Source organism: Rattus norvegicus, chromosome 11, assembly GCF_021556685.1.
Source record: "Rattus norvegicus strain SHRSP/BbbUtx chromosome 11, alternate assembly SHRSP_T2T, whole genome shotgun sequence".
NCBI classification, from domain to species: Eukaryota; Metazoa; Chordata; class Mammalia; order Rodentia; family Muridae; genus Rattus; species Rattus norvegicus.
This window is the reverse complement of record NC_141544.1, coordinates 44480184-45056899: the sequence shown is the minus strand read 5'-3', so window position 1 is coordinate 45056899 and position 576716 is coordinate 44480184. Positions and strand designations below refer to the sequence as shown.

Sequence of the window (576716 nt, the reverse complement as noted above, 5' to 3'; positions counted from 1 at the left end):
TAGCAAAACTGGACCAGCAAAAAGCGGTAGCTATTCTCAAATTTAAAAAAAAAAAAAGTTTTTCAATCTACCACCTGTTTCCATAATTACATAAAAGAAAGGACATCTTAATGCTAAAATTGGAGATGACATATTCTCAAAATAGAGAAAAGTCTTTGAAGTGAATTTTAGATTTAAGGAGGAAGTACTATGCCGTCTTTGTGCTATCTGAGCAGCTGTCTCCTGACCTGAATGGAAGCGAAGACGGATGGATGCTGAGTATGGCACCCACACCATTTTATCTTTCAAAGCCATTGACTTAGGGGCAGCGGCTTCCCATGTCGTTAGACTCTGGGATCTTGTGAGAATTGCTGGTCCCGTGGGGAACCACCTTAGATCCCACGGGGTGCTGGTTGAGAGCTCTCTCCTCTCTTCCTGTTTCTACATGCTCTGTGCAGGGAGGCTGTAGCCGCCTCTCCTATTCCTTCACAGACCCTTGAACCGTGTCAGGGTTCTGCGCAAGTCATCCTCGAAGGTGGCTGTCGTCTCCGTTGGTGCTCCATGCAGAGAGGGGGCGCTACGTCTTTGAGAATCTTGGAAGGGTTCTTGAAAGGCATTAACCAACAGGGTCCCCTCCTTCTGTTTCCTGTATCCTCTGTAGAGGAAGAAGCCCTTGACAGACCAGCACCCGGGACCCTTGAAGCAGGCTACGCATGCGCTGTTCCACAGCGACCATGAGGACCATACTTTGTCCGATTTGCTGTAAAATGAGTCCCTACCATATGCGGTCTTTACTTCTCCCCTTGCTCAATCAGATTTCATCCCACCCTGCTCCTTCCCCACTTCTCTAGACTGGAGATCTTACGGAACAGCAACCACTGACCTTCAGTGTTCCACAGATGCAAGGACTGAAGTGCTGGTGAGTCTCCTGCCGTCTCTTCTACTTACAGACAGTGGAGGAGGAGCATTCTGCACCACCTGCGCTCTCTCTCTCTCTCTCTCTCTCTCTCTCTCTCTCTCTCTCTCTTCCTCCCTCCCTCCCTCCTTCCCTCCCTCCCTCCCTCCTTCCCTCCCTCCCTCTCTTTCTCTCTGTGTATGTGGTGTGTGCTCGCACATGCACATACCAGTGCATGCACGTGTGCAAGCTCTCAGGAGTATGCACGAATGTGCATGCCACCAGAGGTAAGTCCTGGCCATCATGCCTTAGGATCCATACAACTGTTTGTTTGTATTTTAAGAATTATACATTTTGGTCAGAAGGCCCGGGCAGGCAGACCCCTTATGAGATGGCCCCGGCCCATCCCAACATCTACCCCATCTAGGGACTGCTGGAGTGCATCAAGGGCCCAGTCCTACAGCATCCCACCCTGCAGCGTCTCCACAGGGAAACTCTGGGGCATCCGAGAGGAGTGTCCGTGAGGATCCAGTATTGATGGTACAGCTGTCGTCAGAGGCCTCAAACCAATGACTCACTGCAATGAACATTGGCAAGCAAAGACGTGTGGACAAAAGGGTGTGCTGTGTGATACACTGTCACACTACAGCTTCCGTGACGAGATTTTTTTTTCTTTTGTGGGAGAACCTTTCTTTTTTCTTTTCAAGAGTGGAAGGTAGGTGCACAGGGCCAGGGAGATGGGTGGGATTGGGACATGATGTGAATTTCACAAAGGATCCAAAAAGTTAAATACAAAAAGGAATTATCTATTTTAATTTTGTGTGTGTGTGTGTGTGTGTGTGTGTGTATGTGCACTGAATGTGTGCCCGGTGCCCCCGGAGGCCAAAGAGAGCATTGGATCCAGTGGACTCAGTTCCAGATGGTTGTGAGGTGGGTACTGGGGACTGAGCTTGGTCCCCTTCAGGAGCAGCCACCCTCCAGCCCCTGTGGTGTCTTCTCTTTAATAGTTACTTATTTTTATTTTATGTATACATGTGCATGTCTACACATATGTATATGTGCTGTGACTGGTGTCCAAGGAGTCCAGAAGAGGGCATCAGATCCCCTGGAACTGGAGTTGAAGCAGTTGTGAGCCACCCAGCATGGGTTCTGGGAACTGAGCCTGTTCTAAAGGAGCAGCCAGTGCCATCTAGGAGACCCAACCACTGAGTCAGCTCTCCAGTCTCACAACTGGCTTCTTTAGGTAGTGTCTCTCACAATCCTAGAACTCTCCGAGTAGGCTGGCTGACTAGCCCGGGAGAGCCCCAGCACTGGGATTGCCAGAGTGAACCACCGCACCTGAATATTTGTTTTTAGCATGGCCTCTAGGAATCTCAGGTCCTTGTGTTTGCATGGCAAAGCCCTGTACTGCTAGGGCCATCTCCCAAGTACACACAGTCCTTCCTCTATTCCTGGGGCAGAGTATGTGTTGAGCATGCAGGAGCATTCTCGGGCTTATATCTAGATAAGAAGCCAGCCGGGGAGGGGTTGCCTTCTGAACCGCTTTTCCTGTGTACTGCCTTTGAAACGAAAATACCTCACTCAAAGATCCCTTGTGGCCTATTCCTGAATCCCAAAGCTATAGATATTTCTTTCTAAGAACCCCTTTTTCTTCTCAATCAGACATTATTAGAGAATTCAACTTCTCCAACTGGGTGTTGAGAAAAGGCTTTAAGAGCATCAAATCCAAGGGAAAGCACATGATAACTAGAGAAACTGAGGTCCAAAGAAGTCAGGTGGCCACGGCACAAGGTCACACAGCAGCCATCCCCAGAATCCACATCACGTGACCAGATATATCCAGCTAGATACCCTGCATGGGCTAGCATGAAATATTGGAGCCTTGTTTTGAAGGATGAATTAGCGGAGGCTGATCCTGACCCTTGGGGTAACTGTGCCAAATAGAGTTAACAAACAGAGAACTTGCACGGGAAATTCCTCATGGAAGGAGTCTTCAAATCCGCTAAGGAAATGTTCCCTTGCTTACAGAAGAATGGTCCCAGAGATGATGCCAGCCCTGGTTTATTTTAACCAAGAAGAAAAATTAGTGGCAAAAGAATATTTTGATAATGAGTGGAAATCTTGTTATGACATTCTTGAGCAGGGAAAGGTAAACAAACTTCTGGGGTTTTTTGTTTTGTTTTGTTTTTAATGAGAGCGGTCTCAAAGGAGCATGGAGGGGATTTACAAGTCTCAGCCAGTTTGAAGAGATACTTGGGGTACAGACTCTGCTGTGGGTTTCCCATGCACACACAGTTTGCATGTGTGCCTGTGTGTGCATGTATATGTGCAAGGGTGTGTGTGTGTGTGTGTGTGTATTATCTCCTAAAGCAACTCTAGTTAATGGAAAAATTTTTAAAAATATTTGGAAACAATCTTAGGACTTTACAGTATCTATTTCAAAAACAACCTGGGAGTATTTGGTTCTCCACTTTGGCCTGGTGAATTTCCACTGTGGGCAGTTCTACATAATTTCTTCATTCCATCCCAATTCACTCGGAGTGGCATGATCTGATTAAGAATTTCTTCACTTTTAATTGCATGCCAAGCCTCCAGGGCATCACTTTCGATGGTCCCAAACGGCTGGAACAGGGACGAGAAACACATAGGACTCTCTAAAGGTTTGCATCTGACCTGGTCCTCTCGTGAAATCCTGCCTGGTCTCTGGCAAGCTCACACCTATTAGAAACAGACCCAGCTCAGCTAGCAGTGAGATTTCCACGGCCCATTACAAGGACCATCCAGAGGAAAGACTGAGTCTGCAGAGATCTCGGTCTCTCTGGAAGGTGGATCCTCGCCGTGCTTGGCAGAAGCCCATCTCCTGGGAAACTGCACCCTTGGCTACCCTGCTGCACACTGTGCTACCACAGTGTGGTGGGGAAAGTGTCGGCATTGAAAACCAACAGCTAAGTGCAGTCTACTCCGGTGTAAGTAAGGCAGTAACAGCTTCACTGTTAGTCAGGGCAAAGGTACTGTGGATGTTTTAGACCAATGCCTACCACATAGTTAAACCCCACAAACTGTATTTATAGATGGGACTCTTGATTTTGGGGGTCATCTGTAACAGCTTAGTTGGTGGCCTGACACCATAGGATCACTGAGGGAGGGGTCCTGGGGTGGTGTTTTCTAGATTAGGTTGCTCCACCCGCCTGTCCATAGAGGGGGTTACCATGAGTCCATTAATGCTGGTGGGAAAACCCACTCACTGGAGATGGGAAGCCTCCTCAGCAGGGGCACCGTGGGTTGTGTGAGGGAGAAAGTGAGCGGATTACTAGCTAGCAGGCATCCATGCTCTGCTTCCTTGAGGGGCTGAAGAGACCCAAGACCAGTGCAGAAGTTCTAAGGATGACTATTGGCTCTGGTGACTATGCATGTAATGTAAACGGTTGCCTCCTGTCTACAACTCCCTGACTTCCCCACAGTGATAGACTGGAACCTGGGACTATGACCAGAATAAACCCTATCTCTCTTAAGTTGCTTTGGCCAGGAATTTTACCACAGCATCAGAGAAGGACTTGACGCCCCTATTTCATTACCCTCTGTGATGAATTGAATATGCTTAGCCCAGGGAGTGGCACTATTTGGAGGTGTGGCCTTGTTGGAGAAGATGTGTCACAGTGGGCTTGGGCTAGCCTTGTCCTAGCCTCCTAGAAGTCAGTCTTCCACTAGCAGTCTTCAGATGAAGATGTAGAACTCTCAGCTCCTCCTGCACCATGCCTGCCTGGATGCTGCCATGTTACCACCTTGATAATATTGGACTGAACCTCTGAACCTGTAAGCCAGTCCCAATTAAACGTTGTCCTTTATAAAACTTGCCTTGGTCGTGGTCTCTGTTCACAGCAGCAAAACCCTAAGACACCCTCCCTCAAAGATTCCCCATTTTGGTCACATATCCATCCTACCCCGTGCACTGAGGTATGGCAGGGCCTGGGGGCGGGACTAGAGAGAACTGATTGTCCTTCATTCCCACAGGGTAAAACCAAGACCCGGGTCGTCCCATAAGACACAACTAAATGCTACATGCAGGGGTGCCTGGAGCCATGGGACTGGCTTCTCTCCTCAGAGACTGTAGCAACATTGCCCCCATTCCCAGCATGCTGTTTCTCAAGTTGATCTTCCGCATGAAACCAGCCAGAGGATGAGGCCAACACCAAGAATTATGGAGCAGAAGCAAGGAAAGGAAAAACCCCAAGGGGCTAACTAAGCATCCCCAAGCCCGTCATCTCCGAGTTTCTCATCAGACCCCGGAACAGAATTCCTGGTAGCCTCAAGTCCCCAGACAGGAGGTGTTGTCAATGAGTGTCCTCAAAGTGGCTAGCCTCGAGTCTTTACCTGCAAGTCTCCTTTTTCGCCCCAGTCATGCGCTCTTCCCAGTGAGCATAGAGCTTTCTGCTGGCAAACCGTCCCCCAACTAGGACTCTTTATTTGTGCATCCTCACAGAAATGAATCCTCCCCATAGGGCTCTGACCCACATCAGTGAGCTCCCTTTTTCTCTCTCGCTCGCACGCATGCACGCACGCACGCACGCACGCACGCACGCACGCACGCACGCTGGCGCATGCGCAGTAGGAAGTTGCTCTCAAACAGGGAGCTGAACCGGAACCCATTCAAGACCATTGTTGCGTCTTTCAGAAGGAAGAGGAAGAGCCGAGAGGACCAGGTAGGGTGTGTAGAGGGGAAATAAACAGAAATGTTCTGCTCTGTTTAAGTTACTTTTCCCTTTGTTACCACAGAAGAGTTGGCAAACACGGACCAGGTACAGCCCGTCATGGTAGAGAGAGGTCATGGTGGCCATGACATGGGGTGGCTGGCCACATGGCATCTATAGTCACAAAGCAGGAAGTGCTCAGCGCTTTCTCCTTCTTACTGATGCATCCTGGTCCTTCAGACCCTGAAACAGTACAACCCACAGTCAAGGTGTCTCTGTCCACCTCAAATAATCCTTTCTAGAAACCTCCTCGTGGGTGTGCTCAGAGGATTGGCTTTCAAGTGATTGGCGATCTTGTCAAGGTGACAATCGATACTAATCATCACAAATTTGGGAATGATTTACAAAAGAGCCCCAGCTCTGGGCAATTTAAAGCATCCATGGTTTGAACTGTGGTGGAGCTGGGGACCTGGGTATTTTTTCCTCCAGTATAACTACTCTTTGCACTGGGGTGCTTGAACCACAGAGGCAGCAGCACCCGTAGGTAAAGTATTCCTCTATGTAATACAGCCCCTGGTGGGAGCTTTGGGACGGCTGAATAAGTGGGTCTCAGATGTCAACAAGGACTTGCTTCTTTCCATTTCTGGTTCTGGTGTGGGTTTTGCATCCAGTCCGGTGTCAAGACCGCTGCAGGAATTCTAAGCATTCGGATAATGATCCCCACCAAGTAAACAACTCCCTTTGCAGTCTATGCCACTCAAACTCTGCTGCCTCAAGATGGATGGGCTCCAAACTGAAAACAGAACCCAAGGCCCCAGCACCATGGATGGCATTTAGGTGCCCAGAGGCATGGGCCAGACCTTGACAAGGCAGACAGCCTGTTCTGAAGTCACCAACTAGGAAACAGGAGACCTGGTATACAGAGTACAGTTCCTGGCATTAAGAAAGCACATGCTCGGGGCTGGGGATTTAGCTCAGTGGTAGAGCGCTTACCTAGGAAGTGCAAGGCCCTGGGTTCGGTCCCCAGCTCCGAAATAATGAACAAAAAAAAAAAAAGAAAGCACATGCCCAGCCCCCGGGAGTTTCAATGCACCCTCTATCCCACATCAGGAGGCAGAGAGCCAAACTTGGGGAGGCTGGTGTGGAGGAAGCCCTAAAAGCATTTCTGTAGTAATGCAAGCCTTGCCCAGAGCACCAGTCCTTTTACATGCCAGAGCTTAAACATAGCAAAGGGAGACTTCAGCCAAGACAACTCATCACTGAGCACCTCCTAGAACCTGATCCTGAGAGTGGTGAGCACAGCAGCAGGCTCGTGAAGAGAAGACAAAAGATAGGCTTGCCTGTGTGTCTAATCTTTCTTTCAAAGATTATGAAGGACTGAGAGCATGTCGTTCAATCAGTAGAGAGCTTCCCAGCATGGATGAAGAAGCCCTGGGTTGATCCCTAGTATCCCATAAAGCAGGAATAGTAGCTTATGTTTCTAATCTCAGCACTTGCGGGCAGTGGGTAGGGGCAGGAAGACCCAGAGCTCAGGTCAGCCTTAACTAGGTAGTGAGTCCTAATGGCGAATGCAGTACATGAGGGATCTTACTCTGGATGACATCTTCACGATGGACATGGAATGCCCGTGAGGACATGAGAGACTGGCCAGACGCCGGCGCATGAAGAATAAGAGCCAAGATGACATGGGGGGCTGAGGTTCACAAAGTGCAGCCCCAAACTGGAAACACACTAACACCAGACTCAAAGGACCCCATCCACCAGTCTGATAAGTGACAGGATGCTCACCATCTGTTTTGACTTTGGGGAATAAAAATAGGAAAGCAGGGGGCTGGGGATTTAGCTCAGTGGTAGAGCGCTTACCTAGGAAGCACAAGGCCCTGGGTTTGGTCCCCAGCTCCGAAAAAAAGAACCAAAAAAAAAAAAAAAAATAGGAAAGCAGCTATCAAAATTCAGGCCAATCTGGATGGAGAATCATTAAATGATGGTGGCATCATTAAAATGGCTGTTACAGTAGCCCCAGGCCGCAGGACGGCTGTGAAAGGTATCTCAGTGGTCCAGTGGGGATTGCTCTAGTAGAGGACCAGAGTTCGATTCCCAGCACTCAAATATGGCGGTTTACAAATACTTGTTACTTGAGTTTTGTGGCATTGTCCCTTCTCTTTGTCCCCAAGTACACCGTCCCCAGTTTAGGCATTTGTGAGTTTCCCCCCCAGTGATTCATTTCCTCATGTTCCTCTCCAGTGTGACATCATGGCAAATCCCCGATCCCTAGGTCTGGAGGCCACTTCTGTAAAATTGATTTGTATTTTCTTCCACCATGACCTTTGGGGATTTCTTGAATACTGAACTGCTTCTTTAAAAAAATGATTCATTTTCTTTTTAGTTGTATGCATTTTGATGAGGCTAAAGAGACATCTAACACAGGGGACTACACACTTAGAGGCAAAGAACGCAGGATGTTGTTAAGGACATTTAAATGTGGAAGGAGAGATCGCAAGAACAGACAAAAAAAAAAACCAAAAAAAACAAAAAACAGCTGAGGCCCTTCACTGTTTAAGAACCAGGTAGAATTCTGCACGTTTTGGAAATGTATGCTTTCTACGAGGAAACTGAGTCAGTGCATGGAGGGCACCATAGGCAAGAGAGATGTGAACACTGAAAGGAGGGAACCAAGTTATGTGAGAGAGTTGTAATAAATGTCTATTTAAAAAAAAAAAACAAAAATAAGTGTTCAAGCTTGGTGTCTGTTGCTCTGATAAAACATTGTGACCCAAAGCAGCTTGGTGTGATGGTGCACCCCTTTAACTCTAGCTCTTTGGATGCAGAGGCAGGAGGATCTCTGTGAGTTCAAGGTCAGCCTGCTCTACATAGCAAGTTCCAAGTCAGCCAAGGCTACACAGTGAGACACTGTCTTAAAAACAAACCAAATAAGCAAGTTGGGGAAAGAATTTATTTGACTTACACTTCTGTGTCCATCCCTGAGGGAGTCAGTGCAGAAACCTGGAAACAGAGAGGAATGCAGAAGCCATATCGGGTACTGTTGGTGAGTTTGTTCTCTGGGCTTAAATCCAGCTTCCTTTCCTATAGGTCCAAGGACCACCCCACCCAGGGTTGGCACCGCCTACAGGGTCTATGCCCGCCCCCAAACAATCAATAATAATAATAATAATAATAATAATAATTTACAATATCTGGCAGGCTTAAGGACCACCCCACCCAGGGTTGGCACCGCCTACACGGGCTATGCCCGCCCCCAAATAATCAATAATAATAATAATAATAATAATTTTAAATTATCTGGAAGGCTTAAGGACCACCCCACCCAGGGTTGGCATCACCCACAGAGGGTAGGTCCGCCCCTAATCATTATTAATAATAATTAAAAATGCCCCCGCAGGCTTCACCACATGCCAATCTATGGAAACGGTTTCCTGTGATGCTCCCTCTTCCCAGACGACCCTAGTTTGTGTAGAGCTGACAAGACAACCAATCAACCCAATGATGAGACTACAAAACGACAGAAACAAAAGGAAAATTAATCCTCAAGGCTTTCCAGCGGGCTGGGGATGTGGCTCAGGTGGCAAGGTGACCGGGAATTCATAAGACCTGGGTTCCACCCCTGACGCGGCATAAGGGCGTGTGGAGCAACACGCCCAAAATTTCAGTACTTGGGAGGCACGGCGGGAGAACCAGAAGTTGCTCGGCTACAAGTTCAGTACATGCGACTCTGTCCAGGACCGTTCGAGAAAGGCTTAGGGCTGGGGAGATGACTCAGCAGTTAAGAGCAGTTGCTGCTCTTCCTTCCAGAGGACCCGATTTAGTTCCCAGCAACCACAGGGTGGCTTGCAACCGTCTGTAGGTCCACTTCCAGGGGAATTAGCGCCCTCTTCTGGCATTTGATGGTGCGTCACGCACATGGTACACACAGGAAAAACATTCAGGTAAAATAAAATTTTTAAATCTTTTTTTTTTTAAGGTTTTATAGAGCAAATGGCAGGAGGGGGGAGGTCTGACAAACTTAACGGAGAGTTGAGTTCTTCTTTTCTGGTGACCACAGAACCACCCTCAACATTGCCGACGAACAGAAGTAGAACAGGAAAGATGCTCTCATGAGAGCATAGAAAGTACATCAAAACTCAGGTCAGGAAACCCAGCATGGGAACGTTCTTATCAGCCACACTTTAGAGAGGAAGCTAATGTCCAGAATTTACAATGTACAGTCTCAATAGAAGAAACACGGGTGGCTAGGCGGCCAGGAAGTCTCCTTTTAGGTTTATTTATTTGTGTGTTTTATGTCTCTCTGCATATACATCTGCACACTGTAAGACAGCATCAGAGAGCTGCGGCCATGTGGGTGCTGGGAATTGAACTGAGCACCATTGGCGGGGAAGCCAGTGCTCTGAAATACTGGGTCATCTCGTCAGTGCCAGACCAGTATGTACATTTAAAGTGTCTCACAGACCTGGACGTGAGGGAAATGCAAATCAAAGCTACTCTGAATGGCCTCCTCACCTCAGCAGAGTTGGGACTCAGTGCTAGGCTTAGGCTAGGCTCAGTGTCGCTCCTTGTTGCTCCAGCTCTTTGGAGGCTCAGGCAGGACGGTCATGATTTTCACTTCAGCCTTGACTACAAAGTGTAGCCCTGACCCCTACAGCAAGGACAGCTGGGGTTGAAGCTCGGCAGCAGGTCATTTGTCTAGTAGGCACCAGGCCCGTGGTGGCATCCTCAATACCAGCCCCTCATGTGCAAACATTTCAAATATAATAATTATAGAAAAAAGACCCTCATAGAACCAGGAATTCAAAGTCAGTTTCTTTGAGACACAAAATACATGACTGCTGCCTAAGGAAAACCAAGAATGAAAAGAGAACAAACAGATAAAATGAGATTTAATGAGTCCCCAGAACTGGTGTAACCACGGAAACCAAACCAATCACGTCAAGGCACTTTGTCCAGTGTTATAGAAATAGGATCTCAAATCTGTAGATGGGAGGGTTTCTGTGCCCTGGAGTTGGGAAGGTCAGCATGGTGCACCGACCCCACGTAGAGAAACAAGGACTGAAAAACATGGCAGCTTTAAACCCGCACACACTGTCTGTGTAAAATGCCTACTTACAATGCAAAAGAGTTTCACTACATTTTATTTCTGTGTGCGTGAGATTGCTATGCTGTGTGTGTGTGTGTGTGTGTGTGTGTGTGTGTGTGTGTGTTCCAGATGTGTGTGAATGAGGGGGCCGGAGGAAGATGTGGAGTAGCTTGGTCTACCTGTCTCCATCTTATTCTTTTGAGACAGGGTCTCTTGGAACCTGGAGTTAGGCTGGTGGCCAGCAAGGTGCCATGATGCTTCTGTGTCCACTCCCACAGTGCTGGGGACATGGGTGCATACAGCCTCCCAAATTGTCTCGTGGGTGCAGTAAGATTAAGATAATTTATCCAGCAAAAGAAAGCCACTTCCCTGTGGAAGCACAGAGTGTGGGGAAGGAACAGGAAGGGGTGGAAAGAGCAGTGCATGATGGGAAATAAAGACCTGCTTCTGTCTGAGGCAGAGTTGTCAGCTACAGAGCAAAACCAAACTTATACCACAATGACAACATCCCAAAGTGTGGGAGAGAAAACACGAACAGAAACTGTCACATTATTAATTAAAAGGTAAGAGAAACTATTGGAAATAGGTTAACAAACCAGGGATACATAACAAAATCCAGGGGAATTGCACATTGAGGTATAATTTGAAAGTTAATAAATGAGAAAATGAAATATAAAGTCATGTGATGTTGCCTTAGCCAAAGTGGAGAGTTTCATCTGTCCTCCCTCAACTCCGTTGATTTGTAGTTTGAAATTAAGTTATTGTGCGCAAACAAGTTTCAGATTCTTCAGTCTTTTATTGAATTGATCATTTATATGATAGAAAATTTCATTTTCTCCTTAATAACATGTCTTGGGAAACACACAGGGTCTTATTGTTTAAGAATTTTGTTTATGTAAAAAGTATCCACCCTTTCAGTCCCTCCAGACTTCTTCCTACCGGCTTCATGTGTTTGACTGTTTTCTACTCAGAGCTGCCAGTGTGTGTGTGGGCGTAGGGTCATGTACTGGAGCACCGGTGGCCTCTGAGGAGCAACGTCCCTGGACAAATGTGCCTCTCCCTTTCCCACTAACAATCACTTGACAATAGCTCTTCAGGCAGGGCGTGGGAGTTCGTGATCATCTCCCCGCTCCTCGCTGGGATTCAGACCGGGTTACGTTCATGCGGCTCTTGTGCATGCTGTCACGAGCGCTGGGCATTTATCTGTACCTACCTGCTCTATAGTCTCCTGTTCTCTGCAAGTTGACTACTTGCGGGTTTCTGGGCTAATTGTCATCTACTGCTAAAGGAAGATTCTCTGATGAAGGCTGAGGGATGCAGTAACCTATGGGTACAACAGTAGCTTAGTTTAATGTTATGTCCACTGAGCAAAGTGATAGTGGTGGGTTCCCTGCTAGGGCCTGTGATCTATCTAGTCACATGTTGTTGGCAAGTTATGCACTTAATGTTGCAGAGTGGGCCTTAAATCCAAAGGGAAGAGTGGTTGGTAGCTGCAGTCCCACTCATGTCACCGTTGCAGTGGGCGTGTCCTGACAAGCTGCTCCATATTGTAGTTCTCGGGCTTCACAGCCCGGTAGAACCAAGGGTCACTTTTCCCCTTCAATACTGTGAATGACATGAAAACTAGACAGTAGGGACGGAACTTCTCGGTCAGCACCAGCTTGTGTGCTCCAGCAATTGGATCATACCATCACATTCTGGAGAGGAAACAAGGACAGACCCAACAACCCAAAGTGTTGTGGTGATTTATGCACTGGCTGTTTCTGTCAACTAGGATTTTGATTTGATAACCTGTGACGTCTAGAAGGACCTTGTCTTTACACACACACACACACACGCGCGCGCGCGCGCGCGCGCGCGCACGCACATGACATGCATGCACACACATACACACATGCACATGCACATGCATATACTCATGCACACATACATGCATGTGCACATGACATGCACACATACACATACACATGCACATGCATGCACATGCACTCACATGCACACATGCACATGCATATACTCATGCACACATGCATGCACGCGCACGCACACACACAGAGGCATGCACATGCGCGCACATGCGCACACACTCATCCTGCAGTGATAGGCTCCCACATGGCTTTCTTTAAGGTGTTTGGTTATTCCCTCCCCACAACCCTTCCTCTACCCTAAACTCCCATCTGCACTCCCCTCCTACTTCGACATTTCCCCACACCACCTGCACCCCATCTCTTCTCATTTGAAAGCCACTCCCTCTGGTCCCTGACCAGTTTTCCCATCTCCAACCTAATCAGATATAATGGAAGATTCACAGCTGGCAACAACATATGAGAGACGGCACATGACATCTGTCTTTCTGTGTCTTAGTTACCTCACTCAGAATGAAGATTTCCGGCTCCATCCACTAACCGGCAAACTTCCGATTTCAGTTTTTCTTAGTAGCTGAGTAACATTCCATTTTGCAAATGTAAGCACTTTCACTACCCAATCTTAGGTTGGTGGGTGTCTATCCTGTTTCCATTTCCTGGCATTTGTGGCTAGACCAGCTGTGAACAGATGAGCAGGTGTCTCCATAGTAGACTATGAAGTCCTTTAGGTATAGTCTTAAGGTGGTATAGTTAGCTATTGTTAAGGTGGTATAGCTAAATCGTGTGTCCGCTTCATTGGTTGTACTGTAGCCCGGCTCGCAGTCCCACCGACAGTGAAAAGGTGTCCCCTTCCCCCATTCCTGTGCCGGCATCTGTTACCGTGTTTTAAATCTGAGTCATTCTGACTGGGGCAAAATAAAATCTTAAAATAATTGTAATTTGCATCTCCCTGATGTCCAAGGACACTTCATACTTTAAACATTAATTATCAGCCCTTCGTATTTCTCTCGTCTGCTTCCGTTTAGTTGCAGCCCAGTTTCTGGGTTGCATGTTTTCTTATGTTCTGGGCTTGTTGCTTTCCGTCCTTTGTGTATTGTAGACATCAACCTTCTGTCAGGTGTATAGTTGATAAAGATTTTTTTTCCCATTCTGAAAGCTGCTTCTGCGTGTGAATGACAGTGTCCTTTGCTGCACAAATTTTTGAGTTTCATGAGATCCGGTTTATCAGTTGTTGACCTTAATGCTGACACCACCAGAGCCATGTTCAGAAAGTACTTCCCTGTGCCAATAACCTGAGAGCAGCACCCACCCTGCCTTCTCTTCTGTCAGACTGGGGATATCAGGTCCTGCATTGAGGTTCTTGATACCTTTGGAGCGGAGCTTGTGAGATGATAGATAAGGATCTACTTCCACTCTGCATGTAGCTGTCCAGATTGGCCAGCACAATTTGTTAACAATACTATATTTTTCTTTTTTTTTTTTTTAAGATTTATTTATTATGTATACAGTGCTGCACCTGCATGTACACGTGCAGGCCAGAAGAGGGCATCAGATCTCATCACAGATGGTTGTGAGCCACCATGTGGTTGCTGGGAATTGAACTCATGACCTCTGGATGAGCAGACAGTGCTCTTAACCTCTGAGCCATCTCTCCAGCCCCCAATACTATATTTTTCTAATGTATAGTTTTGCCTCTTTGTAAAAACTCAAGTGGCTGCCGGAAGTCATACTTATATCTAAGTTCTCAACTGTGTTTCCTGGATCAATTTATCTGATTTTATGCCAGTAACCACGTTGATTTTGTTACTACAGATCTGTAGCATAACTTGAATTCCGACAGTGAAGCCTCTGGCAGTTTTTTGTTTTGGTTTGGGTTTTGTTTGTTTGCTTGTTTGTTTTTTTTAATTGTTCAGGATGTGTGGGCTATCCTTGTTAGCATTCTATCTAAGCTCCACCCCACAGTTACCTAGCAACAGCCAGGTAAGCTCACCCCACCTTTACCTAGCAACAGCCAGGTGTGGCTGACTCACTATAAAAAGGGGCTGCTTGCCCCCTCCTCTCACTCTTGCTCTCTTGCTTCTCACTTTCCTTTACCTTCCGGCCTTCACTCTCTCCATGTGCTCATGGCTAGCCTCTCTCTCTCTCTCTCTCTCTCTCTCTCTCTCTCTCTCTCTCTCTCTCTCTCTCTCTTCTGCCTTTCTCTGCCTCTACTACCTTCTCATCTCCCCTGTGGTTGGTCCCTCAGGAGGAAGGGATGTCTCAGCATGGGCCTGCAGAGGCACCCCCTTTCCCCACCCACATCTCACCACACCTCCATAGAACATATCCCCCCTCTCTTTATCTTTTTATAAGCACATCCATCCTGGGTCTTTTGTGCTTCCAAAGAAAATTTGATATCATTTTTTAAATTTCTATGAAAGAATATTTTCAAATTCTTTTTATTAAAGCAGTATTATCCTGATGCCAAAAACCAAAGACCCAACAAGAAAATGAAATTGTAGAAGTCATTCTGATAAACATAGATGCAAAAGTTCTCAATAAAATACTTGCACACTGAGCTCTTAAACATAGTCCTTCTGAGAAGGACCCACCCACATTAAATCAATATGAAGTAATAATTTATATAGACAGACCCACAGTGTCCACTGAGAGGTAACAATTCAAACATCTCCCAAGTACCAAATTCCCAGTTCCTGATGGTTCAGTACAGACTCTACCAGTCCTTCAAAGAGCTCACATCGACACTTTCCAGACTGTTCTCCATGGTAGCAAAAGAAGAAACATTTCAAATCCACATATTCTTCAGGCAAAATCAGTAAATGCCGTGGTTAATCTACATTGTCGACTTGCCTAAATTTAGAATCCCTTAGAGACACCTCTAGGGGCTTCTGAGAGGGAGTTTCTGGCTTAACATAAAAGGAAAGACCCACCCAGCATCTCAGGAGCTTGAACACCAAGCTGGAGAGAGAGAGAGAGAGAGAGAGAGAGAGAGAGAGAGAGAGAGAGAGAGAGAGAGAGAGAGAAGCACTCATCTCTACCAGCTTCCAGTCTGTAAATACAGTGTAATTAGCCCCCCATGTTCCTTCCACCACGTCTTCTACACAGGATGGACCACATCTGTTCAAACTGTGAACCAAAATGAATCCTTCCTCCCTTACCTTGCTTGTGGTCAGAAACCTTAACCCAATGAGCAAAGGACAAAACGAGAGCTGTAAATGAGTCAGTGGAGGATTAATTTCCCCAGAAATTAAATTTCCCTAGAATTTCCTATACAGCCCCTACAAATTATAAAAAATACAACAAAGGATGAATGAGCCAATAGAAAAGTAGGCTCAAACATGGGCAGGCTGCAGCCCTAACATGGCTCTTAAACATAGGAAAATATGCTCAGTGCCAATCATCAGAAGTATATATACATATACACATACACATACATACATACACATACATACATACACATACACACACAAACACATACACATACATATACATATGCAACATATACATACACATATACACACATACACATACACATACATATACATGCGTGATTTTTTTTTTAAACGAAACTCCAGAACTTTGGAAAGCACCCTTTCTGTCCCGTGTGGAACTGAGGTACTCTCGTACAATGCCACTGAGGATCTGGTTGGGCATCTCCTGCAGAGGGTAGAGCGTGACAACTGTCCCACAGAGATGCATCTGCCCTTTGACTCACCAGTTACCCTGCGCAAAAACAAAATCCTGGACCTTGTGAAGAAGGGCAGAGCGATCCACAGAAGCAGAGGTTAAACACAACAGGGACCATGCATACTTGTAGGGAACTGCCTGGGCACGTGCATGCTGGAGAGTAAAGAAAATACAATAAAAGAATGTAAAAATGCTTCCCCTGCTGTATGAAAAGGTGTCCCACGTTACAGCTAACTGGGCTGTAACCTACAGTTAAGCGGGATCGCTGTATTGTGTAATACCCATCAAGCAAAAAAAGCCGGGAGAGTGAGAATAATGTCTATGTTACTTGTATGTTAAATTTTTTTAAAAAAAGAACTCTCAGTATATCAACCTCTCTGAGGTACAGGCAAAACAGGGCAGGTGTGGTTCCCTAGGCAGAGCAAAGCCTCTCACCCAGGAGTAGTATGGTTTCCGCTGTGTACAAAAGGAGGGCAGTGTTGTCTTGGATTCACAGGGCCTCCGGTGGGCTTAGCTGAGTCCCTGCAGGACACAGGACTTGCTCAGGCCTGTCTGCTGAAGTCAAAGATTATTCCAGAACCTGAAGTCCAAGGCTGGGAGGGAGTCCCAATTCCCAAAATGAAAACACAATTACTCAGAGGCAGTGGGGAGGGGTGGGGGCCTTTCATGCACCCTAGAGGGGATGAGTGGAACCCGGGCCCACCAGCCTGGGTGGCCAAGCTTTATGGGAATTTCCAGTTGGCTTCTAACGTATCTATCCGTGAGCACCCTCCCTGCCTGGCAGAGCTGAGAGGGTTTAGGATGACCTGACCAAGGAAGACCAGAGACCTGAAGGAAGCTGGCTCGTGACTAGAAGATGGCTGTGGTCAGGCCCTAGCCCTACATTCTTGACTGATCCTATGACAGAAGTGAGCCTGCAGCCTGGATGCCAGAGTCTGGTTTTGTTTTAACTCCCCAGGGGAAGGCATTCCCTACTGCAACCGATACATCTTCAATGGGCCTTTTTATGACCCTGTGGCTAGAGGGCCATATACAGCAGCCCCTGCTATGAGCAGGCAACTCAGGACACAACACTGGCCACAGGCAGTTCTGGGTCTCAGCAAAGAAGCCCTTATTTAGCCACAGTGTGCTGCCCACTCCCTCCACCTGAGCCGCCTGTCTGCACACAAGCCTTGGGCGGCGCCTGTGATCCCATCACACCCTGAAGCATCCCAGAGACTCACAAGCTCTAGAATTCCTTCTACTTTCAAGGCGGCTCCACAAAGAGAGGACAGTGATAAACCAGTGTATCCTGGTCCCTCCTTGTTTTTTGCCTCCTTGAAGCAACTGCTCTGTCAGAGACCCTCACATTTCCAGAGCCTCCAGCACAGGGATTTTTAACCCTCCTGGTACCAGGATTCCAGTTTCCCCTTCTCCCACCCTGAGATTCCAAAGAGAAACCCAAGCATCTTGGGTGTGTTGTCTCAATAGTCTGACAGCCAAAGCAAAGGTTTAAGGTGTCTCTCTTGTATACGTTCATTCTCGCCAGGACTAGGACCAGTACACTTACACCTTTCTAGCAACAGCACAGATCTTGTTTCACCAACTGGAAGGACCACGGCCACACCTCAGACCCATTGGTCAGCATACATTCCACTCCTGAAATGTTCCTCCCCTTGAGATCTGTGGGACACACCACCATACCTACTTATTGGATGTAGTGGTTAATTTTAGTTATCAGCTCATAGTTCCTATGAGAAATGTTCTAAATCTGGTTGGCCTGTGGGCATGGGTCTGGGGAGTGTTCTGATTATTGATTGATGAAGGAAGACACAGCCCACAGTGGGTGGCACCATTCTCTAGGCAGGGGTCCTGACTACATAAGACAGGGGAAAGTTAAAGGAAGCAAGGATCCACCCATTTACCCTCTCTCTCTCCTCTGAACTGTGGATGTAGGATTTTAAGTTTCTACCCTGATTTTTATTTCCCTCCAGTGAAGGACTATAACCTGTAAGTCAGTTAACCCCTTTCTCCACTAAGTTGATTTTGGTCAGGATGTTTTATCATAGCAAGAAAAGGAAACTAAAACACTGGGTCTCTACTCAAAGACCACCTTCCTCACAAAGCTTTCCTCGCCACACTAATGAAAAACAGTTTCTCATTCTCCCATGTTCTCCTTCCTTTTTTCTTTTTTTTTTTTTTTTTTTTTTTTGGAGCTGAGGACCGAACTCAGGGCCTTGCGCTTGCTAGGCGAGTGCTCTACCGCTGAGCCAAATCCCCAACCCCTCTCCCTCCATTTTCATTCTTTGTTTTTCCCCACCTTTCTGACCCTGCCTTAAAACAATATACATTTCCATCTCCTCCAATGAGAATGTGAGTTTCCTAGATGGTAAGGGCTTTTGTATTGAGGAACATTGCCTGACTCCTGGGAGCTTAACACATATGTATCCGACACAAAAAAAACCAAATGCCAATTGAGTAATTTTATTGTAGCTCTTGCTTTAATTGACCAAAATGGTGCCCCTTTCCCGTTGTTTGTGTGAGTAAAATTCCCCTCCACCTATTTCTTTACACTGCCAAAGAGGGAGGATTATTTGTTTTTAGTTTTACACATGAATCTGGTTTGTAAATGAAGCAGGAATAAAAGCAATCTGACGCCATAGATGTGGAAACCAAGATTCAGAGAAGTGAGGTCCCCCAGCCTTTCACTGGATCACCATGGGAACCAAAGAGGTGAGGTCCCCCAGCCCTTCCCTAGGTCACCAGGGGAACCAAAGAGGTGAGGTCTCCAGCCTTTCACTGCCTCACTGTGGGAACCAGAGGGCCTAAGTCTCTCCCTGGGCTTGATTTTGTTACTGAAGTAGGGCTAACAAAGGGAAGATTGACAAGGGAAAATGAAAGAGAGTTATCTCATCAGAGTTTTACAGGACACAAGAAAAGCAACTTAAGGGAAAAAGGGTTTGCTTTGGCTTAGAGTTGCAGAGTCAGGGTTAAGTCCATCAGAGCATGGAAGACACTGCAACTAGGCAAGAAGCCGGCTAGCCACACTGCCTCCTGCTCAGGAAGCAGAGAGAGAGCAGGAAGTGGGGCGGGGCTAGAAAAGCTAAAACTCGAAGACACCGCTGCTCACTTGGTCCCTCCAGCAAGGCTCCACCTGCAGGAGGGTCCACAACCTTGCCAAACCACTGCATGAGTAGGGTCAGGTGTTCAAACAGGAACCCAAGAAAATCTGTATTTTTGAGCTCAGTCTTGTCAACCTAGGATAAAGGCTAAGAGCAAAGCGTATTACACCTGCTGGGGGTCGAGCCTGGTCATATCCAGGAAGAAGACCCAAGCGGTTGTGACGATGCCTGACACTCTGCAAAGTGGCCTCTGGATTTATGACTTAGAGCCTGAGTTGACTGTCACACAACTTGTTGGAATTGTGAATGGAGCCGGAGGAAGTTAAGGCTTTTAAGAAGGCTGGGCGCAGGTAACCTAGTGCACGGAAGGCCAGATGGGGTTCGCAGTGTTCCAAAGCTCAAATGGAATCCAGACCAGGCACCCTTGCAGCCCAATTCAAAAGTTCTGCTGTGGGCCCCTCTGAGACGATGGCTGCGGACTTCATTTTATTTTTCTTTGATCCTCTCACTGAAAAGCCATCATGCATGTAGAAATAGGATTCCCCACGGGATAAAACCTAATGAGGATTATTGAGGCCGGCCCCCTAGCATAGCTGTAGCCATTTTGTTCCAGGCCTGCCAGTTATTTCATATTGTTGCTGTGATATGCCTGCCAGTCACTGATGGAGAAAAATAACGACTCAGAGCAAGGTCATGCTGACCACATGCCCTGTTATGTTCTGTATGTTCTGAGGTTTGTTAATCTTAAGAAACTCCACAACTAGAAGCTGTGTCACCAAGGACCCATAGAGGTAAAGGTCAATATGAATTATTAAGTCTAAATGGTTTGAGTCAAGGCCGACGGCCAAGCAGCTCTTGCAGCACCTGTGTGAGAGCTCACTGTGGCGTTTGTGATGTTAGCCTTTATAAGCTGCCCCTGAGAAATGTCCCGCACACAGCTTTGAGCTGTTGTCCTGATCGATCGGTCTTGGGGTGTGCGTTCAACAAACCATCCCTGTCTGACTGAGATCGATGTTCCTGTGGTTTGTAGGGCGACCTCTAGACCCCCAACAAGATGGACCCAGGGCACAGCAAGATCGATCCCGACTCTTCCTGCCCATCTAGGAACCGTGTGAACCCTCCGGAATGAGATGGTAGGATCCATTCTCAGACACGGAGAATTATGGCTAGCTTTTACCAGAACAGATGGGAGTACGGTTGGATTTGTATTTCTAGATTTTATCGCTGCCTTTGGTGGTGGGGAGGGAACTGGGGTTCTAGTTTCTATGTTGCCACGGAGAGGAAAGGGAAGCAGAGAAAGACGCACAGGGGGATCCAAGGACTGAGGCCTCTCATGCCACGCAGCATGACATCAACAGCGCCCCAGCCTGCTGAAGCACCTGCCGTTGCCCTAGTTCCCAGTAGCTTTTCTGAGCTGTGGTCCCTACCTCGGAGCTTTAGGGTTCTTTGTGGGTTTCTATCTCTCCCTCCTCTGTCGATCCGTTCTCCCTGAGATGCTTTACTCCTAGAAGCAACACCCCTGTGTATTTATTTACCTCCTTGCTTCTCTCTCCCACCTCTTATATGGATGGCTGTCACTGTCCTCTGTCCCTGTACCATATTCCAGGAAGAAATCACTGTTCTTCCAGGAAGAAACCACTGCTTTTCCCTTTTGGTGGTAGCTTCTGCAACAAAGGTTTCTGCTTTCCCGGTTATCTCCCGGTTCCAAGGGCAGAAACAGGTCCGGGAGCTCTGGTTGACACAATTCATGCAGAGTTAACTTGGTCACAGAGCCCTAGGGTTCTGGCACCTCCCCCTTCCTCCCATGGCAAGTTTCCAGTCTCCTCTGCCCACAGGCAGCACCCCCTCCTCTCTCTGGACAAATCAGCACGACCCTTCTTAGTGGAATTTTCTGTGCCTATCTGAATCACGAGACTATCGCACTAGGTCAGTCACTTGTAAGGGACTCTTCACTGTTGTCCCACATCATTGATAATTCGACCCTTCTCTCTCTAGACTCCACTGTTGTCCCCGGGTGGGCGGATCAAAGAAAACAACCTGTTCTTTATCCCTACTACATACAGTGTCCCACCCAGGAGTTTGGGGCTAGTGCAGGAGGAGACAGCCGCGGACAGGATTTATAGTGTAAGTGTGCAAAGTGAGAACCGGCGTTTGTAATATACACAAGGAGAAAGCCACCACCGTCCCCACCCACCCACTCCGCAGCGACACACACCACCGCTGTCTCGAGAATATTTGTTCACAAAGCTGCTGTCCTAGAGGTGGAAGACAGCACAGTTCGGGTCCTAAATCAATAATCAGGCCAGGCTGGGCGGGAGCCAGGCGATCTGAGCCCAATGCTCCTCAGGGGTTGCAGCGGAGAGCATGGAATTTTCCACCGGTGGGCAGACCCGCACAGCCGCATCCCATTGGCGGAGCGAGGTGGCGTCGCTGTGAGGATGCGGAGGTGAGCTCAGCCACGCACAGTGGGCTCCGCAGAGGGCGGAGCCGGGAGGGAGGCAGGAGTGGGATAGCTGGTCCCCAGCCCTCGGGCTCTGCAGCCAGACTTGGGTGTGGGGATGGGGATAGACGACCCTCCCCATTGTTCAAGGCCCAACCCTCCTCCCTCTGTCCGGACCCCAGACCCCTGCTCCCTCTTCCTGGCCCTTATTTAACCCGTTAAGCTCTGTGCCACCAATAGATAGATTCTGGATCAGACCACAGACTGAAGTGGGAACCCACCCCAGGTCCACCATGCAGAAAAGAGGCGGAGGATGCTGGAGACAGTAAGTGGTCTTTTTGCTTCTGTTGAACGAGAGAAATCCCCACAAAGACTGTAAAATATGTGCAAGATAGGAGACACAGTGTCCAATCAACTCGCTCGAGCACATGGGTCATACTTAAAGGAATCTGTGGGGGAGCCAGGCCTGCTACAGTTGTTAAAGCACCCCCCCCCCCAGCCCGGTTTTGATTCTTAAGGCTTCCTGTGAGTAGTGAAATCCACCTTAGTGGCTTCCTTCGGCTAGCTGGAAATGTTTGCTGAGTGAATGAATGGATTCTGTGACAGCCTGGGAAGCCCTGGCTCATCAGGTTTACTCATTTGTCATGTGACCTTGCCTTTTGCTTAAAAAAAAACAAAAACAAACAAACAAACAAACAAAAAACAAGGCTAATAGGTTGCTTGGAAAAGTTTAGAGAACTATTCTCTGAACCAACAATACCATTCTTAGGTACTAGAACGCTGAGGCAGAACAATCTACAGTAAACCCCACCCCCGTGTCCATGACCGGAGGGTGGGTAAACAGAGTGGATTCCCATACACTGGGGAAGTTCTCAGCGGTGGACAGGAAGGGCATGCTGACTGACGTGTGTCAAGCTGACCCGGAAAACCATGCCAGGTGGAATAGGCAGAGCTAGATGGCACGCACTGATGTATGCAGGCGGAGTCTGTAAAGACAGCACAGCCTGGGTTACTGAAGGGGGGCGGGGTGCTGGGCAACCCCCTGATTCGTGGAAGCATGAAGTACTGTCACTGGACTCTGTAAAACGCTTCATTTTATGTTGTGAGGATTTCTTCTTAATAAAACAAATTTGTGGGGTTGGGGATTTAGCTCAGTGGTAGAGCGCTTGCCTAGCAAGCGGAAGGCCCTGGGTTCGGTCCTCAGCTCCGGAAAACAAAACAACAACAACAACAACAACAAAACCAAATTCGTGGGGCTGGGGATTTAGCTCAGTGGTAGAGCGCTTACCTAGGAAGCGCAAGGCCCTGGGTTCGGTCCCCAGCTCCGAAAAAAAGAACCAAAAAAAAAAAAAAAAAAAAAAATTCGTTCGCATCTCGGCCTTTTGGCTAAGATCAAGTTCTTATCAGTTTAATATCTGATACGTCCCATATCTGAGGACAATATATTAAATGGATTTTTGGAATTAGGAGTTGGAATAGGAGCTTGCTCCGTACACTCCATGCATCGACCTGGTATTGCAGTACCTCCAGGAACGGTGCACCCCCTCTGGGGAATAAAAAAAAAATTGTCCCTTTAAATTCCCCCCCCCACCCCTGGGAGGGCGCATGTGATCGAGCATGTGTGGGTGCATGTGTGTAGTGGCTGGAGGTTGACATTGGGAATCCTCATTTGCTTTATGACTCTATCCCTTTCCGCATCGAGGCAGGGTCTCCACCTAACCAGAGCTCCCCACATGCCAGTCCTGCTTGCCAGCTTCCGCTAGGGATCTTCCGCCTCCACCTGCCTGGGCTGCAATTCCAAGTAGATCACCATGCCACCTGGGATCAGCAAGGGCTTCTAGGGATCTGAACTATGGTCCTGGAGCTTTCAATGTCTATCACAGCCAAGCTTACCTCCCCAGCAGTGAAAACAATTGTTAATAAAACTAGTAACAAAATTGCCTGCCTGAAGATGAAATAGAACCGCCTATTATAAAAACGTTCAGCAAGTTAAAAGCCTGCATTCTAACTTCCTCCACATTATTTTCTAGTGGGATAGGGTTGCTCTAACCCCAGTCCCTGCACTACTTCCCAGTGTTCTGCGGGGCTTTGAGGCACCATGGAAACCATAGGAAGCTGTGGATCACAGGATGGAGTCTTTAAAATTAAAATGCCGGATCCTTAGATCTAGGGCAGGCGCTTGGTCTAGGAGTGAACCCACCAGGATGCAGGGGCCAGAGGGATCTCAAGCCAAGGTTTTGCAGAAGTCCATTTTTCTCACATAACCAGTGGGGGATGATGGAGGGAAAAAAAACAACAACAAACAAAAAACGAAAAACTATTGAGTAAGCCAATGCGCCTGTGAGCCTGGGGAGGAACCCGTGCTCAGCAAAGCATCAACTGCACAGAAGAGGAGGAGATGGGTGACTGTGTTGTGGCTGGAGGGACAGGGACAGGGGAATGCTGTCCCAGAGGGCAGGGGTGGTAAAGACAAATGGTTTGAAGGAATAGCCTGGTAATAGAGCAAGCAGGAGCTGCCCCCCAGGTCACTATCCCAAGAGACGAGTGGTTCAAAACTGGGGGTGACGCTGACATTTGTGACACACACACACACACACACACACACACACACACACACCATTCTTTTATCCTGACGGTGGAAGGAGTTTTGTCCCTTGTGATGGGAAAGTTAGCAAGCGAAGCTCTGGAGGCCTCATCCGCCGTGCCAAGGCAGTGGCGTCCTTAAAGAAAACCAAGAATGAGCTCAGCTCTTGATGTAGAAACCCTCCTCACAGGTGTCCTCTGCCCCCTCTGCAGACTCCTCCCTGCCTGAGGTGAGAATCATCTGGGAGAGTGAGCCTCCTGCTAATCAGCTCCAGGCTGCAGATCAGCCCTTAGCAGCAATCAGGAGTGAGAAGTTAACAGGATGGGCACTTCATGTTTCCCATCCAGACCATCCTCATCCTTCGTAGTATCCGCCACCATCTAACCGCCCCATGGACTTTGCTGGACCTGCCCCAATTTGCCTTCTCATGGTGTGCTAGCATGAGAACTGAGGGGTGCACCAGTCGGACGGTCTGTGGTACAACCCCCTCCTCCCGCATGATCAGCTTGTGTCCCCAAAGTTAGCTGCCACCAGCCACAGAGTGGAGAGCCCAGTGAGCAGGCACTCCTGGGCAAAGTGCTCACTAAAACCCCCCGGGGGGGAGGGAAAAGTGGTTTGGCAGGTAGGTATCCTCAGACTTCAGACTCTTGAGTTTTCCAAACATTCTCCGTGCCACTAGACAGAAGAACTGGTAAAATTAAGCCAGCCTAAACTCCAGGACAACAAACAAAAACAAAACAAATATCTGTCCAGTATAAATGCAGTCCCACACCACCTGCCATGAGCTGGTTAAATCTGAGGACCGGAACCTGCAGATATGAAGGCCTGACTGTGCAGATGCTGGGATTCCATAGATCGGGCACAGAGAAGAAATGCCCTTTATTGAACCAGTCTGGTACCACAGATCTACGTGAGTCACCTGTCCCTTGGAGGAAGTCACAGCCGCTCTGCCCTCCAAGGACAGCACGCCATAACACCAGAAACGGGGGTGGGGGACATTTTAATATAAAAAATGGAACCACTGTGCTAGATTCCATTAGTGAGCACTTTGCTTTAACAAAATCATGAGTGTGTCTTTTCTCATGCAAAGGGACAATTTCAAGGATCATTTTCAAATCATTTCTATAGCTGCACCAAATTCTGGAACCATGTGAAGGTGTCAGGGCATCCCTACAAAGAAGATTGCATTGCAGGGTAGAGAGGTGACTGAGTCTTCATCCTCCAGCTACCCCAGGATAGCCTTGCAGAGTGGAGAGAGCACACAGGGGATACTCCAGGATAGCCCAGTGAGTGAGCCCAGGAGAGCCTGGGAGACTGATACGAAGCAGGGGGTGGGGAGGGTGTCCTCTCTGAGACATAATTTGAAACCCCATGAATTTTAAATGCTGTATAGTATTTCATCCTGTCTATAAGTGATAATTTATTAATAATCAAGTTGGGTTGTGTATGGGTCAGGAGCAGTGCTCGGCTACAAATATCAAGTTCCTAAAAGACAGAGACTTAAAACAATGGTGATTTCACTCTCTAATAGGAGGAGATGCCGGGGAGGAAGCAGCGCTGACAATGGGGTCAGAAAGATGCTGTTGAGTCTCCCCTAAAGCATCTTCCTGTGTCCTCTCTGATGCTTTGCTGGTATCCCTTTGCCCGCTCCCAGCCTGCCAAGAATCCAGAAAACAGGTTTAGCCAAGGGCTTCCTCCCTCCGACTGCAAACTCGAGGATTTGTGAATAAAGGAAAGAGAGTAGAAAGTGCTAACTGGTCACCATGAAGTCCTCTCACCAAATCTTAAAGCTTTCAGCATCCTACGGTCCTTCCAACATCAAGTCTTCTGAAGACAAGTGCACCTTTAGAGTGCTGCAGTGTCCCAAGGCTTCTCAAATGAGTGTCCCTTTAGTAATGCAGGTGTGGAGAGTGGGGGGCAAGAGTGCTGAGAGACAAAAGGGAAACTAGTGGGGAAGGGGGTCTCTGGGGTGAGCTGGAGACCTGGGACAAGGGAGACTCCCAGGAGACTATGGAGATGACCCTAGCTGAGACTCCTAGCCCCGGGGGACCTAGAGACTTAGATGGGCACCTCAAGTAGCCAGGCAGGTCTTCCAGTGGAGGGACGGGAACACCAACCATCACAGGGTTTTCCTGCCTACAAAATGTTCAGGGATAAAGACAGAACAGAGACTGAGGGAATGGCCAGCCAGTGACTGGCCCCACTTGAGACCTATCCCATGGGAGAGAGCCAACCCCTGATGCTGTTAATGATGCTGTGCTATGCTTGTAGATGGGAGTCTAGCATAACTGTCATCTGAGAGACTTCATCCAGCAGCTGATGGAAACTGATGCCGAGACCCGCAGCCAGACATTAGGCAGAGTTCCGGGCGTCCCGTGGAAAAGTGGGAGGATTGAGAGAGCCAGAGGGGTCAGGACAGCACAAGAAAACCTACAGAGACAACTAATCCGAGCCAATGGGGGCTCACAGAGACTGAGCCGCCATGAAACTGACCTAGTCCTCTACACATATGTAACAAATATGCGGCTTGGTCTTCATGTGCGTCCCCTAACAAGTGGAGCAGGGGCTGACTCTGTTGCCTGCCTTCCGATCCCTTTGCCCTAGTTGGGCTGCCTTGTCTAGACTCAGTGGGAGAGGATGCGCCACAGCCAGTTGATACCCATGAGGAGGCCTCCCTTCTCAGAGGAGAAGAGGAATGGGGAGTTGGGGGAGGGGGCTGTGCTCAGGATGCAAAGTGAATAAGAAATAAAACAGAAAGCAACACACTCCATCCAGCCTCGCCTGCAGTAACCAGTGAACAGGATCCTGGGGGCAAGCACACTGCCGTGGAAACTTCTTATCTCAGGCTGGGCTACTAAATAAGCAAAGTTTTCATGACTTCCTTTAACGGTTTAACATTATGTTTAAATATTTGGCTTGCAGCAGTATGATGTGCGTGTCCTGGAGCCATGCTAAGAGACTGCTACGGTGCAGACTCTGATGCGGCAGTTCTGGGAAAGAAGCTCTTGGACGATGCGGGAGCTGAAGGCCTGCCTGCTGCAGGTCCACAACTGCAGGTCCACACACTGTAGGTCTGCATGCTGCAGGTCCACACACTGCAGGTCTGCATACTGCAGGTCCACAACTGCAGGTCCACACACTGCAGGTCTGCATGCTTCTGGTCCACACACTGTAGGTCCACACACTGCAGGTCCACACACTGTAGGTCCACACACTGCAGGTCCACACACTGCAGGTCTGCATGCTGCAGGTCCACAACTGCAGGTCTGCATGCTGCAGGTCCACACACTGCAGGTCCACACACTGCAGGTCTGCATGCTGCAGGTCCACAACTGCAGGTCTGCATGCTGCAGGTCCACACACTGCAGGTCTGCATGCTGCAGGTCCACACACTGCAGGTCTGCATGCTGCAGGTCCACACACTGCAGGTCCACACACTGCAGGTCTGCATGCTGCAGGTCCACAACTGCAGGTCCACACACTGCAGGTCTGCATGCTGCAGGTCCACAACTGCAGGTCCACACACTGCAGGTCTGCATGCTGCAGGTCCACAACTGCAGGACCACACACTGCAGGTCTGCATGCTGCAGGTCCACACACTGCAGGTCCACACACTGCAGGTCTGCATGCTTCCGGTCCACACACTGTAGGTCCACACACTGTAGGTCTGCATGCTGCAGGTCCACAACTGCAGGTCCACACACTGTAGGTCTGCATGCTGCAGGTTCACACACTGCAGGTCTGCATGCTACAGATCTACACACTGCAGGTCTGCATGCTGCAGGTCCACAACTGCAGGACCACATGCTGGGTAGAGTAGTTTCTGGGCACTGCTGGTCCAGGTATAGACCTCTTGGCTTCCATTCTAGCACCATCTCTGTAGCATGCTGCCAAGCTGCTTACCATGACAATAATGGACTGAACCTCTGAACTGTAAGCCAGCACCAGTTAAACGCTTTCCTTTATAAGAGTTGCTGTTGTCATGGTGTCTCTTCACAGCTTTAGAAACCCTAAGACACCGACTAAGATATAAAGCAAGGCCTTTATCTCCTGAGCTATTGCCCCAAGTGTATATATATATATATCTTCTGTCAAATGAGATACGGTGGTACAGGCTTGCAATCCCAGGACCTGGAACTACAGAGGCAGGAGAACCACAAGTTCAAGGTCGCTTTCAGCCACAACATGAGTTTAAAACCAGCCTGCCTCAAAAATTCTAAGACACTGTCTCAAAAGATAGACAAAACAAATAATTAGACAAATGAGTGGCTAATCGATAACTGCCCATGGCACATGTCCTCAGTTCTCTTCTCCAGGGAAGAGCTTTTAGTGCTTTGTAACTGCATAACAACACAGTTTGTCCCTCTAAGCTCCAGTTTTCTGAGCTGTTTTAATACTGACCTGGAACTACAGCAGCCTGTGTTCCCTGGACTGCGATCTCTAAGTTCCCAAACAACGTCTTCTTCTCACCATGGGAGATTCTGAGTTTGGGTTGATAGAGGGAGGTCTCCGAATGAACAAAGGACAGCAGGCAGTTCCTAGGGTGCCTGTGCACAGGGTGCATCTTCTGGCTGGTGAGAAGGCCAGAAGTAAACACTGGCCTGTAAGGCTGGGCATGAGAGAGCCCGGTGCAGTGGTGAGAATCTGTAATCCCAGCACTGCCATGAGATGGGAAGCAGCTAGTCATGGGCTGAGACATGTGTGCCTCCACACACGATCACACGTAGATACACATAGACACACACAGACATACACACACACATAGACACACACAAGCTGCATGTGAAGTAATCATTATAATGTGATAAAATAAGAAAATTATCTCTCCTGTCCTTTTGTAATGGACCACCAAAGAAAGGACATTTTTGTTTGGTTCAAGAAAGATGTTGTTTATAGGGTTTAGAAAGGCCCCAAAAGTAAATTAAGAACTTAAAAAGGGGCAGGGGACTGGAGAGATGGCTCAGTGGTTAAGAGCACTAACTGCTCTTCCAGAGGTCCTGAGTTCAAATCCCAGCACCCACATGGTGGCTCACAACCATCTGTAATGAGATCTGTTGCCCTCTTCTGGTATGTCTGAAGACAGCTTTTTAAAAAAGCAAGCCTTATTAAGTTGCCAGGTTGGCCTCAAACTTGCAATCCTCCAGCCTCAGCCTCCAGAGTTACTGGAATGACAAGGCCAGACTGTGGGTGGTGAAAGATTGAGGAGCAGATTAGGTGCTGAGGTCATCAGGCCAACCACAGCTACATACCTGACATGGCCTGTCAGGCACCCAGGGTGAGGGGTCAACACAGAAGATAGGAGTTCGTGTGTGTGCACAGGCACACGTGCCTGCCTATGGGCTTAGCTTATGACATCTGTTGCCCTAACAATAGAGCCAGCAACAGTGAATTCCCATCTCCCAGGGAATAATAATCTGTCCGATGTAGCTCCTTTCTCATACCTATAAATGCCACAGAGTCAGCCACAGTGACAGACAGATAGCCCAAAGCCTCTACAAACCTAGCCAGAGAATAGTTTTCATTTCTACAGTTCAGTGGCTCCCAATCCTGGCTGCATCTTCAAAGCGCCTCCCTGGGAAGATCTCTAGGATGCTCTGTAATCCCCATCCCCCCTGGGGAGGCCGTGCGGCCAGAAACTCCAGCTGCTACTGAACGGCATCTGACACCACTGATACCCAGCAACCAAGGCTTCTGCGGGGGAGGCGACCTCAGCGAGAAGCAGGCAAAAAGAGCCCGGTTTGCCCCTTAGCAAGTAATTAAGCCTAAGCTGCCACAATATTGATACCCATCTCAAAGGCCAGAGGGAATGAAAAGAGCTCTGGGCTCATTGTCTCTCCCCAGAGCAGATGCCTCACTAAGTTCCATTTCCCTCCTCAAGCAGCAAGCTGGACAGCATGTGGAGCTGGTCTGGCCTGTAAGTGGGTGGGCTGGGGATAAAGCCATCTCTTGTCCAACCCTGCTTACAAAACCTCAGTCAACCAGCAGGGACTGAAGAGCGAGGTTTCAACGTGAGGCTGTTAGAGAGGGCGCGGCTCCTGGCTTCAGGCAGATGGCGTTGAGACTTGCTTTTAAAGTGGAAAATGGTATTTTCTTCATTCTTGCTCACAAGTGACCGGCTCACGGTGTGGAGCCACAAAAAATGTAACCCTTTGAAAAGGACGTTGTTCTGAGATTAAGGGGTTGGAAAAGGTAGAAGTCTGCCTTCTGAGTACAAGGATTATTCTAGGCACTTTGATATGATCATTAGACACTGTGAACATGTGTGAGAGCATCACCGTACCCAACAAGTGTGTGCAATTGCTAGGCATCAATTAAAAAAATTTAAAGGTGTGGTGGTTTGAATATGCTTGGAACAGGGAGTGCCACCGTTAGTGTGGCCTTGTTGGAGTGGGTGTGGCCTTGTTGGAGTGGGTGTCGCCTTGGAGTGGGTGTGGTCTTGGAGTGGGTGTGGTCTTGGAGTGGGTGTGGCCTTGTTGGAGTGGGTGTGGCCTTGTTGGAGTGGGTGTGGCCTTGGAGTGGGTGTCGCCTTGGAGTGGGTGTGGTCTTGGAGGGGGTGTGGCCTTGTTGGGTGTAGGTAAGACCCTCATCCTGGCTGCCTGGAAGCCAGTCTTCCGGCAGCCTTCAGATGAAGATGTAGAACTCTCAGCTCCTCCTATATCATGCCTGCCTGGACTCTGCCATGCTCCCACCTTAATAACAGACAGAACCTCTGAACCTGTAAACCAGCCCCAATTAAATGTTGTCCTTATAGAGTTGCCTTGGTCATGGTGTCTGTTCATAGCAATGGAAACCTAGCTGAAACAAAAAGACAAGAACATTTTCAGTTCCCTGGCCAAACTGAATCAAATCCGCTGAGGAGCCTGATCCTCAATTCTGTCTCCTGTTCCAGATCATTCACTCAAACCAAGGACTCCCTGCTGGGGACCTCCCGTCACACCTACCACTCCATCCAGTCCCAACCTTCCTCATCCACTATCAATCTGTTGGCTCCTGAAAACACAGAGGGAAGGTTGCCTGGCTCAACAGGAACTGTCTCCAAAGACAGCCATTCCTGTCTCTATGGCTACAGGTGTTCCTACGCAAACGTCCAAAGTGGGAGGGCAGAAGACGGAGGAAGGCTGGAGAATTTGCACATCAGTCTTGTGGCTGTTGAAGCCCACCAAGAATTTCTCCTTTGTACCTCCTAGAAAGCGGCCAAAGACTCCGGGAGCCTCCTTCCTGATCTCTGAACATGATATGTGCGGGAGGAGATATGCAAACACGGTTTCACCAATCTTCCGCTCCCTTCCATGGAACAAAGCTGAGCACAGACAGGATGTGCTGTGGGTGCTAAGCAGATCGATTTTGTCTCCAGCATGCCAGAGTGTCCACTCGGAAGATGGTGGGGTGTGTATGTGCACTTGTGCGTGCGTGCGTGCGTGCATGTGCGTTTATTGTTTCTGAGCCCTAAGCCATGGCTGGGTCTTGCAAATTAGACTTAAAAGTAAATGGCTTGAGAAGCTTAGCAAAAGTCTTAACTTGTGGTATGGCCTTGGACTTTACATCAGCCAACACACACCGAGAGGTTTTCTGTGTATGTATAAAGAGGCATATGATAAGGGTGGAGAGCCTCATAAAATCACAGGGGCTAACGAGTCTTGAGAACTGCAGGCTGACGTCAGCAGTGAACATGGGGTCCAGCAAGCACATGATGATGTTTTCAGGCTCAAAACAAACAAACAAAATCAGGCAGAGAAATATAGATAGTAGAATAAGAACTTCTGAGACAGTGACCAGAGCAAGGAGGAGGTTAGGCACTCCACAGTGGCATGCTCGAAGGGTTAGAACTTTTAGAAGCCACTTGCACAGGGCCAGCATTCCTTGTGTTTGCACATCATGGGCTATTCCTCCTTGTCCCACTTGCTACCTGTAGCCTTTTCTGGTTTTCCTCTCTGCCAACTGTTTTCTTTCATGTTAATTTCACAGTTTTCTTGCAAGATTTTTCTGGACCCCACACTCTACCCTGATCTCCTACCCAGTGAGGTGACAAGCAAAATGATGTCCTGTTGATCCAGGCAGGACAAAGCCATCCTGACCTCTCATGGCTGCATAGGTGTCTCTTCCAAGTCCCGTTACGGCACACGGGTGGTGAGAACAGTTCTTCTGGTAGCTAAAATGGCCCTGAAGAGCAGCACACAGTTGGGGAAAATTCTAGATGGCGTGGTAAGGAACGCAGTGGCTGGGCTAGACAGATAACACTGCAGAGACAACATAGCATTGTTCCGGGGAGTACAAGAGACTTGGGATTTGGCAAATCCTAAAATGTGGGCTGCCAGGTACTGCTGCCCCGTCTCCCCCTGCCCTCCCCCAACACAGTGCATTTTGGAGAAATTAAACCCGTATGTTTCTGATTTGCTGACATGTAAGGATCTTCCAAAAGTGGATTTTCAGGATTGGTTTGGACAGAAAGAAGCTACAGGAACCTGAATTATTGCTAATTTTTTCATTTTGAAACACAGACCCATGTGTTTATATAATCTGTGCTGTGGCTATGAAATCAAAGCCCAGTTTCATCCTACCCAAATACTTTGCCCTGGGTCTGCCAGACCCCAATACCTAAAGTCAATAGGGGCCAGCAACAGAAGAGAAACTGATTCAGTATCCGACCGAGAAACCCACCTTAAAAGCCTCACTCTCTTTTGTGCCCCCTTCTGCTGTCCTATGCCTAGGAAATGCCATGGCCCTATGGATTGGGGTGTAACTGATGGCCCGTCCATGCCTGACTCCATGGAAACTCTTGGCTGGGTAGATCGCTGATCAAGATAGCTCCCTTCAGAACCAGGGTTTCAGATTTTTGGATGCCCCCATCCCTCTCTTCCCTTCAGGGAACCATATGTAGCTTTTTCCCTTTGGGGTTCCCCAAGGTATCTCTGCTTCCCTAAACTCCTCCTGCTCAGAGGTGGCAGTTTTGGTCTAGGTGTGGACCCTCATGTCCCTGCCCTGGACCACAACTCTTACTTGGAGGTTCTTCAGTCCATCTCCATCCCCGAGTCAGGCCTGATGTATGGTCTGCAGACAGTAATTAGTCTTTTGATGACTGAGGCCATGAAGCACAAGAGAGAATGGGAAACCCTACGGAATATGCAGGTGCATTCTCTGCTGAGGCAGCTGGGTGACTCTGAGTGAAGCAGACTCTGCCTCCGCTTACCCCAGTACTACAACATGTCTTTCTTTTTTCCTGTCTTTCTGTCCAGGTAGCCCTTGCTGAGCTTTCCCTCCTCAGGAAGCAGAATCCTCCCAGAGGAGCTCAGGGGGCTTCTCTGCACTGTACCACCCCACACCTCACATCCCCATCTGGAGGGTGGCAGGAGGCAGGCACTGACATATGCATTATGACGACCTGAGCACAAGGTCACCTGTACAACCCTCCCTTCCTTCAGCCTGCTGTCACCTTGAGGTACCTACATTATGCTATTCCCAGAGCCCAGCAGCATGGAGGTGACACATCCGATATTTCGATCTAACACTGACCAGCTTCCTCAGCCCAAATGTCAGGCACCAGTCATTGTCACCGGGTGGCCCAGGACTATCGAGATACAAACTAGGAGTAATTAGCACGATATCAGACACTCTGAAACCAGATCCTACCTGGATGGGTTTGCCAAGGCTATTTGGACAAAGTACTTGGACAGGGCCACTTAAACAATAGGTATTTTAGTTTCAGTTCTGTAGGTCAGAAGTTGAGACCAAGATGATAGCAGGGTTGGACCAGAGGGACAATCTGTTCCAGGCTCCTTCCCTGGACCTCGGTGGTTTACTGGTGTTCTTTGGCCCCTAAAGGCATCACTGTTGTCAGCCTTCATGTTCCTATGGTTTTTCTCTGAGTCCTTATTCCCTCTGGTCATACTTGATAGGGACCACCCTAAGACCTCATCTTGCTTCGTCTATAGAGACCCCATTTCCAAATAAGATCTGTGATCATCAGTTTTAATTGTCAACTTGACACAATCTAGAATCTCTGGGAAAGAGAGCCTGACTTGGTGAGTGAATGTCTGGATTAGGTTTGTCTGTGAGAGATTGTCTTGATTATATTAACTGATGTGAGAAGATTCTGCCCACTGTGGGTGACACCATTCCCTTGATTTGGATCTTGGACTGTTTACAAAATGGAGAAAATAGTAGTTAGGCATGTATGCGTTCTGTCTGTACTCTTGACTGGAGTTTCCCCTGTTTTGAAGTTCCTACTTTGGCCTCCCAACAGCCGTGGATGATGACAGGAGTTGTGAGGTAGAATAAACTCCTTATCTGCTAAGTTGCTTTGGTAAGGGGTTTTCACCCCAGGAACAGAAATGAGAGGACATAAGTCCTGTTCACAGGTGCCAGGGATTAATCCTATAACAACACTCTTCTGGTAAAGAAAGAGAAAAGGCTAACACCAGCATCCAGTAGCCATTTAGTAGATGTCCAAACTGGGGTGCCTTTTGAGAATGAGGGACCCCTAGTAACAATTCTGTGACTGCCACAGGCCTAAGCTAGGCAGTACCAGGCCCTGGGCTAGTGTCTGCGACTGCAGTGGCTCCCAGTCTTTCCCAGGCAAGGATGTGTTTTTAACCATGGCTGCAAATCCCTCTGTTTGTGTTCTCCAGGAGTTTGGTGTGTTTTCAAGGAAGCTACAGAGCAGCTAGGGATTAGCTGTATCCAGCTGGAGTAAACTTGCTGGTTCCAGTTACCAAACACAAGGCCAATTCCAGCAATTAATTTGGCCAGATCAAGCCAGGCCCTATTCGCACCTGTTCCCTTGTTAATTAGCCCCTGATCTCCTGGGGACAATTGGAGCACTGAAGGCCATTCCCTTCAAACTAACCAAGACTCGGATTAGGCGGGACCTCTGCAAATGGCCTCCGTCCTGTCCTTCCAGCTGGAGGAAAGACACCCTCTTCCCTTGTGGACTCTCGCCCCTTCATCTCTTCCCAAGACGGGGGCATGTTCAGTAGGGTTTCTCTCTGAGACTGGACAGGAATGGGGTGCTTTAAGTGCCCTTCTAATTAGCAGAGTCTTCTGGTCTGAGTCCCCGGGACAACGAGAGAGAAAACAAAGGCAGCGCACACACCTACTTCCTGGTATTTTTGCCCTGCTTTCTTCCTTCTGGAAGATGACCCAGCGTTAATGAGGAATTAGTCATTTATTGCTGAGGTATGAATAGGAAGATAAGCGACATCAGTAATTAAGTCACGGGCCCTCTTGGGTATAACGGAGCCATTTGTTGGACAGTCGTATTCGATTAATTAATTCCATTAGGGCTACCTTGCCTCTCTCTGAGCAGAGCCGTTCAGCTGTCGGCTCTTATGACTTGTATTATGCAGAAACAGAAAAGGCCGAATTAGCGTGTCAAAAAAGTGAAAGAAATGTGTGTACCACACAGCTAGCCGGAGGAGGCTTATTTGTGAATGTGAGAAGCACTAGGGGGGCAGCCCTGAGCCCCTTTTGCTGTGCTTCGGAAGTGCCCTCCCAAGTCCTGAGTGTCACAAGCTGCAGGCACTGGGAGGTTATGAGACCTTTAAGAGATAAAGCCTAATGTAAGGAAGTTAGTTTCCTGAACACGTCCCCTCGAAGGGGATGCTGGGAGCCCATCCTTCGATCTGTTGCCTTTTCCCAGCCTCTGACACCATACTCTATTAGGCTGTCAAGTGCCCAAAAATGGGAGGGCCAAGTGACCACGAATGGAAACCTCTGAGACTCTGGCAGAGTCAACCTTTTCCTTTACTGAATTTATCTCAGGCATTTTGTTACAGTAACAGAAAGCCAACAGCGTCCTTTCCTTCTTGGCTTGAAAACCGCTTTGAGTTCTCCTCAAATCATCTCTAGGGAGGAAGACAGAGTGGGTTCAGCTCATCTCAGTATACCATTGATCGCTGGGCCATCCCGGGCCACAGAGATGACAGGAAGACAGGCGACATGGGGTGGGGCTAAGGGGCGTGGGTGAGTAGATACAGGGGTCCAGGCCAGCAGCCCCTGCCTGGCCCAGACACTGGTCAGTAATTATCTGCCTTCCTTCCTTGCTTCTGCTGATGTCAGGGAGAATTGTGAACCTGTCCATGTTCAGTTACATCTCATCTCTCAAAGCCCACGTTCCCTCACCTTCTGCCCATGCTCTCGATGACAGACAGACATACCCATACCCTCTTGGGTCCCCTTACTCCTCCCCCTTTCCTTTGCGACTCTTGCCAACTTAGAATTCTTTGCCCATGCTGGTGGGAGATGTGTTCCCAGAAAAGAAGGTAACAGTCCAGGCCCACACTTAACACGGTGCTTACAGAATAGGGAACCCTGGCATTCTGAAGACAATGGCTATAGACCCCAGAATCGCAGTAACTTCTCTTGTGCTGACTCGACCTCTCTTTGCTCACTTCCTTAATGATGTTCTCGGTACAGCTCTATCCTGTTTGGAGTGGTTGTTAATTCTCCCAGAGCAGTGAGGCCTGCTCCTTTCCATTGTGACGCAACAGTATTTCAGCTAAATTCATGATTTAATTAATACGCCACATGAGTTGGCGCGGGAGCCAATCCACCAGTCTTAGGAAAACGGCCACGTTCCAGACTGCTAACTTCCAAGGTTCGGGGCGCGCCAAAGCACGTGGTTGCTACGCCAGGCCAACCGCTCTCATCCTTACCTCCTAGATATTCAAGTGATCTTGTGCTTCTGGGGCTCTGTCTGTGGATGAGAATGAGAATCAGCAGCAAAGGCCCCAAAGTGTGAGCCTGGATACAAAAGAAAGGGCTAAAGACCTAGTTCCCAATAGACCTGGAGACCTGGGGCGGGGCCCTTCAGACCTGGAGACCTGGGGCGGGGCCTGTAGCGGTAAATATTAAGAAAGGAAACTACCATCCCACGCTACTGCTGGCTCCGTTGGGCCACATGGCATCTGCGGGGTAGTTTCATCTTAAAGAGCAAAGCTCTCAACCGGATTCGCTAAGTTTCCAAACTCCATCCCACTGCCTCTGGCTACTCTCTGAACCAGGCAGCAGCCTCTTTCAACTCTAGCTGTGGACTCTGCTCACATGCCCAGCATCCGCCCGCTGTGGTTATAGTCACAGCTCCCGTTAAAATTAAAACCCAATAAGCTTGTAATTTAGCAATCAGATTTATATCTTAAATTCTCATTCCACAAAACGTCCGCACAATAAACTCACAACCAATTGATAATGAAATAAACTGCCCACCTAGATGAGACGAATTGTCCTATAAAACTCCACCCCTTATGAAATATTCATAACTATCTGTGGCTCCTTAAAGCCAGACAGATCTGGGCCATCCTTCTCTTCCTCCATCTTGGTTCTTCTCCTCTTTCCTCTCTTCTTCCTTAAAAAACTCTGCCTCACCTTATTTTTTCACTGCCCAATCACAGGCCTTGCTTTATCTTGTGCCTGCTCTCACCTCACATAGACATCAACTACAGGGACCCAACAACGGCCATCACCAAATACCCTTCCTACTGGAAGAGTTACCTAGAGGAGATCCCCCACCCAGGTGAGACCCACTGACCTGGGTCAGACAATTACAGAATGTTCTGGATCCTTAATAGCCCGACACTTACCCTGGCCAATCCATACCACCTTTCCGGGGAGAGGTCACGAGGGGGAGGCAGCCTGCCCTGGCTCAGTTCTGTGTTCACCTCCAGGCAGATACCAGGCCTGGAGAATAGGGCTCACACTTTCCCTGGGATGCCCCATCCCCACCCCCACCCCTACCAAATCCCGTCACTCACAGTTCAGTTATACTTAGGTCTAGAAGTGCTGTGGAAGGCCTGAAGGATTTGCCATTTGGGGAATCATCGGGAAGGCATTTTCTTTGGTTTTGTTCTTAGTGTCGTCCCCAAATCCCACCTGCTCAGAGATGTCCTTGAGTTTGACAAAGCTTAGGGATCTTCTATGGTCTCCATGAGAGATTCAGACATTTGTGGGACAGTTAGGGCTGGCTGGAGACCTTAGAGTTCTAGAACACGTGCACTGATGTCTATGGCCACCCGTTTCAGCATTTTTAAAATTTAGTTTGGAATCTGATTCACAGAGAAGGCAACCAATACAAGGGCCACTGCTACATATGCGATATATTTAAAATTTTAACCAAACACGAAGGTTAAGATCAAGTGCCAGGACTGTGCTTCTGAAATCCTTCAGTCTTATAGTATGCCTATATACCTCATTTCTAGAAAGTTCTACTTTTTTAGCACCTAGGAAACCATGCATAAACAAACTTCATGACCACCATGTCAGGGCCACCAGATAGGAGGAGGAAGAAATCAGTAAAACTCACCCTTATCACAGTGCTTTGACACTCAGATTAACGATTAGGCTGAAATTAAGTACAGGCTGGGGCGTCAAAGACCGCCCTCATGACTTCATGTCTAAAATCCTGATATGTGGGCTTAAAATACCAACTGCTATTTGTATCCATTTGTTCATCTCTATAAATGAAAAACCAAAATTTAGCATAATTGTTGCTATCCTTTCTCAAACACTAGGTTTCTGATGTCCAAAGTCATTTTCCCCCGAGGGACAGACTTTGATGAGAGGAAGGGCATCATCAGAGAAAGTGCAGATGGCCATGAGACCATTTACCAAATGGTGAGGATGCACTCCCCCATGGTACTCAGGTTCCCAGTGCTTTACAGAGGATCCACTCTGGACAGGGACAGAAGATCACAGAGCTAAGAATAAAGGCTGCTGGAAACACAGTGAAGGTTAAAGTCCTCGGCTCAGCTCACAGATGAGCTGCCACCAAGTCTGGGCATGCTCAGTCGAGCAGCCTTCCTTCCCAGTCTTACACCAGCCCAGAGCTCCTGGAACTGCTGAAGGAGAATGCTATTCAAACACTCTCTAAAAACTCTCAGTTGCTGAAAAATTCAGAAATACACAAAAGTCCAGAAAGCACAATGAGTCTTCAAAGGCTTTGTCTGCCCAACTCAAGCAATACAGAGCGGGTCTGAGATACTTCATTTTGAAGAGGTGAATTTGTTGCTCCCAGCACAGGAAGCCCAGGAAGGTTTAACTGCCTCCATGAGGGCTTGTGACCTGCTGGCTCTGCGGTTCACTGGCTTCATTCAATCCTCTCTTTATGTGAGGGAACGCTATCTTCTATCCCTCTCTCGGGCTATTTCTCAGGCTTGCAGCAAATGAAGTGCGCTCTGATTCATATAATCCCAGCATTAAAGGATGGAATTTTCCAATGCAAGGAGCCGTACAAGTGCACGGGTGAGCAGAGGCTTCTCGCCACAGAGCCTCCAACTGTGTAACAAAGCCTCCCAGCCTCTGCACGAAAGTAGAAGAAAGGTCTGACAATGGGGCGATTGTTCCTCCTCCACCAGCAACTGAGGTTTACCCCCTTGGTGGGCTGTGCTGGCAGGCAGATAGCAGAAGTTGCCTCTGCCCTGCTACACTGGCCAGTAAGCCCAGAGGGCTAGTTGCTTTTCAGAAGACCATGGTTAGACACCATGTCTGTGGTCACCACATTATCTCCTAAAACAGAGGGAAGTATGCAAGCCAGCCACCCACCGTGGCTCGGTCGCTCACAAAGAATCCAGAGCTGGCGGTGTGAATGGGCTTTCTGCCTGTTGGTCCTACCATTTGCCTACTACACTAGAAAAACACCAGAAATGGGCCAAGAATCCAAAGTTCTCCAAACCCTAAAATATCGACCAGTCCATCCAGCATGTCCATCCAAGAAATCGTTGGTTCCTACACAAGAAAACCCTTAGGGGTGAGAATGGAGAGTCCAAGAAATGCATGTGGTTATTTTTTGCCACTTACTGGCCCTTGTCCACACTCTGGAAAGAAAGGAAAAATCTATTTTAAACACCAGCTATTCAGCGTTCAAACCACATTGGTCTATAGAGCATGGCTAATCGAAATGCTGACTCCAGATTTTACATAACTTTAAGATTCTAGGGTCTCCTTCCCCACTGCTCCAGACTCTGGTGTTGTCCACCATCTATTTCCTCAGTACAAAACAGCTCTCACTCCGAAGGGAGTGCGAGATGGTTTGTTACACGAGTCACCATGGCTCTGGAACGGAGACTCAGAGTTGTCAGGAGTGGCGTGTTTCCCCTGTGGCATGACTATGTTAACAATCACGTTAATAGTCACAGAATAAAAGATGGTCGGAACCAGAGCATTCTCGAACACTCCTGTGGCAGCGTTGGGTTGGCGGCCTACAGGAAAGTGGAGGACTCTCTTGTGGGTCTCATGCTGAGCTTAGCTTCGAGGCTGGTAGAAGGTAGTGATGATCCCCTTGATGTTTCACATTCCAAAGTCAAGGTGCTAGTTAAAATGCCCCACTCACACTACAGGCCCACGGAGAGAAAACCTTTTTTCTTCTGGTCAAGGGAATGGGTGGTAGCCTCACGTTTCATCTGGGCACTCGAGTGACCTGAGGGAGGGAAGATGATTCCCATCCCAGAAAGGCAGATCCACCAGGAGGTAACACGGTTTTCCTTCCCGGAATCCAGGCTCCACGAGTGTGTGCTCTCAGGGTCACAGCCACATAGCTTCATGCATCCGCACTTTCTGAGCTACTCGGAGAAGTGTGACTTTTCCTTCTATCTCTCTCTCTGGTCTTGCTTTTTCTTTAATGGCTGGCTCCCACGCTGCCACATAGCTGCTTGCTTGTGACCTCCCTGTCGGCTTTCACTCAAGCACATGGTGTTTTCTATTTCCCTCCCCCGTTTTCCTCCTCCAGGCAGCCACCGAGCTTTACAGCTTGCTGTCCTGGGAGTTTTCTTTTAAACACTAATAAAATGGTTCCCATGCTTCCTTCTGGGTTCGTCATTAAATATTTTTAAGAACAAGACAACCCTTAGAGGGAATCGCAACTTCCCTGGTGACACTGGTGGGATTCCCCTCGACTCCTGATGACAGGAAGGATGTAGAGATGAGTGACAAGTATGGAGCAAGGGCGCTGAAGCCCAAGAGAATTCTGACTCTGGAGCTGCAACATTCCAACTCTCTTCTGTCACAAAAGCTCTAACCAGCCCATCACTCTGCATAATCTTCACTATAGTCTTCACAGAACTTCGGTTCACATTAGGAATGATCAGGAGAAAGCTCTGAGGCAGGAGGATATGGTAGAGGTCCAGAGGGAGGTCAGCTGTCTGCAAGTTAGAAAAGAAACCAGCTGGCAAAGAGGAAGTCTGGAAACATCCCCAGTCCACTAAATCCAGCAGGCATGGGTCAGGGTCATTCCAGAGTGTCTGAGGGTGGCCAGTGGCTCATTACATATTGTCTTAGCTTAGGGTTTACTGCTGTGAGCAGACACCATGACCAAGGCAACTCTTATAAGGACAGCATTTAATTGTTGATGGCTTACAGGTTCAGAGGTTCAGTCCATTTTCATCAAGGTGGGAACATGGCAGCATCCAGGCAGGCATGGTGCAGGAGGAGCTGAGAGGTCTACATCTTGTTCCGAAAGCAAACAGAAGGCCAGCTTCCAGAGAGCTAGGAGGTGGGTCTTAAAGCCCATGCCCACACCTACAGTGACATACTTTCTCCAACAAGGCCACACCTCCTAATAGTGCCACTCCCTGGGCCAAGCACATTCCAACCATCAGACCTATCAAACATACACCACTGGATGGAGAGCTAATAAGATATGCAATGCATGAAGCTATATGCAGAGCCACATTCAACAAAGGGATCATGGAGGAGAAAGCCACGCAATAGCCACAAAGGGTATGAGTGTGTGGAGGCCGGAGACTAACCTTTGTGGTACCCTTTATCATTCCTCATCTTATTAAAGATTTAGTTTCCGATTGTGTGTGTGTGTGTGTGTGTGTGTGTGTGTGTGTGTGTGTGTGTGTGTATGTGCGCACATGGATGTGTATGCACGTGTATTTGTGCACATGGGGGCAGGTGCTCACAGAGGCCAGAAGGGGGCCCTGCATTCCTTGGAGTTGGAATCACAGACCCGTGTGAGCCATCCCACTGAGGTAATGGGAACCACACTGAGAGCTTCTGCAAAAATAGCATGTACTCTTAGCCGCTGAGCCTTCTCTCCAGCCCCTGCCACCTTCATCCCTGAGATGAGGATCTCTCAGTGGAGCCGGAGCTCACTGATTAGCAAGTGTGGCTAGCCAGCAAGACTCAGGGGTCCTCCTCCCTGTCTCTTTGTTGCCAGCATGGAGATTGCAGGTGCACACAGTCGTGTGTGTGTGTGTGTGTGTGTGTGTGTGTGTGTGTGTGTGTGTGTGCAAGAGAGAGAGGGGGAGAGAGAGAGTTTCAAACCAAGTCTTTATGCTCCATAGCAAGCATTTTGGCAATGGAGTTACTTCTGCAGCCCCTGGCCCCATTCTTAGCACAGCAGCACGGCCTGAACTACTACATCTTGCTCCATACACATCACAGTGCACATCACAGGATCCTGACCGCAGGGATCAAATGTAAAGCTCACGGCATCACGGAGGCCTCGTGGAAACAACCAGAGTTGAACTAAATCATGTGACAGAAAGGCTGCTATATGCAAAATCGTTGGGTAGCCTCCGCCGTCTGCTTACCACTGTATTGGAAGATACAGAGGTTATGTAGGCACTCAGCATTAGTGCGCTCCGCAGGCAGCATGCGGGACCTGACCGGGCTGAAAGCATTGGGCTACTGAACATTAACTGTTGGATACAGAGGCTACTGTGGCAGGGTCGCCCGGGACTGACAGGGAGCGACCGCTTGCTGCTTTTGCTCAGCACTCCGAGAGTCCATTAGCCTCGGAGAAGACATTCAAAATTTGAAGTGTGGTTTATCCTGAGTGGATATCACTTTTATATCCAAAGGTGGCCGGGGCTGTAGGTCAGTAATGGAGCTCTTGCCTAGAACATGAGAAGTCATGGGCTGCACCTCTAACACCTTCCCTGCATCTCTCTACCCTCCACCTACCTCACCCCTCCACATTCCTCACCTCACCCCTCCACTGACACACCCCATCTTTCTACTCACCCCACCTCACCCCTCCACTGATACACTCCATCTCTCTACTGACCCCCACCTCACCTCTCCATTGCCCCACGCCTCACGTTTCTACTTCCCACACTCCACCCCTCCACTGCCCCCTGCTACACTTTGAATAAAAATATTCAAGGGGCTGGGGTGATGGCTCATGACCTGAGCTGAGATCTCCAGAACCCATGTAAAAGCCAAGCACAGCCGTGTGCATCTGTAGCCCAGGGCTGGGAGGGATGTGTCCCAGTCAGATGCTGTGGGTTTAGGCTTTGCTGGCCTGCAATGTCTAGCAAATACAGTGAGCTAAGGGTTCAGTGAGAGAGCCTATCTCAAAAGATAAGGTAGACCATGACAGAGGGGACACCCAGCATTGGCCTCTAGCTTCTGCATTTGCATTAACAGGTAAGTGTGCCTAGGTGCACACGTGCACATTTTTAAAAATGTATTCTAATAAAAACAGAGGCCTCTGTACCCCAGAGCTTCACTCATCTTTGTTAAAAGACAAAAAAGGAATACCATCTCGCTGAAGCGATCATGCATGTGACAGGGGAGTCGGCTTTGCCTTTAATTTATTTCAAAGGCAGAGAAAATTACTCTCCTTCAGAGCCTTTTGCTGGTACTGCTCATCCAAAGAACAATAAAAATGCAGAAAGCAGCCTCGCCCGCCTTCCCCACCTCTGTTTCACCCACCTCCCACTCAGTCCCTCAGACCGAGCCTCAGCAGACAACAGTCGCCCTGCACCTTCACAAACCACTCCATCTGACAGCTGTGCCCTGGTCTCCTCACCCCTCCTGACTTTGTAGATCCCAAAGGACCTGAAGTAGGAGCTTAGCTGTCCAGTGACTGAACACATTTGGTGTCATACGACGTTAGCTCTGTCTTTTGAATTAACCTGTTTGTGAAGACAGGAGAGACTGGAGAGGAAGAAAGTAATGAGCACAGTTATGGTTTCCATGTCAGCTCTCATCACACAGAGTCATAAAGCAGAGAGGCTAAGCTCTCCCACAGGTGACCAGTGTGCTGGGAAGTGAGGGACTGCCTCCTCTGTTACAGAAATGTCTCAGTCCCAGGCGACCTTGGGACAGTGGACAACCCTGCAAGTGCTCTAGGACCTGGACACTGTGGCCTTGATTGTCAACATGGTGGGATTTAGAATCTCCATGAAAACAAACCTCTGGACACGCACATGGGGCAGCTCCTGTGTGGCTGGCGCCTTTCCATGGGCTGGGGTCCTGAATAAAGAGAAGAAAGCAGGCTGAATACCAACATGGTCCCCCATTTCTTCTTCCTGCGGATGCAGATGTGACAGTGCCACAAGCACCCATGGCCAGAACCTCCTCATCAGGGCAGACCCACATGCCTCTCTCCTCAAGAAATGGGTACAGAGATCCAAATCTGAAGGTTGACTTAGTTGGAAATCAGCAAGATCTCTGAGGTGCTTATCCACTGCACCTCAGCTTCCTGTGCACTCCCTTCACTGCGCTCAGAGGAGTAGAATTGGTAGGGTTGTGTGTGTTCTTGGTGTCCTCTTGTTTTCCCGTGGCTTTTCTCCCTGCCCACTGTGAGTTCTGTGTAGGCAGGTATGCTGGTTTGAGTATGCTCGGTCCAGGGAGTGGCACTATTTGGAAGTATGGCCTTGATGGAGTAGGTGTGGCCTTGTTGAAGGAAATGTGTTGTGTCATTATGGACATGGGCTTTAAGACCCTCATCCTAGTGTCCCTCAGATGAAGATGTGGAACTCTCAGCTCTGCCTGCACCATGCCTCTCTGCACGTTCCCATGTTCCCACCTTGATGATAATGGACTGAAGCTCTGAACCTGTAAACTGGCCCCAATTAAATGTTGTCCTTATGAGATTTGCCTAGGTCATGGTGTCTGTTCGCAGCAGTGAAACACTAACTAAGCAGCAGGGAAGCCATCCTGCTCATTTTCCACGGGAACCCTAGAACATTTCCCAGCAAGCAGGATGTTCAAGAACACATCCTTAGCACAGGGATTTCCCTGGCTACTGACTCCAGAAGAAGCACCATGTCCTGCTTGTGTAAATGTGTGCCTTCCTGCAAGTCACGAGTCTCTGACATCTCAGTGCACCATAATACAGAAGATGTCAGGTACCTGCCAGTGAGGACATTGCAGCCTTTCACTCTCAAGGGTGTCCCTTGGCCAGACTATCCCCACAGTCTTCCTTTCAACTGTATGCCCTTTGAGCTGAAGGTAAGAGTTGGACTGCCATTGAGAAATGCCTTGGAAAGACTCCCCTGTAATGGCCCAACGGCTGTATACTAAGAGAGGTGCCAAGGTCAGCAAAATGGAGCAGGAGAATGTCTACCACAGAAGGAATGGTCATGCGTCTGCATTAACTTGCAAAAGGACAACCAAATGTGACAGAAACACCAGAGACATTTCCTCAAGCTTGCCATCAAAGCCCTCAGAAGAAAGGAAAATGTTTGAATGGCATCTGGTGTGACAGGTTTATAAAGCCTTCAAGGCCATCATGGCAGCACTCAACACAGTCTACTAGCAATGGTTTTCTTTCTTTACCAGAGGAAAATTGTCTGCCTCTCAAGGCCAACTTGGACTTGACTTGAGCTAGGGCACTGACCTCCCCCAATCTTTTGTTTATATGTGTGTAACAGCCTCCTCAGAGGCCAGCAAAAAGATTGTCAAGACGTGGTAGAGCCAGTAAAGAATAGCAACCCAGTCTCTACAGTTTTCCAGAACCCTCTGCTGACCTAGTTCTCCATGCGTCCTTACTCCTGGCTGGGCTGAGAAGTCTTCTGCTTCTAAGAACAACTTTAGTTTCCAGGTCACTGTAGCACCATCCCCACACCTGACTTTCCTCCCATGGAATACATTGTAGCACTTGGCCAGTTTGTTCCTTCCCGGCAGACTCCATGCTAAGCCTAAATGATGCTTATTACGTCTTGTCACAAATCGCAAACCCTAACTCCACTATGTACTTTAATACCGGTTACCTACCTCCTATGCTTTGGGAGAAAAGACTTGTGTGCAATTATGTTTCCACTATAGGACAGAAGCTGGAGAGAGGTTCAGAGGTGGTACAGGCAGGTGTGACTGGAATTCTAAGGACTAAAGCCTAGACACGAGTAGTTCCAGCAGGCCAGGCTCAACCACTGTTCACAGTACGCTACCATAAGAGGCCTGTCCGGTGAAGAGTCGAGCGGAGGAAGGGGAGTTTTCAGACGTGATCTACACCGGGCAGAGGCACAAGTTATAAGCATGTCCCTGAGTTCATTGCCAGCGGGGTACTGAGGTGAACCTTAGGTTTAAGGAAAGAACTGTGGCTAGACACAAGAAGTGTGCATAATTAAGCAATCTCATTCAGAGTGTAGTGTGGTTCGTCACTGTTTCAATTCTGGTTCTGCCTGGGTGGGTGTGAGGAAGTCTTTATCTCTGCCTTTGTTGGTCAAGGGGATGAATCTGGTTTCTACAAGATGATCACTTCTGATCCAGAGGAAGACCTTGCCCTGTGGATAACTATCTTGGTTGCAGGGGGGGGGGGGCAAGGGGGTTTTTGTTGCAGAGGGATGTCTGCCCTTTGAAGAACTGTCCATCCTGGAATCCAAAGCCAAGTCCCCATTTGGCCTTGAAGATGAGACGGGTGCATCTTGAATGATTAGCTTGCCAACCTCAGAGCTAAGCATGTGACCACAATGAAGGAGACAGACACGAGGAGGAGGAGAGAGCCAGGCTTTCATCTGGCTCTTAATTATCAGTAGGCCCGAGAGAGGAGTCAGTGACTTCTTAGCAAATCAGTCTCTGAACTCATGAGCCACAGGTGCCACAGAACACAGTAGTGCGTCAAACACTAGGCGAATCCTGGGAGAGCACTGTGTTCTAATTACCAGCGCACAGGTTGGTTAGGTAAAAGGTATCCACCCTTCCATTTTGGGGTCTCTCGGGTCACTGTAGTGGCTTAGCGGTTGCCTGTTATGGTTTTATTCACTGAGTTAACCAAATGCCTACCAGATGCCATCCAGTGCCCTGGGTTCGGGGCCTAAGGGAAGAAGAAACCGCCTCCACATAGAGCAGAGGGCAAAGCTTTAAATCCAGGGTCAATACACCCTTTCCAAGTGGTTAGTAATTAGAACTCAGGGACCCAGGACAGGAGTGAGGAAAAAGGGTCAACAGTCTTCACGGACCTCCTGCTCCCGAGATGGTTCGTTCTCCCTGTCATTACAGAGAGATTGAATGACACGCAGCATTGTCTCAGAGGCTTATCCAGGTAGTACCCATGAGCCTGTAGCTTATCACTCATTGCAGAACGCACCACGGCTAATTTACCATTAACTCACTGAAGGGTGTGTAGGTCATTTCTCACTATTGAGAATTATAAGCAGTGGGGTTGGGGATTTAGCTCAGTGGTAGAGCGCTTGCCTAGCGAGCGCAAGGCCTTGGGTTCGGTCCCCAGCTCCGAAAAATAAAAATAAAAATAAAAAGAGAATTATAAGCAGAGCCACCATATGCATCCGTGCACTGATTCTTACGCGAGCGCGAGCGCTGTAAGCTCCCTGGGAATTTCTAAGTCGATGTTCGGTGTGTGTTAAACTTTGTGGGAAACTACATCTGGATTGGCAGACAGCAGGAAGACAGGGAGACACTAGGACTACCCTGAGCACCTGAGACCTCAGAGCCTACCCCCTGTGACACATTTCCTCCAACAGGGTCACACCTCCTAATAGTGCCACTCCCTATGGGTCTGTGAGCGACTTTCATTCACACCACCACACAGAGACACAAGTATTTTCAACAGGAGAGCAATTGATAACCCCTTTCTCACAGACTAGAGTCTGTGAAGACCATAACAACAAGGTGCCCTTTTATACCTAGACCTCTCTATGTAGACCAGGCTGGCCTCGAATTCAGGAGATCCACCTGCCTCTGCCTCCCTAGTGCTGGGATTAAAGGTGTACACCACCGTGCAGTGGATGCCATATCTTAAATTCATAATCTAGTCAGTACAGTGCAACCTGAGATCGATGCTTGTATGGTTTTAACTTGTCCTTTCTAGAGAAGCGTGTAGCCCTTAGGGTTGCGTTGCCGTGGAAGTGATGTGCTAGCCTCTGGTTGCTTTGGGTATTTTCTTCTGTATTCATTGGCATTCCTGATATGCCTGACTGTGGCTCTGGGGTCCTTAAAATATGCAGGTTTGTGTTTTTCTCTGAATTTGGGCAACTTCCAGGCACCATTTCTTCTAATTTCCTTACATACATATTGCATTCTTTCTCCTCCCTACCCTTTTATACCATGAGCACTTGTGGTGTGATGTGTGTCCAGAGGCCAGAGGCTGACGTCAGGGGTCTTCTCTGGCCTTGTTCACCTGAGCTCACCAGTTCAAGCAGTCTAGCTGGCCAGTGGTCTGGGATCCTCCTTCCCTGCCACTTATGCTTACCTGGATGCTGGGATTCGAACTCTAGTGCTTGTGTTCTCTTGAGAACCATGTCCACCCACAGAGCCGCCTTCCCAGCACCTATCACTTCTAAGACTTGTAAGAATGTCGGACACACTGGCCTTTCCTTACAGATTCATGAAGCTGTCTTTATTTTCTAATCTTTCTCCTCTGCGTCATTCAGATTTAAAAATCACTGTCTTTCTTTTTCTGTCCCTGTTTTTAAGACTCCGAGACAGGAGCTTGGCTGAGTGGCTCAGACCAGCCTGAACTGTGGCCCTCTGGGCCCCCCTCCCCCAACAGTGCTGGAGAAGTCTTCATCTCCGTGACGGACACTCATTCCTCGTCTCCATCCCACCCCTGAGCATTCTCACTCCATTCTCACTACAGTGAGATTTTTACTTCTGTTATATTAGATTTCATGTCTAAAACCTGCTTCTGGGTCTTCTCTATGACTGTAGTGGTTCGAATAGATTTGGCCAGCATAGGCTCGTGTGTCTGAATATACTTGGTCCACAGGGCATGACACCATTAGGAGGTGTGGCCTTGTTGAAGTGCGTCACTGTGGGGGTGGGCTTTGGAGGTCTCCCCCTCTGCTCAGGCTCCACCCACTGCAGAAAAGAGTTTCCTCCTGATGACACCAGTCTCTCCTGGTTGCCTTCACATAAAGACCCAGAACTCTCACCTCCTTCTCCAGTACCATGTCTGCCTGGACACTGCCATGCTTCCTGCTTTGATAATGGACTGAACCTCTGAAACCATAAACCAGCCAATTAAATGTCTTCCTTTTTAAGAGCTGACTTGGTCATGGTGTCTCTTCTTAGCAGTAAAACCCTAAGACAGCTACCATTTTCTTTTCTAAGACTTTTCATTCTTTCTTTCATTTCGAGAATGCCTCCTCTGTATCTCCTAGCATGGTTACACCAGCTGCTTTACAATCCGTGTCATCTCAGTAGTGATACCTGTCAATCACCGCTTCCTGCACACAGTGAGATTCCCAGTCTTTTCCTCCTGTACGCCGAGCATCTTTTATGACTTCTTAGACCTTCTCTGGATTGTAAGGCTCCAGACCTTACAAACCCTGTGAGAACGTTGCTTTCTTACTCCTTGAGTTCAGGCCTAAACTTCTGAGCACCTCTACCATCCAAGGCAGAGATCTGTCCCTGTCCTTGGCCAGGGACCAGTCTGGAACCTGGGCAACGGCTTTTTCTTTAGTTCAGCTGTCAAGAGAGATGTACTGTTTACTCTTTTGTATATTTTACTCGGCCTTAGGAGTGAACCCACACAGTAGAAACACATTTCCAGGGTGATTTCCCTAAACCCTCCCTCTGTTGGGTACTTTCGAGTTCCCAGAATCCAGCTTTTCGCTCCTCCGGTTGGAAAGTGGGAGCTTCAGTAAGCCTGTTCTACCACAGGCTCCCAGGCCTGAACCTCTATCTCCGGAAAACAAAGGAGCTTGGCAGGAAACTAACTAGTCTTAGTCTGAGTAAGAGTTACTACTGCGGAGATGAAGACAGTCACTGGGAAAATGTCCTACAGGCCTGCCTACAGCCTGATCTTGTAGAGGAATTTTCTTCATTGAGGTTTCCTCCTCACAGATGACTCCAGCTTAAGTCAAGCTGACGTAAAACTATCTGAAACAATTGACCCCTTTCAGTTTCATTCACAAAGACATCACTCAGCGTAAAGCTACAACCTTTTCTTTCTCATTAGTCCTCAAAACTTCACTTTAAAGGCATAACTTTAAAAGCCCCACAGCCTTACGGATTCAAACACATTAACAATTCAGTCTCTTTGAAATATTCAGTCTCTTTAATAAACCCAAAATCTCTTTTAAAAAGTTCTAAGTCTTTTAGCTGCGGGCTCCTGTAAAACTCAAAATTAAGTAAAATACCTTCTCACCTGAAGAGGGGAGAACCAGGGCACAGCCTCATAGAAACAAAGCAAAAACTTGGAAAATGTAAACAACTCAATGTCCAATGTCTGGGAGCCACCCGTGGTCTTCTGGACTCCCCCAAGAGGCTTGGGTCACTTCTCAGCCTCACCCTTTGCAGCACACACAGCCTGTATCTTCCAGGCTCTGGTCGGCTCCACTCCACCCCTGCTGCTGTTCTAGTCATCATGTGGCACTGACGGCTCCAAAATTCTGGGCTCTCTGCTGCCACTGGGCCACACTTTCCCCAGTAGCCTCTCCTGGGCTCTCCTGAGGGACTTCAGTCGGGCCACCTCAGCTGCTCACCATGACCCCTTCATGCCTTCAAAACCAGTACCACTGGGTGACTCTTACCCTACCCAAGTTCAGCTGCCAACTTGAGGTACAACCTTGGCCACCTGTGGAACACAGCTTCTGTGTGCTGACCCTGCCTGCCCAGAAGATTTTACCTCAGTGATGCTGGTCTCTTCTTAATCAGCACTAATGTCTCAGCTCCAGGCATCAACTGTTCCTAGTAAAGGTTTTATTCAGCAGTTCTGGTCTCCTGCTAATCACAGCTGACTCTTCAGACCCAGCTAACAAGAACCACAGATTCTCAACTCGACAACAAAGGGCCATGATGATTCTTAGGACTCTCAAACTTCCCTATGAAGTTTCCTTCCTTCTCTGCACCGCTTTCAACATGCGTATCCTCCAAGCTCCCCCACAGCATCTGTAGCTCTCAATACTCAATGGCTTTTCTAAAGTTCCAAAGTCCTTCCATAATCCTCCCCAAAACACAGTCACAGCTGTCAATACCCTACTGTGCTGGCACCAACTTGTCTTAGATGAAACACCATGACCAAAGCAAGTTGGGGAGGAAAGAGTTTATTCAGCTCACACTTCCACATTGCTGTTCATCACCGGAGGAAGTCAGGACTGGAACTCACAAAGGGCAGGGGACTTGGAGACTTGGAGGCAGGAGCCGATGCAGAGGCCATGGAGGATGTTACTTACTGGCTTGCTTCCCCTGGCTTGCTCAGCCTGCTTCATTAGAGATCCGGGACCACCAGCCCAGCCCAGGGATGACTCCACCCACAATGGGCTGTCCTCCCGCCCCTTCCCCCCATCATTAAGAAAATGCTCTACAGGCTTGCCTACAGCCTGACCTTATGGAGGCATTTTCTCCATCGAGGGTCCCTCCTCTCAATTAACTCTAGCTTGTGTGAAGTTGACATAGAAGCAGCCAGCATACCTGACCCCTTGGTCAGCCTGACACACAAACACACACTTTTCAGTGAGAACTTTGCCTTTCTTATTTCTCCCCAAGCTGGCATGTTAATATTAAAATCATAATTTGAAATATAAATAATTTTAAAAGTACCATAGTTTCCTTAAAAATCCAAAATCTCTTTTAAAAGTTCGAAGTCTCTGGGTTCGGTCCCCAGCTCCGAAAAAAAAAAAAAAAAAAAAAGTTCGAAGTCTCTTAACTGAGGGCTCCTGTAAAATCAAAATTAAGTACTTTCTTAATTTAAGAGGTAAGAATCAGGGCACAGTCCCAATGAGATCAAATCAACCCAAATCCAACTGTAAATAACTCAGCGGCCAACGTCTGGGATCTGCTCACACCCACGGCTCCTCTGAAGGCTTGGGTCACTTTCTGACGCTGTCCTCTGTGCGCACACAGCTTGCCTTCTAAGGCCAGGCCCGCTCCACTCCACCACTGCTGCGGCTCTTGGTGGTCATTCCAAGAAAAGTATTGTGACATTAGCATCTCCAAACTCTGCTGCCACTGCGCTGCACTTTGGTTAACAACCTCCTCTGGGCTCTCCTCATGGTGCCAAGCCTCAAATCTTTTCCATGACCCCTTCAATCCTGGTCCTTCAACTGCCACTGAGGCTGCACCTTCACCAATGGCCTCTCCTGGCCTCTCACAGTGCCAAGCCTCAGCTGCTCTCTATGACCTCTTCATGCCTTCAAAACCAGTACCGCCTGGTGACTCATACGCTACCAAGCTGAGCTGCCAACATAAGGTACAACCTTGGCCGCCTCTGGAACACAGCTTCTGTGTGCTGACCCTGCCTTCCCAGAAGATTTTACCTCAGTGATGCTGGTCTCTTCCTGTTCAGCACTAATGTCTCAGCTCCAGCTGACCAGCATCAACTGTTCCAGAACCTCCAGGTCTCTTCATGGTACGGTCTCTTGCTAATCACCGACCCTTCAGCCCCAGCGGGCCAGACAGAGTCTTCACACAAAAGGCCCAGTAGAGTCTTTGCTTCCTCCTGAAACTGACAACCCAGGCCTTCTGCACTTCTCAACATTCTCATCTCCCAAGCTTCTGTAGAACATCCCTCCCTGGCCTCTGCATCAGCTCCTGCTTCCTGACCTGCCTGAGTTCCAGTCCTGACTTCCTTGGATGATGAACAGCGATGTGGAAGTGTAAGCTGGATAAACCCTTTCCTCCCCAGCTTGCTTCTTGGCCATGGTGTTTGTGCGGGAATAGGAACCCTGACTGAGATGCCTGAGAACCCCACCTCCAGTTCTGTCATGAGCTACACATGTGGTCATTCTCTCAGGCTGGCTCCATTTTGTGTCTGCAGCTCTCCTCAGTGTTTCATGGCCCCTGTAACTCCAGTCTCTACTACCACTCAAGCTTCATCTTCACACTCGGGAACCCCACAAATGCATATGACCCTGATACATGCTGCCTGGGCTTTCTGGAACCTTGGCACAAAGCTTCCTGGTCTCCTCACATCCTACCTTGTACACCTGCAAAGCCAGGACCCTGTGGAGGACCATGGTTTGCTGCCGCTCTACATATCTGGCTCCCTCAGAACAACTGCAGCTGCAGTGGCCTCTGCTTGCTTTCCTGGCTGATTTGAACAGGGTGCCCTAGATGCTGTCTTTGGGATTCTCTTTTCAAGTCAGTTTGCATGGCTAACTCTTGGGTCTTCCATTCAAAGCGTTATTCCTATAGTCTCAGTGCAAAGTGTCTCTTTAACGGCACATTTAATGTTAAAAGTCTTTAATAATTATGGCTTCCTTGTTGCCAACAACTTTAATAGTGTCCATGCCCTTTCCTGGCTCTATTTTGTGCCTTGAATTTTCACTAAAAGTCTTATTAAAAAATCAGCCAGTGACAGCCATGCCATGCCCTGAATGTTATACTGACTTGAAATTCCCTCCACTGAACAATTTAGTCTATTGTTTCTCAAATCAGTCTCACTCTGAATTTTAAAACATGGGCAGAACACAGCTGGGTTCTTTGCCAAACTGTTACACGAATGGCTTCCAGCACAGTTCCTGGTACAGTCCTTGTTCACCTCTAAGACTTCATGAGCCTGACTTTCACTGTCTACATTTCTATTGGCATCTGGGATCCTGAACTCCCATGGGACTCTCCCATCAAGCCCAGAATTCTAGGACTTCTGTAACCCACAGCTTCAGAAACTTCCACATGATTTCCACAAACTTGTTCTAAAGACCTAAGAACCACAAGGATGGTTTATCAAAGTAGTAGCCCCACTCCTGGTACCAATTTTCTGAATTAGCTAATTTATTGCCATGACCAAATACAAGAAGCAATTCATGGGAGAAAGTTTCCTTTGCCTCTTGATTTTTTGGGTCAGTCCATCAGGTTGGGGAAAGCAGGAAGGCAGAAGCAGCTCTTAGCCATTGCCTTGGTCACTGTTCTATTGCTGCAAAGAGACACTATGACCACAGCAACTATGGTAGAGAAAGCATTTACTTCCTTACAGTTTCAGAGGCTTACTTCATTACATCATGGCTGGGAGCATGGCAGTGTCCAGGAAGGTACTGGAGCAGTAGATGAGAGCTACATCCTGATCCATACACAGATAGATAGACAAACAGGCAGACAGGCATAGACAGGAGAGTGGGAGAGAGAGAGAGGCCTGGTATGGGCTTTTGAAACCCCCAAGTCCACCCGCTAGTGACACACTTTCTCCAATAAGTCCACACCTCCTCCTAATCTTTCTAATCCTTCCAAATAGTACCATTTGGTGGTTCAGTGGTGACGAAGCACTCAAAAATATGAGCCTATCGGGGACATTCTTATTCAACCATCACAGCTATGGCGGCAGGAGCATGAGGCTACTTACTCACGTTTGGACCAATCATAAAGCAGAGAGCTGACATCATTGGCACTCAGTATGTTCTTTACCTTTTACTCTGTTATTCAGCCTAGGACCCTGATTTGTGGGGTACTGTGGGTCTCCCCTCCTCAGCTCATCCTCTCTAAAGACACCCTCAAGACATACCCAACAGTGCGCCTCACCATCAGAATCCAATTGGTTGCCTCCAAAATTAGCGAGCATAGCAGGCACAAAGGTGAATGTCGACTGCAGGTTTGCAGAAATGTTAACCCAGGGGTGACCTGTCAGCAGAGCAGAGATGTGGGATGATGTCATACGGGTGAGGCAGGTACAAGATAGAACGAGGCCTGTCATTGGATGAGAAGGAAGGATGGGCGGAAGAAAAGTTTGAGGGAAGAGGAGGAGACAGGAATGGAAGGAGGCGGGAGAGAGAAGCGGCGGAGAGAACATGGAGGCTGACGTTAAGATTCCACTCTGTGCATTTACAGGTTGTTATGAATATTCTTAAGGGATGGATGTGTACAGGGCTTTGCATGTTTAGGTGGGCAATTGTATCTTGTCAATTGGATCAGAGGTATTGTGTTGTGTGTTCTTTCATGTGGCAATTTGAGTTTGGGAGAGTGTGTGGCAGCAGAGACACTGGGCCGCCATGGAATTGGGATGTGTGTTTCTGGCAAGATATCTACCAGGTATCTTGGGGCACTGTGGTGCTGGACCTGATGGGGGTAAGAGACAGCCATTTATTTTTTATAATTTTATGACAACACAGAGAGGGAAGAACATGACTCTAGGAGATCATCAAGAAGGACAGAAGATAAATTCCACTTCACGGCCTTAGAAACTGGACTCACCATGGGATTGCTTAGACTGACAGTGATGCTGGGGCTAGCCTGCCTGCCTGGGGCTAGCCTGCCGTCTGAAGCAAGCCCTTACTGAGCTGCTCCTCGTCAGGTCTGGATGGTTTGAAGGTACACCATCCACAGCCAGCACAAGTCCCAAGTGCCACCGATTTATACCCATTCCCTCAGCCTAAAACTTTCTCCTAAGGTGCCAGGAAACAAGTCGATCTGAAGGATCAAAACCAGACCGTGGTGTAAGCTTTCTTCTCCAAACTGAAGCCACCCTGGGGGCAGGAGGTATCATTAGTTACCCCATGTTTAACCATAAATAGGGTCCTTGACGAAAATGGGAAGGAAAAAAGACTACCCCACTGGCAAATTTTTCTTTTTAGGTTTAAAAAAATCTTCCTAAAATTCCTAGTGAATCAGTACCTTGGAATGAAAGTATCATAACCCAGTGCCATGGGGCTAGGTCAGGGAGTACTGCTGGTCTAGATCAGAGGGTGTTGCTGGTGCAGCTTCATGTGTGTGGGATTTCAGGAGGTGAAGACATATGGGTCCACCCTACCCTATCCAGTCTGTGAATCTGTAGACAGTCAGGGGCAGCCAGCCTGAGGTACATTCTAGGCAGCACCACAGGCCCATCTCTTCTCCTTGAGATCCCAAGCTAGAGGTTCTGACTTACTTCAGTGTCAACAACCCAAGCTCCCCAGGAAATCTAAGTCAAGTCCCCCAAACAAGCTGGGGTTATTTCCACATCTTCTGTCACTTCCACATCAACATCGGGGTTCTAGGACCTTTCTCTTAACAACAACAACAACAACAACAACAACAACAACAACAACAACAAAAACAAAAACAACAACAACAACAACAACAGTTCTGCTGAGCTATAATCCAGAGGCCAGACCGTCTACAAACTTCTATTGTATAGTTCTATTGCTTTTATGGCCACCATGGGGCAACTGTCACCACAACCGAATTTAAAACAGTTCCATTACCATAGAACGAATCTCCCCTCGGCCTCTGGATTCACCTCTGGCATGTTTCATCTAAATATGCTCTTTTGGGAACTAGATTCTTTCTATTGCTCTATTCTTGAGGTTTATATACGTGACAACATGTAGCATGTTACATGTTTACATGTTACAACATGTATTGGTACTGCATCCCTCTTTAATTCATTAATCAGGGGTTCTATTTTAGTTCTTGTTATTAGTACTCATAGCGTACGTTTGCGCATGTGTGTACAGGAGCACGTGTGCTACACTGTGCACGTGGGGCCTGCCCTCACCTTCTGCTCTGTCGAAGAAAGACCTCTCTTGCTGCTGGTGTTGTATTGCAGGCTCCAGGCTCTGTGGCCCTTGAGCTTCTGCTGGTTCCTTTGACTCCATCTCCCGTCTCCCCGTCTCCCCATCTCCCCATCTCGCCGTAGGAACGGTGGCATTACAGATGCATGCTAACACATCAGCTTTTTTGAGGATCCAACCCTGGCCTTCAGGATTGCATAGCTAGAACTTTCAGCTACTGAGCTATTTCTCCGGTCCTTTGTCTTTTTAAGATAGGGTCTTGCTATGTAGCTGAGGCTGGCTTTGAACTCCTGCCTTTTCTGCCTGCACCTGTGGAGGGCTGGAATTCTAGACAATGACTGCTGTACCAAATTTACATTGGTCCTCACTGCAGATAACCTACCATTTGTGTGACTAGGTCATCAAGTAACTGTGTCTGTCCCACGGCTGAGGGGCAGTCAGGATGGCTCCAGTTCTGGCTATTAGGAACACACAGTACAGACTCTCGAGTACAGGCTTCTGGGCGGGTGCGTTTCAGTTCTTCCAGGCTCGAAGCTGCTGGATGATGCAGTGGCTCTATGTGTAACACTTCAGGACCTGCCAGCCTGCTCTGATCAGCCGCCATCGCTCCTCGTTCACACCAGCAGTGTGCTTGGCTTCCCGTTTCTCTACATGGGTAGTATGCTTTCTAGAGCGACTAGAGAGAGAAAAGATGATAGGGAAAAGGGTGTGTTCCCCACGCCCTTCCTGGAGAGCGTTAGGATTAAGAAAAGACCTGCTTCCCTTTCATCTGCCTCACTGAAGCAGACGCAAGATGGTTTGATCAAAGCCTGTGCCCTAAATTGAGCGCAATTTGGGTAGGGGCTGGGCCTTCTTATGTGATTCTATTTTCTCTCCCAGAAACATAGATAGAAGTGCAAGCCTGTATTTAAGTCCAGCTACACGTACCATTTGGGCAGGGGCAGACGGCACAGATGAGAGTGGTCCGGTAAGATGACTTCCTGTGTAGCCATCTTGGATTGTGCAAGTCATGACATTCATAGAACACTGAAAAACGTCCAGCCCGACGCTATGCAAATAAGCAGCAAGAAAACAGTTTAAAAGGCGGGTTCAAACCTGAGGACTCGGAACATGACAGGAAGCTTCTAGGAGGCAGCACACAGCATCCATCAGCCTGGCTGAGTGGTGAAGGGACCCGCTTGATTCCAAAGGGATAGGTTTGCCCTGTGCTCTTTCTAGACCCAAGAAAGTAAGGTCAGAGCAGGGGTGAAGCACCCTGGGTGGCCATGACCAAAGCCTCCGCCAAACCTGGAAGCCAGGGTAACATCTTCAGCTGCTCTGCAGAGAAGAGCAAAAATGCAGAAGGCATCTTAAGCACACACGTCTCTCCAGAAGCCTGAACAGAAGCCTTGGAGAATGTCATCATTGTGACACAAGACCAGTATCTACAGACAAGCCGATGCTGGCTACACTTTAATTATGTAGGACAGAGCCCCACTGTATTGCCCAGGCTGGTTTCCAACTCCTGGGATCAAGTGGTCATAGCCCTCACGCGGCTAGGATGAGCTCTGTGCTCAGATGCTGAGTCTCACGTTCAGGAAGCTGACAAGGTTCACATGGCGAGTTCTTTCTAAAGTCAAGCCTAAGTCTGTTTTGCCATTGTACAGAGAGGCTCACAAGCTATTTCCTCCATACCCAACTAACTACAGGGAAGTAACATGTGTGGGGTGTGTGTGTGTGTGTGTGTGTGTGTGTGTGTTACAGTCCACACACTCTTCAGAGCAGCCCTGAAGTCAGGGCCCTACAGTGTAGAGTAATGCAACAGCCAGGTCCACCCAGCACCAGTTTAGCCATCGGGTTGGGAAGAAGTAGCATTTAACCATCTGTGGTGCAGTGGGCCCTGCATGCTTCCAGCACACTGTAATACTTGAGGTGAGACCATTCTCCTGTTTCTTCTCCCTGTGACCTCTGTATGAGAAGGGCTCAGGGAGGGGCTCTGTTACCTAAGAGTTCTAGAGTTGTGTGCCAGATGACCATACCACACAAGCCAGTGCCTGTACCTCTTCCTTGCAGCTCCCCCCATCCCCCCCCCCCGTTCCTCTCCTGGCTGTCTCTGCCCTGCAGCCCCCTGGCTCCTCTCCTGGCTGTCTCTGCACTGCAGCCCCCTGGCTCCTCTCCTGGCTGTCTATGCCCTGCAGCCCCCTGGCTCCTCTCCTGGCTGTCTCTGCCCTGCAGCCCCCTGGCTCCTCTCCTGGCTGTCTCTGCCCACTCAAGCTTCTCACCACACAAGTCACTGTGTAGGACCGAACTGTTGTTAGCTCTTGTGCTCAGCCATTCCCCTCACTCCCCTTTGCCAAACCCTCCCTCATTCCGGCCATCCTTTGACTTCCAGTTCAGGCCTTAGCTGAGGCCTGGCTCCCCTGAAAGCCTCCCTCCTCCTCATGGAGGCCACCCCGCCAGAGCATGTCACCACCAGGGAACAGTTCAGTGTCCCTACAGATGGCTTCTGTGGCTCCCAACCACTCTCTGCCTCACCTGTTCTCTGTCTACTTCCTACTCACCCGGGCAGTTTCTCCTACAGTTTCCAGAACTTTCTCTTCCCATGTATTTCTCTGCCTCTGAAATATCTTTCTCCAGTTTGACAAGCAAATCCACCAGGGATCTTGGTTCAGAATCACAGTTTTAGCAGCACTTAGGAATCTCCTCCTCCGTCCTGGTGGCCCTGGCTACACCTACCCTCTCCTGCAGACCTGGCTGTCAACTAATTGTTACAACTGGAGCGCTCAGCACTTTGTATCTCACTCACCAAGCAGCTGCCTAGCTTTCTTGAGACCTGATTCATCTTCCTCAGAGGTCCCCATGGTCCCGTCTCATCCTATACCGTGCACCCATCCACTCTCTCAAAGCTCTCTTTCCTCTCTTCCTCCAATAGGGAAGGCAACATTACACGCATTAAACAGCAGGACAGCTTAAACAGTTCAAAGAGCATCCATGGAATTTCACCAACATTCACAAACAAAGCGACTGTAAAACGGCTGCCAGATCAGAGAGAAAACTGGTCAACACCCTGCCAAGGAACGAGACACGACCTTCTTGGTTATCTTTCGTTAAAAACAGAAGCCAACAAGTTAGCATGCATATTTACTGCATCTAGGCTTGCCAACCTTTAGGACACAGATTCAAACCTGTAAGAAAAGAGCAGGTTTGTTCCCTGGAATGAAGTTATTCTTGCCCAAGCCTGCCGATGTCCCAGCAGGTCACCGAGAAGACACGGCCTTTTGCCTTATTTCTAAGTTTCAGCTAAGTCTTCTGTGCTGTTTTAAGTTTTTCAGACCCAAAACACGAAGCCTCCTGAAGGTCTCATGTAGCCCAAGTCTCACAGTTGCTATGTAGCTCAAGGATAACCTCCTGCCTCTACCTCCCCAGGGCTGGACATGCAGGCCTGTACCACTATGCAGTACTAAGGGGCTGAACCAAGGACCAAACACATGCTAAGCAGACACTGAGCCACATCCCAAGCCGTGGGTAAGTTCTCTAAATAATCCCTCATCATAGAAAATTCCATACTACTTCTAAAACACCCCCGATCCTATTTGATTCATAGGATAGATAGATAGATAGATAGATAGATAGATAGATAGATAGATAGATAGATAGATGATAAAAAAGATAGATACATGCACACATACATACATGGATGGATACATAGATACATACATGGATACATACATACAAAGATAGAGTCAAAAAGGGGATATACATATACAACATATAATATATATAATATATACATATGCATTTATATATGTGTGTATCTATCTATATATACGTGAATCCAATGTCTCTGAGTAAGTAGAGTTTTAGATAAAGACACTGTTTAACTGGGGTGGGAAGACTCATTGGGTTCTAGATGACCCCCAAAATGACTGTCACTTGGCCGAATGTCCAACAGCATGACACAGCAACAGGAGTGTGGTTCTGGCTGTGCTCCCACACAGATGGCCACCAGGCCAGACCGGTCCTGGCTAAGAACACAGACCAAGTTCCAGCACAGGCGGTTCAGGAACGGATGAGGTGAATTTACACTTTCATCAAGATAGCACAGAATCAGAACTCCAAGGAACTGTCTGGCCAGCTGGCTCGGAACAGATGGCATCTCCCGTGTGCACTCTCTATGTACAGTCAGCCATATCTACCCATGCAGGGTCCTCAGGCTGCTGGTTCTCCATCACCATACAGCCATTCCTTCCCAGTCGGTTCTTTGTGGAGATGACTAACAACCGATCGGCATCTTCATGTATAAGGCTGTTTCCTCACATGTCTCTTAGGCCATAATTTGTTAGACTACGTAATCCAAACGGCAATCACCTTAATTTTATTATCTGCTCTGCGGGCTGAGAACCCCTTGGGACTCCATTGAGCCCAGAAAGAACACAGTAAGGACCCAGGGGTGATGACCTCACAAACCAGGCCTACTGTCTGTCTAATCACAGAACAGAACAGAAGCTCTGTTCACTTGCATCTGTAAGGCAGGGTGATTCTGGTGGCCCCTCATACTGCTTCTTCATTGTTACCAAACATTTTTCTTTCTTCCTTTCTTTCTTTCTTTCCTTCTTTCTTTCTTTCTTTCTTTCTTTCTTTCTTTCTTTCTTCCTTTTTTAGCATGTAGTCACTGTTTTTCAAAGTCAGAAACTATTAACAAAAGAAGAAAAATTTAAAAGCCCATTACCATCTTCCTCAGAAAGAGTCAGTGTCTGTGGAACACCACTCAACATTTTGGACTTAGGATTATATACCTTAAAGATTTTTAATTATTGAGGATCTAGTTTTGTAAGCCCCCACCCTTGCCATCCCCTGAAAACACAGGAAAGCCTAGGGAACCCAGCATCTCAAACTGCTGTTCAGAGAAAGCTCTCTTTCCATACACAGCATGTCAGCTGTTAGGAACAAATTCACCATAAAAATGGCCCTCAGAACCAGCCCTCTAAGAGTTCTTACAGGTTAGAGAGGCAGAATTCAATGGCCCCTCCTATGCTGATTTGGAAATCTGTGCCGAGAAAGGCACCTCAGCCAGTGACTCCACAGCAGGAAGTCCTCTGACACGTGCTAGGACCCAGAATGTCAACTGCTGTGAGGTTCTGCTATGGTCCTTGGAAAGGAAGATGCAGTTAGGCCCTGCTGGTGACAGTGGGGTATCCTGTGGTGGCCGGTGGTTAGATTCTGGCTGTTGTGAAGGCGAGATGACAGACAACAGGCTTCAGTTGGAGTAGTCATGGATAAGAAGCAGAGTAAGGAATCCAGGATGTCTCCTGAAGAGTGGGCAGGACCTGAAACTGTAGACAGTGGAATTCAGGGTGCCTGCTAGGATTTAAGGGGACTATGGCTGCAGGGGGTTGGAGAGGTCGTGGGGATCCCAGAGAGAGTCCCAAGTAAAGACAAAACCAGAACAGACCTTAATAGTCTAAACCAGGCATTAAAACCAGGGGCTGGCGAGATGCTGACTGAGGAGAGACAGACGGAGTCAGAACATTCCAACACAAAGAGGAAGTTGGGGAGAGTCAGCCAGGAAGCCCACAGAGGAGCCAGGGTGGGCAAGCAACTGTTGTCAGAAAGCAAAGAAGAGGGTATACCATAGACCTAAGAGATCCTGTCAGCACACCCCACTTCCTCATCCCGCCTGCCATAGGAGCTTCCTGTCAGCCGAAGCTTACCCTCAGAAAAGTAGGCAGGGTCAGGCTCCAACGGGTTCCTGTTTCTGGACTCCAGTTTCGACACGTGAGAACATGAAGCTGAGAGACAATGACAAAATGTCATGCTCAAGCAATGGCGGAGGAGGGGACAAAGCCAGAGCCTTGGAGCGGGTCTCCAACCGAAAATTCTATGCTCATTTATTTCTGAACACTTTCTTTCAAAACCAAGAATTCTACAAAATCACCATGGAAACACATCTTGTCATAATCCCCCAGTGCAGAGGATGGGCAGCGGGAGGCAGTTACGAGGTCTCCGCAGATGGACTAATTCTCTCTGCTAGTGTCTTAGCCCAAATGGCAGCAGTCCTGATCAGACACACAAATGATCAGACACACAAATGATCAATACCCTGCACTTCTCAAATGCTCCCACACACGCTTCAAGGGAAGCTGTGTTCGGCTGCGGCCACTGAATCGAGCACTCCTACTTCCTGATAAACCCCACTACCTGTTGTGGATACTGGACGACCTTGCCTCGGCCCCGTGTTCCCCTGCTGGATCTAGGATAGCGTTTAATTCACACAAGCAACGGCCAGGAGAGTTGCTCTCTCAGAAGGCACATCTTATACAAGCCAGTAAGCACAGCCTTCCCTCTTGGCTATCCCAAATGATCCTTTAGGAAGCACAAAGCTAAAGCGCATCCACCCCAGAGGGAGCCTGGACCTCCCAGTCTTGCCTCCAGTGACAGACGACAGCCTTTGGTTCCAGTGCTATCAACTCCATCTATCATACCACACTTAGCTATGCTGGGAGCTCCCGAAACAGTGACGTTACCAGCTCTCCATCTCCCTGATCAGCTCCACTCTGTGCTGGTTGTCCCTGTGACAAGTGAGATGCCATCTCTGCTAGCAAACTTCCCAGGACTCCCGCTTCGATAGTGCTTGGCTCAGATCCCAACTACTGTTTCTATCATGGCCCGTGATCCACAGTACTGAAGTAGTTCTACTTCTTCTCCTACCTGTGAGTGCCTGGGGTTGGCTGGTAGAACTGCTCAGCGCACCCCTGTATCCTGCACAGTGCTGCATGCTATATAAATACACCCCTGGAGCAACGTGCAGAGAAGGAAGAAAGCTTTGTGGGAACTTACAGAGAGCCAAGAAGCAAGCAAGAAAGAGGCCTCCAGAAACCCCTTTGACAACTTGCAATGAAAAACTCTGTGGAGCCCAGCTCCACTCTCACAGTGAAGGAGCCCAGAGCCTGAGTCTGGGTGTGGGACAAGAAAGGCCCAGGAGAGGTCACCCACAGCAGGAGACTGGGCTGCAGGCCAGCAGGGTCTGTCTCCAGAAGGGTGTTCAAGCCAAAAATGGCCTTGGGAATTGGGCAGTCAGACTCTCAATCCTAGCTCCTCCCCTGTGGCTTCAGATGAGGGTCTTTTCTCTGAACTTCATGCCTTGTGCGCAGCACTGGAAGACGGGGTTAACCACCATGAAGAGGGAAGAGGAACAATGTTTGCACTGAGCTCTGGCTGACCACACAGACCTCAGATGGACAGTAAATAGCTCTCACACACTCAGCCTAAGGCAAACGTGGCTTAGGCCTTAGGCTCCCCCATCGATCACCCAGGACCTTGGTCGGTGTTTCACGGAGGGCTGGCTGAAACAACTGTTGACTTGGAGGTGTGTTGAGGACATCTCCCTGAAGGCTTGCCTCAGAGAAGCTTCTTGGGCCCTCAGCTTCCATGTGCTACCTACCTCTGTGGGAGCACGTCATACCCTGGCTCTCCATGGACCACCGAGAAAAGCACTGCTATTCCAGGGCCTGGGTTGCCTCTCAGGACCTCCACAGGTTAAGCCGCAGGAGATGCGGGAGAAAGCAGAACTTCCTCCGACACTGGGAAATTGGGGCCATGAGGAAAAGTATTACGTATATTAGCTGGTCTAGCCTCTTGACCCTAACTGTCTCGGAATCTGCTGAGTGAGAACTGTGAGTTATGAAGGGTAGTTGGGTTAAGCAAAGATTATCAGTTAAGATGACCCTGTCCAGAGTAGCCCAGATAGTCAAGATTACACATCTAAGGCCCTCTGTGAGGCCATGAATCCATGGGGCGCTCTGGCCTTAAGGCCCAGCTCTTAGGCTTCTGCAGCTCAGGTTCCCAACATAACCACCTACCTCTTCAAGTCTACTTCTCAGACTCCTCCAGACTTCCACAACTGGCTCCCTTGATGTCTTATTGCGCCTCTCCCCCCAGTTCTGTTCTGGCCCCCAGGTCCTTGGGTCTCACTCAACCTTTCAGGTCTCACTTTCTTACACCCTGTGCCAGCCATTGGTAGGTCCTGTGTACCTTGTTGCTGCCTGCCAGCTCCACGGAGGGCCCCCCACCGCTCTTGCTGTGCTCAAGCCTTTTGTGTGCTGTCACTCACTAAAGAGGCAAAGAACTCCAACAGGTGCCACCAGTTAAGAGTGGACATTTACCTCTGACGGAAAACACACGACCTGGAAACCACTGGTATGTGCTCAAACCCAGGCATGCACAGGCCCACTGTATAGCATTACTCGGGACAGGACAGTGACGTCATCTTAAAGCATCCAAACAGGAAGTAGCACAAAGAGCCGCTCTACTTAGCCAGCCTCCTTCCTAACACTCCACTGTGCCACTGGGCTCTGAATACCTGCCTGCCCACGAATGCCCAATGGTGTCTTCTGAGGGTTGAGCGGGAGCAGAAATCAGCAGTGCCACCCTTGAGCCACGCACTCGAGAACGGATGCTAACCCCCAGCAACAGTAACGTGAGAGGTAACATCAGTACTGCAAAATAGACCAGAGCCAGAGTCCTCAGTACCAGACCCCAGCTATGTGACAACTGGGTTCCAGGTCAAATCCATGTCAAGTGTCTTCATCCAAAAGCATGAGTGACAACACTCCCTTTAAAGGCCTGAAAGGATTAGGTGAGGAGGTTAGCACACATGGCCTGCACCATGGGCTTCGTAAAGGAGCATGGGATGCAAGCTGCCTGGCAGGTGAGTGAGGGCTCGTGAGCCCTGACTGCATCGGCAGTTTTAGGTAATTCAAACTGAACAGGAAGTGGAACACTTCTCCAGATGATCTCTTCTCCGTTGCTTTTAAAAATTATCTATTGCTTTTTAAAATTTGTCTTGTTTTTATTTTGTGTGTCTGGGTGTTTTGCCTGCATGTGCCTGTGCACCACATGTATGCAGTGCCCACTGAGGCCAGAAGAGGGCACCAAACCAGAAGAGGGACCAGCGTTTCAGAGGGCTGTGAGCTGCCATGTGGGTGCTGGGAACTGGATCTGGGTCCTCTGGAAAAGCCGCCAGTGCTCTCAACCTCTGAGCCATCTCTCTAGCCCTGATCTACTGCTCTTCAGAAAAAGTCGTTATAATTTTTGCTCGGAAGAAGGTGAAGCAGGTGCTCTCTGGGCTTCCATGAACATGGGCAGTACAAGCTAACAGGCCTGTGTCCCTTGTCCTTCCTCTGCCTGTGGTGAGACAACTGGATTGTGTAAGACAACATAGCCAGTCCCAAGCTCTGAGCCACAGCAGCTGTCACCTGTGGTGACACCCCCCACCCAACAGGGACCATCTGAGAAGTCTGAGGGGAAGGACACTCCTGTCACCCGCTCTGGGGAGGCCAAGGACGAGAGATTACTACTACTCTCTACTAATATTCCCTGGACTATTGTTTCAGGGAACCCCTAGTGGATACCATCCCACTGCCTTCTTCAAAGGTTTCCCAGCTGAGGGACAGTGGAGTGGGAGGTAGAAGCCAGTGATGAGACAATGTATCGGTCCAACAGCCCCAAGCTCTCATGGCCCTCCTCAAAGTTCACTGCCACTTGGACAGAAGAAAGCATGAATTCTGCAGACTGTCCAGTAGTCCAGCAACTGACTCACCCGGATCCCAAACTTCGGGGTGCTCAGAACAGTTTGGGGGGTCACAGCACAAAGGAGCTGCCAGCCTTGGGGATGCACTGTGCTGGGAAGGGGGAGAGGCAGTGCGCCAGTCAGTGTTGATAAAACCATGTTTATTACTCTGCTCTGTGTTCCACACAGGTTTACAAGACAACCGAGTGTGAATGACAAACATTTTGTTCTTCGAAACTCTGCAGTGGGACTGTGAACACCAGCCCTACCGCACCCTGACAATCACACAGTGAGGGTGAAATATCAGCAGGGGTGACAGAGCAGGTCTCGGCCAGCAGTCCCCATCTGCAGCAAAATGGTCACGGGCTAAAGCATCCTAGACAAACCTATCAGCACCCATGGTGCACTTAGAATTGAACATAGCCACATCTGATGAATCTTCTCACTTCTTCCTTCTCTTTGTTGAATACAGTTTTTCTTCAAGAGGGACCGGGACTATGCCGTCACACTCTTTTACTTCCTGGGTCAGAGGGTGTTTCACAATATTTGGTCTAACCACATCAGTGTCTCGTGCCAAGTGTTCCAGCATGCTTTCCACAGCATTTGTTGGGGCATAAAAATCCACCAAGAAATACCTGCAACAAGACAGAAATGGGTGAATTCCTGTATCCGAAGGGTAACACACCCACTTTGTCAGTGGTGTAACCTGCACGCTCCCAGACAGAGGTCACTACTCACACATTCAGCGCTCAGCTGCAAGTGCGGTGGGCACACCCAGTCTCTTTCCACACTGCAACTCTCACTATGTCCCTGTAAAACCTAGTTGGAACCACCTTCACAGCAGCAAGAAGGCTGTGACACCAGGCACAGCAGGAAATAACAGAGTAGTCGTGAGATTGCGTACATAGAATTTTCTACCCTATAAACAAGAATGGATTTTATATCATCTACTGATTCTTCCTGTGGAAACATTTAGTAGATGGTCTTCTAGTTTCCCAAGGACTTCACTAGTGACTCGATACACCTAAGACAGACAGACAGGCCGTCCAGCCGGTCATCAGCCACTTGCCACATTAAGGAAAAGGACAAAGGGCAGAGACTCACCTGGAGCTCACCTGTAGGAACAAGAACTGACCATCGGTGTGACATTAATTATTAGTGTCAGGCTGATGCCAAATGGTATGACAGACAGCTGTGCGGCAAAACCTTATCAACACCCTGCTGGGCAATGTCACAAGTACTGTCCACTGCCTACCCCTGCTTTCCACACTCAAAAGCAGCCAAGTGTGGCAGTGCATACCAGCATTCAAGACACAAAGGTAGGGGCATCACTTGAGGTCAAAGCCAGTTGGCCTCTACAGTGAATTACATGGCCAGCTTTGGCTATGTGGAGAGATCATAACTCAGAAACCAGGAGGGCAGAGGCAGAGTTTAGGCCTCCATTGCACTGCTTGATCTGGACAGTGTGGCTAGAGACTGTGAGATTCATAGGCCTGGCCATGTTCTAGCTGGCTGAGATCTGTCTTTCTAGCCTGCTCTCCTAACTCTCAAAGCGCAGCCCCACCAATGTTCCTGTCAGTGCTCATGCCTACTTCTCAGGTCTGTGGTATTCTCAGTGGCCCTCTGAGTACCTCCTGCAGAGCAGCCTTACCTCACAGCCATGCCTCCACGGCTCCCTCACTGCCCTGCTCTGACCAAGCACTGCTTCACCACTCACATGGTGGACATCTGTTTACCATCCACCTCACTCCTTTCAAACAGTACCTGGGCAGTAAGTCTCCTCCTTGTGGGCTAGCCTCTGCTGCCCAGTGCAGGAAGGTGCTTTCTATATGGCCGTTATGTGTATACAGCTTTATACACCTGTAAACCACAAGATGGAACTCACTGGGCCACCAACTAGACAAACAGAAAAGACACGAACCCTGAGAGGCTGGCAGTGAAGAACAGAGACAGCAGGAGAGGGAGGCAGACAAGAGGCAGTAAGGGAGGGGGCTGGGGATTTAGCTCAGTGGTAGAGCGCTTACCTAGGAAGCACAAGGCCCTGGGTTCGGTCCCCAGCTCCGAAAAAAAGAACCAAAAAAAAAAAAAAAAAAAAAAAGAGGCAGTAAGGGAGGGGACTGCGATCAACACATTATTTGCACATACACATTATGTGCGTACGTAAAAAACATCCCAATGAAGCCCACACTCAGGTGTAATTAATACATGGGATAAAGCACTTTAAACACACTTAAACAGTGGGTCAGTGAGTCGAAGGAATCAAAGGAGAAATGACGAAGTACTCTAAATTGAATAAAGCTGAAAACAACAAATTATTGGAAAATGCACTAAACACAGTGGGAACGCACGGTACTGACCACCCACCCATGCAAGGAAGAACAGGCAAGTTTCTAACTGCTGTCAGCTTCTATCTTAGAAAGTGGGAGAGGGGCAAATGAAACCCAGTCTGAGGGAAGTGGATGAGAAGAGGTTTCTAAACAAAAGGTAAAATAGAACATGAACGAGATCAAATGCTAGTTTATTATATCACTAAACTAGTGTGCCCCTCGCCAGGCAGCTAAACAGGAACAGCCCAACACTGAGAACGGAGGTGAGATGACTGTAGTGTTGTGAACATAAGGACACTGGGGAAGACTGTGGATGACGTTTGTTAATGAATTTGACATTTCAGGTCAGAGTCAAATTCCTTGAAAAAGTTCGTGCTAGAAGAAGTAGATCACCATGTCCATAAAAAGCCAAACGTTCGGCTGCAAACGTCCCCACAAAGAGACTAGGGGGATCCACTGGTGAATTACACTAAATGTTGAAGGAAAAGTACCAACTCTGACACAAACTCAGGAAAAGTTGGAAAACACATCTCAACTTGTTTATGGGGCTAACGTCACCTTATAACAAAACCAAACACAAATACCATAGGAGACAAAGCAAAGGAAGGTGAAAACATCCCAACAGCAATCACACATGGTCTACAGTGACACCACAACGTTACCACATCCTACCACAGTGTATCCCAAGAATGCAAGGCTGGATTAATACTAGAAAACAACCAGCCAACAATTCACTGCACTGATAAGAAGTAAGGAGAAAACTATGGTAACTTCAGTAACCACATTAAGTAAAGGAGTTAACAAAATCTCATGGTAATTCCTGAGAAAAAATTCCAAAAACTATACATAGAGAGGACGTTCTAAAAATCCTACAACTCAAGTCTGGATATCCCCATCCCCAAACAAAGAACAAAGATGCCCGCTCTTTAGCACTGCACTGGAGACGCTTGACAGAGCAGTAAGGCGACAGGTAGCACAGCATTGATACTCCTGCCTCAACTCCGTAGGAAACACTGTATCCAAGGGCCTTAAATGTCTCTTTTTTTGCCTTTAAAAAGGGACCCTTTTTAATCTTGAACATTGCCCATGTTATATACATTTACTGGAGTCTATATTCTTACTCTAAATAAAGATTACAAAAGAGAACCTTTCTGTTTAGACTGATATGGGTAAGACTTTTTCAATTATTTAGATGCCCATTCTCCCCAATCTCACTCACGGTTTCAACAACTCAAATTAAAAACCAAAAAACTGAATTTTCAAGTTCAAATAGAATCGCCAAGAATGCACCACACCAGCTAAGCACCTCTGAGAGAGAATGAGGCTGAACAACAAACGGCATCTCCTTCAAGACTCAAGAAGCAACAGTGATGCACACAGTGTGACCACACAGGCCCATGCACACAGTGTGACCACAGACCCATGCGGACAGTGTGACCACAGACCCATGCGGACAGTGTGACCACAGACCCATGTGGACAGTGTGACCACAGACCCATGCACACAGTGTGACCACAGACCCATGCGGACAGTGTGACCACAGACCCTTGTGGACAGGTACGATTGATTCTTTTTTTTGATTAAGGTGCAAAGACAGGACAAAGGAGGAAAGTCTTCTCAACAAGCAGTGAGTGGTTCGCCAATCCTGTGTCTTTAATGCTTGAAAAAGTACACTTTGTTCCATACTTGTGTACCATACAGGAAAATTAACTCAAAAAATGGAACAGACTGAAATCAAACATTAAATGTCTAAAAAAAGAAAGAAAGCCTTCCTGACCTTGGGATTAAGCCAAGATCCAGCAGATAGCACAAAAGTACAATTAATACTAGGAAAGCACAACAAAGGAGACCGTCAACATTAAAGACAATTTTTTAAGTAAAAAGACAAGCTGTAGTCAGGATTTGCTAATTATATCTCTAATAAAATACCTGAATCTAGCATACAAAGAACTCTCAAAACATAATTAAAAATATAAACAAAGTAATTTCAAACAAAAACAAAATAGGCCCCAACTGAAAAAGTTGTGAATGGAACAGACCAAAGGTAGACTTTGATAAAGTACAAGAAAAGACACTGAAAAGTCAACCAATATGATACAACTTAAACCAGAGAGCAGCCCTTGAAGTCCACAGTCAGGTACTTCCTAAACATTCCTACAGGACCAACTAGAAGCTCAGTCTTTAAATACAGGAGCCTGTGTGGGACATTTCTCATTCAGCACCACACCACTGGAATGGCTTCTTGGGTGCCCTGAGGAGGCAACCACTTGTGATGACTGTGGGAGCTGTGCACCAACCCCCACACTCTCCAAGGGCTAATTCCATCTGTTTTGATCCAGCGCATACAAACGAGAGGGTTGTAACCTTCCAATCTCTGCATTGCTCATTTGTTCAACCCTAAATGATGACTACTTACCTTAGGCATGGCTAGGGAGCAGAGTCTAGCATGTCCACTGGGAACTGTCTCAAACCTCCTCATGCTGACGGCAGGACCTCTTATTCATCCACTTCATCTCAGCTACTTGGTGGCAGGAGGGATGCTTTAATCCAACCCATTTCTTTCTCCCTCTTGTCTATTCGCTCTTTCACTTGTTATTCATAAAATATTCTTCCTAACTAGATCCCTGCTACACCAGGTTGGCAGCAGCGTCCTCTGAGCACACTCAGTCTAAGAGGCCTTTTTTCCCCCTTTGCTCTGTGTCTCCTGCTTTTGTCCATGCACAGCCCTGCGCTGGCAGGGGACAAGGAGGGACTGATTCTGTGGCATCCCAGCCCAGTAATACATCAGCCCCATGGTGCCCCAAGCCTCTCCTCTGTGAGGTCTAAGTTCTCCCCACAGTCCAGAGTCAATGTATTTAAATAGCAGATCTGAGCTGCTCTTGGTTTCAACTAAAGAGTAGGCGGTGCACTCTACACTCCACTCAACTGCCTCACAGACTTCTCCAGCACACCTGTAGCAGGAGAATCTTGACGGTGTAAGAGAGTGTATTTACAGATGCCAACAGCCAGCTCAGCCATCTTCCTGTCTATGGCCAGTCTTCCTGGTCACTGCTTACCAAACCATCCAAACAAACCATCCAAACGCATACACAAAGCTTTAAGCAGCACTCTGCACTAAGAGCACAGAGAACGCCTAGGACGCAAGCACAGAGGCAGCTGTTCCAGAAACCTCCCAGTGCAGACCTTGAGGTCTACTGCATCTTCATTTCCAAAAATGCCTCACATCTCTTCAATGTCTTCTGAGGAAAAGGGTGGAGGCAGTGACCCCGCATGTGTCAGCTGAGGAAATGGAAGAAGAGGACAGAAGCTGAGTGCCAGTCTGGGCCCAGCATCCTTTTCTCCAGTATGGTTTCCTACGCAATCTCTCAACGTTACAGTCCATTGGTAAGAACCAGAGACTCCGGAGGCTTCTATGGCATCCTCAGCTCACCCTGCTGCCACGTGTGTGGCTGCAGTGAGGATCAAACAGGTCAGGTCTTTCCAATCCCAGATACACATGAAGCTGCTGACAACTTTGGGACCAAAAAAGTTACAGAATTATAGGCTGTAACTGACAGATAGGAAAACACAGCCCAATCCCTTCATCTGAGGAGATGACAACCAGAAAGGGAACTGGTCGAGCTCTTCCACAGTGTACCACGGAAGCCAGGGCCCTAGGCTGCAGCTCCCAGATACACCTCATCCTCGATACACAAAGGTCTCTAGAATTGGCTACTTTGTGGCTTCTGGGAGTCTCCATTGCTATCAAACTCTGTGACCTTTACCCTTTAACTCCCTTGCACCAGTCTTCCAGTCCATTGGCAACCAAACCCAAACAAGAGCTTGGGCCAAACTGCAAGTGGGTCTGTGCCCACAACCACAGCATGTGACTGTCATCTCAAGCTTATCACTTTGCTGATCTGTGCCTGAGGCTGACGTGGGCAAAAACTGTTTCTACTCCCCTGCCTCCTCATTACACCATGGAAATTTCCATGAAAAGGAAACACCCAATAGAGAAGGGTAAAGTAGCTCAGAGATGGGCAGATATACTGTATTCACCTCGCCTTGAAAGCCAAACGACCTCTACCTCCTCTTCCTCATCTTCCTCTTCCTCCTCCTTGAGGGCCAGGCATATCCCACTTGGATGCTTGAGTGGCTCAGTCTGTCCCCATGGCTTCTCACACACAAAAAAGAGCTGCAAGGTCCCTGGTTGCTTCCATGTCCTTTTGTTTCTTAACTATTTATCTAAACTCAGGCAAACGCACAGTGCAGACAAACCTCAGAAGGCTGAAGCAACAGATGCACAGGTTTTAGAACAGTCCTTTGGCCAAGGTTTGGTGCTAGAAGTCCAGGTTTCTACAACTTCCACAAAACCCGAGATCCATGCTCAGTTGAGGGCCGCAGACCCCAGAGCGCTGAGAGAGACCACCCCAGGCCCGCAGACACAGCTGCGCCACTGGCTGCCTGTGAAGACACAGAACCCAGATCTGTGCTGAGAGGGCAGCTCTGAATCAGCTCCCTAAACCTCCTGCAGGTTCCAGAGCCAGAGCCAGAGGAGACCCAGGGTAAAAGACAGACCCAGGATCTCCAAGGGACTCGAACTACACCTCATGCACTCTCAGGACTGCAGCCCCTCAAAGGGGCAGCTGTTGAGCTCGGCAACTTAGGCAGAAACAGCTTAGGTCTTGGTGTGTGGCCCCTCTCTCTCACTGCCATCCATCCATGTCACTCATGGTAAAACGATTTACAACTCTGACTCCCCTGCTACCGCCTGACAGGCCTCAAAGAGGACATTCCAATAAACAGTACCAGTAAAACACTAATTACTTTCCATTCCCCATTTTTACTTTAACCATTAACTGAAGCAGTAAGTGGACAGATCATTTTGGGGGAAAAAAATCAGTGTGATAATCTAAAAGTCTAATGACAAACACAAACCAGCCTCTTTAAGCACATGCTGTCCACAGACAGCACAGTACATGGCAGGCAGCTGGATGGGTAAGAAGTGCTATGGCGGCCTTGAACCCAGAGCCTAGCCGTGCTTACATTTAAAGTCCTGTTTCCCATGTTGTTCCAACTATACAGAGCTGTCACCTGCTGCCCCCAACCTTCTCTGTTGAGTTGCACATCAGCACTACAGAGGTGGAAGTGAGGTACTCACTGCCTCCAAGCAGGGAGAGGTGGGGCCAAAGCAGGCTCACAATTCTAAAGCACATCTCATGCAGATGCAGTGTTCCAAGGCCAGAGAGCAGTGAACTGCTTCTGACAAAATGATCTGCAGTAGCAGCTTCCTGCCTCTGAATTTAACACTTTAACACCACCAAACTCTCCATTACAAGGACCAGGGCTCCAGAGATCTGAAAAGGCCTAGAGAAATGGCTTCATAGGGCAGGCTGTGAAGGCTCCCAAGCTGGCTCCCTGCACACCAGTGCTCTCCCAGGGAACCAGCTTCCAGATCTGCCATGCCTCTGAAAGCTAGCCCCCACCCTTCAGCACCACAAGGGCAGACTCTGACACAAGACTATGTCACTGCCCAGAGCTGAGCCCCCAGCCCCACTGCTAGAGATGCCGGGGAAAGAAACGTATCCTGGTGGTGCTCTTAGATATAAAGGTCACATTCTTTCAATCGCCACTTGTCTGAACCCCACAAAAAGAGCTTGCTTAAACTGGAGTCGTATTCTTTGTCACTGTCCCTCTCAGACACCCTCCCCTTCCCAGTGGCACACAGTGGAATTTTCCACTCAAGTGCTCAGTAGCTCCCAGTGGGTGGGGGAGTTTGGGAGGGTTGGGAGGGCTCTGCAGCAGCAGAGCATCTTGGAAGCTGTTTGCGCGAAGACAAGAGTCGATCTGTGTGGATGCCTGTCCTAGACTGTCTTGGTCAAACCTTTCTGATCTGGGACTCCACAGAGGCAGCGGGTTGTCCACCTTAATCCAAAGGCTGTCACAGAGCCTCCGTCTGCTTTTCTTCCTATCTGTTGGCTCTCGTGCATTTTAAAAATGAGCAATTCTACAAATCTTGGGGGAAATGACACTTAAACCTTCAAGGACGAGCATCCCCACCCCCAAACAAGCTGCAGAGCATCTACACACAAAACTGGAGCCATGGCACAGGCCTTGACTCGATGCTGGCAGGAAAACACAAGAACACAGAAATGTTAGCTAATGGGAAAACTGCAGAGGAGACTCAAGCTCCTCTAGAGAGGGCGCCAGCGCTCTCGGAGTAAGGAGGCTGCAGATACACTTGGGAGCAGTCAGTAAAATTCCACTCATTCACCCAAGAGCTGGTTACTCTGATCCCTCTGCTCCGCTGTGCACAGAAGGGCACCTCGCACACAGCTGTGCACAGAAGGACATCTCATACACATGTAGCAGAGCTGTGCACAGAAGGACATCTCATACACATCCAGCTGTACCATTAGCATCTACCCGAATGTAAGACCAGGACTCCTTCCACAACTGAAGAGTTCTTTTTTTTTTTTTTAAAGATTTTTTTTAAACATTTATTTATTTATTATGTATACATCATACAGCTTTCTGCCTGCATGTATGTCTGCAGGCCAGAAGAGGGCACCAGACCTGACTATAGATGGTTGTGAGCCACCATGTGGTGGCTGGGAATTGAACTCAGGACCTCTGGAAGAGCAGACAGTGCTCTTAACCTCTGAGCCATCTCTCCAGCCCCCAACTGAAGAGTTCTTACAAGCATGGAAGTGAGCCCAGTCTCCTGGCCAGTCACAGGCCACCGGACACACAAGTTCAGCACTGAGAGATCACCAGTTCTTTTGCTGTCCTCCCTCCAGCACCTAGTGCAAAGAGCTTCAAACGGTGTGCAGTCCTGGAGTGAGGCTGGCTGCTGTGCAGTGGAGTATCACTAGGCCTCAGGGAGATGCTCGCCCTTTTTAGAAAGAGTCGACAAAACACCTCCTCCCGTTGCTCCCTCTGCAATGTGTGACTCCATTAAACCCTCTCCAACAAACAGTGAGGTTCGGGCTGAGTCTCTGAGGCACAAAGAGAGAGAAAGTGTTCAAATGTCTGAGTGGGACCAGAGCAAACCCAGAGGGAAGAAAACTGCCAGGTGGTCTAACACCAGTGGCTTCCCGGCACTGCCTGTGACAATAGGGAGTAACTGAAGCCAGGCCTCCATCTGGAAAGCTGATCTAGGAGACCAAAGGCTCCCAGCCACTACCACTGGGCCCAAGCAGTGGAAGGGTCTATTCAAGCCTGCAGTTACAAGACCATGATCTGGCAGCCAGCTGACTTGCAACATGGCTGCCTTTAGGAACATAGAAAAGTCATATACACACAAGCAATCTGTCAAACAGAGAAAATGCCTACTACAAGGAAGGCGAGGCTTGAGGACTCTGAAGAATCCAACTGGCCCCAGGCTCCCCAAGGCAGGCGATAAGAACCCTTTCTCAGGCAATTCTAAGTATGTTAGCCCTCACAGGCTCATTTAACCAAAACCCCTGTGGAAAACATTCTCTACTATACAGAAAGAAAGTGCCATGCTGGGGCCAGCAACATGGCTCAGGAGGCAGAAAAGCTCGCACACAATCTTGACCACTTGAGTTCACTTCCTAGATCCTACAAGGTAGCAAGAGAGATCCAACTGTCAAGAGTTGAGTCAAGAGTCATGTCTGACATCCACACATGCTCCATGGCCTGCACAGGCCTGCACTTTCACACACATGCACGCATGCACGCACACACTCACAGAACGCCTCACCATTGCTATGCCAATGTGTCTATAGAGGAAAGGTCATATAAGGCCCCCACATGGAACTGATGTCCACACCCAATGTTTGTTTGTTCCTCATCTCTGTAAGTTAGTATTCAGATAGAGCACTTTGAAAACAGGACTTCAACAGATAAGTGCAGGCAATGACTGTTCTCAGCAACACAAGCCTAAAACCTGAGGTCCTCCTCGTGGTACTTGTACACACTGCACACACGTAGTGAACTGAGGTACCCACTTCTGTGCTTGCTCACAGGGCACACATGTAGTGAACTACAAAGCCCCTCCTTTGCTAGGGGCTCTTCCTCTACTTTCTCTCCCTCTCCCCCTCCCTCTTTCCTTCTCCTTCCCTCCCTCCCTCCCTCTCATACATATACACTCCATCCTTGTTATTATGATTGTGGGAGAAGCTCAGCCACTGGCACTTCCTGTTTCCTAGCAACGCCAAGGCAATCTGGCAAGGCCCTCACAAGAAGCTGAACACAAAACAAGGCGAGGCAATGACGATGTCTGCAATGTGTGAATTCCTGGACCACCTGAGTCCGCTGCACACACCGTGAAACCACAGGAATAAAGCGGTGCCCTGACAGTGCACTGACGACGTCCCCAAGACAACTCAAACATGAGACTTAGGTCAATACTCGAGGATGTGCATGCACAAGGCAAAGAGTACTGAGTGAGGGGCCTGGACAGAGCACACCACACCTTCAGAAATCCAAGCGCTGTGTGCAGTGGACAGATCATCTCTCTCTGTGCTCTCTCTCAGCCGGTCCGGCGCTAGGTCAAAGAAACCTACTGTGTCTCTGTGTGTGCAGCCTGAGGTGTTCTGAAGGCAACGTTCTGAAGCTGAAAACAGAGCTTCCCCGCAGGAGCCTGTAAGCCGTCGCTCTGTTCATGGATTTCTGTTGTGACCCGCATGGCATGATCAGTGTAACGTCCCAATCTGAGACACAACACTGCTTTTGTAAGTGATACCTGAAGGCCACCCAGCACACCTGGGACCTAATGGCAGCAGCACTGTGACATTTTCTATGATGCACAGTGTTCTTTCCCAAGCCCACACTGAATCCACTTCATGGAGACACTTACCCTCCTCGGCTGTGCTGCTGGCTGTGACTGGAGATCCTGTATGGGAGTGCACGCTCACCCAGGTTTTCCAAGTTCCTCACTATGGCTCCTCGGTCCATCAGGGATTCTATTGTACGTTTTAAAGCAGCAGCGGTCTCTGGCTGTTTTATATTTCCATTTTTAAGGAGAAAAAGAAAAGGACCACAATCAATATGACAATTGGAAAGACTAAGTCTATGCTGCTAGAGGTCTCTGGATAAAAGCAAGTGAACTGGCTTCAGCTGACTTAAACAAGAAGCAATAGAGCAAAGGCAGTGACGACCTAAGACAGCTCACAGACACAAAGGAAGGGGAGTTCGGAGGCCAGTGTGGCTCCAGGATCTGGGGGCAGAACTAACATGGCTTCTCTCAAGAGCCTCAGCAGGCTCAACCAGTGCCAATCACCATCCCTTCTATACTACAACTCAGATAGAAATTCCAAGAGGTCAGCCTATTGGCAGGGCACCTGATAGTGTGTATCAGCCGCAGCTAAGTGGGAAAGAGGTTGAATCCCAAAGGAAAATTGGCAAAGGGTCCAACCTACCCCCTCACGGAGCTAATAATTTGATAAAGAGTTTAACAAAACACATGGAAGGGGACCCAGACAGAGGAAAGCACAGTGGTCTTGATATAGACATGTGCATGTGTGTGCGTGTGTGCGTGCATGCATGCATGTGTGCGTGCCTGTGTGCCTGTGTGCCTGCGTGCCTGCGTGCAGATCCCAGGGCTCACTGGACAGCCAGTCTAGCCAAACTCTGGGCACAGGTCCGGTGAGAGACCAAGTTTCAAAAATGAAAGTGGCAGGTAAAACTTAGAAGACACTGAAGTAAACCTGTGCTCTCGCCCCCGCTGCCCTCTACAGGCACAAGTATACACACACATTCATAGGGGAGTACGCTCTCCCACATATACAAGTGTATACACATGCACAGACCATATAAGCACAAAGAAACATTCTTCTTAAAAAGGGATTTTATCATATCTGTCAAAAAAGAAACCAGTTCCTAACACAAAAACAGAGCCCACTCTTTCCCTTTGTTTCAAAATCACGGCGTGAGGTACGTGAGGTGCGTGGGCTGCCCGTGGGCTGCGATGGCGGACTTACTTGTTTTGCTGTAATTTCAAGTTAGTTAGTAGTTTAAAGATCACCTGAGGGCTGCTGAGATTCTCAGTGGCTAACAGTACTCAGGGCCCAACCTGAGCTTAATCTCTGGGTACTTAATTTCATGGTAGATAGAAAGGCCTGGCTCACACAAGTTACCCTCTAAATGCATACAGTGGGAGGTGAGCCTACACTCATGCATATTAAATAGATATAACTTTTAAAAAGAAACTGCAAGAGAAACAAAAGATTTTTGGTTATTAAGGTTACACAATTTTTTTTATATACCTTACCTCAAAACAAAGTAGACTCTTAAAGACAGGGCCTCAAACTTTGTTTTGGCAAATTAAGTTTTATGGGAACACAGCCAGCTCACGCATTTGAAGTGTTTATGGCTGTTTGTGCTTAAAGCAGATTTGTAGTTGCAACAAAGACCAGATGGCCCCAAACTTGATAATTACTATGTAGCCAACCTCTGTTCTACACTGTGAAGGGATGAGGAAGCCACCAGGGCCTCAGTCCATTCACCCTAAAAGGCACCGCAGATCACAGCCTAGCCAGTGACTGACTTTAGAAAGTGAATCCCAGCCGACAGGTCAGCAGGCTGATGAACACTGTCAGCCTCAATTTGCCATAGGCTCAAAACCAACTCCGGAACTCAGTGCTCCATTGGCCATTTCTAACCTGAGTCACATCTTGCAACACAGCGTCTTATGTGGTGCTGAAGAATCCAGGAGTGGTAAAAACCTTGGTGCCTATCTGGATTTATATTAATGTAGTGTTCTCCCCTATAGTAGAGCCTCGAGCAGCAGCAGAGTTTGTCTTTGCCAACCTGAAGCCCCAAATCCCAAACTAAACTTGATATTCAAACACCTAACTCCTGGCCAGCTAACCAGTTGTCTCGGTGACTAATGCCGAACAGTCGGCTAGCATATATCAGATGTGCTGTGCACTGCATGTGCTGAAAACCTGACAACCAACAATCACCTTGCTGTGGCAGAGTACAGAAAGGAACTGTTCATGGTGGACAGCTTCATTCTGGGCATTACGTAGACTCCTGGTAAGACCTGAGCCCACTGTACGAGCAACAGGACCCTGCTGGAGTGACCACAGCAGTCCTGTCGCACAGCACTCGCTCGCTTGCACAGAACTCAGATTTTGTCCTTAATTCTCCTGGCATCTCCAAGTAAAAGTGTGTTTTCTGTGTAATTTCCAACTTGTTTTGGTTTTGAGACAGGACCGTACTTTGTAGCTTAGGCCGGAACTTAGTAGGCAGCCCCAGCTGCCTCGGCCTCCCAAATGTCGGGAATACAGAAAGAAGCCACCGTGCCTGACAAGTGTGCTCACTCCTAATCTTGTGTAGTTATCTGTGTGTGTTTTATAATAGTAAACGATACAGCAAACTGTTATGTATTTTCTGCTTTCACCACATTTTCTCTGATTTCTTTCCCACAGTTCTAAGCTGTACCTGATGACTAAAGATGCTAAACACATCCTGAGACGCTCACTGGCCACCCGCATCTGCGCCTTTAACACTGGTCACTTCACTGCTCACTCGCTGGTTACAAAACTGGGGACCTGGCGTTTAATTCCTGCACTCCTTATACATTCTAAGCATTAGACCCATCTGACACAGAGCTGTTAGCGATCTCCCATCTGCAGCCTGCTTCTGTACCGTGCTGAGAGTGCCTGTCCCTTTTAGTTTCATGGAATCCCATCTGTGAATCTTGGGTTTACTTCCTGTGCTGTTAAAAGTCTTTTCTCCACAAAGTTCTTGCCGGTGCCTGTATTCTGAAGCGCTTCCCCTAACGTCCTCCTCAGCATCTCACGGCTTATACTGCCTTCCATCCACTTTGAATTGATTGTTGTGAAGATTAAAGACAAGGGTCTGATTTCACTCTTTGCCTGCTGGATAACCAGCTCTCCCAGGTAACATTTTTTTGAAGAAGTGACCACTTTTCCGCTATGTTTTTCACACCGTGTCAAAAATTAATTAGGCTGCTGTGGCCACATGGGCTCATTTCTAGACTCTCCATTCAATCCCTCAGGGTCTACAAGTCTTCTTCTGTGCCTGTAGCATGCTGTGTTTGTCCCTGTGGTTCTGTACTGTAATTTCAAATCAGATATTATGGTACTCCAGAAGTGGGCTTTCTGCTTAGGACTGAGTTGGCTAGATAGGGTATTTTATTTTCCATGTGGATTTTAGAATTCTTTTCTCCTAGTTGTATATATTTAATTTTGTTAGGGGCTGCATTGAACCTATAGACTGCTCTCAGTAACATACCCTGTTTTTACCATATTAATCCTGTTAATCCATGGATAGAAAAATCTGCCACCTTCTACCAATGCTTTCAATTTTTTTCTTGGTATCTTTCAAGTTTAATCTATGTAGCGGGGTTATCCCTACAGTTTTTGTTGTTATTGTTATGTATGAAGAACAGGTACCTCCCTAGCAAGTTCACTATTGGTACAGAGAAAAAGCACTGATTTTTGTGTTGACTCTGTATCCTGATACTTTCCTAACGCACACATCAGCTCTCAGTTTTCTGGAGTGCAGAGAGTGCCTCACACTTTACATACAGGACCACATCATGAACAAACAGGTCGGCATGACTTATGTCCTACTCTAGTCTCTTAATTTTCTGTTCTTTCCTGTTGCTCTGGGTAAGAGCTCAAGTACTGTCAGAGAAAGTCTGCCTCATTTCAGAGTGTGTAAGAAACGCCGTTTTCTCCTGTAGTGCAATGCTGACGATACACCTCCAGCACAGTCTACACCAGGCTAAGGATGTTCCTTCTGGTTCTCATCTGCCCAGAACTGTCAAAACTTTGGTAAAGGCCTTTTTTGCATCATCAAGATGACCATGTGATGTCTGTTCTTAAGTTTATACTGTGAATTAAACACATAGATTCACATCCTACAACCTTGGAATGAAACTAACTTGGTAGTGATGCTTTTTTTTTTTTTCTCTTGACTTTTCTTGAATTCAGTTTGCAAATGTTGAGAATTTTTATATTTATGTTCATCAGAGAAAACGGTCTGCCATTTTCTCCTTGTTCTGTCCCTCTGTGGTGCTGATATCAGGGTAAAACTACCTTTACAGAACAAGTACTTTTGCTTTCTCTTTGGCAGAACAGGTTGAGAAGTGTTGGTGTACCTTAAAAGTTTGATGGGCAGCTCCGGGGGCACTGAGAAGAACATGCTTTCTTATCTGTTGGACAGACCGTCCTGTCCTATAAATGTCTGTTAATTCCAATTGCCCTACGATATGATTTAACTCTGCTGACTGAGTTTTGAAGACCTGTCTGAAAGTAAGAGTGGAGTATTAAAGTCTCCTGGGGCATTAAAGTAATGACTGCAAGAGAGCCTTTAGTGTTTGTTTCAAGAAGTTGGAAGGCCAAGATTCAGCACATCAATATTTACAACTGTTCTATCAGAAGTAGTTTTACTCTTCTGACTAGTTCTGGTATGAGATTGGTCATGCCGGCTCTTCCCATCCTCCATTTTCTGGGTAGGCTGACTTTTATCCTTTGACCTAGCTTCCTGACCTCTTTGCCAGGGAAGTGTGTTTAAGGTGGCAGATAGTTGGCTCTTACTTTCTAACCCAGTTAGTCTGCATCCTTTAACGGGTGAGTTGATGCTAGTACCATTTAAAGTTATTATTGAGGGAACTGGTGTTTTCTACGGTTCTGTGGGCTGTCGATCTACTGACGTATTCGTGGCTGTTCTTTTCCTCCGTTAGTATCACACTGTCCATCTCTGTGCTGGGTGGGATGCGTCCTCCCATCATGCTCCTCTTTATGTCCCCTGCTGCTACTCAGTAGGGCGCGGACTGTGGGAACAAATCTAACACTTTCACAGTTGTTGTCCCAGTAAATGCAACAGACAAAAAATTCCGCAAGATTCATAGTGCAGGCGAGCCAAATGATCACTCTGCAAAACTTAAAATCATTTACAGTATGCAGTAACAGTCATGGGCAAAGCACCTATCAACCTTCCCCTCACCACCCGGACATGATTTACAAGGCGTGAGTGAGCTGTAGAGGAGCAGAAATGTGTGCACACCTCTGTGTGAGTGTAGAAGAGATGTGTGCACACCTTTGCAGGAGTGAGCTGTAGAAGAGATGTGTGCACACCTCTGTGTGAGTGTAGAAGAGATGTGTGCACACCTTTGCAGGAGTGAGCTGTAGAAGAGGTGTGTGCACACCTTTGAGTGAGTGAGATGTAGAAAAGAAGATATGTGTGCACACCCTTGCTACTAGCCATGGAGCAGTACAGATTCTCAGGGGTGTGCCAAATTCCCTAGTATCAGAGATGGGAGTCAAACCTTTTGAAGCTGTCATTTTGAGGGAGTCAGGAAGAACCCAAATCCTATTTCTTATGGCTCAAAATACTTATCTGGAAACACTGTTTTCAAAGTTTCTTTCCACAGATAAGTACACCCAAGTTGCTCCCTGTGAAATCTACCCCCAAGGGACAGACAGGGGTGCTACGCAGTCTCCTTCCGTCACAGCACGCTACAGGTAGGAGACAGTTACTGACAAGCGGCTGATTAAAGCACAACAAAACTCACATGAGAAGAAGCATCACTGGCAGAGCTCAGAGGAAGAGACAGCCACTGTTAAGGGGTAGTGAGAGAAAGCAAAGTCCAGCCAGCTCCTTAGCTCCTGAAACAGAGTATCAGCCAACGTGCTGAGAGCAGGCTGCACACCAGAGGAGCAGGAGAGCCTGGAGACAGGGAGCTGCAATATGGGGCAGTCGGTGTGGAGACTACCGAGTTGTTTCCTGCTCGCTGCACTCTTCTATGATTTCAGGTGCTTCAGAGCTCACCTACAACGCTGGGAAAATTCAAGCTTTCTGGAGAGCACAGCAGTGTTCATTAGCTTAGTCTGTCTTACCCACTCCTAGATATTACCACTTTGTGCTAGGAACACAGAAACCATCTTCCCCACTCTGCGCAGTGGCTAAGTTTCTCAGTTACCCACTTAGCTGCTTCAGTTAGTAACCCTCTTGGCCTCCTGCTGCTTGAATCCATTACTAACTTCGGTTGATCTGGTCTCTGGTAATCTGTCTGCTCTCTACCTGTGGGGCTGAGGTATTTAGCTTCTTCAGAAGTAAGCTCCTGCAGTTTTGTCCTCTGGTGCCTGCTTATGACATGCAATATCCCAGTCAGACTCATCCTTTTTGGTGCGGGCAGCGTGAGTCTTTTGTCTGAGTATGTCACTATGTATTTCTGCATGTTCTCTGACGGTCTCACAGACGCTCTCTGTGCCTTGCCTGTAGTGGACACTGCTGTAACACACGGGAGTCTCTCTGAAGTACACTGATTTCTCCCATCCGATTCAGCCGGAGTAGGCTTATTTGTCGCATGGAGGTTCTGCTCAGTGCTTCTTCACTTACTATTATCTGTGTGTTTGGGAGTGAGGTGGCCCGTGTGGACAGCCTCACAGTCTCAGCTCTCTCCTTCCTTTATGCAGGTCCTAAGGATCCCACTCAGGCCCCCTGGCTTGCCCAGACAATGTTTACCTTCTGAGACATCCTGGAAACCCCAAAGACTTTTTCACCTTATTGTAATGAACTCACAAAGATAAATGTCACACTGCTAAGTGAAGGTAGCCTTAAACAAACCCTTGCCCAGTCCATACTCTATGTATCTCAATGAACTTCTACAGTCAGGGTGACCTTCTGAAGGATGGAGCTTCACTCAGGACCTTTACACTTTCACTTTCAGTTATATTATATTTACTTACCCGCCATGAAATGATACGACCATTAAGAATAAGAAGTGTAACTAGAAAAACAATTAGCTTTAGATTCTCTTCCATGACCACCTCTTTGCCTGTGTTCTGTCCTTCCTTAACACCTGTTACCTTCCCTTGGTCCTTTCTACATTACACTGTTTATGTATATGTATGTATACACAAGGACACATCATCTGGGACACAAGACTGGGATCTGTATGAACACGGGTCTTTCTTTTGGGGTGCGGGTGGCCTCATTTAGACACAGAGACCTTTTCTGCGTCTAATTTAAGGAGTAAATCTCTTTTCCTTGTGCTAATACTACAGCCCTCCCTGAGAGCGACATGAACAGCAGTCCTAGCAGGTGGCTTCTACTTCTTCATCAGCAAACAAGACCAAAATTCAGGTACCCATGTTTACTGTTCTAAGAACATATCACAAATCTAGCATCTTCTATCTTCCCCATCCCTTCCAGATAAATAAAGGATGGGAGACAACAGGCAGAAGTCCTGGTTACTATGGCAGCAAGTAAGTGAAATGCCACAGCTCCCAAAATAGGCGGTGAGAACAGGGGTCAGGTGGAGCCTGCCAAGGACCAGGCTTGCTGATTGCTGTGTCTGTGCACTACTTAGTCCCCACCTACACTGCCTACGTCACTCTCTCCACGTGAAGGACAGCACTGAGTGCCCGAGATACTATGGAAGGATGGAAGCAACGAAGAATTTGACAGCAAAGACAAAGGTTCCTAAGGAAATTCTAGTTAGGTTCTGTGCCAGGGCAATGTTTAGAAAAATATCAATTAGGTGGCTGTCTGTATTAAGAAGTGTTCTTTACTTTAAAACCAACCAACCAACCAACAAACAAACAAACAAACAAAAAAACCCCTGAGACTACCAAATCAGAACCCGGCCGTGCACATTCTGCTGAGCAGCAGAACACAGGAGCCCACCGACTGGACCACGGCACAGGTGCTGAAGCTCAGGTGACGGAACAAAGGTACTGAACTAATTCTTCTACCATAAAAAGCAGGGCAGACACACAAAGGTCAAAAAAGCACCTTTTTTGTAAAATGAAAATTTTAGGAAAAAAGTTGTCCATGAGATTCAGGCGTTTATGACAAGTGAGCCTTTCCTCAGTTATCCTGTGAGCATTCTACTAGCACAATCATTTGGATGTGCCTTCTCCTAAACCAAACCCTTCAAGTTCACACCTTACCCTCACATCCCTGGAGGTGAGAGGCTCAACACGCATCTGATGACTACACAAGTCAAAGGGCCAAGAAGTGAAAATTGCTTACTAACTGATCCAACTGGAAAGGAGGAAGGAATTAAATAGCCAGAAAACAAAGGAAATAACGAAGAAAATCTGTGCTGCACACAAGAAACCAGTCCTATAATTTCTGAAAGGCAGAAATCCACAAGAAAGCAAATGCACATCCTTACTCAAAACCAGAGAGAGAGCAAGAGTGAGGAGCAGCCGAGGTGGGGTAGGAGGCAGAGGGTGGTCGGTCAGTCACTGAGCCTTTGGATTTCTAGAGCATCTTGGGATGGGTAAAACAACAAGCCTTATTAGATGCTCAAATCCTAAAGCATTCAGGGAACTTAGAGCTACAACAATTCAAAGACTCTGAAAATCTATGAAAATGGAGTTAGCAAACCCGAAGCTTTGCACACCTTTTGGCGCGGCTATAGGGAACCTGCCACAGTGTAACAGTGAGACTTCCACTGGAACTGGAGGGGAACGAGTCAAAAAGCAGCAGTCTCTGTGTTGCACATACTTTTCTCTGTGGTGTGTATGTATACATTCATGTGTCCATGTGTGCAGGGACATGTGCACACGTGTCCATGCATGCACAGACACGTGTTGCTCCTTTCTCGTCACTACTAGCTAAACATTAACAGTATCAGATCTGGAGTACAAAAGCCAAGGCAGAGATTAGGGAAAAATGAGCTACATCTGTCTAGATGTCTAGAACATACAAGGATGGAGGTGCATCTTCACAGGGTTCTTAGCCCAGGGTCTTTAATCCCAGAACTCAGGCTGAAAGATTATAAGTTCAAGGTTACTCTACACTACTTCCCAGGCCCTGTCTTAAAAAAAAAAAAAAAACCCTAAGATGGCAACTGAAATTCGTGTCCTGAGTGTACACCTCTAAGGACAAACATATCTCCCAAGCTGCATGTGTGAGAAACCCTGCCTGTCCTTGCATCTTATGCTAACGCTATCTGGAGAGGGCCACTGGGAGATGACTGATATACTGACGCTTAGGGGTTTACCGTAGGAGCAGCTCTGCCATACTCTGAGCTCCTTACTGCCTGATGCCCTGTTGATGCTATAACTCAACAAGGTCCTCAACACACTGGACTGGGAGGTGGCAGCGAGGGATGTCAGCACCGCATTCTTCAACTTCCCAGTTACAACCAGGACTCAAAGAAACTTCTATTCTTCACAAATTATCGTCTGCTACTTTGTCATAATGGCAGAAAACAAATGAAGACATTGTTCCAGAGAATGGAGTACATTACACCACAGTTTGAAACTTATGAGTATACTTATTTCAGTAGAGGATGGAAAAAATAACATTTCAGATAGACCTCTGAGTAAAACCTGAGTAATGGGACCTTTAGATAAAGCTCCCTAAAACAAGGACCTTCTGGCAGTGGAATGAACATTAGGGAAGGGAGACTGATAGTGTTCTATTGCTGATGGATGGATGGATGGATGGATGGATGGATGGATGGATGGATGGATGGTTGGATGGATGGATGGATGGACCTTCTTCCTAATGAAAATGCATTTTCAAAACTGCATTTGAAATCCCCAAACCCATATTCTCTAAGTTTTAAAAGCCGTTGCAGACATCCATTAATACAAGGTGGTTGAACTAAAGGTCACTCGGCTGCTGCACACACTCCCAACAGAAGCAGACCAAGGCAATGGCCAGCCTGCGTGGGCTCCCATTCCATAAACAAGTGGCCATCTTGCATTCTATTTAGTACCACATTGATGTGGGGTCCTTTGTTGTTGCTTGCATTTTGTACGTGTATGGTTTCATAGATATTACTGTTTAAAAAGCAAAAGAAAGATAATGATGTAGTGATAGTAATATAGTGTGCAGATAACAATGGGCCTCCAGGAACATGTTAGTTGCACAGCACAAGGGTTTGAGTTGTAGTGCTGTTGGCCTCAAGCTGAGTCCTAACACACCTGCTACATACTAAATGTGGTGTCTTAAGCAAAACAGGTAATAAAGATTACCAGTTGACAAAATGGGTTCACAGGAACCTGGCCAAGGGGAATCAGTATTCAAAAACAATTTGTAGGATGTAGTGAAAAATGGTACCCACTCACAATACATCTGTGCTGTTTTGTGCACCGAGCAAGTTAAGTGTCGTAATAAAATGGTTTGATAGGTAGGGTTTACTACCTTTGAAACATCATGTCTTCACAGTTCTACATAAGCAGAATTACAAATGCCCGCAATGCTACCGGTGGCTAGCATTCTTTCAGGAAGAATTCTTTCAGGGCAACAGCTCTAAAATGTCAACCTTCAAAGGCTAAACACAAGACACACTGGGAAGTTGGAAGAGTCAGTGCTGGTTCTGGTCTCTAGAAAATCCACTAAGGCTTCTAAGAAGAGGACTTTTCAGATTTATTGGAGCATGTATGACAAAACACATACACAAAGTACACAACACAGTACACTGACACACGTTCTAGGGAAAAGCCCTGAAAAAAAACAGGAAAGAGACAGCCACGGGGAGGAGCTGGGAAACCGATAGTAAGGAGGATCAGCCTCTGAAACCAGGGCTCAAGTCAGAGAGAAAACACACAGAATTGGTGGAAGCCACGATGTATGTGCTGGAGTCTTTGGAGTGGACTCATCAGAGGTAGGAGGCACAAGAACTGCTCCAAGTAGGTGCCATGACAAAAGGCGAAAAACTGGAACCCTGTGTTCTCTTCCTCTTCCCTGGCAGCTGCTGAGAACAGAGCTCAGAGCCTCATACTATAGTAGTGCTCAGAGCTACATTCCCAGCCATACCCTTCAGTTCAAAACTTTCTGCCGGTCAATCTGCCTTTTCTAAAGACACTGTAGGATTTCCCCTAAGGAGGCCATGGAGGCCAACTACTGAAGCTAACAAAAACTTACCCTCAGAGCCTTATTGCTGCGTTCACCTTATAAGCTATAAGCAGATAGCCAACGACCAGCACACAGCTGAGGAAAGCCTTCCATGAAAGACCAACATGAACAGAGAAAAGCTGTCTTGGGGTAACACAGCAGGGAAAGCGCCAGGGCCCCAGCAGAGAGCCACATCCAGGAAGCAAGAAGAGGGGCTGTCACAAGGCCAACGAGCTCTTAAAATGAAACCAGGTAGAAGTTACTTAAGCTTGTCCACAGAGTTAGCTGGAAGATACAGTTTAGAAACTCCTCTGAGCAGAGGAAACGACTGAGAAAATGAAGTGTAGCAACCCAAGCAGGCATTGGAAGGGCCAAAGAGAGCAGAGCCCCCTGCCCATTTCCCCCGGGACTATGCTGCCACACTCAAAGAGCCCACCTGGAACCAGAGACGTTCAGCAAAGCTTTTTTTAATTATGAAGTTTTGGAACATGAGACATACAAGCCAGGAAAAAATTTCTATTACGCTTCCAAATTTCCACTGTTTTCTAGCTTCTAGTTTTCCAACTTAGAATTCTATATTCAGGTAAACACTAAATATGCCACTAAAAGCCTTTTAATTCTACAGACTTTAGAGCTAATTGTAACAAAGGGTTAATATTATCATTCATTGGAGTTCAAATTCCCAGAACCTATGTAAAAGTTGGGCAGGCACTGTGGCCATCTGTAACTGCAACACTGGACTGGAAGCAGAGATAGGAGATCCCAAGGACAAGATGGCTAACTACAGTTAGCAAGCTCAAACAATTAAGGAAGATACTGAATGTCAACCTCACACACACACACACACACACACACACACACACACACACACACAGCAGCAGCAGCAGCAGCAGCAGCAGCAGCAGCAGCAGATACATTAAGAAGAACTGACACCATAGATAGTAGGTGATGCCCTGTATATATATCATAGGGTAAGATGTGCCATTCTCTACAGCAAGGAGCAAGCACACCAGACCATTTTCTACCAAATGCTTGACCCAACTGGGACAGAAAAAGTACACTCTGGTATACTAGAATCAGGCACATCAAACACTGGAAGAACCATGTCAAAAGAACACAAAAGCTCTCCTGAAGGTCCCATTAGCTAAATCTGGAAACATATGAACAGCAGCAGAACAGTAGTGGTCTACGACTTACTGAATAAATTACTCCAGAGTCCACACTGATGAGGAAAATAGCCATTCCGTACTGTCAGTTCCAACTTAAGCAAAAATGGTAAGTGTTCAAAACAATGGGCTCCAGTATGATGGAGAATAGCAAGTGCTTTCGTAGCCTTAAATCACAAACTATTAGAAGAAAAACAGCTTGACAGTGGCGATATAAAGATACTACCCTGACCAAGTATCGAGATTAATCTCAACCATAATGGGATAACACAACAGCCCACTAGCGTTATTTAAGTTCTGAGAACGTACTACCATTATGTTGTACGCCCTCCCCAAATGTACAATCTAGATCTAATCATTAGGAGATAAAATGATCCCAAGTTGTGAGGCACCCACATTCACTGACCTCAAACATGAGGTGGGAGCAGGAATTTGTCCCAGACTAAGAGAGACAAAAGGCACACAACCAATGCAGCAGCAGACTGCTGTAAGACTTGTAAGCCTGCTACCCAGACACATCTGAGGTCTTTGGACCAAAGCCACTCAACGGCACTCTGGCTTTTTACACTAATTATGACTACTTGTCCTGGCTGTAAAAGGGAACCAAGAACTAAAGGAAGCACAGGGCAAACAGCCGTGCACCTGCTAGCTAAGGTGGCGGCGGCAGCTTCTGGGAGACTCGGGGGAAGACATTCCTATACCCCCTTGTCTTTCCAAACTTCCCTGAAACGTGAAGTGATTTTGAACTTATAAGGGAAAACCCAAGAATATGCTTATCCCATGTTTTACACATAAGTAACCTTAGCCACTATCTGTGTCATTGTTCACAATGGTTAATGGATAGCAGCAGGGGGATTTCTAAAAACACTCAAGAGCAAAGTCAGCAAGAACTTGACTGAGACAGATATTCACACTGAGTCACAGAAGTGTAAATTTTTCATTTTATTCAAAGTTGGTACAGAAGTTCTAACATTTCCATAAAATAATTACTACACTTCAGTTACAGGACAAAATACCACAGAAAGGAACGGACTTTGCAAGAAATATATTCATCTTAAATTTTCAAATACTTCTGAAGGCTAGTGCAGCAGCTGGCAAAATAACACGTGTACACAAGGAACAGAGAGGTTTGTAGTCAGCAATAAAAACGGACAGCTCTTTAAGCAGATTTGCTTCAGTTTTCTCCCCATTTAATAAACAGCAACACTTAACACAGTAAACCAAGATTATACATGTCTACAGTTTTAGAAATCAGTTGTATACAGTATAGGCAAGGTAAAATTGTCGCGGATAATTAACAATTTTAAATCTACAGTTTTAACTGTTTTTCTTTCAAGATGGAAGTCAGCTGGCTTACACCAAATCCTAATTTCTTTGAAACTAAAGCCTGATACAATGAAATGCACCTGATTAGTGGAACTTGAAGACGAGAGTCTGAGGACAACAGAGAGTAAACTGGAAATAATTAAAAATTAACTGACAACAAATTAATGTTGAACTACTCTATCATAACCAGACTTGGTGTACAACAATACCAGACTAAAGTCATACGTGTACATAATGCACAGCCCCAGGTACTGACTGGGGTCTTAGCCAGAAATGGGAACAAAGCTTTCACAGACAGTGCACTGGGGAAAATATTTCTCAATGGAGACATCTTTTCAAATGCATTAATACTTACATATGAAAATCATTTAGATAAAAACAGCAGTATTCTGCTGACATTTGGCTTTAAAATAAAGGAATGAATGAAGCAATTTCACAGGATATTATTAGAAAAGGAATTGTTTTCTTCTTGAAGAAGACTACTAACTTTTGCACAGCAACTATTTTTGATATCCATCTTGTCAAAAAAGGAAAAGAACAGCAACGACAGAGCAGAAAGCCTAACAGTTCATGTGGTGATTAGCAACAGTTCTAGACAAAGAAAGGCAGCCAAGCAAGGGACCGACGAGCCCTGCTGGGTCTGAAGATCGCAGGCCCTCACAGACTGAAGCAAAACCAACAAGGGCAGTGGAGGAACGGCCCCACACCACCACCAAGCATTACCACAACGTGTTGCTATTAAAAAAATAAAGCTTTTACATCTTACTAACCCCACAGACAAGTCCATCAGCAAACGACTTGGTGAACTGTTTGCCACTCAAAAGTCTGAGATCTCACAGTGAAATTAGGAAATTATACATATTTACACTGCTATAACTACATTTCACTTAGTCTAAAGCAGTTTTCCATGAAATTATAAATGAAAATCATTTCTGCCAAAGAAATTTTTACAAATATTTCATAAAGTTGTAATAAACTCTTGAAGGTACGGAATACACAGTCTTTAGGCCTAAAAGGTTAACTGCTCTACACTATCACATATTGCTAAGCCAAGGACACTCCTCCCCTCAGCTCCCACCCACACTGCAGCCTCAAGGTCACCTGTTGTAAAATTCTGTTGTGGGCATACAAGCCTAGCTTTGCCGGAGGGAAAAATCTCTTATCAGCGTGCTTGTGAACCCTTTTAAGACATAGCACATACCAAGGCCTTGTCTGTCTGTCTGTCTGCCTCTGTCTCTCAGCAACACTGGTCTATGCCATCTAAGATCTTTGTTAGAGGTTTCCGAGCCTCTCCCTAAGAAGAAAAATATCCAAACAGAAGAGGCGCTCTCTTTTCTGTAAGTTGAGTCTTAAGGTAGACGGAAGTCAACATGGCTCATTCTCACTCCTGGTAAACATGTGACTCTTTGGAGGTAAGGAAAACAAGGGAAAAGCAATGCTGAATGGGAAGAAATGCCAACTGCATTCCTGTGTGCACACCTACAGCTTTCCAGGGTCGAGTCTAGGAGTTAACAGAACAGATTAAACAGTCTTAGTACAACTGTGAAAAGTAGTGTCATGTCAAATCTGTCCAGAAATAGTTTGATGTTCAGAACACAGAGATCCAACTCTCTACTAAAAAGTCTAGTCAGGCACATAAAGAAAACAAAGGTAACGTCACCTTGTATAAACTATATAAACCAATATAGTACTTGCACTATTTAATGTGAATATTTTCATGTCTTTAGAGCACTGTTGACAATACTTCCTCTAGATGAGGTTTTTCTCAACTGTCAAATGACTACAACTTACAAAGCTGTTGCCTGTTCTGCTCCTGTCTCAGATTCAGACTGTGTGTCTGTGTGCACGCCTCATTTCCCCTAGTAACCCCCAAATATAAGCAGTAGGCCTCTCCATCAAAGCCACACAGAGTGAGCTCACCGAGGTCTGGGCTCTGACAGTGGGCTTACCACCTAGGCCTTCTGTGCTGTGGTCTTCCTGACACCGCTGGACAAAGACTGGGTGGGTTTATGACTGGCACTTGAGGGCTAGTAAGAATGCTATTAGGTTTTGTGCTTTTCACAAGTGGAAACACACGCTTGGGAACACAGCTTTGTGCTTTCTGTGGACCTTTAGCCTCTCCTCACACATGAAAATATGAACTATTTTTCCTCAGATGTCCTTAACAAACCTAGATTGAAGTTAAAATAGACACAAAATTAGAATATAACTTAAAATTCTAAACACAAATATAGAAGCAGGTAAAGATGAATAAATAAATTAAGCAACAATACAGAAACTCATCTGCCTTGTCTCCTTGAACCAAATGACTGCAGAAAAGTGTGTAAATGTGCGCTTTCTACTAGTTTCCTTCACTAGTTACTTATAATAAATGTTTACAAACAGAGAGAGCCTACTACTAAGAAAGGGACAAGTGTGAACTAGCATATCAATACTGGTGAGCAGAAGGCACCAACCAAAACACGAATCTCAAAATCTGATCATAAACAGTGTATACCAGGATCTGCCATCTGAAGATTCCAATGAGCCCAATGTCTCCAATTTACACACGCATGTATGCACTCACACCCACACAGACACACATACATACACAAAAGTTACTAATGACATTCTATTTTCAGAAGCCTAGGCTATACAGATAAACTGAACATTAAATGTATGTCTTATTTACATATAAATTTATATATCTAGCAGCACTAGGAGAGTAGGGTGAATTCATCTATTTCCACTGTGTGTACACTGTCAACAGTGCTGTCAAGAAAATGCCTAGCATGTCTTCCCCTAGACACACACTGCCTGGGAGAGAAACAAAGGGCGGGGGCAACCGTGTCAGCAGAGCAGAGCCCACAGCCTTCCTGGCACAGCACAACCACTGCTCTACACTTAGAGGACTCAGACAGTCTGCAGCGCATGTAGGATGCACCGCTGGAGGGAGAGCAACGTGCCCAAGAGGACACACAGCACGAGAAAGGACACACAGCACGAGAAAGGACACACAGCACAAGAAAGGACACACAGCACAAGAAAGGACACACAGCACATCTTTGTTTGTTTGTGAGCAAAAGGCTACAGCCCAACACTTGCTGGTTGCCAGAAAAATGAGTGGCTCACAACTAAACCTTACCTTTTATAATAAAGGAGTGGAGACAGAAACATGAATGATCAATTTCACCACACTGTTACACACTCAGTCAGTAGTAAAGCCTTCTTACTGCTGGCCCAGGAGAGTGAGAACGTTAACTGAAACCATGACTAAAGCTAGCAACATTCTTACACAGACCCTCTGCTCACTTCACTCTAGGAGTCAAAGCAGCTAACTGAGCAGCTACAGCATGCAAGACTGTAACAGGACAGGACCAAATTAAGAGATGGTCTTCACGAGAAGGGTCTCAGCTTGTCACTGCTTATGCACCAGCCTTGTACCTTAACAGTACAAGTGTTTCCCTTTATAGCAACAAAATCAAACCTTTACCCTCAAGGCAAAAAAATAAAGAAAAAACAGTCTTTCTGCATCATGTGTCACCATCACCTCAAAGGGACGTCTGTGAAAACTCACTACTGACTGTTTCCTGACTAAAACACTAGTGCTTTTATTATTACTAACCAATATAAATCTGAGAAAGTTACTCTAGAAACACTTATTCCCAAACACCTTTAGCTACTGTTAAGTTTGGTAGGTTTAAAAGCTAACTGCTTAACTCATTATTTGGTTCTAAGTCCTCAATACTGGAGCAAAGGAAGACTTCATTACATCAAGACAGTGTGAGGGACAGACCAAGCGCTATGCAGGAGAGCAGAGCTGCTGAAATAAGAGCAGGCTACGGAGCAATGAAGACAAGAGAAGCAGAACAGCGCTCGGACACTCTGCTTAGGAGATGAGAAGGCCTACAGATACTGAAGCCTAAAAGCTTCATTTTACTAAGCTATCAATACTAGGTACCAGCATGTGAGCATCTATTCTGTCAACAAATCTATTCTTCCTGTTAACATTAAACTAGGAGTTAGCAGGCTTACTCCCTGGAGAGGGGCTTATGCCAGCTGACAGCTCAGATGCTTGAGTCCTAGAATTTAAGAATGTGATTGTACAACTTTACAGTTTTGTTTTGTTGTTCCATTTTATGTACATTGTGTTCTGCCTCCATGGATGACTGTGTGAAAGTATTAGATACCCTGAAACTGGAATTACAGACAATTGTGAACTGCCATATGGTTGCTGGGAATTGAACCCTGGTCCTTGGGAATAGCAATACTCTTAACCAATGAGCTGTCTCTCCAGCCCCTGCTGCTAAAGATAACAATCTGTTCACATCTGTATTACACAGGTATTTCTCACATCTTCAAAGTTTGATTTTGTTATTACTTCTTAGAACATCTGCGCACCAACAAGGCTCTCCAGTCACATAATTCAACAGGAATGGTCTTGTGCAAATCTTTCAACATAAACCTAGAGAATGGTGAGGTGTTACTACTAGAAACCTATGTAGTCCCTTTACACTCACACCTCCAAATGGAGCTGTAAGGGAATAAGGCATGAGGGATGAAGTCATCTTAGTACTACAATATCGGCCAAATTAGACCTAACTCTTTAAAGGGTAATAAATGACAATGCTTATATATTTGGTGGAGCATAAGGCTCCTCTGTAGATTACACTAAATGATGTTCAGAGATGAGAAGATCATGCACCTGGAATAAAGATGGAATCCTGGTATAGAAATTTTAATGACCCTGGACAAGGCTTTTAACCCTACACTCATAACTCCACCGATCTATTCCTAGATGGGAAGTGTCACAAAGTGAAGGACCTCTGATTATTTCTTACGCTAATACCTGTAAGAGACAGAACAGTCTAACCAGGTCAGCCTCTTTGTGCAACATAATGGATCCCTTGAGCTGGAGAAAAGGAAGCCCAGGAAATAAGATCAACTGAATTTGAGTCAAAGGCAGGTGCTATTACTTGATGATGCTCTAAAATCAAAGGCAATCACTTCCTAGAAAGAGCAGCTGGGAGAGTTCAGCCCAGCTCTCTCTTTATTCCTGGGATGGCGGGACCATCTTCTGAGAGAATGAGAAACCTGAAATCCCACAGAAGAGCCATCAATCGTTCTCCAGACCACTGGCAAAAAAAAAAAAAAAAAAAAAAAAAAACAGAACAGAACAAAACAGAAAGAAACAAAAGCCCTCCTTCCCAGACCCAGACAAGAGCTGCTTAGGAAGACAAAGCCACAGACCAACAGCCTCACGTACCTCACTTTTAGCCACTATTTTAGTCAATGTAGTCTTGGTCAAACCTAAGCTTAGACAAATACAGAAATACCTGTGTGAATGTCTACAGACCAAGCCATCGTTTAGAACTCATATGCAGGTGAAGGACGGACATTTTGCAGTCTAAAGTCATATATCATTCCAGGAGCAATCACTGGGATGACCCTAGGATGACCTCTTAAGACTGGTCCCTGAAAGGAGGCTGCCGTTACATACTTTAGCATATTACCTATTGCTGGGAAGCAGGAAGAAAGGCAGCTTTAGGGACTAAATAAGGTTATGTTTACACTGGTGAGAATAAACATCTAGGAGCTACACTGTCATTCCTTATTTATGAACATTAGTTCTCTAAACTTGACCTACTGCTATTTACACAGACAGACACATGATGGTGTATATTATGTATCTTACTATAAGTCAACAACAATGGGGCAAGAGGACTCTAGTATTCCAAATTATTATGACTCCACACTAAATAAAAGAGAGAAATTAAACATAAATACATCCTATTCACTTACACTATACACACGAGAGGATGAGGAAGACCACTCGAGCCAATGTGTCAATTTCTGCTAATTTGCATAGGAATGTGTTCAAAGGAAACATTAATTTCTACAACTTAATCCAAATTTGGACAACCCAAGATTCTGTTACTTTCTTAAAGTCTGAAAGGTGATCTCAAAGAGAAGAATTGTTTAGGAGAAGACAGCCACAAACCACCAATACCCATCCAAACACATGGGCAAACTCAAGTCCACATTTGGAGAACTGACTTCTCAACTTTCCATTCACGAGGACGGTCCCTATCTATTTGGCCCCAGGTTATAAATCTCAAAATAGAAACTGAGAAAAAAATTGTACAAGGCACTCTAAGTTCTTCAGGAATGCATGCGATTCATACAGACATGACTTCTTCCATTTACAGACTCAGTCCCTCAGCAAACCTCCAGAAGAGACAGGAAGACTATGTGACAAGCCCTAAGGTCAGCATCAGACTCATGAATAAAATCCATCACCTGCAAACAAGCATTACAAAAAAAGGGGTTTGTTTGTCTTTGTTTTTAGTCATCAGGACTGAGTTTGAAAATCTACAAAATGATCTATAAAAGTAATAATTCTCCTTAAGTACAAGGCTTAATAAAAGTCATGCAATTAAAAAAGTTATCAGCTTAAAGTAGGTACAGAATTTGCTTTTTTCATCTCTACTGGAGAAGAGGCAGTGTTGAAGACACGGGACTACACACATCATCCTAAAATTTTTCTCGAATTCCTTCTGTACTATCCTCAATAAGGAGAAACTGCCCGAAAAAAAAAAAAAAAAAAAAAAGAAAGAAGAAAAAAAAAAAAAGATCTGCTGCCCATTGGATAGCTTTGGCCTCCAAGCTAAGAGAAGGTCGAAATCCCGAGTCCTCCCCAAGTGTGATATCCCCCACAAGCACACTGCTAACCCCAAAAGTCCCCTTCATGGCAACGTAGGAACATGCTGGCCATGCCACAGAAAACCCACACTCATCCCTAGGAAGACTGCTGAGTGTTCTGACTGACAGCCAGTCTGTAGTGAAACACACTCATGTGCTAACTGACTGTAGCAGCATAGATACACACAGCAAATCTTCAAGACAGACAGAAACGAGGAAGAGAACTTATAAAGAATGCAGTACATCAGAATTTGACTGTTCCTCTAAAACTTAACAACAGTGTTTCACAAACTAAGCAAGTGCCAACCCCAGCACATAAGCAGTGTCAACTCTCCTTCATGATAATGGACATCTTCTTACAACTGGACCCATTTGGGAAGACATTTGGCAAATAAGGAATGTTACAAAATGACAAGGAATCAGCCAGAATGCAGATAGAAAAATGATTCATCATCCACTTAGCATTACAATTACCACTCACTGCATGGGAGTTGGTAATTCTCAAACTATAGTTTAAAATAACCTTATCTGAATCAATAAATGTGGGGATCATCAACTGTATTTACTTCCCCCCAATTAAAAGCAAAATTACAGACTTGATAGTCATTTGAGTATGGTTCATTTTAAGTAGGAGAAAATGGAGGGAGGGAATGGACACAAAGTCTGCTCCAAACTGGTTGCTAACATTTATATACAAGTGGTACAAAAAGACCCACGAGAAAACATTCTTCCTTTCTCTTGGCAAGCAGAATCCATAGACTCATGCTAACGACCAACCACACACACACAAAGTTGTCCTCAAGTCATTACTACATAACACATTAGACTTTCAGGACGTAATTAATCATACAGTCTCTACAAATTCAGTTTTTTAACTATATCAGGGATTAGAGACAAAAACTTTATAAATGAGCAAATTTACTTCAGCATAAGGTCTACCAATACTTGGCAATGTAGACAAGACACTTTACTCATGATACCTTAACATGTGTTCTGTTCTAGGTGATCTACAAGAATAATTGGTCTCTCCTTACTTTGGTATGGAAAACTCTAAAACCACATTTTTTTTTTTTTTGCACAATTCATTCTGCTTTGTTTCAGATAAGTTGCAGATTTACTTTTCCTCCATCTCTGGGAAAATAGTCTTGCAAATAGATGATTTTTCTGCTAAGTAGAATTTGGCTAAAACCTTCAGCGTAAACAATGCCTGAGAGCTGCAGCAGTTACATTTTTGTTTTCAAAGACCATGTTTTGTTTTGTTTTTTTTAAGTATCTCACCATATCCATAAGTTCATAAGGAGAAATAAACAAACATGAAAATCCCGAGTGAACACACAGCAAAAAGTCCAATGTTTAGGATCACTCTGACTCGTGGGGTCTCCTCTAACATCTGCAAACAAACGGCCTCCTCGTCCATCGAGTCTCTGAGGCTCCTCTTGCTCAGGCTTCTACTTTTAAAGCCACAAAACCAGTCTATGAACTTCCAATACCGGCTTCTACTTTCTGTTTCCTTCTCTCGCGCTCTCTCACCCATGAGAGCTGCTTGCCCATTGGAATAAGCATCTACTGGTGTTTCTGCTTCTGAATGACCCATGGAAGCCACTGGGTTGCCCTCCTCTCGGCATGTCACCAGCAGATTAACGTCTTCAGGTTGGAGCCCCTTAATGCTGTCTTCAGACTTCCCATTGGGAATAGTGTGGCTGACGACTTCACTATTCTCACTGCATCGCAGAATACTCTTCTCTTGCATTTTATATGGTTCGTCTTTCTGAGAGCAACTCTCCTTCGTCACCACAGTCTTTTTTGACCAAAAGGTAGTGGTACGAATCTGATCCTTCGTGGGAGGTGGTGTGAGAAGACTAACAATTACAGTAATGAGTCCTGTGATCCAAAATAATGCTGTAGCCACATACATATAATGGATGTCTTTGATGAAGCTGGGCCTGTTATCAGGTTGGTCACACTCAGGAGCACGGTAGGTGAAAGCCAGTATCAAACGGATAGCTCCAAGAACAAAACCTGCCATTCCACCATAGAAAGCCCCTTGCTCATTGCAACGTTTCCAGAAAATTGCCAGAAGGAAGAGGGCCGCCACCGGAGGGGTCAGATAATCCGCCACCTCCTGGATATAAAGGTACATTTGGCCTCCTTGCATCTCCACAATAATTGGCACCCATGCTATGCTGATGACAACCATAAAAGCCACAAATATCCTGCCCACAATCATCAGTTCCCGCGAGCTTGCATTGTTGCGGAGAAGCTTGTACACATCGAGGGTGAATATGGTACTGGCGCTGTTAAAGATGGAGTCCAAGTCGCTCATCAGAGCTGCAATCATCACTGCCATCATCAGGCCCCGAAGGCCCACGGGAACCAACTCCATCACCAGGCGTGGGTAAGCAATATTGGAGCACCCAGCTCTGCTTCCACACACTTGCATGCAGTGTTCTGGGTTGATGCAAGCTATATCATCAACAAACAGTATCCTGGAAATCATTCCGGGTACGACTATGATAAACATTGGTAGGAGCTTCAAGAAGCCAGCCATCAGAGTAGAACCTTTGGCATGAGCAATGTTTTTGGCTGCTAGAACCCTCTGCACGATGACTTGGTCAGCACACCAGTACCATACCGAGGCTGGGGTCTGCCCAAGAATGAATCCAGGCCATGGGACGTCTTCATCTGTTGGATCTCTCAACATCTTTAGGGCATCTGCCTTAGGATGCACCATACAAGAATTTGTGTTGGAAAGGTTGTGTGTCAACAAAATGGAAGCAACATTGGGTGAGGCCAACATGTACCTTCTCTTAACTTCCTCAAACCCTCCAACCTTCATCATGCTAATAACCATAAGTGTCAGTGCCCCAATGATCATGAGCAGAGCCTGGAGAGTGTCTGTGTAGATCACTGCAACAAGGCCTCCAGTGACGGTCAGCAGAGCAGTCATGCCAATGAGCAGGATGACAGACACATAAAGGTTCCAACCCAAGGACTCCTGGATAAAGAGGGCCCCTGAGTACAGATCCACCGAGAGCTTGGTGAAGATATAGAGGAGCAGGGACAAGGCTGCAAAATAGACCTGAATCCTATGGCCACCGAACCTCTTGGACAAATATTCAGGCATGGTGTACACCCCTGAGCGGATGTAAATAGGGATGAAAACCCATCCCAGAAGTTGCAAGAGCAGCAAGGCATTGAACTCCCATGCGCCCACTGCAAATCCACTGGCTGCTCCAGATCCTGCCAGCCCAATGAAGTGTTCACTCCCAATATTGCTCACAAACAGAGAGGCACCAATGGCCACCCAGGTCATAGAGCGCCCGGCCAGGAAGTATCCACTCACAGTGCTTCTATTAGATTTCCACATGGCAAAGAAACCAATGCACATGACCAGGACAAAATACAGGGCCACTATGGCAATGTCTGCTGTCTCCAGCACAGCCCTCATTCTGGGAACTTGTGAGTAAAAATGTCCGAATGACAGAAGTGTCCAGCTTTTTAATACTTATTAGTAACCCCAGCCAAGTCTGTAAACCATGCGTGCACTGGACTACACAGAGCAACACAGCAGTTCAAAGTCTTTGTCCTTTGGTTTGCTGTCTTGATGGTGGTGGCTGTGATAAACTTGGAAGGAGACAGTTTAAATTTCCTCCGCTTCTCAATTGGGATTGAGAACTTAGCTCGTACTCTTAATCCACTCTCCACAAGACCATCAGCATTTACTCAGGTGCTGGAGGAGAAATTCTGAGTTGCAGCTAAGTCTAGTGAAGCCTACTGTACCAACCCTGCAAGGCAGCAAAGACAAAAGACAAAGATTGAATTAGAGGAGTGTCTCACCGAGCGATGAGGAAACTTTCAATCGAGCAAACATGGCGGCGCAACATTTGTTATTAAAAGAAAAACGTTTATAATACACTTTAATAACTGCAAAGCACAATCAATACTGTCACAGAGGATAGACGATAGCAGCCATTGTTTTGAGCTAAAAACAATTGCATCTGCCCACCATGAGCATCATCCTTTCTTGTCCCACTATAACCGGCTCAGCTCAGAACAGGGATGGACATCTTAAAGCACCCTAAGGAGTAGGGGACACTACATTTTCCTAACAAAGCAAAAGCAGAATTTCAAATACTATTAATCCTTGCAGGACTAGGGGAAGGGGGACTAACATTAGGCTACCTAGAGTCCTAGATGCAGGTTCATTTACTAGGTGTTAGCATCTGCCTGGGAAGTTAAATGTTCCTATAGTCAATGCATAGCCATAAGGAAACCTAGAGTTATAAATGGCTAATGAGAAGCAAGACACCTACACAGAGTGGTACAACACACAACCGCACACTGCACACCACCTTTGTGACACTTCTTTGTGACACTTGTTTGTGACACTTCGTGCTGGGGAGGTACTGGAAGGAATGAAGAAAAACTGTAGACGTAACAACATCTTCCCTCCTTCTTCCCTTTTTCAGGTAATAATTTCAAAACAAAATCTAAGAAGAGAAAAGCATTTCACTCAAGGTTTGATCTTATAGAATATTTTCAACACTGTGATGTGTCTTAATTCTTTCTTCTTGAATGAAAAGCAAAGGGAGACGATGTTCTGGAAGAATGAATAATTTGTTATTCTTCTTCTAAACCCGAACAAAGCAGTTGTCAACCATTAAATCATCTTCAATAAATCCATCTGACATTTTCAGTTCTGGATTAAGATGATCACTCTGTAAAACACACATTTAAATGTAACTGCAATCAAATTATAAAGCTGATGGTTCTCCAATTAGGAAAGAAACAAATCCTAAATCTTCAGTTAATCATAAAAACAGCTGACAGATCATTAAAAATACTGTTGTTACTCAAAGTATTGCAGCCACATGCTAAGATCTACGTGACTGTGCTTACACTGAATAAAGTTTCACATGCTTCAGAAAAACATCGCTTCTATAAACCTACGTATTTTGTTTTTAAAAATCAACAGTAAACTCAGGACCCATAAATAAAAATAAGGCTACTTTTTCTCAAAACAGCTTGAAATAAAACTGTACTGTTAAAAACTTAAGAGCTCACCAAATAAATAAAATAACCAATTTTTAAAAAGTAAAAACATGAGCACATTCTCACCAGGAAGAAGAGAGTCATTTCCTAAAGACCGGAGCCCTACAGGTCTAACCCATGCCACTCCCTAGAGAATGGCACTCTGTCATCTCCAGCACTCTTACAATGCACACAATAATCACACCTACATTTAAAAAATGCAAATAAAAAAATCCACATTAAAATCCTGCCTCCTCAAAGTCATGACAGTGACAAGAGACTGCCAAAAGCAACAAAACAAAAAAACCAACAAGTATAAATTTGTATCATTACTTCATACTTGCCAAATCCTGAAGATATTTTATAACTGCTTTCTTAATTCTCCAAATCTTTCAGGTTTAACAAAAATAAAACAAACAAAAACCTTCCAAATTATTTAGGAAGAACCCTCCAAAACTGCAGTAAGCTCTAAGATGACTAATAAACCTATTTATTTAGGATAGCTTTAAGTGTCTCAGCCACAGTGCAGAGCGCAGTCATGAGACCTGCCTTTAGTGGAGACACCCTATGACTCAAAGACTGGTGTACCCTGTCACCTGTTCACTTACAAAGCTAAACCCTTGCTGGTTCCAAGGACCTTCACATAAAGCTCTTCTTGGTATTAGTTTAGCATGTTTTCCAAAGGCCATTGTTTGGAGGGTGGAGGGGATCTGTTTCTGACCACTGTTGATGCAGCAGCTTATGAATTCAGAGGCAAAGCACCCAAAAGCAAGGGAGACACTTCCTGTCTCTATCACTAGAAGTCAGTGCTAGGACCATCTCTTTCTCTGTCAAATAGGACTCTCTCACGGCATCAGCTAAGTCACATTCTGCTTTCTGTAGAATGGTCCATCTGGCTGAAATTCCCATACAGGGTCTGAGTTCTAACTCCCTTAAATCTGCCATCACAGGAAACAGAGCGGCCAAATTTGAACTCAGAACTGTCCAGGGTTGGACACAGGGACACACACCTGCAATCCCAGCACTGAGAATGCGGAGGCAAAGGACTGCTTCAGTCCCAGGCCTGCCTGGGCCACCGTGGGACTGTCTCAAAAACCAGGAAGTGTGTGAATCTGTCTTCTCTCTTTCAGCTCCCCCAAAGCCACTGCTGACACCAGCTTCTCACTGGACACTGTAATAGCGTGTAGGTATGTTTTTAGAGTTTTCTAACTCAAAGTACTTACAGGGATTAATACTTTCTAAAGAATTCAAAATAGAAAATAGTAAACGAAACAGGTCAATTCAGATTGTACAAAGACTTAAGTACTACAGTACAATGACAGTACACTTCAAGTGTCAGTCACGAACAGACATTACCAAAGCCTCGAATTTCAGCTTTTCAAGACTATTTCACATTTCTTTAAGTGGGGGGTAGGGTCCTAAATAAAATATACAATAAATTTTGTATATTATTATGTTTAAGAAGTGAGTAATTCTTCTATAAAAGCACCATGAGCGAGGTCGGAAGCTCCTCCATTTTAGGAAGAATACACGTGGAAACACCTCCATCTGACACGCAGCATTTCAAACTATATTTTGTATTCATAAGCCTTTTTTCACAGTTAATAGTTTTCTTTGATATAACTTTTTTTTTAAGAAAAACATTTCCAGAACAGAAATATTTGGGGCATACAGAAATGGTCCCCCATAATAGGCAGATTCATGATAATTTCAAACACAAAGGTGTTCTGAAGTAGCAGGACTTTGTCCACTAAAGCCATGGGTGACACATTACTTATAGTTTCACACTAAGTCAGAATGCAGACTTGTTGTTCATGCATTAATGAATTAGACCCACAGACAGGAGAGAAATGCACACGGTGCTGTGTCTGACCAACAAGAAAGGGAAGAAAAGATGAGATGTGAAAGTCAACTTAAATCAGCCATTAACTCCTTTAGGTGTTAGAAACACAATTATGAAAACAGCTAGTTAAACACTGAATCTTATTTTTACTGTCTAAGGCGACTACTTTATTGATACGCCAAACCGGAAAATCACTTGCAATGATCTATGAAATCCAGGATGCATATATCTAAAAAAGGAAAAGCCACAGGTCCTAGCACCAAACAGGCAACAAGGAAAATAGTCACTGGGTTCAGCTTGGATTCCTGTTGCAATTTCAAGATATAAGTGAACTAACAAAGCATCAAGTAGTGGTTCTGAACCTGTGGGTAGCAACCCCAAAAACAGACAATCCTTTCATAGGGGTCACCATCCTGCATATCAGATATCGACATTATATTTTGTAAGAGTAGCAAAGTCAAAGTTATGAAGTAGCATTGAAAACAACTTTTATGTGGTAGTCACCACAACATGAGGAACTGTATTAAGGGTTGCCACATTAGGAAGGCTGAGAACCGATGGCATAGATTATGTTGACCCTGAAAATGACCAACTGCACTGTCCTTAGCTTTGGGGTAACCCAGCACTGTCGGTGGTAGGCCTAGCAAGTCAAGACTGTAGTGACAGAAATGAAAAGTACTCAGCATCTGGTAATGTAAGGGTCACAAAAGAGACCTCCTTTGTCTCTACCACAAAGCCACACAGGTTAGCACTGGATTGCATGATCCAGCCAAACAGTAGGTATAGGCTGCATGGACACAGGTACAGGTCCTTTATCACAGCAGGAAATAGTGACTCTGAGAAGAGCAGGACTTGAAGATCTGTCAGTTCTTAATTATAACAATATATCTCTGTGAACGTCAAGTGTGATGTGCAACCACTCCCTGAATCATAGGGACATAACCAACATGGAGAAAGTCCTGATACTGCCCCAACAACAGGGTGGCAGCTCGGCTCAACTCATTCTCTCCAGCCTGAACAGACTGGGAAGGAGGACTCTGCCTGTTACCTGTCAACTGCGTGCAAGGGGTTCCAGAGCCTTCACACATGTTATTTATGTACAGAACAAATGAGTAAAATTAGACAATGTACTCAGAGTGTGCAATTCATTTACAAATGTCTTAAAGAAGTTCCCAACCACTCCATCAACTTACGTCTTTGATTTGAGGAAACACCAAAACTTATGCCATCTTAGACTTTTCATACACATTTTCACTTTATGTCATCTTGAGTCAAGTCCAATAATGACAATTCTGTGAGTGGAGTAAATAACCCCTGAGGCAAAGTATTAAGTACTCACATCGCTGTCTTCTAACTTGACTTTAAAGAGGCAGAATGTAGACATAGTACAGTTTACCAGGGACACTTAAAAGCAAAAACAAGTTTTCTTAATATAACTGACATGGATGTCACCTAATCATGGGTACAGTTAAAGGCAATGCTATAAATGAGTTATAAACTGTTATAAATGAGTTAAACTGAAATTTTAAAGCCCTCATGATCATCATGACAGTTATTGTGATCAATTTATACACGAGAAAACAAAGAGTTAACCTGCCCCAGAATCTAGTTGTGTGTAAGGTAGAATTTGTATCCCGTCAGTATCTGTATTGCTTCTGTCCCTAACTATACTGAAATACTGACTGCCTTCAGAGAAAGTCTTCCTGTGCTGACAGACAAAAATACTAACGATAGATTAAAAAAAACACCTCCACACATCATATGCGTTTAAAAACTTGTTTGCAAGCTAGGCATGACAGCACATCCTTGTAATCCTGGGAAGCCTGAAGCAGAAGGATCACAAGTTTGAGGCCAGCCAGTGGGGCTGCATAAAGACCATAAATAAAAGACCAGCTCAAAAGAAACAATGTGGAGTGGCCAGAAAATCCTCATGGCAGACACACGGCGAACATGAACAGAACACTGCAAAGAGCACATGTAACAAAATCCAACTCAAGGATTTAAGTGCAATCGTGTGTAAGTGAGTATGTGGAGAAAATGATATTAAAAACACAAAGATTGAGGTACATGAAGTTCAGTTTCAGAGTGTTGCCTAACACATACAAGAACCTGTGTGATTCCACATTCAAGACCGGCCCCACTCCTGCTCTCTATTTCAGTGTCTGCTCCCTGTCTACCTCAACCCCTCCAGTCTGCCTTCCTTCCACATCACCATCCGACATATATCACACGCCCAGCAACTGGACTCCAGTGTCCTTTACACGGTGTTTCCTTCACAAGTACTGCACTGAGATTGTAAAGTTCAGATCTCCTGCACAACCACCGAGCACCAAGAATGGCTCCTTAAGCAGTAGATGGCAGATTTAAGAGGTCAAAAAGGAACAGAGCACTTCCTTCCCTCAATTTCAAATTGGTGAGCAAACACCAAGCAGTGCTGGTACAGCACATAGAGAAACTCCTCCAGTCCTCACAAGATCTCAGTAGCAGATGCAATTATTCCCAATTTAAAGGTAAGAAAACTGAGGCTGGGGTTGCAGGTCAGTGGTACAGCACTTGCCTGGCCTCCACAGGGCCCTGGGTTTGATCCCTAATAGGACTAAAAACAAGCAAGAACTGAGGAGTGTCAAGGGTCGCTGAGATACAGGAACACCTCTGTGGTTATGGAATTGCATCCTTTTGTAGTATTCTTCAGGAAAACACAAACACAGACGAGCAGAAATGAATACACATCAAGAAAAACACAACTAGTTGATGCAAGAAAGGAGGAAGCAACATTTACGACCCACACACTCCTGAACAGCAATGCACCTGCGGTAATGGCACCTGTGCTAAAACCCTTAGGACAAACACTGGTGGCTAACTGACAAGTCAGTCTTATAATGGAATGCCACATGACCATAACTACACGGTACTCCACAAACGTACACCTCAAGAACCCAAATTCCTATCCACTACCTTCCAGAAAATTTAAACTCAAACAACACTGTGCGCACACAGACAGTGGATTCACTACTATTAACAGCATGTGAGACCAGTAAGGAAGTGTAACCTGTGAAACCTGTTCCAATTCAGAATGGAGTAAAGGACAGTGAAGACGTAACAGCAGATGGTAAGGTGGCTGTTTTTAAAGGGCGTCACAGTAAAACTCTCCTGGTTACAGGAGAACTGGTGTACTCATCTTTGCTTTTGCTTTTAAGCTGAAGTCTTCCAGCAGTAACTGACTCAAGTATGAAAGTCAGTACATACCTGCTCAAGATCAAATGTCCAGTTCCAAGTTTACTATCCCACATGTCACTTGTCACAAAAGGAAAGGAGGCACCATTTAACACAGAGTCATCTAACACATCATCAAACCAGGTAACTGCTTACTATCCCCAACAAGACACTGGCACAGCGCCCAACACAATGCGAACATCCCTGTGCAGAGTCCTACTGAGGTATCTACGCCGCCTCTAAGCACAGGAGGAACTGCGAAGACCCTGAGTGATGTGTGGATTCTGCAAAGCACCAATGGCATTCTGGAAAAGGTTGTAGAACTGCCCAAGGAAACCAAACAACACCTAAAAGCATGATCCTTGACTTACTACTAATGTTTTTAAAAACTAAAATTAAACAAATTTCAGTATAAATTGACTATTATACCAATTTCTAATGCAATGCCTGTACTGCACTTGAGAAGCTCTCACTCCTAAATAGTATCAAGGTGTACATCACTCAGCGGTTGCTGCTCTTCCAGAGGTCCTGAGTTCAATTCCCAGCAACCACATGGTGGCTCACAACCATCTGTAGTGGGATCTGATGCCCTTTTCTGGTGTGTCTGAAGACAGTCAGTGTACTCATATAAATAAAATAAATAAATCTTAAAAAAAAAAAAAGATTGCATGACTTCTAGCAACTTGTGATGAAAACTAAAATCGACTGTTCTTGTAACAGTTTAAAACTTTAAGGGTTAAAGTATAAAATACACTTCAAAAACAGGCAACAGAAGTAGCTAAAGACTAAGGCTGGTGGATCTGTTAGAGCTGAGCGGTGCTATTAATGTAGGCCTAACCCTTATCACACCTACGAAATGTGGGAATACGCACCCCAAGGCAACACCAGATACTATCAAATTAAAGAATTGTGGAGATGTTGAGGCTACAGCTCATTGAGAAGGTTCCATCCCCAGGACAGTATAAACCAGATACGCTGGCACATGCTACACTTGGGACGTGGACCCAGGAGAGACAGAAGCTGAAGGTCTTCCCAAGTTCAGGAACAGCTGAAATACATGAGAGCCTGTGTCAAGACGGGCCAAGGGGAATGCAGAAAAACGACTAAATAACTCTGTGCTCTGTCAACTCTTTCAAGCAAGGTTTTTCTAAAAAGTAACAGCAGTAGTTGTCAATATCTTTTGAGCTGAAAAATGTATGAATACAACTCCATCAAGACCTCCTTATGCTCCAGTTAACAGCCTCAGCTCATCTATGTACTGAGTTTCCACCTTATCTGAGCACCTTAACTATAAAGCAACTTAGCACCTTCTGTTTCTTTACACACATTTGCTAGTGTCTCCTGCTAGAATCTGAACCTTGAAAACCATGAACACTCAGACTGTGTATTAACCAGAGCATTCCTGAAATACATGGTAGTACTGGCACCTACTGGTACCCAATAGATGTAGACTACATTCAACACAAAAGCACTTGGACTAAGCTACAGTACAGATGTAATTAATAAAGGCATGGCTCCCACTTCAGACTGCCAGAGTCCTAGCCTGGGTAAGCCATGTGATGCTGAACACTTCCCCCCTCCTTTTCCCCCTTTCCCCCTCTTCTTTCCTCTTCTTCTTCTTCATAATGTGAATCACACTAATCTTCAAGATGTTGAAGAATCCAAAGTGGAGGAAAAGCACATACCTCATATTCACACACACAGCCTCTACTTCAGTAATCACTGAGGCTGGGCAGTACAACTTGAGTATCTATCCCTCTCTAAGGCTAACGACAATATAACCTAAAGCAGTAAACACAACCAGGTCAACGTTAGAGCTCACCTTCACAGGAGTATAGGTGTATGTGTGTGCATGTAGGTGTTCAACCTACTTGGTTTCTGTTTCATGTTTCTAGAAAACCTGTTCCTAGAACAGTTACTACATGGCTTCTCTTTTCCCATGTGACGAGACAGACACTTCAACCACAGCATCTTCATGATAAAACAGTCTCTCTAACTCTCCTAAGAAAACAAGGCCTCCTATGAAAGCCAGTTTAGCTGTGTCCTAACTTCCCCTAAGGAAAAAGGATTTTTTTTTTTCAAGAAGCAAAACTAAGACCAGAAACAGAATAACTTAACAATATCCTGAATAAATCAGCACAAAACATGTATGTTGCTGCAAACATGGAATGCAGGAGGCTCTACTCTTCTGTTTCCGGTAAGACACGAAAAGATGTAAAATTCCAGAGAAAGGTTCTGAACCGCTTTCCTTTGGATATCAGAAGATAAGATCTTGAAAATTTTAGTAGTAACTTCCAGTAATTTCATCCTAATCAGGTAAAATATTTAACAACAACAACAAAAATGTTATTAGGAGAAATTCTCAAATTTCTTCACTCTTTTTCTCATACAGACTGAATTTGGAAAACAACAAACAGCAACAACAACCCCGGAAAATAAAAACTTACTTCGTCCACACAGGAAAGTGGCATTCTTGTGAGACCAGAGTGCTCCAAGGCCTCAGGCTTGGGCTGTCCCTGTCAGAAACTTGCCGACTTACGGTTTCAGATCACAAACTCCACACAGGCACTCTCTCTCGAGGCAGCTAACAAATCAGCCAGCAAGCAGTACACCAACAAAGGAACAATCAAAACAACCTAGACTGGATCACTGACTTAAGAGGTCAAGCAAGTTAAAAGGCAAACAGGGGAGCAAAAGTACATGTATGCTAGAAAACACCAGGCAAATAGCCTATGCTCAAATTTTAACTTTTAACTCACCAACTGAAACTCACCTTACAACTGAACCAAAGCCCGCACCCACTGGATGTTTCTATCTGCGATGCACTTACTGGAGATGTTAGCCGTTTCTGTGCTTTTCTAACAGAGACAAGAACTGCACATCCCTGGTGGGAACCTCATCCCAGCCACTGAGCATCCACAGCACTACTCTCTGGCTACAGACATAGCAATCTGGCTCCCGCTGCTGCACCTGATAAAATGGAAGAATTTAATGGCCAGAATAGATGTCAAGGAGAACATTTTCCAAAAGTAAAATAAAAGCAAAGTCAAAACAGACTCCTGTTGATTATGGGGAAAGGCAGCTAAGTACCAGGATCTGAAGCCTCAGGACTCCGGGAGATACCGGGAGATCCCGGGAGATCCTTGGTTACTTTTATGCTTTCACTTCCAATTTTCTAAGTTCTTACCTAAGTACCAATCTCTTGGGTATTCAAAAACTGAGTAAAGGTTCTCTTAACAAGGACACTGTACATCACAGGAGAAATTAGTAAGGCAAAGGAGAACCAAACAAGTCAATTGAGACAGCCTTTCCGAAAGGTATGCTCACAAGGGCCTGGAGCTGAGGGTTCAAATGTGCAATGTGATGTCAGGTATCTGGAGTAGGAGTAAAGAAGGGAGAAAGACAAAGAAAAGATTAGTTGAGGTCATGGTCTCTCCTCTACAGAAGCACAGAGCCTAGTCACAAATAGAAACTCAGTCTCCAGTTTTCACTAAGAAAGTGCACTGTTTTCCCTAACGCTCTATTCTGAGGATCATGGGTTAACGATTACCATCTTCCACCTGGCCATAAATGTCATGTTCCAGACAAAGCATCACTGTGTGGAAGCACTATTTCTAACCCCTAAGAAATCAATAAAATGGGTGCAGATCAAGCAGCCCTAATGAGCAGGGCATGGTGGCTTACCCCTGTAAGAGTCCTCAGGAGGCTGAGGCAGGAGGAATGGCATGAATTAGAGACCAGCCTGGGTTATGTACTGAGTACTAAGCCAGTCAGTCTGGTTAGCACAGTAGAAATTCTACCTGGACAGGGAGGGAAAAAGACAAAGGAAAAACAAAAGTAAAGCTAAGCATGCTTAAAATAATCCAACAATTAAAGTGTCAGTGTATGTAAATTCTGTTCCTCACAGCTCCCACTGTCAAGGCACACTAGTCAGATGCACCGCTGAAGCCTCTCCGTGCACTTTAGCCTAAGCGGCCTCACATAATCCAACAATCTGAAACTACAAATGCTAGGGTTTTTTGGTTTGGGTTTTTTTAGTTATTTTTTAAGAATTGAACATATTTCATGTTTACTGAGTAAGTAATTAGTCCATTATAAACCAATGACAAATAAACAAGGTGGACTTTGTCTATATGACAGTCCAAAGAGATTTGGAAGCCACTTAAACCCAATTAACTAACTCAGAAGTTACAAAGTGAGAGCGCTACCTGATCTAGACATACCTCATTTGACCTATGGTGCCAACACTCTGAAGACTAGATTTCCTATAAAACCTGATTTCTACAAAGAAGCAAGAGTGAGAAAGGGTGGTGAGCCCAGGTCACAAGTGCAGCGGTCACTGGAGTGACCAGCACTGACCACACTAATTCACGGTGAGCAACAACTGTGTTTCAGTACTGGATGCTGCTGATACAGTAAGCAGATTAAGTTTACCTTGTGAGGCATCAGTAAAGGATCGATGGGAAATAGCGTTCGGAAGCTATTCTGGAGGCACACTGTGCATCCATTTCTCCTTCAAAGGCCTTCAGTAAGGATCATCTTCATTCAGAAATGAGAAACTAGGGGTCTAAAATGCTTAAAAATCCTAGGACGTGCAAGCAGCCTCTAAACAGGTTCTAACAGCCTCTAAAGAACCTTCCAGGTCTCCCGCTGCCAGCTCTTACTGATCCTACCATAGCAACTAATCTCTTTATTTGGAATTGCATGTTCGTTTGCTCATTTAGCAACAGAATCAAAGCACATACTGAAGCCGGTCTCTTCACCCAGTCACCATGTCTGACACAAACCATCCCTACATACCTTAAACGTTTTAATACATGAACTGTATATTTATTGGTCAACCTTAACATGAGACCAAGCCTTGGAGAATGGAGATGATGACAGTCTCTTTGTTCAAACTGTGCAGCATCTACAAATGCAGCAGCTGCAACTCCAGCAGTTTCCTGACAGGGGAAAGCTTCTGTAAGGCAATCCACACGGCACGGAGTCCAAGCCCACTGTTCTTCCTTCTCCTGAGCTCAGAAAACTTGAGCACTTCTCATCCTATAGGCACCATTTTAACCACTCGCCTTGGACCAACTCATTCTAAAGACTCCAACTTGGTTTTCTGAATAAAGTTTGCCTTTATTTTAGTCCATTTATATGATATGCAAAGTACTATAAAAAGACTTTTGGGCAGTAAACAACACAGTCCCAGGAAAGCTCACTGACTTGTTATCGCTTGTTATAGAGGGTCACCATGCTATATGCTATCAAAAACTACTCTACAGAGAGAGTAGCAGTCCTCAAAGGCAGCTAGTGAACACCTATTACACAGAACACAGGAAAACACGAAACTGAAACACAACCAACCCAAAAGAACTACAACCTATCACAGCAGGTAAGACACACTAATCAATTAGCTGTTAGGACAAAGTAGAAAGTAACCCATGGGGATGATACAATGCAGAGCACACACTGGGAATACCCACGTCTACATTATTAAGTGCCAGGCCTTGATACCTGTTTAAGGTAGCAAGTAAACTTAAACGAACTTGAAGGTTTTCATGGAAGTGGTATAAAGGGGAGAGATTCCAGACAGAAGAACCATGTAGTACATGCATGAAGAAAATGAAAGGGAATGGTAGACACAGAGATCCACAATTTTGTTATTCAGTATGCTGAGTGAAGAACACAGGAAATTAAGTAATGATGTCAGAATAGTTTGGAATTATATCAGCCACCACCATGATGCCATATTTCACACTCTTCTGTGAAAAGAGTATACCCTAATTCAGCAAGTGTCCACACTATCAACTAGTATGAACTATCAAAGCTACACAATCCTATTTCCTTCTTAAACTTCATCTCAGATTTATTAAAATATTCCAAGAATAGGGGGCTGGAGAGATGGCTCAGTGGTTAAGAGCACTGACTGCTCTTCCAGAGGTCCTGAGTTCAAATCCCAGCAACCACATGGTGGCTCACAACCATCTGTAATGAGATCTGGTGCCCTCTTCTGGTGTGTCTGAGGACAGTGTACTCACATACATAAAATAATAAATAAATAAATCTAAAAAAAAAAATTCCAAGAATAACTAACTTTGTACTCCAATAAATTATGAGTGCTAACTATCCTCAGTGAAGAGCTCCTCTCAGCAGCAGAAGAAACCACTGAAGCAAGAATCTAAGATTGCTCACCTAAGGCAGAAAGCACATGACTGAGACCTCAGGAACACACGGTTTCAGTCTGAGGTAACGAAAACAGACGTTCCACAGCACTAACATGACTCTGGGAACCACACTCTACACTCAGCTGGCAATGCCAAGGTGATGTCTGAGAGCCTACAACAAGCAGAGGGAAAAGCCAGTTTGGGGCTTGATTCACAAACCACATGTCAAATGTGAAACACTGCAAAAGAGGGAAGGATCACAATAGGAAAGTCAGAAAACAGCACCATCAAAAGCTAAGAGAAATGTCAAGCCTGGAAAGTGTCTATCCCGTAAAGAACTACATGATAAACGGACAGCCTCATACTTCAATACAACCTCACTTTTCTCATCTCCACAGAGCCATAAAATGTCACTTCTTTTCCTCAACTATTAAATGTGAAACTGTTTCTTAGACCATGGTGGAGAAAAGCTAAGCGGCAGGTGAGCCAGTGTGCACTCTACTTTTGAGCAATGGAAGAGTAAGAGGGACCAATTGATTGCCCAGCCGTTTTCCTTTTATACAAACTAATAGTCTATGAGGTATTTATTTAATTCCTTAAATTTGACTTCCCTAAACAAAGATAATTACATGTTTTGCAACAAATCTGATGGTTTAACAAAATGGCCTTCTTAAATGGAACACTAAAAGGAGAGATCCCTGGGCTGGAGAGATGGTTAAGAGCACTGACTGCTCTTCTAGAGGTCCTGAGTTCAATTCCCAGCAACCACATAGTGGCTCACAATCATCTATAATGGGATCTGGTGCCCTCTGCTGGTGAGTCTAAATAATAAAATGCATATTTTTTTAAAAAGACGATACCCCTTTCTTTTGAATATATAAACTCATGAGAATATTATAAATTCTAGTACAAAGCCAGTGACTAAGTCAACTAGAAATCCCTACCATTAAATCAACTGCCACTGATTTTTACACACATATGAATAACCAGACACATCCTCCTCTCTCTACTCCTCTTTGCACTTGCATACTCAGCCAGACTTCTGTGTCCCAAAGTTCACCTACTAAACATGACAAGCAACAGCACTCATGGAAAGTATGACTTTACGAAATAGCTCTCGGTGCTTTGGGGTATTTTACACTGAAAAGATCAGGTAGAAACCTCCTTATAAATACGACCTGGGCTCTAACTCTACAGTAGACATTAGTAATGCGTGCATGAGTGCCACTGGGGTAGAGTGCACTGACAGCGGTGTAGATCTACAAGCGTATCTGACAGGAAGGACTCCTTACCCCTACACCACTCCTTGTTACTTAGCTGCAGCTCAGGGGCAGGCACAAGACTCCTTCTATCACCTGCTGCTGCAGTGAGCTGTAACCCAAGAGAACATTAATGCCAAATTAAAGTACAAAATTGTCTACAAAGCTCTTTTAAGTGTGTAGCTTCAAGCACAGCACTAAGAATGACCATTAAAGCTAAGAGCAAGAAAATGATTGATATGAATGACACGTGATAGCTGGACACTTCCACTTGACCTTCTGCACCAACTAACAACAGAAATCTCACCATGTCTACTGACCAAATGTTGTCAAGCCAGCCCCATCTGGGAGTTCTAAAAGGCTAACATTTCTAGTATTTCTTCCAGAATATCCTAAATTGGACACAATTTTAGAGCATCACAAAACATTAGCCAGGTTGTATTATGAAAAAGGCCAGGGTGAAAGAAACAATACAAAACTCTTCAGCTGCTAAGTTTTGGAAAAATCACTGCCTTCTGCACGTTACAATTATCAACAGTCTTTTGTAACTAACTCCAAAGTATTCCACAAAACTCTTATCCTGCAAACTATTTTAGTGAGCTACTATAAATTATAATCAACTTTTTACTAAAACTAAAAATGGAGAGTACCGAGCAAAGCTCCACGTTCTAATGCGGTGACGATGCCCTGTACTCCCTCCTGAACATCTCTATGGCTCTTAGGAAAGCAGGTTCTTGTGTATTCCAGGCAGGCATCAAATCACTCTACAGGCAAGGGTGACACTGTACTCCTGATCCCCCCGGCTCCACTCCCCAGACATGTACCACCACCACTGCGATTCCTAGTTTTAAAAAAAATCCCGGGGCTGGGGATTTAGCTCAGTGGTAGAGCGCTTACCTAGGAAGCACAAGGCCCTGGGTTCGGGCCCCAGCTCCAAAAAAAAGAACCAAAAAAAAAAAAAAAAAAAATCCCTATATACAAAAGGACATATAAATGCTATCTTACTGTACACTCAGCCGTCTAGTAACTAAACTAGTTATTATTTAAACCATTCACACACAACAATTCCTGAGTAATAATGACATGATTTCAAGAAAAGTATTTCCTCGTGGCTGTCACAAATCCATCCTAACAATGACCGATCACCTGACCAAAAGAGTAAGACCTAACAAAGTGCTCTGAACTATGTAACCAAAGAATATTTACCTACTACACAGATTCTTCTTCTAAAAATGTCTTCTTCTACACCTATTTCAAGTATTAAAAAACAAAAACAAAAAACTTATGAAGTCCTTTAGGGCTGGGTATGGCTTTATCAATTCATATCCACCACTACCTTTCACCTATCTGAAAGTAAAAACTGCAAAAAGCCCAATAGCTCTTCCCAGACTCCAGAGAAGCAACTCATCAAGTACTCTCAGTCTCACCCAGTCTTGAATCAATCTCCATCCAAGTGCCTCCCAAGTGGAGGTAGGGAGCTGACCACACTCACCATCCCACAGGCAATCAGTCCTTTCGAGAAGAGGCTGCTGGGATCTGTAGCTTGGTGTTCCCTCTGCAGCTGTCTGTCCTTCCTGTTTTCTCTCCTGAAGCTATTAGAAGCCCGGGTAGGAGCGCTTCCAAAGCCACTGTCGGTAGCTCTTCTATGAAGACATCCAAGGCTGTGTGTCCTAAGCAGCTACCTTTCCAATGGCTTGTCAGCACCCTCAAAGCCCAACCTCAGTCTGCTGTGTCGCTCTACAGTATTCGAGAAGTTACCCGTGTTTTTATCTTGTTTCTTATGCTAGAGAATACAAAATTACAACTTTGTAATAGCATTAAAATCCAAGGGCACCAAATCTTGAGGACTGTGGCCTACACCTGTAAACACAAAAACCTAGAAATATATCAAAAACAAGGGCTCGTGAGAGTCAACTCCAACTACAGAATGAGGAGACAGCCCTAGAACTTTTGGACTTCTATCATGAGGTCTCAGCCCGAGAACTATCACAGACAATCTGCTACAAAGGCACTATGGCATGTCAACATCTATCTTTAAACTCTAAAAGCTCGGTTGCAGTAAGTCAAGCCTGAGGTCAAGGACAGTAAAATAAAGCAAGAGTCACGATAGGAAGACAGACAGACTGTTTGGTAGGCACAGGAAAAACCAGAGTACAACACTGGGAGTCAGTCCCTAGCAGACAACATTCTCTCAACTCCCTTTTCTGCCACAAAGCTTGCTTACTCTCAGTTCTGGAACACAATATGCTTGGAGAGAAGGAATACGGTCACATGAAAGGGTGCACTATCAGGTATCCAACATGCATCGTAGAACTCAGGGTTTAGAAAGCCTTCCTGCTACAGAAGCTAACTTCCCCAGGTCGGAACTGTGGCTTCCCAAACGCCTGCTGTAGATGTGCAAGCCACTGGGGCATTTTATATTAAAAAGGTGCATATTCCTTTACACACACAAGTATACATTCTGTTAGAATTCAATTTTCTAAAGCTGAAAGCAAACAACCTTTTCAACGTCAGAACTGAAAAAATGAGGTCTCTTTGGGTCAAGGATCTCCTCAGTACAACTTCCACAGTGTGAACGAGTGCTCTTCTTCCCTATTCCCCAAGGGTGCTCTGACCGTACCCTCAGGCAAAGGCTTTGAGTAGGTTATACTCGACTTTTGAATCAGAGTGAACACATATCCATATAATGGTAAAATACATTTACCAATATACTGGCAGCCATGCTAGGTAGGAGTTTCCCATTCACGGGAGTAAAAAGGATCGCTGCTACCTCACACCTTGCCTAACACAAGGTCAAAGGGGAATCTTGGTGGTACACATTTTTTTTTCCAGTTTCTAACATCACCTAAAAAGTATACAGGAAGGCTTAAGCAATTTCCACTTAATCAGAAACGGTCCCTCTTTAATACTCTTGCAACCCTGACCATTGTTGTTCCTTTTAAGGCTGTATAAACCCAAAGAGGAGAGAAGGTAAATAAAGTACTTTACCAAGAGGTGAGACAACTCAACATTCTCCCCAGGCAGAGAGTCCATAAGCTTGGGGGCACAAAGGCATGCTGACCACCCTCTGGACCATCAGGTGGCTCTGGAGTCCTTTCCAAGCTAACCCTGTACAAGGCAAACCTAACAATCTCCTCCTGCTGCATTTGTTCAACAGAGCCTACCTAGCCCATGACCCCAGGCTTAAGTTTATTTCAAAATGAAGCTACTACTTGAAATTGACCCAAAGCCTACATGCCCAGGGCTAAAAGAAAGCTGCTTCCAAAGTTCAGAAATGGCACAACGATTGCTTTTGTTTTAAATTGTACCTGCTACTACGTTACCGAATTCTCTCAGAAGAATGGGGATTTCAGCGACGATTGAGAAGTGCCTGACTCAGAACAGAGGACGAAGATAGCTGCCTCCACCGCTGACCCCAGTCCGTGACCCGGCTGCTGGTGGTTTATCATCCCTCCAAACCTGAAAGTCCCTACCTCAAGATCAATCAAAAGCTGGGGGAAGACACGTCTTCGGAAAGCACAAGCAAGGCCACAACTTGGATGAATAAAACTGGGCTAAGGGTACCCGGAGCAGGATTTTCGCTGGAGTCAGAAAAAGAAAGGTCAAAAGATTTTTTTTTTTTTAGCGTGACAGCGGTGACAAGTGCGTGGGGTACACAGCCGGCACTGGCGGGCTTTGGTGGAAGGCTGTACTGATCGCGGACGCTGAGGGCAGGCGATCGGGACGACGAGCAGCTTCTCGACGCGTGGGCGCAGAGCGGGGCCGGCCTGGGTTCTCGCGCGTGTGTCCTCCCGCAGTCCTTCCATCGGACTCCGGAGAGCCGGGGTCCGAGGCCCGCCCCGCCCCCTGGCCCGCTGCGTATTTGGCACACCCCCTCCCGCGACCGCGCACACGCGCGGGCACACCCCCACCCGCCTCCCGCGCGCACGCGGCCGCGCCGAGCGCCCGACCCACGCGCGCCCCCTTTGCTCCCGCGACCTCCCGCGGGCCGCGCGAGGGGTCCCGGTGTCCCGCAGGCAGGGCACGCGGGGCTGGGAGGGCCTAGAGGCGGCGGGGCGCGCCCGCGCGGGAACTCGGTCTGAGGGAAGGTCACTTACCCGCCGCATGGCTTTCAGAATCAAAGCCAACTCGTAGCGGGGCATCGCCCGGGATGGCGGCACCGAGTCCGGGGTCGCTAGGTCGGGAAACGCCGGGTGCAGTGGAAGACGAGAGGAGATGCAGCCGGTAGGCTCCCTGGCGGCGAAAGCACCGTGCGACCCCGCGAGGCCCGGTTTAAAGGCTCCGGCAGCTGCGCAGACGGCTCGCCCCGCCCACCGAGAGCCCCGCCCCTCGGTCCCGCCCCCCTCGCCCGGAGGGCGCCTGCACTCGCGCCTCGGTCGGCACCCGCCTTCCCTCCTGGGCCGTGCCCGTTCCCCGGAGCACGCGGCTCGTGGACACGGTCTTGAGCAGCCCGTGGGAGGCCGTATCCTATCTCCGTACGCACCCGCTGCGCGCCGCCTCCGCGCCGACCAACCTTGGGCTCTAGAAACCAGTGGAACTTTCCAGGCCTCCTCCCTCTCCCCCACCCCCGGCCACTTCCCGGGCGCTAGGCGAGCGTGTGCGCGTGCGCCGTGGTGCGGTGCGGTGCGGTGCGGTCTGGCTAGTGTGCGCCCCTCGCCGGCGTCTCTGGGGAGGAAGGCGGGGTGCTGCTGCACCCAGCCCCAAAGAAACAAGCCTGGAACCGAAGGGCTATATGGGCATTTGCCGTGTGCGCCTAGCCTGGCCCAGAAGCAGGTTAATGCTTCGACTCTTGCCAATTATTCTTTAAATATTACCCTTGCTTTTCAGGAAAAGGAATCTAAGGGTTCCCTGGGGCACAGGTGTAAGAAGGGCTTCCTACAAGGTTCCAGGTCCCGCACTCCCTTGCGCGCACGGAAACGCACATGAGCGCACACACATACACTCACATTCCTGTACATGCACACACCCACCCGTACACGCACACACAGAGCGAACTCAGGACTCCCCTCCCCTCCTTCTGCTGTTTTCTTACCTCTGGAAGCCGCTGATCCCGCTGCAATCGACGTCTTCTGCTCCCACCTTACCCCAGCTGAAAGGGTCTTTGAGTAAAATGTTCTTGTAACTTTAAAGTGCTCTGATAACAAGGTAATTTATTGAGAGCTTACTGTCCTATCAGGCAAGACACTAAGGCTGTTTGTTCTCACATTAGCTCTGTGAAACAAATCCTACAACTCAACCCTATTTTAGGTATTAGCAACCATAAACGTGCAAGGATAACTTCGTTAGTCCAAGGTCATACACAAACACCTAGAAAGAAAAATTGTGTGCAGAGTGTCTGAAGAGTAGGTTCACTGCCTACACCGACGAACCTCGCCCCATACTCCTCACAGGCCAGGATATTTGTTGGTCTTACTCAGTGGCATTAGACATCTTAGTAAAGCACAAATGGAGACTTATCTTCTTCACCTCCACAGACAAATCTCCACAAAAGATTACGGTATTGAATACAATCTATGACACCTGGGTTTTTAACATTTTCATTTCTCAGGTTTGTCCATAACCTGTGCCCTTCAAAACAAACTTCAAAACCATCTACTTAGCATCAGTCACACACCTGGTTGGTTGGGTTTCTGCTTTGTTCTGATTGTTGGGTGTTTTTTTGAATGGTTGGTTGGTTGGTTGGTTTTTAAGCAGCAGGCTACAAAAAAAAAAAAAAAAAAAAAAAAAAAAAAAAAAAAAAAAAAAAAAAAAAACCACCAGAAGGAAGAAGGAATTTCTGGACTTCAAGAAGTGAATTCCAGATCTGTCTGACATCCCACTTCAACTGTCCTTCCTGTCGTCAATTCCATGGCCCAGTTTAGGAATGTGAAAATAAGGGCCTCACATGGCTGAACCAACCCAAACGCCAAGCGATACCCTGAACTGACTGGCCTGGACTAGCCCCCTCTGGGAAGCACCACAGGTTTCCCTGATGTCCAGGGAAGAGTGAAGTCCTAGTTCTCTAGACAAATAGGGTGAGGAAGACAGTCTGGCTGAACAATGCCTTGGGGGAGGGGAGAGACAACACCCCCACAACCCTCCCAAGCTGTTGGCCACCCACAGACTCATCCCGTTTCTTAAAGGGAAAAAAGAAATTAGCTATCCTAAGTCCCCCTCCTCTTTCAGAGTTGTAAGTAAGTGGCTCTGGCTTCAATAATTTTGTTCTTAAAAGTTATGCCGATGAAAGTTTAGCATCTTGCAACTAAAACTGCAAGTTGAAATTTATCAAGATAATTTTACACTGTATACAGTATATTTGGTGAGCATGAAGAATCATCAGCCATTTCTCTAGCATTTAATTTATTGATCTTAAAAAATGTCTTTTTAGGATCTTGAAAAAAATCTAACATGGTAGATATGTAAGATTTTACTGGTCAGAAATTTTGACTCATTTTTTAAGTAAAGTCTTCTGGGGAGTAATAGGAAGACAGAATAAAGGTGGAAGATGAAATCCAGGATGCTCTGGTCAGTTCATCACCTTGCTGTCTCACCTTCTATTACTGTGTAGGGAGAGATTTGACCTTGAGCTTTTTACCATAATTCTCGAGATAGCTGAGTATTACTACTACTACTCCCATTACTACTACTATTATTACTATTATTATTATTACTATTATTATTAGCAGACCTAACATTTTGGCATTCATTGTGAGCCAGGAAGCACTATAAGTGCTTTGCATGTATTAATATTTATTTCTGACCATAAATATGGGTGTTATCACTTCTGCCATTACATAGGAAGAAAATGAAGCCTGACAGAGCAGAACTCTGGGCTGGCACATTTAACCCCAATACTGCACAGCCTCTTGGTGCCTACTAGCCAATGTGGCAGCCATGGTTTGACCAGCAGTATTCCAGGTGACTGTAGCCTCCCCTCCAGCGACTATACTAAACTCTTCTCCCTGAAAGCTTCTTCCTTTTCCCCTCCAACCACTGCCTGTCTGTTTTCACTTTCCTTAGGCCGGCTGCCCTCTCGGCTTGTATTTCTCCAACAGTATCCAAACTTACTCTGCCCCTTTGTCTGTGTCTGCCCAGGCTATCACTACAGGGTCTCCTCCCCAACTGCCCAGGAGCAGTTTCCCCAGGGTCTTGGCTGCCATCTTGATGGAATCTTCCCAGTCCCTTACCCCTCCCTGTCCCTGAAGGTGGCTGTTCTCCAACAGAGGCAGCCAACATCCTGGTAACTAGGATTGAAAGCATGAGGGGGCCATATCCTGAGTTCCTGTAATTCAAGCGCATTGCAATTTGGCCGGGTAGAACTTTTGAGTTGCTCTTCCTGTCAGGATCCCAGTCTATGGTTGCACAGCGGTTGGGCCATGGAAAGTATAGTCCACAGATAAAGAATCTGTTAGGGAAACAAGGCAAATTATCACAAATCATAAAGGCCTGGGCTGGCACAACTCAAAAGGAAAACAAAAGGATACCTTTGCTTACCAGCTTGTTCTTGCCTTCCATCCGTGAATTAATCTAAAGGGTGAAGGACCCTCCTGTATTCTAAACAGCGAGAGGTAAGCCGTATACAAGTCAGTCTGCTTGCCCGGCACCTATACAACTCCTTTTAACCCAGGCGGATCTCCTGCCCTGCACACACACACACACACACACACACACACACACACACACACAGAGAGAGAGAGAGAGAGAGAGAGAGAGAGAGAGAGAGGGAGGGAGGGAGGGAGAGAGAGAGAGAGAGAGAGAGAGAGAGAGAGAGAGAGAGAGAGGCACATAATTAAAAGTGAAAAGAAAGAAGTGGAGAAATAGAAAATTTTCAGTTAACGTACAATCATGTGCTCGTCTGTTAAACCATGTTCTCATCCGTTACCGCAGTGCTCCATCACATGTCTTCTTCCCCTTCAGAAAAAGGAGCTTCTGTTAACAGCGCACTGCATGCACTTTCCTGAATCTTACCTCACTGGGAGCTAGGATTGCTCCACAGCCCTCTGTTCCCATAGCCTACGCTTGAAGCACTGGCATGCCTGCCCTGTGTGCCTGCCCTGTGTGCCTGCCCAGTGTGCCTGCCCAGTGTGCCTGCCCTGTGTGCCTGCCCTGTGTGCCTGCCCAGTGTGCCTGCCCTGTGTGTCTGCCCTGTGTGCCTGCCCTGTGTGCCTGCCCAGTGTGCCTGCCCAGTGTGCCTGCCCAGTGTGCCTGCCCTGTGTGCCTGCCCAGTGTGTCTGCCCTGTGTGTCTGCCCTGTGTGCCTGCCCAGTGTGCCTGCCCTGTGTGCCTGCCCTGTGTGCCTGCCCAGTGTGTCTGCCCAGTGTGTCTGCCCAGTGTGCCTGCCCTGTGTGCCTGCCCAGTGTGCCTGCCCTGTGTGCCTGCCCAGTGTGCCTGCCCAGTGTGCCTGCCCTGTGTGCCTGCCCAGTGTGCCTGCCCAGTGTGCCTGCCCTGTGTGCCTGCCCAGTATGCCTGCCCAGTGTGTCTGCCCAGTGTGCCTGCCCAGTGTGTCTGCCCAGTGTGCCTGCCCAGTGTGCCTGCCCTGTGTGCCTGCCCAGTGTGTCTGCCCTGTGTGTCTGCCCTGTGTGTCTGCCCAGTGTGTCTGCCCTGTGTGCCTGCCCTGTGTGCCTGCCCTGTGTGCCTGCCCAGTGTGCCTGCCCTGTGTGCCTGCCCAGTGTGCCTGCCCTGTGTGCCTGCCCTGTGTGCCTGCCCAGTGTGCCTGCCCAGTGTGCCTGCCCTGTGTGCCTGCCCAGTGTGCCTGCCCTGTGTGCCTGCCCAGTGTGCCTGCCCAGTGTGCCTGCCCAGTGTGCCTGCCCAGTGTGCCTGCCCTGTGTGCCTGCCCTGTGTGCCTGCCCTGTGTGCCTGCCCAGTGTGCCTGCCCTGTGTGCCTGCCCAGTGTGTCTGCCCAGTGTGCCTGCCCTGTGTGCCTGCCCTGTGTGCCTGCCCAGTGTGCCTGCCCAGTGTGCCTGTCCTGTGTGCCTGCCCAGTGTGCCTGTCCTGTGTGCCTGCCCAGTGTGCCTGCCCTGTGTGCCTGTCCTGTGTATGACTCCATGTGCATTTGTGTTTGTCAGTCAATGGACCGATTTAGGCCACAGCATTTAGTACTTACTTGCTTTAAACTGTTTTACCTGTGGCCCCTCTGGTCAATCCTAAACCACTACATGCACTACATGCATTCTTCCCCTCCCTCCCCTTTCGGCCAGACCCCTTACCTGGGATTCTTTCTTCTCAGTAAACACAGAGTAGGCACTACCTGTTTAGATGCTCTCGGTGGCCCTGACTGCAGAATGAAATGCCAGATGGAAGGTGTGTTTTTCAGGTAGGTGTTCGACGAGCTCTTTAAACGTTTTCTCACTTTTCATACACCAATTTCCCAGTTACTTTAAAATTTTTGATTAAGTACATTTTGAGGGAGAAGGGCTGTTGACTCTACTGCAACAAACAAAGAAAATGCTAAGGTCTTGGAAATATAATTTCCCTAACCTCACCTTCTCCTATTATACAAAGAAAACTCAGGGCTGGAGAGATGGCTCAACAGTCAAGACCATTTCCAGAGGACCCAAGTTCAGTTCCCGGCACGTGTATGTCAGGCTGTGACTCAATCCGGGGGACATATAACACCTCTAGCCTTCATGAATGAGAGGCAGAGACAGACAGACAGACAGACAGACAGACACACACACACACACACACACACAGTCTTTTAAAATGATACAAATAAATCTTTTTTCCTTCTAAAAGTAATGGATTATTCTTTAAGAGACATTCTTACAACATCACTTTCTAGTGAAGAGATACTTAATATTTTTTTTAAACTATGGTCTTAAAAGGCAAAACACTCCTGCTGTCTCCACTTCCTAAGTTAGTTTTTCTTTGCTAACAATGTTGTAAAGTGTCCCCCAACAGCTTGTCTTAGGCCCACAAGGGTCCTTGATGTTCAATGTCAATAATGTTAGAGGGATACAACAGCTTTCTCTCCACAAGAGCAAATTCAGAAGAACGCTCTGGAAGCAAAAGCAAGACAGGTCAGCAGCTGTAGGAAGCCTGCGAGGAGCAAACCCCATCTGCCCAGGGCTCCAAGGGGCACTAAACAGAGGTCTAGGAGAGCCCCTCCCTCCCAGGGAGCCAGGGAACTGTGAGACAGAAGAGGAGCAATGGGTCACCTGGGCCAGGCTTGCGCTGCACGAGGAGGTCTAAGACTGCAGGCAAAGAGAGAAGATAGGGCAGGAAAGGCCTGAAAGGTGGCATTCACACATGCCAAGTGCAGAGAATGGCAGTGGGCTGTTGGAGCAGGCAAAGTGCATGCTCCTGGGCTGTTGAGGGTTGAAGAAGACAATGTTAGGATATGTCTGTGGCACACAGGACACATCGGACGTTTGAGGCTCAGCTCATTCCGAGCCAGTTTTGTTTGGTTCAGGCTATGTCTGTCTTGCAGGTGTCCTCATCTCTCTCTTAATTCATAGTGCTTACTTCACAATTCAGTCCATTGATTTTTTCCCCCTCATGAATCCTTACAGCAAGACTGGCTTCTGATATGCCATGGTGGCCTCCTTTATTACACTAGTTTAAACTTTCGAGGATGGTCACACAGCAAGCCACCCTGAGTCTGCCATTTGAAGATCCTTCCACCTTTAGAATGTTGACAGACCGTGTCATAACCAGCGGCCAACACTTCCCGGTGAGGTCAACGTACAAGAATCACCTGTCTGTGGGGGCCATCCCACCTCTGCTCGCAAGTGCTCTCTGGCAGTGGCTCTAGCGTGAACAGGGGAACATTACGTTCAGGCCGGGCTGAACACAGGATTAGTCACAGGAATCAATCTTACAGGTATCTGATTAGGCCCAATAGTTCTTCAGCACACATTGGCTCGGGGTGAGGCTGACTGAGTAAAGAGTTCTGTCCCAAATCTGAACTTTTTTGGACTTCCCCGTGTATTATGGAACAAGACAACGAATTTGTTAAAAAGAAAAAGGAAAAAAGTGGGGGGTTGGAAAGATGGCTCAGTGGTTGATAACACTTCCTGCTCCTCGGTTCTGAGTTCGGTTCCCAGCAGTGACATGGAACAGCTCCCACCTTCTTTCAGCTCCAGGGTATGATGTCCTCTTCTGGTCTCTGCAGGAACCTGCACACGCGCGCGCGCGCACACACACACACACACAGGCACACACCAAACACACACCACACACCACATACACACACCACACACCACATACACACACACACACACACACACACGCACACACAGGCACACACACCAAACACACACCACATACACACACCACACACCACATACACACACACACACACCACATACACACACCACACACCACATACACACACCACACACCACATACACACACACACACACCACATACACACACACACACACCACATACACACACCACACACCACATACACACACACACACACACACACACACACAGGCACACACCAAACACACACCACACACACCACATACACACACCACACACCACACACACACACACACACACACACACACACAGGCACACACCAAACACACACCCCACACACCACATACACACACCACACACCACACACACACACACACATACACACACACACACACACACACACCATACACACACACACACACACACACACAGGCACACACCAAACATACACCACACACACACACACACACACACACACACAGGCACACACCAAACACACACCACACACACCACATACACACACCACACACCACATACACACACACACACACACAGGCACACACCAAACACACACCCCACACACCACATACACACACCACACACCACATACACACACACACACACACACAGGCACACACCAAACATACACCACACACACACACACACACACACACACACACACACACAGGCACACACCAAACACACACCCCACACACCACATACACACACCACACACCACACACACACACACACACACACACACACAGGCACACACCAAACATACACCACACACACACACACACACACACACACACACACAGGCACACACCAAACACACACCACACACACCACATACACACACCACACACCACACACACACACACACAGGCACACACCAAACATACACCACACACACACACACACACACACACACAGGCACACACCAAACACACACCACACACACCACATACACACACCACACACCACACACACACACACACACACACAGGCACACACCAAACATACACCACACACACACACACACACACACATACACACGTACTTCAAAATAATAAATATTGTTCTTAATGTGTGTGGAAGGCAAAACTCCAACAGAGAAATGAGAGGTAAATGAGTAAATAAATACTCTTTTGCAGTGAAGATACAGCAAGCCAAACCCTTCAAAAGCAGATACAAGGGAGACTTTCTTGTCTTTAAGTTTAGAACGTATTAAGTTAATCTACACTATTTCAATACATAATGTGTAGGGGAGGGGTGTGTGTCTAGGCTGTTTGTATTTAAAAAAAAAAAAAAAAAGATCCATTAGCAGCAATAGCAGTGGCTATCTAGACTACCAGGAAAAAAAATATCCCTCGGGCACAATTAAAATGGCAAGCTAATCGGAGCTTTCTGATGGTGCCTCTCAGTATAACTCAGCTGGAACTGAGAGCCTGAGACTGGATGCAGGATTATACCTAGGGAATGTAGTTCCCGACTCCAGAAAGCAGCCCACAGCACTGAGAAAACTTTGCACGGACCAGATGTTCCTCTGACATTACTGCAGATGGAACAAGCCGTCTTTCTCCCCCTCCCCCCTAGGGCTGGGTACCGAACCCAGGACCTTGCGCTTCCTAGGCAAGGGCTCTACCACTGAGCCAAATCCCCAACCCCGGAACAAGCCGTCTTCCTTTTCTCCCCACCCCCCACCCCCCCACCCCACCCCCCACCCCCCCACCCCACCCCCAACCCCCGGAGCCAAGCGCTCTACCACTGAGCTAAATCCCTAACCCCAAGCCATCTTAACAGTAAGCTGAACCTCCCATGCGGTATTGTTAGACTTAGGCCCTGAGATGGGTCCTGCACAGCATTAGCGTTCAATGGTTGCCAGCTGTTTCGAGACCCTCAAATCCTGTATTAATTTTTCCCCTTTGCTCCAAAACATTCAGAATCTAAACGAGATGGTGTCTGGGAACAGGGATGGCTCTTTTGCTTCAATCAAACGTTAGCCTGGCTGATGTTAGAGAGGAGAATCTGCCCCTGTCATAGGATCCCATGATTAAACAGGAACAAGTCCCCCAGATACATGGCATTATCGGGAACTGAGCAAGGTCATTGCTCCAAAGGCTTTGGGGGCAGTGCTACTGAACTGTGAGCTCTGGGCTCCCAGCCTCCCAGATGCAGGCAAGGCTCTGGGGAAAGGCCACCCACAGTAGCCATGCTGAAGACTCCACACTTTACTACCACATGAGGCACATTCCCAAGGCGTGGACAAAGGCTTCGTCTAAACATGGAGGTCTGATTCTGTTTCCATAGCCTATCTACGGCAGTGGCTTCTCAGTGCCCTCAGGTTAAAGTCCAGATTTCTCCACAGGACTAATATAGCACTTCCTTCTGTATGGGCCCCATTCCTCTGGCCACTCCTTGCCACACCATTTCACCATCTCACCGGTTCACCCTGTTGGCACTCCTGTAACTCTGCATGACCGTTCCCTGCTGACTTTTGCCTTCTGTCTGGAGTACACATCCTTCCCTTCATCTGGCCTATTCCTATTCTTTTCCTTTTTATTATGAACTATGTCATATAAGCAGAAGTTGCACAAAGCATGTGTAATTAAAAGAAGCTTTAGCAAATCACCCTTTCCACACCTCTGTAAAAATACCACCTCTCCCCTGACCCTTTTCTTGCTTCTTTTCATAGCATTATCCTTTGTGTACATGTTGCTAAGCAACAGCATGTCCCTGCTTGTTTCCAGTGTTGTGTGTCTTGTTCTCCTCCCCAACATTAGATTGATGAGTTTCATCCATTGAAACCAGCTCATTTTCTTTCCTGATACAGCGTTGTACCATCGAACCACCATGCATGAACTCTACCATTGATGAGGACAGGCTGGTTACTGGGAAGATAGTTATTACCAATAACCCCTGTGGGGACATTCTTAAACTTTTAGACTCATATTTAGATGTGCACGTGTGAGTGTTTGCTAAGACCTGGACCTGCAAATGAAATGTACCTCTGTGGTATGTGAAACTTCAGCTTTTCCAGCTAATTACAAAACATTTTCCAAAACAGCAGGTACTACTCAGCAGTTTGGTCTGCCATGTGTATGATTTTGCTAGCTCCCATTCTGTATTTTGACCACTGCCCCTTAATGAAGCCCACTAAAATTCTGAGAGATTGAGTCAGTGCGCTGGACAGTTTTATGTCAACTTGACATAAGCTAAAGTCAGGAGAGAGAGAGAGAGAGAGAGAGAGAGAGAGAGAGAGAGAGAGAGAGGCTTAATAAAATGCCTTCATAAGATTGGACTATAGGCAAGCTGGCAGGGCATTTTCTTAATTAGTGATTGATGTGGGAGGGCCCAACCCATCAACCCATTTTGGCCCAGCCCAGGACACCATTCCTGGGGAAGGTCCTATGTTCTACAAGAAAGCAGGCTGAGCAAGCCATGGGAAGCAAGCCAGTAAGCAGCACTTCTCCCTGGCCTCTGCATCAGCTCCTGCCTCCAGGTTCCTGCCTCCAGGTTCCTGCCTCCAGGTTCCTGCCCTGCTTGAGTTCCTGCCCTCACTGCTGTTGATGATGAACTGTCATATGGAACTGTGAGTGAAATAAACCCTTTCCTCTCCAACATGATTTTGGTTATTGTGTTTTATCACAGCAAGAGTAGCCCTGGCTGAGACAGTCCAGGGCCCCTCATCTGTAGGCTGCCATTACCTGTGCTTCCTCCACCACCCTAGCATCCCTTCTTGGATACACAGGTTGGATGTGAGAAGATACTGGCCAGGTCCCTTGCTGCTGTTCCTCCCATCCCACTTCTCCACTTAGACTAAGGCTGCATATTCCTCAGGCCACTGCTCTCAGTTGGTGACTGCAGTGTTTGAATGGGAAATGTCCCCCATAGGCCCAGGTATTTAAACACTTGGTTCCTGTTGGTGGAGCTGTTTGGGGAGACTATGAAGCCTTTAGGAGGTACAGCCTTGCTGAGGAAAGTATGTCACAATGGGGGGAGGTTGTGAGAGTTTAGAGCCTTGCCCTGCTTCCAATTATCTCTGTCTGCTTCCTATTGTCATTGGCCATAAGATCTCTCATCTCCTGTCCTGGCAACCAGCTGTCAGTCAGTCATGCCTCCCCCACCAAATACAGCCCTCCCCCCAGGAATCCAGAGCCAACAGAACTTCATTCTTTAATCAGTCAATTTTGGTCACAGTGTTTATCACAGCAACCAAAAAGTCACTAATACATTGACTGAGCATAATGAAGTGTGAAGCCAGACTGGTGTCTGACATATGTGGGACTGCTCTCATGAAGGTTCATCAGCTGACGAAGGTTGTTACAGCTGATAAAGGTTGTTACACTTGATAAAGGTTGTTACAGCTGATAAAGGTTGTTACAGCTGATGAAGGTTGTTACAGCTGATAAAGGTTGTTACACTTGATAAAGGTTGTTACAGCTGATAAAAGTTGTTACACTTGATAAAGGTTGTTACAGAGATGAAGGTTGTTACACCTAACAAAGGTTGTTACATCTGACAAAGATTGTTACATCTGACAAAGATTGTTACACTTGATAAAGGTTGTTACAGCTGATGAAGGTTGTTACAGCTGATGAAGGTTGTTACAGCTGATAAAGGTTGTTACACTTGATAAAGGTTATTACAGCTGATAAAAGTTGTTACACTTGATAAAGGTTGTTACAGAGATGAAGGTTGTTACACCTAACAAAGGTTGTTACATCTGACAAAGATTGTTACACTTGATAAAGGTTGTTACAGCTGATGAAGGTTGTTACAGCTGATGAAGGTTGTTACAGCTGATGAAGGTTGTTACACTTGATAAAGGTTGTTACACCTGATGAAGGTTGTTACATCTACACTGAGAAAGCCAAAATTCAATCATAGGAAAACGACCTAGTCTCTTAAAAGGGGGAAAATATTGTGACTGGATACAGTGTCCAAGAGGAAGACAAAGGAGTCAGCCATCAATGGCACATAATGGTTTGAAAGATGTTCACCATTATCATTTTTAAGCAAGTGCAACTTAACAGTGAAGTGCGACGTCACTGTGTAACTAATAGAAGAAAGGACTCAAAAGACCAAATATAAGAGTTGGAGGAGTCATTGAAATACTCAGGAGGATGAACCTGGTGGGTTCATTTGGAACTTTCCGAAAATGTCCTCTCTAGACATCATGTGATTCTAGACATCGGCCATCCTATTCTCACTTGCACACAGTGTAGAAAGGCACGTAACCACACACAAAAACATCCACAAGAGTAAAAACTGGAAGCAACTCAAATGCCTAACAGGAGGCAATGGCTAAGTCAGTAGTTACATATCCACACGATGAAACAATGCTCAGCACAAAAAAGGAATGGATTATTGATATGGCTAGCAACATTGATGCCACTCGATGAAGCTGGGTTGGAAGAAATAGATATCTTTAAAGTACACATTCAATGTGCCCATTTTTATAAAATTTTAAAGAACGAGAAATGACAGGGACAAAGGACATCAATTGTTGAGTAGAAGTAAATCAGAGATTATAGGGAACTGTGGAGGCCTAGTGAATGAAGTGTTTATCTTGCTTAAAGCAATAGTTTAGTGAATGTGTGCTCAAACCAAGCATTATCCAATAGCTGTCTTCGCTTGCTTCCTTGCTTGCTTGCTTGCTCACTTGCTTGCCTGTTTTCACAGCGCTGGCATTGAACCCACAGCCTTGTGTGTGCTAGGCAAGTGCTCCACCTCTGGCTTCATTCCCATCTCTTTATCATTTTTATTTTTGAAACAGGGTCTTGTTAGGTTGCCAGGCACAATCTTGAATTCTCTAAGTAGCCCAGGTAAACCTCAAATATGCAACCCTCCTGCCTCAACCTTCCAAGTAGCTGTGATTGCAGGCATGTACCACTATGCCTGGCTAATTATGTACTAATTATTTTGAGTCAATTATACCTCAAAACTTTAAAAAATTCATAGCATTAGTATTCTCTGAGTAATAAATGTCATTTTAGATCACGCTTTGGTGATTCTATCTGCACAGTCCCCTGTTTCCCCGTTTTTAATTTCTTGGAAAGGGGTAAAGTCCACACCCACCTCTGGAATTCAAATTGATTAAGCAAAAATTAATAGTAAATAGTAAATACTGAATGAATTTTATTAATCTCTATAAACAGAGCAAAGATATGCAACAAGCAGTCCATGCTTCCAAGAAGTTATAATCTAGCAAGAGAAGATATAAATGTGTCTTAAGTTTAAAAAGTTTAAGTATCAGTTCTAAAGAAATACAAAACATTAAAAGACAGCAAAGAACAGGGTAATGGTGGCACATGCCTTTAATACCAGCAGGAATGAGGCAAAAGCAGGTAGATCTCTGTGAGTTCAAGGCCAGCCTGGTCTATAGAGAGAGAATTCCAAGACAGTCAAAGCTGTACAGAGAAACCCTGTCTCAAAAACAAAACAAAACAAAACAAAACAAAACAAAAATGGGGGAGAGGGGAAGAGAGAGAGAGAGAGAGATAGAGAGAGAGAGAGAGAGAGAGAGAGAGAGGAAGAAGGAGGAGGAGGAGGAGGCGGAGGAGGAGGAGGAGGAGGAGGAGGAGGAGGAGGAGGAGAAGAAGAAGAAGAAGAAGAAGAAGAAGAAGAAGAAGAAGAAGAAGAAGAAGAAGAAGAAGAAGAAGAATTATTTACTGTCAATGAAAAATAGGGTCAAAAAAATTCCAAAGTGGGGAGCTAAAAAGATGTCTCAGCAGTTAAGAGCACTTGCTGCTTTTCCAGAGGACCCAAGTTCAGTTCCCAGCACCTACATTGGATGGTTCACAAGCACATGTAACTCCTGCCCCAGGGGATCCAACACATAACTTATTACTGTCTCCATTGATCTATGACTTCAAGAAGAAACAGAAAACTTCAGTGGAAAAGGATGAGGAACTAACAGTCTCTGCCGTAGACCATGTGCGGGAACCTCACTTCCTACAGGTCGACAGCTATTACCTGACCTTCCTCATTCTCAGTCGGTCGTGGGCATCTACAAGGGATTATCGGAGTGTAATTTCTAAAAGAGTTGGGTTTCAATTAAATTTGATTTTACAGACTTACCAGGGCTCAAGGCTCAGATATCAATTCTACACTGGGATTTTTTTTTTTCCTGATTGAAAACATAACACACAAGTTTGCTTTAAACAATGGGTTCAATGTATTTCCATGCATGTTAGATTTATTTGGGGTACCAATAATAGGAGCTGGCTGTAACTGGTTTAGAAGGGAAGGATGAGTTAATAACTGTGACAGATGTCACTGGAGATTCAAGGCAATGTGTGGATGACCCAGACTGTGGAACTGACCAGAAAGAGATGTTCTGTTTTCTGTTTCTCTTCCCATCTGCTCAATTCTAAGGCCCCATTGTCTATGTCTTTGACTGTGCACAACAAATGAGAGCCATCTTTAACTCCTCAGTCCACACTGCCTAGAATCTCTCTAACTGCCTAGACAGAGGCTGAGGCAGGCCTTCCCACTCTGCATGCTGATTAGCCTACCCTGGGCTAGCAACCCCACATCGGGCCAATCAGCCAGGCCTAAAGAGTAAATCTAATGGTATATGTTGCAGGATATTTGATCGCACTGTGAACCCTGAGATTATGTTGTTTACTGGAAAAACCTGTTTCTAGTTGTGATGTGGTTCAGCCTTAGCACACACCTTTAATCCCTCTGGCTGGAATACAGACATGCCCTTAGTACACACCTTTAATCCCAAATACTGAAGGTAAAATTAGTTGAAGGAAGCACCCATGTTTGAAAGTGATGTCTACTTGAGTAGCAGACAAAGTGACAAATCAGAAAGATTTGACAGAATAGGATATGACCAACTCTCACAAAAAGAGAGAGGAAAAGAGAAGCTTCTTGAAGGGCAGTGCAGAGAGGAGAGGAGGGAGTTTTACCAGGAGAGTTTACAGAGACAGGTTGAACACGGAACAAGCTAGACACAGGTGAAGACAGAACGAGCCAGAGAATGAGAAGGAGCCAGATCAGAACAGATTGCCAGAGTTAGTTTGAGGCCAAGCAGAGCAATTCAGTCAGAGTCTGAGAGAGCGAGAGAGAGCGAGAGAGAGCGAGAGAGAGCGAGAGAGAGAGAGAGAGAGAGAGAGAGAGACAGAGACAGAGACAGAGACAGAGACAGAGAGACAGACAGAGACAGAGACAGAGAGACAGAGAGAAACAGAGATAGAGACATAGAGACAGAAGACAGAGACAGGCAGACACAGACAGACACAGATAGACACAGACAGACAGACTGACAGGCAGGGCAGATTGAGTCAATCAGCTTGGAGAGGAGTTTGACCCAGACCTGCTAAGTTAAATCAGGCAGACAGAGCTCAGAAAGAACTGGGAGAGTGAACTTAGTCAGCAGCAAGCCTCAGAGGCTGAAAACTTTGTAGGCCTAGATTGGATCCTACAGAGCCTACAAGCTTCCAGGACTGGGCCTAGGTTAGCAGGCAAGGCCGTAAGCCTCAGAGATAACATTTACTTCAGGGGAATAGAACGCACTTTCACATGAATCACTATGGCTGCCAAGAGCTACCTCTAAAACAGTTCATGTGAAGGTGCAGTTAAGCAGAAGCAGCCTGCACCGCAGGGGAGATGGTTTGCTCAAAGGGCGGGCCATCTCTCTCACACTTGCACACACACACACACACACACACACACATATCACAAACACACACACACACACACTAGTGTTGGGAGTTGTTGTAGCTTTCAGAAACATACACACAATATTGTCTCTCAGGTGTGGAATTCTGATTTTAAAACTATAAAAGGGAGCTATTAGGAAAGAGCAGAGGATCATGGGATGGTGGGGGGGGGGATAAGTGAGAGTAACAAAAGTTAGCCTAATCAAAGAATGGTAAAGCCATGGAGGAAAACGTCCACTATTCTGTCCAGCAGAAGTGCTCTAACTTTTAAAATATGCACACAAGACCTAAACTGCTGATACAAAAACATGAGGTAGAATTGAGAGTGGTGACTCATACCACAGAGTTCAGGAGGCTGTGGAAGGACTTGGAGGACAACCTGGTCCATGGAACAGGTACAAGAGAGCAGATTGTTTCAAAAACAAGAAATGGAGCCTCATGTGTGGTGGCTTGTGCCTGAAGGCTCAGAACCAGAGCGTAGGGGGCAGGAGGAGGAACAGATCAAGTCCACCCTCAGTTACACAGTAAATTTAAAACAGGCCAGGGTTATACCAGACCCTGTCTCAAAGCAAAGAAGGAAGGATGAGGAGACAAAGAAGATGAAGGGGAAGAAGATGATGATGAAAGAGAAGATGATGAAGGAGGAGAAGGGGAAGAGGAGGAGGAGGAGGAGGAAGAGGAGGAGGAGGAGGAGGAAGAGGAGGAGGAGGAGGAGAAGGGGAAGGGGAAGAGGAGGAGGAAGAGGAGGAGGAAGAAGAGGAAGAAGAAGAAGAAGAAGAAGAAGAAGAAGAAGAAGAAGAAGAAGAAGAAGAAGTAGTAGTAGTAGTAGTAGTAGTAGTAGTAGTAGTAGTAGTAGTAGTAGTATAGACCTGGCTTCTCTGGTCACAATAGAAGCCATACCATAAGCTCTACTATGGTTTGAATACTTCCTCTACAAAATTTAGAAGGAGTTTTAAAGAAGCAAGTAGGTCTTTAGGGCTCCTAATAGGATTAGGTGGTTTATTTTCTTCTGGAGTTTGTTGTTGTTGTTTTGTTTCTGTTTGAGAGACAGGGTCTCATGTGGCCTACTCTAGCCTTGAACAAAAAAATCAACTTGAACTTACAGACTGAGCCATCTCTCCAGCCCCACCCGCCCGAATCTTGTTCCCCCACATGTTGGCTCTTTCCACAGCTTGAGAAAACAGACTTTTCTCCAGAGACTTAGCAGCACTCTAGGGGTTGGGGTGGGGATGCAATCAGCAGATGAGAGGGAGGGGCTCTGTACTGGCCGCTGGGACCGAGTGCTCAGTTATCCTTCTGCTACCCAGAACTTGGAGTTAACTCCAACGGACGAAGTCCAATCCTTTCCTAAGAGAATTGGACCGGACACTAAGGGCCTGTGCCCAGGTATAGTCGGAAGCTCTCAGATCATTTACTGTCTCCTCCCATCCTCTCTGAAGGGCTAGTTGAGAAAATAAAATAAAATAAAATAAAATAAAATAAAATAAAATAAAAGATGAGGGCTGGGGTTTGGGTGTTCCAGGATTTTGTTGGGAAAACCATCCATCGATGTAGGAAACTTCCCACCCACGTGTCTGACTCCAGGGTTCTGAGTCCCTGAGGATCATTCTGACATCATTCCTGAGGCAAAGGTATTTCTTCACCTGCATGCAAAGGATCGTTCCAGAAACTACAAAGTACCCACTACCTGTCTGCAAGGAGATATGGGGAGGGGACACTGGCCTTCAGAGGCCCTATATTCTCAGTGCACAGATGAGGAGATAGACCAAGTTGTAAAAACCAGGACTGTCTATTTTACTAAATCTCCGAAATTGGATAATCTGGCCTCTGTAACTCTAACCCATCTCCAGTCCCCGTGACATGGCTTCCTTGTGGCTCATAGATCCCAGAATGACCTCAAGAAACAGATGCTCACACCCTCAAAATCCCTACCCTGAACTCAGGAGCACACTGTGGGAAACAGGCCTTCAGTGCTGTCTGGGAGACACCCTGTTCTCTCCCTGAGTAAAAAGCTATAAAGTTCTGATTTAATTGTTTCCTCAGATTTTAAGACCTAACATCCCAAGCAGGAGCCTGCCTGCCCCACCCCAGGGAGGGGGCCTGGTTCCTGAAGGGGCCCTGCCCTGAGCCTTCAGATAGACTGATAAGCCCTGATTTAAGGGGAATAGGAGGTAGGCGATGGGCAGGCCAGGGCCAGCCTTGAGCTTGAAAATCCCAGAAAAGACCTGGCCAGTCCTAAGCTTTGACATTTGAATGCACTGGGTTTTTTTTATTTGTTTGTTTGTTTGTTTGTTTTATTATAAACATTCTTCTGTTGTAAGATTAATATAACTGCATTATGAAAAATTAACAAAATGAAAAAATAAAATAAAATAATACGCTACCATCTGAGCAGAGCCGGTATTGGCATTCTAGACCTTTCTTCAAGACTTAACTATGCATATACATTTATTCATATCATTGTCATAGCACTGCACATTTTTTTCAAATTCCATGTTTTCCTCTGTTATCTCTGTTTATTATAGGGATGACTATATTCTTTTTTATTTAAAGATTTACATTTTTTGTGCATGTGTGTAGTGTTTGTGTGTGCGCGCGCGCGCGCGTGTGTGTGTGTGTGTGTGTGTGTGTGTGTGTGTGTGTGTGTGTGTGTGTGTGTAAGACGTGTATGGTTGCCCTCGGAGACCAGCAGAGGGTATAAGACCCCTTGGTACTAGTATTGCAAATGGTTGAGAGCTACCCTACATGGGTGCTGGGAACTGAACTCCAACCACCTGGACGAGAAACAAGCACTCTTACCACCGAACAGGCTCTCCAGCCCCAGTGTTTATGTTCTTAGTTCACCTTCATAGGTGTGTTTTTTTTTTTTTTTTTTTTGGTTCTTTTTTTCGGAGCTGGGGACCGAACCCAGGGCCTTGCGCTTCCTAGGTAAGCGCTCTACCACTGAGCTAAATCCCCAGCCCCTCATAGGTGTTTTTTATAGCTGCTGTGAAAAAATACTTAGTTCTCCCCTTAAGCATGAATGTTGAAGATCAGACATTTTTCCTCTTCCCTTTCATAACTAATGAGTATCCACAGACCTGTGGTGACACCCCTGTCTTCCAAAAAAGGGTATCCCCAGTGCAGAATAGGCCTGAGAACTAGGTGCCACTGAAACCTGAACAGTGAGGATCCTAATTTTCTCAGTGTCTATAAACAGCAGAACAGCCTCTGGGGCTAGGTGAAAGGTCAGAAGGTACAGGAAGAGGAAACAGAAATGACTGGAAATGCCTGCACTGTGTGGGCCTGTGCCAAGAATGAGTCACGAGTCTACACGTGGGCAAGCCCTCCTGCAAAGAGGGGCCTGCTAAGTGGCACCACCCCACATGGCTGGCTTCTTCAGTGCCTTACAGAAGGTTCCAGTAGGGTGGAGAACTTCAGGCAAGGGCAGGTGAAGGCCAGGACCCCAGAGGCATACTATGCAGAGAAGCTGGGAGGTAGTGTGGAAAGTTACTCAAAGGCACGAGTGCCCATCCTAGTCCTGGAGGCCATTCACCCTGCCTCGCACTGGGCACCGAGTAAGAAGGAAGTTCTGTTCCCACTCATTGCTGGCGTTCGGTATGCCTGTGGTCCTCCTGCTTTCTCTTTCGTCCCACAAGGTGAAATGAAGGACCTTTTGCGTCTGAGAGTGGCTCCCTCGAACTATGATTGTAGTTCCAGGACAACCGATCACTAGCCAGGCAGTTTGGGGCACTGAGGCTCATCCCTTCCACTTGTCCCCAGGGCCACCACAACACCTGTGCTGGAGTCTCCTTCCCTGTATTGCTCTGTCTCACCAGTCATTGCTACCCAGGTCCAGAGCCTTTCTCCTCCCAAGCCACACTTCCCTCCTGAGTTCCAGCACACTGTGACTGCCCATTAGATATTCCTATCTGGATGCTCCTAATGCAGCCCAGACTGAGCAGTCCCGGGAGCACAGTGTCTTCCCTGTATATTCACTTCTTCCAGGCCATGAGTGACACCACCCAGCTCCCAGTCCTCATACTAGAGGTGTGTACAACTGGCCTTGAACACCCTCTGATGAGGCACCAAGCACTTTTGCCCTTCCCTTCCTCTCAGCCACCTCACTCCTGGGGCCCATGCTCCTACCGTCTCCACACTTGCTGACCTGGGGCTTCCATCCCCTGCTCTTGGCTCCCTGCAGAAGCCCCGTATGATCACACCGTCTTCCTGTTTAAAACCCTAGAGCCGTGGTTCTCAGCTTTCCTAATGCCGTGACCCTTTAACATAGTTCCTCCTGCTGTGGTGACCCCAGCCTCACGATTATTTTCATTGCATTCACCACTGCAATTTGGCGGTTTTGAATCCTAATGTAAATACCTATGTTTTCCGATGGCCTTAGGTGACGCCTGTGTAAAGGCTGACTCCCAAGGGGTCTCGATCCACAGGTTGAGAACTACCGCCCTGGAGCAAGGGTTGCTGGAGGGTCACGTTCCAAATCCACACAGGCATTCGCACATGCAGCAAATGTTTACAGTGAGGATAGCGCCCATAGGGGAACTAGCCAATGATACGTGGTCACGTGGGAACAGCTCCTCCATGGCTACCCACTCCGGTGCTACCTCGGTCTTGTGTGTACTTCTGTATTCTTTCTATGGGTGCTGTTTGTTCTTAGCTCCTCCACAGCCTTGTCACCAGCTCCTAACACCCTGCCTCCACCTCTTCAAATTTCCCTGCTTCACCTCTGTGGCTCGGCCACCTGCGTTTACTTCTGGTATTGTATTTACTAAACAGGGTGGTGACACTTATGCAAGTGTGTGTTCTCCTCCAGACCCCCACGACTTCACACGGAAGGCTTAAGAAGATTCTTCTTTCTCTGACTGTGTTAGGTCAACGACACATCTTCCACCGACATTTCTATAAACACTTCCAGAAGGTGCCCTGCTGACACGCTCGGTCTATGGTTAAAGCTGTGAATAATATTCTGAGGTCTCTTCCAGTTTTCAGGCAATCTGTTTTCCTCCACTACACTTTCTTTTGTTTGTTTTGTGGCTCCCTCCCCAAACTGTGTTCTCCAGGATTAAAGACAAAACAGACATGTGCTTAGATGAAGATGAACACTCAAGTAAAAAAAAAAAACTCAGATATTGATTAGTGGCATAGTAGGTATAAACTCAATATTACTGAAATGTCATCTGTGAGAACGTAAGGAATTACGTATTATTTATTTTATTTTTAATTAAAATATAATTACAAAATATTCCTTTTCCCTCTGCTCCATCTAGTCCCTCTAATGTCCTCTTCCTCTTTGTGATCTCTTATTTTCTTTAATTATATATATATATAAATACATATATACACATATATGTGTGTGTGTACATACATATGTGTATATATAGGAATGGATGCATCCATTTAACATTGTTTGTGTGTATATGCCCACCACTGGTAGATAACCAATTAAGGGGCTAGTTAACTGTAGCTCATCCAGGGATGGGGCCCTGTGAAATTTGCCCCATTCACACTGGCATGTAACCCAAAAGAAATTTCTTTTTGCAGTTGAAGGGACTGGTACTTCTACAACACTCTGGGGTACCCAGCCCTGACTGGTACTTCTACAACATAACCTACACCTCAGGTTCAAGGAGAGGGAGCAGAAAGACTGTATAACAAGCCAGAGGACCAGGGAGTCTACTGTGAGATTGTGTCATCAAGGTATGACCAGGAAGCTATACCCAGGAAATCTCAGCAATAACAATATGGCTGCCTAACAAAACCTGAACAGTGACAACAGCAGTTAACATGAAAAGGCTTTTGAATAAAAGAGTGGACGAGCACGCTGTGAGCAGCTCTCGGGGCGCATCTAAATGTTCGCAGGTGAAACCCCCCTTAAAATGTGACTTTTCCCCCTGGGTTCGGTCCCCAGCTCCGAAAAAAAGAACCAAAAAAAAAAAAAAATGTGACTTTTCACCTCAGCCAGTTCCACTGTGGTCTCCCTGTCATCATTGTAAAAATAAGGGTGTGGATTTAATGCGTTTACATGGTCTAAGTGAAACTGTGAGGTCAAAATCCACTTAAAAACAAGCACAATGGGACAGAAATGTGCCTGGAGATTGCTTCTCACTGGGACGTGACAGCTCATAGTGCTTTATCACAAGTGGCAGACAAGTGTCTGGAAGTCACAGACAATGTGGGGCAAGTTACAAGGCAACCCCAGGAGTCCTATCATTCCCACAGGGCACATGCTAGTGTGACTGGCAGGTAAGCCCATGAGGAGAACCAGGGAGAGATGCTGATACATAAAGAGTTGAAGATGGGGTTGGGGATTTAGCTCAGTGGTAGAGCGCTTGCCTAGGAAGCGCAAGGCCCTGGGTTCGGTACCCAGCTCCGGAAAAAAAAGAACCAAAAAAAAAAAAAAAAAAAAAAAAAGAGTTGAAGAAAACAGCTAAAATTATGGGGATTCCAGACATTCTAATTTTCATCCTCCTCCACCTAGGGGAAGACTTTACTCCCAAATTATGAACATGATGATAGTATCTTGAATTTTTTTAAAGTAACATTAAAATAACTTCTCAACAGGAGCTCTGAAATCCAATGAGTAACTTGGAAACTCAGCGTATAAGTAAATAAAGAGCCAAAATCTCCAAAAATAAAAACCAACGATATCTTAAAAGTAACTATGAGACAAGAGGAGAGACCTGTAAGTGAACCGCCTGCCTGAGTTACAATAGGCTATAACCCACTAGAGAGAAAGGCATACTCCAATAGATAATATAATTTGCCTGCACTGAAGAAACACTTGGATATTAGCATCAAAAGGCCCACCAAGAGGTAGCAGCAGTACCAAAGATGGTCCACAGAGCATATCGGAATAGACCTGCTGGCACTAAGGCTGGAGAGAATCCTTCCCACTTGCAGAGTAAAGACTGTGTTGAGGACAGCGGTAGAAATACTTATCAAACTGGAAGGTTGAAACATTGTTGCCAAGAGATCCTAGAGCTCTGTTCCTAGCCAGACTGAGTTAGGTGTGTTTGTGAAAGAGAAACAGGTTCGGTTAGGCAAATAGTCAGATCACATACAGCCTAAGTTCTTTCCAAAGAAGTTATTTCAAGATTAATCCGAAGAAAACGGGCCTGAATTAAAACGATAAGAAAGGGAAACTTTTGCATGATCTAAGTATAACAACACGTGCTGATCGTTCACCAGGGACCCAACAGGCTTAGCAGAGGTAAAAATAGCAGATGCTGGAAGGAACAGTGAGTCTTTAATTCATCTGCTCTTTCTGAGACTCTTACCCAAGGACATGCTCTAACCAGGTGAAAAACAGGATCAGAATTAAAACATCAAAAGTCTATATAACAGTAATAATAATGGCCAACAAATCAGGGCTTACTCTGATAGAAGCAAGGTTTCAAATGATACATTGTATGTTATTTAAACTTCGTGATAGGGGTTGGGGATTTAGCTCAGTGGTAGAGCGCTTGCCTAGCAAGCCCAAGGCCCTGGGTTCAGTCCCCAGCTCCGAGAAAAAAAACAAAAACAACTTCGTGATAACGGCCAAGGTTAGACACAATTAGCTCCACTGTGCAGATGAAAGGCTGAAGGGAGTCAGGACTGCAATAGAATGAAGTAGAAGAGGGGAATGCTGGAAACAAAAGTGAACAGTAGAGGGGAGTAGGGAGATGTGCGGAGGGAAATTTGAGGGCAGGGAGATGCAGGGGGGCTCAGAGAGATGGAAATGTGGGGGTGGAGAGCAAGGAGATATGAGGACCAGAGGGACCTGGGGGCAGGGTGAGGCGAGAGGCAGGAAGAACCAATCAAAATGAACTAGAGTGAAACCTCACAGGAACAGCTCACTCTGTAAGTTAATTCTAAGATTAAAAGTAAGGGACTGGAGAGACTGCTCAGCAGTTGACAGCACCCGCCACTCTTCCAGGGGACCAAAGTTCAGTTCCCAGCACCCACATCAGGTGGCTCACCACTGTCTGTGACCCCATGTGAGTACATGGGAATCTGCTAACTTCTTTCTTCTTTTGCAGGGTTATTTTAGCTGGAGTGTGTGTCTTAGGGTTTTACTGCTGTGAACAGACACCATGACCTATTTTCTTTGTGCATAGCCCAGCCTCAGGTATTCTTTTCAGAGCAAAGAAAATAGACAACCTTTCTCAACTTGGCCTCCAATATATCCTTAAGACTCTACGAATAGACAATAACTCCAGGCATTTCTGATATCAAAGAGAATGAAGCTACTCTACTGAAGTGATACAGGCCAGATGACCTCTCACTTACTGTACAGCTCCATCTTTTGTTGAAGCCATCCATCTGTTGATTTTATTGAGTTGAATTGTTCTTGGGACCAAGAAGACTGCAGATACTCTTCTGATCTTGGTGTCATTCCAGTGGCTAGCTTTCTAAACCTGCTTTCTGTCACTCAAACCCAGTCGTTAAGGGTGCCTTCATCCTGAAAGAACCAGCAGAGGACAGGGGGCATCTCCAGACAGAGGAAGGCATGGTACCCACCACCACACATGGCAGAGGGGTATATTAACCGCACAAACAGAAATCACAACTCTTTAAGTGTCAAAATAGCTACTGACACACAAGATTAGACAAAGGCCCTCGAAGAGGCTGGGAAGAGTCTGTACATCGGCTCTTTGGCAGCCCAGGTGACAGTATAGTGCAGGCTCAACAGGTTGAAATGCACCTTCCAAAGAGTAGCCCTAACCACAGACACACATTTGGGCACACAGTAGATCAGGAATGAGTCGGTAAAGCTCCACGGGGAGAATGAACAGATCCAAACTGACTCGCAGGTCGTGGGTCATGTCAGATGGGGTCACATACTTATTCTTCTGTAACATGTCCACTTCCTTCACGTGATGCCTCCCAAGTAGCCGGTACCTGAGGCGGCCCATAGCCCCTCACTCCAGCACAGATGGAGGTGCGGGAAGCAGAAGAAGGGCCAATCTCCCTGATCGAAAGTCCACGTGTGTCCTCTGATCTTCCAAACACCGGGAGTGGGAGGCCGGAAGAGGATGGAGGGGTTTTATTACACTTCAGCATGTGACTGGACATGTGGTAAATTGAAACATTGTCTTGAGGAATCATAGGTATTTCCAACGGGGAAATGTGAGAACAGTTTGATCCAGCAATGTTGTCTTGAATTTTAACTAGTATTCCTTGGCAGGAAGCGAAAGCCAGTGTGGATAAATGGGTACTCTGAAACTCCTCACTGGGAGCAGGGGACTGGAGGCTTGGGGCACGCGGCTGCTTTTTTATTTAAATGTGAAGAACCACACAATCTATCTCTTTCTTGTTAGACTTCTCCTGTTAGGCCTTCGCAACCCAAGTCAAATGATGAGCCTCTCCAACGCCCATATACCCACTGGGTATCAACCTCCCCCATGGGTACCATCTCTTTTCCTAAATGTCAACCCTGGGTACCATTCTCCTTCCAGGACACTAACATTTCCCTGGGCACAACTTTTCAGCTAAGTACACCCTTTTACTGGCTACAGTTTCCCTACTGATTATGTGCTGGTAAGATTTCTGTCAGTTTGACACAAGCCGGAATCATCTGAGAAGTGGAAACCTCAACCAAGAGAATGCCTCACGCACAGATTGGCCTATGGGCAAGTCTGGGGCCTATTCTTGGTTAAGGCCGATATGCCAGGGCACAGCCCATGGTGGGTGTGCTACCTCTGGGCAGGTGGGCCTGGGATGTATAAGAAAACCAGCTGAACAAGCCACGGAGAGCAAGCCAGTGAGCAGCACCCCTTCATAGTTCCCACCACTGCTCCTACTCTGTCCAGCCCCTGCCTGACTTCATTGCTGATTGGCTGTGATGAGAAGTATGAGGCAAATAAACCCTCTCCTCCTCGGGCTGAGTTTGGTTGTGAGGTTTGCCATAGCAGGGGAGAGCACACTAGGAGGAAATTCCCCAATAGGTACAACTTTCCCAACAGGTAGAACTTTCTACCTCATCGGTAAACACTGTGTACCTCTCCCATGGGGAGCCCCACCCTGGCTAGCTGCTAACCTGCTGGATGCCATTTTCTGCCAATCACCTGTACTTACAGAGTCCTTGACAGGGAACAAGATACCTCCTCTACAAGGACCTGCATCAGTGCCCTGGAAGGCAGGGAGTAGCATCTTCCACCTTCCAGACGAGGGAGACAGATTCCAGAAAGGGAGGATGCTTCATTTTTGCCCTTGTCTCCCTTTCAAATGCCCTGTTCTTCTTATTATTATTATTATTATTATTATTATTATTATTATTATTATTATTATTCACTTATTTTGCAATGCTCTGGTGCACTGTGGCTTCCATGGGGTATTTGCTGGCTTCTGTGCCAGGTGACCGAGGCAAAGCGTGCAACTGCATGCCCATTAGCCTCCTTGCATTCACATCTCAATGCTCAATGAAAGGGAAGGGGAAACGTGGCTCCTAGGAGAAGCTGCCCTTCCCCCAATTCCATTCCAGGTATCATGAAAAGACAAAGACATGATGAAGGCATGAGCACTCGTCACCATGCTTGGCACTGCAGATGGCTGGCATCGGTATGAAGCCAACACAGGAGGATAATCAAGGAGAAAAGGATCAACTATACCCTGGGGTGGCGCCTTCATGCCAAGTCCCAACATGCTTTCCATTTCTCTCTTGGCAACGCTGAGGGCTTGTCCAAGCTACCTTTGCCTGGCAATGCGCTGGCCCTCCCATGAGGACCCTACATCTTGGAGAACTTGTCCTAAGAACTCAGAGTACTGGCATGTGCCCATCCACACATGAGCTCGAATTCCAGAACAACCCTGAGTACTAGGCAAGGAGAAGGACTCGCAGCATTACTCCAAGAGGGGTTTCAGGCCAACATCCGTACAGGCTCACCGGGGGAGCCTGAAAGGCCACTGCCATCACAGTTGTTCCCAAGCTAAGACTTCGTAAAGGAATGGGGACAGCTGGTATGTAAAGGCCAGCTCTCCTTGGCTCTAAGGATCACAGTGACATGTCTGGCAGGCCACGTGACCATCCCAAACGGGATTCCAGACTGCAGCAGGCTCTTGTGTCAGGTGGTACACTTGGGAGCTTGTCTGATGTCTAAGGTATTTCTATACAGGTTCCATGGATGCCAAGAGATGGGAAACATTTTCTTAATTTCATGCATGGTGCTTTGTCTAACACGCATGTCTGTGTGTCCACGGAAGTCAGAAGAGGGTACCCCACTCTGAATTAAGGATCTGTGGCCTGAATGAGATTCATAGATTAAACCAACTGATCCTCAAATCCCAGATCCCATTTTGGGAGCCAAAACTGACTATGTGTAGGAAATAACCACCTCTTTGTCCATTCAGCTTAATCCTGAAAAGCTCTGGAATTTTAGGATAAGAATTATTTGGTGTATATATATACATATATCATATATATTTATGGCAAAGAACAACCAAAGCCAAACAAATTAGGACTGGGGAGATGGCTCCATCTGTAAAGGGTTCACTGTTCATGAGGATCTGAGTTTGATGCCTAGCATTTTTTTAATGTCATTCTTGGAGCTGAAGAGATTGCCCAGTGGGTAAGAGCACTTGTTGATCTTGCAAGGACCCTGGTTTGGTCCTTAGTGCCCACATGGTGGCTTATAGTCACCTGTAAGTCCAGTTCCAGAGGCTCCAATGCCTTCCTCTGACTCCCTCTGGCTTCTGCACACACATGGTTGTAGGTACAAATTTTTGCAACCTACTTTTAATAAGGGTTCAACCTCTCCTCTAGCCCACCACCCAGCAGAGGCAGTGGAGGAGAAAAGTTAGTAGGATGTGGGGGAGGTGGACCCGTTGAGCAATAGTTCTTTGGGGGTGAGCTCCATCTTCTTTGTCAGGAGTTCAGTCCCACAGCAAACACCAAATGAGACTCAGCAGCTGCAGACCAGCCCTCTAGGCGGGCAGACGCCAGGTTCAAACCAGCAGCCACAGTCCAGTCCTTTCAGCAAGTAAACACCAGGCAGCTGTCGTTAATCCTGAAGAAACTGCCAGGCCCCCACAGAGGCCTAAGCGGAGGCTGCAGAATCAGCGGGCTGCCACAGGAACCTCAGAAGCCGTTCTTGGGTGAGTTTCTCTCAATGGCATCATCACTATATATGGCTCAACACTATATAAGGTGAACCATTACATGTGTGTTGTTAGCAAAGACTAGCAAGGCGGAGCAAACCAAACCAATGGTCAGTGCTCCTTCCCCACTATCTGTGGGGTCGTAGTTACACTCCTTCATCAAGTGTCCCTTCACTCGTCCGCTATATCCAAACACCTCTTTATCTGTGTCTGCTTCAGGAAAACAGTCTTTCCCATGTCTGCTTTAGCAAAATATCCTCTCACCTGTGTGTCCCAGCAAACCATCGTTTGACATAACTGACTTTCCAAAGGCACCGGAAATTTCCATTTCACATGGTGTGCACACATATATTCAAGCACACACACATATACAAAAATAAATAACTAAAATATTTAATGCCAAGCTCAGAGGGCACAGCCCATAGTTTCAGGGCTTGGAAGGTAGAGAGACTAGGACACCCGAGGTTTTCTGGTTCGCCAGTCTAGCTGAACCAGTCACTTCTGGGTCAGAAAGAGAACCTGTCTCAGAAATGAAGGTGGAGAACAAGGGCAGAAGGACCTGATGTTGACCTCCAAGTGTGAGTGTGCACACAAGAGCAAGATTAACAAAACAGCTCCCTGTTCCCCCAAGAAACATTGGCTCCTGGGACCCCCTTTTTCTCCCACTTCCTTTCCTCCGAGTGTTTTATCAACTACTGTGGTGGGAGGCATCTGAGCTGCAGGTGCTTTTCTACTTAGAGGGACAAGAAAATTCCATTTACTGTGGAATAACACGGTTGACTGCCCCCCAGGGAAAGGCATTCAGCTTGTGGCGTTCCTGTTCCCCCATGTCCCTGTTAGGACCCTGAGGTCTAGACTCTCTGGCTCCTGACTACTGGGTTGTCCGGTTCACGGAGGCCATGGTACCCGCCCACGGAGCACAGGGTGTACTAGTGAAGAACACAGGACCAGAGGGAAGAGAAAGAATAGGTGGGGGGGCTGTTTTAAAGCGAAAGAGAGGTGCATTCGCCCATGAAAACATACTGGAGTTCATGCTGAGGACTCAGGACTCTGAAAGTACAAATCAGCCTCTGGAATCATCTAGAAGGGCCTAGGGATTGATTCCCACTGATCCTTACTATCTGAGGTGGATGACCCCAGTCTTCCTCTTCCTGTTTTAAAAAAGAAGAGTCAGGCCTCATAGTTTGGGTATCGAATGGTACGACCAGTTGAGAAGACTGGACTGTGTGCTCACAATGACATTCCTAGGTACAGTCACCTAGGAGAAACGAAAGCATTTCCACAAAAGGACCCACGTAGGTCTCCCCGGCAGGGCTGGGGACCTGGGCTCAGTCGTTAGAGTGCTTGCCTAGCATGCATAAGGACCTGGGTTCAATCTCTATACCACACCAACTACGCATCATGGTGCATGCCCATAACTCGAACACTGCGGTGAGGCAGGAGGACCAGAAGTTCAAAGCCACCATCAGAGAGTTTAAAGCCACCCTATCTCAAACAAATAAACCAAGGCCTTCCTGTCCACTTTATCTGCAAGAGTTCCCAACAGCATCCAAACTCATTAAGAAGTGAGTGGAACTGCAGTCTGCAGCTCATCCCTGCATGCATTGGGACCGTAGTCTCTTCATGAAGTCAGTAGTGCATGGCTGCAGCAGACTCGTGGCTTAAAATGGCATGCATGTGTTCTCTTGTGGTGCTTCAGGTCAGGAGTCTGCATAGGATTTCACTGGGCCACAGTGAAGGCATTGCAAGTCTGAGTCCTCTGAAGGTTCTGGAGGAGCCCTCCCTCCCCTCTCCAGTTACTCATGGCCTCCTGAGTCAGCCTCTTCCACCTGCCTACTGCTCTTCCCTAGTCTCCCTCCGCCTTTCTCGAACCTGGGATTGTGCAGAGGGGAGGGAAGAGGGGGGAGGGGACAGGAAACCCACGTGGATAACCTGAGCCAACCTTCCCCTCCCAGGCCCTTCAATACCCCCACCCTTGCAAAGTCGCTTGACAAAGTTCCTTTGCAGGTCCCTGGGGTTAAAACCTGGACATCTTTGGAGTCAGGATCTGACTTCAGGAGTATGCAACCTAGGAGTAAAAAGTACTGAGCTATTGATGCCCTACAATACCACAGGTGACCCCAAAACAAGTACGTTGAGCCAAAGAAGCCCATCAGAAAAAAATATAGTATCTGAAGTCAGGTATGGTGGTGCATGCTAGCTGTCCCTCCGCGTCAGACAGAGGCAAGGGGATCAAAAGTTTGAGACAAACCTGGGCTGAACTGATAGACCATTTTAAAAACAAAACAAAGCAAACAGAAAACTCCAGTGCGTATCTTTATGATTCCCTTTATATGATGCTCTAGAGTGGGTAAAACTAATCTATGCTGGTAGAATTCACCATAGGTGTTGCCCGGGACCCAGTGATTGACCAGAAAGAGACAAGTAGAATTTTCTGGAGTTATAGAAACACTCTGTGTCTCAATTATCTTGAGTGGAGGGCTGATCACCACGTTGTGCACATTTGTGTAAATCAGGAAGTATATATTGCACTGTGAATTTCATTGCATGTGAGTTTTTCCTTTATGGAAAGGGAGTGTTGAGGCAAATGCAAATACTGAAGGCTGAGGGGAAGGGAGGGACAAGAAAGAGGAAGAAGAAAGGAAGAGGAGAGAGGAGGCAGAGAAAGATGGAGAGGAGGTAGAAGAGGGGAGGGGAGGGAAGAGGGGGGAGGGGACAGGAAGCAAAGCCTAGTGGAGTCAGGGGCACATTCATTCCCCTCCCTCATTTGTCTGTCCATAGAAGGAATGTAAACAGAGGAGAGAGGCTTGAGACTTAACCTGCTAGGGAGCCAACTGTCCCCTGCTCTTTTGTGGCATTCACAGCCCCCAAAGCCACTAGCCTACCTTGGGTAATTACAAGATAAGACACCCAGTGAGAAAGCCAGGACCTACTGAACACTTGTCTCCAGAAGGAAGAAAATCCCCGTGTGTTTTTGTATCAACTGTTTCCATTTCAATCACCCCTTCTAAACTTGTACATGTTCCTGTAAACTGTCTGGTTAGATAGGATCACAACAGAAAGGGCCTTTATCTTCTGTCTTTTTCATTAAGAAAACTGTTTCCAGTTTGCCAGAGAGTCTTCATAAACATCCCCCTTGGTCTCTGAATAATATTTGACTGATTTACCATAATTTACTTAGTAACACCGCCCCCCGACATGTGATCTGTTTCCACCCTCAGTACACCTCACCATGAGTTCTAGCTTCAGTTCTGTCGCTGTGCTGTGATAAAGCGTGTTCTGACCAAAAGGGGCTTGGGGAAGAAAGGATTTGTTTGCCTTGCATTTCCAGAGCACAGCCCATCCCTGAGAGAAGTCTAGAAAAACTCAAAAGAAGAACTTGAAGGCAGCCTTGCTAGGCAGCTAACTGTCTCCCAGGTTCATGTTTACCTCTCTTATGTCCAAGTCTACCTGCCTAGGGATTGGTGCCACCCACAGTGGGCTGAGCCTTCCTGCATCAATTAACAATCAAGACAATTCTTTCACAGACATGCCCACAGGTCAATCTGATCTGGGGAATTCCCTCAATGGAGGTTCCCTTCTCAGATGATTCTAGGCTGTATGGAGTTGACAGTTAACGCTAGCCAGGACAGCATGGGAAACTAGTGGGGTACTAACCATCTTCACACACACCTTTGCTCTTTCTTGAGTTATTTAAAAAGGGAATACTGAAATAAGTCATCAAGATGGAGAGAAGGGCAGAGCCAAAAGATCCATAGCATAGAATCCAGAGCTCAAGACCCCCTCAGAACCTTCTGGTCTACAGCCCCATTTGTATGAACGAGAAACCTGAGGCCAGGGTATGTTTGAAGTGGCTTTAAGTCCCAGACCTGAAAGTCAGATTCAGGGCTTCTCCCAAGAGCAAGAATTCTTAAGTCCAACAGAAGGAGCCCCAGGAAAGCCCTGTTCTTACAAGGGCACATTTGTCCCAAATTGCCTCAGCGGGAAATTGGGTCTCCCAGGTTAACTGTAAGAGAGGTAACCCAGACCAGAGAGTGGGTCATGACAAGACTAATGCATTAGCATAAGGTCATGTTTCAAGCTGCCCTCCATTATAACTGGAAAGGGAGTTACTTCTTCTGCAAAACGGAGGAACATGCCTTTCTTTGCATCTGTGGGTCTGTATGCTTCAAGTGTGTGAGTGGCATTGAAAAAGTATTGGTTCTGATCTGCCTGTCCTAACAGAAGGAATCCCTCTATTCGCTGTAGAAAACAGACGGATCCAAACATAGTTTACTGTTTGCATTACACAATTTACTGGCAGTGGATCCACCTTCCTAAGTGTGCTTACTGTAAGGCTTGAGTATTTAAATGTACATCAGTTAGAGCATACAGCACGGTCTAGTCTACATAGACGGGAAAGGGCCAGGAGCCTGCCACTTACCCTGTGCCTGTTATAGGCAGGCAATGAACTGTTTGTTTAGGGGGTTTGTTATCTTTTGTTACTGTTTTTATTTTTGTCGTACAATAGTGTCTTGTGCAGCCTACCTTAAAACATGCTATGTTGTTAAGGATAGCTTTGAACTCGTGATTCTCTTTCCCTTATCTTTCCAGTGCTGACAATGCATTCACAGGTGTCCCACTGGTTACAACACTGTCTGTGGAGGACACAAGCCTGTAGGTGAAGGCTCTTCGTGAATATTGATCAGTTGAGTGGTGAAGCAGCAGCACCATGTGAGGTGCATTGATAAGGGCGTTAGGACTGTCATCACTGGGCTGTCGTCATTCCTGGCAGACTGTTTGATATGTCAGTTGACACAGTAATATTCTGAGCTGTTCCTTACAGAAGGTAAAAATGTCTTGCAAATATTTACCCTCACCCTAACTCTGGGACAAAAAGTCTCTTGACTCCTGTCCTAGTTTCATTTCTGTTGCTATGACAAATAACCTGCCCCCCCAAAAGGATTTATTTGGCTTAATTCCAAATTATATTCTATTATTTCAGGGAAATCAAATCTGAGACTCAACAGATTGTCATATCAATCCACAGTCAAGAGCTCCCTGATCTTGGCTGGCTTCTTCCTGTCTTCTACCGTTGAGAAATCTTGTTTAGGGAATGGTGCTGCCCACTTCGGGATGGGTCTCTCTACACCAATTAACAGTCAAGACAATCTCCCATGAGCAAGCCCACAGGCCAACTTGACCTTGATAATTCCTCATTAAGACTCTCTTCCAGGTTAATTCTAGCTTGGGGCAAATTGACAGTTAAAACTAACCAGCACAACTACAATTTCCTTGGGTGGGGAGGCAGGGCATCAAACAAGGCAAATTTTCTGAAACTCAGGCAAGAAACCAAATATTTCCCTATCTTTCTACCTAAAATAAAGTGTCTAAGTGAAATAAGTAGTTGGGGGAAAAATAGGCTAAACTTGTGGTTTCTGAATGAGTGGGGAAATCATCTAAAAAAAATCAAATATGGAACTACTGTGTGATCCAGAAATCCCATATTCCTGGGCATATATGCAAGAGAAATGAGATCACTGGGGCTGGGGATTTAGCTCAATGGTAGAGCGCTTACCTAGGAAGCGCAAGGCCCTGGGTTCGGTCCCCAGCTCCGAAAAAAAGAACCAGAAAAAAAAAAAAAGAAATGAGATCACTATGCAAAAGGTATCTGTACTCCTGTGTGACGATATATGATATAGCCAAGCTGTGGGATTGACCCAACTGTCTGTGGCCATCAACTTGACAGGTCCTAGATTTACCTAGGAGACCAGCCTGGGACTATCTGGGAGGGATTATGTAGATGAGGTTAACTGAGGAAGAGGAGACTTACAGGGTAGCAGCATTCTATGGGCCGGGGTTAGGAAGAGAACGAAAAGGAGAAGTTGAGAAGGGGAAGCATCCATTCATTGCTCTCTGCTTCCCGTCAGTCCGTACTCTGTGACCAATCAGCTGCTTCAAGCTCCTGCAGCCATGATGCCCCTGTCATGACAGGCTGTACCCTCAGCTGTGAGCCAAAGTAAACCTTTTCTTCCTTGAGTTGCTTTCTGCCAGAGTCTTTTATCACAGCGATAGGAAAGAAATAACTAATACAACATCTACTGCCCAACGCTGTACGTATGTGTCTGCGAGCCGGTGTGTATGCTAAGGTTTGTCTACAGAACATTGTTTTTAACAGAAGGGATCCTGACATTTTAAACAACACATGGATGGACCTGGAAGTTCGCTCGTGCTAAGTGAGATAAGCCAGCCCAGAAAAACAGATGAATGATCTCACTTAGATGTGTCTTCAGAGAAAGCTGAACTCAGAGAAGCAGGGAGCGGAATAGTAGTTCCTAGAATCTAGGGGAGGTGACAGTGATGGGAGAACACTGGTCAGTAAGGACAACATTTCAGTCAAACATGATAAACGGGTCCCGAAGCACTCCCAGCATTGCGGCTGCCTAATGACACTGTATAATGAACTCTAAATTTGTTAAGAGAGTTGACCTCGGCATTCTCACCAGCCATACACAAGAAGCCATGACTGCACGAGGCGATGAACCTGTTAATTAGCTTTTTAAGTTGGCCGCACCTACTTGGCACAGCTCTGGATCTTCTCTTGTTTGAGAGAGCTGCCTGAACTCTACTTCCTTTTCCTCCTGCTGCCCTCTCCTGCCTGGGGCACCCTTTGCTGGGAAGCTAAGGTTCTTTCAACAGGGCCTCTTGTGATTTCCTTGTTGCAAAATCTGTGGACACTTTCCCTTCCTGGATTAGGTTCTTGGGGCTATGATAATGACCCCAAACTAGGTGACTCAAAACTGTCAAAGTTTGGGGGTTGAGGGGGAGAGAGTTGCAGAAGTCTGAGCACAGCCTAAAGGATACAGCTCCCTGCATGGAGCTAGACTAAGCCCTTTTCTCAGATGTTGCCAACCTCCTTGGCGATCCTAGGTTTGTAGTTAGAGCTTCAATCTCTGCCTCTCTCTTGACTTGTTTATTCTATTTATTTCTAAAGTTGTGTGTGTGTGTGTGTGTGTGTGTGTGTGTGTGTACACATATATGCATGTCACCTTTCCAACTGAGCCCCAGCCCCAGCCCGTGTGTATGAAGCTGTGTCCAACTTCCTATAAGAACATGAGTCATCAGATGGGCTCATCATGGCTTCCTGTTCACTTGGTTATATCTGTAATGACCTTTTTCCAGTTAAGGCCACACTCACAGACAACCCCGGGCAAGACTTAGAACAGTCCTTTGGAGAGACAACCTGAAATCACGGTTGTTTCACACTGAACTTGCCCTGGCATGCCCTTTTCTTCTTGAGCTACCCTGGTCTTCCTCAATAGCTCTAAAACATGCCCATTCACTCTTTAGTCTTTCCTCCTTCTCCTTCTCCTTCTCCTTCTAGCATAAGTTTTTGATGGACTTTCCCTGTGCATGCCCTTTTCTCATTTATCTGAACAATTCCAAACCACCCAGTTGTGGTTGGGATATCTCCCAAGAGTCCATGATGATTGGAGACTTGGTTTGCAGGGATCCAAGGGGAAGGCGGTAGTTATTTTAAGATGGAGGGAGGGGCTAGTGGAAGATCTGTGGGTTATTGTGGGGTATTCTCAAAAGGAAGTGAGCTCAGCCCCATCTGGCTCACCTGCTCTTCTTGGTGCCCTCTGTGATTTAGGCTCTATCAGTTGCCATGTACCATGAGATCTTCACCAGAACCAAATCCACACCATGCCTTTGACTGCCAGGAATATGAGCTAGACCAACCTCTCCTCTTCACTAAGTCAGCTGCCTCTGGTATTTCATTGTAGGAATACAAGACATTGGTGTAAGAAAGCAGCAGAGTTGGGGGCTGGGGATTTAGCTCAGTGGTAGAGCGCTTACCTAGGAGGCGCAAGGCCCTGGGTTCGGTCCCCAGCTCCGAAAAAAAGAACCAAAAAAAAAAAAAAAAAAAAAAAAAAAGAAAGCAGCAGAGTTTTCTGGAAAGCCACATGTCCCTGTGGCTTTGAGTTTCTTGCATAGGCTGACCTACCTGTACACTTGCTCAAAAAACATTTAGTTAAGTCGATAGGATTTACTATCACCGTAAGAGACAAATCTCTGGTAAATCTGTAAGAGATTATCTAGACTACTTAATCTCGATTGAGATTAATCTGTGCTGTTCAAAGTGCTACGGTGGTAGCGTGAACAAAAGAAAAAAGTAACTGTGTGAAGCATTCATCATTTTGTCTTCTGACTACGGATGAAATTGATGAGCAGCCACATAGCTGCTACCGTGTTCCCTCCGTGAAGGCTTCCCTCCGTGAGGGCTTCCCTCCAGCCGTGAGGAGAGCAACCCTCCCTTCCTCCAGTTGCTTTAGGCAGTTACCGTGCTAGAGGACTGAGGAAATGAATTAATACAGATTTGGCGGTCCACCTAACTACTCGACATTCTTATCCCCATCCTGCCTCTTGCTCTGGCTCGCCTTCATGCACCGCACCGTCACCCATGATGCTCCTTGAACCTGCCTCTGCTCTACCTCTCCTCGCACAGCCTTCTCTCTTCCTCGTTCTCCGCTGCCAATCACTATCAAGGACCGTCCACTCACCCGATGTTAACAGAGCTTACCCCCTTTGTGCAGAAACCTGGCCTCACCTTCCCTTCCTTAGTTGGTTACTTGAACGTCCTTATGACCTTCGGGATAAAATCAAATTTGACAACACAGTCTTTCCGTCCCTTCACGATGCGTGCAGCCTACCCCCTCCATCTCTCCAGGTTCCACCCTCGAGTTATCACCATGGCCAGAGCCACCCGCTTACACTCTGACTCCAGATCTTTGTGATCCTTCCCCTTTAGAACCTTCCTTCCTGTCCTGTCTGTCAATCAAACTTGCATTTCACTTGACAGACATGTTGAGTGCCTTCTGCTCTGTACCAGGGAACATGGTGGCCACTGAAGACACAGAAGAGAATGTAACAGAAGAGGATGTCTTCTAACCTTCTGAGCTAATGTTTTGGTTGGGGGAGACAAACACAATGTCCAAACACGACAATACACAGAGAAAGCAATACGCGCCGTACTGCATTAGAAGAGAAGGTGGGCTGCAGGGGAAGGTGGAGCTGTGTCTGCAAGGTGAGCCTGGGAGACCTCACTGAGCAGAAGTCGATAGAAATCTACACCTTCCAACACAATCTTGGGAGAATTTCCCGAGCCCAGGGTCAGGGCAAACCTCATGAACTTTTATGAAGTCACCATTTACCCCTACTAGCATTTAGTATGCAATGGAGTCCATTCCCTATTTATCACTGTAAACTGTAAGTTTGGGGGGGAAGGGGACTTGGTCCGTTATTAACTATGTCCTGCTCCTTAGGGATGCTTACTCTACGTTTGTTGAGCAAACGCATCGATTGGCCACTTAGGTCATTTGTCATATAAAACTGTACCTACAGCCATCTACTTAAATGAGGCGCGTTCTGCCACACTGCCCTGTTTGAGAAAGATCGTTGACCTCCCAAGGCCCTCAATCAGGTTTGTCACTGATAGACTTTCAACCCCGGTTCTCACATCTTCACAAGCAGTAAGTTTTCCAGAAAACTCTACTGCCTTCCTTCACCGATGTTTAAGCTACCACCATTCTCGGCTGATGTGTATGTGGTTTTCACTTCTCTACCCTGGGTCGCATGAATTTAGCACTGCAGAAAGCAGTTACCAGTTGCTAAAAGAAAAAATAAAAAAAAATAAAAAAGCCCCAGGTGAGGCCTTTTAGAACGTCTGATGCAGCCCCTTCACAGTTTGCCCACGTTTTGGAGCTATTTTTCAGAACATTTAATTCAGTTCTCTAAGCACGCATTTAGCCGATCCACTCAGAGGACCGCAGAGCTGAGATCAATTGAATTACTTTCCTCTCTGGCACTCCAAGCTGATGTTACTCCTCGATATGTTAATTTTACAATGTGGGGTTCATTAAAAACTGCAGGCAGGAACTAGTTAGCAATAATTGAAATCTCCATCCACTGGCCCGTCTCGCACTTGACAATTTGTCAGTTCGTTGAAACAAAACAAATGTTGCCTTGTGTGTGGTACAGGGCTGGGCCATGGGGTGTGCAGATGACCCCCCCAGAGTGGCCTGGTGCTGCGAGCTTTGCCAGCTAAGCCCTGCTGTGCTCGCTCAGTGAGCTGACTGGCAGCAGGAGGATCTGGACAGAACTTGTAGTTTTCCACTTAGGCTCACGGGTTCTTATCTCTTTGGCCCTTTGTCACTGGGTACCACAAAAAAAAAAAAAAACGCCCACTTCAGGGAACTAAATGCTGCTCATGCCACCCACCAACCAAATGGCATGTGAGGAGGGTTTGCGAGTTCACATACTCGGCCCCTTTGTTTCCTCCAGTTTCTGACTCCATAAGCACCCAGAGCAAGAGGAACTGCTGTTATGTGGCTTTTGTGTTGGTGGCTTCCTTCCTACCCAGGGTTCTCAGGCAGGGAGAGACTTTAACCAGCAAGGCAGAGAGAACTGTTTGGATGAAGAGCAGTTTGTGGAATGGATGCACACACAGCAGTCAGTCTGGGCGATTTGCAAGGTGGCAGGGCTTTGCTCCCTTCCGTGCCTCTCCACACTGAATAGGAGAGACAGGGAATAGACATATCATGTCTTTCTTAGGGGGAAGAAGTTTTCTTGGGGAGTTAGAAACTCCTGCATCTCACTGCTGCTCCTCATGATACATGCAGCTGCAGCCTGAGCCTATCTTACAGACCCCTAGAAACTTCCGTTTCCCTCCATTCTTTTGATTCAAAGAATGCAAATGCTTGGGCACCCTTAGGAGGTGGGGACTTTAACCATGATTACTTGCAAAACAGAACAGAGAAAAGAAACGTTTTCTGCAATATTTTTCCCTTTCGGTTTTTGAGAAACAGAAATTTTTCACTTAGAAGTAAAAGCTAGACAACTTTCTTAAGATATACTCAACAAGATGAAAGACGGTAAGACACCCTTGAAAACAAACTTCAGAGGGGGAAATGGCACACTACTGCTCCTTTTTAGAAGTGTCTCTGGGGGGCACAATTGGGGCAGGGTCTCTCTACATAGCCCAAGCTGGTCACAAACTCACAGCCAGCTGCCTACTTCCTCCCAAGTGCTGGGATTAACAGCGTGTGCCATCACAGCACCTAATGAAAGCAAAATGTTTTAGGTTATGTGTATATTACCCAGAAAGGTATTCCTTTGGCCTCCAATGTCTAAATAAATAAATAATCAAACAAACATGAGTAAAGGCAAGAGTTCCAGGAACTAACTTGCTTCCTGGAAGCTAACCCAGAGGGCTGTGTTGAACCATCCTTCCTGGTGATCATGGACCCAAGTGCAGAGAACTGTGTCTTTCCTCACTAGCGGGGGGGGGGGGGGGGGGGTGTAAGGGGTGTGGCCAGAGCATGCCTTGAAGTTAGTGCTTGACTCAGGAAGAGGAGTCTTTCCTAGTTCGTTGTAATGCTATCAGCTTCTCTCTCGTGAGTTTCTTCATCTGTCAAATGAGACTATATACAGCCAGCCCTCCCTGTCTGTGGGATCCGACCAACCACTGCTAGAAAGACGTTTGGTTTTGTTTGTGAAGTTGCATTAGTGATGGAGCTGGAGAGATGGCTCAGTCACTAAAAGCATGAAGTGCTCATGCCAGTGTTGAGTTCCCAGAGGCTTACAACTTCATGTAACTCCAGCTCTGAGAGATCTGATACCCTCTTCTGGCACCTGCACTGACACACACACACACACACACACACACACACACACACACACACACACACTGAATCTTTACAAATCAACGTGAGCTGTATGTGTTGCTGAGGAACTTCCTGTGCAAGCCTGACAACTTGAGTTCAAGTCCCCAGGTCCCACAGAAGGCTTGCTACAGCAGGACACACATCTGTAATCACTGTACCCACACAGGAGGATGGAAGGAGAGACAGGAGAGGCTCTGGAAGCTGTCCTGGTTTATGCAGCACTGAGCAATAACATACCCTGCCTCAAACAAGAAGAAGGTGAAGACCACCACCTACACTGTCTTCTGATCTCCTCTATGGCATGTGCACACCCACATCCATACACACAGACCTAATTAATGCACACACTCCAAAAATTGCATCCGTACTGAACATGTACAAGCTTTTTTCTTGTTATTCTTCTCTAAACATTATAATATTATGACCACCCACATAGTTTTAGGTATTAAAAACAATGTAAAGACATTTTAAAATACATGGAGAGGTGTCTAGGTTACATGCAAATATGACTTTATTTTATAAGGACTTGCACATTCTTGGACTCTGGTGTCTGTGCTGTGGGGAGTGGGGTGCTGAAACCTATCTGCAGGAGACACTAATACATCTGCCACAAGGTTATGAAGAACTTAAAAGCGAGTAAAATATTGGTGAGGCACCTTTTCAGCCTTTTGGAAGGTGACCACCACTTTTACCACACGGAACATCTAGAAAAGAAGTTGAGGGCTGCACAACCCTGTTTTCCTCGAGTTTTCAAGGCCGTGAAGCTCAAGACCTTCCAACAGGAACTCATGTTCATGTGGATTCCAGATAGTCATAATGCGATTCTCACGGTATCGGGTCACATGGGGCAGTTTTCAGGCTCAAGAAAAAGGTGCTAGAAACTTGAGTTTCTCTCATGGGGCTGGGAAGAGTCTGACATACACAGCACAGATTTGAAGTCAAAGCAATTTTCTAAATCAGGGGTTTTCTGACTCTTTTTGTAGACCAGGTAGCAGCTATTTTAAACTTTGTGACTCATACAGTGTCTGTTGTCCTGCGCAACTCTGCTCCAACATTGGCCTCAAACATTCTGTGAACTAGCGAGCATAGTTGTGTTACAATAAAGCTTTATTTACAATACAGACCGGGGCCAGATTTGGTCTGTGGGCTGTTCTTTGCTGGGTTTTTGATGTATTAGGCAGCGTATTCCGGAGGAACAGAACCAATAAAATCTATGTATCTGTCTGTCCATCCACCCACTCATCTACCTATCTGGGCGTGCTCAGTTTACAAGGCTGGTGGTTCTGCAATTGCAGCCTGGCACTGAAGGGTCTTGAGCTTCCTGGGAACTGAGTCAATGTTGGAAGGCTGAAGAAGCTGAAGACTGAGGGCAGCAGACGATGGTAGCAACAACAGAGACACCGGAAGTGAAGGTGGTGCACCCGGATGTAAAGGTGGTATACCTGGAAGTAAAGGCGGTGCACCCGGAAGTGAAGGTGGGCAGAGCACAGTGCTTTTTTCCTTGGTCCTTTTTGTGTTTGGGCCAGCTATTAGAATGTCCTGCCCATTCTAAGGTTGAGTCTTCCCCTGAGGCTAATCCTTTTTGGCAGTACATCACAGACACACCAGGGATATGTCTTCTCGGTGATTATTAATCCCATGAATCTGAAGGTCACAATCACCCATCACTCTATGCCTCTCTATGCCGATCCCGTTTACTAGATAAGCATATACTGGGATTTATGTGTGTGGAAGGCAGAATTCTAGCTGCCTGGGAATATAGCTACAAACAAAATAAAGCCCTGATGATCACAAAGATCTCATGCCAGCAGGATGCTTGTCAGTTCCCACACTGCAGAAGCAAATTGGAAACAATGTTAAAGAAAGTGATCATTTGGGTGGCACACAGCTAGAAGTTGGAGTAGGTCAAAGACAAAGAGTTAGCTATTTTATGTGGCAACAAATAAGTTGTTGGTGACCTTGATGAGAACAGTTTCAAAGGGACAAAAGGGACCAGAGCAGGGAGAGCCAGTGCAAGGACAGGGAGGAAGGGAAGTGGTGAGGCTGAGGGGTTCAAGGCAGGAGCACAGTGTTGGAGAGGCAGACGGCGGAGCTGGTGGCAGTTTTAAGATGCCAGGGCATGGAGAATGATCAAGAAGAGAAAGAAGTGTCATTCCAGAGAGGCAAAGGACATGGGTCCCAGGGCCCAGCAGAGACAATGCCCTCCACAAGGTTCAGGAAAAGGAAGGAAGACAGATCAAAGGGGGTGGCTGTGAGGAAATGGAACCATTTTCTTCTGAACGCCCCTGTTTCCTCACTAAACCCAGAAATGGTGTCATTACATGGGAATGAGGAAGTCATGTTCTGAGGAGAGATGAGGACATTTGAGATGGACATCTTGGAGGGGCAGGAAAGTTTTGTAGTCTGGCCAGTCTAGAGACAGGTTTTCAGGTGAGATTCTGGTGCAGGAGCTGGAGCAGGATACCTAAGAGACAAAAATCCAAAGCTTCCTGTGCCTTCCACCCATCCGTCTGGCTCCCCTTCCCCAGTAAGCATCCTCATATCCTAAGGGGTGGTTTTCCTACAATCATTATAGGCCTCCAATAAGGGGCTGACAATCTAAAGTTGGCCCTGTGCATATCCACTTGACTTTGGGTGGCCTTAATTTTTTTTTTCATGACTAAGAAGTTCCAGTTATATGATACTCAGTGTCTAAGACAGCAGTTGTCAGCTCCTGAACATGCCTGTGTACCAGATGCCTATAGGGAAGACTGGCCAGTGCTGTATTACCACCCATGTAGTCTTTAGTGAGTGTTGGGTACTGTGCTGTTGGCATTTAGAGTGTATTCCTTCAAGTTCTCCTTAAAACACAGGGGCTGGTATTCTTATTCACTCCTGTAGCATCTAAAGTCAAGACAGGGTTCAAAACACATAGCAAAATAAATCACTGTGTCTTCAGAACTTGCAGCTCGGCGGATCTCAGCTATTAGCATACACACAAAACACCTCTGCTGAAGTCAGACTTTGAGTTTGACTCAAGCAACAGAAACCCCCTAAGCACAGACTTCAGCAAATGAGGAACTTCGGTTTTTTTTTTCTCATCTACAGAAGTCTAGTGGTGAGCCATTGAGACCCACACAGTAGCCACAGGACACTGTTTAAACCGTAGTTCTTCTAGCCTCTTCTTCCCACCTCTCTGTTCCACTCACAGTCATCTCATGACCATAAAACAGTCTCTACCTCCAGCATGTCAACAGTCTGGTTAGAAGAAAGCAAAGGGCAGACCACAAGGAATGCCTGCTAACTCCTCTCCTCCCTAACACATTCCTCCATCTTCCCCAACACAACCCTCCCCCCCTCCTAAACTGCACTCCCCTTCCCCTTACAGAAACACCCCTCTCCCTAACACACACTCTCACTTCCCTCCTCACACCCCTCCCCCTCTTAAGGAGCCTTCTTGGAAACCACACCCAGCAATACCTGCTGGCCAGAACCTGGGAGTCATATCTGGCTATAAGGGAGCCCAAAACCAGCTTCCTAACCACTCTACAGAATACGACATCTTGCCACACTTCTACTGTGCTTCAGGCAACCCCTTAGCACCACCGAAGAACTAATCGGCAGGTTTTAGATTAGAAGAACCGCTGGCCTGGGATACAGCTTCATGACAAGCCCTCACCTAACATGCACCACCCCTAATTTCAGTCTTTAGTATTACAGAGAAAAAAATAAAGAGGAGGGGGGAGGCAGAAGCAGGAAAAGAAGGAAGAGGGGGGGTTGGGGATTTAGCTCAGTGGTAGAGCGCTTGCCTAGCAAGCGGAAGGCCCTGGGTTCGGTCCCCAGCTCCAAAAAAAAGAAAAAAGAAAAAAAAGAAGGAAGAGGGGGGGGGATAGGAAGGCTAGGAGAGGGAAAAGGATGACAAAGTGGAATATTCTTAGGGGTTGGAAGTATAATGACATTGCACAGGTGAAGCCTCCATTGTCATCTGAAGTAAAAACCCCATACGAATGACAGATTTACCCCATTAGAGTAATACTCAGAGCAGAGTCTCATCCTTCTGTGGCCCAAAACATTCCCCAAGAGCCTGGGAACATTCCCAGTTCTGCCTGGACATAGTGATCCTCTCTCGCCGTGAAGGAGGATAGAACTTACACTTTCATGGTTGTTCATTTTGACTGGCAACTTGATCGGATTAGGGAAAACACAAGTATCGTTGAGGTACAGTTTTGGGTGTGTCTGTGATAAAATTTCCAGACAGATTTATGATGGAAGACCCAGGTCATCCTGGTGGACAGCACAGTGCGGGAAGGGGAAAGCCAGATAAACACCTGCTTCCATCACTCTCTGCGTCTTCATCTGCCCAGATGTGTGCAGGTAGCCCAATGTTCCTACTGCTGTGCCTTCCTCTTCTGCACCACGTTGTGCTGCACTCCCTTACTGTAAGACAAAACAAAATCTTCTTCCCTTAGGTTGCTTCCTACCAAGTATTCTGTCACAGCAGTGAGAAAAGTAAACACCGCAGCCGTTAATGGAACAAGATAGTCTTAGCCATTGCCTATACAAACCCAAGGAGCCACCCGGTGTGTTACAGTGAAGATGCTGTGGGAAGGCAGACTGTGGAACTTCAAGGGTGACTAGGTCTGACCTTTCCCTGGAGATAGGGCTCCTCTAGACTGCCTTCTCTTTGGCTAGTAATCCAAATGCCCAGACAGTGACCATTCATTAGGGAACAAGGACCTTCACTAGTGGGTTATTTGTTTAGAGCAACTTTAGGCTTGCAGAAAGTCCAGAACGTCCCCATCTGCTCCCCATGTCTGCCTTCATTACTCCTCTCCATTAGTTACCCTTTGCATGGAGAGGGAACCTGTGTCAGCATCAAGGAACCAACATTGATATTTTATTATGAAGTCTACAGTTTATACCAGAGCTCATTCTGGTGTTATACCTCCTGTGGCCTTTGACAAATGTACAATGACATGTGTCCACCATCATGGTATCATATCCATGGACTTGATATCATATCATACGGACATGGTATTGGATCACATGGATATGGTATCATATCATATGGGCTCGCCTATTCATCCTACCCTCTTTTCTCCTGAAACTCTGGTAATCGCTGTTTTGTTTTTTACTTTTATTTATTGTATGTGTGTAAGTATTTTGCCTACATGTATGTACATATACCACATGCATACTTGGTGACTGGAGAGGTCATAAGAGGATGTTGGATCCCCAGGAACTGGAGTTACAAATGGTTGTGAGTTGCCATGTGGGCACTGGCAATCAAACCTGGGTCCACAGCAAGAACAAGTGCTCATAGCCACTGCGCCATCTCCCCAGCTCCCACAGATCTTTATCCAGCACCAATAGCTTTCTTTTCTGCAGAGTTGGAGTACACAGTGTGTAGCCCTTTCTCACTGGCTTCTTTCACTTAACTTATATTCATGGTACCTCCATGTCCTTCGTGACTTGATAGTTTTTGTTATTGTTTATCATTGAATATTATTGTATGTACTAGAGTTCATTTACCCAGTAATTTGCTGGAACGTGTTTTAGAAGAGAAGAATAAAGCTGTTCTAAACATTCATGTGCCTATTTAAGCTTTTTTTTTTTTTTTGGTTCATCTGGGCAAACAAAGGTGCATGCAGCTGGGTTCATGGGGAGACTTTATAAGAAGCTGTCAACCTGCCTTCCACTGTGGCAGTTGTTCCATACTCCAGTGTTCCATACTCCAGTGTTCCATACTCCAGTGTTCCATACTCCAGTGGTTCCATATTCCAGTGTTCCATACTCCAGTGTTCCATACTCCAGTGTTCCATATTCCAGTGTTCCATACTCCAGTGTTCCATACTCCAGTGTTCCATACTCCAGTGGTTCCATATTCCAGTGTTTCATACTCCAGTGTTCCATACTCCAGTGTTCCATACTCCAGTGTTCCATACTCCAGTGTTCCATATTCCAGTTTTCCATATTCCAGTGCTCCATATTCCAGTGGTTCCATACTCCAGTGGTTCCATATTCCAGTGTTCCATACTCCAGTGGTTCCATATTCCAGTGTTCCATACTCCAGTGTTCCATACTCCAGTGTTCCATATTCCAGTGCTCCATATTCCAGTGGTTCCATATTCCAGTGGTTCCATATTCCAGTGCTCCATTTTCTAGTGGCTCCATATTCCAGTGTTCCATACTCCAGTGTTCCATATTCCAGTAGTTCCATATTCTAGTATTCCATATTCTCGTGTTCCATATTCCAGTGTTCCATATTCCAGTGGTTCCATATTCCAGTGCTCCATATTCCAGGTGTTCCATATTCCAGTGCTCCATTTTCTAGTGGCTCCATATTCCAGTGGTTCCATATTCCAGTGTTCCATACTCCAGTGGTCTATATTCCAGTGGCTTCATATTCCAGTGGTTCTATATTCCAGGTGTTTCACATTCCAGTTGTTTGCATGTTGCAGGCTTTTATATTGTCTAGTTTTCTTTATTTTGGGGTTTTAGCCACTTCAGTACTTTAAAATTCTTTCATTCAACAAATATTTTTATCTCAAACTATGTAACGCCATACACTAGAGTTCATATTGAACTTGATAAAAGAAACAAAGTTTATTCTGGAGCCAAATGTGAGTGACCATGGCCCAGGAACACAGATTTAGATTTCTCTAAATAAACATTCCTCAGTGATGACTAAGAAAAGGAGGGGGGTTGGGGATTTAGCTCAGCGGTAGAGCGTTTGCCTAGTAAGCACAAGGCCCTGGGTTCGGTTCTCAGCTCCAAAAAAAAAAAAAAAAAAAAAAAAGGAGGGCATGAATTCAAGAAGCCACAGAGTGGCTGGGGGTTAGGGTATGGGGTGGGTGGAAAGAGAAGGGGGAAATTATGCAATCATATTTTAGTTAGTAGATAAAAAATTAGTTCTTTTAGGCCCCTTCTAGGCAGGCTGCTGTGTCAAGATGAAGCTGACTATCTCCTTCCCAGACACCACCTTTCAGAAACTCACTGAAATGGATGAGGAACACAGCTTTGTGCTACCCAAGAGAGGCCATGGCCACAGGAGTAGCTGCTCATGCCCTGGGTGAAGAATGGAGGGGGTTATGTGATCCTGGCCAGTGTTGGAAACAACACATGATATCTTCCCATGGAGCAAGGTGTCTTGACCCATGGCAGAATGTGCCTCCTGTTGAGTAAGAGGGACTCTTGTTGTGAACTACAAACTAGAGAGAGGAAGCACTGTCTGTGGGTGCCAAGCTGAGTCTTCTCAAATTGGTTATTGTGAAAAAAAAGGTGAGAATGAGAGCCCTGAACTGACAGATACTTGGACACTGGACCCAAAAGAGTTAGCAGAATCTGAAAGCTTTCCAATCTCTCTAAAGACAATGATGTCCTAAAGGACACCCTCATGATGACAACGCCTGTTGACATGTCAAAGTAGTGAGGGACACCTCCCAAGGTGTCCTTTTCACTTCATCTTAATGTAAGCAGTTTGTTCCACTCCTGTTTAACAGAAACCCATTAGCATTCTGTACAACTCTTTGCAATGTGGCTCTAGCCACAAATTGTTCTCTTAGCAATACAATCATTCTAGATTCATATATCATAGAAATCCTAGAAAACATGTTCTTTGAGGAACACAAAGCAAATGCCCCAAACCACTTCATACGGGAGTCCTGGGCTTTTTATATCTAGTGGCTCATCCCAGGAGGATGCATCGGGGAAGTGTCTTAATAACACGCATTGTTAAGCCTGGTACCTGTGTGTGTACTGGTCTCGAATCTCCAGTGGCAATGGATTTCCTGGTTTCTGGTTAAGAGTGAGAGTTTCTGAACTGTATTTTGTGAAATGCCAAATGAGACTGGGTCGAACCTGTGATCATAAGTGTATCTTTTACCTTAAAGCAAACGTTACATTGAATGTAATAAATGTTGCAAGTTATACTGTGGTTAGAGTAGCTGGTTAAGGAGTGGGGGGAGGAATTTGGTAGGACAAAGCCAAAACCACTCCATCCCTAGTCTGTGCACAAAGGTCCCTTGGTGCCTCCACTTGTGTGATATTGGGGACACCTGAACCCCTTCTAGCACTTTGGCTTTATGCCCTCATCCTAGGAAGGAAGGTCACTGGAAGAGCAAATCAGTCTTCTTCCTCAACCAGACTCCTGAAGAGATCCTTTAAGAGTTTTCCAAAGTGTGGCACCCTGCTGGGGCCCCAGTCAGAGGCATCTTCCTGCTTGGTGCCTAGATGAGGTTTGAAAGTCAGGGCCAAGTGTGGAATGGGTTCTGGAAGCCAGTGATGAGGCATTTGTGATTGAGGTCTGCCAAATCCTGTCCGGAATATCCAGTTCCTTCCGAGTGCAGTGCAGTAGTGTTTAATGAGAAAACACAGCTCTGGAAAGTGAGAAGTTCGAGCACTATTCGTATTCATGAAAACAGGAACAAATCCCCCAGAGGTACAGATGCCTACTGTCCTCCAAATCTCACCTCTTTCCTGGGGTTATTAAAGAATGCTTTAGAGGCTGCTCCACAAGGGCCTGTCACGTGGCCATATCTGCCTAGCCACTCTTCCCCTCTCTTCTTTCCAGCCTGATGCTAGGCATCATGGGAGGGGGTGGCTTGGGGGTGGCAAATCAAACAAAACCTTTTATAAACAAGATTTTGGCTTAGACTTGCCCAGCGCAGTGGAAGTGGACAGGCATTTTATTTTGCTAAATGAAAAGGCCAGTTTGTGTCACTCCTGGACGATGTGACTTCACTGCGCAGACACACTCTGAGAAAGAAAGACTTCTTTGTCTGCCTTTTATACTGTCACTGGCAACCCCACTTGTAGAATCTGGGTAGTGACTGCTGGGTCTGCTTCTATACTGGCCAACTAGTAAAACTCCCGACTTGGCCAACCCCAGATTGCAGTCAGCTCAGAAGTCTTCAACACATGGAAAATTAGAGTGTGCACTGAGTCTATCTGGCATGATGGTGGCCCATCCCACTCGACCCTCTAGGGAGGGAACCACAGCTTACCTGCTAGTTTGGGTCTTGAATATCTCCAAAGTGCCATGTGTTAAAGCTTTTGTCTCTGGCCTGTGGTTTCTACCAAGCAGTAGACCATTGATGAGGGTCTAGTGGGAAGAAATTAGGCCTTTGGAAATATACACTTGAAGAGATTATTGGAATCCTACTTTCTCCTCTTCCTCATCTCCACCCCACCATAGTTTCACCTACCATACCACACCCCAGCACGCCATACTGTAGACCCAAAGAAACAGGCCAGGTAGCCATTGTTGGAAACCATGAGCTGACAGAACCCTTTCTCCCTTTTGAGTTGAGTCTCTCAGGTATTAATCCCAGTGGTTGTAAGGATCTCGGAGTCGGCACAGGACACCCCAAGGTCAAGTTCTCAGAACAACAGAGATTCATCGACCCCAAAGGGACAAAAGGCAGGGAATGAGACAAAGACAGAAGATAGAGGATGAGTGAGAAGGGGAAGGCCTCTAGGGCAAATTTCCTTCCAAGTCTGTCCCTCTGGAAAGAGAGGAGACAGACTTGGTGCATAGAAAAATTGTGGTTTATAACAGAACAAAAGGAAACCAATGTTCGGATGACGTGTTTAATTTTAATCAGGCATGTTAGTTAGGTGAGCCAAAGGGTGCTTCTGATTGCTGGACTTTAATACAATAGCTAGAACTCAGTAGTCAACCTCAGGAGGAGGAAGTGGCTAAATAAGGAACAGACCTTGGTGCTCTGCTTTAGGAGTGGAATCTAATGGTTTTTAGCAAGGCAGAGGGAAGTGGAGAAAGCCACGGCCTACCAGAGCCACATGTGTCGTGCTCCACCCTGCAAAGACCTCCTACCCTGGGAACTTAAATATGTAATCCAAACTGTACACACTCTATAGGCTGTGCATTTATCTGTTCTTGGTATTTGTTTGTGTTTGTTTGTTTGTTTTGGTATCAAATATCTAACAGTATGGTCAGTGTGCTGAGGGCCTGGATAGAACACAGTGCTGAGTCCTGCCACATCTACTCTTGGACATTTGAGCCCCTGGCTCTCAAACCTTCAGACCCTGCAACTCATACCACCATCCTCCCCAGAGCATCTTGAAGGCCTCTAGATCTAAACTTCCCAGGTCCTCGGCTTGCAGGTACAAGATCAGAGTGCAAAACTCCATACTGTGTGAGCCGACTTCCATCATCTATAGACTACAGGTTATGTGTAGATAAGGGTGCAGATGTGGGCCTTAATCACCTGGGAAAGGGTGTGTAAATGAGGCCCTCTTTTGTGGTATCTCCAGGACAGTGAGAGGCAGCCAGCTTTCCAGCTGGGACTAGGAATTTGAAGTTCAGAGTCCTGATTTCTAACCCACCAACTTTCACCCAGATGCTTGACTTGTAGACAATTAATTCAGTTTTCTTTTTGGTGTGGAGAGTTGAGCCCAGGACCCTGGACCTGCTTGGTAAATTCTTATCCCTGAGGGACTCCCCCAACCACCTACCCCCATCATGTCTAGCTAGCACCGCTGGTTTCTTTCTTCAGATTTCCATATTCCATTGATAACAACTAATGCCACAAGGTTATACTGACTATCGGGATTTCATCGATAGAAATCCAAAGTCAGGCTCCTGGTGGTACCCATAGCAACTTCTCAAGTCTCCTTGCAAGCTCACAAAAGGCTTTTGGATAAAGTCTCTCACAGGGTCCTTATCTATGGCATGGACAGAGTACAGATCATTCCGTCGTGTGGGAGACGAGGAAACTAAGGCTTAGAGATAAGCAACTGGGCTGAGAAGATAGCTCAACTGGTAATACACCTGTGCTGGCAGAGGGACCAGAGTCCAATCCCTGGAATCCACATAAAACGTCAGGGGTGGTGTTGCTTACCTGGAAGTGAGAGCAGGTAGACCTCTGGGGTACACTGGCCAAGCCAGTCTAGCCCAACTGGTCATCCCCAGGCCCATGAGAGATACTATCTTAAACAGCAAGATGGATGGAACCTGTAGAATGACAGCTGGAGTTGTCTGTCCTCCAGCCTCAGTAAACAAGTGCACATGAACATGCGTGCACACACATGTCTACAAGGATGTGAACCACTGGAGCCAGTGGTTGGGGGATCACTCAGGGATGAACATGCTTGGGGGCCCGGGCTCAATCTCCATCACCAAAAAGGAAACTGGATCCATCATCTACAAGCCAGGCGTCTATGTGAAAGGTGGTGGGTTAGGAAGCCAAACATGGTCCCTGAACTCCAAATTCCTGGCTAGGAAAGACCCACTCCCCTCAGAACGCCATGGGAGGGGTTCTCACTTCCTTCCTTCACCCGGTAAGTAAGGACCAGATCCGCATGCCGGGCACTACAGTGCTGCGGAACCGGACAGGGCACCCGGTGTAGAACAGACTTACAACTCCCACTGGTGAACCAAGAATGAAACACACCAGATACCCTCCCATTAAACTCCAAATCACTCCATTCTGGGACCTGGTAAAACCAAAATCACCACACACACACACACACACACACACACACACACACACACACACACACACTGAAACAATTCTTGTTCTTCGGCATGCAAAAAAAATATTGTTAGACCTTTTTGCAGTCAAACAACCTCGGCCGTGGCTCCACTTTAGTGCCCTTATTCTACCCTTGTGAATGGAATTTCACATCTCTAGTGAAATGTGGGGCCTGAATAAGTTCCATCTGATGCCGTACAGATGCCAACTTCTGCTCCTCCACCAACTCAGGGCCACCTGGAGGATACCATGGACCACCTGCTGAGGATCCAGTGTTAGTAACACAATTTACTACCCAGGATGCATGACGCTGGCCCTCCGTGTTGCTGGCCATGATGAGTCGAGTCATGCAGACCTGGGAGGGCATTAAATCCCTCACTAACTCTGTCATAGAATGGCTTGAAAACTCAGGGAGATCCACCTTGTTCTCAACCTTTCCTGGCACGACCTGCTGGCTTCCTGGCTCTCTTCGACACCCTTCAGCACTGACCTGCGCTGCTGAAGGTCTTTGATCTCCCTGTGTGGCATTTATGTGGGTAATTCTGCCAACACCTAGAGGAAACCCTGGGGCTAGGCATGGAGGGAGAAGGTAGACCAGGCCTGGTGCTGGAGACCCATAGCCTCGGCTGCTGCCTTCAGTCTTGACATTGAAGAAAGACTTCTGAACTTGCTATGATCCCTTACATCTGATGGGTAAAGGTTTCCAGCTCAGGGTCTCGGAGCTGCCCTATGAATGCAAAACTAGAATCCAGCTGAGCCTCTTACAATTTCTGTCAAAAGCGTCTTGATTTGTTATGTTTGAACATGGATTCATCTTTTCTGCATGACACCAAAAAATGTCTAGGTACATTTTGATTGTGAGAGGAGAGAAATGAGCAAACAAGTCCCAGATCAAGTGTGGTGGTGCACACCTTTAACCTGGCCACACCTTCTGCAGGAGACCTACATAAGGACACTGGAAGAAGGAAGACTCACTCTTCTTTGCTGCTTGCACTAACTGGCGAGCACATGTGTTGAACCTACTTCTTCGGAAGTCACCAGAAACACCCAGCCTCATGGGACTGAGCAAGTACTGGATTCTTGGACTTCCCATTCACACTGACCATTGTTGGGGTAGTTGAACTGCAGACTGTAAGTCCAGTAAATTCCCTCAATATCGAGAGACCTTCCATAAGTTCTGTGACTCCGGAGAACCCTGACTAAGACAATGGGAGCACCAGCCAACCCACACCAGATGTGGACACATCCATAACGATGCTGAGCTCACCCGGCTACCTCCTGGAGCAAGCCCCGCCCACCCCAGCTGTCTCTGTTCTTTCTTCTCTCCCTGATTTTCACCTCGACACCTCTTGCTTCCCAGCCTGAAGTAAAACAGCCACGAATATCTGCCCTATTCCCTGAGGCCCTTCACAGGGCTCAGCTGACTCAGGAGCCCTGCCCTTGAACCTCAGTTCCATTTCTTTCTCCAGGGCAGATACGCTGAAATGGTTACTCGCCTAGATAGGACACCTTCCGATTAAAAATAATAATAATAAAGATTACATCTAGGTCCAGCTTGATGAATTGGGATGGTCACTGTCAACTATCAGCTTGACAATCTAGAATTGTGAAGCGTTACAGCAGTTATGTCACTGGTGTGGAAAGGGCCACATGTAGGCATGTAGGACCACTGCCCAGGCAGGAGATCCTGGCTTGTACAAAATGGAGACAAGGAACTGAGCACGTGTGTGTGTGTGGGTGTGTGGGTGTGTGGGTGTGTGTGGGTGGGTGTGTGTGTGCGCGTGCGTGTGGGTGGGTGTGTGTGTGCGCGTGCGTTCTTCTCTGACTCTGAGTGTGGGTGTGAGATCACTGCTGCTTCCAGCCCCTGCTGTCCTGACCTCCCCACCTTGATGTTAAACTCTGAGTGAGAATAAGCCCCTTCTCCCTCAGGTTACTCTTGTCAAAGTATGGCATCACAACAGCAGGCAAAGAGATTAAGCCAGAGAACCAAAGAGTTTGACTGGCTTTCTTGCAGGAGCATGGGTGACTCTCAACTACAACAGTGAGAAAACTCACGCCAGTGCAGGGAGTCGGGGAAGGCAGACTGAGGAAAGTCTTGGGTGAACATACATTCTAGTACAGCCATGACAAGGACCAAGACCAGGGAGCTGCGGGAAATCGGCAAAGCATTTCCTTAGTTGCGTCAGACTTGAAACTAGGAAAGTCTTCTTCCGAGCACGAGCGTTTACAGACGTTTTTATCGGTGTACAGAAGCAGGACTTCCTCCTCCTGGGTGTTTACAACCTGAGACAGCACGTTGCGTGCTCGGGCTGCAGGTTCCTGGGATGGTGGGTTTGGCCCCGTCTGAGCTCCACACTCTACCTGACCCCAGCTTTTCTGTCCGAATGTCTGAGTGTGCTCTTCTCCATTCCCTCAATATCCCCAGTCAGGGCTCCAGGACCAATCAGGGGTGAGGTGGGGGATGTGGTACCCCAGCATGGGCAAGAGCAGCAGCATCAGTGCCCGGGCCCTGCCCAAGATTCCACACTGCAGCACTCCCCAAGGCGACACGCACCTGGGACAGGAAGGAGCGGTGACTGGAGCCCCAATCGAGAGTCCACTCTCCCTCCCCCGTCCTCCTTCTACAGGTAAATTTAAGTTGCTCTAAGGCAAGACTGCTTGACCGTGCCGTGCCCAGAGCACACTACAACTGTAACTTAGACCTCTTTTTCTTCGTAAGCGGTCCGAGTCAGACATTTCATCAGTGGTCAAAGGCTAACACGGTATCATGTCCCGGTTGAACACCATCAGATTTGCCTCGCGTCAAAGGCAAAGAGGAAGCCTGTGAAGTCTTCCCAGTTTACCGAGATCTAGGAAACTCAGAACTACCACCAAGGACTTCACCCATCTCCTGCCCCAGCTACCCCTCACTGACACCAAGAGGGATACTGGAGCAGCAACATCAGTAATAAATGACGGAAAAAGAGTACCCAGCCGGATCCAACTCTCAAGGACCAACGCCTGTGCTTTCGCCAGCCCTCTGTGTGATGTGTACATGGGTTACAGTTTGAGAGACACTCGGCCAGATGTCCAGGGGACCCCGGAACCCCCAGGGGAGTGCTTTGGAGAATGCTATGTGGATGCCTCCGACCACGCCCATCCCGAGGACTCCGGTTCAATCAGCCGGGATGGACGAAGGAGGTGTTTATTGTTTTATTTTTTAAGGATTCAGGCTGAAGTGACCCAAAGTCTTCATTTTAGCACTGGGAATCCTGGCTCAGTGAGATGAAGGACTTGGCCTACTGCGATGTGCAAGTCTTGTTTTTACATGGTTCTGGAGTGGTCCCAAGATTCTGTCTAATGAGTTCTCAGGGGAGGTCAAGGTTGGACCTCAGACAACACCTGGAATACCAGGTGTGATGGCTGTTAATTAATGTATTGACCTGGGTGGGCTACGACATGTCCAGATGTGTGGTCAAATGCTGTTCTGGGTGGTTAGGGGGTGCAATTAGCATTTAGATTGGCAGGCTTTGAGCAAAGTGCACTACCCTTCCTGATGGACCATATCCAAATGGTTGGAGGCCTTAAACCAGGAAAACAGAGTGACTCCCCCGCTGAGAGAGAATGCTTAGCAGACTATGCTCGGATTTCTCCTGTGTCGCTGAGGCTTCTTGGTGAGATAGAAAATCAAACTCAAAGCAAATTGTTGGCTCTTCTGGGATCCCTAACTGTGCCTCCCTCTGCAGCTTTCAACCGTGCCAGCTTCAAAGAGCACAGGAAACACAGACAAACACATTTAAGTTCTGTCTCTTTACAGGACCCTAACCAGTGCAACAGGGTTACTAAGTATGGGGCTAGTGTTTCAGTTCCTGCTAAGGTGTACAGTTTATACAAACCACTACCCTCTCCATCAAATCCTAGTAGCCAAAGAGAAGCCTGCAGGCCTCAGACTAGCAGCTGGTGATAGTGAAGGTGGCAGCGGAGGGAGACAGCCTTGGGCTCCTGCATGTGGAGCTGCTTTGGAGAATGGAGTAGAACAATCACCTTGAGCACCATCCCCTTTCCCCGCCCACCCACTGGGACAAGGCAGGACATTCATCCCCTTCAGAATTTTGCAGTCACACCCCATCCGACTGGTACAGGGGTAGAATGGGGGAATCCCAGAATACCCATTGCAATGGAGCCTCGGAGAGCAGAAGGGACTGAGAAGCTCCTGCATGCTCTGCCCAGCTCTGGGGTGGGTGGGCGGGACCATGTATGTGCAAACCCTTATTGCACCCTCAGCATCGTCTAAGAGTGGGTGCTTCATCCTCAAGAGGTGCTGGCTGCTGAGACTAAACGGACACACCCTGTTGAGACTCAACCCCTTTCTTTCCCTTATTCAGTTGAGCCTGGCAAGATAAAAGGAGAGTTGGTGCAGAAATAAAAAGTATGGATTTTATAATGAGACACAGAAATGCGTGAAGAAAAGCACACAGGGGGATTCTTGGCGACAGATCGATACTGAGGAGGCATGGCTCGGTCCTTGTAGAGGACCTGAGTTTGGAACCCAGCATCCACTTTGGGTGGCTCACAATTGCCTGTAACTCCAGCTCCGGGGGTATCTGACACTCTTTTCTGGCCTCTGTTGGTACCTGCACATAACACACACACACACACACACACACACACACACACACACACACACACACACAAATAAATTTTTTAAAATAGGATTGAAGTAGAAGTACCAGCATCTAGACAAGAGGAGTCACAGAACAGACAGAAAATTTAAAAGGACATATAGAAATATATAAGGGACTCTCTGGGTAAAGGGAATGACAGAAAGGTTGTATGGACCAAGGAAGGGCGAGCAAACAAGAGGTGAGTGAGAGACACATGCAGCTTCAAAGGGACTCGTACTGCCTGGATGGGGAGCCAGGTCGAGTCCCAGGAAAGATAATAAAGCAGTTAGACAGATGAGCCTGGGTCCCGGGCTGAGGTTCATTCGAGGCTTACTCATGAATTGTTTCAAGAGAACAAAACAAATGTATCACATCCTTTAGCCCTAGCACAGAGTAGGTTCCAGGTAATCTGGGTCCTACAGTAGCCTCAGAAATAAAAGTTTCTGACAAGAGTGGGGATGTGGAGCCTGCCTTGGTCTTACAGGAAAACCTTAAATACACTGCTGGAGACTTTGAACTTCACTGGGAGAGTTCAGCAAGTCAGTTCTGGAAGAGTGACCAGATAGATATGCAGGGCCTAATGAGGAAGCCTGATCTACCCTTCCTCTGCAGAACAGGGGGAGAGGAATTAAAAAAAAAAGCAAGGCTCCATTCAAAGAGCAGTCAGTACCTTTGGGAAGGCGGGCTAGCTTGTTATGCCAAAACCATCTTTGCTTTAAGATCAGATCGGAAGGGGGAGAACACTGTTGTAAAAAAATAATAATAATAAGTAAATAAATAAAATAACCGGTTTCTCCAGGCGATGGGAAGACTGAGAGGCAGACAGAAGGCTTGGGCATCCTCACAAGTCACCGAAGACTGGCAACATGAGAAGGAGAACGAAAGATAGGAATGACTCAGAGAGAAAAACATCTCTGTGGCGTTATCTACAGAGTCTACAGCGCCCTGCTGTCTGCTGCTGCTGCTGCTGCTGCTGCTGCTGCTGCTGCTGCTGCTGCTGCTGCTGCTGCTGCTGCCGCCGCCGCCGCCTTAGAGCTCCTGCAGAGAGGACCGACATTCGGGAAATCACGTGGGAGCGGATGCTCGGAGTTCCGGAAGTACAGACAGATGTATGGAGTGGAAAAGTACCAGGGTTAAAGGTCGAGTCGTGGCTTCCTTCTCAGTGGTTCCTATGCCGCCTGGTATGCTTGGACCATCTCAGAAGAGGGGTACGGCTGGGGAGATGTGAGCTCTGTGATCCAAGGACTGCTCAGCAAAGAACTCACCAAACCATGGAGAATGTTGCCATCTCCAAATCCTTCCACAGCATTCTTTTCTGTTTGTTGGTGGTGGTGAGGTTTTTTTCTGTTTCTGTTTTGGTGTTTTGTTTTGTTTTGTTTTGTTATGTTTTGTTTTGTTTTGTTTTGTTTTGTTGACACGATATACCATGAAACTCTATTTAGACCAGACTGGCCTCAAATTCAGAGATCTGCCTGGCTATGATTCCTGAGTGCAGGGGATCAAAAGAGTTCTTTCTAAGCCCCTCCCCTAAGCTCCGTCTCCCACACCAAATGGTAGGAGGGCTCCTACTTCAAGTCTGAAGAAATAACAAATTCAGCTCCCCAGAGCCACACGGAGTCCAGAGCCAGGTCCTTTATGATTGAACAGGGTACTTGGGAACACAAGTGAGAGAGCCAACCAGTGTGTCAGTGCTTCAGCCAAGGGAAGCATGCAGGTCCCCTCTGCGACTCTCCAAAAGGCCTCTGTGTTCTCAGCATTTACCTTGGAAAACAGAATATCCAGAGATGGTGCTAGGAGGAGCTGAAAATGCGCAGTTTTCAACCATTTCTTCAAGGAAATCTGATGCTGCCAAATTGGAGACTATGGCTGTATGGTCCAAGAGATGCTGTAGAGGTCCATGTTCACCGATTACAGTTCAAACCATTGCAAGAATAAACCAGGACTACAGCGGCAGACACCTATAATGCCAGTGGAACACTTGGGAAATGGGATCAAGAGAATTTCCAGTTCAAGGTTATCTTTAGTTACATAGTGACTACCAGGCTGTCCTGGGCTACATGAGAGTCTCTGTCTCTCTGTCTCTGTCCCTGGCTGACTCCCTCTGTCCTTCTCCCTCTCTGCCCACCTCTGCCTCCCTCTCCTGCCTTCCCATCCTGGAGAAACGGCTCAGCAGTGAGGAGCATGTCTTTCTTGTAGGACCCAGGTTCAGTTCCCAGCACCCACATGGCAGCTCACAACCATGGGTAACTACAATTCCGAGAGATCTGATGCCCTCTTCAGGTGTCTGTAGGCACTGCATGCACACGGTTAAGTTAAATACACACAGACAAAATACTCACAAGTATAAAATAAAAATAAATATTTTAAACACATAATGCAGACAGACAGACACACTCCTCATCTGCTTGGTCCTCAACTGTCTCTCTGGCCTCTCTGCTCCACTCCTCCCGCCCACCTGAGCATGGGGTCCAGGTTACCAATTTGGAAAAGAGAAAGGGGGACATAATACGTTAAAGAGGCATTGCTGGAACCCTACAAGCAAATCCTTCCATTTCTCTCTCCTCCACAGACTAGAAGTAATATCTTTAAAAGAGCAACTGTTAATAATTTCCCTGCTCATTGAATTGATGTTTGATCTGTCACTGTCACTCAGAATGGTTTGTGGACAGGACTCTCTGGTTTCTATGGCCCTCGCTGCCTCACCATTTGTTTGCTTTTTAAAGTATTTCATTTCGCTTTTACGAGTGGAGATCAGGCTCTTGACTTTATTGGCAAATCCAAAATCAATCCATTTAGAGGCCAGAACACTCTAGCCTAAGACTCCTGAAACCTGACTCATTAGGCCATGCCCTGAAAGAGGCCTCATTGTTCAGCTAATGGGCATCCCTTGTGGTGATCAGAAGGAGCACACAGAGGTCATCGACCTCAGATGTAAATGTTAGCGAGCTGCTTTCTGAACATAGCTCCTGCTGTAAGTCAGACTGGATTAAAGCACAGCTCTGCACAGCAATGAATCCCAGGGAATGCTCCCCATCGGCCCCCCTCGCTTAGCAGTGGCTTCCAACCTGCATCCCCTGCTCTGGGTGTCTCCTCCCCTTCTGGTCTGAGCTCTCCCCTTCCCTGTGTCTTCTAGTGACTTCATTTGTCCTTCATGGATAACGTCCACACCCCCTCTCTGTAAGCCTTACACATCCCCTCTACCCGAGCACGTCTCTTCTTCCCCCGAGCCTGCAGATGGGACACATGACCCACAATGTCTGTGTCCAGAGCCCAGACGTAAACCCCTCAGTGAAAGAGATGAGGCTTGGCTGTGTCTTTAGCCCAAGTCTCATAGAAACTGCCTGAGGTAAGTAACCAGCAAATGCTGAGGCAATGAATAGGTGTGAGATTAAGGAAGTGGTTCTCCACACAACCTGAGCTTTATCCGGCCTTTCCATCTCTCCAAATGTTCACTCTTCTGCCCTAGAACAGCCTCAGAAATCACACGCTGCAATAGCACCATGGGATGAGGACCTGTGTCCACTCTGTTCCACTGGGTCTTGCTACCTAGACCCAGGCCTGGAGCACAGTAGTCAAAGCCCACCTCCTGTGCCCACCTCTCTCATTTCCCAAAGGACTGTTTCCACCAGCTCTCCCCTCCCCCTGCTTCCACACCACCAAGATGTAACTAATTCAAATACAACAGGTCACACAAGACCCTTGCTAGGAAATTGAAACATTTTAGGAGCGTCCTGCCACCCCGGAACCTGTGGGATTCAGATGATGTAACCCCAAGGAGGCGGCTGAAGGGAAATCTACCTTCCATGAACTTTTATTCTTCACACTGTCTGAAGTCTTTGTGTAAATGCATCAGATTCGAGTTTATGTAAATCCTTCCCAATGTGATATGATCCCAAATGGACTATACACTTATTTGTATCCTATCTGGAGTGGGGGTAAGGAACAGAGGAGGAAAAGGAGGGTGAATGGAGAGAGGAGGAGGAGGAAGCTTACGAAAAGAGAAAAGGGAGGAAGGGAGAGAAGAAGAAAGAGAGAGAGAGAGGAAGAGAAATAACAAGGGAGAAGGAGAATGGAGCTAGAGGGTAGGGAAGAAGGAAGAGGAGGGGAGAAAAGGAAGGAAGGAAGGAAGGAGGGAAGGAAGGAGGGAAGGAAGGAAGACTACTTCCCAACCACACTAGCCTGTGTTAACAGGCAGCAGGAGGCTGTTCTGGTAGATCTAGGAACAGAGTAGCATTTCATTTAAAAAAAACAAAAACAAAACAAACCATGATTTGTCATTTTTATGTGTGTTGATATCTTGCCTGCATGTAAGTCTGTATGAGGGTGTCAAGTCAGATCTCCTGGAACTGGAGTTACAGACAGTTGTGAGCTGCCATGTGGGTGCTGGGAATTGAACTCAGGTTCTCTAGAAGAGCAGCCAGTGCTCTTAACCTCTGAGCTATCTCTCCAGCCCTGCATTTCACTCTTAAAAAATCATAGCTAATAAGCAATTTCTGTCATTCCTCCATCCCTATGTTGCCAAGAATTGGAACACAACAAAGCATTCTTCACAGTGAAAATCTGTCAATGGCACCCAACCTCTGTCTGATGGTTTCTGGAGTTCCGAGGCCTTAGGGTCACCACAAGCATCAGAATCTCTGTATAAAAGGCCGAGAAGCACTATGGTCAGGGACCCCTGCTGACTGGGGCACACACTGCCCACACTGCAGAGTGCACTGGCCAGCATCCCACCCAGTAGCACTTCCACAGTAACACATCCCAGGGAGTACATCACAGGCCTGGAACTAGTAAAGCAGGTGGCTGGACCCCCTAGTCCCCACCCCATCTCCCTCAAATCCCAGTGAAAACCCCAACTGTCTCACTTTAGCCGCCTCTTAACTTCTTTCTTCACATGTGTTTCTGAGGCTTAGAGTCAGAAAGGACTTTGTGTTCACATAACAAGGCTTGGCTTTTAGATTTACTTTGGATGCTGGAGAGACAGCACACTCATGGAGAAGACAACCACTAGAAGTGTACGCTCAGAGAGAAGAAGCCCTTTTAAAAGCACCTGCGTCTTGAGAACTCCATCAGGATACAGGGGTCAAAAGCTGGCTTGATATCTGTACTACAAAATGAGAAGGTCAGTCTGGGCAGGCAGACATATATGGCTGCCGTAACAGTGCTAGGAACAGTTCTGGAGAAGGCTAAAATATTTATTATTATTATTATTATTATTATTATTATTATTATTATTATTATTATTAGGCTGGAGAGATGTCTCAGCGATTAAGAGCACTGTCTGCTCTCCCAGAGGTCCTGAGTTCCACACGGTGGCTCACAACCATCTATAATAGGATCCAACACCTTCTTCTGGTGTGTCTGAAGACAGCTACAATGTACTCATATACATAAAGTAAATAAATATTTAAAAAATATATTATTATTCTCTTGTCATGTGAAATGGACTTGACATCCCAGGATTACACATGAATAAACCAAGGTTCAGAAAGGTCAGGATTCACAGCGTTGAAAGCCTTGACCCAAACCCACTGTACGATGCCCAAGTTCATTCTCTTACTTTTCTGCTCTTCTGAGGCCATTTCTAGCTTTGCTCTCTCCCTCCCTCTCAGTGCAGAACATGGAATTTGGGGTTATTTTGGCTGCCCCATATCCATGCTCCGTGTACTCAGGGCCCCTCTTGTGGAGTGTATTGTAGCCAGGAGAGCATGGCGTCTCACTGAAGCCAAGAACGTGAACTCTGCATTGCTCTCGGGCTCCCTTGTTACTAGGGCTCTGTTCTAATTTCATTTCTGTTGCTGTGAGAAAACACCCTGACCAGAGGCAACATAGGGGAGGAAAGGATGTTGTACTGGCTGGTTCTGTGTGTCAACTTGACACAAGCTGGAGTTATCACAGAGAAAGGAGCCTCAGCTGTGAATATACCTCCATGAGACCCAGCTGTAAGGCATTTTCTCAACTAGTGATTAAGCGGGGAGGGCCCAGCCCATTGTGGGTGGTGCCATCCCTGGGCTGTAGTCTTGGGTTCTATAAGAGAGCAAGCTGAGCAAGCCAGGGGAAGCAAGCCAGTAAGAAACATCCTTCCATGGCCTCTGCATCAGCTCTTGCTTCCTGCCCTGTGTGAGTTCCTGTCCTGACTTCCTTTGTCGATGAACAGCAATGTGGAAGTGTGAGCTGAATAAAGCCTTTCCTCCCCAACTTGCTATTGGTCATGATGTTTGTGCAGGAATAGAAACCCTAAGACAGATTTGTTCAGTTTATTCCCGGTCACAGTCCATTGTTGAGGAGTCAAGGTAGAAACTCAAGCAGCTGGTCACATCCCATCCCCCGTGAAGAGGAGAGAGAGAGATGAACTTACCCATGCTGCCTGCCTGCGTGTGTTCTGCTGACTTTCCTCACTCACGTCGTTCAGAGCCAGCCCATGAAGTATGGCCACCCACACTCAGGGTGGGGCTTCCCACCTCAATTAATAGTCAAGACAGTCCCCCACAGACAGGTCCACAAGTCAGCTGTATGGAGGCAGTTTCTCAATCAGGACTGTCTTTCCAGATGGTTCTAGGTTTAAACTATCTAGCACAGGTTCTAAAAGCCTAGCCAATCGGATGTGGCATCCTGGATTCCAACTCTGGACTTGCCCATGGTGAACACTTGGGTCATGAAAGGTCATTCCAGCTGAAGAAACCTTGGCGCCCACACTTAGAGGCAGGGTCAGTGCCAAGAGTGGGTTGCTGGTGGTCGGTTGTGATCTCTGCAAAAATATAGCTGAGATTCACCAACCAATGGCGAGAATTTCGGTACAAAGATTACTAGAGCCAGGTGTAGAGGAGAGCTCTTCCAAGTTGATCACCTCTTTTGTTGACTATCAGCTGGCTTGAGCTCCTATAACTAAACACCACAGACTGGGTGACACAGACAAGACAGATATGTCCCTTTTCAGTTCGGAGAGCCAGGAAGCTCAGCCTCAGGGCATGGACTGAGTTGTGTTCATCTAAGACCTCACTCCATGGCATGCAGACAGCTACCTGCTCAAGGTGTTTTCACGAGATCTTTCCTTTGTACACACATCGCTCATGTCTCCCAACTTTCTAAGAATTGATTTGGAACAGGGCCAGCTAAACAGAATGATTCTAACTTAGCCACCTCCTCATAAGCTCCTTGCCCGAGTATCGGTGCGTTCTGAGCTCCAAGAGACAGCACTCCAATATCCGAGCTTGGAAGGACATAGATCAACCCGTGAGGCACTGTTTGGGGGTTGGGATTGAACCTGGGTTCTCTAGAAAAACAACAAATGCTCTTACTCACTGAGCCATCTCTCTATTCCCATAGGTCGACCTGTAAGAAGGTCAAATAATTTCATTCATGCCCGTCGTGTCAAACGGGCTCGCATTACTAAGACATTTGCATTGCTGCTGACTCTACGCTAGCACATGTTTGAAAAGCTGAGTCAGCAGCAGTGGGGAGGCACATAGGTCTATAGACAAAACTCAGTGCATGGCATAGCCCAGCCCCTGCTGGACCAGGAGGCCCAAGACTATTCACTTGGCCGAAATGTTCATTCTAACACCAAACCAGCTCCTGGGAAACAGAGGCGCTGACAAGGGGAAGGTGCTTTCTCCAAGCCGTATGTCTTAGGGTTTCAGTGCTGTGAAGAGACACCAAGACCACGGCACTCTTATAAAGGACAACATTTAATTGGGGCTGGCTTAAAGGTTCAGAGGTTCAGTCAGTTATCATCATGGCAGGAAGCATGGCAGGTAGATGTGGGGCTGGAGAAGCTGAGAGCTCTGCACCCTGATATGAAGGCAGCCAGGAAAAGACTGATTCTTCCGCACTGGGCAGAGCTTGAGCATTAGGATCCCTTAAAGTCCAAGGAAGTGAGCATCCTCTAACCTCAAAGACAGTGGCTGAACCACAAGAACATTTCTGAATAAATGAGGTAACACTGGTTACAGTGGGTGAGACGCAGGTGAGAATCTATTTCACCCATTTTAGGTGGAAGTGTGCAACTTCGGAATCTTGGTCTCCACCCTGTGCATATACCTGCCTACCCACACTTCCTGTCGCACTCCTCACCATACCCTAGATGTGAGCCTAACCACAAATCACTGGGAAAAAGAAATAAGGATCACTTACACAATGGAATGCTATTCAGCCAGATTCAGCCAGAAAAATAATGGAGTCCCATCATTTCAGACACCACAGATTAACCTGGAAGGCACTTTATATTAACTAAAGTAAGTCAGACTCAGGAAGACAAACACCAAGGCCAGGGTTCAATATCCAGCAACAGAGGGGGGCGGGGGAAGGAGAGTGGGAGAGGGAGAGACTTATAGGGTCTTCTAGAAGTGCAGGAGAGTGGTTCTCAGAGAGTGGAAAGGCAAGAGGGAGGAGACTTAGGGTTTGGTCAATGGTTGGTCAAATGGTTGATCAATGGGTAAACATCACACTCAGATGGGAAGAATAGTTCTGATGTTCTACTGCCCAGTGAGGTGACAACAGTTAACTATGTCCTGTGTAGCAAAATGTCTAGAGGAGGTGGGGGAGGTCTTTGAATGTTCTCACTACAGGGAAATCATCCAGTGTACGACGGGGAGCTTGTGATGGTTTGTATATGCTTGGCCCAGGGAGTGACACTATTAGAAGGTGTGGTCCTGTTCAAGTAGGTGTGGCTCTGTTGGAGTAGGTGTGTCACTGTGGGTGTGAGCTTTAAGACCCTCATCCTAGCTGTCTGGAAACCAGTATTCTGCTATCAGCCTTCAGATGAAGATGTAGAGCTCCTTCTGCACCATGCCTGCCGGGATGCTGCCATGTTCCCGCCTTGATGATAATGGACTGAACCTCTGAACCTGTAAGCCAGCCTCAATTAAATGCTGTCTAAGAGTTGCCTTGGTCATGGTGTCTGTTCACAGCAGTAAAACCCTAACTAAGACAGAGCTATATACATCCCGCCCTAGTTTCATCACTGTGTAATAAATAGCACCCAACAAGACAACAAACTACCCCCTTTAAATGCATCCGACCATGAAGGTTGATCTAAAGCCTGTTCCTAGTCAAGGTCCCCTCGGGTGCAGCCACCTTCACAGAACGCACAAGTTAGTTCTTAGATAAGAGGATAAGAAGTCCTGAAGTCCTGACTCTCATTGTGGCCACCTCTGAGGCTAGAATGAGCCATGAACATGAAAGTGTCTGGGAGTCATGACACCCTGGGTAATTAGAAAGTTGTATTGTGACTTAGTTCTGTGTTACTTGGGAGTCTGGGACCAGCTTGTCTTTAGCCATCTGAAAGCTGAGCCCCTGGCCTGCTCATAAGTCCTGGTCAAAAAGAAACTACACCAGAGCCCAGAGCTCAAGATTCAACAAGGCAACAGGGCCCAGAGATGGGAGCGTGGCCCTGTTGTTAGGGGTTGAACTGTATGCCTTCCATCTCTGTGTTGAAATTATAACTGCCAGCACCTCAGAGGGTGCAGATAATCTGGCAGCTATGTTGGCATGAAGTCATACGCAGGAGGAAGGGGCCTTCAACTCAGTGTGATGATGTCATCACAAGGAGAGATTGGAACACAGAGACAGACATGCAAGGAAAACTCCACACGAAGGTGACGGCAGAAACTGTGGTGATGCATCCATGGGCTGAGGAGAAGCCTGCAGCCAAGAGAAGCCAGAAGAGATCCCCTCGCAGCCTCTGCCAGAATTTCAGTGCTTTTCTTCTTGGGTCAGGACTGTCCAGGAATCCTTCTCTGAGGTTTCAGCCACTCTTCTGTGGTAACAGGACAACCCTTGGGAAGGAATGTGCCTGACAGTCCTGTCCCAAGGGCATCTGCCTAGTCCCAGTTAAGGAAATCCTGGGAAATATTTATCCAGGATGTTTTCCAGGGTATGGGCTCCCTGAAGGAGTGTCCTGTACAGTCTCCCCAGTGTCCTGTGACTAGGTGGGGTTAGGACATGTAGAGTGTATGTGTATATGGTTGTGTGTGCACATAGAGGGGACTGAGGCTTCTAGTGTTATGGTATGGTAGACTTACTATGTGAGGAATTGAGTATGTGTGTGATGTATGTGCATGAGGCATGTGTGCAATGTGGATATGTGGATGTACTGTGCGTGCTCACATGCATGCACATGTGTGTGTATGTGTGTCTGTGTGTGTGCGTGTGTGCATGTGTGTGTGTAAAGTAGCATACAATATATGTGATGTACATGCATGGTATGTGTCTTAGTCAGGGTTTCTATTCCTGCACAAACATCATGACCAATAGCAAGTTGGGGAGGGAAGGGTTTATTCAGCTTACACTTCCACATTGCTGTTCATCCACAAAGGAAGTCAGGACTGGAACTCAAGCAGGTCAGGAAGCAGGAGTTGATGCAGAGGCCATGGAGGGATGTTTCTTACTGACTTGCTTCCCCTGGCTTGCTCAGCTTGCTCTCTTATAGAACCCAAGACCACCAGCCCAGGGATGGCACCACCCACAATGGGCTGGTTCCTCCCCCCTTGATCACTAATTGAGAAAATGCCTTACAGCTGGGTCTCATGGAGGCATTTCCTCAAGGGAGGCACCTTTCTCTGTGATAACTCCAGCTTGTGTCAAGTTGACACACAAAACCAGCCAGTACAACATGCGTTTTCAATATCTGTGTGTGGCTTGTGGGGGTATGTGGGCCATATCAGAGCAGTGTACGGATGCTTTGACTCTGGGGTGAGACAAAGATGCTAAGACACAAGAGGCAACAGTCCCCACAATCCACTTCTCCATCACCCCCCTCTCCATCTACCACCCCAGCACAGCACCTTCTCTGTTTATCACCCATCAGCCTTGAGCACAGAGGGTGGGCTCCTCATCACTTCCTCCCCTTCCCTGCTTCGGACTTGGAAAGCAAGGTGAGTTGACAACGTTCACAGCAAGCAGTTCAGCTCTGGACCACGTAATAAAACAAACGTTCATCTGCAATGGCCGGGGCAGACATTGGGAAACAAGCCCCTCCCACATCCACATCTCCCAAAAAGGCTAAACCAGGTCATTAGAGTTGCCCTCCAATAATGCGTGCCTTTTTGGGCTCCCCAGATGGCATTCTACAAACATAAGCCCTCTCCAGGCCTCCCCAGTTTCAGAACAGAATCTACCTCTTTGGCCCTGAGTGGGCACTAGAATGCATCCAGTGCCTTTGGAATTTTGAACCCACAGTGTCTGGAAATAAGCCAAACACCAGACCTGGAGGCTGATTTTTTTTAACACACCAAGTCCAACCAACAAGGCTTCGATGAAGGCCTCGGGAATTATGCAGCCTCATGTGCCCCACCAGTAACTCATGAGCCTGCATATTTTGGGTCCTCCCTCTGTGAGTGGGGACTCCTTGCATGCAATGACTTAGTAACACTGGGCCAGGGATAATGTTGTTTTTTAAAACATTATCTCCTGTATTTGGTTGTGGGGGATGGAATGCATGTGGGCACCCAAACCCCTCTCTTTCAGCATTCCCCAGTCAAGGGGAGCATTCTCAGAGGGCACAGTGCCCCCTGAATCTCATCCTGAGGCAGGCGCCTGTCCCTGAAAGGCTTTGGGTCAAACCTGAGTAGGGTGCTTCTCTGTCCATGAGGAGCAGTGGCCGTGTGGCCGTTCCAAATCACCGTGGGCAAGCCAGCACCCTGCATTCTGCCCCAGGTACAAAAATGTCGCCAAGTGAGAGGGTGCCCGGGTCCACTCTAGCAGCACAGCTGCTCCAAAGACCCTACCTGGAGTGAGAGAAAAAACAAAGGGGTTGAGATCACTTCTGGGCTTCACTTTTTTTTCCCATGACTTCAGAACACTGAGATTAACTGATACTTGGCTAATCCATCCCGGTTGGCTGCGTATAAATGAGTCACTGTAGATCATGTGCAAGAGAGAAATGGTCTGAGATCGTAGCCACGCATCTGAATACAAACTGGGATGTCTTTTCTTCCCCCACCCCCGCCCCCGCGAGACGACATGAGACCGAGTGTTTTCTGAGGATCAAGAGGCTGCAGGACAAAGTCCAACGTGGGGAAGGAGAGGTACATTCAACAAGGGGATCTAGGAACCGACAGAGTCACTACAGCTGAGCCAGCAGGCACTGCTTGATGGCAGGCAGGAGCAAACAGGACCCTACCCACATCCCCAAAGGGAACTCCTCATGCATCAGGGCCGGGCAAGAGTCATGAGGGAAAAGGACTTGATTCTGACGATGCTCAGAAACCATGGGAACTGTTTCTATTCTGGACAGCCGGTCTGCCTCCGTGGCTTCCTAAGAGGTGCCAGTCAGCCGTACGCCATGCCCCCCCCCCCCAGTAGTCAGCACAGCACTGGCTCCTGTAGTCCTGTCTGATTGAGCATCATGGAGATTCAGCAGGGGCAGTCTCAGAGGGGATCAGAATAAGTGAGCCCTTGCCAGCCACTGTGGCTCTCCAAGGGAAATCGGCTGCTCCAGGACCAACCCACAAGCCAGAAGCAGGAGAGTTCATCACCCAATGAGCCCTTCACTCATTGCTAGTGAGGATGCAAAGCCATGGCCACTGTGATTCACCAACACCACAGGAACAGACTTACCACGTGACCCAGTAACTTCATCTTTGGGTACACACCCAAGAGGAGGGACAGGAGGTGTTCAAACAGTAATTCGCAGAGGTACAGCCACAACAGCACCTACCACAATATCCAAAACACATAAACAACCCAGACATTTGCTAACAAGTGACGTCTTGCTAGTGAAAACATAATAAAGCTACGATAGAATACTATTCTGTAGGACGATGTCATTATGCAGCAAGGCGGGTCCAGGATAAGGCAAAGCCTATCATTGGATGAGAAGGAAGGGTAGGCGGGGAAAAGTCTAGGAAGGAGAGAGGAGGAGGAGCAAGGAAGATGGAGACAGAGGAGGATTCCGATCCAGGTGGTCTAGATCAATTTTAACTTGTCTGGGTGGGCAGTTTCTATCTTTATTGATTGGCAGTGAATTTATTCCATGGTTGTATTGTAGATTGAGAATTTAACATATAAATCTAATTGTTAGATTACAAGTTTCAAGAGCTTTGATTTCACTGGGCCACGGGGGATATGAGTAAAGTTCCTTGTGGGCACAGAGACAACCTGTCTCAGTTCTGGAAGTCATGCTAGGCTGTAGAATGCCTGGGGCTAGCATGTCCTGGCGCCAAGCTAGAAAGACCTGCGGAATGCGATTGTGTGTGTGTGTGTGTGTGTGTGTGTGTGTGTGTGTGTGTGTGTGTCTCAGGCATGGTAACAACCCACCAAGGGGACAGTGTGTGAAAGTGGCTGGCAGAGAACCAGCCGGAGCTTGCGGCTCCCACGGATCCTCGCAGAGCAGGAACGCGCAGGTACCGGTAGCCGCTGATCCATTTTTTATTTTTACCGCAACACTATTCAACACAAAAGAGAAGTGGCAGAGACCGCCTCACCTCTCCTCCTCACCCCTTCCACTGGACACGCCCCTCCCTTGCTACAGATGCATGGAACCTTGAAACAGCCCCTTGGCGGAGGCCTTGGGCCTAAATGTAGCAACCTGTAGACCTTGCGCAGTGTTCCTGAACAAAAGTCCCTCTGCAGAAGATGGGGATGGAGCAAGGGCGTCAAGATTAACGTGTAGAAGAAGCCAGAAACGCTGGAAACCCTGGAAGCGAGAGAAGCTGCCCGTAATAAAGCAGAGCACACATGAGAAACCCCTGGGCTCTCTGAACACAGGAAAACATGGACGCCACCGGTGCACGTGTAGGTGACACACGTAGGTGACCTACAAAGGATCAGGGTCCTCACAGATCGTGGGCTCCGAGCCTTGGTCCTGTTCCATGCCTGTAGCTCACTCCCATTCTCGGAGGAGCGCTTTTCTTCTTCAATACATGGGAGCAGCTCTATGGTTCTCCACGTGTGTCCGGTTCTGTGATCTGAGACACCAGAACCTGGACCCCGAGCAGGTGCACCCTGGCCTTTGAGCTGCATCTCTAACCCTGTCTGCCCCTTGACACGTCACCGCAGAGTCCCGGGCTGTGCCTCTGTGCCAGCACACAGCTCCACCCACTGCTGTAGCTGTGTGGGCTGAGGGGGGATACCAGAGACACTGTATGTGCGTAGTATTTCCCTGCTCTGCCCAGAAGGCCCAGTGCCCACAGGCAGGAGAGGTGGGAAGATAGAGTTCAAGTCAAGGTCATAAAGTCACTTGGGGATTGGGGATCAAGAGCTTTCCCTATTGTCTGTCACCTGGCTGTCTGTGTCCTCTCAAAAAAACCTCAAGAACCCAGTTACCCTCAGATGTGGGTTCTCTGTGTATAATTGTAGTGGAGAGAATTTCAGGGTTTCTATTTGGATGCTCACCCAGTAAAACCCATGCAATCATCCCCCTCCCCAAAATAAAAGTTTTTGTTTTTGTTTTGTTGTAACATTTCTTTGGGCTAGAGAGACAGCTCAGTGGTAAAGATTACTACTGCTTTTCTAGAGGTCCTGAGTTCAATTCCCGGCACCTACACAGAGCATGGAGGTTGCCAACTGTCTATAACTGTAGTCCCGTGGGCTCTGATGTCCTCTTCTGCTGCACAGACATACATGCATTCGTGCACAGATACATACAGACAAGCATTTGGGTAAGTTTTAGTCGGTTAGTGCAGGATGGGAAAAAATGGTTCCAGACTGAGTGGGGCGTGGGGCGTGGGGCGTGGGGGAGATATCACATAACAGGACAGTAAGTCAGAGGTCAGCTAGAATTCCAGGAGAATGACACTAACCCCTTCCAAGGGCAGACCTGGTGACCTGACATGTTCCCACTGACCCTCACTCTTAGCAGCTCGGCCTTGTATCATTACCACCTGGGAATGAGGCTTCAGCGCTTTAATGTCCAACCGCTGGGGAACAAGCTATGGCCAAATCTTCACAGCACCATTCAAAGCAGCGGCTCACAGACACATTTGCATACCCATAACCACAGTAGAAACAGTCTCGATAGCTCAAGCTGAATGGGTAAAGAAATTATATATATATATACATATATATGTATATATATACATATATATATATATACATATATATATACATATATATATGTATATATATACATATATATATACATATATATATATATATAATTCACTAAAGAGGAGGGGGACCTGGGAGGATGTCTCGGTGTCTAAATGCAGAGCTGCTCAGTCATAAAGACTAGGGTTCAGATCCCAGCATCCACATAATAAGCTGAGGAACCACGTGTGTCCTGTGACCCCTGCTCCGAGGACAGCAGGGGCTTGCTGGATTCCAGCCTGAATAAGAAAGAGAGTGACGGGGGCTGGAGAGATGGCTCAGTGGTTAAGAGCACTGACTGTTCTTCCAGAGGTCCTGAGTTCAAATCCCAGCAACCACATGGTGGCTCACAACCATCTGTAATGGGATCCGATGCCCTCTTCTGGTGTGTCTGAAAACAACTATAGTGTACTCATAAACAAAATAAATAAATCTTTAAAAAAAAAGGGGGGGGGGGTTGGGGATTTGGCTCAGTGGTAGAGCGCTTACCTAGGAAGCGCAAGGTCCTGGGTTCGGTCCCCAGCCCCGGAAAAAAAAAAAGAGAGAGAGAGAGTGACAGAGGAGGACACCATGACACTCTCTTACGGTCTCAGGTTGAACATGACCACTCACACATGTGAGCACACACGCGCACACACACAGAGGAGGACAATGAAGTTCTGGTATGCACTACAGCATAGACCAGCCAGAAGGACATCGTGCTAAGTGAAGTAAGCCAGCCGCAATGGATATTGGCAGATCCCACCCGTGTAAGTCACCAGAGCAGTCACACTTATAAGACAAATAGCAGGGTGGCCGCTAGAGGCTGTGTGAGGGGACCGTGGAGTTGTTTAACTGTTACGTGTTTTGACTTGTAAGATGAGGACCTCGGACACTGGCTTCTCAACAGTGTGAATGAATCTAGCTCTGAACACCATAAAAATGGCTAAGAAGGGGCCCGGTGGTGCTCAGTCTTCCCATGCCTGTCATACAACCGTGAGAACCCAAGCTGGGTCCCAAAACCTTGGTCAAAAGACAAGCACAATGGTTCATACTCATAACCACAGCACCTAAGCAGTGGAGGCAGGGGAATCACTGTGTAGCCAGCCTCCCATCCAGCGAGTTCAGGTGAGTGAAGAGACCTTGTCTCAAAACAACAGCGCAAACAGCATCCTCAGGACGCAGACCTGAGGTTGTCCTCCAACTTCCACACACACACATGGACACATGTGCACCTGCACACACGTGCACATAAGATGCCGGGCATGGTGGCCCAGGCTGTAATTCTAGCACAGGGGAAATGGAGGCAGGAGAGTTGCAATTTTAAGGCCAAGGTGAGCAAAGCACAGGGATCTATCTCGTAGAGACAAGGATGGCGTGCAGTCCAGTGGTAGAATTCTTACTGGTGTGAGCAAGACCCTGGTCCACACTAACAATCAAAAAAAGGTTCAGATTGGAACTTTATATGTGAGTTTCCACATTCTCTGAACCAACATGACCCGTGTGACCTCACTTCCTGCCAGCCTCCCCTCACCTCCTCAACTGCAGCCATCCTGGCCTTCTGAGTTACAGTACACACCTTTCCACTCGGAGAGTCCCTCCCTCACCCTTCTCACAACCTGCCCACCGGCCTAGGCAAGCCTCTGCCCAGGGAGCCCACCCCAAACCTTTCTGAACCACAGCCTCCTCTACTGTTGTTCACCATGGCCGTTCCTCTGTGTGACACAAACCATGTCTTCCTCTGTGATGTGAACCGTGTCTTCCTCTGTGACATAAACCATGAGTTTATTTACCCACTCTCCCAGAAGGCAAGGACTGCTGTCTGCTTGGTTCCTCCCATGGCTCCTGGCACACGGTAGTTGCACACTCAATACAGTGTGTGTGGAATGACTTGTACCTAGCATGAATGTGAGTCCCAGAGCGCTACCTCAAGGCAAAGACAAAGGCAGAGGCCCCTAGAAGTCTCAGATGATCTCTGACTGCTTAATAAATCCAATTTCTACCCTAGAAAACAGGGTTCCTTGAGTATCCCCAAACTGGCATGGTCTGGTTAAGTCCTGCAAGGTGCTAGAGAAAATGACTATGAAATGGTGACACTGGTGACAGCGAAGCCCCCTGTGGAGAATCATTGGCACAATTTTAAAATTCAAACACAAGCTCTCTCTTGTTTCTTCCAGCCTTGGGTGAAGCCTCTTCTGGTCTGAGGTATGGACACCCTGAGGGACCAATGCTCTCATTCACTTGCTCTCTAACCTCGTGGAAGATACATTCCTCTCTGGGCCTTGGTTTGTTGTGTCAGTTTAATTTTCTTTCCTTTTCTCTCTTGTAAAAGTACTCGCTGGGTGCCATGGGTCTCCTCATACTGGAACATTCTGTCAGGTTTGGAAAGTCATCATCCATTCTCCCCTCAAAAGTGGCTGAGGGTTTAAATTCAGTCCCCACGGTGATTGATGGTGTCTGTTTTCTTCTGTTGGCTGGCAGAGCGGCATCAGTACCAAAGCCACCATCCCAGAGAAAAACTGCAGCAATGGACATCTTCTCAAAGCTGAACATCATAAGGCTGGAGAGATGGCTCAGCAGGTAAGAGCACTAGCCGCTCTTCCAGAGGACCCAGGTTCAATTCCCAGCACCCACATGGCGGCTCACAGCTGTCTGTAACTCCAGTTCTGGGGGACCTGGAACCCGTACACAGACATGCATGCAGGAAAAACACCAGTGCTCTTAAAAATAAATAAACTTTTTTTTAAGTTTGGCTGTTTAAAAAGAAAAAAAATCTGAACATCATAGGGAGAAGATGCAAGAAAAGAGAAATTCACTCACTCTTGGAAAAAGACTTTGACCCCAGAGCAACCTGCTGTTCATCCTCACTTCATTCACCCTGACTGTGACTGTAAAATGTGATCTCTCCTCAGGCCTTGATGTCACTCTTCCTCAGGCATTCAGATGACATTAGAATCCTAGAGTTCTGTTCTACCAGTAAAAATGGAGTGACTGTCAACCCTCAGGGAAAGTCCTGAGAGCAGGACTGCCTGTTGGCTGCTGACTCACAGTGATAAGGTGCAACAGGAAACTCCAGCACCACAGCCCTCCCCCAGCACCACAGCCCTCCCCCAGCACCACAGCCCTCCCCCAGCACCACAGCCCTTCCCCAGCACCACAGCCCTCCCCCAGCACCACAGCACTTCCCCAGCACCACAGCCCTCCCCCAGCACCACAGCCCTCCCCCAGCACCACAGCCCTCCCCCAGCACCACAGACCTCCCCCAGAACAACAGCCCTCCCCCGGCACCACAGTTCCCCCCACACCAGCACCATAGCCCCCACCACCAACAAGCACCACAGGCTTGGAGGCTGCTTTTACGGAGGGAGGGAATGAGGAGAACACATTCCTCCCTCAATGCTTGGCTGAAGGAAATTTACCAAGTGGAACCAGGGGCCTCAAAGGAGTTCATGTGCTTTTTCCAAAGAAGAGCCTGAAGGCACTTAAAACCAAAAATAGATGTGGTGCAGGGGAAGGTGGGGGGGTGTTGGCTAATTTATAAAGAAAAAACTGTGGCCAGCTTCAACCCTCGCACCCCCACCTGTACACTCCGTTCCTATCTTCCCCCAAGCCTGAGCATGTCTGTCAGGGTGTAAGGCGAGCCCTCAAAAAGCTAATCTACTCGGACAATCAAGCAGTTAAAGTAAAGGCAACAAGGTTGCCAACAGGACAGAGAGCATAGCATTCATGCTCTGTGATCTGAGTTCCCTCCTGTGACTTCTACAGGCAAAAGTGGGAAGAATTATTCACCCAAAATTTAAAAACTAGGAACTCCCATCCCTGCTCCGTCCTCCTTCCCTCCCTCCTTCCTCCCTCTCTCCCTCCCTCCCTCCCTCCATCTCTCCCTCCCTCCCTCCCTGATGGACAGAGGAGACTGAACTCTCAGAGATTTGTGTGAATGAACCTCTGAGAGCTCCTCACAGTGTGAGTGCCAGGGTGAGCGTGGCTTGGGTCGTCTGAGACCATGACTAATGACCAGCAGGAGACAGTCTTCACTGAAGACCCCACTTGGTAAGGCCACCGTTCTGCATGGTGCTGAAGGGTGGCAAGGCAAGAGAGAGAAAGCCATTGAGCAGGCAACACTTGACATGTTACAGTCCTTAGCTCCAGGGTTGGGATCCCTGGCCATGTCCAGAGACGACTGGAACTGAAGATTTCCCAAACATTAGAAGTCAAAGAGGACAAGATGCCTCCAGTAAGCAGCAGGCTCGTGAGATAGCCGGTCTCACAGAGATCCCAGCTATGCCCAGACAAAATCAGCCCTGCCCACTGCATCCAAAGAATCATTTAGGGGACTCAAAATTGTAAAAGTTCCACACTGTTCATTTAAGAAAGAACTCAGAGGGGTTGGGGATTCAGCTCAGTGCTAGAGCACTTGCTTAGCAAGTGCAAGGCCCTGGGTTCGGTCCTCAGTTGGGGGGGGGGGGGGGGACAAAATTAAAAAAAAAAAGAAAGAACCCAGAAATCTTTCAGATATGAAAAGTGTCATCGCTAAAATTAAAGAGCAAATGGGTGGTTTTTACATACATTTTGAGCACAACAAGAAACTGTGCTAAGGCAGATAAAACAAAGATGATGGGGGTGGGGAGGGGGAGGGGGAGGGAGCAGGGCAGGGATAGCCAACATAGTGAGCGGACTTAGCCTAGGTGGAGTTGAATACCAGAAAAGAGAAAGGTACAGGAGAAAGGTTGATGCCTAATGTTGGAAAGAAGGAACGGAACACCCAGAGCAACCCGAGTGGAAAAGAGAGAGATCCCCTTCAAAGAAGTGCTCAGGAAATGGTCGCCTGACTTCCGAAAGCCATGGTGGAAACCAAAGGATGGTGCTTTACTCCAAAGTGAAAATGGTATTTTACACTTCAAACAAACAAACCCTAGCCCCTCTGTCCATGAAAAAATACTCTTCAAGGGTGAAGGGGGGGGGGGGGGAAGAATGGTTCATTGGGAAAGTGGTTGAAGAGCTCAGCAGTACAATGACCTGAGTTAAATCCTCAGAGCCATTGTTGTTTGTTTGTTTAAAAAACCAGGTATGGCCCAGGCACTTGTAATCCCAGCAAGAGGGAAATAGAGACAGGCAATTCTCTGGGGCTCACCACTAGTCCGGGCTCAATAAATATAAATAAAATTTAAGAGTTAAAAATGACTCCTGAGGTTACACGGGCCCTACACACACACACACACACACACACACACACACACACACACACACACACACACCTGCGCGCACAGGCACACACACGAAATACAGGCACATAAGAGCAAGAAAACCCCACCAAACCACAAGCGTTCTCCACCTCTACCCTCCCAACCTCTGGCAGAAGTGAACAGGGAAAGAAGTAGAGCGTCACACACGTAGAAAACTGAAAGTTGAAGAAATGTCTGATATCATCATGTGATGACTGAATCAGAGCAGGACTGTGTTTTGCACCACCGGTGCTTAGCTCCCACATCACAGGGGAAATGGGCTTGTAGGGGCATTGAGCAAACTTCCAACGACCAAACAGGATCACCTATGACTGAGCATTGAGAAACCTGCGTGGCCACCGACCAGAAAGGGTGCACCGTGTCCAGGGAGACTCAGTGAAGCAAACCTGGTTTGTAAATATGGGGAAAGTGGGGGGCTGGGGGGGGGTTGGAGAACAATCGCTGTTGTGGGCGTTAGCTCAGGTTGCCTAGTGATCACAGGTGAGAACACTCGGTTTGTTTACCACGTCACCTAGTCTCCATAGCAATCAATGAGGAAACCGACCCGGGAGACAATTCCTGCGCTGTGCCGTAAGCAGGACTTGAGGTGGGCCCCAGGAGAGCATACTGTGGTGTGTAGTGGAGGTGTGTTAGAGACAGCCCAGTTGCCTAGGTTGGACCGGAAATCTGGAGCGAGGGATCAAGGTTCTTTGAGACATTCAGTTACTTTCTTGGGGGAAGGGGGAGAAGGGACAAAAAAAAGAGGCTTTGAAACAAAATGGGACAGAAGTGAGAATGTTTTTTCAAAATTCCAGCGTTAGACTTTTCAATTGACCTTGCCTGTGAGAACCCCAAGTGGTGTTTGGGCTGCAAGAGGAGCTCAGAGGAGAGATTCCTGCTCTAGATATAAATCCTGGAGTCATTGGCACGTGGTGCTAGTTCAAGACAGAGATGAGACCGGCTCACAAGAATGTGTGCAGACACTTTTTAAAATATGCATAATTACAGAGAAGAAAATTAAAGTCGCGAGTGATCTATCAAGTTAGCATGGTAACGGAGGGTTATACTAAGTAAGAGGACCCTGTCTCCAGACAAATGGGGTCCATTCTCACATCCGGATCCCAGTATTATTAAGTGGGTACAGACTGTGAGATTAGGGAGGGGACCGTAAGAGAGAACCAAAGGTGCTGAGAAGGGGAGGGGGGAGTCCCATGAGACAAGAAACTGGAAATTAGATACTCGGGGTGGGAGGGCTCAAGGGAAGGAAGGAGGGAGGAGGAAAAGAGAAAAATAATAAAACTAATTGTCATTTTAAAATACCATAATTAGGGGAGGGGGGAGGGGGATGTTTGCCCGGAAATCGGGAAAGGGAATAACACTTGAAATGTATATAAGAAATACTCAAGTTAATAAAAAAAAAAGAAAGAAAGAAAAAAAATACCATAATTAAACCTAACTCTTTGTAAGCTACCAAACATACTTTTAATTAAAAAACAAAACAAAACAAAAAACAAAAAAACACGTATAAGCCTTGTTAAAAAAAAAAAAGTATGGGTAAGTAATGCATTGGTTGGTTGCAGGATGGTGCTGAGGTAAGGAAAGGGTGGCTCTTCCTATGATCATGCTGGCCCCCTGTTCCTCCTCCTGACACTTCCCAATAGTAGCCAGGCCACCAGACACCCATTGTCCCAGCGCTGTGCAATGTTGATAAGTCTCTTCTGGTGTTTGAATACTTAAGGGACAAAGTAGAGACCAAGAGGCTTCTGAGATGACAGATTTAAGGGTTACCCAGCCTTCCTAGGGCAATGAAGCAGAAGACCCAGGGATACAGGGCTCTGCACCCCATCTCAGGCCAGTTGCAAGGCAAAGATCCTTGGGCTCTCCGACGGCAGGGGCTTCACCGGTCTCTCTGCCTGGGGTTATAATTTGTCTCTAAAATGTCTTCCACTGGGTCAGGCTTTGGGCTGTCTGTCCCTATCCTAGCTTAATAGGTGTTATTTTGGAATTTGTGGAGCCTTGAGGAAGTGGGCTCTGATTGGTGGAAGTAGATCCCTAGGGTGGGTTTTAAAGAGTTCCAGAGAGTTCTCTGCATTCTGATTGGCTGTGGTATGAATGAGTTTCCACCTCATAATATACTCCTTGACTTCTCCACTGTAGACTCTCCTCACTAGTTTCTGTTGGGTATTTGGTCACAGCAGAACTCTGGTAAACACCTCAGGAAAAGGCCTAGATCCCAGAAGAAGAGAGAGAGACAGGCACCAGGGGAAGCAGCCTTGACCCTTCACACACACACTTGGGGACAGATGCAGTTGCCAGGCTCTTGTGGACCAAGTATAGTGCCAGGAACACATGGGATGAGCTGATACTCAAGCTCCTCCAACAGGGGACTGACTCTTGGTGATCTCTGTGGATGGACACCATTGAGCATCCGGGAGACCTCAATGGACCACACAGAGGTTTTCGCATTTCAAGATCCCTGGAAGGTATATATACACCCAGGAAAGGCATGGGACCTGGAAGATGTCATGGGAAAGGGCGGCTCAAAGTAGGAGTCAAACCATCTAGAAAAGACTCCCAGCTGAATCCCTGGCATGTGTAAATGAACACATTCCTAGGAAAGGTGTAAAAATCTCAGGGATGGTAGAGATTCTGCCCAGCACAGGAGCAGCCAGAAGTGAAAACGTACCATCTGTACGTGCTCATAGCCAACTGTCTTTAAAGGGTGCAGAGCAGGAGAGAAGGAGGAGGAGGAGAGGAGGGGAGGGAAAGGAGGCAGGAGTGTGCCTATGTCTTCTCTCCCCACACAGTATTATAAATACCTGATATAGACACAGCTCACACAAGAGAAAACCAATGCTTGTCACTGACACCAGACCTGAGGTCCCCAACCCACTCAGTCTTTCAGAGGGAGAGTTGAGCGTACCACATCCCAGAAGGATGGCTTACCGGGCTGCTATATCTCTAAGCGACATCGTTTTCCACTCGGAGATGCTGTCCACCCACATGGTGGGTGAGGTCATGAGATGAGGGATGAGCTCATGAGATGAGGTGGTCTTTTCCTGTCCTCCCTTTGTACGTATCTTCTTGTGACTTCTACTTGGCTCTCAGCTTTGTCTCGAGAGTCATGCTTCAGCTGGGGTCAGTGACACATGAGGCTATCTCAGTCTCTGAATATATGAAGCCACACCAGCCGTGGCTCTTCCATTATTAGCACGTCAATCACAGCAGGGACCAGACTAGTGGGATGTCAGACCCACTGTTCCAGACTCAGTAACACCTACTGGCTTCCACTGTATTTTCATAAATGTGACCACCATTTTAGATCCCTTTTCTCCTTTAACACAAGAATTACTAACTCTCCTTCACAGATGAGTTGTTGCATGAAGAATAACAGCCTCCAAAGACATCCGTGGTCTGATTCCCTCCGCCTGCAGTCATTGCCCTCTCTACCACGTTTCTTGTTGATGTGGTTTTAGTTAAAGATCCTGAGATGAAGGTGTTCTAGAAGACCATGTGGGATCTAGATACAGCCACATTTTTTATAAGAAGGAAGCAGGCATGGTGGTGAAATTCAAAGTACTGAGGCAGGAGGATTTCTTGGGCCCAGGAGCTTGAGACCTGTTTGGGGAAAGCAGCAGGACCACATATTGAAATTAAGCACAACACAGGATAGTTTAGAGGAAAGAAGGCAATGGAGCAAGATGCTGGACCACTGGCCTTGGCCATTGAAGAAGAGACCATCAGCTAAGAAACATAGCATCAGTCACTGCAGAGATGCTCTTCCAGACCACCTGCGTTCAGTGCCCAGCACCCACATCTGGTGGCTCACAGCACCTGTAACTACAGTCCCAGGGGATCTGATACCCTGCTCTGACTTCTACAGGCACGCTCTCGTACACACACACACACACACACACACACACACACACACACACACACACACAAAGTAAGTAATTTTAATTACTATAAAATGCATCGTTGGATAGAAGGCAAGGGAGTGTTCTCCTTAGGACCTTCAGAGAGACTACAGCTCGGGGAATACTTGATTTTTGAATCAATGAAATTGATTTGAACTTATGACCTCCAGAATGAAGGAAGGAGGAGGATAGATGTGTGCTGCCTTAAGTCAACAAGTTTGTGGGAGTATATCAGCACAGAACAGTAAACTAATAAAACGAGCAAACAGAGACATTTCATGACTTGCTTCAAGTCACCCAGCAGGTAAGTGTAGCCAAAGTGCCCCCCCAACCATGTGACCCTAAGCCTGTTTTCTTTTATAGATGATGCTGCTTCCAAGTCTCCAGCAATGTTGGGTATAACCAAGGGGAAACACATTGTGTGTGTATGTGTGTGTGTGTGTGTGTGTGTGTGTGTGTATGTGTGTGTGTGTGTATATGTGTGTGTGAGTGTGTGTGTGTGTGTATGTGTGTGTGAGTGTGTGTGTGTGTGTGTGTGTGTGTATGAGACGTATGTACAGGAGCATGTGTGCAGGTATGCGTAGGCCAGAGAACAACATCAGGTGTCTTTCTTTTCCTGATGGTTCTCCATCTTAAGTTTTGAGACTGTCTCTCACCGAGCGGGCGCTCCAGTGAGCTCCAGGGATGCCTTTCTCCGCCTCTTCCGCCTCCTCAGTGCTGGGGTTACCTGCACTTCACCACACTGCCCTGTGCAGCTTCTGCAGAGGGGCTGGGGACCTGAAATTAAGTCTTCAAGTTTACACAGAAGGCACGTTCCTACCTGAACCATCTCTCCAGCCCACCGGCGCTTTCTTCTATATGAAAACCCCACTCTGCCCTGCCCTCTTGGCTAGAGAACGTTGATGTCACCTGCATGTCTACACGTCTGGTTGGTAACTACTAAGGTAGGTATGATGACTTCACACTACTGGGAGCTCACAATACATCTCACAACGTCGGTTGACAAGGGAAAAATAAGGCCATAGTACAGCATTGTTTCATTTAGCAGTCCCCGGGAAATGAGAGCTGGAATGTTCTCCATGTATTCCTCATCCTCCCAAGGCTCTGCCCCCACATTCTGAAGCCCTCTTATCAGCTCTCATGAAAACAACAGTGGGAAAGGGGCGTTTTTCTGAGCCCTCAGTCCCACTTCCAGCTCCCTAGGTCTGCTGGCTTCCTACTTCAAGTCTCTCCACCTGGGCTTAAAAGCCACCAGCATTTGCATTGTCACCAACAATGTCTTTGTCTGGGCCCTCTGTCTGCTGCTCTCATAGGGGTAGCACGTGGCCCTCATCCATTGTGGCGTTAAGGTGGCTGTCCCCCCAGCAGCCAGGCCTGTCCAGCACTGCTGCATTGCTCAGCTCACCAAGTGATGAGATGAACTTGTGCTAGCTTGGCTCAGGACTCACATCTTGCCTTTGTGCCTGGTAAGTCCCCTCAGATGCTCACACACAGGACAAAAAAGCAGACGTTTAAGTCACATGGCAGAGAAAAGCTATAAACTCCAGTAGCCTGAACAGGGCAGGAGGAGATGCAGTGGAGGGAACCTACTTGTTTTGTCAGTGACTACTGATTTGTTTATAAAAAGATAAAGGGGGGGGGATATGTCCCATGGTGGTGTGGTGAGTATGGGGCAAGGGGGTGTCTCGGCGGGTTCATGTTGAGGCATCACTAGCCCCTGAAGGATCAGCCACACGACAGTATAGAATAGAATAGAGTTTATTCAAGACATGGGGCGGGGAGTTAAGAGGGTACTAGGGGCAGAGAAAGAGAGACAAAGACAGAACAGAAGTAGAGGAGTAGAGGCCAGCCATGAGCACATAGAGAGACAGGGAGGAAGGGAATGGAGAGAGAAGGGTGGAAAGGAGGAAGAGGGTAAGAGCAAGAGAGAGCTAGAGAGAGCTAGAGAGTCAGGAGAGGGCAAGCAGCCCCTTTTATAGTGAGTCAGGCACACCTGGCTGTTGTCAGGTAACTGTGAGGCAGAGCTTAGAATGCTAACAACTCTGGCTAGGGAAGAAGCCCCCCCCCAGTCCCAGATGGGACCACTTGTCCTACACATCCCTGATCTCTTCCCACCCATCACCAGGACAGCATCAGACACCCTCATTTTGAGCTACCTCTTCGCTCTTGCCTTTGCTTCCAACTTCCACTGGGAAACTGACTGATCTAAGGAGCTGAAATGTAATACACTAAATACGGCTACACACCAAGGCCCTTGGGTATGCTGCGAATAATCCGCTGGACCAATGACGGGTCATTTAAGATACCATCATTCTTCTGTTAAGCTCTTTTATTAGGAGCTGAAGTCAGGTCCTCTGCAAAAGCAGTACACACCCTCAGTCACTGAGCCATCCCTCTGGCCCCTGTTCTGCTAAGAAGGACTCAGAAGAAACTGCAGAGTGATTGTCTCTGGGTTCTGTGGAGCTGAGAGTACCTGGCTGTCTCCGCCTTAGAGAGTTCCCCGCTCCAGCTGGGAAGGCAAACCTAAGTGTGGAGGTTGGGATACAAAGTAAGCTGTAGATGGTAGGGGGTTGAAGCTAACTTAGAGACTGCCGGCTGCACTGCGCAGCCACCACTGCAACAAAAATAACAAGAAAGGAACTGCAGGAAGTGTGCCTGGGGGAAAAGAATTGCACGGTGACCACACACAATAGTGACCAAGTCCGTTCCCCCATGTCCCAATGAAGCATGCATTCATTTTTACTGTGCAAGGTTGAAGCTGTAACCGCTGGGCGTACCGAACGTTTCCTGTAGATTAATACAGAGTTGGAAGGGGTTGATAGCATCAGCAGAGATTCGGGCTTTTAATCCAAGCCAGTCATTCATTAGCCCTCAGGAAGTTCTTAGCGCCAAAGCCATTATGATTATTACACGCTGGACCCCAAGCCCCAAATGGGTGTATGGCTGCTTTTCTCTCCGGGAGGCTCAAGTATGAGTCAGGCAGGGGGCCTGAATCATTTCTTAAATTACCTTCTGCCTCCTGGGGACTTTGCCTGTGGACAATGGGCCTGCTGCTCCACAAGCCTGGCAAATGACCCCTCTGAGAGGTAACGATCACTTTTGCTTTTTCTGGGAAGTCCTGACTGGCTCCAGACGTTACCCTCAAATTTCTGCTCTTCTGTCCTGCAGAGGCACAAGCTGTGCACCCCTAATCCGAAAACCGGAGACACTCAAAAACTCAGAATTTCTACTTCGCTGTTTCAAATTATTAATGAAAACGCTGTATAAAATTTCCTTCAGGTACATGTGAAACATACATTATTTTGTATCTAGACCTGGGCCCCATCTCCCAAGTTTCCTTTTAGTATATGCAAATATTCCAAACTAGGAAAAAGTCCAAAATCATAGATACTTTATATTCCCAGTGTGAACAACATCTTACTGGATGCATAGCTGGCTGGCTGAGGACTACATTCCCCAGACTGCTCTGCAGTAGGTGGTCCCATCAACAGGAATAATTACAAGAAGTGATGAGAAGGACATAATTTTGCCCTAAGAGAAATGATGGTGTGATCACCCTTCACCCTGAAGTCCCATACAAACCTTCTACCGCTGACAGACGACAGTGAATGGTCAGGCTCGTCAGGCACAGCGGGGGAAGGTAGCATTGCAGATGGCCATGAATGGCTACCCAATACTTGGAAAATCAGCGTCCTCGTATGCAACACACACAGCACCGTATGCACCACAGGAAGCTGTTTAAAACACCCTCTCCTTCCTAAGGAGAGAAACAACCACTCCATCGCGTGTGTGTGTGTGTGTGTGTGTGTGTGTGTGTGTGTGTACATATGTGTATGTGTGTGTATACACACACATGCCAATATTCAATATTGGCAGTTTTATAGGTTCTAAGGTTTCCGGGTACTCTCTCCTGTCACCTTCAAATAAACCAGACATCATCTATGTGTGTCCATACAGTGTTGTGCAAATCTCATGACTAAGGTCTGGTCCTCTTCTGCAGGATGCAGCAACCTGTGGTTTACTCAACAGCAGCCCCACCCCCCATGCCCAAGATGACATCTATGCACACCTGAGAGCTTCTAGATTGTGTCCCGTGAGAACACATCTTTACCTGACAGAACCCATCCCCTGATAACTGTCTTCTTTCTTATACAAGATATTATTCAGAATTGGATTTGCCTAATATTCCATAGATTTCTAGAATCTGTGGCCACGAGTTGAACCATGTTCCATTTCTGTGCCGGGTTCTGGCCTGATGTGTAGACAGACCTAAATGAGCTAGTTGTCTTCAAAGCTATGTAGTTCCAGCCGGACTTGGGGTTCATCCCGGGCCTCCTGAGCTCTGTAGGTCCTTTGTGAAGAGTGATTCTCATTTCTGCTCCGTTAAAATTCAGCCTGGAAGAGTTACACATGGATAGGTCTACAGGGTGTGCTGACCCATAACAGTGTTGCCAGTCCCAAGAAGGAAAAAACAGGAGAGAAGGGAAAGGTGGGAGGGGCTGCCTGTCAGCAGGAGCAGCCCTTAAATCTTGAACAGGACAATCCTGAAGGGGGAAAGAGAGCACGCACAGGCGCTGCCCCTCCCTGGGCTGTGGAAGGGATGGGGAGTTTGTAGTCAGCCTAGGCTGTATAGCAAGGCCCTGACTAAAAACTAATCAAATAAAGCCATCCTGATTTCTATAAATATCACAGATGTTTGATGAGCCTCAACAACCATTTTGAATCTTATGCCCATAAGTCTCTTACCCAGACCACAGCCCACCATGCTACTCAGGCTCAAATGGACAACATGCTCCTGGTGCATGCTACCCAAGCTTTATATGCACAGCCTGCTACATAGGCTCACACGGACAGTACAGACACTGCTCCCAACTCAGGGATCACCAACTGACCAACTGGCAGAAGCTGAAATGGGGTACAGCTTAACCTTAGCCTCCAGAAGACCCCAACCTCAGCAGGAAACAAGCAGAACTGAAGTCAACGGCCATTAGTCCTGGGCTCATCCCCTCTAACCCTTGTCCCACGAAGTCATATCTTTTTTATGTATATAAGCAAAAAGGCTTGAATGCTAGATCGCAGATGTCACTCCTGTACAAAAGACCAGCCATGTTCGTATCCCATCCAGTGCCTTCATTAATCTGCCAAGCCCTTCCCCTTTGAGCTTAGACATTGCTCTCTCTAACGTCCACACACATAAGGCATTTCCTTTGCTCTGTGAGTTGAAGTTGCTTGGCTCTCTTATCCAGCATCACTAGAGAAAATTATAAGCAGTGACTTATTGAATGCGTGAGCCACACACTTCTTCCAGTCAGTTGGACGGCCAAAGGCCATTTATCTTACATCTGCTTCACTGTCATCATCCATTCTGTGAGTTACTTATCAAGTGTCCACGGTGTACCTGGCAGTAAAGATCAGCTACCTGGAGATACAGTAACTGCAAAGGGGGAGGCTTGTTCAAAAGTCACTGGCAATGGAGGATGCTGATGGTAAAGCATGCAGCAGCAGTGGCCTAGGAGTCAAGGAAACAATAGTAAAGTAAACGCTCATACCACATTCATACCGTTAGAGTTCAACAAGAAGAGACAGGTGATAAGGAGTATCCAGTTCTGCTTCCAGGACCCCCTTTGGTACCCAAACCTACAGATGCTCAAGTTCCCTGGATAGAGTGACATGCTGTTTGCACATAACTCGCCCACTTCTGCTTGTTCAGACTAGGTGGTTTGTACGTAGCCCACTTGTGCTTGTTATAATGTGTCTAGGTTTCTTCTGGTGCCTCTCGGAATCTAAACCTGTGCAAAGAGCTGTGCTATCCAACAGGGAATCACCCAGAAATACAAATCCGTGCATATTCTGTCCAGATATGTAATTCCCCCAAATGTTTCCAAATCATGGTTGACCAGATCTGCAGCATTGGAACCTATGGGCACAGGACCAAGCATAGGGTGTTACTTTTTAATTTATATAAGAAACACACACACACACACACACACACACACACACACACACACGTAAATCAGAGAAAAACTACAAAATGTTGAGTGATGGTACAGTGGGGCAGTGATACAGAGATGGAGGGGGAGGGTGGGGTTATTTGTATTTTAATTAGGATGATGGGGGAAACTTCACTGACAACTTGGAAGAGACAGGCAAAAGCTGAGCAGCTGTCTGAGAGAGTCACTGGGCTGGAACAGTGTTTGTAGTAACCAGGAGGATCTGAGTGTGTAGAGTCTGAGAACAGAGAGCATGCTGGGTAATCCTGTTACATACCAGGCTATTATGGCTAACGCAGGCCCTGTGACTTCTGCTCCTTCTTGTCCCTTATGTTTCATAGAGCTCATTCCCAACCACCCAGGCGCCTACCACTCTCAACATTAAACCTCCCCAGTGCCCTTAGGGCCCTGGCCACAGTTTGTAATGAAGAATTTGTTTGCAGAGCAAGATGTTGGTTTGCTTTCCAGCCCTGTCCTGGTCTCTGGGCAATCTGACAGCAAAGGGCACATACATCTGACTGCTCTGTGCTGCACTTCCTGAGCACTTAGCAAAGGAACGCCTAACATCCTGGTAATCCTTTACACCAATTCCGAATACCTGAATTTTCCTACTTACTGAAGGTTACTTATAATCCCCAAATCAATATCAGGGTGCTTTCTCTGTCAGATATGGACATGTGTATGCCCGGGAGGATAAAAGAATCACCAACGAACACTTTTGCAGTTGAGGTCAACAGAGAAATACTCTCTTATCTGTGTACCTGTGTGGCGTGTAAGTATGTGTGGATGTGTACATGTGTTGCTGTGAATGGAACCAAATTCCAAGTACATATTAAGGAAGCCCTCTATCTCTAAGCCATACCCTGGGCCAACGTTTTACTTTTCTGTTGGTGATTTCAGTGCTGAAGGGCTATCTGTATCATGAGCTTCTCAATCCTGGAAAAATATGCTTAGGAAGAAAATGCCGGTTAATGTTGTTAGCTGTGAGGTTAATGTTAATGAATAGAAAATACAAAGTAAATAGGAAACACAAAAACAAAATCATATTAAGACAAGCTCTTGAGTAACCCAGGCTGGGCTTGATCTACTGAACCAGTCATCTGGGATGACAGATGTATCATATCTGGGCAAGACTATTAGTCCTTGCAGGGATGGATTAATGTTCTCTGGAATGAGCTGTTATAAAGTGGCCAGCCCCGCTATCCCCTTTATCTGTGTTCACTACTGCACACACCCCCACTGTGTGGCATCATGCACATGTTACACTGCCTCACCAGATGCTAACAGTTGCAGCCACCTGGTTTGACTTTCCCTGTGAGCACCTTTATGAATTCCCCAGCCTCAAGTACTTAGTCATGGCAGTAGGAAGCGGTCTGAGACTCTAAGACAAGGCTGTCCATTCTGCAGCCCCTTTACTCAGAGCACCAGCCCAGAGGGCAGTAGCTTGCCTTTAATGGGGGGGGGGGGGCATCTTCTACTAATGAACAGTAAGATGGTGCTGACAACAACCATCTCCAGCGATTGTGGTTTAAAACCCAGAATAAGAACGTGTCCTTCAAGTAAGGCATCTTGTCACTTCCTGTTTGACAGCTCAGTCTCAGCTGGGAATTAGATGTAGCTCTCCCTGAGCAGCTCAGTGCAGTGGTAGTGAATTATAAGAGATGTCAGAGACCGACCAAAACTTCCTGAGCTCCTGGGGCGCATCCCTCAACCTGACCAGGCCACAGCTCAAATGCCTAGTCTTAAACACCAACGAAGTCTACTACAGTTCGCCCAAGGTTTCTGCCAGCCTTGGTGGCTACTCCAGGAGAGACCTCAGTCCACTGAAGAACTGGGTATCAAGAGATAATCTTAAGGCAGACAAGTTCCTCCCCCACCCCCAACTCTCTGCTTCCTTTGTGGAAATGAAATGTAACCTTTGCTTCCAGATTCCCTTGCCTTCCGCCATGATGAATTCTGTCCCGCTGGAACTGTAAGTCAAAATCTAATTGAAACAAGAACCTTATTTTCATAAAACAAAGAAAGGGAGGGAAGGAGGGAAGGAGGGACAGAGGGATGGAGAGCAACAGATCTCATAATGGACCAGGGAGAAAGGCCAGGAAGTCTGAAGAACTTGTAACCCAGTCTTCTTTCCAGAACCACCAGTGTAGACTCTGCTTTACCGGTGCGGAAGATGCCTTGCTTCTCCTCTGGGGAAATGAAAGCTTAAATACCCATGATGGCTGGGCTTGGCTGTTAACTTGACACACCTGAGAAGAGGAGAGACTTCACCCAGGAGCTGCAGCTGTCTTTGAGCCCCTGCGCTCCTACAAATAGGCCCAATAAACCCACTGGTTCATATGCCGCACTCGGGTGGACTCTCTTTTTGAGTCTGCTAGGGCCCTATCTGTGGTGAACAGGCGTTTGTGTCTTCCCAAGAAAGTCACACAATGCAGTAACTTGTAGAAACGCCAGAAATGGATTGGGAAGGAGAAAAGATTTGGGTCTCTGTGACTGCTGCCTATTGACAGTAAATAAAAGGCACAGGCAGACCTTGACCTGATGGAGACCCACCCCCAAAACAAGGATTTCTAGAGCACAATCACCACATTGAAAAGCCCTGTAAAGAGCGGCCTCCAACCATAACCATGGGGCCCTCTCACCTCTAGAGATCAATGTCCTCCTGTCCACTCATCCCTACATAAACAATAACTCCACCACCAGGAGACCACAGCAACAAAGAGGAAGGGAAAGGGGAGAGGGAGGGAGAGGGAGGGAGTGGGAGGGAGGCGGGGAGGGAAAGGGATGGAGGGAGGGAGGAAGGAGAGAGAGAGAGAGAGAGAGAGAGAGAGAGAGAGAGAGAGAGAGAGAGAGAGAACAAGGCGTAAATAAGATGTTGTGTGGGCAGACAGGAAAAATGATTAAACGGCAGAAAACGCGAGAATGCATTTGGCACAATGACTTTTAAATCGCACCTACACACGGCTAATATGAAGTACATTCACAAATGGGTCTGTATCTGCAACGACGTCACACATTCTGTCTTGCAACTAGAAACAATATTTGCACTCCACACGCTGCACTGAGGCATTTTATACACACGATCACCTGGCACAGCTCCTGTGCCCAAGATGCAAATTAACATTTTCACAGAGGGTGGGGAGGCTGAGGGAGGGAGTGGGGGCAGGGGACCAATGTGCTCTGCTGGCCACGCTGACATTACTGGGCTTGATGGATGCTGCCAGCGCTGTTGCTTAGCAACGCAAGACCCTTCCAGAAAACCCAGCAGCCTCGCTAGTGCGCAGTGGCAGACAGGGCTGGTTCAACATGGTACTGGGCAAAGAAAGATAATAACGTGGGGTGGGTGTTATTTTTTTCCCCGTTTTTGATAATCATTCTAGCTGATTTCCTGAGTAGATCAACATTTCTAAGAGCAGCCGGAGTCCTACAAAATGAGAGCTGGAAAAATCCCAGGCTTTTTGAATTACCTCCCACTCTGCTCCAGAGAGTAGTGGAATTTTACTGGCTGGTCTCATGACGGTCCCCCCACCGCTGGCCCTCACCGCTAGTCTCAGAGTGACTCACCAGCATACCTTCAGAGCTGTTTGTCAGCCTTGTCATGAGTCACGGTTTTTTCAGCTTTTTTCCCCCCTCAAACTGAAACACTTGACATTTTAGAATGGGCTTGGGGAAGGTTCTTTAAAAAATAAAAAAAATAAAAAAAAAAAAGTAAGCCACTCTCAGGCGTTTTGTGCCAGTGTGGGGGTACGTGGGAAGGGGTGAGTAATGACTGCATGAGCAGGTAAACAGGGGCTCTGCACACTGACAGACACGTGACCAGTCAGCAGCGTGAAGGCAGCGGACCGCGGCTGGGGGTGAGGGACAGACACTCCCCTAGGCTGCATCTTCGCAGGACACAGGTTGGCCAGCATCCATCCACTTCCACCCATCCCATCCGAGTGACAGAATGCTCCCCTCAGCTCCCAACGGAGAAATCAGCTTCCTTCTATGCAACATAACAGAACCACATACAGCTCTATGAAAAAAAAAAAAAATCCTGCAGGGAAAAATGAAGGAACAAAGGAAAGTAGAATCTAAGATCGCTAACGGAGAATCAGAATTGCTACAGAGAGATTGGGTCGCATTGGACAGAGGTGGGCTGGTCCCTGGGCTTGGATTCTAATCCTAACATTAAGTAGGGGAAGGCAAGAAACTTCTGCCCACTTGAAGGGCGTCTCATTCTGCACATTAGCAAGCTGTCTGTCTCAATCCACCACTGAGAGCTCCTCAGACTCAGGCACCTTTTAGCTCCCTCTGGGGCGCTGAACCACATCAGACACTCATCAGCCCAATGCATGCTGCATGTTTGAAAGGAGACACAGTTACAAGGAAGAATTAACTAAATCCAATTAACCTCTCAGAACCCCTATTAGTTCCTGTATTTAACAGGATGAATTCAGTATACCCCATCAGCACGCAGAAAAATAATGAAATCTAGGAATCAATGCGACTGAATGCATTTTAAAGCATTTTGCAGTGTTTTAAAAAAAAGTTATTGGAAAAGAAAAAGGAATAATTATCAGAAATGCAGCAAAAGCCAGAGACCAGGCTAACTCCATACCTGCTGGAGAGTCAGGAAGAGGCTCACGACACGAGTCTCCTTATCAAGTTTGGAGTAAGAATCCAAAGTCCACATCATTTGCATCTTTGGACCATGACATTGAAGATCCATGTTAAAAGTGAAAGTACTTTCATGCCACAGCAACTTAGCAATTTTAATACCTCACACGCATGCTTTAATTAAATGAATTAAATCCATTCCCTGAACATACAAGTCCTAGGGATAGATATGAGGCAGGTAACTATTTTTCTTTTTAATTACAGAAATATCCAAACATGTGTGAAAACGAAGGGGGAGTGTTTTAATAAACTTCTCTGTGTTTATCTACTTTTATTTCTTGTGGAGGTGATTAAAAAAAACCTTAATAAGAGAAGGATTTATTTAGCTCACAATTCCAGATTGCAGTCTACCACTGCGGTCAAGACGGGAACTTGAAGCAGCTGGGCACATCTGCAGTCAAGAGCAGGGAGTTCAGGGAGTCGGTGCCTGCATGGTAGTGCCCAGCTGGCTCTCTCTCTCCTTGCACAGTTCAGGATCCCTGCCTAGGGAATAGTGACACTCACAGTTGCCAGGGCTTCCCAGCTAAACTGAACGACCTTCAAAGACAGGTGCACAGGCCAGCCTCATCTAGACTCTCCCTCGTTGAGACAATTCTACTATATATCGAATTATCAACACTGACCACCACAGTGTTCATCAGCCTGCTCCTAGCATCGACCAGTCTTATTTCATCCACTCCCTGGTACCGCATTGTGTTATTTCAATTTTTATTAAAAATGTTATTTTTTTACTCAAGATTTATTTATTATGTTCTGCCAGCATATATGCCTGCACACCAGAAGAGGGCGCCAGATATCATTACAGATGGTTGTGAGCCACCATGTGGTTGCTGGGAATTCAACTCAAGACCTCTGGAAGAGCAGCCAGTGTTCTCAACCTCTGAGCCATCTCTCCAGCCTGACATTTTATTAAGAAAGGAAAACTACTCGAAAGAATGAGATTGTGCTGGAAAGGTGAGGGGAAACCGCGAGATTTGTGGCTCTTTATAGGTCATTTACATTACTAGGGGGCTAGAGAGATGGTTAAAGCTGTTAAGGGCCCTGGTTTGGTGCTCAGCACCCACAGGATGGCTCACAACCCTCTGTAACTCCAGCTCTGAAGGATCCAGTGTCCTCTTCTGACCTCCACAGGCACCAGACACAAACGTGGTGCACAGACATTCGAGCAGGCAAAGCACACACACACATAAAATAAAAATAAATTAAATATATAAAAAGTGTTTCCCTCTCAGTGCTTCGAAAACAGTTGTTTTGTTTTTGAGGATTTTATCTTTTCCAATTTAAACAGAAAACAAGCAAAACAACATCCCCCCCCCAAAAAAAAAGTTTTAAAACCAAATTGTTAGTACCTGCTGCTCAGCCTGCCTAAAGCCATCAGATTAGGCTGTGTGTCTTTAAAATTAAAGGTCTTCTAAATTATATTAAAAGCCAAATATTTAAACATACAGACTTAAGATTAAGGTCGGTGTCTTAGGGTTTCCATTGCTGTCAAGAGACACTGAGACACCATGACCAAGACAACTCTTACAAAAGAAAAACACTTCATTGGGGCTGGCTCACAGTATCAGAGGTTCAGTCCATTATCATCATGGCAGGAAGCATGGCAGTGTGTAGGTAGACATGATGCTGGAGGATCCAAGAGTTCCATATCTTGATCCACAGGCAGCAGCAGGAGACTGTCATGCTGCCCAGACTTGAGCATATATGAGACCTCAAGCCTACCTCACAGTGACACACCTACTCCAACAAGACCAAACCTACCCTATCAAGGCCACACCCACTCCAACAGGCCACACCCACTCCAATAAGACCACACCTACTCCAAAGGCCACACCCACTCCAAGGCTACACCTTCTAACAGTGCCACTCCCTGAGAGCCAAACACATGAGTCTATGGGGGCCCAACCTATTCAAACCACCACAGGTGGTTAAGTCTATTAAAAATAACAATCTAAATTAAGGCCCATGAAATCTTTGCTAGTTTTTAACTGTGTTTATATTTGACTATGAGTACATATATTGTGTGCATGCAGTTATGTCCTTGTATTGGTTACATGGCTTACACGTAAATGGTCAGATAATTATAAGTGCTGTGAGTCCAAATTCCTTTTAATCCATAATGCAACTAAAACTTTAAAACAGAAAAACCTAAAAAGTCTACGTAAGTCTTAAGCAAAGATGTTATTTGGTTGATCATTGCCCCAACCTTAATTCTACACCTGGTCTAAAGAAATCCCTATTGTCTCAATAAAAAGGTACCTAGAGTATAAAAAACAAACAAACAAAAAAGCGAGAGAGAGAGAGAGAGAGAGAGAGAGAGAGAGAGGATCTCTACTGCCTGAGAGAAAGTAACTCATGCTCAGGACTCAGTTGTTCTTCCTCTATGGCACAGCCACTCCTTCATGCAGAGTTCACCCCCATGAGGAATGTCCTCAAGGCTGTGCTAGTCCCAGAGTCTAAAGCCTGGAAGCATAGCTTAGCTCTGCGCTTTCAGCTCTCCTGAAGTAACCAGTAGGCTTACAGAACAAAGGCTTTATGTTTTATCAGGATAATTGCTTATAATTGTTTAAGTTATTATTTTTAAAGACTTATTTATTTATTATATATAAGTACACTGTAGCTGTCCTCAGATACACCAGAAGAGGGCATCGGATCCCATTACAGATGGTTGTGAGCCACCATGTGGTTGCTGGGATTTGAACTCAGGACCTTTGGAAGAGCAGTCAGTGCTCTCAACAGCAGAGCCATCTCTCCAGCCCTGCTTATAGTTTCTGCCGAGCATATCAGGCTTCTAATTTAAATTTTGAGTCTTAAGAGTTTCCTTTAGAGACCTCTGCTGAGCTTTATCTACCTGTCGTATGACAGCTGAACTTTAAAGCATAGCCTGTTCTTTCACACTGTTGTCACTGGCATTCTGGGTGTCCAGTAACTGTCTCCAGACAGAGACAATGAGGATATGGGGCTGGGAGAGCAGTCAGTATTGTGCCCCATGACCCTAGCTCATCCAGGTCCCAAGGGATGATGGGACATTTCTCAAAGCTCTCTGTAGGTCCAGTGAGTCACCTGTCCTCTTGGTCAGAGAGGTCATGGAGACCTCAGATTACATTCTCCAAAGAGGAGGGTCAACACCGAGGTAGTGTCCTCAGTGCTTCCAAGGGATATCACATGGTCAGCCAAGCTTTGCACACCATCCCAGTTAAGGGCACAACCGACAGAGAGAGACTAGAGGAGACCAGAAGCTTTCCCCAAGTCTCCGTGAATAAGCCCAACTGGCCTTAGCAAAAACAACGAATGCTAAATTCTAACCATTCACGTGATCTCAAACGCACAGCACCGAGTACAGCCAGTTAGCAAAGCGACTGGCAATCATCAGATGCCTCCCCAATACTGGTTTTCATCCATTTGCATCTTGCCAGGTTCCTAATCCATAGCCATTGGTGTGTTGTTTTAATTTAGATTTTTTTTTGTTTTGTTTTGTTTTAACAGTTCAAGGGTTCACATTACTGACTAGCTGCATAGACAGCCAAGGCTGTCCCGGGTCTCACCCTTGCTATGGCCATCAGTGGGCATCATCATGTCACCCTTGATTAAATGTATTTTTAATCTTATGAAAAGGTGTGTCTTCTGGAATAAATGACAACTTTAAACCAGACCCGTTGTGATGCAGAGATTCCAGTCCCAAACTACCACAGAAAATCCAAAGCCTCCACTCAAACCAGCAGGGAGTCTTGCGTCCTCAGTCTCTCAGGCGCATGTGCGGGAGTGGGAGTGGGCAGGCACAATGCAAACAGCATTAGGACTGACACCGGAACAACCAACCAGTGGACAGAAAGAATGACACCTCTTTCCTACCTGAGCTACATACAAAAATAGCCAGCTCCAGAAAAGCCCACGGAGGTAGGAGAGGTGGGCACTGTGTAAATGACCTAGAAAGAGCCACGAATCTCATGTTTTTGCCCTCAGCTCTCCAGACCAATCTCATTCTTTCAAGCAGTTTTCCCTTCTTAATAAAATGTCAGGCTGGAGAGATGGCTCTGAGGTTAAGAGCGCTGGCTGCTCTTCCAGAGGTCCCCAGCCCTAAAAACACACTCATACAAGCAGCACCAAATGAACTCTGCAAGTTGTATGTCTACATACATGCCTCTGTATATGTGTGTATAACCACAATATTTTTTTTAAAATGAAGCCATGAATTTGAGAGGGAGCAGGTAGTTGGTGTGGTCATGGAAGGGTTAGAGGGAAGAGATGAGGGGGGATTAATAATTATTATTAACCTACCAGCCAAGCCTGCCCGAGAAGCAGGTAGCTAGCAAGAGCGGGTATAAGAGCGTCAGATATTCACTCTCCCTCCTTACCTCTGAATCCAATCCCCCAGTCTCATCCCCATCTCTGTAGCAGACTACATATTGTGGCCTCTCCTTACTCTACCTCATTCCCAGGTGACTAAGCAGATCCTGGTGGAACACCCTGCTTTCCTCCTTCCTATGGGCCCCTCCCCCCCAGCTCCAGCCCATCCGATTCCTAAGTGTCACCTCCCAATACTTGGAAACACATTTTACCTGGAAACTCCAGTGGCCACACCTAGCAGGAACCCAGAAGAATTTCCTACCAGGCACCGCATAGCCACCACAACCTCCTAAGAACCAGAGAGGACAACAGAAACCAGGGAACAAAACACCCATCCAACAAAGTCAAGGCCAGATATAGGCACCTACAGTTACAGTCACTCCAAACCCAGATCCCTAGACACCAGCATAAACTCACAGTCAAAAGCAGTCAGGACAGTATGTCTCCTCTAGAGCCCAGCAACCCTACCACGGTAGGCCCTGATACACTGTAACATAGTTGAAGTACAAGACCTTAAAATAGCCTTTATGGATATAAAAGAGATCCTTAAAGAGGAAATTGATAAATCTCTTAAACTATTAAAATACATACGTGCGGGGTTGGGGGTTTAGCTCAGTGGTAGAGCGCTTGCCTAGGAAGCGCAAGGCCCTGGGTTCGGTCCCCAGCTCCGGGGGGGGGAAAAAAAAACATACATGCAGGGGAATGAATCAAACATCTCAGGACCCAGAAAAGAAAATGGAGTCAATAAAGAGAAGCCAGGACGAGGGAGACATCAGAATGAAAGTGTTAGGAGCTCAAACAGGGGCTTCAGAGGCAAGCCTCACCAACAGAAGACAAGAGATGGAGAAAGAGTCTCAGGCCCTGAAGATACAACAGAAGAAATGGATACCTCGGTCAAGGGAAATGTTAAATCTAAAAACTTCCTGGTACAAAATATCCAGCAAACATAGGACACTGTGAATAATAGAAACAGAGGAAGAGGAGAAACCAAGGTCAAAGGCCCAGAAAATATTTTCAACAAAATCATAGAAGAAAATTTCCCTAACCTAAACAAGGAGATGCCTTTCAAGGTACAAGAAGCACACAGAACACCAAGTAGACTGGACCAGAAAAGAAATTCCCCTCAGTACATAATAATCAAAACACTAAGCAAACAGAACACAGAAAGGATATTAAAAGTTGCAAGGGAAAAAGACCAAGTTACGTATATAAAGGCAGACTTAGGAGATAAATATCTGACTTCTCAATGGAGACGCTAGAAGCCAGAAGGGCCTGAATCAATGTTCTACAGACCGTAAGAGACCTGAGACGCCAGCTGTAAAACTTTCAATCACAACAGATGAAGAAATTTCATGATAATACTAAATGTAAGAATATTTAGCTACAAATCCAGCCCTACAGAAGTCTCTAGGAGGAAAATTCCAACATGAAGAGGTTAACCACACCCAAGAAAACACAAGAAATAAATAATCCCAGACTAGCAAATCAAAAGAGAGGAAACACACACACACACACACACACACACACACACACACACACACACACACACACACACCTCTAAATAACAGAAACCCACAGACATTGCTCATTGATCTCTCTCAATACCAATGGTCTCGGTTCCCCCAATAAATGACATAGACCAACAGAACATGAACCATCCTTCTGCTTCATCAAAAACCACATCTCAACATCAAAGACAGGCATGACTTCAAAGCAAAAAGATGGAAAAAGATATTGCAAGCATGCAGACCTAAGAAACAAGCCAGTATAGCCATTCTAATATCTGACAACATAGACTTCAGACCAAACTAATCAGAAGAAGAAGGACACTACACACTCAAGGGGGAAAAAATCTACCAAGATGACATTGCAATTCTTACATCTGCACACCAAGCAAAAGGGTACCCAAGTTCATAAAATAAAGACTACTCCAGCCCAAAGCATAGCTTGACCCGCACACGCTGATAGTGGGAGACTTCAATACACTTTACTCTGACCAAAAGACAGGCCATCCAGACTAAAACTAAACAGAGAAATGCTGGAGCTAACTGAGGTCATAAACCAAATGGACCTAACAAAGGTCTACAGAACAAATACAAAAGAATATACCTTCTCAGCGCCTCATGGAACTTCCTCTAAAACTGGCCACATTCTCAGACACAAAGCAAGTCTCAACAGATACAAGAAAACGAGAACAACCTCCTGCATTCTGTCTGACCACCACGGATGAAAGCTGGGATGAAAGCCGGACATCAACAGTAACGGAAACGACAGAAGACTTATAAACTCAGGGAAACCTGACAACTCTACCCTGAGAGAAAACAGGTCAAGACAGAAACCGAGAAAGAAATTAAAGACGTTCTAGAACAGAATTAAAGTGAACACCTAGCAGACCCAAGCCTATGGGACAGAAGGAAGGCAGTTCTCAGGGGCGGGTTCACAGCACTAAGCGCCTGTACAGAAAACTTGGGGGACTGGAGAGATGACTCACCCATCGAACGCAAGACTCAACCAAAAGAGTGTTGGAGAAGTCTCATGCTAGTGACTTAACAGCACACCTGAAAGCTCTGGGACAGAAAGAAATCACATCCCAAAGGGGCAGATGGCAAGAAATCATCAAACTCAGGGCTAAAATCAATAAAAATGAAACAACAAAATAATACAAAGAATCAGGGAGACAGAGTCAGTTCTCTGAGAAAATTCAATGACCAACAAACCTGTATCCAGAGTAACTAAAACATAGATAACGTCAAACTTAATAAGGTTAGAGACAAAAGACATGAAACCGAGGAAATCTAGAGAATTGTAAGAACGTATTTTAAAAACCTACATTCCATCAAAGTGGAACATCTAAAAGAAACGAATAATTTCTCAATATATAACACTTAACCAAAGTTATATCGAGACCAGAAAGCAATTTAAACAGACCCATGACTCCCAGTTCAATAGAAGCAGTCATTAAAAGTCTACCAACCATAAAAGACCCAGAACTAGATGGTTTTACTGCAGAATTCTGCCAGACTTTTAAAGATGAATACCAATTAATTTTTGTGATTAATTCAACTAATACGCTTCAATTTATTCCACAAAATAGAAAAAAAGGAACACTGTCCAATTTCTTCTACAAGGGCCACGATTACCCTTCAACCCAAATTGCATGAAGACCCACCCACCAAAGGAAGAGTTACAGATTCATTTCCCTTAAGAACATAGATGCGAAAATTCTCAATAAAATGCTTGCAAACTGAATACAAGAACATCAAAAAGATCATCTACTGTGGTCAAGTAGACTTCGTCCATGAGATGCAGGGATAACTCAACAATTAATAAATGAAATCTTTCGAAAGACAAAAGAAAAACACACGATCAGCCAGGTGGATGGTAGTGGTGAACACCTTTAATCCCAGATCTCACAGAGCTCACGTGTCTGCGGCCAGCCTGGTCCACAGAGTGAATTCCAGGATTACGCAGAGAAACTCTCCCTGTCTTTGGTGAGTAGGGGTGCGGTAACCACCTATTTAGACACAGAAAAGGCCTTAGACATCTAACACTGCTTCACGACAGAAGAACCAAAGAGATTAGGGACACAAGGGACCATGCCCCAACATAAGAAAAGCAGTTTACGGGGCTGGGGATTTAGCTCAGTGGTAGAGCGCTTGCCTAGGAAGCGCAAGGCCCTGGGTTCAGTCCCCAGCTCCGGAAAAAAAAAAAAAAAAGGAAAAAGAAAAGCAGTTTACAGCAAGTCCATGGCAAACATCAACTTAAATGGAGAGGAACTCAAAGCAATTCCACTAAAACCAGAACAAGACAAGCCGGCCCACTCTCTCCATACCTATTCAATACAGTAAATGAATCTTAGCTAGAGCAATAAAACGACTGAAGGAGATCAAGAGGCTCCAAGTCGGAAAGGTAGAAGTCGCAGTGTCCTTATTTGTAGATGATATGACAGTATACATAAGGGACCCCAGTAATTCCACCTGGGAACTCCTACGGCTGGTAAACATGTTCAGTGGACCATCTGGATATAAAATTAACTCTAAGAAATCATGAGCCTTCCTGTATACAAATGGCAAATAGTCTGAGAAAGAAATCAGGAAACAGGGGTTGGGGATTTAGCTCAGTGGTAGAGCGCTTGCCTACCAAGCGCAAGGCCCTGGGTTCGGTCCCCAGCTCCGAAAAAAAAAGAAAAGGAAAAAAAAAAAGAAATCTGGGAAACAGCACCTTTCACAATAGCCTCAAGTCATGTAAAATATCCTGGGGTAACACTAACCAAGCAAGTGAAAGACTTGTTGGCATTGTGAATCATTTCACAAAGTGAAAAACTTTATGGCATTGAAGAAAGAAATTGAAGAAGATATCAGAAGATGGGGGGAAAAATCTCGGGGCTGGAGAGATGGCTCAGCAGTTAAGACACTGACTGCTCTTCCAGAGGTCCTGGGTTCAATTCCCAGCAACCACATGGTGGCTCACAACCATCTGTAATGGGATCCGATGCCTTCTTCTGGTGTGTCTGAAGACAGCTACAGTGTACGCATATATAATAAATAAATCTTAAAAAAAAAAAACTCCCATGTTCGTGGATCAGTAGGATTAACATAGTAAAATTGGCCATCCTACCAAAAGCAATCTACAGATTCAATGCAATCCCCATCAAAATTCTTCTGACACAGGTCTTGAAAGGGAGATTTCTCAGGTTCATATGGAAACAAACAAAAGCAGAATAGCTAAGACAATTCTTAACAATAAAAAGAATTGTTGGAGCTATTATCCCCTATCTGCCTGTCTGTCTGTCTTCTTTCCTTTTTAAAAATTTGGATCTTATTTTATTTATTTTTCTTACATATTTCTGTCTTGTTACCCTACAAGTCCATTGCACATACACTATGGCTTCCAGCCCCTGAGTGCCTCCGCATCCGTATCTGTTTCTTGTGCCTTTTCCTGGGGCTCTTTTCCTCCTGTTTGTTTTGCTTTATATGTTAGTTTTTGTTTTATCCCCTATTTTTTTGGGGGGGTCTTTTTTTCGGAGCTGGGGACCGAACCCAGGGCCTTGCGCTTCCTAGGCAAGCGCTCTACCACTGAGCTAAATCCCCAGCCCCTTTATCCTCTATTTTTAAATTATCCCTTGGAAACCTGTTTGCTTTCTAATGAGACACAGTAAGGGAGTGGATCTGGAGGGAGGGATGTGGTGAGGAACTGGGAGGAGTAGAGGGAGGAGAAACTGCAATCAGAACATGTTATGTGAGAAAATTCTATTTGCAACAAAAGGGGGAAAAGGAATTCAATATTTGAAACTGGGGGAGTGGTGACTGTTAATCCCTAACCATTAGCTCCTGAGACATCTTTTCCTGAAATGTGTTACTATTATATCATGGAGAACTGTGTACAATACAGAAATGTGCTTTCAAAAGAATATACTTTTCAAGATGAATCTCACTTAAGAAAAACAAAAAAAGGACTGGAGAGGTGGCTCAGCGGTTAAGACCACTGACTACTCTTCCAGAGGTCTTGAATTCGATTCTCAGCAACCTCATGGTGGCTCACAACCACATGTAATGAGATCTGATGCCCTCTTCTGGTGAAGACAGCTACAGTGTACTCATAAAATAAATAAACAAATCTTTTTTAAAAAAAAAGGAAAGAAAGAAAAGAAAAAGGATAATGTATGTAAAGGTCTGGTCTGTTCCAGTCAAATAGAATTAATAACAAAAGATATCACATTGGGTTCTAAAGAGAACTAAAGGAGTTACTTTATGTATAGTTGTAGGCTCAGGACATTTGTAGAGAACATACCTGTTTCCTGGCCTCCTTACGAATAAAGCTGGGCCAAGCAGAGGTTGGTGCGGGTCCTAATGGGCTCTGTGCCCCCTCTGTTTGACTATCTCAAGCTTGTCGCGCTGAGAGAGGTCTTTCAGACCACTGGCCTCCAAATCAGCCCCCAAATTGTCTAAAGTGTGGTTACCTAAGCCCTGATCAGCGACCTGAGACTGTCTCAGTCTCCTCTAAACTTGCCTGAAAGGATGTGAGGGTGCCTTTTCCAAGTAGAAAGTGGGGTGTCTGAGAGGTATTGGAGATAGAAGAAAGGATTGGAGCTTGGGATGAGGGGGCCAGGAGCGGGACCTGGACGCAGCAAAGACCAAGCAGAATTGTAAAGATGGCGGATGCTTTCCATTTATGCTTTAAGCGTGGTGATTCTTACTTGTTACTGATGTTTCAATTCCAAGAACCTAAATATAGACTGCTTATTTGATGCTTCCAGAAGAAGACCACATGGTCTGACGATTTCCATAATAAAGGCATCATTCCTCAGCGACTCATCCACCAATTCATTAATGAGAACTTGGAAGTGAGTGCTCGGCCAGGCACTGTGCTGGCCGCTAACCAGGGAACAACACAGGCATATTCCCTCACCTCTTTCCCAAAAGGCTCTGAAATACCCAAGGACAAAAGAAGGGACAAGGAGAAACTCAACATTCACACAATTCTACAGCTACCAGATCACCTTATTGGACCTCAAGGGACACACTGGCCCCTTAGAGCGACGGGTGCAGCAGCCACCTCCCACCCCACGAGTCCAGGAACCTTCCTTGGTTCTCGGAATCGGTCTTGCTTTGTCTGTTTTGCCCTTTCCCGAACCAAAAAGGCAAAGGAGCGGAACAAACGTGAAATTGCCCTTCGTGTGGGAATGAATCACTCTGAGTTAAAGGTGGCAAAATCCTTCCCGTCTGACAGCGCGCCACCCAAGTTTCATTTAATTTAAGTGGGCTACAGAACAGGGTAGAGCAGGGCCCATTGTTATAAATAATGTGTGCACCGGGATTACTAAGAGAATGTCCGTCCCCTGGAGCCCGGAACTGGGGGAGCCTTTCATTTTCTTCTTTATACATTCTTGGAACTTTCTTGGAAATGTCTAAATTTATAATGAACAAAACATTATTTCTCTAAAAACTATATATATAAAAGGTGATTTCAAAAATAACAGCTGCTTCTCTTTCTTGTTGAAAGTCAATGTGTTTTGTAAACCCAGTCTCCTGGGAATTTTCTAGAATCAAATTATCCAGATTATATCCAATAGTTAAACCAGTCTTTGTCTTCCAACAGTAAGCACAAAACCGTTGTCTTCCCAGAACTTCTCCAGGCACAGCCTAGCTAGAGCCCTGGGTGAATTAAGGCTTCCACAGATATTTCTGGGTTCCCGGCCAAGTCCAGAGAGCTGCTCTCTGCCCTGGGCCTGGAGGAAGGGCAGATTCTGAAGGACATGTCATCGGTCACTACACCTGTGGCTGGCATTCCATAGGAAGCACATCCACAGCAGAAGCTCTGTGTGCTGGGCAGATGTGAGAGGTGTGCTATGGGAGCCGGTAGACAGCAGGATTGGGTGTCACTCCTGCAGTTTACCGTTGAGGGCAATAAAACAAGAACTGGAGTTTTCTCTAACAGAAGCGTGACATCGAGGTCTGTACCTCAGGTCTACAGAATATGTCATTGTATCAAAGTAGAGAGATAGAGGATAAGAAGGAAACAATTGCAAAACCAATGAAATTAAATGAAAAAGGCTATTTTGAAACTAGTGTTTGAGCTATCATTGTTTTTGTTTTGTGGTTCTTTCATTTGTTTGGTTGGTTTGGTTTGTCTTTTTTTTTTTTAATGCCTTTACTCAATGGGTCCTTTTAAAGCTCCAGGTTAGCATGAGGCAGTACTCCATTCTTTTTCATGCCCAAGTAATATTCTGCTGCATTGGCTAGACCACATTTTTTGAACCTATTTTTTCATTATTGGACACACAGTTTCCCCCACAGTGCTTTAAGTTTAATCTGTAGTAGGTTTGGCCGAATGCTGCTTGTATTCTAATGTTAATTTGGGTTCCCAAAATTGTTTGCACCAGAGATTCCACATGTCCACATCTAAGACTGAGGGACCCTGCCCCAGTTGGTTCTGATTGGTAAATAAAGATGCTGGCAGCTAATGGCTGTTCAGGGCAGACAGAGGTGGGACTTTTGGGATTTTCTGGGCTTGGGACTGTGAGAAGGAAGGGGAAAGGAGGAGGAGAAGGAGGAGGGGGAGTGGAGGGGGAGGAGGGGGAGGACGAGGAGGAGGAGGACGAGGAGGAGGAGGATGAGGAGAAGGAGGACGAGGAGGAGGAGGACGAGGAGGAGGAGGACAAGGAGGAGGAGGACGAGGACGAGGAGGACGAGGACGAGGAGGACGAGGACGAGGAGGAGGAGGAGGAAAGAGATCCGCCATGCCGGAAGAGTGTGGAGAAGAGAGACACAATGCCTGTGAAGAGTGCAAGACAGAGAGGCATGCTGCCATGTCAAAGAGCCAGGAGAGCACAGCCCAGTTGTACAGCCCTCTGGGTCCAGAGCAGCCAACATAGAACGCAGTAAATTATAACTCAGAATTATCGGCGGGAGGTAGATTCTATCAGTAGTGGAAGTTAGACAGTAGCCCAGCTGTTGTGCTGATATTTTTGATTAAGGAATATCAAAATGTAAGGGCTGTGTATGTGTGTCTTTCATTCGTGAATGTAAACCACAGGGGCGGGTAGTGAACCCGCTGCAGCCGGAATTTATTTGATAAATACTTAATCCAACACTAATCCTCTGATTTGTCAGAAGAAAATGTTCATATTAACTATTTGAATATCAAAAGAAAGGGAGTTTGGGAACCGGGGCAATGCCTGTGTTCTACACAGAGCCAGCACGAACTGCATCTGCGCTAACCGCAGCTCTCCTCCCACCCCTGTAAATCTCTCCACAGGTGCCGCTGGGGTAACCTAAATGCTTGTGCCTCCAAAAGCGCGTGTGACTTCAAGTAGAAGCCTCTGGGTCTCAAAACCTGTTCCACGGATTAACAAATGCCACAGGCTTAGAGGCTAATCTCTAGCTTTCGTGTTCTGCCAACCAAGGGGGATTGAGTTTGTGGATTCCCAGGCATGACTGGGGCCATGTCTCAGCCTGTGGGTGACCTGCCTTCGCTCTGTCAACAACCAATTCAGGCCACACATCACCTGGTTTCAACGCTATTTCTCCTTTTCCCACAGTCCAAGATGTTCATTTCTTTATTGTATTTTTATGAGCAATGTTTTATACCAAACAACCATCGTGCATTGGCACAATATAATTCAAGATATCCCTTGTCTTTCCTAAATCAAAGTGTAATAAATAAAGCCACTCGACCATCATCCAGTTGGCATAAGTGAGTCCTTTGAGGATGGGGTTTTCTAAACGAAGAAAATGGAGAAATTAAAAACACAGCTATAGATTTTCATCTTGAGTCACTTAATATAATTTTTGAACCATGTTAAAAACCAAAACAAGAGTAGATTCTGGGTTTTGTTTGCTTTTAGTGTTGAATGTCAAAGCCAAGGCGTCACACATGCTTTCAAGTACTCTGCTGCAGGACTGCCCCACCCCCACCCTACTATCCCCACTCTACCCCCACCCTCCGGCCTGGAGAAGAACGTCTTAAGGTTGAGAGCTTTATCTCCAAGAAAAACAAATTTGTCAAGTGCCTACTATGTGCCACAAAGAACCTACTCTGTGTCACAAAGAGCTCTATAGTCTTTCTCATTGTGATGGAAGATTATATATATATATGTGTGTGTGTGTGTGTGTGTGTGTGTGTGTGTGTGTGTGTGTGTGTGTGTATAACTTTAATGGAGACCAGAGAGATGACTCAGCAGTTAAGAGCTTGTCTTAGACAATGATCATTTGCTATGAAGAGACATGACCATGGCAACTCTTAAAAGGAGAGCATTTGATTTGATAGGGGCTTGCTTTCAGTTTCAGAGGTTTAGTCCATTATTAACAGGGTGGAAAACATGGTGGTATGCAGGCAGACACGGTGCTAGAGGAGGAGCTGAAAGTTCCACAACCAAATCAACAGTCAGCAGGAAGAGCGTGCTTGGGTTTTTGAAACTTTAAAGTCTATCCCCAGTGACACACTTCTTCCAACTCTGCCACACCCACTCCAACAAGGCCACTCCTACTCCAATTAGGACATACCTATTCCAATAAGACCACATCTACTCCAGTAAGGCCACACCTACTCCAGTAAGGCCACATCCCCTAATTTTTCTAAGTAGTGCCACTCACTGATGACTAAATATTCAAATATATGAGCCTATGAGGGCCAGTCTTATTCAAACCACAACAGAGCTCTTGCAAGAAGACCCAAGTTCAGTTCTCAGCTCCCAAGTAGGGTACCTCACAATCACATGTGGCCTGAAGCTCTAGGCATCTGATATCTTGTTCTGGCTTCCTTGGGCACCTGCACTCATGTACACACCACATATACAGACAAGACAGACACACACACACACACACACACACACACACACACAATTAACTTAAGAAAAACTTCAGAATATAACAGGTTGTTGGTGAGGCTCTCTGCAGGTGATATATAAATGTTCTGGAATTAGAACATAGTAGATGTTACATAACCATAAGAATACGTGTGCATGTGTGTGTGTGTGTGTCTCTGTGTGTGTATATATATGTGTGTGGTGTGTGTATGTGTGTGTGTGGATATATATGTGTGTGTGTATGTGTATGTATTTGTATATGTATATGTGTGTATGTGTATGTGTGTGTATGTGTGTCTGTGTATGTGTATGTATTTGTATCTGTGTGTGTATGTGTGTCTGTGTATGTGTATGTATTTGTATCTGTGTGTGTATGTGTATCTGTGTGTAAATGTGTGTATATGTGTGTGTATGTGTGTATATGTGTGTATGTGTGTATGTGCGTGTGTGTATGTATATATATGTGTGTGGTGTGTGTATGTGTATGTATGTGTGTGGATATATATGTGTGTGTATGTGTATGTATTTGTATATGTATGTGTATGTGTGTGTGCATGTGTATGTATATGGATATATATGTGTGTGTGTATGTATTTGTATATGTATGTGTATGTGTGTGTGCATGTGTATGTGTGTGTATATGTGTGTGTATGTGTGTATGTGTATATATGTGTGTGTATGTGTATGTATTTGTATATGTGTGTGTATGTGTATGTGTGTGTGCATGTGTATGTGTGTGTATGTATATGTATGTGTGTGTGAACTGATTTTTTAAAAAGGACCAACTCAAAATTCACTTTAAGAGAGTATACAGGGGTAGGGAAGCGTGACTCAGTGGTAGAGCATTTACCCAGCATGCACTGCACAGAGTCTCTGCATTCCAACCCCAACCTCTGACAAAAATAAAGCACATAAATGTTATGAATCACATCTCACTAAAATAGACAAGTTCAAATGATATTAACTTAACAGAATAGGATTTAAAATGGCTGAACGTGTGTCTGGGTATATGAAGGCAATATCTGTGCTACTGAGGAAAACCCACAGCCTGCACTGCTAACTGAGCCCAGGATTCCCCCTGACTGACCTCTACTGCCAGATTCAGGCCTCACAGCCCTGGCTTTCCTGGTTCGACAAACACCACAGGCCACAGAGCTTGGTGGCTGCTCTAACTGCTTTGCCCCAAGGATATTTCTCAAAAACACTGCCTGGCTTCCCACAAACATGCTTCGGAAATACGCTCCTGGCTGTGTTTTATACACTGTGTGGTGTTTGCGACTTTGTGCGAGGCTGGGACCATGAAGGGCACGATTTCAGAAGGTTGAAGTAAAATAACAAGTTGACATCAGAAAATGGGCTGTTGAGCAGCCGAGTCACCAGCTGCCTGGCACTGGTCAATATTCCGGCACCCGGGAGAAACCACACAGCCGGCACCTGCCAGTGGCCCCGGTGAGGCTGAGGCTGGCCTGGGGTCTTGAGCATGAAAACTGACCTGTTGTCTTTGTAGCAAACAAAAGCTTTGGAGGACTGAAATGAATAAACAGATCTGAAGGGATGGTTCTTAGAAGGTGCTGGAAGCTTGTAGAAGGACGGGTACTCCCTACCCTTAGAGGAGAAAGGGGAGGGAGAGAGGAAGGAAAGAGGGAAGAGGAGGAATGGAGGAGGCATTTGCCACACTTAATTTCCATGGATGCTGGCTGTGCTTTTATCATCATCCTGTTCTCGTGTCCCCTTCTAAAATCCAGCACTGTGACCATGTCCACCAGGAGTCGGGAGATGTCCTGTGGAAACTGGGTTCCATGATGGAACTAGCAAACCAGGTTCCCACAAACCTGCCGGGTTTTGAAGCTTTAAGCAAGGCAAAAACCCAAACACATGGTCCTCACAAGTTTTCAAAGAATAGGCCAGCTGGTATGCCGGAACCACTTGGAGTACCTGTTTAATTAAAATGGGAAACCCCAGGAATGAGGAGAAAGCTGAGTGGGTAATGTGCTTGTATGACACAGGGACCTGGGTTCAGATCCCCAGCCCTCACATAAAAAGTCAGGCTCAGCCCCACACACACCATAGTCCTAGTGCCCCTGAAAGGCGGAGACTGGAGGATCCTAGGGGTTCGCTGGTCAGCCAGTGTAGCCAATCAGACAGCTCGGATCCTGTCTCAAAAACTAAGGTAGACAGTGACAGAAGAAAAGACCCAGCACTGACCATTGGTCTCCACACGCATACACGTATAATTTGTTGCACGTGCACACACATACACACAAACCAAATAGAGACGTTTAGATCCTATCAAGTCCTCGGCCAGAGCTTCCGGCAGGAGTCTGGAATTCCAGACGGTCTTCTGTGAAGCCTCTGTAAGCTGCAAGGACCAGACCTCAGCTTTTGCCCTTTTGGGGGTCACTACTGCTGTGATGAAACCCCAGGACCAAGGGGGGTTATGCTTCTGTATCTCTGGTCACCACTGAAAAGGAAGTCAGAACTCAAACGAGGCCAGAACCTAGAGACAGGAGCTGAGGCAGGAGCCATGGAGGAGTGCTGCTTGCTGGCTTGTTCCTCATGGATGGATCACTCAGCCTGCTTTCTCACCACCCACACCATCCTCCAACCATCACTAGTTAAGAAAATGTCCTACAAGTTTACCTACAGCCCCACCTTATGGAGGCATTTTTAAAATTGAAGTTCCGTTCTCTCAGACGACTCCAGCTACTCCAGCTGATGTAAACCAGACAGCAAAGCACTGAACTTGAGAAAGTAGAGATTCAGAGCCCAGCATCCAGAACGGCCAGCCCTGACATACGGAGAGACCTTACGACCAGCTTAAACTAGCCACAAACTATGGTGGCTGAATAACAGCCAGGAGTGGATAAAGCAAGCAGCCATGTGTTTCCTTTCTTTGCTCCTCCTCGAAGTGTCCCTGAGAGGAAACTGTTAACATCGACTGACGAGACTTCAAAGCATGAGCAAAGCAACATGAGGTCCGAGCTCAGGGAACACAGAGGAGCCAAGAGGTATGAGACTCATGCCTTGGGAGACATAGAGAGGCCAGGAGAAAGCCACAGCTTGAGAGTTGCCACCATCAGCCCTTTCTGGTGGCTTTCTAGGATCGATTTAACTTTGGGGTGTGTGTCTGTGTGTGTGTGTCTGTGTGTCCATGTGTCCATGTGTGTGTGTGTCTGTCTGTCTGTCTGTCTGTGGGCATGCTCCTACAGAAGCCAGAAGAGGGCGTCAGATCCCCTGGAGCTAGTGTCACAGATGGTCGTGAACTGCCCCATGTGGGTATCAGGAACAAGCGATTCTTCTGTCAGAGCAGTGAGTGCTGTTAACCATTTCAACAGGCCTCCTCTGACCTATGGTGTGATACAGACAAACATCTAATTATTTGACAAAAAACTTCATCATAGTCCATGTTGAGTATTTCAATCCTGCTGTATCTTTGGTTAGCAATAGATCACAGCTACTTTCTCAAGGCAAAATGACAGCGCAGTATTTCATCCCAGCTAAACCAAGATTTATCTAACCCCTGCCCAGTTCCTAGATATTCAAACTCAGTGCTTAATCAAAAATAAAACCTACTGAGTTGGTCCTAATCCATCCGCTTGGGTGGACGTGTGTAATTTTTCAGGTTCCATGGTGCATTTTCAATCTGAAGGCAGGACTGACAGATGGCTACCCTAAAAGATTACTTTGAGAATACTCTCGACTAGCCTCCAGGGTTAGAACATAAGTAAGAAAAACACACAGGCTTCAAGAACGTCGGCAAATTGGTTCCAAGGTGGGTATCAGTGTCACAGATCCTAAGAGGAGGGAATGCTGGTCATCTTGTCACCATCACAAATGGACCAATTTGATTCCATGCCAGCGAAATGCCACAGACTTTAGTTTTGATAAACAACCACTTTGAGAACTATGCAGTGATGGTCTGCCAGCTGGAGTGATTTATTTTTATCTTCTTTTCCCTCCTTCATTGCTTCCATTGGTTGCCAAGATATGACAGGAGCTGCCACTGCCTTTGGACTCAGGTATAGGAAGAAGTCCTACAAATTTAAGGACATATTCAAGAAAACTCAGAGCTTGTAAAATTAGGGATCGCTCATTTTGATGGTAGAATGGCATCTGTGCAGTTCCTCTTCTTTTTACGTTAATTGATTTATTTGTTGTTTGTTTGTTTGTTTGTTTGTTTGTTTGTTTTTGAGACAAGGTTTCTCTGTGTAGCCCTGGCTGTCCTGGAACTCACAGAGATCCCCTTGCCTGGGCTTCCCAAGTGCTGGGATTGAAGGCATGAGCCACCACTGCCTATGCAGTATCTCTTAACGGTAGGAGGAAGGAAAAGTGTGTGTGTGTGTGTGTGTGCGTGTGTGTGTGTGTGTGTGAGAGAGAGAGAGAGAGAGAGAGAGAGAGAGAGAGAGAGAGAGTGGTGTTTGGTGTACATGTGTGTGCACACACATATACATGCAGGCGTATGTATGTATACATGTGGTGGCCACAGGTCAATGTCTTTCTCTATCATTGTCTATATTCTGAGACAGGGTCTCTCACTGAATCTGGAACTAGTCACCCCATTTTGCTAGTCAGTGAGCTCCAGAGATCCCCTGTCTCCGCCACCATGGTCCATAGATTGTATGATGGTGACAGCACACGCTCATGGGTGGGGATCCAGACTTCTGTCTTCTTGCTCCTCAGGCAGCCCCTTTTCAAGCTGCGCCCTCCTCCTTCTCAAGAAAAGGAGATTTTCAAAACTGAAACCCATTCAAAAGGATCTGCTGACAGCTCCCTAGAGGCAGACGGCTCCCTGGAAGATCTGCTATGATCTCCTAAAGCACACTGAATGTTCTTCTGTGAATTCATGCCAACACCAAGGAACAAAGCAATGGACCAGGAGAGGGACTCTCTGTCCCCTTTCCAGCCACCGACAGAAGGTCTAAATTGCTCTGTTTCTTGTAGATCTTGGCCTCTGAAAACTCCCCCACTAGTAGTCCTTACATTGCTTGAAATCTCAAACTAGACCATGTTTTCCCCCAGTCTTGCTAGTCTCTCCTCATATACAAACCCCACAGAAGCTGCTAGCAGCCCTGTCTCTCCCTAGGACACACTGAGTGGGATGCCATGCATCTGCTTAGTACTTCCAGGTCACAGGGCCACAAGGTCACCCTAACTCATTCCCTACAGAGACTGGGCAGGCTTTAAGCCCCGGGGTAGTAAAAGCCTCCTTTAGTCTCCTACCTTCTGCTGAGGCTGTTCCCCATGCTGTCAGCAGTGACCACTGTATCTTCTCTGTCAATCCCCTGCATCATGTTCCAACCATGATCTCAAAGTGAGCTCTGCTTTAAAATTAAAAGCAAATGAAAGAATATTCTGCTGCCAAGCCTGACCAGCAATTGCTTATGTGGCACACACAGCCCCATCTCAGGGTCCAAACGATCCTGTCTCTACGCTGAGACATTCCCAAATCAGACTTCCCCACATTGAGTCCCTCTGAGAGGCGTCCCTGTGAGTGTGAACGTATGTGTTCCTCTCAACACCATTTACTGCTTCCTACAACTAAAGGAAAACCTTGTTACTGCCTTTTTCATGCCTAACCCCTATGAGGCTCAGCAGGTCTCACGGTGGTTTACCAGACATACATGGTCCTTCCTCATCCCTCCTTCCCTCCCCATCTCCCAATTCTTTTCCCAAGTAAATGAGCTTTACAAGTTTGCAGCTGGGCAATGGTAGTGCATGCCTTTAATCCCAGCACTCCCGAGGCAGAGAAAGGCAGATCTCCGTGAGTTTGAGGTCGGCCTGGTTTACAGAGTGAGTTAGTTCCAGGACAGCCAGAGCCACACACAGAAACCTTGTCTCCAAAACAAAACTTTTGTCTGTTTGTTTGTTTGTTTGTTTGTTTGTTGTGTGAATGTATGCTTAAGTCAGTTCTCTCTTTCCACCATGTGGAACCCAGGGATTGAACTCAGGTCATCAGGCTTGGCCACAAGCACCTTTACCCACTGAACCCTCTTACTGACCATAATGCACTTTGACCCTTGCTTGTTTACCAACATGTTCTGGCTGCAGGTTGGTTCAGAACTTTACTTCTGCAGATGACACCTGCTTCTGACCCACGACAAGCCTCCCCACAATCGGGCCCCTTCCCAAATGGAATTGATGTTGACGGGAACTGTGTCCTGCTTGCAGAGGGTCTCACACCATCTCTTCCAAGTTCTGGGCCATGGCCCAGTGAAGAGAGGAAATAACACGTTAATGTTGCATTTAAAATGGCCCCTGTTTGTGTTCATCTCCCCTCTACTGGAGAAACAACAGATAGAAAAACCCTGTGAGAGCCTGATACAGTCGTCTCCTAAGAGGCTCTGCCAGAACTTGACAAATACAGAGGTGAATGTGAATTCTCACAGCCAACCGTTGAACCAAGAATGGGGTTCCCAGTGGAGGAGTTAGAGACAGGATTGAAGGAGCTGAAGGGGTTTGCAACCCCATAGGAAGAACAACAATACCAACCAACCAGAGCTCCCAGGGACTAAACCACCATCCAAAGAGTACACATGGACAGACCCATGGCTCCAGCTGCATATGTGGCAGAGGATGTTGGGCACCAATAGGAGGAAAAGCCCTTGGTCCTGCCAAGACTCAACCCCCTAGGGGAATGTCAGGGCAGGAGGCAGGAAGGGGTAGCTGGATGGACAGGTGGGGGAATGTAGAAGCGGGAGGAGGAATGGGATAGGGAGGTTATAGACAGGGAACTGGGAAAGGGGATAACATTTAAAACGTAAATAAAATTTTAAAATTCCAATAAAAAATAAACTGAGAAAGAAAGAAAGAGAGAGAGAGAGAGAGAGAGAGAGAGAGAGAGAGAGAGAGAGAAAGGAAGGAAGGAAGGAAGAAAGAAAGAAAGAAAGAAAGAAAGAAAGAAAGAAAGAAAGAAAGAAAGAGAAAACCCCTGTGAGAGGTGAGAGTAACAGGCTGTTCCCGGTACCTCCCAGGCTGAGACATGCTACCTCCTGTTAAGATATTTCCACTCTCGGGGCTGGGAATTTAGCTCTGTGGTAGAGCGCTTGCCTAGGAAGCGCAAGGCCCTGGGTTCGGTCCCCAGCTCCGAAAAAAAAAAGAACCAAAAAAAAAAAAAAAAAAAAAGATATTTCCACTCTCCACAGAAGAACCCGAGACAGAAATTAGTTAAGACACAGAGGTGGTGAGGCAAAGCCTAGGTCACTCCATCCAGAACAACCAACAGTGACCAGACCCGAGGGCAGCTCTCCTCAGGCCTCTCAGTCGGTTAGAAAGGCTCCGTGCAAGCGAACTCACTACTGTGGCTTTCCCTTTTAAGATCAATATTGTGCTTCAAACTAGGGGCCAAAGAATGTTCTGCTCTGTGTTTTTCGTTTGCTTCTTCTGTCGCTATCGTCCTCCAGAATAAGATTCCCAAAGGTATAGCGCTGCCCTCCTGACCTAGCCCCACCCTACCGCCCACCTCCAACAAAGGACTGTCACTTCTAAGTCAGAAACCTGCCCAGTGAAGCAAGACCTAGGTTGTTATGGGAAGTCTGAGAGCCGAGGACCAGCTAAGATGGTTTCTAGGGGAGGGTCTATGCCAGGCATCAGCTGTGATGGCGGAGGACGTGACTGGAGCTATCAGAATTGTTTGTTTCACAATGATCTGTTTCTCGCTCACTAATGTGAGCCAGACACTGCATTTTGGACCCAGCGCTAGAAAGACTGTTTTGCAATGTAAAGCGATGGCGCCCCCTAGTGTCAGTAGCATCTCGCAGAAACCTGCGACCAGTCTCCTCCTGGTGACCTTGAACATTGAGCAGGTAGTGACTTCAAGGTGGGCACAACCTCACGCCTAGAGGTGAAGGGAACAAACCTGAATCACAGCGTGGTGAAAATCAAAACCCTCTATCTGCCACTCTGCGGATCTGAGAGGTTTGAGTTTCAGGGGAAAAAAAACAAATGCTAAACTTTTCAAATAAAAAATGAATTAATTAATTAACAATTACGTGTATGCTGGTGAGGTGGGGTGGCATGTCTTTGATCCCAGTATTCGAGAGGCAGAGGTAGAGGCAGGTAGATCGGTATGAGTCTAAGGTCAGCGTGGTCTGCGTAGAGAGTTCCAGTCCAGACAGTGCTACAGTTTTTTTTTTTTAAAAAACGGGCCAGGGTTGGGGGTGGGGGGCGGGGTGGCTCACGCCTTTAACAGCAGCATTCAGAAAGCGGGGGGGGGGGGGGGGGGGGTGTTGGGGATTTAGCTCAGTGGTAGAGCGCTTGCCTAGGAAGCACAAGGCCCTGGGTTCGGTCCCCAGCTCTGAAAAAAAGAACCAAAAAAAAAAAAAAAAAAAGAAAAAGAAAAACAACCAAACCAAATAAACAGCCTTGTGTATCCAAGTATGCCAGTGCGTGGATACGTCCATGTGAGCACGCAAATGCCGAAAGAGTCCAGAAGAGAGCGTCAGATCCCCTGGAGCTGGGGTTAGCAGTCTAAATGCAGACCTGGATGCTGGAAACTGAACGGGGTGGGGTTGGAGTTGTCCTCTGCAAGGGCAGCGCAAGGTCTTAACTACCGAGCCGAGTCTCCACTCTCACCAGCAACTCTTATTACATGATTTACCGTCCCTTTCCTCTGAGCACACGTCCCAGATCTTAAGGTTAAAGAGTTTAAATTCATGTGGTGATAATGCCTTCTCTCTCTTGTTCATTACCAAGTTTCCAACATACAATCCCTGCAAACTGCGAGACTCCTGCAAGAGCGCCTGAGGTCATTTGCTCTTTCTGGCACTTTAAAGAGAAAGACTGTGTTTGAAAGAACTGCTCTAACGCAAGCCGCCACCCTGCAAGATGAGAGGACTGCAGTACGGGGTTTGTGCACAGTTCTTAAACAGAACAAAGGAAACACCAGAAAGGAACGTACTCCAGCGTGAATCAGTAGATAATGCAAACACTCCCAAGTCCTTTCCACAAGAAGAGGATTTATATGTATATGAGTGCTCTATCTGCATGTACACCTGCAGGCCAGAAGAGGGCATCAGACCCCAGTATAGATGGTTGTGAGCCACCATGTGGTTGCTGGGAGTTGAACTCAGGACCTCTGGAAGAGCAGACAGTGCTCTCCAATGCTGAGCCATCTCTCCAGCCCAAAAAGCAAAACCCTCCTTAGTCTTGTCCTAAATCAATACCACACTTGCAATGAAATCTACAGACACCCAGGCCAGGGCAATTTGTGTGGAAACTTGTGTGTAGAGGAATTATAGAATGTGGTTCATACATGTTTAATGTGTGTACTTAGGTCTTTTTTGTGTGTCATGAGATAATTTTTGTAAACCTGATTTAGGTTTGCTTTTGTTTGTTTGTATGGCTTACCCTGTGTAGCCTGACTGGACTAGAACCTGCTATGCAGAACAAGCTGAGCTTGAATTTTCAGGCATCTGCCCACCTCTGCCCATTGAGTGTAAGCGTAGGGTCTGAAGGTACCTGGAAGAGAATGGGGGACAAGGGACGCAAAGAAGGACGCCAAGACAAGAGTCTGATCAAGGCGACAATTTTACTTTTCCCCAAGGCTGAATTTTTTTTTCCTTTTCTTTTTTTTTTTTTTTTTTTTTTTCGGAGCTGGGGACCGAACCCAGGGCCTTGTGCTTGCTAGGCAAGCACTCTACCACTGAGCTAAATCCCCAACTCCCCCAAGGTTGAATTTATACCATAACATCAGTAACAGAGGGAGGGGGGAAATAAGAAATATTTACGCAGGCCAAGGACACAATATTCATGTGGAGGGAGTAAGCTGATGTTGACGGGTTGTCAGAAAGGTCACAGGTTTGTCATATCTATTAGTCAGCAGGATGTTGGTTTTTCAAAAAGGTTACAGGTCATCACATTGGGTATCTTTATCATATGATTATTATTTTGACCACCAGATTTGTATTAGTCTTCTGCAGCTGGCTGGAGATTTTTCCATGAACCCAGTCATACTTAATTCTAACCATAATAATAACATCAACAATGGAGGGCTTCAAGGGCATCGCTCCCAACAATTGAGTGCTGGGGTCACAGCTGCACATCGCTATGCTTAGTTTGAAAGCCTCATTTTAATGGCCGTGTAACATATCATTTCAAATAGGCCATTCCCGTGTGCTTGGCTACGATTTGTTTGTTCTTTGTTTTTCTATTTCTAAGTGAGGCTGCTGCTAAATCAGGGCACGTGATGGTTTGTATATGCTTGATGGTGATGGTGAACTTCTGAACCTGTAAGCCAGCCCCAATTAAATGTTGTCCTTTGTAAGACTTGCATTGGTCATGGTGTCTGTTCACAGCAGTAAAACCCTAACTAAGACAAGGGCATAAACCTTCCTCTGGGTCTTTGATAATGAACAACAGGAATTGCTCCTGTAAGTCTAATCTTTTCATCTGGGCATTCTGAATACTGTAATTTCAAAATGGTTCTTTCTGAATTACAAAGCAAATCACTTAGTTTTAAGATATATGGTGGGGGCTGGCAAGATGGCTCAGGAGCTTGCCTTGAAAGCCTGATGACATGAATTTGATTCCTGGGATCCACAGAAAGGTGTAGGGAGAGGACAAATGCACAAGCTGTTCTTTGACATTCACATGCACTGTATGACAAGTGCATCCATGCACACACACAACAGTAATAAATAGAATACATATGTGTACCATTGTGCTGCTGTTTTCTGTGACTGTCTTTGTGCAGAAGATAAAGCAGCAATCAATAGTTGTCTTGAACTGGAAGCATAAAACCAAACAGGTACAGTCTTTAATATCTGGATTTCTCTAGCTACCCTGCCCCTGTGCAAGTTTGTCTCATTCTCTTGGCCTTGACTGCAACAATGTAACAAATTTTTAAACAATCTAAGTATGTTTCGCCACCCAGAAAATACTGACACACTAGGCCACGCACACCCGAGGGTCTTCTGAAATGCAAACCTTGAAATTCAAGCAACCATCTGCTGCTCTTTTTGAGCTATAGGTGGAGCTGGAGTGGGATGAAGATACAAAATAACTAGAAGGCACCATATTGCCACAGGGCAAACTAACAGCATATTTAGAAAATGTAATGCAGTAGATGGCCTAGAATTTCCTGAGTGTATTTGAGACTGGAACTTTTAATTTCTATTACATTTATCAAAACCCAAATTGCTCGTAAACTTGCATGTAGCTATACTTCAGGAAAATACTATATTATGGTTTGATTGTACATAGAGTACAAGGTTTGTATTCTACTTTGGTTTCTTTTGCTGTGCTAAGACAAGGATGCAAATGAAAAGAGAATTATACGAATTCTAGGTTTAAAAATATAAAATTAAAAGAGTAAGCCCCAAAAGCCACAAACTCAGGGCTAAGCCCTGCCGCCAGGAGTACCAGGCCATAAAGATAAAAAAAAGGAATGCAAAACCCAGCTCAGGCTATCGAGGACTGACCCATAAACCATCCAAAGACATCCCCCCAGCTTACTCAGAGTCATACTTTAACCAGATGTCCTCCAGACCCTGATAAGCCCCTACTTGTGCTTTCCAGCCATTGTGTCCTACAGAGAGCACTCCAAGCCTAACCAGAGGTGTTTCAAATACAGATGCTTCATCAATTTTGACAAACTTTTAAAAATAATGAGGTCCTGAAGACCCTACCCTTCTCCTGATTTAGTAGCTCTGTTCCAGGAACCAGGGGGCCATAAAACCTTCTGGCGTTCCCTTATCTCCTGGAGCCATAAAACAATCCTGTGACTTGTGGTGCCTTCCCCTTTAACATCCCCCATCCCCTGGGCTCACAGCCTCTGCCTTTAAATGCTCTTTCTCCCAGCCTCTCGGGGCCGACACCTCTGTCTCCTGAGTGGGATACGTGTCGGCCCGGAGATCTCTGTAATAGGTCTCCGTAATAAACCTCGCCTTTGCTTATTACTTCCAAAATGGTCTCTCTGTGTCTGGGGTCCGAGATTTCCCAAGACTTGAGTAAGGGTCTCTCTGCGTGGGATCTTTCACAAGCTGGGTAGTGGTGGCACCCGCCTTTAATCCCAGCACTTCGGAGGCAGAGGCAGGCAGATCTCTGAGTTCAACATCAGCCTGGTCTACAGAGTGAGTTCCAGGACAGCTGGAGCTACACACACACACACACACACACACACACACACACACACACATACACACACACACACACCACAGAACAAAAACAATTTGAGGGAAGGAGAGGGTTTGTTTCAATTTTCATTTCTAAGTAACAGTTTGTAGTGAGCCGTATTGGATTTGGGCCTAGCCGCTTTGTGACTGCATAGCTCAAGGTGGCTACTTGACTCTGGGCTGCATGGCCACAGAGGTTTAACCTTGAAATGACTGCCATACAGACTTGAGATTGTTGAACTAAGAGCCTCTCCCAGGAAAACCCTGGGAGCAATGACAGGATGTTTCAGCCTGAGCAAAACACCGGATGTCCCTGAGCAGATTCCTAAGAAGGGTTCGACCTTTTCGAACAGGTCCCCGGAAGACTGTTGCCTCTTTGTTATAGGAGGATATCTTGCAGTGTAGTGATTCACCTTATATCCTTGGGCACTTCCCAAACTCCCCCACCCTAAGCTTCAGTTCCCACTTCTATTCCTGCCTCAGAGCTTTAAATGCTGTACATTTCTCTCAATAAACGAGACCTTGACAACAGAACTTTTGCTTGGTCTCCTTCTTCTCTTCACCCCCATTTTGGCCCACAGGTAGAAAGCCTCTTCGGGACCCTGAATAACTGGGTCCCCGCTGGCGGGGACAAGTGGCGCCTGAACAGGGACCCCGAAGCAAGGCCGACTACAGGACGACGGAGATAAGAGAGATGCAGCGGGAATCAAGGACTCTTCAGGCCTTATCGCTCGTGCGTCGCTGAAGAGGGAGGTAAGGACCGGTCGAATAATTGTCGTCTAATTGCCATGGGGAAGGTATGGATTTAGGAGGCTTGTTTCATAGGAGAGATCAAGCGCTCACTCAGGGAGAGAGGATTAAGAGTTAAGAAAAAGGGGCTGGAGAGATGGCTCAGAGGTTAAGAGCACTGACTGCTCTTCCAGAGGTCCTGAGTTCAAATCCCAGCAACCACATGGTGGCTCACAACCATCTGTAATAGAATCTGATGCCCTCTTCTGGTGTGTCTGAAGATAGCTACAGTGTACTCATCTATAATAAATAAATAAATCTTTAAAAAAAAAGAGTTAAGAAAAAGGATTTAATCAAGTTTTTTTGTTTTATTGATGAAAGGTGTCTCTGGTTAATTTTAAGTGAATTTTTTTTCTTTGTGTGAGAAACTTGTCCTTGGTTTATTATTGAAGGAGCAGAAATTAATTCCTATAGTTGGAATAAGGTTGGAAAGTGTTTAAATGTCTTATTGTAAGAAAAAGGATCCTAGGCGGTTCCGATTCAGGAGGTAGTGTCTGTGTCTTTGTGTCTTTGTGTCTTTGTGTCTTCGTGTTTTGTGCCGGCTAAACTCTGGGTCTGTAGTTGCTCTCGAGTTCTGGAGTTCTGGTTTTGCAGATGCTCCCATCTCAGGCTGAGAGGGAGGATCGTGTCTCAGGGGAGACGCCCTGAGACGCAAATGTGAGCGGTAGATGTGCCAGGGACTCACCGATTGCACTGCCCTGGGAGACGTCCCAGGAGGTAAGAAGGGACCCCAGGGACGCCTGGGAGATTCCCGTCTGGGTGACGGTGAGGATTCGGCGATTCTCATGGATTGGAGAAAAGACCCGCCTTTCCGTCTGTCTGTATTTCCAGAGTGGTCCTTGTCTGTGTATCTTAGGTCTTTGTTTTGTGTTACTTGTGACTTTGACAATGGGAAGATTCTGGTTGGGAAGGAGGAGTGATGTGGAATCTGCTCCCGTTCATCTGTCTTTGCTGAGCTCATGGAAGCTCCCATCTGAATCAGCTCAGTTTTGTGGCAATCTTGTGGCGGCCGCTTGTTTTTTGTTTTGTGCGCACTTTTGTTTTTTTGTCTGTTAATCTTTTGGTTGTCTTTCTATGTGACTAAATGCTTTTGCCCTCTTCAGCAGACCTCTATTTTCTGGACTCTCTTCTTGTTTTCTCACCATCCCACTTGGGATGCTTGTTAGTGGCTGTTACAGGAAATCTATAATGCTCACTTGAGTGTGCTCGAGAAACTAGAATTTCAGGTTTGCCCTGGGTTCCTTTGGGATAGGTGTGGGGATAGGCTTGATTTCCATTGCAAATGATGTAACGTTGCATATGTTAGTACTCCTAACATTTCTTGGGACTATGCCTCAGGGATCACAACCTGTATAAGTTTAGAAGTTCTAAAAGGCAGTCATGACCTTTGTGTGTAGGTTCAGATAGTGTTCAGATTGGAATCCTGATGCTAAAGACTTAGTAAGACACAAAAGAGAGTTGAGAATTACTTAGGGCTATCTTAAGGCAGAGTCCAGCTAGGTGCTGCAAGGGCATCTGCTGTTGCCCTGCAACACAAGGCTTATGGAGATAAAGCTTCAGTTGTGTTTAATACAGAATTGTAGGCTAGAGTCTTAAAAATATTAAAAAAAAGAGAGAGAGAAACCTGGTAAAACATATCTTATTCCAAACAGCAATTAAATTGGCTATTACAAAATACTGATATTTGGCCTATCACATATACAAATTTTTCAGGCAAAGTTGGTAATTTTACTCTTTACATGCTTTTGTACTTCCTGTATATTTGTGCATACAACCCATAGGAAATGAGCTTACTGTATTTATAGGTGGTTCATCTAATGAAAAGGCTACATGTATGATTGGATCATTTGTTTATTCTCTTGAGTTTCTCCTGCTTCAGCACAGACTATTAAATTACGTGCTGTAGCCACTGTTTTTAAAATTTAAAAAAAAAAATCAAGCTTTTAAGTTATATACTGATAGCCAATGTATGGCTTATGGTTTACAGTTGATTAAAAAGTTTCCCTTCTTAGATACTACTAGCCCTCAAATTATACAATTACTTAATGCTATATTAGAGGCAGGTTTTCTACTTGAAATCAGTGAGTGATGATTTCAGTGTGAATGTCTGACAACTCACTGTCCTTTCAGTGCTCTGGCTCAGACAACTAAACAAAACCATAGACCCAGCTCTTTGAAAATGATAATGGAGTTGATAACACTCCCTCACAAAAAGAGGAAGACTCCATTTGCTTACTTTCAACTCCCATCCTAACCTTGCCAGCTCAGGGATTTCTAGTATGTTTAGGTAAATAAATCGGGTGAGGGGCTGGAGTGATGGCTTAGTGATTAAGAGCACTAAGTACTGTTCCTTTATAGGCCATTTAAGAACTCAAACTGGATTGCCTGGACCCCTTAGCAAGGGAGGACAATGATACCAGGCAGATTATAGGCCTTACATAGAAACAATTAGTCAAAAAATCTCATTCTTTATATATCCAAAACAATAATGCTGGAGACAATAATTTGGTATAAAAGTCAATTTATAAATACAAGTGCTCAGTGTCCTCAATTTAATCCTCAAGGACTTATCTTAATAAATAATATTTTAACAATATTTTAATAAATAAAAAAGGGGAGTTATCCCTGTATGCTAAAATATGCTCCTTTTATTTCAATTTTAAAATTTGGATGCCAAGGAACTCTGAGTGTTTATGGCACCCTACAACTAGGCATACTTCTGCCTAGGTGAAATAGAGAGATCCACATATTGGCATGATCCTGTCCAGGTACTTTATATGGGGAAGAGGGAATGTTTGTGTTTTTTCTACAGGATGCTACAGGAGTGTGCCAGCTGCCTGAGTGGCTGGTGAGACTTGCTGATCCTGGGAGCATGAAGATTCAGCTCTCATGGTTCGGGTCCCTGGAGTCATTCCTCTGCCCTGAGAGGAAGATGGAAGATTCCCCCTTATCTTTTGTCATCACAGAAATTCTGGCGTTGCTGCGGTCAGTGTTACCGCTGCGTGTGTCCCGCCCTACCGCGGCCTGCGCTCCAACCCTCTGTGCGCTGCTGCTTGCTGGAAGCTGCTGTGGACTGGGGAACTCTGCCCTGGTTCTGCAGATCTCAGACATGGTTCCATTGCCTGCTGGTTGCTCCAGAGAAGAATGACCGATCCTGAACTGTCCTGGGAAAGACCTTGACACTTTCGCTGCTATTGTAGCAGCCATTACTGCTGCAGCCATTGTGTCTGCAGTGTCTGGAGTTACCCTCCCCCAATCTATTGTTAGGCAAGCACAGTGGGTGAACTTTCTGGAGTAGTTGCTAACAATTGGGAATTCTAAATTTTATTACAGGAGAGGCTTGACTAGGCCCTTGGTGGTAGCAGCTGAGGAGAACCAGATGAGGTGCCCACTACTTATCGGGAGAGGCTCAATTTCCACAGTTTCTTATATTAATGCCATCTGGCCCCTGCTCCTTCGCCCCTGGGCTCAAGTAAGAGGAATGAGAAGATGATCCAATGTAGCTTTCCTCAGTGACGGGCAACTTCCTCTGACCCTTGACCAATCTAGACATGGAGCCTTGAGGGCGACAAGGTGGTCCTATGACAGAGAGGCTGGGGTTCGAGAGGTCGATCCTAAGACAGAGGTGGCTACACCCCGTTTAAATGTATGGGCCGGTCAAATGCTCCTCTGCCCAGTTTCTCCCCCAATAAACACACACGTATAGCCCAGAACGGTGTGTTACAGCATAAGTTCATTCCTAGCCATTGGGGTGCAGTCCTGACTGCAAGAGTGGCTCGCCATGGCCGAGCTGGGCACTCTGTGAGGCATGTCTGATCTCTCTCAGACCACTACTTCCACCTAATGGTCCTTTTTAAAAGAATACCGGGGGAGATGTAGTAAGCCGTATTGGATTTGGGCCTAGCCGCTTTGTGACTGCATAGCTCAAGGTGGCTACTTGACTCTGGGCTGCATGGCCACAGAGGTTTAACCTTGAAATGACTGCCATACAGACTTGAGATTGTTGAACTAAGAGCCTCTCCCAGGAAGACCCTGGGAGCAATGACAGGATGTTTCAGCCTGAGCAAAACACCGGATGTCCCTGAGCAGATTCCTAAGAAGGGTTCGACCTTTTCGAACAGGTCCCCGGAAGACTGTTGCCTCTTTGTTATAGGAGGATATCTTGCAGTGTAGTGATTCACCTTATATCCTTGGGCACTTCCCAAACTCCCCCACCCTAAGCTTCAGTTCCCGCTTCTATTCCTGCCTCAGAGCTTTAAATGCTGTACATTTCTCTCAATAAACGAGACCTTGACAACAGAACTTTTGCTTGGTCTCCTTCTTCTCTTCACCCCCATTTTGGCCCACAGGTAGAAAGCCTCTTCGGGACCCTGAATAACTGGGTCCCCCGCTGGCGGGGACAACAGTTCATCCCAGAGGGGAGTCAACAGAACAGGACGGTAGTAACTGAAGCAAACATGCACTGCTTACTTACTGGCTTGCTCTCCATGGCTTGCTCAGTCTGCTTTCACATACAACGCAGGGTCCACCTGCCCTTGCCACCTGCCATTGGTGTACTGCCACCAGTAGGCTGGGCCCTCCCACATCAATCATTAATCAAGAAAGTAGTCCGCAGACTTGCCTACAAGCCAATCTGGGAGAAGCAGTGTCTCGATTGAAGTCTGTGTCTAATTGACAGGCGCATCTCTACTTTGTGTCAAGTTGACACAAACTAACCAGTACAGCCTGTGAAGGCAAACAGGTTGATTCTGTTTTGATACCTTATTGAATCTTGGGATATAAAACATCTGTCTACACTCGAGTAGTTCAATCAGATGTGCTCAGTGCTGAATACACTTTTCCTTAGGCTTATTTAAAGTATTTTGCAGCAATCAAGCAAATCAGAAGTATCCACACTCAACTAGCCAGAGTGTAAGCTGGAGAGAAGTAACTTCACTTCCTGTGCCCATGTGCTCCTGCTCATGTGCCAATCTGTTCAACTTTTAAATTCTACTTTTTAAATAATCCAAAATATTTTTTAAAGTATATCTAAAGATACCCAGATATGTAGGATTTTTTAAATGAACAAAATAATATAAACCACGCAAATTCTGTTGAAAAGTCGTAGAATGGTTAAGTCATAGAATCAACATGGATGTTACTCTGCAGCTGTGCACGTTTATAAAAATGCCATAACTTAGACATTTGCTCATACAAAATGTATTCCTGAGGTTGGAGAGACAGCTCAGCAGTTAAGGACACTGGCTGCTCCTGTGAAGGACCTGTGCTCAGTTCCAAAAACGTCCCCTGGCACCTCACAACCATCTCTAACTGCAGCTCCAAGGGACACAAAGTCCTTTTCTGGACTCTCAAGCAACAGGCACACATGGTGCACATAAATACATGAAGGAAAACACGCATACACATAAAACCATTTTTAAAGGAATGTATTTGCAACCCATATAATTTTCTATCCATCTTCCCTCATATTAAGGTAAAAAGCAAAATTATATATTTTGCTAAATTATATATATCTGCATGTATAAAAAGCACAAACACAAAATAAAGAACTGTCAACTGCTCTATGCACCCAAAATATGTTAATTTTCCCAACACAGTGTAAGGCAATGGTCTACAATACTATGAATAACGATTTTATAGCTCAGAAAACTGAGGCACAGGGAAATTGTGTGCTTAGAGGCCGAGGTCACAAAACTCTAAAGATTCAAGCCTGGGCAGTCTGCCGACTAAAAATATTTGGGTAAACAATTCCCAACTGTGTTAACAGCACAAGACTCAGGGTGGTTGAAAAGAAGGGGGTGTATTCTCCTACTTTTCTCCTGATGACAGTGATGGTGATGATGATGATGATTATACATAGGCATACATACATATATATTAAAAATGACCAATCAACTAAAATGTATTCCTATACTACATCTAAGCAGAGGGGGGTTTTTGTTTTGTTTTGTTTTTTTCTTTTAAATTTAGCACAGAACACCGCGTTACAACCGGGAACCTTGTCGTCGGATGTTGACCTTTTTTTTTTAATTGCGGAAAAGAGTGTGTGTGTTGAAAATGAATATAGAAAAACCGGCCAAGGTGTGCTGGGTTTTTAACTTTCTACATCATCTTTGATTAAACCCTGATTCTAGTTCTGGATTAACTCTGTCCTGAAATGCACACAGAGTCAAAATCTAACAAGTCAGGGCTATGATAAGACTGAGAAGGAAAGGGAAAACTATCAGGCCAGAAGAGCCAAGCAAGACGTTATCCCCTGGGAGATTCGCTTGTGGTTTTTTTGTTTTAAGTAAAGCCTGAAGCATTGTCACAGAACCACACTTTGACAGGTTCTAGACATGGCAGAGATGTTGACGATGCATATGCAAAGAATCTAAATGTAAACCTAGTTTCAGATTTAATTTTCCGATCTTGTTCGGGTTCAAGAGTCTAGCGGGACCACGGCACCTATGGACTACAACTCCCAGCGTGCAAGAGGTTCTTACCCACACGCCCCGGCTCCTGGTGCGTTCATTTCCCAGAAAACCGAGCGATCACGCCGACGCGCGCATGCGCTCTGGCATCACTAGTCTCTTACTTGGGTTTGACCTACAGCTGCCCGGGAAAAGATGGCCGCACCAGCAACATCCGTGCTGTCCCGACAGGTAGAAGCTGACGGGAGGGTCCCTCCTGGGGTTCCCGGTCCCCGACTCCCAGCGCTGCGTGTGAGGCTGTGGCTGAGGGGTCAAGCCGCCCACCAGGGTCGTGGGGCCCGGCCATTTCAGGAAGCGTGGGGCTGATTCGCGTTTTTTTCCCCGTGGGGAGTGGGCACGAATTGCGCTATCTTGACCTTGACATCCAGGAGTCGATGCATAGCTGAGCAGCTGGCAAAGGCATGGGAGAGAGAATTGGGGAAAGCACACGTCTGGCCTTGTTCGTAAACCTGCCAGGGCTAGCTGCTGCTTGGCAGTATTGAGTGTTCGTAAAGCGCATTCCATGTGTTTATAAAGAAGGAAGAAAGGGTTAAACCTCTTCTTTGGCTGGCAGCCAGTAAGTGGTGAGATTGCAACGGGCCAAGTCCAGCAGAAACTGGAATTGGGTGGATCATCTGCCCTGATGATTTTAATTTGTACTTAATTCATAATTTTTTATCAAGGCCTGAGAAAGCTTTTTAACCCTCATAGCCAGTTCTAGTCGAGTACACCCTAGAGATGGGAGTATAGACAGTGACCTGTGCCCTTGAGAGGTGCTTTTTAAATGGCATTCCAGGCTTCTCCAGTGACAGACTCAGTGCCTGGTGCTATATCAAAAGATCTTTGGTGTTTGATATCACTTCAATTCCTTAGCACATAGGTTTACTCGAATCAAGGCTGGCCTCCTCTTATGTTCATTAAAGTTTTTCCCAAAGGTGATAGAAATATAAATCCTCCACTTTGCTAAAGCATTTTCCTCAAATGTGATAAAGCTCTTGACTTTTTTTTTTTTTTTTTAAATTCAATTTTGAGAAGCTAGCATTTTCTTTCTCAACTACCCAGGGAGGAAGGCAGTTGAAAGACAGTTTCTGAAGCAGTTTGGGGTGACTCTCAATAGGGAATGTATAGGTAATAAGGAGCAGTTCCCAGTCATGTAAGCTTTGTGACGATAATGTAAAAGAATTATGCAGCTCTTTGATTGGAATATTTTAACCTATTGCTAAGCTAATGCAGAAACCCTGTCTCATCTATTTTCTTCTGTTCTAAAGGTGCGGAGTTTCAGCACATCTGTGGTCAGGCCCTTTTCGAAGCTTGTAAGGGTATGTCAGCTTGCATTTGTCTGTGGGGGGGGGGGGGGGGTTGGAAAGCAGTGAGGGAGTGAGTTGAACAGAAACACCGTGAAGTGTGTGTGCGATTACTAAACTTGGTCTGCAAGGATAGCAGTTCTCAAACGACTGCCTGGGATGCAGGGGATGCTGTCAGGTGCCTGTCACATAGGGTGGGCTCAACCCTAGTCTTTAATGTTCTAAAATGTACTTGTTTGGGCCAGCAAGAGGGCTCAGTCGGTAAAGGCTGGTGATGACAACACACACACAGGGTATGTATAAAAGAATCTTAAATTGTTTTTTCTAGTATTCCTCCATAGACAAGCTAGCCTTTCCTTCTCTTTTTATGAAGGAGCTATTTGTAACAAAAGAAAGTAAAGTACCCAGATTCTAACATAGTCGATACTCTGTGTTGCCTCTTGACTCTGGCAGCAGTGAGGTATGCCTGCAGTCTGCACCTTTTTTCCCTCAAGTAGAGTCAACACTGACAGGTACTGTTCCAGGCACCAACAACAGTCTGACTGAGCATTGCAGAGGTCTGCTGGCCTCTTTCTTTTTTTTTTCTTTTTTTTTTTTTTCGGAGCTGGGGACCGAACCCAGGGCCAAGCGCTCTACCACTGAGCTAAATCCCCAACACCCCTTTTCTTTTTAAACCAGGAGTCTGACTGACCCCCATGCAGGCAGCTCCACCCTCTTACGGAATTCGGATTGGAGTGTGGCTGTGTGTGCATTTGTTTTGTAATCCTTTATTACTCGTTCATGCATGGCAGAATGTAAGGATACTCTGGGCTGCCGTGTGCTCTCTGACACCTGGGTCAGTCACTGCACTCACACTCTCCTCAGGACTAGCAAGGCAGAATGCTCTGGGGCACGTGAGATGGGACTAACAGCAGTACACACTACACTTCCTAACACCACCAAATCCCTTCATCCTCTGTGGGTGGAGCCATTTTATCCCTCCCGAGAACTTCATAAAACACCATTACCATGATGGGGACGCACGCCTGCACTTCTTACACGCTGTCCCCCTCCGCTTACCTTCACAACTGCCTGCCATGGTACTAAGTAAACTCCTGTGCTTAAGGACAGCACTGTCACTGCGGTCATGAGGTCAAAGAAAGCAAAAGCTTGCCATAACAGTTGCAGGCAGGGAGGCTGGGAGGGACACGGGACACTGCCTTCCCTGCCCCTCCAAAGTTAGGGCAGGTCCTGGCCAGGGAGTCATCCCTGGTTTGTGAATTCTCACTTAGGCTGCCCCTTGGTGAAGTATTTAAATGGTGTGGCAGTGGGAACGTGGTCTTAGCTTAGGAGTGATTCTGTTCCTGGCTTAGCTACCTCACTCCCCTCCTCCTCTTGTCTCCAGCCCCCTGTCCAGGTCTACGGCATCGAAGGCCGCTATGCAACCGCCCTGTACTCTGCTGCGTCTAAGCAGAAAAGGCTGGACCAGGTGGAAAAGGAGTTGCTGCGAGTGGGGGTGAGGAGCTCTCCTGTTGGACCTGTTCCCGCATTGTCTTCAGTTACTGTAACAGGGCATGACCTTAAAGAGAAGCACTAGACACTACAAAGAATGTTTACTGCAGACATGCTGTTGATGATGAGACAGCTTTATTATTCTGAAACTTTTCTGTAATGTGAGCCAGGAGATGCATAAGTTCATTACCATGAACCCAAGTTTTTCAGCTAGAAAATAAAAGTAACTCAAGAGCACCCGCCATTTTAGACAAGAATCTAAAGACCGAGTTAATGTTTATAAGCCTAGAGTGGGAGAAATGTCCTCGACTCCATCTTCACGGTACTGAAGTTATATTTTCTTCCTGAACGTTTCTTTAGAAACTTTTCCTGGGTTTAATTATTTTTTTTTAAACGTTTCTTTCTTTCTTGGGAGTTGGGGAGTGTCAGGCACGCACAGTGCAAGTGCAGAGGTCAGAGTCCTCCCCCTTTACACTGTGAGTTCTAGGGGTCAAACTCAGGCCAGCGGCCTTGGTAGCAAGCACCTTTGAGCTCAGGCCATCTTGCCCTTCCTGGGTTTGTATAATTACTTTGGTCCCAAGATGTGAAGGAAGAATGGCTGGGTGCACAGTCGGAGTTGGGTGCCAGCAAAGTGAGACAGCAGCTGCCCAGGCTGCAATTTCCTCTTTGCATTTTCTCCTGAAACACAGAAGAGGAAAAGCAGCCTTGTGAATTAGCAGAAACCCAAGTGTGACTCGGGTCAGAGGCCACCCCTTCCATTTCCTCTGGGGTAGCTGCCCCTAAGGCTGTAGGGCTCCCATAAAGGAAGAGTTGAGAGAGAATAAAGTCGGTCGCTAAGAGAAAAGATGGTTTTCCAGTTACATGTTTTAAGAATGGTGTATATTTTGTAATCCACACATCTACTGAAGAGAAAAGGCCCGGCCACACAGGATAACACCGTGTCCTCTGTTTATCGGCTGCGTGTGGTCAGTTCTGCTCTCCCTGAGCCAGGAAGTCCTGTTCACCATCAAGATGGTGATTTGGACGGTGGACATTAGAATGGGGTTGAGGCAGGCAAGATGGCTCATTGGGTAAGAATACTTGCCCCCAAGCCTGACAGCTGGAGTTCATTTTCTGGGACTCACATGGTGGAACGAGAAAATTGAGTCTAAGGCTGTAGGGCCCCCTTGTTTGTCCTGCACACATTCACTGTGACCCACACAGGTACAGGTGCGTGCCCTCCTACCCCCACCCCTCCCTGCCCCCCCTTCTTTCTTTCTCTGCCCCCCCTTTTCCCATCCCCCCTTTCCTCTCTCCCTCTTCCAATGACTTAGGTTTTGGCTTAATAAAATCCAGAAGTCTGTCATAGAGGAAAAAGAGGGGTGACAGTTATCTGAGGTTCTGAACATAAGTGAGATTATGAGGGTGGGGAGGGGTGTGGATAAAAGAGGTCACCCTGACTGTCTCCTGGATTTTGCTAGCAGACACACGAACTGTGCAGCCTCTCCAGTGTAAATCGTAGCATGGAAGTCTTTGCATTCTATGGCAATGGCCTAAATTCTGGCCAGGAGCCACTGAGGTGCTGGGAGTAGCTGACAAGCAGGAGGACACATTTACCAGGAAGGTGCCCACCCAGGAAGAACCGCTGCGGGTCCTAGAGCCCTGGGCGGCTGCTGAGAGCAGGGGATGAGATGGATTGACAAGGTGTTGTGACTTTCGCCCTCTCAGACCAGTCTCTCAATGTTAGGTTTGTTCCAGGACCTCTGTTGGAGGGAGGGCACACCTAGGGTCTCCTGAGACACAGAAGCTCAAGGGTTCTGTACTTGTGGGTGGTGCCGTGAGGAAAGCGGGCTTGCCGTGTCATACATGGTGAGACTTTGGCTGCTTAATTCTCGTGATCCTTCTTAAAAATGCATGCAAGAAACTCCAGAAGGTGTTTTTGAGGTTCCTCAAAACATGGTTTTAGTCCCATGTGAAGTCAGCTGGGACTGTGTGTGCTTTCAGCAACTCTTGAAGGACCCCAAGGTGTCCCTTGCTGTTCTGAACCCCTACATTAAGCGCTCCATCAAAGTGAAAAGCCTGAAGGACATCACTACAAAGGAAAAATTCTCTCCGCTGACGGCCAACCTCATGAGTGAGTGCTGGGGTCCCAGTGGGCTTTTCCTAAATCCCTGTTGGGTATTTAAAAACAGCGCTCATAACCACTGAGCGCCTCTCCAGACCCCATTCATATCCTTAAAGGACTGAGTATGGTATTTTCAGGCTACAAGGTGTCATTGCTTTCGGTGGCTCAGTGAGTTTCCTGTCACTTTCCCAGATTTACTTGCTGAAAATGGTCGCCTAGGCAACACCCAGGGCGTCATCTCTGCCTTCTCCACCATCATGAGTGTCCACCGTGGAGAAGTGCCGTGCACAGTGACCACAGCGTTTGTAAGTAACAGCTCTTGCTGCTGCACTGGGGACATGGCTGGTCCCTCGTGAGGTTCTGTCAACTTCCACTCAGAAGACCCAGTGTGTGTCCTATTAGTGATTAGTCGTGGGGGTCTGAGTGTTTTATGAAATAATGACTTAGGCCCTGTTACAACCTGAAGTCTTAAATGGGATGGGAGCATTTACCTGTGGGTTGGGGTGCACAGGCCCTCTGATCCACTGGAATGAAATGTTAACGAGTCACCGTTCTTCAGGGCTGCCATCTGCTGGGGACCTTGTAATGTGTTACTGCTCTCAGAAAATAGGCATCCAATTGAACTGTAATTGTCCTTATTTTACAGTCAGGAAGCCCAGCTCAACAAGACAGGCTCAGGATCTGAACACAGGCTCTCCTCTCAGAGGCCCATACTCTTTATGCATTATATGCCCTGCGACAAGTCATTTTATTGTTCTCCCCATGACATAGGTCAACCAGAACAGGAAAGGTGTTTGATGCAACACATGAGTAGTAGTGTACAGCCCCTGGCCTCATCCAGGTTGTAGTTCAGTTGGGGGGGGTGGGGAGCTTGTGTGGCCAAGCCCTCTGCCTAAAACCTGTGCATTAGAGCATGCATTGTGGTGTGGCCATTCCCCAGGCCCCCACCCTCACCCCAAAACACTCAAGCACACACTCACACATTCGTGCATGCATGCATACACATGTGCACACAGGTCAGTCAGGAGTCACTGGCCTGTCTTGGTTTCATACCCACTGTGGTATTTCTCTCTCCTTTGACTGTGTTTGCTGCTGTAGTGCTCTGCTTAAAGGATTGTTGCTTCTTTTTCAGCCTTTAGATGAAGCTGTTCTCTCTGAGTTAAAGACAGTGCTGAATAGCTTCCTGAGTAAAGGCCAGATACTGAACCTGGAGGTCAAGGTGGGTTTGCATAATTGTGGAGTGTGTTAGTGCCAGGGCAGGGCTTACACACAATGGTTCTGACTCAGGTGTAGTTCCCATTTGTGTGGTGGGTAGCCTGCCTACCCCGGGATGTTCTCATCTGCACTGTGTTTCATGTGTGTGGCCTGTTTTCTTTCCTAGACTGACCCATCAATCATGGGTGGGATGATTGTCCGAATTGGAGAGAAATACGTTGATATGTCTGCAAAGAGCAAGATTCAGAAGCTCAGCAAGGCCATGCGGGATCTGCTCTGAGAGACTGTCACCTGTGTGAGCGCTTGTCTTTGGAGCACAATAAAATGCTTCCTGAACAGAGGACGTGAGGGCCCTTGTCCTTTAAGGGGCAGCACCAGGTTTTCAACCTCCCACAGGACAAATCCTCTCATCTCCAGGTTAGAAAGTCCTTTGGGCTGGAGGATTTAGTTTGTGTGTGTCATTCGTAGGAATTCATTGACTCAGTAAGCATTGTACCTACATATATAGTCTAGTACTGCCTATCAAAATCTCCTATCTTTGAAGGGAGCTGAGAAGTGGTCCCTAACCAGTCATGAAGACCTCCCTACTGAAAGGCTCTCAATCCTGACACAGCCCCTAACTGTAGGAAGCTCTAACATTCAAGACTACACTTTGTGTTCCTAGCAGTCTTGTGATTTGCTCAGAGCGACATGGCTAAGCAGCAGGTGGTGAGGCCCCAGGACCCTCATTTGCCATCTCCAGCTCACGCCTGTTCCCTTGTGACAGAAGGCACGCTTTGACCACTGCTGGAGCCAGCCCACCAGGCTACACACACGTCCCATGTCCCCTCCCCCAGTGTTCTGAGTTCACCTAAGCCAAGCAGCACACACATTCCTCCTGAAGCTTACCTCTGAGGCTGCTGGGCAGCCAGATCTCCCTGAGTGACCGCAGTCCCTCCCTGAGCACTCCCAAGAGTGTTTGCCTAACAGACTACTCTGACTACTCCAGAGCGCTCCTGGTGGATACCTCAAGAATGGGCAGAAAGAGTGCAGCAAGTCCTCAAGGGCAGGGGCGGGCCCAGGGCTCCACTCCCTGCCTGCTCCAGCATGGCTGTGGGCCCTCACCGGCCCATCGGGCCTGGCAGCCACCTGCCAGAGACCCCAACAGGACTACAAGCACAAAGGACTCTGCTTTCCAGGGGCCAAGAATGCCAGGACAGGTCTGATAGCATTTCTCACTCGCTGCTCACAGTGCAGCTAACCGCTTGCACTGGCCAGGTCTGAGGAGCCTCACCACAGGTAAGGCTTAGCGGGTAGAACCGAGGGAATGGGCGTGTCCCAGGTTGCCTTCACCGCAGCAGCCTGGCAGTCCACACTGGTGGGTTTTTCCAACTGCATCCAGTTGAGATGGCCGGGTCCAGGCTGGGTGCCAAGGCCAGTGCTGTCAAAGGCACCAACGCCTTGCCAGGTTTCCCCATTGACCTCTGGGCTCCCACCACAAGGAGAATGACCCAGTGCTAAAGCTGCATCCCACACTGTTGAGCTTCCCCTCCTGCTGAGTGTGACCAGACCACACCATTCTCTTTTCTATCTTTTCCCTTTTTTTTTTTCTTTTTTTTTTTCTTTTTTTCTTTTTTCTTTTTTTTCTTTTTTTGGAGCTGGGGACCGAACCCAGGGCCTTGTGCTTGCTAGGCAAGCGCTCTACCACTGAGGTAAATCCCCAACGCACACTCCATTCTCAAAGAAGCCCAGCTTCCTCCTGATGACCAGACCAGCAGCCTTACACTCTAACTCCAAGGCTCCTATAGGCAATGCCTGCCACAGACAGCTCACAGATCCTTCCTCTTGAAGAAGCACACAAATCCTGGAATACCTGGAGCTTGGCATCCTGAAGTTGCCAGAGATGACCCCAGAGCCTTTTCCACGGTAACTTATATGGCATACAGCCCGGAGCTCTGTAGATGAGGCTGGCCGTGAATCTAAGGCAGCCTCTCAAGTGCTGAGATTCAGACATCACACACCCAGTTTACAACAATGCCCTTCCTAACACCGTCAAAACAGCCTGGTGTGTGCCACATCCCATAATCCCTGCACTCACAAGACTGAGGCAGGAAGATTATGAGTTTTGATGCCATCCTTCTTTACATATCAAAACCCTATCTAACAGCAGAACAAGCTATGTGGTGGTGGCACATGCCATTAATACCAGCACTCAGGAGACAGGCAGGCAGATCTCGAGTTCAAAACCAGCTTAGGGGGTTGGGGATTTAGCTCAGTGGTAGAGCGCTTGCCTAGGAAGCGCAAGGCCCTGGGTTCGGTCCCCAGCTCCGAAAAAAAAAAACCAGCTTAGTCTACAGAGTAAGTTCTAGAACACTCTGGGCTACACAGAGAAATTTGGCAAAAAAAAAAAAAAAGAACAACCCAATACAGGACAGCCTGGTGGGGAAGCTTTTATCATTCTTTCAGAGGTACTGAATTCTAATGCAGCACCCAGGTCAGCTCACAAACACCTGTAACTGCAGCTCCTCCAGTAAGACACACTTGTGTGTGCATGCACGCCCCCACATAACAGTAAAAATAATAACAAAATAGATGTCAAAATGTGCCACTTGGTACTTAAGACAGATTAGTATAAATGAATGTCAAGTCAAACAGCCCAGTCCCATGCAGTCCTCCAAAGCCAAGTTGTGGGAGACGAGAACTAATGAGAAAGCAAGCAAACAAGACGGGAAGGTTCCTGTGACGTGTGCAACTGAACAGTCCTTGTGTGTGGGCACAGTGTAGCATCCATGCTGGGTTCTCAGGACACAACACATGAGGGCATCACAAGTCTCACACGGAACCCAGTTGTGCATGCCTGGAACCTCAGTCTTGGGGTGGTGAGACAAGAAGACCAGGAGTTGAAGGCCAACCTTGTGTGGCCCTGCCCAGAAAGCAGAAAAGCACTTGTGTAGGAGTGTGGTGTGGCTTCGTCTCCTGTATTTTTCTGGACCTGCTGACTTTGCCTTTGGCACCCCATGACTGTTCTCAGCACTTCTCATGCTCTCAAGAATACTCAACACGAGTCTGTCTCTGCTATCCCAGGAGAGATGAGAAGGTGGCGGTTGCCTTGTTTTGTTTTTCTAGGTTAATTTTTGCATCATTTTTCTTGTACAACTACAACCTTATCTCTGGGAAATAGACGTAAGTAGAGACACCTGTCTCAGGGCTCTTAGCATCCTGTGTCTGCAGAGGAGTGAAGGCAGAAAGAGCTCAACCTGAGCGTGAGGTTGGCTGTTCTTACTTTCATGAACTATGTGATTTAAACCATGCAGGTCAAAAGGACCCCAGAATCAACTGAGGAGGTTGTCCTTATGCTCTCAATTTAATGGCGGCTCCTGCCAACGCTGCCTGTGCTGCAAAGAAAGCAGAAAACACCCTGACGCCTTGATCTGAATGGACAGATTCACATGCAGATGCCAAAGGGGTGTTCCAACCGCAAAATAAATAAAGAAAATTAAAAACCTGCTCTTAAACAAACAGAGAAGAAGCAGTGTGGCCCTATGCTAGCAAACCTTAGATAAGAGTGGCATTCTGTAATTTATAGTAACGTCTAATAGTTCTTTAGAACTCCATTAATGTTACAAAGCAGATATGATCTCTTTTTCATAAGTACTGTTACTTGGCAACAAATAGGTATTAGAATGCACAGGACATGTATTGGGAGTGGCCTGCTCTGCCGCTGGGCAAGGCTGTGAAGGAACCACGTGCCACCAGCCTCAAGGCCTACTACAAAGATCACAATGGCTGGTTAACCTCACCAACACACCGGGGGAGGACCTACATCCTAACTTCTCTTGTCTGCACATTCACAACACCTAGGACAAGGGACAATTGTGTGGGTGACTTATCTTCCCAGACTATGACCACCCCAGCCCAAAGGCCAGCATTCCAGGAGAGAAGGAATGAGGTCTCTGGTAGCCAGAGATTTAGGTGGGTCTGCGTGTTGGCCTGACAGCCTTCCCAGGCTACATCTGAGCAGAGATCTCTGATGGCCTGAGACTAGGGACGGTTGCAGAACACACAGTCATTTCTAGTCTCTGCACGGCCCAGGCAGCATCCTGCAGTAAAGCTGCCCGCACCTCTGCAGTCAGGACATTACTTCCACTCCAGCCTCCAGCAGCATGAAGCCTATGGCTGGCAGTAGTAAGAGGCATACAACGTACTCCAAGACGTGCTGGCCCAGTGCTCACACTGCCACGAGTCCTTTTAGTGCACCCTAGACTTTCAAGAGTGATCAGTATTCACCCGAATCACCAGAAGCCAGCTCTTAGTTGAGAGGCAGATGGGTAGGGTTGGACTAACTAACCACTAACTAAAGTCATCTGGGATGCTCTCTCAGGGAGCAGGGGTTGGAGGCGAGGCGAGAACTGGTTCATTGACCCTCCCTGGCTCACCTGAAGCAACATCCGAGGTGCTCAAGTACAGAAGGGCTGCACCCAGGAGCAGCCTGGACTTTGGATATTTTTCTGGGAAGAGAGAGGAGTAGGGAAGTAGGCCCCTCCTGGGAGCTTCAGACTACCCGCTCTTCCTGCCTGAAGACCACTGCACCTAGGAAACCTAAGCTCAGCCTCCCTGTGTGCTTCGAAATGCTGAAAGAGGCTGAAACCAGCATGTGGCCTCCCTGAATGCCCCTGAACGTGGCCATGCCAGCTCCTGACTAGAGCCCACCATCTGTGGCAGCAGGTCTGGTGGAAGACTGGCAGGCTGTTCGTCTCTTCTGAATATGCGTGCATCGGTATGAGTTAACCTGTGGTGGAACATGGTCTCATCTCAGGTCACGGTTACAAGATCTCTTCCGTTTTATCATGGCTCCTCCCATCTCATTGACCACATATCCCCTGCAAGGCAGAAGAAAAAATCCACACTTTTGAGTTCCTAAACATCCAACTTGGATTTTTTTTTTTTTTAATAAAATTTAGTTGGGTTGAACCCAAGTGATCTGATCACACATTGCTACTCCTGGGATAAGTTTTTAAGTTTCTTCTATAGTTTATGCACTTAAGTTAGATTCCTAAAATACTCTCATATACATACAGAAAAATAATCTCTCAATGAGAAATCACATTTTACAATAACAAGTTAAGTATTCAGACTAGAGAATCTGTTGTTTATGCAACATTGAACAGCATAGCCTCTTACATACTGTATATACATAGAATCGTCATCCCCAAAAACATACAGCAAAGATTTCATGACAAGCCACATACAGAACACAATCTTTTTCACATTTTATAGTGGGTCTCTGTCTTTTTCTTTGTTGGAAAATGCACAAAACGCAGAACACCAGGAGCTGTGTGCTGGCTGTCAGACACAGGACATTGTGGAGGGTTTCCCCCTCTCTATGGATGTGTGCACCTGTGTTCACCATGGCCAACGCTGCAGAGCGGAATAGCTAAGACGGTACAACACAGGCCAATGATAGCCTGCACCCCGTATGCACTGAGCCATACAGAGGGGCAAAGAGGACTCAGGCTTCAGCTCGTGGGCTGCTGTTGACCAGATCTGAGGTTGACCTCTCAGCTCCAAGGTATTTGGGGCCATTAACAACAAATGCTCAATTAAATGCACATCTAACCATTGAGCATCATCAACTACGATCTTTTGAATGTTCTGACAGCAATATTCAGCAAGTAACGCTTTGAGAATGTTGATTGACAAAATGTATCCCAAAATATTCATTCATTAAAATGGATGCTAGCACAATAGTGGTCAGATGCCTCTAGGGAAACAGTCTACTTTCATTTAAGACGATTTAAAGCCGTGACAGGCGAGCCTTCTGTGGTTTTCCCTTCTGTGGTTTCCCTTCTTAGTTTCTGCGTTCCTAGTTTTGAAAGAGGGTCTCATGTAGCCCAGGCTGTCCTTAAGCTCCTGATTCTCTTGCTTCCATCTCTGAAGGGCTGGGATTACAGGAGTGGAATCAGGAAACAGAAGAAAGATTATTGTTCTGCATGTGTGCACATGGGTCTACATTGCAAAAAGCAAACAGAGCCTGAGGGCTTGGAGCATCCAGCACAACACAGGCTGCACAACAAAGCAACATGGACATGGCTTCCAGGAGAAGCCCCCATAACTTCTGGCCTCCCCAGAGCACTGGGCTTCCAGAACATAGAGGTTACACATACAGCAGAGTCTTTCTTCTTTGCTAACACATGGGGATCTAGCATGTGAGAGCCCTGCCTCGTGGGAGCAAACTCTCAGACACTTGGCCACTAGAGCAGACAGGCAGCTGGCTCCAACCACTCCTCTCCAGAAAGCAGTATCTAAAGGAGCAAACGGCCAGTCATTGTCAGGGGCAGGGACACTGAGCCCTTCTAGGCTTTTCTCCATTAAAGTAGTTTAGAATCTCCTCTGTGACACCAGAAACAGGGAGACCAGCCCTTGAATAGGGGAAAGGTTTTATTTCAAAGCAGAAAATTTAACTTTGAAGACTCAAAGGCCACTTGATATCCAGAGACACACCCTGGACCAGGACCTGAGAAACCATCAACCTTCAGTTGACAATTCCCCGTCCATTCAGGGCACTTTCGGTTGTGAGCGGAATTCTACGTGCCCTAATTGTTCTAAACCGTACTGTTAAGGGATAAAAGAGTAGTGTTTTGGAAAACAGCATCACTTTCTAAGAATGCACGAGGCCCTGGCTTTAATCCTTAGCACTGCAGAGAAGAAAAAAAAGAAAAGAAAGAGGGAGGGAGGGAGGGAGGGACGGAGAGAGAGAAGGAGAGAGGGAGGGAGGGAAGGAAAGAAGGAGGGAGGGAAGGAAGCAGAATGGATGGTATGTTTCCATCTCAACTCTGTGCAGCCTGCCAGGGAGACCTTTCCAAAGAAGAGACATAACAAGCCCTTCTCCATTTGCAGTGTAGTCAAGGCCAGCTCCATGGTGTTGGAGACCCCCAAGCAGCAGGACCCAATCTCAGCTCAATTCTCTGTTGCCACTGCTGAAATCTCCAATCCATTTGGAACAAGAAGGCCACCATTTTTATTTTTGCACTTGGCCCACACATTACCAACTGCTCTTGAATGCGACTTGGGAAAGGGTGGAACAACACATTTCCTGTCTCCTTCAGTGGGACACACAGTCGTTCCCCAATGCCTGGTACACACAGACACACTCACAGACACACTCCATGATGCATCCAGCGGCTGCACCAAACCACCATTTGCCACTTAAAATGTCCAAAATTGAAATCTTCGGGTAGAAAATCTGCTGTCCTACCAAGTAGGGCGATCCTGTCTTGTGGGGACAGAGGCCTCCTTCAGGCATCCAGTCCTTTTCTGTGGAGAACTGAATTGCAATGTTCCCCTCTGAAGTCGGCACAGAAAAGGCAAGGAAACCGCAAAGGGTCTCTGCCCAGCCCCAGACCCAGACCCAGACCCCAGCAGGCAGGAACACTTTCTCAGTAGATGCCCAGCAGTGGATTCTCGAGACCTTCCTTCGCTCACCACTTCTCTGGGAGAGTGCTGGAGCACTACAGCCCGGGTCTAGCCAGCCCACCCCACCACCACCAACCCCTTTCCCACTAGGAAGATCCTTGAGTCATACAGGAGCAATGCTACTGGGATGCAGCAGGGGGCGCCAGCACCTTGACCCTGCTAATAGAACCATCTAGGTAGGAATAGCCCCACAGTGCGGAAACTGCAAACAGAAAGGCAGCTCTGCCACACTCCCATTTGACTGAGGTCCCCACTGTTTTCACTGAGCACAGGAGATAGGACGAGAATGACGAAAGAGTATAGCCGGAGAGGCAGAAAACCACAGATGCAGCTCTCGCAAACGATATGTATACGGTGACTCTAAAAGAAGAAAGGAGGAATTTCCACAGCAGAAAAAGGAGCCCTGGTCACTGGCCAGCTCTCCAGAAATCCCGGAGGGATGTTGGGAAATTTGAAGGCTGACAGAATAAGCTCTCTTCTGAATGCAGCTCTCCTCGGTGGACTTTGAACAATACTCATCGCTGCGATAATAGACTCTAGACTGCTCCAGAAAAACAGAACAGATCCCATTAGAATATAGCCTAGGCCCTGACACAGCGTAGGGGCAATTCACCCTGAAATAGGACAGTTCTAGAAGAATTATACGCCAAAAAATAAATTACTGGCTCCTTTTACAAAAGGAACTAATTAGGTCTGTGTATGACTTAGTTGTTTGGTGGAGATGAACACTAATGTTTCCTTGTGTGTGCGCGTGTGTGTGTGTGTCCGTGTCCGTGTGTGTGTATGTGTGTATGTCTGTGTCTGTGTCCGTGTGTGTCTGTGTCTGTGTGTGTGTGCCCCCCTCCACACATATGTAAGTTCAAGAGTTCTGACCTTGTCAGCACGGAGTGTCCTGTTCCTGATCCTTCAAAGCAGGATGTCTTTAGAACTCACCAGCCAGTTCTGCAGGGCAACACCCACACTCAGTGTACCACACCAGCAGGGAGCAAGCCCAAAGACACCCCTGTCTCCATGTCCCCAGCCCTGGGATTACAGGTACACATTACTGCTCTGGCTTCTTTATGTGGGTGCTGGGATCAAACTCAGGCCCTCAGGTGAGCAGGGCAAGGACTTTGCTGACTATCTTCCCAGGTATTGAACATGAATTTTATTTTATTAAAATGACTTAAAGTAGATCTACAAGTTGGTTTGAAAGCCACAAGGAGGTCCCTTCTCTGCCCCCCAGCCCCCAACAGGTGGCCTGGATAGGGTAGGGACCCCTTGAAGGAACAGCACACTGTCAGCATGGCTCACCATGTCTTGGCCCCTGACTGTAGCCTGCCAGTGTGCTGACATATGAGTTTTAATGCTCCCAAGTTAGAGAGCCTGGGGCCTCGGTCATCTTTCTCACAGGCTGCGTTTTCCATGCTTCTCAAGGACAGAATCTTCTCCTTACAGAGAGGAAGTCATTATAAACCTCAGTTGATCATTCAGACCTACAAACAGAGACCTCACGCAATGCCCTGTGAGGAAATGATCTCTAAACTTTCTCTTTCTCTAGCCTGACTGCTTTCCAGGTTATCAGGGAACAGAGAAGAGGAGGAGTCTCTGTGCCAACAGCCAGTCACACACTTCAAGTCAAACCTAACGAGAAGTCTTCATTATTTGCTTGATAGCCCATCAAAGGGCAATGTTCGTTAATAGAGGTCATCCAACATAAAATGCTATACCCGAGGTCTGTGGGAACTTCCACTCAGAAAGCTGTGGTGGCTCTGGGGGGCTCCTGCACTAGAGGTCTAAGTCTCCATGACAAGGGGGACAGGGAGGCTCTATCTTCAAAGATGTGAATGCCTGGAATGTGTGGGTGGCAGGGATTGTGAGTCTCTTCTCCGAAGATGTGGTCCCCTAAACCCCCACAAGGAGCACGTGGCAGTGAGTGAGCCCTACCTTCCAAGTGGCCCTCACTTGGCCCTTCATAACCTGTGAGGAACCAGTTAAAAGTCTGTTGACTGCCTGCCTGCCTGCCTCCCTCCTCCCTCCCTGCCTCCCTTCCTTCCTTCCTTATTTCTCTCTTCCTTTCTTCTCCTGCTTTACAGCATGACCTTGGCCCTGTGACCCTCATTCCCTGCATCCCTGCACAACAGTGTCCCTCGGGAGGTAGGCAAGCAATGGAGTTGGGAAAAGGGCAATTGCTTGAAACTCCAGCACATAAGAGGCAGAGACAGAAGGATCCTAAGTTCAAGGCCATCTTGGGCTACGGAGTCAGGTCTTGTCTGAAAATAAGGAAGAGGGGTTGGGGATTTAGCTCAGTGGTAGAGCGCTTGCCTAGGAAGCGCAAGGGTTCGGTCCCCAGCTCCAAAAAAAAGAACCAAAAAAAAAAAAAAAGTAAGGAAGAAATGTTCTCTGTGGAGAGAGGTTTCGTGCTTGCCATCCAAGAATAGAGATGTATTATTACAAAGCTGAACCCAGCATTAAGCTATCCATCCACCTGCTAGGGGAACAAAACATGGACGCTGCCCAGAGACCAGGATGGACCCTTTGGGACAAGTGGTGCATGAAGGAAGCCCACGCAGGAGCTTCTGTCCTCAGAGCTCTCAGGGTAATTCTCGGGGATGACTGAGGGTCAGGAAAACCCCTTTCTGAGTGAGAGGAGGTCAGAGTGTGGGAGGTAGTGGCAGTGTGGCCCACAGAAGAGGGATGCCTTTAGGGGTGTCTGAAGGGCTGGATCAGGATGCCTGACTGCACAGCCTAGACAAGCATTTACAAAGCAGACAGCTGAAACTCTGACTCCTTGTTGACCAGGACATGTCATTTGTAGGAAGTGTAGCCTGGCTGGTCAAAAAGATAGACGCAGAGGAGAGACTCAAGGTTTGAGACTATGTATCGCCCATGGATCACACCAGGACTCCATATCAACAGAACCCAGGAGTCACAGCTAGGTCTGACGGTCAGCCCAGCTCATCCGGAAGTACAATCGGTCACAACAAATGATAGTCGTAGATGCAAGGACACCAATCCAGATCTGTCAACCCCCAGGATAACCCAAGGGTGTCCAGTCGAGTCACCTGGGGAAAGACTCACAGACTGCATTTACATGCTGCAATCGTGGGATTCTATGAGAAGGAAACCCGGAACCTACAGGGTCACCACGCATGCCTCAGCCTTCCTGCAAGAACCCTGATGTTCAACATCATATTCCTGTTCAACACGGAAGGGGTAGGGGGAAGGGACGTAACGGTGACCCTACACTAGCCATTTACACACGCAATGCTTGTGGTTCACACCACAGGAACAAGTCCCTCATCAACACAGCGAACAAAGCCCCTGCTTCTAGAACCCGCGGGAAGCATGGGTCACAGGTCTATTTATAGGTTTCATTTAAAACAGTTTCTCAACAACAACGGAAACATAAACGTGTGATGTTTTGATAGTGTTTTCCACTGGAAAGGTAGTAAGCCAATCCAGTCCACACTTGAAGTTAAAGTCTACCTCATGTTCAGTTGAAAGCTGCTAACTGAAGAGTTTATTGGCTTGTTTAAAAAAAAATAGGCGTGTCTGTTGTTCTTGATACAAAAGTCAACACTATTTTCCATAAATAAATACGAAGTTCTCGGAAGTATGAAATGTAAACTGTTGTCCTTTGCCCCGTACACATTTTTGAGAAATCACTCAAAACACACATGGAGAGGGACCTTCTGGAGTCACGTGGAGCATTCAGATTTCAGCAGAGTGGCTATTCTGCCACCGAGACACTATCATTTACAGAGTACTTCTTCTAGAACCCTACCTAGTTCAAATCCGAGGACCTACCGTAAAAAGGAACACCACCTAATGCAGGTCCAGGAGCCAGAGACATGCAAAGACCGGGTCACGGCCACAGACAGGATGCAAACAAGGAAAAAAGCTCGGCCTGCACGTCTCCTTAGCAAACCAAGTTATTATCTAGACAACCAACCTATCTCTTAGCATTTAAGGGGAAGAAAACTGAAGAACCCAGATGGAAAGCTTGGCCTATGGTCATACACCCCTGACTCTGGCCCATGTGTTGCCCAGGACCGTCTCCCATCTTCCCACCCCGTGAGGGGTTCACGTTTTCCCAAGGTCTTTCCCCCAACCCAGTAATGGATTTTCTTAGCGTCTCTCCACACCTCCTATTTCTTTTTCAAACTTCATCCGTCTAAGGTAAGACTTCCTGGTGCGGCAAGGGGTTGGGGTGGAGGGTGACCACTAAAGACTGGTGTTGACATTTTTCACAACAGTCTTTCAAGCACAGAATGGGCTCAGGCAGGACTGGTCACCAGACAGAACTTCTCATGAAACATCCCAGGGTCTCCAAGCCCAAGATGCTCTGACAATAGCTGGCAACCAGGACCCCCAAGGTCGTCAAGCCTTCTCAATGACCCGAAGTGGGACCTGACTCATCAGGACAGACCCTCACAGATAATGACCTTTTGAAACATCTTCCAAGCACACCCAGAATCAGAACAGAGTCACCCCATGGTATACCACTGTGTTTTCACTGATCAACATTAATCAAGTCTAGAGGGGAACGAAAGGTACAGCTCTAACGACACATTCGAGAGGCTTCTAGCAACAGCCCTGCAGAGATAAGTAAGTCAGTGCCTGCTCCAGGGCCATCGTGCCCAGCATTCAATCTAGGGCCCCGTTTCTCAGTGAGAACTGGGCTTCAAAGCAATGATTCTGTCATAATTGGACTAAACACACCACGTGTGGATTATAGGCCAAGTAGTCTACAAAGGGCTGGTAGAGGTGAGAAACAGGAGACCTACACAGTTCTCCAAAATACAGTCACTGCGTTTATAAATCTATTTTATAGAAACCAGACCCACACCTCCAGTCCAGGCAAGGATCCAAGCTCCCAATGGAACCTCATTGAAGGTCCTGGATTTCAGAGACTCTAGAAGCCATGACAAGACCATGGGAAGGACAAGGGGAAAGAGAATTTGGATTCACAAAATGAGACATGGTTCGAAGGTCAGGATTGTCGAAAACAACTCCTCACAGCCTCGAGGGGCTTCGTCTGCCGTCCCTGTTGCTCCGTGGCTGACCACCAGACAGCGTGCCCGCACGGGGCCTTGAGAAGGAAGTCATCTATGATCATCCCAGGGCTGCTACGGCTCATCAAACAACTGCAGGTCAAGGCGAACCACAATCTCTCCTGTGGGCACCTCATGCAGCAGGAGACACTTTGTAACTGGCCCCTTGGAGCCCTGGTCTTTCTTGATGTCGGCCACTCGGATCTCTGTCCGACCCAAAAAATCTGAAAGGGGACAAAGCAAAGGGTGGCTCAGAAAGAGGTCCTGTCTCTAAGACTCCTGCTTGTTACGCCGAGACTCTCCTATAAACCGGCACACTCCAGCTGATGCTAAGACCAGCACAACATTTCCAGTGTACTTCCCCATGGAGCTGTCAGGGACATTGCCATGCTAAAACAAAACAAAACAATGACAGTAACAAAACTCCCAAGACTTTCTACTATTCCCAATAAAATGTGTGTGTGTGTGTGTGTGTGTGTGTGTGTGTGTGTGCGCGCGAGTGTGTGTGATGGATATGTGTGTGTGATGGGTGTGTGTGTGAGATGGGTATGTGTGATGGATGTGTGTGTGTGTGATGGGTATGTGTTGTGTTGTGTGTTGTGTTGTGTGTTGTGTGTTGTGTGTGTGATGGGTGTGTGTGTGATGGGTATGTGTTGTGTGTTGTGTGTTGTGTGTTGTGTGTGTGTGTGATGGGTGTGTGTGTGTGATGGGTATGTGTTGTGTGTTGTGTTGTGTGTTGTGTGTTGTGTGTGTGTGTGATGGGTATGTGTTGTGTGGTGTGTGTATGTGTGTGTGATGGGTGTGTGTGTGTGATGGGTATGTGTGTGTGATGGGTGTGTGTGTGTGTGTGATGGGTATGTGTGTGTGATGGGTATGTGTGTGTGTGTGTGATGGGTATGTGTGTGTGATGGGTGTGTGTGTGTGTTCTATGTGTTCTCTGTGTGTGTGATGGGTATGTATGTGTGTGATGTGTGTATGTGTGTAAATGTGTAATGGGTGTGTGTGTATGTGTGATGGGTGTGTGTGTATTGTGTGTGTGTGTGTGTGATGGGTGTGCCAGCTCTCCTGGTGGATTGTTGCACATTATATACACTTATTGAGATAACACGTGGTACCCCACAAATAGAATAAATTCACTGTATATTTTGAAATATATCAATAGAGTCAAGGAGAAAGTTCGGTCAGAAAAAACATGTGCCTTCCAGGCTCACAGACATAAATTTGATCCCCAGGATCTACATTTAAAACAAAACCCAGAGGCGGGATTGGAGCGATGGCTAAGCAGTCAGGAACACACGCTTCTCCTCCAGAGGACCTGAATTCCGTTCCCAGCATCCACATGGTGTCTTACAACCACTTGTAACTCTGATTCCAGGGAGTCCGACACTTTCTTCTGGTCCTCACAGGCTCCTATATACATATGGTGCACAGAAACTCGTGCAGGCCTTTTTTAAAAGCTAGGCCAAGAGGGTAACTCAGTTGGTAGAGTGCTTGCCTACTATACTGAAGCCTGAAATGAATTCCCAGCACTGTATAAACTGGCTCCAGGCCAGCCTGGGAGATAGTCTACCTTAAAAACAAGGTAGAAAATTCCTTAGTGGTGTTATTCACACACACACACACACACACACACACACACACACACACACACACACACGCCAGCAAAATGTATATATTTCTCTTTGACAATATAGATGAAACCACTGCCAGGCTCAGGTTCTCAGGTGGGGAAGCATGCACCTTGGGGGGCCAAACCATGGATGCCCCGAGGGCAGAGAGGGCGGGGCTGAGGGTGCCCATATCGCACTCACCGTCTGGCGAGAATTGGTCCCTCTCAAACACAGTGATGCAGAGAACCTCCTGTTCCAGGTCTCTGATGAAGAACTGGCAGTTAGAATTCCACTTAGGGTTCAGCGTGTCCTGGATTGTCTTGGTGATGTGGCACTGAGAGCCCATGGTCACCTCACAGTACGGGTTGCTCTTTCCTGGAGTGAACAAAAACCCCTGCCAGGTGGGACACGTTTCATTTTGATCCCCCTACACCTTCGAGATTCACAAGTGGAAGATCTGGTGGACCCTCCCATAGTTTGGTAGCATTCAGAAGAGGAACAAATGCATCAGCAGCGTTCAATTTCAGACCCCTTCGATCTGTGCACATACGTCATTGTACACTGCATATCATACATGTGTTACAGAAATGCTATATATACATAAATATGTATCATTATACACATTGTATGTGTGTATGTATGTATAACATACATACATCTTGACAAGTGCTAGAAAAACCAATGCCAGCAGGAAATTTACATAAGAAATTGTACAAATGATGTCAAATTGGTAAAGAGTAAGGGGAGGGCAGAGAACCCGAATATCCTAGACTGTTTGAATGGAATTCACGGGTCCTTACCATGTGACCGACAGGGCTTCAGCTCAATGCCTTCTACTACGTTCACCATCAATCTTCCAATACCGGTCGCTCTCTGGGAACGGACTAAACCACAAGAAAACAACACAAAAAGGCTTCCTTTCACATTCACTTTGATGCCCTTCTCGTCCCAGCACGCTTACAATCTGTGCAAAGCATCTGCCTGCTCTTGAAAGCAAAACCCCTCCTGTGAGGCTCTTGCCCTTGGATTCCGCCCTTCATTACTCTGCAACCTGCCTCGCTCCTAGCCCCATTTCTGGCACTGGGACACTAGAATGGACTCTGTGGCCCTCCCGCCCCAGTGTCTTGGGCCCCGTGGCACATTACCCAGATACGCCTTCTCTCGCTTCTTTTTCTCCGTCTCTATGTAGAGCTCAGATGCGGCCTTGATTTTCTGCACCCAGGCAGTCCTTGGACCGGAAGAGACAGAATGTTGCCAAACAGAATGCACAGAACAGGCTCCGGGTCTGCTCAAATTCTGTTTCCAGGACTCTTTTTACTTGGTTAATTTGAATTTAACTACAAAGGCTCAGAAAAGAAAGTCTGGTTCTGCAATGCGCGATGCTAATAATTAATTATCCCTACCATCAGTAAGAAAGCTTTGCGGTTTTGTTTTTGTTTTTGTTTTTGTTGTTGTTGTTTGTTTTGTTTTGTTTTGTGTGCTTGTTAGTTGGTTTTTTGAGACAGGGTCCCAAATAGTTTAGTGCAGACTGGTGATAAACTCACTAATTGAGGATGACCTTGAATTTCTATCCCGCCCACCACCCTCGGAGTGCTGGGATCACAGGCTTGCACTTCTATAACCGGTTTATGTGGTGCTAGGAATTGAGCCCAGAATTCTGCACATTTGAGGCAGGCACTCATTACCCGAGTAACAGCCCTGCCCATAAGTAATAGACATAGTTCACATTCCCCATGTCCATGAAGAAACTGCTAAATGCCAGGCTGGAGGGGGACAAGCATGTAGCTCCCTGTCCTCCCTCACCCACGCAAAGCATCACAAACTTGGAGAACCCAGGAAGACAGAAGGGTCTTTTTTTTTTTTTTTCTGAAATCACCCAAGGGAAGAACCACTTCACACTTGGAGGAGCTCGTGGCAGGCAGTGCTTTGGCGAGCCGGTTTTCTCAGGGTAACTTTAGCCAATCTTCCCGCCTGGCAGGAATGTTCTTGGGAATGCTGTTGGCCTTCTGTCAAGCCCACCCTCCAGAAAGCGATCTGTTTCACTTGGCTCCAGAAGAGTCTAAAATAAAACTGAAGCAAAATGCCAGCAACCCAAAGACCCAGAATGCCGTCCTGCGGGCTGGGGGCTGGATTAGTCCCAAATCACCTTTCTATTGGAGTCTACCACCTGGGAAACGCAGGCCAATCTAAGCAGCTCTCAAGACCTCAAAGGCTGCTGAATAATTCAAAAAAAGAAAAAGAAAAGAAAAAAGAAAAAGAAAAAAGAAAAAAGAAAAAAGAAAGAAAGAAAAAAGAATATTCTCCAGCAAAGCTGATTTCAGTCCATTTTTATTTTGGGAAACTCATGCCAGATGTCTAACTTTTGAGAAGTTCTAAAAAAAATGAAATAGTATATATACTACTTTCTTCCACACAGAGGTGATAACCCTGCCATGGGGAATGCTGGGACACATTGACAAGTGGTCCCCACCCAGTCCTGGGGAGGGTGGGGCTTACCTCTCATTTATACTTTCTGCTCGGAGCGTGTAGACTCGGTCGATGTGCGAAATGTGAAAGATAGGTTCATCTCCAGAAGGGTCCGTGGGCAATTTTACTAGAACCTCATTTAAGAAAATGGGCTGCAAAGTCATAATACAAAGGTGTTAAAAAAAAAAAAAACAAGGCAGGGGCTCTGTGTGTGCATTAGGTGAGCATTTATGTGTGTATGACTGCCCATGAATGTCAGTGAACTACATTGAGCATGTACGTGTGTGTGCGACCCAGTAATCTAGATGCAGGGTGTGCGGTTGTAGCTCAGCACACACGGTATACCAGAGCATAGGTGCTATTTTTAAATGTGTAGGGTGCTTGGCTTGCTTGTGTCTGTGCAGTGCGTGCATGGCACACAGAGGCCAGAGGAGGGGGTCAAGCCATCTGGGACTGGAGTTACAGATGGCTGTGGGCAGCCTTGTGAGTTTTGGGAACTGAACCTAGATCCTTTGTAAAAGCAGCAAGCACTCCTAACCTCTAAGCCACCTCTCCAGCCCTGTTCATACTGACTTTTACATCAAGCCATATTCATTTTACAGATATAATCCTTACAAGTAAGAAATAACTGTTCTGTTTCCCTGCATTACATCCTAAGCAGCGAACTGTCTTCACACCTAAGAGGGTGTCTCCAGGACTTTCATAAAAGGTTCTGACAGCAGTCCACATAATCAGCCACTATCTCCCAAAATAAAGTGAGCCGCTGCTCCTATGAGAACCCCTGAGGAAAGACATCCCTCCCCCACCACGCATAGATCAAATTAGAAATTAAAATTTCCCATGGCACAGCAACACACAAACATAATCCTGCACATATGGGATTTAGCATTCTGTCAAAACAAACAAACAAACAAACCTTCCATACAATGGTGGCAGAAGGGAAGGGCATAGATGTTTTAGGCCACTGTGAGAGTTTGTCAGGGCATCTGAGGCAGAGTTGAAGGAGCGGTGGGTGCTTCGACTGGTGATGATGTGTTGCGTAACACATGTTTTTGTCATGTGAGAAGTGGGGGTTCCCCATTAGGATTGTGTGTTATTGGGAACCAAGGTGGGACACGGACAGCCCACTACTCTGCCTGTTCCGTTTACTCTATCTTAGCTCCTCCCCTTACCTGTCCCCAGCCCCTCCCCCTTTCCTATCTTAGCTCCTCCCCTTGTTCTCTCAGCTCCTCCCCTTTACTATCTCCACAAGTAGTCCCAAACCCTTCTGAAATAGACTTCTTTTGGAGACCTCTCTTTCCACGACCTACATCAACCTTACCGTTTTGTACATTTTATACTGCAGGTTAGATTTGGGGCTGAAGACTTTGTCAGTGCTGGAAGAGCCTAAGGGCTTTGTGATTTGGGTCAGCAGGAGGAAGTCATTGAAGAGGAAGCCATACAGCTCTTTGTTGCTCTTGGCCTTGTAGAGCTTCCCGCTGTGCAGAAACTTGCGTGGTCCCAAGCAGTTGGTCACCGAATTGAACACCAGTTGCTAGAAAAGACAACCAGACAGGAAGAAGGCTAGATGTGTTTGTTTCTCTGTTGGAACCCATCAGAGTCAAAGGCTGGACCCTAGCAGGACGGAATCCCACATACAAACCAAGAATGGCTCTAAACGATTCCCGGTAGCAGCTGCTGGAGGCAAGAAAGCCTCCCCTTCTGGGGTTCTGGGTAAATTCTCAAACCTCTCTTCTGGGGCTTCACTCTAATCTCAGGGTGTGGTGAATGTGTCTCTTCCCTTCATTTATTGAGAAGTGGGGGGCTGGAGAGATGATGGCTCAACCATTAAAGGCTAGGACGTTTAAAGTATAAGAGAAGAGGGCCATTAGGAAGAAAGGAACCCACTAGTGCCCCTCTTACCTATCTGTTTATGTGGGGCACAACACTGGAGTAGCAGTAGCTCCAACAGGAAGTCCCCACAGAACTCAGTCTACGGTGCTTCTGGAAAGTGGCAGAGCACTTGTACAAATGCTACTTTCCCAGATGCAGGGTCCAGACCCCAGGATGAGAGGGGCTGCAAATTTTGGTGGTGCCAAGTGACCCCTCAGAGCTCTACACAACAATGCATCCTGAATCTCACCCCATTATTAGTTTAGAAACGGAAGAGGATGACTCTCTCCCACCACTCACCAACAGTGAGGGCAACTGTGAACCCTGACGTAATGGTTCCAACGTCTACCTGGGGGCTGTCATCTCAGGCCAGCTCATCTGAGGCAAAGGCCCCATTTTTGACAGTAGGCAAGAAGACAGGGCCACAGCTGTGCACAGGCACAAGAAACCAGGAAGCGTCTGACTTTCAAGACCTCCAACTGCCCACACCATGTGGATGTTGAGACCTGAGCTCTGGTCCTCTATAAGAGCAGCCAGTGCTCTCAACTGCTGAGCCATCTCTCTAGACCCTGAGTGTGTGTGTGGAGGGGGAGGTGGGGTCCCAATCGCTATTTCTCTTTAAAATGTACTTGGGGTTCGGTGTTGAACAATGACACATGAGCAGATAACAAATGATCGTGTGTGAATGAATGAGCCAGTCAAGTAAAGGTTGTGCCTGGTTCCAAACAGAGAAGCCACAGCTGCCACCTCAGCTTCCGCAGGGGCTGCTCATAGCTTTGCTTGTGCACACCCTCACTGCAGAGGGTAGGAGGTGGGGCTGGGGAGGGGAGGGCACAGGCAGTCTCCATGCAGGAAGTGCTCTTGGAATTTAGAAGAGGGGGGGAACCACAGGGAAGAAAGGGGAGAGAAACACATTATGCCTGGGGTTTTTGGAAAACTCTAGCAATCGTATATACACATGCATGCGAGCCTGTGTGTTCACGGATGTATCCGTACACCTCTGTGCTCGGGTCAGGGGAAACACAGGCAGAAAGAGTGAGAGTGGAGGCTGAGAGACAGGAAGAGGAAAATACCAACGAAGACTCCTGTGTGGGTCAGAAGCCCAGAGAATCCACCAACACAAACTTTAAAAAAAGGAGCAAAATATGAAACACTTTTAAAATTCAAGCTGGTTAAAATAAACTAAAAAAAAAAAGTGCCCATCCTCAAACCATAATGAAAATGAAGTTACTGGATCAACCACCAAAGGTGCCCTTTGGACCTGTTGACACTGAGCCCCACACTGTGTGGCAGAGTAAAGACAGAGGGACCCCAGGCTGAGGTGATGAACTCAGCAGGGCGACTCTCCAGAAAGAAAAGCAAGGGGGTTGGGGATTTAGCTCAGCGGTAGAGCGCTTGCCAAGCAAGCGCAAGGCCCTGGGTTCGGTCCCCAGCTCCGAAAAAAAAAGAAAAGGAAAAAAAAGAAAAAGAAAAGCAAGGACACTTTGCTGACTTCAGCTATGTTATGTGGACGAGAATGCGCCCCCTGGGCCCTGTGCCCACCAGGCCGCTCTCACACAGGACCACAGCTGGGATTCGCTAGTGCGATGTGACCCTCAAACTCCCTCTAAATAAAACTTGGGATGGCCCGGGGAGCAATCTGCTCAGGGAAAATGCAAGTTCAAACAGTGAAGACACACACAGGGGGACGTTCAAAAGACACTCGAGGAGACAAAAAAAAATCATATTCCAGGAGCTGAGGGTGTGGCTCGGAAGAATAGCGCTCAACCGACATGCAAGAGGTTTGGTGGCTACTGCAGAAAAGGAGACCACTCTACACAGAGAAAACTAAGGGGTGAGGGTGTGAACGCTAGCAGAAACAACAGACAGACGAGTAGGATCCACGACCGCGGGTACTGGGACTGTCCGATGTTAGAATACATGCGAATATGTTTAAAGTGCGTTAGAAGTAGAGGAGGAGGAAGAAAAGAAGGAGGAGGAGGAGGAGAAGGAGGAGGAGAAAGAAAAGGAAGAGAAGGAGGAAGAAGAGGAGGAAGAGGAGGAAGAAAAGGAAGAGGAAGAGGAGGAAGAAGAAGAGGAGGAAGAAAAGAAGGAGGAGGAGAAGGAAGAAGAGGAGGAAGAGAAAGAGGAGGAAGAGGAGGAAGAAAAGGAAGAGGAAGAGAAGGAGGAAGGAAAGAAGGAGGAGGAGAAGGAGAAGGAAGAGAAGGAGGAAGAAGAGGAGGAAAAGAAGAAGAGAAGGAAGAAGCATGAACATTTGAACAGGACACACAAAAGAAACCAGGACGTTTGAAAAAATAAATTTTTGGCAGCGGGAAATAATATCATTGAAATTATATGATATTAATATAATTAATGAGCTGAGGAGACACGCTGCTAGGAGAATACGTCCTAGCTGGAGAGGAAAGGGAGAGATTTGCCTCATCCCTTCTGTACCGGCTGCCAGTGTTCAACCAGGAGTGGTCCAGGCCCCGCCCGCCCGGTAGGTGGCTACCTCAGAAAGGCCTTCGCACTGCACATGCGCCTGGATCCACTCCAGCCGGTCAGAGTTCTCCTTCTCTCGAACTCCCTCGTTCACTTGGGAGCACAGCTCTTCTGCTTTCTCCAGGGCGTGCTTCAGGTGGCTGTGGTCGGGGTGGTTTTCAGGAGTGTTTTCCAGGATCTGTACAGAAGACAAGACCTTTGTCAGGACTCTTTTCTCGGTGTTGATGGACCTGGACCCACGGTCATGGAAGTCACAGTGTTTTCCTGCATGGTGCCCACCATAGCCATGGCACAGGGTGCCCTGGCCACTGGAGCAGCCTCGGGCTCAGTGAGGGCTATACTTGTTGCTTGCAATGAGTGGCCCTGCCCTTGGGCCCTCAGCCCAACCCCAGCCCTCTGAATGTCCCAGCACAAACTCCGTAACCTGTCCTGCAGAATGCTGGCTCCCAGCATGGACACTAAACCACCCACACAAACATCCCAGACCTGGGGATGCTGCAGAACAGTGCAGCAGAAGGGGCTCAGCTTCTCCTCCAAAATCTCCACCCTGTTTCACTGAACAAGCAACTCAGCCAGAGACCAGGGGACTGGCCAGGCATTCCTGCAGGCAGCCAGCGACTGCTCTTCCCCGGCTCACTTACCCAGGGGAATCCTGGTGTTGGAACTGAACAGTACCCCGTTAACTCTGGAGTGAGGGTTTAGGAGAAGGCAGGGAACCCCAGGGTGGAGTGGGATAGGTGCCATACCCCGTGTGTTCGCGTGCCCTAGGGAATGTACAGGGCCACAGGCACCTGTGCATCCTGGAAATCAACTAGGAGGTTCCCCTGGGCAAATATGTGTGCTTTGTGTATGTGTGGGGACATGTGCTGGTTTGTACATGCTTGGCCCAGGGAGTGGCACTATGAGGAGGTATGGCCTTGTTGAGGTAGGTGTGTCACAGTGGGTGTGGGCTAAAATACCCTAGTCCTCACTGCCTGGAAGTCAGTCTTCCACTAGCAGCCTTCAGAGGAAGATGTAGATCTCTCAGCTCCTCCTGCACCAGGCCTGCCTGGATGCTGCCATGTTCCTGCCTTGATGACACTGGACTGAACTCCTGAACCTGTAAGCCAGCCCCAATTAAATGTCCTCATGAGAGTTGCATTGGTCTTGGTGTCTGTTCACAGCAGTAAAACCCTAAGACAGAGTACACATATGTATATGCGTGTGTGCCTGAGTGGAGGCTGGAGGACATCCTCGGCTGTCGTCTTTCAGGAGCCATCTTCCTTGTTTATGAGGCAGAGTGTTTTGATGGCATCCAGGGCTCACCAATGAGGTGAAGCTAGCTAGAATTCCTCCATCTCTGCCTCCCAGGGCTAGAACACACCCTGCCACATCCTGCTTTCTTTTTCTTTTTCTTTTTTTTTTTTTTTGGTTCTTTTTTTCGGAGCTGGGGACCGAACCCAGGGCCTTGCGCTTCCTAGGTAAGCGCTCTACCACTGAGCTAAATCCCCAGCCCCCACGTCCTGCTTTCTACACGGACACTGACGTCCCATGCACTTCACTGGCCAGGTCACCTCCCCAGTTCCCGAATATGTTTTTCTGAGTGTTCTGTTGTTTTTAACCTGAGCAGAGCTGCCCCAGCTAAATGCAACAGCACAGCCTTACCAGGCGGTTTGCGGGACTGGCCATCCTTCCAGGATGGGGCATGCAACGAGGGAAATAAAACAGTTTTCACAGCTATCATGCCCATGTAATTGCTTTCCTTACTGAGTAGGTGTCCTGGACTACATTTTTCTTTTATATTGATTGCTATGACTCTAGGTTTGGGGCCAGGGAGATGGCTGAGTTGCTGGGTAAAAGCATGGGCCGTGCCACCATGAGAACTGAGTTCACCCTCTGGAACCCACGGTGGAAGGAGAGAACGGACTCCTGAAATTAAAATTGTTCTCTGACTGTCACATGTGTGCCGTGGTAACGAGCTCTGGGTTCCCAGCACTCACATGCCAACTCAACCGTCTGTGACTCCAGTTGCAGGGCATCCAAAGCTCCCTTCTGGCCTCTGAGGGCACCAGGTATGCAGTCATACATGAGGACAAAACCCCACACAGCAAATAAAAGTAAATCTTTAAACAGCTCAGTTATCCTACTTTCCCCAATCTGTGGTCAGTTGTCAGCCCCTGGGTCTCTCCCTTAGATGCTCCAGGAGTGAGAGCTGTGTTCTAATAATACTGGTTAGTGTCTTCCTTCCAGGTATTTTCGCCTCTTTCTTCTTGATTTTACGTTTTTCTCCCTTGGTTAAACTCACTACAAAGCTCGTTTCCAGAGTCAGCGCATAATTAAATATAGAAGTTCGTAGGGGAAGACACTTGCAAATGAATGAACTCAGGGAATCTGTCGCTGTGTGGTGTTGGGTGGAGCTGGGTCAGGCTGAGGCTTATGTGGGAGGGAGATTGGTTACACAGGAGGAGCCTGATCAAATTCGTACACTTCATGTACACCTGTGTGTGTGTGTGTGTGTGTGTGTGTGTGTGTGTGTCTCCAAATTCTGCACACTGGCACCATGCCAGTGCCGGGAAAGAATCAAGAACAAAGCTCTCATTCCCTGGTTTCGAAGCCACTTGGTTGCCATCTGAAGGCTGTATTTTATTAGTCTTTTTCACGCAAAACATTTTTCCCCTCCCAGCTACCAAGCAGATGGCTTCAGCACCACAGGGACACATGACCTCCACACATCAGCTCCCAGGTGCACTGGCTGGGGAATCTGTACTTGCCTCCAGCCGCCTCTGGCCGCCTCTGGCCACCTTTGGCCACTTCAGGCTGCCTCCAGCCACCTCTGGCCGCCTCCAGCCTTCCTCTGTTCACAAAGGCACAGGGGCCACACTTACGTTTTTAATGATCAGTGGGTATCTTGTGACACGCTGCATAGGTTTCAGTATGAAGCTGGACAGTGGCATGCCTTTGCACCGAGGGTCCATTGCCAGTCTCTGAAAGAGGAGATTTTTTTTTTTAAATGTGCTTCTGAAGTCTGCAAAGTCAGTGACATTACTTTTCCATTTAGGACTCCCTGCCTATTATCCCTCCAACTGGACAGTCACTGAGCTTGTGCAGCTGTCATAATCCAGGCTGAGGTGGTATGCGGAGGCTGGCGGGACCCTGGATGTGACCTGCCCGCACCCTGCCTGCCGACTTGGCAGACCTTCCGAGCACGGACATTCCGACTTTGTTCCGGATGTCTGAAAACCTTCGTGATATGCCAGGGGTCCAGAAGAGTCAAAAGACTATTTGACGAGAGTAAAAATCCCACTGAGTGCCAGGACTAATAATATAATCCTCTCATTCAGGGGCAGCCTGCACAGGCTGCAATGACTCCACGCAGGGCTGCATCGTGGAGCTGAGACCTGAGAGTTAAAACTGCAGTCTTGGCCACTTTGTCTTCGCCAGGGGCTCTTGGTGTCTTTCCTCTTATGGTGTTTGAGGTGAGCATGTGTTTAGTATTTATGTGCGTGTATGTGTGTGTACGTGTGGGTGTGTGTACACGTGGGGGGCCACACAGAGGTCAGAGGGCAACTCTGGAGAACTGGTCCTCTCCTACTTTTCTGTAGCTTCTGGGATCGGAATGTGGGTCTTCACGCTTGACCAGCCTTACCCAGAATCACCTTCCCAGCCACCAGCCACACAGCTTCCCAACACTTTTGCCTACTCTATTAACCCCTCTAGTGGACAAGAGTCCTTCTAACTGCAAAAAGGAGTCCCCTCCCTCCCACTGAAAAGGAGTGACGTCCAGGTTAATGCCGGTTTAGGCGCAGGAATCTGGAGTTCTGACACACAAACCATCTGTCCCCGGCCCTGATGTCAGTTTGTGGATAGCGCCATTTGGGAAACACAGGGGGCAAGTGAAGAAGAACTAGTGAGAAGAACAGGGAGGGGAGGAACCACAAGCCCCTGCCCTGGGCTTCCATCAGCCTGCCTTGAAGGTGAAACACGGAATGACTCTTGCTCATGCCCAGTAACTGAGCTCCTGACTGAAGTTACAACAGCCTGGCACTGCCCTCATCTCGGTCTCAGCCTAAGTCACTTCTCAGCCATCTTTCCCACCACAGATGTCTTGGAATGCCTCGTTCATCCGCTAGCCCAGCAAAACTCTCGACGCAGAGAAAACACCAGAGCAGCGCAAAGAGCGTTGTACTTATGGGAGATTTTGACCAAGAAGATTCCTCAGAGATACCGCACTGTGGCGGTTTGGGTGGTGAGGATGACCACCCCCAAAAGCCCGAAGCACCATCCCATGCCGTTCATTCAGCAAAAGATACGTGTTGACTGCGAGTTATTTTATTCCTCCTGTTTCCTTTCTCCTGAGACGGGTAAGTGCCTGCTGTGACTAGCAGGGACTCCTCTGAGAACACCAGGTACCAGGGCTGCTTGCCCAGGGCAAAGGCCCCTAGCTGCCTTGACACCACCTCCACAAATGTCCCCTGTGGCTCTCTAGGCCCTGCCAGTCCTACAGCAGGGCTGTGACATCTCACAGTGAATCCCATGGGATGCTCAGAGCTCGAGCCCACCATTTTCCATTGGGAAAGGGGTTATGATGTCTAAGCTTGACACAGTTGGGAAAGGGAACCTCAGCTGAGGGACTGTCTCATCAGATTGGTCTGTGGGACCAGATTTTACATTGCTAATTGATGTAGAAGGGCTGAGTGCCCTCTGGGCCGCACAAACCCTCAGCAGGTAGGCCAGGACTGTCTGAGAAAGGTGGCTGAATAGGAGCCTGAGGGCAAGCCAAGAAGGAGCATTTGCTCTAAGGCCTCTGATTCAGTCTCTCTGCCTCCAGATCCTGGCCTTGAGCTCCTGTCATGGTTCCCGGCTACCATAGACTATAACCTATAAACCAAAAAAAAAAAAAAAAAAAAAAAAAAAAAAAAAAAACCTCTCGCCTTCCCCAAACTGCCTTTGGTCAGAGTGGTTTTTATCACAACAACAAGAAGCAAGCCGATACAGGAACCCCTGAGCTAGGGGGGCCCTGGGTGTTCCCTCTGTGCGTGCAAGGCAGAGGCTGGCAACATTGGTGCTAACTGAAGTGTGCATGAGCCAAGAAAATGAAACCAAGGATTTAGTCATGCCTCTCGAAAATAGCACAAACACACGGTGTATCTCTGAAGCTATCTCAGAGCTTTGAGACCCTGGATGGCTCTCCCGGCCAAGCACATCCCTCAGGTGAGAACCACACTGCCAGTTCAGCACCACTGAAGACTTCCATCCTTCCGGACACCATGAGTGGGAAGGTGCTTGTGGACTTTTGATGAAGCCCCTCACACCTCAGGACAGCACTCTGGAGAGAGTCCCCAGGGTCACCCCGCAGCCCCGGCCTCCTTACTTTGACGAACTCCTTGAAGTCTGGAGCCTCATCCGTCTTCTGCTGGATGAGGGCGGCCCCATTGAGCTGGCAGCTGCAGAAGCGGATGTAAGGCTGCATGTGGGGCAGCTGGGCGCTCAGGATGTCACCGATCATCTTCACCGGCATCTTCTCTCCGGACATCTTCTTGCGGACTCTCAGCGCCCTGCACAGAAACACGGAAGGTGAGTCGCCCGCTGTCAGCATCTGACAATACAACACTTGCGGGTTGCAGAGAAACGGAATGAGTGTGGGACGCACAGATCGGAGAACCACTAGAGCATCTATTGAGACAAGGGACAGAGAAAGACATGAGTCTAGTGCTACAGAGAGGAATGGCCTGGGCGGTTTTGTCCAGCATGGTGGCTGTTTGTGATGTGTTTCCCCTTCCTTTAATACCTCAGAGAGGATCCCTGCTGCCTAACACTCCCTTATCTATGGTGGCTGTCCAAGGCCAGTTCTGGAGTCCATTTCTGGAACCCTCATCCTCTGAGGCAAGCTTCCAAATCCATTGCCCCAAATAATCTCATCATGTTTCCCAACATCAGATAAAAGCGATCAAGTGAACTATTTCTTCTGTCCATGGCTTCATTGATGTGTCTAACTTAAAGCTGACCAGGTAAACAACTATGAAATAAAACAAGCTGAAACAATTCCTATCCTGGAGGTTGGGCAAAGCTGCTGAGGGGACAGGCATGGAGGCCAGGGTGGACGCTCCACCCTTCCGAATCTAAGTGTGCCGTCTTATCAGCACATGGTGCTGCTTCTACATGGCAAGGATAGCAATGTGCTGTTGGGGCAAGACCTCGTGCGGCCAGGTGTCCAGCCACCCTGGTCACAAGAAGTCGAATCATTGGGGGTGGGGGTGGGGTGGACGGTGTACAACATGATTTCAGGACAAGGCTGGGAGGCGGCCCTTTGGAGGCAGCCCTATGGTGTCCTGTGGTTACTTTCATGGTCTCATTGGAGAAACCATGAGGTGTGAGTAAGGCTAGGCAATTTCTTGGAGGTTCTACTTTGCAGATCTCCAACCTTAAAATCTCCAGGCCATTCATTTTTGTATCCTCCCTTTTTTTTTTTTTTTACAGCTAAGGAAGGGGTCCTTGTCCTGGGAAAAGGCCAGGAAGGAAACCTGGGAGGTATGTCACACAGGCGAGCACTGATTTCCCTTCTAGGGCACGCTCCCGGGGTTGGGGATTTAGCTCAGTGGTAGAGCGCTTGCCTAGGAAGCGCAAGGCCCTGGGTTCGGTCCCCAGCTCCGAAAAAAAGAACCAAAAAAAAAAAAAAAAAATCTCCATCTAGGGCACGCTCCCACAGGGCAGGCTGGCAATGGCCACCTGGGGTGTGTGACGGTCCAGGTTCCACAGGAGGGATGGTGTGGAACTTGGCTCCAGCGTTAGCCGCTGGTAGTTTTCAAGGCTGAGAAACAAAGGACCATGTCAGAGGCTGCTAATATCCCCTCAGCCCTTCATTCCCTGGAAAGCAGCTCTTCTGGAAGGATTGTATGAGGTCTTTTATCGGCTTCCTCCCCTTTAAATGATGGGGAGGGGGGAGGAGAAAAGTGGGCCTGGGGCACACTGCTCACCTCATCTTGAGGGTGTTAGGTTAGTCCCTGGGTTCTGATTATCTATCCTATTACCACGGCAGAGTCAAGTCCTCCAACCAGGAAGCCAGCTTGAAGTCATGGCCTGGTTTACCACCGGGTTCAACTGAGAATCTCTTTCTGGAGTGTTCGACTGCTCAGGCCAGACTTGTGAAGTAAAAGGTGACCCAGTGAGTCAGTTGTTGCAACCACAGCCCTGAGAGGACTGGGCCCTCTGGTGAGCTGCCACCTCATAGAGAGATCCACACGTGAGAGACCTTGATCCACATGGGGAGCAGCCAGCTAAGAACGAGTCACAGCTAAGAACATCGTTCACTAAGGGCTGATGTCCGCAGGCCGAGTGAACAATGACAGCCAGAGTCCTAGCATCCACTAATGCTTCCGAAGCATTGGGCACTTTCTTCTGCAGGCCCGTCATTATTGTAGCTCACAGGGTTCAAGGCTGGGTAGGACTGTGGATTACTCCACCCCCTCCCCCCACACCATCACACTTTCCTAGCGCCATAAATGCTAGTAACTGTGAAGCTTTTAGGTCGGCACTGGCTTGATTCCTCCGTGATGTTATATGTTGCCTTCAGCAGTAGGAGCTTATCAAATTCTGGAGGGTAACTGTGCCGGCTGGATCCATGTCAGCTTGACACACATGAAGGCATCAGAGAGGGAGAGCCTCAATTAAAAGCCTCCATAAGGGGGCTGGGGATTTAGCTCAGTGGTAGAGCGCTTACCTAGGAAGCGCAAGGCCCTGGGTTCGGTCCCCAGCTCCGAAAAAAAAAAAAAGAACCAAAAAAAAAAAAAAAAAAAGCCTCCATAAGACCAGGCTGTAGGCAGGAGTATAGGGCATTTTCTTAATTAGTGATTGGTGGGGAGGGGCCAGCCCGTGGTGGGTGGGGCCAACCCATGGTGGGTGGAGTCAGCCCATGGTAGGTGGGGCCAGCCCTGGACTTTTGATCCTGGGTTCTATAAGAAAGCAGGCTGAGCAAGCCATGAGGAGCAAGCCAGTAAGCAGCTCCCCTCTGCGGCCTCTGCATCAGCTCCTGCCTCCAGGTTCCTGCCCTGCTTGAGTTCCCGTCCAGACGTTCCTCAGTGGTGAACAGTCATATAGAACCATAAACCAAATAAACCATTCCTCCCCAGTCGCTTTGGTCACGGCTGATCTAGCTGCTATAACAAGAGTAGCAGAGTCAGCAGCATGAGGTAGTTGCTGCAGAAAAGTTTAAAGGTGCTGGAAAAACAGGAATCGTGACTCCTGGCACTTTCTGTGAGGGAAGGTAGCTCTGAGTGAAGTCCCTCTCTAAGTCTGGGCACCATGTCCAGTAGGGCCCACCATCTGTGTAACTTGAGGTCGGTCGCCTCCCCACCCCACCCCCTTGGATGCTCCAGCTATTCACACGTCTCACCTCAGGGCAATGGAGCTAATGGGAGGAGGGCACACAGACTGGCTCTGACAGGACCTGCCTAAGGGCAGTCTCTTCAGGCCTAGAGCAGGTGTGTGTGTGTGTGTGTGTGTGTGTGTGTGTGTGTGTATGTGTGTGCGCGTGCGTGCGCACGTGAGTGAAGGCCAGATGTCAACAGTGGGTGCTTCCCCCATCTCTCTCCACCTTATTTTTTGGGACAAGACCTGCCACTGAGCCTGGAGCTCAGTGATTCAGTCAGACTGCCTGGCCAGTGAGTCTCAGGGGACTCTACCTCTGCCACCAGCTCTGGAATTACAGGTGCAGGCTGCCGTGCCTGGCTTTTAGTCGACGTTGGGGATACAGACCACATCCTCGTGCTTGCAACGCCTCCCTAGTTCTGTGTATATATGTCCATTTGAAAATGTGTAAGTCCATTTTCAAACTGTGTGTATCTAGTACTTCACACACAGTGCTCATAGGTCCAGGGACCACCAGTCCTTTCTTCCCAGAGGGCAGGCCAACTCCCTCCTAAAGGGGGATGAGCGCTCAGCTTCCCCTGGGCCCAGAGCCTCTGTGCTCAGTGTGAGTCAGGAACATGCTGTGCGAAGGCCTCTGGAATAGGAACACTTGAGCACGATTATGTCACCTGGTTGTGGTTTAGAGTTTCACCAAAGACAGATTCTGAGAGCTCGGGATGACACTAGGGTGCTGGGGCCTTTAGGAGGCAGTCGGCTGACAGTCAGACGCACCGCTGTTAGCAATGTCCGTTATATTGACAAGTTGTCCTGTGTAAACTTGCGGAGAGGCTGGCCTGGAAGCAAGGCTGGCCCCCACTTTCAGACCCTGGTGTATTTGTCTAAGCCTCCCTCAAGACCTCTTGTCTGGGGAGAGGGGATGAACTGTCTCCCTAACTCTGTGGCAGGGAGGCTAGAGAATGGCCAAGTAACCTGAGAGTGAATACTGGGCCCTTGAGGTCGGCCAGGGGAGCCCTCCACAGACGTCACTACTATTTGTCCTGTGGTACAGTCGTGCCTGCTTTAGCTGCTGACTCGACTTCCCCAGTCAATTCTGCTGGATGTTGTAAAGCCTGGTTTGATGGCGTCATCTGTATCTGTTGCTGTTTGTTCTTTGACTGGACGCCTCACCCGTGAGGAGGCTCTGGCCGGGAGGCTCCTGAACTCCGGCTGGCCTCAAGGAGACGTCTTCAGTTGGCCTCTGCTAGATACTGAGAGCACCTGCTTTGACGAAGTTCTGTGATCTTCCCCCACCATCTCTCCAACCCTCCCGCTACCTACCTCTTTCTCTTAATTTATCTTGGCTTGCTGTATACTTAATAAATTCATTCATTAAACTCCAGAGTATGGCTGCCATAGATCATGTTCCGGACTGTGTGGACTGTCCTTTGCAGGGGCTTTCAGGACCCTGGCTAATTTCTTTTAGAGTAAACTGTTGTAAAAGAACAGGTCAGACTCCCAAATCTCTGGTGTTCTGGCTTGTCACGCGGCCCCTTCTTTAATTGCCCCACGGTCACGGTATTCTCTGCCATTAGGCCTCTTCACCTAGGGGCCAGAGGGCTAAAGAAACATTTTTTTCTTCATGGTTGGAGAGGGGTAGCCTCGAGGGTTTTGTTATAGCCACAGAAAAGACTAACAAAACTGCCATTTTACAGATGAGGGCACAGAGGTCCAGAGAGTGGCTGTAATGCTACTGGACCAAAGACACAGCCAGACCGTAACAATGAGATGTGAGCTCAAGAGTCTGGTGCCCCATCAATGCACAAAAGGCTTCTAGAGCATGAGCCTCGGCACAGAGGGAGGAGACTCCACGCTTCCTGCTTCTCACTCACGTCTCCTGACTCCACACCCTTAACTCTCTGTGACAGACCAGGCCCCCGAGGCTGCTTTACAAGTACACAGGGACCTGGTGTAGGACATGGCTGCTTCCCTGTGACTCAAACAGAGATCCACAGTGAACGGGAATATCTAGATGCTGTCTGCAATGCTCGGTCAGAGAAAGGGTGGCTCTTACCCTCAGCTGCCACGCTCTATGCCCTGGGGGCCAGAACTTAGTCTGCTTTCTAATGTGACAATCACACTTAGGGCCCTGTGACAGATTTGGGGTTCTGATTGCCTAAGGGTATAGTTGGGGAAACCGAGGTTCACAGAAGTAAGGTCTAACCTGGACCCCTTAGCTCTGGCCCTACAGAGTCTTTGCAGACTAAACAGGCACAAGTGGCTTGGGACCCTCCATGAGGGACTCTACTCGTGTTGGTGGAGAGCTATCCCACACTCTCGCACTCTCCAGCTGCAACCCAGAACCTCCAGAGACAGACAGCCACTTCTAGGAATCCAGGTCCAAGGCTAGGCCCTGGGGATGACCCACCCGCAAGGATGGAGCCAGAATTGTCCCAGCTCAGGAAATTCTGGAACCATAGTCAGGACAGGAACCTGTGTGCATGCGCAGTTCACTCCCCGCCGTGAGAAATCCAGGAGTAAGAGCATAGACGATGGCAGTGGGCGGCAGGTGGGGGGTGGGGCAGAAAGAGTAACACAGGGTAGCATGCGTGAGGGACACAGAGAGACTACACAGAGGTGCTGGTGCACATGCCACAGAGGGGCAGCATCTGCGGTTAGAGGGGAAAAGCTTACTTCAGCAGTTTGATATTACACATAATCAGCTCCTTCCAGTTAACAAAAATCATAGCAACCTCTTTTTCTGTCAGCAGCTCAGACTCCGTCAGGGGTTTCTGAAAGATCTACAGGTGTAGAAAACGAAGCCGTTCAGAAAGCAGACAGTTAGCTCAACACACACACACGCACACACACACACACACACACACACACACACACACACATTACACACACTTACCTACATGCACACTCGGGTTTGCTTAGCACAAGGGAGAGAACTGGAGACAGCACCCTCTCCTGGAGCAACAAGTGCTTGACAAGGGGAGCCCCGGAGAATTTCTGAGGAGGAAGCTCGGCTCCACCCATAAGAAGCTCGGAAGGTAGTAGATCGTCAAGCATGCAAGTGGGCCTACGTCAGCCGCCCACTCTGAGGAAGGGGCCCAAGAGGACATGGGAGTTTGAGAACACCTATGGAGATGGGTGAAGCTTTCTTTACACCCAGGCAAGCCGTGGGTCTGAGGGAGACAGCTACAAAGCTATCACAGAGCTAGAAGCAGGTGGTCACGAGAGGACGATGCGTCCATCTTCCTGGGCTCTGATAAACGAACTCTTCCCAAGCTCTGGGTGGGTGAACAGATAACTCATAGCTAATCACAGATCTCAGTGGGACTCTGTGTGGTTAGTCTCTTGCCCGCAAGGCAGCCCGCAAGGCAGCCCGCAAGGCAGCTGGGGCAGAGGCTCCTCTGAAATTCTTTGGGCACAAAGAATTGTGGGTGCTACAAACTTGGCCTGTTTGTAGCTGTTCCTCAGGAGCCTTGTTCTGCACGAGTCGTTAATCTGATGGTGAACTGGGTAACATCCACACAGGATGCCACATGGAAGCAGGTGGCACTCAGACCTCACACACTTTAATAGCAGGCAGACGTCTTGAGACAACACAATTGGGAAACCCTTGTGGACTTAGCATTTTAGCTTGAAACTCCCATAACACCAAAGAGCCAAGCACTATCCCTCCTGGATGTGTAGGTGACATCACAATTTCATGGCTAGTTTACAAGCGATGACAGGACTTTCCATGTTGAAAGGACCCTCAGGTCCAGCTCTGTAAACCTACCTCCTGACATGGTGGCTCTCACTATGTGCGGATAAAAGGGCTCCCTCCTTTTAGCAGGGATTCCCAACTCTGTTTCACCCTGTCCTTTCAGACAGAGTGTCAAGACCTTCACTGGCTCCCCACAGAGGCAGCCTGTCCCAGGCCAGCAGCCTCACAGAGCTGTGGGGGACACATCTTCATGCCCAACCACTGTGGTGGATTTCTTCAGGGGCTTCTGGGAACAGTAGAAGTGACTCAAGGAGCCAACGCTAAGGTCTGGTGACTACATGACACCAATCAGTTGGTAGCTGAGCTAAAACTTCTCTGACGAAGCCCAGAGTCCCAAGTGATAGCCCAAAGGCATCTCTCCATTAGTCCTTAGCTTGGGACCTGTGTGCTCTTGGCCTTGGCTCCAGTAAGAACTGCCTCTCTGTCTCACATGGTGGCCCTGTGGGAAAATGTGCCTATCTCCTCTTAGGGATAAGTTCCCCTGTATTATTTCCTATTCGGATATCCCCCATACACCAGAGACTGCCCAAGACTCAGAGACAGGGCATAGCCTCCTCAGAAAGGCCTTCACCTCCTCCTGTCCCCTCAGGGCTACCCCAGCCTCCCAGGGCTGCTGGTACCTCTGTGACCAGCTGCAGGTCGTTCACATAGTTCTCCTCTGTGACAATGAGTTCATGGATGTAGCCTTGCCTCTTCCTCTCAGTCGGGGTCAACATATCTAAGAGATGTAAGTCTGAGCACCCTGGAAGACACAACCATTTAGGGAAATGTTTAGTCCAAGGCTGGGGAAGCCTACAGCTCCACCGTGAAGACACCCGAGGTCCTTGTGACTGTAAGGGTGGCCCCTCATCCGCTTGGGGCTGTGGGTTGAGTTGTAAAGATCGGAGGTACACAGCCACGAGCAGAGATCACCACGCATCACTGTCAACTCTAGAAGCTGAAGAGAAAAGTAGCACAGAGTATTCAGAAGAGACACAGTTCTGCCCACACCCGGACTTTGGACTTCCCACTCTGGAACTGTAAGGGGGGATAAATCCCACTCGTGTTACACCATGAAGTTTGTGGTCACAAATCCAGGTAGCACACGCATGCTCCATCAGAACCATGGAAAGGGTTAAATGACCCACTAACACCCGCCAGCACTTCCTTGACAGGCACCGTGCGTGCGGAAGCTGCATGTTGACCACTGCCTTGAGTGTTTCTCAAAAGTTACAGAATCATCTACACGACACAGACAAGGAAACCAAGGCTCAGAGAGGCCAGCTCTCCCTGGGTCCTCCTATCCGCAGTGGTAAGGAACAGAGTCCAAGTCTCTGTCCAGAGGCTGTGTGTTCTCTAGACCCTATTGTTCATAGCGAGCTGTAGGTGGGTATGTGGTTATCCTGAGAGCAGCTTTCTTTTTTTTTCTTTTCTTTTCTTTTTTTCGGAGCTGGGGACCGAACCCATTGAGAGCAGCTTTTAGTGTCTGCAGTAACTGTATTGAGGGTCTTGGTGGATATGAGGGCCAGGAAGATACACCCAGACATACCTGGGAAGACATGAACGTGGTCCCATATATATATATTTCTTTTTTATTAGATGGTCTTTATTTAACCACAGAACTTGAATTTGTACAATACATACTCTGAGAGGTGGGTGTGGCGGGTGTGGCGGGTGTGACGGATGCCCACATACTTTCATTTCTCACCCTTCCTACTACTTGCCACAAGGGGGCGCAATAGAACACTGTGACCTCTATCCCCCAAGCCCACAGGGCCCCCCAGCCCATACCACCCCCACCCCCACCCCAGCAGCACCTGCAAATGCGCTGGGTCTGCAAACAAGTGACCAGAACTTTACCAAATAGACTCTCCAGGAGAGGGGCCCAGGGAGCTGCGATTGAGTCTTCAGTGAGAAAGCTGCTGGGGGCTACCAAGGGCTCTTCAGAGACCCCACCTCCCCACAAGGGGGTTGTCTGGGCTCAGGACTGAGGAAGTCTTACAGATAGATACTTAATGAGAATCATCTGTCTACAGAATAGTGTTATCTCAGACTTCATGAGCTTCCAGACTTCCTAGAGCTACAGTTTTGCTCCCACCCCTGGCCAGATGCCCTTTCTGCACGGTGTGTTTTCTCTCACTGGGATGGAACAGCCCAGGGTAGCCAGGATGGTGCCAGGAAACCAGCGGGAATAAGCTATCGTTATAGTAACGCTCTCCACGCCTTTCCACCGCCAAGCCTGACCTCAAAGCCGCAAGGTAAGCAAGACTCCATAGCCTGTACTTGGCTCTAAACTTGGGCCTCCTGCTCAGCCACCCATTCGGCTCGGCCCGAGATGGCGCCTTCACAAACATCTGTCTTAGCAATGCCTCCCAGAAGGAAGCCAGACCGAAGTCGCCCCCATCAGCCGGGTGAGCGCAGGGTACCCAAGACTCCGCCCACTCCCTTTCTTTACCCTTTAACTGTTCTGGAGGAAGTCGCCTAGGAAACACTTGAACTGTGGAAGGCATATCCACTTCGTGCCCTATTTTAATTCACTGTCCTAAGGGTGAATCCGAGGACCCAGGACTTGGGCCATTTTTTGTTCACTGGCTAAATGTGGCCCCTGCATTTGTGGCTGGGTCCCTTGTGGACACAATCCCTGGTGCTTCCAGTTCATTCCTGCCCACAGGGATAGGAGAATTCTCTCACAGTGGTTACGGTCGCTCAGCAGTGTACTGAAGTGTCCGCAGCACCAACATCAACAGTAAACAAGCAAGTCTCACAAATGTCCCTTTGGATCACGGTTCCCTTGGAGAGAGGAGTTGTATACATTTTGCATACAATTTTGTTTGTTAGCAAGCTGGGAGTGGTGGCACACGCCTTTAATCCTAGCACTTGGGAGGCGGAGGCAGGTGAATCTCTTGAGTTTGAGGCCAGCCTGTTCTACAGAGCAAATTCCAGGACAGTCAGATCCACGTAGAGGGACCCCCATCTCCAACAACAATAACAGCACACCAACCAACCAAACGAAAAAAAAAATGCCCATTTGCTGCCTGACACTTTCCTTTGGTGATTTTGTGATCTTTGCCATGAAGTCTGGCACGAAAGTGAGATGCAGGTCTTCCAGAGCCCATCTCAGACCCTGGGAACTCAAGGATTCAAAACTGGAGGTGGCGTCTCCTCTAGAGAAATGTTCTCCTGCTGAACATGGTGCTGCTTCCTAGGCTGAAGCTGAAGGTGACATTGCTATTTCTCTCTGCTCCCCTGGTAGTGCTGGCCCTTCAGACTGGAGGTGGTACTGCCCCCCAGGATGAAGATGGTACTGCCTCCCCTCCAGGATGAAGGTGGTACTGCCCCCACAGGCTGGAGGTGGTACTGCACCCCCAGGATGAAGGTGGTACTGCCCCCCAGGATGAAGGTGGTACTGTCCCCCAGGATGAAGGTGGTACTGCACCCCACATGTGGGATGAAGGTTCTATTGTTCCCACCACCAAGGCTGAAGGTAGTACTGTCTCCCACAGGCTGAAAATGGTACTGTCCCTGAGGCTGAAGTTGGTACTGCCCCCGTGAGGCTGAAGGTGGTACTACTCCTCTCCAAGTTAATACCACCCTTCTAGTCCATCAGGTTGAGGTTACTGAGTCCCACCTCCAAGGCTGAGTATATTCTTGTTTTAATAAGAAAACAATGGCTGGTTTTGTCAGGCTGTCCCAGGACTAATGGACTAAATCTGCAGGGCCGAGCACCCTCCCCACCTGCCACGAGACCTGGCTGAGAAACGCCAACTGCTTCCTACAACAAGGAATTCATGACCAGAAGACACAAGACTGACAAAGAAACTGAAACGAGGTCCTGTTGGGAGAGAGACCTGGCTTTTGGGGATTCTAGGAGCTCCTCTGGGTACAAGTTCTGGAGAACTGCAGAAGGTGCAGGAACGCTTGGCCCAGGGCCAGCTCTGGATGGCACTTGGGGGCTGTGGTACACCTTACCCTGGACAGAGCAGCCTTAGAATCTACATACCGCAGCACCCAAGAGAGAACCGAGAGCCTGGGGATGCTGGTGGGTTTGCGCTGTTACCTCCAGAATTCCACCCTATGCAAGACTTACTTGAGCCTTCCTGAAGACGTGAAATGGCCACACTTCACGTGGACAAAGGCAGAGGTTTTTTGAGGAGGTTTGTCTCCACGCCACACAGCAACTGCATTGGCTTGCGATGGGTTTCTTTTTCAAGTTGCTAAACTGACCCTGGGACACCATGAAGATGGTTCCCAGACCCAGAGAACCATGAAAGACTTAAAAAAGGCTTCTAAACCCTGCAAATATCCTTCCTTTGAAAAAAATAGTACTGGGGAGGGGATAAAATCCTCCATTATTCAAAGCAGGGCAAGTGGAAAAGCCATTTCGATTTAAATGCTCTCTTTAGGGGGTGGGAGGGTGTGGTCGCTCCCTTGGGCACCAGGATTCATGGAGCTTGCTGAGCCCTTGGCTCGCTCAAGGGACAAAGTGGTGAATGATTTTCTACGGCCACGGAGCAGGGATGAAGGGTGTCTCAAAACTAAAATTGGCCCACAGCTGAAATAATATTGCAAGGACTTCAAAAGTTAAAAAGCAACCCCCGCTAAAGCCACAGGAAACTCCTAATATAGGATCCCAAGGTTTTAAAGTCTTCTTAAATACACTTATGAGGGTCAGGGCTGGAAGGTTCTTTTGGAAGGACGAGAGACTTGGGAAACACCTCAGCCCTAAAGGGTCATGGTATCCCCTTCAACTGTCACACACATGATCAGCAGAACTGAAATCCTCTCTATTGCAAACAATACAGGAGCCTACAGATACTGTAGAATTTCAAAGAATATAGAAGGACTTAGCGTGCGCACACACACACACACACACACACACACACACACACACACACACACAATGGAAGGACCTCTCTTCATCGTATTAGCTGAATTAGCTCCCACAGCAGCTAAACATTGAGCAAAGTAAATAGACAAGCCTGTTTCCTGTTATGAAGGAGTCAAAAAATACAAGTTGGTCAATAAATATTTATTAAGTTCTTAGGAGGTTGAAGGGAAATAAGCAGAGACTGTTCTTTTTGTAAGAGAAACTCACATGTTTAGGGTAGACTCCTCAGGAAAAGTAAGTTAAAAGTATGAAAACATGTGGCACTGAAGAGTGGGGGCAGGGCTGGGGCTGGTCCCTGGGTGAAGTGTTTGCCTTGCTTGGAACTGAGTTCCCTCCTTAGAAAATACATTAAAAGGCTAGCATGTGTCATGCTTGCACTCCCAGCACTTGGGGGTGAGGCACCAATAGGCAGATTTATGAGGCTTGCTGGCCAGCCAGACTGGCTTAGCATTTGGCAAGCCCCGGGTGTCTCTGAGAAACACGGTCTCAAAAACTATAGTGGATAGCTCCTGAGGAACGATACTTGAGGTAGGATGACTTCTGAGCATCACACCCGCGTGTACTCACACTCACAAAGAATGGGCCAGCCAACAGTGCTGTAGAAGCTGCTAGGTGAATGCAGACGCTCGTGGGAGACACAGGGCATAGAAAAGGCCATGTTATGAGGGTATCGATGCCAGAACAAATGCAGACACAATGAGAAGCGGCAGGAGAGCCATGCAGAAGCCTGGATGACAGGTTTTCATTTCAAGGGAAAGACAGCACAGTGCTTCTAGGGACATTCAGCCCAGATCCCTTTGCTAAGTGACAGTAGATGTTGATTGGTGCCTGGAGTTCCTGTCTGTACAATAGGGGTTGTTCGAGTGGGCCTGCATGTGGAATATAGGAATGCTCCTTGCCACATGAGCTACACTTTTCCTGCCCCAAGGCTGGACTTGATCCTCCTAGGGTATTGATTCTGTTAGGAAACACTCAGTGTCCCAGGCAGAGTGGCATGTGAGGCGATGCAGCTCAGCCTTGTTCTCTGGCTTTATCAGAGCTGCACAGAGAATCCTTCCTGCCTCTCAGCCAGGAGGGGTTGTGCTCCTGTTGGAAGGCATCCTCTGTGCTTGAACTGAAGGCAACGATGAACAGGACATCTGGGTCCTCATCTTCTGGAGACCCTGGCATCCTAGACTGGCTTCTCTATCCTTGTTGACTCACAGCTGCCTTTGGAAGAGCACGGCTGTGAGATGTCATCAGTTCCCAGGACAGGAGAGTTGTAAATTCTCAGGATTTGATTTTGATTAGAGAGCAGGAGCTAGTGAGAGGCTGTGATGGGAGGTTAGAGAGGCTACCAATGGCATCAAAGATCCCTGTGTAGCTTAGCCTGGGTATCTCACTCTGGCCTGTCTTAGGGGACTCACTGTGAGTATGTAGCTGGGCTTGCCTGGGAGTGTGCATCCAACCTCCTCACTCAGTTGCAAACCCAAGAAGTTGAAAAGCAGCCATAGTCTTTAATTAATATCATCATCTTCCAAGAAGGGCCATCTGGTCTACCTGGCTTGCCATGGCAAACTATGGAAATGGAATTCCTCCCAGGGATAGTCTACTCCTCTGCTGTGACAACGAATGCAGTGAGCAGCCCACCATTCTGGATTTCTAATGCTGGATTCCTGGCACAGGTACCACCGCCTTTTATAGTCTGAATTTTCCTTCGTTCTTGGCTGCGTTTGTCTCCACACATGCTTCCTTAGCTTTCTGAGCACCCACTTCTGATGGGCTGTATCCCCAGGATTTTTAGGCTTCCTTAGAAATGGCTGTAAATAAACCCTTCAGGTATGCAAGGCAGATGAAAGTGTGACAGCAGCATGGGGTGACGTGTTTCTATGGGGACTGGAGGAAGGAGGCAGTGGCTTTGACCAGAGAGGTCTGGGAAGATTTTGCAGAGGGGGAATTGGGGACTAACTGTTGTTGATGTGTTCTTCAATGTTCACATACTAACCTGCAGAGGTCTGGGACTTCAGGGGTGACTAGGGCTGATCATCCTCATGAGTAGAGCAGTGTTGCTTCCTAAGGGATAGGATATGGATGCGAACATGTAGCAGGTGCCATTTTCTCATGCACACTCTTTAATTCTTCCATCTGTCTGGGATGGGGTGATGTATGGGGGTGGTGGCTATGCCATACACAGTCCCTGGATCTTGGACTTCCAAGCCTCCAGAACTACCAGCAAGTAAACATTATTTACCACTTGGCTACTCTCAGGTATTTTGTTACAGTCGCATACACTAAGACATCATGGAGAAAAATGGTAGGGTCACGGGAGAATCAGAGTTGTGTGCTTGGAGCCAGAGGAGTGGGTGTGAGAAAGAGAAGACACTGGGCGGTGGCAAACAGCAATGTTGAACTAGATGCTCCAGACCCTTGTATATAACAACCCCATCCTCACCAACAATCCTGGGGTAGCTACCATTACCCACAATGAGAAGGTGAGGACTGAGAGACACAAGACAACTCAATAAAGCCCCAGTTAAGAAACAACAAAGGAGGGGGCTGGAGAGATGGCTCAGTGGTTAAGAGCACCGACTGCTCTTCCCAAGGTCCTGAGTTCAAATCCCAGCAACCACATGGTGGCTCACAACCATCTGTAATGAGATCTGATGCCCTCTTCTGGTGTATCTGAAGACAGCTACAGTGTACTCATATATAATAAATAAATAAAATATTAAAAAAAAAGAAACAACAAAGGAAGTAGGACCTATGTCCATATTCCTAGCTGTTATGTCTTGGCCTTGCTAGACAGGTGGTGTTTTTGTGTGTCCTGGTAGCCAGGACCAACCATAGACTGAGTAGCTTTAAAAACACAAGTTTACTTCCTCACGGCCAGGGAAGGCTGCAGTCCAAGATCAAGTCAAGGTATTGGCAGGGTTCCTTGTCTTCATGTGTCCCACAGAACCTTTTCTCTCTTTTGCACATAAACCTATGGTGCCCATTCGTGTGAGGTTTCTTCTTCTCTTTTTTTTTTTTTTTTTTCGGAGCTGGGAACCGAACCCAGGGCCTTGCGCTCGCTAGGCAAGTGCTCTACCGCTGAGCTAAATCCCCAACCCCTGTGAGGTTTCTTCTTAAAAGGACACCTGTCACACAGCTTCACACACTTCAGAGTTGAATCCACTCTGAAGGCCCCAGGGTCACATTTTTTTTTTTCTGGAGCTGGGGACCAAACCCAGGGCCTTGTGCTTGCTAGGCAAGTGCTCTACCACTGAGCTAAATCCCCAACCCCCAGGGTCACGTTTAAACACATTTTTGAAAGCACTATCTCCAATGTCAGTCACATCCTGTGGTCCTCAGGGTTAGAGCTTTGACCTACAAATACTAGGGGACCCAGTTCAGGCCACATCAGAGAGAAAAGGTGTTCAGATGCCCAGGATGGAGAGGAATAAGAACCAGAAACTACAGCTGTCCCAGTGCATGGGACATGAGGGCCTCCACAGCTGCTCAGCTGACGCCAGCTCAGGGCTGGCCACATGGACAAACATCCAAAATGTCTTGGCAGCTATGACAGCTGTGACAGAACTCTGTGCCTAAAAGGCTGCCTGCACCTCAGGGCCCACGGAAGCCCTGATGTTCTGTTCTTACGGCCTCTGGAGGTTCATGTGAGGTCACACTATCCCAACTGACCATGCCACCTAACACCTCAGTCAATGGCTGGGGCAGCAGAGTATAGAAAGCAATGTTTATTTTCTCGATTGGAAATGCTCGCTGGAAACAGGACCATAAAAGAAACCACTTGTGTTGCCAGGGGGGCCACCATCTTTTCTTCCATTACTTCCTGTAAGGTCTATTTGAGGACAATCTTGGTCTTAGAGTCCAGGCTCCCAGGAGCTGGCTGCAGTAAGTCTGGGTCAAGGCAATGAGTCTTCTCAAAACAAAACAAACAAAAACAAAACCCCCGGGGCTGGAGAGGTGGCTCAGCAGTTAAGTTTGGTCCCTGGCATCCCCATTTGGTGGCTTACAACCACCTGTAACTCTAGGGGATCCAACACCTTCTTCTGCTCTCCTCGGGCACCATCCATGTATTCATGGCACACACATACACATAAATAAAAATGAAATCCAAGTAAGAGACCCTTGGCTGACCAGCCCACAAGAGGCTTTGATGGCCGTGTGGTAGGAGGTGTACTTCTCAACCCTGACACCCTGTTCCCTGACAAACTGACTCCAGTAGAATACAAGAGACACCTCCAACCCCAGACATCTCCTGTCTGTGTCAGCAGCTACAGGATCCACCCAGGGATGTGTCTGTGAGGCAGCCAGACTCATGGGGGAGGCTAAATCCCAAATACGCACAGGATGTATGCACTAGTTAAGTGATCACAAGAATGGAGAACACTTCCTGGTTTAGGGCCTTTCCTCAAAAAATAACTTTCTCTGACTTTGCCGCTGTCCCCAGCACCATTCCCAGCACAGGCTTCCTGCTGGGTTCTCTGCCACACACAGTGATGAGATGGTTGAAGCCACAGCCTGACTGGGGAGACAAGGGAAGAGAGCAAAGACAAAGGACCACCACCAACACCCCACACTTCCTCTGCAGCCCCAAGAGTGAGGGGCCATGGGAAATATGCAAATGCATTAATCGGACTGTGAGTTACAACCAGCAAGAGAAGGGGATCCTACCATATGTCAGCTCTACAAGGTGGGCACCATCGCTTTCGACTGTGTGTGTCCTGTGATGATTCACCCACTGTTGTGGTTCTGGGGAGAGAAGTTGGGGTCTCACCCATGTTAAGCACAAGTCTTACCACCGAGCCATAACTCTAGGTCCTCTGCAGATACTATTTTTATTAGTTAATGCATGTTCTCTCTCTCTCTCTCTCTCTCTCTCTCTGTGTGTGTGTGTGTCTGTCTGTCTCTGTCTCTGTGTATGTGTCTGTCTCTGTGTGTATGTGTGTCTGTCTCTGTCTGTCTGTGTCTGTGTCTATATCTGTATCTGTGTCTGTCTGTCTGTCTCTCTCTTTCTCTCAAAGCCTTGTGTATCCCAGGCTGGCCTAGATCTATGCTGAGGGTAAACTTCTTGTCCTTCTGCCTCCACGTCCCAAATGCTGAGATTACAGGTGTAGATACAGGTGTACACCATGCCTGTTTATGTGGTGCTGAGGGCTGAACTCGATTTATTGACTTTTGACAGCATCTCATTACAAAGCCCAAAATCATGATCCTCCTGTCTCAGATTCCCCAGTGCCGGGACTGCAGGCATACACCACACGCCAGGTCCCCTGTGGAGTTCCTGATGGGCTTGCTAGGCTATCCCTGTGCAAGGAACGCAGTGGAATGAGGGATGAGTTTTATCTTACAGTTTGCGGATGACCCCCACTCCACACACACACCCCAAAGGCTCACGTGTGCTCAGCCTCCAACTGGTGCTCCCAATCCCGGATAGGTGGGTAGGTGAGGAGAGAACCAGCCATCTCTCAGCTCATGGTGGAGACCTAATATGCTAGCATGACTGGGAGGTGTAGAAGGTGGACTTGGTTGGAGGAAGATGACAAGGCCTTTGACGGGTATCTGGTCCCTGACCTCCTCCTATCACTGTTTCTAAGCCTCGATGAGATCGGTGAGCCTGCCTTGTCACAGGTTCCTGCCATCATGGTGTTCTGCCTCACCAGAGGCCCAGAGCCATGGAGCAAACTGGGTACACCCTATATGAGAATGTACGGATTTATCTGTAGCCAAAAGAAGACTCTTTGTGAGGTCCTCCTTAGGGCCCTATCACGGCCACAAAATAATGTCTGACTTACCCAGTGTTCGTGTGTGTACGTATTGGCCTCCAGGTCTCCTTGTCATTTTGTGTGAAAAGACTTCCCGGCCAGCTAACATGGTAGGGAGGATGGCAGAGAGCAGGAGGGGTACGGGGTTGGGGGAAGGCGTGTGTTACTGGAGTGTACCACAGTTTAAACTTAAGGCAAAAATTCCAGAAGGGTGTATAGAGGAGGATATAGGGGTGAAGGAAGATTTGGGACTTGTTTAAGACCAGGCAGGCAGGGCAGAGCCGGATGATTGAAGACTCTATGGATACAAGTACCCATGTACCATCTCCCGAGTAGGAGGTAGCACAGCGGAGCCCAAGGGGGAGACGGTGATCAAGGTTTGAATCTGGGATGGCTTCCCACCCATCCCACCTGTCACTTCCCCCGATGCAGGGGGAGCAACCAGATGAAGCAGACGTGCGCTCTGACACTAGCTGTTCCAGGCTGGAGGAGGCCACTATTAGATAAACTATATCAGAGTAGTGTTCCTGTATTTGGCACCATGAGCTCCTGGTTGCAGCCAGGGATGAACATTTAGAGCCCACAGCTGCTTTGGACTCCCAGGGTATCACCTGCAAACGGCACCAGCCACTGGTCCACTCTGTCTGGTTTTATCTATTCACTACAAGCTGGACTTTACCGATCTGCTGGTGTCTCTTCCCACTCCTACTGGTTCAAAATCGGGTATCGCACCAGCATGTGTACCAATGCTCACAGCCACCAGGCAGGGTCCATCATATCGTCTGTGTGTGTGTGTGTGTGTGTGTGTGTGTGTGTGTGTGTGTGTGTGTGTGTGTGTGTGTGTACAAAAGGAGAGGGGAAAACTGGGGCAGGGCAGACCTCTGAAGCCTTTGCTGCAGCAAGAGGGAGAAAGGAGGGATATTGACAAGCAGATTTTCTTCTGTCTCTTGAGGATGGGGTGGGGTGAGAGTTCCCATTAGACAGTGGGGGCTGGTTACTGAGGGAGAGTACAGCTATGTAGGGCTTCCCACAGGGCTATGGGATTCCAAGGCAATGCCCTAGACAGCCAAGATTCCTGCTTGGCTTTGTCTGCTTTGCTGGGGCTGGTGTCCCGCTCTGGTTCAGCAAACAGATCAGAGGCAGCCAAGGCCAGTTCCGTGAGGGGTGCACGCAGCAGGGTGATGGGGCAATGTGCTTCTGGGAGCTGTAAGTGGTCTGGCGCAGCTGCTCTGGGGAGCACATGTCTCTGGTCAAGCCGGCATGCCTAGCAAGGGCAAGGAGCAAACATTCCGTTCTTTGCTGGCAGGACTTGAGGCCACAGGAGGCTGCGATGAGAAACCCAGGACCAGTGACTTAACACATCTGTGACAGGTTTATTGCCTGTAAGGGCCTGCCAACAATCTGCCTGTTCTTGTGGTATTTAAAAGCCTTACACTCTCTCTCCCTTTCTCTGGTCGGGCGCCCCACTGTCAGCCTGTGAAAGAGGTAACTTGCTGGGGAGATGCTGGGTTGAGACAGTGTCAGCATTGTTCAAACCTGTGAGACAGAGGCTCCAAAAGGCTGCCATGCAGGTGAGCCCCCTGCTGCCAGAGAGGAAGAGCTCTTTGCTTGCAAGTTAGGAGGGCAACCTTGGGGGAATCCATGCAAATGCTTCAGGGAACTCTCATTCTCTCTGAAATCTCTCCTCTGGTAAAGCACTCGCTGATGAATCTTAAATGCTCTGCAAGACAGTAAGCTGGAAGCCCCAAGATGGGGTCCATGATGCTTACTGACGAGGCATAAATCATTTGTCCCCCAAGAACAGGTCTTCCTTTATATACTGGTTGCTTGCTGGTGTTTGTATCTCTCTGCTGGTGAAGTTCAAAGAGCTTAAATAACAGGCCCAGGACCACAAAGTAGCAGAGTTGGGATTCGAACCCATGCTCTACACGGTCATCCTAGAATACCTTTAATGCTCCCAAGGACCAAAGATACAATCATGCTCATTTCCCCAGGGCCCACTATTAAACTGTATCTGAGTAGTGTTTACATTTTCAACACCCTGGTCTTCTGGCTGCAGCCAGGAATGAAAATTTAGAAGCCACAGTTGGCCCAGAGTGAGGCTCTCTGGGACATGTCTGTCTTTGGGAAACTGGGCTAAGGTTAAAGTAGGATAGGGTGGAACCCCCAATCCAGGTGACAAAAGAGTCACAGGAAGGAAAAGGCACCCACTCTTCCAATCAAAGTGACAGCCGGCAGTAATCTGTGCAGGTGCAGCTTGGAGATGAGGCTCTGGGACAGACAGAAATACACTTTTCAAATGGTACTACTAGACAGGGTCAGCAGAGCACCGAAAAGCCACTAGCTCCTCAGCGTCCTCACTGCCAAGCTAAGAGCTCAGCACTGTCAAGCATTCCTTAGGGAGCATCTCTGTCCCTCACTCTCACACCTTGTCCTCCACTTCCTTAGGGTGTAGCCTGGCTTAGCGCACAAGAATGACAGAGATGAAGGGGGTGGCATGGGTCATGTGGGGAGGGGAGGAAGGAGGGAGGCAGAGGTCAGGAGCACGCAGGTAGGATGCACACTGGGACAAACTGAACAAAGCCATGCTCTCTCCTGGGCAGGCCTAGAGTACTGGGGAGAAAGGAGTGTCTGCCCTTAACAAATATGGCTAAAGTCAAGTAAGGGACACACTGTTCTTGTGCCCTGCGGCATGATGGGCCAAGAAGATATGAAAACTGCAAAGGTCCGTCCGTGATTCAGTCTTCTATACAGCTCTGTTTCTGGCTGTACCCTGACCTCCTCTTCAGCCCTATGATAGACAAGTCACAGATAAATACACTTTCAGGTCCCTTTCCCACTGCCTATGTCTGTCTGTGTGCACACACACAGACCACGGACAGCACAGAGCACCAGGTAGCGTCTAGGAGGTAGTGTGCTGTGTAGACATGACACATGAGTTTTAAAACCAATGGCCACGTCTAAGAAACACAGCCTTTGATTTAGTAAATTCAGAATTTTTTTTTTTTAATGCCTGGCAGTTTTCAATATGAAGAATAGAATCAAGAAGCACAAGCTTTCTGGCGAGGTTCTCATCTGAACCGGGTTCAAGGAAAGAGGGCAAGGAGAAATTTTCACATGACGGTATCAGAACTTTGGAATTTATTGCCAGTTGTCTGTATAGTTTATATTATTTTACATGTGTGGGTGCTTTGTCTGCACATCTGTCTGTCTGTGTGTCACTACGCATGTGTCTGGTGCCTGTCAGGGCAGAAGGTGTCGGATTCCCAGGGGGTTGTGAGCTGCTACGTGGGTGTTGGGAATCAAACCTGGATCATTTGGAAGAGCAGACAGCGCTCTGAACTACTGAGCCTTCTCTCCAGCCCCACTATCCTGTGTCTTACCAGATCCCAAATCACCAGACACTTATTTTCCTATGCATTTACCCTGTGTGTGTGACTTTCAATGTAGCTTCTAGAATAATTCTCTTGGATATTTTGGGGTCTAAAAGAGAATAAATAGATTAATTTATAATTTTGCAGAAAGGAAAAAGAAATAGTCTTCCAAAAAAAAAAAAGTTTTTCTGGGTTAGAGAGATGGCTCAGTGGTTAAGAGCACTGACTGCTCTTCCAGAGGTCCTGAGTTCAATTCCCAGCAACCACATGGTGGCTCACAACCATCTGTAATGAGATCCAATGCCCTCTTCTGGTGTGTCTAAGACAGCTACAATGTACTCATATACACTAAATAAATAACATCAAAAAAAGATTTTCCATATCCAGGAAGCAGGGTTGTTATGTGAGTGGGAAGCTTCCCAGGTTGGGCCAGAGTTGAGACTGCCCAGACCCAAGTCCATAGGCCTCAGTCTCAGCACGCATGGGCTGGACCCAGGACACCACTACTTCTGGGAAGCTTGGCCCCAAAGGGAGAGGAAGGCAGGGTGACAGCTTGGTTGCTCCGAAGGGTGATGTGCTGTGTCAAGACCTGGAATCAGGTGTATTCTACAGCTGTTTGATCTGCTCATACAACGGAAAGTTTGAAGTTCTCAAACCTATCGCATGCCCGGATAGGGGTAAGTGATATGAAACTACTGTTTTAGGCAGGCAGGGTATGGTGGCACACTTGGTAGAGGGATTTTTCACACACACACACACATGCACACACACGCACGCACCAGAGTAAATGTAAACATTAAAAAAAACCCTCATATACATCCACAAAAATCAACCCAGCTATAGTATCTTTAAGTCTGAGGGATGCTTTACTTTTTAATCCAACTTTGAAAGCGGAGAACATAGAGGATAGCCAGAAAAGCGAGGAGCAGTCGTGAGACTGCTATGCCAGACAGAAGGGGAGCTTACAGAATAAGAGCATCTCTTTAGCAGTAATTACCAGCAGGGCAACCTCAGGGCCATGCGTGAGGTGACCACCAGGACCAGGACAACAGTGTGGACTTTAGCCATAGTGGCCGGTAGGGTGAGTCCTGGCTTCCTCGGCTCAGCGCTGGCCACACGGGAACGGACCACACTGTCCTGTGACCTGTGCTGCACCTCATAGGGTGACCCATCCCCCCACAGGATGCTGGTAGTGGGCTTCTGTCTAAAACGCAGAGGTTCAGATGGCCTCTCTGCAGGCCAAAAAACTGAAGAGATGTGAGGGGACCGGAGAGTTGAAAGTGAGGTGTGGCATCACCCACCTTGACAACTGTATCCCACCGCCAACCTCAATCCTGGAGGAGCACCACCTTAGGGAGTGAGGCAGTCCCAGGGAGAGGAGGCCTGTAGACTTGATCATTGTTCTGTGAGGGGCTGGCTGGGAGACAGGAAGAGCCCTTCCCTCCCTCCAGGGTTTTCCTGTTCTGACGTCTCGGTGCACCTCACCTGGCTCCTTCTTGACCCTTGGGTCTCCACTGCACCCCTGTGGGGGGGTTTCTATCCTTGCCCTGCAGCAACCCCCCACCCCCACCCCGGTGCTAGATAGCTCACTCAATCTGCCGTTCACACACTTCTGCACAGAACTAACACACGCTCCGTGTTTATGTGAACTCTGTCTTCACCCATTAGCCCCTTAGAAGCCAGCAGGGCACCCAAAACCTTTTCGCCAACTTGGTAAAATTGCAATGAGGGTGGGAAGGCCTGTTAAGTGAGGTTCTCAAGGACAGCATCACTCATGTGTCCTTCATGTCTAACAATGTCATCCGTGTATATGTCTCTGTAAAGATCACAAGAGTGTGCCTGGCTGACATGATCACACACAACAGGGAATATGCAAGTCTGCCTTTATCCAAGTATATTTTGGCAGCCACTAGTTCCTTGTGACATGATTCTTGAACCAATATTTTGTGCCAAATCACACACCTGTCAATGTGTCAACAACATAAACTATAAGTCCAATGAGAGGTGACAGCTAAGCTGGGTGGTGGACTTCCACATAGGAAACAGTACTAATAAGGAGCCACTGTTAAATATGGACGGAGGCCCCACTCTGGGGTTATGTCTGTATTCACACTTGACACGCAGGCAGGCCAATGGCTGACATCTGTCTGTGTGGTGCCCCTCACCACATCAAGATTCCAACAGCAAGAACACAGAGACATTTCCATCTAACTTTTATATGAAGAATTTAATTATCTATACACATAACTAATCCAAAAAGGTTGTATTACAATTGTTAAAGCTGCAGGTTTGTGTATTTATATATTTTACAATCATATGCATGGAAACACTGAGCCCAGGGCGACAAGGAGGGCAGCCCATCCTCAGCACCATGAACACCGCCAGCACGGCGTCTCCCCGGGAGGAGCCCAGAGGGACGCCGGGTTACACTTACTACTAGGACAGCTAAATGGCGCTTCAGGCTTCCACAACCCATTTTCTGTGCTGTCAGCGGTGGGCACCTTTTCTTTTTTTATTGAGAGCTTCCAACTAATGTCTAAAGACAAACATGGCATCAGCTACAGCACGAGTTAACACACACACGGACCAGGAGCGCCATTTCATATTAATCTGTAGAAACTCCACAGTCTAGTTAAAAAATGTAAACACTGGAAATTAATTGTGGGGAGACTTCTATACATTCTTTCTTGTCAAGAAAATTACTTGTTCAAAATATTCCATGAAAAGCAACTGAATAAACCGTCGTGTAACAGAGACGAAGACAGTGGACAGCGATGACTGTAACCAGGCAGTGGCGTCTCACTGACTCATGGTATGAAAACACGCCACGTTAAAGACTCAAAACCAAATACCAGCACAACCAGATGATACCAAACGGAAACACGGGTGCTTCCTCGGGTGGCTACAAGGTCACTGTGCAAAATCAAGTTACTGCAGTCGATGAGAGCATTGTAACGGTGGTGGTGTTTGCCATGTGGAGAGCTACTTCCTCAGCACAGACGTTACACATCAGTCACAGACAGGCATAGCACCGTCTGTTTACTCAGGCTCAGTCTACACATCTTCAAACAGGTGCACCCAGCTCCTCTGTGCTCTACAGCGGGGGAAAGGCCCCAACTACACAATGTGGTTGGTAACACTGAACAAATGGCAAAGATACATCAAGTCTCAGGTTTACGGACGCTCGGAACAGTGTTTAATCGTACATGCAGCATTCCTTGATAGTGGGTCTTTTTGCAAAACCAAAATAGCAAAGAAGTAATTGATTGATTTTTATTAAAAGGCTAAAATACACATTTAAAAATAATCTTAAAACTATTGAAAGCGCCTGTGTGAAGGCGGGGCCGTCAGTCTGAGTGACTAGGAAAGCCACAAAAGGACCCACCACCCTGTGCAGTTCTGCAATTTGCTTCTGCCTCTGCACGCAGTGACTCAGACATTTCGATCACATGCAACTAAGGTCAAATGAGGTAAACTGCTCTGCAGTGAGTTCTTCTACTCAGAAGGCAGTAGGTGATCATGCTGCAAGTCACATGATCAAGGCTGCATCTCCCATCATCCCTCTGGGCAGTGATATGGGATAGTGGGTCTCTTTGAGGGCTTTCAAGCCTGAGGGGGGATGGACAACATATGATTCCTAGAAAAAGGAGGAAAACAACACATAAGCAAAACAAAACAATGAGCAAAATCCAAGCGAGGGAAATGAGTCAGGCATGTGCACACATGGTGCCAGAATGATTCAAAAAAAAAGAAAAAACAGGAGGAGGAGGAGGAGGGGAGGGGAGGGGAGGGGGGCATGCTACAGAAAGAATGAAAATTTAAAACAAAAACAAAACCCCACGAGATAGTTCGCATCACAGAAGGTCTTCAAAGAGACTGTTGCAAATGCAGCAGTGGTCTGCTTTACGTTCTGCAAACCAAGCTTGGCAGACTCAGAGCAATGCTGCACGTCTTACAGGAAGAAACCAGAGAGGAGAGCAAGCGGGCCGCCAGGGCACTTACATTGCTGGCTGGGGTCCATGTCTGTGGTCAGCTTCACATAATTGGACGGGAAGAGCCCAACCTGCCCACTGACTTCTCCTTTCCACCAGTCCGGGTCCTCCTTGCTGAGGACGTTGATGATCTGGCCTTTGCTGAAGGCTAGCTCATCGTCATTCTGCGCGGTGTAATCGTACATCCCGATCACCTGGCACACTGCGGAGACAAGGCTGGGTGAGCAGCTGGCCACCTAGTGGGGCCACCACTGGCTGCCACACGGTCCTGAATGGGTTTTTCCCTTCAGAAGGGGGAAGAGAGAGATGGGTGGGGACCCAAAGGGGCTCCTCGTGGTGTGGCCAATAGAGGAAAATGGAAGGACTGAATTCTAAGACGACAGCAGTAGACTCAAGACTCTGAAGATCCGCTGTACCACCCGGTTCCCACTGCATAGCACCGACAGCCGGGACCACAGCACTTGACCATCTCTAGTTTAATTTCTTTTTGTGATGTTGAAGGTTGAACCCAGGGCTGCATGCACACTACACGAGTGTGCTCTGGCACTGAGCATGCAGCCCTGGGCCTGGCCTTTCTATAGATGGAATGAAGCTATCCCTGATCTTCTCGCTTCCACCTCAGGGAGAAGTTCAACTGGTGCTAACAGGTGACTCCGCTGTCTTCCTGTCTCAGAGGTGACCACACTCAACAACAGCGTTCCTTTTCCTCTTTCCTTTCAACCATACAACAGGTTAACTCACCCTCACTGCCTGGTGTCTTTATCATCCTTAACCATCCTGTACACAGCTTCAGCGGTCTCAAACTCTCCAGCTAGGAGAATAGACTCACTTTTGCAGATGGCTTGGGGCTTCCACCACCGTGAGGGGCTTGTGCGTTGATAGGAGGGCTCTGCCACATCCCCCTGGGGGACAGCAGATGGTACCACACCCCATAGCCTACATAAGGCCTCAGCTTATGCAAAGAGGACCAGTTGGGGATCAGAGGTCAGTCACATTTACTGGTCCTGATGTTCCTTGCAAGGACAGCAAGTTTAAAGCTGGTTTCACAGGGGCATACACATCCAGTCATACGGTGATAGTGGAACATCGTGCTGTCCATGGATGTCACTGAGTACAGAGGCCTAAAGGCCTAAAACTGAAATGTGTTCCTCCCTGAGCTCTGTCCAGGACAGTGGGACAGCTAACTCTGCCTTAGATCAGAAAGCAGGACAGCCAGGCACTGCAGTATCCACCTTTGCCTGCCTGCGAGGAGAACACACAGAACACCCTGCCTGCTCAGTGTTGTCCCCAGCAAACGACACAGGGAGCTATCCCAGTTTTTTCTATTATGACCAACAGACCCTCATGGCTCCAGCTCTTAACCTACTGAGGCCCCAGCAGTTTATTTTTAAGGTCCCTTCTGTTCCCTAACCCAATGGCCAGTGTAAACAGCTAGAAGGAAATCAAGAGAAAAACCCCCTTTAATGCCACAGCATTCCCAACTGCTCCAACAGAGTCCAATGAGGACTCAGCAAAGAATGGCCACAGAGAGCAAGTCTGAGGTCACAGAGAGCAAGTCTGAGGGCATAAGCATGCATGAAAACAGCACAAGACCTTAGATGAGAAACCCAGTGGCAGTGGACTGACTCACAAGCTCCTTACCTGCTGGCTGCACTGCGGTCTTGGGTAGCTCAGTTGGGGTGATTTTGCTTGTTCCAGGGCTTAGAAGTTTGACATAATTTGCTGGGAACCACCCTATCTGGCGCTTTTTCCCTCGAGCCTAAGAAGAAAACAATAATGTTTTATGAACATCAAAGCCCATCTTTCTTAAACGGTTTGTTTTATAGTAGGACGCTATGCAATGCTCACATTGGGCGGAGAGACAGGGCATTAACTCACAGAAATCACACATCTAGGCTATGTTCAAAGTGTGGCAGCTATTGGTCGGCAGAGCCCTGGATGCTTCCCAAGGGCTGGATTCTAGATCACATTCAGAATATCCTGTGGTGTGGCTGAGACAGAGAACTAGGGGCTGGAGAGATGGCTCAGGGTTCAGAGCCCTGGCTTTTGCAGAAGCCCCTTGTTCAACTCCCAGCCCCAAATGGCAGCTTACAACTGTCTGTAAATGCAGTTCTGGGCACTATTATCTGATGCCTTCTTCTGGCTTCCACAGGTACCAGGTGTGCAAATGTTGCACAGACATAAGTTCAGGAAACACCCATACACATAAAATTAAAACTATTGGTTAAAAAGATACAAAACCAGTTAGCATTTTGCTGCTAGACTCAGGTGATGCAGACATTCTGGTTAATGCCACGAGTGTTCGCTAAGGGCGAGGCCCCTCAGGTGTCTTTGTCTAGGACAGCTCTGAAGGGAACAGCATTGATACTCTGACTTTGAGATGGCTAATGTGACCTTGAAAAGATACATAGCAGTCCCAAGGGTTGATGTCAAGCTAAGTCACACTGCCAACCCTGAGCTCTATGTGATTTCAGACAATGCCAAGCGTCTACAGAATGCAGATGCTCAACTTGATGCTGTTTCAGAGGCCACGAGGCTCACAGATAGCAGCAGGAACTGTAGTGTCTTAATTTCATAGCACTGACCACACTTTCTACTGCCCTCTTGCTTTTACTGATTTGATCCAAGATACTGAGCATTCTATGATCAGGAAAGTTATAAGACATGGGACCTATGATGAAAAATTGAAACTATTTAATCCTTGTCTATTCATACTGTGAGGAGAAAGAATACCATATGAATGCACTCGTGTACGCACACCTACACACACCCACTGCACTGTGAATCTGCAGTAACTGCTGTATTTGCCTGGCCGCTCTGGACTTAGTGCCCTGCCACACAGCCCCCGGAAATGCTTCTGCCTCACCGCTGCTGCTTTCCAAGGGCAGAGCACAGACTTGCCATTCTCCACTGTGTTTCCACGCTGGGTCTTCATACAGGGACCCATGCTGGGCATGTGTGAGGTCTAGAGACAGTGCACACTGCTCTTGTGTAATGTGTTAGGAGTGTGAGGGCTACAATATGTGCTTCTTTAAGGATGGGAGCCAATCACCTAAGTGCAGAAGCAGAAACGTCCGTGAAGAGTCTGCGTCATAGCATCGGTGCTGACGAGGAAACAGCTAGTGGGGAACCATGAGGCCAACCCTGAGTTCAGAGAAAGGGCTGTAAGAGCCCCAAAGGGCTTTGGGCGAAGTGAGGTGTGGCTTATCCGACCTTGAGGAACTGAAGGTCAGTCAGTAGGAAGGAGGGCTATGGCCCATGGCACTAAGGCCTAAGGCCCAGGGGTCTGGCTGTCTCAGACAAACTGCCAAGTGAAGCTGGAACAGACATGCTGTTGCAAAGGAAGGAAGAGAAATGGCTGGGGGACCTCACAGGAATGATGAAGACAGGCAATGGGAGATCTGAGAACATTTTGGACAGCAGAGGGACACGTGGACCAGAGACCACGGCAGAGCTGCACGGGGGTGACGGCTTAACGGAGGAGCCGTCTCCATCTCTCACAGCCATGTTCCAAAGCAGAGTAGGAGCTGGAGCCTGTGACAAAGGCCTGCAATCTGCCATTCTAGGGAGGATGAGAGCACCCGTGTATGACACAGTAAGACCCTCAAAGGTAAGAGAAGGCCTTTAATCCCAGCACTTAGGAGGTGCAAGCTACTATGTTTGACACTTGAGGCCTAGCCTACATAGTACACAGTGAGGTCCAGGCCAGCCAAGGTCGTGTCTAAAAAAATAAACCAAAAACTACTATAGGTTCACATGCACATTCACACAGCCATTCACACACATACACACGAGAATGTATTTCTGGGACTCAGGACTGGATTCCTCAGCAAGCCCACTGTTCCTGGCCAGCACCTCCGGACAGGGCTCTGCTGCCCCAGATAGCTCCCTGCATAAGCTAACATCTGCTATGCTGCGCATGGTGGCTTTTCTTTGGGCCAAGAGCAAGTCTTTCCTCATGTGTCCCGCATGGGTCCTCCTTCCTCATTCGGGATAGGCCTGGACACAGCTGTGAGGAGGAACTGTGAGCAGCAGGGAGCCGCATCCAGCAATTCTTCCTTCTTGAGGAGTCTCCCTCAGCTCTAACCACCCCACCCTGTCCTCCATGGCCATACCATGTCTCTCACACCATCCCTTTCAGAGCCACAGCAGCTAGTGTGATAAGCAGGCCATAGGCACAGCACCAGAGCAGTTATCACGGGCTCATCCTGTAGGGTCACTGCGACCCTACTTTGTGTAGGTCACAAAGGGCCTGCTATGAGCTGTTGGTCCACACGTGGGAACCTCCTGTGTTATGCGGCAGGCCAGCACTAGGGTCTAAAGGAGGAACACTGTATGCTTCTCCTGTATATAAAACCAGACAGCGGGTGGGAAATGTAGCCATTTGGCAGGCCATGAAGAAATGCCTATGTAGTGAGCCACGTCCCACACTCTCCTTCACGAAGAAAGGGAGGAACGTGGATGGAACTGAGCCAGGTGGAGCCTACAGTCCCAGACTGGGCTTCGCTGAGTTAAGAGGAAGGTGGAGGGGAGAAAGGAGACATTTCCTGCTGGAGAGCCAGCAGGCCGATCTCTTACATTCCTGTGTGTGTGTGTGTGTGTGTGTGTGTGTGTGTGTGTGTGTGTGTGAACAGCTGGTTCTAGGATCCATGAGGATTCCAGAACATGAGCAAGTTGAAGTCTCATCTTGTCAAGTAATGTTGGAACATGTGACTCCTGAAAGGTGGAGCCCCGCTACTGAGCTAACTGTGGCTACTACAGAACCAATTTCCAAAAATAAAAAAAAAAACAAAAAAAACCAAAAACAAAACCAAAAAAAAAAAAAAAAAATCCAAAACCTTTTATCTATACCCCTCCCCCCAATAAAACAACAACAACAAAGTTACTGTTACAAAGTAGCAATAACGGGAATGGTGTACAGACCGTGCACGTGGTCTTTATATGGGTCCACCCCTGCTGATGCCTAGCCCGGCTGCCAGCTACGTGCTCACCCTATATGCTCACCGCCCTTCCTGCCCCTGTCATTTGTGGCTGAAACACTTGGTCACCAGGCTCTTACATCAGTTCTTTAAAAAAAAAAAAAAAAAGAACTCTTTTTTTTATCGACGTGTTTATATGTGTGTGGGTAGTGTGGGCACACAGAGAGGTCAGGAGAGGTCACCAGGCCCCCTGGAGCTGAAGTTACAGGGTGCTGTAAGAACTGACATTGATAAAGGCACTGAAAACCTATTTCAGGTCTTAATCACTGAGCCATCTCTCCAGCTCTAGTTCATGGCTTGTTTTTGTTTGTTTTTTTCCTTTTTTGAGACAGGGTTTCTCTGTGTAGCCCTGGCTGCAAATCGGTTCTTTAACCCTACATATTTCAATAGGTATGTATTAGAAACGTGAACCATGGTATTAAAGTTGAACTACAGAATGATTGTTTTAGTACAGCAGACGATGCTACAGTGGCTTGTCTCGCATCTGTGCAGTCCGGTGAGACTCAGGTGTCGCTACTATCTCTCTTACCTCCTTCCTAGAAATTTAACCGTGGTTGCTTTGGAGGTGCACAGCTATGTAATCCTTACTTTGCGTTTATGTTTGCTCAGGATTAGACTTGGTTGAGGCAATTCTGTGGATGGAGTGCGAATGCTGTGCCCTTCGTAGGTAGCGTGTTTGCGGGAGTTCCATCCATTTGTCTGCACTGGTGATGGTCATTTTCATAACCTGACGAGGTGGCACCCTAGTTCTCGACTGTCTTATCACTTGCAAATAACAAGCATTGCTATGGGGACACGAAATACCATCCGCATTTCCTTGTCTTTACATAAGAACAAGATACATCCACAACCACCCTAACTTGCCATTAACGCCCTTCCACAGGATCGATCTATGTGTCTGGAAGTGAGAACTAAAGGCGTCGGAATGGTGAATGAGGGATGTGATTCGGTACACACAGCAACTGCATGAAAGACACCCACCACACTAGCACATCCCAACACACCGCCAATGAAACACGACTTCGGTATGCCAGGCCATGAGGATGTCTCCATGCAGGCAGGCCCTATGAGCAAATTCTGTCTCCTGCACTCCCAATCTGAGCTTGTTGAACTCTCAGATACATGCTCAGCTGAGCCGCAGCCCTCAGAACAGAGTGCAGAAGACAAGGGCGTCCCTCGCAGGCTCAGGGCCCAGATAGTGAGGGCAGTGAAATGCTGTCCCTTGAGACTTTACATGTTCATGCTTAGAGAATTTTAAATAAATGTAGACACTGACTTGTAGTTCTCCTTCCCACCATCCACCGGGGTTCTTTTTTCGGATCAAAATCAGCTGACCAGGAGCCAGGGTGAGCTGTTCAGGACCCGTAGCAGTGTAGGAAGCAATGACCTGGGCGATTTCTGAAAAACAAGACCAGACGTTGCAGTGGACGGTGCAGTGGAAAGGAAGTTCCCTAGCTCTCTCTTAGGGTCACACACTAGCCATGGAAATCTTAGCTGCTTCCCACTCTGAACTGGGGCCTCTGAATTCCTGACAGTGCAGATGCCCTGCTTGTCTCTCTGCTCAGCTCAGTCTTCTCTGGGCCCCTCACTGCCTCATGACAGCTCCCTGCCACGAGGTGGCATCCGGCCTGCCCCAGTGGGTCCTGTCAAAGAGCCTCCCACAGTTACTATGAACCCAGATGAAGGGCCAGGACCCTGCTCCCCCATCTCCATAAGTCTGAGGGATACTTCCCTCTGTCTGAATAGTAATAGGAGAAAATGAGATTTTCCTCAGAAACCCACAGGAGCCTGGCTACCGCTCACTCACACACAGCTTGGGGAATCTGTCTGTCCCTCCCACCAACAGAGCTGAATTAGCCATGCCTCCTCTTCTGGGAGTGATCCATGGACTTCTGGTTTGAATCACAGAACTGTGAGTTTAACTTATTTCAAGATACAAGATGAACGTAGTTATGAGAACGTCATGCAAAAATAGTAACTCAGCACAGAAATAAAAAAATGTAAGTAGTTCTACAGTTTGTCTGAATCTGGAAGATCCTGTGGGAAGACTCCCAGCAAGACCATAGCCGAGTCTGGTGTGGCTGAACTGTTTACTTCTCCGCATTCATCCCCATCTCAATGAAGCCGAAAGAACAGAAAGAAAGGAAGTGCAGAAAGATGGAAAGAAGGGGCGGGGTTTTGGGGAGGTCCCACACTCTAACATTGCCCACTGTTCTGCAGTGTGAAGGACAGAAGTAGGATCCTGCCCCTTTAACAAGCCCTCACCGCTGTGCCCTGAAATCTGAGGCTGGCCACCACAACAGCAGGAGGAGAAACAGCCTGCCTGTGCCTCAGAAAACCCAGAAGGGCAAAGGCATGGAGGCCAGCTCACAGCTAGTCTGTGTCTAACCAGCTCACAGCTAGTCCGTGTGTAGCCAAGACCCTGAACAGGGAATCTGCGTGGGCGAAGGACGCTCTCTGGCCTGCTAAGACAAGTTCTAGATTCAAGTTTTCGGTTTGGACAAAGTCCCAGCTAGTGTCCTATTTGGCATCAGCTGTTTTCTGCTCCTCAAAGGACCTGGCATACTAGCTGGTGATCTGTTCTGGCATTTTGAAAGGGCCCTGTGTCCCCAAGTAGCTTGTGAGTTTCAAGGTAAAGTGAGGCCTATCTAAGCACTGCAAGGGGGCTGTCTGGGCCCTCTGGAAGGACGCCCATTGAAAGTACAGACAAGGGTTGGGGATTTAGCTCAGTGGTAGAGTGCTTGCCTAGCAAGTGCAAGGCCCTGGGTTCGATCCCCAGCTCCGGAAAAAAAAAAAAAAAAAAAAAAAAAAAAAAGAAAGAAAGTACAGACAACTCCCAGCAACAGCAGAGGCCCAGCTTGGTGCTCTGACTAAAATCCCCTTTCCAGGGTCTGTGAGCCCAAGTGGAGCTGACACACGGCCTCTCAGCAGAGCAGTGCTCATTCAAGCCTGTAATTTCCTAAGGACATGAGAGCAAAGCAGCACCGTCGGCCTTGGTGGGAAGACAGGCCCTGGCAACCGTGGCATTTCACAGCAGCCTCCTTCTCTCTGCCATGCCACTAGTAATAGAACATGTGATTTTGCTTAAATAAAACTGAGATTCTGGATTCTGAAGCATAAGTACCATTTGGTACAAGGGTACAAGGTTTGCCTGGGGAAAAGCCCCTGATTCTAGATTAATGAGACCTGTGACCTCCACTGCTGTGTAACAGGAGCCAGCAAGGGCTTTCTAACCCAACCAGAGGACCCTGCAGTTTCCCAGCTCTGTACAAATCAACTTCCCTCCATCTTGCCTGGGAAAATGTATTCCCCACAGCTGCAGCAACAGGCGCCCTTGGGAGTCACGTACATTTGATTAACAGGGAAGAGCCTTTGCCTCTACTGTAGAACTGGCTGTAATAAACAAAGGTTAGGGGACAACCACAACTACCAAGTACATTAACATTGAAACACAGGCATCATGGTTTGTGACTTACCAGGTTTTTTTCCTAAACTCCCTGTTTTCCCCGCAGTTCCAGAGCCCTTAAAACAGAGCAAAAGGTCTCATTGGCACGCTGAAGAGTTCATCATGAAACTTAAAAAGTGATTAATGATACAAACCCACTGGAACCCTCAAACCGCCCTTCATTCTGGGGAGGGAGATGTGGAAGCATGTAACCAGAGGGAGTGTGTCAGGGACATGGGTGGAAGTGGGCGCTTTCCTACAGGCGCCCTTTTCCCTGTGAGTGAGCAGATGCTGGCCCTGCAGGCCGGGAGGCTCTGGATTGGGCTGCTGGTGGTGCAGGCACATCCTGGAGCTGGCAAATCCAAGAGAAGGCGCCGTCTGTGCTAGCAGCACTGTGCTCGACTGTCGGCTCGCGTTACGGTCACATGGCTAGCCAGGAAATATTCCCTACTTTAAAGTACGTAGACCACTACGGACATCTGCGTCTACAGCCCAGACACAATACATTAAATACATTGGCATTTCACTATATTTGTACAAGAACTTTCTTTAAGAGTTGCTGCACCAGCATTGGGAGGATAGGCACCACCCCTGCCCTCACTTCTCTCTACTGGGAAGGGCTGCTGCCCGGCCTGGTGTGTCCCCCCCCCCCCCCCCATCTCAGACTGAGCACCATTCTCTTTCCTCTCTTCATGCTGGAAGCACAAGCAAGATCTGTATTTCCCCCAACAACAAGTGTTCCAGAAGCACTCTGGGTCTGAACTCCTCCAGGATACCATGGACCCTGACCCAGCTGAGTCAGCCAGCAGAGACCACGGGAGCCAGGACAGGGACCAGAATGCAATCTGGTGACAAAGTGCTTTACTGTCAATTAACGCTCCCCCTTGAGTGCCTACCCTTGTGGTAAATTAAGCATTTCAGTTGAAATAAGACAAAGCCACATCAGAGTCACCGTGAAGGTAAAATGCAGTACGCCCACGAGGAATAATACATTTCATCGTTGCTGCTATATTCCAGCCACTGAAATTGAATGGCCATGAGAGAAGAGAAAGGCTTGAAATAATTTTGGTCTAACTGGTCAATTTATTAAATGAATTATTAATAACTAATAATCTATTAATTTACTTGCTATTTTTATAGTCAGAGTATCAAATAAAGAAACAGCAATGGAAGAGTGCTTGCATTTGCTCTTGTGCATAAGCTTGTAAGGATTCCCGATGCTTTGCGCACAAAAGAGAATGGGTGATGTACAGCCACAGAGGTCAAGGGCCTCCGGCGTGTTCTCTGTGAGAAGCCACAGGCAGAGGGGACAGGGTTCTGTCCTGGCTGAGTCTATAGGAAAGCCGCCCCAGAGTACAGCCTGTCAGACCCATGGGTCCAGCGGGTGTCTGGACCATGGTGCATTGTTTTCTTACATTCTTTGCTCTCACTTAACTTTGTATTTTTATTGACAATTGAATGATTTGACTTTAAAAATCTTAACAGATAGCTATTCCGCAGCCAAAAATGAAGTAACTAAAGGCTATGGTAAGAAAGAGCTTGTAGGGGTTGGGGATTTAGCTCGGTGGTAGAGTGCTTGCCTAGCAAGCGCAAGGCCCTGGGTTCAGTCCCCAGCTCCAAAAAAAAAAAAAAAAAGAAAGAGCTCATAGGTCATTGGCTTTAAAGCCACAATGTTTGCTGTTTTTGATACAGACTTTGGATGCTTTTAGGCAGAAAGCTGTAATGTATTAAAATGTAATGTAAGAAAGAGCTTTTGGTTTTCAGTGTAACAGCTTATTTTTATTATGTTACTTAAATATTTATTAAGGCTATTTCTCTGTATCCATCCATCCATCCATCCATCCATCCATCCATCCATCCATCCATCCATCCAGAAAACTTAGACAAAGTTTCAATGAATAAAACAAAAATAAGTTTCCATGTGAACCAGATGGCCTTGATTTGACCTGATCCAAAAGGTTTTCAGTCTGACAGTCGGAACTGGCGTCGACATCTAAATGGAGCTGACTCACTGGCTAGGAAAGGGTTGGACTTTTTCCCTTTCTAGATCTATGGAGTTCAAGCCATTGAGGGAACATTTTCCCCCATCTCCGTTCTGCCAGATCCTGCAGTAGGTAGACTTAAACAAACATCCAGGATTTAGCAAACTGCACATGAGAGTCACCCCTGCAGTGAGCAGGCCATAGGCAAATGCACTACAAATTACACGGCCCATCTTTGCCAAAGCCACTAGGGAAGCCAAGCTGCACTCAGTTTGGCATTTAAATGACAGTGAGTGCGTGACCACTCATGTCTACTCGGTGGTGCCACCACTCCTCTGTCAGCTGTTACCTCTCAGTGCTTAGGAGATGAGAGGGGGAAAGAGAGCAACTATGGATTTAGTGCCCTTGAAAAAACTAAGGTTCACTCCTGTGGGCTTGTCTCTACGTTTCTGCTAGACAGCTATAATTATACCTCGGAACTCCCCTCACTTGAACTTGGCCACTCTAACTCACCCTCCAACCCCAACCATTTCATTATGATTACCACCGCAAGACCACATCCTATGCACTCAGAAATCTAAGGAGCCGTTTCCAACCTATAAGGGCAGCGGGAGTGTCGAAAGCATACCGACCTTCTGGAACTTGACGTCTTTCTAAACACAGAGCAGAAAGCTTCTATTGTGGGGACAGTATCACCAGAACACCTTCCTTTACATGGTCAAAGTGCTGCTGTAGGCATGGCCCAGAAGAACTAATTAAGCACATTTACTCAAAACCACAAACTGGCTACATGTAGGAATGGGATCAGCACAGAACACTGGAACAGGGTGATGAAGAGGAGGCCCCCGAGTGCAGCCTCCACATAACCTTGGAGTTCTGCACGGAGGAGGCCGCAGCACCGAAGGAGACAGACAGCTGCAGGCCACTTTAGTTACCACATTCCAGAGCTCAGCAGAACCGAACACAGTGTTCCACCATCAAACACTGTGACTCCCGGCCAAGAGAACCAGTATGCAGACAGGGAGAGGAAACAGTTAATGTGGGTTTACCTCTGAGTCTTTAAGCCTCACATAGTTAGAAGGGAAGACTCCGGACGTCTCGCCCACTGTGCCCGTCCACCAGTCACCATCCTTCTTGGTAACCACAATCACATCCCCTTGCTGAAAGGTTAAATCTCCATGCTCAGAACTCTCGTAAGTGTACATAGCAACAAATTCTGGAGAAATAGTGAGATACGGAGAAAGCGTGATTGTTTAACGGCATCCCAGACAGCTTTGCAAAGGCAAGTTTATGATTCAAGAAGACAGGGTGAGACCCACTTGAGAAGCAAGAGGCATGGCTTGACACTGGGCTGCCCCATTCCTGGGCTCTATGTCCCCTACTGCACATATTAACGTAACACACAGGACTGCTGTGAGGACCGGGACAGGAAATGCCCACAGGTGCACTACACATCTCCTAGCAGCATCGAGAATGACCTGTGATTTCACTGCATACATCGCCTCTTTAAGTAAAAGACGTTTCCACACTTAGCTTCAGTTAACAATGAGTGAGTGTTTACTTTGGGCTATGTGTGGGGTAGGATGTGTCCACATGAAGGTTTGCTGTGCAAATGTTTGCATTTCACTCTTGAGGGGAGCATGTTGCAGTTTTCGAAGACAGTCGAATACAGTTCATCCTTTATATCAATCAAATGGTACACCTTTTACCGTCTCTGCCCCAGTGACACCCAAAGCATACAGCGCCATGTATACAAATGGTGGGGCTATTTAAGAGCCAGACAAAACCCTGAGCACCTGGTGATGACTGTGCATCTGCTGTCCCCCAGGCTGAACCAGCAGGTACAGTGGATTAACGACAAGAGTCATATCTCCTTCTAAGAACATAACCAATAATACTTAACAAGCTCATTAAAGACTATTCATGGGATGCGGTCTCACGGAGTGGACCCGGAGTTCTTGATGGTGGGAGCGGGAGGTGTGTGCTCCTCCATAGGACCAGGTCCCTGTAACTGAAAGCAAAACTCGGCTTTGCTTCTATTGACCCTGAGCCCAAAGTCAAGTCAAATCCTAAACACTAAGTACAAAACATTTACAGAAAGAGGCACTCATTCCATCCACTTTGTCAGGCCTTTGTGTATTTTAAGTTACAAAATGAAGCATTTCAGAACAGACACTGTATTGTTAGTTACACTGTAACATACATTACATATTATGATAAAACCCTTCAATGCGGATGGCAAGGCTGGCTAACAGCTAGAACTTTGGCATATAGTTCTCTACTGGCCAATTTTACATTTATAGGATTTTGCCTGTGGCTCAGTGTGGAGGTCAGATGACCACTTGAAGGAGTTGGTTCTCTCTTTCCACCATATAGGTTTTGGGGATCACTCGGAGGTGTCAGGCTTGGCTATAAGCACGTTACTGGCTGAGCCATCTTGCCAGCTCCTCCTGGCTAATGTGAAGAGTTTGTCTGAATGAAAACTGAAATAAGTACACAGAACAAAGCCTCTAAAGTCTGAGCTAAGTGGACATCCCTACCCACAAGAGGTTTCCTTCAAAAGCAGGTGACTAGCGACCTGGGCTGAGGCCAGCCAGCACTGACTGTGGAGAGGTGTGCTGGCCCCACAGCTGACACAGGCCACCCAAGTGGGTGCCCTGACGCTCCACAAGTCATACTCGAGAGAGCACATGACCAGCACCTCTTGGAGATCAGAGCTCTAGCAGGACGTCCCCTTTCGCCTGAAACTCACACAGTTATTGATTTCTCAGTGTTCTGGACATCGACTGGGACATCTGTTCCCCTGGACTGCCCACTCCCATATGGCCATCTCTGATAGGATGCTGGGTGCTCTATATATTTCCTGGATTATCCAATAGGCAAACCACCTTCTTTAAATCCATTTAAAACCTTGGAGTAGTCTTCAAAATAGGAAACTCAGAAATGGGACCTCTAGCTAAGAGCAGCAATATAGTTCCCACCCTGAGCCAGGCCCTGAGAAAGACTCCATGAGGGACTTCAGAAGGCTCCCAGTAGGCTTCCTTGCAGGGGACACTTTAGAGAGGGGCACCGGCTGGTCCCAAGCCACTACTTGGCTCTATCCGAATGGATAATCTGTTTAAACCCAGTTTATAGTTTAAATTAGACGATGTTTAGTGTATTGGTAACAAGAGGCTCACTGATCTGTAAATAGCCTTTCTCTGAATTTCTCATGCCAGTATCCTCCCACAAGCCTCCACAAGGCCAGCAGTCTTTCCTGGGTTTTCTTTTGCCTAATTCATTTCAGAGTAGACAGCCATCTAAGATGGGAATCTGCCTCTGCTCGGTTTCCTGACTCTAAGACTAAGGCCGGGTTAGCCGTAACTATTTATTAAGACCTCAAGGGTGGCAGTCTCTGTACATGGTTTTCCACACTGCTGTCTGATGAGAATGCTCACTGCTCTAAGTGGCTCTCCCAGTAAGCAAGGAAATAAGGAAAACAGAGGAAGAGCAGACATTCGCTGGCTTTCATTCTAAAAGTTTCAAGCGTTTTCTCATAATTCCTATAATAGCTTCTCCCTCAAAGGGTGGTTATTATTCCCACTTCACAGATGAGGAAGTAGAGGCAATTACTTACTTTCATGTAATTACTATGAGAGGGTCAGAATATGAATTCTCCCCCACTAGTGAGACCTGAATACATACAATACACCTAAGTTTTACAATTGCTGTTTTGAGAAAGAGGAAAAATTTGCTTTTATTTAGGCTGAAGGCATGTTATTTCTAAAGGGTTTTGACTTGCTCTAATAGTGCTGAGATAATTATTAAGAAAGTGTGAATATGTACAGGGAATTATTGTTGTGGTTTGCCCTGGAGTTATCTGTATTTTGATGCTATTTCCACTGCCCCAAGGACAGCTGCCTAGTCAGTACTCAGGACTCTGGTGACTTCACCAGAACCTTCTCCCCATTGAATTTGTAAAGTACAGGTGAGGGGCAGGTACAGGATAGAAGGCCTGTCATTGGAGGAGAAGGAAGGATAGGTGGAGAGAAGTATGAAGGAAGAGGAGGAGACTGGAACAGAAAGGAGAAGAAACAGGAGGGAGAGGGTGAGAAGCCATGGCAGGTGACATTAAGATTCTGCTCTGTGTATTTACAGGTTGTTATGAATGTTCTTAAGGAATGGATGTGTATTGGGCTTTGTATGTTTAGGTGGGCAATTATATCTTATCAACTGGATCAGAGGTTATTGTGCTGTGTGTTCTTTCATGTGCAGATTTAAGTGTAATGGAGTGTGGGGCGGCTGGTCTGGGCCACCACGGAGTTGAGATGTATGTTTCTGGCATGGAAACCTGCCTTGGGAACTAGCAGGTAGAGAGATTGCTGACGGCTCAGAGAGAGGCCTTCGGCAGTGTGATAGGGGATGGAGCAGAGCAGGTGAGAGGCTTTGCTGACTGAGAATTAAGATATCCAGCAGATGTCATGGGGCACTGAGGTGCTGATCCTAGTGGGGATAAAAGACAACCATATTTTATTTTTTTTATATTTTTACAATAATAGATTATCCTAAGAGCTCATATAATAATATATATTCACATAAAATAAATGATAAATTATGTGGAAAAGCTGGAATATTTTTGTAAACAATAGTTACTTTGATTGTTTTGAGAAGGGCACACTGTCCCTGGAGTCTGAACTGGCTAACCCTTCACCTGGGCTGCCTCCACTGAAGCAACTGTTCCAAGAGTTCTGTTTTCCACTGGCAGGGTCTCTGAGGAATGCAACGCTTTACTGCAGGGCACTGAGCACACCCTGTCTTCACTGTGAGGAGGTCACCATGCACCTCCACTGACACCAGGAAGCAGAGCCTGTCGCACTGCCACATGGGTGCTTAACTCAGGTGGCAGCGTCAGCTGTTGCCTACTGCGTGACCATGCAAAAGGCCAGTGAGGCCTCGATTAAGTTGGTTTAGTTCATTTAAAAAGCTTAGATGGGGTTGGGGATTTAGCTCAGTGGTAGAGCGCTTGCCTAGCAAGCGCAAGGCCCTGGGTTCAGTTCTCAGCTCCGAAAAAAGGAAGAAAAAAAAAAAACAAACCAAAACTTAGATAATACCTCCCCCTCTATAGCCTGGTATATGGTATCTAGGATTATGCCATACAACGGAGAGACCAGAGGAAAAAAGGAATTATTTGTGTAATAAATACTGAAAATGAATGCTTTGGGCATAAATTATCTGGTTTGGTTACTCACACTGAGGTCAGATCTCCTGCCTCAGCTGGAGTGGACCTTCGCATTCAGGGTTCCGAGAGCATCCCTGAACTGCCCAGTCAGTTTGAATGAAGCAGTTATCCGTATAATCAGAGACCGCTACTGGGGAAGCAAGGCCACGAGGGACGTATGCTCAGACCTGATCCTTAAGGAATGTGCTGGGCTTCTCTCAATGCCAGATATAAGCAGAGAATCCAGTTTTGGATGATCAGTGCCTCTAGCACTATTTTGTAAGGACTTCATAAAGTAGTTTACATGGGAGAGCGCAATCTCTGTTACCTCTGTGTTCAGGAGGCTGAAGGGAGCCTGTGTAAAGTGACCTAGTCATTATGAACACTGACAGTCTGCACTCAATGTCCCCCACCTTCTAAGGAGCCGGACACCCAGGTCCTCACCTTCTCCAGGAATGGCTGGCTTGGCGGCTGGGGAAGCCACTCTCTTTAGACTAGAGGGAGCTTCCGTAGGGCCAGTATCGATGCTGTAAGAAGGGAAGAAAAGAGTGTTTTAGTTCTCATCTGAATATCAAATGATGCCACTTTCTCTGAAAGCTCCGAGTCCACAGCTGTGGCGGTCACCTGCAGTGGGGTTAGAACACAGCGAGGGGTGCCAGCGGCCACCAAACCCAGGCTAGGTTTCTCCCCCTTGCTCTGCTGGACCCACAAGCTCAGTACAAGTGTCTTCATCACTGACCACAAGCAACCATGGGGTTATCTCGCTAGCTGTGACCTCTGACAGCCACCGGCTGGTTCTGGACATCTTTAAGTGTTAGCATAGTCAATAACAACCGTAGGGTTCTCTGTTCCATGCACACACTTCACTCTTCCACACTCATCCACTGCTTCCCCAGAGGCCTCGACCGTAAGTATTTGCATGTATTTGGTACTGAGCATAAAGTCAACATCCCCAACAATCCGGGTTCTTCTACAAGTCAGCTGCAGAACAGATACACAGGCTTCCCCGCCAGAGGGGAACTATGGCTCACGAGAACAGTCTCACTTTCTGTATTTCATAAATATATTCTGCTTTTCCAGGAGACAGTCAACCCATGGCCCCCCTCCATTAACCTTAACTAGCACAAACAATAACTTCTAATACTGTTTTCACCAGATAGAAGCAGATAAGTAAAAATACCTTGTGGATTTCCTTACGGGCCCTGAAATGAGTTTCACGTAAGACTTGGGGAACCAACCCTTCTGACCTTGAACTTCTCCAAACCACCACATGTCTTGCTGTTCCAGAACGGTGATGACATCACTTTTGTTAAAATTTAAGTGGTTGTCTTTTTTGGCTCTCCAGGGATACAGGGCTTGTGCTTGGAGCCCTTCCACCTTTTCACCCTTGTGTGGAACAACATAAAGGAACCATGATTACTCTGTGGCTTGTTACCAACCACACACACACACACACACACACACACACACACACACACACACACACACACACACACACACACACACACACATGCACACACACACAGGACACCGCCCCAGCCCGACATGAGTGCTAGGCACCTCATGGTTTCTTAGCAATTGCTCATTTCAAAAGTGGAGACAAAAACCCACTGCCACTCCGAGAGGCTACTGGGCCACACTGCTCCAGTCGCACTTGCTCTAAGTCTTTTGTATTTCAATGTAATGGCGCAGACATTTAGGAACTGACTGCACTGTGTGGACATGGGCAGACAGGACATGTACTGGACTGTGCTTTATTTCCCATAATTCCAGACACTGCGATTACAAGAATGAAGAAAACATCGTTTCTGCTCTCTCCACATAGTTTGGATAAAGCGTTTTATTAGCCTTGGAGTGCTGTAAAAATATTCTCTAGTAAGGAACTTAGTGAGCAAGGAACAGATAAACACAGCCAAGTGTATCGTCTGGTAGAGTGAAATACATCACACAACAGTTCTGTTTCCCTGCAGGGTCAGAGGGCAAAGGACGAACCCTGCCGTGGGCACCAGGGACAGTGTCTGTCACAGGGGAAGAGGCATTTGGGGTGGGCCTTGAAGGGCTTTGAGAGCTAGGGCTGCAGAAGGGCACTCCAGGCCAAAGGCACAGCTCGGGCAAAGGCCTTGAGGTGGCGAGATGCATGCACAGCAAGTGGTCCAGGAGGAGGAGCAGGATGCGGGGCTGAGGGTAGCCTCGGCTCATGAAGGGGTGGAGCAGGAGACAAGGCTGCAAAGGCAGGTGAGGCACTTAGTGTCTATTTCAAATCATTGTGATGACTTAAAGAAACAAACAGAGCAAGTCCCACTTCAGCTATCGAGAAATAGGTAAAGAACAAAAGTTAACACCCAAGGACAGTTGGTCCAGAGCCACTTGCACTTGCCTGAAGCAGTTTTTAGTTCTGCTTAAGATCTGACTGGACAAACAGGAAAACGCAGAACTGGTCAGTAGCTCCCATGAGTGTGTGATCGTTAACCCTTGTGCTGCACAGATTCTTACCTCCTCAGGCCTACGACACTTTGACTCTTTGACTCCCGTTTTAGCCCCAGCACCACTATTCTCTGTCCACACCCAGCCCCCACCCCATCCACAGTGTTTATGCCTTGTCTAATCTTTTCAATGAAATCAGGGACTTCCAGGCCAGGATGAAAGGAAAGCCTTGCTCTGGTCCTTGTAGCTGTTCTGGATGTCTCCCTAGTACCCTACCCTGCGTTTCTGAAACAGCCCAAAGTCAGACAAGAACACAGGGCTGAATCCCAAGTTCAACACTTGCGAATTCCATGACACTTAAGCAATTGAGAAATTTTTCCAAGCCTCAGTTTCCACGTCTACCGAATGGACAGCACTCTTCTGAAGACTGCTGTAATGTTCAGAAAAGACCTAGCACAGCCTTTGCTGTGACTGTACTAACAGTCAGGAGGACAGAGTTCCGAGATCTCCAGTCTGGAGCTGGGTAATGTTGCTAGAGAATGCTGAGTTTAGTTTCCTAGGGAATCCCTTACCCTTCCCTGTTCAATTCCTAAGCCTCTCTACTACCAAGGCCCCGAGGGCTTGCTCCTCATTTACAGGGACTGCAGGTCACTGTGCTTTCTTCTCTCCCTCACTCCTCTGCCCTCAGAAGGCAGCAGGCCTCTCAGGGCTCAGCTTTCTATTACTGCACGGCAATCTGGACTGACTTCATCCCCTCCCCTTCAAGTCACCAAGAGATGGATTCTACTTATCCCTAGGGGTCTTTTTCCCCTAATCAGGCATTGATAACAAGACCATCTCACTCTCCCCCAGGCTCTGGAACTCACTCTGGTCCCCTCAGTTCTTATGCCTCAGGCATAGTGCCTCCCTGGTGCTGAGAGTGGGCAGAAAGGCTCCCTGCGGCTCCTGGGCTCCTGCCTCTGACCTGATGGCCTGGGGCCTGCTCTGCCTTCCCCCCTTTGCGTGGCTTGGACACAGGAACCCAGCAGTGTCTAGGCTTCCACGATGAGCACCCTGGGGAGCACTGCTGCTAAGCAGCTGCAGTCTTCTTGCCCACCACTTCCCCACGAGCCTGGGAGCCCCTACAATCTAAGCATTTTTAGAACAGGAACTCCCAGTGGCCTCCTGGAGCCTCTAGGATGGGCATTTGCTGTTTGATTGATTGGTTTTATTCTTTTATCATCATTACATTAACTAAAGGAGAAATGTTTACAATAACACCCCCTATGGTAGCCAAATAGGCTGTCCCAGAATTCTTGACACACTCCCTGGCTCTCCCCAGGGCAGTTTTCATACCTTTTTTATCTATGGACATTGCAGCCTTGGTGACAGCTTTTCAATGAAGCTACTCAGAAAGACACTGACAGGAGAGTTTAAGCCCTCTGCACTCTGAGGTTTACAATAAGTCTCAGCTTTCTGAACTAAGTTCAGTCAGCCAACCCAGCCTCGTAGAAGGAGACTGCTTGTAAATGACATTGCCAACAAATGTCTGCTGGGACCGTTGGTGTGACAACATTGGGTGCAGATCACACTCAGTCTTCACTAGCTGCTCCTACCTGGCCCAGGACGGGAGAAGGGGAGGAGCCAGTGGCTGTGGCTGGTGTGAAGGCCGACCTCTGCCTTAACTGGCCAGCACTGGGTACAGTCAGAGAAGGCTGAGCCGCCCACGTGTCCCAGTTGTCCGTTTCTGGTTTCTCATTTGTGCTGCTGGGCCACCTAGAAGGAAAAGAAAAGCACATACTGTAAGCACTTCCTAGTCCTGGCACTACAGGAGACACACACACGTGCTCGCCCACACACGCGCACACACACACACACACACGTACACACACGCGCGCACATGCACACACAGACACAGATGTGCACACACACACGTACACACACGTACATGCACTCACAGACACAGACATGCACACACGTACACATACGTACACGCACACACACAGACACGCACACACAGACACACACGTACACGAACACAGACACGCATACACACACGCACATGTGCACACACACGCGCACACACACGTACATGCACACTCACACACACAGACACACACACGGTGATTTGCTTCAAAGAAACAAGGCCAACCGCAAACACTGCTATCTCCATGCACACAGCCCCAGACTCTGTCCCCAGCCACGTGTATGGCAGGCATGGCAGTGCACACTTGTAACTGTAGCTCCAGATCATGTGATAACTTGAAGTTAGCCTGAGTTATAGGAGAGCCCATCACAAAGACCAGCGCAGATCAGCTCTGTGTGACTCAGTTGGAGCTTCCCGCGCAAAGGCCAAAGCAAGGAGCAGTGTGTGGCTGGAGCTGAGGTTGGAGGCTAGCTGCCTCTTAAGCAGACTCCCTCCACAGGGAGCGGTCTCAGGCACCCTCTCAGCCTCAGTCTGAAAGTTCTCTGAGAACACTTTGTGATTCCCTGCGCCCTCCCTGCCCTCCACGTCCTCCTTCCTGGGCTGTTACTCTTTCTCCTCCCTCTGTTTGCTCCATCTAATCTTTCTCTGAAAACATGACTGGACTCCTGGCCTTCCATGTGTGTTTCTGAAGGTTATTTGTTCAAGGGGAAGACAGTGACAACCCCTCCCACTCATATACTCACTGCCCACCAGTTTGACACATATTTGAACAGCTACACATGTAGGTCATGGATGGACAAATGGAAGTCTAGGTGGTGGTGAGAGACCAAGTCTTTTAAGCTTGAACTCAGATAAAGGCATTCGTTTCCAAGTCCCCCCACCCCCCAATAAAACCTGAGCTGCAGTTTCTAGGCTACCCCAACAAGACCCGTGTCTCCAGGTTAATCTCCCCAGTCTGGTCCAGTGTTTTTAGTTATCCCCCCAACAAATCTGCACCCCCTAGGTTACAGCTTGCCTCTGCCTCACATCCACCAATGCAGAGGGAGCAGAAGTCTGACTCCCAGCACCAGCCAATTGTGCTAAAGGCCATGGTAGCCCCCCCAATTAAATGTGTGCCAGGCTAGAGACACTCACCCTCCGACCTCCACACCACTCCCCCTGCGCTTGCTACTTTCCATAAGACCTTGCCCCAGAAATGTTGGGGGCTTCTCTCACCAAAACCATCCTGTGTGTCAGCTGAGCTATTGTGAATAAAGGGCCAGGAGCGATTGCATCAGATCGGCTCCTGACTGGTCTTTTGGGGTTCACTAAGACTTCCTTGGCACTACAGTGGCTTCTCTGTATATGGATGCCTCTGCTTACATGCTGTTTGCCAAATGCCATTTCCTGATGACCAAGGGCAGAGCCTTGCAGCGGGCAAGGAAGGCGCACATGTTTACATTGTACACTCAGTCAGCAGAACTTCTGTGGAAACAGCTTTCTGTCTTATTTCAAAACACACGACTGACTGCAATTTTAGTTCCTGGCTAACAAAAATAATATCATTTCCTGGCCTGCAGGAAATTACTGAATTTTTTGCTGACGAACATGATTGTCAAGATAGATTATTAGGAAGTTGTATTTCTCCATTTCTTCCCCCAAATGAGAACTATAGATATGTTGAGACAAACCATAGCTGGCTCTATTTTGTACCCTGGTAAATCTCTGTTTGGCAATGGCATTACTAAATCTAGTTGAGAAGCCAACAACCCCAAGTTGTCAGTAGACCAGCCAGAGGAAGGGTCATGAACATACACCATCTTCCTTTCAGAGAGGATCAGAGACTCTACAAACTGCCATGAACAGCATATTAACACGTACGTGGAACTGAAGTCTGCCCAGTTGTTGGGGGTTGTGGAGGGCTCAGAAGAGGTCACTGGCAAAGGAGCAGGGGTCTCACGCAGAGCCAGTTTGGGGGCAGGGGCAGATGTCAGATCGGTCACTGGTTTGGCTGGAGTGGGAATCTCATTTTCTGGAATCTTCTCTGCATAGTTTGCAGGGAACCATCCTGTCTTCCCCTTCAGTTCTCCTCCAAGCCATCCTGGCTCTCCGGTCTGGCTTTCATCCACCTGTGGAAAGTCACAATGCCTCACTTAAATGGAAAACAGCCAACCTTAGAACACACTAATCGCCTCACCACAACAAAGCCACAAGCCTCTGCCCTGACTGACACATGGCACAGACAGTTCTCATCTTAGTCTCAGTGACCACAGAAGTGGCAAGCTCTGTGACGCATGCTCCTACCCTGGCTTTCCCTTCCCGAGCTCCTAATGGGAAACGAGATAAAGGACCTCACCTCAGGCATCTACTCAAAGCCCAATATTCTGAAGTGGGAATCCACCTGGCAGGCTTCATAACTCAGGAAGTTACACAGTTAGTAAAGACAATTTGACTTGGTTTTTAGTATTTCAAACGAAGAGTGCAACCAACAAAAAGCTAGCATTCTCAGACCTCCACTAACGAGCATTTACTCAGCACAGAGACCAGGAGGATAAACATAAAACGACAGCCATTAAGAGCTCCACAGATACAAGACGAGGGCACAAAAGCACTGCTTAGTCATGGCCACCAGCGCTTGAATTCTCCTAGAGACTACAATTTTAAAATCCACAACATTCCATAAAGAACAGGGCCTTCTGTTGGAGATGTTCAGAGGGGTCATCTACTACGGAGTGCATATCTAGTGCTTGTGTTTGAACTTAGTGCTGCCCCAGAGGAAGCATTCGAAACGGCCCAAGTCATCCTACATATCCCTGCAGTTACTCCCTGGCTTACAAGCATGGGGAAATGGCGCTGGAGGACAAGGTGAGCTCAATCAGAAACCTGGCTCCAGTACCGAGTCCAGTGAGTCCTATTCTTATGCCTGCATGTGTGGCCCAGAGCCGAGGCCATCTGACACTTCCCTGACTTTTCAAACAGCCACAGGAACAGGGTCTAAACAGACTACTTGGGTCAGACCTGTGTCCACTGAAGGGCGCTCCTAAATTGCTGAGTCGTCTCTCTAAAAAGTAACGTAAGGCCAAGAAGTCTCCACAGGAAAAGGAGGATCCTCCAGTCCCGTGCTGTACTTCCAAGGGGGCTGGCTTTGCTTTTCGTTTTGGTCACTGTTACTCACACTCATGCTTCCCATTCAACTCCCTCCATTGTCTGGTTCTTCCCCTTTTCCAGGCAGCCCAGTTACTTATAAATAACCGCGCTCTTCTGCTTGGATTTACTCTGGTGCTAAACTGAAGTAGTTGGGCTGCTCTGTCCTCCTGGGTTATGGTTACTGATGGCTTCACAACACATGCCAGTGCCGGGCAGGCACTGGAAACATGGCTGCTTCTAAGCTAAGTACATGCACCCGGAGTGGATTCGGTGGCCCAGCTCTCCTAGGACACCTTAGGACTAAAGGAAATGTCAGGTGGGAGCAAGTTAGGAGCTTACATTAAACACAAAGCAGCACTGTGGAGCATGGTGAAACCAGGGCTCTGCGTATAGATGGCCTCACAAGCTCTGTAGCCATTACCTGTACAAACTGGGCAAGGTTAACCTCTAGATCCTCAGTGTTTTTGTCTAGGACATGCCTGTCTAATATGGATACATCGTTTTTGTTGTTTTTCAGACAGGGTCTCTATGTAGCCCTGGCTGTCCTGGAACTCCCCTGGTAGACGAGGCTGGCATGGAACTCCGAGATCTGCCTGCCTCTGCCTCCCAAATGCTGGGATTAAAGATGTGTGTCACCACTCCTGACTTCTGATAAGTCTTTGTAACTCTGCCTGGCACATAAAAAAGTTTAAAAACACAATCTTAAAATCCAACTCTAACTCTGTACGATGTTCTCATATCTAAAATTTGGTCCTGGGGCCCTGTTTTAACCTAGTTCACACTAAACAATTTCAGTTCTCTACTCCAGAAGCCTGTTACTTCTTGCCAGGGTCATTGCAGCATGCAATATAAAATGGTAATCCCACACTACTGCAGGCAAGGTCTGCTCTCAGCCAGGCAAACTCTGACCCCGTGAGGAACTTACCACAGGCCATCTCCTATAGAGACCCATTTAGCATCTGATTACTGTCTTTTGGGAATGATCACTGCTACAAATGCCAACTGCTTGATATTACTGTGACCTAGGATCTACTGTCATCCCTTTGCCTGGTTAATGAGACTCTGAGTGGACATAGGAATCACATCAGAAGTCCCAAGGGCTACTTCAAGGAAAGGTCTAGCCCCAACTACAAGTGAGAAACCACACCAAGTATCCTCAGGAGCTAGAGAAGGAACCCTGAGCTCAGATCTGGCTTCACCAACAAGAGCTACGATCTCCAAGGCAACGATGAAATCATCATGGACTTCACTTTTAGCCGAGGAAACTCACTGCCCTCAACAACGGCCCAGGCTCGGTCTCAGGAATGTGAACTTACTCTCGTGGGATCAGCCCATTTTAATGACTACCACTAAGGTCCAGAGCAGGCAGCAGGGATTGATTCCTAACATTTCCACTTGGAAAACAGAGGATCAACATGAGAATGAGAGACAGTTCTTCTTGAATTTGGAAAACTTTGCCAAAAATGCCAATCTAACTTTGGAAAAATATAAGAGTATGATAGACCGAGTAGGTTAAGCACATAAACTCTAACATGGCAAGCTATGACACAGACTTTCACACAAAGCACACTCACCCACTGTGGCTTTTAAGAGGGATTCTCATTCTTTTTAATGAACAAGTTTAGTCTTAGTATAATTTATCTAACTAGGTCTATCCCATTAATCCCAATTTTTCCGGGAGTAATTCTGATAGAACATCATGGAATTGAAGCACAGACCCTGGATTCTGTTCATATTTCTGGAACTTGGCTCAGAGTTTGTCTACAAAACAGTACTAAGCGCACACTATCGACTGTGCCTGCTGGGCGTGAAAGTCAGATGTGTGCAGATTGAAATTGTTTGATTAAAGCTTGGGTTCTGATGGTTCTGTGTGCACCCACCCCCATTTCATCAGGGAGCTCTGGTTTTCTTAAATTCCCAACTTGGTTCCAGATGCTACTACATTTGCGTCTTTAACGACTTTGAATGACATTCCTGGACACTAGTTCCTTCATCAGGGTGACATCATTGAGGGGTGATGGAACCCAGCGAGAGAGCTTTAGGTTTTGGTCAATAGATTTGAAGGTGGACTATGGGACTCTGGGTCCACTCCTCACTCTCTCCCACCCATTATCCAACCATCCCTTCAAACTCTTTTGAAAACTTAAAACATCTGTGTGTCTCTGTGAGCACAGGTATCCATTTGTGTGTGTCCTTGGAGGCTAGGAGATGGGTATCAGATCAGTTACGGGGGCTAAGAGTTGCCTGTTATGGGTGCTTGGCCCAAAGCTAGAATAGAACTGAATTTGGGTCTTCTGGAAGAGTGTACTCTTAACTACTGAGCAATTCCTCCAAGCCCTTAACTTTTAGCTCTTAAGCTGGCTTACAATAACTGGTAGACTGGCCTGCCTCCTTCATCCCGGTAACTCTCCATCATGCTGACCCCTCCTTTCTCATCCTATATCCCCTCCTGACTTAGCCTTTCCACCCCAGCAGTCCCCGGACCCCCTACCAACACTCTCACATCATTATATCCTACCAGCCCCCCTCGCTCAAGGCACCCTTTGTTCCCTCAGTTCTATAGTTACTACAAGTTCAGCAGGCCAAGCTGAAGGTCCTAGGATCCTCACATGCAGAAGGACACAGCTCTCACCTTCCCGTGCCTGGATTGTCTTACTCAGTATGACGGGTCCCAGTTCTTCCCAACTCCACTTCGAGTCCCACACTGTTGTTCTCCACCCACCGGCTGACAGACACCTATGAGGATGCCTTGGCTCTTGGGAACAGTGTACCAGTGGATACAGAGGGGCCAGGCAGCTTGTGGAGTAGGATGGAGTCCTATGTATATATGACCAGGAATGGTACAGGTGGGTCATATGGTGGCTCTATTTTAGCTTTATGTTTATGATGATGTTTAAACTTCATGGACATTCTGCCTGTTTGTCTTCTCTAAGGCAGGAGCATAGAGGACAGGGAATGTTTCCTTTAGTGTAACTAAGCCGAGTCTGCTGAGATAGCATGTGAGATGCTATAGATAACATATGAATGCGCGAGCCTGGCTCCATAAAACTTTATTTGAAATGTGTCCACGAGCCTCTCACAACAGCAGCGATATTCAGACCAACTATGAAAACAAGCTGGGCTCGGATGTTAACATTGTGGAAATATAAAGAAGGTGGAAGAAAACATTTTTTTATGCAGTATGTATGTATGTATGTATGTATGTATGTATGTATGTATGTATGTTCACTGGTGTTTTGCTGGCAAGTATGTCTGTGTGATGGTGTGAACTGAAATTACAGACAGATATGTGCTGTCATGTGGGTGCTGGAAATTGAACCTGGGTTCTCTGTTGGAACAGTCAGTAATCTTAACCATGGACCCATCTCTCCAGTTCCCTGGAAAAGGGTTTTTGTTGTTGCTGTCATTTTGTTTGTTTTCCAAGATACAGTTTCTTTGTGCAGTGCTGGCTGTCCTGGAACTTACTTTTTAAGATTCTATCCTCACTCACAAATAGAAAAGAGTGCAATCTATTGCTACACAGTTGTGAGGGCCTGAGTCTGGGTCCCTAAAACCCATATCAAAGCCAGGAGTGGTGGCACAGGAGCAGTGGCACATGCCTGTAATCCCAGTGCTGGGGGTGGAGGGGAGGGTGGAGGAGGCAGGGGACTGGCAGCATTTATAGGATGGCCTTCAGGACAGATGACTGGGCAGCTGGTAACTATGAAAGAAGCCCTGGGACTTTGAATTGTCTCTAGAAACCAGATAGGATAAGTTCTGGCAGGCCAAGGGTGTGGCTACATCATTGGCTCATGAAACTCATTCCCTAGTGAAAGGGCTACAGACAATTCTCAACTGTGTATGAACTGAAAATTCCCTGAGTGCCTATGGCCTAAGCAAGGCATAGCTGAAAGAAAAACAGAAAGAACAGACAGATAGATAGAAAGAAGGAAAAAAGGAGGCTTTATGTATACAAGAGTGCATGGTATGTGGAGATGGTCAGAGGGGGCGGGGGCAGAGAGCAAGTGAAAGCTGGAGAACAGCTTTGTGGAACGGACTCTCTCCTCCCAGCTTTCTGTGGCTACAGGAATCGGACAGGTAGGGTCAGGCTGGCACGCACGCTCCTTTCCTAAGCCGGCTGGCCATCAGTTACTTTTCTGAGACTCCCTGGGTAATTCTGACATTGCTGACACTGCCTGGCACAGCATTCAGATACTCAGCTGCTGTGTGGTCTGCTGGTAAAAATGGCAGCGAGTGAGGTCGCTCTTGTTGCTCGTCCAATTGCTTGGGCAATGCATGACAGACACCAAACTTCATCCCCCGGGGATGGTGACGTCCCCATCAAGAGAGGCCATTTATTGCTTATGCTTTAAGCCTCAGACAAGGAGATGAGCAGCTAGGTAGTCACGAGATCCCACATCAGTTCGCAGATTTCTTTCTTCTTTAAGTTCCTAGGTTACTGGACAGTCACGGGCAACTTCATTACAGCCTGGGTTCTTGTTTCTCATGCCTTTTCCAAAAAGGATCTAGATATTCAAATGGCAGACACCATCTTCTATTTCTTTGTATAATCAAACATTCAGAATGTGACAAGATGGCACATTACATTGTTAACAATGAAAAGGTAGGGCTGGGGATTTAGCTCAGTGGTAGAGCGCTTACCTAGGAAGCGCAAGGCCCTGGGTTCGGTCCCCAGCTCCAAAAAAAAAAAAAAAAAAACAATGAAAAGGTAGTTTGGGAGCAAACTGGTCTAAAAGCAAAGCATTTTGTAAGGCTCCTCAGCTCCTCTCAAGACTCCCCATATCCCAAGGGGCAGCATGGTGACTAAAGGGTAAGTCTGCTGTTTTCAAAGATTTCTGAGGGGTCTGAGAAGCCAATGGTCACAGTGCTGACAGAAGTGAGTGAGCCTGGGTTATGCAATGACAAGAGAGCCGCAATTAGCCTGTCAGGCTCCATCGTTCTCATGTTCACCATCTTAGGTGTGGAGGCAGGACAGTCGAGAGTTTAAGGCCAGCCTTGGCTACATAGTGAGCTTGAGGCTAGCCTGAGCTACATGAGACCTTGTGTCAGTAAGTAAGTAGGTAGGTTTTCTGAGCCAGGAAATCTTGCTAATCTCTTGTAACAGTGTCAAATATCTCATTTTCAATTTAATGCGCCCGAGACTCCTGGTGATAGGTGGAACCTGACAAGAACAGAACCTGCAGACTGCTCTGCAGAGCCCGGCAAACAGAAACTGGCAACACACCCTCGCCACATATACTTCTTTTCAGCCCAACTCTGTGGTATGAACCCCAACATGTTACCACGGCCACAACATCCAAAGATCTGCTCACTTACACAGTTAAAGTGATTCAAAGAACAAGACACAGAGTGGGAGGTGGACTTCCTGACAGGGGGCACTTACCCATTCCCCTTTAACCTCCACCAGGAAAGCAAAGGTTTAAAAGCAAGGCAAAAGATGTTTAATGAAATGTTGCACCTTAGAGTTCATCTATTCTCTACTCATCAAATCAAACCAGGTTAGCTAGCCAACCCAGGAAGAGCGGTCAGTGTCACTGTTGCCTGCAGAGATGGTAGGTCCCACAGTAAAGCAATAGTTTCTCATTAAAACGCAGATTCCCTAATATGAGAACCACATTTGTCTCGTCCCTCAGGCCTTCACTTTCAGTTATTTCTAAGAAACTTAGGCTGTCATTTAGAAAATGGATCAACCACAGTGCTTTACTTTCTTCTTAAAACGAGTTTTTATACAATGCTACAATTTGAAGACTACATGAAACTGTTAATATATACAAAGAATAAAAACTGCGACAAAGCGGAACTGTATGTTCATTAATTTTCTAAATAGTAATCCAGATTGTCTATATTTAACCCATTACTGTCCCCAACACTTTGGCTCAAAGGCATATAAGTTCTTATGGGCAGCTGTGGATGAGAGATCTCTGCATCCGTAACTACTTCTTAAAGACTCTTCATAGCATGCAGCTAGTGCTAGCCTTGGGCACCATCAGTCGATTGTGAGATTAAAACCATGCTGGGGTGCAATCAGAACACCGTATTTAATAACTGTATTTAAAGTGCTACTGAGATACACCTCTGAAAGAGAACTTTCCCTTTATATGCGCTTGTTGGTGATTGTGTCACAAAGTGCCAAGCGAGGACAGGAGGCCACCTCTGACACACACTGGCTGCCATCTTTCTTACCATGACTATATCTCCTGGCTGGATGGTGATCTCGTCATGACTTCTGGACTCAAAGGGGTACAGCGCTCGGTAATACACCACTTTGGCACTCTCCTGTGCAGAGATTGTAAGCGGACCTTTCTCTGTTAGGGAAGAGGAGGGACACATTACAGGAAGCATTGACATGTGCCAAGGTGGACAGCTGTTAGCGCTACGGTCTGCCGTATATTGGAAATATTTCCACCCATTCAGGGAATTTCTGAGGCACACATGGAACGCCAAAAGAGAGTGGACTCTGACAGAAGCGTCTAACCACGTGGAGTTCATCAGTAGATTCCACAAACAAGCCACCAGGGCTGAACGTGGTGGGCGACAAAGCCCAGAAAGTCTTTCTCTGCCTCTTGGCGTGGGCTCAAGCAATGCACATCTGTAAATCATCAACAGGCTCTGCTCCCCACCCAGGGCGTTGCTCGTGTGTAACAGCAGATCTGGTCAGCCAGAGAGCACTTTTGCAGGGGAAGAGGAAGAGAAACACAACCTTCCACATCAACAGGCAAATGTTGGTCTCTGGGGCACTTAACAGCATCACATAAACCTAAGTGCTGACCTCACATAACGTCCCCATGACCCTGCTGAACTGAGTCTTCTGCATTTCTGGGGAAAGAATGAATCCTAATGAAAATAATTTAAAGACTTTAAATCAAATGAAAAATTTAAGATGCATTCAGGCAGAAGACACATCTTGGACTTTGGCTAACAGTTAATTACAGCCCTTAGAATTGTTCTACATACACGCTGCATGTAACTTGACACCCATCGTATCTGAAGAGCAGTGAGGAAGATATCATCCCTGTGAGGTGCAAAGGTTCCTACTGACCCAAGGGGAAAACCAATCCTCAGCTCACACTGACAGGTGGCGGCCCAGGGACTTCGGTGACCCCTGAGATTAAAGGATTGGTAAATTCCTCTTCAGACTACAGCAGAGCCATCAGACAGTAAGTTCATCTCTCCTCTGTTGCCTTGGACTCCCTACGTGCCCAAGTTCAAACCCTCCCTCCGGCTATAGCACCTTAGGAAGGGGTGGTTCCTGACCAGCACTACACCTCACTCCCCTGCCCCACTGTGTGCTCAGGGAGCAAACACATCGTGTTTGAGATGGTGTCAAGTTATCTGGTGCTTTCTGTATATCGTAGTAGTAAAGGATTTTTTTTTTTTTTTGGTTCTTTTTTTCGGAGCTGGGGACCGAACCCGGGGCCTTGCGCTTCCTAGGTAAGCGCTCTACCACTGAGCTAAATCCCCAGCCCCGTAGTAAAGGATTTTGAAAATACATTTAGCTTGCAGCTGATATTATCTGAGTGATAGCCTTTATTAGTTAAAGCCAGCCTTTTACTCACCTGCTTTTTTTTTTTTTGGTTCTTTTTTTCGGAGCTGGGGACCGAACCCAGGGCCTTGCGCTTCCTAGGCAAGCGCTCTACCACTGAGCTAAATCCCCAGCCCCACTCACCTGCTTTTTAAAAGAGGCAAGTTGTACTGAATGTGCAAAAACCCTGACTTACACTTTTTAAAAGGTGTACAACCCAGTGTAGACAAAAAAGCAGCTGGCATAGCAACTAACAAATAACAAAACTAGAGAAACTAGGGAAACACCGAACTAGAGAAACAGTTAAGTGACTTTTTTCACAACGTCAGGTTCAGCGTCTGTAACATCTACAAGTAGGGTTCCTGTCCCTTGGACCAGCCGGCAGAGGGCTCCTGGACATCAGGGGCTCCCTGTGCACACCTGGGAAGTGGAGAGCTACAGGACCCATGCAGAGACAGACAGCTCAGCTCTACTAAGGTAATCGAGGTGGCTCGTGGTAGCTCGTGGTGGCACACGCCTCTAATCCCAGCACTCAGGAGGCAGAGGCAGGCGATGTCTTGAGTCTGAGGGTAGCCTGGTTTACAGAGTGAGAACCTGTCTCCAAAAACCAGTACTCAGGGCAGATGGTGATCAGGCATAGACACTGCTCAGGGGCTCTTGGGGGAGATGACACATATGTATGGAGGTGACCGAGACAGAGCCTGGCGCCTCAGCCCCTCTGATACCTGTCGTGGGCCAGGGTGCCTGCGCCGGCTTAGCTGGCTCTTGATGTGGATGGAAAAGCCGACTCTGCTTGTCTTGCACTTCCGGCTTGGCTCTCTCTTCCGCCTCCTTCTTCTTGACACTGTCTTCCCTTTTCAGTTTGTCCTCCTCGTGGGGTTTCCGAGGGCGCTGCTGCTCCTCCTGCTGCACATGCTCCTGCCATTGCTTGTCCCTTTCCTGAACTCGTCTGCCAACAGAGATGCTTGATTGCCGCATGGAAGCAACTGTGACTGCAGTCTCCCCATCCCCCATCACCAAAGAGTGCCTCCCTCTAGGCAGAGCTGCTCAACACTGAGGGAAGGTTGCTCTTCACACATAATGGAACCGCCCCCCACACAGAAAAGGCTAAGAAAAGGTACATTAATGATAGTAACTGATGAGAGTGACCGAAAGCCCCAGAACACCAATGCACGTACGAGTTATGAAAGTGAGACCAGCCACCCCCCGTGGGATGCGGCTGCTATGGGAGCCTGAGTCTGAGGTCCTCACAGGTCCTCCCCGGGCAGGATGCACTACACTGACACACATACCAAACCTGAAGGCGAAACAGACGGACTGACCGATGGCACAGTGGGAAGAGCACTTGCTGTCCTTGCAGGACTCTTGGTTCCCAGCACCCACACGACAGCTCACAACCATCTGCGACTCCAGAGACACAGGGTCCACTGCCCTCTCCTGGCCTGAGAGCCCAACATTCACAGATCGACATGCAGTCAAAAATCTAGTGTACACAAAATGTCTTTTTGTTTAAATTTTTTAATTTATTTTTTTTTATAGCATTGATTGGTGTTTTAAAACCTGCATGTTTATCTGCATGAGTGTATCAGATCCCCTGAAACTGGAGTTATAGACAATATAGACAGTTGTGAGCTGCCATGTGGGTGCTTGGAATTGAACCCTGGAAGAGCAGACAGTGTTCTTAACCTCTGAACCATCTCTCCAGCCCCATAAAATGCTTTTTTTAAAAAGCATAAAAGGGCTGTTTGTTGGGCTTGCCTTTAATCCCAGTGTTGGTATCAGGAACTGGCTTTCACCTCCAAACCCAGCATTGAAGTCAACCATAGGCAACAGGGACCCAGGCATCTGTTGCCATGGCAATGGTCATACATTCCCAGCATCCATTTGGTTTACCCCCCACCTTTACCTGCGAGTGGTTAGGTAAATAAAAGGCAGACCCTTCCTGACGCCGCTCTCTCCCCTGTCCCCTTGTCTCCATCGCCCCGAATAAACCTCCCTCGTGGAACTACATTGGCCTGGTGTGGTCTGTCTGGACATGAACCTCGATTCTATCACAACACCCAGTACTCTGAAGGCAGAGGCAGGAGGAACTCTGCAATGTTAAGGCCTACTTGGTCTACACAGGGAGTTTCAGGATAGTCAGGGCTATAGAGACACTGTCTCAATACACCAAAAAAAAAAAAAAAAGCACCCAAGTACATTTATTAGAGGGTAAAAAAAAAAAGAGATTTCTTAAGTTTTGGGTGCTATATACACCTCACTGTAGAGTGAGAATATGTATCTCATATTCTATTTGTAGTGTAGTATTTTCTACATTGATCTTCAGTTTATTTATGCTCTGTAGGAGTAGAGTTTTGTTTCGACATTAGTAATAAAAGCGTTTCATAAACTACAATGACAATCGGGGGCAGGAAGATGGCTCAATTGCATCCAAATCTGAGAAGTTTGATCTGTAGAACCTATGTGGTCGAAGAAGGGAACCCACTTTTGAAAGATGTTCTCTGACTTCCACAAATGCATAGTGACACAAGCCTGTGACACACACACACACACACACACACACACACTTTAACAGTTAAAGAAAGGCGAGTTTGATGCAATCAGCACATACAATGTGCCCCACTGTAAAGAAAAACAATAAAATAAAGTAAGTTCTCAGTCTAATACACTTGTATAAGATCCCTGGCATTAAACATAAAAACACACAAACACAAAACAAGCTCAAAGGGTCCTAGTGCCCAGCACAAAGCAGGCGGATAGGTCTGTGCAGTGTCACGGAACCAGCACCTACTGTGCACGACCCCCAGGATGTCTCGTCTCCAACTCTTCTCAGTGTAATTTCAATAACCCGGTTTATACTTTGTGGCATCTCCCTGGGACATTTGGTCATTCTAGTTTTCTGGACTCTAAATGAATTGAATTTCACAAAGCACAAACCCACAAACTAAAAGGTAGCAAACAAATTTCTACAATGACTACAGAATGTTACATAGAAAAAGGCGAGAAAATGGCACGAATATCCAAACAGAAACAGTTTGTGTTCCAGGCACTGGCACCCAGCTCCACCTTTTGTACTGCAGTTTAATTTGCAGTTGCAGTAAACAAGAAAGGAGGCAGAGAGGCGCATTCCTGGTGTTCTGGAGAAGCTTGCGGCAGCAGACTGGGGGCTTTGCTTCCAAACCTTGCTCTCAGACCATCACTGTTATTAGGAGGCTGTGAACTGGAAATCTCTTTTGGTCATTGGCATGCAAATGAACTAACCGAGTGTCCCAATTTTCTTGTCTACTTCCATTGTCTACATAAGAGAGCACTGGGAACTAACTAACCAAAAACTTCAGGGGGCAGCGTGTGTGCTTGAAGGGAGATTCAAACTGCCTGTCTGTTTGCCCACACACATCTTTGCTGGCACAGTAACCGTTTGGAGATGTGAGAACAAGAGCGAATGCCACAGGCCCTGAGGTCACTCACCTCTGACCTTCTTCCTTTTGCTTCTCCAACTCCAGGCTCTTCCTCTCCTGCTCTTTCTGCTTTAGCCTCTCCGCCTCGATGGACCTCTGCTTCTGGAGCTGCTGTTTACTGTGTATCTCTCTCAGTTCCTAGAAGGAATCAGGACAGTTTCAGAGCAGAGGAACATGAGCAGTTCATGAGCACGAAACATTTCAGCGGCCAGGCCTGGGCATCTGGCAGGAGACTTTCAGTGTTGACAGACAGTCACTCAGAATTGAACTCACTGCACTCTGACATGACTGATCACAGTCATTGTCCTAGAGTATATTCAAGCAGGCCGCAACACATATGTCATTTCCCATGACATTTGCTTGTCCCTGGGGTTGGGGATGGAGTCTGAGACCTTGCACACATTAGGCAAGTGTTATAAGACTGAGCTATGCTCCTCCCCCCTCCCCCACCCATGCCTCCAGGATCTGTTTGAAAGGCCCTTGTTTGTGAGGGGGTGGGGGGACTACACTGGGAAAAACTCAATAGCACTGGAAGGTAACTAGTTTCATGGTATGGTGTTTGTGAATAAAACTATAGCTACTATAATTAATTCACACCAACCCCCCCCCCAGCTTTGGAAACACACACACACACACACACACACACACACACACACACACACACACAGAGCACTTTACACAGCCACTGTTTAAAACTCAGCTCTTTGAGACTTGAGTCCATAGATTTGATAGTCTCTGTGAGCTTCACGGAGCCTCAACACACACTGTGGGGTTTATTTTTCTTCAAATCACAGCTATTGGAAAGTCTATTCTCACAAAGTCCTGTCCTAGCCATCTCTCCAGATCTGGTTTCTTCACTTTATAGCAACCCCAAGAAATAATGGCAGTTGCACTGGCAGCCTACTGAAAGCCAAGGGAATTGTGTGATAGAGAATTGCTTAAGATCCGGAGTGTACGTCCATAAATATGACAACCATGTTGGGCTGGGTGTGTCTGGTGGCACTGCTACCTAGTGCACAGCAGACCTTGAGGAAATTGGGTGGTGGAGAGTGGGAGATACCGGAGGACAGGAGGGAAGGAACTTCAGAGACCTTGGCCATCTCCTAAAGCAGCAGCCCTGGACATGTAGCTGCTGGGTTAAGGAAGGATGCCTGGGTCAGGGGCTGAGCTAGGGAGGAGACGGGCACCGAGATCGGCCACTGGGAAGTAATGACGGAGCTCCCCTCCCCCTCTGGTTGAAACTGGGATGGAAAGAGAACATCGATTCTGGGTGGGGAAAAGAATCCCAGTTTTCATCGCCTTCCTAACTTGAACGCATTGGGCTGTTACAACCTAACAGCATTATGCTAAAAGTCCAGTCACACTGGCTTCTAAGGTCATTTGTAATGACAAATAAGAATCCCTAATAAACACGGAAGGAGAGTGTGGTTGTGGGCTTAGAGCTGGTGCTTTAAAAACAAGCAGAAGGGATTAATTCACTCGCTCTATGAAAGCAAAGTGTCACAGCATGGGGTAACTGTGGGAGTGACACTAAATCAAGCTCTAGTGTCCCAAGGAAGGGGCCAGGATCTCCATCTCTCCAGGCCCCATCAACCGTGTGTGTGTGTGTGTGTGTGTGTGTGTGTGTGTGTGTGTGTATAGAGTGTCTCTCACTGGAAGCTGGACCTCACTTAGGCAAGTGAGCTCAGGAATGTGCATGTCTTGATTACAAATATGAGCCAGTGTCTCACCAAGCTTTTCATGTGGGTGCTGGAATCAAACTCAGGCTGTGGCTTGTGCGTCTTCATTGTTTATGTGGCAAACACTCTACTGAGTTATCTTTTCAGCTCCCCAGTTATGCATTTAAAAAATAAAAGGTATGTTATCTAGGGGAATTTAACTTTAGGAGGATAACATTTAAAATACTTAACAGCAGGTGCTGTGAAACCAGGATAGACACTGGCTGTGATCCAATGTAGCCATCAAATCAAGACGGTTCATTTTTCCTAAGAATTATGCAACTTCCCATACCGAAGTCAAGAAGTCAGGTTCAGACTGAAATGGGTTAATGTGTGACCAGGTCCAGACATACGGAAGCAACTAGAGATGTTCAGAAGTGGCACGGGATGAGAAAGTGGCACGAAGTGACAGAAGGAGACAACAGAAGACAATCTCACAAACAAAGCAGGTTTAAAACAACAGCCCAGCGCCAATCACACCGCAAGCTAGGACCACGCTTCTTTTGAAGACAACAGCATTGCAGCTCAGACCCAGCCTATCTTGAGCCTCAAGTGCCTCCAAGGAAACAGAGCTTGTAGGAGCCATAAAAGAACAGATGCCCGAGAATGTTAGCAGAAGGCTGTGGCAGCTTATGATCCAGATTGGAAGATGTCAGACTTTCTACTTTTTATTTCATCCAAGTCGAACACTGCTGAGATGCGCAAAAAGCTTTAAGAACGAAGGGAGGCGACCTGAGTGGGTTTGCTCGCGGTCTGAGCTTCACCCCACCTTTGGATTTGGGAGTTTCAAAACGATAAAAGCAGAGTATTCCTAATACTGAGAGAGCAGTTCTCAATGCAGTTCCTCATCTTGTGTTTTTGTTACTACTTCGGAACTGTAATTTTGCTCCTTTTACGAACTGTCATGTAAATACCTGTGTTTCAATGGCGTGTGAAAGGGTCGTGACCCACAGGTTGAGCACTGTTGTTCTAGATGGTAAACTTCTGTGCACAGCTGGAGTGTGCACGCACAAACAGCGCTTTCCTCGCACTCCTTTCAAGCCCGCTGAGGAGACAGGCGTCACCTGCCGTTATTTGGACATCCCCCTTTTCATTCTTTCAAAGGGAAGAATGAAATTCCTAGGTGGTGGCAAACATGGAGTCAGGTTGTTAATTTATCAACTATTCCTTATAGGCTACTTGATTAAAGCAACCCTCAAAATCTTTACAAAATGCACATGTCCTTTAGCATGCTTCTCTACTTCAAAGCTGAAAAGAAGTTAAGACATCAGAAGGCAGCGTCTCACTTGTAGCTCTTAAATTAACTTCTTCTAAAACCAGCCATTACCATTGTGTATCTTGTGGCTTAAACACTTATGATAGTATTGAGTGTGTGCCTTCGCTGGTTTTCCTTTAAGGAGCACCATTCAACGGGATGAAGTATTTTACAGTAGACAGGCAGGCAATATTATCTTCTACCACAGGATAGGTAACCCCTCATCCCACAGCGCTGGGGGCGGGATCCACTGCCTTGTGCATATTACACAGCATCCCACCATGTGGCTGTAGTTCTACAGTGTTTGGAGGTGGGGTTTGAAGCAAGGTCTTAGGTAGCCTCAAATCCACTATGTACTTGGAGGTGATCTTGAACTCCCAAATGGCTGGCTATGCTGCCCAGGCTGGCCCTGAGCTCCAGCTCAAATGGATGCGTAGCTCTGAAAACAGGAATGTGTGACACAAATGGTGTGAAATAATACTTAGTAATTCAAAAGGGGTATGTTTGGCAAATTGAATATCCAAGAAGACTCAGATATTTTTCTGTTGACAGATAGGGCTTGACAAGGGGCAGTGAATCATTTACTGTGATGGCCTCTCCTTCACTTGCTCTTAGAGACTCAAAAATGGTGTACTACACAGAGTTCTATTAATTGAAGTATGAGATATTCACCCGAATAAGGAGTAAATGGTTATTTCTCCATAAAAATGCACTAACGCTCTTAACAGAGAGGAAGAGGAGGAGGAAGAGAACTGACAGCAGTGGCTGAGAAGAGACCAGCACCCCAGGAAAAGCGCTCACAGTCTGGATATCTAACTTTTTAGGATTATTTAGCTTTCTGTTTGTGCATCAGGCTGTCCTTTGGAGATAAATGGTAAAAACATACTTGGACCACTGACTGGGACTTCCTGCACGTGACAGCACAAATCTAAAAAGCCTTTCTACTATTAACCTCATGGGAAACCGATCTGGGCAGCAAGATAAATTCCAGGTATTCATTTTATTTGTATTTTTGTCCTTTATTTATCAATTTACTGAGAGGGGGGAGGGAGAGAGGGAGAGAGGGAGTGAGAGAGAGAATGTGCACATGTGTGTATGATTGTGTGTAGTATGTGGAGCTCAGAGGACAAGTTTTGGGAGCTGGTTTTCTGTTTCTGTTAATTGGGTTCCAAGAGCTAAACTCTTTAATCACTGAGCCACCTTGCTGGCACTCTGAGTTTTAAGATACAATAATATTTCTCAATTAAGTGATAAAACAAACAAAAGAGAATGCAAGTTAATGAGCCCAGAAAACACAGAAACATATCTCATGGAAATCTGAAAAGAATTACTTCAAGACATAAAAATGTACAAAGTCAAAGAAAAATGGACATTTTAACTCCAAGTATAAAGTTTATTCATGTGCTGTACTAAAAGGAGGAAGAGCATAAAGATGTGTAACTTGCTCTCTAAATTCTAAGAAGGTTCTTATGAATGTTTGTAAAATATTCAAAACATTCTTTCACAACTGAAGTCAACACTCGCCAAGTAGTGCCCATACTATCAGCCTCTGGGCAGTGTCTGACCCTCTCCTTTCTGTGCCAGGAAGCTTAGAGTACTGTTTCCACAGAAAGAACATGGGACTCTGGGCTCTCTTAAAAATCTCAAATCCTCAACTGCCTCAGCTTCATACACAAGGAAACATGCCATCATAGAGGAGCGCACCACCAACTATGGCATGCGACCTACTACATACCACATGCTGCTGAGGACAGCAGTACGTCTCTGACTGTAGCACGCCGCCTACTACAGCATGTCACCTCTAAAGCATAAAGTTGGTGGGTAAATGATACGGGAGAAAAAAAAAAAAACCTTCCAGGAGACTGTCTTTGTCCTTTTCTCTGATAATCTCTTATTAAATATTTTTCCAACTTTACATAGAAAAAAAGCCCACATTTTACCAAACAAAACAAAACAACAAAACTAAAACCAAAACCAACCAATCAAACAAAAAAACCCTCAACCAACCAAATAAGCCTCCTGGTGTGGTGTGAAACCTGGTGTGTAACTCTTGCTGTCTGCTCTCATCTGGGCAGTGGTCTAACAACTGATTCACACTCAAGGCTTCTGGATGGAGTCTCCACAATCACAGGAATCAGAGGATTTTATTACTCTAGGCAGGAAGGGCCTTTTCCGAAGAACACATAAGAATAAAATTTCATGTTCAACGGAGTGGGGTGGCAAACTTGGAGCAGACAGATGTCTGCCTGTCATGGAGGCATTGCTGCTATATGCGCTTTCTCCTGCTGTCTTGCCTGCTCTTCTCTCTGGATCAGTTTCCCTCCACATGCATCTGTCCGGACTTCTCACTCTGCTCTGTGCTTCCTTCTCTGTTCCCCCCCTCCCTGCTCATACCCTGCCTTTCTCTGCCTTCACAACGAATGCGCTTGCCATGAAAGCCAGTGTCTGAAACCAGGAGCACAGAGCCTCAGTTAAGCGAGCAGCCTTGGTTACCACGACTGGCGCTATCACTTCAATGTCCACTCGGTTCCTGGCCATCACCACAGCCAGCGTCTTTAATGTTCCTGCACTTAATGTAAGAAACCAAATTTCATAGCATATTATGGACCATGATTCTTAATTCTGAATCTTCCCTAGATACTTGGATTTCACTAAGAAATGAAACTGTCCACACTTTTGGAGTAACAGATCAATCGTGACACTGCCCATGTGTGCCAGAAATACTAAGACATAACTACCTACCCTCTTCACATTTTTATACTGGCAAACTTGATGGTCTACTATGTTGGTTATAGAGACCATGGTGTCTTGTTGAGCTCACAACTCAGTCACTCACCCCTCCCTCACACACATCTTTCTGGGAAGAACAAGCAAGTTTCCCCCATCAATCAAGAGCAACATGACTTAGGACTTCCTGGTAACACTCAGGAGGGGAGACTGAAGCTCAGAGCCTGAGAAAGATTAGAGTAGGGCATGGGGACCTTTTAGTGATGGCACAGCCTAGGGGAACTGTGAGGCACTGCCCCCTCCATGGCCACCAACAGGAAGAAGAAAGCAGCACACAGGCAGGAAACAGGAACCAACAAGGACTCACCTACTCAGTGGGAAACACAAACCTCGCCCCTTTGAGTGTCCAATTCTTTGTATTTAGCACACATTACAAGTTTATAAACATAAGCCATGCTTTTTGTGACCATGCAACATTACTGTTAAAATATTGGAATATTACACTGTCAGTGCCAAGAAAAAGTATTTCAGAAGCAACCACCATTGTCAAGGACAAGAAAGGTCCCAGGCTTCTTCAGTGTCGTCTGACACTCTTTAGAACTGTTGTATCTCTCAGCACTGTAACTTACAGGTCCCAGGATTACAGCATGCCCCTATGTGCCCTTCATGCACCACAACTTGTCCAAAAAAGCTGAAACCTGATTTTTTTGTAAAATGAGATGTAAAAAGAAAGCTATATTTCAAGAGCATGAGTTTGAGATGTGTTGGTTGTATATAAGACACATTTTATAAACAAATTTATAAATAAATGGTAAATAAATTTGGTCACTGAATGAAGATGCTAAACAGTAGTAATTTAGCTGGGCATAGAGTGTGGCACATGCCTTAAATCTCAGCACTCCAGGGACAGCAGCAGGACATACAATCTGTCTCTAAAAACAAATATACAAATTAAAACACACACACACACACACACACACACACACGCAGAGAGAGAGAGAGAGAGAGAGAGAGAGAGAGAGGGAGGGGGAGAGAGAGAGAGAGAGGGAGGGGGAGAGAGAGAGAAGAGAGAGGGAGGGGGAGAGAGAGAGAGAGAATGAGAATGAGAATAATTTGGGAGCTATCAAAATCTGCTCCTGGCTAGTACGCTGGTTAGATGGTCCACCTTACTGTCCAGAGTCTCAAATTTTAGGCATGTCAAGTCAGGAATCTCCAGCACAGGAAGGAGCCCAGTATGTCAGTGTGCTGTATGTCTGCTCCCCAACGCTCTTGGCTTTGGAGCAATGCAGAACTAGGCCCTCAGGAACAAGGGTGAGCCACAGCCTTGCTCACACTACCACTGGCTAGAGCTGTCTCCACCTCTGGAGTAACACCACACTGATAAGGGATCTGTCTAGATGCATGGGAAACAGCCTCTGTGAAATGAAACAAGAGTCCCGCATCTCTAATAGAGCAGGATGGGGTAAAGGCCTCCGTCTGAGGGCACGTGTTAAACCCCAAGTGGCCAGCAGTGCTGTGCCTCTGAGCATCTAGCTTATTATTCATTCTGCGGTGGAATTGAACCCATGGCCTCGGGCATGGTATCCAAATGCTCTATCATTGAGCTACTCCTGTGAGTTTTGTTCCAGAATGAAACAAAGGCCTGCTCTACAGCAAGATTCTCCTCATTTTAGATAACTATGTGAGATTTTCCATATCAGAGAAGATAAAAATGTAACCCTTCCTAAAATAAAGAAAATGGGGGAAGCCTTCAGAGGAAGATGAATCTAGGGAAAATCATAAATTTATGTTATGTGAGCATAAAAGGACAAAAAACCCTTAGTCTTTACTGTTTCGGTCATAAAACAAAACACATTTATACCCATAAAACCAAGCTAGGTGTGAGTGCTCGTGAGACCAGTGAGTGACTGCGCGGGCAGTGGTCCTCACCCGATCCACACCCCCAGTCAAACTGCTTCCCACGGATTGGTGTCCTAGGCAACCCACGTTAAAGCTTTGTTAGTAACCACGCAGTCAATGGCTTTGTCTCTGTGCCTGTGAATGCATGACCTTTGTGAACATGAAGTAAATCTGCTACACCCTAACTCACTGTCTGGGTCCCTTTGAGAATACAGCAGCTGTGCACGCAACAAGCTCTCCCTGGGGGTGACAGGGCGTCGGCGCTGTATCTCTCTGGGAAGGCGAGCACTTGTGAGGTGCTCCAGAAGCACTGCTGTCTGCAGAGGGACTGACTCAAAGAAACACTAAGGGTCAGGCCCAGGCTCCTGGTAATTCCTGTAAGAAATTAGGGTTGCTATTGAGCCATATATCTATGCTCTAAAGTCAGGGGAAAAGGCTTTGTATTTTTCAGCGTGGTGGAAACAAAGAAAAACTGCAGGAGAACCAGAGACACTAAATGCTAACTCACCCTCCCAGTGGTCTCATTTCTGTTTGGTTTCTACAGGTTCAGGGAAGTCCAGAAACAGCAAACCTCAGACAACATAACACCTTCCTGGACCCCGTAAGTGTGAACAACACGGCCATGATTTGCATTTGACATATGAACTTTACAGCTAACAAGAAACCAAAATAAGAATTAAAAAGAAGGAAGAAATGTTGTAATTTCTAAATAAGCATATTTGGGAAAGGGCCAGTATGAGTGGGAAGTTAACATTCGCCTTTGTAGAGGATACCACACGCAGTCAGTCACACACTAATTAGTCACGAGAGCAAGGCAACCCATCTGACGGTGTTCTGTGCAGCAATGGCAGCAGCGCTGAGCACACGTCATTTAATCACAGATCTGCGAGTCAGTGCAAAGCCTTTGCCTGAGCATCTTTTCTAACAGCCGACCCGAGTCTTGAGCCAAACGTATAGAAAAGGAACAAAAGGGCAAAAGCGGTGCCGCCTCTGTGTTCCGGAGCCGAGTAAGACTCAATGCTCTACACTCCGAGGAACTACATGAAAATGTTGTAGAATAGTTTCGATGTTAAATTCTTTTTGCTTAAAGCCATGATAAGTTCCAGTGAGAACAAATGAGAACATTTTTATAGTACTTGGGGATAGAGAACTAACAGAGGAACCTCCAGGACTGATATGATACACATGTGCTCAAATACAGGACATAGGCACGCACAGACACACGGAGTAACAGGAGAGTAACGTGGAGAGAAACACGCGTTGGCTTACTGCACTCCCAAGGGCCAGCACTTTCCTGGAACTGTAGAACTGAGAAAGTTCATTCCCCATGCTGCACAAATACTTTAACTTGGGTGTCTAGACGATCTGGCTGGACTCTCAATCCAAAGGGCAACAAAGAATCTCAAATATGCTCTCTAACTTAACATTTTCTTTTAGTAGTAAAGGGATTTTATTTCTAAGTATCAGAAGCTAAATGGGCCATACATAGTAAATTATAAGGAGGGGGGGGGGAGACTGAGACTGTGTGTGTGTGTGTGTGTGTGTGTGTGTTTTCCTAGAATTACTATGCAGTGTGACAAAGCCATCAACAGTTGTGCCAGAGAGAAGAGCAATGACCCCAGGAAATAATAAAGCTAAAGGCATTTAAAAAAGAAAGAAGAAGGGGTTGGAGAGATGGTTAAGAGCACTCACTGCTCTTCCAGAGGTCCTGAGTTCAATTCCCAGCAACCACATGGTGACTCACAACCATCTGTAATGAGATCTGATGCCCTCTTCTGGTGTCTGAAGAAAGCGACAGTGTACGCATATATATAAATCTTTAAAAAGAATGAAAGGAGATAAACAGGTCTATACTTAGGCATGATCTTTATGGAGTGGCAGGAAAAATCTCAGGTTCAAACCAGAAAAGCACCTGGGTAATCCTCAATAAATACACAAAAGAAAACACTTTAGGCCTTGCTTTTGGATGTGATGTGCTTACAAACAGGCAAACAAACAAAAATTCTGTGAGCAGGGGCTAACACAGGCTAACTTACAGACATCAGAGCAGGAAAGCACAACTGAGGGCACCGTGACATCATTCGTACAGGAGCCCTGAACCACGGCTCACAAGCCAGTGCAATGAATCTTCCTGCCTGAGGGTCACCGGGCAAGACCAGTTAAAGGGGAGGCCACACCGCCCACAGGAGTCACCTTCAGCTGGTTGTTGAAAACATCAATCTCCTGCAGCTTTGACCTGGTCTCTTTCTCCACCTCGTCCAGCTGCTCTCGAAGCTGCTGCCGGGCCAGTTCCTTTGCTTCCAAGGCTCTTTTGAGGGTAAGAAGCGAATCTCCTATTTCAGAACACACAAAACAGGAGAACTTTAGCTAACAGTGAGGAACACGCTCACCTCTCATGTCACTTGCTGGGAGGGAGGGGAATGAGCGAGACTCAGTGATAAAACAAATGCCCGGCGTGCTCAAAGGCCGAGGACCAAGCAGTGCCAGCATTCGGGACCGGGTGTCAACAGAACAAGGGAAATGTACAAATAAAGAAGACACCTACTATGCAAGCTGTTCTGCTGGACTTGTTTTAACTGGTCACTGAGTATCTGCTTCTCTGGAATAAGTCTTCCAAGCATCTGCTGAGATTCCTAGGGAGAGGGAGGAGACAGCAAGTGAGTGACCCTGACATCCCAGGTCTCTCCCGGTCACTTCCAACCTCACCTGCATCTTTTACACACTGCCCTGCCATGCTCACCAAAGAATTAACGGCCAAACACGTCTCCCTTTGGTTCTGCTTCTGTGGGTGTGGCACACTGCACATTTATATGCTTTAAGCAATGTAATCCAGGTAGCTGAAACTTCAGTTCTCTCAATTGCAGAGATGCAGCACGCAGGCCATGACCTGGCTCTACGTAGGGTCAGGGTTAGTGCAGTGGGGGTCGGCCACGGCTCTGTTCTGAGTGCCAGGCCTCAGTAGCTTAAACCGAGGCTGACCGCATGCCTCAAGTTAGACACAGAACTCAGAAGGACATCTGTCACAACTAGAATCCTAGATGCTACCCAAGTTTCTCCATCACACGGGAATTTTAAATCCAAGAAGAGTTCTTTTTCTTCGTCGTCCCCCCCCCCCCCCTTCTTTTCAAACTGGCATAAGAAAAAGTTAAACCCAAAGTGCACAAGGAGGCATTTGGAACGTCAGCGGGAACGTGGCAAGCACAGTGTTTGTTGAATTTCAGCTGAAAGGATGTGGTAGTCACTTTAGTAAACTGGCAGCCTTGCTGGTTTACTTGACGTTTATTTTACCTTGGTGGGGAAATGACTCGTGAGAATTCCCTGTGGAGGCTCAGATCCAGCCTCTCTGCAAACCACTGTAGACTCAACCTGGCATGGAGGTTAACTCAGTAGAGGATTTAGAGACCTCTCAGGCTAGGAGTAACCCATAGTAGACTTTCACAAAACAAAATACACAGTGGACCTTTGTCCTGGAAAACAAAGCCCACTCAGTGGTTTCAAGGCCTCTTTAAAACCCACATCAGGAGGAACCCGCTCCACTTTCTACCCACTAAGATGTCCCCCATGCAAATGGCACTTTAAAATGCATAGCCCAGGCTGGGCATAGCTTAGGGGTTAAGAACAGGGCTGTTTTCACAAAGGACTCAGGATTTAGCACTCCTCCACAGTCATGCACTCATAGGTACATATCCGCACCTAGACATAGAGACTCATAAACACACGGACATACACAGACACAGAGACATACAAACATGCACACATACCTACACACAGACACAGAGACAAACACACAGACACATACCCAGAAACACAGATACACACACAGGCATACAGAATTAAAGCAAATCTTTAAAAAAAAAACCTTATGCTCTAAGTTTCTCCAATAGGGTCACACTGACACCAAGAGCGCCAGGACTGCCTGCAGAGTGTGAATGAACAGGAGGAGCGAAGGCCTTACTGCCTGTGTGTTTCTCTTCCTCAAAGCATGAGCTGCGCTCACCTCACTAGTTATCCAGGATCTGCATCTACCAATAATGAACACTTCTGTGTCTGGTACTAAATGTGTTCAGTCACAACTGTGGCACACGGAGCACATGATCTTTACCCTAAATATCTTTGGGTAACATTTTGCCCAGATTTCTCAGTAATAGCTAATTTTAGAAAGCTTCAAGGGCAGGGTATGGCAGCTCATACTTTTAAGCTAAGCACTAGACAGAGGCAAGTGAATTTCCTTAAGTTCAAAGTCAACCAGAGCTATAGAGTGAGACTCCCATCTCAAAACAAATGAACAAATAAATAATAAATAAATAAAATAAAGGAGCTACAATGCAGAAGAACATACTTCAAAAAAGTAAAGATATTTTTTAATATTTGAAAACAATTTCTGGCCATGAACTTCATACTAGTTATTTTCCTGATCACAGCCTCAATCTCACACCGATGCTACATTCAATTACAGGAAACAACAGACAGAACAGAATGGGAAACTCTTCTGAGGGAGGATGCTCCTCTCTGAGTGACGGCAGCAGTCACAGGGGGAGGGTCTAACTTGGGAGTGTGTTGCCTAGAATGCTCACAGACGTGTGGGATCCCCAGCACCGCCAACACCACAAAGGCACAGATCTGTAAGGGCCCTTGAACTCCATTATAAATCAGCTTGCTCTCACTGGCTAAAAGACACACCACCACAGTGAAACATGATACATATATTTTTCCAGTAGTTGTATAGGGGTATAGGGGAATACTCACTAAGCTTATACTGGATTCAAAGTCTCAATATATTTAAAAGGACTAAAGTCACACAAAATATTCATTCTGATGACATAAGTAAACAAAAAATAAATACACACTTCAAAGCCAAACAATATAAGTCTACTTAGAAATAAAAGAAATGACAAAAGTCAATAAATGAAAATGTAATGTCTAAAACCTCATGGAATACAGCTATGGCTGTGGTGACAATAATTATAATTCAAAATAGTTATAATAATCCTGCTAATAAATGGAGAAAAATTAAATTAAACCCAAAATAAGTAAATGGAGAAAAATGACAAGAAGAGCACTTAAGTTGATGGAATATAACAAAAACACATCACAGAGAAATCATCATAGACAAGAGCTTGTCTGAAGAGTATTGATAAAGCCAAGATGGTTTAATCCACACCTTTAATCCCAGTGCTCTGGAGGCTGGGACAGGCAGATCTCTTGAGTGAGAGGCCAGCCTGGGCTACAGAGCCAGTTCCCGGACAGCCAAAGGTATACATGAAACAAAACAAGAAAAGGAGGGAGGGAGGGAGGACAGAAAACAATAAAATCAGTAAGCTTCCTGATTGGTCGATGGGTTGGTGGAGGAAGCACAGGCAGGGGAGCAGGAAGGGGAGCAGGAGGGAGGAGCTGAGCCAGTGGAAGAGAGTGAGAGGCAATGGTAGTTACCAGGAAGACAGACAGACACATCACTACAGATGCTACAGACTGACTGACAGCTCTATGAATATATATTTGATCATTTAGATAATTGAACAAACTAATTAAAACATACATATTGAAAGAGTCGTGAAGAAACACAAAGTTTCAGTAGCTTTATTATCTACAGAACACAATTTTCTTACTTTTTTTTTTGATTTTTCTGAGACAGGAATTCTCTGTGTAGCCATGGCTGTCCAGGAACTTGCTCTGTAGACCATGCAGGCTTTGAACCTGCCTCTGCCTCTCTAGCACTGAGATTAAAGGCCTGTGCCACTGCCCAGCTTGGATACAGTTTTCAATTAGAAAGTCTCACAACAAACAAACCTTAGAGCTTTCACTACTAACCGTCACCAAAATGCCTCAACATCAACATCTCTAGAGTTCCAGGAAGAAGAACATTCAGTACCAATCTATGTTCTGAGGCCTGTATTAACCTCATGCCAAAACTAGATGAGGACATTCACAAGAAAACTTCCAATCAGTCTCCATGGATGAGCATGAGAAACTCCTGATAAAACAATAGAAAACGACCTAACAAAATGTTTATGAATTATACACTGTGACAGAGTGTGCTTAGTCAGGAATGGACCCCTGGCTTAATGTTCAAAGTTCAATCACTGTGAACCACCTTATTAACAAAATAGAGGGAAGAAACCTCTGTCATATCAGTAGGGGCCAAACAAAACAAGGGCCCAACCAGCCGCCCATCCATGACTAAGGCCCAAGACAAGCACTTACTTCTTATAGAATATATACAGAAAGAATAGACACATATATTATATACATATATAATTATATATAACATACATACTATATGTATATAACTATAACTATATATTTATTAGAGGTCCTGTTCAATGCAGTAAGATTGAAAACAAAAGAAAAAAGGAAACAGAAGATACACAGGCTATAAAAGGAAAATCTTAGAGATTAACATGGGTACACTGAAAATGAAAGGTTCTGCTGTAATATGTAATGACCCAAGCGCAAGGCCATGTGATTTGATATTGTTAGGATGACAGATCTTTTCAGATTAACCTATAAATGCAAGGAATTTCAACATAATTGTGTTTTGTTTTGTTTTTTTAATTTTAAAACGAAACCCAAGAAGCAATTCCTGTGTTGGCAACGTAAAGGATTTCAGAGAGACAGAAGATAAAATGGAGAAGAGAGAGAGGGGGGTTATAGAGAATTCACACTACTTATCACCGTGATTATGGACAACCAGGAGAAAGGACTGACAGAGCAAGAACACAATCCAGAACAGACCTGTAAGAGAATATTCAGTTAGCTTTCGGTGGCTACCAAGGGAAGTGAAGGGGAGTTTTCAGCCAATGGTGCCGAGTACCTATCTGTATGGATAAAGATCAGTCTTACCCTCATCTTCACTGCATGCAACATCAACTTGAAGTGGATTTGGACCCAAGCACAAGAAACAGCCCAAAGAAAGCATACGGAATGTACTTATCTCTTAATTTCTTAGAACCAAAGGAAAAATTAGCAGACTGGACCTTATCAAACATAAACCATCTGCCCTTAGGAAAATGCCACAAATGACCAGCAAGTGGACCTGTCGGCGCAGGCGCATGCCCGTGAACCAGTACTTGGAGAGCAGAGGCCCCATGAGTGCCCCAGGCACAAAGCAGGCCTGGTCTACAGAGTTTCAGACCACCAGGGATACAGGGCAGATCCCGGCAAGATCCTATCTCAAACGTCAACCAAACAAAACACCACAAGCGAAGGGATTAAGTGAAACTGGGGGTGAAAATGTCATATATCAGCAAAACAAGTTATCTGATCAATGGCTCGCTGATAGAAAAAAAAAATGTAAGGAACTCAACATTCTTCAATCTAATAAAAAGAGACCAAAGATTTGTTCAAACAAAATGCACATGCCAGTGAACACCCGAAACAGCGCTCAACAGCTTTAGAATGCAGAGGTGCAAACCAAGGCCACAGCGCTACGTCCCCACCTGAAGGGGTGAAGCTCAAAATATCAGATGCTGGTGAGGAGGAGGAGCAAGCCCACCGCTCACCTAAGCTGTCAGAGTAATGGACAAACACACCAATGGTGCTCACCAAGCCCATGAAGAGCAATTCACAGGGAAAGGTTTGCCCAGGGGAAGCAAAACGTTTCCACACAAGACCTGCACATAAATTCTCCCAAACTGGAGCAAGCATGACAGCTCAGCTGGTGAAGACTCATCAAGCTGATAACATGAACTCACATGGCAGGAGAGGAAACACCACCCTCGAGCTCACCTCCACATGCATGTCCCCCACATAATAAGTAAAAATGTAGGAAAATGATTTTAGCTCCCAAACTGGGTAAATAGTGGAATACTTACCTAGAGCGAAAGGAGCCTACTTACTCCCTCAACATGAGTAAACCCTTAGCAACACGCTGAGAGAAAGAGCCTGACACCGACAGACCGCCTGGATAATGCCAGCATCCGACAGGAGGGCAGCAAGAGGAAGGCAGAGGTGCTCCAGCACTCCACTGTACCCACCCTGTCAGCATGGCCGCCACTCTCATACCCACGAAAACACTTGATGCACAAACTCACTGCAATTATCAAAGGAAGGCCAACATCCCACTGACGAACGTGTTCCTTGTGACCCGACTCCCACCTGCTCCCGCCCGTGGTCTTAGTGCTGTGACTTGCCTCCCATCGCCTGGGACAGCCTCAGGACAGTCACAGCTCTTCCCTTGCCTTGAGCTTGCTCCCTACATATACCCAAAGCTCAACTTACCATTCCTTTCAGACCTTTGCTCAAATGTCGCAGAAAACAGCTTCAACAGAAACTGTCCACAAGACCTGGATCACACTGAATTTTTCCTACTCCAAGATCCCTCCACCCCTCACCACTCAGCCTCTATGGCACTCTCCATATTCTAATGGCACCAAATTGAGCATTCCTGATCTGAGAAGCTGCCATCTAACGCTATAATCTGCAACGGTTTGAAGATTGACATGAAGCCTCAAGTGGAAATCCAGCACCCGACCTGACAATTACAGTGCATGCATTAAAAATATCACACAATGAATTTCATGTCTAGACTGGGCGCCTTCCCCTAAGATACTCATTATATGTTATTCTAAGTACAAAACAAAACAATAACAACAAAACCTGAAATTCTAACCCTTCTGGCCCTAAGCGAATGGAAGAGAGAAGCCCACCCCTCTGTACTTAGGTGGCGAGTGATGGCAGCCCCGCAGAGAACAGCCCAGAAAGCAGACTCCAGTAGACTAGAGGTTCTTTGCTGCAGCCTCCGGGTCCACAGAGGCCTTGCCCAGAGCAGCCTTAGGAAATGGTTGTGGGTTTACTTACAAGCAAGGACACAACCTAGGTGCATCCTGCTTGCCCCAGTGCCTGATGAATGTGAGATGGTGAATGTCTGCTGAGTAAGCGAGCGATTCAAGCTCAGCCATGGAACCCACCTGCAACTGTTGCTGTAAGTGGGTGATTTCCGCAATTCTCAGCTCTCTAGACTTGTTTGTGCTCTCAATTTCTTGCCTCTGGGTTGCCAGTCGACACCTGATATCCTGAAGTTTTCCTTCCAGCTGATGCTTTTTGTCATTCTTCAACAAAGGAAAATGGCAGGGTGAGTGTGAGGTCAACGCCCGCCCCAGTGCTGGGCTAACCCAGTGCAGGCCACACTCACCAGAGCTTCTAATTCAAACTCCAGAGTCTTCCTCCTCGCCTTCAGAACCACGATGCCCTCCTGGTCCTTGTTCCTCTGAGTCAGGAGTTCCTGTCTCCGGTTCCGTTCCCATTCAAGCTGTCGCTGCCGTTCGAGCTCCCGTTTTGCTGCCTGTAGTTACAGACAGCTTGTTATTTTCTTAGTTCTGACACTGTGCAATGTCTCTTTTTAAAGAATGCCTAGTAAGCCCTTTCTTCTAAAGGTGAAACATCTTACATTGCAGGACTCACCAACACCGGCTCTGACTGAGTTGCCCTACACCCCCTTCCCACTCCAGCCCATTCCTCATGCCTCCCAGGCTAACTGTGTCCTTGTTTACACTCACAGGGAGAAAGGGAAATTTTTGTAATTACTAAAGTCCTCAAGGACAATACCAAGTAAGAGTGACTTTCTTCTGCTGAAGGAGACGTTGCTACCTGTAAGTTGAACGTTCCTTGTCCACATGTTGATGGAGATCACCCCTAGGTGTCTGCATGGCCTCATTGGTTAACCACCACCCCAATGTGAAAATCCCATATTTAACTATTTGAGTGCAGTTTTGAACCTAGAAGCATTTGCATTCAGATTTCCACACTGGGCACAATCTAAACATATCTGTACTGGCTGGGTTTATGTCAACTTGACCTAAGCTAGACTCACAACAGAGGAAGGAGCCTCAGCTGAGGAAATGCCTCCATAAGATGCAGCTGTAAGACATTTTCTCAATTTGCGATCAATAGAGCCACCATGGGCTGGGCCATCCCTGGGTTGGTGGTCCTGGGTTCTATAAGGGAGCAGGCTGAGTGAGCCAGAGAGAAGCACCCTTCCATGGCCTCTGCATCAGCTCCTGCCTCCAGGTTCCTGCCCTGTTTGAGTTGCTGCCCTGATTTCCTTTGGAGACGAGCAGGCGTATGAGAGATTCTTGGCCATGCTGTTCCGTCACAGTCACAGATACCCTAAGACAACGCTCTAAAAGCCAGGGATTCCCACCTTCTTAATCATGCATTTTCTTCTAAAACAGAAACACTGTAATTTCAAAGTGTTAACCTAGTCTACAATGACTGCTAGGCAGGGCGCATGGCACTCAGTGTGACTGCCCCTCACGTAGCAAACTCTCAGCTACACTGCGACGCCCTGGAGGACAGACAGTGATGTCGGTCCCCCGCACATACTTAGGCTGCTGTGGTCAATCCCCGGCCCCCTGTTATCTGTATATAACTACAAAGCTGCTGACGACTACACACTGTCTCTAAGGCATTAACTAGAAGATAACAAAACCTTTTAAAAAGATTTAGTTTATGTGCATTGGTGTTGGGCTTGCATGTATGGTAGAAGGTGCCAGAGCCCCTAGAATTTGAGTACAGACAGCTGTGAGCTGCCATGTAGGTGCTGGAAATTGAACCCTAGACCTCTAGAAGAGCAGTCAGAGCTCTTAACCAATGAGCCATCTTTCCAGTCCCTCCAAAACACTTTTTAATAAGGAAAACCTTATCTTTATGTCTGGTTCTCATGGGAGGACGGTGGCAGTATACTCAAACAAGAGAGACAAGAAACGGCTTCCACTATCCAGGTGGACGTCTCCCCTTCTATTAGCAGGCGAATAGAGACAGTGTGTAAGTTAGCACTCCCAGGCGCTGGGAGAAGAGTGCATGGGGAACGTGGTCATGACATGTTCTGGACTAGGTGGTGAGCACTGAGCAAGCTGCATGCACTAAACCTCACAAGGACAGGACGGTGCACCTGACTCTGCCCCACAGTGGGAGCCGAGGCGCTGCTCACCTCCCGCCTCTCGATCTCCTTCCTTCTCTCCTCCTCTCTCTGCCTCTCCAGCTCCCGCTGCTTTTCTAGCTGCTTCTCCAGCTCTAGCTGTCTCTTGCGCTCCTGTTCCTGGCGCTCCCGCTCTTTCCTCTCTTGCTCGGCGCGCTCCAGCTGAGCCAGCCGCTCCTGCTCCTTGCGCTGCTGCTCCAGGAGGGCCTGCCTGCGCTTCTCCAGCTCCAGGTTGCCTCGCTCGAAGTTCTCCCGCTTCTTATCTTCAAATGTCACTTTGAAACACAGCAGGTATCAATCACGGGAAACCATTTCCAAAGAAGAGGCAGGTGCATACTTGCAATACAAACCCAAAGCCAGAACTGCCCAGGTCCTGTGATGCCTTTGACTGCAGGGGAAAAAAACCCCAGAAAAACACAAACCCAAAATATCCCGAGAGTGTCATCTCCTGCTTAAAATTACAAATGAATGTGTCCTGCCAACAGAAAAGGACAATCCCAGCTAAGAACATTGGGCTTGACAGGGAAATTTCATTCCTGCCATCATCAGAGTGTGGCAATCTCACACTCGGGGACAGATGCTCCTTCTCAGCCCCGTTCCTCTGACTCATTCTTCCGAGATGCGATTCCTACACTCGTCTCCATGTTGGCCAACCACAGGTAGATCTTAATCTTCCATTAAAATCTGTGCCTGATATCTTAATGGAAACCACGTGTGGCAGCATGCACCTGCAATCCCAGCATGCACTCAGAGACTCAGGAAGATTGCTGTGAGACTGGCCAGCTTGAGACATACCACGACCTTTATGTCACAGAAAATGACCAACCTAATGTAATACTCCTGAGAGTATAATCACAGTGATGTTCAAATTCCTCACTGAGCTTAACACACAGCCTTGCTCGTCAGTATTTGCAGTAAGTATTTTATCGCCGAACCAAACCAAGAGGCAACGTAATCAGCTGGAGGACTTGAATGCCTGAGCCAATCAATTAAGTGGGGAGCAGGGAAAACTCAGCCAGGTGACACCGGCAAAGCAGTCAGAACAGAGACTTAATTTAAACTGCCTCTGAGCAGCTTTATCAATAATTCAGAACCACACCATCAGACTAACTTAATAGCACAATAGATTTGCCATTAAAATGAGGGTTAAAAATCAGCTCACATTAAAACTAACATACGCTCCTTTGGTTAGCAAAATAAAATAACGATATGTGGCCCTCACTTTTTACTGCTGCCCTGGTGACACCAAGAACCACCTTAACAGCAGAGTTGAGTGTTCTATATTCCATGAAAACACCCATAAACGTTTTGTTTCACAGAAGGAAACCGGATCCCACTTAAAGGACGGAGTAAAGGTGCATTCAACGTTCCCATCAGCGAGTCCAAACGCCTGCGCCTGCCTCTGGGCGGCTGCAGCAACGGCCAAGCATCAGAAACCAAGTGTGTCCGGCCCCACTCCTGCTGCCATCTTGAGCCAGAGCCTCCCTCAGCTGCTCAGACTCAGGGCCGCTCACCAGGCAGCTTCTTTTCCACCTGCTGCTCATCCTCTGACGATGGCTCCTCGGGCAGCCGCTGGTCTGCAGACGAAGAGCTTATGACGGACATCCCACTGCCAGAGCGAACTCTTCTGCAGGAAGACAGAGGAGCAACACATAGCACCACACAGAGCTGCGGGCAGCCCCGCACCAGGCAGGGGCGGGAAGGGCCGACTACCTCACTCACACACACGGTGGGGCAGGCTTTGCCAGTGACAAAGTACATTTGGTTTTCTCTTCTCACAAAGTTTTTAAACAGGCAGTTAAATGTCATTAGATTCCCAGTGCCACGCTTGCTCAAAATGTTGCTGCTAGAGACGCAGCTCAGTGCTGACACACGCTTGCATGTGTAAGATCCTGGGCTCCCAGCACTCTCCAAACCATCATGCGCCCCAAAACCAACAAGCAGTTTAGGACTGCCACGTGAGTCAGAACAGCCGCTGAGGGCTTACGGAACCACTCAGTGCTGCTGTCAGTCTCGTCTTCTCCAAGGAAGGCCCCAGGGCAGCTGACTAGGGTCAGTGCCTTCCCTTTAGAAACACTATTTCAGTTCCTCCTAAGCACAACATATACTTATCATTCTGAAAACAAATCAATTCATTTATTAATAAGTGTCAATAAACCCTTAACTCTTGTCAACCCTTAAAACATTCCCTCAGCTGGGAATGGCAGCACACGACTTCAGTCCCAGCCCTCAGAAGGCAGAGGAAGGGAGAGCCACAAGAATTCAAGGCCGGTTTGATCTACCACAGTGAGTTCTAGGACAGCCAGGGCAAAACAAATCTAATCTCTCATTCTAAATGCTGTTCCTGAGGCTGTGAGGTTTTGCTGCCTGCCCTTCTACCTGTGGGGTTCCATTTTGCTCCCAGCCACAGGAAGCAGAGATGACTCTCTCCCTTTAACAGAAACTGTGCCCAAGCCTCACCTGAAGTCTGAGGCTCCTCATGTAGTCTCAGGTCTTACACGGTCTCTCACCAGGTAAATGGAACTCTGGGATGGTGTGTTGATACACTAGTGTGTGTAGGGGTGACAGACATTGCAGGCTTCTCCTGACTACCTATCTCCTGAGTCTGTTTATTCTGGGGAATTTTTGAGAATGATTTTCTTGATTATACTTTCTACATTACCAGCACGTTTGTTACTTCTTGAATGTGTGTGATTTGCAGGCGTGACCATGTCTGCTCACTCAGGTTCTTCTTCACTATGAGCTTATGGTAATAGGTGAGCTTCAGTATTGGTGGGCGCAAACGTGAACAGCCTCGGTCCTGTACTTGATTGCTTCTCCTGTGCTCCGTACAGAAGACCAGGGGGAGACCAGGCTTAACAGGGAACTGAGGTAAACCCTTCAATTCATGGAAAGCTGATCTTCATGCCAGCAAAGCAAACAGAGCCAAGTTTGGAATCCATGCAAAACTCTTTCAAGAATAAAATGTCACTTACCTAAAGGAAGGAGGGATGTATTCTGGAGGCAGGACAGGCGGCAGTGGCTGACCAGACATAGCAACATCAATCAGGTGCATCGCTAGGATGAATTCTTCTGCGGTGAGCTTTCCATCTTGATCAATGTCGGAAAGATTCCTAATCCAACAGAAAATTCATGCAATCCAGTTCACGAAAATGGACAATTCTTACTATTCACCAGCGACTTGCAAGTTCTCTTTCCTTACTCTGATCCTGGGCCAAAAGAATCTTTCTGTGTGCCAGCTTCTAGAGCAGCACTGTTTCAGACTGCTGGAAGGATAAACAGGATGCTCGGTATGAGGGACCAATGCTGACTTAATGGTAATGCTCCTGTCTAGGTCCCTGCAAGCCCCTTTAAACCACACTACACTCAAGTTCTTGTAATGTTAGAATCCTACCTGCTAGACAAAGAACAGACAAAATAAAGGATAAAACAGCAAATTATGTCCTGTCTATAAGACACAGCAGCCCTGTCATAACACATCAACTCTTGCCAAGACGTGAGGGGCAACATATAAATGAATGGGCATGTCTGCTTACAATGAAACCACCTAGGAGAATGGGAGAGTTAGGTCCTGCACAGGGGCCATTCACTATGTGGGGGTTGATCTTTCTAGTGTCCAGGCCCTCTCTGAGGTGGGGGCATTTCTGGACCTCACTGTAGCGATACAATCCTCATCTGGCTTGAACTCGCCCACGAGATCCAGGCAGTAAACAGCTGACTTCTCAATCACACTTAGAGCTCACATTTACTCACAAGGTCAACAGCACAAGCTGAGGAAATCAGACTAAATGGTCTTTAAAATTCTCATTCTCCCACACTGGCTAAGAGCCACCAAAAGTAAAGTATTCTTTTAGTGTGAAGAAGAAAAATACAACAGTGTAGCAGCGATGCCTCAAATGTCTTAAGAGCTAAATCATCGGGGTTGGGGATTTAGCTCAGTGGTAGAGCGCTTACCTAGGAAGCGCAAGGCCCTGGGTTCGGTCCCCAGCTCCGAAAAAAAGAACCAAAAAAAAAAAAAAAAGAGCTAAATCATCAGTGAAAAGTGGAAGAAAGTGGACAGCAGCCTAGGACCCTTCCAACCAGCTGCGCACAGGCTACACCTTAGCCCTGTCCAGAGGGGCCTAGGACGCTGGTTGGACCAGACCTCTGCGTGTGTCCTAGGTAGGGAACACCAGTAGTTGGTCTAGTCTAAGGAAAAGGCAGGCTGTCTGTGACACAGACGGGAAGAAGAGAGGACAATGTGCTCAGTCAGTTCCTTGTAGAGCAGAGAGCAGAGCATGACATGCTTGCACCACATGCCAAGACCTGGCGAGTCAGCAGAAGGCACCAGGCCTATTTTCCAGGCAGCTAGCAACACAAGACAAAAAGAGGCAGGCTTCTTAAGAAATGAGTCTAAAAAAAAGAAGTAAATATTTTTGGTTAACGTTTAAATGTAAGGAAGCTTGCCCGGCCGGGGCAGCACTCATCCAGGCCTACTGGAGGTCATATGCACTAGCAGGGGAATCGTGTGCATTTCAAAGGCAGTACATACACTCTGCATCACTAGGTTCAGCCCAAGAGCAAAAGGCAAAGTAAACTCTGCTCAGTGGTTTACACCCGAGGGTGATGCAGTGCTCAAGAGGCCCATGCTAATGTCTGCAGACATTCTGGGTTGGCCACCAGTACAGATGATCCAGTAAAGTGAGGGCTAGAGATGGGGTCGTGCACAGGGCAGCCCAGAATAAAGGATCTTTGTCCCCAAGTGTCACAGTGCCAAATCTGAAAAGTCTCACTCTAAATCTAATTGTCATTTTACAGGAAACATAGAAACAAATTAAACACCACCAGAGGGACATAATGAAGTGAAGCCATTAGGAAAATACTCAATGAATTACCTCATTTGTTCTGGGAAGACTTGGGGAAGACGTAGAGAACAAGAAAGGGTAATGCAGTGATGAAGGGAATTTTTCAAATGTACCAGTTAATGAGCTGGAGAGGTAGCGCATCAGTTATGAGCACCAACTGCTCTTTCCGAGGACCTAGGCTTGGTTCCAGCACTACAGAGGGGCTCACAGTCCTCTCTCCACACCCAGGGGGCGCTGCCCTCTTCTGGAGCTGGTCTTTTGGTCTTTGCTACTTGGTGGGCTCCTCTTTCCTCCACCTTTCTCCACATTTTCCTACCCTTTCAGTTCCCTTACATAGATAAGAGAGAAAAAGGAGAGAGAGGAAAGGAAAAAGAACCCGGAATAAAGTCAGAGTTCCAACAATATTGTTATATTAGGGGCAGCAAGTTCCTTGGAGAAAGATTGATCTTTGTCTTAGATCAGGATATCTAATTTCTTCTTGTTGTTTTTTCTTTGCATATGACTACTTAACAAACTGCAAACAATAACCCACCACCCCTTTCAGGGCCCTAGCATTTATCTACCCTCTGAGAAGTCCCCAGAATTCCAAATGTCACACAATGGCAGAAAGTACATGCAGTTTGCAAAATCACCCCCCCGCCCCCGGCCCCAAGAGCATGAGGCAAAGCCTAGTCTGCTGCTATGGACAACCTGAAGCAGGCCCACACCCCACACCCCACACCTGGGAAACACTGTGGTGGTTTGAATATGCTTGGCCCAGGGAGTGGCACTATAAGGGGTGTGGCCTTATTAGAATATATGTGGCCTTGTTAGAGCAGGCGTGGCCTTGTTGGAGAAAATATGCTGCTGTGGGCTTGGGCTTTAAGACCCTCCTCATAGCAGCCTTCTGATAAAGATGTGGAACTCTCAGCTCCTCCTGCACCATGCCTACCTGGATGCCATTCTCCCACCTTGATGATAATGAACTGAACCTCTTAACGTGTAATCCAGCCCTAATTAATTTGGTCACGGTGTCTGTTCATAGCCAGAAAACCCTAACTAAGACAAACATATTCCCATAATATTTCTGTGTTTTTTAAAGAAACAAAAATTCTCACTAAACTCTTCTGATCTCCAAGGGCACCAGGCCTGTACTTGGTATACAGACATACATGTAGACGACAAGACAGACACACAGACACACACACACACACTAATTAATGTTAATTAAATATTGTATAGGTTTGTTTTACTCCTTGAACGAATAACACTATAGAAACTATTAGCTGCTGTAAGGTGTTTGAAGATTAGCTCATTAATTGACATGACTGACTACTTAAATATTAGATGAATTAGATGAACTCCTGGCACAACGGTTACAGTTAAAGGAAAAACAAGTATAGGTAAAAAAATACAGAGGATGGTCTGAAGTCATTGGCAAAAAGGAATCTGGCCTTGGGTTAAGAATTGTTAGCCAGGGGCTAGAGATATGCATCAGCAGTTAAGACCACGGACAGCTCTTCCAGAGGTTCAAATCCCACATGGCAACTCACAACTGTTTGTAACTCCAAGATCTGACATCCTCACACAGACATATATGCAGGCAAAACACCAATGCATATAAAATGAAAATAAATAAGTTATTAAAAGAAAAAAGAATTATTATTAGACCATACTTTAAGTTCTTAGGGCGTATCATGCTATCCCTGTCATTGAAGAGCAGTGATTATCACAGCTCATTAAAAACTAAGTATATTCCATCCTCCTTAAATAAGGATGTGACTCTCAAATCCTGGGAGGAAAACACCCCTTAGTGAGTTTCTTCTACTTTATACAAACCAAGGAACTTGTACTTCCTTACCAGATTGAAGCCAGCTGAGCCTGGGGTAAACTTGATTGCATGAGAATAGTTCTTGCCTGGGGACCTAACCAGGAAGAGAAAGGACACAGATGAATCCTCGAACACTCCCTGAGAGTCCAGAGCTCTGCTGCACACAGGTTCCCTGCAGTCTCACGCAGCCCCAGCAATGCACTCCTTCCCTGCAATTATGCAGGAGCTTTGGTAAAGAGAAGAAGCCCCAGCAGCAGGGAAGAATCTAGAAGCACAGGAGAGTCAGATTCAGCTGACCAGGTGACCAGTGAGGAGTGGAGAAGACTAGAGCTTCAGGCTGGGTGGGCTGGACTTGAGTCTCAGCACTTGGGATGCAGAGGCAGGAGGATTTCTGTGAGTTCCAGGCCAGCCTGGTCTACACAATGGGTTCTAGGAAACTGAGGCTGTTACAGAGAAACCCTGTCTCAAAAAATCCAAAGACCAGAGCTTCAAGCAGTCTGCCCTTTTGGCCGGATTATTCCTTTTTTTTTTTTTTTGTATGTTGGGCTTTTTTTTATGGAGACACTATACCTAGAGATTGAATATCTTCTGTCACAGAGGCCACCAGCTGATTTCATCACAGCTAAGAGACTCTTAGAGGAAGAGGCCTTAGCAGGTCCTCTAATGGCACCGCTGCATAGACCGACCATGTCACCACATATGCATTAAGCATGTGAGTAGCTGAAGGTCACTTTCAACTTAAGCACCATCATTCCCAGCGAGGAATAGCTTTAGCTCTAAGACTAAAAACTGCAACCCACAGATTGAGTGCTGGGCCAGTGGCAGGAAAAGGCAAGTCATAGTGCAGCACTGTCTCAAAGGTGTAGTCCCAGGAACACCCATGGACCAAGGAATGGGAAGATTCCTTTCCCATGTATAAACCCAGGTGTTCATTATTTTCCAAATGTCACCTGACTGTGGAACACAGAAGTGGACATGTTCTTGCACAGCCAGGAGCAGAGGCTGCAACGTCCTCAAATGAAGGGAAGCATCCTAACCAGTGAGATGCTATGGCCCTGTTGCTGAGGGCTGGGGTAGGGAGCGGGGCAGCTCCTCAATCACAGGCTTGCTCGTGTTCAGGGCTCGTGAGCACATCTATCACTCACGTAAGGCACCATAACACCAAGCTTGGCGCCCATGCAGAGCACCCAGCAGGGGCTAGTTCCAGGGTTACAGATAATACACTGGCAGGAAAGTGCACATTAATGTACACACACACACACACACACACACACACACACACATACAATGTGCATATGTTCTTGACTCATTTTCTAAGTTGACTGACAGAGAGAGTTCCCCTGGCACCTCAGGGGTGCCCCCTTCCCTCTCCTCTTTAATTTTCCTGGTGAGAAGAGCCAACTCCTAATGCGTCTGTTCGGCCTGGCTAGCTCTGCTCAGGTCATTACACGTGATGTAATCAGAACCTTCACTGCTGCACACTTAGCATTGTGGGATTACGTCACGATTACCCACCAGACTTCAGTGACATTCAGGCAGCTTCTAGATTGGGGTTCTCATGAATGGGAGCCACTGTTTTTGGCAGTGTTGAGAGTAGTAAGTGTTAAACAATTTTTATAATTAATGTAAAGAGTATCAAGTTATTAGGGCATAGTGAGATGAGGAAGGCTTGCTGGTCACCTTCTTTAGACTGTAACACTACTCAGAGAGCTAGCAATATGAAAACAGAACAAAGTCCGAGAGAGCGTCCTTCACTTGCTACCGCTCTCTCCACTAGTGTGCACCCACTTCGGCCGCAGCGACTGTGGGGAACTGACTATCTACCCAGGTACAGGTGCCAGGGGATTTGCGCGCAAGTCTTTGCCTGATATTAGTGAAATGAGGTGCCTGACCTCTGTAATGAAGGAAATTCTACGCCAGCGTGGGCTGGCAGAGGATGGCACGCAGGCCAACCAGGACGGCTCATCGTTTATAAATACTTTACTGAAACTCTTCTGGGCCACTGTCTCAGGATGAGAACCGGCTACTCTGGGGATGCAGTGTCAAAGATGCAAGAACTGCAACTGCTGTGCGGCCAGCAACGAGTCTGCGGACAGTTTACTCCTCACAGAAAAGTTTATTGCTCCCTGCCCTGGAAGATCACAACTATCTCTACAACTAGAACCCTCACTGTAAACATCAAAATAGATCCAAAACTAAGACAGGGCTTTAAGGAAGGCCAGAACTGAGCTCTGATCTGGCAGAGCGTCTCTGTGGCAGCACACGTACATACATAAGGGCATCGGTGAGATAGTACCACTTACAGGAAGCTCTCAGAGACAACGTGCCTCCCTCCGTGTCTGCGGAGGGGACCTGAACACATGAAAAAAATGCAATTATATGGAACTGATGCTTTCAGTCCAACAAAGGGAAACTAACACTGGCTCTCACACTTAACCAGTGCATAACCACACGGTGTACTCACGTTTCAGAACACAACCCAGCACAGAAACACGCCTCTGCGAAGAGGAGAAAGCACTAATCTGCTGTTCAGAGGACTGCCACAGCAGCCACACACCTGCAGGGTCAGCTCTCTCTCACAGGTGCTGCTTGTCATCGTGGGAGAACTTACTCGTAAGTCTGCTTCTATATTTCAGTGTTGCTATATCGTTTGTCCCTGACTTTTCCTCCCTTGTTGTGTGTGTGCATGTGTGTGTGTGTTACATATTTATGTAACAAATTCCTAGATAATGATACCTGCTCAGTTCCTATGATAGTGTCTGCATGTGTTTCAGGCTGATCAACATGGCCGCCTAAACACAGTCCGAACAAGAGTGACACCAATGGATACGCTCACGCGGACGGAGGAAAGGCACAAGCCTCAGCCCTACACAGAGACCTGCAGGCCTTGGTTTTAAAAACACAGGGTAATATATATCGACTTATGTGAGAGGGGGAGTGTGTGTCTAGCCAGCTGTGTGAGTTAAGTCACTGGGAAATGCTCTCGGGGGAAATGCTCGAGGAAGTAAGGGTCATTCTGCAGCTGGGTCAGCTGGCGTCCCAACACACTTGATGGAGTCGGAACTTGAAGACATCAAGACGTCTGCTGGTGGGGATCCACACACACCAGCCATGGGCATTTGCTGCTGGCTGTGCCGTGGGTCAGTTAGGCTGCAGGACATGCACAAGTCTCAAAAGAATTGTACAGAATTCGCTTTCTGATTTGCCGTTTCTCATCCTGGCATAGACATGAGTAGACAGGACTCAGATCTTAGAAAGTGTTTGTTCTCTGCATGATGGCTTGCCCAGTCAGCTCATCTCCTTCCCTGTCCACTTGTCAGGACTGGACAGGTCATAAGAGGGCTCTGTTCACCTTCATTAAAGATTACGCTTCTCATAACACACTCTAGAAAACCCACCAAGATCCTGCAAATTAATTCTTAGCCTTTCATAGACGAAGAAATGATACCAAAGAGAGGAGCACCGGGCAATCAGGACAGCAGAGTTCCTCCCTCCCACCCCCATCACCTGCATCCAGCCTCCATGCTCACACAGAGGCACCTGTGAGAAGTTCGGGTGCCCTGATCACAGCTCCTTCTCTGTCCCGCTCACCTGTGCGAGAGGAGAGGGATCCGGGCCTGTGCACTAGCTTACCAGAGTAGAGGGGAAGGCAATGTGAGAGGGTTACCAACTCAACAGAGCAGAGACAAGGAACCTACCTAGAAATAAGGAAACAGACACCAGGAAACACTCTTTCTTGACTTGCAGGATCTAGACACAATCTGTATTTAAAGCAAGGACTCCATTTCACTAAATCCTTGTTTGTACACACCTGTTAAGTGTCCACTCATGGTCTTGTCGTGACTGTTGAATAACTGCCTGTATTTCAGTCTTGACGACTGAGGCACAGCCCATTCTGCCGCTGCAGGGGCGCTGTGGGGAAAGAGGAAGGAGAGGGTGGTGCACTGTGAGAAACAGCTTGCTGGGGTCCAGACTTGTCTAAGGTGGTAGTGTTTTCTTTTCCCTCTTGATGGGGTTGGGGTCAAACCCAGGCCCCTGTAGAGGGAAAGTCCTGCCACTAAGCCACAGCCAGCCACAGAGCTTCTACACTGCAGTACAGGCTTCTTTCAACAGAGGTAAATGAGGAGCTGGCTAGGAAGACGGCTCAGCAGTTACACAGCTTGCTTCCAGAGGACACAGGTCCAGCGCCAGCACTCTTGTCATGGGGCCCACAATTCCCTGCAACCCAGCTCATGGGCTCCAACACCTTCTCCTGGCTTCTGAGAGCATCTGCACTCATAGGGCATAAATACACGCACACATATAAAGGAAATCTTTTAAAAACTAGCTAAACATTCTTAACCCAGATATAAAGAAAACTAACAAATCAGGTGACCACCTCATATTCAACATATTTAATAACCGAAAGGGTCCAGTAACGTGGACAAGATGCCCACAGCTGAGGCATTATGTACTGCCCAGGTTTTCCTAAGCACTCAGGAATTTCTCCTTTAGTTAAAGCAATGGTGACAACTGGTTTTTAAAAAGTACACTTCAAAATACTTACCTTTCTCTACAACAAATTTAGCAAAATATACTCATTTCTTTTTTGTTTTTCCATTTATTTATCTACTTGTGCTTGTACATGTGCATGTGTTTGTGTGTGTGAAGAGAGAAGATACACACATGACATGACCCATGCATGTATAGAGGGCAGAAGACAATCTGTAGGAGTTGGTTCTCTCTGTTCACCCCATGGATCCTGGGAATTGAGCCCAGGTCCTCAGATTTAGAGGCAACACTTTTACCCTCTGAGCTGTCTGACTGTCCCTAGGACCCACTTCTTAATGAAGCCCAACATTTTCTGCTGGGAGGTTTAAATTCCTAGCAAGTGGAAAACCTCCCAAAGAGGACACAGGATTTGTCAGGGTCCTGGCAAATCAGTGGGGCAGTCGTGGAGCTCCACTGCCTTGACTGTAATCCAACACTGAGGTCTCCTTGCCAATGTGCTACACTGACCTCAGGAAACCCTGCTCACAGTGAGTTACGCCTGGCAATTCCTTCTGCACATGCCACAGTATCACACTGACACAGCCAGTTTGTAAGAGTCTCATGCCCAGTCAAATAATTTCAACACAATGGAGACAGAGAAGGTGGCGTGCGTGTGAAAGTCAGATGATGAGTAAGGCTCCATATGTAATCTTTCATGCTTAGAGTCATGTCACACACACGCATGGAGACTTAGGCACATGCTGAAGTTTTAGTTATTATCTAACATCTGTGGTGTCCACGAGGTTAAACTCACTAGGTCCTCCCTGGGAGTCACCTATCAACACTTGAAAAGGAACCGCACAATTGAGCCTCGTGACCCCTGTAAGTTCACAATGGAAACACTCACCAGGCTGGACGCTGCTGTACGTACTTCTGCAACACTTGTCTCATTCTGTCTCACTGATGCTTTGCTGATGCCAGGCCTGCCTGTTTACTAAAAGCTAACCACCTGCCCCTGCACTGTCAAGATAAAGGGGCTACACACAGACGCCCTTCCAGATTATACTATCAGGCAACAGCCTCTTCCCTCACTCCTCAGAGAGTAAGCAGACCAAACACTCAAGGAGCGCGTGGCCTAAAACTTAGTTGGCTCCATTATGAAATCGTCAACAACTTCATGTTATCGAAAAGATCACTACCAATGTGGAAAAACTTAAATATTGCTAACTATCAATATTAGTCATTCTAGTATTATAAGGCAGCTTTAAGGCAGAATTCAAAAATCATGTGAGAAAAGTTAAAAACACAGGAAACTCCAGCTTGAGACAGGGGGAAATTTTAACGTGAAAATGAGCTTAAATCTCAGCCCTAGAAAAAATGAGTAAAAGAAACATATGCCGGGTAATAGGAAACTCTGGTTGGCCACACATGAGCAACGAGATCGTAGAGACTCTCAAACCTGAGCACATATGATATGTGATTGGGAGCTCTAATCGGAGTAACCAGCTTCATCAAAACCTGTTTGCTCCTGTTTTACCGCTAAGGCAGACAGACTATGAGATTATGACAGTATTAAAAGCAAGACCAACTTTGGCTCCAATCTCATATAAAAAATTCATAAGCTTTTAAATGATTAATACAAGATCATCAACTGGCTCTCCTAGCTCCCCAGAGTCCGTTCAAGTCTGTCCAATTCTGTTTCTTTTTTGGTGCCGCTGATGAACACAGCTCCTTACATGTGGCAAGCGCTCCCTACCTTTTGGCACCACACCCAGCCTGTACTGCCATGTTTCTGCTTTTTAAAAAAAATTAGGAGAAATGGCCTGGTCTTCGTCATCTCCACAGTAAATAAACGATGAATGATAAACACATCATGGAGAATTTTAAAAGACATTATTAGAATTCTACGAAATTAAACAAGGTAAAAATAAAGGATGGGGGCTAGACAGATGGTTCAGTGGTTAGAGCACTTGCTGCTCTTGCGAACAACTCAGGTTTGATTTCCAGCACCCACATAGTGGTTCACGGCCATCTGTAAGTTCAGTTCCAGAGCATCCGATGCGCTCTACTGACCTCCAAAGGCATCAGGAATGCAGGACACACACACACACACACACACACACACACACACACACACACACACACACGTACACATGTGTGTACGTGTACAAGCAGGCAATAAATCTTCTGGAAAATTCATTTAAGCAAATCAAATAATGCCTTAAGTAACCTTCTCATTAGAAACAAGCAGTCTTGCTGGAGAGATGGCTCAGTGGTTAAGAACACTGACTGCTCTTCCCGAGGTCCTGAATTCAATTCCCAGCACCACATGGTGGCTCACAACCATCTGTAATGGGATCTGATGCCCTCTTTTGGTGTCTGAAGACAGTGACGGTGTGCTCACATACATAAAATAAATGAATTAAAAAAAAAAAAAAAAAAACAGGGCTGGGGATTTGGCTCAGTGGCAGAGCGCTTGCCTAGGAAGCGCAAGGCCCTGGGTTCGGTCCCCAGCTCCGAAAAAAAGAACCAAAAAAACCAAAACAAAACAAAACAAAAAACAAAAAAACAAAAAACAAAAACAAACAAGCAGTCTTACCTGGCTACATCAAATGATTGTGCCTTCTGTAGTTTAGTGTTTAATTGTGACCCTGGACCAGATCTGCTGAAGGAAGAACTCTTTGGCAATGTGGCTGCTGTAAAAACAAAATATTGAATAATTTTAACTCTATAAGAGAAAATGCCCCTTATTTAAAACATCTAAACTCCGAGTTGTAACTGACGCAGTGGCCACCATCACAGTCACAGTAGCTCCCCTATACTCTGTCTTCTTGAATGGAGTCACAGTCGCCCCCCATACTCTGTCTCTTGCCAATCCCACTGCTAGATTTATTTGCTCTGCTGAGCAGCACCCAGCTGAGCATGAGGCTGATGTTCATAAATTCACTCTTCACTGAACATTTAGTATCACATTGTAGGTACTGTTCCAAGTTAAGATGGCATTTTCTTACCATCAAAGGAGCTAAAATATTAGTTCCTAATGCAGCAGCCAAGAAGTCCCAGGCTGCCCAGTCTTGGCCAGATAATTTGTGGTGCTAGGGAGCAGCAGATCTGTGGTGATTCTCATCTGACCTGATGAGACCTAGCAGGAGCCTCCCCCAACCTTGCCACAGCACAAGAGAACACAAGTCAGCACGTGTGGGTTCACCCATGCCACTGGAACAGCTGTGCGGACTATGTTGGCTGCTATCTTGTGCAGCTACAAGACAGACCGACAAAGGGGCTCATTGGATCCTTCCTCTCACGGGAAACACACACGCACACCTACGTGCAGGTTGCTCCGGTGCAGCAACAGAGACACATAGACAATACCCAAACCCATGCTGCTGATATGGTATCCAAATAGCTTTCTAAAAAGAACACCACACTGCTACGAATTCCTTATGATTCGTTAGGCCAAGGCTATCTATATTTATAGTCAATGCTTTAATTATAGGAAAAGACTTTGAATAAAGTCTCAAAATGAAATTAGCTAAACCAGGATCCAAAATTACCACATCCTTTCCTTCAATTACGCAAGTGTTTAACAGTGTGCGCTTAATATATTTGGCCATTTAATTGACTCTCTTTCCCATTCTGCCCAGTTCATTCCACCCGTTCAACACTACTCACTCTTCCTCACTGTGGAATTCTACACAGAGGACAGGGTGGTGTAGTAGCAATTCATGGAAGCTAAAGAACAGAAGTAACTGATGCATGAAAACACAGAATGTTCAAATACTGCCCATCTCTGTGGCTCTTACGGGACCCTGGGAAGGCATTTAAGCTCTTGGCTTTCACCTCTGGGTCTCTCTTTGGCTGGGGAGGTACTCAAGTTCCATAACGGCCTTACTTTCTTTCCTCCCAGTCTTAGCATGTGCAATGTCATATGTTCGTTGGAAACGAGAAATCAAATAGGAGATTTACCATCCCTATATCTCATTTAGATATAACTAGAAAGTGGAAAGCTCAAGTCTCTATTTAACACGTACCAGGATGAGCAAATGCAGGCAGAGGCTGTATGACAGGAGGGGCCCCGTTAGCCAGGGGAGGCACTGCTGCTTGAGGGACAGAAGATACTAAGGGCGGAGACATTCCAACAACTGGGATGGAGCCCATTGGCACGGGAGCAACAGCTGTCAGTGGTGGCATTCCAGCCATCCCTCCTATACCTGGAAGAAAAGCCCCAACAAGTCACATGATGACATGCAGTGACATTCAACTCAGTACAGCTGGAGGAAGAAAGCCTTGTCCCTGATGCACTGTGTCCCCACAGAAAACAGTTCCAGGATTGAGAATACAGCTCATGTAAGTGCTTGCTTGGTTAACACATGCAACACTGCACCAAAAAAATTATTTAAACACACACCCTTAGGTTAAACAGTTGGAAAACACAAAAATTTATGTCAAGAATCCCAAGGCCTTGAGTTCTCTTACTCATGTGGCCCACTGTCAGCACTGACTGTTTCCTGTATATAATCCGCAATATTCTTTTAAGGAACGAGAAGACTTACACTCAACTTGGAGAGGAATTAACCAAGAGGAGGAGTAATAAGGAAAGCACTGGGGTCAGAGATGTATGTAGCTGAGTTAGTAGAGCGTTTTCCTATTATGCAGGAAGTCCTGGGTTTAGCCCCAGTGGGACACAAGCCATGTGTGAGTTACATACTTGTAATCCCTTGGTTCAGAGGATGGCCGTAAGTTCAAGGTCGCCCTCACTACACAGAGAGTTTGAGGCCAGCCTGGGCCACAGAAGACTGTGTTTAAAGCAAAACAACAATGGCAACACAAGGAAGGGCAACAAATGCACCTTATAGACTCTGGGTCTGGTTAATTTCTGCATGTTATTTTTACTTATTTGCAAGTTCTTAAAGCATAATCAATTTTACAAAAAAGAAAAGAGAAATGTGCTGAATATAAAGGGAGTAACAAATCAGCCACATTACCTGCATCTCCAAAATACACTACATATTTAATGAGAGAAATACATCTTGATGGATATGTTCTAGCCAACAAAAGAAGTTGGAGCTAAAACTAATCACCTTATCTTTTAAATTTGTCTCCACTTTAACAGCTTCATGATTTTCCTAAGGCAAAATAGTCTTTTTATCATAGCCAAGAGTAGTGGCACACACCTAATCCTACACACATGGCTACAGAGACAGGAGGGTCAGGAGTTGCAGCCCAGCCTAAGCATGTGAGACACGGCTTTACGAATGCCCTAACTGACTATGTGCACATCACTGTTGGCATTCCCTCTTTGGGCAACACAGTCTCTCCAGGCTGGTCCCTTACTGCTCTACTGATCCCCAACAGTTCTTAACTAACTGTTACCAAAGAACACACTTCTAAGTTCATCATATTTCAGGTCTAGAATCAGATTGGTTCCCCCCCACCAAGAAATTCTGGTTTCCTATAGCAGGAAATGCTATTTCTAGTCCGCAATCTGGGGATGTCACTGTTGCTGGGAGCAACCACCTTTTCAGTGGACAGAGAAAAGAGAAAGATGGGTACACAGGTGAACAGATACAGATGGGTAAGTGGACAGATAAACAGACAATAGAAGGAACTAGTAACAGATGCCTGGACCAGCATACCCCTCGAGATCTTACAAGTCGGTAAAAGTCTGTCTGTGTGTCCATTTTCAGGACATTAAAATACTTTGCCTCACTTGTTTCCTAAGAATCTTAAATATGTTACTCAATTTTCTTTTACAACAAAACACTGTAGTCAACATCTGAAGCTATTCTATTTTTCTTCATGGACCGTATGATTTCCTCTTCTGCGTGCTCCAATACGTTTAAATTAGAATATACTTTATGTTGGTCTTTCCGGGTTGGTATTCTTGGGCACACTCTTTCAAACCTTCTATTTCAAGATAATGGTCCTGAATTTGCTGTACAGTCACTTTGTTCCCTGGTGGGAGAGTCCTCCTGAATTCCTATCCAACTTTTTAATCTTGGTATCTGTCAGTTTCTCCAGCCTTTTTATATCTACTGTTTCATTTTCTTCTAATTTTAAAAAAGGTTTTATTTCTCTTCAGAACAGTATTGGTGACGTTGCTTCTAGTTTTGCCTTTGTTTTTAGAATAAAGGCTTGATGTTCAGATGTTCATTCTCTGCTGAATCCTGTCTTCTCACTCTGGGATACTTAAGTCCTGGGTTTAAGTTGGTCTCTGAAGCCCTGTATCAGATCCTTAGCACCCTGTGGCTTGATTGTAATGGTGGCATCACTGTCCACTGGGGTGGAGTGGTGTCGGTTATACAGTGTTTCTCTAAGAATAACTTGGTGAGGGATGACTGTCTGCTGCTTAAAGTAGTTGAGTCCTGCTTTCTAGAATTTCTGGTCCCTGGCCACCCCCTCCTCCCATGTCTCCCCCTCGCCTTAGGGTCTCCCGTCTGACTCTGCCCCCATTCACTTTACCTTGTTAAAGGCTTGTGCCCAGAAAGCGTCTGGGTGAGCTGGGGTTTGGGTTTTTCTTTTTTTCACTTTTGTGGTGCGAGATCAAACCCAGGACCCCACATACCAGATAAGTCAAAGGGAGTAGGGGGGTATGGAAGACGGCTCAAGATCTTTCAGGCCTTCTGCAAACCCCTCAGTACTCAGAGGCTTCCAGGCACATTGTTTCGATTGGCTAGATATAGTTTTTTAGGAATGGTGACCCACTACTTTGTTTCCTCCAGAGAGACAATTTTCTACCTTCTGCTCCTGCACTGTGACAAACCCTCATTTCTATTTTACTTGAATTCCTTCCTATAGGTCTTCCTTATATTTATGCATGTGTGGAAAGTGTGAACGTGCGTGCGTGCGTGTGTGCACGCCCTGATGTCGGCTTTGACTATCTTTGCAGCTTGCTTTCCACTTTATTGAGGCAGGGTGGTGAACTGTGTTCAACTTGCCTTGGGGATTCCGTGTGTGGAATTACAGTTGCCAAGACACTTGCTCAGCTTTGAAGTCTCTGGTGATGAGACTCCAGCTCTCACAGGCTTCCTCGCCTTGCATCTCCTTATCCTTAGACTGAACATGACGTCTGCCCCTTTTTTAAAAAAAAAAAGAATTATACTGAGCTGTCTTCACACCAGAAGAGGGCGACGTATCCCATTACACATGGTTGTGAGCCACCACATGGTTGCTGGGGATTGAACTCAGGACCTCTGGAAGAGCAGTCAGCTCTCCAGCCTGACGTCTGTACTTTTTAAAACAGGCTCTCACTCCTCAAGAGGCTGAAGCAGGATCAGGAGTTAGATGCCATTCTGGGTGACATGGTGGGTTCCTGGACTGTCCCTGTAATGAGAGAGTAATTGTCCCCCCAATTCTTTTGGCACTTTCAACTGAAACCTCAGACCCCCGGGGTGGTGAATGAATATGGGGCCACAGCATGTTAAAACTATGTTTTATTCCTGAGCTACAAGCCACGTGTAGCTCCTCATTGGGACAAACAACACTAACAATGTTTATAGGTACTCAAAGTTCGGCAAAAGAAGAAACTTTCTAACTTGGATATAAGTTTATGATTTACAGACATCTTGAGGGTGGTTGACAGGCCACAACCACCATCAACACCTTACCACACATCTCACCTTAATCAGAGTGATTTTATGCCAACATATCAATGCATATCAGGTTAATTTGTTGCCAGATTCTTGATAGCTGTATTAAATTACACTCGATCTAAATCTTTTAAGACTTTCAAAATGTTGACAATGGCAGATTTCCAAGACCTCATCTCTAGAACTATAAACTCTTCATCTTAAAAAGTCTCCAAATGCTAAAAACTTTACAATTTTGCCATGGGGGGGGGTGGGGCTTTGAGTCCATCTCTGCAGCCCAGGCTGGACTTGAATTTGCAGTCTTGTCTGAGCCTCTAGAAGGTGGTATTGGGCGCCTATGCTGCCATTCCCAACTCTTTCATAGTTTTAGCCTCACTGAGAGCTGAGGCGAACGCCTGCCTAGGGCAGCATGGCCAGCATGACAAGCCAGCAAAAGCAAACAACCCAATCGCAAAGGCGACCCTCCTCCCATCCAGTGAGTACGTCCTGTTTGTCCACTGAGACCAGGTCTCTCTGAATCTTTGAATGGCCTGGAGCTCACTATGCAGGGCAGGCTGGTCTTGACCTTGCAGCAATCCTCCTGCCTCTGTCTCCCAAGTGCTAGGGTTTTGCTGACTATGGAATGCTTTTCTGGTTAAACATCTTTACTGAAGGCTGGATCGGGATGCCACAGCCTCCTGTGATGCTTACCTTAATGCTTGGAATCCTGTGCTCCCTGGGGCCTTCCCACCCAGTATCTCAGCTGGCCTTCCCACCATTTCCTCACACTCAAGCCCTCTTCCAGCCCCCACACAGGCACTGATCTCAAACAGTATAATGCTCTCTCAGTCACTCACAGGGACGAGGTCACTGAGATGCCCACAGGTCAAGTTCTGTCATCATTTTCCTCTCCTGTTCTTGCCTCACCCCCCAGGGATAGTTCAAGCAATGGCTCACTCACTTCTGGCTGTAGGACCTCAGCCTTTCCGTTCATGCTCTCTGTTTTCACTGGTAGTGCCTTTCCTGCTAACACAGCTTTCAATGCCACACGGCTTCCATTGCTGTGAAGAGACACTATGACCATGCCAACTCTGATAAAGGAAAACATTTAACTGGGACTGGCTCACAGCTTCAGAGATTTCGTCCATTATCAACATAGTGAGAAGCATGACAGACTCAGCTCTGGAGAAGCAGCTGAGAGCTCTACCTTTTGATCGGAAGGCAGCAGGAGACTAGGTGTGCTTGAACATGGAAGACCTTAACGCCTGCCTCATAATGACACACCCCCTCCGATAAGGCCACGCCCCCTAGCAGTGCCATTCCCCACGCCCAAGCAATGAAGCACACCTGTCTATGGGGGCATTTCTATTGAAGCCACCACACCACAGCACATCGAGATCTGAGTCCACGTGCCTGCACACACTCCTTCCTCAAACACTGTACAGCTCCCTGACACCAGGCAACTTTCCCAACCCACCGCACTTGTTCAGACTCTACTCCATGACAAGAGTGTTGTACTCCTCTCCAAGCCAAAGCACACAAGGCTACTATGAGCTCGCTAGTATCACCATCCCTATCTGAGTCATGACCCACTGAGCTGGGAGTGGACCTGCGAATACCAGTAAGCACTAGGTCTTCAGGTAACCTGACAGCCCCTGTACTTTTAACTTCTTTGAAGCCCTCACGGCTTGTTTATCCTCCTTAAATCAGGAATGTTGATAAGGTAAAACAAGATAAGAACAAGATGAGGGGATGCAGGCCAGAGCCTAGGGAAGAGTGATGGCTGGCAGCCAGGGTTCCCTCAGTAGCAGCGCAAGGGATAGAAACACCTGTAAAACACTGAGCTGTGGGTCCAGAAGTGCCTCAGAAGAACAGCAGCGTCAACAAAAGTTCCAGGGCAGAAAAAGAGAAAGCAAATCAATGTCAAAGAAGGAACTACATCCAAATTTAGGGGCAAAGAAGAAATGGAACATGGATTCCGTTCCACTTTGCAGTCCTCTTTTGGAAAAGTCCAAAAGAAAACCAATCATTCTTTAACTCAGGATTCTTGAACAATTAGCTGGAGTACCTTCCAGGATTCAGTGCAAAGTCCACTTGCACAGGCTGGCTAGCTGTGGGCTAGTACTGCAGACACAGGAGAATGGCTTTGTCAGGTGCGATCACTACACTGTTTACTTGCGCTCCTCCTAGACTTTGCTCTTGAATAGCTTTGTGCTTCTCCTCACAGACCCTTGGTCCACTAACCTAACAATCTCCTAGAGCTCATGCCTTCCTCTTAGAAAACCAGCCTTGTAGCCAAAGGTCCCCACAATAATGACATAGAGTGCTACGATTTGAATTTATAATGTTCCTCATAGGCTGCTTTGAAACTTTATTAGCACTACGTTGAGGTTTTAGGTGCCAGAAACTTTGGGTGCCAGAAAGCACCATGCAAACTTGCAAAGGAGGAAAGCAGTCAGCAGACCTACTCAACTATGACACTCACCAACCACAAGGTGACAACAGACCTACTCAACTATGACACTCACCAACCACAAGGTGACAACAGACCTACTCAACTATGACACTCACCAACCACAAGGTGACAGGAAGTGGCATAGTGACACCATGGGACTGATGAAGCAGTGGCACACACACAGCGGTGGTAACCAACAGCTCATTTAACTCAACAGCTGGATTTAAGACTCACGCAGCCGGAGGAAAATGATGCTGGGCACTGGAAACTTAGCCGAGTGCCCAGTGTGAGTGAAGTCATGGATCTCAGAGGAGAAGCAATTACCTCTTTATTAAAATCTAAATGAAACATTCGAAGTGTTTGTCCTTATACCCATCGGTAAATGCAGCCCTTACCTTCATCAAGGTTACCTTTCTCTACAACAGAGGGAGAATATTACAGAAAACGTGGTGTCTAGTCCTAAAAGACCCATCTACTGTAGCGTTCTGTCCACTAAGTCTCCAGGATCATTGTGGAGACTGTAAGAATCAGAGGGTCAGGGAGTTTCTGTGAGATTGTGTCCCCTGGAAACATTAGAGCTACACCCATGACGTCTCACCAACATGAGTGTCTAAACATGAGCTGAACAGGGACAATGTCATTAGACATGCTGACGTGGGAGGGAGGACGGGAGGAGCCCTCAATCCTGAATAACCACTAAGGCAACTAGGAACTCAGAGACTGGGAGAAAGGATCTTCCCCAGGGAAGAGTTACCAGGTTACCCAGGGGTCAGCCCTGAAAACACCCATGTAAATAACATTATATGGACAGAACAGGTTATATTTACATACTTAGGAACACACACACACACACACACACACACACACACACACACACACACAATTAATGAAAAAAAGAGGCCATGATTTTGAAAGAAAGCTGTAAGAGGTATATGAGAGGGTGTGGAAGGAGAAAAGGGGAAGGGGTAAATGTTATCATCTCAAATGAAAGACAGCGATATCACAACCCTAAGGAACTGTTTATGCACAAGGAGAACAGACTCTGGAGAACTGAAGTAATGTGACAGACAGAGCTGCAGACCAGCAGACAGAGCTGCAGACCAGCAGACAGAGCTGCAGCAGCAAAGTCCGCGCATGTCCTTCCATGAGGAGGGATGCTCTCCCTCCACCCCGAGGGCCTCTACCCTTGGGCTCACGGGAGACAGCGTTATCTTTCTGAAGGCTGTCAATATTTAGGCAACACCAGCTGAGAATGTCACTATTTCTGAGGAGAGAGAAGGGGAGATAGCCATTTTTAAAACAACAACACAACATAGGAACCAAGTAATTTCAGACTTACCAAACGCTGGTGCACTAGAGATGGCCGCTGGCTGCTGCTTCATGACAGGGGGAAGTGCGGGGGGGAGCTGATATCCTTGCAGCTTCAGTTTGATGAGCTTCATGGCTATGGAAAACTCCACCTGATCCATCCTTCCGTCCTTATTCATGTCAGCCAGCGCCCTGCAAACCAGCAGTGCAGATGACTCAGACAACTGAGCGGACAAAGGACCTTTCTCCATATTACTTCCCAGTACTAGCAAAATCACTGGCTCCTTTACCCCATGGAGAACAAAGAAAATGAAACATCTTACCTGCTGGGGGGTGGAGGGAATGCTGATAAGAAAGCCCAGCACATTTTATGTGGCTATATGGTATCCTGCACTCTGTTATTCTTTACCCAGAGACACTGAGAGACTTTCAGCAGAATATGAAGATTTCTTACTTTTTAAGATTTAAAAAAAATGTTCTAAAATCGGATAGGAATGGCAGTGAGTCAGTTCTATGACAATTCTACAATCATTGAATTACACATGGCAATTCCAAACAGTAAATCTGTTTCAGGAATTACACTGTGATTAAATGTTATTAAAGTGGGATCTGGAAATAGTGTTATTTCCAGGGATGTTCAATTAAATCCCACTTACTCTGTGGTGTTCCCCATCCATGGGAGATGGCAGAGCATGCTATCCTACCCTGGAACACTGCTATGCTGTGGAAGTCTTCAGGCTAAGCGGCTGAGAAGCCTGCCCTGCACTCAGCACTGTGCTCAGGAGCTGCTGGCTGTTTCAGAGCCGCCCTCCAGCATCCACGGACAGGCGATCTTTGTACTGAGTTTCCAATGGAAAAGGAAGCAAAAGGCCGGGAACCCAGCTTGGCATACTTGTGACAACATAAAAATACTTTCCAGACTTCTCTTCTTTTACCCTCAATGACAGCATGAAGCATACGTGTGCCCTGTAGTCAGCACAGCTATATTGGAAAAACAGATGATCAAGCAGGAAGGAGCCTGCGGACAGCGTGGGGCCTGCAGTCGTGACCCTCCCAAGCTCCCCTTTCTCTGTGGCTGCAAGCTGAGCGCCACTTTCCTAACACTTCCTGCATGCTTGGCTTTATTGTTCTACAAACTGCTGGCTCTAAACTTTGCCAAATTCCCTGGCAGATTGTATTTCTTTTTCTTGTCAGTTTAGAAGCATTCTCTATACACATAAAATTAACTATTTAACTGCGAATTTGAGTTGAGTGTCAAAATTTTAGTCTACTGATTGCATGTGGATCTTCACTGTGTAGAAATTATACACTATATACACAAAATATTATTTTATCAGTTTTTGGCCTTCGATTTGTTTTGTTGCATTTTCATCTTTAACCTAACTTTAAGTCACTGGTGGCGGTGGGGTGTTAGTCCATGATCAACCATGTTTCTTCCAGACACATACCGCACTTTCAATCCATATTAACTATCCCACTCTCTGCGTGCTATGCACTCAGTGTTCCTACAACGTGAGACATTGCCAGATTAGTCTTGAATCCCCAGGTCTGTGTGATGTGATCTGGTCCTAGTAGCTTGGTGCCATGTTCTGTTTGCCGTTTTAAGGGGACTGGTTTTGATACTGGAGTAAGCTGGTCAAGCAGGAGCTTGCAGCATGAATATAAGGACCTGAAACCCCAGCCTACATAAAAGCCAGGCGTGGTGCTGGGTGCTTGTGATCCTCCCCCAGGAAAGTGAGGCAGACAGATCTGCCCTGGGCTTAGCCCCTCTGATGGTCCCAGGTCCCAGACGAGACCCTGTCTCAGGAGCAGAAACAATGCAGAGGCTCCAGCAATGGCTCAGCTGCTAAGACTGCTGGCTGCTCTGGCAGAGGACTCAGGGTCACCTCCCAGCACTGCTTACAACTGTCTAATTCCAGTTCTTGTGGGAATCCGATACTCTCTTCTGGCAAGAGACAGAAGTACCCAAGCAAGGTACTGTACACATGTGATGCATGATGCACTGATTACACACACACACACACACACACACACACACACACACACACGAAAACAGTCATACAGATAAAAACTCAATTCCAAGGAACCTGACACCCTATTCTGGACTCTCAGACAGACACATGGACACACACAGACACACACACACAGCATATACTCACACCGATGTATACATACACATAAATAAAAAGTATACCACCAAGGTGGACGGTTCCTAAGGAACAAACCCTGAAGTTTACTTCTAGCTTCCAAACAGACACATGCACACACTCGTGCATCTCTATTCATGTGTACACACATGCATATGTGTTCATAAAATCTTATTGACAAATGTATTCTATAAAATTTTATCAGAATTGAAAGTCGTATAATTCCCTAGGTATCTATTTTTTAGGTGTTTATAAGACCCTGATTTAAACATATGCACAAACTTTTATTAGTCACTTATGCTATAACTGTATTACCAAACTTGTAAGCGTACATCACTAATACAATGACCTAAGTAGAGAGTAAGGCGCCATTTTTCTTTTGTAATATTTTTAACAATCTTTTCCAGTCACTGCTGAGCACATCTCTACTTAGCTCTGAGTTTAGAGAGATGGACTGAGTACTTTACTACTTAGAATGACTTTTAGTTGGGACTTTTGCTTAGTAACTTGTCTTACTCATTTGTGCATCTGCTTTTAAGACAGGGTTGCAGGTAGCCTGCAATTCTATAGAGAGAATGACCATAAACCCCTGTTCCTCCTGCCCTAAGTGTTAGGACTACAGGCCCTTCTCCTATGTTGTCCAAGAGCTCTGACGCTGAGCTCCCATAGCCTCTGGGAGGCCAAGGTCTCTGTGTTTGTTTAGTTGTTTCTCAAGTCTTAATCTACATCTTCTTTTTGGACTGATGATGTCGTGCTTTGTCCTTTATCTACTGAAATAAATACCAATGTTGACAGAATCGCACAGTCCCATGAATATCCTGTCTCTGGCTTACACCCAAGCAGGTCAAAGTGCCGTGGAGCTCACACATTGTGAAAGTCTACTTGCTTGGGCTCTGCACCTGTATTTGCGAAAGGACCTGGTGCCCAGTGACTTTTGCAAAAGCTTTCAGATTTAAAAGACACAAGCAAGGTGGCAATCTGTCCTCCTTCTGCAAAGTATTTCTAACATGCTCAGCTATGTAAAGTCAGATGCTTTACAAGAGACAAAGATTCCATGTTTTTATTTATGGTTAAATAAAGGACAGGCAGATGGCCACCCTTCATCCCCTACACTTCTCCTAAAAGGCATTCTTGGTGGAAACTAGAAAAGTTCAATGGGCTAAGGAAGAAGAGGCTTTAAATAAGAATTTAACTAGAATAATCTAGTGCTTCTCAAATTCTTTCCACCTCTTTGGGGAAGGAGAGAGGAAACATGTAGCCCTCGGGGCCAGAGCTTCACATCTCGGCACCCAGCACAGGTCTAATACATGGCTGACCCTCAAGTCTGCAGTTTTCAAAAAGACTTTTCCCCCGAATTAACAAAACGTAAGTATTCAAACTCCCTCGTAACAGAGAGCTCAGGGAAGTTCTGGAAACACAGCTCCTCACAAAGGCCGACCCTCTGCGCTCTCCCTCCCAGCACTGGCACAGCAGACTCCAGCTGCTGCTCCATAGCAGCGGCCACTCCACTGTTCAAGGGTTTGGGCCAAGCAAAACACTTCAGCTCCGTCAGCCTTTTCATAAGCAACTTGGGGCCACTGCTCCAGTCAACTTCTAATCCCTTCCAAGGTAACTAAGTTTGGACAATATTGACACCAAACTTATATCAGAGGAATCGTGTATGGTAAACCCAGCAAGCAACTGTTACACGTGACTCTGGTAATTGGCCTTGGAATCAGAGGTTAGCCATGGAGAGAAGTGGTTCCAGCAGGGGCAAGTGAGACAGGAGCAGAGATGCAGAGCGGTGCTTAGAGTAATCAATGCCCCTCACAGCCTCTGGCATTTGAACACTTGGTCTCCAGTTGGCAGCCCTGTTTGAGGAGGCTCAGGAAGTGTGTCACCATGGGTGGGCTTTGAGGTTTAAAAGACTTCTCTATGTGGTCTCTGCTTCCTGTTTGTGGTTAAAGATATGAGTCCTGAGCTGCTCCTGCAGCCATCCCTGCTGCTGGCTGCCCTGTTACCCCAGTGTGACGGTGAAGGCTCTTATCCTGTGAGACCTCAAGCCCACAACACCAGTCCTGTAAGTTGCCTCCACCATGGTGTTTTATCACGGAAATAGAAAAGTAACTGTGACACCAATGGTCTGCTTTTCTTGATTTATACAAATAAAACAAATCATACACTACTCTCACACACTGCTGGTGGGAAAATTACAACTCCAAGTGGTAAGAGAGCTGGGTAATCATTTACTTAGAACCAGCAACTGCACACACTTATGGATCGACTCTGAAGGTTCATTTAACAACAAAAAACACACGGCTAAGAGCTGTTCACAGCAGTGTTTTCTGTAATCACCATGTTATCAGAAACCACAGTACACCGGAAACAACCTAATATGGAAACAGAACAGAAACAGCATGTAGCACCACAACAGCGTGCCTGCTACCGTGATGGCGTGCCTGCTACCATGACAAGCACTGTGTGCTGAGAAGAAAACAAGGGACAAGTGATCAGTGGCTTCCAGGATATATTGAGTGATAGAGGCCAAAAGTTAGGTAGTTTACAGCTTACTCTTAGTGTAAGGAAGAAATAAACCACACACAAACACAAAACCTTATATAGTCCGTGCCTGCAATAAACCACACATAAACACAAAACCTTATATAGTCCGTGCCTGCAATAAACCACACACAAACACAAAACCTGACACAGTCTGTGCCTGCAATAAACCACAATAATAAACAACAATGAGAGCAAACGATTCGGTGAGGTAAGCAGAGCAGCCTGCAGTGCAGACTGGAAGAACGTCCTAGCACACCCTTCCCAGCATACACCGCTGCTTTCAGAACTTAATGAAGCTCCATGCAGACTTGCCACCAGCCATTCATCTGCCATTTGGTGCCCACTAATGTAAAAGCAAGGCCAAGCCATAGGAAGACAAACCAGTTTGGAAATTCATTCATTAACCATATACACGCACACTGTGGGAAGATATCACAGGTGAGGCAGGTACAAGATATAATGAGGCCTGTCATTGGACGAGAAGGAAGGAGGGGTGGGAGAAAAGTTTGAAGGAAGAGGAGGAGACAGGAACGGGAGAGGGGGAGGGACGAGAGAGTATCCAAGAGACAACACGGAGGCTGACATTAAGTACGCTGTACCTTTGTAGGTTGTTATGAATGTTCTTAAGGGATGGATGTGGACAGGGTTTGTATGTTTAGGTGGGCAATTGTATCTTATCAGTTGGCTCAGAGGCTACTGTGCTGTGTGTTCTTTCATGTGGCGATTTGAGTTTAAGAGAGTGTGCGGTGACAGAGACACCGGGCTGCTGTGGAGTTGGAATGTATGTTTCAGGCAAGATTCTAGCAGACATCTTGGGGCACTGCGGTGCAAACCTAGTAGGGGATAAAAGCCAGCCATATTTTTGTATATTTTTACAACAACAGCACACACTTTGGGTGCACCTGCTACAGTGTGAGCATTATCTAGAAATTAAGAATAGACACGTCTCTACCTTCTTGTTTAGAACAAATCAGATTAGCATGGGTGGTTCTAGATGTGACGAAGACCAGCGAGAAGGGTGGGAGCTTTGTTTCAGTGGTTAATCCCATTGCCCAGTGTTCTCTAGGCCCTGGGATAGAGACCCCCCACTGAGACGTGAGGGTGACAGGGAGTGGAGTAAGTAGGTGAACTTAGGACAGATTCACCAGAGAGCACCCCTCTGCAGGACAACAAACTGAAACTAGCAAGACAGTGAGTGGCTACAACTCAGGAGGAGGAGACACCAATACAGTGAGGCAAGGAGAGACCTGCCCCAGCAAGGAACAGAGAGGTTAGTGTCTGGAGTAGACACTGTAACAAGAGTCAGCTGAGATGAGAGCAAAGAGGAAATGAAACATGCAAAAGCAGGATCATACTGGACTTGGCCATTTGGTGACTGCTTTGGATTTTGGTCTCAATGAGAGCCTTAATTAACTTAACTAATTAATGTTAGTGTCTGGGTATTTGGCTGCATGTGTATGTGTGGGCCAAATACACGGCTGCTGCCTTCACCAGCCAGAACAGGGCACTGCATCCTTTGGAACTGGAGTTAAAACAGTCATGAGCCAGCATGTTGGGGCTGGGAATTGAACTCAGGTCCTCTGAAAAAGCAGCAAGTGCTCTTAAACACTGAGCCACCTTTCCATCTCCTTAAAGGAGAGTTTTAAATGTCTGTTTCCTGAGGGGCGTGGGGTTCACATTTGAAGCTGATCTCATGTAGCCCAGGCTGGTCTTAAAACTCTGGGTCTTCCTGTTTTTTCTACCTTCAAAAGGCTGTGAATATAAGCATGCGCCATCATGTCACGTATGGTTAACTTTTTAAAAACTGATATATTTTACTTCCAATTGTGGGCATGCATCTCGGCAAGCACATAAACACCAGTGTCCTTAGAGGCCAGAGGTGTCAGACCCCTTGGAACTAGAATTACAGGCAGTTGGGGACAGTCAACATGGGTGCTAGGAACCGAGACTCAGGTCATCTGCAGTGTCAGCAATTTGAAATTTCATGACACGAGAACTGCTAAGGTCAGGGATAGTGTGCAAGTTGCCTTCAAGCCACAGCTCCAGTACCCGTACTTAACCAGTACCCTACTTATCCAGTACCCTACTTATCTAGTACCCTTACTTATCCAGTACCCTACTTATCCAGTACCCTTACTTATCCAGTACCCTACTTATCCAGTACCCTACTTAGCCAGTACCCTTACTTAGCCAGTACCCGTACTTACTTAGTAACTCATAGCCCTGCTTAAACTCCTCAAGCCCAAGCTTTAAAGCTGTACTGAATGGCAGCTTTCCCAATCTCACACTCTTGCCCCGAGGCCAGTGTGCACTGGTTGGAAAGAGGGAGGAGTAGGCCGTGCAGGGATCTGAGGGGGAGCAGAGCTCTGCATTTGCAGCAGCCAGCGCACTGCCCCACACTCTCTCCCATGCGTCCTTGGTTTGCAGAGCTAGTTTTAGCTGGAGGTCGTACAGATGAGCAAAAGTGGCATTCCAGGTAGCTACTCGTGTGTAAGGACTGCTTGTCTCTGCAGCCGGTTTCCAGTGAAGAAGATGAGTAAGAGAGGCTCAGTTCTCTGAAGGAGTTAGGTCAGAGTGTGGAATGCCAGCCTATGACAATGGCCAGAGACGACAGCTCCTAGAAATCCCTCTCAGTAAGGACCGGGAAGGAAACTGGCAGATATGTTTGGCAACTGAAATGCTTAGAATTATTTCCTCTTTGCCCTGGTGTTGAGAGGAAGAGGACAGAATGGACAGACAGAGCCTTGTAATCCCTGCTACTCTGGAGGCCAAGGAAGAAAGACTAAAATTCAAGGAAATTGTGGGCAGTGTAAGCCAGACTCTGCATCAAAATAAAAGTTTAAGTGGGGGATGGCTATGCAGGGGTACATGTGAGTACTTGCTTGTGCAGCATGCCTCCAAGGCGCTGGGCTCAGTCCCCACTAACAAAGGTTTTTGGTAGTTTATGTTTTCTTCCCTGAGACCGGGTCCCATGCTGAGGCTCGCACTGGCCTCTAATGTGTGACCCCTGGTCTGTCTCCCAAGTGTCAGGATTACAGCCCTGTGCAAGCACGCCTGGTGCTAAAGTGCTTCACAAATGAGGGCTCAGAACTTGCTGGGAAGCAGGCTCTAGAAACAGCCTTACTGAAGAACACCAGGCTGTAGCCCAAGAGAAGCCTGCTATGAGGCAATCAGGTGTCGGACACACAACTGACCTAATGCAGCCCCTGCACCTGCTTGTCGTGGGCTTCCTCTCTCTCAAACCAACCAACCAGCAGTTAGAACTGGAACAGTGTCACAGAAGCAAGCTCGCCTGTGGAAGGAAGGACTGGCTGGCAAAAGGCCTAAGAGTCAGGAAAGACGGCAGAAGGCCCAGTATAGCACAGGACTGTCTCTATTGCTTTTCAATCTGAATGTGTGACAAAACAGTGTGTGTGTGTGTGTGTGTGTGTGTGTGTGCGCGTGTGTGTGTGTATACGCATGTGTGTATGAGTGTGTGTGTATGTGCACACGAGTGTTCCATTTCCAGACTAAGCTTTACTTTTCCAGAACATGATTTTGTATAATGTTGGCACTTAATCAAGAATAGTGAATGCTGAGTTCTGGAGTCTGAAAGCAACGGGTGCTATGTCTGTCTTTCCAGGGTCTGTGTGTTTATAAACAGGAGTATGTTGGTCACTCAGGGGACAAGTACTTAGCTGGAATGCTTAGTTATGTGGAAGGGCCATCTTTGGTGCTAAGCCTTCCCTTCCTGGTATCTGTTTGCTGACTTATTGTGTAAGTGTCAACCCACACATTAAATCTTTCATGTATAATCTGTTTGCTAATTCACGCAACTTTATTTTTAAAAACAAACAAAAACAAACAACAACAACAAAAAAAGTGCCAGTCACCAGGATTAAAGATCAAAATCAAAAAAAGGGCGAAGATATTCTCCCAATCACAGAGACAGAACGTGCTTGGGCCAGGATTACAGATTCCATGCTTTATTTACATCAAATGGTCTCCATAACACCCACTCAGCCAGGAAAAGCACTTACAGTCCTGGTAGAAGCCACACAGAGAAAAATGTGACTTTCTTTCAGGTCAGCAGAATTCAGCACTGCCTCCCAAAGTTGGGAACCTAAAACCCAAAGCTGCATCTGACAGCCTGTTGTACTCACGCTCGGGGCCACACTCCTACTTATGACGAGAGTCAACACTTGGCACTGATCAACTAGTACACTGTGCCAGATATCCTAATGACCACTAATTCTCAACAATGGAAGATAAAGAACAATTTCATTAGAGAGAAGAAATTCAAATTAACTGTGAGTGATACACATGAAGCCAAGACAAATTAGTGGGCAACTACTCACATTCAGATATTCCAGTTACAACTTAATTTTTGTGCACAGCACTGCCATTCAAATGTTGGCCCTTTGCAAAAGTATTTGTTTGTTTGTTTGTTTTGTTTTTGGCAAGAAGTAACACAGCATTCCAGGCTAGACCTGCATGTTCTCTTTCTGAACAGGAAACCTAGGAAACTGAACTTCAAATAAATAGAACAGAACAGTGCTTTGTTCTACATTCTGCTTCCGTAAAATCCCAACTTACCATATTTGTGCTAAGACGGGCTGAGGTAACCCAGATTGGAAAAAGAAGTTCCTTGCTTGATCACCTGTAAAGTAAGTGGGAAAGGTTTCAGGGAAAACAGAACAGCAGGAGCCAACAGAAATCCTAGTACAGCAAAACCACAACATTATTTAAGAGGCGGTTATGCTACAAACACCAATGACCCCACGGGAAAGGTCACGGGAGGGTCTCTGACTCAGCACTTGGAAGGGCCTGGGTCTTTGCTGGGATGACTGTCCACTTTGAGCCTCGGACGGCAAACACACCTCAGACTGATGCTACTGAGGCGGGATGGAGATAGAAGAGCTGACACTGAGCCGAAGCCAAACCCTGTTTTCATACCTGATTGTATAGGGCGCATCTCAACAGTGAGAGAACAGCACATGACAAGGCACACACAGCAGACGCCTCCGTTAACAACTGACATGCCATACTCTAGAAAAAGCTTTTAGTCTGAATATTGATTGTTAGTAACAACACAGAAAGGGCAACCACGCATAAAAGAATCCTGCCAGTCAGTCTTTTATATGAACGAATAAAAAAAAAAACACCTCCCAGGAAACCCAGATTCCCACTTTGTGCCCAGAACTGGTGACCTGTGACTAAACAGCCAAGGTCTCAGAAAGGTACACAAGGGACTTCCAGAGGCAGCAGTGAAATCCTTAGAAAGTCTGCTGTTTCCTGTTCTATTCAAGATTAGAACTTTGCTCCAGGGCACCCAGTCTACCCTATCTTAGAGTGTTATCCTCTGACTAACACCAGTTCCCACCAGAAGGAAGCTCTAACTACAGTTATCCTGACCCCTACGGCCAAACACAGACACACAGACGACAACGATGATGATGATAAGCAAAATTTTAAAAGGAAGCAAACAACACCAAAAATACAGGCTCTAAACTAGGGCAAAATGGGTTAAATGCCCCTGTGGTCAGGTGCACCCATTTCCATGTGCACAAGAGATTTCCTGTTGCTCAGTAAGAATGTGCGGACGGTGACCACATACATACCAGTGATGAATCCAGATATCGGCTTCAAACTCTGGAACTGCTGGTCATGCTTGGCTCTTTCCTCCACGGTTATGGCCCAGATGTCCAGGCTCCCTGCAGTCCAAACACAGGACGGACGATTATTCACCAAGGACAGTAAGGTGCTCAGGTGTATGATGCCCATAAGCACTTTGAAGGTCTGCTGGTGTGTGCTAACTCTACAGTTAGGCTTATATGAAAACACAGACGTCAGTCATTTATTACACAGAACTAAGGGACTAAGGTTACTGATGCCTAAACTATTTCAGATGCCTAAAATGGCATAGGTAAAAATTAGAAAAATCTAAGAGGAGCATTAAAAAAAATTATGGTGATGGCACAGCACAATTAAAACCCTCTGCGACTCTATGAAAATATCCCAACATCTGTGACGGTTGTACAACTTTGCAAATGCACTGATGACCACCAATAGACAGTTAATATAATGAGTCACCTGTGTAAGGTCTCAATTGTGCTTCATTAAAGTTGCTTCTAAGAATGAATTTTCTGATAAAACTAATGGCCAAAGTATGTCTAAGTAAGTATGTCTGTCTGTCTGTAAGTAATTAAACATTTTAGTCACTGGTCTCCTAAAATAGTCTGCTGAGTAATACAGGTGATAGACCAAACTCTGTGAAAGCCGACCACCGCTTTGGGCGGGTCAGCTGAGATGCAAGGAAAACATTTACTGGACACGAACTCTGTGCCAAGCACTGTGTCGTACAGCTTAGACGACAGATATCTCTCCCTGCACAGACCAGGGACTTTTACTGCCCTATTAAGCTTCACAATTACAAATGAAATGAAAGCCAAAAATAAATAAGATTATATCATTAATTAAGAAGGTGAAAGAAAACAAAAAGGCAAACAACACAAAACAATTGACAACGTGGAAAAGTCTGCATGTGTGTCTGGAATCCCAGAGACTTCCGTCAGTGCGCTCAGAGGACGACACACGATGCCTTCCCATTCTCTTTGCAACTGCTTCTCACATTTATTTGGGGTTTAGCAATACTGTCAGGGCAGTCAGGCACTCAAACCTGGAGTTTTGCCCACAGTTCCACCAAGACCACCTGTCAGCATGGCTTACTTTCCTTTGTTAAGAGACTCCGGGCTAAGGTGTGACCCAGTGCTTGCCTGGTATACATCAGCCCTGGGCTCAGTCAGGAAATACAAGTATGCACGAATAGCGTGCCAGAGAAGCATTTTACCCAATGGATGAGTGTAACAACAAAGACGGCAGGCTTCAGATTCGGGCTTTGTGAGAGGACAATGTAACCTGTTAAGGCCATGCAAGCAACAAGCTGAGGGGTTCAGTCTGAGAGCTAGGACAGAGGCGTCTATGCATTTTATTTGGGGTTCAACTTGGAGAGAGACAATGAAAAGCTTCCTAAAGCCTCTGAGTGTTCATAATGTAAATTTTTTAGCTATAATGTATGCCTGAATTTTAGGTTTGATAATGGTATTATACTTCTGGCTTTATCATTTAGGAAATAAACACACTAAAATCCTCAGTCATGAGGTTAAGATGTCTTAGAGTTACTTCAAAACAACCCAGTGAAACAAAATAGAGCCCCTAATCACTGAAGCATCTCAAGGAATACGATAAGGGTTTACTGTATTATTTTCTCTTTTTAAGTTGTTTGTTTTGTGGTAATGAAGACTGAACACAGGACTTCATGAAGGTTAGGCAAGTGCTGTACCCCTAAGCTACACCTCAGCCCAATTCAACTCTATTAATTTACCTGAAATTTCCCATCATTGTAAAGTCTTAAAATTTAGCCCCAACTTATACTGAGAAAGAAACCTTCAAAACTTACCACCAAAAGGTGTCGGAAACTGAGCCATGGTTCTGTTACCTTTACCTTGCTAATCGACGCCTGTAATTAAAACACAACATGTAAGTTTAAGAAAACTTCAAGTCTGTGTATAAACATATGAACACACTGTCTTTACACCAACACCAGAGCTAGAGCACAGACCTAAGGAAGGTCACAGTGAAAGTGCCCCTTCCTGACTTCCTGGATAGACTCTCAGTGCCAGAATCAACACGGAAGCTGGTGGGCTGTCACAGGGAGCTTTTGCATGGCTAGCTAGGACAGCCTAGTTTATCTCCACCGTTGCATGTGATACGATCTAGCATATCTTCTTAACCATCTACATACACTGCGACCTGAGGACTCTCAGTGAGCACATACAAGGTGTGCACTGTGCAGGCACACAGCTCTTCTCTTTCAGTCACATACACAGCCCTGCGCATCACACCACACACTGCAGACTAAGGCAAAACAACAACAGGGGAGTGATTAGAGCAGGGCAGCAAACTCCACAGCCTGTGTCCACTAAGAACGACGTGAACTGCTCCATAAGGACTGTGAGAACCAGGCAGTCAAGGCGGCTCAGGGGATGAAAGCACGTACCACCCAACAAGGCAAGTCTAACACCCTGAGCTTGATCCCTGCACACAACATAAAGGTGGAAGGGGAGAAACAACTTCACCAAGCTCTTCTGACCTCCAAACTCACACCATGTCACACGCGTACACACACACACACACACACACACACACACACACACACACACACACACTAATAAGGGTGACTCTTTAACATACACATTAGGAGACAATTGCTGGGCTTGAATCTTAGCCCTTAGAAGGTAAAGGTAAGAGTTCAAGGTCACCCCCAGACACATAGTGACTTTAAAGCCAGACTGGGCTGCATGAAGCTCTTCTCAAAACAAAACCACAAGAAACATTACAATACTATACATTCAGTAATGCCTGCCCAGAATGTCAAACTCAGGTTCCAAAATTTCTCATCAGGCATAAGTTCATCGGTTCATAAGCAGCCAACAAGAAACAAAGTCCTCTTTCCCAAATGCAAACTTCAGACTTAAATGGGTACTTTTCTTCCTGTCTGTGGTGTGTGAAGTGGATTTAGTCTCCAGTGGTTGGTGATGTTTGGGCAGTCAGGTGTGGCCTGGCTGGCAGAAATATGTAACCTGAGGCAGGGCTTCAGAGTCTAAAGATACTCGCCATTTCCACTCTGCTCCCTCTGCCTGGTTTGACAAGTCCGTCAAGATGTAAATGCTCCACTTCCTGTTCCAGCCTTCATGCCTGCACTCTGCCTGTTTCCTGTCCCAGCCACCACTCCTCCCCTCTGCCATCTCGGCTCTTATCCCTCTGGAAACTTAAGCCAAAATGAAGTTTTTCTTCTGTAAGCTGCTTTGGTGGTGATGTTTAATCAGAACAATAAAAACATAACTAATGCAGCACTAATCTAACTTTGTTACAGTAAATTCCCAGTCAAAAGGAGCAGAGAGAAGGTATTTGTTAAAATGTTTAGATAAATTCAGTCAGATGTGGTGTATGTGCCTACAGTACCAGCACTTAGAAAGAGGAAGCAGGAGGGCCATGAGTTCAAGGCCAGGTAGTGAAGCCCTGTAAAGCAAAGGCACCATCTCAAAAGCTTAACAAGAACAAAAGAGTGCAGAGAAATTTAAAATACGATGTTCTTTTGCCTTATTACCCCTCAAACTCAGTGTGTGGAGTTTCTCACAAGTATCTTTCCTGTTTCCCCCTCCTACCTATCCCTAGTACTCAGCCTCTTTACGGTGACTGATGACACTGGAATTCTGACTTATTTGCATTTTAGTTTTCTTGTCTTCTGCACCATTTGGTCCGCCTGGTTCCTCCTCTATCACTGGCTGCCTCGCTGCTGTGACTGCAACTTTCGGTGACCCCTGGATTCTCCTTTATGAACAGTGGGGCAGTAAGCTGGGTGGGAGGTTTGTAGGTTGAGAGGCAATTGGGTAGACTGACTTGCCTTTCCTCAGGACACTTCCAAATGTCAGCATCCTCAAACCTGCTCACCTTCAGCAGAGAAGCTGGGTAGGGCGAGAAGGGTGTGGCTCCACCACCTTCATGCTGCCTCAGATTGTGGTAAGGGCCTCCCCAAATCCCCTACCCCTCCCACCCCATCACCCCATAAAAATGGCTAGAAATATATGTGGAAAACTAAAATATGACCAGGAAAAGTTTAGAGATGAGCTTGAATGAATCTTCGAGAAACTAACGTTTGTTAACAAAACCATTTCAGAGAGGAAAGCTGAGGTGCCCTTAATCAAGTTATAGTCAGTTACTCTTAATACTAGCTATTGCATGAGGGTAATAGAAGCATACTATTGCTTTAAAAAGCTTGTATTTGGGGTTGGGGATTTAGCTCAGTGGTAGAGCACTTGCCTAGCAAGCGCAAGGCCCTGGGTTCGGTCCCCAGCTCCGAAAAAAAGAAAAAAAAAAAAAAGCTTGTATTTAGCGTTCACATTTTCATGACACCATTCTTTTTTTTTTTTTTTTTTTAAGATTTATTTATTTTATGTGAGTACACTGTCACTATCTTCAGACACACCAGAAGAGGGCATCAGATCCCATTACAGATGGTTGTGAGCCACCATGTGGTTGCTGGGATTTGAACTCAGGACCTCTGGAAGAGCAGTCAGTGCTCTTAACCACTGAGCCATCTCTCCAGCCCTCATGACACCATTCTTACAAGTATAATGTTATGCCTTGTGTTAAGTATTTCACAGCTCCTTGAGTGAATCCAAACTAGTCAGAACTCTTATGGTCAAAGTATAATTAGTATCAGTTCCTGTCCAAGAACCTAAGAATAATTGCTGTTTACCACAGAAATGAATTCCCATCCTCTAGAGTTCTCTCCCCCAAACAGCATGTAAGCTGAAGGGGAAGTAGAGACAGCTAACAGAAGAAAGGCTGTGACCAATGCCAGACTACATCCACTGCCTAGCACTTCTGATAGCTGTTTCCACTTCCCCTGTGGAGCATCTGGGAAGGGCAGCTGAACACTTGCAGACCCCACCTTGTGTCCAGCATTGGGGATCGAATGCTTTCTCTGCCTCCCACTTCTAACTACAGCTTGGAGCTTTTAGGGTCACTGATCTTAAGCTGGATGTCAGTATAGAGTCCATCCAATACAAACAAAACCGCTGGGAGGAATGAATGAAGGTGCTCACTGACATAACAGTCAAAAGCTGGTCTAAGGACGGGCTGCAACCCTCCCATACAGCTTCCTCGTAAACCTGAGTCCTTCAAATGCCTGGGCAATCGTGGCTGTACCTCCTCGGCTGGCCTTCAATTCACAATCTCCTACCTCAGCCTCCCTACCAGGGGACACAAGCGAGCAGAACCCCAGGTGCTATTTTATTACAAGATCTGGAAAACAGTTTGTAATTATTTCTGTATTTCAGAAAATGACCACACACACTATGTCACAGGGGTCCAGCCCTGCTGTAGCTATGAAGCCTGCTGCAGGCCTCAGGCCCCTTATCAAGCCCACAACTCTGCTCAAAGCATACTAGGCTGGCTACCCAGGACAGCTTGTAAGGGAAATCAAGGTCCCCCAATTCTGTTCTCTATGAGCTTTGTTCCAGGGTGGGCCCGACAGGGACTAGAGAGTAAATCGAGGTGCAGAGACCAAAACACCAGCAGAAATCCAGTGTTTCTGGACAAGATGACAAACAGAAAAGGCCTTGCGGAGCCTGTAGAGAGTGGGGAAGACAAGAAAGAAGAAACTAGACGGGAGCGCCTGGGTCTGAATGTTCTGCACTGCGCTCAGGCTCACAGACAATCGCAATGGCACATAACTGGTCTTGAAGCTGAAGGAGGAGCGAAAGCCCCACTAGACACAGGGAACTCGGAGTGCTAAGAACTAGGATAGCTGGAGAAACCTGCGATCAGCACTCCACCAAGGAGAGCCGTGGACAGTGTGGAATCTCACATCTATGGTAGTTAGTTATTGACATACTGTGATGGCTAAAACTGACTGCAACGTGATGGGATCTACAATCAGCCAGGAGACAAACTTCCAGGCACAATCTTCAGGAAATGTCTAGGCTAGATTACCCATGACTTCCAGACCCATCCCAAGCATGGCTCAGAGCATCCCATGGCTGGGGTCTAGGGTAAAAGGAGGTGAAGTGAGCATGAATGTTCTTCTCTTCACTTCCCAACTATGGATGTCCAATGACCTGGCACCCATGCCCAACTGCAAAAATAAACTATCAGGTGTTTGGTCACAATGAGAAAAGTGGTTAAATACAATAAACTCTCAAAAAAAAAAAAATCTACATGTGGCAATTCCCACAGAAGTCTTTAGAGCAAGTGTCAGCCGTTCTTCCCATGAGACAACAGCAGACAGACCGGGAGATTCGTGCTCTCTGTAGAGAAAGAGGATGGGAACTTTTGCATACCAGCATAGCTAGAAATATGACAACACCTCTGTAGATGACATCATTAAATAAAGCAGAGAAAAAAAAACTAGAAAAAGAAAAGCAACTTGAACCAGAAGTAGAAGAAATAATAGAAGACAGAGAAGACATTTTACAAAGGAAATTTACAATGGCCAAGGACGACGTGATGATCGTGCCCACCAAGTCTACAATTAAGGGAGGGAAGCTAGAAATGCTGACAGGACAGGGAGACGACAGACTTCTTCCAAGTTAATTACAGCTACTGCATGAGCACAAGGAGAAACACCGTTTGAACCCTCTTGCATAAGAAAATTCCAGAAAAGATAGCATTTACCTCCACTGGTGTCACTGCTGAACTCCATCAAATATCGAAGGAAGAAACAACACAAAAGTCAGGCCAACTTTTCCCTATTCATCCCCTGTCTCTAATACAAAATCCAGACAGAACAAAGTAAATAAGGACACAGGAGGACCCCTAGAGAGTACCAATGCAAAACCACTCACGAAATACAACTTTAATCATGATAGCATATAAAAAGGATAAAACACTTGAAAATGAATTCACATATCTTATTGACAGCAGGAAGCAGAAAGCCCACATCAAGATCCCCATGGATTCAGAAGAACTTTTTCACAAACACTCAACATTCACTGATTTTTAAAAACCTTTCAGTGAAACAGAATAAGTAGGAAGCCTCTTCAAGAGACAGATGGAGTCTATGAAAAGTTCAGCAGGGCTTGCAAGAGGCTTAGTGGGGAAGAGTATCTGTAGCCCAGCCCAAGGACCCAAGTGTGACACACACACACACACACACACACACACACACACACACACACACACACACACACACATTAACAGCAAACTCTATGAGATAATACTAAGCACACTTAATAGAGTTGTAAAGTAAAAGGCAGATGTACAAAATACATTTTAGCAGAATTCTTACATATTGGTGTAGAAGTAAGCAGAAAGTGAAATTAAGAGTAACGAGTCCAGGAAGGAGCGATGGATCAGCTGTTAAGAGCACGTGTTGCCCTTGCAGAGAATCCTAGTTCCCAGCCCCTACGTGGATCAAAGCTATCACAACTCCACTTCCAGGGACTCTGATGTCCTCTTCTGACTTCTATGGGCATCAGTCACACATGTGGCACACATATATATGTGCAGGTGAATACTTAAACACAAAATAATTCTAAAAAACTTGTTTTTAAGAAAAATTATCCTATTTTGAGTGGCACCACAAAAATCTAACATTACTCAGTATAAATTACATGAAAGAAATGGTGGACCACACCTGCAATCTTAGCACTAAGGAGCCTAGGGCAGGATGGTGTCAAATGTTAAGCTAGTTTGCAATACATATTCGAGACCCTGTCTAAAACAAAACAAACATTAGCCCTGTATATTGAAATTAACGAGATACTGCTAAGGAAAACTGAAGAGCTAAACAGTGGAAGGAAACCGCCAAGAATGTAAGGTTCAATTTGTTGAATGCGGTCCTTTTCCAACAGACCTGGGCACCTCAAGCAATCAGAGTCAAAATCCAAGGCTTTGAGTGGGGTCGGTAAGCTGGCATCGATAATTACACAGAAACAGAAGGACCACTGGGGCTTTAAAAGAGCACAATCGGGTGTTTGCCCTGACCAATCCCAAGACTCACTGCAAGGAAACAGAGTCAGGAACCTCGGAACCGCTGCCCAGGTCAGCCATATGTGTTTGCCAACTGATTTCTGGCAGAGCTGCACAGACAACTTAACGGGGAAGCAAACCTTTTCAACACAGCAAGCCCAGCCATGCAGGTACCTCTGAAGAATAAACTAGAGAACCCTGACCCAAACCTAACTAACCCAAATCATCTAACGCAAAAATTAATTTACAATGTGCCATCTACCTAGATAGAAAACCACACAAGTTTTATACAAAAAATGTTTTAAAAATCGGAGGATCTGCTCACACCTTGTGCTAGTTTCTTATGACAGAAACAAGCATATTTAGAAAAAGAAAAAATGCTAAATTGGCTTTCATGAATGTAAAAAAAATTCTTTAAAAGATAGCAAAGATTTAAATAATCAACACTTCTGCATGTGCGCCAGGTGCAGGGCCTATTTCCAGCACACACAGAGGACTGTCGTAACTCAAAGCCACACACGAAAGGATGTTCGACAGGTCAGCCATGAAGGAAACTCACGAGTGTGGCAGCTCTGTTCCAAGTCTAACTAGGACACTTCTGATCATGCTGTGTTGGCAAGGATGTGGTGGAGCAAGTGCTACTGGGAAAATAGCAGAGTGTTGACAAACACGGCCGTCTAAAAAGCTACACAGCTGGTCATGGTCCCCAAGGGTGGTAATGGTGAGGTGGTGGGACCCTTAGGGCTGCATCTGGGGGAGAAAATAATGCACTTGCATGGTGCACTCTGAATTAAGTATGATGATATGCACGTATGAAATGTCATAGTAAAGCCAGGTATCTTATAAGCTGGAGGTGGAATCAGGGGTTCGAATGTGTATGTTTGTGTGTGTATGTTTGTGTGTGTATGTTTGTGTGTGTGCGTTTGTGTGTGTGTGTACACACACACGCACACACAGGGGATGGGGGTTGGGTGGGCATGTGCATGTGTGGCGAGCAGCCGGCAGGGCTCTACCTGCTTCTGTCGCCCCACTGCTGGAGTTACAGTGCCCACTGCTATGTCTGGCTTGTTCTGAGGACTGTGGGAGAAGACTCTGCCCTTCCTGCTTGCACAGCAGCCTGGAGCTATTGTTTCAGCTCTGATTTTTATCTTTTTATTGAAACATTATAAGATTGTCTTAAAAGCTGACTTTTAGGTCTTATTTCCTTCGAAGGACAAGTTGAAGTCCTCTCTGAATGTGTATGGTTAATGGTTACAGTGTCCCAAAATGATTAAATTTAGCTGAGGATTTACTAGCATGTTCCTTGTTACTCAAGAATTTACGCCAATAAGGGATAGTTAATACAATAAGGGATAGTTAATAAAAATACCCATGCATGTGTGTGCATGGGTAGGGACAGTTAAGCATCAAAAAAGATCTACTGAAAAATCAAAGACCATCTGATCTGTAATTAGCCAGTTTATTCCTATTGTGGGCACGTGAGTCCATGAAAGTGCTACATATAAGGACACAGTGTAGACAGGTCCACAGGGTAGCAAATGCTGGAAGAGGAACTCGGGGTGGTCTCCCAGCTGGTGATCACAACCTTTCAGGATAAGAACCTAATCAGAAAGCATTGAGTCTTGGGAACCAGTCAGTGTGGAGCCAAGTGTTGCCAGGGACACTAACAGAAGCAACAAAGATCTGACATCAGAATGGAGGGACAGAACTCCAAAGGCCCATCAAGTGTCACAGCAGGGCACAGAAGAGACTGAAGAGACAATATAAGATCACTAGAATAACCCACTTACAAATCAAAAGCGCTTACTTCTTGGATGAGGGTGGGGCGCTTTTGGAAACTGTAAGCATTTGTTATATGGAAGCTAGATGTCTTGTTCAAAAACAGTAATTCTACTGACTAGGTGGTGCTGGCACATGCCTTTAAGCCTAGTACCTGGGAGCCAGAGGCAGGGGGCACTGAGTTCAAGGCCAGGCTGATCTACAGAGTGAGTTCCAGGACAACCAGGGCAGAGAACCATTTCTCAAAAAAAAAAAAAAAAAAAAAAAAAACATAAATAAACACGAATTCTTCTGAAACATTTCTATCTCACCAGCATGTCCACAGCGTAACTGTCCATGAAAAGGGACAGGAGATCTCAGCGGTGGATTCAGAAAACTGAGGATTCAGAAACTGAGGTTCACCAGCACAGGCAACCCTCTTAACAACCTGGAATGCATATCTTCTACCCTGCCTTTCCCAAGAAATGCAAGACTGTTCTCGTGTGAATGTAGCACATAGTATATGCTTTGAGAAATTTCTAAAACCATAAACATGCAAGCTTCAAATTTCTGGCTAGAGCACATTGCTAGGGATGGAGCCCCAGGCCTTGACATGGGAAGCCAGCTACATAGTAGCCTAAGGTGAGGCAAACAAACACTCCTGTATCTGTGCAAAGAAACAGAAAACAAACGAAGTGAAAGCTAGGCAATGAAGGAACAGGTAAACAGTGCCCTGCAAAGTCTGGATAACGTTAGAATTATTGAACCAGAGTATGTCTGAGAAGTCTTTAATCTTCTCAGTTTAGCTTTGGAAAGAAGGGCTAATTACTGAAAGTTAAAAGTTAAAAGGATAAATACTAATCTATGAGTTCTGGTATTTACACTAAAGTCCCAAATGTTAGTAATACTACTTACAAAATATCATTTGTAATGATAAAAAAATATTGAAGTAAATTTTGTCACTTGATTTGCAATATCTGGCTGTCATAAATACTGATAAACATAAAATATTAATAACTTTAAAAACTGAAATATGCAATTAGGGATTTGGTTTCTAGCATATAAATTCTAAATTTGACAACTTAATGTAGGTAAGTTTTAATAATAAGGAATAAAATTTCTAGGGAAAATTATTGGTATAATTTACAACCTTTTGTGCCTTATTTATATCAAATAATTCTAAATAGTTTTTAAAACAAGTATGATTATTTTAATAATCTTACTGAATTGATAATCTGAAGTTTTCTTCTGAAAAAGTAGAAAAGACTTTAAAAATAAGATACAACAGAATCTGAACATACTAGAAGAACCAATAATTAGGTAGCTCATATAATCACTACACTTCTAATAAGTTCAAAGAGGACTAACTTGGCTCAATGATTCAAAGACTAAAGTAGATTGTGAACATATATTAAGCTTTCACTTAGTTATTGGCAGCAATTCCCTCAAAGAAATCTTCTAATTACATATTCTTTATAAAAAGTCTTTATAAACTAACCCCTTACATGCACAAGGAAGCTCGTCACCCCTATCTATGGCAGCAAAGGTCACAGATGGGGAGGTGGGAGTGGCCGTTCAGTGTAAGGAGGTCCTGATCCCCTGCTGGGCTCACACCAAGTGTGTGCTCTCACACTAAAGGGCCAACCTATGCCTGGCAGACTGCTGCAGAGCTGGGACTGCAGACCAGGGGTTATAGGCTTTGAACAGCTGGCAAAGCACTCGACCGCTGAGCTATGTCTCCAACTCTTGGTATTTTAGGACAGGGCCTGTGTAGCTCAGGCTGTCCTCTGGCTGGCGATCCTCCACCTTAGCTTCCACAGGGATACGCCACATGTCAGGAGTTAGGAGATCTTCTTAAAATACAGAATCGATTACAAGTGGACTATGTTTATGTGCTTTCTCCTGATACCTGACTCAGTAGCCCAGGAGCAGGAACAACTAAAGGAGGGTCCCCTAAAAAAGGCTGGCTGGCTGGCTGAAAACAAAGGGGCTCAGCAGCAAAGGTCAGTGAGTCATGGTATTAGGGCAATAAAATTATTCATCTAATAAATAAGAGGCTGAGGTTATGGGTCAGTGATAAAGAGCACTTGCGTCACATACAAGGCCTGCATTTGAAGTTTGGTAGAGAGAAATGGACAGAGTAGATGTAAAAGTTATAAGTCAAAGGACCTACGAAATGGAATATTGAAATAAATATAAATTTTGCATTAATGGAACATTGAGGGCAAACAGAAAACAGTTGAATATGTTTTAACCCTGATGGCAGCATGAATATCATGGAGTAACCAATTGTTCCCAATTAGGTTTCAGCATTGCTCTCCATGCGAGTATCCACACCTCGTATTGTTAAACCTGGGTCAATTCCATGACTGCAGAGTCTTGGACCTTTGTGAGGGACCAGCTGCTTAGCTGAGCTGACGCACTATCAGATACCAAACATCACCTAGACTATGCCCACAGACAAAGGCCACGCCCAGTCTTCACAGAAATGCCTCTCCTTGCAGTGAGTAAAGGCAAACAAAGACTCAGCCTACACAAAACGCTGAGACTAAAGAATGATTGAGGGCTCAAACCTCGATAGATTCACAGAACCCCTAAGGTTCAAAGAACACTGAGCAGAGGGAGGGGAGAATGTCAGAGCCAGAGGGGCAATGTAAGGGGCAGGTAGGGAAAGGCTGTGAAATACCATGTCTAAGCAAGGCGGGGCCATGGCAACCATGGACTCCCAGCTGCAGTGCAGAGTGGCACAGAAGCGGGCCTAACAGTCAGCTGTGGAAGGGAAATGACTCAGGGCCCTACCACTTACTCCTGTGTATCAGCAAACAACAGATTCCGGTACAGGGGAGGCATGGTACCCAGGTGTATAGTGACGGTAAGCTCAGGCTCTGATGGTTTGGTCCACATTCAAGGTCACATAGACAGGTCTAGGGGGTTCTGGGGGTCAATAAACAAAAGCAAATAATAGACAGGAAAAAGATATTTGTGGTGACAGCAGGGAAACAGGAGAGAAGGAGGGATCCAGAACACACAGTGGCACCTGTATGAAACTGTAAAGAACACACACACACACACACACACACACACACACACACACACAGCATCCTGAAAGAAAAGCCCCAATCTTGTGGAGAAAGTCTGAAATAAGCAGAAACAAACAGAAGCGACTGTACCCCGCCTAGTAAGCGAGAAACATTCCACTTGGTGACAGCTATTTGAGCAGAGGGACAGAGAGCAGAAAGTCACCCATAAGATTACAGGCATAGGCAGAAGGTATACAGAGCTCTTCAGAAACACAGAGAATAGGCAGACAAACAGACAAAGGAACTGACAACTCCCAAACATATAGCATCCCGATCAATGCCGTCCAGTCACGTGGCTTCTACATGCGCTGCAAAGGAACACACAGAGACTACAAATTAGCTCTAAAAAACGGAGCAGAAGAGGTTTAATTAAAAGGAATAAGGACGAGGGATCGGAGGCATTGTCTCTGGAGAACTAGTGAAGGCTGCAGTCTCCTTCCAAAGGGAACAGATTTCCCCAGAATGTGTGCGTGTTAAGGGTGGGGAGGAGCCTGGGAAGCGGCGAGGAGACAGGAAGATCCCGTGTCCAGCAATCTCTGTCAGGCCCAGCTGTCAGCATGTCACTCGGCAACACTCGCTGGCATCTTTCTTGCAGTTTACCTCCCACAAAGAAGTGCTGGGGTGCCTTGCCTAGAGCACTCCAATAAGCAGGTTTTAACTTTAGTCCTTCTAAGTTACCCTTATTCTAATATTTGAAGAAGAGACTTCACCAGGGAACAGAACGCAGCTGCAGCAGACAGATGACAAATGAGGGACAGCAAGAGAGAAGGAGTCTCTGCCCAGGAGAGTGGGCCTTGACAGAGGCGGAGACAGGGAGAGGCTATGAAATACCATTTTCTAAGCAAGTAAGGTTACTGTAAAGTAACATCCAAAAGGCACTATCTATGCAGACCAGCAAATGAGCCTGGAGTACAGCTTAGCTGCAGGAACTGGGAGAACGGCACCGAAAGGTTGGGAGTCCCTACTCAGTTACAATGGAAAGCGCACTGAGTACATGACATTCAGACTCCAAGAAGACATAGGCTTATTTCTTTTTTTTTTTTCTTTTTTTTTTTTTTTTTTTGGTTCTTTTTTTCGGAGCTGGGGACCGAACCCAGGGCCTTGCGCTTCCTAGGTAAGCGCTCTACCACTGAGCTAAATCCCCAGCCGACATAGGCTTATTTCAACACAATGGTGTGCCCGCTGCATACGGACACAGTGCACGGGCTGGTGGAGCACAGCAAAGGGAAATGAAACCTGGTGCTGCCTTTATAAACAAGCCAACCGAGGATGGAGACAGAGTACCTGAGTTCAGTTCCCAGCATCCACTCCAGCTCCAGGGGATAGGGTGACCTGTGGCTTCCCTAAGCACGGATGCACAGACAACATGAATTACATGGACCTTAGAGAATTCAGTAGTCACTGGGATTACAGTGAGGATACAATGAATATGTAACATATATAACACAGACGGTGCAAACGTTACGCAGAGTTGACTCTTCACAGATGCGGTGCCTCCATGACAAGCAATGACAATTCAACTCTCCAGCCCAGTACACCCAACTCTTAATGCCAGTTAGAACCCATGGAGAACTCGGTGGAGCTGCTTTGCACTCTGTGCGTGTCTAACCAGGGCAAGGGCAAATGTGCAAAGGTACAGTCTGACCAGACATAGATGCTGTTACCGCTAATTACAACTGAAGATTATTTCCCAGTGCTTATGAATGGGTGGAGTCCAAGAGGAGAACACCTACACGTAACATCAGCAAAAGTCAGTTTATCAGGAATGAAAGCACAGGACAATGCAATCGTCAGCAAAACAACTGTGCTCTGCCTATAGAACTGCTGCCTGCCTATGGGACGTGCTCCCCTACTGGGCTGTCTTGTCTGGCCTCGGTGGGAGAGGATGTGCCCAACCCTGCGGTGACCTGATGTGCCAGGGTGGGCTGGCACTCAGATGGGGCCTCGAGGAGAGAGAGGTAGGGAAGGTCTGTATAAGGGGGATTCTGGGAGAAGGGCAGCTGTGATCGGGATAAATAAATGAATTAATGGAGGGGAAAAAAAGGAATTGAACAGTTTTTTTAAGAAGCACAGGAAAGAAAATGTAGAGGTTTCTGATTGAAAAAAAATTCACAAAATGTAACTCAAAAGAAAAAAGAACTCAGACTTTTTCAATTTCCTACCTTTAAGAACGTTCCAACATCTTCTAAACAAGCATTTTGTATGAGCTAACTTTATATTTATGTAGAAATGTTTAAATACAATCTAATGTATCTAGAACTCCACTTTTAAGCAGGGCTGTTCTCCCTAGAGTTAAGCACCCAACTTCATTCTTACAAATTTCATTCAAACTGCTAAGTTTCAAGATTCCAAGACTGAATAAACAGACTTAAAGCAATTATTGTTACTAAAGGGTAGAAAAGGTTCGATAAACACCTTATAAATATGGACATTATAAAATTAACCGTTTGCCCCCTCTTCCACCAAGCTTTTCTTACAGGGCTTAGAGTTAAATGATCTCATCAAGTTTTTGTCTGAGGGAAATTTTACTTAAGTAAGGAATCTGGCCTATTTACCTGAAGTCACTTTAACTTGAAAAACTTGCCACAAGCAACAAAGAAGGGTCACAAAAGTCAATAAATAGAGATTTCAGTATTAAGGAGAGCCTTCTCTTACTACTGGAAGGAGGGCCATTTATGACAGTTGCTAAGGAAAGTAATCTGACAGCCATGGAGCAAAAGTCGAAAATTATTGCACCCAGTGATTCATTCACCCATTAATCTGCCTGAAAAAAATCCACAGCTGAATGATGTCAATGGATAGTCACTATGGTATCACTATTGTGCACAGGCTTCAGCACATGTGGAGGGTGAGTGTAGGAGTCGGCTCTCTCCTTTGATCCTAGGTCCCAAGGATGGATGTCAGGCCATCATGATGGCTCCCTCACTCATGGAGCCACTGCCAAGTCAGACACGGCAGGCAGCACCCATCTGTAACTCAGTAGAGAAGGGCAGAACTGAGGGTTCAGGGGCTACGCAACTAAACCCTGTCTCACACAGAGTGAGCAGGCGAGAATCTGGTTGTGTTCAGCATTATAGAATAGGTTATGACAGTCACATAATCAAATGCATGACCTTAACAGTGCTCACCAAGAGCAAACTTTCACATGGGGCACAAATTTTAGAAAACAGAAGAAAACAGAGCAGAACTAATAGGAGCTGGGTGGGTTATAGGTAAGTAAGGGGGAGGGGAAGAAAGAATGCACGGTTCTTTTCATTTATTTTGGTTTTCAGAGATTAAAGGTGAGTGCCAAAATGCTCAGCCAGCAAGATTCCTTATCAAAGAAGGCATCCAAAGGAAGCCCTGCTTATTATAAGCCACCACCCACTGCAGCAGAGAGGAAAGGGAGAGAAGGTCTCTCTGTGGGTTACACTTGAGATCCTAGCACAGTCTCCCAAGTGTGGGATAGCAGGGCTGCCAACAAGCCAGCTTCTCTAATACACTACAGAAACTCCAGAGAACCAAAGGTATAAAATCATTCCCTTTGAGTACTCTCAGAAAATCGAGTGAAATCACTTAAAAATAGCCACCAATCATCATTTGGCAAACAGCTGATTCACAGAGCTTACACGATAATTCGCCCATAGTTAAACAGTTCTTCATGAAAGCAGACTGCTGATTAATTAAGCTTTATATTGAGAACGTCTGATCCTATTTTTCATGTCCTTCCTATGACTATGTAAGAGGCAACACACAGAAACCTTGCAAAACAGAAGTTCTTCTGTTGACTATTTAAAGGAGCAGAACTGGATACAGACTGATGCAGATACACCATCTGTGTTCCATTTCAACAAAGTGGCTGGCACTGAAGTTCATGCTGCAGGGGGAGCAGCACCTTTGGGATGGCACGGGTGGTGGGTGGCAACAGCAGGAGCTGTCCTCAGAGGCAGACTTCTCTCCAGGTCACAGCAGTAGAATAGAATGAACTGAGCCCCCAGGCAGCAAGGGCAGGTGACAGTGGCAACAGTTTAACATTGTCAGCGACCATGTATTCCAGCTCCAGTTCTCATGGGCTGTGGCCCCATGGGCTTGGATTCTTTCTAAGCTTCAGATATTGACCTATAAATTGCAGGTATTAAACACAAGTGGTTCTGAACCCAGGGAGTTCCTAATCTGACCACATTTTGCCCAGGCCTCTTTAAGCCTTCTTCTCTGCTATGCCCACCACCCCCTGTTGATTAAGGTGTCCGGTCTATGGTGTTTTGTTTCAGTAGCCAGAACAGACTGATACAGTAAGTTTTGAAGGAGCCATCTTTCCTACCCTCAGTGTCTTCTCTTTGGAATTTTCTCACCCCACTCCGCCACACAGCTATAAATTTCCACCTGTCCTTACTGCGTTTGGAGCTGAGGCCACTTTCTCCCTCTCCTTTCAATAGTCTCGAGAATAAAACCTCTCCTTCCATTTTAACAAACATCAGAATAATTTTTCTGGTACAATGGTAACTAAACAAGAGATTTTTGTTTGTTTGAGTCAGGGTCTCTGTGTAGCTCCGGAGTTGACTATGTCAAGAAGACTGGCACAGAGATCCACCTGCCTCTGCCCCTCCAGTGCTTGCTGGGAGTAAAGGCATGCACAAGTACACCTACCTAATTATGAGTTTTAACAGAAGTAAAACACATGGACCCTCTACTTTATGCAGAGTAAAAAGCTCCAAATGTCAGCTTCTGTTGTTAAATTATCATCCTGCAATTGAACAAAAACTCAAACTGACAATCTCAGCTTTAATCGATTACTGCACCCATCACATGGACATTATTGTGATGAGCACAAAGGTTCAAAGAAAGGTCATGCTCAGGGCAGGAAGAGGTGAACAGGGGTCGTCAAGTGCTTCACGAAGCAGTGAACAGGTTGAAGTACACAGGCAGCAGGGAAGAAAGGAGAGAGGCCAAGCCGCTTTCTACATGGAGGGGGCAATAAAGCACCCAAGGAGCTGTGCATGGTAGAGAGAGGGCCCCCATGACTCCCTGGCATGAAGAAGCCACTCAGATTGAATAAGATGTGAGGGGCAGAATTGCATTGAGGATGCTTCTTTCCAGGGGCAGGGCCATGTGTGGCTAGTGGTGTGGTCACTGACTTACTTAGTGTCTGTAGTCCACTAAGTAAGCTCCACCCACACCTGAGTGAGCGACTGAAATTCAGTGGTCACATACAAAAGAAGACGGCTCGGAGGAGGGGGACTGCTGAAAAGTGTTCCTATGGGGGGAGTGGGGGGTGTGGGTTGGATGGAAGTCAAAATTACTAAAATTCATTATAAGAATATTTGCGTGTCAAACAATTTTTAAAAAAAGGTGGCTCTGGGAAGGTGGCAGCTTCAATGTTCTACAGACACACACTGCATAATCATACAGGCACTGCCCTTGTTCAACTGCAAAAATACATGGAAAAAGAAAAAAATAAGTATAGATAGTAAGTATAGATAGTTCACAGAAACACTCCACAAAATGTGTCCATAATCTCTATGTGAACCTTTGACAGCCGTAAACTGGGACCAATACTACAGACAAGACTGCAGGAGTCACCTCAGAGAGGAGCTCTTCCCCTCGAGGAGCCATCCCCAGATTCCCTACCTTCTTCACGTGAGTCCTGGGTGGAGTCTAGAAGAACCCTTCTCCCCTGTGCTCTCTGCTGAGCTCTCTGTGTGCCTCAGTGTACATTCCCTGTAGACTGCCTCTCACTGATTTCCCTTGAGAGCAAGGATGTCTTGGGGCTCCCAGCATCTGTCACAGGGCTGGGCCACAGACCCCTGGGAAGCTCTGTGATGGAAGAAGTCCCTTTGTCCCCAGTGGTCACTAAATCCTCACCTACATTCCGAACTAAGCAAGGGTTCGTTCCCAGTCTGATTCTAATTATCTATTAATGTTGCAGAACCAATTTCTCCCCCTTGAAACAATAATTAAAGGCCAAAGTGAAAAGAAATGATTTTACAACGTACTTTAATACCAAATATGTTGCAAGGAACACAACAGAAATGGCCTATTAGCTCCTAACTTTGTATGCAAGATCACCCATGAATTTTCACTATTTACCCAAGGTTCTGAGAAAATATACATAAAATACAGCATAATTAGTAAGATTAAGCTGATGCCTTTTCAAGAAAATAAAGTGATCAAAATATTAAACTTAACATTCTAACACACATGATGCAAGCTTTTGTTTTTTTGTTTTTTTAAGAAATGAGGTAGCATATTCCAGAACCAACAGTTTGAACCAAGGTTTGAAAGGTTCCTCTCTCCCTACACATAATATCATACACCTTACTCAGGAACAGTCTTCACTTATTTGACCTGAAAAATCAAACAAACTCAGCTTAACATCAGAGGCTGCCTGATTGTTTTATGTTCCTAACATCAAAGCACACTGTAACTGGCTCTTAAGGACCTTTGAAAGATCAGGGTGTCTGTCAAAGGAAGCCTTTTGTCAAGTTGTCTGATCAAATGAGAGCCATTTTCAAACATCCAGAAGCCACTGGCAACGGTCTCAGTTACAGATTCTTAATGCTGCTTCTCTAAGTCATCTCATTTGTTCTAAATGTTTACTCATTTGTACACATCACAAAACCTAAACAAGAAAAACACAAAACAAATGAAGATTTAAAAGCCACCCTGTAAAAAGAGGAATCCTTCCTTCCCCTGAAGAGCCACCAGCCCAAATCCTTTCAACGTCAAACTCTACAAACTAGAAACTGCAAAACCTACATATTGTCTTAGTGTGCGATAAGCTCGCGGCTACCTGCTTCCCAATGAAGCTGGACAACTACTAGTAGAGGCCGTGTGAGCCGCAGCCCAACGGAAAGGCACTGAACATCCGCAAAATCCCCAGGAAGCACAACCAAGCTGTGTCAAATGCCCAGCCTGGCTAGCCAAGAGCAACAGAATAGCCCAAATCAGATACCAAGACAACACCATCAATACCACACAAGAGAAATCCAAGGCCATGGGGTCTCAGATCTGTGCATATCAGTTCTGCTTCTCTGATGTATGCCACAGGGCATGAACAGGCCAGTTCTGACTGACTATTAGACAGTTAATCAGTTACACCAACCCCCTTAAGATTTAAGATCAAAGGGATGAACAGCAGAGAGGTAAAACTAAACAAAAACTGGGCACAAGGCAGCCAGACAACAGGCAAACTGATGCAGACTGCCCAGTCATGGTGAACTGTGTCACTGTAAACAGAAACTCAGCCCTGGAAGTGGAGAGGCCAGAGGATATTCAGGCAAGAGCTTGGCACACGGGCTTCAATTACCTTGCTATTGACTCAGCTATGTCCAGACGCATTGCTAGGGACTAAAAATAGGACTGAAGGCTTTTATAGCATCCCAGCCAAGACCACAGATTCAAAACATGTATTAGAACATACCAGGAAAATATAGAATACAACATATATTTTTAGGGTCAAAAACAGAAAAACGGGATGCTAACACCTTGCTTTTTATATAGCATTTGTGTGAAAAGCTTAAATACATCCTACAATTTTAAAAACCTATTTATAGTGATTCTAACAATGCCGTGTGAGTTAGGTAGAATGTAAATATCCTTACTCTCTTAGCTACTGATTTATTTAATCACGCTGCTGGTTTGGATTCTGGTTTAGCTCAGCCCAGTATCTCAAGCTTCCACAGACACAAGTCTCCGATTACCCTCAGAGTGTATAGTAAGAAAGACGAGGTGAGCCTCTAGATTTCCATGCTCAGGAATGAGTAAGTAGAGAAAGCTGGCTTCAGGGTTAGAGATAAAAGCATTTCAAATAGTCCAGGGATCTACCACTCTTTAGAAGCAGCTTCAGATAGTTATGATTGCCACCAAATCCGCTGACGTGCAGAAATTCTTAGATAGTGAAATTTACTTTCACACTCAAAAACAGGAACTGACAGCTTTATCCTTCAATGGACGGAAGAATTTAGCATAAGTGCATGTAAGGTTACACTATACAGAGACACTTGCCTGGGAAACCAATAGGTTTAGAAACAAAGGACAGGCAACCAATACTTGCAGATCTCAGATACTTAATTTTTTTCCTGAGTTGGACTCAAAAGAATTAGTTTGTACATGAATGGCTAGGGTAAATGATAAGCTTTAGGTGTTGTACCTTTCTCGAGTCTTTGTTATGAGGACCCTTTAAAAGCTGGTATATACTATTACAGGTTCAGAGGTACCTCCTGAACACACCCATACATCCAGCTTGCCGGCAAAGCAACTTTTGGTGAAATAATTTTCCTCCCTCAATACAATCAGAGAAGGCACAGGCAAAGGACTACAGGATGCCAAACCTGAACCCAGCCAGGAATCCAAGCAGGAAAGGCTGTTGTAAACATGCTCCACTTTAAGACACAGGCAACCCTGACTGCACACAAACAGCTCATGAACAGCAGCGCTCCCTTCTTTGCAGGTGCGCTGGGCTCTCCTTACATGTTATCCGGCCTTTATAGAGTCTGCACCAGTGTCGGCAGGAAATCAGCTCCGAGATCCACCTGCCTTTACCTGCTGAGTGCTGGCACTGAAGATGCATAGCCACTTCCAGCTCATTTCTTAATGTTTTAAGATCGTAAGACACGGATTATGTGCCATGACTTTCCCATTGTTCAAAGGTGCAGCTGGGAAGCCACTGTCTGTGTCTCGCATTGAGTCATTTAAAAGAAATGCTCATTTCCCCTCTTCGACCTCCAAACTAATACTCCTGAGGTAATAAAAGAAAAATGTTAATATATCCTGGATTTTGTACCTCAATTCTGGCTTCAGATAAAGCTTAATAAATATTTAAATGTATTGGAGCTACTGTATCCTTAGGTGAAACAACGTTAATGTATTACCTTGTCCTTGATATTCTCATAAATTATACCATTCCACATTTGAAAAATGCTAGTTTGCATATCTTGCTAAGATTGAAATCATGAGGGATCAATAAATAAGTTTCTTTTCAAAAGAATTGAATCTCTGCTATGTGACATCAAGACCGACTGACTCCAGATAGTGCTGACCCTAGAAGCAGCAATGGGTGACTAAACAAAACCCCCAGTTCCAGTGTGGGACACCTCCACAGAAGGTGTCAGTGAGGCCCCAGAGGTCCCCAAACCATACAGGGTCTACTTAGCCAGTCCTCTCGCCTGACTTGGTTTGAATGAGGAAGGCCCCAGAGACTTGAACACTTGGTGCTGTTGGGGACCTGGTGGCACAGCTTCACTGGAGGACTTAACGCTGATACGAGCTCTCAGGCTCCTGCTCTCCCTGACAGGTCTACCGCCTGCTGACATGCCTCCTCGCCATGACAGACTTACCATAAACGGAAATAAACTTCTCACGGAGACATAGAACTACCTAATTCTACTGCTCGTCGGAACACATACCTTGCTGCCAGTTTTAAGAGAAAACACCTGGAACAGAGATGGTGTCTCGCTTTCAAAGTTCCAGAAGGTGCTAAGCAAGCTGCTGCAGGAGAAAGCGCACTACTGGTCTTAGCCATCTGTGGACCCCAGGAACCAAAAACAATCAAGCAAACCCCCTGGGGCCCACCTGTTAGAATGGCTAACCCAGTACTCTCAGATCTGACCACCAGAAAGCTTCAAACTCAGACTGCACTGACAGTCAGTCCTGGCTAACCTCAGTAAACCACAAAACGAAACAGACATGAATGTGGGAAGGACATCTGGAGGGTAAGAGTGGTCAGTGTACAGTACGTATCTGTGTGAAATAGTCAAATAACAAATTTAACTTTTTTTTTAAAAAAGGAACAATTCAGACTCCATAATGCTTCAAGCCACATAACAAGCAAGATTAATGTGTACCCTGTGAGTTAACCTTACTGATGGACACTTTTCTCAAAGGATGTTCCTGTCAGATTAGATAAGTAGTATAAAGATAACAGTTATCACTGAACTATATTTCTTTAAGAGCCCTTAAGACAGCATCAACTATCAGCACTAAATACAAGTTCAGATGAAACCCTGTAGTACAGCAGAGGAAACACAAGTAAAACCTAGAAGAGAAAACACAAACTAATGCTGCCTCACACCGGTCTCTAACGGATGCTAAGGGTGCATGCACCTCCTTCCCACCACTTTTGATGGGATCGCTCTATTTATGGGCATCTGCTCCAGTGGTAAACACTCATCATTTAAGCTGCCATCTGCACACATTCCTAACTGACTTGACAGAGTGGACGTCTGTACAGCAGACAGCCACTACAAAAGTAAATACAGGAATTCTCAAAACTACAAACATAAAAACTGCTCGGGAAGTAGCCTGAGTCTTCATCGGGTGTTTCAAGCATTCGGGAGGTGCACTGGGTATCCAGGAGTTTGGAGGTTACCTGGCATGCCCGCCATCTGTATGTCACCAGGCCTCCTGGTGAAACAGATACAGGAGGCGCCTTTTGGCAACCGACTCATAAGGAATTCACTTTATGCCGTACTGGGGATAACTGCATTTCAGATCTCAACTGACAAAAATGTTTCATCCACCCCAGAGGAGGGACTCGCAGGTGACTCAAGCCATGTTTCTGAGATTGGGGACAAGGATGACGAATGATGCAAAAGAACAAGGCATGGCGAGCTAGTACGATGGCTTCCTTACAAAACAACAACAACCCCACAGGCCCTCCACAGACAAGTTCAAGTGGCCTGAATGACTCAAGTTAAGACTTATCTACCGCACCAGTCAAAAAAGATTCTAATGGAGACTGAGCAGCTGACCCCTGAGCTAAGAGTCACATGGCTACCTTATTCTCCATCCCAGCTTTTACTTTGCAACTTTTTGGTTATTGCCACTCTAACCAAGAAAAATGGTATGACTTTTTGGTTAAGTGAATGGTTTGTTTACATGGAGAAAAAGCCAGAGAAAGGGCAAAGTAAAATTAATCTTACAATAGTTGTTGATAAAGGCTTGTGTGGTGGGAGGCAGAGACTGAACAATTTCTGGGAGTTCTAGGCTAGCCTGGTCTACATACTGAGTCCCTGCCTCAAAAAAAAAAAAAAAAAAAGTACGAATTATTGACAAAGCCCTAAATTAAATGATCACAATGACCATAAATGTATACATCAAACACTGTATGAAGAAAAAAGAACAAATAGTCAACATAATTAATAATAAAGACTATTGTATAGACGCTCTAAGTAGCTAGAGAGAACACAGGCTTTACCATACTTGTACTTGATGCACGTGTAGGTCCCCAATTATCTATAGTGGGTAAAATTTTAAAGAAAAGGGAAAGGGGCTAGAGAGATGGCTCAATGGTTAAGAGCACTGACTGCTCTTCCAGAGGTCCTGAATTCAATTCCCAGCAACCACATGGTGGCTCACAACCATCAGTAATGGGATCCGATGCCCTCTTCCGGTGTGTCTGAAGACAGCGACAGTGTACTCACATACATGAAATAAACAAACAAAAACAAACAAACATTTAGAAAAAGGAGAATGGGAGGAAAGGAAGCATGCACAAATGTACACACATGCACACACAATTTTTGTCATGCCAAACATTTTATATATAATAGATATTTATTACAGGAACGACTCTATAAAACTGTCCCAAGCTAAGCCACTTACCAATATGAAAATACCCAACTCACTTCCTAGGAATCTCTGTCTTACTTGACAAGCACTTGTCACACAGCTCCCATGCACTCAGCTAGAGAGATGGCCAGTGTGTAGGATTGAGGACTGTTGTTGTGTACTTGAGTATTGAGTTTGGTTTCTAGTACCCATGTTGGGTAGACCACAACCACCTGTGGTCCCAGGATTGACAGACCTGACTGCTGTGACCTCTGACACCTGTATTCGTTATGCACACACACCAAAGTACATGCATATGCACATACACATACAAAATTTAAAAATAGTAAGTAATTTTTAAAGGTATAACTAGTAAAGTTCTTCCTCACAGTGCTAGATGAGGTACAAGGCCACGTCTCTCCTTCACTACTCCTCAGAAATCCTCTCAGAAGTCAGTACTTCCAAATACATACTACAGCAGACAGCGTTATGAAAAATATTCACTGGCCCTCATTTCTCAGATGCTACCAGCACATTCCTATAGAAGGTAAATTCTTGTCTGTGAGGCATGTGTGCAATCATGTGATTTGCCTTCAGCTCAGGAAGTGTGTGTAGAAAGGCACAAAAAGCACAGAGAGCCAATGAGAGGCTCTGTCACAGCTCTTCTCCCTTCAGCCCGTGCTCTGGAGTGGTGTCCACAGAAGGCCCTGGCACAAGAAATGAGTTGAAAGCCGGCGATTTGAGGGTAGGTGCCACAAGACAGCTTAGCAACCGCCGAATCAAAACAATATAGGAAAGGTAGATGCTGACACTGAAGTCCCCAAGTCATGGGTGGGCTTGTACACTTTGTGCTCCAGAGCCTGGGAAGGGTCCTTTGCTGAACATTGGGCATTTGAAACCTCAGTCAAGCCATTAGCATGAACAAAACTCAAAGGAACCCTGGGAACATGGCACCAAGGGAAACCCTGCAGAGCAGTGCTGCCCAAGAGAGAGACTGTCTCATCTGCCTTTCCCATGGTGGTGACAAAATTCCACAGAAGCAACCTTAGGAAGCAGAGGTTTGTGCTAAATCAGTCTGGAGGTGCTTACTGCACAACTGAGATGAGTATCACATAAACAATAACCAACAATCAAAATCAAAATTGACTTGAGGCTCATGCCAGACTCAACTACAGCTTGGCAGTGGCAGTCTTGTGTACCAGCAAAGGAGGTAACGCTGAAGTCATGGTGTACAGAGAGCTTAATAAAGAACAGAGCAACCTGCACAATGTGAAAAGACACATGCATACAGATAAGGGCCCATGTTTAGGCACACAAAGAACAAACCAGTCATATATCTACATAATACTGGCACACTGATGCACTGGCTTGGAACTCAGGAAGCACTTAAAAACAGTAAAAATAACATGCTGTAACCTCACAAGCATCCTAATCATAGGATAAACCTCTGGACTGCAATTCAGAAGCAAAGAAACCATAGTCTTGGTGAATTAGTCAGGGTTCTCTAGAGTCATAGAACGTATGGAATGTCTCTATATGCTTAGAGAATTTATTGCAATGACTTACAGTCTGAAGTCCAACTAACCAACAATGGTGAGCTGTGTGAATGGAAATCCAAGAACCCAGTAGTTGCTCAGTCCCACAAGATTAGTTGTTTCAGCTGGACTTCTGAAGAAGTAGGTTCAACAGATGTGCTGGCCAGTTAGTGCAAGCAGCAAAGAAGAGTGAGTCCTCCTCCTTCCAATGTCCTTATGTAGGCCTCCAGCAGAAGGTGTGGCCCAGATTAAAGGTGTGCACCACCATGCCTGGATATGGGACTTGCTCTGTCCCAGGCTGGCCTTGAACTCAGAGCTCTGCTTGCCTGGGATTAAGGGTGTGGACCACCTTGCCTAGGTCTACACTTTTCATGGCCACAGGCTTCAATTTGGATCTTGAGAAAAAAGCCCATGTCATACTGTGTCAAAACCCGGGTCAAAAGCCTGTGTCTTCCAGTCTCAAGATCTGGATCACAGGCGTGTCCTCCATTTTTGGATTGTAGTTCATTCCAGATGCAGTCAAGGTGACAGCCAAGGATAGACGTCACGCTTGGGCAGGAAATATTTAATGCTATATTCATGCTTGTCTGTTTGGGTTAAAAACTTGTCACATTACCAATGGACTTATAAAACAGCAGTGGCAGGACTCAGATTAAAATGCTTTCTCTCTTGCATCCTTAGATTAAGGCTTTGAGTGTAAGCTAACGAACTTCTGAACTTGTGTCAACCAAGGAAAACTTTCTGTAGTCAAACCCCCACACTGCCGCTCACGATGGAGAGGCTGGTCCTGAAGATGCAGTTCTGTAGTAGAGTGCAGGGGCAATCCTGACCGAGGAGAGGCGGACAGAAAACACTGAACTGCTGATTCAACAGGACCACAGGTAACCTGTGCTGTTCTCACACAGTGAGAGAGGAGGTGCTGGCGAGGTGCCAGGCTGGCATCTACCTGAAGGAGTTTAAATTCAAGAATAGAAGACCTAATAAAGTAAACTGCATGATCATGTGACATACGGAGATTTAATTCAAAGAACGAAAGTGATCAGAAGCTGGATGACTAGTCATTTCCATGATCAGAGAGGTCAGGAAAAGCAAAGAATACATTAGGAGTAGTTTCTGGGATGTTCCAGAGAAGTTTCAGTCAATGCAAAGACCCCAAGAAACCAGCTCTGGAGACAAAGGCCGTTTGGCTGATGCAAACAAAGTAGACCAGGGAGTGCAGAAGAGGGAGTGAGGCCAGAGAAGCTAGGCAAACAAAGGCTTCAGAGTCTTTACTTGAAGAGTAACGAAACCCTCTGAGCTGATTTAAGAAGGAAATGCCACCACCGTTTACAGTGGAGGAGCAGCTGGGGAAATCCCTGAGGAAACCCCAGCAGATAGATACCACCGTGGTGCCTAGGACTGAGGTGGCTTTGGTAGAAAGCCTGGAAGACTGCATGGCAGCATTGACAGTGTGGGAGGAAGAGGGAGGGAGGGAGGAGAGATGGCATGGTGGCTAGCCCACGCCTGCAGCCACAGTGTTCAGGAGACTGAAGCAGGAGGATTCCCTATGCTCTCTCCCTCCCTCCTGTCTCTCCCTCCCTCCTGTCTCCCCCATGGCTTTCCTGTGGTTCCCAGCACCCCTCCGAGCAGTGAGATAACTAAACTGCTTATTCCTACCTGCACCTGAACCTGCAGATTCACAAAGCCTGATCAAAACATAAGAACAAAGCATGGAGACACGGGAGCTGTGCTCACGACTAACAGACTTACCTGATATACCTGCATACACAGGTGGCTTAAAGACTTCATCAGGAAAAAGGGAAGCCATTAGAGTGTAGTAAAAGAAAGCACAGGTTAATCCTGTAAAATCTTGGAATAAGAATGTTCTTGGTTTTGTTTTTTTTTTTTAGCACCAAGGCAAGAGTCATAAAAATGGGAAATGATGGTGGTTATTGGGTGGGGACATAAATCCATTTACCATTGTATTTAAGTGAGTAAGGTTGTTGTTGCTGTTGTTGCTGTTGTTGCTGTTGTTGTGGTTGTTGTTGTTGTTGTTGTTGTTGTGGTTGTATGTAGTGTAAGCCCACGTGAGCCTCCTGCAGTGCCTCCCAAAGAGCTGGGGAAACAAGCACATGCCATCACAGTGATTCACAAGTTTTAAAAGGTAAAATTTTTGAGTATTTGAAGCATGCAACACAAGAATATCTTTAAGTATAAGAAGCTCACAGGTTTAAAAATACAAAAGATTAACCACCTCAAACATGTGATAAGAGCAGAAATTAAAAAAAAAACACAGGAGTCGGGGGAAGTTACAAAATTACACTTGATGTGAAAATATATTGGTCGAAAAGCGGTGTTGTGAAACTCAGAGTCAGGGCACTAGCTGACCACTCCAATCGTGGAGCTGTGGGAGGAACCGCTCTCAGCCTGGACAATGGTGGGCAATGGTGCCGTCCATGCTGACGCACTTCACCGCCTTCTTCCAATAAGTGCCGTTTGCTGAGATAGGAAAAACCTCATTCTCTAACATAAAACATACAGAGTGAAAATTACCAAAAAGGTAACTGAAAAGTCTTGCCAAGAAATACAGTGTAGAAATACATCCTCTCGTGTAGAACACATTCAGAGGTCTTTTCAACACTGGATACACAGCCCTTCTAACTTAAAAGACACACTGACTTCTGAGACTAAATTGTTTCTAAATCTCTGACATCAGCACAGCCAGGACCGTCACCATCCGTTCACACGGTGTCACCATCAAGAGGGATTCCTTCTTTTCAGATTCCAAGGCCAATTCTTCCTTACAGTTCTACTGCCATTGGGGAAAGCAGAGAGGGACTCTCCCCCTAAGCACAGCGTCCTTTCATATTATCATGTCTAGTATCTCCCACACTAGCACAGGGGTTCTCAGAATCTGGTGCCTAGAGCAAACGTACGAATGTTACTAGAGAACTTTAAGGACCGCAAACTCTAGGGTCCACTGGGTGCAGTGGGTCCTGCTGGTGTGTGAGAGCACCTGTTTAGCCTACAGGCTTTGCTAGGGCCAAGTCCAGAAAGTCTCCCAACAGGCAAATCACATTTTACAGTCTTCCTCAAAATCCCAACAGCAACACGTCACTCAAAGAGGCTGAGCCACAGAATCCTCAACAGCTGAAAACCTTCTGAGACAGCATAGAAGCACATGAAGCAGCGTCGTACCTTAGCGATGTCGGAGAATAGGGACCACTGCGTCCTAGAGCCATGGCTTCACGCCCTCAGCAGCTTTGGAGGCATTCAAACACATCTGGCTTCCTCGGACACTGGCTACAAACTCATGTAATTACACAGTCAAGGGCAGGGCTGCACAACCAAACATCAACCAACAAAATTCCTGACTAATGACAAGGCGCTGACTGTATCTGGAAAGGTGTGCGACAAGCAGGTGTGCCATCTTTCTCAGTGACCCGACAAGCAGGTGTGCAACAAGCAGGTGTGCCATCTTTCTCAGTGACCCCACTCAGGACAGGGCTGCTGGCGTTTGACGTGCTCCTTCTTAAACAGGGCAAGTTATCCTAGAACTAAAGTACAGCCACGATAAGCAGGAAGCAAAGTTTACCTGCTGCACAACGCCAATAATGCCAACTGCAAACGTGTCACATGTTTGCTAAAAGGATGAAGGAACCGGCATGGTTAGCACTGGTGACAAGCACCGACACACAGAGATGCATTAGTTACCGTCGCGTGCACTCACACAAACACCTGACAGAAGCAGCTTGGGAAAGGAAACACGATGGTGGAAGCTCTTGGTGGCAATAAGACCATCAGTGGTGGCTTCTCACTTGTGGCAGAATCAGCATCCTGGAACCTAGGGTGGCCAAAACCTTAAAGCCCACCTTTCCTACCATGCTAGAGTAAGTCCCACCCAGCTCCTAAGGGGCTCCTCCAAAGCCTCCAGGCTAGTACCACAGACCCTCACCAGGCACTAAGTTATGAACCTGGGGACTTTCCAGACTGAAATCCTGGCAGGGGGTCAGGCAGGGTCACCCCACAGCAGACACTAATAGAGTTTCTCTAAGGCACATGACAAAGAGAAAAGGTAAGGCTCTGGACAGCTCAGCCACTTTTTCAAGGCCACTCCCTCCAAGCCCACACTCCAACTGTCTAGCACCACGGGTTTTTCTTTTGTTTGTTCTACATAATTAAAATATATGCTAAACCCGGTGGTGCACGCACACCTTTGATCCCAACACTTGGGAGGCAGACAAATCTCTGTGAGTTCAAGGCCAGACAAGGCTACATAGTAAAAACCTGGCTCAAAAAAAAAAAAAAAAAAAAAAAAAGAAATAAAATATAGGGCTGGAGAGATGGCTCAGTGTGGTTAAGAGCACTGACTGCTCTTCCAGAGGTCCTGAGTTCAAATCCCAGCAACCACATGGTGGCTCACAACCATCTGTAATGGGATCTGATGCCCTCTTCTGGTGTGTCTGAAAAGACAGCTACAGTGTACTCATATACTAAATAAATAAATAAATCTTAAAAAAAAAATAAAATACTTTTACAATGGATTGGGGGCTAGGGGTGCTGGTGAATGAACAGGGCCTTATAGAGAGAGAACTAGGTAAGTACAGTAGACTATTCATCTCATAGTTAATACACATGCACTTGCCTGTGTTAATAGCTTCTGAAATCCACGCTGTCATATTTCCCATACATAATAATAAGCTATACATTAGTCTGTATACCTACCTAGATGAGTTCACCCTTTATAAGTAAATTCCCATATTTAGATCTGTCCCACCCCACAGATGTTTGGAAGAACTAACAGGGATCCTCTGGACACCCTCTATAACATATGGAGCACAAGATCACTGCAAGCTTTGAGCTTTCCATACTCTCCAGGGAAGTCTGGGGCTGCCAACACAGTGCTGTTGTGAACCTGACACAGAGAGCTCAGGATACAGTGAATCCTGGGATCCATCAGCACAGGAAAGCCACTGCAGGGAAAGACCCTCAACACAGTGTCACTGTAGAGGGAAAGACCGCTAGTGCCCACTTTAGCTACCAATGGAACGTTTCCTTCTTGAAAAGCACCTAGATTATTCCAGTGCCCAAGCTGTCATTCCATGGGCACTGGACACACAGGGGAGAGGGATGAAACAGCTCTCTTTAGATTCTACAGTTTTCCAGTTTGTGTATTTAAAACCTCCATATGGCATTTTGAGATCATAGGAATTGTTGGGCATTCTTCAGCGTCAGAAAGTTTAGATCTCCTGGTCATATCTGACTGATAAAGGTCTTAGCTTATTCATGACACAGCCCCATCAAGACTTCAGTGTGACACCATAGGACTCCCAGAGAAGACAATGGCTTTTATTTTAATAACCCAAATCCAAGAAACCCAACCACAACACTGCTGTAGTTTGAATGTGCAGTGTCACTCAAAGGCCATGTGTGCTAAGACCTAACGGGTGAAGGTGGAGAGACACTGTGGGACTTTATGTAAGATGCTTTCACCACTAGGACCATGCCCTTGAAGGGGACTGTGGGACTTTGTTGTGTGTTGAGGGGACAGTCCCTCCACACCCCACATAAAACTGACTTCCCACTGTGCTGAGCTCTCTCATCAGCTGCCCAAACCAACAAGACTTAGTCGTAGACAGGACCCTCCAAAATTCATTTCGCTGGTCACTAACAGTGTAACTCCTTCCTGCTCACTTGTCTGCTTTCTTCTGTTTATGTGTTATATGTGTGGTGTGTATGAACGAACATATGTGTGAATGTTCACGTACTGTACTGGCTGCTTTTGTGTGTCAACTTGATACAAGCTGCAGTTATCACAGAGAAATGAGCCTCCCTTGAGGAAATGCCTCCATAAGATGCAGTTGTAAGGCATTTTCTCAGTTAGTCATCAAGTAGAGAGGGTCCATTGTGGGTGGTGCCATCCCTGGGCTGGTGGTCCTGGATTCTGTATAAGAGAGCAGGCTGAGGAAGCCAGGGAAAGCAAGACAGTAAGTAACATCCCTCAATGGCTTCTGTATCAGCTCCTGCTTCCTGACCTGCTTGAGTTCCTGTCCTGACTTCCTTTGGTGATGAACAGCAATGTGGAAGAGTGAATAAACCCTTTCCTCCCCACTTGCTTCTTGGCCATGATGTTTGTGCAGGAATGCAAGCCAGGCTAAGACAGGTGTGCATGTATGCACAAAGGCTAAAGCGGCTGATGTTGGATGCCGTCCTCAGGGCTCCCCCTTTTTATTATTTACTGAGACAGGGTTTCTCCTTCAGTTCAGAGCTGGCGATTTCTGCTGTTCTAGTGAGGCTGAGAATCTCACTTCTGCCCCCTGAACACCAGCAAGCTACAGTCCTGGTTTGCTTTCTACTGCTATGATCACACTGACCAATCAACATGAAAAGGAAAGGGGTTATGTGACTTACAGGTTATAGTCCATCACTGTAGGAAGCCAGAGGAGGAGCATGGAGGCCAGAACTATGCAGGAATGCTGCTTACTGGCTCACTCCATTTGTTTCCTTCCCCATTAGCCCTGGGTAATCTGCCTAGGGATCTTTCTAATACTGTGTCCCCTGCAATCTTTTACCTTTCTGGTTGTAGCAAAACCCTTAGAAAAGCTCAAATGGGAGAAATGCATGACTCGAATACTAATGGAGTTTGGAGAAAGCTGTGAAAATGTGTCTCATTTCAAGCAGTCACAGAAAAGGTAAGAGGTCCTCTTATAAGCCATGCACCTAGACTCTTCAGGGGGAAAGTTCAACCAGCCAACAGGACCAGAAGCTCCAGAACATGAGGTTTGATTGGCCCTTTATAGCTAGCTCCTCGCCCTCCGTCTTTACCCTCACTTCTCAGCCAACCACCTACTAGCTAGAGTCTCTGCCTTGAGCAGCCCAACTCAACCCCTTCCCAAACCTCTCAGTACAGTACTGCGATGAGGTAAGGGGTAGGCTTTGCGAGTAGAAATGCCACACAGACATTGCCCGAGAGCTGCATTAGGCAATGTTTGTAAGAAAAAACACAAACCCTTGTGCTAACAAGGCAGACATTGTAGGTCCAAAGGCCGTACGCTGTGGCACTGGAGGTGAGCTACTCAACTACGTGGTACCCTGGATATAAAATGAGAGAGACAGTATCTGCTCTGCCATTTGGGAAAAGATTATCCACAGAATCATCTAGAATAGTGCCTAGGTGTGAACAATAGTAATATTAGTTGTCATATCATACTTAAAATATATTATGCACTTTAAAGTTTGGGGAGCTAACTACGACAAAGTTGATGTAAAATGTGTTCAAGTTTGAAAGGCGTTTCTCACCGACCAAGGTCCTTTGCCTAAACAGGAAACTATTAAGTCCTGAAAAGAACACCTGGGTTGCAAATAAAGACTCATCCGGCTTCCTGTTTTCATAGATTGGTGATTCCAAAGAGATTACCAAAACAAACAGACACACACCATCACTTAAACCATTAGCCACAAAGGGACGGCGTCATTTTGTGAGGAACACGGAGCAACAGTAGGCTCAGGTGTAAAGCAAGCTGAGCATGCAGCCTGCTTCCGGGGCTCTAAGAGCAGACGTCAAAACCTTCAGAGACAGCTTTCTTTTCCCACCTTTTCTGGGGTTACAAAACAAGAATTGTGAAGTATTTTAAACTGAAAATGATTTCCTAAGATGACCCAAAATAGGGTTTAAATAAGTTATCTTGAGAATCTGTACTACAGTAAGCTAGGAATAAGCGTCATGTTACATTTCTGTGCTTTATTGAGTGATGATGTAGTATACGTAAAACTCACCAAGCGTGCATAGCTCAGTGACATTTAATACGATGTGCAACAGTCGCTTCCAGAGCCTGGAAAGGAGCCCAGCACAGTGCCGCCGTGAACGCTCACTTGCATGTGAACACCTGCTTTCTATTCTGCTGCCTGTGTGCGTAGGAATGAGTTTGCAGGGCCATATGATAACTCCGTATTTAACTACTGACAAGCAAGTGCTTGCTTTCGACCGCAGCCGAATACGACACTCCCACAACAGCCCGAGAGGACTCTGCTTTGGTAGCATCCTTGCCAACACTTGGCACCTTCGCTTTGCTACTTAAACATCCTAGTGCGAGGCAATCTTGTCTCCGTCGTGTGTTTGTTGACCATTTGTTTATCTTTTTTGAAAAGTGCCTCTCCATACCTTTCCCCTTTTTTAACTGAGCTGCTCATCGTTTAATGCTGACTTGCAAGCACTGTGTCCAGTTACTTTCTGAGTTAATGGAGAGCGTCAAGCCTATCATGAGGCTGGCCACTTCTTTCTTCCAAGCTTAAAGGAAAAGGAAATTCTTCCAGATAATGAACAACTGAGGAGGCATGTGAGGTCTGACAATCTATTTACAAGTAGAAAGAACACAATACCTCCCATTTTTGTCTTAAACCCACACTTCGGCACGTATTAAGGTGGAGGGAAGACTGTCATTTTTATGCAGCGCAACCTACATACAGAGGCTCTGCGCTAACTGCCTGAGCACCCTAACAGCAATCGCATGACAAGAATGCACCAGTCCTGTTGGTAAGGCAGAGACACAGCACAGTGAACCCCGGCACGGTGAACCATGTCGTGGCTGCAGAGGAGCTGCAGTTTCTTCACTGCCACCTCTCCCACCTCAAGCTTGAAATGGCTACATGCTTCGTTCCATTCCTATGAAATCAGGTCTGCTGGGAAATACCAACGGCCATATGGCTGCTCCTGGCACCACTGTCGGTACAAGTGGGTCTAGGAGGTGTTCCTTTATTCAAGTTCATTGTCTCTCTCTCTCTCTCACACACACACACACACACACACACACACACACACACACACACGCATACACACACACGCACACACATACACACACGCACACATACACACACAAACACACACACGCATACACACACATACACACACATACACACACGCACACACGCATACACACACATGCATACACACACACGCATACACACACGCACATACACACACACGCACACGCATACACACACATACACGCACACGCGCACACACACACACACACACGCACACACACATACACACACATACACACACGCGCGCGCACACACACGCGCACACACATACACACACATACATACACACGCACACACACACGCATACACACACACATACACACACATACACACACATACACACACACACATACACACACGCACACACGCATACACACACACGCATACACACACACACGCATACACACACACGCATACACACACACGCATACACACACATACACACACGCATACACACACATACACGCACACACGCATACACACACACGCATACACACACACACACACACACACACACACACACACACACACACACTCCAAACAGACAAGAAAGAGGGCCACCCTGATTTAGACCTTTTTTTCTAACATTTCTGAGCCACACAAAAGACTGTTCAGGAATGTCAAACTCAATAGTTGCATCAAGATCAGAAACAATCTTAACGGGTTCCAGGTACCAGCCAAGCTAGAGACCAAGGGCCCATCTAACAAAACCCCCAAAACTAACACTACAATTGCAGATCAGTAATGGCTTTGAAACCAGACTCTCAAGTCAAGTGTCCATACGAAGGAATCTTAGGGTAACACACTGCAGATAAAGGCGATGGAACACAAAGCTCGAGTAGTGCATTTTCTGAGCGGGCCATGCAGGCACGCATGCCATGGGCGCCCGCTCTACAACTGCCCCATGACCCGGGTCTCAGAAGGTGAAGGGACTCCTCAACACTTGTAAGTTATGACTTCCAAACATTTTCTGTTCCTTCTAGAACTAAGATCAGCTAAAGCCCTGAAATGTTTTTACATTAACAAAAGTACATTGATATCAGGTCTTATTTCATGGTATTATAGTGCTATAATTACAGAAAGTAACTTAAGTAAATAACTTGTGTTTCACTTTGGTTTTCCTTTGAGTCCTGCTGCTCATAAAGTCTATTTGGTTCTCACCTGTAACATAGTACACTCCCTCTGTCTCCCTGGGTCTCACCTGTAACATAGTACACTCCCTCTGTCTCACTGGGTCTCACCTGTAACATAGTACACTCCCTCTGTCTCACTGGGTCTCACCTGTAACATAGGACACTCCCTCTGTCTCACTGGGTCTCACCTGTAACATAGGACACTCCCTCTGTTTCACAGAATGATGGGAAATGACAGAGTGCATGGGCTATATCTAGGGGTACAGCACATTCCTGGGGAGTGAGGGTTAGGGAGTAGAAGTCCTTCTAACACTCCCTCCTCAGACACAGTCCCTCCATTCCTTACCTAAGGCCACTTGCTTACCTGATGACTCAGTAGCATAAAACCCAGAATCTGGATGACATCACTGAAGTTTGCATAAGAAATGTCTCTCAGGCTCTGGGTGTGGTGACACACACCTTCAATCCCAGCATCTGAATGAAGCCCTGCCCAGAGGGTCAGAGAACAGCACAGAAAAGGACTGAAACATTTAAGAGCCATAGGAGAGGGTACCATAAAATGCTATCTTCCCTGAAGTTTCTACAGTTGTTACCTGTACAAGAACAAGTGTGCAGGATCCGGTGGTTTCTAAACAGAGAAAGGTCAGAGGATGTGAAACAGGGAGGTGTGTGTTGGGGAATGCTGGGGGGAAGTGGGAAGGGGGAGCTGGGGGACTATGAACAGGCATTGCTGACATGTATGAAATTATGCAAAAATAAATGATTTAAGTTCTTTTTACTGGCATAAGCTCTTACAGATGTCCGTTATCAGACTGAAAAGTTCTACCAAGTTTCATGAAGGTTTATCATAAATGGATGCTGAATTTTCTCAAAAAGAATTGTTTGAAAGAGTTGATATAATCATGTAGTTTTCCTTCTACAAGTGAGTGTGGTATATTGCGTTGATTAGTTTTCCAAATATTGAACCAGTCTTGCATCCTGGGATGGCCTCATTTTGACACATACCTGAGTGCCAGTCCTCAAGAGGAATATGAAAGGCTTTCCTGCTGGGGTGGAATTATGGGACTACAAACAAGCCAGAGACTCCCAAGAAACCTTCAGTGAGAGATGTCACCCAAAGCTCAGGACTGGGAGTCACAGGGCAGGGGATTTCCCATCAACAGCCCTCAGTTTAGCCCAGGTGATGTCAGGTGCAGAGCAGGAACCACAGCCAAGGGACGTGGTACAGGAACTTGCTGGGATAAGAAGTGGATGGACACAACTCATTACAGAGTACACACCTATCACGTGCAAACCCTGGATTCAGGTGCACATATTAGAAGTGGAACTCTGAGTTAGAGATGGTTAGTGAGAAACTAGAGTAGGGAGAAAGGCTGTCTGTGTACAGCAATGATTCTCAAAGCGTGGCAAGCGCACTCCAGCATGTCCCAAAATCCCTGCAAGGGGGAGGCCAAGGTTACTGCAGCAATACTGCTGAGGCGTGATTTTCTACTTCTCTGTATTCACACTCTCACAAGAGAATGAACTAACGCTGCTTTAGCTACTCCTGTCTCTACTGTGCAAGAGGCCGAGCTGAGCTGGTGGACACTGCGCACAATAACATACACCTAGTTTTCTAAAGTCACGCTCACATGAGAACATTCCTAGTGAATTGTGAAACATTCTACTTATTAAGTCTTGGCCTTGTGCGTGCATTCAGTACTCCCAAGGCCGAAATTTTAAAAAGCACTACAGACAAGGCAGACAGGACTATGATGCTTTGAGCAAAGGCACACACAGGCTTTCCCTGCACAGCTAAGCTAACTGCCTGGCTCGCCTTTATCCTGGAATATAATCCTTGTTAGTTTTAATGACAATAGAAAAGCCTGCTATTCTGACTTAGTTATTTGACTAACTGTTTCTAAAGAATGGAGTGGGCCTGGCCCTTAAAGGAAAAAGGGGTGGGGGGCTTATTTGGTAAATACCTGCCTTGCCAAAACAAACACTTGAGTTAAACCTTAAGATTCATTTAGAAACTAAACCGGCTGTGGAGAAAGCTCAGCAGTTAAGACCACTTGCTGTTCTTATAGACAACGTTCAGCTCCCAGTACCCATCCATCACAGAAGGCTCACAACTGCCTGCAACCAGCTCCAACGGATAGAAGGCCTAGGTGAGCAGCACACTCATGTGCACACACAGACTGGTAAGATGTCTCACACAGTAAAGCACTTGTTGACAAGCCAGGGTGTGAGGAGAGGAGTGACTCCTAAAACTTGTCCTTTGGCTTCTTACACTCTCGGTGGCACAACAAAACCAAGTTCACATACACAACAGAGGAATAAATTTTTAATTTTTTGTTTAGACTTATTTATGTATATGAGCATTTTGCTGACATGCATATGTGTGTACATGTGTGCTGGTCCCCTTAAACATCTAAAGGCATTGGCTCACCTAGAACTGGAGTTACAGATAATTGTGAACCACCCATTGGAGCTAGTGTGGCCTACAAGGCCTCAGTCCCAAAAGACTGCCCCCACCTCAATGCCAGCCTCCAGTCACATATATGCCCAAGTTCCCATCACTTCACAACACAGAAGAGGCTCCTACTTGCCCCTTAACGTTCGTCACAGAACTCAGAAAATCATTCTATCTACAAGTGCAGCCCACTGCAACAGATAAGGTATGGGTAGGGAAGAGCTCCAGTCCGCCCTCTGGGACCGCAGGTGTACCTCTCCACATCAGCAAGCCTCAGAGTGTCCATCCGGAACCTTACTATTTAGACATGACTGATCGATCAAGTCACTGTGACTGCACTCAAGTCCCACGGTTTCTCCTCAGAGATGCTAGAGGGTGACAACTTCAACCCTGCTGGCCCCTGGCTGTGAGAACAGCTCCTCTATGTCAGCCTTCAGTCTGAGGCACTTGGCGTAACCTATACGATAAAGGAAGACTAAAGGTAAGAATCACAGGGAACAGTGTCAAGAAGGCACAGCTGAGTCATGGACCAGGAAGGCACACAAAACAGGAAGACAGACAGAAAGCACAAGATGAACATCACTGAAGCTAAGCTTACAGCCCTCCATAGTCTGGCCCTGTGCCTCTATCAGTAATGATGGCCTTCTTGTCAAAGATCCTGTGCTCCTTTAAGCCACAGAATGTGCTAATTCCTCAGCTGGGAAAACAACTTCCACTTCCCTGACTAGCGCCTGCCTGTACCTCAGGCATCTGTGCGTGTGTGTGCGTGTGCGCATATGCGTGCACGTGTACCCACCAACATTAGGTCCTGCTGAGCATCTCTCTTCAGCTCCTACAACGGTGTTTGCTTGCTTAGCTGTCCCACTGGAGTATAAATGGAGTAAGGACAGGGACCCACACCACCTGGTGCGCAATAGTCAAGCATGGCATGTTGAAGGAACAGGCTCTGTGGAGGGAACAGGCATGAAGGAATGGAACAAAACCTCAAGAGGAAACAAGCCATCACAGCATCTAGCCTGTGGGAAAGGGAACGAGCAGTCACTTCCTCCTCTTCCCATCTCTAGGCACAAAATGACAGACAGAGATGCATTCTCAAGAGCTACGGGAAAGCAGTGGAAGGCCCAGCTAGCAGGTGGGATCGCATCCTGAGGGTGAAGGTGCATGGGACTTAAGGAAAGGTGCCAAGTTTGGTTTGAAGCCTGAAGCTTCATGAAGGCTTGCACATCTAAGAGAAGGGCAGAGGTCTTAGGTTGGATGGCTTTCTGCAGATGACTTTTCGAGCACAAATATAGAAAACAGAACTCAGATGTGGGATGGGTCTAGGGAATGAAAACCCAGTTTTGAGGTCCCAGATGCACACGGAAGGAAATGAAAGCAATGGGAAGCCGGCAGACCATGTGGGCTTGGTGGTCAGCAACTGCTACAACTGAGTGCAGAGTGAATGGCCTCATAGATATATGAAGTAAAAAATCAAATGCAACATTTTCCAGGGTGGTGCACACTCTTTGTGGATACTTTCATGGTCTTCTTGGAACAGGAAAAAAATTCAAACAGCCGCATGCCCGTCTGAAAAAGTGCCCCTAATCCCCACCCCCACCCCCGTTGGACTCCGGAGAGAGACTGCATTGGATGGAATGTCTCGTAGTGGCCTTCTCCAGAGCGCACATGTGGCTTTCCAGCAGTTCCAGAAGGAAGTGTAAGTTTTAGGCAGCCTGCAAATAAGGGCCACGATAATCCTAGCAGTGCGCCTTTAAAGCTGAGGGATGGCAGACACTGGGCAGAGCCCCGAACTCTTATGGAAGAGTTGGGGGAGGACTGAGGACCCCAAAGAGCACGGGAACTCCACAGGAAGATCAAGAGTCAATAACCTGGACCTTGGAGCTCTCAGAGAGGGGAACCACTAGCCGAAGAGCATACGTGAGCTGGACCTAGCCCCCCTACCCCATCCCACCCCCCTGCACACATATGAAGCAGATGTGCAGTTCAGTCTTCATGTGGGTCCCAAACACCTGGAGCAGTGGCTGTCCCTAAAGCTGTTGTCTGTCTGTGGAATCCAGTCCCCTAATTGGGCTCCCTTGTCCAGCCTCAGTGGGTAAGGATGCACCTAGCCTTGCAGAGACTTGATATCCCAGGGTGGAGGGATATGGGGGGGGTAGGGGGTGTCTACCCTCTCAGAGGAGAAGGGGAATGGGGAGAGGGCCTGTGTGAGGAGAGGATGAGGAGCACCAGTGATTAGGATGTAAAGTGAATGAATGAATGAGTGAGTGAATGAATGTAAGAAAAACAAAACAAAATTGAGGGCTGAGAGCAGCGAAGAACACTCACAATTGTAGAAGCAGGCCTACCTGAGGCTCGGGCTGTGGTTCAGTAGGTAAGAGCACTTACTACACAGGCACAAAGACCTCCCGAGTTCAAATGCCCAGAATCCACGTAAGAAGCAGAATGGGATGGGTCTCAGTGTGCCTGTGACCCCAGCACTGCTGAGGACAGAAACAGGAGGTCCACTGTGCTTGCTGGCCACCAGTGTAGCTCTAGGCTCAGCAAGAGACCGTCACTAAAAAGAATAATGTGGAAGAGTGATAGAAGTCACATCCTCCTTTGGCCTATGCACACCACACACGCCACACATGCACGCACTGTCGCACACACACTACACACACATACACACACACACACACACAATTTTACATTTCCAAAAGGAAAAATAAAGGGAAAAGTGGTTAAAACTGGTGAACCGCAGTTCTAAACCTTCCTGTCCGAGAATTTTCCTGGTCTTTATTACAAAGCAAGCTGACTGCCTGGAAGAAGTAAGTGACTTGCAAGCAGACACCAGAGGCTGACGATGTTTTTTCACCACGTGTTAACTGAACATTGGTAAACCTTTACGTACTAAAGCGGACAAACAGACAAGGCACCAACCAGACTTCCGCTCCCGTGTAAATTTTGACTTGCAGTGTTACCAAAGATCAGCAGAGTTCATATCAATTCCATGTCTCTACCTTAGTTGAGAGCGCTGCATGGCCTGCGGCTGTCCCACTGACAGGACTACCTTTGGTGCTCACAGGCTGCAGGTCTTCAGTCTCCAGGCACGGGGCATCTACTGACAGACAGCCCTGGAAGGTGAAGGCTCTGAAGGCTTCTGGTATTTTTGCCTTATTTATCTTTTCAAGACATTTCTTAAATAAGCATGTATTGCTTTTGTAGTAAGAAAACCATGCTATTTTTTAAATTATCAAATCACAACTATGGTATCATTTCAACTGATGTGATCAAAACAACTACACATAACACACAATGACTGCACTTTAAAATTAACTGAACTAAAAGGAAATGCAAGGTTACAATTACTGCAGGGTTATCCTTCCTGTGACACTAATTAACAACACTACAGATTGGATAGGCAGCCACAGCATATGCAAAACAGGTCATCTTCATAGACAACAGCTTCTATGGACACTCAACTCACAACACAGCTATTTTTAAGGATCCATTTCTGTGAGTTTAAAGGTTTTGTGTTTTTTTTTTTCTTTCACAAAGCAAAGCAAATAAAATCTCTCTCAGAAACCTACATCCACAACCTCAATTAATGCTACATTTATGGTATTAAATAATTACTGATTTTCGTCTTACAATGCGTTTTTGCTTAGCTTTGGTTTTCTGGATGGTTATTTGTTCATTTTAGATAGTTTGTTTGTTTGTTTGTTTGTTTCACTGAGTCTCACTTTATGGCCCTTGCTAACCTAAAACTCACTACACAGCCTAGCCTCCAGGGTACTGGGGTTATAGCTGTGTACCACCTTAGACTGCTATTTTATTTGACTAACAGTACAGATGTTTCTGAAGAGAAAATGGGTTATCTCCCAATAGATTCATCATAAACTGGAAACACCTAAAGCGGTCAATGCACCCAAAGCTCTGACTGTATCAAATGCCACTACTTGGAGTCACAGCATACTGGCGGTATTAGCTGTCCTGCCTGTGGCCCAGGGGTTCAGTTGGGAGCATCCTACACTAGACTGGCAGTCACTGGCCCAGAAAAAGGCAGATCTCAGTTCCACGAACGGTTTCTGCTGAGCACACATTGCTCTTGCACTACCACAGTCAAGGCATCCAACTGGACTCACCCTCAACTAGGATCTTATGGGACTCTCCTCCTCACAGAACCTCAAGAAGCTTATACAACCCATTTCTCTGACATGACCTGAGATCCAAGAGCCAATCTCATATCCTCGTCAAAAAGGCAAAGTACAAGGCCAAAAGGAACTAAGTGGAGCTGATGCGGCATTTCCCTTGTTCTCCTTCAAACCACTCACCCTGCAGGATGAACTCCAAAGAGCCCTTTACACAGAGGCAAACTGCAGGAACTGTCTGTCAGCTTCCTCCCTCTCGGAGAACCCAAACCACAGCAGCCCCATCTCTCTTCCACCTCTCCCTGCCTCATTCCATGCCACACCCTGACAAATGGCTGCCCAGGGGCCCCATGTGGTAGGCATCCGATCTAGGACATGGAGATAAGTCTGAGGAGAACGCCAATGATGCTCCTTGCTCTCATGCAGCTGACATCCTCACACCCCCAAGTATCTTCTTCCCCAATTTCTCTGATCATTAAATGAATATTAAAAGAACAATTATATATGAGCAGACACAAAAATAAATACTACTTCCCATTGGCCACTGCTATTTGCGATCTGCTCTCTTGAATTTAAAGCAGAAGTGGATTTTTATAGAACCCTAGATGCCCGGTGCATAAGCCCTTATGACAGACGATTTACAGGAGTGCTGTGTAAACACAGTCACTGCCCCTAATTTACCAAATGTCACCTGTGTAAAACACAAGGCCTCAGAACAACAAACTTGCTCAGAAAATTTAGGCTGGAGCCAGGCTTCTGTGTTCCAGCATTTTTTGAGGCCAGAGTAGATGATAATCACAAGTCAAAGCCAGGCTGGGTTAGCCTGTGCTACAGTGAGACCCTTTCTCAAAACAAAAGCAAAGGTACAAAAAAAAAAAAAAAAAAAAAAGACTAAGTTTTCACTGGAAATAAGTAGCCCTGAATACATGGGCACAGGAAAATAGGCATGTACACACCGATGGCTCCCCTGCATTTTGTTTCAAGGGCTTTGTTCTAATTCAGTGTCTTCCTCAGTATATGACATTAAAAGCCAGTGACCCCACACATAGCATCTACGTTTTACAAATTCGAGCCATCAGGAAAAAAAAAGAAAAAGAAAAAAAAAAAAAAAAAAAACACCTTAAGTGAGAGCAAGCCAACAGCTTAGCAGAAGATGTGAAGTGCTGTCCTGCTGTTGTAAGAGGAGGGCACTTAATTTTAGCCATCGAGGATAAAACGTGGCCACTAGCTATGACCTTGTTACTTTCACATTCTAGTTCAATTAAATCTAAAAATCCAGCCACAACTTTGAGTTCAGCTCCTGACTCTACCATTCAGGGAAGAGTAAATGCACTCCGTATCTCTTCCTCTTCCAGGAGTCCCATGCTGTGCGGCTGAGATAGGGTTTGATGGTCAGCTGAGAACTAAACCCTGGCTATCCCACTTTGCCAGGAAGCAGAGATAAACTCAGGCCAGGGGACAAAGGCCATGACGGTTTCATCAACTCACTGTCTGGACAATAGGTTAGTAAGACAAGTTACTACTTATCATTAATTCTACCAGGAAAAGGCTGAAAGGGAAGGACTTCAAAAAGGTTAATTTGTTTCAAATTCAGCTTGTTAGGTGGCTACAAACTTTGTTTTAGCAACAACACTTTAACAGCAACCCATCAACACATTTAGTAACACAAGATATGTGGTTCATTTTTTAAGGCTCTCTGAGTGGACCTGTAACATCTAGCAAGGAGACCTTGGCAGTGCTGAAGCGAACTTCTACAGTCGGTTCAAATCTCTAACCCAGCCAGGCCAGCGAAGAAATGGATGGGCTCCAGTTGTCTCCCTCATCACACTTCTAGAGTCCTCTCAAGTAAACAGGTAAAACTGTGCTTTAAAGTCTTACTATCCTTTTCTGTTGCTCTAGTCCTGCTTTTCATGCAGGGCACTTTTAGGAAACTCTGCAAACTATAAGACAAGAGATGACTGCCAGGCAGTTGCTTACCTAGAGCCAGCTTACCTGGGCAGCTCAGGGAAGAGCTCAAATAACATTCTCCTGGCCCACCTACCCACCTAACTCCCCCCTTCTCCTCCCCTCCCCCACATTACTGCTTGTTAAGAAATATCTAAGTGTCTACACAACAGCTATCAAGAAAGGGGGGGGGGGGGGGGACGACTCATAAAATGTGTCCACGAGGCAGGCCGAGAGTTTTGGGCCCTGGTTAAAAGTTTCCCGAGCTCTTGTTGGCTAAGCTACCTAACTTCAGTTGCCAAGGCATATTCATAGTTTATGAAGGTTAAGCAAGCTAATGCATAGAAATACTGCACACGGACTTATGTTGGCTGCTACTGTTACAGGTGCATGGACGTTCTGACATCATACCCCACTGCTACACAAGCTATGCCAACAAGCCACTCTTCTGGCTATAAATCTGTGTTTCCTACTGGCTTCCAAAGGGAAGTATGGGGTGGAACCGCCACACCGCAATGAATGTAAGCCGCTACAGCTTTTCTAGATGGCAGACTGGAAATACAACTGCAGATCTTTAAACTTTATACACCCATACACAGCATTGCCTCAGTCTTGGACAGAGAGGCCTCTTTTTGCAGTGAGACACAGTAACACAGATGCAAAACTGATCAAGGCACTGAGAATCAATGACTGTTGAGTGCTCAGACCTCTAACAGGGCATCTGTCACCACCTCAAAGCTCGGGGAAACATCACAGGGCAGGGACTGTTACAGCCAGAGGGTGGGAAGGAGCACTGTAAAAGGCTTCCTTTGGACAGAACATGGCTGCTGCATCCACGAACCCCCAGCAATAGAAGTTACATGCACAAGACTGGAGCCATCAACATTCCATCCTGGAGAGAGGAGGGTCTCATAAGCCCCATTTTTTCCTGAAGAGCTACTGACAAGTTAATGGTTGAAATGGGACTCATATTCCTCAGTGGTGCAGCCACTGGTAAGCTGCCCATAACCCCCACCCACTCTCATGCAAACACCCCTAACTAAATGCAGTGGACCTGTGCTCCCTGCACCCCACCCCCATCCCCAACCCACCAAAAAAGAAGGAAAGATACACATAAAACCTGGAGGGAGGGGCTGGGGATTTAGCTCAGTGGTAGAGCGCTTACCTAGGAAGCGCAAGGCCCTGGGTTCGGTCCCCAGCTCCGAAAAAATGAACCAAAAAAAAAAAAAAAAAACCTGGAGGGAACTTATCCGGAACAAGAGGATGGAGCAGGGAGACCGGGGAGGACAGCAGGGAAAAGATCAGACTAATACTGCATGTGTCTGAAACCCTGAAAGACTAAGTGCAGATTAAATAAGAAAAAAAAATCCTTTAGCACAGCCTGTGACTCTGTAATCTCACTTCTAGACACCTAGGCTTTGTAAGAACCCTCGCTGTATGTTATGTGTGTACACCCATGTGTGAAATGCATTTGCTCATGTGGCCGTATGTGGCTGGCACTGGGATGTCTTTTCCTCAATTGCTCTTCTGCCGTAAGTAGCGAGACAGTCTACTGGCTCTTCTGCTGCAGAAACTAGAGCTGTTCTGGCCACAAGCTCAGGCACCTTCCACTCTCATGCTCCTGAGGTTAAGGCTGGCCTCCATCTAAGGTCTAACTTGTAGTGTTCCTCCCCCATGTCACTACCTTATGTAGGCTCTGGGGATCCAAACTCAGTTCCTCATGTTTGATCAGAAAGCACTTTATCCACTGAGCCGTCTCCCTAGAAACACATCTAAAAGGGAGGAAAAGATCTTCAGAAACGCACCTAGGGACTGGAGAGACTGACTGCTCTCCCAGGCGGCCCAGGGTTCAATCCCAGCACCCACAGCGTGGCTCACAACCAGAGTAACTCCAGCTCCACGGGGTCTGACACCCTTTACTGGCCTCCGAGGGTGTCGGCATGGTAATGCACGTGGTTTAGAAAAAACGTGTGCAGACAAAACACCTATTTACATATTTTTGAAAATTAATAAAATTTCAAGAAAAAATTAAAAAGAAATGCTATCAGGGAGAGCCAGTTGTCGCAGAGATACTGAGAGCAAGGGTAGAAAATGCCACACCAATATCTAAGAAATCGGCCAAATTCTCAAAGATCCATAAAGTGATATATTAGCCAGCTATTAAATTGATATTGTAGACATTGAAGGATATTTTTTAAGATGTTGAAAAAACGAGTTAAAAAAATAAATCTATGGTGGTTGGTGCATGCCTGAACACCAATACCAGGTTAGCAGAGGCCAGAGGATCTCTGTAAGACTGATGCTAGCCTGGTCACAGCGGCAAGACACATTCTCTCCCTCTTCCTGACACAGAGACAGAGAGAAAGAATGAAATAAAAAGAAAACTAGAAAAATGGCTCAGTGGTAAGAGTCCTGTATGAGGTCCTGGTTCAGGTCTGCATATGTGTATGTGAGGGAGGTGGGGAGTCCATATTTTTTAAACTGTTCCTTTTAGGCAAAGAGTGGTAAAGAACCATTGGAAGTTAGAAGCCAGCCTGGTCCACCTAGTGAGCTCCTGGATAGCCAAGGCTAGACAGGACCTTTAAGAAGGAAGAAAAGGAAGAGGAAGAGGAGGAAGGAAACAGACATGCACAGCAAGATCCCATTTTTGTACCAAAAGTTGTACACGAATGGCCGTATGCACACGCAAAAATGATCTAGTATGTATGACTCAGGTCATGGATTTATGGGTATGTCAAAGTTTCCTTGTGTTTGCTTTTCTGTATTTCAGTTTCTATGTGATTTTTTTTTTAAATACAAAGGCTAACTTGATTGAGATTTATTCTAAAGTAATTAAGATGAAAGTGATTGTGAGATTTATTTTGTAATTATATGTATAATTCTTGTAGCTTATTAAGTAAAGTATACATAATTTAATACCAAGAAGTTATCAAGAGACTTCATTAAAAAAAAACAATGAGTTTCTACTTGTGACCACAAAGTAAAGCAGTACAGAAATCAGGTGAGTGTGAGCTTTCAAACTGTATATATTACACACTCCAATTCTTTCCATCGGAGTGAACTACTGCTTAATAACTGACTGTGTTTAAGTGTAGGTCACGGTGGCACACTCCTAAAATCCCAGCATTTAGAGGCAAGGCTGGGTTACTTAGAGGTATGCAAACTCCACTACCATTCTTCCCATGTTTAGCCAAGGAAACTGAGGTGCTGAGAGGTTTGATGACTGCATCTGAGTCATTAACAGTATGTGACGAGGTCCCGTATTAGCGCTCGCTCGCTCGCTCGCTCACATAAAATCTGTAATTTATGTGGTAGATTCTGTAAAAGGAGAGTGAAGGTCACATACCATGAAAGTCATGTTGGAAAGCGTACCTACTGTCCACATTTCCCACAAGTGATTCTTATGTTAGGACTACCATCATTTATGAAAGGGTAGGTGAAATGATTAGACGCTACATTAAATTTTGAGTCCTTAAAGCAACATTTGCTAGACCTCCTTCCAGCATGCCATCCAGCAAGACTGTACATTCAAGACTGGTCAAGCTTAGAGGAACCAACTAGGACACAGCGCTTATGACTACTTGGTGATGTGACTAACTTGGCAGGTGAAGACTTAAAACACCAGGATCGCTGCAAAGTGGTTCACCCATTCATTCTGCAACTATCCAAGGGGCACTGGTTCAGTCTCTAGGAAGACCACAGTCAACTCTGCTCTTCTGAAACATTTATCACAACATGTAAAACTCCTGCCACTTGACAAGCTTGCTATCATCCACTTTGGAGACACTCAGTAAGAAAGAAGCACGCCGCCAAGGTTCTCTGAATCTGCCGGCCTGGAGAATTTCCTGGAAACGGTACTGAAAATATACTTCCCACTGTCTGACTCTGAGGTGGAGAGGCAGAGACCTGTTAAGCTGATGTAAAGATATCTGAATGCCAGACTCGGATGGAGCCAGCAAGTGGAGTCATTCAGGAGGGAGTCACTCAAGAGAAGTCTGACATAAACCCAGCCGGTAGTCACAAGTTTAGCAAATTAAAAGGAGGAGACTGTAGCATCTGCCTAGCCTCACAGTCTCCAGGTTCAAACGACAGCACCACACACAAAGACCAGTGTGAGGCTGGGGTTGTAGCTAGGTGCTAGGGCCACACACTTAGCACTCTCCAAGTCCTGGTTCAAACACCAAAAGAGAAAAGGCACTGGCAGAGGAATTTACTAGGGCCTCCCTTTTAATCTCTTCCAAGTGTTTTAAGGGTGTGTCTCAATCTAGGTATTTGGGGAAAGATAAAGAATGCCCACAGGAAAAGGAAACAGCTAGTCACCAGCAAAAGAAAGACAGAAAATGCTGAGGGACAAACATTTCAGGGAACTAACTTGCCACCACTCATTTCATGCCCTATTTCACAATGCTCAGCATCTGAACAATTCACAGGGTTCCAAAGTACATTAGAAATGTGCTCAGTTCCTCTCTTACTCAGGCAGAATAATAATAGTTTTGTGGCAGTACCGCGATCCTCAGCAATTTCAATAACAGACACTTTTTAAAAAATAAATACCACTTTTTTAAACATGTACTCTCAAAAAGGCTCCTTACTGTGGCTCCTTACACATAGAAGTGTATGGAGTATCTATGCCCTGTCACCAAATCAGTGTCCTTCACTTCTTCATTTAAATCCTTTATAGTTTCCTGACTTCTTTACATGTCTCCTACAGAGAGATGCTGCTTTCTTATAAGTTCTTAGGTCATAAGGAAACTCACACACACATACAAAACATTTCAATCAAACTAGTTTTAAAAAAAAGTTAAGTAGCAAAAATGGTAACCATAATGGTTGTTGAACTGTCTGCACTTTTCACTGTAAACGTCTTCTAAAAATAAAAGTTTTATCCCAACAAACAGATACATCCCTCCAGTTAAGAGCATTTAAAGAAATGCCCTGCCAAGCAGCTGGCCTGTGGGCTCCTGGCCCTAGCTCCTGCCCTCACATCCTGTCCACCACATAATCCATGAGCAAGCCTTTCTCTTCATCAATTCATCGGGATTAGTAAACCGGCCTCCCTGAAAATAGAACTGATATTTTCCACAGGCATGTATTCCTATGCTTTCACTATCTATGCTATCAGACTCTTTCTTTATGCTCTATGTTTCTGACCACGAAGTACCAAATGAAATATACCAACAGATAAGCACAAAAGAACCGTATCTGGCCAGAGTCTGCATGCACTTACATTTCCAGGTTGGTTGTTTTCCGAATAGCAGCGGTGAGGGCAAAGCCGCAAACTTTCACATTCAAGATGCTACCGAATACCTCTACACCCTCAAACTGCAGCAAGAAGCCACTAATCTATTCCTTCAAAAGCAATGTCTGTAGTCTGATTCACAACAATAGATTGCTCATAGGCAAGAGGATCAGCGAAGTTGTCCTCCAAACCAAAGGGAAACAGAAGTGAAGGGAGGTCCAGCCAGCTCATCCTTGCTTTTCTTTTTTTTTTTCTGGGAATCCGGATTGCATTTCCTGGTCCCCCCCCCGCCCCCGCCCCCAAGAGGGACCGCAACTGTGCCCTGGGTCCATAGCAGACACCCAAGTCAGTGCGTGCGCACGGAGGGCGAAGCGGCCGACCAGGGGACGCGCGCCCGCTGCAAGGGGAGCCGCTTTCTGTTAAATGCCATCAGAGCCAGCCCCGGCCGCACCACTTCGGCCCGAACGGCATTGACCGCCCTTCACTTGACAGGGTATTCCAAGGAGGCGCCGGAGAAAAAGGATGAGCCGGGGACTCGAGGCCGGGGGCACCCGCGGGCGGCGCGATGCGTCTCCCGCGAGCTCGGGATCCCCGGGAGGCCGGGCCGGCCCCCCACCCTCCGGCGGCCGAGGGCAGAGGGGTCAGCGGTGGAAGGGACCGCCCGCCGCGATGCCCCCTCGGGAGCGCCGGCAGTGGCTGCGGACGCCCATTCACCGGAGCCCGTCCCGCGGCCGCCACCGCCGCGGCCCGCCCGCCCCGCCGCCCCCGGGAGGATGAGAAAGACCAGGCAGAGCGGCGACGGCGGCCGCGGGGACGCGCGCCCGGCCGCTGGACCCGACCCCGGGCGGCCATCGCCGACCCCCGCCCGCGCGCCAGGCCGCCCGCGTCAGCTCCTCACCTCATCTCCGGGCGGGTGCGCGCGGCCGCCCCTCACACAAATCAGTGCAGCCCGCACGCCGCGCGGAGGAACGCAGGGTCCGCAGCCGCGCACACCATCCCCGCCCGCCCGCTCGCCCGCCTGCCTCTCGGCCGTCCCGGAGCCCGCTCGGGATGCTCCCTCGCGAGCCTCCGTACTACGGAGCAACCAAGCTGCGCGCCCTCCCTGTGCCGCTCCACTCCTCTCGCCCTCCGCTCCTTCGCTCCCTCGCTCCCGCCTATCTCCTCATCTCCCTCCGCCGCCGCCCCTCCGCCCACAGCCAGCCCTCCGCTCCACCCATAGATGGGCGGGAATAACCGCCTGCCAATCGGACGGCCGAGACCACGCCTTCTCATTCGTTCGCATGACTCCGCCCACTGGGGAAAAAAGGACTAGCCACAGGAATTGGAGGTGTACAGAGTGGCAGCGAGATAAACCAATTAAGTGGTTCGGGAAGCACCCTTTTTCCTCCCAGTCCTTGTCTCGTCCCATGAAGGCATAACTAGAGGTTTCTGGTCTATGCGTACGGAGATTTTTGTTTCATGATTTGGCGCTTTGCTCTTTTCTATGCGCGACAGTAGCTAGCATACATTTAACTAAATTGAAGGTTTTGCAGAAAGAACGTGGGAACGAGAGGCGACAGAGACAAAGACTGAAGAAAGATGGTAGGGAGTACGGTTGGAATGAGGAAGGGTGTGGCCTTTTACTCTAATTTGCATAAAACGGAACCCATCTCGGCAACGCCCAACTTCTCCCAAGTATTGGTGGTCCCTGGGATGACTCGCCTCTCTACAGGGAGGAGCATGCTGGGAATTGTAGTTCCGGGTTCGGTTGCTATGGCGCTCGTCACAGCCTCCCCCAGATCGGTCATCCTGCGGTAGTGACGGGCAGTCCGACCAATGGCAGTACTGTTTGGACCTACGAAGGCGGGCTCTCTGCAGAAGGACTGGGAAGGTGGCGGCGGCGAAGGCGCTGGCGGTTGAGGTTGCTCCAAGCCAGGTGAGCCAGGGAAGAACGATATGTGTCTCGTGAAATGGGACTTTGGGCAAAAGATGGAGAAACGTCTGAAGGAGTTGTCTAACCTTGGGGAGATTGGTGCTTCGCATCACACGCCGACCTCAGAGCTGCTCCTGCTCTGGCCTAGCTTGGCTGAGGCCGCTGAGGGGCGGGTAATACTAGATTTGACGGACAGTTCCTGACACTGGCTAGGTTTGGATTGTGGGTCTTTGCTTCATCCTCCGCGTTTATGTAGACAAAGGTCTAGAATTGCCTTTCTCTCAGTTGAGTCCTCCCCACCCCAGCTTCTCCCTACCACTGTTTCTGATGCTGTCTCCGTTACTACTTCCCTTGTCACCCTTCTTACCCTTTTCTTGGCATTTCCAATAAGCGGTTTCCTAAAGCAAGCAAGGACGGGTGTTCACAGTAATGGGGCCTTGGGTCAGGAATTGCCTGCTTCATCCAGTAGTCCATACTTGAGCCATACTAAAGAATTATCCCAGGGTCATGAGGAGGCTCAGATACTGATTCTGGATTTGGGCCTGATGGTCTGCATTTGTTTTTTGTTTTTTGGGTTGTTTTTTTTTTTTTAAGAATATTTTGAGTATGGGCATCTTAAACAAGCTCCCAAGTATAGGCAGTCCACAGTAGATGCTGAGTTTTGCATTGCCAATCCAGGAAAAATGTTCTAGGCACCTAGGTGCTTTTAGATTTCCTGGGAGCCACATTTGGACAGTGTAAAGAGACCACATGAAATTAATTTTTATGTTCCTTTTAAACCAGTTTCTCCACATATTATTTCAACCTTTAAAAGAATCAGATATTTAAATGAGACCGTGTGTTCTTTAAATACTAAGCCTTGCAGATCTGTTGTGCATTTTACCCTCACAGCATACCTTCATCCTAACTGCATACCACTCAAGCGCTTAGTAGCCACCTGTGGCTATTAGCCGCCGTACAAATCCAGATGATACAAGGGACCATTGCAGAAACTCAGCAATGTTATTCAGGTGACTGCCAGTGACCATCCCCTTGCCACTCTGTTACATGGGCTCGGAACTACTTTCAAGATACAAGACTGAGCTTACAAAAATACTAGGAAAGAGTAACATTTATTAGAAGCCAGCTTTCATAATGCATACTCAGTCCTTGTAGCACCCGGCATCCTATTGCGGGATCCTGTGTCTTGGGAGTTCTACATCTTAGACATCAGCCACTGCAGTGTGTAATGATTACTGACTTTTTCTAACTAATTGCATCCCTTCTTCTGTGTCAGCATGTAGAAGGAGATGAGACACTCATATTTGAAACATTATTCCCCATGTAAAATCAAGCTGCCCAAGCCTGGAGAGCTAGCTCAGGATAGGAGTACTTGTTTCTCTCCCAGAGGACCAGGGCCCATAGCCATACAACCACATGTGTAACTAGTTCCAGGGGGTCTGAAGCCCTCTTCTGGTCTCCAGGGGCACAGGGTACACAGGTGAAATGCAGACACATATGCAAACGAAACACCCATACATACACACTTTTTATAAGTTTTTGTAAATTACAATCGAGCTGCCTGGCCAGGCATGGTGGCACATGCCTTTAACCCTAATGCTTGAGATACAGGGGCAATCAGATCTCTATGAATTCAAGGCTATCCTGGTCTACAGAGCAAGTTCCAGGACTTTATAGAGAGACCCTGCCTCAAACAAAGATATTCGTGGTAAAATATTTGTTAATTTAAAATTCTCCACGCTGCTTAATTAAGAGGAAAGATGAATACCTGAAGGAGATTCCTGAGCCTCTGTACCAGCCTCCCTTGAGGAGGAGGCTGGGAAAGGCTTAAGAACTCATAAAATGATGGGCTCAGTGGTTAAAAGCACCAACTGCTCTTCCAGAAGTCCTGAGTTCATTTCCCAGCAACCACATGGTGGCTCACAACCATCTGTAATGGGATCCGATGCCCTCTTCTAGTGTGTCTGAGGACAGCTACGGTGTACTACTCATACACATAAAATAAATAATTCTTCAAAAAAAAAAAAAAACTCATAAAATAAAATGGCTCACTCTGAGATGACAAGTGTATTCCCCCTAGTGGTGTAGGCCTGGAATCCCACCCAGTAGATTGGCAGTTAAGGGCCAGCCTAGACAACTTAGTGAGACTGCCTCAAAGTAGTGAAAAAGAAGGAAGGGCCACAGACATGGTATTTCCCAGTTGTATTTGTGGCAAAGTCTTCCTGTCTCAATAGCTGGTTCAGGCTGGCTGGTCTCAGCCTCTCCAGCATGGTTGGCTAGCTGTATAGCCTTCGTAGACCACTACAACACTGAGCTGAGAACTCTCAATATACGTGGTAGAGTATAATATTTCACAAAGTAATTATCTCCCATTTTTATATAATATACTTTATGAGGAGGTTGTTTCCTCTTTCAGTTCTTTGTTTTCCCATAAGGAGAACATTCTTATCAGAGTTTTGAAGAAAGACGTAATATAAGTTGGGTGAGTGTCCTGGTAGCCACCAGGAGGAGAGACGCAGGAAAATTCATGTGTCTGAGTTAGTGTGGAATTAAAAAAAAATGGCACTCCCAAGATAGGAAGTGGACTGCTGAGGTGAGGGAGGAGCACCAACGACCTCCTCTCTCACTTTCAGTACATACTAAAATCAAATTATAATTTGTATTCTACATCTAAATGTTTCCTCAGGACCCTATCATGAACTGGCCAATAGGTCACCATATACAGGTTTCTGTAATGGTAATAGGTGGAACTTCTCTTACTGGACAGAGAGGGAAGGGCTAAGAGATAGGGAAGACCCTCAATTACCTGTCTCCGTGTTCACATCTCTCCACGTGGAGTGTCGCAGTGTCACGTGACCAGGCCACCTCAACGGAAAGGCCCCATTCCTCACACACTCTCTGCCCTTGGCCCTGGTCGCCCAATTCAGAGAGGTAAATGACAGGATAAGGCTCTGTTGTTCTGCCATATCGAGTGGCCATGTTGAATAACAGTATTGGAGATAATGGCCTCCACCTTTCCAGCCAGCCATTCCCACAGCCTACCATATCAACAGGGAAAGAATTGAGGTAAGAAATCCTAGGCGTGTTTCATCTTAGTTTGTTTAAGGTGCACTGTCTCGTTTAAATATCTGATACAAGCAAAACATTCCTTCAGGGGACCAGAGAGAGACAGCTCGGTGGCTAAATGCACTGATTGTTCTTCTGAGAACCCTGGGTTCAGTTCCTAGCATCTACAAGAAAGGTCACAGCCATTGTAACTCCAGTCCTAGGGGATCCACATCTTTTGTATTTTGTTTCATTTATTATTTTACTTTCTGGGTGTTTTGCCCTCACGTATTTAAATATACCACATTTGTGTGGGTGTCCTCAGATGCCAAAAGAAAGCATCAGACTCCCTTAGAACTAGAATTATAAATGGTTGTGAGCCACCGTGTAGGTGCTGGGAATTGAACCTGAGTCCTCTAGAAGAGTAGTCAGTGCTCTTAACCACTGAGCCACCTCTTCAGCTCTGAAGCCGTACACTCTGAAGTGAAAATCAACTTAATAGACTATAGTCCTCATGGAAGAGGGTGGGAAAAAGTATTAAACTTTTCTTCTGTGATTTAAAGAACAGGTGTTTGATGGGTACCTCCCTGCTCAACAGTCAGCTGTTGACAACTTCTTGACTAGATAAAGCAACAGTGTGACATCTCTAAACACATACTGTCTGCTCGTGTAACTTACACCTTTTCTGCCTATGGATCTTGAGTTCTCGAGGTGCATAAAATGTAGGAATTATGTCACAATGTTAAAAGTCAGCCAAGTATGACTTGAAGGTACTCACAGAGCTGCAGATTGATTGCCTGTTGATGGCACATTCCTGTCCCAGCCCTTGGGGGATGAAGGCTTAAGGTACAGGAAGGAGTTCAAGGTCATTCTCGGCTATGTAGCAAGTTTGGAACAAGCCTGAGCTACCCTTTCAAAAAAAAAAAAGAAAGAAAGAAAAGAAAAGAAATTGTCATTATTAGATGAGACTTTAAAAGGTATCTGGTCCCCTGTCCCACTCACCTGTGCTGGGATCCTTGTAATGGTATCTAGCCCATTTAAGCACTTACTTCTAGGAATAAGGACCGCTTAACTTCATTTTTCTTTTTCTAAATTTCAAATTAAAGTCAGGCACATAGGAAGCTCTTTGCAAGTTCAAGTCCAACCCAATCAACATAGTGAGTGTCAGGTCATTTAGGGCTACACAGCTAGACCTTGTCTGTAAAAGTCTTAAATTATACAAGTGAAGCAGTCTTACAGGGTGCTAGAGAGGCAGCTCAGTGGTTAAATGCACTGACTGCTCTTCTTAGAACCCTGGGTTTAGTTCTTAGCACCTGCACGGGAGGTCACAGCCACTGTGTCATAGCCAGTCCTAGGGGACTCAGCACCCTCTTCTGGCCTCTGTAGGCACTGCTTACAAGTGACCTACTACCACACAGTCACTCACATGTACATAAATAAGAATTGCAAGAAGTCTTGCCACATGTGGTGGTACACACCTATAATTCTGGAAGAAGGGGCAGGTAGATCTTTGTGAGCTCCAGGCTGGCCAGGGCTACATAGACCCTGTCTGAAAAACAAAACAAAACAAAACTTTTTCTGTTAAGTTTTATAACAGCCTATTCTGTGCCGGACTCTCTGTGGCGTGTCCAGGATAACACCGCTACCAGATCATCCCTGTCCTCCAATAATGGGCACCCACTTCCGTGTCTGATGGCTCTGAAGGGTACTTCCACCCTGGAAGCGTAGGTGACGGCTAATGTGCAGAGCTTTATGTCCAGTCGTTAACAGATGAGCTCTTGAAGAGTTGGGTGCAGCAGGAGGTGAGCCAGTGTAGTTCTTGCTGCTGTTACAACAAAAAAGAAGCTGACTGAAATCCCTTGCCCTTGGCCCTGGAGAAACCCCTGGCAGAGTCCTTCCTTTATCGAGTACCAGGACTTGCAGTTGGATGCTCAGTGTATGGAAGGTGTCCCTCTGTTTGCACAGCTGAATCTTAAGTCAACAGCCTTCCTAATCTTCTGCAGAGTTAGCATGTTTAATACATGGTTTTATAGACATTTAAAATATTGCTAACATGATCCTCAGTTTCATTTTCAGCTGATATACTTGTAAAAATGTCAAATCTGTGTGCTTCTCACAATGCATCTCAGCCAACATACCTTCTACATTTTCTGTTAAAGTATTATTATTGCTTTATTTATGTGTCTGGGTGTTGTGCCTGAGTGCAGGTCTGCATCTTTGGAGAGCACTAGATCCCCTACGACTTGTGTCACAGACAATTGTGGCTCAGTGTGGATGCTGGGCATTGAACCTGGGTCCTCTGCAAGAGCAGCCAGTGTGCTTAGCCACTGAGCCATCTCTCCAGACCCTTACCTAACTTTCTAAATATATCTGATGTCATTGGAAAGTTTTATAACCAAGATGCAGTAGGTCAGGAGTTAGGCCAGGTAAGGCTGCAGTTCAGGTCTAGCTTGGGCTACACAGGGAGACCCTATTACAAAAACAGAAGCACATAAAAACTCTTAACTATTGTAGTAGGGATGTGCTCAGTAGTAGCACACTTACATAACGTGTGAGGACCTGGGTTCAATCCCTGGCACTGCAAATAAACAAACAAACAAACAAAGTTTAATCAAGTCATATAATTTTTCAAATTATATAACATTCTTAGAAATGAGAGGGTACATCCTCATCTTTAATTTCTAATTTTATCAGATGTCTACTTATTGTCTACGTGCAAATACCTTTAAGTTCATTAAAAATTTTATTAGTGGATTCGAGTTTTTTGTTAGCCCAGGCCAGTGCCTAAGAAGCCAGGTGGGCCTTGACTGTCACCCATTCTACAATCATTTTAGTTCTAAAAGTTCAGAATTCCTGTTTTTATGAGGGGGCAGAAAGGGTGGTAGAATTGTAGATCAAATACTAATTCCTGACCTTGGTTTTCTTATATCTACTTTTGAAATAGAGAAGTAGATAAATAAACCAAGCCACCCCTTTCAAGGGCTGGAGAGAGAGTTCAGCACTGAAGAGTGCTTACTGCTCCTGCAAGGACCTGAGCTCCATTCGCAGCACATCCGGTGGCTTCCAAAGCCTCTCCCACAGCTCCAGAGGACCCAGCATCCTCTGCTGCCCTGCGCAGGCATTCACTCACAGACATGATCTTTCTATTACACTTTCACTTATTTCCTTGTAGAGTGTAAGCATGCACATGTGCTCGTGCGGGTCAGAGGCCAGCTTAGAAGACCTGGGGGACTGTGGGACTGAACTTGGGTTGTCATGCATGACAGCAGGTGCCTCGACCTGCTGAGCCATCCTGCAAGACACACAGACACACAAATTATAACAGGAAGAAAGTATTTTTAAACACTTTTTTTCTTTATGTTGTAGCTTGGAGAATAGTTTTGAGCCCATAGAGTTGTTAAGGGAGTGCAGAATTGTCTGCCAGGTCTTTGAAACTGGAACATTATTGACCCAAGCCATGTAAGAGATTCAACAGGCAGAGAAAAGAGTGGCTTCCTGAACTACAAAGGGAAGTGTTGTAAACTCAGGATGTTAGTACAGAATTATACTCGGAGAAAAGGCAGCACCAGTAGGTCAAGACTGAAGAGGAGCAGAGAGTTGTTTGTGTGATAATGCCTGTCACTGGGCATGTGCAGCACACCCGGAATCCCAGTGCATAGGAGGCAGCCAGGAGGATCCAGAGTTCAAGGCCAGGCAAGGCTAGGAATGAAGACCCTGCCTCAAAACAAACAAACCAGAGCATAGGGAAGGAGTTAATATGCCAGGCTCACTTGTTAGTAAGATAAACCTAGGCCTGTGAACGGTGGGGTGCGCTCCACCCACCTAGGGTGACTTAAGAATGTGGGACAGAGGGGGTGCAGGTGGGGTGTGTTCCTACCCACCTGGGGTGACTTAGGAGTGTGGAGCGGTGGGGTGCAGGTGGGGTGTGCTCCTACCCACCTGGGGTGACTTAGGACTGTGGAGCAGTGGGGTGCAGGTGGGGGTGCAGGTGGGGTGCGCTCCACCCACCTAGGGTGACTTAGGACTGTGGAGCAGTGGGGTGCAGGTAGGGTGCAGGTGGGGTGTGCTCCTACCCACCTGGGGTGACTTAGGAGTGTGGAGCGGTGGGGTGCAGGTGGGGTGCAGGTGGGGCGTGCTCCTACCCACCTGGGGTGACTTAGGAGTGGAGTGCAGGTGGGGTGCAGGTGGGGTGCAGGTGGGGCGTGCTCCTACCCACCTGGGGTGACTTAGGAGTGTGGAGCGGTGGGGTACAGGTGGGGTGCAGGTGGGGTGTGCTCCTACCCACCTGGGGTGACTTAGGAGTGGGGTGCAGGTAGGGTGCAGGTGGGGCGTGCTCCTACCCACCTGGGGTGACTTAGGAGTGGGGTGCAGGTGGGGTGCAGGTGGGGCGTGCTCCTACCCACCTGGGGTGACTTAGGAGTGGGGTGCAGGTGGGGTGCAGGTGGGGCGTGCTCCTACCCACCTGGGGTGACTTAGGAGTGTGGAGTGGTGGGGTGCAGGAGGGGTGCGCTCCTCCCAGTGTGAGGCTGTACAGAGGAGGGAGGATCTGGACTGTATTCACTCAGCACATCAGTGCGTTAGTGGGGTGCACTCTCAAGGACTGCTGTGCCTAGAAACACTGCGGTAGGATCAGCGTATGGTGCTAACTAAGTCACACTGACTTCATCTAACAAGTCTGTGCTGAGACACCGGGGGTGGAATAAGGTAGAGCAGCACTACGCACTTAGCCTAGAAAGCTGGGCAGAAGCTGAAAGACGTAAGTGGGAGATACAAGCCGTGTCTGTTTAAGTTCTTTTCCCCTCACAGTCCAACACGCACACGCACTCAAACTGATGCTGATAAAGACCTGCTGTCAGCCATGGTTTTCACCATCTTTGTGCACTGTGGACAAACTATAATTCCATGTCTTAAGGTGTATTTCTGCATTTGATTATCTCATCCTAGAGAGCAGGAACTATTACTCAGCTGCTCAATACAACTCTTATAGAGATCCATTTAGGTCCCCAGAGCACTCAGAGCTGGTTTCATGGGCATGAGAGCTATGCAGGTCGCTGGACCTCTTCTTCAGAGGACCTACGCTTGGCTTGAGGGCTGCTATCGTGAACTCAGACTTTCTAGTAATTTAGAAAGAAGGTACCCCACCTTTTTTTTTTTTTTTTTTTTTTTTTTTTTTGGCTTTGGGCCCTGCAGGTTAAAACAACAGATCTATCAGAAAGTACCAAGTAGGCAGTCCCACAGGAGAAAGTATTGTAGTTCTGGGTGAGTGTATCATATTGGCAACTCAGTAGAAACAATTAATGCTGTGACAGTTCTAAGTAATGGCTGTCAAGGCTCCAGCCCAGCTGGTACTATGAGTTCTTAGTGACTCTTTTTTTTTTTTTTAAAGATTTATTTATTTATTATAGATGAGTACACTGTAGCTGTCTTCAGATACACCAGAAGAGGGCATCGGATCTCTTTACAGATGGTTGTGAGCCACCATGTGGTTGCTGGGAATTGAACTCATGACCTCTGGAAGAGCAGTCGGGTGCTCTTAACCGCTGAGCCATCTTTCCAGCCCAGTGACTCTTTTTTTAATGTATATAAGTACACTGTCACTATCTTCAGACACACAGAAGAGGGCATTAGATCCCATTTCAGAGGGCTGTGAGCCACCATGTGGTTGCTGGGAATTGAACTCAGGATCTCTGGAAGAGCAGTCAAGGCTCTTAACCGATGAGTCATCTCTCCAGCCCTCTTAATGAATCTTAATCCCTTTAAAATGCAGTTTCCTTGGTGTCATCACCTCCCTGCGAGGTGAGTGGAGGTGCATGCAGCTTCCTCATCCGTTTAATAAATGCAAAACGTATATACATAAACGTTCTGGACATGACACCGTCGGCAACTTTTCCAAGGTGGATGGAAACATTGCCTCACTGAAGTACTAGACAGCAGTGAGAAAGCAGAGACCTCGGCTATCTGCAGCCACTTGTGTGAGGCCCAGCAGGTCACATTGGGAGAAACTAAGGAAATATAACGCCACGCACTTCAAAGGAAGCTAGTCTGTCTGTTAAAATTCAGGCTGTTCATATGCTTAGGGGAAGGAAGATCATAACCTCCTGACAGAGGCACTTAGAGCTTCAGAAGGGTGTTTGTTGCTCCTGCTGGGGCATGAACACATTCCCTCCTCATGGACAAACTCTACCCTAGGGGTCTGCACGCGCCTGTCTATCTTCCTGCAAAGCTTACAGTTTGGAGAATTAAACAGTCTGGGCATGGTGGGTCCTACCTGTATCCTACCACTCTGGAAGCCAAGGCAGTGGAGCTCCTGGGAGTTCAAGGGCAGTCTGGGCCACAGTGAGTTCTGGGCCCACTTGGGATGAAGTTTAAAAAACATCAAAGAATTGTGAGATCCTCAAAGATACTTTAAGAACTTCCCAAAGTATCAACAGCTGGAAATACTTCCATTAAAAAGACTGGGGAGAGCACTCAGTGGGCGGTTCTCATCCAAGGGTGAGAACTGGAGTCAGTGGCCCTAACACACAGAATGGTGTGTACAGCAGTCAACCTGAATCTCAGAGCAAACTAACTGTCTAGGCCGGGCCAATGGGATTCAAGTGAGAGACCTGGTCTCAATATATAAGACAATAAAGTCTACTGAGGAAGATACCCAATGCCATCCTCTGGCCACACACACACATGTACATGTGCTCGCATGTACCCATATCGTGTCACATGCAAAGGGGGGAATTATAGAGGACCTGGGGACTCAGCGGCGAAGTACTTCTTTGGGTCCTCAACATGCATGTAAAAAAGAAGCCAGGCTTAGCCACAAACACTTGTGATTGCAGCACAAGGGAGACAGACAGGAGGATCTAAAGGAGGGGGGTATCTTGGTCAGGACTACTATTGCTGTTATAAACACCACGACAAAATCAACTTGGGGAGGAAAGGGTTTATTTGGGTCACACTCGTACATCACTGTCCATCACTGAGGAACTCAAGCAAGGCAGGAACCTGGAGGCAGGAGCTGATGCAGAGGCCATGGAGGGATGCCCCTTACTGGCTTGCTCCTCATGGCTTGCTCAACCTGCTTTCTTGTAGATCCCAGGACTACAAACTCAGAGATGACATCACCCACAATGACTGAGCCCTCCCCCATCGATCACTAAGAAAATGGGCTGCAGACTTGCCTATAACCCAAGCATATGGAAGCATTTTCTAAATTGAGGCTCCCTCCTCTCTGTGTAGTTATTAGCACGAGGGTGTTCACTGGCCAGCCAGTCTAGATGAATTGGTGATCTGGGTTTGATGAGAGACCCTGTCTCAAAGAATATGAATAAGATGGTAAGAAGCAGTGTCAGCCTCTGGCCTCTAATGCGTGCACACATATGCGTCCATCCTACACAGAACTGTATACCACCCACTTATCCAAACCACAAGATATTTTTAATTAAAAAATAGAAGAGGGTGGAGAGCAATGGCTGCTCTTTCAGGGGACCCTGTTTTGTTCCTAGCACCCACATGGTGGCTCACAACCATCTATAGCTCCACTCAGGGGACTCCTCTCTAGCCTTTTCAGGGACAAGGCACACAGACTGTACATGTAACTTGTGCAAGCACAACACTCATACATAAATAAATCTAAAAATATTTTATTTAAAAATAAAAACTAGAAGGGCTTACAGGAGTTGAACACAGCACACCCCTGGAAGTCCTGAGTTTGAGGTCAGCATTCATTAGACAGTGGGGCTACAAAACCAAGAATGCCCCAGAAGCATCCAGACCATAATTACAGTGAGCGTGTCTTAGCTGCCCACTCTCACGGTCTTAATTGGTTTTGTTTTTTGTTTTTTGTTTTTTTTTTTTTTTCTTTTTCTTTTTTTGGGGACCGAACCCAGGGTCTTGCGTTTGCTAGGCAAGCGCTCTACCACTGAGCTAAATCCCCAACCCCCACGTTCTTAATTGTTGAAAGCATTTGATTACCTTTGAACACTTTTGACCTGCATGCATGGCCCTTTGAAGACATTTTTGTTGATCTGTTTTAAATACACACAATATTTTTTATTGAGTAGGAAACAGAAATCCTCTCCTCACTCCTTTTTTTCTTTCTTTATTTTTTAAGATTTACTTATCTATGTACATGACACTGTAGCCGTCTTCAGACACACCAGAAGAGGGCATCGGATCCCATTACAGATGGTTGTGAGCCACCATGTGGTTGCTGGGAATTGAACTCATGACCTCTGGAAGAGCAGTCGGGTGCTCTTAACCGCTGAGCCATCTTTCCAGCCCAGTGACTCTTTTTTTAATGTATATAAGTACACTGTCACTATCTTCAGACACACAGAAGAGGGCATTAGATCCCATTTCAGAGGGCTGTGAGCCACCATGTGGTTGCTGGGAATTGAACTCAGGATCTCTGGAAGAGCAGTCAAGGCTCTTAACCGATGAGTCATCTCTCCAGCCCTCTTAATGAATCTTAATCCCTTTAAAATGCAGTTTCCTTGGTGTCATCACCTCCCTGCGAGGTGAGTGGAGGTGCATGCAGCTTCCTCATCCGTTTAATAAATGCAAAACGTATATACATAAACGTTCTGGACATGACACCGTCGGCAACTTTTCCAAGGTGGATGGAAACATTGCCTCACTGAAGTACTAGACAGCAGTGAGAAAGCAGAGACCTCGGCTATCTGCAGCCACTTGTGTGAGGCCCAGCAGGTCACATTGGGAGAAACTAAGGAAATATAACGCCACGCACTTCAAAGGAAGCTAGTCTGTCTGTTAAAATTCAGGCTGTTCATATGCTTAGGGGAAGGAAGATCATAACCTCCTGACAGAGGCACTTAGAGCTTCAGAAGGGTGTTTGTTGCTCCTGCTGGGGCATGAACACATTCCCTCCTCATGGACAAACTCTACCCTAGGGGTCTGCACGCGCCTGTCTATCTTCCTGCAAAGCTTACAGTTTGGAGAATTAAACAGTCTGGGCATGGTGGGTCCTACCTGTATCCTACCACTCTGGAAGCCAAGGCAGTGGAGCTCCTGGGAGTTCAAGGGCAGTCTGGGCCACAGTGAGTTCTGGGCCCACTTGGGATGAAGTTTAAAAAACATCAAAGAATTGTGAGATCCTCAAAGATACTTTAAGAACTTCCCAAAGTATCAACAGCTGGAAATACTTCCATTAAAAAGACTGGGGAGAGCACTCAGTGGGCGGTTCTCATCCAAGGGTGAGAACTGGAGTCAGTGGCCCTAACACACAGAATGGTGTGTACAGCAGTCAACCTGAATCTCAGAGCAAACTAACTGTCTAGGCCGGGCCAATGGGATTCAAGTGAGAGACCTGGTCTCAATATATAAGACAATAAAGTCTACTGAGGAAGATACCCAATGCCATCCTCTGGCCACACACACACATGTACATGTGCTCGCATGTACCCATATCGTGTCACATGCAAAGGGGGGAATTATAGAGGACCTGGGGACTCAGCGGCGAAGTACTTCTTTGGGTCCTCAACATGCATGTAAAAAAGAAGCCAGGCTTAGCCACAAACACTTGTGATTGCAGCACAAGGGAGACAGACAGGAGGATCTAAAGGAGGGGGGTATCTTGGTCAGGACTACTATTGCTGTTATAAACACCACGACAAAATCAACTTGGGGAGGAAAGGGTTTATTTGGGTCACACTCGTACATCACTGTCCATCACTGAGGAACTCAAGCAAGGCAGGAACCTGGAGGCAGGAGCTGATGCAGAGGCCATGGAGGGATGCCCCTTACTGGCTTGCTCCTCATGGCTTGCTCAGCCTGCTTTCTTGTAGATCCCAGGACTACAAACTCAGAGATGACATCACCCACAATGACTGAGCCCTCCCCCATCGATCACTAAGAAAATGGGCTGCAGACTTGCCTATAACCCAAGCATATGGAAGCATTTTCTAAATTGAGGCTCCCTCCTCTCTGTGTAGTTATTAGCACGAGGGTGTTCACTGGCCAGCCAGTCTAGATGAATTGGTGATCTGGGTTTGATGAGAGACCCTGTCTCAAAGAATATGAATAAGATGGTAAGAAGCAGTGTCAGCCTCTGGCCTCTAATGCGTGCACACATATGCGTCCATCCTACACAGAACTGTATACCACCCACTTATCCAAACCACAAGATATTTTTAATTAAAAAATAGAAGAGGGTGGAGAGCAATGGCTGCTCTTTCAGGGGACCCTGTTTTGTTCCTAGCACCCACATGGTGGCTCACAACCATCTATAGCTCCACTCAGGGGACTCCTCTCTAGCCTTTTCAGGGACAAGGCACACAGACTGTACATGTAACTTGTGCAAGCACAACACTCATACATAAATAAATCTAAAAATATTTTATTTAAAAATAAAAACTAGAAGGGCTTACAGGAGTTGAACACAGCACACCCCTGGAAGTCCTGAGTTTGAGGTCAGCATTCATTAGACAGTGGGGCTACAAAACCAAGAATGCCCCAGAAGCATCCAGACCATAATTACAGTGAGCGTGTCTTAGCTGCCCACTCTCACGGTCTTAATTGGTTTTGTTTTTTGTTTTTTGTTTTTTTTTTTTTTTCTTTTTCTTTTTTTGGGGACCGAACCCAGGGTCTTGCGTTTGCTAGGCAAGCGCTCTACCACTGAGCTAAATCCCCAACCCCCACGTTCTTAATTGTTGAAAGCATTTGATTACCTTTGAACACTTTTGACCTGCATGCATGGCCCTTTGAAGACATTTTTGTTGATCTGTTTTAAATACACACAATATTTTTTATTGAGTAGGAAACAGAAATCCTCTCCTCACTCCTTTTTTTCTTTCTTTATTTTTTAAGATTTACTTATCTATGTACATGACACTGTAGCCGTCTTCAGACACACCAGAAGAGGGCATCGGATCCCATTACAGATGGTTGTGAGCCACCATGTGGGTGCTGGGAATTGAACTCAGGACCTCTGAAAGAGCAGTCAGTGCTCTTAACTGCCCCCTTCCCCCTTTCTTTTTAGACAAAGCCTGACTATCTAACCCAGGCTAGCTTCAAACTTGCAGTTCTTCCTCAGCTTACTGAATGCAGGGTCTAGCCTGTGCCACCATGCCTGAAACCTGACCCTTCAGAAAGCAGCTTGGTTGTTGATCCTAGTCCATCTCTGTCTACCTTTATCTCCTCTCTCTGTCATGTGTGAGAGAGAGCCCAGGTTGGCCCTCAACTCTGGATCATGCAGCCCCTTGTACCAGGGTGCTGGGGTCCTGGACAAGCACCAGCGCTTCAGGTGTGGTGTCCGTTTGATTGATGTCTGAATGTACTTGCTTGGGGGTTATGGTCACCTTTTCCCCCATGTCTAGATGACTTTTCCAGTTTATTGTCATTTAATAAATAGACTTCATTGTTAGTATTTTTAATTTTTAAATTTTGCTTAAATTTTCTTTATGTGTCTGGGTGTTTTACCTACATGTCTGTCTGTGTACCATGTGCATGCCTAGGGCTCAAGGCCAGAAGAGGGCCTCAGATCACTTGAAACTGGAGTTAGAGCTGGTTGTGGACCACCATGTGGGTGCTAGGAATTGAACCTGGGTCCCCCAAAAGAGCAGTAAATAACCACTTAACCACTGAGCTATCTCCAGTCCTCAAGAAGGTGTTTTTAAAGACTTGTATCTTTTTTGGTTGTATAGGTAACTATGAAAGGCTTGTATTTTCAACAGAGTTCTACAAATGAAGAAGTAACATTTGTATTTCAAGAAAAGGTAAGAATAATTATTAATTGAGATAAAATAATGCCTTTCCATATGTAGTTGCCCTTGTTTGGTCTTAGTTGCTAAGAGACAATAATGCTCAGGCAAAAGTAACTTGAGGGAGAAAGTTCTTATCTCTCAGTTCCAGGCTAAAGTTGACGGTGACAGGGAGTCATGGCTGCTAGAGCGTGAGGCAGCCTGTCACATGGCATTCAGAGAGCAAAAGATGAGTGTGTGCTGCTGCCGAGCTCTCTGTCTCCCAGGAGCCAGCCACAGAGTGATGCTGAGGGCCAGCCTTCTCATCTCCCTAAAGGCCAGCAAGATAATTCCCCACCATCTCCCAAGTTAACTCTATTAGCACTATCACAGTAAAGACCCAATAACAGTGTGCGTGTGCGTGCGTGTGCGTGTGTGTGTATGTCTATATGTATGTAGCTTGTGAGTGTGTGTATGTGTGTGTCTGTGTATCTGTGTGCATGAAAGAGACACGGTCTTCTTTAATTTCCTCCCCCCTTTTCATGTGATGTGGTCTGCATACATGTATATGAAAGAAAGACAGACAGACATATGGAGGTCAGAGGACAACTGTTTGGAGTCAGTTCCCTTCTTTTTCATTTACATTGGTCCCAGGAACCAAACTCAGGCTGCCAAGCTTCTGGGGCAGGCAAGCACCTTTCCCTGCTAGAGCTGTCCATGGCCCCAGACTCACTTTTAAATGTGTTACTGGTTAAATGGAGTTAAATGAGCAAGACCTGAGGCCAACCTCCCGTATTATTCCCCTGGACTTTTTGTGAAAACGATGGTCCGTGTTGTAGTCTTAAAGGAGCTACCTCGGGGCTGAGGACCCAAGTGTGGTTCCCAGCACCATGTCGGGTTGCTCACGCTCATCCAGAAGTCCAGCCCCAGAGGGTCTCAGTAGGCACTTCAGTCTTGTGCACAAACCACAGTCACATATGTGCGTAATACTTCTAAACAAGGTGCACTTTTAAAGGAGTTGCTGTATTGGTTGTGAGAGGTACAGGGAAGGCAGAGCGAGCTCCTGGCCTATGTGGTACAAATGGGTACAGTAAACGGGTGGAGCTCAGTACACTGCACATACCTCTGTAGCATCCACAGATCCTCAGCAGCACGGAAAACTCACTGTGAGAACTGTGCAAACGCGTGATAGGAAATGCCCGTGTTATTAGATGGGAGATTATATTCACAAGTTTAGGAGCTTCCTAGACTTACCTCACTCATTAAGCCTTTAGTGACTTAGTGGCGATTATTAGAAAGGTTCACATCAAGCCAGAGTCATCTCCCTGTCGATGTCTGGTGAAAGTAGGTGTTGCCATTTCTGTGTTAGGCACAGGGTGTTTTCTCTCTTGTCCTTCCTGGACTGGAGAGTAATGAGATCAGGAGTCTAAGGTCTAAGCTTCTGTCAGCTAACCTCCTACCACTCTCAGAAAAAGGACCTAAGGCTTGGCTGCAGCCCACTGAAACCTATCTCTAGGTACAGTTGACAAATTCATCAATATTAATGCCTTCATCTGTATCACTAAGCAACAAATTCAAGATTTAGTAAAAATGCTCCCAGAATGCTGTATATGGCAAATAAAACACAGTGACCCCATGATGGGTCATGGAACTGTGTGTAGGATCTGTCCTCATGTCACTCAGGGACACATTTCAGTTCATGGTCTGGAGTACAGATACCTGGGAGAAGTGACGTCATGTTTAATCATTTGGTCGGATGCCCAGGAGAAGTGACGTCATGTTTAATCATTTGGTCGGTGACTCTGAATGCGTTGGTTTGGCCTTGGTTGCCTTACTGAAAGTTCCAAAGTTTAGTAAGAGCTATTTGTTGTATGTGTGCTGTAAAGATCTGACAGCTTGAAGTATTCAAGTTAAAATACGGTGTCTGCCGTTCTGGTTTATGAAGCAGAGTTTTTGTGTACAGCATCTGTGCTGGTATCTGAGTGCTCCTAAAATAAAGACATGAATGCTTTTAAAATTACAGCCCCTAACGGTTCCTTCTCCTTTTCTTACTATATCCCATTAGATATAAACTTGGGGGTGCTCATGACACTTGGCCTCAGTTTTGTGTCTTCAGTTCTATGTGGACGTTTTCACAAGATGAACGAATGTCCTCACAGGATGTGTAACGCAAGCTTCTGTTGTTCGGTTCTAGGAAAATGTCTCTGTCACAGAGGATAACTTTGTGAGAGTGCAAGTTAAAGCCTGTGCCCTGAGCCACATAAACACAAAGGTACCGGTGCCAAAGGGGAATGGGGTTGTCATGGGTGTTTAGTGTCTAACGGTAACTGATTGCTGAGTGCCAAGAAATTACTTCTTAGAACAACTGAACTTGAAACTCAGTTGTCTTTATGTTAAGGTAAGTGGTCTGATTTGTGTTTTATATCCTTATGTGGAAATATTTTATAAAATGTATTTTTGAGGCATCTGAACACTTCTATTACTAAGTCCCATAGGTCAAGGAAGAAATTACCTTCATAAACAGTAGCAATAGAAAGTAGACAGTTTATTGACCACTGAGTTGGCTGTATTTCTCGTTGACATTGTTTAGCTATGATGTGTATGCTTGTCATTTCTCTGTCTCACAGACACTTGTCTCCAGTCTCATATTACCCACAGGTATCTTTATTGTTGGCCATAAAACTGTGACTTTGGGGGGGTTGGGGATTTAGCTCAGTGGTAGAGCGCTTGCCTAGGAAGCGCAAGGCCCTGGGTTCGGTCCCCAGCTCCGAGAAAAAAAAAAAAAAAAAAAACTGTGACTTTGGTGCAGGCGTGGTGCACACACCCTTAAACCCAGCACCCAGGAGGCACCAGCGTCTGAGGCAGGTCTGGTCTACACAGCAAGTTCCAAGTAAAAAAGGGCCACACAATGAGACCTTGTCTTAAAAAACAAGTAAACAGTTCATAAAGAGAACTAAATAAATGTGCCATGCGTTAATAATGATGGATAGTTAAATGCACCGTGATAAGTATTCTCAGGTTTTAGTGTCACAAAGACCTCACTCTGTAGCCCAGGGTGACCCTAAACTCATGGTCCTCCTGCCTCATCTCCCCAGGTATTGGGATTTTAGGTGTGTATAAGCCCCACTTTGGATTTTTCTCCTGTGTTTGTTTTGGGGATTCATTGTTTGATGGTGGGTCTTGTTTAGTCTTTTACATTTCTTTTTTTTTTTTTTTTTTTTTTGTTCTTTTTTTTCGGAGCTGGGGACCGAACCCAGGGCCTTGCGCTTCCTAGGTAAGGGCTCTACCACTGAGCTAAATCCCCAGCCCCTTGTTTAGTCTTTTGATCTGAACAACTGACACTTACTTTAACCCAGATTTGAAGAGTAGTAGTCCCAGATCATGGCAAGCATGGCCATCTCCAGGCTGTCCTTCAGGCTTTCCAGTAACATCCTGGCTGTGTCCTGACTCCTCCCTTCTGTGTGTGCTGCCCCTCTGTCTTGTCATCCTAGGACTCTCTCATACAAGCTCACTTACGGCAAACTCCCCTCATTAAGTCCTTCTCCAAACACACTCATGCTGGGCCTGTGTCAGTTAGGGTAGGAAGGGCCAATTCAGTTCAGACTGCAGCAGTAAGGAATGCAGACAAGAAAACTGACTTGGGCACATGATTTCTATGTCCATGACTGCAGCTGGGGTAATAGTGTGTCTACTAAGGAGAGATGCTGTCCGGTCACCGTTACTATTAAACCTTATAGGACCCACACAGATTCTGGTTGTGTGTGGTGTTGACGACTGAACATGGACATTGTGAATGCTAGGCAATCACTCTGCCACTAACAAAGAGAGATGACAAAGCAGTTGAATGAACTATTGCAAGCCACTAAGCAGGCTGTCTTTCTGAAGACAGTACATTAATGTAGGAAAATGCTTATGGTGCATGAAAGATGCAGAATGCAGTTGCTAAAACCATGGTTATAATTCAGAAAGCACTTAAAGGAAAACAAAGGGCTCAGAGCCAGAGTGCTTACTGAGCACACACAGGCACGCACATATAATACACACATACACATTCTCACACACCCCACACACACCACGCACATACAGACACCACACACATATAGGGAATACCACACAGACCACATGCAAACAAATCACACATAGACACCGTAAACATTCCAGATATACACCACACACAGGCACACAACACACTATACATACAACACCACACACATATATATACACACACAGTATACATACATACATAATACACCACCACATACTACATACACAAATACCACACACACACAAACCATACATACATATATCAAACACACAACACACATATAACACACACGCCAACCACATACCAGATAAACACACCACACACAGGCACATAACACACTGTATACTGTATATACAACACACATGTATATGTATACATACCACACATACACACCACACACAGGCACACAACACAACACACACATATACACACACATATCACACATATACTCATATAACACACAGACCATCACATACTACATACACAATAACTGTACCATACATATACATGCCATACATACATATCATACACACATATACCACTCATAAACACTACATATACTACACACATATCACATATATATACACCACACACACTGTACACCATACACCACACACATACCACATACAAGAGAGAGACAGAGACAGAGACAGAGAGAGAGAGAGAGAGAGAGAGAGAGAGAGAGAGAGAGAGAGAGGTTGAGGTTCCCCAGTATTTCCATAAGAAAGTCATATGGATGTCCTAAGGAAAGTATGAAGTTCCACTGGAAAGTCAGTATACACACAGGAGGGCTTCTTTATGTTTGTTCGTTTGTTTGTTTGTTTAATTTTTTTTTTGTTTCTTTTTTTCGGAGCTGGGGACCGAACCCAGGGCCTTGCGCTTCCTAGGTAAGGGCTCTACCACTGAGCTAAATCCCCAGCCCTTGTTTAATTTTTAATTGAAAAGTTATGGTGAGCTGGAGATGGCTTAGCAGTCAATAGTATTTGTAGAGAACCTAGGTTTGACTCCCAGCACCCACATAGCAGCTTACAACCATCTGTGACTTCAGTTCCAAGAGGTCCAACCCCATCCCTGACCTCTGTAGGCACCAGGCGCTCAGGTAGTGCTTTTACAGACATACATGCAGGCAAAACATTCATGCACATAAAATAAAAATAAATGTCTTTAAAAAAACAAGTGGGGTTGGGGATTTAGCTCAGCGGTAGGGAATACCACAGTTGTTCAGGCCCTGGGTTCGGTCCCCAGCTCCGAAAAAAAGAAAAAAGAAAAAAAAAAGAAAAAAAAAAAAAAAAACAAGCAAACAAACCCCAAGCCGCTGTACTTACCATAAGTCTGGAATGATCTTGTGACCATTTCCTGTGAGCACCCAACACTCCTTCCCTAAGCCCTAACCTCCAACTGAGGAAAACAATGGTGGCGGCTTCTTCTTCTTCAAGACAGAATCTCATAAATCCCAGACTGGCCTTGACACCCCTACCCCACCTTGGGGTGCAAGGATTGCATGCTTATGCAACTCAGGCCCTGTGGGGCTCAGGGACTCCTGCCTGCTAGCCAAGGCTACCTCTGAGCAATATCCCTGGCCCAAAGCAGGTGATCCTTAGAGGGTGAGGAGGCCAGCCACAGGTCCCAGGCAGCCTGCTCTGCCTGCTCCCCCTCACCTTACTTGAATGGGTGACAGGGAAATGGGGCTTGGCCAACTGAGGTTGTGTGGGGACGACATTTCACTTCATCTCGACAGAGAGAATGTGGTTAAGGATGCCCTGGTGACTGAAAGATGGTGCCCGAGACTCCTCTGCATCTCCAGCCTCAGCAGCTCACCATTCCCACTCCGGAGGAGGGCATTTTGTGGCATTTTTTGTAATGTTTTTATATTTATTGTCATTCCAAAAGTGAATCATATTTGCTATTCTGTGGCTTGAGTTTTTGTTGTCCCCACTTTCTCTCCCCGGAGCTGGGGACCGAACCCAGGGCCTTGCGCTTGCTAGGCAAGTGCTCTACCACTGACCTAAATCCCCAACCCCAATTGTCCCCACTTTCTCATATGTCACAGATGAGTTTTTATTGTTTGGTTTTGTGGTTGTTTTGGTTTTTGATCCACTCGGTAGCCCAGGCTAGCCATGAGAACTCAGACTAGCCTCCAACTTAGGATCTGCTGCCTCTGTCTCCAGCACACTGGTGTTATGGCAGGTGTCGGATTATAGTGTGGGTTACCCTGTAAATGCAGACTATTGTTGACAGTAATGCTTACGCATTCTATCATGATTCAGCTTCTGGCAGAGATGAAGATGGAAAAGGAATTCTTCCCTGTTGGGAGAGAAGTCGCTGGGATTGTATTAGATGGTGAGTATTATCGTACTGTCCGTATACAAGAGATTTAGGCCGGCACTGGTGGCACACGCCTTTAATCCCAACTCACTAGAGGCAGAGGCAGGAGGATCTCTATGAGTTTGAGGTCAACCTTGTCTTCCAAGAGAGCTCCGGGATGGCCAGGGCTACACAGAGAAACCCTGTCTCTGAAAAAAAAAGGGGGAAAAAGGGCTGGAGAGATAGCTCAGTGGTTAAGAGCACTATCTGCTCTTCTAGAGTTCCCGAGTTCAATTCCCAGCAACCACATGGTGGCTCACAACCAACTGCAATGGGATCTGATGTCTTCTTCTGGTGTCTGAAGACAGCTAGAGTGTACTTATATATAATAAATAAATAAAGGAAGAAAGAAAAAAAGGAAAGAAATTTAATAATAGCTAATAAAGTCACCAACACATAAAACAATACATTTTATAATATAAACTTATTAAAAGGTCATTTTTAAAAGTTGAAACTAGGATTTAGTTTATTATTGAAGAACTTTATACTTGAATAAAAATTTAGATTTTGACTCATGTGATGTGGCAACTGAATCCCAGAGCAGCTCTCTTTGAGCTTTGATCTTGTGTGTGTGTGTGTGTGTGTGTGTGTGTGTGTGTGTGTGTGTGTGTGTGTAGCGTGGGTAAGCAAGCGCTGAGTGAGCAGCAAATGAACTTAGTGATCATCCAGTTATACGTTCCCTACAGTCTGAGCAGATCACTGAAATCACAAGTAAACCTCGGATACAGTCCACCCCGTAGGCTTCTTCACAAGTTAGCATTGATTCCGCGTGTGAGCTGAGTGGACAAACACTGGTCGTGAATGCCTCTTCCTGAGTGATCCAGCTCTACTCAGAAATCATTTCAGATACGTGGGTTCTTGTTCCATGTGTTAAAATCATTATTTACTTTTAAAAATACTTTAGGGTGAGCAAAACCACCTCACTGGTCAGTTCTCATTAGAACAACTCTGACCTTTGGATGTCCAGGATAAACTGCTTTGCTTGAGGTAAAGCACACTGCAAGTGCAGTTGCTGATGGGTATTTACATTTTGGTCTAAAGCTAACTCATAAAAGTAAGTTGAATTTGTTTGTAAACATTATCCGAAAGGATGATGTCTGGGGGCTGAGTGTGTAGCTTGGCGGTAAAGTGCTTGTCTAGCATGCACAAGGCCATGGGTTCGGTCCTTAGAGCTGGCAGAAAAGAAGGAAAATCATTCTTCAAACATAGGAGAACAAAAGAATACACGAACACAGACATGCTCTCAGAAAGACACAAATAGGAGGGTAGAGCAGAGCCAGCCAAACTCTTGGTGAGCATTACAAATGAGGCTGCTAGATTGCTGTCCCTAGGAAGAGGACAGATAGGCTAAGAGACCAGCACAAAGCATGTCACACAGCCATCAGCTACACAGGGTGAGGGCTGAGGGACTGACAGAAGCAGCAGTGGTGAGGAAAGGGCATCAGCAGGAGGTCATGAGCAGGGTAGAGCGGAAGTGTGAGGCCTGTGAATGGCATATGCAGGTGAGCTCACACTCACATTGCTGAGATCATGAGGGCAATGATGACCTTTTGCTTGGAGTCGCTGGTAAGCAGTTACCTGGGTGGATTCTGGAGGACAAGAGCTCTGCTCAGGAAAGGATTCCATTTGAGAGTTGTCCATGTGTAGGCAGAACACCAGAACAAATGGAGTTGGTGAGCTACAGAGGCAGTAGAAACAGAGAGGAGCCGTTTGGAACACCAGCGATTAAGGGATGGTGGAGTAAGAGAAGTGTGGCAGGAGCCTGGGAGAACAAGCATGTGATCCCTGAGAAGCCAGGAGGACTGGAGGTGACAGCACAGGATGGGCCCCCAGAGGAAGCAAGCAAGAGGGGATGCAGACTTAAACACTTACTAGCTTGTTACCAAAAGATGAATCAACTTTACTTCCGTTTCCTTGTCTGTAGACTAGAAGAATAATACTATATACTATAAGGCATGCTATAGGTATAAGGCAACTATAAGGTATACTATAAGATTCGATAAGGCATACTACATTACAAGGCTTATAGGAAGCCCAAAGTATTCAACAACACTCCTCCTCATTTCATCTCACAGCTCTTAGAATAAAAATACTCAAATGAGTTGACTGTTGGCAGAGGAGTATGTGCATGTGTGTGTGCATGTGTGTGTGTGTGTGCGTGTGTGTGTGTGCACGTACATATGTGTGTGCATGCTCAGCCGTGAAAGCACTTTGCTACACCAGCCTGATAGCCCAAGTCCATTCCCTGGTTGCAAAGCAAGAGCCACCTCCCCACCTCGCAGACATCGTCCTCAACCTTCACACACTTGCCATGGCATCAACTCTTGTACACGAACAATAATGATAGCATCAATGAAGTTTAAAAAAGGAAGTTCCAGAAACTTTCTGGGTACCAATCAGAATATACTTACCAAGTCAGAGTAATTTTTGATGTTATTTTTAGAACTTACAAAAATATGTTTTAATACATATATGAGTATGTGCCTGCATGTGTGTATTGTGCACCTGTAGAGAACAGATAAGGCATCAGATCCCCTGAAACTTAAGCTATAGACATTGTGACCAACCATGTGGGTACCGGAACAACAAGTGCTCTTAACTGCTGAGCCATCTCCCTAACCTGCCAAAGTCATGTGAGACATTGGAACTCTACCTGTGTGGCTGAGACTTCCCCACTCAGGATGGCAGATGTGCCCGGGACAAGGTGTGTGCTGGGGGGTTAGTGTTGAGAGCAACCATAGAAGCTACACAAGGAATTCTTTCTCTCTCACCTGTCTCCTGAAAGTTAGCCACATTGGCAGTGGCACAGGACCATATTTCCCCACAGTGCCAATGCCTGTGGCCTTCAGATTTTCTAGAGAAACAAGACTTGAAGTGTTCTACTCTGTACAACTCCTACACCACCTAACACCCCACACATTCTTCGCCCTTCGATTGAGTGGGTATTTACCACCCTGCGAGTTACTTCATCTCATTAATTTTTTTAGTTGGCTGTTTGTTTGGGGGACAGGATCTCATGTAGCCCAGGCTGGCACTTTAATTTGAAATGTAGCCAAAGATGACCCTGAATTCTTGAGCACCATGACTCCACCTCCTAAGTGCTGGTATTACAGGTGTCACCACTATTTTTGGCCTTTTCATTTGTTTTCATAGTCAAATAAAAATTAAATTCAGGAAGCCAGAGTGATGGCTCAGCAGTTGAGAGCACTGGTTGCTTCCAGAGGACCCAGGTTTGATTCCCAACAACCACATGGTGGCTCACATCTGTAACACCCGTATCAGCGAATCCAATGCCCTCTGTGGCTTCCACAGGAATCAAACCCACACACACACACACACACACACACACACACACACACACACACACACACAGATATACAAGTGGCCAAAACACCCCTACACATAATAAAGTAAACAGGTAAAAATTACATTTAGTAACCTCTGATGTTAATGCTCACCATTTTCTGCTCTTCAGTTGGCAAGAAGGTATCGTTCTTTCAGCCAGATGATGAAGTCGTCGGTAAGTTGTGGCCCCAAGCCCTCACTACTCTGTCGCCATCCATCTTTCTTCTGTGTAAATAGTAATGCTCATTGTGACCTCACTTCAGATAAAAACGCTGTCTTTGCCTGGGAGTGTAGTCATTCAATCCTAGAATTCCAAAAATAAAAATATTTTCCTGGCTTTTGAAACTTGCCCTCAAATATCCACTACTGAGGAAAACTGAGTTTGGCCTCAGCAGAGCACTTCAAGCCTGCCCGCCTCGGGCTGTCAGCAGTCACAGACAAATCCCAGCCAGAGCACATCTTTTCCTCCACACTCTGCTTCCTTACCTTGTCCCTACTGCTGGGTCAGACTGAAATTTCTAGGCAACATCACAGGCCTAGGCTTGGAGATTGTTGATGGAGTGAGCCGTGGGACCTCTGCTCTCTGCTGTTCCTGTAAAACTGAGAGTTAGTGTGAAGCAATCTGTCATTCTGAAACCCTCACCCACTGTGAGCACGCGGTGGGCATCTGCTCCTGCTTGTGTGCTTGTGTCCCAGGCAGTCACGTAGCTACGTGTGAACCCCACTTTCCCAACTGTCTTCATAGATGAGGCCTTGGGAAATGCCGTCGAAGGTCAGATGTGTGGGAAGTGTCTTCAGGCTTACGGGCCCCTGACTTGCATTTTCATGAAGAGCTGATGATTGTATTCTTTTACTTTTTTATCCAAGAAGTCAGTAACACTCTGTGTTGCCTAAGTTTCTTTATGTAAGAGAGCGGAGCTAGAACTTGACTAGCCTCCAGAAAAGTGGGGTCCTGTTAAGTCTCACATCCTGTGAAACCAAACTGTGGAAAGGAGCCTCGGAGCCCCAACCCTCCAGGTCGGCTACAGGACAGCAGCCATCTTTACAGCAACTCCACTGCACAGAGTTCACACGAACACATCTCCTCAGAAATGAGCTCACTCAGGGAACTTTCCCCTGAAACTCTCTTTTCAATCTGTAGGGATTTTGCCTTTGGATTCGGAAGACCCCGGACTCTGCGAAGTTATCCGAGTACAGGAGCATTACCTGGGTATGTGGCAGTCCAGGCGTTCGGAACCGAATAAGTCTATTCCACTGAAAGCATAACTTTTCCTTAGCCATGTGAATACTTCTGGGTTTCATTATTTACAAACTAGTGTTTATTAAGCATTGTGTAGGCCCGTGAGGTTGACTAACATTGTTCATGGCTGTGACATTATATTCATATCAGAATTTGTGAATGTCTTGCTCTTAGCTAATCTGTGTGTGTGTGTGTGTGTGTGTGTATGGTGTGTGTGTGTTAGTGTGTGTGTATGGTGTATGTGTGTTACTGTGGGTGTGTGGATGTGTAGGGTGTGTGTGTCTGGTATGTGTGTGTTAGTGTTTGTGTGTCTGTGTGTATGAGTCCATGTGTGTGTTAGTGTGTGTGTGTGTGTGTGTGTGTGTGTGTGTGTGTGTGTGTGTATGAGTGTGTGTGTTGTGGGATGGAACTTAGGACCTCCAGCCTGCTAATCAAGAACTATACCATTGAACTCTTCGCTACCAACTAAAACAAAAAATATATAAAATTCAGACAGTATTTGTTAAAACTGAGGCAGAAAAAAATGTAAAATGCTTATATTTGATTTTCGTTGCTAATAGACTTTGATCAGTATTTAGTTTTATTTTTCATGAGAAATTAGATTTTGAGCATTTCCTAAATGCATCTGCACTTTCTGAAAGTAATGAAAAGACACTTCCTCTCCTATGCATTTGGAGGAGATAAGGAGCATTTAGGAACTATGGCTGATCAGCGACCCCCACTTGCTGTAGAAGCTAAGCCATAAGAGGAGACCGCAGCAGCCGGAGAGGCGGCTCAGGTCTGAAGAACCTGCTGCACGGCCCTGAGGACCTACTTAGGAACTCCCGAAGCCACGGGAAATCCAGGGGCAGTGCTGCATACCCAGAGCCTCAGAGCTGAGCACAGCAGGGCAGGAGTCCCCAGAGCTTGCCAGCCAGGGCCACCAAGTTTGATGAGAAATCTTATTTCAAAAAGTAGGGTTGTGAATGGTTGAGGAAGACAGCCAACATGTAACTCTGGCCACTATATGTGTGTGTGCGTGGATATGTACACCCAATACATGTGAGCACATACATACAAGCAAATGGCTTAACACAACAACAAAACAAAGCCCCGGAGGCAGGGTGAGTGTTTAAGGTGCTGGAGATGGAGCCCAGAGGCCTCACACATGCCAGGCAAATGCTCTGCTGTTGTCCACATCTTCAGCACCGAGTTAGAGATCAGAAGGAAAAGTACAGTGACGTCTGGAGCCTAGCTATGAAGTTTAAGTTCCAAGTGATGTTTCTTTCCTGCTTTTATTGATAAGTCAGAAGATAGATTATAGTCCAGAAGTGTCTGGTGTCTATGGAGTAAACAGTGGCAGAGTCTGAGGAGGGAAGGAGCCAGGACCCGACATTTCCTTGGGGCTCTGTAAGCCAGCTGTGGTAGAACACGGCTACATTCCTAGCAGCAGGCCAGAGACACAGGAACTAGAGCTCAAGGCCTGGGCTGCAAAGTGAGGGCCTATTTCAGAACAGGCTAAGTCCTGTAAGAATGACCACCACTGAGGCGAGAGAGGTGACTCAATGGTGAAGAACACTGGCCTCTTCCAGAGGACCTGAGTTCAGTTCCCAGCACCCACATCTGGCAGCTCACAACTATCTTCAGCTTCAGGGGAATTGACACCCTCTCTGGCTTCCATAGACTTGCACACATATGGCCTGCAGGCACAGACTCATGCACACATACATATAAAAAATCTTTAGGGGTGGAGAGATGGCTCAGCAGTTAAGAGCACCGACTGTTCTTCTCAAGGTCCTGAGTTCAATTCCCAGCAACCACATGGTGGCTCACAACCATCTGTAATGAGGTTGGGTGTGTCTGAAGACAGCTACAGTGTGCTTATATACATTAAGTAAATAAATAAATCTTTAAAAAAAATCTTTAGAAAATTAACAAATGACCACCAAAGTTATGACCTCTAGGTGAGAGTCCTGGCCACACTCACTGTGCACAATGATGAGATTCACCTAGAAAATGCTGTGTTTCAGCTCCAGCATTTTATGGGCAGAGGGTGAGTACGTTTCATGAGACTGCACTGGGAAATCTCAGAGTGAACTGGAGCTATTGTCCTTAGCCTGGAGACTCTGCAATGAGACTCAGCATTCAGTCACTGAGTTCAAGTCAGTTTTGTTCTCTTACCAAACCCAAGAATGAGGTTCCATATGACCTCCCAGATATGAGGACTGTTTCACAAGATCAGTAAACTGTTCAAAACCGTGGGATCCTCCCAGCTAGCCTAGCTATGTTCTGCTTCTGACGCCTTTAAATATTTACTTGTTGGTTGGTGAGTTGGTTGTTGGTTGGTTGGTTGGTTGGTTGGTTGGTTGGTAGTTGGTTGTTTGGTTGGTTTGTTGTTTGGTGGGTTGGTTGGTGAGTTGGTTGTTGTTTAGTTGGTCGATGGGTGGGTGGGTGGGTTGGTTGGTGGGTAGGTAGGTGAGTTGGTGGGTTGGTTGGTTGGGGTTAGTTGGTTGGTGGGTTGGTTGGTGATTGATTGGTTGGTTGGTTGGGGTTGGTTGGTTGGTGAGTTGGTTGGTGGTTGGTTGGTGGGTTGGTTGGTGAGTTGGATGTTGGTTGTTTGGTTTGGTTGGTTGGTTGGTTGGGGTTGGTTGGTGAGTTGGTTGGTTGGGGTTGGTTGGTGAGTTGGTTGTTGGTGAGTTGGTTGTTGGTGAGTTGGTTGTTGGTGAGTTGGTTGGTTGGTTGGGGTTGGTTGGTGAGTTGGTTGTTAGTTGGTTGGTGGGTTGGTTGGTTGGTGAGTTGGTTGGTTGGGGTTGGTTGGTGAGTTGGTTGGTGGTGAGTTGGTTGGTGGTTGGTTGGTGGGTTGGTTGGTGAGTTGGATGTTGGTTGGTTGGTTGGTTGGTTGGTTGGGGTTGGTTGGTGAGTTGGTTGGTTGGGGTTGGTTGGTGAGTTGGTTGTTGGTGAGTTGGTTGTTGGTGAGTTGGTTGGTTGGTTGGTTGGGGTTGGTTGGTGAGTTGGTTGTTAGTTGGTTGGTGGGTTGGTTGGTTGGTGAGTTGGTTGGTTGGGGTTGGTTGGTGAGTTGGTGGGTGGGTTGGTTGGTTGGTTAGTTGGTTGGTTGGGGTTGGTTGGTGAGTTGGTTGTTGGTGAGTTGGTTGTTGGTGAGTTGGTTGGTTGGTTGGTTGGGGTTGGTTGGTGAGTTGGTTGGTGGGTTGGTTGGTTGGTGAGTTGGTTGGTGAGTTGGTTGGTTGGGGTTGGTTGGTGAGTTGGTGGGTGGGTTGGTTGGTTGGTTAGTTGGTTGGTTGGTGAGTTGGTTGTTGGTGAGTTGGTTGTTGGTGAGTTGGTTGGTTGGTTGGTTGGGGTTGGTTGGTGAGTTGGTTGTTAGTTGGTTGGTGGGTTGGTTGGTTGGTGAGTTGGTTGGTTGGGGTTGGTTGGTGAGTTGGTTGGTGGTGAGTTGGTTGATGGTTGGTTGGTGGGTTGGTTGGTGAGTTGGATGTTGGTTGGTTGGTTGGTTGGTTGGTTGGTTGGGGTTGGTTGGTGAGTTGGTTGGTTGGGGTTGGTTGGTGAGTTGGTTGTTGGTGAGTTGGTTGTTGGTGAGTTGGTTGGTTGGTTGGTTGGTTGGGGTTGGTTGGTGAGTTGGTTGTTAGTTGGTTGGTGGGTTGGTTGGTTGGTGAGTTGGTTGGTTGGGGTTGGTTGGTGAGTTGGTGGGTGGGTTGGTTGGTTGGTTAGTTGGTTGGTTGGGGTTGGTTGGTGAGTTGGTTGTTGGTGAGTTGGTTGTTGGTGAGTTGGTTGGTTGGTTGGTTGGTTGGGGTTGGTTGGTGAGTTGGTTGTTAGTTGGTTGGTGGGTTGGTTGGTTGGTGAGTTGGTTGGTTGGGGTTGGTTGGTGAGTTGGTGGGTGGGTTGGTTGGTTGGTTAGTTGGTGCGTTGGTAGATTGGTTTGTTGTAGATAGGGTATGGTGAGCATGCAGGGTGCATGTGTAGAGGTTAGAGGACACTTGTAGAAGTCAGTTCTCTCCAGGGATGGAACTCAATCATCAGGCTTGGGACGAGTACGTGTTAGCACTGACTCATCTCCGCAGCCTCATCTGCTTTCAGCTCTCAAGGAACTCTACCAAACTTAGAAATAATTTCATTCATTCAAAACTGGGCATACCTTTTTAAGTCTGTCCTTTTATTAATGACCAAAACTAACAACTATTCTTAGTGCTCATGCATCTACCGTTGATTCATATTTTATTTGTTTAGTCTTTCTAACATAATAAGTATTTACCATCTAATATAAAAGCAAGAACACTTACCAGTTAGTTAGAACCTTTGGGGTCCAGTACTTGCTGTTCTATCCTGAGGATTGGGTTTCAGATCATATCCCCCACACTCAGCAGCCTCCAGATTCCTGTCACCCCAGCAACAAAGAGCATCTCGCCCTCTTCTGGTCTCCTATGGCACTTGAGTGCACACATACACACAGACACATACATACATACATACATACATACATACATACATACATTATAAAAATAAATCTTAAAAAAATACTTTTAGATTCCTAAAAATAGTTTTATTGCCCTTAATGTTTTTTGAAGGACTACATGATATGTATATGCACATGTGTGTGCACATGCATGTGTGATTAGAAGTTGCATATGTGCCCTGTTTTTATTACCTTTCTCTCTCCCAAGACGAGGCTCACTGTGTACCCGCAGCTGGTCTCAGATTTGCAATTCTCTCACAAGAGTTTGGATTATGTCCTATGAATAACATTTTAATAAAATTTAATAAAATCTTTTGGTAGAAGATACTGCCTCCTGAAAAGCCACACAAGTAAAATGTGTGTCGATGAACATAAGAACAGATAGGTATACTTTAGGTCAGACAGTCACCTTTTTACCTATGAGGCCTTTAGCAACTACTTCTTTTTTTTTATTTATTTTTTTTTAAAGATTTATTTTATTTATTATATATAAGTACACTGTAGCTGTCTTCAGATACACCAGAAGAGGGCATCAGATCTCTTTACAGATGGTTGTGAGCCACCATGTGGTTGCTGGGAATTGAACTCATGACCTCTGGAAGAGCAGTCGGGTGCTCTTAACTGCTGAGCCATCTCTCCAGCCCCTTAGCAACTACTTCTATTCTGTACCTAATTTCATAATCAGCAAAATTAGAGGAATAGTACTAGGTAAATAAAAGTGAAAGAAAAAACAAACAGTGCATTTCTTCTGTGACTCAATGTGAGTCACTCCTAAGGTGACCTCAGAATCGCCGGATTTCTCCCCATAGCAATCATTTCTACAGTGGACACACCGGGCGCACTCTGTTCCTATTGAAGTCTCTTTAATTCTGGTGCTGTCTACCTGGAGATAGCAGAGATGCTGCAGTTTGAGGACCCAGTCCCACCAAAGAACCTTCACTTTTGGCATGGTCACTCGTGTGGGCCGTCAGGACTCTGAGAGAGAGCTGGGTTCCACTTGAGGCTTGTCTGGCTCGTGAGAATGACTGAGTGAGCTGAGGGACGGGCTGTGGAGATGGATGCTCAGTGGTAAACATGTTAGGTTTGTTTTTAAAGATTTGTTTATTGGGGCTGGGGATTTAGCTCAGTGGTAGAGCGCTTACCTAGGAAACACAAGGCCCTGGGTTCGGTCCCCAGCTCTGGAAAAAAAAAAAAAGATTTGTTTATTATATATGCGTACACTATCGCTGTCCTCAGACATCAGAAGAGGACATCAGGTCCCATTACAGATGGTGGTGAGCCACCATGTGGTTGCTGGGATTTGAACTCAGTACCTCTGGAAGAGCAGTCGGTGCTCCTAACCGCTGAGCCATCTCTCCAGCCCCCCTTTAAAGATTTATTTATTTATTATATATAAGAAAGTGCTATGTTTAAGAGCTCTTGTTGCTCTTGCTGAAGACAGGTTTGATTCACAGCCATCTGTAACTCTAGGTCCATGCACAGGGGTCTGGTGCCCTCTTCTGACCTCCAAGAGTACCAGCCATGCATGTGGCAAAGCACTGCTACATAAAATAAAAATTAATAAATGTAATTCAAATTTGTAAAGAACTGGAGATAACACATTTACTGATTTACTGTAAAGGAGGTTAAAGGATACAAATAAATGCAGATACACACAGGACAAAGTCTCCCTCTCCTTCTCCCCCTCTCCTCCCTTTCATTCTCCCTCTCCCTCTCTTCCCCCCTCTCTCTCTTCCTCTCCCTCTCCCTCTCTCATATTTCTTCCTCTGAGACAGAAGGCAGGACCCCACTGCAATGGAACTCTCTTGTACTGGCACACACCTTTAATCCCAACATTTGGGATGTAGAGGCAGGCAGATCTCTGAGTCCAGGGCCAGCTTGGTCTACAGAGCAAGTTCTAGGACAGCCAGAGCTACAAAGAAAAACCCTGTCTTGGATGGATGGATGGATGGATGGATGGATGGATGGATGGATGGATGGATGGATCTATGAACGAACGATAGGTAGGAAGGTAGGTAGACAGGCAAACAGACAGGCGGGTCGGTCGGTCAAAAAGATGAAGGTCTTCATATCTACCAGCAGGCAAAACATGTCAGAGTTTTGTGGCTCCAAGATGGAGACAGTAAGATTGAGCACAGAATCAGAGGGACTTTGCTCTGTGACGCTTGCTTCTGAATTGAGGACACCCCAGCAATAGAAAAGACCATCTTTATCCTCGCTCAGCAGGCAACCAAGGACAAAGGTCCACCTCCCCGCTAGGTGGCGATAGTCTGCTGTAATGCATTGCCGACTGCTCTGTGAGCACCTCATGTGGAAAGTGTGATTCCCAGAGAGGATTGCTTCTAGTGCGAACAGCACAATTTATTTGAATGAGAATTCGTTGAAATGTGAAGAAACAGCTTAATGGGCTGATCATACAGAACTCTTTCTTTTTAGTCTGTTGTTCCGTTTTCAGGGTTTGGGGAGCAGGGATGTTTTTGTTTAATTTTGAGACAGGTTCTCACTGTGTAGCCATGGGTTGCCTATGTAGACCAGGTTGGCCTCAAACTCATAGAGTCCTGACTGCCTATGCCTCCCCCTGCACATCCCTCCCCACCAAGTACTGAGATTAAATGTGTAGGTCATGATACCCAGCTATATGTTGAGCTTTTAAAACTGTATTGGGAGTTTGCATTGTTTTTCCACGTACAGTGGGAAGGCATTGATTTGAGGATGTTATTCACATGTAGTGTGTGGATGTATACATGCTTGTGCATTCAAGCCATGTTGCATGTGTGAAGACCAGAGGACAACTAGCAGGAGTCTGTTCTCTCCTTCCAACATATGGTTCCTGGGGGATTAAACTCAGGTCTTCAGGCTTGGCAGCAAGCGCCTTTCCCTGCTGAGCCCTCTTGCCAGCCCCCATTTTGTTTTTCGGACTCATGATCCCCATTTCCAGCTTCCCAAGTCTGTGGTCCTTGTAGCGCCCCACCACACCCACACAGCACTTCCCTTCCTAAAGATATCATTAAAGTGATTGAGACTCAGCTGTTGAGTTGAAATATGTTGAATAACTATAATATGAACTCCAATACTCCAAACTCTAAAACTTGGGGATACCAGCATTCCACACCTAGCTTCATATGGCAGGCAGCAGCCGAAATGAAGGCGGCATGCTAAAAACACTGTCGGAAATTACTGCAAAGACATGGCTGTGCAGTTTTAACAGCACCGCCTGCTTTTCTGGAGGACCTGGGTTTAGCTCCCAACGCCCATGTGGTGGCTCACAATTGGTTGTAACTCCAGTCTCATATGTCCCAATGTCCTCTTCTAGTCCCTGGGCACTACACACAGATGATGTACAGATATACATGAAGGCAAAATATCCATAAACACAAAATTGAAATAAATTAGTCTTTCATAATAAAATAGATGGACTAGAGAGTTGGCTCATCAGTTAAGGGCACTGACTGCTCTTCCAGAGGTCCTGAGTTCAAATCCCAGCAACCACATGGTAGCTCACAACCATCTCTAATGGGATCCGATGCCTTCTTCTGGTGTGTCTGAAAACAGCTACAGTGTACTCATACATGAAATAAATACATCTTTAACAACAAAAAAGAATAAAATAGATAAAATTATTCTCAAGCTAGATACATAAAATATATGTGAAGGAAATGAAGTTTCTATTTGAAGTGGGTCTTGTCTGCAAGATAGCTCACTATGTATGCAAATATCCCAGCCCAACACACTTCTGCTCTCAAGCGTTTCGTAGGATGCTCAGCTTGTAATATTTGTAATATATGAACAGATACCTCATCTGAAATATATGAAAATTCCATAAAAGAATAAACAAGAAAGTGCCAAGACGTCAACAGTCGCTTCATGAGAGGACTCCAGAGGCTGGCAAACTCAGCATTGTTATTAGACAAGGAAGAGCAAGTGACAGTCACAGTAAGAACTGTCACATATCCAAGTGATGGGCTGTGTGACTTTCAGAGTCAAAGGTGGCCAGAGGCTCTTCTGGTGACAGGTGCTGCTCCTGGAGAAGCACTGTGAGGGCCACTGTTGGAGGGTGAGCCTGTCCACAGGCACTGCCTGACGTCTTAGCAATGTTACTTCACCAGCCCAAACTGCAAGCGCTCACCAGCTAAGAATGGACAAACACACAGACACTCCCACATGGCCCAAGCCATAAAAGAACAAATGTGAGCGCTCCACCATGCCTTCCCTAATGAGGACAGGAAAAAGATTTGTTTAGAAACTTTGGGGGGGGTGGTACTTCAGCAGCACATATACTCAAACAACCTGGACCCTGTGGCTCTCTCTCAGAATCAGAACCACCAATCTAAGAGCATACACTGGCTGGACCTAGGCTTCCTGCTCATATGTAGCAGATGTAGCTTGACCTCATATCTCCTACCATGTGTACCACCCACTGCATGTGGGTCCTGAACAACTGGAGCAGGGGCTGTCCCAAAAGCTGTTGCCCATACGTGGGATATGTTCTCCTAGCTGGGCTGCCTTGCCTATCCTCAGTGGGAGAGGAAGTGCCTAGCCTCACAGAGACTTGAAGTGCCAGGGTCGGGGGATAGAGAGGGGGGTCTCTACCAGCTCAGAGGAGAAGGGGAGGTGGTGTGGGGGATGGACTGTGGGAGGGGGTGACCGGGAGGGGGTGGTGAGCAGGAAGTAAAGTAAATAAGTTAAAAAAAAACCTGAGGTGGGGCCCAGGGAGTGTCCTCGCTATTAGTACATATGCTGTGCCGTACACATGCATTCACACACTTTACATTTAAACAGTATGAAATATAGAAAGAAGAGGTTCAGAGTCAGGCAGAAGTGGAACTGTTGAGTGTCCATGTGATGAACTGAGGGTAGAAGAGACACAGGGCCATAGAGAGCAGGGACTGTTCAGGAGCAAGGCAGCGACCTGTGCTTTACCTGTGCCTCCGAATGTCTCTCCTCCCAGAACACTCCCACCCAGAAAACAGATTCTGTGTGCATAGGAAGAAGTCGGGGCAGAGGCCGGGACTGCAGTGGGTGGTGCACAGGGTGGGGAGATGAGGTGCTGACGGAGCTCACTGGTGAACTCTTGCTTCTTGTTCTTTGTGACAGTTCATAAGCCAGAAAAGGTGCCATGGACGGAAGCCGCTGGAGTCATCCGGGATGGAGTCCGAGCCTACACAGCCCTCTATTACCTTTCTCAGCTCTCTCCCGGGAAGTCCGTGCTGATCATGGATGGGGCAAGTGTGAGTCCCAGCTCATTCTGTTTAAAAAAAAAAAGAAACAGTCCGAAATACCGTAAACATAGGGACTGCAGAAAAGCTGTGTGCAGGTATCCTTCTTTATTGTTAGATAAAGAATTGTTAGACTTCTTTTCCATCCTCCCATTTTATCCTTGTAGACCGCTCTCATCAACAGCACGTAGCAAGTTAGACTTAGCTGGCCACTGACTTGGAACCTACCAGTAAGTTAAAAAACGAGGCAAGGCTTTTGTCTCTCTGGTGTTTTCAGAGCAGTGATGATCACTGCCAAGGCGTGGTGCATGCTAGGCTCTACCAGCAGCACGAGTCCCTACCGAGCCATTCGATTCTTTACTGTGACTCTGAGTGAGACAGCTCACAAGCCTGGAGAGCCATTCTCGGAGCCTCAATAGACTTGGAACAGTGACTCCAGTTCTCTGACTTCTGCTTGTGAGAGTTGTGGCAATAGAGGGACATAGAGGAGCTTGAAGTGGGCTCACAGTAAGCGTTTTACATGCCACAGGAAAAACCCTTACGATAGATACTACATGCATGATCCAGTTTTAAAAATGGCACAGCCAGGCGGTGGTGGCGCACCTTTGATCCCAGCCCTCAGGTGGCAGAAGCAGGTGGATCTCTTGATTTTTGAGGCCATCTTGGTCTACAGAGTGAGTTCCAGGACAGCCAGTGCTACATAGAGACATCCTGTCTCAAGGAAAAAGAAAAAAGAAAAGAAAAATAAAGGTTCAAAATTTAGGGTAAAATCATGTTCTTTTTAAAGGTTTATTTATTTATTTATTTAGTGTATGTAAGTACACTGAACCTCCATTTAGTTGCTAGGAATTTAACTCAAGACCACTGGAAGAGTAGTCAGTGCTCTTAACCGCTGAGCCATCTCCCTGCCACGACAGATCTATTTTTTAGCAGGTTGGGGTAGGGCAAACATCTTTAGCATTAACTCTAGGCTGACATCTGACATCAGGAGAGTCTGTTCCTAGTTCTTCCATTCTTACCAAGGGTTCAGAGATGGTGCTTTTGAAGTGCTGTGATCATTGAAGCAGTATAACTGGATTCCCATCCATGTGGTATAGCTAACTTGGACTATTACAGGTCACTATTATGATTTGATTATTATGAGTCACCCTTCTCCATGCCATGTCTCTGGGCATGGCCCGCCATAGACTTAGTATGTGGTTAGTATGACCTCGTAGTTAGGAAGGACTCACCCAGATGCTTGCCCTGCTAAATTGGAGCAAATTATTTCTTTTTTCTATTGTGTAATGTTTTAAGATATATTAAAGTCATACTAAAGAATTATATGTGTTAAACAGTCTGTGAAGTAAATTAGGTGTGTCCTCTCACCTTTATCTGTTGATACGTATTTCCACGCAGGCATTTGGCACAATAGCCATTCAGTTAGCACACCACAGAGGAGCCAAGGTGATCTCAACAGCACACAGCCTGGAGGACAAGCAACATCTTGAAAGGCTTAGGCCTTCTCTAGGTGCGTTACATGTTACAGTACTCAGTGCAGACCGTCAAAAACATTAATCTTACAAGGAAATCAAAACCTGCACTTGTAGCCAGGCATAATGTCTCTTGCCTGCGATCTCAACCTCAGCAGGTTGAGGCAGGAGAATCTTGAGTTCAAGGCCAGCCTAAAGTACCACTGAGATCCTTTTTCAAAAAAAAGAAAAGAAGAAGAAGGAGAAGGAGAAGGAGAAGGAGAGGAAGAGGAAGAGGAAGAGGAAGAAGAGGAAGAGGAAGAAGAAGAAGAAGAAGAAGAAGAAGAAGAAGAAGAAGAAGAAGAAGAAGAAGAAGAAGAAGAAGAAGAAGAAGAAAGAAAAGGAAAAGAAAAAAGACAGAAAGAAAATGTACACTAGTAAAACAAAGTACAGAATTCCAAATAAAATCAGCATTGAAATGCTCTTAGCAGGCTGGCAAGACTGCTCAGTGGTTGGGGTTGGGGGATTAGAAGCTGAATGGGGTCCCTGGGGAGCAGGCTAGATAAATCAGCCTGAATCACAAGTCACAGATTCTGTGGGAAACCCCACCTCAGTAAACACAGAAGTGGATGGGCCAGTGGGTACAAGCACTTGCCACCAAATACCTTCCCCCACATGGTAGGAAGAGAAAAATGATTCCCACAAGTTGTCCTCTGCACTCCTCATGTGCTGTGGTACACACATGCAAACTCGAATACGTGCACACAAGGGACATAATCCAAAGCAGTTGGGGGTGGAACAGCTGAGGATCATTTCCACCGTAGACTTTAGGCCTCCATCCTTCAGTGATCTGTAAGCATGTACACTACAAACACTTGCAAATGTTCACATGCTCACAAAGAGAGAGCAGAATGAAGGCGTCAACTGCAGCTCGGTAAACGGAATCCTGCCTACCATTTATGAACCCTGAGCTTACTCTCCAGCATGGGAAGACAGAGAGATGGCTTAGGACAGACGTAAATAGCTAAGCCTGTGTTGAAAATGTTTGCCTGTTGGCTACTTCTGCACTTCCAGGATTGCTCCAGCACCTTCTTGTAAAGTTTTTGTTTAATATTTATTTTTATATGTGTGTATGTGTGCCACATGGATGGGTGCTGACAGAGTCCAAAACAGGGAACCAGATCCCCTAGAGCTGGAGTTTCAGACAGTTGTGAATTGTGTGACAAGGGTGCCAGGAACCTGGGAACTGGTCTCAGGTCCTCTGGAAGAGCAGTATGTGCAGTGTGAGCCGTCTCTACACTCTGCACTCTCACCCTGAACCCCTGCACCCCTGGTTCTGCACTCTACCCTGCACCCCATCCTTGCCCTATCTCACCTCCAAGAGTTTGTGCTTGTAGTCTGAACAGCTCTGACAAACATCATCCTCAACAAGGTGCTAAAAACAAAATATAATTATATTTTCATTGGTTCAAATTCCAAGACATTTTTTTCAATTCTCAGTATAGTTCTATTGTACTGTTAATATAATTCATTTTTTCTATTGCTATAATAGTTTCAAGAGCTAAGGACACAGCTCAGCAGTAGACTGCTTTTTGCAATTGCTAAGGTCCAGGGTTTATGTCCCTCACCTAGCACTGCAGACACAAAAACATTTATCTTCATGTGTGTGTGTGTGCATGCGTGTGTCCATGTGTGCGTGTGTATGTGTGTGCATGTGCGTGTGCATGTACCTGTGTTTATGTGCCGTGTATGTGTGTGCATGTGTGTGCATGCGTGTGTGTGTGTGTGTGTGTGTGCATGTGTATGTGTGCCCAGGTGTGTGTGTATGTGTGTGTGTGCTGTGTATATGTGTGGGTGTGTGTGCATGTGTGTGGGTGCAATTAATGCAGCCCATGAAATTAGCTTATCTAGCTCTACTAAAACCAATCGTGCTCCTTTTCTTACATTCAGGACTCTTCTCCATTATAGGGAGCTAGAGGAGCTCGGGGAGAGTGGGTTTTCATGATTAAAAAGGGATAAAAAGATGAGTACAGTAGTGCACACACTCAGGACACTTCTCTGGGTACGCTCAGACACTGTCACTGTGGGCCCCTGTTCTCGGCTCCTGTGCTCACAGACAGCTGACTGTCAGTGGGCCAGCCTTGTGCGAGCGTACATGTCTCCATCTTAGTGAATCTGCCCAGCCATGCCTTCAGAATGAACCTTAGCAGAGCTGACTTTTCCTTTTAATTTAATAACTGTTGAAACCTGCTGTCTTTTCTTTTCCTTTCCCCCTTATCTATTTGTGTTGATCTCAAAGAAAACAATGCAATTGCTTCATTTCCTGTCCTTTACAGCCCGAGTGATTGATGTGTCTAGTGGGAAAGTCCATGTTGCTGAAAGGTGCTTGGAAGAAACAGGTGGCCTGGGAGTAGATATTGTCATAGATGCAGGAGGTGAGTACCTGAGAGCCGAGCAGATGCAGGGGTGGGGACCTGAGAGCCGAACAGCCTGTGTGATGGTTTTAGTTAGATAAATTGAAGAAAAGGTTTAACTAGGAACAAATTATTACTGCATTCATAAAAATTGGATGTTTAAGGATTTGTTTTTAATTAAAAATCCATCTATTTAAAGTCTCTTTACCTGATTCCATCCTCAATGCTGTTTCTCTGGAAGAGGGAACACGCCCTTTAAGCCATAGGCACTGAACGTTAAACCCAACAAGGGGAACCCCTGTGAGAAAACCTGTCACCAGGAGGAGTCTCACAGGGGGTCCCTAATTCTACACACCTGCCCAGCATTTCATAGCCACCAGTACTGCATGGCTGCCCTCTAGTGGATGGATGACCTCTGTACGGCCTATTGAGGAAGACCAGTTTTTCCTTCTCTCTCCTGAGCTTTTACATTTACCTTGGGTCTGTCTGTGTACATAGAGGCAGCAGCACTGTCCAGAAGCGTCAGTGTCAGGAGCCTGCACAACAGCTCTGTGTGTATTTATTGTGCTGTAGCCATCCTGTGTGGTCCTTCCTGATCTTTGTTTCCCAGGATTTGGACTTGACGTATAGAATCATTAGTGGGTGAATTCTGTACTTCAGTGTGATCAGTTTGTGGGCTTCAGTGCATGCGACTCGGCAGTTTAATAAGACAGCCTTTTGTCCCATTGTATTAAGCTATGCTAATGACAGTTATCACGAGACATACCTTGCTTGCTTCCAAATAAAAATTTAGTTTGCATTTAATTTTAATTAAGTCTAGAGTATATTTTGGTATAGTGTAAAGCCAACTAAGTTTTCCTTTTACTAAGAAATGTGTTCCTTGCTATAAAACAGACTGATAATAAAATGAATTGTAAGATCTTTATAAAATATCTTTTTTCTCTTTTTTAATTATTCATTTGTAAGTGAGATTATATAGTAAAGATGATGAACCAGCTGTAAAACAACAACTACCACATAAGCATGACATCATCACACTTCTCAGTGTTGGAGGCCATTGGATAACGACAGAAGAAAACCTTCAGGTATTATCAGAAATAGCCAAGCCTTGCTATCACACCAAGGGGATGTCGGTAGCACAAAACAGCGTGAGTTCTAATCACACCCTGTGTTTACAAGAGGGTAGCTTCTTTTGTATGTTATGTATGTAACTGGTCAAATTCTATCCAGCAGGGAAGTCGTTCACTTAGAACACATTACAGTTGTATTTAGTTACACATAATGACATCTGGACTTTTACATTGTATTTCAAATTACACTTTTGTCTTTGCACGCACATGTATATGCAAGAGAAGCCAAAAGTAAACATCTGGTCTCTCCCTCTATTGCTCTCCACCCTATCTTTTGGCAGAGGAGCTCTCCTGAGCCTGGAACTTGCCAGTTTGGCTAAAATGACTGGCACCAAGACCCAGTATCCTCCCGTCTCTGCCTCTCTAGCACTGGGATGACAGCTGTGCCATTGCATCTGGCCTTTTACTTGGTGTTAGTGTCTGACCTTGGGTCCTTGTATCTGTGCAACAAGCACATTGGTAACTTGAGTCATCTCCCAGACCCTAAAAGTTTTCTTTCCACTAACCCCATAACTGTAATGAAATATTTATGAATAATATTATCATAATTTTATAACCCAGATTGATATTCCTATATGTCTGTATAGATGAATTACCTCCCAAGGTTATATTTTTCAACAGAATTCTAATTGAATGTTTATATCATAGCTAATATATAAGTACTATACTAATATATCAGTCCAGACAAAGATGCCTGATAGTAGTGGGCCGAAGGCACAGAGAGAACCTGCCATACACACACACACACACACACACACACACACACACACACACACACACATCTACACCTGGAATCCACATTGGCCCTGCAACTGCCCTGTCCTTGCTGTTTGATCATGGCTTAGGGAAGAAACTGTAACTAAGGGCTGTATAAGCTTGTAGCGAGTGTCTGTGCTTTCCACAGTGTTTAATTTGTACCAAAGGCTTTCTAGTGTGAGCATCTTTGTGCTGTTCAACCTAACAGTAATTGTTTTGTCTCTGTGTCTTCTCCCAAAGTTGGATCCTCCAGATAGCCATTGCCTTTTCCTCAAGGGAGCAACAGTGGCTTTCCTTAATGATGAAGTTTGGAATTTGTCAAATGCACAACAGGGAAAATATCTTTATATCCTTTTTTCTACTGATTCAAATTGCTAGCTTTGAATTGCCTTGTACTCATGAATTCTTTCAATGGAACAATAAGGAATTATAATTAGCTGTGAACTTTCCTTGAGCATGTCTGACTTGTGACATGAAGTCTGTGAGGTCTGAGTAATGTAGTTCCATTTCACAGGTGAAAAGACTGATATTTACAGAGGCTACTACTGTGTGCCCAACGGTACAGGGAACAAGAGACAGATGGTAATCAGATCCCAAGGTTTAACGCCTTCTGAACAGGAAGTAAATAATGAGACAGGTGGAAAATTTCTCTTCGCTTTTAACCTGGCATTACATGATACCTTCATTGGTAACATACTTAACTTTTACAAAGGTGCCATTGAATAAAATATTTCAAAATGTTTACAGTTTAATTTTATAAGTATCATAATGGAACTTTTTTTTAGAAATGTATTTATTTACTTGTATGTGTCTTTGTTTGGGCCTATGCCTGCATGTTGTCTGTATACCTGGTGTCCAAGGAGACCAAAGGAGGGTGTGAGGTCCCTCTAAAACTAGAGTTACACACTTATGGCTCACAAGAGTACTGGGAACCAAACCTGTGTCCTCTGCACGTGATCTTACCCATGAGCCCTCTCTCGAGACTGTCTTATTCATTTTTATTCTTTCTTAATATAGATATAATTCTGATGGCTAGTAACATAGCATGTTAGTTACATTTTTGTTGCTATGACAAACACCATGACCAAAAACAGTTTATAGAAGGGTTCAGTTTGGCCTACAGTTCCATAATAGCTGGGAAGCCTTGTCGTCAGGATGGGAACCTGGGTTAGCGCACCCTTATCCACACACTGGCAGCAGAGAGAGATCAGTAAGCAGGAACACGGCGAGCTCATAAGCCATCAAAGCCTGCCCCCTTCCCAGGGAAGTCTTCCTCCAACAAAGATGTCCCTTCTAAAGGACCCATAACTTCTAGACCACCACCAACTGGGAACCAAGTCTTCAGACACAGGAACCATGGGGGGACATTTTTCATTAAAACTACCACACAGATGCATATTAACTAGCATTTTTCTTATTTTTGAAGCAAGTAAGAGAACTTGTGCAAACAAATTGAAGCTGTCCCCAACTGAATTCATTGATGAATGTTTATTTTATCTTTGAGCTGAAAAGCTGAATACCATGCTTAATGCTTAAATAACAAAGACTGTGGCGTCCCATTGACCAGCCTCATGCAGGCTCACTGTTCCTACCACTCACTCTCCTCCTTCTGTCCCTGTCACTCCTCTGTTATTGCAGATCATCCCTTTGTTCTAGAAGTGATTGACAGTTCTAGTTGCTGCCGTACCACTTTGAATTTGAAAGTGCAAAGCTTTATAAAAAGAAAAATAAAGGAGTCCTGCCCAGCATCTTGAATGGTTTATTTAATCCCCTCTCTGCTACGGTGAACCTTAACAGTTCTTCCATTTACGCATCTTAAAAGACGTGATGGAGAAGCTATCAGCTGGTGTGTTCAGGTATGCGAAAACAGCAAGCTAATCGTCATTTCTCAAAGACAGAAAGGGGGTGTTTGTATTTATTCCAGTTTTATGGCATTTCTAGTGCTTGTCTTTTTTAATCACCTTTAATAAATAGCTCTTTCATGATTCTCAAATGATGGCTCAGCCGTTAAGAGCACTGGCTGCTCTTCCTGAGGTCCTGAGTTCAATTCCCAACAACCACATGGTGGCTCACAACCATCTGTAATGGGATCCGATGCCCTCTTCTGGTGTGTCTGAAGACAGCTATAGTGTACTTATATATAATAAATAAATCTTTAAAATAAATAAAGTAAGCATTAGATAAAGGGTCAGTAGTATATTTTTCTTTCAAAATGTAAACACTTTTCTCCCAATGTTGTGGCACACACCTATCTTCACAGCATTTGGAAGGCTAAGGCAAGCAGATCATGAGTTCTAGGCCATCCTGGGCTAGCTAACAAGACAAACCCTGTCCTTTTTTTTTTTTTTTTTTTTTTAAGATTTATTGAACTCAGGACCTCTGTAAGAGCAGTTAGTGCTCTTAACCCCTGAGCCATCTCTCCAGCCTGACAAACCCTGTCTTAAAAAAGAAAGAAAAAAGGAAAAAAATCACTACTTCTTTAGAGCCATAGAAATATTGATGCATGTGTGTCAGGCTGTCTGACCAGGAACTCGAAGAGATTCACCTGCCTCTGCCTCTCCGGTTCTGGGAGTAATGGCATGTGCCACCACCAAGCTGTTTGCATTATTTAAAGGAAAACAGTCAAATGTCTGTAGCACTGTGTGACCTCCTCATCTGTGCCCGTGCCTGACATGTCTAATCATTTTCCTCCTCAGACCTCTGCTTGATGAACCCATTCCACTGTATGAGGCCAAAGTTTCCATGGAAGTTGTTCAGAAAAGTCAAGAAAGAAAAAAGCAAGTTGTTCAATTTTAATTTTCTTTCCCAGACCTCAGTTGGATGCACCCACATCAGTGTATGAAGCCAGTTTTCTTTGGAAATTGTTGAAAAAAATCAAGGAAGATAAAACAAGATTTTCTATATTTAAGCCTGTTTTCCTGCCACAATATGATGTTTGGTTATTTGACACATTTGAAAAATACTTGCAAAATTAATGTGCAAACAATCCAAATAATTTTTAACACCTGAAGGGGACATTCCAAAAACATTTTGTTGTTGTATCTATACACTTTGCCTCTGCTATAAAGTTCTTTCCATTAAGAAAACTGCTTTCAGCAAAAGCCACACTATTCTATCACTACATCTATCACAAGCTTTTGCTGTACGTTAATATGTAATTTGATTTCGTATCAACTTCATTCTCAACACCCTCCTCAACAAACCTTTGATGCCATTATTTTAGCATTTGAGTGTATTTTCCGACTTCAAAATATCTAATCCATTGGCATTTAAAATCTGTTTTTAAATATTCATCCACTCTGACTTTCTCTGAGATCATACAGAAAGGTAGTGCCTGGTCCTGTGGTAGTAGTGGCATAGCATTTGCATAGAGGGCTGGGGTGGTCGGGCACTGGGGACAGGGTGGAAGACTTGGCCTGAGGTTAGCCTGAAGCTGGCGGACATTCCTCCTCGTGGGTACTCTGTTGCGCTCTGGTCCATTACCATCTCTCTCGGAATGACATTGCGGCTTCTCTCGGAGAAAAATAACTGCCCATCACCAAAACTCAAAGTGTTGTTCGTTGTGCATTCACGCTCCGTATCCGGGGCTGACACTATGCCCGCTGCCAACTTTAAGTAGTGTTAATCCTTTCCGGGGCCCTACGGGGTGCTGCGGGCCGGTGAAGTGGTCTGGGCGACACCTGGCCTCGCAGCAGAAGGAGCACCTCGGGCTGCGCGCGCCTGGCCGGAAGCGGCCACCGCGAAATCTGTTGGGCGGGGCGCACGGCCCGGCACGCATGCTCTGTCGGGGCGGGGCCGCAGCGGGGCGGGGCCTCGGGAGCCTCCAGTCCGTGAGCAGCGCGGGTCTGGGCGGGGCCGGAGCGCGCGGGAAGCCCCGGCAGGGTGCTGCCTCGGTGCTGCGCAATGGCTGTCTCGGTCCCCGGCTACTCGCCCAGCTTCAAGAGGCCGCCTGAGGTCGTGCGGCTCCGCCGGAAAAGGCCTCGGGACCATGGTACCGCCGTGTCCTCCGCACTGCCGGAGCCCGCGCTCCGCCGCGCCGCGCTGGCTGCTGGGCTGCCCTTGCGTCCCTTTCCGACCGCGGGCGGCAGAGGAGGCGCCACCACTACCATCGCCCGCAGGAACCCTTTCGCCCGCCTGGACAACCGGCCACGGGTGGCCGACGAGGCCCCCGAAGAGCCGCTCCGCGGTCCTCAAGGAGCGCCGGGCCCGGTGAGTCTCCGCGTCGCGCAGCCGGGCGTCAGGGGTGGGAATGGGCGCGAACAGCCGCCGCAGCTTGATGCCCTGAGCCGGGGCAGGTAAGGGGGTGGCTGCCCTCGAAACCCTGTTAGAAGGAATTAGGGATACACGGGATGGTAGCTCGAAAAGTCCTCAGAACTGGGATGGAAAACCACAGAATCTGCCTTCTCACCATCCTTCAAGATCTTTTTCTCAGGCACTCAATATTACTGTGGACGTGGAGGACTGTTGAAGACAAATTGGGCAGAATTTACAAATGTTGGTTTTACCCATAAAGCCATTTGGATCTTTTGGTCTATGATTTATGTATCAGTTATTAAATGCGTCAAAGTCTGGCCTTTCCTCCCGTTTAGATAAGTTAGGCATAAGTCTGAATGAAGTGAAACAAATGGTACTGTGTGGATTTAAGTCCCCCTCATTCTCCAGAAAAACTGATGTGCCAGGTGAGCCCTTACAGATTTCAGATTCCCTCATCGCTTAAGTTTTAAAAGGACAACCTTTTTTTAACCTCAGCTTCTAGATTCTAATGGAGAAAATAACTTGCTGTGGGAGGAGGCATCTCATGAAAGAACTGTCACGGAACTGTCCCAGGTACGTTTTAAAATTACATTTATTGTTTGTGCTACAATTGTGTATGTAGAGCTCAGCCCTCCACTGTGTGAGTAAAAGGATTGAACCGAGCTCGTCAGTCAGGCTCAGAAGCAAATGCCTACCTTCTGAGCCATCTCAGTGGCTTAGCCTAGGCAATGCTTTCAAAATACTGATTATAATGTATATTCTAGTAAATGTACTTCTCAAAAGCATTTCCCTTGAAAAAAATAGTTTCAAGAACAAGTTCAAAGTCTGGGACTGTACCTCAGTTTGTAAAATGCCTGTCTAGTGTGCAGAGACCTCGGGGTTGGACCCCAGGAATCACACATAGTATGGGACATGATGCTGCACACTTAAAACTCTAGCATGGAGTACAGGAGGTTTTGTCAGAAGCCTCACAGCATCCGCAGGTACACAGATAGCTGAGGCCAGCCTGGGACACAGGAGAGCCTTTCTCTGAAAAGAAAACAGAAACTTGAGAGTGATTGTTCCTATCCTGTGTTCTGATAACAGCTGTGGGCTCTGGTGGCCATAGCCCCATTTGCACTAGGGATCAAACTCAGCACTTCCCACACGGTGAGCGAGCAGCCTGCCCTCACCTGTAGCTAAAGGTAGATGTGGTTTGCCCACTGGGACCATGCTGAAAGACCCATTTTAGTGCTCACAGTTTTCTAGAGGCCATTTCCCTGAAAGGACATCCTGTCATGGTGCTCCCCCTTTAAAAGTTCTGCCTACTTTGCTTAACCTAAAGAAATAGCGTAGCCCTAGTCTCAATGGTTCTGGGCCTTACAAGATACCTTTCAGATACTGGGAGCATAGCTGGGCTTAGAGGCAGAGGCAGGTGTGTGTCTTTGCATTCGAGGCCAGCCTGGTCTACAAGAGTGAGTCCAGGAGAGCCAGGACCAAGCAGAGAAACCCTGTCTTGGGGTTGGGGTGTGAGGGGTGGATATTAGAAACATTTCTACTTCGCTGTCTGTAATACTAGACAGAAATATGAAAACTGAGACGTGAACCACGACCCTCCAGCCGCACCCCCACCTGGCTTTGTTCATTTACTTTATTATATCCTCTGAGGGGGTCAGTTCTCTCCCTCCAACTCAAACTCTCAGGCTTAGTGGCACGTCCATTACCCAATGAGTCATCTCCGTGGTCTGAAACTTCTCTTAATAGCTTGGTTCACCTCCTTCCAGACTTTTCAGGTATAGCACATTTTTAATATTAGACCATTAATAAATTTTGACATTTAGTGATCAAGAGTAGAATAATTGAGATCTCTGTATTAAAAAGATTTTCCTTGAAATTCTAACTTTTGTGTTCTTTGTTTTCTGAAAGAGTCAACAGGTAACCTTGTCTGAATCGGACACTTGGTCTTCAGATGGTACTGAGTTACCTGTGGACTGGAGTATTAAAACCCGCCTCCTTTTCACCTCTTCTCAACCCTTTTCCTGGGCAGAACATTTGAAAGCACAGGAAGAAGCCCAAGGACTTGTCCAGCATTGTAGGGCAACAGAAGTTACATTACCACAGAGTATACCGGTAAGTCCAAAATGAAGGAACCTGAGAGGAAGGGATGTATGTTTTTAATACGTGTGAGTTTGCGTGTGTGTGTGTGTGTGTGTGTGTGTGTGTGTGTGTGTGTGTGTGTGTGTATGATTGTGTGCGTGCGTGCGTGTATGTGTGTGAGTGTGATTGTGTGAGTGTGTGTGATCTCATGTCTGCACATGAAGGTATCAGGACACAGCCAAAGGATCTAGTCCTGTGTCCTGGTCTCTCCCTCCCTCCCTTGTTGCCTTGAAACAGGGATATTTGTGAGCTTAAAGCTCACATTTTTTGCTCGTCTGGTGGCCAGCCCAGCAAGCTCCTAGCCCCACTCTCCTTGGTCCTGGGGTCATAGTCAGGCACAGGGAAGTCTCAGCTCATTGTCTGGGTGCTGAGCTCCAAGCTCAGGCCCCTGCAATGCTGTTTCTCTGCAGCCGCTGTCAGCCTGTGTTAGTGTTTCAAGTTAAATATGGAAGGAGCTGTTCTTTTGACGTGTGTAGATTCCAGAAGTTGACATCATTTCTCCCAAAGGGTACTTTCACTTCCTGTTTGTCAGGTCGAGAACTGCTCAGTAGAGGTAGAGACTGGAGATAAATCAGTAGTGCAGACAGGAAGTGTCTTCTCTAAACCATCTTTAGGGTTTTTTTTTTTTTTTGTTGTTGTTTTTTTTGTTTTGTTTTGTTTTGTTTTGTTTTTGGTTCTTTTTTTCGGAGCTGGGGACCGAACCCAGGGCCTTGCGCTTCCTAGGCAATAGCTCTACCACTGAGCTAAATCCCCAACCCCTTAGGTTTTTAACAAAACATAAACAATTGAACTGCAATAGCTGATGAGTTTTTACTGATATTACGTAGAGCACACTCTTCATTTTTTGTTGTTGATGGTGGTGGTTTTGTTAGGTTTCTCTGTTTTTGAGACAGGGTCTTACTGTATTTGGTCCTGGCTGTCTTGGAACTCACTTTGCACACTAGACTGGCCTCAAACTCACAGAGATCTGTCTACTTCTGCCTCTCCAGTATTAAAGGCATATGCCGCTCTGCCCAGCCATACTGTGATTCTTAATAAAGAATAAATGAGTTCTAGGATGGTCTCAGACTAGGTTTAATTACCGTGAAGCAGCTCATCACTGCAAACTAGGTTCTAACGGTGTGCTTAAAATAGGACTTGTGATATTTCCCTGGATAAATAAATGAGGGCAGTTTGAATTTAGCGGCTTCACTGCTTTTGAGGCTGCATTCCCAGGGGTGATTTGGTGCTGTCCTCCATGCACACCCCTCCTTCCATCATCCAGTCATTTACTGTTCTCAGGGACAACAAGAGACAGAATGTCCCATCTTAATGAGTGTGCTCTCTCCCGGGCAGGGTCACTATTTGCTGTCCAGAAAGCTGTAGACTTCATTTTCACCTCTTAACAGTTGCCAAGGTCTCCCTACAATTATAGCATTGAAAGTTCTTAGGCTGGCTACAGGGGTGGCTCGGTGGTTAGGAGAGATCTCTTCTTCCTGAGAGCCCACGTTCGCACTGCTCAGAACTCCAGCTCCAGGCCTCCTATTGGCCACCTGTACTGTACAGGCACACAAAACACTAAAAATAATCTTTCTGGGGAGTGTTTGAGGCAGAGTCTTTCTACATAGCCCTGGCTTTCCTGGGACTCCTTATGTAGGCCAGGCTGGACTCAAGAGATCGGCCTTCCTCCTAAGTGCTGGGATTAAAGGTGTGTGCCATTACCCTCAACTAAAAATACAGAATTCTTAGAAAATGTATTAGATTAAGGGTGTGATACATTCAGTGTCTCTGGTGGAATTTTACCTTTGTGATGAGTAAAAATCACCCACTCTCCCCACGGAAATTTAGGATCCCAAACTGTCCACTGTGCTACGTTGTGCCTTCCAGCAGACCCTGGTCTACTGGCTTCACCCTGCCTTTTCATGGCTGCCACTCTTCCCTCGAATTGGAGCTGATAGAAAAATGGCTGCAAAGACAAGTCCATGGTCAACGGATGAAAGCCTGCAGCATGCTTTAATGAGTGACTGGTAAGAGCACACTCCAGAGGCGAGCCTTCAGCAGCAGGACCTGGTGTTTGAGTCTTCCCTGAAGGGCTAATGGTGAAGGCTCTTTGTGTTTCTGGACATTGCAGAAGCTTAATGACCACGATTTACATTTGCATTTTCCCAGTGTGTAACCAATGTACTGGACAAACATAGCGGGAGGTGTAGGTCTTCAGGCTTCTTCTTGTCAATTGATGCTTTTTGAGACTAGGCAAAAACTATGCTTGAAAGACATCTACAGCCTTCAAATGCAGATTTACACAGCTGCAGAAACTCAATTCAGTGTTTGGAACATTCATGTTCAGTTTTTAATTTACGTGTCAGAATAAATTAAGAAATTATTAATTAAATTACTATAGAATTGAGTTTCAAGTATGTTATCACCTGAGAAACTTCCTTTGCTTCCTAGGTCTGTGAGTTTTACGTCTTTATATAACCTGCTGAAGACGAAGCTTTGCCCCTATTTCTACGTTTGTTCCTATCAGTTTACGGTCCTGTTCCGGGCAGCAGGATTAGCAGGAAGCAGTGTGATCACAGCGCTCATCACCCCTACAACTAGAGGCTTAAGAGAAGCTATGAAAAGTGAAGGTAATAATAGTTGAGGTTTAAAGTTGAAGATTCCTCTTGCCTTAAATGATAATCTTTAGGGGCTGGAGAGATGGCTTAGTGTTTAGAGTATGGACTGCTCTTACACAGGGCCTGGCTCTGCTTCCCACCACCCACATGATGGCTAAAAGCCAGAGTTCCATCTGTATCTACAACGTGCCCTCTGTGAGCACCAGACATATAAGTGCTACCCAGACATAAACACCCACACGCATGTTTAAGAACAAATCATCTTTTACTAATTGGTCATCAATATTATTTTATGGGATGGATATAGTTCTTTGTTAGAGGGTTTTTTTTTTTTCTTCCTGATGGTAAACCTGTCTCTTAAATATATCTGGAAGTTAATTATTTTCCCTTTTTGAACTCTGAGGTAAAGCACATATTACATCCTATAAAGCCACTGTCCTGTTGAATATACTGTGATTTTTAAAACATGTCTTTACATTTATTTATTTTGTATGCGTGTTTGTGTTTCTGTGGGCACACGCATACCATGCATGGCACACATGTAGAGGTAGACAGCTTCACAGAGTCCCTTGTATCCATCATGTGATTCTAGGAAGTGAACTTGGGTGTCATACAGGAAGGCAGATTCTGCCCTCTAAACCGTCACACCAGTCCTAGATTCTTTGATATCTGACCTCTCCTTTAATACTTTTTTTTTTCCTTTCTTTTTTTCGGGGCTGGGGATTGAACCCATCCTTTAATACTTTTAAAACCCATGTTGTCTGATCAACTAGTGGATAGAGACAGTGGATCAACTAGGGAAGGATAGAGACAGGTCCCTTTTAATAGAAACCAAGTCTGTGTACCCCAATAGGAGGACACTCCTGGTTAATTGAAGAAAATTGGGTTATATTTTCTGATGTAGGTATTGAATTTTCTCTGCCTTTACTAGAAGAGAGTGGTCATAAGGAGAAAGTTCGAGAACCAAGCCTGGAATCTGAGGAGTACGTAATTACAAAACCCTTTGCACGTTCACTTTTATGAAGTCTCTAATTCACTCGTTTGATGCGTTTTTAACAGCATCAAGTGTGAAAATGCACTTCTAACTGTAGCAGTTTCCTAGGGAGCAGGCAGTCAGTGACGAAGATGAAGAGGAAAGTTTGTCTTGGCTGGAAGAGATCGGTGTGCAGGATCAAATTAAGAAGCCAGACTTGATCTCTGTCAAGCTGTATCCTTTCTGTTAAGAGCGTCCACGTCCACGGTGGGGGCTGGGGATTTAGCTCAGTGGCAGAGCGCTTACCTAGGAAGCGCAAGGCCCTGGGTTCGGTCCCCAGCTCCGAAAAAAAAAAAAGAACCAAAAAAAAAAAAAAAAAAAAAAAGAGCGTCCACGGTGTTAGTGATTCGAACACTGCTTTAAGACAGCCCTTGTTGCTCAAGTATGAAGTCTTTGTTGGTTTCTATCACATTCAAATTTCATTCAAACTTGTGAATGGGTCTGGGAGCACCAGGTATGTGAAGGCTGCCCCGCTGTGGGTTCCTTTTGCTCTTTCCTTGATTGTGATCTTCAGGCGTAAAGAAAAACATGAAGTACAGATGGATCACCGACCAGAGTCTGTCGTACTGGTGAAAGGACTCAATACCTTCAAACTGCTCAACTTTTTGATCAATTGCAAGAGTTTAGTTGCTACCTCAGGCGCACAGGCAGGTCTCCCACCCACTCTCTTATCCCCAGTTGCCTTTCGAGGTGCCTCAATGCAAATGCTTAAGGTAAGTGTTTACATCATCTGCACAGTCCAGCTCTTTGTGTTGTTTTCGGCTTTTTTTTTTTTTTTTGAACACGGGTCTCTGTAATTCTGTCCTCGATGTAGACTGCTCTGATCTCAAGCTCCTAAGTGCTGGCATTAAAGGCATGTGCCACCATGCCTAGCTCAAACTCTCAATTTTTAAAAAAATAATTGTAGGGACTCGGGAGATGGATCAGTATGTATGAGCACTTGTTCCTCTTGCAGAACATCCAAATTCAGTTCCCGGCACCCTCATGGTGACTCAGAACCATTGGTAACTTCAATTCCCAGGGTTAATGCCTTCTTACCCCTGCAGGTAGCAATTATAACTTGGTATACACACAGCTGAGAAAACACCAGGCCAGGCCTTGTGGCCATACCATTAATCCCAGCATGAGAGGCAGAGGCAAGCAGATCTCAGTAAGTTAAGGGAACAGCCAGGCCTACATAGTAAGACCTAAAAAGTGTAAGAGTGTGTGTGTGTGTGTGTGTGTGTGTGTGTGTGTGTGTGTGTGTGTGGTGTATGTACATATATTGATAGTATTTTTTTCATAAATTTTCATATTTTAAACTATTCTTGTATACTTTGGACTTTGTCGGCACTGAGATTGCACAGGGGTATGAGGCCTACTAGGCTAGCAGCTTGACCCCAGTTACATTCAGAGTAGTTTTGTTTTTGCTTTCTCCATTAAAAATAAAATAACTTGAGAGCTAGGTGACATGAATTATGTCAAATCCCTTTCACTTGTTTCCTGTTATCACGTGACTTTTTCTCTAAATTTTCTGAAGGCACGAAGCATTAATGTAAAGACACAAGCTCTTTTTGGATACAGAGATAAGTTTAGTTTGGAGATCACAGGTCCTGTCATGCCTCACGCTTTGCATTCTGTGGCCATGCTACTCCGATCTTCACAGAGAGGCTCATTCTCTGCGGGATTGTATGCACATGAGCCAACTGCCGTATTCAATGTTGGCCTACCACTGGATAAGGAACTGGATAGAGTAAGTAGATTCAGTCAAATGTCACCTCGTATGCCAATTTATATCAAGTAACAAGTTAAGAATATGTCTACATGCACTCAAAATTTTATGAATTCAGGCAATATTAAATATTTCCCAAACCTCAATAGTACTTACTGCACTCACAGCTGAAATGAGTAATTCCTGGTTCCTTTGTAGTTTATGGAAACACAATTTACCACATCTTTTGTCCAGTTCCTCGTGTATGTGTGTGTTCTTTGGTTTTACGTGTATTTAATGAGGTATTTCCTCGCACCAGTGAGGAAGAGACCTGACTCACATTCTACACCTTATTCAGTGCAGTCTTTTCATCAAAACCAGAATGTCCTACCATGGCTAGTCGTGCTGTCTGTGTGAGCCTTCTTCAGAGACTGTAATTACAAGTACAAACCATGTCTGCCCAGCATTCATGTGGGCTCTTGATACCACCTGACTCTGGTTATCAAAGTTTTACAGCAAGTGCTTCAACACCTTAGATTTTCAAGCCTTAGTTACTAATTTATTTTGGATTGTCTTTTTTTTAAGACTTTTTAAAGATAGCTGTTAACAGTCCTTTAATTGATCTGGTGTACCTATCAAATCTAATTAGACTGGTTAATTTAGAATTTTCATACCACAGGAATTATTAGAATCATCTTCTAGCAGTGATTGACTAAGCCGTTTATTTGCAAGTCTTTATGGGAAGTCTTTCTGAGAAGAAATGGCTCAGCGGTTAAGAGCACTGACTGCTCTCCCAGAGGTCCTGAGTTCAATTTCTAGCAACCACATGGTGGCTCACAACCATCTGTAATGGGGTCTAATGCCCTCTGCTGGACTATGTGAAGACAGCTCTGGTGTACTCATGTGTATCTATCTTTTGTGTTGATGAACTAATGAGCCTTACAGATGTGGACTTTTGTTTCCGCAGAAAGGTGCTCATAAGGACCTTGCTAACTGTGGGCTGCACCCTAAAACCCTGGAGCAGCTCAGTCAAATGCCAGTGCTGGGGAAGTCATCCTTGCGGAATGTGGAAATGAGTGACTACATTGTAAATTGGAGATCCTGAACGCCAAAGTAAGCCTAAAGGAATCTGAGGAAAAAGCTTCCTAAGCAAGGAAATTCAAGATTGTAGGCCTCTGGCTTTTAAAGTTCATTTGGAAGAATATATTTTAAAATACTGAAATGTTCCTGAACATTTTTATACTAACTTATTACATGCAATAGTGTTAGGTTTTAAATCAGCATTTTGGTTTTATTATTTTCATATATTTTTAGAGATGAAGATGCAAGGTGCTTCCTTAAAACCTCAGATAATTCAAATGAGAATTCTACCCCTGCAACTCACTGTAACCAGAATGGAGTCGGTGCTTTATTACAAATGAGAACTTGAGATTACCTGTAGCAATTATTCCATTGAGACTAATTGTCAGAACAAAAAGTATCTATATTGTATCTTAGACTAGCTGTGAGTTCTCTGAAGTCCTAGGGAAATCAGCATTACTAATAAGTTCTACTTCCCTGTTCTCAAGACTGTTCAGTCACATGTGTCAAGTCCAAGGGCAGGGTACTTTGTACTTCATCTCAATGTTGGGTGCTCGGTCATGTCAACTTACTATTTATTTAGTATGCTTACAGTTAATCTGTGTTTGCATGTGTGTATATATAAAATCAGTATTTTTGAATAAACGTGCAGAGAAATCACAAGAATTGGGTAAGAAAATGTAGTACTTAGTTATATGTGTTTGATAAAGCCAGAGAATAAGACACCACATTTATTCCAGAGAAGTTTGTATTTGGGCCTTAAGCTTTTGAAAATAAAGTTTAGAGACATAGCATATGAATACCACTGTAATACACATGAATATTCTATCAGACCCTAAAAAATTAACATAAACTTAAACTTTCTCAGTCAACAAAATAGCGGCTGGTTGCCAATTTTTATTAGATAAGTTGGTTACAGCATTTTTATTATTTACGTCTATCTAGGTGTAGCTGAAATTCAAAATGCACATCAAAGTAAAACTATATCACAACTCAAGCCATACTAAATATGTACTTGGCCTCTGAAGTAAAATTCTAGTTGGACTTCCATTTTGACTTCTTTCTTATGACCCAAGTGGCTTTAATGGGAATGCAGGACTTAGTACTGATCATGACACAACGTATCACTTTCTTTTCATAATCTCTACAAAAAGGGGGAGATGGTGGCATTAGCCCTGTGGGACAGATCTTGCTTCATTACTTTAATAACACTGGCCCAGTATCTGTCCAGCAGAACCCATTGTGAAATAGTACAAGGTGCACAGCCCTTCACTGATTACAGGCAAGTGTTACAGCAGCCTAGCCGTATGGAAGGGAAGTTACATCATAGTACAAAATACAGTATAAAAGCGTTATTTAACATTCCACACTGAATATTACTGATGCCCTCAAACAATTGTTTTGATGTTAGCCACTTAAACAAATACATCACTAAGGTAAACAATATAAACATACCAAAACCCTGTGTGGTTAAATACAATTTCCATGGTACAAAACCAAAGCCTGGAGATGTTTGTACAGATTGCTTTTTACACAATGTCTTAAATTGTGAAATATTTACAACATTAAGGAGGAAATACATTGTGATGCAGAGTAAAATTATCTGAAATGATTAATATAAAACCTCAATCTATCTACGTGAGGCACTCCTGAAGCAAGTGGCATTAGCCATGAGGTCCTTTGGTACAAGGCCCATTGCTTGAAGAACCACAGTAGCTGCTGTGGCTTTAGCATGCTTCTTATTAGGGCTGGCAAAGCTGGGCTGGTAAGCGCTTCCATTTATCAATACCTATTCAAGAAAAACATACAATTGGGCTGGTAAGGGCTTCCATTTCTCAATACCTAGTCAAGAAAAACATACAATAAGAACAGCATCAAACTTTAATATTTATTAGCTTTGTACTTTTTCACTAAATTCTAATAACTTATCAATTACAAACCCCATTATTATAGAAATTAGTCTCAGCCCAGAAGCAGCAAATGATTTAAAAAAGGAAACTGCAAGATAAATGCAAGCCTCCTTACTTCTTTTAAAGCCCTAATAAAAATACCCCCACACTCCACTAGAAAATACATTTTGCCCACACCCCTCCCCTTTAATTTTGTACCCCTTTTATAAAAACCCATTTTACCCATATTCACATCTATGACCCCCACCCAACAGAATATTAATGCTGGTTGTATCACACTCATCCCTTAACCCTCTAAGGTGACTACGTAATTAGTATGTAAGTTCATATTTACCCTAAAGAGGAAGTGTTTGCGATGGTCAGGGCCACTGTCATGGACCAAGAGAAATTCAGGTGGTTGCCACCTTCTCTTATTACAGATTTCCATCAAGGCAGACACAGGATGTTTGCCTGTAGAGAGAAAAAAAACAACTAGTTATAAACGATTTCCACCAACTTTGCAAGGGATTATGAATTGAAGGCATAGGTAAAAGCAGAACAACAGGGTTTGTTCTCACCTGACAAGTCTTTCATTGCAGCGGAGAAGTTCCCAGACCTCTTTTGTGCTCTCTCTCCTACTGCAACAAGACCTTAAAAGGAGAAGGGGAAAAAAGGCAAATTTACTATTTACCTAAAAATATAATGGATGAAACCTAAAAGCCTTCAACCGAAACACTCAGATTTTTATCTGGCTTATTCTATTCTTGCCACTTCAGTATACATACTTTCCTCTATAATCATATGCCTATGATGAAGAGGTACTCAAGGGGCCAGGGGAATGGTTCAGTAAGTCAACGAGCACTTGCATAAGGATCTGAGCCTGAGTTCAGAAAAGCCAGCTATGTTGGCACACACTAATAATTCCTGTGCTTGGGCACACTGGTCAGCCAGCTTTTGGTGGGTTCCAGGCCAGGAGGAGGACCCTGTTTGAAAATCTAGGCAGAATGATGCCTGCGGAATAGCACAACATAAGCACGCAGAAGTGAGAGTGTACAGAGAAGTGTCAGGTAACACCTCTAAGAGGTGGTGGCTACAAGTAACTTTGCAAATTCATCTTTTAAAATAGGGAGTAAAGAGTATGGTCCACAAAACAAAAAGGAAGATAGAACCCTCTGTCACAGTCAGTACTTGCTATCCTATCAAATTCCTAATTTCTCAGATAACCCCCCCTTCCTGAAGAAGTCTACTACACAAGAATGTTATAAAGCCCCAGTGGTGCTCTTCCCACTTTCCACATGTCTCTAAACAGCAGACATCCAGCCAGTCCTTTGTTATGAACACGCTAGAACATCTCTCAAACTGTCCTAGGATACAGCTGCTGTATGTTGAGGAATTTCAATGTGGATGTGCCCCAGTCCTAGGATACAGCTGCTGTATGTTGAGGAATTTCAATGTGGATGTGCCCCAGAACTATATCTGAGGATTCATGGCAAGTTTTAGAAATCAGGCCTAAAACTATAAAGTTAGGGCAGGAGAATTGGAAGTTCAAGGCTGACCTTGATACTTCAAGAAAAAGACAGGATTTCTCTTTTTTTTTTTTCCCCTTTTTCCTTTTCTTTCTTTCTTTTTTTTTTTATTTATTTTTTTTGCCATAGTTATAGTACAACATTCAATGTAGAACAAGCCCTCAAACATAAGAGATCTTCCTATCTTCCTGTCCCTGCTGGGATCAAAGACATATAACACCATCACTCTCATTTGCTAATTTAATAACTAAGGGCTTAAACAAGTGACATCAGCTAACAGCCTGTCGTGATTCCTCTTTGCATGCTAGCTGCCTGGTACCACCTTAGAAATAAAGACAAGCAGATAAACCAAGAGTGATGATGCCAGCCTGAGGTATGGCAGGAAGATCACTGCAAGTTCAAGACCTTGTCTCAGAAGACAACGAAACAATCTGGAGAGCTGGCTCAACTGTTAACAAGCAGTGGCTTTTCTTCCAGAGGACCCTGATCAAATCCCATGCAACCATATGGCAGCTCACAACCACAGGGCATACAATGCCCTCTTCTGGGCTCTATGGGCACACACAGACAATGGATCAGGAGGATGGTTTAGTGGGTAACGGTGCTTGCATCCACATACAATAAATAAATGTAGCAAGGAACAAAAACAGCCAGCACACATGGTCTCCATTAAGAAAAAAGAAAGGATCATTTTCTTAAAACCAAATGCAGATTTTCATATAGTGACTAGCACAAGGCAAGTTGTTCTTTAAAGGCTCAAACTAATATGTTATCCATCTGCTTAAAAGTGTTAAAAGGTTTCTCCAGCAAAGAACTGTTCATTATTTGTGTGTCTAGTTCATGGTTACAATTAAAAAGTATAAACTTGGGCTGGGGATTTAGCTCAGTGGTAGAGCACTTACCTAGGAAGCGCAAGGCCCTGGGTTCGGTCCCCAGCTCCGAGAAAAAAAAAAAAAAAAAGTATAAACTTCAGCAGGAACTTACCTTTTCGGTCTGTCTTAAAGTCAACAAGGATGGGTTCCTTATTTCCTTCTTTGTTCTTTCCTAGTCCTTCTCCTTCTCTCCAGCCCATTTTTCTCATCAACACAGCTCCCATTCCTCCAGTTACTGGGGCTGCTCTTAAGAACTGATCCTATCCAAAGGGAAAAAAAGGTAAAATGCCCCCATTTTACAGTTAGAAGTAAAATACAGAGTTAATGATAACTTAAGAAAAAGAAATCTTACGTCTAGATCTGTAATAGCATTCAACTTAAGTTCTTCTATACTCAATATGTTCTGCAGCATATGTTCTAATAATAATTACCAACACTTTGCAAGTCAAATGGCAATTGTAACAGTAGCCCCTCGATGCCCCCCTCCAAAAACAACAACAACAACAAGAGCACTCCTGTTTTCGTCCACTATTTAGGTTCACTGGTATCTCTTCTTAGCTTGCAAAATAAAAAGAAGGCAATGTTAAAACAGTCAATATATTATCTCAGATATACCTAGTTTATGAATAAAGCCTAGACATTGTTTTAAAATAGTTTGGACACTGAAGAAGCATACAGTTGACATCCAGTTTTCTTCCCCATTCTATAATAAGGCAAGTATCAATATCTTTACTTAGAAAACTCCTATGAAACAAAATCAATTTACATGTAAATAAGTTGAAGATAAGCACATAAAATACCCTGTAAGTACACCAAGTCTGAATTCTTCTAAAACCTGGCTTGATGTTAAAAGGCTTTTAAGAAACTCCTTAAATGTTTACATACCTAGGCCTCGGTAGCAGCAGTGTTGTGAATAGTACGGCTGGCACTGACCGGGGCAAGAAGACAGCTACAAGGATTTGGCCCTGAAACAAGTTTCCATACAGAGGGGTGAAAGTTCACAGGTTATTCTGTGAACAATCATCTCTCTTGTATCCAACCCACTGAACCATAATTTCCATCAAAGCAGCAAACCACTTAATGTCCTAAGCTGCACAGCTGTGCGCACTAACTAGCACGGCCAGCAGTCCGTGACCTCCGGTTAAGAAATGTCCAGTGCCTTTTTTCAAAAACTATCAATGCACAATCTCTACCAGTGATGAATTCTGCTGTTGACTTATGTGTGTTTGGTTTTGTTTCTTTCTAATTGAAACATCTCTGAACCATGTTTTATTTCCAATCATTACAGCATTTTAGGTTAATGCTCTCTGCCAAGTATCTATCAAGTCACTACAGCGTCAGAGTCAAATGTAGCTCAGCAAGCACACAGTTTCCCCTCTACTGGTGCGTGACATTGTGTTTTTACAGTACAGTGAGCAACATTTTGTTTCCCAGCTTTGTAATTACATGTTGGGGAGAAAACATGTCAATGACATGTGAACTAGACATTAAGTTCAACAAGGTGCTCTGATGGAAGGAGGCAGCTCTAGAGGTAAAAACACACCCCTGGTTCAGTTCCTTACTTGGTGCAGGCCATGCATTGTGGATGTATAAAAGAGAAACGTTAGCTGATACTTGGGATACCAACTGCCTTGATGCTACACACCTAGAATGACTTTACTTACTTCCAGGTTCATCTCCCCCTCTTTTCCAGGAAACACTCCTAAAAAAAAGGGCAACTGTACAGACAGAGTACAATATAAATCCCCAATTAACCCCGTTTTCCAATTGTGCTTCTGTTTGCAATTATCTTCGCATCCCTCTATCCCCAGTGTAAAAACCTGTCTTAATCTAATGAGATCACACAATAACCAACAATTATTACAAAACCAAGTCCTAGGTCATTTGAGAAAATAAAGGGTTTATTGTTTTACTAATAAATGAGTATATTGATGAACTATTTCTCTTAATATAGAAGTATTCTAAAGCAAACTAAAGAACATAGAGGGTGTTAGTTGGAATTCCCTATGGTTTTTAACACACAATGACAGTGCTGGTCCAAGAAAAGCCAAATGGCCCTTTCGATGTCTTCTGAACATGTCAGTGGGTACAAATAGGAGGGCGAATATCAGTGAAATGACTGCCTATTTTTAATAGTGCTCCCCTGGTTCTCATCAAGCAGATACTCTTGAGTACATACAAACTGCTTTCCTTTTAGTTCTTGTAAAACTTGTAAGCTTGTTCTGATGAACACATGATTTATCAAAATTATTTGCTTCTCAGATTATATTTTATTCAAAACGTAAAGCAAAATCATTTTAAAGGTTCTTACAAACTGAAAAATAGCAAAACTATTTGATACAAGTATTTAGGGAGTCAACTGTGAAGACTCACCTTGGAAACTCACTTAACATTTATTTACCTGCTCCTTATCTATAAACACATTAACAGCACACTTTACAATGAAAGCCCTTCCAGAAGCTTCTTTGTACCTAACAATGTGCATCAACTATTAAGTGCATAAATACTCAAAATACTTCATGTCTAACTTCCTATAATCCTTAACACTCAGCTTCAAGACCAGATGAATGAAGGAGGACTGACTATGGGGCTCTGTGGTAGGGAACTTGCTCATTACTACCAAGTTTTAAATCCAATGTCACAAAAAAGCAAACATGTAATTCTTCCCTACTTTTCAACTATCACTTTCATAATTTATACAAAGTATTAGTATATAGAATAAATCCAATTATTATTATTCCTTTTTTTCCAAAACCAATCCCTAGGTACATATTCGTGCAACTATTTCTTAAGGGGAAAACGAGGCAAGCACAATGAGGATGTATGGTGCCTTGTATTAATCTGTTAATAAAAGAATCACAGGTAATGCTTCTGCTATTAAACTGTTATGGTATTAAATGTCCAAAGCAACCGAAACTTTTATCTTGAGAAATTGAGCACATCCATGAATAGCACTCATTCCATTTCTCACTTCACCCACCACTCTCCGAGGCAGTCCTAAGAACCTGTCTCCAGCCACGTGACATTGGGAGACACAAATTCTAAGGGATTACTTGCCTACAATCACACAAGGTGTCAGGAGTAGAGCAGAACAAAGAAACCTTCCCCATCCAAGAGACCACGCAGCCTCCCAGTTTCCTGAAACAAATTTCCCATCACCCATCCAACCAAACCACAGCCCTTCAGCAGACCTTATTTCTTCAGAAACCCTTGCATAACCACCTAAGACTCCCCCAACAATGAGGTAGCCGTAGGTGGAGTTGACAGATCTCACTGCAGGAATCTGAGACCAGGTGCACCTACATCTTCGCAGCAGGAGATGTCCGTCCTCTCCCTTGATTTTAGGTCTTACATAGCCTGTTTTTTCATGAAGTCAGTGGTTCTCAAATGGAGCCTGTGGATCACCAGAGGCCACCAGGACCTAAATGGTGGTCCACAGATAGTTATCTCCAGCCCATCCCTCCCTGTTATCCCCCCTTCACAACTGCCCACCCCCACATTCCAGCCACCCTCCCCCCAGCCTCTCAGTCCCATGGCAAGGTTACCACATGCAGCACTAACTAGGGCCTCCCAACCACTGGCTGTATCTAAGAGCTGACCACCATATAGGGACCTGGGGCTAGCCATCCTAAGAGGCAGGAGCAGAGGCATTTATAAGCGGGTGCAGGCACTATGAGAGGACAAGGACAAAGGAATGGACTATTAGGGTAGCAAAGGGTTATTGGGGATAGTGATCCACCAAAACTAAACCTGTAATAAAGTATCCCATGATGAAAATTTTGAGAACCACTGCTCTGCAATGATTGGGTTAGTAGTCCAGCAGGGACTGTGGAGTACTCGGAACAGCACCTGGTACAGTTAGCATTCAAAACAGTTAAGTAAAACCACCCCCACCAAAACCAACAGCAAAAAATATGAAAAACAACAACCTCCAGATATAAAGTGAGTGGCTTTTGAGCCATATTATACATTTGGCATTGACTGTGTCAGGATCTCAGCCCATCTTCAGTGTCCATCTGGAGCATATACGCAGCAGACTCACGCAGGAATTTAGGTTAGTCACTTGCCTCTGCATTTCTAATGTACTATTATAAAAACAACAACAAAAATAAACCTTAGCTTTGTATTTTTTGACAGTTTGTGTACCTTTTTAATCCAGGCTTGGGCACCAGTATTAGCCAGCTGTTCCTGTGTCAGGACTTGTACTCCTGTACTTCCTGTGAACTGCCCAGGGATAGAGTTCAACTGAGCCCAGGCGTCAATCTGAAGAAAAAGAAGCCATCGTCATTAAGTAAAATTACTGATCTGATGAAAGTGCCACACTGGTAACAGTTTAATTCACTGAGGAAAAATGGATTTGGTACCTAAAATGGCCAAATAATGATTTATTTAAAGTGTGAAGTTTTTCTAAGTCTTTTAAATAAGCTTTATACTGCATTCCATGAAATTCACTAATGCAACTGAAGGTATTCGGTGCCATCAACTAAAAATTATCACTGTAACCCTCGTTCTTTAAAATATAGATGGAAAAATGTTCTTGGGGCCATCTGACCTATCATACAAAGGCATTCAAATGAATCTCCAGCTACTTCTATGGGGTAATCTGTTCCTATCCATGGCCTAATATAGGAAATGGTCAACAGAAAGCTTTTTTTAAAAAAGTAGGTATTGCTCACCAACACCTAGTGTAATACAATCAAGTGCCATTCATACATTTAATGCATACCTAGTATTCTAAGTTTGCTTTGCTGAAACATGGAAAATAACAGTTATACGTCATTGTGTTATTGTGGGCACTCTGCACATAAGACTATAGACTCAAGCCATAGTATGTAATGAATATTTTCTTAGTGATTAGGTCAAATCATTTTGTAAGTTACTAAGAATAAAGTATAAAATATAAAACGGCATATATAAACCTTGAATCTCCAGTCCCCGCTAACACACCCTATAATGATTCAGCCATCTAGTTAGTGCAATTCTCATTTAAATATTAAAAAAGCCACATACCCGTTCTTGAGCTCGATTTAACATACTCATGGCTTCAAGGTCAAATGCATTCTCACTGAGTCTCTTCTGAGCAAGTGCCCGTTCACTCATTGCTGTTGAAATGTCCACAGGCTAAGGAAGAAAACATAGATAATTATCCCAAATTACCACAGTCCCCTAATTCTCTCAGGTGCTTCTATATCTTTAGATGCTACATGTAAAAAACAAATAAATGATAGCTTATATATTAAAATTCTTGGAAAATGAGAAGATTCAAAAGGCAAAGAAGGCATTCCTGGAAAATAGAAGACAATTAAGGTAAGTTAGTTCTCAAGTATTCAGAGGCAAAACTAAATTCTGACTTCATCAGTGTACTCTACAGTATCAAACTATAACTGTCGAGTTTCATTATGAACTTATAATTTGTAGTCTGTACTAACAAGCCACTTCATTTAAGATGGTAGTTTTTCACTTTATTAATTCATCATCATAATTACTTGATAATTACTGTAACTTCCAGAGCAGTGAGCAAGGCCTGTGGATGAGCAAGGAAAGCACCACGAGATCTGTGTGGCTCTTTACTCATCAGCGTGCTCCACAGGAGCAAAACTAGGCGTGGCTATGCTCTGGTCCCAAGAACCTGAGATCTTGATTTACATTCAGGATACAGCTATTTTGAATTTACAAATACTTATTACCCTAATGTAGAAATAACACTGATTTCTAAAAGTGTTTTAAGTCCTCCCCCAAAATACTGGCAGTCTACCTCTCAAGGTCATCGGCATCACAATTTCTTTATACAATGGAAACAGAAACAGCCCTTGTGCTAAGCAGATGTGATTTTTAACTTTTGAAAGCCATCCTTGTGGAAATTCTTAGCTGTCAGATTTGTTAAGGGCTTAACCACAGAACAAAAAACCTTATGAATTGAGTTTTGTTTACAACACGAACTGAGTTCTTTCAACATACTATTTTTTCTTCCAATATCATTTAACTTAATAGTATTTTCCAGTTATTTCACATAATTTTTTACAAATTACCTGATAAAAGGATTTATTTTTTTTACATACAATGAATCAGTAGTAGAAACTGCATGCAAATTACAAACAAATCAGTAAGATAGCTTTCTTTTTTTTTTTTGTTTTAAGTTAAAGCTGATGTAGTCTCACTGTATACTGTGTATAATTCCTAGAAAAATAATCTATATACCAAAGGAAGCTTTAGGACTAAGAATAATATTTTATGTATAAGGACTAAATGTCCTTTTTTCCCCAGTTTCAAACTCCCTTACATTTTATTCTGTTATCTTACTTAAAATTATCCAAGACTCCTTTGACTAAATCATTTTTCTACAAAGCCTACTTTTCTTACATAAAACGCAAAAAAAAACCATAATTTGTGCTTATAAGACTATTTATTTACTTCGAATAAAAGCTCTTACTTGCTTAGTTAATAGTAAATTATCTGTGGCTAATAGTTTTTTAAGGCCTACATAAAGGCAACCTATGTATAATCACACCAACACACTGCTTTTACTGTGAGTTGATTTAATTCTAGAACTCAAATCTGCACCATGTGATTCCTGGGTCTTTCGATGTGAATATAGTTATTTCAGACAAAAATTTATGTTTCCTAAGCCTATGTAAGATGTCATCTAAACTGTTAAATTATTCCACCAAACCACCAAATGAGACATGGAAAAAAAGCCATAAAAAATGGATTTAGCTCCAAAAGCTTAAAAATAGAACAAAACTAAGAATCCATCCTTTATAAGCATATTTACCTAAGATATTTTTCTTGTAAATGTTATTGAGAAATAGCCTAAATACTCCTTCTAGCCCAAAATAGACCTTTAGTAAGCTTCATATTAAGTCTACATTTAATTGTAAAAGGCGAGTTTACTATAATAACCTTGATGTTTAAATTACAACTGTTTCCTAATGCAACTGCATTTATTCAACAGGCTTCGCAAATAAATCAGCAAGTTCACATCAAAATTTTAATTTCCTAATTTAATGTGAAAATATATTCAGATTGAGGGAATCATTGCAGGTTAAGAGAATAGCTCAGCAATAGCGCACTTTTCCAAGCATGTTCAGGACTATGGTTACACATCTCTAGTACTACAAAAGATGGAAGGAAGTCTTTAAGATCTACAAGAATTTTGCCCAGCTTTTCAAGACAATCTATATATCTGCTAAAACATAAAGGACTAAGCACAGTCCCCAAACCAAATGATACATACACAGCCTAAATAAAGCACATGTAATACAAGAGCTAGCTGGGCATAGTGGAACACACCTTTAATCCCAGCACTTAGGGGGCAGAGGCTCGTGGATCTGGGTTTGAGGACAGCCAGGTCTACATAAGGTTTAAGCCAGCCAAAGCTCTGTAGAGACCCTGACTTAGAAAAACAAACAAAAACAAAAACAAATCTGCACAGTTAACAATTTGGGGAAATGGCTGATGACTGCTACACTGCAGCCTATTAAATATGAAAAATGCCCCTTCTAGAAACTAAGACTTTTTTAAAAATCTGTGAGATGTTTCTCCTATTATTACCACACTCTGTTCCTACCGATAGATGAGCAGGTCACCTTGTTTCTCAGTGTAAGACTCACATCTGTGAAGTAACCATGTGGCACAATGCTAGGTACTGCAACAAAAATGCTCAGTTCTCCTCTCCTCATGTTAATAAACAATCCCATTTCTTTAATCTGCCGGTTGCAGATCCTCTAAAAACTGCCAATATTATCAAGTTATCAGGTTTCTTGATCTGTAATCGCACACATATAAGGGCTCCCTTTTACATATTGTGTACTTCAACTCTCCTCCATTCACTTTACTCCCCCTTTCATTAAACCCAATAATTTCTATAAACGACAAAAAAAGTAAGAATTTCACTGAATGTCAGTGATTGACAGACAAAGGCTAATGGTTAAAAGTTAAGTGTGGTGGGCTAAATTGGATTATTTTCTACACAGGTGACTGCAGGTATCTCAAAAAGTATAAAAGAAAATCTGTAACAAAATACCTAAAGAAAAAACCTCTAGCACATTTACAATACTACCAGAATTATTAAAATGCAACATACAACATGCTGTCAACTTCAAAATAAAAAGGCACATCAACATAAAACATCCCTAAGTCACTGTCTTTCCAATGAATCATGAACATTTTTATTAGTCAAAATTTTATAGCATAATTGAGTTTATCTAAATGAATTAGTATTTTTCTCCTAAGTGCTTCAGAGAAATTCAGGGTTAAAAGCTTATTAAAAAAAATCCTGAGAAAAGAGAGTAACATATCACATGGAGTATCTAATTCAAGAGCCTCTACTTCAGCTGCAGGTACAGTCTTCGTCCTTGTCCAAGACATTACTGTTGATAAACTTCATAAGCTAAGAGTTTCCAATTTCAAGAGAATTTTAGCTACTAGGATGTAGCTATGATCCAAGATACAAACCCGACAAACTGCTTGAGACAGAAATGTTGTTAACATCCAAGCGATAACTAGAGCTGGGCGGCTATAAATGTATGTGTAAATTGCAAATTAGTGGTTATGGCCAGTCAGTTTACTCCACTTGTACATCTGTACTACTCTAATATTCTAATAACCCTTTGCTAACCTTGTTAAAGAACTGTCCTTGAGGACTAACTACTCTTTTACTTTTTAATACTTTCCAACTGTTTTGTTTGTAACTCAGATTCACACAAATCTGGTGAAAGTTCTGTAGTCACTCCTTCCTGAGGATGCTCCTGGTTGGTTTCTGGGAAGGAAGATGATGCTGTGGCAGAAGGATCTCATGAGTTGTTTCCCATAACATGGATTTACAGTTTCATCCGTCTATCCGCGCACATCAGCACACTCATGTGCAAGACAGTTGTGGGATTGGGAATTAAAAGGACAGCCTAGCCCTCGTGAAAATAAAATTCTGTCATCTGTGCTGAAATGTTTAATGGTCAAGACTGAAGATCCATAAACTTCAATTATACTTATTAAAACAAAAAAGACTGATTTAGAAAAAAAAGTACTTTGCCATTTAAAAAAATTGTTACTACAAAATAAACAAAAAAACAAAGCCCAAAGAACCTCATTTAAAACCCTACTAAAATATGAAGGGTCACTGCTCCCAGAATATGTCAGCCTAAGTATTCCACTGATTCTACAAAAATAGTACACTTAGTTGGTAACTGACTGAGCATTCATTTGTCAGCTTCTCTTTGGTGCCTTTAACACTGTTACAGAAATATGTATTAGAAAGCTAATCAATCTTGTCTCTTTGTTCTTAAAAAGTTTAGGATTCTTGTCATTATAGCTGCAGTTAATCTCTAGCCTCCCAGTCTAAAAAATGTCTGACGATTAACTCAGAGAGCTCACCCTGCAATCCTCTTCCAAGAAAGACATCATGCTTTATTCTTCTGAGCACCAGTAGAGCTTTCCTTTTGTTTAATGTTGCCATCCTCTCTGAACACTGCCCCTTAATGAGAGCCTAACTTCTGATGGGAAATAAGACTAAAGCATCACTTAGTGTTGAGAATGAAGACGGCAGGCATAAATTATAATAATACTTTTTCCTGGTCAAAATGTATAATCAACATGTACTAAGCACTTTCCCCATGATTCAAGTTACAATTTTCTCAAGAAAATCTGTAAGAATTCTATAATATTTCTAAGTCTTTGCTACATAGGAGATTCTTGCCTGGCTATGTTCTTTCCAACCGTTTAAATGCCTAATCTGTAATAAATTACTAAAAGCACATATATCAGGACTTCTAAATCTGTACAGCCCTCACCTGGTTTATATCCGGCTACTACAAGAAGGTTAAGTTAGCTGTAAATGTCAGTCAGCTTTTCCCCTGAGATGTGACAGGAACCTATTTGGGGATTAGTAAATGAGCACTAAACTTGTTTAAAGTACTGTCCAAACCAGCTACTCTCCTCCTCACTGGTGAAGGTGTAATATGCTTCTGTGGTTGAGCTCCATGTGAATGCCGACCACCACCTTGAACTATAAATACGTTAGCTGCATTGGCACTTATGTTCAGCATTACTATTTAGAATTGTTCCCATTCAAAATGCCGCAGGTCAAAAAAACACAGTGAAAATGTCGCCTTTGAATTTCTCTGGGGAAAAGTACTGCATGAAAAAGTTTGATTTGAGTACTGTTTACTTTGATTCATAAGATTTATTTGTAGAATTGCAAGTGTTTACTGGAAAATGTTTATGGCCAATGTAGGGAACCTCAAGTGAAGAGTAGAGGTCTCTCGGACCTACAGATCCCAGAACTGTAAGAAAAAGGAGTCCATAAGGACAGCATCAAGCATCTAAGTCCAATCCTTGGACGAATGTCAAGGCTTTGGAAACCAAGGGCAAGGTGACGGCTGCTAGAATCTAACTCCCACCTCCCCTACTCAAGTCTCCACCCTCCCCGATCCCCAAGCGTGATTTTGCACAACAAGTTAAATAAAAGTAAACTGTTTATTAAAAGACACAGCAAAGATACAGATACAGAGATACATACAAAGATACAGATATATATATATTTACATATATATACAGTTTTGCTGTTCTCATGTGCACTGTATTTATTAGCAGCACAGTACTTAATCAGGCGGCATTTTAATGGGGTTGTTTTGACATTTGGCATTGTTACTGTGTCATTTTGACAAGATACAACTATTGCCTTGAGAAATTTCAATATATAAAATTCCACTCCTCCAACTTTTAATAGTAGCAAAGAGGGGAAGGAGAAGGGAATGGAGAACCAAGGCTGAACACTAGGTTAAACACAAGAATTCAAAAGGGCTAAGGTAGCACAAGGAAGGGAAATGACTGAAACCAAAGGCTATCTGAAAACCCAGAGAAATAGTAAGATACCATCACGTCAGGGAATGGGCTATGAACCCAAGATGTTCACATCAGCCTAAAATAACTTTCTCAACGCAGTTCTTGTGTTGAACCTCAGGATCTGCCTTCTCTCCCCTCAATCCCTCCACCCAATAAACTTGCTACCACCAAAATCTAGAGCTATAGAGCCTTGAAGCAAATCGGGAAGCTAAATAGTTGTACCTTGGGCTACCTTCCCACAAGTGCATGGAGGGCCCAATGTTGGGTAGGGATGTGATAACACTTTTCTCTGCAATTCGATGCTTTTCACTTTGTGGCTTCGTTCCACAAAGTGAATTGCATCGAGTTACTGTCAAATGAGAAGCTGCGGGCTGTTTCATCTGTCGTTTAACCCGGCCCTGCCGTTTAACCCGGCCCTAAGAAGAGTGAAACAGAATCCAAATCAGATATAAAATAACAATAAAATGGAAGATTCAGATATTAAAGCAAACATGTGGTGTTCCTCCTACTTACCTCTGAGGGCAAGCTGCTGCTGAACACATTATCGTCATCTTTGCTTTCTTCGCCATTTTTCTCTACTGGAACCCACTCTCCATAAACACTATCCGCTTCCTTTTTCCGATGTTGAGATCCAGATGACACAGGAAACTCCTTTGTTAATGTTACTTGGCTTTTTGGTGGAGTTGGCTTTGCTGCAGCAATCTGAAATACAGTATTTAGTTAGAATCCATTGTAACAGACACCTTCTACAGTTTCTAAAGAATCTCAATGCAGTCTAAAGGAAAGGTTCCTTTTATTTTGTCAGTGCCAGGAGTTGAACCTACAGCCTCACACATCCTGGGCACACTCACTACCACAGAACTCTCCCAGCCCTACACTCAGGAAATGCTGTCACTATTCATCACAATAGCTAAACTCCACATGGGTGTTACAACAGCCCGATGAGCCGTGATGCTTCATCAGTCCTTATCTCTTTACTAATACTCACATTCAAATTGAAAAAAATGGGCTTGGGTTCACTGAGTTTAAAGGGATGATGATAAAAAGGAGGCTCTTCTTCCTCTTCATCCGAAACATGAGGTTTATTCACTATTACATCATCATCTTCTTTACTCTGTGCAATCTGTTTGCATTTCTTTAAAGTAAAAACAAACAAAAGATGAATATGGCTTACAAAAACAGCATGTAACTTTTTCAAAAGAATATTGTATGATCAATTCAAAGAACACTTATGATAGCTTATAAAACCATAATTTTGATCATCAGCTACTATTTAAACACACACTGGCTGCTCAGTCAGTCAACAACATTTATTGAGCACCTACTATGTGCAGAGCACTGTACTGGGCACTGTCTTGGGAAAAAAATACAAAAAAAAAAAAAAAAATGAGAGAGAGAGAGAGAAAGAAAGAAGATAAAAAAAGGGAAAGACATGGTCCCTGCTCCAAAGGAGCTTACAATCTAATACGAGACAAAAGTACATCCACATGAAGTAATTGAAGAACCTTTTTACAGAGCAACACAGTAACAAGTGCAAACTGATGTAATACACACGGTACATAGTGCTAGAGAACAAAGGCGTAAAGAGGATATTCAGGCAGGGTTTAAGGATCAAAGAATATTCCTTCAAGAGTTCTAAGCAAAATTCCCACAGTAAAGAACAAGAAATAGGAAGGAAAGGGAAGTCATCTTGGTCAGGTGGTGGTGAGCAAGTTGGGAGAGACTTGTCAGAGGGATAGAACGCTGAAGATGAGGCAAACAATAGCAAACGCTAAGCGTTCATAAAGTTTTAGATAAAGAGCTTGCATTTGGTAAGTAAGCAATAGAGGCTTTTTGCTAGGTCTTTTTTAAGTTATAATTCATACTATAATGAATCTAAGTGAAGAAACAAATTTAACTTTATAATCCCCAAATGTATGGTAAAAGATTTTAAACATCTGTGGCAGGGTAAATAGTAACATCTCTCTCCATAAATGTTTTTTAAAATTTATTTAAGGACTGTAACTTAAGAATGGAAAATAAGGCATGATGGAGAGGGCGCAATTGATGCAGTCCAGCATACAAAGTCAAGTCCTTCCTCAGGAGCAAAGGAGCAGATTCCACTTATAAAAAGGTTAAGAGTAAATTTTAGTAGACCTGTCTATACAAGCAGAATTTATCACATCTATTATCAATTGAAAATATTACAATAGAATTAAAAAGCTCAATTAGCCAAAAACACAAGAGTGTATGTATCAAGCATGTAACCAATGGGAACAGAATATGTTGACAGTGGCAGGCTGGCATAAGGCTAGCCAATAGCAAGTTTCAGTATATGAAACAGTGTGTTATTTCTGGATCCTAGCAGCAATATTTCAGCGTCTTCCCCCACACACACAAAAAAATATTAAAGTAAAACAAAGCTTCCCCCAAAAGCCTCAATTTCAAAAGATCAAATTTTTAAAAACAAAAATAAGTATATTTAAAATATGTTACTGCCAAAACCCGAACCGCAGGAAGAACTGATAATGGCCGGCCATTATCGCCAATGGCTGGTACCAAACAGCCAAAACCCGAAATGTTGATGCGAAAGAAGTTCCTTTCAGGCAATGGCCAGCTATTCTCATTAATTTCCAAGCTCCGGTGGCAAAAGATCATTTCTGAAGATTGTCTGTGTCTTTGCGTATATGCAGTACACTCTTGGCGATCAGTGAACACGTCGTGAATGGAAACGAAACTGTAGGCGAGCTTCTGCGTGTTGCTCACTCAACACCTCCTCCATTCAAACGAACCGTTCCACTCCTCAGTCAGTTTGGCTTCTAAAACTGGAAAGCAAAAGTAATGGGAAGTAACTTTTTAGCTAGCGGAGCTTAGCCATCCCGGATAATGGCCTGCTAAACAGAGCTTCTGCCGCTGCCACATCTGTATTTCGGGTTTTGGGCACTCGGTGCCAGCCATTATCAGTTCAGCCCACAATTCAGGTTTTGGCACGCTCCAGAGTCAACATCCATGGAAAAATCCATTTAAGAATGGAAACAAATTCTGTCTAGCTTACCTCAGTTAGTTCTTCTATGGTAGCTCCTCCAGACTTTTTAGCAACTTTCTCTTCTATTGTAGGTGGAGGTGCAGGCTTTAGGTTTGGTGGCAAAGGAACACCAGCCTTAGCACACATGGCAGCTGCATTAGCTTTGGCTATTTCAAGTAATTGAGCCTTATCTGTAAGAGGAAAAATACAGGAAGCAGTTTTCCTAAAAGCTATATGCGTTTTTAGTTCTGTCAAAAATGTGACATACAGTAAAATTCAAGACATCAGTATTCTGCCCCAAGTTTGGACCCAGGTGGATGGGTCCTTTTCAACAATTAACACTATGTTTCCAATTCAAATGCTACACACAGCAGCTTACTGTGAATTTATGATGATCAACTAACCACAAACTAAAAGGCGTAAGTCTGCCAATGAAAATGTTACTTCCTAAAATTAGCATGACCTTAAACCATTCTCATTTTCATACCAGGTATCCAGTTCAGTTGAAGAATGTGTAGCAAACTTGTAGAGGCCAGCCCTGGGTTCAAGCCTCAGCATTCTATAACATTGCTCTTGAAAACCTGCTACCCCTAGCACTTGGGAGGTGGAGGCAGAAGTATCTGAAGTTTAAGGCCAACCTCAACTACATAGGGGGCTACATAAAAGCTAGTCTCTGTCTTAGACAAACTTCATTATAATCTGAAAACAACTTAATCCCTTGTTAAGCCCCAAGTGCCATTTCTTTCAACAAGCCTTCACTGAGTAAGAATTAACATTCTTCTCCATTGTGCAAATATGCCCCCTACACTATTACTAAGGCAATTACCACATTCTACTCTTCTAAGTATTGTCCTCTGGTAAAGGGAATGCATTCTACCAACATCCTACACTAACTTAAAATCAATGAGAATTACCTACTGTTTCTTTGTTCTGAGAAAAAAAGACATCAGAAAACTCTTGGTAAGCTGAATACAAATTCTACTATCCTCACTGTCTTTTTCTTTAGACTGTCTAAACCAAGAATGTCCTATCTATTGGAAACAGGATAAATTACCCAGCAGGTAATCATACTTCAAGTTTTTGTAATAAAAAATTTATTTTATAGACAACAGAATATCACTTCATTGAAAAGGTTGAGTCATTAATTCAGTTAACTAAATCCCAATACAAAATTTCTTAATTTTGATAACCTATCATATGCATTTAACAGTCCTAGACTACCACCTTAAGGTATGCTAGCGAAAGTCAGGCATAGTGGCTCAGTCTGAGATCCCTGCCATCAGGAGTTGGAAAGAAAATAACTACTTTGGGTGGGCTACACAGTTAAGTTCCAGGCCCCAACATGCACTACAGACTAAGGCCCTGTCTCAGAAAAAAAAAAGGAAGGAGGAGGGAGGGAGGCAGGGTAAAAACAAGAAAAAGAGCCCCCCCAATAAAAATTAATAAGAATTCTGCTTACTTTGAAAAGCCATGTGTTGAAATATATGCAGCACACAATAATCTGACTTGTAACAAGGTTTCTCCATCTCCTTTTTGAACCAAGTACAGACACATCAAGGCTCTACAACATTCCCCAAAGTAGGTCTTTTACCCTTAAGTGCATTTCCCTTTCTAAACATAATCTAATGATCAACATAGTCTAAACATAATCAATAACCCAAAATATTACCCTTGACTCAAGATCATCAGCTTAAATTACAAAAAGCTTGACTCACCCAAATCTGTTAGACGTTTGGGTGATCTGCCTCTTTCAGAAGACCTGGATCTTTTCCGACGAATGGGAGATCTACTAAACCTTCTTCTCAAAGGTGTTCTTGATCGCCTTAATCTGACTGGTGATATACTGAAGCTTCGTCTTCTTACCACAGATCTTGATCTTCTCCGACGGCTGGGAGTTCTGCTCCTGCGGCTGGGGGTTCTGCTCCTGCGGCTGGGGGTCCTGCTCCTGCGGCTGGGGGTCCTGCTCCTGCGGCTGGGGGTTCTGCTCCTGCGGCTGGGGGTTCTGCTCCTTCGGCTAGGGGAAATGCTAAAACTTCTCCTTCTACCAACAGATCTAGACCGTCTCCTCCGACTAGGAGTGTGACTCCTACTCCGACGACTTGGAGTTCGACTCCGAGCTCGAACTGTTTTCCGGTTGTCTCGGGAGCTTGATCTTTTCCTTTTCCTTTCCCTGGACTTGGATCTATGCTTTGGAGATCTTTTGCGTTTCTCTTTTGATACGGACCGTCTTCCTCTAGACTTAGATCTTGATCTGCTACTCCTCCTCCTACGTCGTGACCGTGACCGTGACCGTGTTTGAGAACGATGAGACTTGGACTTAGATGATCTCTTCCTTGCCCTAGAACGAGACTCACTGGTACGCTTACGTGACTTATGTTCAGAAGACTTGGAACGCTTACTCCGAGACCTTAATGAAGAGTCCCTTTTTTTCTCTTTCTCACCTTTGTCACGGTTTTTATTTTTCTTGCTTTTCTCATGTGTGTCCTTAACTTTTACAAAAATTTCATAATCGTCCTTTTCCTCTGAAGATGACTCTGAAGCTCTTTCTGGTATACTAATTACAACTGGACTGGCAACTGACTTGTCACGTTCAACCTCACTAGGAAGTAAAGGTCCTTCAATGCCAGCTCTAAGGCTTGTAAGACGCTCCATGTCCTTAGGAAGTAATGGTCTCACTAAGTCAGCTTCATTAATTTCATCAATGCTGACAGAATAACCTGAATCAGGAACTATTTCTTTATTGGGAAGAGGTCCTTCTGTATCTTCACTGCTTTCTTTAGGGCTAAGAGCCACTGTCACTGTCTCATCACTCTCTTTTATAGGTAATGAGTCTTCCACATCCTTACAAACAAGATTTGTTGATGGCAAATCGAGATGAATGTCTTTAGCAGGCAAAGGTCCCTCTATGTCTGCTTCACTGCCACCACTGGGGCTGGTGGAAATTACCATGTCATGCTCAGTATCTTGAGTAGTTACAGATACTTCAACATCATATTTACTCTCTGAAATGGGTGCAGACGCTGCAACAAATTCAAACCCCTTACTAGTTCCTACTGTATCCAGTTCCAGAGCAAGCTGAGAAGACAGACTTCTTCCTACATCAGCTTCACTAACAGCAGGACAGGTGTCCAATTCTATCATCTCCTTAGTCTCACTAATAGGCAAAATCTTCTCTTCACTTGTTTCACCAACAGGAACAATGGCAGCAGCACATGCTGTACTATGCTCTGCTTCTTTAGCAATTAAATGACTGTTTACAGTAAGGTCTGTATTTCTATCATACTCATGTTCATACAAGTCACTTTTCAAGTGTCCTCCATCATGTGGCTCTTCACCTGGATGCAACAGAGTCTCCTGAGTGCCAACCTCTGAACCGAGATTTTCATCCCCAGAAAGTAAATTCATTCCTTTCATAATCTGTGATGACACAACACTAGATTCCACCATTACTGGTGAAGACTCTACAGCCATCTCAGGTGATGTTATTTGAGTGTGCTCTGAGACTATGACAGCAGGTTCTGAAACTGCCACAGTGGGTTCCTGGATAGAAACACATGGTTCTGAAACAATCATAACAGGTTGAAGGACTGACACTGATGGTTCCAAGACAGGCACAGAAGGCTCCAGGGAAGAAACACCCGACACTGCAGTGACAGCATGCTCTGGGTCAGCCAAAGCCGGAAGCTCTGAGACAGCCACAGGAGACTCTGAGATAGATAAGGAGCAAAGTTCAGGAGTAATCATAGGAGGCGGCTCCGGAGCGGTCGTAACAGGTGGTTCTGGGACAGCCACAGTAGGGGGTTCTGGCACAGCCATAATGGGAGGTTCTGAGTCAGCCACAGCAGCAAGTTCTGGGACTGCAACAAGAGATTCTGTGGTAGCAATAGTGGAAGGTGCTGGGACAGCCATGGATGGGAGCTCCAGACTGCTCTCTGCTGGCTGTGAAATAGTTACTGCTGGCTCCAAGAGTGACATAGATACCTCTGAGATGGCATGCCCTGATGGTCTCATGGAATCATATGTTTCTGATGTCTCTGCCATAACAGAAGCCTCTGATGTTAACACAGATGGTTCAGCTGCCATGGTAGTCTCAGAAACCATGTAAGTCATTGGTCTCTCTGGAACCATTTCGTGTTCTGCTACTACAGCAGACTCAACTGGTGTTGATGTAACTGAAGACTCAGGCTCTCGTGCAGGTTCTGGAACAGTCATAACAGCCTCTGATGCTAACATTGAAGTCTCTGATTCTGACGCTGAATAATTAGCAGGTACCACCAAAGGCTCTGAAATCTCACTTTGACTCACAGGAGGCTCAGGCTGTGATACAGATTCTTCAGTAGGTAATGTCACCTCTGTAGACCAAGTATTGTCAGCTGTTAATGCTGACTGCTCTGTTGATAATGCTGCACCCTCTGGTGGTTCCTCAGGAGGTAATGGGGGTGTCATTGGTGGTTCCTCAGGTGGCAATGGTGGCATTGTTGGGGGCTCTTCAGGAGGCAAAGGTGGCACCATATATGCCTCCGTATAGGAATCAGTGTAAGAATCAGTATAAGAATCAGCTGCCATAGACATCATTGATCGATCAGTGTAAGATGACATCATTGATCGATCAGCTGCAGAGTACGATGACATCATAGACCGGTCAGCTGCAGAATACGATGACATCATAGACCGGTCGGCACCCATGGACATCATAGATCGATCAGCCATAGGAGACATCATGGAGCGCTCATAAGCTGACATCATAGAGCGTTCATAAGCTGACATCATAGAACGCTCAGCCATAGGAGACATCATAGAGCGCTCATAAGCTGACATCATGGAGCGCTCATAGGCCGACATCATAGAGCGTTCAGCCATAGGGGACATCATAGAGCGTTCATAAGACATCATAGAGCGCTCATAAGATGACATCATGGAACGTTCTGCAGCATAGGACATCATCATAGAACGTCTAGATGCTAACATCAAGGGTCTAGGTGCCAACCTGTATGGCCTAGGTGCTATTCTATAGGACCTGGGTGCTATTCTATAGGGCCTGGGTGACATCCTATAGGGATCAGGAGTTAGTCTGTAGGGATCATGACCTAACCTATAAGGGTCCTGTCCTAACCTGTAAGCATCATGGCCTAACCTATAGGGGTCATGACCCAACCTATAGGGATCCTGAGCTAATCTGTAAGGATCCTGAGCTAACCTATATGGATCAGGAGATTTTGAACCCATCATAGCAGAATCCTGGGTACTAGATGCTAACATTTGGGCATCCATGGTACCAGATGCTAACATCTGAGCATCCATAGTGCCAGAAGCTAACATTTGAGAATCCATAGCACCAGATGCTAACATCTGGGAATCCATGGAACTGGTTGCTAACATCTGGGAATCCATGGAACTGGTTGCTAACATCTGCGAGTCCATGGAGCTGGTTGCTAACATCTGCGAGTCCATACTGCTGGTTGCTAACATCTGCGAGTCCATGGAGCTGGTTGCTAACATCTGCGAGTCCATGGAGCTGGTTGCTAACATCTGGGAGTCCATGGAGCTGGTTGCTAACATCTGGGAATCCATGGAGCTAGATGCTAACATCTGGGAATCCATGGAGCTAGTTGCTAACATCTGGGAATCCATGGTGCTAGAGGCTAATATCTGGGAATCCATGGTACTAGAGGCTAACATCTGGGAATCCATGGTATTGGACGCTAGCATCTGAGAATCCATAGTGTTGGATGCTAGCATTTGGGAGTCCATGGTGTTGGATGCTAACATATGGGTCTCCATGGTGTTAGAAGCTAACATATGGGATTCTTGGGCCATCAAGGGATCCACTCCTACTGTTACGGAAGTCTCCCCCACCAATGTAGTAGGCAGCTCCTGTGCTACCGTATTATAGGATTCCAGCGCTGTCGTCGAGGGCACCTCCAGGGACTGCGACACGGTCATCGTCGACAGCTCCGATGTTGTCACCACAGACTGAACAGAGATCTCCAGCGCCACAGTTGCCACAGGCTGCCCAGGCAACTCTGGCGCTCCAGGCTGCCCCGGTAACTCTAGCACCCCCGTTGCCAGGGGCTGCCCCAAAAGCTCCAGTGCTCCAGCTGCCCCAGACTGACCCGAAAACTCCAGTGCCCCAGTTGCCATGAGCTGACCAGGCAACTCTAATGCCCCAGTTGCCACAGACTGCCCTGACAACTCCAGTGCCCTAGTTGCCGAAGGCAGCCCTGACAACTCTGGCACCCCAGTCACCGAAGGCTGCCCAGACAACTCCAGCGCTGTGGTTGCCACTGGCTGTCCTGGCAACTCCAGCACCATTGCTGCCTCTGGCTGCCCCAGCAACCCTGTTGCTGTTGTCACCTCAGGATGCCCAGGATGTTCCACCGTCGTCATCGCCACAGGCTGCTCGAACTCTGTCGTCGTCACAGGTTGTTCGGTCAACTCCATTGCTACTGTTACTGCAGGTTGCCCTGTCAACTCTATTGCCGCTGACACTGTAGGCACCCCTGACACCTCCTGTGCCATCACAGGTGGCTCTGGTACCTCCTGTGGTGGCTCCAACCCCATGGATGGTGCTGAAGGCCCTGGCAATTCCTGTGACAACTGTGGCACTGGTGTCACAGAGGGCCCCGGCAACTCAGGGACCACTGTCCCAGGGGGCCCTGGCAACTCAGGCACTAGGGTAGAAAGGGGCCCTGACAACTCTGGCACTGGGGTGGTGGCAGAGGGCCCAGGCAACTCCGGCACTGGAGTCACAGGGGGCCCCTGCAACTCCAGCATGGAGGTCGCAGGTGGCCCCGGCAACTCCAGGGCTGAGGCCACCGACGACTCCTGCAGCTCCACCGCTGTGGTCTTAGGCAGCTCCAGTGACTCCTGAGGTCTTGTCATAGATGAATCTGCGATCTCCGGCGGTGCTTCTACAGGCTGCTCTGGCAATCTTTGCACGTCAGTTGTAGATGACTCTGGAAAATCCATTGTTGATGGGCTTGGTTCAGGGTGCACCTCAGTAGGTGTCTCTGATACTATTGTGAGGGTTTCTGATGGCTCAAGCACTTTTGCTATGGGAAGCTCTACCAGCGTGGTCTTTGATATCTCTGGAGGCACAGTCTCCAAAGATTTCAGCACAGACTTCTGATACTCCACTGACATTGTTACAACGGGCTCAGGCGACCTCAGCACTGCTGTTGACATAGGCACTGGTGCTGCTGCGAAGGAGTCCAGAATCTTTGTCATTGATGGCTCCAGCATAACTGGCACAGGTTGCTCAGGCTGCTCCGAGATTACTGATGTAGACACAGCTGACAGTGCTGCAGGTTTTGTAGCTGGCTTCAGAGTCTCTAAAGCATGTGGTTCCTGAACCTCCATTGAGACTACTGGAGGCTCTAGCACTAAGGGGGTTTCACTGGCCTCAGATAAGCCGAATGCTCTTACAGGATGTTCCAGTGCCAATGCTGAAGGTTCAGAATCAAACTTTAAGAAGGAATCAGATTCTAGATCAACATTCCCATCATGATGAGATTTCAGCTTGGATTCAGATTCTTCTGGTTGTCTTTTATATTTTTTTTCCTTTTCTTTCTTCTTTTTCTTCTTTTTGTTTTTGTGCTTTTTATGCTTCTTTGACTTTTTGGTGGGAACTTCATCGGTAGGATCTGTTTGTACAGATACACATCTACTTTTTCTGGAGGCCTCTTTCAAGTCTGAAAGTAATGAAAAATTGTCAGCCATCCCCAAAGCAGACTCATACAAATCGCCACAGTTTTCATTCACATGTAGAAACCATAGTACAATTCACCCTACCGTGAATAAAAACTTGAAAATAATTTATTGTCTATAAAGCAGTAAACCTGAAGGCTTCTGTTTTTCAAGTATTTATACAACTGAAGTCTTCATCAAAATAAATTCTTGATGTAACACAAAAACCTATTTAGAACTAATTTAATTATGTTTTCAGATGGGATACAGCTTAATGGCAGAGTGTTTGCTTAGCATATACAAAGACCTGAGTTCAATTTTTACCCCTGGCAGAAGGAAAAGAATACATTCCACTAGAAATCTAAAGTTACTTTTCCTCAGGAGCACTGAGACACCTCAATGAGTAAACGCACTCACAGCAAAACCTAATGACCGGAGTTCAACTGTCAGGACCCATGTGGTAGAAGAAAACCAAGTCCCCTAAATTATCTCTGACTTCCACAAATGAGGCAGTACACACACAATCTACCCACCCACATGTGGGCACAAAAGCAGTAATATTTTGAAAATTCTTTTCTTAGGGTGGATATGAAGGCAAATCTTTCATTTCAGCCTTCTAAAGGCAGAAACTAGCAGGCCTGTGAGCTCCAGGCCAGTCAGAATTACAATGTGAGACCCCATCCCAAAAAAGCATCCACCCCCCCCCAAAAAAAAACCTTTGTTTTCAAACTATAGTAAGTTATTTTAAAACTACATCCATGAATTTACTTCCTATTTTGTTATTTCACTTCAACTTTAACCCTCTCATATAGAGCTGATAAGACTAATGTCCAAGAATGGACAGGCTGTCAGAGTCCTAGATAACAGAAATGCTCTGAATAATTACTAATATTTTATCCATCCTATTTATAGAGAAAATGATATAGCACTCATTCTGCAACAGAATGCTTCTGTAAGCCTAAATCAACCCATCACATGGTAGATGAAGGGCCTTGTCCAAACTACTGATGTACTGTACAGTCCCTGGGTTTGCTCTCCAAGAAGATAGAACAACAAAAAAGTATACCAAGTACGAAAAATGTGCTTACTGCATGTACATTTTCAACAAAGTTCAAGTCAACATTTCTAAGAAAAAATGCCTGAACAAATACAACACATCTACAGAATCGCTTTCTTAAAACTGTCATATTCTGATAAAAATCATGTTTCCCTAAACACTGTATTCTTGAAATACAGCCCTAAAATTAACTTGCCTATTTCAGATAAGACAGTTTACCATTCTACCTTATAACCACATAGTAAAATTTACCCTACAGTTTTTAAATATGATAAATCTTAAGGAAATAGCTAATCAAATATAACAGGGATTCCTACTACAGAAAAACACAATTCCAACAACTAGACATAATATCAAAAGAATATTAATTTTTTTCTATTGCTTATTTCACAGCATGAAAAGATAGTTTATACCTAACCAAAAGGCATAATCTATGCAAGACTCGTTATTTTAAACCATGTCTTATCAGAGAACCATATTACACACCTAATACCTACACTTAATAATTTATTCTTGTGGTCAATCACAAACCCTTCACTTTTAATCACTCATCATTTAGTCTACTCCAAAAGGAAAACTACACAACGAATGTGCTTCAGCCTGCTTTGTACGGACAAGTCAGCTGCTAAGCCGGGGCTTTAAAACAAAATGTAATGTGGTTTCAAACCAGTGGAGATTTAGCTCAGGATCTTGCGGCGTACAAAACTGACACTTTGGAGCTAGAACGAAATGGCTTAAAAGCCTATAGCTCTTAGAAAGGAGCACCCACCTGGTGGCCCCACCACTATCCATACTCTATTCTGGGGATCCAACACTGTCCTCCTCTTGCTTTCCTCAGGCACCAGCCACACATAAGGTACGTATCAACACACTCAACATTCACAGTACAGAAATAAAAATTAAGGGGGGGACCACACCCAAGAGCTCCTTTTAAAGAAGCTGATATTTATACAATACTTCAAAGAAAATATACAGAAAAATGCTAGCAGTCACAACAAAACTGAGTTAAATAGAGAGAAAAATCTTCTTTTACCAGTAAAACAAGAACTCCAATGTTCATGTTTAAGTAGACTGTTTTTCAAAGGAGAAGTTCAAAAAGATACTATGAAAAAAATTAACCTAAAAATAGTGCAATTAACATTCAAATCTTCAGAAGATTTCTGAAACTGACTTAGTGAGCTTCAACTTACCCGGCTTGTATCGCAGTTCTGTGTCTAGGACCCCAGAGAGGACCTCCTCTATCTTCTGCACTATCTCTTCATTTGGGAGACTCCTTGCAGAGGCAGCTGTGTCACCTGCCTGGTTCCCTTCAATGGGTGCATTCGTTTCACCATTCAGCTGGCCTTCACTCCTTCCACTTGACAAGAAAAAGATTTCAGAATTCATTAATACTTCCATCAACCATAATAAATCAGTAATTCAACATTAATATAATTAACATAGCCTTACATTATATTACCCATAAACCTCATGATTTTCTATTTTAGATGTCTGCCATTAGTACACAAAGTTTTCAGAACTGTAACAGTTAATTAAAAGAATTCTTAAAATCAGATTTTGAAGTGTTTTAAAAACTAAAGTAAGCTAGGAAGTAGAGGCACATGCACGCCTTTAATTCAGCTCAGCACTCAGGAGGCAGTGGCAGTAGGTTCTCTTGTTGAGTGGAAGACACCCTGGTCTACACGAGGAGTTCCAGGACAAACAGGGATACACAGAAAACCCTGTCTCGGAAAAAAAGAAAAAAAAAAGAAAAAACAAGAAAAGAAAACAAATGTAATTATTATTATTAAGATAACTTAAAGCTTCCAGTTACCTAAGTATTAGTGAGCCAATTCACATTCACAAAGAAAAACAGACAGCCAAGCATTATGGCAGGAAGTGTGGCCACAGTCAAGCCATCCAGGCAAACACTATGTCAAGTTACTAGTAGCTTCTTCATTTCAGACTGTAACTAAAATGCTGTAAATTTTAAAAAGACTAGCATATCTAGTATATGGTTTATACCTATTTTTTAAGGTCTGCTTACTAAACAATTTCTGAAATTCAAGAAATTTACAGAGAACCAGTGGCAATTCATTTAGACTAATAGTAAAATAGCCAACAGCTCGTTTTCAGATCACAGGACCACAACATCACTGTAGAGAAAACAAGGTCATTCATGCCAATATTTTTACTATTTTTGTGTAAACTTGCAAAAATATTTAAAACACATTCAGTTTCAATTAGAATTTTATTACCTGAACACATATAAAACTGCTACCTGCTAAGAGTTTTATTAGAGAAACTAAACACTTTGGTGAGGATTGGTTTTCTAACACACAAACCTTGTTAGGCTAATAATTAACATTTCTAAGTACTGACTATTGTCACTTTCTATTGCTATGTTTCTAAGACAAAGGCCTCACTAAGTAGCCTTGGCTGCCTCAAACTCAAGAGATCTGCCCACCACTGCCCATCTGCTGGAACTAAAGGCATGCATCACCATACCTGGTCTGCAACCTATTTTTTAAAAATCATGTAATTTTAACAAGACTCTACAATTAGAACTATTATTGTTTCTATAAATGGAGGAAAAAACTATATGCAATAAACTTTGTGTTAATCTCACCACCTATACTGATGAATATATAAATAAGCGAATAGGGAAAAGTAGTTCACTGATATGGCAAATTAAAACATGTTTGTAGATTGACTATGCCATAAAACATGCTGTTTTTCCTCTAATGCTCTCAAAAATTTTTACTGTTTCTAAGCATTCATACTTTTTTTTAAAGACGGGGTCTGTTTTGTCTGGCCTGGAACTCACTACTGTAGACAACTAAGGCACAGGGAAGTTCTTGCCTCTCCTCCTGAGTACTAGGACTAAAGGTTTGCTCCAGACACCTAGGGCTGGGCATGAGGGCACTGGGAAACAGAGGCAGAGAGATCATTCTCAAAAAAAGGAAAAAAAAAAGTCAATCAATCTATAAAAAAGAATTTTCCTTAAAGCCTCCAGAATGCTAATTATAGTTACTAAAAAGTAGTTAGAATTTCAAGCCATTTTTCTGTCCAACAATATCCTAAAAATGAATTTATGTAGTTATGAAAAGTGCTCAAATAATGTAAACATTGAAGGGAAAAGTTGTACACAGTATATTGTCTAAAACAATACAAAATGATCAAACGAAGAGAAAATGTATTAGCAGGGCATGGTGGCACAAGCCTTTTATTTTATCCCAGCAGAGGAAGATGCATCTCTGTAAGTTCAAGACTAGCCTGGTCTACAGAGACAGTTCTAGGACAATCATAGCCACACAAAGACACCCGGTCTTCAACCCCACCCCACAAAAAGGTAAATACAATTAGTAGGAGAGACTGCTTGAGTTTCAGAATGGTGGTATTACAGGGCTTTAATCCTAGCAGAGGCAGGCAGATCCCAGAAAGTTCAAGGCCAGCCTGAAATACATAGTGAATTCTAGGTCAGTCAGAAGGACCTAGTGAGACCCTGTCTCAAAAAAACAAAACAAAAAACAAAAGTTTACAGGAAAAATTAAATTCCCTTAGTTTATGTTTCATGTCGTTTAAAAAAATAGTATCCAATGTCTCAAAATACTAAAAAGCAACATAGTGGGTAAATATTTACATTACTTAAACAATTGTGATGCCACCCATTGATTAAAAGATGACAACAGGCCAGTTTCAGCTACAAGGCAAAGTTGTAAGCCGTGACATAGTGCCTGTCCACAAGAAAAAAAGAAAATAGAAAACAAAAACACCCTATCTTGAAAAAAAAAAACAATTTCTGCAGTAAATTATTGTTATTAATATTATGGTATCCATAATCCTAGTTAACTTGGGCATATAAATTACAACTATTTATCAGCTGATTTTTCTAACTCATGTATATGTATTGCTCTGTTCTCAACTTAAACCACTCGTAAGAAAAAAAAGTAAAAAAATTTACCTCGGAATATTTACTTTTTAAGTTATCTTTCCTACCATGTTTTAAAGAAATGGTCATTTTATACAAAACAATATTAAAAAACCTAACATGGCCTACACCATTTTCCCGAGTAAACAACTAAGGAGCTCTCTTCAACATGAAATTTTGAGAACCAAGGCTAATCTCTGAAGTCTACTGGCAGTGACAAAATAGCACGATGTTCAAATCCGTCCGTTAAGTCGGGGTAGCAAGAAAAATAACATATCCACACACATTCTCCACTTTCCACTCAATAAAATTAAGCACCCAACAGTTTCAAAGCCCCCTTCTGTCGTCCTGTCGAATGTTTTCTCTTGGGTCTCACATCGAACTGAGACGTTTTAGTTTACAACTGTGTAAAGAGTGCTATCCGGTCTAAAGCACAGAGCACTAACTGGGGCCCGAAGCGTCTGTCTAATAAATAGACTCCGGTGGCCAAACGTTCCGAAGCGTACAATAATAAAGAAGTTTTAAGATTGCCCAAGAAGCGGCCGTTAGAGACCCTTTCCGGCCATAGACACCGGCCGGCGAAATGCGCGGAGGCGGGGAGGGGGAGGGGAAAGGCGGCGGCGGAGGAGGAGCTGGGGAAGGAACTAGGCCCGTCCCTGGTGGACACCGGGCCTCCGAGTAGCTGGAGGGTAGGGGGTGTCCAAACGAGAGGAAGGTGAACATCTTAACTCGAAGAAAGAAACTGCGTGTGCGAACACCGCGGAAGGGGCGATCTTTCTCGAAAGGAACGAACGGAGGCTTGGGGGGGGGGGTGAGGGTGGATGGCCCGGAAAATGGATCCCAGGCCCAGGCGGGGCCGTAGCGGGGCCTGAGCCGAGAAACGACGGCGTCTTCATGAAAGATGCCACGGGAGGATAGACGAAGCCCTAACAGCCCGCGAGGAGCAGAAAAGTCTGAGAAGCGTTTACCTGGAAAGCTCCTGTTGTATTTCCCGGAATTTACTGACCACGAAAGACCTAAAAACCTGCTCGATGTCGGCCGCCATGGCGTCCGCTCCGTTCTCTCAACTCCTCCTCGCTAGTCCTCCAGGCTCCCAGCATGCCTCGGGAGGAGGCGCAGCGGCCAATTCCTTTTATCCCTTCCCTCATTGGCTCATGGGGGAGCGTCCGCACGGGCTCGCTCCACCCACGAGCCAATCAGCGAGCACCGGCCCGCTCTCCTCCGCTGTTTCTGAGCCGCCCGGGGTAGAGGTGCTGACGTTTGCGCCGCGCAAGAACTAGTCCGCCATGTTAGTGTTTGACGCAGGCGCCATTACAGGAGAAGGCGCTCCCGAGATGACCGCGACAGCTTCAGCTGTTGATCCCCTCAGCCTGTGGGGACTCCTAAGAGGCTTTCCGTAGCGAGTAAATGCCTGAGATTAGAGACCATAGAAAAAGGAGACAAGAAAGGCCTCAGATTGTATAGCGCGGAGCTTTGATGCGTTTGTTGCAAGCGCCAAGTTTACTTTGGTCTGGAAGACCTGCATGAGAAAGAAATTCCCCCCATCCCGTGTCCCCACTGTGAAGTGGAAAGGAGCGATTCCCCATTCTGTCTCGATACTTCCTATAACCGGCGTCACGTGTTTTTAGCAAAGGCTGGAGCGTCCAAGCGACCTGCGATCTAAACGGGGTGCACTTGGACTCATCCGGAGTCCAGCCCTAGCCGGTCCATCCTGGCGCTTGGTTAGCGGTCACAATTAGGTAGCCGTGGCTCTGCCCCCAGTGCAGGAGGCTCTGCGGTAAACGGAGGAACCTTAGGTGGCACCCCCTGACAAGTGTCAGCACTAAGCCTGGAACCAGGGATTCTTCGACCCTGTAGGCAGCGGGCTCCGACCGCACCCTAAGGCGGGAGGAACCACACGGATCGCCTCGCGGGCGGGGACCGAGGCGGGCCGGCCAATAAGCAGCAGAGCCCATCGGGGGCGGGGCAGAGGCCGGAGCGCGCTGGATTCCCGGGGCCAACTTCCGGCGAGTGCGAGTGGCGGGTGCGAATGCGAGCTGCGTGGCCGGGCTTGCAGGTGCGTGAATCCCTTAGTTTTTAAATTGATGCGTGGACTGCGTTTACGCTCTGACCTGTGGGTTTAACCTCAGCAACCGGTTCTGCTATTGAAACTTGGCGTGGCTGGCGAAAAGGCCACGTGCTTTGCACAGCCTTGACAGAGGTCGGCCAGGTACTTTACCAGCTTTCTAATTCTGAGGCCGGGTCCAGGTTTCTGTGTATCTCTGCCTTTTAAAGACGAACTCTGTACACCAATGGCTTTTTCTATCGGCTCTGGTTTTATCATTGTCGCTAGGTTTACCTGGACCATTTTCTTACTCGATTTCTACTCTTTTAAAACAAATATTTGGAAGTGGTTTTACCGGACTCTTTTACTCTCTCCTTACCTGGCTCTTATTCTCGCTATAAATAGCCTGCTAGTTAACTGACACCCAAGAAGTTACAAAAGTCTCTCCTGGTTTCCCGACTGGTAAGGCCATGTTGACAACGGAGCCCAGGCACCCCAGCCTCTCCTGGTAAAGAGACCAGTATTGCTGTTTCACAAATGCTGAGTAGTAAGTGAAAATTGTCTTCTTGCACTGCTGTTCTTATTCAAGTTATATATTAAGGTCTAATAGCTTCAGCTATCTCTAAGAAAATGACACATAGAGTTGAACTAAAGTCTATTTTATGTGAAGGAGTGTTGATGTATGTTTGTGCCCACGTGCACACAATGAACGCCCCAAAGAAGCCGGAAGAGGGCGTTCAGTCTCTGGACCCAGAGTTAGGATGTTTGTGGGCCACCTTGTGGGTGCAGGAGACTAAACTAAGTACAAAGTGTTCTTAACAGACCTTGCTAGTCTGCTTGTTTTTTCTTTAAATATGAAATCCCAAAATAAAGTAACGATTTAGGAGTTACAGATTTCAATTTTCTTTTTTCTGTAACCATCTTCCGTATAAGTAAATACCTTGATAATATCTTTCCCTCCCCTCCCTTTTTTTTTTTTTTTTTTTTTTGGGTGCTAGATTTTGAACTTTTATTCTAAGCAATAGGATACTTTATAGTAGACAATATTTTAATGCCATCTCAGTTAATTCTTAAGAACTAAACTTTTAGCAAATGCCTGTATTCAAATGAGATATGTTCATATTTGATTTTGGTTTCTCTAACATATTTCCAATCCAGAGCATCCAATAAGATCTCAAATCATAAGCCTGCAAGCTTATGACAATAAACAAAATTTTGCCACTTGTTTTTTTTTTTTTTTTTTTTACAAACACCAAACACAAATGGGAGAAGCCAAATGTGGTGGCACTTGTTTATAATCTCAGCACTCACGAGGCAGAGACCAGAGGATCTCTCTGAGGGCCTGAGACCTGCATAGCAAGTTCTCAGACAACCAGGGATACAGAGAGACTCTGTCTTTCAAAAAGAGAAAACTGTTGAAGGAAAACTGGTTTAGTGGTTGAAGTTGCAGTGCCCAAAATACGCTTAGTTATGAACCTCCTGTGCATAATGGCTTGCTGTTGTGTAGAGCGCTGATTAGGCAAAGAACCTCTGCCCAGTGTTTAAATAAATCATTTTTCTGGGTGATACACACTCACTTAGAAGGGACAGTACATTAATGTTCTGTCAACATTACAATACAAATGTCATAGTTTGGACAATGCACAGATAGTCCTCAAATATATTTATTTCCTGGCCCTTGACAGAGAAATTGTATACTGTTAATTCCTGTTCTCTGTACCACATTAAGGCTTAAATTTATAAATTTGGGTGTAACACTAGTTGTCCTAGCTACTTGGAAGACTGAGACAAGAGAGTCTGGTTTTTTCTTCAAGTCAGGGTTTCTCTGCTTGTAGGCCTTGCTGTCATAGAGCTCACTCTGTAGTCTGGCCTCACAGTGAGAGATTACCTGCCTCTCCCTCCTGAGTGCTGGGATTAAAGGAGTGTGCCAGCACAGAGAATCAATCTCTTGATCTTAGGAATTAAGATCTAGAGTAAGCAAAGTAGCTAGCAGGCTCCATCTCCTGAATAAATAAGCAAACATCAAATCCATTTTCCTGCTAAGGGTTGGTGACTATCAGATGGTCCACAAGAGAAGGAATGTCAGTAGATTGTTTCTCAGATGAGGTGCTGTGTTAGTATGCAGGCTTTTGATTGGCCAGATAAGGTGTTGTATTAATATACAGGCTTTTGGTTGGTCAAATGAGGTGCTGTATTAGTATACAGGCTTTTGGTTGGTTGGTTGGGTTTACTGTTATGGGATTACGGTGGGTAAGTTACAAAGGAAAACTATTTGTGTAGGCTTATGGTTATGGGGGCATTTGTTCTCTGTAAGTGGCTCCGCCCCCTTAGCACACGCCCTATTTTCCATGACGATGGTCATCTTTCCAATTCTAACCTCCAGGTTTGGGGGTGGGGCATCTGCTTTTTTAGTTTTTTATTTTATGAGTATTTTTCCTGCATGTATGTGTACCTTGTGCCCAAGGAGGACATCGAAGAAGGTCAGGTCCCCTGGATCTGGAGTTGTAGACCCTTGTTAGCCACCATACAAATGTTAGGAATTGAGCCCAAATCCTCTGGAAAAGCAACCTTGAGCCATCTTTCCAGGTCTTGGGGGGGGGTTGTTTGTTTTTGTTTTTTGTTTGTTCGTTTGTTTGGGTGTTCCCAGGGCTATCCTGGAAGCCCCTATGTAGAGCAATCAGGCCTCAAACTCAGATCTGCCTGCCTCCGCCTGCCTCTGCCTCTCGAGTACTGGGATCAGAGGCGTACACCAACATGTCCTACCGTAAATCCCAATCTTTAAGTAATGGATTTCTGGATGTCACTCGTGTGAAAACAAGTATTACGTGAAAATCCTATTTATAAATTATGGTTTGTCCAACTAGGCGTGGCAGTACCTGCCTATAGTTCCCACACTTGGAAGGTGGCTAAAACAGGGGTTGCCGTGAGTTTGAGACTGGCCTGAGCAACATAGCATGGCTTTCTCACAACAAAAAGAATAGCTGGAGATGCAGCTCAGTGGTTAAGAGTGCTGACTGCTCTTCTAGGGGTCTGGGGTTCGATTATCAGCTAACCAATCCCAGAGGATCCAACAGTCTCTTCTGGCCTCCATGGACACCTGACACAGCTGTGGCACACAGGCACACATACAGGCAAAACCCCATCACACACAAAAATTAACAACATAAAACACCACCAAAAAAGAGAGATTGTCTTTCAAATACACGTATTCTAAGATGCTGACTATGGTTTTCTTTCTGCAGGTTTCATTTGGCTTCTGAATTCCTGCTTCGGAGACAACAATGGCAGCCCGAGTTCTTGTAATCGGTAGTGGAGGAAGGGAACACACCCTGGCCTGGAAACTCGCACAATCCCCTCATGTCAAACAAGTGCTGGTTGCCCCAGGAAATGCAGGCACAGCTTCTGCTGGGAAGATCTCCAATGCTGGTAATCACATTTCTAAATGCGGAGTTAATATCTGTTGATAATAAACAGTAGCTCATGTATGCCCTTTAATAAGGTGTATTTCTATTTAAGTTTGAATGCGTTCTCTCTAAGTTTACATTTTGAAGGTAGTAACTGAATTCTCATTGTATGAGGTAAATAAAAGTAGTGTATTTTAAGCCTTATGAACCACTGTGACTGAAAAGGCCACCAGTGCATAATGTGGATTAAAGGCACTTTCTATGTATGGAAAGTTGACGGGGCTGTCAGATGTGGATTCTGGTCCCATTGGTGATCAGCTCCGGAACTACATTCAACAGTTGCTGGCCGTAAGATAAAGCCCGACTTCCTCATCTTACCCTACCTGTCTTGTTTCGCCTTGTCTGCACAGTAGCCAATGTGGCGCATCATATTTATGGAGAGAATTAGAGAAAAGACAGAAATAATAATAAAATACCTCCTTCTCTGAGGTGGTGCTTTGTCTAGAGACAAGGAGTGGCATGTGCAGTTGGGGTTGTAGGGACCCACTCATCAGAATCACCCGGGATTGTCATAAATTTAGTGCCATTTGCAGCAGCTGAGGGTGGGTGTGCCCTCACTTTTAATCTGGTTAATCCAACTGAGTCCAGTGGTGTTGGATGGAGAACCTGGCCTTCTCTAGACATGGAGAAGAGTTTTCTTACATAGAATCATTGCCTTCTTTGCTTAAACAGCTCAAAGACCCTCCCTGACTCGACCAGAACCAGCCTCCCAGTTTGCCTTACAGCAGATTGGCTTAGTTCGTCCACATTTGCTATTGCTTATGTAGTTCCTAGCTAATATTCATGCACTGTATTATTAATATCCCAAGATTGAGGATACTAGTTTGTTGTAACATCTTAATCTCAGGGCCTATCACAGAACCTAATACATAGTGGATTTTCAGTAAACTTTGAGTGATCTTTAAAAGACAAGTTTCTTAGTGTATTGTCTGGGCTTGTCTGTTAACCCTGTAACCAACTCTGGGACAGGGGCAGTTGGACTATAATATTGGGAATCACTCAATTGCTACTGAGCTTTATTTAACCTAATGCACTATTCGGAATCTCTCATGGTGAGATTACTAACTACCAACAAAAGCAAACCAACAATTAACTTGGTTTTTAATTATCTTACTAAGGATAGTGGTTAGCTTATTTCATTAACTGGAGATATTTTTGCACGTGTATGAATTTATATTTTCTGCTTACAGCTGTCTCCATCAATGATCACACTGCTCTCGCTCGGTTCTGCAAAGATGAAAAGATTGAACTCGTAGTTGTTGGACCAGAGGCCCCTCTGGCTGCAGGTAAATTTTATTTCTCATTCTTACAACATACACAGTGTCCATAGAAGTTTAGAGATCATTTTATCTCAATCACTTATCGATGAGGATTTGCAACAAAATACATTAGGAGCTTTCAACCCTTAGAGTTTAGTCATCATAACTCAGTCTAAATCTATAGAGAGAGACCCTGATCACTAGATTTCTGTTTGCTACTTCTGTAGGGATTGTTGGGGACCTGACTTCTGCAGGAGTGCGATGCTTTGGCCCCACGGCACAAGCAGCTCTACTGGAGTCCAGTAAAAAGTTTGCCAAAGAGTTTATGGACCGACATGGCGTCCCAACTGCACAGTGGCGGGCATTCACCAGCCCTGAAGACGCCTGCAGCTTTATTATGAGGTGGGCAAAGATGACCTTCAAAGGGCAGGTGTTTTATAATGGTGCTTAAACGTACAGTCACTTTCATCTTTAAAAACACAATGTATAGGCCAGGGCAGCGGTGGCGCAGCCCTTTAATTCCAGCACTTGGGAGGCAGAGGCAAGTGAATCTCTTGAGTATGAGGCTAACCTGGTCTACAGAGTAAGGTTTCAGACCGCCAGGACTACACAGAAAAACCATGTTTTGAAAAATGAACAAACAAACAAAAAAAGAATAAAAAATGTTTATTTCTTAGGCTTTCACAGGTTTATATTGAATTAATTATGAAAATATACTCTCAATACAATAACTGGTGTCCTTTTTCAACACTAAAATAAGATGGGATTCTCTAGCATTTGGGAAGTAGAAGCTGAAGGGTCAGCTCAAAGCTAGCCTGGGCTACGTGGACCCAGTTTCAAACCAAAAGGAGAAGAAGAAAAAAGCCTAGGATGTTGTGTGTGCTTCCTGTGTAGTAGACTGTGTGTTGATGTCTTCACTACTGAGAAGTCTCTAAGGAAATATATGTTGTCCTGCAACCCAGAAACACAGTGATGGGTCACAGCAGCAGCATGATCTTAAACTAATGGCAGTCCCCCTGCTTCAGCTTCCCACATGCTGGGACAGTAGGTGTGATCCACCATACCCAGCAGAGTTACTGAATTTGTAAGGCTTTTTTTTGTTTGTTTGTTTGTTTTGTTTTGTTTTTTTAAGGTTTCTTTCTTTTGTGTGTATGGGTGTGTTGCCTGCATGAATGACTGTGTGCCCACAAAGGTGAGGTGAGGGCTTAGCTGCCCTGGGTCTGGAGTTCTGAGCCACCAAGTAGGTGCTGGGAATCAAACCTGTGTCCATTAGGTACCCTTCCCTCCTATGTGTGGAAAGCATTGAGTACCCTGAGCGCACATGCCTTTCTCCCCACTTTGTTCTTTCCCTCCAGCCACCCTTCATTAACCTTCAGTTGGGTCATGTTTTCTCTCTCTCTCTCTCTCTCTCTCTCTTTCTTTCTCTGTGTGTGTGTGTGTGCATGTGTGTGCGTGTGTGTGTGCCCGTGCACATACAACTCAACACTTAATGAGACTGTAGCTGGTAAGTCAGTTCTCTCCTTCTACCATGTGGGTTCCGGGGATCAAACTCAGGTCAGCCACCTCACTGACCCTAGTTCATTCTTTATTCATTCTTCATCCTATGAGGTTTTCCAGAGATAGTGGTCAGGCAAGGTAGAGCTATCTGTGTAGCCCTGGCTGTCACTTTGTAGACCAGGCTAGCCGCAGAGAGATTCACCTGTCTCTGCCCCCAAGTGCTGGGATAAAAGACAAATGCCCCCTCTGCCCAACTCCTACCATCTCCCTAACACTGACTGTTGTTGCCCTGTACCCACACGCCTTGGGTAAGTGACAGCTTTGTTACTTACTTTGGCTAGCCTCCTTCTAGTTCTCCAGCCCACTCCATTGCTGTGTGTTCTAGGAATGGTCTGTGGGTGTCTGCCAGTGTTAGTCAGGTCTCCTGCTGCAGTGTCCCTTACGTAAGTGTGAGGCTTTGCTTTGTATCTTGAGAGGCTTTGCTTTGTATCTTAATGATTATCCCATCTGCTCTACAGATCTGGTTATGTCTTTACAGATTCTTCCTTATGGGACCCCACTATATGTGAAAAGCAAAATTGTGCATGCTTTATGATCAAAATTACAAAGGAATATATAAAACAATCTTGGCATGATACTGGCATCATATTTTTTTCTGTGTACCTTTCAATTTTGCTGAAACATACTGTTCCAAATCACAGAGCACTAACTGTTTGCTCCCTGTCTTCACAGCGCGGACTTTCCTGCTTTGGTTGTGAAGGCCAGTGGCCTTGCAGCAGGGAAGGGGGTGATTGTGGCGAAGAGCAAAGCTGAAGCCTGCGAAGCTGTTCAGGAGATCATGCAAGTGGGTGGATGCTTCTGAAAGGCTCTCTGTGTGGGTAGATGCTGCAGCTTCACAGAGTGGCCCCTGGGTGTGCCCAGCCCTGGAAGATAGTTCACACTGTAGCCTGGGTTATCCGTATTTAACTGGCAGGTCATGAGCTACACCAGTGTCTAAACGCCATAGTGTCTGCTACTGAAAGGTAGAGGGTCTTTAGCCCATGGGACTTACAGATCACGCTCCAAGTCCATGAGAACTAAGGCATTCCAAGTGTGTGTTCCAAGTCTTAAAAGTAGAGCAGTGGGTAGATACAATGTTTCTTTGCTAATCTACATTAATGATTATGGCGTTGCCTCTTAGAGAAATCCATTTTTACATACTTGGTTTTGTCTCATTTATGTGAACAAAGCTACACAGTCATCTTCAGAAATAAGGATGATGGTGAAATTGTGTCAGCAAACTAAGAGATCTGTGCATCACATCTGTACAGTGTGAGCCTTGCCTGCTGTCTCAAGAGAGGCCAGACAAATCCATGTTAAGTCTTCACACAAGAAAGAATTCCAATGCTCGTGTATTTCATAACTCAAATAGGAGACAGTTCTATAAGTCAACTTGGTAAATATTAAAAGCTTTGAAGTTTACAAGGCCTTTTATTTTTATGATTAGGAAAAGTCATTTGGAGCAGCCGGTGAAACTGTTGTCGTGGAGGAGCTTCTGGAAGGGGAAGAAGTGTCTGTACGTACAGCCATCCCTGCCCTTAACACACACCACCCTGCCCCACAACCAAAAAACCTTGCTTAGCCCTGGCAGCTTCCTGTGGGAACCTGAGCCCAGCAGTTTCAGAGGACGCACACCCTTGTGTTCTCTTTAATCATCCCCACACCAGTAGCTCTCAGCCCCTGTAGGCTGCAACCCTTGTGTTGTGGTGATCCCCAAACAAAATTATTTTTATGCTATTTCATAATGTAATTTTGTTACTGTTAATAAATCACAATGTAAGTAATTGGATAAGTGACCCCTTTCAAGGGGTCATGACCCACAGGTTGAGAACCACTGGTCTATGCTTTGGTAGGAGTACTTGGACTTAAATCACACTATGGAAGTTCTGTACATTTGTTTCACATACACTTATTACACAGCATGTGCAACTTAAATATAGCATGAGTGCTGGATGTCTCGACAGCAGGAAGGTCGATCTTTGTCTTGGGTAGAACCTCCTTTTGTCCCTGTTGCTACAAACGGCAGGTCCTTTTCAGGTTGGATAGCCAAGGTCTTCTGGCTCAGGCCATCTGACTTAGGAATTATTGTTCAAGCTTTTCAAATATGAAACCTTTTCCTCTCAGAAGAATCCTGTTTGACTTTTTGACATTTAACTTAACCTGATTGGACTAATCTGTCTTCTCCACAGTGCCTGTGCTTCACTGATGGGAAGACAGTGGCCCCAATGCCCCCAGCACAAGACCATAAGCGATTGCTGGATGGAGATCGGGGACCCAACACTGGAGGAATGGGAGCCTACTGCCCTGCACCTCAGGTACTGTGTGCTGCTCCTGATCCCACGGTCTGACTCTTTCTCTAACAAGCGCTTCGGGAAGCCTGAGAGGAACTGACAGCCATCTAGCATTTAAAAAAATGGGAATTAAATGAACTCTGACTCTGTCCCCTCCCACCTTGTGTACACCCATGAGATCCAGAATCATTCTTTTCCCCTCTCAGTACAGGGCCTAGAATACACAAAAAGAATTGAGATCCAGGACAAGCCATAACTGTTCTGTCTACTTAATACTGAGAGGCGGTGTCCCCAATTGCTGGTCAGTTTTGTATAAGAACTCTCTATTAGCCAGAAGCAGTGGTGTACCCCTTTTATCCCAACACCTTGGAGGCAGAAGCAGGAGCATCTCCAGGACAGCCAGAGCTACATAGGGAGGCTCTGTCCCTCTGACCCCCCTCCAAAAAAAAACAAAAAACAAAAAACCAGCAAAAGCAAGCATCTTTTATGGGCTTTGGCAATATTCATCTTGAGACAACTGTCTGTAAGCCTGATTTCCTCAATTAAATATACTAACTCATATCCATGGATATGTAGGCTTAAAATTTTGGGTAGCATGTACTAGAAGGATTCCTAAGGAGCATGAGAAGGGGAGAAAATTTAAGCATTGTGTCTGAGGAAAGGGCAGGCCTTGTTGAGGTGAAATAGTGACTGGATGGAGGTGGGCGGGCCTTAAGATTGATGTGTTTGGCAAGGGGTTGAGGGAAAGTGAAAGTAGACACTGACTTAGTTCCTTTTTTTTGTCACCATCCTGTCCTTACTATGAGAACTTTGATCTCCAGAGTCTTCCCTGTTGTGTGAGGCTTTGTGTTTTGTTTTAGACAGTTCTTCCTATAGGCCTGGGTGGCATGGAACTATATAAACCAGGCTGGTTGCAAACTCACCATCTACCTGCCCTTGCCTCCCGGGTATTAGGATTAATGCAGCACACCGCCACACCCAGCCTTAAGTGATTTTAAAAACAAAACAGTTACATCTAAATGTTTGTGTGTTCCCCAGGTTCCTAAGGATTTGTTAGTAAAAATTAAAAACACAATTCTTCAGAGAACAGTAGATGGCATGCAGCAGGAGGGGGTGCCGTACACAGGTAAGCAGGCTGCACAGAATGTCTTTACAGCACCTGTGTGCCTTGGCTGGAATGCGTTGTCTCTTTTCTACAGCTCTAATCACAGTGCAGTGTTTAGTATTAGAAGCTTGTATTCTAGGAGTAGAGTTGGAGCTCAGTTGGTAAAATGCTTGCCTAGGATGAATGAAGCTCAACAACCATAAATTGGGTATGGTGGAGCACACCTGTAATCCCAGCACCTGGGATACGGAGGTAGAAGGATCAGAAGTTCAAGGCTGTCCTCAACTCAGAATGAGCTCAGGGCCAGCCTGCGATGCCTGAGACTTTATCTCAAAAAATAATTCATGCTCTAGGTCTTGTAGTTATAACATACTGTTGTCATTACGCCATTACAGATTGGTTTCCTTTTTTCTTTTTTAATAAAGGAATTCTTTATGCTGGTATAATGCTGACCAAAGATGGCCCAAAAGTTTTGGAGTTTAATTGCCGTTTTGGTGATCCAGAATGCCAGGTGGGTAACAAATAAAGTACTGGCTAGCGTGGTTCATGTCTTTAATCCTAACACTCGGGGAGCAGAGGCAGCTGGAGCTCTGAGTGTGAGGCCAGCCTGGTCTACAGAGTGAGCTCCAGAGGCCAGGGCTCCAGAGAGAGACTTGGCAATGGTGGTGGTAATAACACTGGCAGGAATAACCAGAACAACATAGTAGCAGTAGTCCACACCCGCGCTTCAGGAGAGCGTCCTTTTCTTCCATCAGTGTCCCAGGGAATGAGTGGGAACCATAGATAAGGAGAGGTTATGAAAAGGTCATCTGGTCCACCTCCCGACTCTTCCTCCAGGTCATCCTCCCACTTCTTAAAAGTGACCTTTATGAAGTGATTCAGTCCACCTTTGATGGCCTGCTGAGCGAGTCTCCGCCTGTTTGGCTAGAAAACCACAGTGCCGTAACTGTTGTCATGGCGAGTGGAGGGTATCCTGGAGCCTACACCAAGGGTGTGGAGATTACAGGTGAGGAGCAGTGGGTAAGAGGTTTGCCACAGCGAGTGCCGTTCGTGTTCTTTCCTGCTCCGAGAGACATGAGTGACCTGGTCAGACTCCCAGTGTGATCTCACTGCAGCCCCACACCTCCTCCTTCCCAGAGCCGGGTGGTGGGCAGGGTGAGATTTGCATTGTTAGCATGGACGAGTGAGACCTGAGAGACATGAACTCTGCTTTGCAAGTGCAGTGCCGGATGGGGATTTCTATGGCAGGATTTAATGTTTGAAATCTAGTTCCCCCTCCCCCTTTTTTAACAGGCTGTGAAGAAGTATCTGGATAAATGGTGTTAAATCTGTTTATAAATGAAAATGAAGTGCCAGATAAGTTGTGCCATCCAGCCAGAACCTCTGTGTTCGCTAACGTGCTGTAGTGTAGCTCAGAAGTGCTCACATAGTGTGTTTGCCTCAAGAGCTGTATTTTCTCTCCTGCCCAGCAAAGTAAGCAAGAAGTCTGTCACCGTGGGCTCACACACTCAGGAGCTGTGTGCTTCTGTAAGGGAATAGAGAGATGAGATTGAACCAAGAACCTTTGTGATGATGACCTTTCTCCTCACACTGGGACTGATGAGTGTGATAGCAATTTCCGTAACGACGTAGTGGTCGCTACCAGTAGTAGGCATGAAGTCATTTGTGCTGGGTGGGTGGCATCATTTCGTCAGACACTCAGACCTTGGCTAGCACATTATCACAGCAGGTGTTGCTCGACACTAGGGACAGGAGAGTGAGATATGGAGATGAGAGTGTTATCCTTGTAACTGGCTGTTTCACCGTTAAAGAAATAGTGTTATCTTTGAAAGCACTTGTGAAAAAAACTAGCCATGCTTTTAAGTCTCAACCACTTCGGGCATTTTTCCTATCCCTCACCAAAACGGAATGGTTTTTTTTCTCACTCCCCAGACACTAGAATTTTTAAAATAGGACCATAGCACAGGATGAAATGTTATTTCAAAATCTCTGTTGTAGAGGGAGAGAGGCAGGAAGGTCACTGAGTTTGAGGCCAGCCTGGTCTATGTAGTGAAGACCCTGTCTCAAAAAAGAAGAAACAAGGAACATTTTTTTTTTTTTTAAAACCTCTTCTCTTTTCCAGGGTTTCCTGAGGCCCAAGCTTTAGGACTGCAGGTCTTTCATGCAGGCACTGCTCTTAAAGATGCCAAAGTGGTGACCAGCGGGGGCAGAGTCCTCACAGTGACAGCTGTCCGGGAAAATCTCATGTCAGCCCTTGATGAGGCCAGGAAGGGACTCGCTGCTCTAAAGTTTGAGGGAGCAGTTTACCGAAAGGACATTGGCTTCCGTGCTGTGGCCTTCCTCCAGCGGCCCAGGTAAAGATTTCCCTCTGAGACAGTCGGGTGCAGGCTCAGAACTGGCCTCCATGGCTGGGAGCCTGGAGCCCTATTTTAAGTCACTCTGTGTTTCCTGCCTGTGGAGCTGACTGAACCTTCGTTCATATTTTGGTTGAAATCTAAATTGTTTCTAGGGCATCTCAAATTTGAGGATAGTCTATAATAAGACCTTTATATCACCTACCACAAAAAAAAAAAAATCAAAGTAATATTTGAAAAAATAATGAAAGCCGTTGGCAATTCCTTATCTTTGAAAAGTCTGTGGAGATTAAAGATGGTTACTCCTTGAGTTATTACATAGTTGAACGTTTGCAGCTTGAGTCACAGGTCCTGCTTTGTCTCCCACCTGAGTGTTTACTACTTCCTGATTATTTATTAGCTGATACTTCCTATAGATAAATAAACTTGTTGCTTGCCACGTGAGTGTTTCGATTTTTTTTTTTTTTTTTTTTTTTTTTTTTTTTTTTTTTTAAGAATATCACGCATCACGCTGGGGTGGTGGTGGCTCACACCTTTAATCATAGCATTTGGGAGTCATAGACAGGGGGCTCTTAAGTCCAAGGCTAGCCCGAGTGTTCCAAGACAGCCAAAGCTACACACAGAAACCCTGTCAAAAAAAAAAATATCACATTGCCTTTCATTAAGTTCTTCAGCGGGTATATGTGTGGTGTGTGTTGCCTGTGTGTAGCATGTGTATCACGTGTGGCTGGTCCTGAGGTCAGAAGTGGGCATTGGGTCCCATGGAGCTGGGTTTAGGGATGATTATGAGCCAACACATAGGTGCTAGAACCAAATCCAGATAATCGTCGAGACCAACAAGTACTCTGAATCAGCAAACCATCTCTCAAAAACTGCCCTGAGCAAAAGATAAGTTTAAAACCCTTTATAAATATTCTGCACTAAAATACTGTGCCAAAGTTTTCTCTTTTTTAACTTTAAAATATCAAGAAATGGAAATTCTCTACCTTAAAATGCTGAAGTTTTAGTTTTTTTCCCCCCTCTGGTTTGGTTTGTTTTTTTGTTTTCGGAGCTGGGGATCGAACCCAGGGCCTTGCGCTTGCTAGGCAAGCGCTCTACCACAGAGCCAAATCCCCAACCCCTGTTTTTTTCTTTTTAGACAGTCTCACTAGGACACACTGGCTGGCCTGGAGCTCAGAGATCCAGTGACCCGTGCCTCTATGCCCAGCAAGCGACTTAAATCCTAGCTGTAGAGAATGAGATGTTCCCAGTAGGGCTGTGTATTCTGTGAGTGGCCCTGGCTGCAGGCAGGGCGTTGGCTGGCAGTCTTCCCAGGGGCCCAGATGCTTGCTTGTAATAAAACATTGCTTCACCTGTCTCCTCTGCAAGGGAAGACTAGTGAGCTCACAGCGCCATTCCCAACCTTGATTTCTATACCACAGTCTCGTGCTTTTTCTTTTTTATAACAAGTTGGGGGAGGGTTTGTTGTTGATTGATTTATTTCATGTGTATGAGCACACTATAGTTGTCTTCAGACACACTGGAAGAAGGCATCGAGTCCCTTTACAGATGGTTGTGAGCCACCATGTGGTTGCTGGGAATTGAACTCATAACCTCTAGAAGAGCAGTCAGTGCTCTTAACCACTTAGCCATCTCTTTGGTCCCCTAATTCCATTTTTTTTTTTTTTTTAGTTTGGTTCTGGCATCTCATTTCTACTCACCCTGAAGTTGACCCGAGAGTAATTGTCAAATACTCTGTTTAAAAGTAGAAGAGACCTGGTGAGGGTCTTGTCTAATGTCAGCACTGGGGAGGCTGAAGTATTGGCACCAGTGTTCTGCCACTGAGAGAACTGCTTGGTGAGAAAAGATAGTAACCATGCCTGCCCAAAATTGTTCCACTCACTAGAACAAGACTTCAAAAGGGATAAGATGCTAAATTTTTATTTCTGTCGTATTTTTTCTATGCGTGTTTTATCACAATTTAGACAAAATTTTTTAAACCAGGTATGGTAGTGCACACTCGTTAACTCCAACCTTCAGGAAATAGAGGGAGACTGAAAATCCAAGGTCACTCTCAACTGCAGAGCAAGTCTGAAGCCTGCCCGTCTCAAAAAATTGTTTGTTTTTTTTAAATAGTACATTACCTCTACAGGATACACACGATCAAACAAAAGCTGTTCTCAATAACCGTCAGATCGGTTGGGAAGGGTGCAGGCACTGGTGGTGTGTGTGTGTGAGAGAGAGAGAGAGAGAGAGAGAGAGAGAGAGAGAGAGAGAGAGAGAGAGAGAGACAACCTCAGTTCACTGGTTTGGCTAGTCTCTGTATAAGCCAGCTTGCTTTGGGAACTCTGTATCTCCACTTCACCAGGCTGGAATTACAGGCCGGCAGCCATGTCCATCCAGGATTCCTGGGGCAAGTACTTTAACCACCAAGCCATTTCCTTAGCCCTTACGTTTTTGTAAATGAAAATAATTTCCCCTGATAGTGTGGTGGTGCATGCCTTTAATCCCGGCAGAGGCAAGCAGGTCTCTGAGTTCCAGGACGGCTGATCTACCTAAAGAGACCCTCTCACATCATTTCCACTGGCTTTAAGGTGATGTCTTTGTTTTCATTTCCCTAGGGGCCTGACCTACAAGGACTCTGGAGTAGACATTGCAGCTGGAAATATGCTGGTTAAGAAAATTCAGCCTTTAGCCAAAGCTACCTCCAGACCAGGTAAATTAGACCCTGTATTCTGCTAATAGATAAATGGTATCGTGAATTGATCGGGGCCTTACATTTAGCTGAGGGAAGTTTTTCAAATTATTGCTAGGTTTCGTGTAAGTTATTCCTAAGCCAAGGACATGCTTGATTAGTTTTCTGTATACATGGAACTCTCTCAGAAAAGGTAGTCTTGCGCTATCCATTATCAGGAAGAAATGGTGCCCCAAGTTGTGGACTTATCAGTTAAAGTGCAACAAGTAGTCTGTTCTCTCTCTGACAGGCTGCAGTGTTGACCTTGGGGGCTTTGCTGGTCTTTTTGATTTGAAAGCAGCTGGTTTCAAAGATCCTCTTCTGGCCTCTGGAACAGACGGTGTTGGAACTAAACTAAAGGTAACCAGACACTTGTGATCACAGGCTTTGTGAAAGAGAAAAGGGAATTTGCCTTTCAAACGAGTTTTATGTTTATCAAATTTCTTCTTAACATGCATGAGCTAACAAGAGCCATGGCGACTAACCACTCATTGTGGCCACGTAGCTTAGTTGCACATTTTAAACACCAGTGTTCTAGAAAGGGGCCCACTATAGCTCGGGATATAGTGATGCAGGGATGCAGTGTTGTCTGTGCTGAGGTTCTGAGCAGCCAGCCGAGGTAGTGGGGTTTGCAGAGCCCTGGGTGAGCCAAGATAGGAGGTAGAACTTACGGGTGTGGTTGTTTGTGTTCTGCAGATTGCCCAGCTGTGCAATAAGCATGACTCCATCGGTCAGGATCTGGTTGCGATGTGCGTGAACGACATCCTCGCACAAGGAGCAGAGCCCCTCTTCTTCCTTGACTACTTTTCCTGTGGAAAACTTGACCTTAGTACAACTGAGGCTGTGGTTGCTGGAATTGCTGCAGCTTGCCGACAGGCTGGGTGTGCTCTCCTAGGTACGGCCCATTGACCCACAGGACCTCCCTCTGTACTGCCTGTCGGTCATGAGAGCTTAAATGGGGTTTGTGGGGGGTTGGGGATTTGGCTCAGTGGTAGAGCGCTTGCCTAGCAAGCGCAAGGCCCTGGGTTCGGTCCCCAGCTCCAAAAAAAAAAAAAAAGAAGGAAAAAAAAAAAAGAGTCCAAAGCCACCTTGGGCTATATAATAAATGGGGCTTGTGGTGGCTAGACATCACCCAACAGGAAAACAAAATGCACAGAAAACCGCCTGCGTTAATTTTAGACCCCTCTCCCTTCTCACACTGCCCAGCCACCAGGCAGGCTTATCTTTTCTGTTCATCTTCAGGTTTCTCAAGAGCCTCCCTGGGCAGGCTTAGGCCTTTTCCTCCTACAGCAGGAGAGATGGTGGCCCCTGGAATTGCATATATTAAACTATAGTTTCCTTAGAAGTGACATAAACAGAAAATGTAACCAGTTGGTGATGGTGCTCTTTGAATCCCAGCACTCAGGAGGCAGAGGCAGAGGCAGAGGCAGAGGCAGAGGCAGAGGCAGAGGCAGAGGCAGAGGCAGAGGCAGGAGGATCTCCGTGAGTTCAAGACCAGCCTGGTCTACAGAGCTAGCTCCGAAATAGCCAAGGTTACACAGAGTGAACTTCTCTGGTGCAGAGTTGGACCTCTCTGGTGTGGAGGTGGGCCTGGGATGTCACCTCAGTTTTAAGACATTCTGCTTAACCAGATGTGAGGGAGTTTTGTTTTGTTTTGTTTTTTAGCAAAATTAATTTTTAGGTAGACCAAGGAAGGAATAGAACTATTTCTGTCACATTTCGGGGTTGATGCAGTGCTGTGTGCCTATAATCCTTGGTGGCTGAAGCAGAAAGATTGCTGAGATTTTGAGCCAGCCTAGGCTACATAGCAAGACTCTTGTCTTAGTGGAGAAAACAAATACTTATATATCTGTAGACAAATCAGAGCTCAAGTCCAAAAAATGCCTTTCAACTGTTTTTACAGCAGTTCTCTGCTGGAGTCGGCTTCCCTCTTCTACCTACTTGTGCTGTGCATCTAGCAGTCATGCATTATGCCATGTATGAAGGCATTACAGGAAGGTGGTGTGATCGTAAGGCCCGGGGGCCTGGCTCAGCAGTTAAGAGTACTTGCTGCTCTTCCAGAGAACCTGAGTGTCGGTCCCAGAGCCCACAGCATCAGCCTGCAGTAACTCCAGTTCCAGGGGATCCAATGCCCTCTTAAAATCAAACACGGAAGTGCTTGTGAAGCCACAGTCCTGTGGCATGTTGTGAAACCACCTGATTATGCACGAGCCAGGGTGGAGATGTCTGATGGCCGTGTAAGGCCTGCAGCATCACCTCCTCACTGTTCATAGACATCAGCTCTCTCCCCAGAAACCAGGCAACAAATTCAGTCCTAGATAAAGCTGTGCACTGATTGACTGTCTGATGTGGCTTCCGTCACTGCAAGCATATTCCTAAGGATTGTCCTTGTCCGTGTCCTTCCAGGTGGGGAGACAGCAGAGATGCCCGACATGTACCCCCCTGGAGAGTATGATCTTGCCGGATTTGCTGTTGGTGCTATGGAGAGACACCAGAAGCTCCCTCAGCTAGAAAGGATCGCCGAAGGAGATGCCGTTATTGGAGTGGCTTCATCTGGTCTTCACAGCAATGGCTTTAGCCTTGTGAGGAAAATTGTGGAGAGGTCTTCACTCCAGTACTCCTCTCCAGCACCGGGTGGTTGTGGAGATCAGACTTTAGGTAAACGGACTCTTGCTCTCATACTTGGAAATGTCTGAGCAAGCGCTTGAAGGGCAAACCCAGATTACCTAGAACTAGGGTGGAAGGGTTGCACTGACCTCGGCTTTGCTGCCTGGACGACATGACAGAGCCTCTGCAAGAGCCATCATTGTCCATTTCAGAATGGCTTCTACGTTTGGGTTTCGAGCGTGTGGGCTAAGTTTGTGTTATCTCTCCAATCCACAGGGGACTTACTTCTAACTCCAACCAGGATCTACAGCCATTCACTGCTGCCTATCATACGTTCAGGACGTGTCAAAGCTTTTGCTCATATTACTGGAGGTGGATTGCTGGAAAACATCCCCAGAGTCCTCCCTCGGAAGCTTGGAGTAGATTTAGGTAAGCTCATTCGCTGGCATTCATCCCAGTCCTCGCTCAGGAATCTGAAGTGGATCAATAGATAAGCTTGAAGGGAAAACATGTACTGTGTGGTGAGTGCATGCATGATCAGACATGTACTGTGAGTATGTGCACAGTCATACATGGTGGTGTCAGGCTATGCAGTCATACATGGGAGGTCAGTGGGTGGGTGGGTGGTTTTGTTTTTGAGATAGGGTTTCTCTTTGTAGCCCTGGTTGTTGTGCTGGATCTCTCTCTCTCAGGAGTCAGGTGGCCTTGAACTCATGGAGATTTCCCTCTGCCTCTGGAGTGTGTACCCCACCATATACAGCCTCATATAATGTTTTTTAATGCATTCTCCTATATATCGACTATGATCTATCCCATGAGGTTAAGTGTGGCGTTTTTCACTCTGGCATCATGAGGCATTCAAAAAGTTTCTTATTTTGAATTAGGGATGCACAACCCATATAGCCTTATTCCTGAAGCCTTTTCTTTTTTCTTTCCCAGAGCTGGGGACCGAACCCAGGGCCTTGCGCTCGCTAGGCAAGCGCTCTACCGCTGAGCTAAATCCCCAACCCCACCTTTTCATTTTTTTAGTTATGCATAATCTCTCTCTCTGTAATCCAGGCTAGCCTTGAGCTTTCTGCCTCAGCTCCCTGGGTGTCCTACTGGGCTCAGCTTGTATCTTTTTATTGTCAGTTTTTCAAAAAGCTTTCTTTCTTTTTTTCTGAAGTAAGAATTTGGCTCCTTATTAATGCAGTGTCTACTTTCTCAGTGGCACCATTGCCTGTGAGAGAGTATTCTGATTTATAACCAGGCAGCTTTCAACTTTACATTGCTCTTGGCCTTTGACCTCTGAGGTCATGGTGAGCATTTGTGATGGCTGAATCTTCTGAACTCACTCAGCTTCCAAATGGAATTGAACCTAATGGAGAGCTGGAGAGACAGCTCAGCAGTCAGGAGCACTTGTCGCTCCACAGGGGAGCCAGGTTCATTTCCCAGCACCCACATGGCTGCTTACAGCCATCCCCAACTCCATTTCCATGGGATCTGACCCCTCTTCTGAGCACCAAGGCACAAGGCACGTGTGGTGCTGCCCAGACTCACGTGCATGTAGAGTAGTAATAAACCTGACGGGAAAGACCTGTCGGCAGGCAGCACTTTCAAATTACATCTTTTAGAAAGATGTATTTATTTTATGTATATGAGCACATGGTCGCTGTCTTCATGTACACCAGAAGAGGGCATCCAATCCCATTACAGATGGTTGTGAGCCACCATGTGGTTGCTGGGAATTGAACTCAGGACCTCTGGAAGAGCAGTCAGTGTTCTTAACCACTGAGCCATCTCTCCAGCCCCTTTAAATTACATTTAAAAAAACAAAAAACCAAAACCTGATTATCAATCAGGCCAAGTGTGGTAAACGCACTTTAATCCCCTCAGTCTGGAAACAGAGGCAGATGAATCACCATGAGTTCAAGACCAGCTTTATCTACATAAGGAGTTCCAGGTCAGCTAGGACTATAGAATGAGACCCTGTTTCAATAGCCAAAAACTGTTATCATTTAGGTCTGCTAAGTAAGTAGAAGGAACCAACAGTCCACTCTGGTGTCTGGGCAGGAGACATGGAGACATGTTCTTACAGAGGACCTGCATTCAGCCCTCCTCCACATGGCAGCACACAACCATTTGTAACTCCAGCTCCAAGGGCACCAAGCACACATGTGTTGCACATGCATACATACAGGCAGAGCACTCACACACACAAAATATATGTCTCTAGAGAACATATGTACCACTGCATGACCTGCATGGAATGTTGTAGGTGCCTTCCCCTCAAGAAATTTTAAATAAAAATCAACCTTAGCGTTTTTTTGCTGTGATAAAGGCCGAGACCATAACAATTTATCTTACAACTCTCAGGCCTCACTCCATCTCTGAGGGAAGTCAGGGCAGGAACTCACGGCAGAACCTGGAGGCGGTAACTGAGTCAGAGACCATGGAGTGGTGCTGCTTACTGGCTTGTGGCTTACTCAGCCTGAATTCCTGTTCCACCCAGGACCACTGGGTCAGTGAGCTGGCCCTCCTCCATCAGTCACTAAAAAGTGGCCCTCAGGCTTGTGTACAGCCAATGTGATGGAGGCACTCCCCTCTCAGATCATTCTAGCTTGTGTCCAGTTGACAGAAAATTCCAACCAAGACCAAAGCTCAATCTTTTAGAGTCATCCTAAATAGTTCAGAATAGATTTTGTAAATCAAATCCTATAACCCGTACTCCCAGAAAAAGTATCCATATTACTTTATTATTGAAGGACTTTGGCCAGTGTCTGTAACACCTTGATGTGTCTGAGAGGTTTGACGTATTGCTTGTGACAAAGGAGGAGCTGCAAGTCAGCTTAGAATGTAAATTTTAAAAGAAATTCAGGGAACAAAGTATTTATCAGAAAGTGATCTGTAGTGGAACTGCCCTCCAAGTAGCTCTGCACAGTATTTAGGGCACATCTTGTCATCACTGAGACTCAGCTAAACGTTTACAAAAGGTGGCATGCCAGTCTCTGCTGTAATCAGCTAGCACATCTGAACCATTAGGAGTTCCAAAGGTGCAGCAAGTTCATGGAGCATAGAACATACATACCTCCTCCACGTATCAGCGCCGACTAAATGGAGCTGAAAGGACCGTTAATAGTTCAGGTCTGTACATGATAGCAGTCTCTGTATGGGACAGTGGATTAATCATTAATAGTTCAGGTCTATACATGATAGCAGTCTCTGTATGGGACAGTGGATTAATCATTAATAGTTCAGGTCTATACATGATAGCAGTCTCTGTATGGGACAGTGGATTAATCATTAATAGTTCAGGTCTGTACATGATAGCAGTCTCTGTATGGGACAGTGGATTAATTGGGCAACTCTTGTTTTAAGATGCCTATACCTGGAGGGTCCCCAAGGTCTTCTCATGGCTACAGCAAGAAGGACAGCTCTCTGAAGAAGAAATGGCCAGGACATTCAACTGTGGGGTTGGAGCTGCCCTGGTGGTATCAAAGGACCAAACAGAGCAGATTCTCCATGACATTCGGCAGCACCAGGAAGACGCCTGGGTGATAGGCAGTGTCGTTGAGTGTCCCGAAGGTAATGGCTCCTTCTTAGCTTTTACGTTCACAACCTTGACTGCCTCAGCTCTCTGCCCGTCGGGCTCTGTGGCCTTTCTTCACACTGCCGTAGCATGTCCTTACCCTGTGCACCATGAGTCATCCACACTGGTGCAGGAACACATGGTTTCCACTGTGGAGCTTTGGGATCTCTGGGTACTAGTCACACGCACAGCCATGCTGCACAGGACTATTTCCCAGAATAAAGTCACTACACGAAACACCTCATGGTTCTACCACCCTGACCAGTTCTCTGTATTGCTCAGAACTCATCAGAATTTGACAGGGTGGCAGACAGAGCCATGCAGATAGCGAACAGTGATGCTGGACACCTTGCTTCTGTCTGTCTACTCTGTGCTGTGTAGGTTTTCTTTACAGGCAGGTTCTCCAGGGCTGCACAGTAACATCCTCAGCTTACACTGTAGTTAGAAGCCCTCCCATTCTCAAACAGCATCCTCTGTCATCCTCGAAGGGCCTTGCTGGTCGCATGCCTCCCACAAGGCCAGCATGTCAGCACTGTGGGCTCATGAGAAAGGTCGACGGGCTGGGAGAACACGGGCAGGCATTATTTTAAATAGCTCTGCCTCGGTGTGCTGGTGTACTCTACAGTAGCTCTTACTTGAAGCAGCAATTACGTATGTTCACCTTCAGTATGTTTTTAAAAGTGAGACATGGTGTTACTTCTTGGTATTTTAGTTCCTGAATATTTTACTTTGAGCGGAAAATACAATACTCTAAAGTTTTCTTATGATGTTTTCTATTATTCCTGTTAATTCATAGTTGTTCTTATTTATGTATTCATATGATTGAAATGAAGATTCCCCTCGTGTCAGAGTTAAGAATCTGATTGAAACCATGCAAACAAAGGGGTCAGTGGTGACAAACGGCTTCCTGAGAAGTAATTTCCCTAGCCAGCAAAAGAAAGCAAGAGTGGCTGTCCTAATATCTGGAACAGGTAAGACCTGGCTTCTTACCACCCCCGTTCACACAGACTGGATGGGGAGGAGTGTGATAAGAAAGATGCTTCAGCAGAGCCTGGGAGGTGGGGATGGCTGAAGGAAAGTAAGACAAAAGGCAGCCTTCAGTCCTAGCACTGGGAGGCAGAGGCAGGCAGATTCCTGAGTTCAATGCCAGCCTGGTGTACATTGGGAGTTCCAGGCCAAACAGGACTACACAATGAGACCCTGCCCCCAGAAACAGCCAGGAGAGACTCCTCGGCATTGAGGACACTTGCTGTTCTTGCAGAGGACCTAGGTTTTAATTCCCAGCACCCACACAGTGATTCACAACTGTCCCTACTCCAGGGCATCTGACGCCCTTTCTGCAGCAGGCACACGTGTGCATATACCACGTGCAGGCAAACCACTCATGCACATGAAATAAAATCTTAAGAGTAAAATGTAAGGAAAGGATTAGGACTCCACCTCTTTTGTGTCTCGATAGATGAAAACCTTAAAAATTGAAATAATGATTACATGCAGTCAGCTAAGTGTGAGAAATGGTAAATGTTATTGACCTGGCATTTTAGCCTCTATATGTCTTACTTTGAGAATAAAATGTCTATAAAATTGTCTTTTATTAAAAGTAAGACCTGGGTAGGAGAACATTTGATTCTATTGGTCACCACAGTGACTTTGCTATTGGCTTTCAGAATGACCACGTAACCCAGGCTGGCCTGGCCACAGCTTTCCTAGTACAGGGATTTAGCGGGGGCCACCACATCCAGCTCTGTTTTTTCTCACAGTAGCATTGCTCTGAACAGCATGTTGGAGGCACCCAAGCATGGCTTTAGAGGATGGCCGCTGTACCGCGCCTGCCCTGCAGGGTGCTCTTACAGTTTGAACATATTTTAGGCCCACGGTTAAAGCAGAGAGGCTGCTGTGAGGAGCAAGGGCATTGTGAGGAGGACTGAGCTATCAGAAGTGTCAGCTCACTTGCTTTTCCTGCTTTTTCAGGGTCGAACCTCCAGGCACTCATAGACAGCACTCGGGATCCAAAAAGCTCCTCACACATCGTTCTTGTCATCTCCAACAAAGCTGCAGTTGCTGGCTTAGACCGAGCAGAGCGAGCTGGCATTCCCACCAGGGTGAGTAGCTACAGAGAAAAGGCCTTTGCAGCCAGTCAGGCCTGGAGCCTCGGATGTCCCACTGTGCCCACACCTCCAGCCCTGCAGGCTGTGCTTAAACTCACACTCTGCTTTCACGGGGCTACAGGTGGTCCTGTAATCGTGGAACTTCCCAGTTTGGGGTGGGTGCTGGGTTCCTCAGCCACCCTCTAGAGGCTGCACTATTACCACTGAAGCGTGGTCTCTGCAAGGTTGTGTTTAAATTATTGTGAATCCTCGGAAATGGGCTATTTACCGCTTCCTGTTACAGGTGATTAATCATAAGTTATATAAAAGTCGTGTCGAGTTTGACAACGCAGTTGACCATGTCCTGGAAGAGTTCTCAGTAGACATAGTCTGTCTCGCAGGATTCATGAGGATCCTCTCTGGCCCGTTTGTCAGAAAATGGGATGGTAAGTTACAGTTCTCCAGTTCTCGCACACCAGGGTGTGAACGTGGACTGTGACTAGATCCCTTGGCTTTGTAGAAAGTGCCCAGACTAATTCACTGAGCAGGCTGCTCAGCTGTCCAACTGGCTGTCACTAATCACTCTCTCCATTACTGCAAAGACACACTTTACTGTCAGTAGAATCGGGAAGTCAACAAGAAGTGAGACTCAGTCCACACTGTAACCCCAATGTCGTGAAGCTGAGGCAAGAGGCCAAGCGTGGTCGATAGGACATACTCTCTTGAAAGCAAAGTGAGGAGTGGGAGAAAAATGAGAGGAATCCCAAGAAGAGAGAGCTGGGCAGAGATCAGCCTTAATGTAATCAGTTTAAGGTCAAGACCCAGTCTCAAAACCAAGAGCTGGCAGCTGGAGAAATTTTGTGGTTGAGAGCACTTGTTGCTCTTACAGAGGACCTGAGTTCAGTTCCCAGCACCACCCACATGACAACTCACAGCCATCTGTAACTCCATTTCCAGGGACCAGGCACATTTCTGGTGCTCAGACACACACGCAAGCAAAACACTCATAATAAGATAATGGAGGACAGCACTAGCTGGGGGCTGTTTCTGTGGGAGAGCGCTTACCGCCTACCTGGCGTGTACCACAGAAAGAAATGAGAGCCATGCTCTCCTGTGTGACACATAGAGGACGACAAGGAAGGTGTCGTTGCTAAAAATATACCACCTCTATGGTCTCTTGCTTCCTTTTTCCCTTGCTCTCTATCTACTTCGTGAACATGGAGCAGTGGGTCCCCTCGGCATGCCTGTGGTAGTCAGAGGACACTTTGTAGGATCGGTGCCTCCTCCCACTGTGCGTGTCCTGGGGATTGGGCGAGGATCATCCATCAGGCATGGTGGTGGGCACCCTCTTCCCTTCTCAGCCATCTTGCCAGCCCTGCTCTCTTCCTTAAGACCTCTGACTACAGCCTGTTGTGGTCATTCGTCTGCACATAATGGGTACCCTCCCTCCAGAGTTTATTTCCTAAGGTAAACATAGTTATCCCTTGATCCCTTAGCAGGGTAAACAGGATCTGAGATTCCTGACTACTACTTCTTTGCTTTCTAGGGAAAATGCTCAACATCCACCCGTCCTTGCTCCCTTCTTTTAAGGGTTCAAATGCTCACGAGCAGGTTCTGGAGGCTGGAGTCACCATTACTGGGTGCACCGTACACTTTGTAGCTGTGAGTATATCTGTTCCTACCAAACTTTGGCCCTGGTGTCTGGGTGCAGTGTACCTGGCTAGGGAGCAAGGTTGCAAACATTTGCCTCCTCCTTCCTTTTCCAGGAAGACGTAGATGCCGGGCAAATCATCCTACAGGAAGCTGTCCCTGTGCAGAGGGACGACACTGTTGCAACACTGTCTGAACGCGTCAAGGCAGCAGAACATAAGATATTTCCTGCAGCCCTCCAACTGGTGGCCAGTGGGGCTGTGCAGCTGGGAGAAGACGGCAAGATCCACTGGGCCAGAGAGCAGTAGCCCGTCCTGAGCAGGAGGGCCAGTGCCGAGAGAGAAGCAGGGCTTGCTGGGTGCCTTTTCTTCTCTTTTTCTTCCCCAGAGCTGAGGACCAAACCCAGAGCCTTGCACTTGCTAGCAAGCACTCTACCACTGAGCTAAATCCCCAGCCCTGCTGGGTGCCTTTTCATCGTGGCCATGGCCCAAACTTATATACCTGCTAGTAAAAAGTCTTTAATCCTTACCAGCCGCCATGTTTTTAATAAATAGGTTCATTAAAAACAAAACGTATTTATCATTTTTTAAGACATCCAGAAGTAGGAAGGTCTGGGCTGCCAACATACTGGGCACATACAAACCCAGACGAGAGCTCCAGGCTTACTGCTTACCATGCTTTTCTGCAGGGACTCGTGGACCAAAGATGACTACACTCAGCCCAGAGCCAGCCAGCATGAACTGCTGAGCAGCTCCCATGGTATAAGGAGAGTCCAGCCTGCACAAGTGGATCCCTTACCTAAGGGCACCAGAGACCATGCTGAAACCTCTCTTATGCTTTAAATTCAGAACAGCAGCAGATCCTTAAACTGTAGCCTAAAAGAGGAGGATAAGAAACCCAGACGTGGTGGCACATGACTTTAATCCCAGCGCACAGGAGGCAGAGGCAGGCAGATCTTGCTGTTCAAGGCCAGCCTGGTCTACAGAGTGAGTTCCAGGACAGCCAGGACTACACAGAGAAACCCTATCTCAAAAAAGCAAAAAGAAAAGAAAAAAAAGGTATGATTTGGAGGAAAATGGCCTGGGTCCAAAAGCAGCAGAGACCTGCTATGCTGACAGACCCTGACCGCCACCTCTGAGGCAGGTGGGGCGCCCCAGGCCTGTGCCACACACCATTACAACTTTTCCCTGCGACTTGTAAGAAACCAGCATCAAATGGGTCTGTGGGTCTAAACAGTGGACTAGGTTGATCTGCCTGACCCCTTGAATCTGATCGCTGGGATCCACAAGACAGGAGACAACCTACTCCACAAGTATGTACCACAGCATACAAAATACAAAACTGCACACACAAAATAACCAGTGTAATGAGATTTTCAAAACCAGATGTAGCACACACCTTTAATCTCAGTGCTTGGGAGGCAGAGGCAAGTAGATCTACAGCCTGGTCTACAGAGTTTCAGGGCAGCCAGGGCTATGGAGTAAGATTTGTCTGCAACACTGAAGTAAGTTATTAAATATATTGTCTAATAATAATAAAGTTTAAGAACCAGAACAGCCAGTTCTTCCTCACTTTCTTCACCCATGGTGGAAGCAATGCTGACAATGAAGTTCTTAGACGCTACCACTCACTTTTCTTGGTTGGTTGGTTGGTTGGTTGGTTGGTTGGTTGGTTGGTTGGTTTTCTCTTTCTCTGGTGTTTCTGAGACAGGGTTTCACTATGGACCTCTGGCTGTCCTGGAGCTCACTGTGTAGACCAGATCAGACCAGAACTCACAGAGATCCTCCTGCCTCTGCTGGGATTAAAGGTGTGCCACTAATTTTTTTTTTTAATATGTCTTTAGGATGGGGTGTGGTGGCACATGACTTGAAACCCATCCCACCATTCAAGAGACAAGAGGCAGGGGAATCTCTGAGTTCAAGGCCAGCCTCGTCTACATAGCAAGTTCTAGAATAGCCAGAGATACACACTGAGATCCTGTCTCCAAAAACAAACGAACATAATAAAAATCAGGCTACATGGTTTTGGTTTTGGTTTTGAAATTTGCTGTAGGTTCATACCTAACCTGACCTAAGTTCACCGGCATTTCAAAATTCAACTCCTGAGTACCTGTCTGCCTCTCAAGTGCCTGGAATACCAGGGCTTTTTTCAAATGGATACACATAACAGTTTTTCTACTGAAGGCATATGTACAACTATACACTACGCTTGTCACAAGCCAGAGCTCAGGGGATGTCCCCAGTACTCTGCAGAGACCCTCCCCCCCACTCCTGCCCTTGGGCCATCCCCACTGTGAGGAATCGCTCCTCTGACTTTCTTAAGGTTGTTCTGCCTACTTCTCTCTTATTTAAAATCTCTAATAACTTAAGTAATTGGTCCAGGAATGGTTGTATATGCCTTCCATCTGACGATTGAGGCAAGGCTGCAAAGTGAGACCCTGTCTCAGTATGTATATATCAATATATTTATATACTTTAATATGTAGTAAAAAATAGCCAAGTAACAGGGATTTCTCTTTGGAAATAAACATGAAAATAAACTGTCTTCTAATTGGTTTTGCCTGATCCTAAGCTCTTAAATGAACTGAGATTCCCAAAAAGCCACATCTTTGTTACAGACATTCCTTCCACCAGGCTGAGGGACTCTGAACTCCTGTGATTGTGTGTGGAGAGCTGGAGAGTAGGTCCAGAGCCCACCTTGTTGGGCTAGCGTAGCCCCTTAAGAGTTATGTACTCCCACCTCTGTGAGTGACCTGACATCTTTGAGACTGTCAGGTAAAAGGCTTTTGGAATGAGTATATTCCTAGCTTCTAACAAGACACAATAGGTTTCCTAGCAGATATTCCAGGAGTGTATTTGAGAGACATCTTGATTTATAATTTTCTTTGTTCTGCTATTATAAAAACATTACAAAACTTACTGTGACAGAACATGAAAATGGGGGTTACCTGAATATGTTCTTGGGTCATTTGCCTCTAGAATGAACAGTCTCTTGTTCCTTTAAGGAAGGAGGTGTGTGTGTGTGTGTGTGTGTGTGTGTGTGTGTGTGTGTGTGTGTGTGTGTGTGTGTGTTTGAATGGATATGAGCATATATTTGTGTGTGTGGGGGTGTGAGTGTAAATGTATGAGTGAGTGAATATGTGTGTGTGGGTCTGTATGAGTATACATGTGTGAATGTGTGAGTATATATATGAGCGCTCACACATGCACATTTATTTGAGCATCAACATCTATATAAATGGAATACCACAAGATGTCTACTTTCTGTTTAGCTTTGTTGGCTCACATTAATGTGAGATGCATATTGTATGTTTTTGTGAATCACAATTCATTGTACCACAGTTTACTTAGCTGAGGTCATCTGAGCATGTCCAGTCCAGAGCTGTAATAATGACCACTGTTCACCTGATCCTTCTCTTGGCTTTTCTATCCTGAGCTGGCTTCTCTTGCTGGGAACACACCTTTAATCAGCACTCGGGAGGCAGAGGCAGGTACATCTCTTGAGTTTGAGGCCAGCCTGATCTACAGATAGAGTTCCAGGACAGACGGGGAAACCCTGTCTCAGAAAACAAAAAAACAATAAAAACAAAGAACAAGGCCTTACTATGTAACCCTGAGTGCCTTGGAATTTGCTGTATCAACCAGGCTGGCCTTGAACTCTAGATGGTTTTCGATGGTTTGCGTTCACTTGAGCCAGGGAGTGGCACTACTAGGAGGTGTGGCCTTGTTGGAGTAGGTGTGTCACTGTGGATGTGGGCTTTAATACCTTGTCCTAGCTGGCTGGAAGTCAGTCTCCCACTAGCCGAGTTCAAATGAATGAAGACACAGAACTCTCAGCTCTGCCTGCACCATGCCTGCCTGGATGCTGCCATGTTCCTGCCTTGATGATACTGGACTGAACCTCTGAACCTGTAAGCCAGCCCCAATTAAATGTCCTTTATAAGAGTTGCCTTGGTCTTAGTGTCTGTTCACAGCAGTAAAACCCTAACACAAACTCCTTGAGATCTACCCTGTGCCTGCCTCCAGAGGGCTGGGATTAAAATAAAAGCGCCCAGCTTTTATTAAACCCTTCTCATCTTCTAGTATGTCTAATTTGCAAGTGCAACTTGTTAGGTATGCAGGCTCAGGAAAAATAAAACAGTATATATAGGGTCTACACCATGCCTGGTTCCAGATGTGAGCAGAAGTTCACAGAAAGAAAAACACCTACGTTAACATATTCTACAAGGATGAGTTGACTGGGTAGATCAATGACTATGGAGAACTGGAATGTTATAGGTCCAGAGTCATTGTCCTGCACAGCCTCAGTCCTTTGAGTAGCCATCAATGGCCTACCCGAATATTAACGAGCACCTGGTGACTGATAGGTAAATCCTTCTGACATATGTGAACAGACACTTAGCTTCCAGGCACTCAAAAGCTAAGAATGTTATTAGATAGTATCAAAGCCTACAACAGAGCTCTCTCTTTGCTGTAAGCATCTAAAGATGTCTTGATTTAATATTTTCTTTATTCTGTTAACAGACATGGTGACACGCCCTTATAACTCCAACATTAGTGAGGCAGAGGCAGGAGGATATCTGTGAGTTGCAGGCCAGCCTAATCTACATAGGTGTCTGTATACTCCATTGTCAATTCTGTACTGGCAGAGAGCTAAATGCTAGCAGGATCTTGGTACTGTACTTCTGTGGCCCCTCTCTGTCTCATATTTTGTAATATTTGCTCTTCCTTACATGCCTAAGGCAATCTAGAATCATATCTGGTTGTAATAAAGACCTGACAGCCAATAACTGGACAGGAAGTAGAAGGCAGACTTTCTGGGCAAAGAGAGGGATGCTGGGAGAAAAGGAGTCACCAGCTGTACTGGCTGGTTCTGTGTGTCAACTTGACACAAGCTGGAGTTATCACAGAGAAAGGAGCCTCCCTTGAGGAAATGCCTTCATGAGATCAAGCTGTAAGGCATTTTCACAATTAGTGATCAAGAGGGAAGGGCACCTTGTGGGTGGTGCCATCCCTGGGCTGGTGGTCTTGGATTCTGTAAGAGAGCAAGCTGAGCAAGCCAGGGAAAGCAAGCCATTAAGTGACATCCCTCCATGGCCTTTGCATCAGCTCCTGACCTGCTTGAGTTCCAGTCCTGACTTCCTTTAGTGATGAACAGCAATGTGGAAGTGTAAGCTAAATAAACCCTTTCTTCCCCAACTTGCTTCTTGGTCATGATGTTTGTTCAGGAATAGAAACCCTGACTAAGACACCAGCTGACTTGAATGCACGGACAGGCAGTAGACCTGGCCACGTGGCAGGATATAGGCCAGGATAAGTCAGGATAGAGTAGTCAGGAGAGCGCCCAACTAAAGCCTAAGCTTTAAAACATTAACGTGCGGGGTTGGGGATTTAGCTCAGTGGTAGAGCGCTTGCCTAGCAAGCGCAAGGCCCTGGGTTCAGTCCTCAGCTCCGAAAAAAAAAATATTAGCATGCCTCTGGGTCGTTATTTATACCATTGGTGGATCCAAGAAAGTCCCAATATACCCTGTCCCAACCAAACAAAAACTTCAACAAACTGTTGGGATATGGTGTTTGAGGCAACTGGACCTGTGTTCCTAAGCTGTGGCCATTCCCACTCAGCTCCTGAATAGACTCTTATTTCCTACACAGCAATCCATTCAGAGTCTTGAGATGTATCTCAGGGACAGAGGAAGATGCTTGTCCCATTTAAGTACAGCACTCAGGAGGCAGAGGCAGGCAGATCTCTATAGGCCAACCTGATCTATAGCATATGAGTTCCAGGACAGCCAGGGCTACACAGAAACCCTGTCTTGAAACAAAACAACAAAAACAAAAGGAATGTAGCATTTAACAGACAGTTCTACAAAGCCTTTAAATTGTATGCTTGCAGACTATCAACTTCCCCTCAACCCAACTAGCCAGAGTCGGAAACCTTTAACCCATTTTCTCAGCTTTGCTGAAAGCCTCCAACCTGTGGTCCCCACCCAGGTATTTGGTAAGTGTCTTGATCTGTGACTTTCTGTGTTCTATAGTTACTCATATACTTACTTCCACAGTGGAACTTGTTATTCTGAGCAACCTGAATTCTGCTTCCCAGTCATCATTTATATAGCTCAAAATAAACTATTTCTTTGTTTCTTCTCCTCCTGACCCCTAGACAGGGTTCTCTATAATAGCCCTGGCTATCCTGGAACTCACTTTGTAGAGTCCAGGCTAGCGTCAAACTCAGAGACCTGCCTGCCTCTGCCTCCTGAGTGCTGGGATTAAAAGTGTGCACCCGCATGCCTGGCTGAACTATTTCTTGCTCTTTTTGAGATGAGAGCTGGGTTTTTTGTTGTTGTTCTTGGCATGGATGATTTATTATATGTGAGTACACCGTCGCTGTCTTCAGACACACCAGAAGAGGGCGTCAGAGCTCATTACAGATGTTTGTGAGCAACCATGTGTTTGCTGGGATTTGAACTCAGGACCTCTGGAAGAACAGTCAGTGCTCTTAACCACTGAGCCATCTCTCCAGCATAGCATGGAATTTTTAACACAGAGTATTTATAGTCCAGTGCTTGGCAAAAAGCAAATGCTAAATACAAATTTATATTTGCTTTTCAAGATTTATTTTATTTTGCATCTCTGCGTGTTTTGACTGCATGTATACCTGGTGTCATAGAGGTCAAACAGGGCACTGGATCCCTTGGATCAGATAGTTATTCACCACCATGTGTGTGGTGGGAATCGAACCCAGGTCCTCTACAAGAGAAACAAGTGCTCTTAACCACTGGGCCAATTCACAGCCCCACATTTACTACTTTACTTTTTTCATTTTACCATTTTATGTGTGTAGTTGGCTCTTGTGCATGTATGTCTGAGCACCACATGGGTACCTAGTGTCCCTGGGACCAGAAGAAGACATCAGGTACTCTGGAACTGAGTTACAGACAGTTGTGAGCCATCATGTGGGTTCTGGGGATACCCAGAAGAGCAGCCAGTGCTCTTAACTGCCAAGTCACCTGTCCAGCCCACATCTACTATTTCCTAGTTTCTGACTTTACAGAGAAGTATCCCATCTAAGGTTCACAGAAGGTGTAATCAATAGGGTTCAAAGCCCAGGTTGGAAAATCCCCAAGTCATTGCTTTTGTCTTCAAAACAATCCAGAGAGAACCTGAGAGATGAATAAACCTGCAGTGCCTGGAAAACCCGGGTTCTATCCTCATGCCTCACAGCTCACAGCTGCCTCTAACCCTACCCGATACAAACACATGCATGCAGGCAAAACACCCACACACATAAAGTATAAATAAATAAAGAGGGCTGGAGCGTTGGCTCAGTGGTTCTATAACTCCAGAACACCATCCTCTAATCCCCATGAGAACTGCACATACCTGGTGCGTGCTCAAATCATCCATACACATAAACACAAATAAATAAATCAAGAAATTGCTCTATGAGGGGGTATGGCCATGCTTAATTCTATCAGTGATTGAACTTAAAACCAAAGACCTCTCATTTTCCCCCTCCTCTTCCAACTCCTGGCCACTTGTGGTGCTCAATGGGGTGAGGTATAGTATGACTGGCAGAGACCTGAGAGAACCTGCCTTGCATGCAGGTTTTATATCCCCAGCATTCCATGAACAAGTGGCAAGGGATGATGTAATCCTAGTACCTGGAAAATGGAAGCATAGAGAATGTGCAACTCAAAGTCCTCCTGGGTGTGAGGCCAGCCTGGGCTAAGGGAGACAGAGTGTCAAAAAATAACCATTCAACCAAACAAAGCTTGGCTGAAAGACCACGTTTCTAGGCTTAAAGAAGCCTACTGACGGTGCAGGTGTGCCACAGAGGCAAACAGCCTAATCTTCTTCCATCTAAAACAATGTATTGTTTTAGATGGGGTCAATGCTCTCCAAAACACATACATGTTGTAGTCACAAGCCATAACTCCTCTTCAGGCCCTAATGCCTCTACGCCGCACCTGCCGGAGAACTACATTTCCCACAATCCAAATCTGCCGAACCCTGCCCTCGAAAGCGGGTGGAGGCGGGGCTTGTCGTCCCCCGTACAGCAACGGGCGTCCAGAGGTGTCTGTCCTCTGTTCCATGGGGTATGGTTCTATAAGAAAGAGACCGCTGTCCCTGGTGAGGGAAGCTGCCTGTCGTAGTAAGGTATGATGAGGGGCTCCACAGTGTAACGCAGCAGAGGGTCCAGTAGCCGAGGCCAGGACGGAGCAGGCCAAGCGTCATAGCACTGGAGCAGCTTAGGCTTCGGGCCGCTCAGCCCCCATCCGGTCTGTGAAGGTGAGTTGCGGGTACAGTGGACTGACACTCTTCTAAGATACCCCTCGTTACAGTGAGCATAACCACCAGCATCCCAGACAACTCTAAAATCCACTGAGCCCTATATTGTGAAATCGGTGCTCCCATGACTTCAAAAAACGCACCTTACATCCAAACGACCAGTAATTCTCCAGTATTTCGTTGTCTTTCGTCAGTGTTCAGTATCTTTCTCCACAGGACCATGCGTTTTTAAATACAGCAAAAGCTCTCTCACCTTTTATAGCCCTTCCTTGCCCTAGCACTTAGCAAATAGTGAGGTGCAGAGCTTAAAGTCAGTTACATTCCTGATTCTCTGTCCCATCTAGTATCACACTGGGTACTGGTCTGTATGTTTCCTGTTTGATATGCATTGGGTAAATACTTGGAATGGTGACAACCGTGCCATACTATATGAAAAACAAAAGACTATGCTACACTTGTGCAAAACAAAACAACAACACAAATTGCGCTCAAAGAAATGTGTAATTTTCTGAGTATAGCTAAGCCAAGTGTGGGGCTTGGGCGCTTGCCTTTAGTCCCAGCACTCTGGACACAGAGGCAGGCTGACTTGTGTGAGTTCAAGTCCAGCCTGGTCTACAGAATGAGTTCCAGGACAGCCAGAGCTATATAGAGAGACCCTGTCTAAAAAAACAAACAAACAAAAAGCAGTTCAGCTTTACTGTGCCCCATACCTAACCATTTGTCATACCTTGCAATGTAATTTGGTTAACCTTAAAAGTTGCTTAACCTTCTGGACCTGTTTTCTTATAAGACAAGAAAATTAGATTAGATGGGTTCTAACAACTTTCTAGGTCTAAAATTTGTGCACTGGATCTGGGAGGTGGTGTGCATGCCTTTAATCCCAGAACAAGGAAGGTAAGGGCAAGTGGATCTCTCTGAATTCAAAGCCAGCATGGTCTCCAAAGTGAGTGGAGAGCAACCAGTGCTACATACAGAGAAACCCTTTCTGGGGAAAAAAAAAAAAACCTGTGTGCAGTGAGTAATAGAATTCAGGTCCTGTCACACCGTGTAATAGCTAAACACCATTGTCTATCTGCACCAGGAAAAGTGGTAGGTATTTATATATTTAGCAACACTGTTACAAAGAACTGGCTTTTCTTTTTTATATGCATATGGTATTTTGCCTGCACTGTGGCTGTGCACCATATGTAGCCAATGCCTGAGTGGGCCAGAAGGTGTCAGACCCCCTGGAACTGACAGGGACATTTGTTAGCTGTCATGTGGGTGCTGGGAACCAAACCTCAATCCACTCTCTCACCCGCAAGAACCAATGCTTACGAAAGACATGTAGCCCACACCCTTACTCGGTCATTGATACAAAGAAAATATCTGATCATACAAGTGTACCCAACTGCTCTTTGCTGACTTGTAGATCACCATTAAGAAGAATTCCAGAAACAATGGTAAACACAGTGTGCGCGAAGATGGCTCGGATCCTGAGACTACATCTAACAAATGCTTCCTTGATTCCTCCTGGGGTAAAACTGCTTTCAGATCCTGGATCTAGGATGATATCAACACATAAACCCAAGGAGCTCAGCGAATATTACAGGCTGCTGAATCTGAATGAAGGATGCTCTGCGGACGACATCAGGGAGGCTTTTCATAGGCTTGCCAAGCAGTACCACCCAGACAGCGGCTCTGCCGACGCTGATTCTGCAACATTCATAAAGATTGAAGAGGCTTATAGGAATGTGCTGTCCCACGTGATAAAACAGATGCAAGCCAGACAGAATAAGGCGGAAGATGCAGAAGAAGAAGCAGAAAAATTCAAATATAATACACCTCAGCACCGACATTACTTAAGCTTCGAAGGCGTTGGCTTTGGGACTCCAAGTCAGCGAGAGAAACAATACAGACAGTTTAGGGCAGACCGTGCGACCGAGCAGGTGATGGAATATCAGAGGCAGAAGCTTCAGAGGGAGTACTTCGCCAACAGCATAACTGTCAAAGACGTGTGGCAGAGCAAACAACAGAAGATAACCCAAGCCATGGACCGCCTGGTGGAGGATCTCATCCAGGAGTCCATGGCCAAAGGAGACTTCGACAATCTCAGCGGGAAAGGAAAACCCCTGAAGAAGTTTTCTGGCTGTTCGTATATTGATCCCATGACTCACAACCTGAACCGCATATTGATAGATAACGGATACCAACCAGAGTGGATTCTGATGCAGAAGGAAATTAAGGACACCATCGAGCAACTTCGAGAAGGTCTTTTGGTGTCGAGGAAGAAGCTTGGGAGCCCTCTGTCACCAGTAGGGCAGAAACAATGGACCCACATGTGTGAGCAGTTCCAAGAAGACATACGGAAGCTAAACAAGCGAATTAGTGATTTCAACTTGATTGTTCCCATTCTGACCAGGCAGAAAGTCCATTTTGACGCACAGAAAGAAATTACCAGAGTCCAAGAAATATACAGGGCCTTCATAGAAGCAAAAGAAGTCGCAGAAGACAAACAAACTGACATTAGCCAGGGAGAGGAAGAGAAAACGCCCAGCATCAAGGCAGGCTTTCTAAACTGGCTGAATCTGTGGAAATTTATTAAAATATGACTGTTTTGACATTCACGATCATTTCCTGCTCTGGTCAGTTTTGAGTTGCTCTGACATCAGACATAGAACCCGAGATTGATTGCTGTGTCCCAGGGACTCGAAAAGTGTGTGCCTTTATAGTTTCCACAGAGCTAGTCACACCCCAGTGGTAGATGAGAAAACTGGGTGAGTACTGCTATAATGATGTAGGTAAGACACAGGCTCTGGAGCCAGTCTGAAGCACAGGCCTGAGAACCACATGGGACCCTCCAGGAAGCTCAGAGCTCTTTGAGATACTAGGAACTTGTAGGTCATCACTGTTTGGCATTTCTTTTTTTTTTTTTTTTTTTTTTTTTTGGTTTTTTTTTTTTTTTTTTTTTTTTTTTTCGGAGCTGGGGACCGAACCCAGGGCCTTGCGCTTCCTAGGCAATCGCTCTACCACTGAGCTAAATCCCCAACCCCTGTTTGGCATTTCTTAACCTAAGTATTTAAGCAGCAAGGAAACCAAAAGTGTAGAACTGAGGAAGTTGGAATGAGATTTAACCAACTACAGTCTCCAAATGAAAATTTAAAATCTCAAAAGAACAAAGAAAGGAAGGAAGGAAGAAAGAGGTATGAAGGGAAATAAAAAAGAAAGGAGGCTGAGTTCAGTCCCCAGCTCCGAAAAAAAGAAAAAAAAAAAAAAAAAAAGGAGGCTGGAGAAACCGCCAAGAGGTTAGGAATTTTTCCTCCTCGCTGCTTCTGCAGAGGACCAGATTCTCAGCATCCATGTCAGGTGGCTCACAACTGCCTGTAACTCCAGTTTCTTCAGGATCCGGTGTGAGTGCACACACACACACACACACACACACACACACACACACACACACACACACACACATAATAAAATAGCCAGGCAACAAGTAGTTTTTGGAGGTCTCCTCTGGTATATTCCAGAGCTTTATTTCTCCACTATAGAAAGGCTTTTAGAGTGCCTGCGAGCTGGTGGAAAGTGAAGGTCAGGAACTAGCCTCCTGAAACCAGGAAGGTATTTACAAAGGGCCTCCCCTGTGGGCACTGGAGAAGGAAAAGGCCAAGAAGGTAGGCTAACTATGACCCACTGGCCACAGAAGTCAGTTAAGCTAATTGATTTGAAAGTTTTAAAAATGTTAGAGTTGATTATATTTTTGTAACTTTTAAAGGGGGCAAAAATCCTTAAGAACAATACAAAGGTAAAAGTTCACTTCTAGGGGTTGGGGATTTAGCTCAGTGGTAGAGCGCTTGCCTAGCAAGCACAAGGCCCTGGGTTCAGTCCCCAGCTCCGAAAAAAAAAAAAGAAAAAAAAGAGTTCTAGTTTTCTTCTCTGATCACAAGCTGATATGCTAGGCTTCCATAAACTTTGCTTAAATGCCATAGTGTCCTAGATCAGACTCTCCAGAGACGGCTCAACAATGTTAACGCCTAACTTAACCCTTTTGGGGACCCAACTTCCTGTCTTGGAGACCCTTTGACAGTTTGTTAAGAGAAGGTATCTGAAAATTGTTTCTTGGCATCTTCAGCAAGTGACAGGAGACAGAAATTGATGAGATGGTTGTTCCTGTCTCCCTTCAGAAAACTTGGGGCTCTCAGGCTTGGCTAATTGCTTTGAGCACAGAATTGGGTACCCAGAGGGAAGCCAAAGTGTACAGAAAGGAACTGACCTATTTCCAGAGAGTAGTGTGGAGATGGGATTCAGGAGAACCACTCCTGACACGGATTTGGGGCCGAGTCATTTAATGGTGGTTAAAACATCGAAAAAACCTACATCCTCAAAAGGAAGTAAGGAAATAGGGCCTTTGGTTTTTTTCAGTTGGAATGAGTTATCTGCCTTCTAGTGATAGTTATATACATATATATACATATATATAATACATATATATTGTGTATATATCATGTATATATGTTTATATATAGAAAATATATATATATGTTTTAAGAGCCTGTTATTCTGTGATGCTTTTTTAAAAAATGGGAGTTTGGAGTAAACATGAATGAAATAATTTTCAGTATTGTACATGAAAAGGTGGGGTTGCCAAAACTGTTAATTATAGTACTATTCACTTTGTTTCAAATGTCTCTGTTAATAAAATTACCTTAACGATTATTCAGTGGTCCACTGATCTATAACACGTAATCATAAATACCCACCACATTTTGGGCTAGCGGTGGAGGTGGATTTTTAAATCTTTTTTATTCTTGTTTTCTTTCCTTTAATTTTCCTATTTGTATGTGTGTAGGTGCTTTCCTCGAATGTATGTATGTGCACAGTACCCATGCTTGATGCCCACAGAGCCCAGAAGTGGGTAGGTCTCTTGGGCCTGGAGTTAGAAACAGTTGTGAGCTGCTATGGGAATGCTGGGACTTGAACCCAAGTCCTCTGGAAGAGCAGCAGGTACTCTTAACCACCGAGCCACGTCTCCAGCCTCCTTTTTCTTGTATTGCTTGAAGCAGTTTGAGGCAATCCCAGCTGGCCTCAATTTTACCATGTAACCAAGAATGACTTTGAATTTCTGGCCTTCCTGCTTCCACCTCCCTGGTGCTGCAAGCACAGGCAGGCATGCCTTACCACACATCTATGGTCTACACAGTACTGGGCTAGGACCAGGGTCTCACACAAGCTAGGTAAGCACTCTCCCAGCTGACACCCTAGATCTCATCTTTTTGGTGGATGACAGAATGTCTGATTGTGACATCAATCTTCACATTAAAAGGGCAACTTCAGGGGCTGGAGAGATGGCTCAGTGGTTAAGAGCACTGACTGCTCTTCCAGAGGTCCCGAGTTCAATTCCCAGCTACCACATGGTGGCTCACAACCATCTGTAATGGGATCTGATGCCTTGTTCTGGTGTGTCTGAAGACAACTACAGTGTGCTCACATACATGAAATAAATAATTCTTTACATTTATGTAAATGGCCTCTTCTCAGCCAGAGAAGGGGTTTCCAAGCATTTGGTTTGCTGAAGTGGAGCTGACTCCTTGTGCGATGAGAGTGGAGCCTTTGGCTTTCATCCCTCAGCTTTTCAGCGTAATGATCAGCTCCCTCCCACCCCCTTCACTGCTGTGCTGTGATTGAACACCCTGACAAAAGGCAACCTGGGGAGAAAGGATTTATTTCAGCCCTGTATTCCCCATTACAGTCTGTTATCCCAGCCAAGTGTACACATTGGAAACTTGACACAGCCAGGCACACTTCCATAGTCAGGAACAGAAACACAAATGCACATGCATGTCAGGCTTAGCATTCTCCACTCAGATATCCCAGGATTCAGACTCGGGAATAGCGTGGGCCCCCTTTAGGCTAAGTCTTCTCATAGCAGTGAAGGCCAGCCAAACAACCTGACCCCGGCAGGTCCACAGCTCAGTCTGATTGATGTAGGCACTGAAGCCTCCTCCCAAGTGACTGTGAGGTCGGATCGGCTGACAGAAATAGCCAACACAGGAAACCGAGGTCTGGGGCACACTGGTGGACAGGGAACCTCGCCTGCTCCCCAGCCTGCTCTCCACCTGCTTCTCTCAGGACTGGCCTATCAGTCCGGGGCAAGAGCCTCTGAGCCATGAGCTCGAGTCACAGCATATTGAGTCACGCCATCAATTAGCTGGTACCTCAGCCCTGCAGCTGAACCCCGAGAGAACAGCAGCCATTCATGGTCAAAGAGAGAGACAATACTTCCAGGGACAAGCAAATCAGCATTAGTCAGTCATGAAGGGTTCAGATGGTTACTTCCAGGTCAGCCAGGACGGTAGTGAGACCCTGTCTCAAGTTAATGGGAGAAGGAGGGAGGGGGAGGGTCAAGCTAAGAGGCAAGGTTAAGGGGAACGCATGCCCAAGAGGGGGACATTCTGGTACCCCTATGACCAACTAATGGTTTACCTGTAATTAGCAATATCATCAATATTGTCTTTCTCTTTTGACGTTTTGATCATTGTCTGCTGAGGCCACATCTATCATCCCCCTCTCTGAACTGTCAGAAATCTGAGAGGACCAAACGGATTCCTCCATGTAGCCCTGAGATACAGACTCCTCGGTGTGTCTGTTGTCACCAGCACCTTAGGCAGAGGACAGTGGAACCCTCTTCATCTCTGGTTTAAAGACAAACACAAATGAAATAGCTCTAAATTGCTGACATCATACTGAACACCCAGTCCTTTTTACTTAAGGCACAGACATAAGGACAGCCTTAGGACGGGCAGCCTCACCTGTGACTGTCCAGTTTGCCACCGAGCTGAGTTCCTAGCCTGCTGGAGAGTGACAGCCCACTGTCACCCACGTCTGAGGAGTACCCTTAAAGGCTCCCACTGGGCCTCTACTCATCCAAAATCTAGAGGAGGTCCTAGGGATAATGGTCATTCTTTGCCTCCAATCACAATTTCCAAAGTCTGGCTTCCTGAGGGAGGCCATCTTCTCAGGCGATTGACGTGAATATTGACTTCCCCAGCATCCTTGAGAGGCAGCAGGCCAGGTGCACTCAAGCACACCCGAGTAAGCGTATAGACACCCTCAGAGAGACAGACCCACAGCTGTGGGGAGTCCTACCTGAGGTACGCAGGTAAAGAGGACATCTCTGCTGCTCAAGGTGTTCCAGAAGGAGTGTTTGTTCGCTGATGCTTAAGAGCTGGTCCCCGCTCTCTGTTACAGGCAACCTTGGTTCTGTCTGCTCTTTCACCCAGCCATGGTGTAGCAATCCATCCAGTACTGCTACAACTAAATGCCCAGGGAGGGCTCACTTTATTAATAAGAGAAAGTCTGGTAGCTCACGGCACTGAAGGGCTAAGGGTACAGCACTGCCACCAGCTCTGGCGCGAGTTGGCCTGGTTGTATCACATCTGGGCAGGAATCTGACTGGAAACCGGAAGCCCGAGAGAAACTGGGCGGAGCTAGGCTCAGGCTTTTGTAATAACCCTTTGGGGAGAACTAATTACAGTCTTGTGTAAAATACCTAATCCCTTCCTAGAACACATCCCCAGTTAACCTAGGGGCCTCCCACTGGACCCCACATCTCGTTTTGGTATGTTTGTTTGATGAAGCAGGGTCTCTGTAGCTCAGGCTGGCCCATACTCACAGCCTTTCTTCCACCTCAGTCCCCACACCGGTTATTGGGATTACAGTCAAGCACTGCCACCCAGGCTCTAGACCCCACTAGTTTCGTTTTTTTTTTTTTTTTTTTTTTTTTTTTTTTTTTTTTTTTTTTTGGTCTTTTTTTCGGAGCTGGGGACCGAACCCAGGGCCTTGTGCTTCCTAGGCAAGCGCTCTACCACTGAGCTAAATCCCCAGCCCCTAGTTTCGGTTTTTATTAGCATTTATTAATTATTCATAATGGCATGCTTCATTATGGTATTCTTACATATGTATATATTTTTATCACATTCACCAGATTGCCCTTTCTTGCCCCCTACCGACTCCTGTAGCCAGCCTGGTCTACACATCGAGTTCCAGGACAGGGCAGGACTAGCATAGCAATTATAGTTGTTGTTGTTGTTGTTGTTGTTGTTGTTGTTGTTATTATTATTATTATTATTATTATTATTATTATTTGGACAGGAACTCAATATGTAGACCAGGCTAGCTTGAATTTACAGAGACCTTCCTACTTCTGCCTCCTTGGTGCATAACCATGCCAGGCTTAACTACCTGTCCATCCGTCTGTCTGTCTGTCTGTCTTTGAAATGGGGTCTTATGTATCCCAAGACTTCAAATCCACCTGCCTATCGGTTCAAGTGTTGGGATTACAGACCTGACCCACCATGCTGGGTTCATGCATTGAACCGAGTGCTTTGAGCATGGAAGGCAAGCAGTCTACCAGCTAAGCCCTAGAGACCTCCACCACCTCCCAAAAGTGCTGCCCTACAGACCAAAATCCTAACACAAAATGTCAGGGGACAACCTGAGGTCATCCAGACATAACCACACATACCTGTGCAGGCCAGTTTTTCCCACGTTGACACAACCTGGGGTCATCTGAGCCGAGAGAACCTCAACTGAGAAAATGACCCCTTTAGACTGGCCCGGTTACTGTGGGTCGTTTTCCTAATTGATGATTGATGTTTGTGACCCCGCCCACACTGGGAGGTGCCGCTCCTGGGCAGGTGGTCCTGGGTAGATAAGAAAATACACTGAGAGAGCCGGAAAGAATGGAATTCTGACCTATCTGCTTGAGTCCCTTTCTCAACTGCCCTATAGTTACCAGCTGAAACAAACCCTCCCCTCCCCGAGTTGCTTTTGATCACAGAAGAGAAACACAAGCTGAGACCATGATTTGCCCTAAGGGAATTTTGCTTAAAGGAAGAGTGGGAGGGAGCTGCTGTGCTTTTTGGCTGTGAGCCTTTGCTATGCAGTTGAGCAGGCCTCTCAGCCTTGTAATTCTCCCACCTCAGTCTCCCAAGTGAAGAGATTAGGCGTGTGCCACCACTCCTGGCTGCCATCTTTCAGATGGTCCACGCTGACGGCAGCCTGCTCTATTCATCTGGGCAAAATGCAGTTCTTCCAACAGGAGGCCAGGCCTTCGAGTCATCCTCGGTAGGAGATAAAATCTCTAAGTTTGAAGCCAGCGAGATGGTTCAACCAGTGAACCTGAGTTTACTCTCTGGACTCCATGTGGTGGGAAGAGAGAACTGACCCCTGTGAGCTCTCTGTCCTCTGACCTCCACATGCATGCCAACTTCTGTTTTCTAAATATCCCAAGAACCTGAGGACACATCTAGCTCAGCCAATGGAAGCTGCCTTCAGGAAGCACAGGTTCAGCATAAGAAGAGGTGGGAATGGGCTGGCTGTTTGTGGTTCCACTTGGCTGGTGCAGGCAAGAGGTGGCTGCCAGGTAGAGTTCCAGCAAGCAATTCAGTGCAGGCAGCCATGACCACCAGGTTCATGGCTTCAAGAGCTTGATGCCCACTTGTGGGTGTTCACAGAGCCTGTCCTTCAGGGACTCTGAAACAATGAAGACTGCCTCTCACTACTAAGAACTGTGACAGAAAGGGGATCTCAGAGTGTTGGGAAGAAGAGGAGCTGTACCATGCATAGTAGCAGCGAGTTCCGTTCTGGCTGCTATGAATCTCTCTGTGTGTCTTCCTGTGTGTGTGTATGTGTGGGGTTTCGTTCCTCGGGCATTCCCCACCTTGAATTTTGAGATTCTCTCACTAGCCTGGGGCTCATTAAGTAAGCTGGGCTGGCCGGCCAGCAAACCTCAGGGATCCTTCTGTCTCTGCCTAATCAATGCCGGGACTGTAAGCGGAAACTGCCACACTCGAGGGCTCAGATTCAGGCCTCACATTTGTCTAGCAAGCACATCACCAGCTGAGCTGACCCCTCTACCCCTCTGGCTAGACTATGATTAGCATTGTCAGCACATGCTTTTGGGGGAAACCACTGAATGTCACCGTCCTACAGATTCTTATAGAAGGAGTGATGGGAAGTGTCGTGAGGGCTGAAGAGATGCTGCCACTGAGTAACCCGATGCAAAAGCCAGGTGGAGCACACCTGTGATCTCAACATCTGGGAGGCAGAGGCAGGTGCATCTCTGAGTGCCCCATGGCCAGCCTGGTCTACACACTGAGTTCCAGGACAGGCAGGACTACATAGCAAGACCCTGTCTCAAACAAACGAAGAAAACACGATCTGATTTGTATTCCTTCACTCTCCTAAATTAATGCAAACTGCTCTGTCCTGTCTTCTTAAAAGAAGTTTTTTGTTTGGTTGGGTTAGTTTTGAAGTCATGGTTTCCTCTATGCAACAGCCCTAGCTGTCATGGAATTCCAACTGTAGGCCAGGCTGGCCTTGAATTCACAACCATCTACCTGCCTCCTGAGATCTGGGATTAAAGGTGTGTGCCCTCAAAGACCATTTTAAAGCTTTAAAAGAAAACATTATATAATTATTCCATTCAGCCAGGTATAGTGGCACACACACCTGTCAGTCCAGAGCTTGGGAAGCCCAGACAAAAAGGGTGAGTTCAAAGCCAGCCTGGGACACTTGGTCTCAAACACATGGCCAGGAAGTAGCTTTGTTGGCAGAGAGCTTACTTAGCATCCATGGACCCCTGGGTTTGACCTTCAGCACCGTGTGAACCAAGCATAGCTCTCTTAATGCTGCTCTATAATCTTCACACTCTGGGGGCAGAGGCAGCACGAGGTCAGGAGTTCAAGGTCCCCCTTAATAACTTTGAGGATGGTCTAAGCGACATGAAACCTGTCTTGAAAGGAAGGAAAGAAGAGAAAGAGAGGTGGAGAGGGAGGAAGAAAGGGAGAAACAGATATATAGAGAAAGGAACTGTCTATTTATTTATTTATTTATTATTTATTTAATATGCTATAGCTGTCTTCAGACACATCAGAAGAGGGCATTGGATCCCATTACAGATGGTTGTGAGCCACCATGTGGTTGCTGGGACTTGTACTCAGGACCTCTGGAAGAGCAGTCAGCGCTCTTAACCGCTGAGCCATCTCTCCAGCCCAGAACCATCTATTTATATATGAAGTCCGGGATGGGCAAGCCAGTGACAGAACGCTGATTAATACTTAGGCTGTATATACTGGAAGGAAATGAGATCAAAGTGCTCTAAGATAGGGTGTGGTGATGTCGAAGAGCTATGAGACCATGGTAAAAAATTGCAGGATTATGTAATCAAATTATGGTACACAGAAAACTTGAAAAACATACATCTGTATTCCCAGCATTCTGGAGTCAGAAGCAGGAGGATCTACAGTTCAAGGCCAGGCTGCCCTACCTTGTAAAAGTCTCAAAACAAAACAAAACAAAAATTAGCCAGGACTGGAGATGCAAATGTGTGACCCCATCACTCAGGATGTGAAAACCAGAGTCAGGGGTTCAAGGCCATCATCCTCTGTCGGCCTGACGAGCCAAACTGCTTCCTTCTCCTTCTACTTTGGAAAAAGTGGTCTGAGAAGTTGTGACTCAAGGCTGGAGTGACGCCTGATGGTTAAAAGGACTTTGTGCTGAGACCTGGGTTTGGTTCCCACATGGTACTTACAACTGACTGTAACTGCATTTCCAGGGGATCTGACGCCCTCTTCTGACCTCCATGAGCATTGCATACAAGTGGTGCTGTGGTTTTCTGAAATTGTTTCTGAGTGTCAGTGAGCTAGCAGAGGGGGAGGGTGTCTGCTTGGGCCTGGGCTCCAGACTTACACATCTGACTATGTGAAGGAGTTTGGGGATTTCCTGTCCTGTGCATCTGCCTGGCCATGCCTGCACAACAGCTAAAAATTTAGGCAAAGGAAGGTGGATGCCTTGACTGGTCAGTGAACTATTACACAGCTCGAGATAAGTTGATAAATCTGATTACTTCAGAAAGGGACCTATAAATTTACATGTATAATAAAGTTTTCATCAGTGCAGAAGAACAGATATGAACGAATGAGGCACTTTGTACCCTAGAGTGCCACCATCCCCCGCCCTCCACTTCTTGGGTCCAATCACCATGTCCAGCCTCTTCTGTGTCTGTGACAATTTTCCACAACTGCTACAGTTCCTATTGCAACTTCACAATCACTGTATTACAGTCTGCAAGGCAGAGGTCCTAAATTGTCTTTCTGGGCTTAAAATCAGGATTTTAGGGACGCCTTAGAGAGTAATTTTGCCTCCTACGACGAATTAGATGCTGCCTGACTTTGATTTACCATCGCCATCTTCAAAGTCAGCATGGGTGGGCCAACCCCACCCCTTGCCACGTCACTCTGCCTTCTTTCTGCCTCCCTCTTCTGCCTTGAACACCCTTTGCAATTACACTGGATCCCACCGTGTAATAACACAATCCACCTTAATTAGCACTTGCGGGTCAGCTGACTGCCAACCTCCATCCCATCTGAAACTTTTTCCATCCTTTCTTTTTGTCATTTGGTGTCAGGATGAGAAATGCCACCCCCCACGCCCACCCCCTCGGCTCAGGTATTTGAACGCTTGGACCCCATTTGACACAGCCCTGCTGGAGGAACGTGGTCACCAGGGGTGAGCTCTGAGAGTTCATGGCCTGTCTCTACTTGAGTACCATCTCCCATTTGTGTTTGCCCTTGAGTGATCTCCCACTCTGCTCCACAGTGCCGGCCACTTGCTACCACCATGCCTTTCAGCCACATTGGCCTCATCCCTTTGAAAATATAAGCCCATGGGGTTGGGGATTTAGCTCAGTGGTAGAGCGCTTGCCTAGTTAGTGCAAGGCCCTGGGTTCGGTTCTCAGCTCCGAAAAAAAGAAAAAGAAAAAAAAAGAAAATATAAGCCCAAACAAAACTCTCTCTTCCATAAGTTGGTTTTAGTGGTTTTATCTCAGCAACAGAAGAGTAACAAATATAGTAAAATATTTACACAATTTGGGGATTAAGAAATGGGACGCTATTGTGCCAATATCACAATATCCTTTCAACAATTTACAAGTTGTATGCAGAATTTATATATATCCAGTCTCTTTCTTTAATGTGAACATATTATAGACATTCTTGTATATCTTCTTCACTTGCTTATTTATTTTATATATGAGTGCTCTATCTGCACGTATGCCTGCATGCCAGAAGAGGGCATCAGATCCCATTACAGATGGCTGTGAGCCACCATGCAGTTGTTGGGAATTGAACTCAGGACCTCTGGAAGAGCAGTCAGTGCTCTTAACTGCAGAGCCATCCCTCCAGCCCCCTTCCTCACCTATTTATTATTAGATCTTCAATATATCTCCAAATCCTTGTGTTTGGCTCTCTGTCATTATTTATCGTGCTTGCATAATATTTCGTGTGCACTCCTGGGAATTAGGACTCGTTACTGAGCAAAGAGCTAACAGTGCAAGATTACACAGAGAGAAGGCGTGAGGCATAGAAAGGAGGAACAAGGCTGAAGCTTATCGTGGGTCAGGAAGAAGCCATATATGAGGAAGCTTGAACCACAAGGTGAAGGAAGATGTGGTGATTTGGGGATACAGCTGGTAAAGAGACAGAAGAGCGGGGCACAGAACAGGTGCAGGCCGTGTTACCACACAGCTGTGGGCTGTTTCCCTTGCAGTCACTAATTCAACCCTTGCAACAACCATGAGTCCAAAGTGCTCTCACACAAACCCTTCAAAGGGGTGACAAGAGATCTTCTAATCCCAGCCAACACTCAAGAGGCAGAGGCAGGATAGCCACAAGTTCAAAGCCAGCCTGGTGAATGTAGTAAGTTCCAGGCCCAACAGGGCCGAAGAGTGAGTTCCTGTGTGTCTTAGGGTTTCCCTGCTGTGAAGAGGCACCATGACCAAGGCAACTCTTATAAAGGAAACATTTAACTGGGGCTGGCTTACAGTTTCAAAGATTCAATCCATTAGCATCATGGCAGGAAGCATGGCAGCATCCAGGCAGACTTGGTACTGGAAGAGTCAAGAGTTCTACACTTTGATCTGAAGGCAGCCAGGCGGAGACTGTCTTCCCCCAGACAACCTCTCTCTTCCACACTGAGCAGAGCTTGCAAATAGGATCTCAAATCCCACCCTCACAGTGACACACTTCCTCCAACAAGGCCATACCTACTAATAGTGCCCCTTCCCGTGGGCCAAATGTATTTAAACCACCACAGGGAGAGAGGAGAAAAATGAAGTCACAGAGAGATTAAATGACACTTTGGGTCACAGCTGGAAAGTGTTGGAGGAAGAATTTGATCCCAGGAACTTGTAACTGCTCTGGTTCCAGAACTCTGTTCCCACACAGCTCTATGGTGCTGTGGAGAGTCAGGAACTCCATTCACTAGTGTGTTCTCTGCATGAGCTGACACACTTGTCCTGTAATTACAGGAGCCCTCGACTCCCTGAGTGCCCATACATCACACCAATGAGCACCATAACGTGGTAGAGAATGACCTTCACAACTAGACAGGTTTCGATTCAGACCCGGATTTTTCATTCACTAGCTGTGCAACTTTGGGCTTCTATTGAACCCCCCTGTCAAAGGACAAATATTAGAAGCTGGAGAGGTAGCAGTCAGCAAAGTGCTGGCTGCAGGGGTACGAGGACCTGCATCTAACGCCCAAAGCCTGTGTAGGAAAGCCAGGCACCATCACAGTTGTAATCCCAGTGCTGGGAGGGGGAAGCAAGTGATCTCCAGGGCTTACTGGCCATTCAGCCCCATAGAATTGGCAAGCCCCAGGCTCCTATGAGACGCCATGTCTCAAGCAAAAATGTCCCCCAAATCAAAGCAGAATAAAAACAAGTGGAGGAAGTCTGAGGACAAAACTCTGGCTTTCACATACATTTGAACACACATACACACATGTTGATGCACACACAGAGAAAAATAAAACTCAGCTTGTGGGATTGAGATTTTGCTGGGACACAAGAAGCAGGCTGCAGGTGGTGTCCTGGTCAGTAAGCAATCCTTGGGGGAAGCTGCCATTCTGCAGGGGTCATTCAAAGAGGAATCCTCAGTTGCCACAATGATAGAACATTGCCACCAGGAGACCTTCTGCTTAGTGAGTTGGCCGAGTAGGGTCTGTTGACAGGCACTCCCTATTGGCTTCTAAGTCCATGCCATTCTGCTTGTTAGGTATTCAAACACCAGGCCTGAGCACAGGCAGACTGCCAGAAGTTTCCCCACGTTCAGGCCTGCGAAGCCCAGCCAGGAAGTTTTCCTTGCCTCACCTGACTTGCAAATGTCCCAGTAAGCAGTCACATGAATAAAAAGCCTGCTCGTTATCCCAGCCTGGCATGGCATTGCATTACATGTAAACGCAGCATATTATTTGCTTGCTATTATGCTAACACGTGCACAGTACAACCCCTGTGGACGTGGTAAGAAAGCCGTGCTTCCAACCATCTGTAATGGGATCCGATGCTCTCTTCCGGTGTGTCTGAAGACAGCTCAGTGTACTCATATAATAAATAAATAAATCTTAAAAAAAAAAAAAAGCCGTGCTTCATTTTCCTGGGAATTTTACTACAACATATACCCAAAAAGACCTTTTGAAATAAATGTGTTTGTGTATATTTATGTAGATGCGTGTATGTGTTCATGTGTGTTGGAGTATGTGAAGGTCAAAGGTCACTGTCTGGTGTGTTTTCCAATCAGTCTTTCCTTATTTTCTGAAACAGGGTCCCTCGCTGACCCTGGAGCTTCATGATTTATTAGTCTGGTTGGATAGTGAGCCCCAAAGATTCTTCTTTCCCCACCTCATCAGTGCTGGGAGAACAGGGTGCACTGCTGTGCACAGCTTTTCGTGCGGATGCTGGGGATCAGGCCTCATGCTCGTGAATGAGCACTTTGCCAACTGAGCCTCTTGAGTTATCTATACTACTAAATGCAGTTTGCATTTAAGGTGCTCGGTGAAAACACATACCTGAAGAAATCAGAAAGCCTTTCTAGTTTAGACTAAAATATTACTAAGTAAGTAAGTGCAGTAGCCAGCCTTCAAGATAAGCCTCACCGAGTCCCATCTTCTGATATTCATGTTTCTCAGCAATACTCTTGAACATTGCATTGGACTTGACCTATGTGGCCAGTAGAATGTAGAAATTATGACATAGCACTTCTGAAATTCTCTCTCTCTCTCTCCCTCCCTCCTTCCCTCTGTTGCGGGGTGGGGAGGGAGTTGAATCAGTGTTCAGGAGTGTGGTCCCATGAATGGATATGTGGAGGCCAGAGAAGGACATCAGGTATAGAGATTGCTCTCTGCCTTGAGACAGATTCTAGTGAGCATCTGGAAGCTCACTCTCTTGGCTGGGCTGACCAGGAAGCTCTCGGTATCCTCCTGTCTTCACCCAGAAATGCTGAGGTCACAGACATGTTCAGCTGTGTTTAGTTCTTATGTTTGTCTGGGGCTTTGAACTCAGGTCTTCATACTTGCAGTGTTCCTACCTACTGAGGCATCTCTTTAACCTCTTAAAAGAAATATTTTAAAAAGAATAACCTTTGCCCCAGTGATTGATGTATCTGAGCCTAGCCCAATAATTTCTTAGCATTTCATTGTGCCCAGGAATTGGCTTATAGGAAGTCCAATTGGCCGTTGGGGGGACTCTTCTCCAGGCTCCAGAGGAAGCAATTCTGTGGAGATGAAAGACAAAAAGACAGTGGGACTGAGCTGAGCCACTGTAACAAAACGTCATGAGCTGAGGGCTTCAGGACAAATTCATTTTTCATAGACTTTGGGCCCCAAATTCTAGGATCAAGCCTGCCTGCACACTCAGTTTCTGGTGTGGGGTTCACCACCTCATAGAGTGGTAGAGAGAGTAAAACTAGTTTTAAAAATTATATCTATCATCTATCAATCTATCATCTATCAATAATCAGCTATCTATAATCTATCATCTACCTATCATCTAATATCTATCAATCATCTATTTATCTATCATCTATCTCTATCCATTTATTTTATTGTGCATGTGTGCACACACACTCGCATGTGGATTACTTGATTGTGTATGTGCATGTGGAAGCCAGAGGACAATTTGAAGGAATTGGTTCTCTCCTCTTACCTCATAGATTCCAGTAATCACCTGCATTCTCCAGCCCTGTCAGCAAGCCTCTCTACCCTAAGCCAGCTCCCGGGTACAGAGAGCTCTGTTTACAAGGGCTTTAACCCTGTTCCTGAGAACACCATCCTCGAGATCAGCCTTAGGATTTCAATATAAGAATTTTGAGGCGACGTTACTTTCAGATCATTTTACCCCCAGCTTGACAAGTCCCATTAATTTTATTATTTAAGCCAATTTGAGGTGATGCTTTTCTGTTCCCTGTCATGAGAAGAAACAAACTAAACAACTATGCCCACTGTGTTAGAATCTACCATGGAAAGACATGTTTCCTCTCCTGCCAGAAACAATTATATCTCAGGCATTGGAGGTGTCCCAGTGCTATGTCTGTTGCTGTGGTAAAATACCGGGACAAAAGGCAACCTACAGAGAGCGTTCATTTTGGCTTATAATAACAGGTTACAGTCTATCAGAGAAGTCAGGGCTGCAGCAACTTAAGACAGCCAATCACATCAGACCCACAGCCAAGAGCAGACAATGCACACATGACCCCTGCTCAGCATACATTCTCTTGTCCAGGGCCCCGAACCAGGGAATGGTGCCCCCTTCTTTCAGGTCAAGTCTTCCCGCATCAATGAAAGCAGTCACGACAATCTCCCCCAGCCACGTCTACACATGTACAATAAACTTTCATATGGCTTTATGAGACACATTCAGGCTTAAGTGAAGCGGATAGGTGGTTTCAACAAAGGTGGCCATCAGACTTCTGAAGAGGAACCTCCGACATTGTCACCATGACTCACCTGCCAGAGGTGCTTCTAAAGTAAATCTAGTGGGTGACAAATATTATACTGATCAACAACACAGCCTCCAAAAATGAGCTCAAACCAGCTAAAAGCTGGAAACTAAAAGTAGTAGAGTGTACTTAGTTTGGTCCTTGGCTTTGGTATTTTCATCAAATGACTGACAGGACATAGACCTTATTTCAGAAGACAGTTAACATGATAGTCAGGAGTCTGGCACTCCTTTCAAGACAGCCTTCTGAGAATACAATGTAACAGCGACATGAATGTAACAGCGGCATGAATGTAACAGCGGCATGAAACCATTCTGTTACTCAACACAGTAAACCCACTGGAGAGGCAACACAGTATTGGAGGGTGTTTACACATCCACATTTACACAGCTCATTTCAATCTTTCAGTTCCTGTGGAGCGGTGTTTGCTTTGCACTCTGAGAGGGTGGGCTATGAATAGCACTGTTAGTTGTACAGTCCTTAACTGACAGTTAAGGACAAATCGGAACAGCCCACACATCCTGAATTGCTCTCCCTTTTTGGCAGGCTTCTTTCTGGACTGGAGATCATTTGCTGTTTTGAGCGAAGTGGATCTTTGGTCCTGGTCCAAGGCAGAAAAGGATCCTGAAGTTACAAAATTTCCCCAGTCTGGGGAGCCTGGACAGGTGCTCAGGCAACCAGAGTCCAATAAAGTCTACGAGCAGCAGGGTGTGGGGCTCACACCCTTAGTCCCAACACTGGGAGGCAGAAGCAAGTGGAGCTCTCTGAGTTTGAGGTCAGGCTAGTCTACAAAGCAGGTTCCAGACAACCAGGGCTCTGTTACACAGGAAAACCCTGTCTTGGAAACAAACAATCAAAAAACCAACAACAAAAACAAAAAACAAAACAAAGCCACCAAAGTATATTATTACATAACATGGTGGTGGAATTCCAATTCAAGTAATGTATGTACGGAGGTTTCCTTCAATATCCAAACTTATTTTATGGTATGACTGTTTTGTCTTCATGTATGCATGTGCACCATTTGCATACTTGGTGTCCAGGGAAGCCAGAAGACGAAGGTGGATCCCCTGGACCTGGAGGTGTGATCGCCATGACCCCCGAGGGTACTAGGAAGCAAGCCAGGGGGTCCTTTGGAAAAGCAGCCCCAGCCATCTTTCCAGTCCCATTTTGATTTTAACTGCTGGAGAAGTGAAAGCAGGCAGTACATTTTGCACCACAGTCTACATTCTTGGTTATTTTTGATATAGGATCTCACTTCAGCCTGGTCTTGAATTTGCTGTGTGATCCAGACTGACTGGAAATAGGAATTCACTTGGGACCATGATCATACCCAAAGCAAAGCTGGGACACTTTGGAATGCAGGGATTACAGGCATGTACACCTGTTTATGAGATGCCGGGGTTACAAGCCACAGCTGTATGCATTTAAGGCTAAATACTGTTCCAACTGAACTACATTCCCTAGCTCTGGGACAGATGCCTAAAAATGTTCCCTTCTGCTGCTGCCCCTCTTGCTTGTTAGGGTGCATGCACAGTCCCCCAAAAGGAATTTAAGTAGTGGTTATTTTTTTTAAAGATTTATTCATTTATTATATATAAGTACACTGTAGCTGTCTTCAGACACACCAGAAGAAG

At 46.1% G+C, this 576716-nt stretch overlaps 10 protein-coding genes, 7 long non-coding RNA genes and 1 pseudogene across 79 annotated transcripts; 11 read left to right on the top strand and 7 right to left on the bottom strand.

The window, feature by feature from the left end:
* Positions 1–669: 669 nt before the first annotated feature.
* Positions 670–4727, top strand: LOC148002534 (uncharacterized). Of its 2 annotated transcripts, none has more exons than XR_015633316.1 (3): positions 670–898; positions 1302–1589; positions 3463–4727. It is a non-coding gene; the product is annotated as an uncharacterized LOC148002534 (long non-coding RNA). The 2 variants fall into 2 exon arrangements; XR_015633315.1 differs by having other exon boundaries at positions 695–898; positions 2537–4720.
* A 14173-nt stretch (positions 4728–18900) lies between these two features.
* LOC148002533 (uncharacterized) lies at positions 18901–31845 on the top strand. The gene is made up of 4 exons (XM_087577253.1): positions 18901–18961; positions 21443–21750; positions 21985–22069; positions 31218–31845. The coding sequence occupies exons 1-4, from the start codon at positions 18901–18903 to the stop codon at positions 31769–31771; spliced, it is 1008 nt and encodes a 335-aa protein (XP_087433379.1). The 3' UTR covers positions 31772–31845.
* Positions 23111–23290, top strand: LOC120095786 (U2 spliceosomal RNA; annotated as a pseudogene).
* A 4204-nt stretch (positions 31846–36049) lies between the features above and the next one.
* On the bottom strand, positions 36050–38283 carry LOC148002532 (uncharacterized). 2 transcript variants are annotated; one of them, XR_015633310.1, is made up of 4 exons: positions 38074–38283; positions 37903–37999; positions 36622–37019; positions 36050–36168 (listed from the first exon to the last, which is right to left on the bottom strand). It is a non-coding gene; the product is annotated as an uncharacterized LOC148002532 (long non-coding RNA). The 2 variants fall into 2 exon arrangements; XR_015633311.1 differs by having other exon boundaries at positions 36979–37019.
* Positions 36748–40472, top strand: LOC148002531 (uncharacterized). Its single transcript, XR_015633314.1, has 2 exons — positions 36748–37060; positions 38830–40472. It is a non-coding gene; the product is annotated as an uncharacterized LOC148002531 (long non-coding RNA).
* Positions 40473–60608: 20136 nt separating this feature from the next.
* Positions 60609–63733, bottom strand: LOC148002530 (uncharacterized). 2 transcript variants are annotated; one of them, XR_015633313.1, is made up of 2 exons: positions 62565–62724; positions 60609–62186 (listed from the first exon to the last, which is right to left on the bottom strand). It is a non-coding gene; the product is annotated as an uncharacterized LOC148002530 (long non-coding RNA). The 2 variants fall into 2 exon arrangements; XR_015633312.1 differs by having other exon boundaries at positions 61434–61545; positions 62565–63733.
* A 2832-nt stretch (positions 63734–66565) lies between these two features.
* Mrps6 (mitochondrial ribosomal protein S6) lies at positions 66566–119764 on the bottom strand. 12 transcript variants are annotated; one of them, NR_199267.1, is given in 4 exon segments: positions 66566–67056; positions 73006–73191; positions 77552–77691; positions 119299–119448. NR_199267.1 is itself a non-coding variant. In NM_001437294.1 (4 exon segments), coding segments are annotated over 3 exon segments (378 nt in total). In that variant the 5' UTR covers positions 119344–119434; positions 119685–119764; the 3' UTR covers positions 66566–66863.
* On the bottom strand, positions 98765–101210 carry Slc5a3 (solute carrier family 5 member 3). The gene is given in 1 exon segment (NM_053715.2): positions 98765–101210. A coding segment is annotated over 1 exon segment (2157 nt). The 5' UTR covers positions 101152–101210; the 3' UTR covers positions 98765–98994.
* Positions 119765–123021: 3257 nt separating the features above from the next.
* LOC148002529 (uncharacterized) lies at positions 123022–125800 on the bottom strand. Its single transcript, XR_015633309.1, has 3 exons — positions 125644–125800; positions 124386–124605; positions 123022–123091 (listed from the first exon to the last, which is right to left on the bottom strand). It is a non-coding gene; the product is annotated as an uncharacterized LOC148002529 (long non-coding RNA).
* Positions 125801–243909: 118109 nt separating this feature from the next.
* Positions 243910–250212, top strand: Atp5po (ATP synthase peripheral stalk subunit OSCP). The gene is made up of 7 exons (NM_138883.1): positions 243910–243949; positions 245026–245076; positions 246446–246556; positions 248536–248665; positions 248849–248961; positions 249789–249875; positions 250038–250212. Exons 1-7 carry the CDS (start codon positions 243914–243916, stop codon positions 250149–250151), a joined length of 642 nt encoding a protein of 213 aa, NP_620238.1. The 5' UTR covers positions 243910–243913; the 3' UTR covers positions 250152–250212.
* Positions 250213–254757: 4545 nt separating this feature from the next.
* Itsn1 (intersectin 1) lies at positions 254758–436809 on the bottom strand. 2 transcript variants are annotated; one of them, NM_001136096.4, is given in 39 exon segments: positions 254758–262583; positions 264171–264344; positions 264770–264853; positions 265115–265197; positions 266466–266587; positions 267757–267969; positions 270799–270966; positions 273653–273751; positions 276139–276322; positions 281802–281908; positions 283506–283627; positions 300876–301067; positions 302507–302624; positions 307121–307242; positions 309321–309366; positions 312321–312487; positions 316913–316995; positions 317649–317854; positions 320488–320647; positions 322659–322906; positions 330108–330229; positions 332172–332395; positions 334915–335042; positions 344697–344836; positions 345049–345136; positions 351410–351550; positions 351634–351783; positions 353431–353693; positions 354933–355045; positions 356394–356531; positions 360103–360166; positions 363884–363984; positions 367142–367238; positions 368574–368753; positions 375905–376065; positions 385137–385200; positions 386162–386254; positions 388000–388059; positions 436577–436809. In NM_001136096.4, coding segments are annotated over 38 exon segments (5142 nt in total). In that variant the 5' UTR covers positions 388028–388059; positions 436577–436809; the 3' UTR covers positions 254758–262434.
* On the top strand, positions 429851–431818 carry LOC148002528 (uncharacterized). 2 transcript variants are annotated; one of them, XR_015633308.1, is made up of 3 exons: positions 429851–429997; positions 430187–430348; positions 430826–431818. It is a non-coding gene; the product is annotated as an uncharacterized LOC148002528 (long non-coding RNA). The 2 variants fall into 2 exon arrangements; XR_015633307.1 differs by having other exon boundaries at positions 429990–430068.
* A 724-nt stretch (positions 436810–437533) lies between the features above and the next one.
* Cryzl1 (crystallin zeta like 1) lies at positions 437534–482274 on the top strand. Of its 8 annotated transcripts, XM_087575914.1 has the most exons (15): positions 437534–437593; positions 452290–452361; positions 454520–454597; positions 455566–455599; positions 457224–457257; positions 458638–458710; positions 462210–462254; positions 463221–463289; positions 472858–472991; positions 474378–474489; positions 476767–476865; positions 477811–477929; positions 478971–479076; positions 480541–480586; positions 481427–481638. In XM_087575914.1, the coding sequence occupies exons 6-15, from the start codon at positions 458650–458652 to the stop codon at positions 481524–481526; spliced, it is 891 nt and encodes a 296-aa protein (XP_087432040.1). In that variant the 5' UTR covers positions 437534–437593; positions 452290–452361; positions 454520–454597; positions 455566–455599; positions 457224–457257; positions 458638–458649; the 3' UTR covers positions 481527–481638. The 8 variants fall into 8 exon arrangements, 5 of the variants coding, with proteins under 5 accessions (XP_087432040.1, XP_087432041.1, XP_087432039.1 ...); XR_015632708.1 differs by lacking the exon at positions 478971–479076 and having other exon boundaries at positions 480369–480586; XM_087575915.1 differs by lacking the exons at positions 462210–462254; positions 463221–463289.
* Positions 482275–482581: 307 nt separating this feature from the next.
* On the top strand, positions 482582–496965 carry Donson (DNA replication fork stabilization factor DONSON). Of its 23 annotated transcripts, none has more exons than XM_087575924.1 (11): positions 482582–482939; positions 483480–483557; positions 484890–485093; positions 486987–487126; positions 487551–487729; positions 488649–488700; positions 488820–488924; positions 489265–489463; positions 490270–490482; positions 491408–491553; positions 495244–496965. In XM_087575924.1, the coding sequence occupies exons 1-10, from the start codon at positions 482634–482636 to the stop codon at positions 491543–491545; spliced, it is 1614 nt and encodes a 537-aa protein (XP_087432050.1). In that variant the 5' UTR covers positions 482582–482633; the 3' UTR covers positions 491546–491553; positions 495244–496965. The 23 variants fall into 23 exon arrangements, 19 of the variants coding, with proteins under 19 accessions (XP_087432050.1, XP_087432047.1, XP_087432044.1 ...); XM_087575921.1 differs by having other exon boundaries at positions 488622–488700; XM_087575918.1 differs by having other exon boundaries at positions 486948–487126.
* Positions 492251–523401, bottom strand: Son (SON DNA and RNA binding protein). 16 transcript variants are annotated; one of them, XR_015632798.1, is made up of 15 exons: positions 523272–523390; positions 519584–519750; positions 511366–517341; positions 509681–509841; positions 507635–507781; positions 507160–507348; positions 500818–500928; positions 499954–500070; positions 499111–499656; positions 497472–497509; positions 496693–496772; positions 495920–496067; positions 493988–494059; positions 493765–493880; positions 492251–493309 (listed from the first exon to the last, which is right to left on the bottom strand). XR_015632798.1 is itself a non-coding variant. In NM_001170327.1 (12 exons), the coding sequence occupies exons 1-12, from the start codon at positions 523346–523348 to the stop codon at positions 493303–493305; spliced, it is 7341 nt and encodes a 2446-aa protein (NP_001163798.1). In that variant the 5' UTR covers positions 523349–523401; the 3' UTR covers positions 492251–493302. The 16 variants fall into 16 exon arrangements, 3 of the variants coding, with proteins under 3 accessions (NP_001163798.1, XP_087432571.1, NP_001163799.1); XR_015632795.1 differs by having other exon boundaries at positions 492381–493362; XR_015632802.1 differs by lacking the exon at positions 499111–499656 and having other exon boundaries at positions 492251–493362.
* Positions 499967–505558, top strand: LOC148002527 (uncharacterized). The gene is made up of 2 exons (XR_015633306.1): positions 499967–501114; positions 504503–505558. It is a non-coding gene; the product is annotated as an uncharacterized LOC148002527 (long non-coding RNA).
* Positions 523402–524289: 888 nt separating the features above from the next.
* On the top strand, positions 524290–549552 carry Gart (phosphoribosylglycinamide formyltransferase, phosphoribosylglycinamide synthetase, phosphoribosylaminoimidazole synthetase). Of its 2 annotated transcripts, none has more exon segments than NM_001011899.2 (22): positions 524290–524359; positions 527590–527773; positions 529002–529097; positions 529298–529472; positions 531300–531411; positions 532054–532122; positions 532796–532921; positions 533936–534023; positions 534428–534513; positions 534840–535008; positions 536125–536356; positions 538957–539051; positions 539320–539429; positions 539766–539964; positions 541476–541727; positions 541953–542105; positions 545034–545240; positions 546078–546215; positions 547216–547346; positions 547636–547777; positions 548878–548993; positions 549098–549552. In NM_001011899.2, coding segments are annotated over 21 exon segments (3033 nt in total). In that variant the 5' UTR covers positions 524290–524359; positions 527590–527628; the 3' UTR covers positions 549290–549552.
* A 7469-nt stretch (positions 549553–557021) lies between these two features.
* Positions 557022–561961, top strand: Dnajc28 (DnaJ heat shock protein family (Hsp40) member C28). Of its 2 annotated transcripts, XM_087576515.1 has the most exons (3): positions 557022–557269; positions 558681–561110; positions 561156–561961. In XM_087576515.1, exon 2 carries the CDS (start codon positions 558709–558711, stop codon positions 559858–559860), a length of 1152 nt encoding a protein of 383 aa, XP_087432641.1. In that variant the 5' UTR covers positions 557022–557269; positions 558681–558708; the 3' UTR covers positions 559861–561110; positions 561156–561961.
* Positions 561962–576716: the final 14755 nt, after the last annotated feature.

Excerpts from the sequence above, each read along its gene's own strand:
- Cryzl1 (NM_001013044.1), top strand. The coding sequence starts at position 452,296 with ATGAAAGGCTTGTATTTTCAACAGAGTTCTACAAATGAAGAAGTAACA. Across the intron at positions 463,290-472,857 it reads AGTACAGGAGCATTACCTGG|TTCATAAGCCAGAAAAGGTG; the intron begins GTATGTGGCAGT and ends TCTTTGTGACAG. Across the intron at positions 472,992-474,377 it reads TGATCATGGATGGGGCAAGT|GCATTTGGCACAATAGCCAT; the intron begins GTGAGTCCCAGC and ends ATTTCCACGCAG.
- Son (XM_087576445.1), bottom strand. The coding sequence starts at position 523,348 with ATGGCGGCCGACATCGAGCAGGTTTTTAGGTCTTTCGTGGTCAGTAAA. Across the intron at positions 517,342-519,583 it reads AGAACTGCGATACAAGCCGG|ACTTGAAAGAGGCCTCCAGA; the intron begins GTAAGTTGAAGC and ends CATTACTTTCAG. Across the intron at positions 496,068-499,953 it reads CCCAAGCCTGGATTAAAAAG|GATCAGTTCTTAAGAGCAGC; the intron begins GTACACAAACTG and ends CCCTTTGGATAG.
- Dnajc28 (XM_087576515.1), top strand. The coding sequence starts at position 558,709 with ATGGTAAACACAGTGTGCGCGAAGATGGCTCGGATCCTGAGACTACAT.
- Atp5po (NM_138883.1), top strand. The coding sequence starts at position 243,914 with ATGGCCGCACCAGCAACATCCGTGCTGTCCCGACAG. Across the intron at positions 246,557-248,535 it reads AGGAGTTGCTGCGAGTGGGG|CAACTCTTGAAGGACCCCAA; the intron begins GTGAGGAGCTCT and ends GTGTGCTTTCAG. Across the intron at positions 248,962-249,788 it reads GCACAGTGACCACAGCGTTT|CCTTTAGATGAAGCTGTTCT; the intron begins GTAAGTAACAGC and ends CTTCTTTTTCAG.
- Donson (NM_001399267.1), top strand. The coding sequence starts at position 482,634 with ATGGCTGTCTCGGTCCCCGGCTACTCGCCCAGCTTCAAGAGGCCGCCT. Across the intron at positions 485,094-486,947 it reads CATTACCACAGAGTATACCG|GATCCCAAACTGTCCACTGT; the intron begins GTAAGTCCAAAA and ends ACGGAAATTTAG. Across the intron at positions 488,701-488,819 it reads CCAAGCCTGGAATCTGAGGA|GGAGCAGGCAGTCAGTGACG; the intron begins GTACGTAATTAC and ends GCAGTTTCCTAG.
- LOC148002533 (XM_087577253.1), top strand. The coding sequence starts at position 18,901 with ATGGGAACCAAAGAGGTGAGGTCCCCCAGCCCTTCCCTAGGTCACCAG. Across the intron at positions 18,962-21,442 it reads TCACCAGGGGAACCAAAGAG|TGAGAACCGGCGTTTGTAAT; the intron begins GTGAGGTCTCCA and ends AAGTGTGCAAAG. Across the intron at positions 21,751-21,984 it reads GTCGCTGTGAGGATGCGGAG|ATAGATTCTGGATCAGACCA; the intron begins GTGAGCTCAGCC and ends TGCCACCAATAG.
- Gart (XM_087575932.1), top strand. The coding sequence starts at position 527,629 with ATGGCAGCCCGAGTTCTTGTAATCGGTAGTGGAGGAAGGGAACACACC. Across the intron at positions 536,357-538,956 it reads GCCTTCCTCCAGCGGCCCAG|GGGCCTGACCTACAAGGACT; the intron begins GTAAAGATTTCC and ends TCATTTCCCTAG. Across the intron at positions 545,241-546,077 it reads TGTCGTTGAGTGTCCCGAAG|ATTCCCCTCGTGTCAGAGTT; the intron begins GTAATGGCTCCT and ends ATTGAAATGAAG.